General features: G+C 37.5%; 4 protein-coding genes across 6 annotated transcripts; 2 read left to right on the top strand and 2 right to left on the bottom strand.

The window, feature by feature from the left end:
- Window positions 1–22897: 22897 nt before the first annotated feature.
- Window positions 22898–58825, top strand: NUP155 (nucleoporin 155). The gene is made up of 35 exons (XM_032992260.2): window positions 22898–23103; window positions 25365–25502; window positions 25829–25925; window positions 27047–27117; window positions 27699–27791; window positions 28603–28769; window positions 29222–29327; window positions 29871–29944; window positions 30242–30333; window positions 30471–30568; window positions 30665–30817; window positions 31655–31755; window positions 33269–33439; window positions 34445–34555; window positions 35399–35493; window positions 36982–37070; window positions 39423–39485; window positions 39590–39740; window positions 40622–40688; window positions 41590–41708; window positions 41912–42015; window positions 44355–44488; window positions 46271–46462; window positions 48157–48295; window positions 48951–49086; window positions 49515–49668; window positions 49937–50041; window positions 50178–50332; window positions 53517–53646; window positions 53832–53945; window positions 54419–54539; window positions 55491–55601; window positions 56162–56298; window positions 57008–57108; window positions 58374–58825. Exons 1-35 carry the CDS (start codon window positions 22968–22970, stop codon window positions 58510–58512), a joined length of 4164 nt encoding a protein of 1387 aa, XP_032848151.2. The 5' UTR covers window positions 22898–22967; the 3' UTR covers window positions 58513–58825.
- A 2340-nt stretch (window positions 58826–61165) lies between these two features.
- CPLANE1 (ciliogenesis and planar polarity effector 1) lies at window positions 61166–125203 on the top strand. The gene is given in 54 exon segments (XM_042804498.1): window positions 61166–61724; window positions 61835–61986; window positions 62798–62933; window positions 63128–63247; window positions 64099–64325; window positions 64663–64769; window positions 67082–67238; window positions 68024–68127; window positions 68297–68479; window positions 69910–70159; window positions 71206–71358; window positions 72252–73012; window positions 74814–74998; window positions 76582–76662; window positions 77537–77701; window positions 78501–78674; window positions 82265–82493; window positions 82734–82867; window positions 85312–85529; window positions 85837–86001; window positions 87048–87186; window positions 87589–87698; window positions 88851–89012; window positions 89174–89282; window positions 89642–89945; window positions 90392–91325; window positions 92454–92617; window positions 93605–93741; window positions 94310–94392; window positions 95557–95639; window positions 97121–97189; window positions 98730–98922; window positions 99523–99780; window positions 99971–100717; window positions 102605–102771; window positions 105196–105325; window positions 106279–106333; window positions 107410–107514; window positions 107994–108086; window positions 109129–109241; window positions 109502–109700; window positions 109976–110226; window positions 111814–111907; window positions 112900–113061; window positions 114516–114546; window positions 115958–116089; window positions 117884–118049; window positions 119726–119787; window positions 120219–120383; window positions 120982–121049; window positions 121052–121093; window positions 121423–121506; window positions 123538–123707; window positions 124099–125203. Coding segments are annotated over 53 exon segments (9552 nt in total). The 5' UTR covers window positions 61166–61724; window positions 61835–61905; the 3' UTR covers window positions 124240–125203.
- A 14384-nt stretch (window positions 125204–139587) lies between these two features.
- NIPBL (NIPBL cohesin loading factor) lies at window positions 139588–308026 on the bottom strand. Of its 3 annotated transcripts, none has more exons than XM_032992323.2 (47): window positions 302840–308024; window positions 247043–247186; window positions 244058–244223; window positions 242773–242903; window positions 236319–236418; window positions 234529–234680; window positions 233334–233494; window positions 229174–229267; window positions 215973–216605; window positions 201667–203238; window positions 187230–187412; window positions 183221–183418; window positions 182973–183044; window positions 182799–182888; window positions 181513–181616; window positions 179822–179908; window positions 178671–178902; window positions 177811–177962; window positions 176920–177000; window positions 175757–175857; window positions 173851–173989; window positions 173558–173640; window positions 172393–172525; window positions 169952–170095; window positions 164592–164681; window positions 163482–163699; window positions 163276–163378; window positions 162213–162311; window positions 161965–162111; window positions 160667–160801; window positions 159210–159308; window positions 157955–158008; window positions 156686–156794; window positions 155964–156100; window positions 154251–154391; window positions 153837–153930; window positions 153576–153730; window positions 153217–153307; window positions 148668–148841; window positions 147986–148176; window positions 147099–147206; window positions 145079–145279; window positions 144509–144655; window positions 142793–143088; window positions 142309–142483; window positions 141487–141672; window positions 139588–140916 (listed from the first exon to the last, which is right to left on the bottom strand). In XM_032992323.2, the coding sequence occupies exons 2-47, from the start codon at window positions 247104–247106 to the stop codon at window positions 140551–140553; spliced, it is 8388 nt and encodes a 2795-aa protein (XP_032848214.2). In that variant the 5' UTR covers window positions 247107–247186; window positions 302840–308024; the 3' UTR covers window positions 139588–140550. The 3 variants fall into 3 exon arrangements, with proteins under 3 accessions (XP_032848214.2, XP_042660927.1, XP_042660926.1); XM_042804992.1 differs by having other exon boundaries at window positions 140784–140916; window positions 141446–141672; window positions 302840–308026; XM_042804993.1 differs by lacking the exon at window positions 215973–216605 and having other exon boundaries at window positions 302840–308021.
- A 79065-nt stretch (window positions 308027–387091) lies between these two features.
- SLC1A3 (solute carrier family 1 member 3) lies at window positions 387092–452529 on the bottom strand. Its single transcript, XM_032992235.2, has 10 exons — window positions 452360–452529; window positions 450466–450740; window positions 431063–431200; window positions 407265–407469; window positions 405814–405856; window positions 396723–397018; window positions 394830–395063; window positions 392179–392373; window positions 390621–390755; window positions 387092–389361 (listed from the first exon to the last, which is right to left on the bottom strand). Exons 2-10 carry the CDS (start codon window positions 450644–450646, stop codon window positions 389157–389159), a joined length of 1632 nt encoding a protein of 543 aa, XP_032848126.1. The 5' UTR covers window positions 450647–450740; window positions 452360–452529; the 3' UTR covers window positions 387092–389156.
- Window positions 452530–471830: the final 19301 nt, after the last annotated feature.

Raw genomic sequence — 471830 nt, 5'->3', positions numbered from 1 at the left:
CCCCGACACAGCTTCATTCCCTTTCCTCACATCCCATCGCTGGTCACCAGAGAGAGGAGATCAGCACCTCCCGCTCCACTGCCCCCCCATGAGGAAGGTGTAGGCCGCCATGAGGGCACCCCTCAGCCTTTTCTCTGAGAAGAGGGCACCCCTCTCATCTCTTCTGGACTGAGAGAAGGCCAAAACTATATTCTTTGTTTAGATTAAAGAACTGGTTTATAATAGATTTCTAGTTGGTCAGCATGTTTTATTTGGTAATCTATAGTAACCTTACTTGTATTCTTTTCTTAATTTCACTCACATAGTTTAGTCATCTGCTGGGTAGAACTAATTACAAGCCTTATAAAATTTTGGTAAATCTTGAATGGTTCATTAAGTTTCCTGAGTATCCCTGATAACAGGGGCTCAAGACACCAAGACGAGAAGGGGAGGACACCAGTGTCAAGATAAGCACCTGGGAGCTCGTTTAAACTGACTTTCTTGGAGCACCCCAGGATGGATGAGCTAACTCCACGACCATATACAGGCAAAGGAAACCCAAAGTTTAACCAGTGGACACTCTGAAGACAACTATGAAAAACCACCAGAGGGGGGAAAGACCCTAACCCTAATTTTATCATGCATGCTTGGACTATGTAAATAAGTTCTAGGAAACCATTAGCATAAGACTGCCTTTTCTAGGAGACTTGATGAATAAGTATGTTTGTTTTGTATATCAACTAGTGCGTTCTCCTAACCCGTCAGCACACTTATGGTGGAGCGATCCCCAGTGCTGCCCAGCACTGCTAATGAAAGATGCCTGTTTAACAGTTGAGATTATCTATGACTGTTAAGTGATTTCTTCGTTTCAGGACAAGTCAAGTGACCTCAGCTGCTCCTCCTAAGTCTTTCCCTTGAGACATTTTACCCTCTTGGTCATCCTCCTCTGGACACACTGTTTGCTCCTGTTTGACGTCCTGTGGTGGTGTATTCCCCCTTCATATCCATCCTGCTTAAGCCACCACCAGTGGGGTTCATGATGGCTGCACCCAGCTTACTTTGGGGGACGGATGGCAACATGGTAGCCAAAGGCTGTCTGGAACAGTGAGCCAGATGTCTTGCTGGTATGCAAATATTGACTTTAATCAATCATTTTACTCCATAAATAGTGGATAGCCCAGGGCCTGTGGAGCTTTCCTGCATGGCAGTGAGCTGCACGCCAGCATCTCCCCTTGAGTAGGGACACCTCTCAAAGTTACTCCTCAAAATCAAGAGGTGCCTTGCAACAGATTCTCAGTAAGTGATTAATAGCATGCTAAACTTTGAAATCTTATGTAAGTGATACAAAGGATTGAATGCACATATATAATCCTGAAGACATAAAAAGTTGACTAAGTCAGGGACTAAGACTGGATCCAGCTGCACCTAGACTCCTCTATGAGAAGTTTAGAATACAAGGAGGTCCTTTATGAACCTCATGACTCAACAGGAGGGTCTGCCTGACAGTTTTGTCTGGCCCTGTCCTCTATGCAGTCAATAACCAAGTGTACCTTGCCATCAAATCTTGTTAAACCACTGTCGCATTTACCATTGAACTTCGATATATCAATACAGTATAGTGTTGCTTCTCTCTTATGGGTCAAGTGCATGACTGCATCCGTGACACCTTCTTACACTGAGGCACCCAAACCTGCACACAGCGCTCACAGTGGGTCCACACCAGTGCAGTCTAGTAGAGAATAGTCACTCCCCTCGACCAGCTAGCCACGCTGTGCTTGATGCACCCCAGGGCACGGCTGGACTTTTTGGCTGCCAGGGCACACTATTGGCTCCTATTTAACTTGCCATCAACCCAAGCCCCCACATCTCTTTCTGCAGGGATGCTATGCAGCACCTTGTCCCCTAGTTTGTACATATGTATGAGAACCCACATTCACTACAAAGATAGTATACACATCAACATCAGAACAAGCAAAAGCCAAAACCAAACCAAAACATGAAAAAAGTTCCCCACACCAAAATAAAAATAATAGCAAAATACTGAGACACAATACACAAAATCCAACCCTAGTCCCTTCACCACATCAGAAAAAAAAAAAAAAAAAAAAAAAAAAACACAAAACCAAACTTCCCCACAATTACAACTACAGAAATTCCAAAGATCATTCCTCTAACAGAGTTCAGTCTGTGTTTTGCCCATTACCTCGCCCAATTAATATCCTTACCAGGTCACATTCCTCTGCCCCACGTTGAGCGCTAAAAAGGACTGTCATGGCTTGAGCTCAGAGGGCAACTGAGCACCATGGAGCTGCTCACTCCTCCCTTCCCCCTCAGCACTGAAAAGGAGAAAAATAACCCAGACTTGAGATTCGAGATAAGGACAGGGAGGGATAAATCACCCATTATGGTCACAGGCAAAAGGCAGACTCGTCAGGGGAAGGAAAAAGAACATAAGTTTATCACTGGTACTAACAACACCACCACTTAACAGACAGAGTAGGACAGTGAGAAGCATTGCCACATCTTGAGAACACCTTCCCCCCACCCCTCCCTTCTTCCTGGTCTCAGCTCTGCTCCCGATATCTCTACCTCCTCCCCCAGCAGCACAGGGGCAGGGAATGGGGGGTGCAGTCAGTGATGCTGCTTCTTCCATCTTTGGTGGGGGGAGCTTCTGGAACTTCTTCCCCCTGCTCCAGCGTGGTCCCCCTCTCACAGAATACAGTCCTCCACAAACTTTCTCCGACATGATTTCTTCCCACTGGCCACAGTTTTTCTCACACTGCTCCGGTGTGGGATACCAACTTTCTCCAACTGGAGTCCCTCCCACAGGCTGCAGCCCTTCCCAAGCTGTCTGACCTGGGACACCCCCACATGTTGCAATCCTCCCAGCACTGAACTACAACAGCAAGGGCTGCTTCTTCTCACAGGATCCTGGCCTCCTTTGGGTGTAGACACTTTAGTTGACCATATGAGGTCCCTCCCAGGCCATAAATCAGTGTCTGCTCTACTGTAGATCTTCATGGGTGGTGGTGAGGGGCTGCCCTGCCGTCTCCCCAAAGGATACAGGGGGGTTGCGGAGCCGCGGACGAACGACACGCCGAGACGGGTTCAGTGTGGGTGATAGAGCATCAATCAACGTGTGTCTTTATTGGTCCAGGGTACATATATTTATCCAGACAATGATAATTATTATGCCTACTAGTCACTAGCTGATTGGCTTAAGCTCCAAAGGTCGTATTCGCACGGTCCACCCACCTGCAGTTAGCTTACAGCACAAGCCTCTCACAACACTAAGTTTCTCATGCTACTATTTCTGATTCCTGTTGACTTGTTTTCGATACACGACAGTACCGTAACACAATGTTTCTCAGACCACCGTTACCATAACACTGGGTTTCTCAGACCACTATTCCTAATTCCCCTTAACCTGTTTTCGACACACCACGGTACACAGGGCTGAAGCGTCCTTGACATTCCTCCTGTATCAGCAGCTGCGAGCAGCTGCAGGCAAACCCTAGTGAGGCTCAGCATCAGCAGCTAGAGCAGGCTCTGATCATACAATTGCTCGGTGGGCTCAGGACCCTTGTCTCTGAGCCATTCTCCAACAATTCCCCCTTTTTCTTTTTGTATGAGCAGAGCCTGCGCTAACGTTCGTTCAAAGATTTTCTTAATACATGACAAGGCACAACTCAGGCATGCAGGCTTACAATCTACTGGCTAAAGGCACAGGACCCTTGTCTCTGAGCCATTCTCCAACAATTCCCCCTTTTTCTTTTTGTAGGGGCAGAACCTGCCCTAACGTTCGTTCAAAGATTTTCTTAATACATGAGAAGGCACAACTTAAGCATGCAAGCTTACAATGTGTTGGCTAAAGGCACTTATCACGCACCTGGAAGTGCTGTGATAGGTCTGCATCGTTAGCACGCGTGAACAAACTAAATCTACTTTGTGTTTAGTGCATCCAGGCATTCAAACAGGGAGGAAGCACTAGATTGACTTCCTCCTTCTTGCCCTTCCAGGTGACCTCAAGGGCAGGCTTACCACGTGGCAGTTTTCTGATCAGAGACCCAGCCTGGATTGTCCAAACCCTGTAGGATCAGTGCATAACCCTGATCCCCCCCCAAAAAAAAATTCCTACCAGGTTTTCCCCCTTTTTCTTTTTTGGACAATCCAGACTCCTTTTAACGTTTGAATCATAGCATTCATAAAGCATTTCCACACAGACCCCAATACCATCATGACAATCACAATGACAATCAGCATTGCCAGTCTGTGCATCAACAAAGCTTTCAGCCACCCAGTAATTTCCAAGTTTTGTAGATTTGCAACCATCATCAGTCCATTTTCCAAATTCCCAAGTCTCGTAACCAGTCTGTCAGTCCATGTTCTAATCTTATGCAGTCTTATGTAGCAAGAAAACCATCCTTACAGTTTTAAGAGTGTCAGCAATTGTAACAACAGAGTATGCAATACAGAATGTAATACAGGTTTCACCATGCTATGTTCTAAACATTGCAATGAACCCACAACATACAATGAATCTGATAGTATATGAACAAGTTTTCGATACCAGTGTCGATGTTGAAACACCATACAATGAACCTGATACTACATGAACAAGTTTTTGATACCAGTGTTGATGTTGAAACACCAAAATGACAGTTCAGAGTTGTAAAGTTCGTAAGGAGTCTCCAGACCCCCCGAGGAGAATCTTGTGATCTTGAGTTCCCAGGTGTCCCCCATTCATTGTCACTACCGGGCAGGCCAACGCTCCAGCAGCATGCCTGTCCACTTTTAACAAGGCATCACGAATCACCCCACTCCATCGGGACTGAGCTAAAAGCGGAGCTGGTTCTGATAAAGGTGATGGGAGTGGGTGTGGCGGGGCTGCCGGCAGCGTTTCCTCTTCTTGTAATTGTAAATGCAGAGTTCTGTTCTGTAGCTCAACTTCTGTAATTTTCTTTCAAGTTCTTGGACTTTGTCACTGTCCCTTACCGATGTGTGACCCTGCTGCTTTAATTCGGACAGAGCCGCCGCTTTTCTCTCCGACTCAGACGCTGACGCGCCGTCAGGGGTGGAACCATCTGAAGGGGGGGGGGGCGGGCAGAGTTTATGGTGGCACGCCGCTCCACCCGGTACCCCCGCGCCGCCTGATTTCTCTGCCGCTTCTTGCATGGTGGAGCAAACAGGAACACTTGGTGACATGCCCTTAATAGAGCGGAGCTGTTGATTACACCCGAAGAAGGTGGCTAATCGTGACGGACGGTTTCGGCAGGGACCGGCGGAGATGGTACAGCGCCGACAGCCGCCACAGCAGCAGCAGCTACTTTCTGTTCTGCTGGCATCTCCCGCAGAGCTTTTACGATCGTTCGCCAGACCGCCCCTTGCTGTCGTGCTTCACTGCCTTTATTGCCTCCAGTGATAGTCTCGTCCCACAATAAATCACCTACTTCGCGCCACTCCTGTTGGCTACATATTATCGAGGGGCCATCATCCCTCTGCCCCTCCGCCTCTGAGGTAGGGGGGGGGTGAGGGGGGGCATGACTGTAAAGATACTGGGTGGGGGCTGGCCTCCGGACTTTCCCTATTCACATTAACTGTAACTGGCCCTCCTGTTGATGGTACAGGAATACGATCACTGTCAAAGAGCATAGATCCGGATGCCTCACTATCTGGGGTAACAGTGGAACTTTCCCCCCCCCCAACTTTGCAGTTGCCACAGCTGCAAGGTTCTTTTCAAGCTGACACCGCTTACTATTATTCACCACCTCCCACCATGGTTTCATCATTTTCCTTGCAGCTTTATCCTCATCAATTGCCATATCCCACAAAACATCACCTAATCGTCTCCACTCCTTGACATCAAAAAGAGAATTAGGATCCTGAAAACATCCTTTGACCCGTCCTAATGCTACTAAACCTGCGAGTGATTTTATACAATCCACTCCCCGCTTTTCTAAAAAGCGCTGTAATAAATCCAGGGCTACCTCCTGTTCCATCTCGTCAACCTGGTGCTCCTTGTTTAAGGCACCTCCGATCCTGTGCTCCCTGGATAAGGCACAGTACTGTTACTGCCGACCCACCCCTGATTAAGGCACCGTCGGCCCTTTGCTCCCTGCTTAAGGCAAAAAAAATACTCCCGCCGGCTTGTGCTCCCTGCTTAAGGCACTAAAAAATACTCCCGCCGGCTTGTGCTCCCTGCTTAAGGCACTAAAAAATACTCCCGCCGGCTTGTGCTCCCTGTTTAAAGCACTAAAAAATACTCCCACCGGCTTGTGCTCCCTGTTTAAGGCACTAAAAAATACTCCCGCCGGCTTGTGCTCCCTGTTTAAGGCACTAAAAAATACTCCCGCCGGCCTGTGCTCCCTGTTTAAGGCACTAAAAATACTCCTGCCGGCTTGTGCTCCCTGTTTAAGGCACTAAAAAATACTCCTGCTGGCCTGTGCTCCCTGTTTAAGGCACTAAAAATACTCCCGCCGGCTTGTGCTCCCTGTTTAAGGCACTAAAAAATACCCCCTTTGATATGTTGCTGATGCTCCGTGACTAAGGCACCAGGTCAGCTCTTGCCAGCAGCCCTTGCAGAGAGCGACCCTCTATCTCGGTTCAGGTCCTCGGAACGACCTGTCGGAGGCCCACTGTCCGATCGTTCTTGATTCGGCTAGGCGCTGCTGTCTCTGATATTTCCCAGTGTTTGTTTCTGCCGCCGCTGTATGCAGCACCTTTCTGCGTCAGCTTCCGTCGCCCCTCTGCGTCAGTTCCGGCGCCCCCCCCGCTTCCACTGCCGGGGCCACCCTGCGCTCGCCTCCAGCGCCCCCTCACGTCCGCCCCCAGGGCCGCTCAGTGTCCACCTGTGGTGTCCCTTCGCGTCCACCCCCGGGGCTGCCGCAGTCGGCTCCTTACCACGTCAGCTCCGGTGTCTTTCTGCTTCCGTTCATGGGGCCACTCACTTCTGGTCTCGGGACCGCTCCGCCTCTGCTCTCCGGGGCCGGTCACCTCCGTTCTGCAGGGCCGGTCTGCCTCTGCTCTGCGGGGCTGGTCACCTCCACGCTCCGGGCCGCTCCGCCTCCGTTTCTCAGGGCCGCTCCACCTCGGCTCTCGGGGGCCGGTCCAGCCGGCTTCTCTCCACGTACTCCCCCGGGGCTGCTGGGGCCAGCACCTCTCCATCTCAGCTCGTGGACCCTGAGCGCTGCTGTATTTGGTGTTTCTCCGGGTCCGTTCTCAAATTCCTCGGTCGTTGCTGTTTTTTTTTTCCTGGGTCCGCCGCTCCGTCTGTGTTATTCTTCTATGCAGGTCCCTGTTCGGGCGCCATCTTGCGGAGCCGCGGACGAACGACACGCCGAGACGGGTTCAGTGTGGGTGATAGAGCATCAATCAACGTGTGTCTTTATTGGTCCAGGGTACATATATTTATCCAGACAATGATAATTATTATGCCTACTAGTCACTAGCTGATTGGCTTAAGCTCCAAAGGTCGTATTCGCACGGTCCACCCACCTGCAGTTAGCTTACAGCACAAGCCTCTCACAACACTAAGTTTCTCATGCTACTATTTCTGATTCCTGTTGACTTGTTTTCGATACACGACAGTACCGTAACACAATGTTTCTCAGACCACCGTTATCATAACACTAGGTTTCTCAGACCACTATTCCTAATTCCCCTTAACCTGTTTCGACACACCACGGTACGCAGGGCTGAAGCGTCCTTGACATTCCTCCTGTATCAGCAGCTGCGAGCAGCTGCAGGCAAACCCTAGTGAGGCTCAGCATCAGCAGCTAGAGCAGGCTCTGATCATACAATTGCTCGGTGGGCTCAGGACCCCTGTCTCTGAGCCATTCTCCAACAGGGGGTCTCTGCTCCAGCACACCTCCCCCCTCCTTTCTTCCTCCATTCTTTCACTGACCTTGGTGTTCATGCAGATGCAGCAGCTCCTCCTCCCAACTCCAAATCCTCCTCCCAGGTCCTTTCTTAAATACGTTATCTCAGAGGTGCAGCTGATTGTATTGGCCTTGGTGCAGACGTGGGAATGATTTGGAGCCGGGGGAACTTCAAGAAGCTTTTCACAGGGGGCACTGCTATAGCCCCCTCCACTGCTATCAAAAAACCCCAACACTTGCTCCAACCCAGGACACCAGGATTACAATGTCCCGGGTGGAGAATCCTGCGCTTGCTTTTCATAAAGTTTCATACAGTTGGTGATTGCCCAGGTCTCTAGTCTATCCAGATTTCTCTGTAAGACCTCTCTACCCTCAAGGGAGTCCACAGCTCATCCTAATTTAGTATCATCAGCAAATTTACTTAGCGTACATTTGATTCCTGCATTCACATAATTTATAAAGAAATTAAAGAGCACTGGCCCTAAAACTGAGCCCTCAGGAGCCCCACTGATGACTGGCCACAAGCCTGACATAACCATTCTTTGAGCCTGACCCATTAGCCAATTGTTCACCCAATTTATTATGGACTTCTGTAGCTGTGTGCTGGACATTTTGTCACAGGATATTGAGAGAGAGTATCAAAAGCTTTGCTAATATTCAAGTACAGTGAAGGAATGATGGCTTAAGATAGTTTGGGTATGTGCAGAGCAATTTTAAGGGAACTATTCTGAAGAGGTTTCTCACATCTTCAGAAGATAATGACTGAAGAAAATTCCTGTAAAAGACAGATTCTGGAGTGCTGAGTATTTTCAGCCACTGGTATGATGCAGGGGGTAGGATGGACATCAGCATGAGCAGTGTGAGCATTTTGTATGCCTGGTCTGTGTCCCTGGAGTCAGAGGCAATGTTAGCAGCTGCAGGTTCCCACATATGTTGGTTTCCGAGCAAACAACAAGATGAAGCTGGATTTAAAGGAGTGACATCCTAAAATGCTGGATTACCAGGCAGACAGCAAGTTCTTCCTGTGCCTCAAAAGGTGTACCCTTTCATGGTACAATATGAAATCCATTGTTCTGCATAAACAAAAGACCCTGATAATGTTATCCATGACTTTTGAAGGATGTCTCTGTGTTTAGCATTAACTGGGAGATCCCAAACAGCTTTGGGGTTGCCTGAATACAGCCTGCAGCACCTGTGATGAGGGAATCAATTTCATTACTCTCCCCTTATACTTTTGTTCCCATAATGCACAACAATTTCTAGACTACATTGAAAATGGTTTAAGTTCTTCATGAATAACGGGTGTCACCAAATGATGACTGCATTACATGAAAGCATCTCAGAATTGTAGTGTTGAGCCCAGTCAACTAGTACAGGCATTTTGGAATGAAATAATTTCATCTTTAATTCTTCCCAGTCTCTTGCACATGGAAATAGATATGGCAGCTCTCCACAATCTCTTTGCTCCCTTCTCCCCACCTTCCTTCCCCAAGCAGAAAATAATTCTTTTTTATTTAAGTGCTGGCACTTACAAGATCCTCCTGCTGAGACATTCAAAAAGAAGTAATTCTAAACTTTCCACCATAGAAAGTTTGTTTTCTAGATACTTACGAAAAGAGATCTCAGCATCCCAATTCCAACCTAATGCACAGTGAGACAAATCCTTGCATTTACCATTTTAGACCCTACCTTTTTAGTGAATTACTTCCTTGAAGGAAATGAAGGGAAACTGGTGGAGCTCATTCAGGAAGTCCCAGAAGCACTCCTTCCCATCCCACCATTGCTTGTAAGAGCAGATAGGGGTAAGAGTGATCTTTCAACTGCACTAGTAGATAAAGTCAGTAGTTTTATGTCTTAGCATTAAGAATCATAGACTATTTCAGGCTGGAAAAAACCTTTAGATCGAGTCCAACCATCAGCCTAACACTGCCAAGTCCACCTCTGAACCATGTCCCGAAGCACCACATCTACATGACTTTTAAATACCTCCAGGGATGGTGACTCCACCAGTTCCCTGGGCAGCCTGTTCCAGTGCTTGATAACCCTTTCAGTGAAGAAATTTTTCCTAATAACCACTCTAAACCTCCCCTGGTGCAACTTGAGACCATCTTGTTACTTGGGAGAAGAGACTGACCCCCACCTCGCTACAACGTCCTTTCAGGTCGTTGGGAATCAGGGTGCATGTGCCCTGATGTCAGGCTGGCACCTCCTCTGGAACCTGCAGGACTAGTGGTCTGATGAATTCCTTCATGAACATCTCCATCTAAAATATCCCAATGACCAGCGTACATTTAGAGTCACAGAGAGTGCCACAACAGATTTGTCTGTACCTTCTTTGGTTGAAGTGCAAAGCTAGTTGAAAATGGAGCTGTCCATAATGGGATTACAGCAGCTGTTCCCTGCTTCCCATGGTTTCCAGCCATTTTATATACAGCAATAGAAAGGCTGCTCTGGGTATGGCTGGTATCAGCATTCCTGGTGTAACATTTCAGATGGGAAGAAATCATCAGTAAAACTTGCAAATATACTCCTGCAATGAGTCAGAATCTGTCTTCCAAGTTTATTTGCTTCAGTTTTCTTCTGGAGGTTTCATCTTACTTCTGGTTTGCTTGTACCAGAATCCTGTCAAGCAAATAACAGGTAAAGCTTCGGTGACTTAGAACCTCTCCTTCTATGTCAAATTGGAACACATCATTTACATATTGCAGCTAAGTCACAGTATTTTCTGACCTTGACAATATAGACAATGGTAGGAGCACTGGGGGTGTTAAATTTCATTTTAAATTTTCTTTTTTTGTTTTCTTCAAGCAGCTCTGATTGTTGCAATGGAAAAAAAAAGATTCACTCTTGTTTTTTGAACCTTGTCAAATCTTGCAGTGGGCCATCTCCAAGGAAAAGGGCAATGGGAGAGATAAGCATGAATGCCTTGCAGGTCTCAAGGAACCAAGTGGAAGAGAAGGATTTTCTGCACCATTAAGTATTAATTGCTGCTTTTTTTCTGGGAAATCAACACACAATCTGTGGTAAAAAGCAAATTAAGACTTTAACAGTCTCGTCACATTAGTCTGCTCCATTTTCAGTATGGAAATGCTGGATTCTGCTTTCCTCCATCCACTATTAAGCATTCCATTTCTCTCCAGGGTCTTCCTTAGTGTTTCCAATGCCATAATTTCTGGATTTAAGGAAGAATCCAATAAAATGGAGGGATGGGGTTGGTTGGAAGTAGAGAAAGCCCAAAGATGCTGAAGTGTTTTGTAGCTGGGGTTGAAACCCCTCTGTTCTTTCCATTATGTAATGTGACAGTCTCAGAACTGCAGATGCTGCAATCTCCTCAGAACGAAAATGTGTTTCAGACTCAGCTCCTCTGCATACCATTGTCTTTGCTTCCAAGGTGAAGATGAAAAGTAAATCTGTTATCCAGTCTTTTGGTACAAAGCTACGTGAACTCAGGAGACTAAGTGTGCCTGAGACCTTGGCCTTAATTGCCCAGGGACCACTGAGAAGCACCTGCACAGAGAGAAGGGAAAACTGGTAGCTGTACTACCAAGACCGAAGCCGCATGTAGGCCGGTGTTGTGTCTGATAGCAGCACATGGGAAAAGACCAGATGAACACAGCAAGCAGTTGGCAGTCTTCCTTCTACTGAGTCATAGCTTCTGGGTGTAATGGGCCCAGACCTCCTCAGACAGAGAAAGTGTATTCCTACCTGATGGTTCTTAGACTTTTCATCCCTGAGTATGTTCTTAAAGATTAGGTTTTAAACAGGTTCAAAAGTACCCTGTGACAGTGTCAGGCAATGGAGCACCATGCAGCCATTCACTCACCCTTTCCCCCTATCAGGAATGGGAAGGAGAATATGAAGCACAAAGGCTCAGGGGTGCTCACCCATTAAGGTCACAGGCAAAAGACAGACTCATTAGGGGAAGAAAAGAAAACATCACTTTAATTCACACGCTAACAAAGGCAACACTTAACAAAGTGGGACAGTGAGAAGCTCCACCACAACTGAAAACACCTCCCCCCACCCCTCCCTTCTCCCCGGGCTCAGCTCTGCTCCCCATCTCTCTCCCTCCTCCCCCAGCGGCGCAGGGGGCAGGGGATGGGGGTTACAGTCAGCTCATGCTCCTTCCTTCTCGGGAGGTGGGGGAACACCACACATCCCTCCCCTGCTCCATGTGGCTCCCCTCTCACTGCAGAGAGTCCTCCACAAACCTTCTACTCAGTGAGTCCTCCCCATGGGATGCAGCCGTTCCCGAGATGATCCAGTGTGGGTCACCCCTGTGTGTTGCAGTCCTCCCAGCGCCAAACCACAACAGCGGGGGCTGCTTCTCCCCTCAGAGTCCACACTCATTTTAAGTGCAGCTATCTGCCCTTGAGTGGCTTTCTCCACAGGTTCATCTCGGCCTCTACTCCAATGTGGACCTCCATGGGCGGCAGGGTGGGTGGCCCTGCCATCCCACCACATGATACAGGGGTCTGCTCCAGTGCACCTCCCCCCCTCCCTTCTCCTTCCTTCCACTAGCCTTGGTGCTCATCCTTCTCAAAACTCCTCCTCATAAGTCTCAGCCCCCTCTCAGGTTCCCCTTCTTAAATACGTTATCACAGAGGCACAGCCACTGTTGCTAATTGTCCCAGCCCTGGCCAGAGGTGGGTCCGATTTGGAGCCAGGGGAGCTTTCGAGAAGCTTCTCACAGGAGCCACTGCTCTAGCCCCCTCCTCCACTACCAAAAAACCCATCACAGAAACCCAGCACAGCCAGTCATTATAACTCCATGAAATTACATTTTCTTATGGCTGGAACCTGTCTCTGATTGCCTTGAGCACCGTGCACTGTGCTGAGCACACACAGAGGCCTATTGCTCTAAGTGCTTTTCTTTGAACTCAACATTGAAATCATATTTTGTTCTTTGACTGCAGCTCACCTTCACCACTTCCTCTCTTCTCTTTGCTGTTCTGAGTCCCTGCCATACATAAGCACTCTTGTTTGCAGAGCTGTCTTCAGGCTAAATCAGACCTCTTACCTAATTCTTTCCTCTCTGCAGTCTTCTGATTATTGAGATCAGCAGTCACCTCTTCCCTGTCACTGCCTAAGCTGGAGGAATCTGCCCTGACTCAGGAGAAGCTTTGGATCCATGAGCAGGACTCATGCTCTGACAGTAGTGGATACCCAGTGAAACATTTCCGCAGCAGTCTCCACACATGACCCTCAGGAAATAGAAGTAGGTCTCTGGATGCTCCAGTAAAGACAGAGTCCTGTGAAAGCTGTCTCCAGCCCTGAGCAGCACAGGGAATCCATATACAGAGTTTAGGATTTAAACCGAACAAAAGCAATGTTTGAAAGAGGAGTAATGAATATTTATAGGAAATATGTAGAAGAACCTGGAGGTAAGTCTCAGTCCTGCTGGCATTTAAGGTTATACCAGATTCTTTCATAGCTTCAGCTTTCAAAATATTCATGTCCACGTGTGCTAGAAATCAGTTCTGTCAAGGTGTCACACCTTGCTCAGTCATAAAAGACTAGAGAGGCCATAGAGAGGGGCAGAGAATCAGAAACATGGTCTAGGAGGACTACAAGTCTGCTTTTCTAATGGTCAGCTAAGCCCTGGTCCCTGATGAAGCTCTGACATGTCAGCATAGCTGAAGTGCAGCCTTCTGGCAATGCATGTGGAGGTACATTTTTCCTGACTTACTACTTCCCTCAGGAAGCATTGTTGTGCTCCTGGCAGATACTGAAAACAAATCTCTTTAAACAATGCTGATATGAAACTGGGATACAGTTTCTCTGCACTAGACTAAGATCTCTAGATCTTTCAGGCTGTTGAACTGCTAGCAGTTTGCACCTTAGTCTAGTTGAACCCTTCAGAAAGACAGATTTCTCATTTTCAATGCATAGGTATGAATGTTAATCCCAAAAGAAAGGCTTCCTTGTAAAATGTGGTAGATCTATTGTTCTCTGAAGCGGACAACACCATTTTCAGCCCAAGGAACAAAATCACTCAGTGTTTTATTTAGTTTAATGGATTACTTTTTGCATTTCATTTGTTGATGCCCTGAGTCCACCAGCAGCCTCTAATTGCCATGCTTAGCCTACAGCTGCCTTTTTCTGCAGCTTTCTCATCTTTAACAGGGGCGTGGGAGTCCTCATACTCACTGCCAGGTGATGCATCTGTGAGACAGCTGTTACATGGATGAACTGAAGCTGTGGTGCAGAAGTGATGCAGATGTCCACACAGGGTTGCGTAGCAAGAGGTCTCTGATGCAGTGTTTACTGATCCTACTGAGCAATGTAAGTAGACCAACACACCATTTTACCCCAATGAGATGCTGTAGAACTGTTTTGGTGTGTACAGTTATATACCTGACTTTGCTGCTCAAGTTTTCTGCAGAAAATACAGACTTTCATGCAGAAGAATTAATATTCAGTCTATCAGCTACAGTGACTGTTAGTGAATTCATTCATTTATTCATTCATACATTGAGTTAATGACTGATTATATTTGCAGGATATTTAATACCAGTGACACACAAATCATTACATAAATAGCAATGCAGGGACTTAAAAATACATAACAGAACAGCCTTTAAAGTAAAACAGTAAATGGGAACTGTCAGTGCATTCAGCGCTGCCTTGGCATGAAAACAAGGGTCCCATGTTCTTCACAGCTTCTTACAGCACCCTGCCAAAGAGTCATTTGCAGCCTTCTTTTCCTGCAGTGTGAGAGTAAGACAGCCCACAAAAAGAGAGCAAGATTGAGACTAAAGCACTGTCCACTTTCAGCGCAGTTGTACTAGTCACCCAACTTTTCTGTAACAACATGGTGTACATGTGTGTGTACATCACTGCTTACTTCTCTGTTCTTCAGTTAGCTTAATGCAGACCAGTTCTGCAACAGGTATCCTTTTTCTTGGACTAGCATGACTGAGAGCCACAGGAAACATGGGGGACATTAGGCCCTGCCATCATGTGACTGCAAGTACTAAAACTAAAAATCATCTCTTGACCGGGTTCAAAGTAAAGTTATGTGTTAATTAACAAAACTAAAATAATTGTTAACAGGCTTTGCTAAAATGCCTACTACTATTAGCTATCTGAAATGGAGTCTGGCAATATTTCTTTAGTGATACTGAAGTGCAGGGTTTCTTTTATTAATTAAGCAATTAGAGGACAGTACAGCTCCTGCAAATTAATGGCAAGATGGGAAATCTGATAACCCTTTTATCTGGGGCCATTAACCCCATCAGCTCTTAGCCATCTTGTACTGGAGACTGTGTAACAAACTTAATTTTAAACATTAAAAGTCTATTTTCTTTCTTACAGAAATGGTCAAAAGCACAAATTCCCTTCTGAATTGCAAAGCTTCTCATTTGCTCATGCTCCCATCACACACTAGATACTCTTCAGAGCACCAGATTGGTCCAGAGATTTCCCAGATTTCTCCTAATCCTATTTGCTTTAGTGATTTACACGATGTATCAGCTCTATGGGTGACTGCATGGGTACTGCTTAAACAGGGATGCTAACAGGATGTCTTCTGTTGTCATCTCCCTGCAGAACACTGTGGCAGGTGCTCCTCAGGGCTTGCAGTGCACTGTCTCCAGGCACCACGGCATCCCCTTCTCCAGCCCGCCTCGCACACGGCTCCAGGAGAGAAGAGCCCCAGTGGTGGCTGATGATTGTCAGTCCCTCCTTTGCCTGCAAAGTGCTGATGATGGTGCATTTGGGGAGATGAAAGCAGGCCGCAGGGAGGCTGTGCAGGCTCAGAAGCCCCTCCAGTGATTTGACTTTCTGCCAGCTCAGGGTTTTGGCCTTGGTTTGTTGTGGTTTTGTTTTTTGTTTTTTGTTTTTTTTTTTTTTTTTTTTTTTGTTTGTTTGTTTGTTTGTTTTGGTTTGTTTTTGTTTTTTTTTTTTTTTCCCCCAGAGCTACAGGCACTGTCTTCCAACACTGTCTGCCTTCCTCCACCCTCCCAGAATGAAAAGTCATCCATCCATGGGCAGAGCCCTGGAGAGCAGGGCAGGGAGGCAGGCACCGAAAAGCGCACTGCCAGGTCAGTTGCTGGTCTCCCACGAGTCTCCAGAGCTCAGTCTTCACCATGTAAATGTTTCTCCAGGTGCATCATCTGCTGCCATAGGCAGCCAGGTCCTGCCTGTGTCTTTTGGATGCTCGGATTAAGATGCCCTTGGCATCAATGTTATGATTTGCTAGCATGCACTAAGTTCTTTCCCTCTTCTCTTTGATTTGTTACTCCACATTACCTCTGAATATACTGCATGTTTCCTCTGCAGACGGCAGGTACTATTTCTGTGTTCCCTTTCCTCCCCCTGAAAGCATGTTTTGCCCATCTCCAGGCCTGTGTCTGTGCTGCTGTTTTGAGATTTGGGGTTGAGGACACTGCAAAAATCATAGAACCACAGAATAACTTGGGTTGGAAGGGACCTATAAAGATCATCTAGTCCAACCTGCCTGCAATGAGCAGGGACATCTTCAACTAGATCAGGTTGCTCAGAGCCCTGTCCAACCTGACTTTGAATGTTTCCAGGGATGGGGCATCTACCACCTCTCTGGGCAACCTGTTCCAGTGTTTTATCACCCTCATCATAAAAAAAAATTCTTCGTATCTACTCTGAACCTACCCTCTTTCAGTTGAAAACCATTACCCCTTGACCTATCACTACAGGTCCTACTAAAAAGCCTGTCCCCTTCTTTCTTGTAAGCCTCCTTTAAGTACTGGAAGGCCGCTATAAGATCTCCCCAGAGCCTTCTCTTCTCCAAGCTGAACAACCCCAACTCTCTCAGCCTGTCCTCATAAGGAGAGGTGCTCCAGTCCCCCAATCAACCTCATGGCTTCCTCTGGACCCACTAGAGCAGGTCAGTGTCCTTCTTCTGCTGGGGGCCCCAGAGCTGGACACAGCACTGCAGGGGGGTCTCACAAGAGCAGAGCAGAGGGGCAGAATCCCCTCCCTCGACCTGCTGCCCACACTGCTCTTGATGCAGTCCAGGGCACAGCTGGCTTTCTGGGCTGTGAGCGCACATTGCTGGCTCACGTCCAGGTTATCATCCACTACATTAAAAGATGGAGTTTTTTTGGACCATAGTGCAACTCAGAGTAATGTAATGTGTGTTCAGATGCTATGTTCAGCCCAAAGTTGTCCATTAGATGAAGAGTGAAGAGGAGGAAAACATGTGACTGCCACAGATCTGGAAATCGAAAATTTTACAACCCAAGTCTTTACTTTATAGCACAAAAATCCATGGCTGACATAAAGGACAGCTCCTTGGCCTCTCAGCATTGCTATAAGAACAAGACAGACCAGAGGAATTATTCCCTGAGTCTTTGAAACTGACTTTCTTTCTGATAACCTCTTCATTACATTCTTTACCTTGAAAAGCCCGTAGACTACTTTAAAACTACTTTCTCTGTTTGTTTATTCATGCTGAGCATACCTTTATTTTTAACAGACAGAATTCAAAACAAAACTCACTGTTGACTTAATGATTTTTGTAAATTATTTCTACAATCGAATTTTGAGACAGAAAATTGCTGTTAAGTTCCCTCTGTACCATTAATTTTATTTAAATATAAATTATTTATATATTTTCACTAAACTTTTCCTATATATGGGAAGAAGAATAGACCCTGAATCTGCTCAAGTCTACTGTGTGCTAAAGGTAGGCTATGCAATATTCTGGTGAGAAGAAGTTTAGCTTGTCTCCCAGCTCATTCTCCTATATTTCTGAGGTCTTCCATATGCATTTTTAGCCCATCTGGCTTCCCAGAATCATACTCTTCCTCCAGTTTAGATTTTTCTACAGTCAGAAAATACTGCCATGAACCTCAATAAATTTATTTTGATCATCCAATTAATACCTCAAAAGATATTACCTAACTTTGGTCTAGCAACAACTGCTAAAGCTAGAAAGAATATGTGAGGTATTTGTCCCAAGTCATCTGTCTGAGACACTGAGGAGGGTCTTAACTCGTTCTTCTTGATACATCAGTATTCTATTCACAGTCACTAATATATCACATTCAGCTTCTGCTGTTTTAATCTGTGTTCCTGTTTTGGGAGTGATGGGGCAAAACATAAAGAAAATACTGTCATTTCCCTCAGTACAGGACCTAAACACAACAACTCTATCAAAAGATTTTCTTCTTTCTGGAAAAAAGAGTTTCATGGGAAAATGCAAACATATATTTCTTTGATCCAGTATACGCAATTGCACATTTTTTTCATTTTCCTTATGAAAGAATTAGTTAAGCTATACTAAAACATTTCATCCAGATTTAGTCCCAGGATGCCACATATTTAACAGAAATAAGTTGGCCAAGCTAAGGTCTTGTGTAATGCACAACAGACTTAACCAACTTCTGCCAAAACAAATTTTGAATGCTTCCTTCTCCACATCATTGTGGTTTATCCTTATAGACTCTGGCCATTCTTGTGGATTTAGCCAGAACTACTGTATTGCCTCAAATACAAGGTGACTTCAAATATAAGGCCACCCTAATTTTTCAAAGGATACATAAGAAAATCAGCAAAACCTATTAAAAATAGCAATTGCCCCTGGCACTCCTCAGACCACCTCCTCCAACCACAGCCTCCAAAGCCCTTCCTACTGATGGTCAGCTTGTAACTTTAACTCTTCTTATTTTCAGCATTTGATAAAATATCAAAAATCAAGGTGCCTCCATTAAAAACAGCCCCAAAACAGTGGAACAGGGAAGCAGAAAAGAACAGAATTACTCTGGAAATTATGTGAAATTACTGTAAGTCTTTTTAATAAAATTAGAAATTAAAAAAATCAAGCAAAAGCTGCCATACTGTAAAACACTGTAAAATACTGTAAACAAAAAAATACTTCCATATATATAGAATATTTAATAAGAGCTTAATATACATTGAAAATATTTTTATAAACTGCTTATTACATCTTTCAAATATAGACAAAACATTTACAAATATACATAAGTATGATGAAGAATTCAGTCCTTATAAACATTTCTGAAACGAATGAAAAATTCTTTGTTGATTTGAGCAAGGGCTTCCCCTTCTTTCCAGATCTGATTTCAGTACATATTAGAAAGAGGAACCTCAATCATTAGTCTTAATCATTATGATCATACAATAATATAGGTGGGAAGGAACCTTTGGAGGTTGTCTGGTTCAATCCCCTGCTGACACCAGCGCCAACGAGTTGCACACTGGGCCCTGTACCATCTCTCAACTGTACTGACCGTATAATGTGAACAAGCATACCATTGAATAAAGATGAAAATAACAGAGCACTGTAGTAGCTTTTGTTAGTACTGCACACAGTTCTGATGTACATTTTAAATGCACACAAAAAGTCCCACACACCATGTACCTTTTTGCTACCAGGAGGTATTTACATCAGGAAGGCAACGTATCATCCCACCATATGCAGCTCATACCAACATCACTTTATGTCTGTGAAGTATAAATCATTTCACCAATGGTGCTGAAATGTTCAAAGGCAATTTAAAGTTTTCATTATTTGTGGTATTTGGTACACCTTTCGTGATCAAAACATCTTTGTCTTGAGAATTTTGATGAGGTGTCTCTTGAATGTGCCTAGAGAAAATGCTCTATCTTCAGGTTTACTTTATACTTTAACTCCCAGAGCCCAAAGGCAGATCTCCCGGATTAGATTACTCTGATATTTGGGTGATACCTGATTACTCTGGGGAATTTTGTGCAAGTCATTCAGTCATCCTGGCAGTATTAGAACCCAGTGCCAAGGCCTCTCCTCCAACAGTGCTTTCACCATTTATGCTTGTCTGTCTCAAATTATCTACAACTGTTACTTACAGTCTCAGGGATATTATAAACCTTCATTAACCCATGTTTTCAAAGAACATGGAGGTCCTTTGTAAACAGTGAAAGCCAAATGCAATGCAGTAAGTATGACCATGTCATGTAAAATGGTCACTGCCAGAGTTGCAGAATAAGGAAACTGTCACTAATGCTATTATTGTCATTATTATCATTGTAATTCCTTGTACTAACTAATTTGCATTAATTTATGTCAAAATGGTACTCTTAGGTTCAAGCTTCTACACAACCAAAAGCAAACTTTTTAAAACTCCTGTGTGAGATGACAAGAGATTATCATCAATGCGCAGTCCTTTCCTTGTCTTCTATGTCTGAAGTAAACCAGCCATATTCGCTCCATATATATACTACCCAGTAGCAAGATCTGTCATGGCTACTCCTGGTCTAACTGGCTCACCATCCTAAAACAAAATAACACTCAAAACCAAACCAAACCAAGCAAGCAAACAAACAAACAAACAAACAAAAAGAAAACAAGAAGAGGCAAACCATTTAGTTTTTAGTACATTCTACACAAGAGTCATCTGAAAAAGTGTTTACATGTTTTTGCATTGCAAACTCCAATAAATAAGAGTATCTTGGAGTGAACTGAAGCATAAAAACTGCCACTGAAAACCAGATATTCTTGCAGTATCTACACAATTCTGTACCTTCGTGATGCTACAGACTTCAAATTCTGAATTATTTATTATACTACTTTTTGCCCTAATAAAATAATGCTTCAACTCACCAATCCAAAAAGCAAAGAATTACTGTTGGAGACAAGGGAATCCAGTGAAAACTGAATTTCATTTTGCCGAGAAGCCAAAGGTCTAAAGGATTCCCACAGCACACTGACCCAGGTGCATGACTGTTTGAAAGGCAAAACCATATTGCTTTGCTTTTCTCACTCTCTTATTCTCCCTCCTCTCCTGGCCCTCCCGCAGCCAGATCTCAGCTTTGTATTTTCCAGTCCATGCACTCCATGATTCTAGTAGGAAAACAAGAAAAACTTTGTTTTGTTTACACATTTACATATTACACATGTAAATAGATGCAAATTAGTGAGCTTCTGACTAAAAATCATTGAAAAGCTGTTGGTTCAAATATTCTTTTTCAATGTGCAGTCCCATTTTCTGGCATCAAGAGAAAAATCCTCATTTTACATGATGTGTTTCAGAACTTCCTTAATTGTTGGCACAAAATATGGCCTCTATGCAATCAACGGCAAAATGGCCTTCTAATTTCAGTGAACATAAGCTTTTACAATAGTAGCTTAAAAGTGCTTCTCCTGAGATGTTCTCCCAATTCCTACATTGAAAAGTATGCAGTTGAATGCTCAAATTCTGACAGCCATTGCTTGTCTTGTAGTACAGTCCACAAATAGCACCACTAAAGCTAATGGGACAGTTTCACAGTTTCAGCACCAAAATCTATCATAAGTCAACTTAAAATCAGTATAATTGATAAACAGTAACTGTTTGTTTATGTAAGGAAAAACTGAATGTGGCCTGAAGTACCTACTTTCATTCAAAATAGGTTTGTGGTACAGATTTACACAAAACAGATCACAGAACCGTAGAATATCTCAAGTTGGAAAGGATCCATAAGGATCGTCAAGTCCAACTCCCTGCTCCTGGTAGGATCACCTGAAACTAAACCACGGGGCTCCGAGCGCTGTGCAGACACTCCCTGAACTCTGCCAGGCTTGGTGCCGTGCCCACTTCCCTGGGGAGCCCGTGCCAGTGACCGACCACCCTCTCAGTGAAGAGCCTTTTCCTAATGTCCAACCTGAACTTCCCCCGACACAGCTTCATTCCCTTTCCTCACATCCCATCGCTGGTCACCAGAGAGAGGAGATCAGCACCTCCCCCTCCACTGCCCCCCGTGAGGAAGGTGTAGGCCGCCATGAGGGTATCTCTCATCCTTCTCTTCTCCGAGTTGGACAAGCCAAGTGATCTCGGCTGCTCCTCCTAAGTCCTGCCCTCGTGGCCTTCCATCATCTTGGTCACCCTCCTCTGGACACACTCAAATAGTTTGATGACCTCCTTACACTAAGCTGCCCAAACCTGCACACAGCACTCGAGGTGGGGCCGCACCAGCGCAGTGCAGAGTAGGACAATCACCTCTCTTGAATGGCTAGCCATGCTGTGCCTGATGCACCCCAGGGCATGGTTGGCCTTTTTGCTGCCAGGGCACACTGTTGACTCCTATTCAACTTGACATTAACCCAAACCCCCAGATCTCTTTCTGCAGGGCTGCTCCCCAGCCCCTTGTCTCCCAATTTATATCTATAACTGGGGCTACCCTGTTCCAACTGGAGAATCCTGCACTTGCTCTTGTTTCATATAATTGGTGACTGCCCAGCTCTCTAATGTATCCGGGCTGAATCATAAAATCATAGAATCATTAGGTTGGAGAAAACCTTTAAGATCAAGTCCAACCGCTAACCTAACACTGACAAGTCCATCACTAAACCATGTCTCTTAAGTGTTACATCTACAGCTCTTTTAAATACCTCCGGGGATGGTGACTCAACCACTTACTGGGGCAGCCTGTTCTGGTGCTTGACAACTTTAAGGCCTCTCTACTCTAGAGGGAATCCACAGCTCCTCCTAGTTTAGTGTCACTGGCAGACATGCTTAATGTACATTGGATTCCTGAATCCAGATCATTTATAAAAACATTAAAGAGCACTGGCTTTAAGATTTAACCCTGGGCAACCCCACTTGCGACTGTCCACCAGCTTCTCAATCTTGAGAAGATAACAGGGAGAATTTCACACTTTGCTGTGTAAACCCTGTGGAATTTAGGGCTTAACTTTAGGTTCTCCACCTGGAAAACGGGGCCTGAGGGATTTAATGTCTCATGCCTGTTGCACCTCCCACAGATCAATCTTTCCAAAATGTGTGCCGGACTAATCCAGGAGTCAGTGCCGTCCGCGCAGCAAACACGATTCACTAACCAAACCCATTCCCACAGAAATCCAAGTTTCGCCCAACTCTGAGACCTCCTGCAATGGTTTGGTAATGTCCACACTGTCCAGAGCAGACACGCCGCTTAACAGAGGGCCCACCGCGGTAAGCCGACACCCTGCTACGGCCACAACAACGTCCCTCCCCCCTGCTCCCCGGGCTTTCCCGCCGAGCGGAAGGGTCCGCGGCCGTTGGCGGGCCGGAAGTGCGTCGCAGCGCGCAGGGCCTGCTGGGGTTTGGCGGGTGGCGATCTCGCGCCGCGCGGTTGTACGGCCCGCTGCCCCGCAGCGCGGGTCCCGCCGCCATGCCCGCGGCCCTCAGCCCCGCCACCCCCTCAGCTCAGGAGGCGCTGGAGATCGCGGGCCGCATCATCGACCGCCAGATCCAAGATGATCGCTGCTACCCGGACCTCTCCGAGCTGCTGGCCGTGCCGGAGCCCGGTGAGGAGCGGTCCGTGGCCCTCCCGCCTCTGCCCCGAGGCGTCCCGGTGCCCCCGCAGCGCTGCGGCCCCGGCCGGCACTGCCCGCTCGCCCACGTGTAGGGGCCCTGGGCGGGCAGCCGGCCGGGCGCCAGGCCATCCCCGCGGGGGCCACCGCCTCGGCCGGGGCCGGGGGGGCGGCCGGGCTGAGTCTGAGGGGCGTCCCGGGCTCGTGGGAGGTGTTCAGGTGCAGCGGACGCGTCGGTGTGTGGGTGGAAGTTGTGAGTGTGGGAAATCGCCGTCATAGGGGGAGCACTGCTGGAGGAATGGGCTTGGGCTGGCTCCTTGGCCCTACCTCCCTTCAGAAGGTGAAGAAAATAGCACTTATTTTTCCATTATGCCTATTGGGAAGTCTCTTGCAGAATGCTGTTGAGGTCACTAAGTGCCCAGCATCGTCATGAAGTTACAAGCAGCCTCAAAATCTCTCCTAAACGTCTTTGACTTTCATTTGTCTGTAGCTGTGTTACATGTAGATACAATGTATACCTCTTCTCAAACATTTGTTTTATTCTCCTTAAAACATTAAGATAGCATTTCCTCCTTCATTGCTACCAGTTGTCTGGTAAAGTGGGCTGCGAAGAGGCACTCCAGAGCTCTAGGTGACTGGCCTGCTTTTAGCTGGAATAGAGTTAATTTTTCTTATTAGTAGCTAATGTAGTGCTGTGGTTTGCATTCAATATGGGATTTGGTATGAGAAGAACATTGATAATACGTTAATGTTTTCAGCTGTTGCTCAAGAGATCAAGGAAGTTCCAACTTCCCATGTCCTGCCTGCGTGTAGTGTACAAGAAGCTGGGAAGGAGCAGAGCCCAAGCAACAGACCCAAACTGGCCAATAAAATATTCCATGTCATGTAACATCATGCTCAAAATATAAAAGAGGGTCGGTTAGGAAGAGAAGGGTGCTTTCTCACTTCTAGGATTGTGGTTTGGGGATCTTGGCTTTTTTAGGATCACTAGCCAGGAGCAGGCTGGATATTAGTGAGCAGTCACATTGTGTGTTACCTATTTGTACTTTCTACTGTGGGTAATATTGTTTTATTTTATTTCCATTATTAAACTTTTTGTCTCAACATCCGAGTCTCCCTTTACCCCTTCAATTCTCTCCTCCATTCTCTGGTCTGGGGAGGGTGAGCGAGCAGCTGCGTGGTGTTGGGCTGACGGCTGGGTTTAAACCACAACAGTCCTTTATGGCACCCAATGCAGGGCAGGAGAAATGCAAGATAAGGATAGTAATTGGAAGAGGTAATTGGCAAAACATGGAATGAACCTTGAGAGTGGAATAATCGTAGGAATTTGTTGTAATTGTGGTAGAGGGATGAGGGGTGGATTGTGTACAGTCTTATAATCTGAAGGTCATGAGTTAGTTCCTCACACAGGGCACTATGTACTTTCATTTGGTATTGTGATGGTGTTACTTTTGTGGGGGGAATTTTTTTTGGTTGATGTGAGTGAAGTTTGTGAATATTGTGTGGTGAATGTGCATTTTAATGATAATTCTTAAATATCAGGGAGTGGAATGTGTTGGGTTTGTATGTGTGGCGGGGAAGGGGGCTATAGCAGTTACCCCTGTGAGAAGCTTCTTGAAGCTCCCCTGGCTCCAAGTCAGAGCTGCCTCTGGCCAGGGCCGAGCCAATTAGCGATGGTGGCTGCGTCTCTGTGACAACATATTTAGGAAAGGGAACCTGGGAGGAGGAGTGGGAGTTGTGAGGGAGACACCTGTGCAAGCACCAAGGTCTGTGGAAGAAAGGAGGGGGGGGTGGGGGGGGGGAGGGTACACCAGAGCAGAGACCCCACTGCAGCCCATGGAGGTCACTGGGGGAGCAGATGCCCACCTGCACCCTGTGGAGGACCCCATGCCAGAGAAGGATACTGTGCCCGAAGAAGGCTGGGATTCTGTGGGGAGCTCATGCTGTTATGTATGATTTGAGATTTAGATTTATTGTTTATATTCTTGTTCTTACAGAAACCTTTCTTCACACACATCTTGTGAGTAGTGGTATTTATATGCTTAAAGTCTCTGCAGTATCAAGACATTTTTTTCGATGTCATCTGAAGGCCTGTATTATTAATCTAAAGTAAAATAGGAAATGTGATTAGTCTAGTTTAGATTTCGCACATTAGGAAACAATCAGGTAAAGATAGAGGAAGAAAATATAAAGCTTTTTTTATAAATTTCTCATTCTTTGTATGAGGTCTAATCTTTTTACATTCTTACTTGCAGGTAGCCCTACTGTTTCTGGTATGTCAGATATGGATTATCCTTTGCAAGGACCAGGCTTGCTGTCGATACCTAATCTTCCAGAGATCAGCTCAGTCCGCAGAGTCCCTCTTCCCCCAGAGTTAGTGGAGCAGTTTGGACGTATCCGCATGAAAAATGATGTGTTAGGCTGCATAAGTAATAATACTAGATATGAACTTTTTTCCTTCATAATCTTCTTCCCCAATCTTTCTGTCACACTTGCAGTAATAAACTTTGATATTGTTCACATTCCCTTCAGAACTCTTCAGGTGGTAACAAGGTCCATTTGTGTAGAGTTGCTGGTGGAATTAGTTTCTGTATGAAGAACTTTGAATGTCTATGGTACACAGTTTGTGTACTACTGTATGTAAAATGTAAATGCTTCAAAGGGGATTTTGCCTTTGATAGCAGAAATGCATTTAGTCCTTACATCAGCAGTGCTTCAGATATGCAGTGCAATTGTATGATGGGAGTATTTCCAGAAATCAGCAGAGCTTGGCTGACCATTGACAGTGACATCTTTATGTGGAACTATGAAGACGGGTATGTAGAGAACACATTCCTAATGACATTTTATTATTATTGTACCGAAATTAAGTGATTGCAGTAGTGGGAGATTGTTTACTGGTAGCACAGAGGTGTGTGATTCAGTTTAACTTACCTTGATTCCTTTTAGGTTTTACTTCTGAATAATAAGTGCTTAAGGATTTTTGAGTTAGTAATGTTGCTGCCAAATCATCTAGCAATGAAAGAAAGGAAAGTTAATTTCTTAGGGTTAGACATAACTAATATCCTAAAGTTATTGCTGTATTTATGATAGGGCTTTTCTAATGCCAAAAAAGTAGGAAAAAAATTATACGAAGTGCCTAACCTTTGTAAGTAGTTTTATTAAGTACCCTGATATATGTACAGTGGCCTGTCATTCCCACAATGGTAAGTAATATAGCATTAGTACTTTGAAGTATTGTGATTGAAGCTCTCCTGCCTAGCTTATTTTAAGGATGCATAAAACTGAAAATAACTTCATTATATTTTCAAATGGCAGTGATATGTTTATAATTTGCAGGTTTGCTTCTTTACTTGCCTATACAGAATTCTTTTAGTAAGAATTGCTTTATACCTATTACTGCGTTTCTTAATAAGATTGAAGTTCATATTGTGGCTCACATAGCTCCTACCTATACATTTACATTGTGTCACAGTGTATTACATACTTTGGTCAAATAACACTGAGGTGTTAATCATAAGGTGCTGAGGAGGGGGTTGGGAATTCTTTCTGTAGGTAACTTTAATGGAGAAAAAAAAAATAACATAGGTTTCTCCCTCTTCTTCAGATGCTGCATTGTGTATTTTGGAGTAAACTGTATGAATTAATAAAATCAAAAAATATACTGCAGTTGAGTTTCAGGTTTGAAACTCAGTTACAGGAGGTCCAAGCAGCTCAAAAGATTGCTGATATAGTTTTACTGTGAAGCTTATCTGTCATTTCATTCTTCTAGACCCGCTTATACCCAAAGCGAAAGATGTTGATGCCTTCAGAGTGTTATAATAAGTATTAATAATTTTTAAATACACAGAATCTCATTTTATTTACCTTGTAATTATGTGATACTAGGTTACAGATTTTATGCTTTTTTTTTCTTTTTTTCCTTGTTTGTTGACAGTGGAGATCTGGCTTATTTTGATGGCCTTAGTGAAACTATTCTTGCAGTTGGTCTTGTAAAGCCAAAGGGAGGTAAGGAATATTTGACAGTGACTGGAATTAGGCAGTTACTGAACCTTCCATATGTATGTTTTTATATATGCATATGTGAAAAATCTGTTGTGTGTGTTTATGTATACAAAAGATACATGGGTTTGTTTAATTTTTAGAAAAATTATGAAATTAATTACAAGCCAAAAATAATGTGTAATTTAACAATCATTTACACTGATAAGCTTGCATTTTTTTACCAGCTGAACTTGTACATTCAAGTGATAACCTCCATGAGATCCTGGTCTCTAGCCCTCCCAGTTCTTTAGGTAGCTACTTCTTGGATAACATTGGAGTCAGAGTTGAATTAGCAATAGGATTGAATTTAACAGAAGTGAGTTTATAACAAAATGTGTTTTTAAAGACCCTGTATTTCAAGAACTGGAAGATGAACTGCTGACTGATACTCCTTTCTAATTCTAGAGTTTCACAGATCATTAGATCTTAAATATGACTATTCCCTCTAATCAGTCGATCAGTCTTTCTGATAAATACATTGGCTACATTGTTGTGATCTGAGAGGCTGCCTGCAAACTAAAATTTTACTTTCTTGCCTTCTTTAGGTATCTTCCAGCCACATGTGCGACACTTACTTGTTCTGGCTACGCCTGTGGATATTGTTATTTTAGGGCTCAGTTGTGCTAATATACAAGCAGGTAATTATCTCTTCCCTCATTCTCAGTTGTGCATTAACAGATATACATGGCTGTTTTATTAGTAGCCATTTAAAAAAAAAAAAAAAAAAAAAAAAAAAAAAAGAAAACCAAGACTGTGTGCTAAGCACCTTGCTAATTTTAAAATCATGTTACAGATGGGGAAATAATTTTTATGGGGTGTGCACTTGCTGGATCCTGGACTCCCATAGGAGCATTGAATTGCTGTATTCACCTGTTTAACATAAAAAGGGCTTTTGAAACAGGTATTCCTGTTAGTTAAAAAGCATGGAGGGGGAGAGAAGAGACGGGCATGAATCTTGAACTGGTGACTACAGTTAGTTAACGTGGTTGGCATTTGTATTCCAACACAGAGATTGAGAACCTGATACCATTTTTTTTAATGCCATATATATTAATAGAGAAAATACAGAATTGTTTGGAGAAAGTGAGAAGATTACAATCTTTTGCTTTCTTTTTATACTTTCTTGATGTGAAAGAGAAAAAAAGGTAGAAAATTGTGTTTTAGATTTGTTGCAATTTAGAGGAGATGGCAATGTCTAGAAACAAAACCCATTGCATTTCCTTGCTTGTAAACTTATACAGAAAGTTTCATTTGTTGTTTTTTTGTTTTAAACAGAAGATTTGTTGTTCTGCAGTTCACTTTGGAGAAGAGTTATACCAGAATGTGTGTAGCAGCTGTGAAACTTGCTGTAATTTTTCCTGTTTTCTGAAATGCTTCTTATCACAGACATGTAACATTTATTAGAACAACTTAAAAATTATAGACGATTTATTTATTGATTGATTTAAGGTACTGGATCACTCAATGACAGTATGTCTGGTGGAATGCAGCTGCTACCGGATCCTCTCTACTCGCTCCCTACTGACAATACTTACATTCTGGCAGTAACATCCACTGATAATGGACGCATCTTCTTGGCTGGAAAAGATGGCTGCTTGTATGAAGTAGCATACCAGGTGACTATAGGTTTTACTCACAGGCATTTTTTACTGTTTCGTGGTTGTGGGATCGAAGCAGTAAGAGTTCTAAAAAAGGTCAGGTTTGCAGTCTTTTTCTCTTCCATAATTGTGTTGCATGGCTTGGTTGCACAACAGCTCTGATGTCTTAGTGTAGATGCATTTTCTTTGAAAAAGTAGTAATTATATGAGGAACGGCAATGCATCTTTGGTCAACTTCAAAAATAAAATTAAATTTGTGACATCCTACACCCTTTTTTATGTAAAATTTTCCTTTTATTGATCACCTATTTCTTTCAATTCAATATTACATACTTTTTTAATTAAATCAATGGTGTTTAAATTTTTACTTGTTTTCTTATTTGTCCTGTTAACAACTTTTTAAATATAACTACTAGTTTGAGGTTTATTTTGTTTTTTATTTTCAATGCTGTATTTGTTTTAAATTGTAGGCTGAAGCAGGCTGGTTTAGCCAGCGTTGTAGAAAAATTAATCATTCAAAGAGCAAGCTGTCTTTCCTTATTCCTTCATTACTGCAGTTCACATTCTCAGAGGATGGTAAGTACTGATGTTAAAGACTTATGCAGTAATTTAATGTAACCTTTTAAAATAATACTACCAAGAAGTCAGACTGAATAGTTTCCTTGTTCAGAGCATTTAGTTACTGTCAATTAAACTTGCAGTGGTTGATGTTTATAAAAACCAGGTCACTTGTTTGTATGTCTAGTTCAGGATAGAGATACAAAAACCTGTAGTTTCATGTTTATGACTAAAGTTAGTGTTCTGTAGTATGAAATTAATACACTTAAAGGGATCACTTCAAACAGTAGAATCTTTAAGTAAATAATTTTACCACGTTTCATGTTTAGTGAAAAATTAATTTGAAATGATTATACAATTTTTTGCTCTTTTTTAGCTTACAAATAAATGTGTGAAATTGATTGCTGTTTGAAATCACTTCTGGTAGGAGTCCTGTGTGGGACTCCTGCAGTTTTTACGGATTTACAATTAATTATTTTCTAGATAGTCTGTGTTAACCTTATTTTCACCAAATCCAGTGTTGATTTGCTGGTTCTCCCTTTTTCCCACCCTCCTCCCCAGATCCTGTAGTTCAAATCGCCATTGACAACTCTCGAAATATCTTACACACCCGCTCAGAAAAAGGAGTGCTGCAAGTATGTGACTTCTGATGACTGTTGGCTGTGTTACTAATGTGTATATGATATTTTAAGTTTCCTCGGTACTTGGGAATTCTCTATAGATATGTCAGGATGTTATTCAGTTTTATCTTTGTAACAAACTGTGTGCTGAAAACCTAAAATACTTTATTCAGAGGAAAGAGTAGCCTTTTGATCTTCCCCTCATTTATATGGAAACATGAAGATGAAATAAAGATAGTTTGAGTTGCTGCTTGATAGGTGAGACTGTATTAATTCAGCTGTATTTCACTAAGCTGTATTATTGAATTGCAGGTTTATGATTTGGGACAAGACGGTCAAGGAATGACAAGAGTTACTTCTCTTTCACAAAATGCTATAGTTTCTGCTGCTGGGAACATTGCCAGGTATATTTATGGCAGTGATAATGTAAGAGACTTCCTTTAAGGCTGATAGTTCTACACTGTTTTTGAAGAATGTTGTTTGCTTATTTCTTTGGATTGAGAGTATATGGGGGCTTTTTGTTTTGTTTTTTTTTTTTTAGAACAATAGATCGCTCTGTTTTTAAGCCTATTGTTCAAATAGCAGTGATTGAAAATTCTGAATCCATAGACTGTCAACTACTAGCAATCACACACGCAGGTAAGAAAGCAATGCTAATTCCACCCCCCTTTCAAACTGATAAATGACATTTATGCAGTTTAGCAAAATTGTCACCATTTTTTATCTTTTGTTCAGGTGTTCGACTGTATTTTAGTACTTCACAATTTAAGCATCCAACAGCTCGTCCCTCCATGTTAACCTTGGTTCATGTCCGTTTGCCGCCTGGATTTTCGGCTGCTTCTAATGTAGAGAAGCCCACAAAGGTTCACAGAGCTCTTTATAGCAAAGGTAAGCAGTGAAACATGGCTCAGATGAGAGAGTTCTATTTTTTTTTTTTTTTTTTTTTTTTTTGTGACAGTTGTTATCTCACTGTCTTTACATTGGGGAGCTTGAAGCAGTGGGAATGACTGAGAACTAAGCATGTCTTCTGTGTGTTAATGAGAGAGTTTTTGGAAGTGGAAGGTTGTCATATTTTTCATAATTTAGTCCTTCTGCAAGGTGCAATGTCTGAGCAGAGAAGTCTGCTCAGGTGTGGATGAACCTTTCTTTCTTCTAGTCTCCCCACTAGAACCTCTAGTTCTTTTAGTAGGTGTGTTCAAACTCACCTACATGTGTCTAGCCATGTGTGATTAGGCTTCCTAGGTATTTAGTGCCACTCATGGTGAGTTTAGCCTATGCTGACAGCTGCTTATTTTTTAACTCATGTAGCTACTGCATGTAAGATACCAAACAGCTGCCAGGTAGTTCCAGCTTTATGTCACTTCTGATTGTAGGCTGAATTTTTATGAGCGGCAGAAATGGGGGGCGGATGTCTGTATGTTGCTGACTCTTTTAGTCAAACATACTGATTTTTACCCTTGAAGTAATTACCAGATTTTTTTTTTCATCCATGAACTCCTTAGGCTCAGTTTTGTTTGTACTTTTTAGAGTAGGTGGCAAATGGTGTTAAAGGTGACCTTCTGAAGAACCCTGTGACATACAAGCTGAGAAGATACTGTTTGCTCTTCAGACTGTATGATTTAGGGCTTAAAGATTCATTTTTATTAAATAAGGAATTAATTAATGAATTTGCATGTAATGTGTGATTATTGCTTCTAATACAAGCAACATTGCTGTTCTTGCTAGGGGTTCTACTGATGGCAGCTTCAGAAAATGAGGATAATGACATCTTGTGGTGTATCAATCATGATTCTTTCCCCTTCCAAAAGCCAATGATGGAAACACAGGTATTAAAGCGAACTTTTATACAATTTTGATAGAATCTAGATACTTTCCTTTCTGATAATAGATAACGTGAATAATACTATCTCAAGAATGTGGGTAGTTCACAGAAAACTTCCATGAGGAGTTTGGAAATGCTTATAAATCTACTAATCAATATACTTCAAATTAAAAAAAAAGGCAAACTAGTAGGCAGTTTTGTCAGTGAATGGGAACTGATCTCTCAGTAGGAATTCCTAGTTCAGCCATATTTTCTAGCTTGATGCAAGCTAAGTATCAAAAACAATTGCCATGAATTCTAAGACTTGACTTATCATTAACGTATTTGAAAATACTGTTGTCTATAGCATGCTGCATATTGTGCACAAGCACAGGAAGACATGGTCCACAGTCCATAATGATGTGTGTTTGATGAGGATAAAATTTGGCAAAGATTGTTTAAAATGTATGTGCTAGAGCCTTTTGGGTTTTTTATTTAAACTGATATTCCATGTCTTCATTAAATTTCAGACATCATTAATCTCTTAATTATTCCACAGTTTTTTGCTGATACTCTTTTTCCTAATTGTTACATAAGTAGGTTTTTAAGAGGGATTTGAAGGGTGTTAATTGCCTTATATATCAATTCAGGTAGAACACTTCATGTATTCAGCTCTGAAGGAAGTCTGAAGTCTTCTGCTGAAGTAGATGAGTGACATGTCAAAAGTGGAGGAGTAATAGTTGAGTTGGAGTGAATGGAGAGATTGTATAATTTAAAAGTTTCAAAGTCAGTTTTTTATTTATCTGCTGTACTATTAACTTAAAAAGGAGTTTTATAATTACTCCAGAACCCTTCCCTGCAAAAACTTACATGAAAATATCCCAAGTGTTGGCCTCTCTTTTTTTTTTTGAAGGTGTTTAACAGTGACAGCTACATTTTGCAAACAAAACTGCAGCCTGTTCTTGAGCAACAGTTCTTCCTTGTTAGCATATATAGTTTTCTGGAATGTCTTCACTACCATATGTCTCTTCCTGAGTTACATTTGAAGTGCTGCTGCCAACTGTGAAAGTCTTGTAAACATTTGATTTAGCTGCAGCATTTTTTGATTCTTTAAGAAATTAAATTTGTGGTGCCTTTGGTACTTTGTTCTGATATGATTAGCGGTTTGCTACTGTTTATATTGTAGCAGCATTAAAGGATCCTACTTTCCAAGTTGTTTTACATTTAAATACAAAACACTATTCCTGTCCCCCAAAAGAAGCAATATATTATTCCATGTCTCCCAAAACAAGCAGAGTGTGTGTATATATATATACACATATATATGTGTGTGTGTATGTGTGTATATATATATATCCGTAAATTTTTTGGTAACCTTCTTTCAGATAATGCAGGAACTTGCTTATTTTCTTTGGCTTTCTCATGTCAAGAGTAGTTTCTATTCTGTGTAATTTTAAATGGTAAATAGTAAAATATCCCCATGGATGTACAAAATCCATGTCTGTTACCAAAATTTGGATATCTTATCTTTTGTTCAGATGACCACCCGTGTTGATGGACATTCCTGGGCTCTTTCTGCTATTGATGAATTTAAAGTTCAGAAAATTGTAACACCACTGAATAAAGACATTATTCCAATAACTGATTCACCTGTTGTTGTGCAGCAACACATGCTGCCACCTAAGAAGTTTGTTCTGCTTTCAGCCCAGGTGAGTATTACTACTTCATACAGGAAATCAGAAGAGGAAGTATAAAGTTGGAAGTCTGATCTAAACCTGTGAATGTTTTTTCATTTTGGATGTGTTTTAAGGATTGTATTCTGGACATAAAAAGGAATAAGGAAGAAAATGGTTGAAACCATCTGTACCCATTTTAAATTTACTCAAAGCTGTTGGGCCAGCTTCTCTTGTACAGTGTATTAATAGATTTTGTTGATCTCCAGAGACCCCTGTAGATACAGGTCATCTGATAATTTTCAACCTTGGTTATAGTCATGATTGTATGAAATTGAAATAGGCACTGGCTGCCCAGAAAACACAGTTTGAGTAAATATTGTTGGCAATTGAAATTTGAATAAATAATTTATTCTTTGTCATAGAAGAAATCGCAAAAGGATTTAGTTTCCCTACTTCTCTTTTCTGATTACATTTAGCAATATTTTAGGGCACTGACTATCTTAACTGATAGGCAATTAAAAAAAAAGTTTAATGATTAACATATTGCAACCTATAGACTGCACCTGCCTTTGTTTAAGGGCAGCTGTTTTTTAAGTAACTAATCAGACCCTCTCCAGTAGTCATTATGGATGCAGGCAAGCATTGAGCGTAAGAGTCTTACCGTGCCCTTGATCCTGAATTCTTCAAGCATTTTTTTTTTCAAAGCAGTTTTGAGGATTTGCAGATATGTAAAGCCTTTCTTTTCTGTGTATGCTTTCTATATGTTTGTATTGTTTTCATGTTAGGCTAAGAACAGCAAAATTAACTCAGTTTATGAAGAGTTTATAGCTATTGCAGTATTTCTACTGCCTTTCTTAGGCTCGCTAGAAAATTTTCTGTATGTGAATAAGAACTGGGCTTTAAGCACCGTTCATGTTCAACTTTGATCTGACAGTGCAACAAAGGAAAATTCAGAATGCTGAAGATAAGCATTGTGAGGAGGTTGGTATAGCCAGAGTAAAGACAAATTTATTCTAACTTATTTTGGGCTACTTTTAGGGGAGCTTTATGTTTCATAAACTCAGACCTGTTGATCAGCTGCGGCATCTGCTTGTTAGCAATACAGGTGGAGATGGAGAAGAGATTGAAAGGTTTTTCAAGTTGCATCAGGTAAGACCTTTTGACCAGTCCTTTACTGTCTTTTTGTTGATATAAACTCTTAGTTAACATTTCATTTATTGATCCAAGTATTAGCTTTTCTTCCTGTATTTTCTGAATAAAACAGCTTTGTATAGTAAGAAATAACTTCTCATCTTTTGATAAATAAAAATGGAAGTGTGATATGCTTTCCCTGAAATGTCTTGCACACAGAAGTGTAATGCAGTTCTTGGTTTAGGAAAGGAGTTTATCTAAGAGCAGGGAGGAAGAGTTTCTAAAAAAGTTAAATTCTTACCACTAAAAGAGGATTTTACATTTTGAAGGCCAATAGAAATATGTATAATTGGTTTATTTTTTTGTTTAAGGTAAATCGCAAACAAGCTGGAAGGAAGTTATCATGGATTACAATTTTAAATTGACTAGCATAGACCAGTATCTGTAGTGAATGTTTACTCTAATCTACTCTCTTGAGCTTTGATAGGACATGCTAAGTGATATTTTAGCATGCTATTAGAATATGCAAATCACTATTTGTTTAGATTTTTTTCCTTCAAACACAACCTTAATTTCCAATTCTGTAGAAATTGCATGAACATTAGTCATAAGTAGGTGACGGAGATTGTTGCCTACCAGTAGTTGTACTGAGTTTGCAAAAACTATGTGTAACAGAAATATGCCTGCTACAGTGGGATGCCTCACTGATTTGCTTCCTGTCTGTAATTGGGAAGAGCTGATTGTCTTCTAGATAAAATGCTGCAAAAAGTATTTACTGTTTTGTTACTGAGCAATGTAACTTCTATATGTTTCTTATCAACTTGATATAAGCTGCCACACTAATAGTATAATACATTCCAGGAGGATCAGGCCTGTGCCACTTGCCTTATCTTAGCCTGTTCTAATGCAGCATGTGATAGTGAAGTGTCTGCCTGGGCTACTCGAGCATTCTTCAGGTAAGTTTCAATTCTCTAGGTTGTTCTGAATATTATACTCAGGATCACTACAGCCACTAAATACTTGTACAGGCTCTTTATCCTGCTGCCCGAGTGACCGTTGTGTTAAAATGAGCATAAACTGTTAAACCTGGTGGAATATGCTTTTGCACTGATCTAGGGCTCATCAACAAAGGAAGCTTCCTGTAACAGTTCTTCTCTTGGAAGCTTACATTCCGCCTGTAGAGGAGGCTACTGAGAAGGTAGTTTTAATCTACTTGAAATGTACTTACCCCTACTTCACAGTATCCCAGTTCATTGAAGTGCAGTGTGTAGTAGTATCTTTAATGACACCAACTCAGATAACTGGAAAAAGAACAATTTACAAATTTTTTGTGGGGTTTTTGGATTTCTTTTTATTTTTTTTCTTTCCTTTGGTTTATGGGGTTTTTATATTAACATATTATAGTAATTTATGCTGTTCACCATTGCTCCAAGGAAATTTATGTTCAAATGGACTTAGCCTGTTCAGGGCCTGGTGGCTCTTGGTCATAGGTCTTGATTTTATTTTGGGGGGATGGGAGGGGATATTGGTTGGTTTGGGTTGTTTTTTTCCACTACAAATTGAGGGAGGAAGTAATGGGCTTTCACTCTGGAAGATTAATTAGTCATCTGTCTTAAGTACTGCATATCCTTGATATGGCATAGTTATGTATATTTTATTTAGGTGGTTTAAACAAGTTGGTATATTGTGGGTCTCTTGGCTGTCCTCAAAGTGCATGTAGCCTGGAGGAAAAAGGATTTTGGCAAGATACAGCTGTTGAGAGTGATGATAAAATGTGCAGCTTTTACTGCATGTTTGCGCTAGCATTCTAGTGTTATATTCCCAAAAGCGGGCTTGTTCTTTTCCAAAACTTGTTAAGGTTTTAGATCAAGTCAGCTATTCTCAGTAAGCTCTGAATAGTTGCTCTTTGTTAAACTCGATTACATTAGAGAAAATGTGGATGATAACTGGAGAGATGGGCATTAGCAAGGGAAGATGTAACAAAGTGCTCATGTAGCACTGTAGGAGAGAAATGGATAGAAATTACTTGTGGATAATAGAAGGATAAGGACGAGTCATCTCAACTGTGTCCACTTTAATGCAGAGGCAAACCTTAAAAAGATACTAAAGCATAAGCCTGGTTTTGTGAACTGGTAAATTTCTCTTTAAAGCCTGATCATATCATATCACCACAGAACTTAAAACATCCACAAAAAAACCCCTTCGTTGTTCATCTAACTTACCTTTGCAATTGTATATGTTAATGCTTTTTGAATAACATGTACTCAGTTAGATCTTTTTCTGCCAAGATTACACACTCATAAGTATTTCTGAGAAGTTATGCTGTTTATTTATTCCCCATTTTAAAAGAAGCCCCAAATTTGCTGTTAATTCTCAAAGACATGAAAATTAAATGGACTGTGTATGAAGTGTGAGGAATTTTTGTATTCACGTGTAAACTTTAGGTATGGTGGAGAAGCACAAATGAGATTTCCATCAGCTCTGCCTGCTCCAAGCAACATTGGGCCTATTTTGTCTTCTCCTATTCCTCCCAGTAAGTAGCAAGCATTTAATGGTTTTAAACAGGGTTTTTTCCTTAAATTTGTTGTATTTTGTCTTCTCACAAATACTCGTGTTCCTTTTGTCTGAAATAGTCCTTGATTTTCTACTCACTGGCTAATTAATTACAGAGTTTTTTTCCATTACTCTTGAGTGATTTTTTTTTTTTAATTTAGTAAGAGGGTGATGTGATATCAGACTATGTCTGGACGTTGCGTATAATCTATTAAGATTATGTGAAGAAGGTGTACATTTATTGCTGCCAGAGGAACTGCAGCAGCGAGAGAAAAATTAATCAATACTATAGTTCAAACTTTAGAAAGATTAGTTGGTGGTTGTGGCTGTAGCAGAGTATCTTCTTACAGTGTCATTGTCATAACTCTGCAGATATAAGAAGAAAAGAAAAATTTTGATCAAGAAATGGGTTACTGCTTGGAGTGATTTCTCCCTGTAAAAGCATTAGCTTCAACATTTGCTTTCTGCTTAGGTCTCAGTGCAACCTACAAATGAGAATAGTGCCTGTTCTTTCTCCTCAGAACTTGATGCTTATTGGAGTGGAGGCCTTTCTGTATTACTCAGATTGACTTAAATTTATACAGTTCCTTCAGGAAGTTGTCCCTTAATATGTGTTACTCAATGCCAGATCTTTTAAAAGAAATTTATAATGATGAATTTGGAACTCTCAATTACGAAATTAAATTAATTATTTAAAAAAAAAATCAGGAACTTGCTGATTTACAAGATCCTTTACCCTTATCTGACATGTGGCATTCAGTTTTACACATCAGACTGGGGAAAAAACTTGATTGCCTGGAATGCAAAGAAATCCCATTTCAGTACCATTTTTGACATATATCCAAATTAATAAATATTGGAGAAAGGTGTGCTGAACTGGGATGAAGTTTTGGAAAAACAGTTGACCCTTTTTTCTGTTTTTAACTAGAATTAAAATTCTAAGCCTGATGGTGTGGAACAGTAGCAATGTGGACAGGAGCTGAGGCAAGAAGAATGTTAAATTAAATCTGAACTGGGGAGGACAGGTGCTAGGAGCAGACTGAGAATTAAAGTAAGGTGTGGGGGAAATGACAGGAAGCTCTGTAATCAGTAAGGTGACTCCTTTTTGATTTTTGGATGTTTTTATAATTTGATGTCATACATGCCTCTTTGAAACCCAGTATCAAAGCACATGGGTCCATTTTGCTTCAGTGACAGGTCCAGGTGGAAGATGACACCATTCTTCTGCTACTACTTACTCCATTTGCTCAAAGGGTAGAGAACTGTCATGTGAAATTAAGATTCTGGTATTTTGGATGTCCCATGTGGTGGGTCAGGCAGTGCTGACAGAAATTCATTAAAACACCTTGAAATTTTGCTTGTGAAACTACATTACAATAGTGTTAGAATTAAAAGGCCAGGCACCTTTAATTTAGTTCCCTCTTCTCACTGTTAAAAGCTTAGTCATGCATTTGCACGATGCTTTTTTGCAAGCTTGTGCTTTGCTTAGCACACAGGAGAATGTGCTCTGAGAATGCACTGGCACTGTTTAGTGAAGGAATTTGTTATCTTTTGTGCTGTTGTGTGTTGCCAAGTTGGGAGAACTGAATAAGGACTGGTAAAAGCCAAATTTTCAGAGTTTGGTTTTCTTGTCCTATCTGTGATATATCATCCTACATAGTGATGGTACATGGACATTTAGACAGATGACTACCTAAATGACATGTTCCTCATATTTTGGCTTCTTAAGTTAGGTATTCAGACTTAATTTGCAGAAGGGTTGAGCATTCACAACTGCATCTGAGGCCATGGACAGTCTCAAACTGAGTGTTCCAAGTTAACAGTGTTGTTGTAGTGTTTGTCCAACTGTCCTATGTAAAAATTAGGAGTAATAATACCAGTTTCTTTAAATTGAGTGATTTGAAGGTAAAATTGATATTCTTTGGAAAGGTCTAGATGAGTCAAAGCGAGTGCTTTGAGAATAGGTACCCATATGAGGAATGGGAGCAGTCAGAAGGTGAAGAACAGGAAAAAGTATGTGGACAGTGTTATATTCAATGCAGGGAACAGATGGTGTGCAGCCAATAACATGAGTGCTGGGAAAAAAATGCTTAATAATTGCACTTGAAAGAAATGTATCCATTTGGTTCACTTAGAGTGTTGAGTTGATAACAAATGAGTGCAATTTGGTCTTTAACTATAAATGAAAGTGTTGAAATGTTTCTAATTTTAAAGTACTTGCTTTAACAACTTTGCTGCTTTTGCACAGGGATTTTACGTGTTACTGTGGTTTGGTTTTTTTATCTGTTTGTTTGTTTTTAACAAACTTACCTTTATTTCTTTTCCCTTTTAGGTTCTACCTTGACTTCTGATAGTACCTATCCTAGTTTAAGCTTTTTCACAACACCTGGGCAAGGTAATGCCTCGTTTGCCTTTGCTAGAGAAATGGAGAAAATTTTTTTTCAACTAGGCTTTTTTATTTGCATTCAAATTAGTAATATTTACCTACTTTTACCCTAGTTTTACAACCTCCTACTGTGTCAACTCCATTGTTTCCTTCTGCAAATTCCATGTCTCACCCTGGTATATCCATTAGCGGAATGATGGGTCCTGAGACAGTATTTTCCGGAAGACACAATGGCATCTGCATATACTTTGCTCGGATTATAGGGTAAGGTGTTTGTGTAGAAAGAGATTCTGTCACTCAATTTGTTTCATAGTTTTTCTTTCCCCTAATGTTTGCAGGTGGTGAATTTTACCTTAATAGCATTTAAATTTAAAACTAGTAAAATGCAGTTTTATGTTGTGTCTATAAAGTAGCTATGGATATAACATGTTCTCTTTACAGCTCAATGAATAATAATACATTCAGTGAATGGCTAGGACAGGAAAGCTGCTTAGACATTGATCATAGAATCAAGTATATATGCACAACTCTGAAGACTGCAGTTTTATTTTTCAAAACTATGAGCTGTATGTTTCAAACTCCTACCAAAGGATGAAACAGAAGTGCAGAAGGACTTATAGGATTAAAGTCCTGGCTTGAAGTCTTTTCTGTTAAGTTTCAAACAGAATGCTCAAATAAGAGCAATGAAGCAGGACTAAAGTGGATTCTGTTACTTGGATGTTGAGTCCTGTATTACTAAACTCTGTAAACAAGAACAGAGCTCTTGATATGTTGGTCATCTCTCTGCATGCTGAGAAATAAATTTTTGGAAAAATTTGGGAAATAAATTTTTATGATATTTGTTCACCTATACTATATTTCCAGAGGATAATGGCCTATATATAAAGTATTAGAGAGCATCAAACTTCATGTGATTAAAGTTTTAAGATTTGAAATTTTGTTAATTATCTATATCTGTACCATTCCGAAATGTATGACTGAAAACTTTTTTGAATGTTTAATTTTCATCCAAATTACATCTTTGTTTTAGACCTTGAAATGAAAAGCATTATCCTTTCTTTTTTTAAAACAAATTACACCTAGAAGATTTCTAAAAATAATTGCTTAAATTACTTGGCTTTTAACACTACTGTTTTGTGTTGCAGAAATATTTGGGATGGCAGTATAGTTTTGGAGAGAGTTTTCAAAAGTGGCAATCGAGAAGTTGTTGCAGTATGTAAAAGATTATTTTGTATTCTTGAAAGTTTCTTACAGTATATGTCTTAAGCCCTGTTACACCTCTGTTCCCAATTATAATCTGATAAGAAAAAAACCCCACATTGTTGTCATTTGAATGTTTTCTTAAGTGCTGAGCTCTTAACTGAGGAGTAATTGTAGATTTTAAATCTTTTTAAACTGCTATTTTGGATGTTACTTTTAAACAAACATAACTATAATTTGATCTCTGTTGTTAATTGGCAATGGCCAGTTTTCCCCATGTTTAGTGATTGCACTTCCTTCATTTCTCCATACTCCCTCCAGACAAAACCTAAAAATAAAATGCTTTAGTTGGCTAGGATAAACATGGCATTTAGCTAAGGACGTAAAAAAATTACCAATATCTTCTTGACTAACATCTTGGTGTTTCACTTTTTGTCCATGATCAAAATATTAGAATCATTTCTGACTGTGGATGTTAATAGAATCCTGAACTGGGTAATTTTAGCAATGCAAATTAACTGCTACGTGAACTTTCCTCCTCCAGTTATAAGGTAACTGGGAGACACTGGAAGACCTTGGCAGTTATACTCTGCGTGTTAGCGATGCTCCGTCATTGCTTTAGTTCAGATTTGGAAATAAAAAAACACAGTTGATTTGGTTATTGGAGGGGCAAAGTAAATAACATCTTGAATACAGTATATCTTCAGAGGACTACTGCTGTTTCACATGTGCCTCCTCCTCAATGACTGTGGTATAATAATGTTGTGTTCTGGTGATAGCATTACTATCATGCCATTTATTTGTGTACCCTCTTTGCATTTGTCTTTTTAGTGGCTTTTGCTTAAAATGATAAATTTTTGGAAAAGAGTTTGGAAACTAAACTTTATGTAAAGGAGTCTGTCTTCTTTTGCAGGTAGAAAGCAGTGTTCCATCCCGTGTGCTGGAGTGTGTACTACAAGAACTAAAAGGTTTACAAGAATTCCTGGATAGAAACTCACAGTTTGCTACAGTAGGAGCCCTTGGAAATCCAAGGTATTATTCATTGTGTTAAATTTGCTAGTGGTATTTAGTCCAGCTCTTGGAAAACCTACCACAGGTATCTTTGTTGAGTTGAAGTATATGTCTGGTCTCCACCTTCAATTACTCAGATGCTAAAAATGAGTTGTTAGATTTCATCTTTAAAAGATTCAGTATTTGTAATCATATTAGCATCTCTTTTTACTTCGAAATTGCAGTTTCAGCGCACCAGCCAATCTGCAACAGAGGCTCTTGGGTTTCATGCGGCCTGATGGTGGAAGTTCTCAGCAAGTCCAGCAAGAACTCCAGAGGAAGTATCATGGTATGTAATTACTTTGGAAGACACAGTATCAAGGAATAGTGGGTTTCCGTGTTGTTTTTCTCTCTTCTTGTTACAACCTCTGAATAAAAATCCCTTTTCTCCACACAAATTTGACATTAACCCATATGCCATAATTGGTAATAAGTTCTTCAGAAAAAGTGTGGTAGTTTGGAGACTAACTTCGCTAGCACTTTACTCTTGCTTCCATACTATATCACACTGTTTCATCAGAAGCAGTGCATCTGCAGTGACGTTGATATGAAAAAATCATTTACGTAAGACCACCCTAGGGATGAAGTACATACTGAGAATGAAAACTCAAATCTATATAGAAAAACATTCCAGCCTTTTGGGCTGACTGGCAAGAGGCTTTGTTACGCACTGCGTATGTTACCTTTCAGTTAGATATCGAAAGCTTTAATATTGCAACTAATCAAAGCAGTTCACAAAGGAAAATATCTCTGTGAAGAGTATCTGGGTTTCAGCACAGTAATGTCTAGTGATCTTGAGCCACCGCAGACACAAATTATATCTGTAAATTTACTAAGCTAAAACAAAAGTGCTTGAACTTTAAAGCACTTTTAAACTGTTCTCTCTCATACAAAGAATTAAACTTCAATTTTGTGTAGATCTGTGTAGTTGTGATTTGAGCCTGGTCAGTAGACAAACACCACGCAGCTGCTCACCCACCATCCCCCATGGTAATAAAATAAAGCAGTGACAGTGATTGAAAGTAGAAAAGAGCAATGCACAATGCAGTTGCTCACCACCTGCTGACCAATACCCAGCCCGTTCCTGGCCAGCGATCCTGAAACACCAAGATCCTGCAATCTTAATCCCAGGGGGTGGGAAGAGAGAGAGAGAGAGGGCCCCTTCCCAACCACCCCTCCTCTACGTACTGGGCACAATGTTCCATTATATGGAATATTTCATTGGCCAGTTTGGGACTAGTGCTCCAGCCATGTTCCCTCCCTGCTTCTTGTGCACCTGTGCACAGGCAGGACATGAGGAGTTGAAGAGTCCTTGAAATCTCAAGTGTGCTATCAGCATTCTTCTCATGCCAAACCCCATACTGAATCTAAAACACAGCATTATTCTAGCTACGAAAAAGAAACATTAGCTCTATTCCAGCCCAAACTATGACACGTGTCCTCTATTTTCCCCTTTCAGACAGCTTTGAAATAAAAAATAAGGTTTCTTTGCACACTTACCTGTCTTTTTCTTCCTAATGTTCACATTTCAAAACGTTGTTTCATGTCTTCTTTATAATACTTAGTAGCTACACATCCATTTATATTTTCAGGACAGCAGTTGTTAAGCACCATGTTTGTGAGACAAGTGTGTATGGTGTCCTATTAAAAAAAAATACTGTAGTGCAAGTTACCAATGTTACAGTAACTGAAATGTCTATGAAACTTTGTTTAGAAAGAAGAGGCCTGTCACACAGCCCATTTGAACTCATGTCCTCCTGTAGTGTAGCTTTTGCCCAGCACATGCAAAAGAGTTGTGGAGTGTTGCTGATGTCTATCCAGAGTTGAACATTGTTGTCGTCCATATGGGTATAATCCTGGGTTTTAATTTCTCCTTTTCTATACTGCTCACTTTCAAAAGTGTGAACGTAAATTTTTTTCAAAAGTCATTATGTAGAATTTGGTAGACATTTAATAATTTAATTTTTATGCATTGTGCAGCCCATAAACCCTTTTGGATTGCTAAATGACATAATTATTGCTGCCTCATTTCTGAACTGTAAGCACTCAAAGTAAAGATATAAATTACTGCAATTATGTTCCACCTATGTAATAAGTGCGTCTATATACTTTTTTCAGTAGGTATAATACATTTTACCAGATTTAAATGTTGCTAGTTTTTTTGAACAGTTGTTTCCTTAAAGATAGTGTAGACAGTGTTGACCAAAGTTGTAATTGTTCTTTCTAAAAGCAAATACAAGTAATCAAACAAAAAGAGAATATGTATAGGTTTATTTTAATTTCTTTTATGTTCATTATAAATATGTTTATAATAACTATAGGAAAAAAGAAAAAAAAAATGAAGACTAATATGTAAATACAGAGTACTAACACAAAGCCATACTTCTTTTTCACAAAGTACTCCTGTGTTGGATGGTTGGAAATAAATGTTAACAGATGGTATTTGTTTTGGGGAATGGTAACATGGCACTTTCCTCCAAAGAGAGCTAGACAGCATTAATCAACAATGGAAGAGGAAAAAAAAAAGTAGAAATTTAAGGAGATTGTTATTGTAAAATCTCAAAAATTTACATGCTAATTTGAATCATGTAGAACAGCTACTTATTGTCAGTCTTTTTGCTTTTTCAGCTGAGGCACAGCTAACTGAGAAGACCTCACTTCAAGGGATCCAGCAGCTTGTTCGTAAAACCTGTCAGGCACTGGCTTTATGGAAGTTGCTGTGTGAACACCAGTTCAGTGTTGTTGTAGGTGAGCTTCAGAAGGTACGACCTGAATCATACAATTTTAATTTGTATTTAACATGTGGATTACTTTTGCTACCTAAATATTCCCAAAGGGGGATTACTTTATTTCATTGAGAAATGTATCATGAATTTTAAACCACATAGGGATTTTTATTCAGGTGGCAAGTGTTTATTTTTAAGACTGACATGTAGTATTGACTTAACCCAATTTCAGCAAATTGGATATGTCACTATCAATAGATTTTATTTTACCTTTATTGACAGTTAATAATGAGTCTGGTTTTATAAATTACAGTGTTTTCACCTTGAGCACATTCTGCAAAATGTGCTGAGAAGAATAGACCAATATTTTTCCAACCAAGAGGAATTGACTCTTTGCCTTAGTGTTGGTAAAGGTTTAACAGCAGTGAGCATTAGGGTTGTAGTGTCTCAAACCCTTGCCCTTTTGTGTAAGTAGAGGTCCAGAATGTATCAAAGAACAGCTGAGGTTGGAGGGGACCTCTGGAGATTATCTGTCCACTCTGTTCAAAGTAGAGTCAACTAGATCAGGTTGCCCAGGACCATGTCCAGTAAGGGTTTTAGTACCTTGAGAGATGGAGACTCCACAGCCTTTCTGAGCAACCTGTTACAGTGTTCAACCACCTTTAGAGTAAAAAAGATTTTTTTCTTACATTCAGGTGTAATTTCTTTTGCATCAGCTTTTAGCCACTGCATCATGTCTTATCATTGGGCACCACTGAGAAAAGTCTGGCTCGGTCTTCTTTACACCTTCCCATAAATACTAGTAAGATCCCACACCCTGCCCTGTGAGCCTTCTCTTTTCCAGGACAAACAATACCAGTTCTTTCAATCCTTCCTTGTTCCTAAAGAAGGAAATTTACAGAACTATGGCTGCTACTGCTGTGTACCCTTTGCTAATGTTAAATTTATATCCAGCCCTTGTAGAAGCTATTAATTTGAAGACTAGGCATTTTGTCTTAGCACTTGATAGAAAAATAAGTTATGTGAGAAGTTGTATTGTTTGTCGATAAAAAGAACAATTTTTAAATTTTGTAAATGCTCAGAACCTGGGGCTCTTCACACAATTTCTAACACAGGCAGCTTTTCTCTTGAGTTGGACAAGGAGTTAACTAATTGTTTAACAAATAGAACCTTTTCCTCTGTCTTCAGTAGTTTTAGAGTTTCTTGTAATATAAATAATTTTTATGCTGTTAGTGATCATGCATAGACACTACATTGGCACTACTGGCAATTTTACATGAGCAAATATTCATAATAATTAAAAAACAATAACTTTCAATGTAATTTAATATAAAAAAGCATAAAGAGTACAGACCTCAGACTCAAAATTCCATCCTTTTATGCATCTGTCATTTTTTCACCAATGACAGTACTCAGATAATTTCCATTATTAAAAACTGACATATGCATTTTATAGGGTGTTCATTCTGACAGTGCCCTGTGAAGTAAGGGGAACGGCAAATTCCATTATTACAGAGATCTGAAACAAAGGTGACATAGTGAAGATGGCAGAGGAAATCTGCTAAGAGGAGTTCTCACTGTCCTTTGGCATCCAAGGGTCTAGTGACTTCATTGTTAGGGCTTGCTGTATTATTTCCTTTTTGTTATATAATGTGTACTTTAAATAATATATTTCTGTGCTGTGCACTGCAGTCACTGGAGATTTATATGTTATTATTTACTGGAAACAGTTATTTTTGCTGCTGTAACATTGTGACATTTCTAAACAGAATAAAGTAAAAAATTTTTATAAAGTAATGAAATTCTGTCTATCTTCAGGAACTTCAAGAACAACTAAAGATTACTGCTTTTAAAGACTTGGTAATTAGAGACAGAGAGTTGACCGGAGCACTCATTGCTTCTCTCATAAACTGTTACATCCGAGATAACGCTGCTGTGGATGGCATCATTGCCCATTTGCAAGATATCTGTCCTCTTCTTTATAGCACTGATGATGCTGTGTGTTCCAAGGTAAATGCACTTCCAGATTTTATAGCACCAAAACACAACTTAAGAACATGTTCAGATGAGATAAATCGGGTAGCTTGTAAATCATTATGCTGAAGCAGTTCCAGGAGCACAAGAGCTAATTCAGGCAGGTCATGTGCATATTTGTGTCTTGTAGTTGATTAATGCTGAAAAATTACAGCATCTCTGGTTTGATGCATTTGTAGTTGCAATGTTGCAGTGAAGTGTACAAGTTTGATGCACTTGTAGTGTTCATGGGGCTTTGTGCTGGGTTTCTGTGGTGCTGGTTTTTGTTTTGTAGTGGGGGAGGGGGCTACAGCAGTGCCCCCTGTGAGAAGCTTCTCGAAAGCTTCCCCGACTCTAAGTCAGACCCACATCTGGCCAGGGCCAAGCCAGTTAGCAACAGTGGTTGGCCTCCGCGAGAACGTATTTAAGAAGGGGAACCTGAGAGGGGGTTGGGACTTGAGAGGAGGAGTTGGGAGAGGGAGGAACAATGGGGTCAGTGAAAGGATGGAGAAGGGAGTGAAGGAGGTGAACCAGAACAGAAACCCCTGTATCGCGTGTTGAGATGGGAGGGCCACCCACCCTGCCACCCATGAAGGTCCACAGTGGAGTAGAGGCTGACCTGAAGCCTGTGGAGAAAGCCACTCCAGGACAGGTGGCTGCACTTAAAATGAGCCTGGACGCTTGAGGGGAGAAGTGGCCTGTTGTGGTTCGGCACTGAGTGGACTCCAACACGGCGGGGTGACCCACGCCAGAGCAGCTCGGGAACAGCTGCATCCCATGGGGAGGACTCACTGCTTGGAAGGTTGGTGGAGGACTGTCTGCAGTGAGAGGGGAGCCCCGTGGAGCAGGGGGAGGAATGTGCAGCGTTCCCCCCACCTCCCGAGAAGGAAGGAGCAGGACCTGACTGTAACCCCCATCCCCTGCCCCCTGCGCCGCTGGGGGAGGAGGGAGAGAGATGGGGAGCAGAGCTGAGCCTGGGGAGAAGGGAGGGGAGTGGGATATGTATTTTGGAGTCAGTGGAGCTTTTCACTGTCCCACCTGGTCTGCTAAGTGTTGTTTTTGTTTAGTGTTTGAATTAAAGTGATGTTTTCTTCCCCTAATGTGTCTGTCTTTTGCCTGTGACTGTAATGGGTGAGCTACCCCTCCCTGTCCTTAGATGGGTTCTTTGAGCCATTTCTGCTTCATTTTCTCCTTCCCGTTCCCAGTGAGGATAAGGGGTGAGTGAATGGCTGTATGGTGACCGATTCCCCTTTGGGCTCAAACCATGACAGACCTCTACCTCCAATGTGATACCTAATAAAAGTGTTTTCTTGATGCTGAGGAAAGACTGGAGTAAGAACACATTTTCTCAGTGTTTTCTCTCTGTTACATATGGAATTTGTGGAAAGATAATTGTGTTTAAGAGCTTTGTTTTGTGAAGCTCTTAAAATAAATTTGAAGAAAGTAAATGGTGAGGAGAGAATGGGGAATCAGTTGGTTGCTTAAGTCAGTTTCCCTACTGCTGTCATACAGATTTTCTGATGGAAACTTAGTGTTATCAGATGATGAGAGTGTGCTTTTAAGAGAATAATGTTTCTACTGTTTCAGCTTTCAAGTTGGGAATAATAATTCATTAACCTACAAAAATATCCATGATCTGCTCATTATGTGTTCATGTGAATAATTTCTATTTTCCCATTATTTGTCTTTAGGCAAATGAACTGCTTCAGCGGTCTCGACAGGCTCAAAGCAAACTGGAAAAAGAGAAGATGCTAAGAGAGTCACTGAAAGAGTACCAGAAGATCAGCAATCAAGTAGACCTTGCTAACGTTTGTGCACAGTATAGGCAAGGTAAGAGGCAATCTCTGAGCATGTTCTGGTAAATATCTTCTGTAGTATCCTTTTGTGCCATCTGTTCTTTTGTTTGTTTACTAACTTTCAACTCATTTTCTAGTGTTTTACCATAAACTGTTTTGTAATAACTCTTATGATAAATACACATCAACCTGTTCTTGTTTAAAACCCTTCTGGATTTCAACAACCAATCAAAAAATCCATTTCTGAATAAAAATATTCACATCCAGTTATTTCACACTGCAGTGTCCATTTGTTTCATATATGGAGTAAATATGTTTTTAGGAAAATTGTTGGGCTACGTAAGCAGAGGGTAAATGACTGTACCTGTGCAGGTAAGGTTTTATACCAAATACGCTGTTTTGAAATACAGTTCAGAATCTGGTTTTGTGCAGTAGAAGCTAGTGCATGATTTATATGTAGATATAACTGTTGTAACAGTTAAGATTCAACCTTTGTACAAACATGTAACTTCGAACTTGCATATAATCTTACAGGTTCGGTACAGGCATAAACCTTTATATAATACAGACCAGAGTGAATAAGGTTTATTTTTTTTCTTGGTTGCTAAAACGGGGAGTGTTTGTTGTCATTTACCGTTTTGTCAGATTTAATACAGTAATGAATGGTGATATTTGTTTTCTTTTTCTAGTGCGTTTCTATGAGGGAGTAGTAGAACTCTCTCTTACAGCTGCTGAGAAGAAAGATCCCCAGGGTCTTGCCCTTCATTTCTATAAAAATGGAGAACCAGAAGAGGATGTTGTTGGACTCCAAGCTTTTCAAGAGAGGCAAGTTTTCAGGATACCTTATTACCATTATATGGGGTGCTTTATTTCAAATGGCTGGAGAAGTAACTCTTTTGGGGAAGATACGCAGGGTAATGACAAAGAAGTATTTTATAATAAGGGACACAATATAGGTGGTTCTGCCCAGCATGCTCTCCTTGATCATCACTAATATGACACCAACTTAATCTGGAACAGAGGATAAACTGTTAGATGTAGAAAACTTTGTGATCTGAACATTGCAGAAATGCTTGTTAGGAAGGTGATTGAGAAGAAACTAGATTGTGGCAAGTAGCTGATAATAATCATGGCCTTTATTAAATTTTATTCATTGTATTTAAAAAGGCATACAATAATATTTGAGAAGAGTATTTCATAGATAGTTGCAATGAAAGCCATGAGGCCTCTGTTTTCTTTTGCTCTGTTTACAGATTGAACAGCTACAAGTGTATCACTGACACCCTTCAAGAGTTAGTGAATCAAAGTAAAGCTGCTCCTCAGTCTCCCAGTGTACCCAAAAAACCAGGTCCTCCAGTGCTGTCATCTGACCCCAACATGCTAAGCAATGAAGAAGCAGGGCACCATGTAAGAAAGTCACAAAAAAATGATTGCACTCCAGAAAATAGTGAGATTTAAAGGGGTGTAGAATTTATTATTTTTTTTTTAAATTATGGACTAATTTAGTGAAGTAGATAAAAGTCAAGATCTGTCATGAATTGGTTTCTCTATATATAGAGTGTTTATAGCACTGATGATGTCCAAATAACGTGGAAAGTGTTGTCACATATGTGTTCAGTGCTTCATGAAATGTAACCACTTCTGGAATAACAGCTTTGGCCTTTTCCTCCCTTAGTTTGAACAAATGCTAAAGCTGGCTCAGCGTTCAACAGATGAACTCTTCAGTATTGCACTTTACAACTGGTTGATACAAGTGGACTTGGCGGACAAACTGTTACAGGTCAGCTCATATTTATACAGTGAAATACTTTATTGGAGGGTTCAACTGAACTGGAAGAGTTAGTTGTAATAATGCTGATGCTTTATAAAAGAGGAGAAAGCAAGAACTATAAATGTTATCTTTATGACTTTTGCAGGTTACTGCGCCGTTTTTGGAACCCTACCTTGTGCGGATGACAAAGATTGACCAAAACAAAGTCCGTTATATGGATTTATTGTGGAGATACTTTGAAAAGAACAGAAATTTTAGTAATGCAGCCAGAGTCTTGGCTAAGTTGGCTGACCTGCATAGGTATGGTTTATGTGTGATCTATTGCATATATAGAGGTAACTGAGGAAAAAGCAAACTAAAATCAAAACCTTATTGTGTAGTTATGTTAAGAAAAGGCCAAGGACAGGAAAAGGATGTTTGCTAAAAAAAATTTAAATGAATGGAATATTATAACTTCTAATTCAGGCTGTTATTGGAAAGAAATTATGTTTATTTTATGTATTACACATTAGCTTGAAATTATTTCTCTTTGTAGGTGCCATATATTAAGTAGTCATTTCTTACATGGAATTTTATAATGCGATAATATAACTGTGAAGCAGTGGATTGAGAAGTACACTAGAACTGAGCCTGCAACAGTGACGGGATCCATGGTTGGACAATGTCCTGCATTATTATGTGGTAGTGATCCCTGGTGGGATGACTCATGTGGCCGGAGTGTTGGGATGTAAGGATGCAGGCTCTTTAGGAAGGACAGGCAGGGGACACAAGGTGTAGGTGTCACCCTCTATGTCAATGACCAGCTGGAGTGCCTGTAGCTCTGCCTGGGGATGGACAAGGAGCCAACTGAGAGACTGTGTGTCAGGATTAAAGAGAGGGCAGGGACAGGTGATGTTACAGTGGGGTCTGCTACAGGTCACCAGACCAGGAAGACTGAGCAGATGAGGCCCTCTATAGACAGGAGCAGCCTCAAGTTCACAAGCCCTGGTCCTCATGGGCAACTTCAACCACTCTGATATATGTTGGAGGGACAACACAGTAGGGCATAAACAATCCAGGAGGATCTTGGAATGTGTTGATGATAACCTCCTTCTCCAAGGGTGAATAAGGCGAGGTGCTGTGCTGGAGCTTGTCTCAGCAAGAAGGAGGGACTGGTGATGAATGTGAAGCTCAAGGGCAGCCTTGGCTGCAGTGACCATGAAGTGGGGGAGTTCAAGATCCTTCAGATGGTAAGGAGGGCATACAGCAAGCTCACTACCCTGGACTTCACGAGAGCAGACTTTGGCTTCTTTGGGGATCTACTTGGCAGAATAGCATAGGATAAAGCCCTGGAGGGAAGAGGGACCCAAGAAAACTGATGAACATTTAAGGATCACCTCCAAGCTCCGGAGCAATGCATTCCAGCAAAGAGCAAGGCAGGTATGAATGCCAGGAGGTTGCATGGATGAACAAGGACAAACTCAAACATAAAAAGGAAGCCTACAGAGGGTGGAAGCAAGGACAGGTAGCCTTGGAGGAGTACAGAGAAACTGTTAGCAGACAGGGATCAGGTCAGGAAGGCCAGAGCCATAATTGAACTAAGTCTCACCAGAGATGTTGAGAGCAACAAGAAGAGCTTCTGTTGGTACATCAGTGATAAGAGGAAGACTAGGGAAAATGTAGGCCCTCTCCAGAAGGAAATGGGAGACCTGGTTTCCTGGGACATGGAGAAGGCTGATGTATTCAATGACTTTTTTGACTCAGTCTTCATCAGCGAGGGCTCCAACCATACTGCCCAAGTCAGAGAATGTAAAGGCAGGGACTGGGAGAATGAAGAACTGCCCGCTGTACGAGAATGTCGGGCTTAGGACCATGTAAGGATTTTGAAGGTGCACACGTCCATGGGACCTGTTGAGATTCACCCACGGGTCCCAAGGGAACTAGCGGATAAAGTAGCTAAGCCACTATCCATCATACTTGAAAAGTTGTGGCAGTCCAATCAATTTGCCATTGACTGGAAAAAGGGAAACATAACCCCCAATTTAACAAGGTAAAAAAGAAAGACCCAGGGAACTACAACCCAGATAGTCTCGCCTCTGTGCCTGGCAAGATCATTGAGTGGATCCTCCTGGAAAATATGCTGTGACACATGGAAAATAAGGAGGTGACTGGTGACAGCCAACATGGCTTCACTAAGGGCAAGTCGTGCCTGACAAATTTGTTGGCCTTCTACGATGGGGTTACAGCATTGGTGAATAAGGGAAGAGCAACCGATGTCATCTACCTGGACTTGTGCAAAGGTTTTGACACTGGCCCGCACAACATCCTTTTCCCTAGATTGGAGAGACAAGGATTTGATGAATGGACCACTTGGTGGGTAAGGAATTGGCTGGATGGTTGCACTCAGAGTTGTAGTCAATGGCTTGATGTCCAGTTGGAGAGCAGTGATGAGTCGTGTTCCTCAGGGATTGGTGTTGAGACCAGTGCTGTTTAACATCTTTGTTGGTGTCATGGACAGTGGGATCAAGTGTAGCCTCAGCAAGTTTGCTGATGACACCGAACTGTGTAGTTCGGTCAACACGCTGGAGGGCAGGGATGCCATCCAGACGGACCTGAACAGGTCTGTGCAAACCTCATGGAGTTCAACAAGGCCCAGTGCAGGGTCTTGTACATGGGTCAGGGCAATCCCAAATACAAATACAGGCTGGGTGCTGAGTGGATTGAGAGCAGCCCTGTGGAGAAGAACTTGGGGGTGTTGGTGAATGAAAACTGACTATGAGCCAGCAATGTGTGTTCACAGCCCAGAAAGCCAACCATCTTGGGCTGCATCAAGAGAAGTGTGGCCAGCAGGTTAAGGGAGGGGATTCTGCCCCTCTACTACACTCTTGTGAGACTCCACCCACAGTGCTATGTTCTGCTCTGGGGCCCCCAACACAAAAAGGACATGGACCTCCTTGAGTGGATCTGGAGGATGCCATGAAGATGATCGGGGGGCTGGAGCAGCTCCCCTGTGAGGACAGGCTGAGTTGAGGCTGTTCAGCCTGGAGAAGAAAAGGATCCAGGCAGACCTTAGAGTGGCCTTCCAGTACTTAAAGGGGACTACAGGAAAGATGGGAAGGCACTCTTTATCAGGCAGTGCAGGGATAGGACAAGGGGTAATGTCTTTAAACTGAGAGAGGGTAGATTTCGATTAGATGTAAGGAAGAAATGCTTCCCTGTGAGAGCGGTGAGGCCCTGGCCCAGGGTGCCCAGAGCAGCTGTGGCTGCCCCCTCCCTGGAAGGGTTCCAGGCCAGGTTGGACGGGGCTGGGAGCAACCTGGGCTGGGGGAAGGTGTCCCTGCCCGTGGCAGGGTTGCTGGAACTAGATGATCTTTAAGGTTTCTTCCAACCCAAAACATTTTATTATTTAGTAAAATCGGGGGAAATTGCATACTAATTCCCAGAGACTAGATAGAATAGAACTAACACTCAAATAATTATTTTATTTTGAATATTTGTTTTGCAGCACAGAGATTTCTCTTCAGCAGCGTCTTGAATACATTGCACGTGCCATTTTGAGTGCCAAAAGTTCCACTGCCATATCCTCTATAGCTGCAGATGGTGAATTTCTACATGAACTAGAAGAGAAGATGGAAGTAAGAAAAAATACTAATCTAAGATACACTGTAAATACATTATTTCACTTATTGGCACATTAAAAAAAAGGTGTAAGGCAGTAACATTCCTACATTTTAATAAGTTAAAGTTAATTCTGGGTGTATTCTTAAAGTTTTATTAAATCATTCCCATCTTGAAATATTTTATTTTCTTTTTAAACAAGGTTGCAAGGATCCAGCTTCAAATACAAGAAACATTACAACGGCAGTATTCCCATCATTCTTCAGTGCAAGACGCAATCTCCCAGCTTGATGCTGAGCTGATGGATATAACCAAGGTGATTAAAATTCCTATATTAAAAGACAGTTTATCATAATTTGGAGGGAAAAAGAATGCTTTTCAAAGAGCCGTCCTATGCTAACTAGGAAAATCAATAGATGGGTTGGCATTCCTGGTCTCAGATTGTCTGTTAATTTAGACAGTGTTTTTCTGTACTTTGTTATTCCTTCAATCTTTTGTACTTTAATTTCTTCCATGTGTTCATCTACATTAAGTTTCTTAGATTTCTTCATTTATTATGATAGTTGTTAAATAATTAACAGTATTAATTATAAATTTCATATAATATTGGGGATTATATTTAAGAACGGAAACTAAATGTAAAAAAAAAAAATCACTTAGTGTTTGACAACAGTTACTTAAGCTGCACCTTTGCTGGTCTGATGTCTAACATACAAAACAAAGAAAAGCTGATTTTAAAACATGTTTTCATCCTACTTGAAATGTAAAGCCTCGTAACTTTTCTTTCAGCTGTATGGAGAATTTGCTGATCCTTTTAAGCTCTCAGAGTGTAAGCTTGCAATTATACATTGTGCGGGACATTCTGATCCTATCTTGGTGCAAACTCTCTGGCAAGAAATCATTGAGAAAGGTAGGTCTTAATGGACAAAGAACAGTGCAATCTGCAACTACAGCAAAATAGTACAATTAAAGCTTTTAAGACTGTGCTGCTACTGCTGTCCAAATGATAGAGATGCATCTTTTCTGGACTATTCTGTAATATATTTGGTAAGCGTAGTTAATCAGTAATTCATTGATGTTATTACCTTTGACTTGTGTGTCTAAAGAACGGAAAAGTAACAATTTTACGTGTATGTTGGAGCATATTGCATGTATGGCTTGAATAATCACACCAGATAAACACTTAAAAGGTGTTTCATCCCTTCTTGTTCTTAAATGCCATTATATATGGACTTCAGAATGCCTGTGAAATTTTGTCTGAAGGTTTCACTATCAAGAAGTTACAGTAAAAATGTTAAATTTATTGTGACAAAGATTAAAGAATCTTTAGGGAGTTCAGTGTTTCTATAATGTTGACAGGAGTGGAAGTGTAAGGGTTTTGTCCATTTCTCTAGAAGCAGAGTAGTGGGCACAGCTCTGCAAGCCTAGTCACTCAGCTGTGATAACCTTCCTCACCTTTTACGATGAGTTGGTAATTCATTCTCTCCTCTTCCTGGTTGTTTTTTTTTTTTTTTTTCCCTTGGATTTTGTTTTAGAGGTTGCCATTGTGCAAACATTGATTATGATTTGAAGTAGAAGCTATGTGGTAGTGAGTTTTTTGTGGGTTTTGGGTGTTTTTTTGTTTATTTGGGGTTTTTTAAGTAGATTTGCATGGAACTTCAAGGAAGCGTAAGAATTTGTGAATATATTTGCATACACACCTGAAGAAGTTGTATTTTCACTGGCAAATGCTGATTTTGCACCGACAATATCATAAGATTTCGATGTGCTAGTAGTAAATTTAAGTACCTCAATGCAGTTGTGTATAAATATGGAACTTTTTTCCTGGAGTTCTCTCTAAATGATATCTTTTTACTTTCAGAGTTGAGTGATAGTGTGTCTCTGAGCCCTGCTGACAGAATGCAAGCAGTTAGCCTGAAGATGGTATTACTTGGAAAGATATATGCTGGCACACCTCGTTACTTTCCTTTAGGCAAGTTGTTTAGCTGGCATAGTAAATAAACATACACAATATATGAATGGGTCTCAACTGTCTCAGCCTCTTAAAAAGAGCTTTAACCTAAGAAATGTCTGGTCTGTTAGAATATTGGTAACTTTGTGATGCATAATTACTACAGTAATTAGTTGCTTCAGCTACAGCGAAAAATTTCACAAATGATTTCAACTGTCAGTAGTGATGGAGTTGATCTTGATGGTACCTGAGTAGTACTTTTCAGTTTTGCCCAGGAAATTAGGAACAAAAGCATTTTGATATTTGCTCATTCTTACAGTGAGTCTGACATGGCAGAACTGAGTAATCCCTGTCATGCATTGCTGATAGCTTAATACCATCTTTGGAGGTAGTTACATTTTGCATGTCCTTCCCTCAGTGCAGACTGGGGGAAACTGTTAGATGTGTTTCACAGGAGAAAGGTACCAACTTTGTGGAAGACAGAAAATTAAACTTAGACTAAATAATTTTCACATGCCTTTCTTTAGTAGACTCCCATTAACAAGTTGGTATCTAAACATGCCATTATTTCTGTCCTCCAGATTTTTTAGTGCAGTTTCTAGAGCAACACGTCTGCACTTTGAACTGGGATGCAGGTTTTGTAACATACACCATGCAAGAAATTGGAGTGCCGTTGCCAAGGCTGCTTGAAGTATATGACCAGTTGTTTAAAGCACGGGTAAGGAAGATAGCCACAAAATAAAAAATTTGTTTTCAACTACTGTCAAGGTCTGTCTTTAGTGGGAAACATAAAATAAAGTAAGGTGTGATATATCAAAATATCAACTTTATATCTTTTTTTCTCTATTTTTTTATTCAGAGGCTCTTAATGCTGCTCTTTTTTCCCCCTATTTTATTCACTTCAATCCTTAAGTATGAGGAGAATAGTTATTTATTTTACTTCATCTAAACCTAATTTAGGATTAAATAGGATTAGAAATGTTATGTTGCAGAAGGAACAGCATATCTTGAATATATTAATTTTATTTGTTTCCTATTAATGATTAATATTTGCTATATTACTGCATCTTGTCTAATGTATTGATGCAATAGGCATAAAGAATAAGAAGTCATATTTTTAACGTTTAGTTTGTAGAACAGGCCTAAACAGAATTAAATAGAGGAGAATTGACTTGCTGCTTTTTACCCAGATACCTTACAGTAGGGAACTCAGAAGTTCCTAAAATCTATTACTTTACAGACTGCTAGGTAAAGGAAAACTGAGTTAAATTCATATATGTTTTAGTACTCAAAAGACAAAATAGTACTTAAATATAGACTTAATATAGATTAAGATAGGATAAATAATTATCATAGCTGGCCATTTGTCTGTACATGCACACTTTTTTTTTGCCTTGTCTCCTTAATATTTTTGAATCTTTTTTTAGGACCCATATTGGAATAGAATGAAAAAGCCCTTACACCTTTTAGAGTGTATTCATGTATTATTATCAGGATACGTGCATGATCCAAGCAGAGTACTTATGAGGTAAGAAAGGCAACTGTATCCTAATAAATCATGAAAGGATATAAAATATCCTAAAACACCACACTTCAGCAATCCCCAGAGTTTTTCTTATTTTGGGTGAATTTAATATGTCTTTCCTAGCAGAGATTACTGAGACTCCTCATTCAAAACCAGTTAACAGAAACTTGTAGGTTCTTCCTTATAAACTACTTCAGTAAAGTCTTCTGTACTTCACTGAAGATCCATGAGCAACTCTGAGGATTATTTTGTAAATTTTGGCAACATACTTTAAGAAGTAGTACAGGCAAATTTGAGGAAATCTGGGGAGAGTGGGGAAAACCAAGAATTGGGCATTTTGTGAATGAAACAGTGAACTGTTTAATGAAGACAGGCTATAAGCACTGAGTTATTGTGGAACTTAAAGCACTGAGTTCTCTTATGGAAAAGAGAGAAATAAACATGGGGATAGATCTTCCCAAATTGTTTTTAAGAGGTTGGTAATGAATCACTCTCCAAAGCTAAAATTCAGCTTAGTCTGCAGTTGGAAAGAATTTAGGTTTAATATTGCAAAAAGTTTCTAGCTAAAAGAATAGTTATGTACTTGAACAAATTGCTGGCATATTATGGAATCTCTAACTTCTGCAGTTTTTGTGAATAGACTATGCAAATTTCAGTTAGAACTATCTTGTCTCAGAAACAATGAGCACAACTCAGCAAAGACTTGGTAACTCTTCCAGCCATACGTTTTTCTGATTCTCTTGAAAGTACATGTAAATATTCCCAGTTCACATGCAGAGTACATCTATCTTGTCTTACTTTTTTTAGTCTTTTATGGTTAGCTGATTTAAATATTCTAACGTAACAGAACTTTAGTCATTGTAGAATTTTAATATCTACTTAGATAATAATACCTAAATTGTGATTTGATACAAATTTTAGATATTTGAATGGCTATCTAAGTAACACCTACATTGACTGTATTAATATCTAAAGTAATATATAAATATTAAATATTTTATTATCCTATTAACTGTATCGTGTTTTGTTTATATTTAGTATCAGATAAATAGTGATGATTCATTTATTTTCCCATTATGCCTTAGTCACAAGCATTAGATTTTAAAAGTCATTTTTTTCTAATAAATAAATACTTAAGAGTAGCTGACAGATGTCTTGCTGATACGTTATTCCATTAAAACTCAAAGAATGTCCACTTTCTATTTCAGTTGTATTCTAATATACAGAAACAAAAAGAAGCTCGCTATTATTCTATGTTTTCTTTACAGGCGACGATTCACAAATGTTTGCTTGGATGCTGTGAGTTGCTACCTGGTTGAACTTCAGTCTATGAGCCCAACGCTAATGGTGCAGACTACTATTGGGAATTTTAAATCATTACAGGCTAAATTAGAACGGCTTCACTGATTGACAAGTATAATAACAGAATCATTAGCTCATATAAAATTAACTCTGAAATAAAAGTTCGGATGTCTGCACTGAATTTCTGGAAGAACAAATCCTCAGAAACAACTTTCGCAGAATTTCCATCTTCTGTCGCAGTTAATCTGTTATGCAGCTTGTATCTGTGCTCTCCTGAAGGTATTTACAAATTGTAAAATGTAAATGTGACATTTTAATTTTCTTCTACCAAATTTTTTAAGAATCGGAAGCTGCTTTTTGTACTGTTGAAATACATTGTGTGATCTTTCTCATGAGGATTAAAAATATTTACAAAATACTTCTCTTTTTCTTTATTTAATGGAGAAAAGTAGGATGTAAACTCTACTTGCTAGTTGTTTTACAAGTATCAAAACAAGAAATGACAACTGCAGAAGGCAAGATGATGATAAAAGCGTATGTAGATGAGTCTGGTTGTAAATGTGGTCAGTCATAACTCTCTGCATGAGTTTATTGGCAGGTCTTTCAATAACAAAGATAATCATTATTTAATAACTGTCACTTTAAACACAGCCTGCCTCTAAACAGAATGTTTGTGATGAATTGCAGAAACTAACAATCCAATTTGTTTTGCAAGTGAAAGAACACTATTAAAAGCCCATCAAATTATTTTCCCTATTCCATTTTTATAAATGTGTTGTATGTGTTAAAATCAAGTAAGTCAGGATGTGACTTCTGTCTACTTCCATGACATGCACACAAGCACCAAATCGTGTATATTCCTTAAACGGAGCAAAGCCTACACATCGCCCCATATGCATGCTTCCTAAAATCTTAAAATCTCATCCTACAAGGAAATTTGCTTTCTCTCTGCTTTACTGCTATGCATCATGTACATACTCAACAACATTAACATGCACAAGAAAGTACAAATTCATGCTGGTATTTAGTCTTTCTCAATTATTCATATAAGTAAATATAGCTTGGAGAGATTTTTAATGGGGGAAGGAAGCAAATATCTTTATGCCTACAGAGCAGATTAATGTGCTTTTCTTTCCAGCAGAATGAGTAGATACACATCTCATGGGCATTTAAAAAACAAGTATGGATCAAGACATTTATTTATATGTGAGTTACCTACTTAAAGCCTTTATTAACATCTGATAACTATGCTCTAGAAGTTTTGTTTGAAGTACAGCCATTAAATTTTACCTATGAACTGCCAGGTATATTTTAGTGATTTTCAGCTAGAGAATACACCCAGTGAAGTATCATGTAAATTAAAATGCATCTTTTTTTACCTCTTGTTAGATCAAAACAGAGCTGAAATCATAATATTGGATTTTCTCTTTTGTCAGTGTTGAAATTTCCTCAAAGTATTAAAATAGAGGAATTGCTGTATGTCCTGGGAAAAAAAATTGCATCTTTCCATATAAAGTGTACTGTCTTTAGGTATTGCAAGTTATTTTCTGCTGATAGCTATGTTTTGCACCAAGGATTTTTTTTGTACATTTACCCCAGTTGTTATTGCAATTCTGTTCATACAAGTGTTGTGATGTCTCAAGTCTTGCCTGATATATTTAACTTCTATTTCTAAATTTTAATATGGCATGAAAGTATGTTGTATTGAACCACATTATATAATCTAGGTAAGTAGAAATGGAGAAATGACCAAGGTATTGGAAACAGGCATTTTGGTGTTTTTTTTTTTTTAATTTTATTTTTACCATTATAATAAGAATGCCTCTGCCTATATTATAAGTTTTTCAAAGTAAGACTTTCAAAATATTAAGAGTTATCTTTGATATTTTTCAGATAATTACAGGTAGTTTCAGTGTAGATGTTAACTTCTGTTTTCATCAGCGCTCAGATGCAGAAGTGGTAGGGTCTGTTTCCCAATTTAAATTTGGAGCCACCTCGAAACCGGAAATCAGAGGAGGGGGGTGGGTGGATTCATTCAGTAGGTGAAACAAACGGTGACCAGCACCGGGAAGTAACTGCCCAATATCAACACGAACCACTTCATTAACAAAATTATCAACCATCGGATGATTACTTCTGTCGGTAGGGGGCGTTTTTTGTGGGAGGTTTGTTTGTTTTGGTTTGTTTTTTTGTTTTTCCTTCTGTTCCCATGTTACTCGACTGAGACCGCGGTTAAGGGAAGGTAGAAAGGGGCGGGGTCTAAAGTGGTTTGAGGGACAAGCGCCAGTTTGAAGGAATAGCCGCTTTAAGGGAATCAAAGGCGTTTCTTCAAGGTGATGCAAGACGGTGACTCCTCACGCTCCTGCCATGGTCTCTCATACCTGTGTCTCGTCACTCCTTCCCCCTCTCAGCCTCCTGCTGACGATGCAAATTCTCCCCTCGGGACCCCCACCTGCGCGCCCTCTTGGCCGGGGCTGCCGCCATAGGCGCTACGGGACGCGCCCGGCTTTCCCCGCCGAGGGGAGGGGAGAGGTGCTCGTCCAGTCCCCGTAGTCCGTCCTCTCGACACGCGTGAGACTGGGACCCGGCTTGCCGATCGGCAGGCGGGGGCAGAGGGCAGCCGCTGCCTGCGCCGCCGCGGGGATCCACCGCTCCCCTGAGGCGGCCGCCCCGGCAGCCCCCGCGCGCGGCCGGGCGGGGCTCGCCCCCGCGCCTGCGCATTGCGCACCCGTAGCGCGGGGCGGGAGCGGCGGCCCCGGGCCTGGAGCTGGGGCGCGCTGCACCGGCCCGTTATGGTCAGCGTCTCTGTGGGCACGCACCATCTCCTTTGGTCAGTGTTCTGAGGGCCGGAGGTAGCTCGAGGGGCCGTCCCTGCCCTGACTCGGGCAAAAGTGGCGCTGGGATTCTTGTGGACGGCGCCCGGAGGAGGGAGGGGAAATCTGTTGTTCCTTACCCCACTCCCCCCCCCCCCCCCCCCCCCCCAGTTGTCCTCACGCCGGGCCGCCTTTCCTCCCGCCGCAGCGGGGCCGGCCTCCGCCGCTTGCCCCCCTCAGCCTGCGCGCCGGCCTGAAAAGCAGCCGGGCCGCTGTGCCCCACCCAAGGACCTCGGCTGGTATTTTGCTTGATTTTTTGATCTCTTGCGCTTAGGTGACTGCATTGCGTTTTGCTCGCTTTCTGCGGCCTCGCTGGATCAAGGTGCTTTGTTTCATGGCTCTTTTACCTCAGCTCCTGAAACAGGCATGTAATCTGCACGGCTGGACCGCACATAGCCTGTGAGTTACGTGAATGAAAATAGCTGGTTTAGCTCGGAAGTACAGGTAAGCATCAGTTTTGTTTGCCTTTAGCAGGAAGCTGAGTCTGTGTCTAAATTCCCATCTACTCTCATCCCCCAAATAATAAACACTTGTCTTTTTTGTTTTTTCTTCAGATTCTCTACAGAACGGTGAAAAAGGCACTATTTGCTTTTGTTTGTGATGGTTACCTAGAGGTTTAATAAGAATGGAGATTAAGCTAGATGTTCTCATCTCTACGTGTATCAAGCAAAGAAAACCATGGCCTCGCATCTCATGGATTGGGCAGGTAAGTGTAGTGAACTTTTATTTACATAATAAAATCCTGCAAAGTATAAGTTTTTAAATTATTTTGCACTTATTTTTAGCGTGTGTGTGTGTGTGTGTGTAAAAAAAGCCTGAGGAAGTGATTTGCATTTACCCCACTTAAGAGTTACTGAAATAAATGGCTTGGTTTTCTGTCTCATTGACTTAAGGCTGCAGGTTCCATTTTTTTTTTTTTCCCCCCCAAAAAAGTCCCGTCCCTTACATGAGGTTATTGTTTTGATGGTTCTAGTTTTTCATAACTGTTTTTTACAGTACATTGTTGGAAATCGTCAACAAAACCTTTTCCTAATCCATCGTGCATCTATTAAAAAACATGCTTTCTTAAGCTTTTTTGATAAAGTGAGACTACATTTTTTTTTTTTATTTCTCCTTTATATATAATAGTTTAAGTAGATAACCACATAGGGCCAATTCCTTCTGTTGAAATCACTGGCAGAAATCTAAGTTAAACACTACAGGATAAGATAACTGGTATCTACTTTGTTGTTGTGTTGTCATTTGTTGGCAGGTAGTTCAGCTGAGTTACTGCAAAAAAGTTTTCCATAATGATTGTAAAATCAGTTTGATAGTTTGAAGCTGCCAAATTTGTTGTAATTGTAGGTTGATACTAGGTGTGGCATTGTGCTTTAAAGCAAATATGCTAAAGAATTAAGTTAATACAGTAGTTGTAGCTGTAACATCTTTTTATTATTATTTTTCCCTAAAATTCTTTATTTCTTTATTATTTTGCAGGCTTACATAGAAAATAACATTTTAAAAATGTCTTTCAACAGGAAAAAGAGGCTGTTTTTCTTCTAGATGATAAACATATAAATGAAATTAACCTGGCATCAGGGAAGACAAAGAAGAAAATCCCTCAGCTGCAGTCATTGTTGAAAAATGTAGTTGTTTTAACAACGTCAAGAAATGGTTAAGTAAAATATCTTTTGTATTATAAACTTATATTATTCTATTTGTAGTTTTAACAGTTTAGAAAGGTAGACTATCTAAAGAATCTGCCAATTCCCTGTCAGCTTTAGAACTGTGACTAAGATGGAATGGAAGTAATTTTAAGGGCTTCACAGTAATATCCTTCAAAACATCTCTTCCCCCAACAAACACAGGTGCTTGGTTGGCAGGAATTCTTACAACAGGAGAACTATTTCTTTGGAATAAAGATCAGGACTGCTTGAAAATTGTGCCAACAATCGAAGAGTCTAGGAAGGTAGTTGCAGCAGCACAAGGTAGGTTTTTTTCAGTTAGTCTTTTGAAAAATGGAGTAGAGCAGAAGTAGTTTTGTTAAGTGTTACTGCACAAGTAAAGCTATATTGTCATGTTGCTTTGTATTGGTATAATTTTTGTGCTAGCTAAGCTTTGACAAATGTCCTTTTTGTCACTTGAATCGTACAGTTATTTGCATTTAGTAATCTTCTATAAATAGTAATCTGTTTTTAAATACAGTAAATATTTTATCTTTTAATTGTTAGTTTTTAACTGTAGATAGAGAGGTTCCTTACTAGGTTATCAGTACCTTAGAGCAGACATACATCTGATGTAAACCGTATACACATAATTTGAAGTTTATTCTGTAGGCAGATTTTTATGACAAATGCTAACTGGAAGGAATAATGTGAAGGCTAATATTTGCAAACTTAAGTATCAAATATTGCTCTACATTGAATCATCGATACCAGCTTGTAAAGTACTATACAAGCAATTCTGTCATTTAAGGGAAGCAGTGTATTTAGGAGCTGAAGGTAATAGTAGAGCAGTTACGCATTTATTAATAGTTTTCATGAAAGATGGATTTCAAGAAAGACAATCTCAGGAAACAACTCTAATGGTTGAGTTTTATGAGAAAGATAGTTCATAACATTTATAAAAATGAACATCCCATCTGACATTACTGCTACCCAAGGCCTACTATCAGTCATGAAGCTGGAAATGAAGATATTTAAGGTGGCATCTTGGATTTCTTGTGATAGAGATGAAAAAAAAAAAAAACCTTTAATTTTGAATCTAACAGAGGAACAGAAACTATTCTGGCACATTGTTGTGTTTGTTGTTGTTTGTGTTTTGTTTTTTTTTTTTCCAGAGTGTTTAATGAGATTGTACTTGTATGTATCTGGAGATGGCAGAAAGGCATTATTAACTACTCCTACAGCATGTGTCTTATTGTGGGAGAGCACAGAACATGAAAATACATACTCTTATAAAAATTCTTCTGGCCGTTGGACACAAATTTTGCCTGATGAATCAGTCATGTTGCCTTCTACTGAAGAAAAAGAAGTTGGAGTGCATGCAGCTTTCATACAAAATGAGGTAAAAAATAAGCGCTAAAGCAGTTAATCTCTTAAGTAAGTTAGACCACAGAAGCTACAGTGAATTTAGAGAGCAATGTCTGCCTCTGATGTTGTGTATAGGCTTAATGGTTCAGTTTGTATTGGTTTTAATGACAACATAAGAACAGCCATACTGGATCAGATCAAAGTTTATCTGGCCCAGCCTTGCCAGCCTCTGTATATCTGAATGACAACATTATGTTACTTAATCTGAATTGTAATACCTATTGATCTAAATATATAAATAATTAAAAAAAAAGTTGCGTGTAACCATGTTTTTGGGTTCGTTCTGGTTTTGTTTGTGTTGTTTTCCACAGATACTGGGTGATTGCTGTTTGTGCTCTTTCGTGTTTTACTCTGGAGACTGTTTGGTGCTGACATTTTTGATTCTTCGATGGCATGAAAATAGCTTTAAATATGTTAGGTAAGTTCAAAGGTATTTCAAGTTACATTACTTTAAGAGAAAGATTTTTATTATGAAGTGCTTTAGATCTGGGATTCAGAGTGTTGAACACATTTACACTGATGTCCAAGTAGCTGATGGTTACAAGCACCTACTTATGTTAGCATATTTATACTCATAGAAAGCCATATTATATATGCATATATGGGCAATATATACATATATATGATCCATATATGGACATATGTGGTAATTGTCAAGTATTTCATACTTCATTATTAACTTAAACCTAAATAAAACTGCCTCTATTTATCACTGTTTGTGGGTGGCTATGTATACATGCACATGCCTGCACACGTGTGTGTCAGCCAGTTTTTTGCATCATGCTAATAGTTTCCTTGGTTTTTTTTACATTACAAGTGCATACTGTGCATCCATGAATGCCCTCAATACTTCTCTCTCCTTTATTATGCATGTTTGCATATTTTACTCATTTTCTGTTCCTCTTTTCCTCTCTTATGCCCAGACTATCTAAGAGTGTGTTTCCTTATCTGGGCTGGGACCATGTACTGAAATAGTTACACTGATACAATCACTTAAAAATGCAATTGAAGAATAATCCTGAGTACATTATAGTCCATTTATCTTTCCAATGGAGATATACATGTGTATGAATTTAAATGGGTTTGTCCTCTGCAGGTGTAACTTGAGTAACTTGCTAAAATTTTGCCCCACACTTGATATGGTAAAACTGCTTTTGTTAGAGAATGCCCTTCTGATACTAACTTAATGACTGTCCTTGCCCTACTAAGCGGCATCACTCTTCGCTCAGTTTGTCAGTAGCATGGTAATGCCTTTCTGGTAATACAAAAAATAAAATGGAGTATAACATCGCCAGTGTAGAGGTGCACTTATGTATACCACAGTACTAGCAGCCTGAAACTGTAACTACTTTTCTCAGCCATGTTACTCATAATTTTTTAATGCCAGCTATTGCTCAGTTTCATTGCTTACGATTGTTCAATTCATTCTTTTCATGTTCATGCTTTATTTTTCAGTCTGTTAGGTGTCACGTTTCCAAATGGAATATTTCTTGTGCTTTCTATCATGTTTTAAGTCTTTTTAGGATCATAGAATGGTTTGGGTTGGAAGGGAAATTTAAAGATCATCTAGTCCAACCCTCCCCTGCCATGGTCAGGAACAACTCACTAGATCAGGTTGATGGAAGCCAGATCCAACCTGACTTTGAACAGTTGCAGTGATGGGGCATCCACAATTGTTTTGTTCAGAGCAGCATACTGTTGATTGATTTTCATTTTTGAGTTCTGAATACTCATGTGTTGGATGACATTATATTGTCTGAAGAAGCTGCTTCTGGCTAGAATGCAAATTTCTTAATTACATGTCATGCATCTATATTTATGTTGTGGTTTGGGCCTGGTCGGCAACCAACCCCCGCAGCTAATCACCCTCCCTTCCCCTTCCCCACCTGGGAATGGGGGGAGGGGATTAGAGGGGTGAAGGGAGACTCGCAGGCTGAGATAAGAACAGTTTAATAATGGCAATAAAACGAAAACAATAACGATGATAGGGGGAAAAACAAAAAGAAATATATAAACAGGCAATGCACAGTGTAATTGCTCACCACCCGCTGACCAATCCCCAGCCCGTTCCCGGCCAGCGACCCCCAGATACCAAGATCCCACAGTCGCAATCCCTGAAGTGAGAGAGAGAGAGAGAGAGAGAGAGAGAGAGAGAGAGAGAGAGAGAGAGAGAGAGCCCCTTCCCAACCCCCCTCCTCTCTATAGTGAGCATGACGTGCCATGATACGGAATATTTCACAGGCCAGTTTGGGTCAGGTGCTGTGGCCGTGCTCCCTCCCTGCTCCCTGTGCCCTGGCGCACGGGCAGGACATGGGGAGTCGGGGAGTCCTTGAAGTCTCGGCAGCAGCTGAAAACATCAGTGTGCTGTCAGCATTCTTCCCATACCAAACCCAAAGCTAAATCCAAAACACAGCACTCTTCTAGTCCCTGAAAAGGAATATTAACTCTATTTCAGCCCAAACCAAGACAATTTATTTGCACGTTCTGTGTATATAGCCCAAATTTATGTCCCATAAAAATAATTCTCTGTGCCAACACATAATTTTTAAACTCATGTAAATACAAAATATTTTTTATCTGTAAGGTTTTTGAAGGAAAATAAATACTTTTTTATATTGTTCATGTTTTATGTGATTTTTTTTCTTGCATGTTTTTTTGTTCTGTATGAATCATCCCATTCAGCATAATTGGGTAACCTCTTGGTTCTGTTGTCTTTTTTTTGCTATTCAGTTCTTTGCCATACCAGATTCACTGGGTACAGCAGACTTGTTCTCTTGTTAATTTGGTTCCTCAGTGTGTATCTGTAAAGTCAAGAGGAGCTTTGCTGTGTGCATTTGCAAGAGATGGACTTCTGCTTGCAGTAGCTGTTAATCAAACTGACCCAAAGGTATGAATGATAGACAGTGTGTCATTTAAGCTAATAGTTCAGTTTGAATGAAGTGGTAGCAAGGATTTAATAACACATTTTTATAAGTGATTTTTCCTTACTCTTAACAATACTTGTGATTATATTCACATTGATATCTATAGCTAAAAAATTTTGCCAGAACTTAGAGTTTTTTGAATGCTTATTGTTGAGTTAATAAATCCATGTAAGGTCCTCTGTCATTTCTAATATCCAAGAAATAAAATAATAAATTAATTTCAGCTACTATGTGGTCTCTGGATGACTCTTAATCAGGCCTCAGCCTAAAGTGTTGGAGGTTATGTTCCTACTTCATAACATTATTCCTTCTAACAACTCAAAGGCTAAATCTTAATGTAGTTTTTAGTGCTAATGATGACAGGAAATATGGACCAGCTTAATCAGTGTACTGGGTTGGGATGATGTAGTAATTTAAAACTTCAGTTGTTACTCACCAACAAGACTGGAGAAAAGTGATCTTTTATTATTTTGAACATTTTAGAAGAAGTTATGTTTAAAAGAATATTTAATTATCTGTTAAGTGTATAATAATCTTTAATTATGTTTCAAATACAGAAATGGATATAGAAATTAATAAATATTTCACATAGTAATAAATATTGAAGTAAAGTGTCACTTTCATGTATAATAATGTTTCCAGTACATCAAATGTAGTATGTAACTTGCTCATATAAGTTATTTTTGATAATAATGGCCTTTTGATACAAATATGTATGTTTTCCTTACATTTACTTTTTTTTTTCTAGGCAACTCAGGTTTTGTTTTTAAACACATTGAATTTTGTAACTGTTTCGGGTAGCCTTAAAGGTTGTAGTAGCAAGGATAGTATGGTCCCATCCAAATTTATCAGGTCAGTAATTCACGTTGTTTCTGCTACAGTTGCGGATTTTTTGGTTTTGTGTGTTGGTTTGGGGTTTTTTTGCATAAGGTTTGTTGGTTGTTTTTTTTTTTTTTTTTTAACCTAATCTTTTGATACAAAAATTTTGACAGAGAAAAATGTTTTTCCTTGCCCAATTTAGATCTTACTGGGTTGGTGATATGAGTTGGACTCCTGATAGCCTTTTCTTGGCTTGCATGTTAAAACGTGGATCTTTGATTTTGTTGACATGTATGGGTGAATTGCTGACCTTGATTACTTCTGGCTGCTCTGTAGAATTTGGACCAGCAGAGTTTATTCCATTTCATCCACTAATAACATACAGGTAAAAGGGTTGGGAAATGTTTGTGTGTTTTTCTCATATGATCAGATTTTACTTTCTGACATATTGTTCAGAATTTTACATAACTTCATCTTTCAGATTCACTCTTTTGCTTTTCATGTGTCTTTTCAATATCTTTCCCATTCCTAATTCCCTTCCATTTATTATAATGGGTTTGTCGTGATGAAAATTGGCATTGTGACAATGTAAGTATACATTAAATGATTTGGTTTTTTAGAAGTGTTTTAATTTAGTAGTAACTAAAAATTAAAGTGACGGAAGTACTAAAAGTGCAGATTTAGTTTAATCCAGTGGTATTTCTTTGCTTACTATTTAATTTTACCTATAGAACTTTATATCATGTGTCCATATCAGATTTTGTAAATAACATCCTTGCATGGACAAAAACTTTTAAAATGTTTTCTTGGGGTACTCAAGATCTAAATTTTTAAGTTATGCTGCTGGGTACTTGGGAGAATAGAAGGATCTCTGATAACATTGTTTTAGCATAAATTGAAAGTTACAAAGAATAACAGTCGGAATAACTGCACTAAACAGAATCTAAACTTTAAATTAAAAAAAAAAAAAAAGTCGTGTTAATTCCGAGTGACTAAAGCCCCAGGTAGTGTGTAGATGTAGTATCTCATGAAAGCATTCAAAGCTTTATAATACCTTCTTACACTGTCTGGTTGAAAAAACAGATGCTAAAATATATGAACATAATTTAATTATGGTTATTTATGCATGTATGCAGCTACTTTGTTTTCAAATAATCTATTAACTTTTGGACCATTAAAAAATAAATAAATCTAGTAGTTTTACACATTATTTCAAAGTATTATAGAGCTAGTATTAGAATACCTGGACAACACAGCTTTCTGGGACTCAGTAAGGAGTGATTTCTTTCCTTCTAAAGACTTTGTAAGACCTCTTTTGTAAGAGAAGACTCGTGTGTTGATGTGAAACATTTCTGTTGAATGCCTGAACTGATTCCAAAATACTAAGATTCAGATTTTGCGGGATTTTTTGGTTTTCATACATGACTTCATTAGAAGCTACTTAGAATTTAATCTTCAAGCACTTGACATATACAATAAGACCTAGATAAGAACATGTGATATAGAAATTTAAAGTCAAATTGTGGAAAAATACATATAATACTTATTAATGAAATTATAAAAGAATACTGAAAACTGTTTTTATCAAAATTTAAAAAGTTGCAACTGCAGCAAAATCCTGGCATCTTGCAAGCATGAATAGTGTTTTTATTCACAGTGCTCATCCTGCAAAAATTTTGACACTTAGAATTCTGAATGGACCTATTGGGACAGTAGTGTGAATGGTATTATGTATTTGTAAGTTATTTCTCTACTGTGTTGATGATTGTTACATATGATAGTTGCTTCTTACTTTTTGATGTATCTTTATTTTAGACAGCAGCACTCTTTTTGTCAAGACTCTAGTCAATCTCTTGGTTCTTCAGCTTCTGAAAGCGACCTTATGAGACAAAGATTCTCTGTTGCTTCACATTCAAGATTACCCTACCTTATTGTCTCTGATGGATACATGATAACAGTGCTTAGATTTCCTAACAACCTTTCACCATCAGGATTTGTAAGATCCCTTTTACTTGATTCAACCCAACGGCTTGAAAATATCCGTCAGAATTTACTGAACCCCAAGGTAGGGTTATGAATTATTTTGTAGGCTTTAAGTAAAAAACTTTGTGTGTATAAAAATGTGTAATTTTTAAGCTGAGTTACCTCACGTTTACTGTGATATTTGTATAAAATCATTTGAATAATAAGGTTGTTCTGAGAATAATGTTGTTCTGGAAAGCAGTGAATACACAGTTTTCTCTGAAATCTTATGCCTTTTTTGTCTGATTGATATTTCAGTAAAACTTAGTAAAGGGGGCAGTCTTAACTGTCACTATATATTCTTTTTTGAACTGTAAAAGAAATAGGGTTTCTGTATCTATAGAGTGGATTGAGAACATTGACAAGTACGATGCTAGTCTGACCAGCTCATGCTTTCAGAATGATGCAGAGAGAGGATTCTGTGAAATCTCTTACCTTAGGCTGCTGCTGTTTTAGAGCAGTCAGCAACAGTCTCAGTGGTGCTGTGTGACGTGCACTAGGTCCTCAGTTGAGGTTATAAATTAAAACTTGCTTAAAGCATTTTTGTTTGTTTTTCTGTCACTTCTAAATTGAGCTAAGTCTAGGAGAAGGGAAACCTTTGAAGGAAGAGGTCCTGCAACTGTTGCCAATCACATAAGATAGAATATACTGAGTTCAGAATTTTTGCAGATAAAACACATCTTTTCTTCCTATTCAGGTTGCATTTTGAATTTTTGGAGTAGTGAGTTATGATGGTGTTCATACATAAGCTAGAACAGTGGGCAAGGGTTTGGTGATTTAAAGAAATACGTTACTAGTAAGAATGCAGGAAAGCCCTACGTACTGAAAAACTTGTAGGATCATTGCAGGGATCAAGAAAGCAGATTCTTTCAGTGTGAAGCAAAGTAAAGTTGGCTGGTGCTGAGGAAGTTCTGCGTTCCTGAAGTATGGTCAAATGATTGTTTAGGTCTGCTGACCTGTTTTCACTTTCTGTCTGTGACTTTTAAACTGAAGTTTTCTACAGAAGGGACAAATTTCTTTGTTTAGAATGTCTGGTTTGATCTTGCTAAAGAAAAATAATATGTTTTGCATTATTGTTACTTCTTTTAGTCTAAACAGAGACCTCTGTGTTTACGATCACTGCTGTCATTAAAAGCTAGTCTTTTAAAACATGCTCAAAACCAAAGTTCCATCTTTTCCACCATTCCGAAATTTCTGGAGGAGGATACAACAGAAATGAGTGAGAAAACCATGGATCTACTGGTACTTAATAGCATTTTTCCACTTATAATTATGCAAATTGTTTAATTTTATGATATTCTAAATGTAAAAAAAATTTTTTTTGAAATAAGAGGTGTACTTACTCATACTAGGTATATTTAAAGTAATTCACTATTGGTTAAATTTTCATTATAGGTGCAAGGAATATGGTTATTTTTCTCAACTGATACTTAATTTTTATTTTCAAACATTTCTTTCTTTCAGCAGTGCATTAATTTTTGAAAAATACATACTAATTATATATACATCAGTTTGTTGTAGTTTACAACTTTAGCTTCACTTTATAATAAAATGCAATATTACACTAGTAAATAAAGTGGGGTTATAAAGTCTATTAATAAGTAGTACAATATTGTTCTTAGTAAATGAGATATCCTCAATTTTAGAGTATTCTTCCATCAACTCCAGAATTTGTACATGTCTTTTGGAAGAATGGCTCTCTCATCAGAATTACTGTATAGCTTTTCCCAACTCCGTTTCATGCTTCTGATTTTTGATTTGTTCTTTGAGGTTTTTGGGCTTTTGTTGAATGGCTTTTATATGTTACAGTTTTCTGGCAAAATCTCTTCCTCATTCTCTGGGTTTAATAAAGGACAGGGTTTTACTTTCTAGTATAAAAATTTCTGCTGTGTAATATTTTTTTACTGTTCTTAAGTAATATAATTTCTGTCTGTACAACTATTCCAAGTAGTCACACTTAGTTCGAGATCTGGATGAAACTGCTCTGAATTAATCTTACTAGCAAGTAAGCAGTTAATTAAGTATAAAGATTTAATTTGTGAGACTGACTAAATGATAATTCCTTGCAGACTATACATTCTCTCAATAGACTTGAATTAAATTTGCTTTTTTTTTAAAAAAATTGTCTGATTTAGGATTACGAAGAAGAATCAGATGATGACAAGCAGTTTTGCAGTAGCCGTTCCAGCTTCTCTAGCCAAAGAATCCATTCATTTGTGGGTAAAGCTGATCAAGGCCACTTAGAATTTGCATCAATGTTTGATACTGTCCATGCAAAAGACGATACTGAAGAGAAAGATAAATTATCAGTGGAACTATATTTCATTCAGAAAAACCTCCTTGCTGCATGGCAGATAGGTATTTCAAAAAATATGGAAGAGAAAGATACATTGCTGAATTACACAGTAAACTGCGTTATCCATTTTTTCAACATTCTTCAATTTGTGAAATGTTCTTTGCTAAACCAGGATGCTTCTTTAAACAAGTCTGTGAAGAATACTCACTGGATGCATTGTGTCCTAAAGTATTTTCAGCAGTGTTTAACTGTCCTGTACTGCCCTTCAGGAGCCAGTCTGACTGGGCATGTGGCAAAGATGACATTACAAACTTTAAAACTGATGTTGATAAAGCAGCAAGATCACTTGTTCTCAAAAAACCTTTTGGCGTGCTTCTGTCTTTTGAAAATGGTATCTCACACTCTAAGTAGTGTGTACATGCTACAGTATGAGAATCTTTTTGCATCTACTCATGAGAATAGCCTTGTGGAACTTGACTCTCTCACTGTACCTATTTTCCTAGTTCTTGATGAGAGTACTACTCAGCAATTCAGCTCACTCAAATCTCTGCTTAAAGAGACTCCTCAAGCAGTAAACCGTGGTGCAAAACCAGAAAAAAGGTATAAATGATCTTCGCATGGAGAAAAAACCAAAATGGGACAACCAGGTGTTTGGGGCAGCTGGCATGGGTTTATAAAAGGCAGGTCCTGTTTGACTAACCTGATCTCCAATGACAAGGTGACCCACTCAGTGGATGAGGGAGAGGCTGTGAATGCTGTCTGCCTAGACTTTAGTAAGGCTTTGACACAATTTCTCACAACATTCTCCTGGAGAAACTGACTGCTCACAGCTTGGACAGGTGTACTGTTTGCTCTGTAAAAAGCTATCTGGACAGCTGGGCCCAGAGAGTGACGGTGAATGGAGTTATATCCAGTTGGCAGCTGGTCACAAGTGGTGTTCCGCAGGGCTCAGTTTGGACATTGGTTGGACTTGATAATCTTCAAGGTCTTTTCCAACCTAAATGATTCTATGACTCTTTATGTTGGAACAACAATTTTATCTTTCAGTTATACAGTAATAACATTCTCTTGTTTCTTTCATGTATTATACTTTGTGAAAAAGCATGATAATTTATTAGAGCGTACAGATTAGGGCTCAGACCTGTAGTTGAATATAGTTCAGTTATGGTGACTTAACTAATTACTGCCAATCAGTTCAGAGATAATTGGTGGGTTAACAGCTCACACCAGTTCTGGGAGTGCAGCATCAATCTTGATACTGCAGTTTAAGAAGCTTTTACTGCCCATTCTGCTCCTTTCCATGCAGAAGTTCTAAACTCTATGGAGCCAAGAGGCTGCTCAGAATTCATTTGTCTGCAATGTCAATTTAGTGAGCAAAGTTTGCACCTGAATATGGATATTGTGTCCCAGAGCAGTAAGAAAAGTGCCAGTGTGTTGAAACTTACTAACAGAGGTATTTCTTTTTTGAATATTTACACATAAACTTGAAGGGTGCTTAAACTGAAGTGTTACCCAACTTTTGAGGAAAAAGTATTATCATCACTGGAGTATTTCTCTACTGCAGAACTGAAATTTATCCAAGTGTGTTAATCATACAAGCAAGCTGTTCTTTTCCAGTGATTTACAACCCCAGAAGCATTATAATTCACAAACTTAATCTTAGTACAGTAAAGTGCATTTCTTCAGTAAGCCTAAAATATGTGTTAATTGCAAATTTGGTAGGTAAATTTCAGTTATTTTTGAGAAGATAATCCGTATTTTTGACTAATTGTGCTTCAGGTACTGAGCACTGTGCATATGACTGACTCTGTGTATGTTAATAATGGAAGCGGTAGTGCTAGAGAAGAAGATACAGATGTGTTGCAGTTTTGCACAAATTTTCAAGTCCCTGGCAATGTATATTGGCTTGTATTGGCAATCATATTACATATCCGAGTTGGTACACCTAAGGGTACTGCATTGGGCAGCAGGGACTTGCCAGCCCTAAAAACATGCTCTGCAGTCTTTTTTCCTTGTCTTTGCTTTTCTGTGTTGTGCTTTCATTGTGTTTATAATCAGTCTTGTCTATAAAGATGCTGATAACCTGTTTTGAGATTTATCTAGGTTATATAATTTCCCCGTAGTTTAGATAATAAGGGATTAATTTTGGGTGCATTTGGGTGCTTGAAGTAGATTGCTTCATTCAGGCAAATTCAGAAGAATCAGTGTTTGTTGGTCAAAAAACAAAAACCAAGGCAAAAAGTGTTTTATTTTTTCCTCCTCATTGAAGTCAGTGTAGTTAACATGAAATACAATTTATTTTTCAGAGACATAATGACAAATATAAGAAAATAAGAAATCGATGTAAGTAACTTTGCTAACATTTGGTGATTTTTACAATATTATTTGTCTTGAACTACAGGTTGATTGTACTATGGCAGTTACTGTATAAGAAAGTAGTTTGGTATCAGATGCAACTGAAGAGAAAAGCGAGCAAGAGTGCAGAAGAAGAGTCTGTTGTCTCATTACTTTTAAGTCATATACAAGCGACCCTCCAGTCTTCAGGAGTGACCTTAGAACAACATTTGAGGATTAATTCTGTATCTGGTTAGTACTCTAGAAAGAACTACAAATGTTAGTTAGTTCTGTGGTTAACTGAATACCCGGAGAATAAGGTCCAGCTTAATGATAATTGGTAACTGACCACCAGATTTTAAAAAACTAAGTAGTTGGACTTTTCTGATCAGAACTCTCTCTTAAATACTTCATGTCCCAGTACACCTGTAGATTGTATTATAATCTTTAGAGCTTGTTGAGGTAAATAAAAAGAGTATATTGACTTTAGTTTGCTTTGAATCATGTCCTAGAGAATCTGAACACAGACTCTGAATTCTGATCTTATTTGTACTGTGTTATTTCCTCTGAAGTAGATAGGCGTCACAATACATTTCTTGCTGAATTTCTGTGTAGAAATCGTGTTACGTCCATGTAATCACTGTGGGCATGAACATGTTGTGTACATAAATGTAGTCAGCCACAACTAAGCATCTAATTTAATGTAATTTACTGTAATAGACTTAATCTAGCATATTAATTTTGCAAACAGGATATGGTTGCAGCCTGATTTCCTACACATTACTGTCCTGTGCTTTACCTTCCCTTCCCCTTCCACACTAATAAGTCCAGCTTCCCATTTACATCTCCCACCACAATTCTGTTTCCTCTCCATATTCTTCATGCCTCTACTTTAGGTACTTGCTTCTTCTCTTCCTACATCACTCCATACAATACATTAGCTCCTTCGTGTCTCTTTCACTCATCCTAACAATACATGCAACTTCCTACCCTTCCTTTCTGCACATTCATTATGTTCTTTATTTACATTCAGTTTGCCAAATAGACATGACACAGTTTATGGATGAGCGAGAGTAACATATATGTTCATGGGCCAGGCGGTACCTGAACTGACCAGCTGCTGATAAGCAGGATAGAGTGGCAAATTTGGCCTTGTCTTTTCTTCTGTGGTAGTGCTATTTTTTCCCTCCTTCTTCACCCAGGACCTGTGCTCTTTTACAGTCACCTTTCAGTCAGAGTATTTAGGAATTGACCAACGGGTTAAAAATTGGATTGGGAATAGAGGTGGAGAAATGACATTTAGAAAGATGAAGTGTGTAACAGTCTATAGACTGTTGACTGAAAGTGCTTGCACTGGGAATGAATGTTTTCAACTTGCTAAGTAATTGTAGAACTACTTTTTGCAATTAAAAAACATCTTTCACATCATAGGAAATAGGAAAATAGATAAGCGAAAATGCTTTTCCCCATTAATAAACTGTTGTGGGTTTTGAATATTGAATTTTCTATCTATAGCTAACATTTATAACCTTGTGTAATCTTAAAAAATAACCTAATTACTGAAAACCTTGTAGGAGTTGTTATAACCTGAATTGATTTTTTTTCATTTATAAGTGATTTAGCAATTGAAAAAAAAAATAGGGTAGGATATTCAAAGTAGTTTTCTCTCAGATGCTCGAAACTTGGATTCAGCTCTGAGAATAAAAATTTGCTGGAGAGTCACATATTTTACTCTGCTTTTCATAAATCTGTAATACTGAAGTAAGCGCATGTGTGTTTTCACATGTAAAAATAACTATGTAGGGCTTTTAATTTGTTACATATGTGACTTATAGGTGAGGAGAAGTTCCTTTTAGGCTCATACAGAGAATCTGTGGACATTTGGAAGAGATCTCTCTGTGAAGTCAAGGCAAAAGGTAAGGGATAAAATCTTTTTTGCCGGTGGAGAGGGTAAGTTGTATAATCACTTTATGTAGTTATTTGTGATCCTCTGCCCTTAAGAAAAAGGGGGAAAGACACACAAAGGATGCATATTTGAAAATAAACTGTGATTTGAGTAGAGACAAGTCAAAACTAAAGTCTAATTGCTCCCTGAGGAAATTCTTTGCATTTCTATTTTAATGTCAGACTTTTTTTGTGGTTATGAACAATTTGGTACAGAAAAGCTGTAAGTATATTTCAGAGCAGGAGAGAGACAACGAAAAGCAGATGAACAAAAAATCAATTCCTTTAGTAGTTGTAAAATCAAAAGACTTAGTGTTTTGGGAGTAATAAAACAAAGTAATTTGTGGCAGGAGTTTATTTAGGAGTTGATTTGAAACAGATAGTCCAGAGTCAATTCCCAGGCACCATGAGAAAATTTTCTTGATGGTTATTATGATGAGGAATACCTCATGCAGAAAGAATTCCGGATGTTGGAAGCTTGGTCGATGTCTGTGCAATTTGATTACTGTTTAGGTATACCTTCTTTGAAGGCTAGGCTCCCTTGAGCTATCCTGTTTTTGTCTCTTTCTTAACAGTTATACACTATTGTTTAGAAAAGTGCCACATCTCTAGAAGTAAAACTGATGTGGATGAGCATTAACTCACTAGTAACTTAGAGACTGTAGGAGGATCATATATCCTAAAACAGCTGCTCATGATTTCTACTCCTTCTCAGAGTATATGTTCACAGAGTTATGTTTCTGGAGAGGCAGGAACTAGTGCTTTCAAACCTGCTGTGTCTATTTTTGTGTTTATTATTTCTTTTCCAACTGGACTGCTGCCTTTTTTTTTTCTCTTTTAATGCAGGAGGAAAAAGAACATGTTTTCTTCAGAGTAGATATTATCTTGCAATATTATTTTGCCATCTGTATCAATATAACTTGTGTGAGGCTCAGGGACTCTGTGATCATCTGGTAGGGGAGATTCTAAGGCGATCACAGCTCTCAGCGAGTCAGATGGAAAAATTTTCTGGTACGTTTATATTGCATAAAAGTGCGATAGGGTATGTTGATACTGTTTGAATAACCCAGGATCTAATTTCTGTGCCATCACATACACACTAGACAGCATGCTTTTTGCTTTAAAAAGCATGCTGTCTAGTGTGCTGTCAGAAGCTTTTTGCTTCTGGACAGAAGTCTGTTTTCAGTGACTTTAAAGATCTTTTCCTGGTCCTCAGATGTTCTTTCAGCTGTACTTGTTGAAGTAAGTGTTTAGACAGCTTTCATTGTATAATTAATAGTGAAAGCGTGGCCTGTTAATTGTTCTTAGATTCAAATCTGCTCAGGGAAAGACTTTGAATAGGAAAAATAAGGGCAAAATGATGTGATTTTATTTTACATTGATTTAACATTTTTTTATGATACAACATGATAAAATAGTGGATTTTAGATTGGTTACCAGTTCCAGTTTGACAGTGGGGTTTTTTTGCAGATGCTTTAACATGTTTAAATGCTGTAACTTTTTGTCTATTAAGTCAGAGTATGAAATCTAAATTTCCAAATTTAAACGGGTTTGGTTTTTTTGACACAGCACCGATCGAAATTTAGATACTAGAGGTCTATCACTCATCATTAAAAACCCAGTGTAAGAGCCTTTTCATATTAATATGTGCAATTAGTGCAGAAGATTAAGCTCTGTAAATCCTGAAAGCATGTCATGAAATTAAGTAATACCATAGTTTGCTGGTTTTAAAAAAATGTTTTGTCAGCTGTGATGAAATAATTTTAGCTTTCAGATTTAAAATGATTTCATTTTATATCTGCTTTTTTAGATGCCAGGTATTTTCAGCATGAACTCTGGATGGTAACAGATGTTCATACTGAAACTGCTATGGCCGTGATTCGATCCATGGCACGATTCATGGCTGCTTACTTCACAAATCAGCTGCTCTATATCTTCCCCCCACACAACGTTGACATCCTGCATCCACTTCACATCAAACAAGGTATTTTCTCTAAAGGAAGTTTAATTTTCTGTGCTTAACTCTTAGAGTTTTTTTTACATGAATATCAATGCTGTATGTTATGCTTTAACTTGGTGATCTATAATTTCAGCACTGTTAACTCCAAAGATAACTTGTTTTCCACATGTTTTTGTTGAGAGGCGTGTGTGTCTGTGTATGGAATTAATGTTTTTGGTATTTAAAGTTAGTAGTTTGATGTGTGCGATTGGATGACATAATTCATAGAATAGAAATATATCCTTATTTAAGTTGGAAAAGAACTTTAAGGTCATCAAATCTAACCGTTAACCTCATACTGCCAAGTCCACCAATAAACCATGTCCCTAAGCACCACATCTACACATTTTTTATATACCTCCAGGGATGGTGATTCAACCACTTCCCTGGGCAACCTGTTACAGTGCTTGACAACCCTTTCAGTGAAGAAATTTTTCCTAATACTCAGCACAGCTTGAAGCCATTTGCTGTTGTCCTGTCACTTGTTACTTGGGAGAAGAGACTAACACCCACCTTGCCACAACCTCACTTCAGGTAGTTGTAGAGAGCGATAAGGTCTCCCCTGAGCCTCCTTTTTCCAGGCTGTACAACCCTGGTTCCCTCAGCTGTTCTTCGTAAGCCTTGTGCTTCAGACCATTTGTCAGCTTTGTTGCCCTTCTTCGGACACATTCCAGCACCTCAGTGTGTGTCTTGTAGTGAGGGGCCCAAAACCAAAGACAGTATTCGAGGTGCGGCCTCACCAGTGCCAGGTACAGGGAGATGATCGCTAGTCCAGCTGGCCACACTATTTCTGACACAAGCCAGGATGCTGTTGGCCTTCTTTGCAACCTGGGCACACTGCTGGCTCATACTGAGCTGGCTGTTGACCAACACCCTCAGGTCCATTTCTGCTGAGCAGCTTTCCAGCCACTCTTCCCCAAGCCTGTAGCGTTGGGTGGGGTTGTTGTGACCGAAGTGCAGGACCCAGCACTGAGCCTCGTTGAGCCTCATACAGTTGGCCTCGGCCCATTGACCCCGCCTGTCCACATCCTTCTGTGCAGCCTTCCTACCCTCAGGCAGACCAACACTCCCACTCAATTTGGTGTCATCTGCAGACTTCCTGAGGGTGCACTTGATCCCCTTGTCCACATCATTGATAAAGGTAATAAACAGAATTGGTCCTAGTGCTGAGCCCTGCGGAACACCACTTGTGACCAGCTGCCAACTGGATTTAACTCCATTCAGCACCACATCTTGGCCTCACCTGTCCAGATAGCTTTTTACTGAGCAAACAGTACACCTGTCCAACCTGTGAGCAGTCAGTTTCTCCAGGAGAATGTTGTGGGAAACTGTATCAAAGATTTACTAAAGTCTAGGCAGACAACATTCACAGCCTTTCCCTCATCCACTGAGTGGGTCACCTTGTCATAGGAGGAGATCAGGTTAGTCAAACAGGACCTGCCTTTCATAAACCCATGCTGGCTGGCCTCATCACCTGATTGTTTTGCGTGTGCCATGTGATGGCACTCAAGACGATCTGCTCCATAACCTTCCCCAGCACTGAGGTCAGACTGACAGGCCTGTAGTTCCCTGGATCCTCCTTCCAGCCCTTTTTGTAGATGGGTGTCACATTTGCTAACCTCCAGTCAACTGCGACCTCCTTGGTTAGCCAAGACTTCTGATAAATGATTGAAAGTGGCATGGTGAGCACTTCTGCCAGCTCCCTCAGTACCCTTGTGTGGTTCCAGTTTGGCCCCATAGACTTGGGTGTGTCTAAGTGGTGTAGCAGGTTGCTAACCATTTCCTCTTGGATTCTGGGACCTTCATTCTGCTCCCTGTTCTTATCTTCCAGCTCAGGGGGCTGAGTACCAGTCTTGCTATTAAAGACTGAGGCAAAGAAGGCCTTAAGTACCTCAGCCTTTTTCTCAGTCTTTATCACAGTGTTTCCCCATACATCCACTAAAGGATGGAGATTCTCCTTATCCCTGCTTTTGTTGTTAATGTATTTATAGAAACATTTTTTATTGTCTTGTACAGCAGTAGCCAGTAGTTGGGCTTTGGCTCTTCTTATTTTCTCCCTGCATAACCTCATGACATCCTTGTAATCCTGCAGACTTGCCTTCCCCTTCTTCCAAAGGTTATAAACTTTTTTTTTTTTTCCCTGACTTACAGACAGAGCTGTCTGTTCAGCCAGGCCCATATTCTTATCCACCAGCTATGCTTTCAGCACATAGAGACGGCCTGCTCCTGCGCATTTAAGACTTTGTTCTTGAAGAATGTGCAGTCTTCCTAGATTCTTTTTCCGTTCAGGACTGCGTCCCAGAATACTGTTTTTTGGGGGTTGTTTTTTTTTGTTTTTTTTTTTTTTTTCCTTGAGGTTCTTTTTTTATCTTTCCCAAGCTTTGAGGTTAGTGATTGAAATCTGATATTCAGGTAAAAGGATGCTGTATTTTTTTTACCTAAATAAAGCAACATTAGAATGTCATGGTTCTTGTACTGCTTTTGCCTAAAGATATGGCTCTGAATGACGTTGATTCTCGCAAAAGTGAGAGAAAAGCAGTGTTTAGCAAATAGCTGAATTGGATCCATGATATGGTGTGGCCCAAATTGAAAAGCCAGAGGAAAACATTTTTTGCTTATGGGACAGTTGAGGTTTCAGAAGCCAGAATTCTTCAGACAATATCATCAGAACAAGTGGGAATGTCAGTTTGGTTTGTTGTTGAACCCAAGTAGTACGTGTTAGGTTAAGTCCTGCTTTTCAGCATTTTTCTGAGAATTAGTATTTATCACAGTGGGTGGTTTGATTTTTGCAAGACATTCTGTTTAAAGAGTTCCCTTGTTAGGAAACTTTTGGTTTCAGAGTTAATTTTTCAAAGTGATGTAATGTCGATGGGAATGAAGAGTTATTTGGAAGTATTAAAAGATCCATGTACATGGTGAGACAGTCTTGGAAAAATCATGTTGCACAGGTTGCATTATTATGAATATTTCCCTAAATAATGTCATTGGCTGAACAGTAAACAGGAACCATGAAAGAAGCAAATAACTCCTTTAGAGTTAATGTTGATCAGCACTTCTCCAGCAAAACCAGGAAGTAAAACCTTGGAAAACAAATCTAAACCTCAGGAAACAGTCTTTTAAAATAATGTCCTATTCTTTCTTGAAAATGCATTGTAGCTTTCTGTCTTCTACAATAAGCAGCAGAGTGAATACAAACAACACGGGTACACTACAAAAACTCAGAATTTCCATTCATTTCAGATGTACCCCCTGGAATATCCTGAGCAGATGTAGCATACTTGCAAATGTTCCATCAGTGTGATCAAATCTTTAAAGTAAGACTAACCCCCAAGTTTAATATATGCTTGCATATCTCACATTATTAAGTAGAAAAATAGCCTACTCTGACCTGTTATATCATAGCATGAGCTGCATCTGCCTACTGCAGATAAACACCGTGATATGCCTCTAATAAAGTAAAGAGCAATTGTACACTCAAATTAATCCAAAAGCATTGTGAACCTATGAATTCTAGATTTTTCATCTGATAGTATGCCCATTTATTTAAACTTTAAAATGTATTTTTTGTGTCACAGACTTACCTCCTCGTATTATTCCACTGCAACACTCTTTGGTTACCAGAGCTGTCAGAGACCAGAACCTTTCATCTGTGTGGACAGCTGAATATGCTCTTGATCTGTTCTTTATTGGTGGACTTATTCCAGAGGCTGTGTGGTTAACACACAGACTTGGGGACTGGAAACTATCTGTTTCAATTGGTGTAGCCTACCAGCTGTACTGTCAGAACTCTGATGAATTCTCAAGGTAAATTTGAACTTGGAATTAGTATACTATATTTTGATAATAATGTTATTTGCATGAGGTTTATTGCAAAAAGGCATATCCTTTGCCTCAAAAATTCATATTCGCAGACTCCTAGCAAGTGTAGGACCTAACATGTTAAGATCAGTTATTTTATCTTAGGTATTTACTTAACAGAGCTTCATTAGACCATCTATGGGTTTTACTTTGTTATTAATAAACAGTTTCTTGTTATACTTCCAGACTGAAAAACACAGAGCATCACCTGCCATTAAGCTTATCACCAATGCAGACTTTTCAGGAAAAGTTACAGTCTTTGTTAGGGCAGCCAGTTACTTCTGAAACATCAGGATGTATTAAATACAAGCAGTTTACAGGTACATAAAATTATAAATAATTGTGTTTATTTTTCATGTTATTTTACTGCATATTTTGTGTTATACACTGTCTGAAAAAGAAATAATTACCTTCTCCAATGTGTGCAGTACTGTTATAATGTATTCAAATACTTCAGCTTTGTAGGGGCTTGGGTTTTGGCTTTGATCATTCTAAAAATGGACCATATTGTCAATCTTGTCTTCTTTGTGAGTATGAGTCAAAACCTTATTTGACTATATTTGCGGTTTCTGTTTGGAAGAAAACTGAGGCTTCATTAGAACATAAAAAAAAAAATTCCCTGAAGAAAATGTGAATGTTAACAGTATGGAAAGTATCATCATACTTAAAACTAGTTATGATGATGTTTAATTTTTGCCTTTCCTTTCTGTTAAAGGATTGGGGGGTAGTGTCTCATACCCTGACAGTTCCATGCACTCAGGTCCAACAGCTAGCAAGGCTGAGAATGTATTTCCAGTAGGCACATACACAGACACACATACGCAACACGTACATACAGCTGGCCACACAGATCAACACCTACAGCCATGCTCAACACTTGCACAAACAGCACCAACAATCCCCCTTCCATTTCCCTCTCTTGCTGATTAGGATTAAGGTACGCATATACCTACTTCTGTGTACAGTATGGATCGCTTCAGTAGCTGGGCTTAGACCCAATAGCTGAGTCTCCCAAGTTGATGGTGTCTGCATGCGTGATCCCCCGAGGCTCCATTTTTTGGTACAGCCCCACTCACAGGTACCCTCTTCCCACCACGCACACACTGTCTAAGCACCCACACAGTAGCTCGCCCTCAGTATACAGCCCATCCAGTAGCTAGCTGGTCTGGGATCCTCAGTCTTTCCAGGTGCCTCACCCTTAGAGACACACACACCTGGGCACGCACTGGCTTTCTGGCAGGTGGTCATGGCTCCCTTGATCCCTCCAGTATCCACATCCCCTTGTGCTACTCTTAGACATGCAGACACACAAGCAGCTCTCCAGTAGTTGGCCAGGTCTTCAATGGTCCCTCCAGTCAGTGTCAACTCGTGTGGTGTCACTCTTGCTAGAGTGAGATGCGTACACCCCTAGCTCCCAAGGTGCTTCACTTCCTCGTCAGTGAGTCTGACTGGATGCTTGCTAGCACTCAGATGTTCCCTTACTTAGCTTCATTTGTTCCAGTTGCTGGCACTGTGGATATATGGGAATTCTGATCCATGGTCCCACTCAGGTTGCTGGAACTTGACTTAACTCTGGTATCTGCAGTTGCTGGCATTCCCATACACTCAGACTTTCTGACCCATGGTCCTGCTACAGTTGCTGGCACTTAAAATTCTCTACAGACACAGAATAAAGTCACTCACCCAGGAAAATAGGCATGTGCTGACAACACCCAGTGAGATGACACTGCTGCAATCCCATGCTGTACCTTTGGTTTCTTTCCTAAAGCTCCCATAATGAGCCATGTGCAATTCCAAAAAACTCTTCCCTTGCATACTATAGTATGTCCTGTCATTCTTGACTGTAACCCTTCTCGAGCCAAAACGTACTGGAGGGAGCCACTCCCACTGATCCATCTTGATAGGTTTCATATCTGGACATGGGGGCTGATGGCTCTTCTGGGAAGAGCCTGGACAGGTTATCTGTTTTTCTGAGTACATAATTTGCTGTTGTGCATCTCTGGGTCTGTGGAGGTGAGCCTTTCATGGCTTCATTTTTCTACTGTGAATTGATGGATCTGGGTACTGTACAGGTTCCCCCACCTGCTGTTGTCTCTGTGCTCCTTTGTATATGTGTATACAAGCTTTTGTCACATAACCTCACCTAATACTATACTGCTGAAATTGCCTTAATTAGCTAGATCAACATGTCCTTGTTTACATTTTACAGAAGGTTTACTGGCATGATCTGTATTCCTTACTCTCTTTTTGTGTGTTTGGAAACCACATTTCAAGTTGCTGTTAGCAGGTGGATGTTAATCTTTATCTAAGCCATATCCCAAACAGTGCATAGATACTTCTTTTGTACTCACTTCCAAGGATTTTATGTCAAACAGAAACACACATATGCATGCTGTATATAATAATATGTAAGTATGATAGGTAGTGGAAAGATTTGGCACCACGTATTTCAAGACAAGCAGGAGGAGTAGATATGGAAAGTTATAATATTATGTGAATTTCAGAAATTTATGCCAAGGAAATGCATGGCTGAAAAGCTCAGTTCTCTAGTAAGACAATAGCTTCCCCCTTAATGTGGTAAAACGTAAATAACTGAATACTGTCTTCAAATGTGAGAGATCTTATCTTAAAGCAAGTAGATGTGACGTATACATTGTAACAGACAAATGCAAATTCTAAGAATGTAGTCTCAGAATTTCAGAATGAAGACCATATATTAATTGAGTCAATTAATTTATTGCTTTCTGTGCTTAATACTTTATAGATCCCATTGAAGAAGAAGATGCAAATGTTCTTTATAGTTCAATGCAGGAACTACTGAAGGCAGCTGTTATGGCAGATGCTGATATTCTCTCTGAGACATTTCAGCTTTTGATGAATTCTGCCAAGGATCTTAGCAGAAAATTATATGGTTTAGTTCCAGATGGGCTTTATCTTCCAGCACCGCCATTATATTGTCCTCAGCCAGCTTCTGTCAGTGAAGTAAGCATGCATGATGGAAGTTTCTTGGGTGTTTCTTTTAATCTGTTTATGAAATGATCATGATCTTTCTTGTTCTTTTCAGCTGATTTTTAGTGCTTGTTTTTTCCATGTCCATTCACTTACTTAAGAAACATCATAGTGATAAGAAATTATGTGTGCCTCTGTGGTTTTTTTGTAAAGGTTCTATGCTCTGAAGAAGAAGAAAAATATTCTTAGCTGCAGAAAAAATGGTTAGGTCAGATTCCTGATTGTATGTGTCCTTTCTAATTTTGGGGCTTGTTTTTGTCTTGGACTTTGCATTTTTCAGGAAGACTGCAATGACATTCTCTTAAAAATTGAGAGACAAAGTCGTCAGAAAGTGTCAGGAGTTCTTCAGAGAATTATATTGCTCTTCCGGGCTGCTCATTGTTCCTACCCTGCAGCACAGTGGTATATAGCACAACTGAAGTGGGCAAGAAAAGTTATGCAAAAAGTAAGCACCTAACCTGGGGTTTTGTAACATGATTATCAGTCGTAAATATTATTGACAAGCTTGCAGTTTGGACTTTGATGTCATGTTCTTTACATATCATCTTCTAGTTTTACACTCCATGTTCAATTCTTGTAGGAAACCAAAACTTAAAGATACAGGGTATCTGCTTTATAAAGTGTCTTCTGCATGTCTTTCTGTACCCACTTGGTAACGTACAAACTAATTTTTTTTCTCCATTTGAAAGAAGCAAGCTGATTTTAATTGGATTACAGCTGTTAACTGGAAAAGTGTTCCAGGTCACTTAGGGTTGAATATATAACAGAGAATGTGATGCTCACTTCTGGTAAAGTGGTCATCCTAGTGCACAGAGCACAGCACTTACAAGCTCTCATTCTACTCATGTGCGTTTTGTTTGCACAGAACAAAACTTGGAATACGTAATTTAAAAATGTTGTTGGCTTTTCTTAGGCCATTGTTAAACAGCCACTTGAAGAAGGTTGACTTGCTACAGAAAGGGGTGTGTGTAACTGTCTGCCTTTCCTCAGCCCCCCTGCACCAGCATTCATGCAGTGATCTAAATCAGAAACTGGTCTGACTGACGTATACTTCCTTCTGTGTGTTTATTGCATGGTTACATGCTTAGTGCTGACACGAGGAGGTGATGAGAAGTACCAGCTGAAACAGGAGGGAAAACTAGTCTGCTTTGTTTGACAGCAGCTTGTCCTGTGTTGGATTATAGTGGTTTCTTAATTGTGATCTTAGTTCTTATGCTTTGTTGCTCTTGTATTTCATGGTAATCATAAGTACCATGCAAACAAAAGCATTTTTTGTGTCATTGCTCATACTAAACATACTACTCTAAATGAATTTTCAGAATACTGATTTGAAGAAAATGCAAAGCAAGTTTAAGGGAATCTTACTAATCTTGGCAGCGCTCTGCTAATAATTGAGAGGCTGTACATTTAGTAGTGATATACACAAAACTTCAACTGATTTTTACTTTCATTTTGATTGTTCGTTTATTTCTTTATTTTTTCTATCTATAGATTCGACAGAAAGGATCTCTTCCTTCGCTGAGTCCATTCCCAGAGACTTTGCTTCGTTACTCCAATTTCCGCACTGTTTTCTGTAGACCTACATCTTCTGGAGACCATCAGTTTGATGATATTACCTGTAAAATTTTAGGTCTGTATGCAATAAAATAGAATATTTTAGAGCTGGAAAAAAAGAACACAAGTGAGAATCCACAGGTGCAGAGAAACTTCTATTAGCTTGAAATAGTACACTGCAGTGTGTGCAGAAACACTTTCACTTTCAAGCTTTTATGTTAGTTACCAAAACTCTTAATTTGAAAGCTGCTGTTCTGAATTGTTGTGCGTGTTAGATTTGACAGATGTGAAAGAAAATGATCACTAGGTTGGATTTAAGAGCTCTAGCTGCAAAGCAGTACTGAAAACTCAAGAATAAGTAATCTTTTTATCTTTCTGTTAAGATAATGTTAATTCCTTTCTTCTAGCTAAACATACCCAGCTGGTTTATTTCATTTATTAATACTGAATCTCACCATTTTGCATGCTTGTTTTGTAGGCTGGTTCAGAGAGCTGTGTGCATTGTGTTGGATGTTTCATGTTCGTGAAAGATTATCTGACAACTGTAGGCGGTACCAAACTGCAAGGGAAAATATTAGCAATCATAAGGTAATTATATTACTAATATAGTAAAGAAATATTTTTATAACTGCATAAAGATATAAGAAGAATTCTAAAGGTCTGCTGTGTATTTCTATTAGAACTTTTATTTGTTTAATAGGACAAAATTGGCCCAGTGTTTCCATGTGCAGTATTCGGTGCTGTCAAAGTCACAAAAGAATAGTGCTGTCCATGTGAACTACGTCTTTCTAATACTATTTCTATTAGGCTTTTGGGCTTTTACTTAGTATATAACTCAGGCAATTGAAGAGATACTGCCCGAAGAGCAGTAGTTTCTACACTTGTTGTCTACTAAGTATTCACTACTTTTTTTTTTTTTTTTTTTTCATTAAAGATCTTTTGGGTGTTTCCTGACTTCAAAGACAATAAGGACAAATATTAAAATTTAATCATGTTTTCTCCACTTACACTCTCATCAACAGATGTCAGAGGACAAGGAAGAAAAAGAAATAAACTACTAGCATGATATTTGTCATGTATTCTGTGACAGTGCAGATGCTAATTTTTCTCCTATCTAGTCTGGCTATCAGCTGTTCTTAACAAAAGTTACTTCCTTTTTAAAACAAGTCCAAAATTTCTCCTCACCAGAAGAATCAAGCCTCAAATAAACAGGATGCCTCTGTTTCAAGTAGTAGAATACTGTGATTTTTCTGTGCTTTGTGCAGCCATGACAAATGAGACAGAAACCACTGACTGTTTCAAAATAAACTGATCCATCTTAAAAGCCTCTTGTCCGGCTTAAAGATCTTGCTCCCAATAAAGAATTTATCACCTTAAGTCACAGTAAAATTATTTACTTCACCTTGTAATGCACTATATTTAATCAATTATGGCTAGTTTATTCAAATCCTCAAGTTTTACTCAAAATGACTGCAAACAGACTCTTCAGCAGAGTGTTATTGGAATTATTTCCTAAGGTGATTTAAAAAAAGCTCTTTCTTATATATATAAAAGTTGTGGTCCATTACAACCTTGATCTGACTCCTAGCATCTTATACTTCTCTGTTTGGCAGTTAAGTTAGAGATTTTTATTTTCTATTGGCCAGGGAAGAATCATTAAAATTTGCAATGTATGAATAATTTAGCTGAAATATGTTGTTCATATCAATTAATGTTTCTATAGCAAGGCTTTTTTTTTAGGATCTGAAGAAGAATGAATATGATGCCTCCACAGTTGAGCATTGTCTGAATGCAGTGGAGTGGGCTTGTCGAATGCTTCCTTTCTGTAGGTTCATGAACATTGAAGAATTAGTTCAAGATGTTATTTTGAGTCTGCTTGGAGAATTGCCACCAGGGAAAAAGGTAAAAGACATTGAAACTAGAAGAAAAGCAGTAATGGTTATCACAAATGTTTATTCTCTTAGTAAAAGCTAATGGTTAGACTTCCTGCTGGCATAAGTTCTATTGGAAATTTTACCTCGCTTATATGTTAGCTACTTTCAAAGATGCTTTATTTTGTGTAGGTGGCAGAGATCTTTGTAAAAGCATTTCCTAATCCAGAGGATATAAGAGTTCCACTAAGAGACAAATATCATGGACTTCAGCAGCGACTCAGACACAGTATTGTTAAAGGTAATGTGCAACCTTCTTCAGGAAATATTAAACAAACTTTCTTTTTTACCCTGCTTATTAATTAATTTGTGAAAATACCTTCTTTCAGACCCCATATAAAGCAATTTAATATGCATTTATACAACCTTGTGAGAGTTCTGTGGCAAATTCTGTATGTTCTTTCTGATATGTCTATACCAATAACAGAGCATCATGACCTCCAAATTGATGGTGTTTCTTCACTTTATCACAGTTTCTGTCTGTATTTCTAAATGGCTGTAATTTATGATGATTCAAAGTTCATTCATGTCTCAATTAGAGAATAATTGAAAACCGAGAAGTATGCATTTAAAATCACTTGGTTTTCTTTCTTTTAGTAGGTCCTGAAAGTGAAGAAATGTCTATTGTTATACAGGCTACTGAAAAAGTGAGAATAAAGGCTTTGAGAAGTGTAATAAAGAACATAGGCCCCATAGAAATTAATATTTGGGAGCCAGCAGAAGAGGGAGCAGCAGGTGATGAGGAGCACTGTTATGACAGATTCTCATCAGGCACTAGTCTAAGCAGAAGCACACTTACTGATCTGGGGAATCCTCAGGTATATAGCGATGCTGATACAGCAGATACACTTTCTGATGCTTTGTTTACTGAAGAAACAAGAGCTCAAACACCTTCACTCCAAAGGTATGAAAAAATTTGCAGCAGAAAGCTTTCTATTGAGGGGGAAAAAAAAAAAAGTTGCCTCTTACTGTTCAAGTAATCTTTTCACCAAACAGGATAATTGTCACTTTGTGTAATTTATCAAATGAAGAATTACAAATTTGCCAAATCTTAGTACTGCCAATGTTACATCAGTTACTATGTGACTAATACATTGTTGAAGTGTAAATTATTATCAGCTATGACCACTTCATATAGGATACTGCTGAGTTGCTGTTTATGTAAAAACTATGGATTTTGCACTTGATTAATTTGCTACCTTAACATTGTATTAATGTAAATTTGGGCTTGTTAGTTTCCCATTTTTAACAAGAGGAAGAAAAAGAACTAATGTTGCATTTGCTTATTTTTTCATGTACTACTTAAAATGGATTTTGGCATTAATGGTACTTCTGTTTGTTGTCTTACAGGGATAATGAATATCAGAGACAAGGAGAGATAGGTAGCAAAAATACCACAGATGAGTTAAAAGCTTTTAACTGGAAAAGAAAACATAAAGACAAAGTATATGGAGAAGATGTGCATAATCAATGTAATTTGCCAATAGTTGGTGCATGGGAATTTGAACGTGATGATGATGAATATGTTATTTTTTTAGAGCTCTTTTTGAGTTATGTTCTTGAGAGAGACCTCATAAAGTACACTGACCTTGGAATTCCATTCCTTACTAGCTTTTCTGGACTTTTTCGAGAGCATGAATTAAATTCTCTCTTTTTTGATGTTCATACAACACTGAAGCGTCGACAAGGCAAAACTAGAAGCCAAAGTGTGTTTAGAGCAGGGTCTTGCTATACTGTCACCTTGACATCTTGTGATTCTGAAACAGTGTCTGTCCATAATGAAAACCAAAATATTTTGGAAAATCCAACCATTGTACAGTCTGTTGTACAAGCAACAGAACTTTCGGTCCATAACCATGTGAAAAGACTTAATGAAGGATTATTTGGTTTAAAACACAAATCAATTTACAGAGCTCAGAGTGACAATCAAGGAGTCACTGTTGCACCATCAAGCCATACCTTTCCTAACCATACTTCTGCTAGCATACAAACTGAGGCAACTTCTAAATATATTTACAAAACTGTTGATATAGTTGATATTGTACCAGGAGAAGAACTAGCTATAGATTTGATGGATAAGTTGAGCAATATCGCAAAATTGCTTGAGTGGATGATCAGATGGTCTGATAAAAGACTACTCTGTGGTTCCAATAAACAAGATTTCTTAGAAGAGATTATCCCAATGATACATGTGAAAACATCGGCAGCTGCTGTCCTTACTTCTTTGTGGCTGTTAGAACAGTTATACAGAGATGGATCTCAAGCAAAGAGTATAAATTATAAGGTAAGAAAGAGGATAGGGCAAGTGTCAGTGAAATGTATGAGTTATACCAATAAAGAAAATGATACACATCATCTACCTCATAGTTCTGTTCTCAGTAAAATCTGGAATATTGGTTACTTTCCTTTAAGGGTTGTTAAGAAAAGAGAAATATTCCAGGAGTACTCGATTTCTGGCTGTAGGAAGACTTTGGTTGGAGATTAAGGTTCTCTTTGGAAGTCCTTTTTAAAATCTAACTCTGATTATTTGAACAAATTCCTACAAGTTCCGTCTTTGAAGAAATCTGGTATGGAGTATGGAAAAACAGGACAAAGAATGAAGAAATAGTTTCTCTGGGGAGACGTGAATTTAGATTCGTCTTTCAGGACAGTGCAGATACAATATTAAAACTAGTTAAAGATTGGTGGAAAGTGAATTTTGAATTTCTATGTAGTACTGTTACACAGAGTTGGAGAGAGTGTGTTGATAGAAAAGAAGAGCTTTGTTAGAAGAACCTGATGAGTATTGCTTTATTTTATATTTAGGTACAACTGGTTCCCTTACCCTCTTTAATTAAGTCTCCATGAAAGCCTTTGAGGGTAGAAGGTTGTGGGGTTTTTTTTGAGAAGGCTTTTCTCCCAAATCAGAAGAGATTTTGTCTTGGTTTTGTTTTGTATTTTCTGTTTTCTGACAAGTGCCACCTATATTTTACTTATTACCAAAGTTTTGTGCATGCATCTAACTGCATGGTTATTTGCAGAGGCGTTTTGCCTCCCATACCATCTTCAGTGATAATTTTAGAGTTTTGTATTATGCGTGTTGAAGACCAAATATTACTGTATATCTTTGTATAGAGTATATTTGCCACTCAGTGTTTTGACAACTGACAGTCAATTGATGCTGACAAATCTCTCGTTTTATCTTTCTTTTGGATAATTCAGAGGACCATTGTTTCCCTTAACACAAAAAGGGGCAAAACTCAGATTCCACAGGCAACTGTAAATCCAGATTTTCTCAGCTCTATAATAGAGAAAAGGATATGAATCTAAGCATAAATGTACTATATTAAATAAATGGAGAGGGGAGGGGGTTAAAGTATCAGGTATCTCTTTTTAACTAGTGAATTTTCATCATCATCATTATTATTATTAGAGTCCAGAAAATCAATATCGGAAAGAATTTGCATTTCTATCAGAAGCCCAGTCTAAGACGGAGAAAGAAAGTAGTATGGATGAAGGCTCCTCCATATTGGCCAGTCCTTCTCTTGGTGTCCAGAGTGTGCAAGCCTATGATGATCTTTGTGAAACTGGGTTTGGGTAATTATTTTTTTTTTTAACCTAGAGAACTTTAGTTGATCATAATTCCTCAGCTAAGCAGCATGCCAGTATGAAGAGTTCTACTGTTGTTACATCTTACATACATGTTTAATTCTGAGTGCAAGGCCAAACTCATGCATATTGTTTACAGCTACATGAAGCAGATTAAATATTTTCCATTAGCAGATGTACCTCTAGGTAGAAGACAGTGTGGCTGTTGTATATGAAGTGAATTGTACGCGGTTGTTTATAAACTTAGTGATGTGGAAATGCAATCTAGGTTTCTGATATAATTGATATCTTGGTTTTCTCAAATAATTCAGATAACTTCCATTCTTTTTAGTGTAACTTTTTTTGTTGAGATGAGAGTTCTCAAAATTAGTTTATTTTTCCCTGGATCTAATCTAGCTATGTTCATACATGTGCATGTCAGAAAAATAGATGGAAAAGGCAGTAAATATTTTGTTTGTTAATATGTTAGTTCTGGAGATGGAGATTCCTTAGCTTGAAGTCCTTTGTGACATTTCTCTTGATCTTCTACTGCACTAAAGAAACAGAAGATCTTTGGCATTAGTATTCTGAGACATTATTGTGTGTCTTCTCTGACAAGAAATTTTATTTCAATGAGGGAAGTTTCTGTGAGGGAGATAAATGTAATCTTAACCACATGATTTTGGAGTCATGGTGCAATTTATGATTTCTATTTTTGGTAGATCATATGTGTTGGTTATCTTTTTCTGGAAACAGCTCATCTGAAAGACTGTACCATTAATGTCACTAAAATGCTACAACTATACCAGAAAATTATATTAACCTTGGTGTAAGTGAAATTCAGAGAGAAAATTTGTATGAACATTGATTATATCACAGCAGTGTTTATTTTACAATTATGCACTAGCCTGCAATCTGAGGAACAGCATACTTAAACTAAGTCAGATAGTTTTATTATTTCTGTTGTTAATTACCTTTTGTAATTCCAAATACCAGAATGTCTGGAAAGTCAAAATATTTTGATAAGAAGGAAATTAATCCTGGGGATTATTCTGTACCTCATATGACTGAAGATCTTTATGAAGCGGGACCATTTGTTCAGGAGAAGTTAGATATAACGTCAGAAAGAGAAGGTTTGTTTTTATGGTATATTCTTTTACTGTGGTCTTACATAAAACAGTGGGAGTTTTGTCTGAATAGGTTTATATATCCCTCTGTTGATGTAATCAAAAAATGGAAATAAGTTGCTTGTTGTTGTGCTGAAATTATTATTATATCTGGTTTATATTATAACTAAATTCTGTATGATTACTTTCTCAAGACTTTCAAGCGATAATCAGATTTTCACATATGTAACTTCTTTTTGTTATAGAGATAGGACATATTTAATTGTCTCATTTATTTTCATTCCAAAAATATTCATGCAGCTGTGTAAAATGCGTTTTGCAAATTGTAAAAGCTGAGTATGCATAGGTTAAGTTTATCATATTCCTACCATGTAAATAAGCTTGTATTTTTTCCTCTTCAGGTGCATGCATCATCATTAATAATAACACAAGTTTTTGAATTCGCTGAGACATCTCTCAACCTTTCTCCTTGCTAGGGAAAAGGAGGATTAATGTGACCTGTTGACAGAAATCACATAACAGTGCTATATGTCATGTAATTCTCTGATTTAGAGTAACTGTGTTTATTTTGTAGAGTTCTTTGAGGAGCCATATGAAACTCCAAAGAGCTCCAATAGCTCTGTTAAGATCAAACCCGTAGAACATCAAAGAGGAAAGGCAAGTTACCATCTTGCATAGAAGCATCGAATTATTATGAACAGTCTTTCCAAAATACTCTAAATGTAATTCCTCAGTATACTTAAGAAATTGAGGGCTTAAAGAGTTTAAGATAGGTGATTTTTTTTCTCTGTTAAATTAATAATGAAAGTCACAAGTAATTAAACAGTACTAAAGTGAGATCTGCTGTAAGCACTTCTGAAAACTGATTGTTTGTAAAACTAAATGTGTATATGCCTATATATATATTTGTAAAAATTAAATCTGTATAATGTATGACACTACATATATAAGATTGTGTATGCGCACATATATACAAAAGCATGTAAATTTAAACCAAACAGGTGGTCTTCTGGTTAATAGACCAGATTTTTGTGTCTATTTTGTTATATTAGAAAGATGTATTAACAGCTTTTTTTTTCTTTAAAAACCTGTTCTATCTCTGAAGTTGTCACATGATTAAGTAAAGACTCTACCACTTGTTTCCATGCTTGCTTGTTTTTAAATTAAATATATAAGGATGTTTATTTTGCTCCTGTCTGAAAACTCAAATACGAATCTGTAAAAGAGCCTTGTTTTTTCATGCACCATCTTTGGTCCTAAGTCTCCTTTCTTTGAGGTTGGCTAAGGGCTATTATGCTGAAATGTGAATTGGAACATGACAGGTTTACTTGCCTGTAGTATTCTAGATTCAATGCTGTTAATGGGATTAGAAACAGTAAATGTGTTGTAGTCTTCAATTCTACAATGCATTTTACTATAGTGAATCTGTGGCATGTGTAAAATCCTGCATTTGTTTCCATTTCTTAATTTGTAGACAGTTTGTGTGTAATGGGATTATTTCCACATTTTCATCTTTACCTAGGGGGTGCTAGATTAGCAGACTGTATTTCCAGGGTACTGTATGTATATGAATTTGAAAATAAAAACTCATAATAATGATTTAAAAAGGAAGATGTTCAGATGAATTATTAGACTGTCTTCTTGTTTCTGGTCTATAGCTGTCCTCTGATAAGTATGTAAGCTTGATTATTTTTCGGTCAGATTTTTTCAAGTGACTGTTTAATTAGAAGTATGTTGCCTTAGGCTAATAAAATAATACTTTATTAAAGCAGAAGGGGCATATAAAATTTACAAGTTCAGATGCATTTTTTTGTCTTCCAGCAGGTCTCCATTTCAGATGTAGATAGTCCCCAGGGAGATCAAAAGGCGGAAGAAACAAAGGAAGGACAGGCTGAACAGAATGCGTGAGAGACTTTTTTTAGTTGTTTTAATTTCTCTTTTAACTTTGCTTAAAAATCTTAAGTACTTTTGTTAATTGTGGTATCCGGTGAAGTCTTGGTGGGTTCTTGCTGTTGTTCATAGCAACAAACTCATAATCTGAAACAAAATTTCAGTCATCTATTTCACATATACAGGCATTACACCTATACAAAGTGCTGGGTAGATGAGTGGTTATTTTAGTAATGATCAAATAAGAGGCATTGTTTGTGGAAAGGTATATTTTATATCTGGGAAGAGGATAGAGAATAACTGGAAAAGCTGTCAGATACACAATTCCTTCTCCAGACCCAAAATAGGAGCAACATCTTCAGGCTAAATACAGGTGGAGAGCTATTACTGTAGGAGATTTTAGCAGTTAATTTATTACACAATGTAGAAGAAAGAGAGGTTGGTGTCTAGGAAGTGGAAGGTGAGATAAAGATTGTTACAGGCAATAAGCTTGTTAGCTCCTGAAAGAGGGAGGGAGGTATTTAACCAACTTAAGAAATTTTCTTCATTATGATCTTTTTAAAATTTTCTGCCTTAATATATCTCCGCATTTATAATATAATGTATATAACATATAAACAATCCATCAAGCTGATCATCACATTATCTATTTTGAATAGATTACTGCTCAGTTTGCCTTCTCTGAAGGGAAGAAACCCAATAGTTTGTAAACTCATGGTTCGTTATGTTTACCATGAGGAATCTTGTTCTTTTGAGATCTTTTTCTTTTGTTTTAGTGACAGAAAAATATCAACCTATTTTTATTATTTCAATTACCTTTCTTCTTGAATCCACCAGACTTGTAGTAATGAAACCTTTTACTGTGATACACAGTGCCTGAATGTCTTAATGTTTAGAAAATCTTACTAATTGTGATGGCATATATAAAATAAATATTCCTGTGTATATATAATGTTTGTGAAAGACTTTGTAATAGCTTAATTTTACAAAGACTTACAATCCTCTACTATTATAAAACTGATATATTTTTGTTTTGAAAGAGAATATAAGATATCCCTCAAGAATTTCTTACGATACTGGCTTTTCTTTTTTAGGAATGCAGATTGTAATGATATTAACAGTATTGGTTAAATGGGATTTTCTCCTCTTTTGTCAACTTGTTATCAACCTCTTTTTTGCCTGCTGTTTGTGTTGAATAGGCAGAACCTTTTCAGTGCTTTTGTTTGAGTCAGTTTCTGATTACTAGGGAGACAAAGCATGAATGTCAATATTTGCCAGCTCAAATTGCAGTGTAATACAGTAGTTGAAGCAATGCAGATCAGTGTAGCTCTGATCAGGTGGCTTTCAGGTATTTAATCTCATGCTAATTAAAATGCTTTTTTAGGACATTATGTATATATACACACATATATACATATAGAGATTTCTACAAAATGAAAATAAACAGCGTAACAAATTATTGTGGTGTTTACTAATTTATTTTCTTTCTTTATAGCATGACTGACGTCATGACTAGCACCATTTCTCACTCATTCTCTTTAGAACAAGATACAGAAGTTCCCAGGTAAGATAAACCTGTGATGTTTTGCATAATAAAAAATGGACTATCCCTATTAAATTTTCAGTCTGAAGTAACATGATGTGTAGATTTGACTACAGAATACTTCCAAGTGTAGTATATTGTACCTGCAAACAGTAGTACTAAGTAGTCTTTCCTGAAACCTTTTTGTACTGTAATGCTTGCAGAGGGTAAGTATGCTCTTGTGTGTAGTCCAGAGTATCACACGAATCAGGCATGTTAATTTGGAGCTACTAGATTTCAAGAGAAGTGATACTTTTGTTTTCTGGTTCCAGACAGAATCATATTAATTATATAATATTACTATAGAAGATATGTTATTCCATAAAACACCTAACAGTAACATTATAAGCTGTTATTAATATTTTAATAAAATTATTAAAAGGTATATATCCTACAGCAATTGCTAGGTGCACATAAATATATACATAATGTTTGTGTAAACAGGGAGAATGTTGGAATTCAGAAAAAGGGTCAGGAGTCAATCTCAGTCTTTTACTTCTAGAACAGTCCTCTGAATTTTTTCAGTTTAGAGGGAGATTTGAACTACACATCCCTTTGGATTCCATCTTCATGTGTCTCTAATCTCATGTCCTTCTTGTTCTTTATGCCAGCTTTTTAAAATAAAAAAAATTTTCTCAAACTTTTAGGGTTTCAGGCCATGCTTACACATTCTAATTATCTTTTGAAAGATTTCCTGTGCCTCTTTGCAATTATTACATATCCAAAACCTTTTCAGTATTACTCACTAGCCATTGCTTTATGCTTGTGTATCTTCACATGCTTGGAGGCCATCCTGTTCAGTTGTGAAAAATCCTCCAAAGGTTGCCTGTACCCATAGTATTATCAGCATTTTTCTTAAATAGAGAAATGTCTTTTGGATCAGTTTCTGTTGATGTAGGTAAAGTCCTTCAGTTTCTTCATAACTTACTGTAAATTCTAACCTCTTCTTCTTCATTTATGGACTTCATCTACTTAATAGTCTCTACCTACTAAAAAATCTAATTAACTCTGTGAGAAAATTCTATATGTTGTATCATCTGGTACATGTTATTTCAATTTTAGTTGTTTTCTGATCTGAAATTTTGTTGTTGTTTTAATTCCAAATATATAAAGGCACATTTAATTATTTAAGTTAATCTGCCATCTCTTTTACTTCAGCTAATAATGTCCTCTTATTTTCCATCAGCTGTTTGGTTTTATGACTAACCAGGCCTTCTGTCTGTCTGTTTGCTGCCTGTATCTCTAGTAAAGATAACATTTCAGATACCCTTGTGACTAAAAAATCAAATAGAACTTACATATTTACTACTGTTTTTTCATTCAGTGTATTATGAAGCATTAGGAAAAAGATGTCATACATACTCTCCAGTGAAGATTGTGCTGTGTTAATTAACTTGTTCCTACAAATTAATCATGCTTTAGAAAAGTGGGGATATCTTTAAAATTTTCTGGATTGATTTCAGACAAGCTTATATAGGTGTTCTCCAGTGGTTTTCATAGTCTTGTTCTTTTCCTTCTTAAGTAATATAGAGAATCCTCTAAGTGATGGTCAGCCTTCTCAGACTGTTGTGTCAGCTATGTCAAGTGTTGCTGCCAATACTTCTATTTATGCAAAGAAACAAGAAATCAAGCAACAAGTCCTTACAGAAGAGAGTCTAAACACATCAGAAACTCTCAGGCAAATTCTCCAAGATGAAATGTTTAAGTTAGTTCAGGTGAGAGCATCTCAGTATTGGAAACAGTGTTCACAATATGAAGTGTGTTATTTGAAACAGTGGAGATAATTACGGTTTTAAATGTATTCTGCCTGTGGTGGTTTTTGAAAGAGATTTCCAGTTCCATGTAAACTACTGTGAAAACTTATTTTAGACTTAGGTCTTGCTTTTAATTGAAGAAAATGAGTAATATAATAATAAAAGTTTGAGTTCTTTAGGTCACATAACTCAGCATGCTCTAGTAGTATAGATTAGGAAGAACTATTAATCTGTAATAACTTTGCAGCTATACTAGGGTTTAATTTTTGTTAGTACATTGAGATAATTTTATGTGACCTTAAGTTTACTCAAACTTCATTAAAAAAGTGAAGGAATTTGTCTTGCTTTAGCATAACCTGTCTGTGGCAGGTATTCTCTTAAAAGAAAGTCTAGTACAACAAAGAGTCTTACAAATGAATCATTACTGAAACTTCGGGATGTTTATTTTGTCACCTATATTAACAGGATAATGAACAGTTATAACATAGCCTAGACATAGAATTTGTGCTGAGAGTCCTGTTAAAGTTGTTTACAGTGTTAAATTTATGCATATGTATGCAGCTACAGCAAATCAACTTCATGACTTTAATGCAAGTAGTGCAGTCATCCTTTGCCAACCTGCCAAATGTGCAACAAATTTTGCAACAACATCAGGCTGTTCACCTGGAAGGAAGCCAGCCTGCACACACTGCTGAAGGCAGTGGCTCTTTGCAAACACAGCTGCTCACTCAAGAAGATGAAGGAAAACCTCATCAGAAGAGCTCTGATTTTCAACCAAAGAGTAGTTTAAGAGATGAAAGCAACAATGGCTGTATGAGGGTAGGTATATCAGAGTGTCATTTATGAAAACTGTTCTGTTTATCTGAGATGTTATCTGTGCTGCTAAATTAGGAAATGTTTTTGCAGTGATTGCTGTAGACAAAAAAGATACTATTTTTGTGCATATTTAGTGCATGGTTGCTATTTCAATGTATATGTAAATGCTCTTTTGTCTGCTTTTCTGATTTAGAATCATCTGGATGTGAATGTTTCTTTCAACCTATTAGAAAGTCACAGCAGAGAAATGGGATTTACACCACCATCTGAAGATCTACATTCTTCAACACCTACTAAACCACTTCATCTCCTAGCTTCTTCCTCAGACATCCAGAAAATGCCAAAGCTTATCCCTATTGAAAAAAACGTGAATTACTCACATGGATTTCCTTTGCTTAAGCTTAAATCAAGTTATCATCTCAAACCAGCATTTTTACATCCAATAGAAATGTCATCACCTTTTGCTGGACCACCCCCAGTACCACGACTAGCTTGGAGTTCATTAGATGCCTTATGGAATCAGTTATCGTACACACCAGGAAAGAGTAAGTCAAAAGAAGATACAAACATGAGTAGCTGTGGCCCTGAGATCCCAAGGCAAATGCATGATGAAGACAAAAGATGGGCAGAAACAGTGCATAAGGGACCTCCCAAGCACCTGAATCTAGATCAGTATGAAGGACAGCAAGAAGTTTCACCTCAGCGGGAGTTCTCTGCAAATGTGAATATGGACAAAGCACTGGTCACTCAGAACCTGGCTGGTGTTCCACTGCTGCACTTGCAACTTGATCCAATACCTAGTCTTCCACCATTTGTAAGGCAGCCAATCACTACTACTTTAATACCTGTTAAACCTGTAACAGAGGAGGCTGACTGCAGAGAAACACTAGAGCATGCAGGAATATCACTACTCCATGCTGATTTACCTCAAAAAAAGAAGGTACTGGATTTTAGTAATATGTTTTTCTAAGTGGTAGAGTTTTTCAGTTTCATGGTTTCTTATTCATCAAAAATAAGTTAATGTTTTTGGACTATGGAATTTGGAAGTGTTCAGCACAGCTACAAGAAGGATCTGGAACTAAAGTATCTTCTTATTGGCATGTCAGTATGAGGCAGGCTGCAGGCTTGGAAATATTTTTAACAATAGTAGATTGATTGCACATGCCATAGTTCATCAACACCACAGCCCATTAGTAATGAGTGTAAGGAATTTACTGTCTAAAACACTGGATAATATTTATATGGTAAAATACAGTTCTGGTTTTACATAAATTTAAATATAATTATTTACAGAAATCGAAGAATGCAGTAAGAAATCTGCTTGTAAGGGCAGAAATAGAATGCTAAAAGGCTTGGTAAGAAAACATTGTCTTCTGAATGTTGAGAAACTGATGTTTTGAAAAATGTTGTTCTGATAGACTCTAATATGCTTGTGCATTCCAGTTGAAAAGAATGGAAATGTTTTTCCTTGAAAGGTGCTTCTTCAGTCCTTGTCTACAGTGCACAGCCCCTCCTACCTTCATCCTCGACTACATATATTAGAAATGCAGATGTTAGTGAAATACATTCTATGGTGTGTGGTTTGACCCCAGAGGGCAACTAAGCACCATGCAGCCATTCACTCACCCCTTCCCTGTCAGTCCAGAATGGGAAGGAGAAAATAAAGTGAAAGGCTCGTAAATTGAGATAAAGACAGGGAGAGGTGGCTCACCAGTTATGGGCAAAAGACAGACTCATTAGGTGAGGGCAAAGAACATCACTTTAATTCAAACACTAACAAAAGCAACACTTAATAGACAAGGCAGGACAGAGAGAAACGCCACCACATCCAAAACACAATTCCCACCTCCATTCCCTTCTCCCCAGGCTCAGCTCTGCTCCCCATCTCTCTCCCTCCTCCCCCAGCGGCGCAGGGGGCAGGGGATGGATGTTACAGTCAGCTTGCCACTCTTTCCTTCTCAGGAGGTGGGGGAAACGCTGCACATCCCTCCCCTGTTCCATGTGGGTCCCCTCTCACTGCAGAGAGTCCTCCACAAACCTTCTACGCAGTGAGTCCTCCCCATGGGATGCAGCCGTTCCCGAGCTGATCCAGTGTGGGTCACCCCTGTGTGTTGCAGTCCTCCCAGCGCCAAACCACAACAGCGGGGGCTGCTTCTCCCCTCAGCGTCCAAGCTTATTTTAAGTGCAGCCACCTGCTCCTGTGTGGGCTCCTCCACAGGCTTCAGGTTGGCCTCTGCTCCACTGTGGACTTCCATAGGTGGCAGGGTAGGTGGCCCTCCCATCTCACCATACAATACAGAGGTCTCTGTTTTGGTGCATCTCCCCCGCTTCTTCCTTCCACTGACCTTGGTGTTTGCAGAGGGGTCCTTCTCATACCTCCTCCTCACAAGTCCCAACCCCCTCTCAGGTTCCCCTTAAATACATTATCACAGAGATGCAGCCACCATTGCTAATTGGCTCGGCCCCTGGCCAGAGACAGGTCTGACTTGGAGCCAGGTCAGCTTTCAAGAAGCTTCTCACAGGGGCCACTGCTGTAGCCCCCCCCACCCGCTACCAAAAACACTGCCACAGAAACCCAGCACATAACAGAGAAAATTCCTATCTTTTAGTTTACTTTCAGAAAATAGTTTGCACATGTACACATTAGCTGTGATTCTGGTCTGATGCTGTTAATATTACATTTTCACTTTCTCTACAAATTGCTACAGGAGTTGTGTTTGTGTAACTGAAATCCAAACTGGACCTGCTCTTTTCATCCCATCTGTCTGGGGTTCTCTCTGATTTCTGTATCGTTTCATTTTGCTTCTTTCTCTCTGAACACTTTCAGGCACCAAAACTCATTCCATTTCAAGATGTCATTGCATTTGAACAACGCCACCAGCGTCATAATGTGTTCAGTACTTCCTTTGGACAAGACCAAACTGAACCTATCCAGTTGCTGAAAACTGATGTTGAACCATTTGAACTAACAGATGTGCAGAATAACAGAAAAAGGCAAGCCAAATTTTTAAAGTGGGGTCTTTATTTTGAAAGACTTACTTGTAATCTCTGCCTTCTAGCTTTGAAGTCAGTGGGAGTTTTTACAGCAGCTTCAAATAAAGTGGGATTGGATGTAATTCTTTTGGCAGAGAATGAAATAGTAAATACTACTAAAGACAGAGCAGGAGAAGCATGGCATTAGGGCATGAATGAATTGTTGCTGTTATCATGCTCATAGGATGATGATTCAAGGGGAAATGTTTTCCATACTGGTGTCTCTGATTTAAAGTCTTGTCATCTGGCTCCTTGCTAAATACTGTTTATGAAATGCTTTGCTGCTAACACAATATATCTCAATAGACTGCTGTCTGTGATGCATATCCTCACTGTTAAAAGTAATCTTCAAGAAGGAAAGGGTTATGCTCTTTCAATATAATTCAAGGTATAGGTTCTGGTTTTGAATCCAGACAGTAATTAGAAAAATTCTTGCTGAAAGGATATTTTATATTGTTTTGCTAGGTATGTTAGGAACTACTTTTTAAATGTGATTTATTCTTTGTTAATGTCATGGTTTGAGCCTGGAAGGCACCTGCTCACTCGCCCCTTCCCCCTCAGGAATGGGAAGGAGAAAATAAAGCAAAAGGCTCAGTAATCAAGATAAGGACAGGGAGGAATGTCTTGCTCATTATGGTCACAGGCAAATGACAGACTCTGGCAAGGGGAAGAAAAAGAATTTGAATTTAATTCAAACACTGACACCACCACTACTTAATAAACAGAGTAAGACAGTGAGAAGTATTACCACGTCTTAAAACCACTGCCTCTCACCCCTCCCTTCTTCCGGGGCTCAGTGTTGGTCCTGATTTCTCTATCTCCTCCCCTGCAGCAGCACAACTGTGCAGGGAATGGGGATGCAATCAGTCCTGCTTCTCCTTCCTCCTCAGAGGGAGGACTCCTCACATTCTTGCCCTGCTCCAGCATGGGGTTCGTCTCACAGGAGCCAGTCCTCCGTGAACTTTCTCTGACCTGAGTTCTTCCCACAGGCCACAACAATTTCTGAGATTCTCCAGCATGGGTCCCTCCCATGTGTTGCAGTCGTCCCAGTGGGAACTGCAACAGCAGCGGCTTCCCACAGAGGGCCCCGCAGCCTTCTTTGGGTGCAGCCACCTGCTCGGGTGTGGGGTCCTCTGCAGGCTGCGGGTGAGCATATGTTCCACTGGTGACCTTCATGGGCCGCAGAAGCACAGCCTGCCCTCTCTGCATGGGCTGCAGGGGAACTCTGCTCTGACGCACCTCCTTCCTTCTCCTCCTGTCTTCCACTGACCTCAGTGTTTGCATAGGTGTCTCCTTCACATTTCCAACTCCTGCTTCCAGGTTCCCCTTCTTAAATATGTTATCACAGAGGCATGGCCACCAACACTAATGGGCTCAGCCTTGGCCAGAGGTGGGTCTGACTTGGAGCCAGGGAAACTTCAAGAAGCTTCTCACAGGTGCTAACTGCTGTAGCCCCGTCACCTATCAAAAATCCCCACAATACACACAGACCCAACACAGTTAGTTGATTGCACAAGCAGTTAAAACAGTTTGTTTAAGCTGCGCGCTTACCTTTGTTCAGTTCTCTTACAATGTTAATGGGTTCCTGCTGTTTCACAGGTCTCTGTTTTCCATGGAAGAGTTAATGGCATCACTGCATCTAGAACAGAACGCTTGCTTCTGATTATGATGCTTTTAACTCTGGTGGTTGGAAACACAGACTCTGAGATGAGTTTTTCACTCCGAAGGTGAAAGGATCAGAAGAAGTTAAAATGGGGGTAAAAAAAGTAAAGTAAGAAAAGTACATAGGGATTATTTTTTTTTTTTTTTTACAAACCATTACTCAAAGGAGTTTTTAATTCTTAACAATTGATAGATAAGTAAGTGCAGCTGAAGCTTAAAATACCTGTTTTTATCTTATCAGCTGAAATGCTTGAAGCTACAATTGTCTTATAATCTACTTATCAGATATTAAAGAGAATTTTCAACTTTTTAAGTAAAATAGTCAGTTAGAAATTTTCAATGATAACAGATGTTTGTTTCTTGATGGAGTATTTCTTACAGATTCCTTACAGTCATTTTGTGTAGTAATGATTACTAAACACAAAATACAGATACGGAATGTTACGCAGTTTGTAATATTTGATAAAAATAGCTGATTAGACAATAATAGCTTTTGGTGTGATTGTTAAGTATTTTTATGAGTGCCTACAGCAGTTTTATATAGACTTCTGGTAGGCAAAAGCAGTGCTTTGAACTGATCTGTATGCAAAAGTAGTGTTTGTCTTTTCCACAGTTATTTCAGTGTATATTTCTTAATGGTAAGATTTCTTAGAAAGCAATTATAGGTATTTTTATTATTTTGGTGAAGTTCTTATTTTTTATTTGTGATTAATATGTTGACAGACAAAAGAGGCGTGATAAGAAACAAATGAAAGAGAAGGGGGAAAAGAAGAAACCAAGTGTGTCCTTCTGCCCAGATGACTCCATCATGAGTATTAATGATACAGTGATGGTTGTTGAATCAAGGACTGGGGTATAGAAAAATGTTTTTTTCTTTGTCTTTTTCCATTCAATTATTGATGAGAAATAAAGAAGCAGAAAACTGTAAACCAAAACAACCATGTAAATCTTTTCCAGGCTCTAGCCTGGAAACTGTACATCTTTCATTCATATACTTGCATTTCCTATAAACAAGAGATTTATTTTCATAAAGTATTTAAAGGTTGTTTTTGTTTTTTATGGGACATGAACTTGTCTATTTTGCTAGGATATTTGTCTGTATGTGCATTTAAAGTAAATATATACACAAATGGTAATAGCTTATTTAAAAAAAAAAAAAAAAGTTTAGCCTAGGAGTAAAGTAGGACAGATGACCCAGGCATTATTCTTTTCACATGAGGCTAGATGAAGATGATGTAAGAGTGACAGTGGGGAGCACAAGGTCTCAGTTCTAAGTCAAGAAACTGAGAAGATAAAATCTTCGTCAAGCTGGGTTTTGATTTATGCACTTCTGCTGCTTGTTTGCCTAGAGCTTTATGATATCTTTTAGCATATTTGGGGGTTATCCTTGCAAGTACCAGATTTCAAGCTGTCAGCAGGCTCTGTTTCTGGTCCACACCATACTTTCTTTGAGACTTCCCTGTCCAGCACAGCAGCTGGAGAGCCTCACCAGACCTGGGAGCTATTAATTATGGTACAGCAGAGGTAGCATATACTCGAAGAAGAATGAGAAATTTGTTCTACTACAGATAATCCCAAGGTACATATGGGAAAGAATGTTACATAGTCAGTAATTCCACTAAGTTGGAATGGAACAGAAGAATTAAAAAAGGGGGTAAGAAAAGTACTTTAAGATGATTTGTTTTTTTTTTTTATTTTTCAAATCATTACTCAAAGGAGGTATATTGTAAAGTTAACAGCATCAGGAAGGCCTTTAATTTGCATTGGAACTATTTTTTCAGATAATTATTTTTCTCCTTATATTAGGATCAACAAGCAAAACCTACATCTTACCTTCCGGGTGGTTTTTTCACTTCAGTGGGCAAGTACAAGTCTTTTTAATGCTTTGAGTGCTTAAATAAGTCAAGGAACGGAAGTTTGTTAGATTTCAAAGGAAAACTCTGTAGTCATCAAGATGTGGAAAACTCAGATTGTGTAGTCAGTCTGTGGTCAATACAGCATAGGGGCATATGGGATCTTTCCCCAGAAAATCAGAGAGACCTTTCAGGATGTAAAACAGATACTCAGTCTTTTTCTGGGATAGTCAATGTTTAGAGTATTGGTCTGGGAAGAGATGAATTTAAGATCTCATATCAATTATCTGTAAACTCAGAAAAATTATCCTGAAAATTGTAGAAATATTTTAAATTTTCCTAGAAGTGATAATCTTATGTTTACAAACAATGGGCTTCAGAAAATAACAGTGTGTTGAGTGAATTTCAGTAACTGGTTCACAGTGATTTCTGCTCATGTGATTCATCAGAAGAATACTGTAAGCAATGCTTTCAAATTCTAAATCAGTTTGTTTTTAAAAGATGGTATTCCAATTTTATTTGCCTGCATATTCTAATAACATGAAATTTAAGGCTCTTTTAAAAGAAACAATGTTTACAGTATTTCTAGATTGGTAAGTGAAGACCATGCCTTTAGAAATACATGCTTGCTTCTTGTACATTAATTCAGTATAATATTTAGTCCAATCAGAGGGCAAAATGCAATCCATTCTCTGAAATTTGGCCTTAGAGAAATACTGTTTTGCAAAGCTCTATAGAAATATCAATAAAGAAATAAAGGTATACATGTAATAAATATTTCCTCCCCTTTTAAAATATGAAACAAATTGTTTAGTTTAAAAATGACACGGGCAAACTAAGCCTTGATTTTAATTCAGTGTAACATTGTAAGTTACAGTACAGCTGCATACTTACGTAAGACTGGTAGTAGCAACTTTTCGTGAAATCATTCATGAAGTATGATTAGAGAAAGGTTTAAACTGTCTGTCAGAAATACAAAGAAAAACCTGATGGAGCCCTTAGTTTTTGGCTAATATAATTGGTTTCATAAATTTCTAATTCTTGCATTATTTATAGACAACTATTGTGTATTACCACATTTTAGACAGAATGGAGGAGACAATTGCTACTTCAGCAGATCTACATTACATGGCTTCTACAGGCCAAAAAACAGCAGCAACTCAAGATGCAAGTACAAATACTTATCCAGGTAAGGGCTGCCCATATGACCTACAGCAACCAACTATTTCTGGTATTGCTTCTTGTTAATTGTGATATTAGGTCAGTTTCCAAAGTGGAGTAAGTTTTTAAAGAGCAAAACAGTTTTTTGAGCTGCAACTTTTTGTTTCAAAAGGTATTAAACCAGAAGATATTGGAATACAAATTACAAAGAGTTAGTTAAGAGAATTATAAATAAAAATATTACTGATGCAATTATGTGAGAGTCTTTACATGCCTTCTGTAAGTCAGTTTTGCTGTGGCTTTTTCCAAAAGCTCCTTTTAACTTAGCCTGAATTTATCTAAATGCATTTTAGACAGTGTTTCACATATGACTGAAATTGTTTCCCTGCCTCTTCCCTTCTTTTCTTTGACTGTGAGCTGGGAAATGAGAAATGTACATTCAGATAATGCCATCAGTGTCTTTCCTTAAATTCATGCATTTTGGTTTTGTTTTTTTTCCCTATCAAGTGCTCAAATCATATCAGGATGTTGGAATCAGTGCTGGAAATGAGGTTTCTGAAGTTCGAAAAAATGAGTCAGTCATGTCTGTTCCTGTGTCAGGTGTGGTGGCTTCAGTTTCTCTACTTAATTTTTTGTTTGGAAAGTCTATAAAAATATTACAATTCTATCACTGTTTTTGTACATGGGGTAGCTTGATGCCGGATATAGATAAGAAGATGATAATTTTTCCAACTTCTTGAAGTCAAATGTGAAATAATACTCAGTGAAAAGTTGGCTAGAATTTTTCATGGACAGCACAGCTATGATTTCGTATTCCTGTATGAGGGAGTACATTTGTGGATTTTAGCTTGATTTCAGTGCCACTTAATCTTGGAGAGTTGGTATTATGAAGGCCACATGGATTGACCAGTGGGATGTTGAGACGTATCACAGCCCCACATGAAATCAAGCTGTTCCATGCATCTTCCATCTTCTGTAATAGCTATATGACAAGTAACAATGTTTCAGTCTCAAGTAGGAATTCCATTCCCAGTCAGTTATCATTTGGGTCAGTTTGTAGAACAAAAAATAGAAGGTAACCAATTTGGGGCTAAAGAAGATATATTTTATAAATCCTTGATAAATTGTACTACATAGAATTCAGTACCCAAGTATTTTCCCTGTGGTACCAAGTAAGCATATTAATTTTTCCTTTATTTTAAAATTCAACAGTGTTATTCCACATGGAAGATTATTTTATTACGTGACATGACTTTTTTGCAGATAGTTTGTTAGAGTTCTTTCTAGCTGAGTAGTATCATTTATTTGGATCAATTAAAGATGCAGATTTATTTTTAACATATTCAGGAGAGAATTGGAAACGAGTAGCAGTTTAGATTGCAGCATGTTGCTTTGATTTTGATCTTTTGAGTATTTTTCTGCTAATTAATCACCAAAATGAAAAATAATTCAGTAATTCATTGTTAGAAGCAAATATTAAAGAAACTGATTAAACTACACTGTCTATCTTTATTTTTAAAAGAAATGCTAGTCAAAGCTTTTCTTACCATTTAGTGAATGCAGACCTGTTTCCAGATAGTTTGTCTGAAGTTTCACGGCTTTTACTGTAAATGTAACACTGACTGTTATTCTTTTCTCATAGAATCATCTAGTGCCACTGAGATACTATCCCCAGACGTGTGTTTAAACTTAAGATTGCCCACTGAAGTGAAGGAGACACCTTTGCCATCCTTTCTGTCAGATACACCTGATTTGGTTAGCGGTCCAATGTACATATGGTTAAAATGTATTCTAAATACACTGTTCTGTCTTACCTCATGAATTTGGGTTCTTTGTATCTGGATGAGTCAGTTGTATAATACTGTAAAGAAGATTGTAGTTATTTTGTCTCCAAAACAAAAAGACTTTCAACTCAAAGTTGTAAGAGGTAGACACAGGAAATGGTTAACAGTGTACTGTAAACAATGTATGCAAAACACATAGGTATAATTCTTCATAACCTTGTTCTTATTTAGAGTAACCATGAATATATCAGTGTGATTGACATTGAAGACAGTGACATCCTTAACAATTTGCCCATGATACCTGAGTCTGCAGAAGAGGTAGCTACAGCACAGCACAATGAGAAGTTTGAAATTCCATCTGCTGCAAAACTTTATCACATGGTAGATTCTGTTACTAATGCAATTCCATCCAAGTCACTTCAGAAGAAAGGTAAACCATTTTGTTTTTAAATCAGAAAAAAAAGCCATACGCTTTCATTGTAATACTCTTGCCTCCTACAGAAAACCTGCAGCCTTTTGCCAACTCATGTCCTACTTTTTTAGTTTTATGCATCAAAATATTTACACATTTATACATTTGACTTCTTTTGTGACAATTCTTGCCTCCTAAGACATACTGTTAGGTGTAGCACAGCTATGCCTAATTACTTGCAATACGTAAATTTTTGAAGTTTATTCAGTGATATTGGGGCACTTTTTTTTTAGTTCAAGATGATCATCTGAGAAATGTATCAAGCCAAGTTCAAGAGGAAGATGAGAAGTTGCATTCTGCTAGCGATAGTGTAACTTGGAACATAGTACATGAAGATGACAGAACTTTACCGTCTTCGGGGCTTCCATCCAAAGTAATTGGCAAAGAATACTTTTCCACAGAGCAGCAGGAAATGCATGTGCAATTACAGACACTACAAAACGTAACAGAAAATATGGAGGAGGATTTCAGAAATACCAAGCTGGTGAGTTCTGACTGCTGACTGTTGTGTCTGAAACAGTTTATTTTGTAACTTCTTTCAGCTAAAGACAAAATCTACACTTCAGAGTTACGTATTTTTAAATCTGCTTAGTATATATTGAGAGAGATCGAGAATAATACACAGTTCTTTCACATTTAGTGTTGCGTGTATTGGCTGATGTGATTACTTAAACCAAACCAAATGCTAGCCAGAATGGTGATGTTCTTAGCAAATGGGCAGAATGTGTTTAATCTCTCTGTAACTTGGAATAGCACAAAAGCTCAGGCTTAGCAGGAGACCTCTTTGGCAAAGATTTCTACAGTTTTGCCTCTGCAGAACATTATGTGACTGTTTCTGGAACCTGTTCCTATGTATTTCATAAAATATTTGCATTTTTAACATCTTTATAAAGCTAAACATAGAAGTGAAATAAATGCATTTTGGCCACAGTGCATTCAGGTGATTTTGTGTATAATTCAGGAATTACTATTTTATAGGTCATGGCAGAGATAACAATAAAAAGTTAAACATTCTCAACAGCTGTGGAATGCTGGCAATTAGTTTTTTCACATTACTTCAACTTTTTTATTAAGTTCAGAGCTAACTGGGAGTGACTAATCCAAGAATGAGCCAGTAGGTTCTGATTTTACCTAGCTGGTAAAAAAAATTCAGTTTTGAACATCCAGAAAACTAATTCAGTTTACAGTTCCTGTAGGCCTGGTTTAATACAGAATGAATTCAGTAGCACTGTGTAATTCCACAACATCTACGTTTTGTATAATCATTCAAACTAATAGTGTCCGTTGCCTGTTCTTCCATATATTCCCAGAAATGTAAGGTCCTCATTGTGTCACCTACACACAGTAGTTTTACTAAGGTGGATTATTTAATCACTTATATTATTCATTAAGGTGATTATCTAGGGAGATTTTCGAAAGCCTGTGGTGAAGCGAAATCTCCACATATCCCTCCTGTGTTTCAGCATTTCACTGCATTTGAGTTTTAAAACAACTTCTGGGTAGCTAGCCAAATCCTGAAATCCATTTTCATTTTTGTGCTTATTTCGGCGCACACCAGTTGGACATCCATTTTACAACAATTTCTTATGTATTAGGAATCAGGTTTGAGACCTATTTGAGATATTTTACTGAACATTATTCGTACAATCTAGTCAATTTTAGTTTTCACTTTCTAGTTTTAAACTTCAGGAAACTCTTAATATATGAAGAAAGTGGAAATATTTTTATTTCTATGGTTTTTAGATATATTGGAAAAATTCAGCTATTTTTAAAATAAAAATAATGTGATGATTAGGAGTAAAACCGTTCACAAGAATAATACAGTTCATATGTATTTTCTTAGAGTAAGGGACCAGAAGATTGAACTCTTTAGATCATATTAATCTACCTGAACTACTTTGATTCCTGAATTATCTTACTTGTTTTGAATCAGGGTACTCCATTACAATGTTTCTAAGATTTGGAGTAAAAAAATTTATTTAAAGCAAAGTTTGCATGAATATCTGCAATATAAGTCTCAGAAATACCTTGAATCATATATCATTACTTGGGGTTTGGGTTTTATTTATAGCTAGTGAAAATAATAGAAGATTTTGAAATGGCTGCCAATTCAGACCTTGGTGCTCATCCTTCATTCTCCGAAGATGATAGAATCATTGGTGATGGTATGTGTTCAGTTAACAGAAGGATAGTAAACTTGCAATTGTATATTAAATTTTACTAACTTTTTATTACTGCTGAAGTTGAATGCAATCCCAAAAGGTGTTATTGAAATATGCACCAAAAAATCAAAAATATGAGAAACAAAATCAACGGTAGAAAATCTGAGTGTTACTGCTTCAACAAAAATGCACTGGAAAATACCTCTATACTTCGATTATTTCCAAAACCACAATGCAGGACTTGGGTATAGGATTTTAAAGATGATTTTAAAGATGATAGTATGTATTGTTGTTGTATCATAAAATCGAAACATGGTGCTTAGGAGTGCTTTGTTTGTTGATATAAAAGGATGCTAAATTTGTCCTCAGTTTTCTCTGTGTATATAAAGAAACTTTCTTCATGCATCTTTGGTGGCTATTTAGTCGTAAAATCTGCTGATTTTCACAGAAGCTTGCATCAGCTTAACTGTTTGCTAGAGCAGTTTGAATAACTTATTGTTTATATAACAATATATAATATTGAATAACTTACTGTTTATATAACAATAGTTTATATAGTACCTATTTACTTATAGCTACTGTACTGTGCCAAGAAGGAACATGCTAGGGGTACATACTTCACGTCCATTTTATATTCATACCAAACCATAGTCTAATCTACATATGAAGTTAATACAAAGCCAAGCAGTAGAACCAAATTATGGCTATATCTGTGTTTATACACAAGACAATATTTAAGATGTTCACTAGCTTCACACAGAGTAACTCAGACCTAAGTCTTTTTGTTCATATGTACAGGACTGATATATACATACATACAGCTCTGGTAATGCCCTTTCATAGCAAGGCACAACTGATTGAGGTTCAGGTCGTTTGAGGTTTGACAAATAAAGTAAATATGCTACTAACAAATATATATGAGTGATAGTTTTTGCACTGCAGAGTTTTTTTCATTGGTCTACACTAATTACTATATTATTTTTTCACGGAATCAGAACATTATTTGACAGGTGTGATTTTTGAAGATGTTACAGATGATGAAAAGGAAGGTTTAAACTTGGAATATCCTGTACCCAGCTGTACTACATTAGAAGTACACTCTCCTGCATCTGCAGTCTCTGCTTCTAACTTTCCCAGTGGCATAAAGTCATCTTCTGGTATAATCTTTAATGCTTATTTTTCCCTTTTTCTCCTTTTAAAAATAATTAAACATTTTTTTCCTGATGTAATACTTTCTCATTGCTGTTGCACAGAATGTTATGTAATGACAGTGAGCTCATAAAAGTCAGTTGTCAGTCCTTCTAGACTGCATTATTCAGAATGGCTATATGAATGTGCATTGATAATCAGTTTCTACGTTAAAGACAGAAGAGTATCACTAAGCTTTGAAAACAGTTCATCAGTAAACTATACTTGTACTCAAATTCACCATTATTGAAAGAAAATTAGTAACTTTGTTCTATTTCTGAAACCAATCACTCTGCTGATTTGTAATTATTCAGTTAGGTGTATATGAATATAAGTAGGCAGAGTGCCACAGAACACTCACAACTTCCTCCCAAAGCTGTCTTTATCTTCTCTGTCATCCTCCTATGTTCTAGAGAGGTGAGATCGCAGTTAAATCCAAATAACAGCAGCAAAATAAATTGTTTTATATCAATGTACAGTAATCACTTACTGTCTCCTAAACCATTATTTTTGTGTGATCTCATGTCATTTTGCAAACTGACAGTAAATTGATTTTTGCAATTTTGAAGACTGCAGTAGCATTAAAAGGAGAAGGAGAAATCACTAGACAAGCAACCTATTGCCTGTGTTTACAAATGTACAGTGTCTTATTTTATTTGCATATTGCCTGCCTTGCTTGCATTCAAGCTTCTAAAAATGACATATACTTCATGCAGGTGAACATGCATCTGACAGTCACACTTGCAGCGATCTATCTTAAAATATCCTAAAACATGGTTCCTATATCTGCATACAGTAGAAGTGAATCTCAAATGTCATGCACACCCAGATAAATTTTATAAACAGTAATACCCCTACAGTTTTCTCTTTAACAATAAACTTGTTACTTGCAAGCTAAGAAAACTGTAGGTTATATTAAATTGGAACTTTAATTTTTTGAGAGAGCAGCTTAGCTTATGAAGGATGATAGTGCTTTTCCTTCCAAGACATCCATAATGCTCTTCACCCCTATTTCCTGAATTCCAAGAGTTTGTAGCATGACTTCTTCAAGTGAGGGGCAATTGTTAATTTTCCATAGAACACTGTATAGTTAATTGGAACAGATAATTTCCAGACAGTTGGAACCGATAAGCTTAGTTGATTGTGGCAGAAAACTGGTAACAATGATCTCATCTTCCTAGAAAAACTGTCCATGTCAGTCCAGGAGCTGTTAATTAATGCTCTCTGAAGACTGTGTTAACCTGGCAGTTGACATGCCCTCTCACGGGTCATTAAGCCTATGTACAATATTAACTTACTTTTACTGTCAACATCCTAAGGTTGATGTATTTCTGTGTTTTATCCCACAGGCTGTTTAACATGTGTATTTCTAGTCTGTGTACAAGTGCAAGGCTTTTATTAACAAAGGCTGTTTCTGTTTCAGGCTTTCACGTATGCAGAGATCTATGTAATAGGTATGTATTTTGACATTGGTTTTGTTGAAAATTTGTTTACTTTAAACTTCTAACAAAGAGGGGACTGTTAAGGTGGAACTACCACTTACATAAAAATCTAGGCATTCATTTGCACACTGAAAGCCTTTTTATTGGTTAATTTCAGGCATTTACTCTGACTTTGGTAGTGCCTGTTAGATTTACTTTATGCAAAAGCTGCAGAAGCATTTGAAGTTGCTTTCTAGTTACAAGTAACAGAGCTGTTGATGTAGATGCTGCTATTGTCTATGTGCATTTGTTATTTCTCCTATTTTCAAAACACTGGTTTTGAACAATTATGTATGTAATTCTGCTAGTAGTCAGAACCAGAAAGTTTTTGAAGTCTTACCATATGAACAATGTAAAGCAGCAGACTGAAGATTTCAAAACTGGAATGATCTTATGCGTTAAAAAAAATAGTCTGACGTACACATTTTTTTACTGTTAACTGCTGTTAGTCTTCTGGATCCAGTTGTGCAGTAGAAGACAGTAGCTGGGTTCCCTTTCTTCCTGGTCATTCTGCTCAGTTACCCACCTTTATTCTTTTTCTTGAAGCATAGCAGTAAATGGAATGATTTTGTTTATTTTTGCAGCATTTTAAGTGAAACTGCCTGTTGTGACTGAAGTAGATTGAGGAGTGATTACATAACCTTGACGATGGGCGCATGGCAATAAACTTTAGCAGATGGTGATTTTTACCCAAAGCAGTTACTTGGAGCAACTATAGCGTGTAATCGTAAACTACATGAGATCTGTTTTTTATTGAAAGCAACTAATTAAAAGAGAGGAAAGAAAGGGACAGAACTTAGGTTAAACTGTTCTCTCACTCACACTGATTCTTGCTCAGAAGGTCATTTAGAGTTGGGGTTCCTGAAACTGGTAGCATCCCACAGCCTTATCTCAGCATGGGCAGCAGTACAGACCCTGTTGGTGCTTCTGCCTTTCTGCGCTGCCAGGCTCAGCCTCCTCTGGGCCAGCCACGTTCAGGCACCCCGGTGGAGCTCGGGCGTTTCAGTTCTGGATTGGGCCATATTTCTGGATGGTTTATTCAAAGCCCTCTTTGCTGCAGTACCCCTGATATAGTCAGGTCTTGCTCCTGTCCCATTCACCCTTAGACACTGCAAAGTTGGCTGAAGTGTACGTGATGACAGTGAAGCTAAGGTGATGGCTGGTAACTTGTTAAAGACAGTGCATCTGCACACGTTGCCCAGGTATTGCTTGTGTGCACTAACACAGTGAGATTGTAGGGGAAAGAAAATTCATTCCAAAGACTTCTGGTAAAACAACTTGAATATTCTCGTTTTAAGTATAAAAGGAAAGATTTTAGCTTGTTGTTCTTACAGGCATGTTCTACTTTACATTAGTAACATTTTTTCCCCTGCATAACTTTAAGTTCATTAGAAGATCCCCTGCAAATTACTGGTCTGAGTGGTGTTACTGACATCATTAGTGATCTCATAATAGAAGGTGGCATCTCTCCGTCGGAGCTCGGCTTTACAAAACAGCAAGCTAAGAAAATCTCTAGGTAATACCATGGCTGTTTTTATTATGTCTTAGTTAAATCATTTTAACCCTGATTACTATTCTCGTAGCTCACACCCTGTAAACAATGAAAGCAAGCATGCAATTTGAGTTGATGTTATTGGGACTAGTATTAGAACGGTTTAATAGCCACTGTTTTACTGGCCATTGTTGTCAAATGTGCTAATTGTTTTTTATTATTTTGGTTTTAAAATTCTTTCCTTTCTACTTGCTTGTTCCTTCTTCTACCAGGTATAAGCTGGAGCACAACTCTGTATATACAGCAGATTCAGTTCAGCCAAGGGAGCTAGAGCCTTCTAAAGCAGTTCTGAAAGACAACAGAAATTTCCTGTCAGTGGCAAAACAGCTTCCAGCCCCACACTCCAGCTTGTCATGCTCTCTTCCTTGCTGGAGACTTCTACGTCTTCCTGACAGTTATACAATCAGCTGTGTTCTTTCCTGGGTTAGGTTGAAATTACAGCTGTTTCCTACTCCTGTTTGTGGTATCAGTTGCCTACGAGGCAAAAACACAGTTGTTCAGGACGCCAAACAATCTGTTGTCAGTGTAGTGGTTCACACCAGTTTAGGATATCTGTTCCAGGATGTTCTAAGTATAGTGTAGTGCTCTGGTTTACTTGGTCTAACGTTTATTCGAATTGTAAAAGATGCTCAAGAGCTTCAAATATAAATCTGTGCAGAGATCATAACATCCTTGCAATCCTTTGAGAAACATATACATGTTGCTAGTGGAACTGTTTTGTGCAATTACGTGAATATTTTCAAAATCACTGAAAATTTCAGAAATACGTTCAAGTAGTATTTAATCAAACCTGAGCAAAGACCTAAAGTCAACTCAGTTTTATGTACTGATTTTCACATACAACTGTGAGTACTTCTGATAATGACACTTCTCTCTGTGCTCAAGTAAATCACTCTCAAATGTGTCAGAGTTCTTCTAATCTCTGAGGGCTTTAATGCTTCAATCCATAAGCTTTCAGTTGAACTGCAGCTACTAGAGATACCTTATTTTGCTATACTTATATCTTCTGTTGGTTCTGGAATTATTAGTGTCTGCCGGTCTTGAAAGTGAGGGAAATTTCAAAATGGGCTGCAAATAATGAGGCATTTAAAATTGAAGCACTGCTCTCAGCAAATCTCGTATTTAATTTTTAGGTCAGTGCTTTTAGTTTTACAGTGAAGATAATATTTCCTGGCTGCTTACTCTAAAGACTATTGCAGGGTGAATTAGTAATTATTTCTGAAGAGCTCTGAGGATGAAGTTATGTTAACATTTCTTATTGGCCATGTTTTTCTGTTGTTAGTATTCTGAGTTAGTGTTTTTAAAATTACTTTTTGCAGGTGGACCTGTGGAGGAGCTCGTAGAATGAGAGGAGGGAACAAAAAGGATGGTAGAATCTCATTGATCTTTTTTTCTTTTTAGATACCTACACCATACACGCTGAGAAATGAAAGATCAAAGCAAAATGACTTGCAGGTTTTTTCTGTGCCAGCCTATAAAGACAGTAACAGATGGTCCACATTTAACACTTTGGTCCTATTATCTGAATGGAGTTGACAAATAGAAGAAAAATTTTAGGAAGCATCTTGGAAATTACTTGTGTGACAGGATCTTAGGAAGTAAAATTTTGCAGAAGAAAATTTCCCTGTTTGTTACTTTATGCTTTCCTCTGAGTCAGAATTTTAAAGGGATTGAAGTATTCTTACTGTATCATGTAGTTGCCATTGTTTACAATTTAAAGGGTGTGCTGGATTATTTCCCATTTACGTTTGCTCTCAGGGTTCACAATTCTGCTGATAGACATTCTCAAAGAACAGAGAAGGAGAAGAAAGAGATACAGGCATGGATGAAGAGAAGGCGAAAGGAAAGAATGAGAGATTATGTGAAGAAACTGGATGAACAAAGGCAGAAAGAGCATAATCCATTCAATTTAAGAAACAATGTGGTAAGAATAATGTCTATCTTGAAGAATAACTGTAATGTATTAGACAAGGGTTTATTTTTCAGGTTAAATAATACAAAGGTTGTTGGTGATTTTTTCCCTACTTGAATGTTGTTTTTTTGTATGTATGATTTTATTGTATTGAAACTGGCCGTAGTTGTGTCAGAAGTGATCAGTAAGCAAATAGACCCATTCTTTGCAGGCTGTTGTAATGACTGTTGGCTGCAGGTGGCAATTATGACCTGTCCTCCAGCTCTAGAATCAGGAATTAGAGTCCCCTGACTGTAAAGGATATAGCTGTAACATTCACTGATAAAAGCTGTATTTTGTCATGGAGTCATAAATATAGGAGTTGTAAAGATGTGTTTATATACTGTTTCATCTTTTCTCACACCTCCCAAAACCCCCCAGCGAATTTAAAAAGTGGAGTTTGGATGTCAACATCCTTTACAAATGTGATAGGATACTGAGGGCAGCCATCCTTGTCGTTCACACACAGAAGTGTATGCAATTACAGAGGGTCAGCAGAAATGTTAAGAGTATGGCATATATCTCAAGTATCTGATGAATTTTGTGGTTGAAGGCTGGCTTCAATAAAATAATGCCTTCCCTCCCAGAATTTTTTTCATTTTTAAGTTCAATTATTAGAAACATGTCTGTAGTCTGATATATCTCTTCTGTTCTGCACTGTGCTGGAAATAACAGAAGGAAAAAGAAGGTACAAAAGTAGTTCAGAAATAAAATATGCATTTGTCACCTGGATACTTTCAGGACCTGAAAAGCCACTGCTGAATCAGGGAAAGCTCCAGGGCTACAGGAGATGAGACCTAGCAATAGCAAATATACCCCTATACTTTTTACTCATCAGCTGAATGCAGGGTATGCTGTAAATTCTTTCATGGGGAAGCTCTACTGGTTTTAACTCCCAAGCAGCAAACATGTAACACACAAAAGTTTCCTGTTACTAAATAATTCTGTAGTATTCACTTTTAGAAAGAGTAACAAATCTCATCTATGAAATACTGTATTTCCCCTGGTTTTAAGAGTCTTTCAGAATTGAACCTTGCTGCTCTTTTGTGCATGTGTAGAGAGAAGTGATTCAGGAAAAATGGGTCCTGCTTTTCTTCATCTCCCATGTTGCCAAACCATAAAAATATGTTTGATATTTTTGTTACAGGCTTTTCTCCTGAATCATTAGATGGAAGGATTCTTGGCTTTTGGTGTTTCATTTTTGTTTTGTTTTGGTTTTTTTTAGAAGAAAGCATTTAAAAATTCAAATTGTACTCTAGCAAACACAGTTCAAAGAACAGCCCTGCCCTGTTTTTTAAATTAGTTATTGTTAGGAACATCACTGATTTTTAGGAAACTGACAGTGGGGCCATTTGAAACTTTGAGCTTGACAGTGAAGACATCTCCTTAGGAATATTAAATATTTTAAGTATATGAGCTATGCAAGATGTGACTGTAAGCTTTCAGTATATTTTTAGAGATTGGAAATTTATAGAGACAATCTTACCTGAATTTCCTGGTAGCGTCCTATGCTTTCATATTGTTTTTCATTCTGGAAAGTGTCTTAAACAGTAACTTTCAAGTCAAATAGGTCTGCATATTGAGAGTGAGAGGTTGGAGTGAGACCACAATATTGAGTAAATTAATGATTATTATGCTTTCTTGCACAGCACTGTAGTTTTACTTCAAAGGATATTAAAGTATTCCAGAAGAAGAAAGAAGAAAAAGACAAGTAAGTTTCTGTAAATGTAACTGGTAGTATTCTTATTTATATATTAATTTTCCAGTCTTAAGGAAGAGGTAGTTTTAACTATCTTGTCTATGAAACTTCAGACATGAATGGCATTTCAACCAAAAACATCAATAATTGTTTGCTTTACCATTTAGTAAAACTCTGAACATGTCTCATCCTTTGATTATATTTTTAATTTTCCAGATATAATTTTTTTTTCCCCAACATTGACTCATTCATTCTGTCAAATCCTTTGTTAATAAATATTTTAGCTTTTTGCTAATGATCTTAAAAGGGCTGCTATATCTTATCTAAAATTGCAAAAATATATTCTTCTATTCTGGTTACCATGTAGCCTTACAAGACTCACAAGCCAGCTGCAATTAAATGAGTGATAGCATGAGTTAATATGTAATTTTATTTCTCTATAGAGCCCTGTTATCTGAACATCACAGTACGAGAATATCGCAAGCACTTTCTCTTATGAATGAAATGTTATCTGAAACAGTGGTGTTACCTGCAGATGGACAAAGGCCATTGTCCAGGATAAGATCACCTCAAGAGTACAGAAAAAGGCGTATGGCATCTACTAAAGGGTAACAATTCTAAGCATTAACCGTGCACTGGTAGATAGTTGGTATATGATTAATTTGAGAGAAACTCTATATTCTGGCAGAATCAAAGATAAACTTTGTCTGAATCAGAGAACTCTTAAGTTCCTGTACCAGTCTTCTTCTACCCACCTCGTTTTTCAGAGCACAGGTAAAGTTCCAGGATAGAGCATTAATTTCAGTGTAGTCAGTGCTGTACAGAGCCTGCTGGTGCTGTCCAAGGGCAGGCTAAGTACATCAGCCCTGCCAAAATCAGAAGCACTAAGGAATCTCATGCAGGAAGCCACCTCAGGAGTGGCAGTAACTGCTAACTGATCAGTTTAAGTCCAACAAAACTTGCTCTTTGTAAAGCCAGTTTGATACATCTTCACTGCGATTGCCAGCAGTTCTGATTCTGGTGAGGTTTATTGGCCCCACAAGCAGTGTGTGATGATGATCCTCAGCTAAGTAGGCTGAAGGTGATTTCTGTGGCCTTACCTTGTCTGAATAAGCCCTGTTAGATTGAATTTGTGTGGAGGAATGATATGTCATAGACAGTCATAAGTATTTGGGCTTTGTTGTTTTTTGTTTTTTCTTGTCGTAGAGAGCATCTGAGCAGTCCTGTTCTGCCAGAAAGGAGCAGAATTGCTGCCAAATCCAGCTTGGGTCAAAAGTACACCAGTTCACCCCAACTCTTGGTTTAACACAACCCAGTGGTAAGAACAGAACTTCCTTACTGAAGATGATCTTCAAGTTGCTACTGGATTTTGGGAGGGAGGAGCTTTAATACCTATGTAGAAAGTCAGATTTACAATCCTGGAGGTTTCCTGCCATGAGGCTTCTGCATCTGTGTTATCATTGGCCTGTTAAATGATGAAAGTTACCATTACTTATCTCTTTCTAAATCTAATGTAGCATAATTTGCCGTAGCGAGAATACTGTGTAACCAGGAAGCAAGCTGATAGATTAAAATTTTGAAGCATCTTTTGAGTAGTTTTGATCTGCTGCACCTGACAGGAAATGGTTTTTTTTTTTGTCTTTCCAGGAAATGCCCGTATGCTGCTACAGGAAAGTACTTCCAGACGAAGAATGAGGAACGCTGCAAACTGTCCTGTTAATTCTAGATACTGTAAGTTACAAACAGCAATGTCATAATACTGTTCAGCTACATAATACGGGGGAAATAAAAGACACAGAGAACACATTTCAGAATACATCCTGGTTAGAATTTATGCAACACAGGCTTCAGATACAGCATTAGTTTAGAAGAATCAAAATCATAATTTTTCCCCATATGAAATTCCTTTTCATTAGAAACTTGTAAAATATTTTAATCAATCACCTCTGTTTAACTTCTGAATGGTTTTAGACAGGTGGCAGTTCCAAGATTACTCAAACAAATATTCTAGATTTCAGTGATTTCCTGAAACGGGCATTATGAAGTCATGAGGGACAGAGGACTTGAGTCTTTCTTTCAGCTGAAACCCACTGAGAGAGTTAGTTAGCAGTGCAGAACAGTACTTTCTAAGTACTTTAAAGTAGGAATTCTCTTTGTTATCCCTCTGTACAGTATCTATTTAAGATATTATTTTGTCACAATGCTAGACTGGAAAAATCTATGACTGAACTTTTTTAAAAAAAAGTTTTTTAGTGATCCTTTCTCCTTATGCCTATCTATGTAGGTCCGTGTCCTGGTTTGGGTTGAAATAGAGTTAATATTCCTTTTCAGGGACTAGATGAGTGCTGTGTTTTGGATTTAGCTTTGGGTTTGGTATGGGAAGAATGCTGACAGCACACTGATGTTTTCAGCTGCTGCTGAGACCAAGGACTCCCCGACTCCCCATGTCCTGCCCGTGCGCCAGGGCACAGGGAGCAGGGAGGGAGCACGGCCACAGCACCTGACCCAAACTGGCCCGTGAAATATTCCATATCATGGCACGTCATGCTCACTATAGAGAGGAGGGGGGTTGGGAAGGGGCTCTCTCTCTCTCTCTCTCTCTCTCTCTCTCTCTCTCTCTCTCTCTCTCTCTCTCTCTCTCACTTCCGGGATTGCGACTGTGGGATCTTGGTATCTCGGGGTCGCTGGCCGGGAACGGGCTGGGTGTTGGTCAGCGGGTTGTGAGCAATTACACTGTGCATTGCCTGTTTATATATTTCTTTTTGTTTTTCCCCCTATCATCGTTATTGTTTTCATTTTATTGCCATTATTAAACTGTTCTTATCTCAGCCTGCGAGTCTCCCTTCACCCCTCTAATCCCCTCCCCCATTCCCAGGTGGGGAGGGGGAAGGGAGGGTGACCAGCTGCGGGGGTTGGTTGCTGACCAGGCTCAAACCACAACAGTCTGGATCCACAAAAGTTTCTTCACGTAATTGCTTCCTCCTAAGCAAATTCTTTAACAGATGCAGGACTTGACTACAAGAGCAAAATTTCTGAACAGACCAAAAAAGTTTGAGGAGAGAATCGGTGTGAAACTTAGAAAATACTGTGGGTTGATTCCATTTTCCCTTACACCAGAACTGTACTAGTGGCATAATAGAGATCCTATTTGTCTAGTCAAATGTTGATTTATTTTAGTTGGCAATGCTGGAAAGGGAGAGAAGCAATAGTAAGCAGATAGGTATTTTTCCTGAATCACTCACTCACCTCTACGTGTGTGAGAAGTGATTCTCCTCTTTTCAGTACATTCTCTTTTTAAACTCTAGATATAGGTTGACCTTTCTCTGATTTCCTGTCACCTTGTATCTGTTTCTCGAGTATATCCCATCACTGCTAAGAGTTTCCCTAAAGTTCTATATCTTCTAAGAGAAAAAAATCCAGAATTTATTAGTTTTATTTCTCTATCAAATAATGTAGCAATGTCCCTTTTTGGAGGCTACACTGTAGGACCTGGATGCTGTAGGCACTGTGCATAGTCCTGTTCCACTTCATGTCCTGCCCTGGGAAGATGGTTCAGAGCGTGAGGCTGGGAGTGTCCAGCAGCATTTTCTTGCCGTAACCCCACATCAGTTCAAGATAACATGGCATGCTGTTTTTACGTGTTTTTATATACAGTTTCAGTTCTTAGAACTTGAAGCTTCTGTTCTTGCAGAAGTTTCAGGACATTCAGAAGATGATAACAAGAAAAGTTACAATGCTGTGATTGGCTTGTTTCCTCCTCAGCTTCTGAGTACAGAGGCAGCAGAACATCAAAACAAAAGCCTCCACGTGTTGCTGCTGCAGTTCAGACAGAAGGTGTTGATCAAGAGACTGATAGAGACATAGTAAGTCCTTGGACTGTGCCTGATAATATCCAAAGAATACTTCAAGATACTCATGACTCTTTGTTTCAGGTAGGATGTCTACTTATTCTAGGAATGATTTGATAGTTGCCATTTAACACTCTTTACTTCTGCTTTATTTAAAACATGATTCTCTATTCAAAGTACATGGGTGGGATAGATGCAGAGGGTGATTCAACACAGCTACAAACAAAGTCATTCTTGTGGGCCTTGAAAATGAATGTTATTTATAACAACTGTATAGGCACGTTGTCTGTCCAGGCGACAGATGCTAAGGGGAGTGCATAAGCAGGAAAATAAACTGCTTTTGTTCCAGAATAGTCAGATACATAACTTGATTAGTACATATTTGAAAAGAGTGGGATCGTTTCTACTGGCTGCACAGAGGTCTTGTCCATGAATGAAATGCAGTGATTCAGCTCACCTTTTTTTCATCCATCAGGCTTCTGCACTGCATTCTGGGAGTTTCTCTCCTGTCAGCATTGTCGACACCGATGGTGTTTCTGAAAGCACAGGAAGTATCCTCAGCAAACTGGACTGGAATGCAATTGAGGCTATGGTAGCAGATGTGGAAGACACATGAACAATATTTCTCAGCTGCTGTGCACTTCCAAACAGTTGCTGGTGTTTGGTTTTCATTTTTTAAAATATTTATTGTTCTAGTTAAAATGAACTGAGGCTTGAATTGTTTTTTTCTTAAGCAGCACAGAAACTCTCACTGCTTTCAGTCTTGCCTAGAGGAAATTCAGTTCCTTAACATGTAGTCTGCTTTCCATATGTCTTCAAATCAACCAGAACTAAGTGTAGTTGGTAAATGCAGACCAACAATCTTAAATAAGAACTTCTGGGTTGGCTACTTTGCCCTTCTCAAATACATAAAAGTTTTATTCTATTTTAGAGCACTGCAAAACTGTTTTGTATTTAACATTATTATGGATGAAGCTATTTTTGTAACAGCAATTGTAATAAACTGGTTTAATAAAAGGCAGTTTATTAGTTTCTGCTGTAAGGTGATTTACACATAGAGCACTGTTTTTGTTGTGTACCACCATGACTGTACATGTGCACATGCACTACCCTAGTGTTTTAAACTCAGCTTGGTTGTACAATAGTTTAGAGAAATCTTAGAAGATTTTGAATGATTGATGGAAAGAGATACAAATAGGCAGCAATAAATGAAATACAGACTTTTGTTGGGAAGGTCAGACACCAGTATAAGACACTAAGGACAAGTGCTTACTGAGGTAAAGAAAAATACCACTGTTCATCTTTATAATGCTGCTGTGTTACAGCCCTTCTAGCAGCTCCCAGGGGTTTATAGAAAAATTTCCTGTATGTTCAGTGGCCATCAACTAGTTGTGGTAGCCTGAACAGATTCAGCTGTGGTGACTCTTCCCCAACAGCACCAGTTTTTATTTTTGTAGTGAAGAAATCTGAATTTTTCATTGAAGTCAAAAGTGTGTTAAGTTCCAGTGGTTAATTACTGTCACCTGATACTGTAACAGTGCAAAAAAAAAATAAATTGCATGTTTCTGAGTGAAGCTACATCTTGGCAAACATCAAGCACAGTGGTTTAAAGAAAGCTTGTTACAGGATTACACACGTAGCAGGATAGAATCAGCAGTTTCTGTAGGCTGTGATCAAAACTGGCTGTGTATTTTTTAGCAGTCCTCAGAATGTGCATCAGCTTGTCCCACAGGAGTGGCCAGAGTGCAAAACTCAGTACTGGGAGTGGTTATCTCCAAACGAAAGGGGAATGTACCTTCAAAGAGCCAGTCCAAAGCATGAAACTGTGACTTTACTCAATCTCAGACTGTCTTTCTGCAGAGTAGTGGCAAAGAAATCAGCAGTGAGTACCTTCTGTTCCTGGTGGAAAACCAATCTGAAAAATCCTGTTTTAACCATGTTTAGAAGTCTCTATGATCACAGCTGGCTCTGAGAAGGAAGAGAGCGCAGTCGAGGACAAGACAGTGACTCATAAACCTTGTCCTGAAGGGCTTGTGAAAACTGCACCAGACTCAGCCCTTGTTTTGAATGATAGCTACAGCATCACAGTCGGTGAATGTTAATGGATACACTGCAGTGTACAAGCATAATCATTTTAAAGAACACTTGCCAGACAAGGTTGGAGATAAACATGGTAGTTTGCTGCACTAAAGGGGCTTTACTTGTTTGTAAAGAATTTAGACCTTGACCATAGATGTCTGAAGGTGAACTTGTTCAGGTAAGCCTGGGGAGAGGAAATGCAGAAACAAGGCTTAAGACTGCCATTTATAAAAAGGTGGTTGAAAATGTCTGAAGGACTTTTACAGTCTTTCCTCATGTATCTTACTCTTTAACACTGTTTGGGGTGGTGCAGCACTCTCAGATACAAATGAAAGTAAGGATCATTCCTTACAGAGGGTTTGTGGGAGTAAGATAGCTCATCCACTTTCTTCAAGCAATGAATCTCCTGGTGCTAAAGGAATTAAAAATGCAAATGAGCAGTTAATTTCATTTTAACAGTGGTGAAAGAAATTCTTTAACTGCCTCCTGATCCATAGGATCAGAGATCTCTAAATCAAGGGCAGAGAGGCAGTTCAAAGACCTCCCACCCATGAGGTCAGTGCTAAACTTAGGCTTTGCCTGAGATGTGGTGGAAGCAGGTGCGTGGGCAGAGCTGCACCTGCAGAGTGACAGCAGTATGAAAAAGCACTCAGACGTGGGAATAGGATCATCGAGAGCTATCTCTTAACCCTGGTGCTTCCACAGACTCAAGTTTTCCTGCCCTTTCTCCTACGTTGCTTTTCTTTTTAGTGCCAGAGATTAAACCTTTTAGTATGTCTGTTTCTGAGAGGAGCAGATAGTGCTTTTATCTCTGCCAACCTCAAAATTAGATTTTTAAATACACGTTGAAAATACCTCCAGGAGTGTATGCTGTCATAGAAGCTATGATGATTAGGCAAGTCAAAACCCATTAACTCCTAAAACCATTACATCCTTTTAGAAACAAATTTTAAAATATTTTTTTTTTCTCTAATGCGTCAGTAAAGATTTCCAGCTGAAATGCAACTGTACATGTATATACAAATCACACCTGTTTTATAATTTAGTGGCCTTATTAAGGCACAGAGTCAGGCTTGCAGAGTTGAAATAAAACTTAATGCTCACATTTGTCACGGTTTAAGCCCAGAGGACAACTGAGCACCACAAAGCTGTTCAGTTCTAACCCCTGAGGGATGGGGTGGGGAAAATAGAAAGCTTGAGGATCGAGATAGGGACAGGGAGGGATGACTCACCCGTTACGGTCACAGGCAAAAGACAGACTCAATGGAGGAAGAAAGTCAATTTAATTTGAACACCACCAAAACTGATTTTCCAGAGTAGGACAGTGAGAAATACACCCACATGTTAAAAATACCTTTCCCCACCCTCCCCTCCCTTCTTCCCAGGCTCAGCTTTGCTCCTGATTTCTCTACCTCCTTCCCCACGGGGGGCAGGGGACGGGGGTTGCGGTCAGTTCATCACCCATTATTTCTGCCGCTCCTTCCTCCTTGGAGAGGACTCCTCACGTTCTTCCCCTGCTCCAGCGTGGTGTCCCTCTCACAGGAGACAGTCCTCAATGAACTTTCTCTGACATCTTTCCCATGGCTTGCAGCCCTTCCCAAGCTCCTCAGCCATGGGTGTCCTCCCTACGTGTTGCAGCCCTCCCAGTGCTGAACTAAAACAGGGCAGGGTTCTTCTTCCCTCAGAGTCCCGGCCTTCAGGTGCAGCTGCTGCTCCAGCATGGGGTCCTCCATGGGCTGCGGGGGCACAGCCTGCCCCATCACCATGGGCTGCAGGGGGGTCTCTGCTCCAGCACACCTCTCCCACCTTCCTCCCCCTCCTTTCTTCCACTGACCTCAGTGTTTGCAGAAGTATCTCCCTCACAAGTCCTCTTCCTCCCTGGTTCCCCTTCTTAAATACGCTATCACAGAGGTGCAGCCCCATCACTAATTGGCTCAGCCCTGGCCAGAGGTGGGTCTGACTTGGAGCTGGGGGAGCTTCAAGAAGCTTCTCACAGGGGGCCGCCCCCATAGCCCCCTCCCCTGCTACCAAAACCCCTATACACACACACAAACCCAACATACAATCAATTTTGAAGGCTTGAGATTCTCCAGAAGCACCAAGCTACAAAATCTGAAACTTTGGAAAATGAGAAAGTTGGTAAATACCATTTTCTTTCTTTACCCAGCTCATGTCCTTTCTGCTAATTTTGTTCTGAAGTCTGCCTCATATTTGCCATCCTATTTATTTTTGGTCATAGCCTCTTACATCTTTAAATCATAGAATAGAATAATAGAATGGTTTGGGTTGGAAGGGACCTTTAAAGGTCATCTTGCTCAACCCCCCTGCAATGATCAAGGACATCTTCACCTAGATCAGGTTGCTCAGAGTCCTGTTCAACCTGAACTTGAGTGTTTCCAGGGATGGGGCATCTATCACCTCTCTGGGCAACCTGTTCCAGTGTTTTACCACCCTCATCATAAAAACTTTCTTCCTTATATCTACTCTAAATCTACTCTCCTTTAGTTTAAAACCATTACCCCTTGCCTTGTCACTGAAGGTCCTACTAAAAAGTCTGTCCCTGTCTTTCTTCTAAACTCCCTTTAAGTGTTGAAAGATCACAATAAGGTCTCCCTGAAGCCTTCTCCAAGATGAACAACCCCAACTCTCAGTCTGTCCTCACAGGAGAGGTGTTGCATCTCTCTGATCATCTTCGTGGCCTTCCCTGGACCCACTCGAGCAGGTCTGTGTCCTTCTGATGTTGGGGGCCCCCAGAGCTGGACACAGCACTGCAGGGGGGTCTCACCAGAGCAGAGCAGAGGGGCAGAATCCCCTCCCTCGACCTGCTGCCCACACTGCTCTTGATGCAGCCCAGGACATGGTTGGATTTCTGGGCTGTGAGTGCACCTTTTATCCACCAGTACCCCCAAGTCCTTCTCCACAGAGCTGCCCTCAATCCCTTCATCCTTCAGCCGGTATTGATAGTGGGGGTTTCCCTGACCCATGTGCAGGACTTTGCACTCAGCTTGGTGTTGTCCCCAAACCTGCTGAGGGTGCATTTGATCGCACTGTCTATGACAGTGATGAAGATATTGAACAGTGCTGGTCCCAATGCAGACCCCTGAGGGATGCCACTCATCACTGATCTCCATCTGGGCATGGAGCTGTTGACCACTACTCTGGATGCAAGCATCCAGCCAGTTCCTCATCCACTGAACAGTCCATCCATCAAATCCATCCCTCTCCAGTTCAGGGAGAAGGATGTTGTAGGGAACTGTGTCAAGGACTTACAGAAGTCCAGCTAGATGACATCTGTAGCTCTTCCCTTATCCACTGATGTAGTCACCCCATCAGAGAAGGCCATGAGGTTGGTCCGGCAGGACTTCCCTTGGTGAAATCATGCTGGCTGTCTTAAATCACCTCCCAGTCCCCATTAGCCTTAGCATAGCTTCTAGGAGGATCTGTTCCACAACCCTTCCCAGGCACAGAGGGCAGGCTGACAGGTCAGTAGCTCCCAGGGTTCTCCTTTCTACCCTTTCTGAAAATGGGTGTAATGTTTCCCTTTCTCCAGTATCTAATTGACTGCCATGACTTTTCAGATATGATGGAGAGTGGCTTGACAGCTACATCAGCCAATTCCCTCAGGACCATGGGATCCCTCATCAGAGCCCAGGCTTAAGTATGTTCAGATTCCTTGGGTGATCCTGAATCCGATTTTCTACAGCAGTGTGAGGGACTTTGCTTCTCCTGTACCTGCCCGAGGTCCATCCACTCAAGAGCTGTGGGAAGAGAGATTGCCAGTGAAGACTGAGGGAGAAAAGTTGCTGAGTATCTAAGCCTTCCCCTCGTTCACTGTTACCAGTTGCCAGTCCTGTTCATTAAGAGGTACCATTTCTTTGCCCTTCCTTTTTTTGGCTGACACGCTTACAGAAACCCTTATTATTCTTTACATCCCTTGCCAAGTTCAGCTCCCACTGCGCCTTGGCCTTCCTGACTCTACCCCTACACAACTGGGCAACATCCCTCTGCTCTTCCCAGGATACGTGTCCCTGCTTCCACTGCCTGTGCATTTCCTTCTTGCCATTTGGTTTGACTAGCAGGTGTGTTCTCCCCTTCACCTGCAGTCTGATACTCCTCTAACCTATTTTTTCCTCCATAATCATCCTCTCTGCTACTGTCCTCCAATGAATTCTATCATTGCATATCCTGACTCACAAAATACCTCTCCCTTCATCTGACAGCCAATAAAACAGCAGTGTTCTTTCTTTATCAGATTCTCACACAAATGTGACTTCCACATGGTAGTTTTCCAAGCATCTGACAGTTCTTTGGGCCCAGTGATTCTCTTGACCCATGATACCAGTAATACTAAGTTCTGAGGGCAGGAAATGAGACAGCAAAAGTAGGACATCAAAACCCAGTAAAATATAACATACCAGAGGAAAAAAAGAGCAAGTAACAAGCAATTCCAATAAACCATATATTGCATTTGTTAAAATAATGGTAATTTTCTTCTGCACCTCCCTCCAGACTTTTTCTAAAAACTTACCAACAACACTACATGTGCTTATTACAAAATTTAGAAGCTACCTGTTTCATGCTTTTGTTTACAGGTTTGTCTCTGTTGCACATCAAATATAGAAATGCTCTTTCAACATAGGAAGATCAGAGATTCAAAATATAATTTTCCTTCTAACAGTGATTTCCTCATTTGCTAGTGCTTCCGGGAAGCAGAAAGTAAACATTTCTCACTTTCCATATGTTAAACATTAAATGTCATTACCATGATCAGCAATAACTAGGCCTGTATTTGGACAGAAATACTACATTTAATAGCCCATATATAACAAGCTTTATATAAACATCATCAGTGAATCCAGTTAAGAGTGGAAGAGGCACAGCCTGACACATAGTCTCTCTCATGTAATTTCTAAGCACTGCAGAACCAAAGTGGGTAGAAGAAAGAAACTCTAATTATCCGTTATGCAGACATCTACCTTTCACAAGCGTAAAGATAGCATGGTGTTCTCTTCAGAACCATCACATCCTTCTCCATCCAAGAGAAATCCCCAATATCACCCAGGTGAGTCTCAAGTTAAAATTTGCTGTGAAAGCAGTACTTTAGAAATTGCATGGCCATGTCATTGTGTGTTGCACCAAATAGGAGTGATTGCTTTTTTTTTTTTTTTTTTTTTAAGTTGGAGGAAAGCAGGGCTGTTCCTGCCGAGTAGTGAAGGGTTCTGTTGCATCAAGAAAATACACAACCTGTCTTTCATTAGCTCCAACCTAAAGTAAAAAAGTTTTGCTTATGCAAACAGCTGATAATCACAACAATTTCAGGACTACTTTGCTAGAATTAAGGGCTGCAAATGGAAAGTCCTTCAGGTAAACTGAAAGCAGTTTCAAACAGAACCACCCTTGAATGAAGACTTTGCTACACACAGTGCTGTAGCATGCCACGAGGTCTATGGCCAGACTTCTACTCACCAGGTAGACTCTGAGATGAGGTGATTTCATACAACTCAGGCTTCAGATTGTTGTTGCTGTTATTTTTTATTTTCTTCAAAGTGATCTTCCTATTGGAAAAAAGTCAATAGATTCTCAGACTGGTTGCTTGTTTCTCTAAGAAAATGCAAGGCATAAGTCCCCTCACCACAAATTAGTCTGAAGATAAAACCAAAATTTTTAATGCCCCTGAAATAGCAATCTCTCTCACACACAAGTTCTCCAGATAAGAACGTATTGGTTCAAAGCCCACACCTGAAAAAGGCTGTAGATGAAAGGCTGATAATTTTTCAGCCTCTCAAAGTTGTGCTTTTTATGGTAAACTGTCAGCAAAGGAGTTGAGTCCCCCTCCCAGTTGAGAAGGAAAACTGCCCAGTATTTTACTTTCTGCAGCAAAAGGCCCTTTCATGACTGGGTTTTGATGAAAAAAGATGTATGAGTTTATCTCTTGTGCTGTGAGGCACATACCTCTTACAAAATATCTTAAGAGCATAACCTTGGTGTTGTTGTTTTGCTTTTATAATAGTGATATGTCATTTTTATTTTACTGAATGCAAAATAATCCAATGATGTGCTGCTCTGAACAGAATCTCTTTTCTGCAAAATGTGGCTCACACAATCTTCCCCTGCCGTGAATTTCCACAGGTCACTGAGGAACTCTGAGAGAAGAAGAAACATTCCCAGTGATTAGTGGACAGAGAGGGATGTAAACTGCCATCCCTGTTGTTCTTTAACTAGACTAGAGGAGGTTTCTGTAAATTCAGACTCTTGAGAAGTGTGGAAAGTTCCCTTCTGTTGTCCAGGCTGTTGACAGAAAAGGTTCCTTGTTTTAAAACACTTTATGTACTGGCTGATTTTGGCTCCTGGTGTAAGGAAACTGGTATCTATTCTAACAATACTGACCTTCTCAACTTCCAGACATTCAGTGCAATGTCTCAAGGAGTGCATCAGCAGCAAATAATAGTGTGATGGAGAAGGGTTATTTTTACTTAGAAAAGCAAGATGCAGTCACCTCAGTAATGCTCTTCTAACAGAAAAGTTCAGAATTGCCTTAAAATCCTTAACTCAGTGTAGGTGCCTGCACTGGTCCTGTCTATCATGAGAACAGATGTTAAGTCAACATGGACAGAGAGTGATGAAAGTCCAAGGCATCCTTTTCAGTCCAAGAAGAGCAGATTTAACAAATACAAACAGGTTGGGTACTATATAAGTTGGAGTATTTTGGTGTTCGGTTGATCATTCTCCACCAAGAATGTAACAGTTGAAAGTGTAGGTGATGATTTCACAACAGGCAGGTCAAAAAAAAATGTCTTAAAAAAAATATTCTGGTGTCTAGTATCTACAATCTGTATTGAAAAATCCCTAGCCATAGATATATTCTCTTGTGAAACAGCTAAAGTTTTTGTTTTGGTTTGGTTTGGTTTTTGCTTTGTTTTTTTTTTTTTTTTTGAGCAATGCTGATGTAATTGGAATTCCCTCTGCTATCCTATGAGCAAAGGGAGGTCCAGAATTAGTAGGAACATAGTGGCATGCTGAGATGAATGGGAACACCTCTTCCTCTTCTGAATTATAGCAGGAAAACTAGCAAGTAATTTTTGGAGGATTTGTGAAAGGCTTGGCAGAGGAAAAGTACTGGCTCTGACTAGATGAAAGCAGAATAGGAACACTTACTTCTGGCAAAGCCACCACCAGCAACAGTCCAATTCTCAGCAAGAGCAAGTGTTCCACTGGTCCTGCCAGGAAAATTAGCAGAGACGTTGTCCATCTGTGAAGAGAAGAGCAGAGAGCGTTGCGTGGCAGATTGCAGTTGGCTGAGCCTTGGACTGAAGGGGTAACTCCAACTTCAGTTTTACTGTACTCTCTGAAGATGGCATCTATCTGTTTTCCAAGGGTCTGCTGGAGGCAGATCCAGAGGGAGGGAGGGAGGGAGAAATATTCACAGCCTCAAACATAAGATTTTTATTGGGTTAAATCATATATACTTATAAATTTGAATTTAGATACCCTTCGTATAAGAATGACTGTCTGAAACCGTTTTTTTCTGTTTTGTACCTAATTGTCATGCATTTTAGGTATTAATATATGTTGTGATCCTTGGTTTCTTTGGCAGCTTCACTCAGAAAGCTTTAAAAAAAAACCCAAAATTAACTTCTTCCAGAAAAAAAACCCTTTCTTCCAGGAAGATTAAAAAGAAATACAAAACAAAACTAAAAGGAAAACAACAACAACAACAACAACAAAACAAAAAACAAGAAACAACAAGACAAAACAAACACAAACCAAAACCCAAAAAGAGATACTGAAAATACCACCTGCCAACAACCAAAAAAACCTAAGAAAACAAAAGAATTAAAATAGGAAGAGGAAAAAGACAAATCTACAAAAGTAAGAAGGTAAAACTTTGACAATCTTTATTCTTTAATATGAAATCTTGATTATTAAGGGACTTGGAGAATAAAAAAGAAAAAGGTACTTACTATTGGCTGCCTTTAGATATGCATCTTCAACAGAAGTCTGTCTCTGTCAGAGCTCTGGCTGAGATATCTAAACTAAGGGACTACTAAAGAGATGTCAAATTATACGAAAAGACAGCTCAAGATACACAGTGCTGGCAACTGTTCTATTTCCAGAATTGCTACCTCAGTAAAGAAAGAGAAGTAGGTATATTTCATGGGGAACAAACAAAGAAAGGTAGTTGCATTTTGAGCTTCTTAGCTCCTCAAGGTCATGCTCATACCTTCTAAGGATGGGAGAGTGTGTTCAGCTATGGAACAAGCTGCTTTAAAGATCCTACACAGGCTTCAAGAAATTGTGCATGGCATTAGAACATGTACACAAACTAAGTCTGCACTTCAATTTGTAAAATTTTGAAAGAAAAAGAAACAAATATTAATTCATATGTACTACCCACACAATAAATACAACCCTGAAACTTGTTTTTGAAATCATATTGCACAACTTTACATAAGGCAGAGGAGGTAAGGCAACAACAGACCACTCTGATACTCAGCGGGAACATTTTCAGATAAGCTAAAAGAGTGGGGTTTTCTGAGGTATAAAGACACAACAAATAGAAGGAAGGTAATTTCAGGAAGTACTGAAAGTTGAAAAGAGCCTGCTGAGAGATACACACCTTGCGATGACCAAGTATGTGCACCCTCTTAAAATGTTTAATGTCTCATTTAAGGAAGTGGCCTGCTTGAGTGGATTTCTCAGGCACCATTTAAAATTGAAGGTAAGAAAAAACTCCACTAGTAACAGAGAATCCACTACTAATTAGAGTTGCCCAAAGAGAAAAAGTAAGTGTGCAGAAGACTGTGCGTAATTGGTCTGGAAAATTTAGACTGGGTGACTTGAAGGCTGAACACAGACTAAGTGATGACTTCTGCCCCAATTATTGCACACTGATTTCAATATGAAGGGAAGGAAAGGAATCCTTTCCCTCTCTCAAGTAGAGCAATACCTTCAAAAGAAATTTGATTTCTAGTTCAGAACGTAATCCTTCCCCTTCCTTGTGGTGTTTTGGTTTTAAAGTACCACTGACACTTTGAGCAAATAGCAGGAAGACCCACTGGAGGAATAAATTATTTAAGAAATAAATCTCTGCCTTACCAGAAGTGTCAGATAACTGCACATAAGTTTAATCAATACAACTGAGTTATAAAATAATTTTTTGTTAAAGTTCTGAGTATTTTGACCTGCTACTGAGCTGATCGGAACTAAGAATTTTATACAATGTGTAACAGCTGCTGGATTTTTTTAGAAAACACAACTATGTGCAACATTTATTTTTTTTTTTTTTCCAACCAGTATTTTTGGACAGCAAATAAAAAGAATTGATGAGAAGTGATCCAAATCACAGAGAACTTGGTATTACATGAACCTGACCTGCAGATTTGTATGAGGAGATGAAGCAGTACCATTCAGAACTGCAGGGATGCATCAGACAGATGTTCAAGGCTGATCTTGAGTTTGAAAATCCATATCCACACAGGACTGTTTGGAATCGAAAAAGCTCTCATGAGTCTGAAATGAATGGATTTTCTCAAGGAATCATTACACGTTGTTTGCCTGTGCTGACAGAGCACATTTAGTCTAAGCAGGAAGCACAAACCCATTGAATTTCTCCTCCACACATGTATTTCTGGCTTAGGAGAATTTAAGTGCAGTTCAGGTTCTTTATTATCTTGGTACAAGCACAAACCCTAAAAAGAGAACTAAGCATGTAAAATAAGACTGAAAGCAAGCTGTTGCTCAAAGTGTAAGTTTTCTGTCTGTGCTTGTGAGGTCAAAATGAGAAGCAGCTGATCCCCTGTATGGTTTATCAAAAATAAATTAACTATAGTGACAGACGGGCTGTTTCCAACAAATTTTGTAGCCTTTTGTGGTTGGGAAGAGAACTACAAAATAAGGTACGGGTAAAACAAATTCAGAAGATATTTTGGGAGAAGTGAAAGGAGAAAGTGCATTGCAAATGAGCTGATTGACAAAAAATGATGTTGGGGGTGGGGTGAGGTTTACAGCCAAAGCTAGTGGTTGAAGCAGTGCCCCAAGCAACATGCTTTAGTGCTTGTAAGTACAGCTGCCAAAAAAGCAGAGGGTACATTACAAACACAGAAGTAGTATCCTGTATAACAGCAATCCCCTGGAGAGGTGAGGGTGGAAATCAGCTAAATCTCCATTCTGGCTTTTTCGAACCAGGATCCTTGTTTTCCAAACAGAAACACGAGCCTTTCAACACAGCTGCACCAAGTAGAGGGACAGAGAAAAGCCCTTCCACAGTCAAAACAGATGTCTTCAAATAGTCACGGGAATAATGAGAAATACCAGCCACGCTGTGTCACAAACTGTAACTGGGACAGCCAGTTATTTGGTGACGAACTTCGGCAGCTCCAGCGTGTCAGACTGCCTCGGCAGGCTGGGGGACGGTTAACAGGCACGCCGCACACCTGAACCATCCCCGCTCCGCGCCTGCCGCCTGCTGCTGCTCCACGCAGGACAAACTCTGCCCTCCCACCCCTCGGTTCCCCCCAGACCAACCCGCGGGCTAAGGAGCTTTTTGAGGAGGATGTTTGGAAGGGACGCTTAACAACCCGGGTAGCTGCCGGCAGCGTGTGCAGTTGCAGGCATGCCTGCGAAAGCTGTTCCTCCCTAATATAGGGAACCCCCAAATTAGGTGGAAAACTGCATCTGAATCATGTAGAAACCAGAAACAATGTAGTTATGCCTGATGGGTCGAACACAGGCTGGCAAGGATTCTCTCAGAATAATTAAAAAATGGATTCCCTGGGAAGCCTCACAGGTGCCCTAAGCATAACTTGAGCATTGTGAGCACAAAGAGAAAGGGATCAATGAAGTGTAGGCACATTCTAGGATAAAAACTTGCAAGTTTCATTTCGGAAGGGTCCAAACTGAACTTTTAAAACATTTATTTTAAATAAGTGAAATATGAAAATACTATGAATTTATTTGTATATAACAATAACACTTTAATATTTAGTCAAGGAACCATGAAAGCTAAAAACTCACTGTTTACATTAAGAACTCGCCCATTACAACTTAGTACTTTAGTGATGACAAATCCTCTGGCGGGGTATGGAAATGCTTGTATGACTATGGTGTGGCTCTTTGGTGGGTGGAAGCAAACGAGGATACTTGTGACACGGGCTCCCACCGTTTCTGGGGCGTGAGGCTTCAGGAGCATCGGGCAAAGCGTTGGGCGTTTGTCTGGGTTCAGCTCCGTTAGAGCCGGACTGGGGCTGGGGGCTACAGCGCGATGGGTCAGGGGAAGGACCGGGTGGGTGGTCCGCTGAGACCCCCGAGCATTTGTTAACACCTGCCGTGAGGCAGAATGTCCTGCTGATTAACTAGCACCAGGTGAGTCAGACTCGATTACAAACTTTTTTGTCATGAGTCATAAACACATTTAAGAACTATTTCAGTGCTACAAGGTATTCCAGGTATTCCATCTTAGAGCTAGTGTTTAGCACAACCTAATTATTCCACAGTAACAATATTCTCACTAGTGACACCACGACAGCAAAACAAAGGCTAAAGTTTTACTCAAATTTTAAAAGTTTAAACAGCTTTTTTAATGGCCACACCTCACTAACATGCTGAATATTGCCCATGCCTAGCTTTATACATGTTAGAGTTGTTAATATAAGCAATAAAGAACCTAAAAAAAATACAAAAGGGCATTACTGAATCATTTAAAAAAATACTTATTTATAATTAAAGTTTTGTCAAAAACTATTGTGATCTTTTATAACTGCAGATAATGAAAATACTCAGGAATTACTCTGCAATTTTACAGTACTGAAGTGGAAGATTAAAAATAATAATTTCATTCTTATTTATTTAGATTGTGGAAGCATCTGTGTTTTCTTAAAAAGTACAATATGGCTAATGTTAATTCTAAAAGCTTGACAATATCGCTTTTTTATGCAAGCTACTGCAACAAGTTTTCATGTACAGAATCTGTATTCAGAGGGAAAAAGAATAAAAAAAAAATCAATAATCATAATAGTTATGTATGTGAAAATCTATAGCCATACAGTGAAAAAATACTACAAAGTTAACACAAATGAGCAAAATTCTGTCACTGTACCAATTACTGCACTGCAGCACTTTAAGAAAACAAAACAAAACAAAACAACCAACCAAAATTTTTTTTTTTTTTTTTTAATGTAGAAAAATCCTTATCTTGGTAGGTGCTATTGCCAATAATGCGGTTCATGTTGGTAAAACTGTGACTGCTACTCAGAGGCCGAGCACGGCACTGATTACAGCTGCAAGCTCAGGCTTTCTACTTCATACTGTTGCAACTCATCCCATGTTATACACCACTAACAGGGATTTATTTCCCCAAAATGAATGTGACTACCTTTCTTTCACAGCAAGTGATCTGAATGTTTGTGATAGGCAAAACAAAACTAGATATTACTCCGAGTGGTACAGAAGAGGAAAATTCAACTCTTAACTAGTGAGAATCTTACTCAATTTATTTAATAATCCATAATAATTTTGTAAGTGTATATTATAGCAACAGAATCCATCAAGGAGCATGTATGCCCTTTATAGTAATGGTCCAAATCCTCTCAACTAAAACAACTCTAGGTTTCTATTAATTATAATTTCTGATAGTTTTATTCCAATAAATACAAAGCGAATTGAAATGAAATTTTTTTTTTTTTGCTATTGGGAAAACCACATGACCAGGAAATAATTTGTTCATGAACAAGAAAATAATTGCATTACTTACTAAAAAGAAGATGCTTTAATATAAATAGCATCAGAAATGGCTAACAGACAACTTCATTTTAGTCTGCATCTATATGATTTTTTTTTTTTTTTAATCATTTGGGAGTTTCCTTGTGAAGCATTTTCAACTCTATTAGTAACATGTGACATGCCATACAACCCCCTCTATTCTCAAAGTATGAATTTCCCACTATAAAAGCTGCTCTTGGCCCTGAGAATTACGGTATTTCATTGTTTGCTACAAAGCTTCCAGCGCTGCAGAATGACTTCTGCTTTTTCTGCTTCTCCCTACTTTAACAATATCTACTTTAGCCTGAGAGGCTTTTTGTACAATGAAGAAAACACCATTAACAGTGAAAACAAAAAGGTGCTAAAATACTTCTGGTTCAGAAAAATTCCAGTGGTGAAACAGCAAAAAGGCATTTCCCATAGGAACAATTACTAACTAGATTCTGAGGAGTTATTAATAATTTCAGTTTAATGTGTTTTTTTTGTACATGAGAATATTTGGAATACTGTTACTATTCCTCACAAATCGAATAATGTATTAGAATTCAGCAAGCTACTTTAATAAAAACAGCCTCCTACTATAAATTAAATTTATAAAAGAAAAGAAACATACTAGAAAAAGATTTACTAATTGAGGAACACCTGTTTTAGATAAATACATTTGAAAACACAGCAGAGTTTAACAGTCCCCTAAAAAGTTTAGCTGGTTTAGATTTTTTCTGTTTGCAAATACACTGCTTTTCTTATTCTCTAGGAAGGCAAACTGCTTATGAAAGGCTGTGGCAATGCAGTTGAAGCAAATGCTTCTGAAAGCTTTCAATCACATTTTTTCAATTTACAAAAATGTGAAAACATCTTTTAATTAGTAAAAAAAATAGTCTAATATACAAACATTTTTTTAAAAATTAATTTGTGAAGGAATGTAGCGTAACTACCCAGACTCATACCCATTCACCCTTCAGATACTGGTAGCTATCTCCTCTTGACACAAATCTCTCTATATTAACCCAGAGAAATGCACACATGGCCAGTTAGCCCAAGCAGAATAGTCATTCAGCTTTCCCCAGATTTAAACTATCATAAATTACCATTTGGACAGCATTAGAAAGAAATTGAAGCATACAAGGAATAAACTATAGTTTCTTTTTATATCAAAATGTACTCTTGAAAACGTGTTTGGCACAGTGCTAAATCATATAGTTAATACTAAATATTGCAGGATACAATAAAACCCTGGAGTTAACTTGTGTTTACACCCTTTAAGGGATAAAAATAAAAAGATACCAATTATTCAGAAGTTCGCCTATACAAACTGTATAAACAATATTTTATGTCTTGTTTCGAAAACCACTGATATAGTAAATTTTACATAAAAGACTGCAAAATAATATAAATGGATTTAAACAGATCTTTACAATAAGAAATTCAAATGGAAACAGACAAGTAACAAAGAGAAGTAAAAAAATTTATTGCAGTATTTGTTCCACCAGATTTGCTGGGGATCCCTTTTCTTGTATTATTTCAGGGTGACCTAATACATCAAAATCTACATTTACAAAAACTCCTCCTCCAGATAGGTCATAGATACTGCATGCTTTTTTTTTTTTTTCTTTCTTTTTTTTTTTTTTTCCCTCCTTTTCTTCAACAGAATAAATTATATATCCAGGAGATTCTGCCATTTTACAGCCTGGAAAAACAATGCTTCCCTGGAAACTGGGCTAAACTAAAGAAAGCCATCCGCTGCTAGGTTAAACTCCAAGAACACTTTATTAAGAACATTAACAGACTAATTTCCAACATTCACTTGTTTATTTTTTTTAAACAGAAAGGTTTTTTTCAAGATATAAACAATTTTTTTTTTTTTGTTAAACTATAATACAGTGGGAGTAAAAATGAACTGAGAAGTTTCTGCTGCACAACAGCGAAGGAAGCTCCCACAAAAATGTTTACCAAACATTTCCTTCTTTTTTCCCGTGTCCCAGGTTCCATTCTTACTCTTCATTTAACTGATTTTTTTTTTTGCCAGAAAGTTGATATTTCAAGTTTTTCTGTTATTTCAATTCCTGTAAATTTGGCTGCATGTACAAATTCATTAGCTGGAAGTTCCATCCTTGGCAGCATACAGCGATCGTAAAGTCTGCACAACTTTATTAGTCAGCTTATTAGCACTCGTTAGAGCAATTTTTTTGTAAATAATGTCTGACTCTTTAATAGTGTCTACCCAAGGCACCAGTTTACGGCCATCACGGCGCTTAGCCTCAGTCCAGGAGCCACTGTAGGAGCCTGCCATCCACTGAACACTGAAGCCATTGCTGGTTTTCTGTACTACTCTTGCAATTTGTGGTCGGTCTTTGTACTTTGGACAGCAAATAGCGATGACATCCATGACATCAACACTTTCATTCATCTGTGCTGCCAACTCCGTAGAGTCTGAATTTCGTTTTGACCTTCTCAATGACTAAAACATTGGGGGGAAAAAAGACCAAGTGTTACACAAAAGAACTTTAGTGAAATTATTGCTTTTATTGCTTTTAATCCCTTGACGCCGGGAGTTGGGATTTCCCGGCACACATTCCATTGCCGGCAATGAGACGCACCGCGACCGCCAGCGCCAAGGGGTTAACATATCCTTGTAAAACCACATACTCTTAATTTGTACCCGTGTCTTTATCTCTTATTGATATATAAAATTATATATACACATGAATCATAAAGCTACATAAAAACTTGGCAACAATAAAAAGGATAACACACAGTACATTCCAAAGGAAAATTAATAACTTTTTATACGGGATAAATCTCATTTTCTAGTTTGGTTTTTTTTTTTTTTTTTATTGTCTTTTCTGTTAAACTTTCTACAAAAGTTGTATAAACGGTTAAGTAGAGAATCTCTATCTACAAAATGCTTTCTTTCATGTGGATTACATTACTTGGTGTACATTTAATATAATAGACTGACATTTATAAGCACATAAAAATCATTTTACGTAATACGCTGCGAAATACGTTGACTCCTCCTCCGCCTCACCCCTGAAGTGCCTCCTCCTCTATCCTCCCCATCACTTTCATCGTCCTCTGTCTCAGCTGCATTGTTTTTAGGGCTGCCTCCTCCAAGCAGCGAGGTAATTGCTTTGTTCCGAGCATTTGTGCTAGCTGACACCTCTCCATCTTCTTCTTCTTCATCAGGATCCAAATGTTCCATAAGGAGCTTGAACTATTAAAAAAACAGATTAGCCAATGTTGTAACTTTAAAAACAGACATTTATATCACACTACATTAAATAAAATACAAATGGCAAGGTAAAAAACAGGGTAAAACAAATGGCAGACAACTTCAAACTTGAACACCTTATGTTTTGTTCTACAAACTTTTTACTTTCCTCTCTTTTTTTAGGAGACATGCAAAATCTTTCTTCCCGTGTTTCCAAAAATTGCAAGTTTTTCTAACTTATATTTAAAGATGCAGGGGGTATGTGTGTACATGTGTGTGTAATAAATACACTATATCTAATCTCTGTTCCTGTGATGGAAATAGTCAGGGTTAAAGTGAACAAGTTATATGGGAGAGGTATACAAGATGGATACCAGAAATTAGAAAATACTCCATAAAGATGAATAACCTTTAGTTGAAATGAATTTTCATTGTGTTTAAAATTATTGGAAGTCTTTGAAAGATAGTCCTGCTAAACATCCTGAAAAGAAGTGGTGAGTTATTAGTCTATAGCATAAGATTACCAGGAACTTAACATTTTGAAATGTTCGTCCAATACATCAGCATCTCCTTTCAAGTTTACACTGTGTTACCTAATTTGAAAGGAATTCAGGTTTTCTGCAAAGCAATTTTACTTACATCTAAGTACTGTTTTACTATACTCCTCTTCACTTCTTCAGTGATCTTGGAATTAGCCATATCACTCCGCAGAAAATCCAGAGTTTGTTTTGGATGGAAATGCACTCCTGTCTTCCTGTTTATCGCTTTATCATAAACTTTTGCAGATTCAGATGGAGAATATTTCTGAATTTTACTGTTTAAAGAAAACAAAAAGGAATAGCTTTTAAGGAAAGTCCAAAGTAATTCCAAGGAAAAGCTTTTAAAATCTTCAATATATTTTAATCATTCCACATACAATAGACATCCTGGTAACAAATTAAATCATTGCTTTTTCTAAGCCAAAGTTTCATTATATTCAATTTATCATTTTTATGTTTTTTCTCTTACATAAATCTATTGCTTAAACAATTAGTTACAATCAACTTTCAAAAAAACTTCCAAACTTAATCCTTACAGAGAACTCACTAGATAACAAGATGGCCTGTTATCTAAATATCCTTACCTATCAGAGAATCCACAGAGGTTCTTTAAATGCTGTTTCAGCATCAAAAGTAATAATATACCTTGGGAGACATTTGCAAATTCAATTAAAGGAGCTGAATTTTCTGGTAAACATTTCATTACTGCATTTATATCATTTTCTTCATCGGAATCTGAATCAGAGTCTACTCGTTTCCGTAACCTCCGAGGCTTAGAAGCTTCCTCCTCACTTTCGCTCTCACTACCACTGTTACTGTCACTCTCAGTCTCCTCATCTGATGAAGGTTTTCTTTCCTTTTTTTTGTCTTTCACCATAGACTGCAAGACAGAGAAGTTAACACACATTCCAAAATTAGAGTAAGTAGCATCATGTATGTTTCTAAAAAATTTTTACAAAATCATTACTAGCTTAAATTAGCAAGAAACCCCTGAACAACGTCATTAATTTATAACTCAATATTAAAAATTAAAATTATTTATGGCAAAAAGATGCTGAAAAATTGATCCAAAGCCCACATTTTTTAGAAGGTGGGTACAGAAGGATCTGAAGTAACAAGTACAATAAGAAGTATGGCATGTTATACTTAAAAGACTCCTCAAGTTCATTAGCTGTAACAGCAAAATGTAGTAGAAGGCCAAATACAATAAATCAGGAAGAAAATTCTGTTTTTCTTTTACTTGGATAGAATTTTTGTGTGTCATTCAGATTTCTGTATGTACTTTGGTACAGGCTAGTCCCAGCTATTTTTAATCTTTGTCTCTTAGAATTCTATGACACTAATTACACTGCTGACCAGAGAAACCCTCAGATGTTCATACACAATAATAATCAGTTCTACTACCTGTAGAGCTACAGAATTTCACACGTGCATTATTATTGCACATAGTATGATTTTTCATAACACAGAACTTAAGATGTCCTAAGCAGGATCTCATCCTTTCTGCCCTGAGTGCTACACACTGGTCCCCAATCTGAAGAATGGACTCTTTCTAGCTGATTAAAAATCGACTTTGTTAGGGTGAGAATTCAAAGCAGTGTACTCTCTAGGCATCAACTCTGACTTGTACTTACTAGTCAGATTGGACATTCTAGAAAGGGGTTTGTTTCCTAACATTTTGCACCTTCTACTGTTAAAGTTGTCCAGGAAATGAAGACACTGAAGTCTTTAAGAAGCAGAGGCCTTTTTCTTACAGGGTTGTGTATTGCCATAACAACAGATACTATACCAGGATTCAGGTTCTTATACACTAGCTTAAGAAAAGACATTGTGCACTCTTTTCTCTCAATAAACAATGTACTTAGTCTCTCAGGTGACACACATGCAACTGGCATCAGCTACTTGACAAAATAAACAGCCAACTGGATTTCATTATTAAAATTATACAAGCATCCACAATAAACTATTATCTCATTATGATTCTGAGTTCATGTACTTCTAGATGCATGCAATTAATTATTACTCAGCCATATCAGGGAATGATATAAATTTGATGCTAAGATCTCCAAATTCATCATTCTTTTTTAGTAATGTAAGAAGCAATGTAAAGAAAGTTTTTAACTAGTGTCTACCAGATGTAGACCAGAACAGAAAGGGTTGCTTGTTTTTAACTACTGGTTATAAAGTAATGCTGCTGGACCATATCATAATAATGGTACCGTGTTCACTGAAAAATCTACCAAATTAGAGAAGCTTATGTTGCTACCATAACAAATATACTAAAATATAAATCCACATACCTCTTTAAATGACTGTAGTAGGTTGCTACCAGAAACTGATAGTGTAATGTCTATATGATGCATTATAAACAGTGGCTCTTCCTGTGTTTGATAAGGAAAACAGGCTAGATTGTCTGCTATGTACAATAGCATATTCACCTCTGTTTTCTGGAAGTTAAAAAAAAAAGTACATATAAATACACATAAAATTATCCTAGATGTATACACTTAGACTGTGCTGCCAGCAGTCTAGAGCAAAAACATGATCACAAATTTTATTTTGCACATAGCCCCAAACCCACTTTAAACAACATTTATATATGCAAAATTTAGTCATACCTGAAGATACATTAGATCTGATCAGTTCACACTGAGTACAGAAAGATACAGAATGATGCAAAAGTAACAAATGCATTCTATTATAAAGTAGTATTATATAGGTAAATATCTTATATTACAAAGCAAAACAAAGCACATCAGGGAAATAAATATATCAAAAATTATGACACAAAAATACATTGTAAAAGGAGAATTTAAGCTTGTAATGCTGTGTTTTAATTTATTTTTGAGTGAAGGAAATGTGATGCTTACTGCAGTATCATCAAAGAGGTTGAGTAAAGAAATTAGAAACGCTCGTCTGTGTTGACGGTTCCCTCGGATCATGGAGTATAGGTGTGAACACAATGCACTGGATGATTCATCATGTCGAAAACCTCTTACAGGATCTTTTGGGCAGGTATTGATTGCCTGCTGTACCTGGTAAGACATCTTCATACCAGCCACAGCTTTCATCTGAAATGGAAATGTATTTATTTAAACCATTGCTTTGAAAGCAGTAAAACTTTTTTTGAGTGGCTGTTTATCTGAAGTTTTAACTTTAAAACATGCACTGAGGTGATACTACTTTTTGAGCTGGCAAACGGATTAAAACAGAACTCATGGTACAGAGCAGAAAGTCTTGTGAATTGGTCTCACTATAAATTCTGTTAGAAACAGACAGACAATCTGTTTACCCACTACAGCCAGGTAGTCCATTTTAAACAATTTTCAAGAATACTGAAATTTTTTCATACATGAACAGCATATTTTATCAAATGCTTGATGTCACTTGAGGTAGAACCAACAACTGAGTCTATATTAGTATAAGAGGACTTGCAGAGCCGCGGAAGAACGACACGCCGAGATGGGTTCAATGTGGGTGATAGAGCATCATATATCTTTATTGGTCCAGGGTACATATATTTATACAGACAACGCTAATTATTATGCCTACTAGTCACTAGCTGATTGGCTTAAGCTCTAAAGGTCGTGTTTGCATGGTCCACCTACTTGCAGTTAGCTAACAGCACAAGCTTCTCATAACACTAAGTTTCTCATGCCACTATTTCTAATTCCTCTTTACTTGTTTTCAATACACAACGGTACCATAACACGAAGTTTCTCAGGCCACTGTTACCATAACACTAGGTTTCTCCGGCCACTATTTCTAATTCCTCTTAGCCTGTTTTCGACACACCACCGTACACAAGGCCGAAATGTCCTTGACATTCCTCATGTATCAGCAGCTGCGAGCAGCTGCAGGCAAACCCTAGTGAGGCCCAGCACCAGCGAGGCAGCATCAGCCCCTAGAACAGGCTCTGATCGTACAACTGCTCGGTGGGCTCATGACCCTTGTCTCTGAGCCATTCTCCAACAAGGACTAACAAACAGAAAATGAGAAGGTTCTTGCATACATCTTGTAATTTCCGGCTGATTTTATTTACTTCAAGGCTCCTGCTCTAGCTTCAGAACAAACATAGTCTCTAGGTAGGCTGCATATCCAACTCTCCTCATACCACCCCTATACGTTGTCTTAAATCCCAGTTGCCTACATAGCAAATTTCATCTGTTAGCCTTCGCCTACTGGATTAAATATCTGTTTGGAAGCCATCAACAGTGTAATGCTCCAATGTCAGTGGAATACAATCAGATTTGGGAAGTCCCACAGTATAGTACAGATGCTGAACCTAGACTGAGGCCTTCTGAAATAAGGAGAAGGTGCTGCAGCTCACTTTCAGATCTTAAGCAGAATTATTGGCACTATGTCTCAACTCCACAAGTCCTCACCTAGCCCTCAGATTTTCCTTTCAGCAAGATTCCTCAGATTTAAACAGCTTCCTATGCTCCTTCTGCTTAAGTTACAATTTATAAAGCCTTCAATGCCTTAATGTCCTAATACATTTACACTAAGGACTTCCACTTTTACAAGGTGTTCTCTTCCCTGGTTCACTGATAGAGGAAAATCATTGCTAAACATTATGAAATAGCTGTCCTTACCTCTTACCAAATAAATGCTCTTAGGTATTATTCAGTGAGGAAAATATTACTGTGAATTACAAATTAAAGGAAATTTTGGGTGGGAGGAGACACTTCAAATTATTATATCCTTTCTATTTCTAAGAATGAGAAATCTCCAAACAGGGTGAAGAGTTGAGATCATCTTTACAACTGCTTATAGTTATTATTTCTTTCTTATTTTATATTCTTTTTCTGCAGCTGAGGCATATTCAAGTGTTAAACCACTACCAAACATAACAGTATTTTGTAAAATGTTAAAATTAGAACTACTTACGTGAATGAACCCAGCATATTTTTTGTCTATTTCCACCAACTGCTGGTCAGCTTTATTTCGCATAGAGGGCTCTGGATCTGTGCCCATAGCAATTAAGTATGGCACACACTTGAAAAACAAACAAAATGATTATTCAGAGTCACTGTATCTCCACTTTATCAGTCTTTGTGCTTCAACTACACTATTGTTCTTGTTATATTCTGACTACTGCAGAAACTAGAATAGGAAGCTCTACACAATTTACTACCTGACTACTTTTTGCAAGCAAATAGAACAAAAGACGTGAGAGACCAGCATTACAAGTGACAGAAGTTGTGTGAGGTTTCAGGTAGTATTTTCCCTTCTCTCAAACTCTAACGTCAATTTACAGTACAAAAAATGTCATTTAAAAAACCCCACAAAACCACTACTTAAGACTGCACATGCACCATGGCTGTAGTATAAGAAATAATTACAAAAATATTATGTAAGCAAATAATAATGGAGATGATGTCTGAAGTTCTGACATTGTCTGTGGAATTCCATAGTGTTTGGAGGTGGTGGCAAGCTGACGAATTTTCCAGGATAAGGAATCAAATGAAGAAAACAACTTGGCATACACCCGAAATTTGTAACAGAAGTATGCTCCAGTGTACATCTGTACATGCTCTTTACGCACTGGCTGGGCTTTGACAACTTGATGCAAAACAGAAAATAAAGCTTTTGGAATCTCACTGGCTAAACAACATAAAACAGATTTTAAAACACGCTTTCTATAAAGGCCCCTTGCTACAATAAGAAATTACTGTAATGTAGATGGAAGAGAAAAACTGGAAATCTACATAGCAAGTGTGAATATCTCTGAAAACCTGAATAACAAAAACTCCCATCATAAAAGTCTACCATACCTGAACAGGATGGATGAGACCCTGGTTTAATGTCAGTGCAATGACATTTAGAGCAAAGTGGCGTACACTGGACTGGGTATGAAAGAAAGCCTCAAGGACCTGTTTGAGATATAGCTGCATGATGGAACTACTCATCCCTGAGGAAATATCACCCATCTCTTTCAGGTCTTCCTGTTTTGCTACTTTTTTCCCTGTAAAAAGGACAAAAGCAGTAACACACTCAGCACAGTATAATAAATTACTTTGCCATTACTTCAATGTTGATCTTTAAGCTTTACAATACATAAACATTTAAGCTGTCTTCAAATGGGTTTATGAAACATAGAACAGTCTGATAGTAAATATATGTCAAAAAAACAGAGACATGACTTTAAATAAAGTCTTGTTGCTTAATAAGGGGTTTTAATTTAAAAAATTTCTTACATTGTATTTATTATTTTCTATCTGCAAATTAACCTTCGAGGAGATTTTGATAAAAAGTATTATACATCTTGAAAGTAAATATAACTATTATGTGTGTATACCTATGCATGTAATGAATTTTTGAAAATTATTCTAAGATACTTTGGGTACAGTATTACTGATCGGATAACAATCTTAAGTGACTCAGTTACTACAGTAGTTGTATACACGAAAGTAAGGTTTTGTATGCTTCATTAGCACTGAAGAACTCAACACTTACAGTCTCTGTCTGCCTGCTGCATACGTGTATCCTCCTCCTGCAAGTAAGTCTGAAGGTTTTTTAACACCTGGATTTTTAAGTTTACTGAACAGTTCTTATCTGAAAGAATGCTGTTGTACAGACTCTTCACCTCCTGTTCGAACATTAAACTTGGGTGTTGTATAAACGCAAATCCTAAGGGTGGAAAAAAAGAGGAAATATTCCATGTTATTATCACCTACAAATTATATTTCTGCTTTCTAAGTCCTTCTTCAAAATAGATGTATGAAATTTATCTGCTCACAACAGCATAGCTTTTTCTAGTCCAAACAGTATTGTTTTTCTATATGGACACCATCCATAGCTTATAAGGAGTTCTGTTAATTATGACAGTTCTATGAGACATGACTGATGGATAAAGATGTGTTGTCAACCCAGGGCAGCTGCACTAAGAAGAGTTCTACGGGGCTGAAAGCATGTCCAGTGTAGCAGCCTGCATCTAAATGACTAGCAGCTCTCACAAGAACAAGGGAGTAACATTGCTGAAAATTACCTGTTGTTTATCTAATACTTTGTATAAAAATCATTCTGCTAAAACTGTGAAGAATCTCATTCATATACAGGCAGAAGAAACGTGGAAAAATTGATATCATAAATATTTTAAAATAAAATCTTAAAAAGAAAAAAAGTCAACAGTGAACACAGTAAAATTTACACCTCTTGCTCTAATTATTCATACATATTATCAAGGTCTTCTCTTGAAAACTACCTGAAGCATTCCTAAGACTACATCTGTTGGAAGATACACACTATAGAACTGTTTTTAGCTGCAGCCTTACCCTCGTAAAGGAACTGCTTGTTCTTAGTCTATATTTCATAAAAACTTCGCTGAGTTAGTGACAGTATATACCATTTTAGATCATAGATGGAGATTTAGAAGTGCTGCTGACAAACTCGTACAGAATATCATAAAGAAACAGTATTGGGAATATAACTTCTCAATTTAAATTATGTTTAACTATTTGATTTTTATTTTAAGACTGTTCAAGAAAAAAAGACATGAAATGTATTTTTTATGATCACAGGAAACCAAGATTCTGAATGAACACACAGAAAACATATGAACATAAAAGAATAATGAGGGGGAAAAATAAAAGCAAACAAAACTATGTAAAAGCAATATATAAAAATAGCTGTATCAAAGGGAAGACTGAGTCAAGTTTTTAAAACCAGCTCCACACACAGAGAAAAGACAGTGTATGTACAGGCTAAGTCCAGGACAAGACCTCATTGTACTTTGTCCTGGGATGAGTGAGTGGTGGAGTTTTTTGGTGGCAGGGGAGGGGGCTATCGGGGCAGCCCCCTGTGAGAAGCTTCTCGAAGCTCCCCCAGCTCCACGTCAGCTCCACCTCTGTTTGGAAAATTGACCCAATCAGCTGCGCCTCTTCGATAACGTATTTAAGAAGGGACGTGGTGATGGGCAGTCGGACTTGTGAGGAGGAGTTGCTGCAGCTGCATGAACACCAAGGTCAGTGGAGGAACGGAGGAAGAAAGGAGGGGGGAGGTGTGCCGGAGCAGAGACCCCCCCTGTATCCTGTGCTGAAATGGCAGGGCGGCCCCCGCTGCCACCCATAAAGATCTACGGTGGAACAGACATTGATTTATGGCCTGTGGCTCCTGCTTGTCTGATCAAGGTTCTGTGCCCGAAGAAGGCCAGGGTCTCATGGGAAAAGGAAGCCCCGCTGCTGTAATTCAGCACTGGGAGGATTGCAGCATGTGGGGGAGTCCCACACCGGAGCAGCTCGGGAAGGGCTGCAGCCGTGGGAGGGAATCCAGTTGGAGGAAGTTAGTGACCCACGACGGAGCAGTGTGGGGAACGCTGCAGCCCATGGGAGGAATTCAAGTTGGAGAAAGTTTGTGGAGGACTGTCTCCTGTGAGAGGGGGACCACGATGGAGCAGGAGGAACAAGTTTCGGACACTTCCCTCACCGAAGATGAAGGAAGTGGCAACGCTGACTGCACCCCCCATTCCCTGCCCCTGCACCGCTGGGGGAGGTGGTAGAGATATCGGGAGCAGAACTGAGCCCGGGAAGAAGGGAGGGGTGGGGGGAAGGTGTTCTCAAGATGTGGCAATGCTTCTCACTGTCCTACTCTGTTATGTGTTGTTAGTGTCTGTAATAAATGTATGTTCTTTTATTTTCTTCCCATAACGAGTCTGCCTTTTGCTCGTGACCATAAAGGGGAATTTTCTCCCCATCCCAGTCCTATCTCGGACCCCAAGCCTGGCTCTCTGTCCCTTCTCATTGCCGGAGGGGATGGGAGAGAGAGCTGCTGCATTGTGGTTGGCTGCCAACCAGGCCCAAACCACAACATATTTAAGGTCTCATTTCAGTTTCAAAACAAGAAGAAGAGAGAAGCAGTTGAGGTGGAGGGGAAAGAGGAGAAAAAGAAAAAAGAATTATGATGGTCTTTGGTATATGTGGTATGATTGTGCACTTTGTACAGGTGTATATTGATGTTTATAACTTGACCACCTCTGAGCAAGTCCAACCCATTCTTTAAAGTTCATTTTAAAAATGAAAAGTGTGTGCATATATGTGCAATAACCCATAACTTTTTTTCCTTCATTCACTTAAAGGAGTCTAAACCACCAGTATTGTCAGAGAAATTCTTATTTTTCCATCTCCTGTAGGCAGGGAAGAAATCTTACTTCGTGTAAGAATTTGTCATAGGAGATGAAAAAAGGCACATGCTGTGTTCTGTCAAGGACTGACTTCACATCTCACGGCTGCCTCACACCACTTCATACCTTCGTTTTCACTCTGTTGAGGTCTTAAGTGTAAGCACTGAACTTGGCTGAGTAAGACATTACCTGTTAGATACTTAGAGATTTAGCTAAATTTATTAGCAAGATTTTATATCCTCAATCTGCCTTGCAAGTACACATCTGGAAGAGAAACATATCTATAATCATTAAGATTATGGTTAAGCTTAATCCCTTAACAGCAGTGACATATTCCAAAGCAAAGGCTAAAACTGTTGAGTGTCCTTACTGAAATGACACACTAATAAGTGCTGATAGGAAAATACATACTCATCATATGATGTCTTCACTGTATATAAATGTTGAATCAGCTTGCTAGTCTTTTTCACTTTACTGCTGTACACACACATTGAATGGCTTCGACAATGTTGCTCCATTACCAGCCTGTAAGGTGGAACTTTGCACTGTCTACCCCATCTCAATACATCCAACAGCTGCCCTCAAAATGGAACCAGTACTTCGATGAGATCAATATATCACTGAAAACAGTTGTCTGAGTTTTAATTAAAGATTGATATGCTTACAGGCAGAGAAAAAAAAAATCTGAAGAATGTCTACTGACAGCCACCACCATTTTCTGATCACAGTTCAGTCTATAATTTAGAAACATTTTTGGCAAATGCAACATTCTCCACATCCATAAGCAAAGCAATCATGCCTATGGTTACAAAGACATCCTCTATCCCACATACAATATTCTGTAGAGGACAATTGAATTGGGCTGGACTACAGTGAGTGTGGAGTTGTACACCTTGATGTAACATCTAGAAAATCTCCAACTAGCCCATAAAACCACAGCATTGCTTCTGCAAGAGGCAATTCTGAAGCCAATAATCCCACTCAGCTGTCTTAAATAGTTTCTCATAGAATATAAAATCAAGATTCAGTCTTGGTCCTTATCCTCAGAACTCTCTCTAGTCTGAATTGAAGCAGGATATCTAAAAAGCCACCTAAACAGTAACATAAAGAGAAATTCTTGTCCACAGTTAAACGGTGCAACTCAAGCTTACATACCTGGGTGAGAGCTTTTACACTAAACCATAACCATGAACTGAACTCTTCCAGAAACCAAGGCCTATCTGTCCAAACAAGATTCCCTCTCATGTAAGTTTCTGACCTTAAGAGGAGGATGAACATGACACAAACCACTCAATGGCAGTTCATGTACTACTGCAAGTCACTGAAGTACAACACTATTGTCTTCAGATAAAGAATCAATTTAAAAAGTGAAATACAGCTAAAATCCCAAAACAAACTGTATTATCTAGCCTATGGCATCATCTCAATGTCTTGTGAAATCTCACAGAGCACCCCTCAATTGATATAAACTGCTAGAGTTCACTTGACTCCTGCTGAATATCTTCTCCTACGCTTACAATGTTCAAAGTTTTTCCAGCACCTTTTCTAGTTCTTTAACCATACCTTCTGGACTGAAAAACAAGATTTGAAGTTTAAACATACTTGCACGTGAAGAAAAAATAACATCTCCATTACTACGGAAATCCACTGCACTTTAAGACTTAGTCACACATCAGAAGGCATTCACTGTCAAAAGCATCCACTCTGCTGCAAAGTATAAAACTAGCAAACCCTTGATGACTTTTTTATAGCCAGTTCTCAAATAAAACACACAGTAAATTTTGATTTTAAACAAACTCCCTTGCCACTACACAAATATATGAATTCCTACTGAAATGTGTGGATTTTTACTATAGCAGAATAATAAAAATTATTAATATTTCTTACCAAGGCCAATAATGGCTTTTGTCTGTACTTCTTCATCTGAATGCTTTGTAAAATACATCAGCAGTTCAAGTACTTTATCCTTAATGTTAACCTGAGCAAATTAAAACAAAAATAATAGCTGTTTGAAGATGAAACAGATGTTTTTAGTCTCTTATAAAAAGCATAAATATCAAAAAGAAAAGGAGAAACACAATCTTACTGCATGGCCTTTGCAAACCCATGTATTTTAAACCAAAAAAACTATTGTATGCATTGTGAAAAAATACATAGCTTTGAGGGATTGGGATTAATGTGCTTTCAAATTAAAGTGGATCATTCAGTGTATCTAAGACATGGACAGTAAATACAAATCACTTTACCTTACTGTTTCCCTTAAAATCTTCTTGATCAAAATCAAAATGCCGACACAGTGCTCCAACAGTGAAAAGTGATCTAAGCAGTGCTGGTTTATTGGCAGTAAGTATTGTACTGTTGGGGTCTTCTTGGTGTTGACTTTTTAATTTTGAAAGTGCACCTAGAGTAACAAAAAAGTTTTGATCACAGTGTTTAATTGTGGTATCTCTAAAGCTAAGACTTGTAGCCAAAACCAAGAACTGACAATTACATGTGATTTTACTTACCATAGTATCTATTAAAACAGGCCCACACAAATTTATAGTTCTGGGTGACCTTGTTCACAACAGCCCCAAGACAGCTCACACAATGCTGAACAACCTAGGACCAAGAAAGAGCAAATTAATTATATATTTAGAAGTTAAAACTGAGATTTTTGTGAAGTTATGTAGGAAAAAGCTATGCTGAACTAAAATTAATGATCTAAAGGATGTGAAGTCTATCTGCTAGACTGCTCTGAAAACCCGCTCAAACTCATTAAAATATAGCAGCAACACATGCAAAGTTAAAGAAAACAAGTACATTGATTTTTCATGGCTCAAAAGTTATCTTCATAATGAAGACAGACTTTTTTTAAATCAAACCCATGTATTTTACAATGTGAAATAGAATCAACTGAATAATAGCAACTAAAACCTTACCGTCATGCCATACTTGATGATGAGTTTCATGAGGTCTTCCTCAATAGTGGCAAGAAAGGTCTCACTTGGGTGTTCCATCAGCGGCACTACAAGCTCTAGGATTTTTGCAACATTGCAGATCACCATGAAATCATTCTGGGTCTGGAAAAACAGCATTTATAGTGTTTAACATTTCTGGCCATTGTTACCTATAAATATTAATAACATGCACTGATAGTCAAAAATCCCAACTGATGTAAGATATCTGGTAAAGACCTAAAAGAAAATTTATATAGTTTACATCTGCTATTAAGTTACATACTATTATGAAAGCTAGTTCTGTTTCCTACAGGACTTTCTACTTTCTGAAAAAAAAAATCTGGACAAGCAGAATTTTACCTCTCATCAAGGCTGTGACACACCTGAAAACTTCTGGTCCTGGCAATTTTTTGAAGTCCTACAATAAATCTAGGAACTGTCTGACACATGCACACTAGAGAACACACAACACCTGGAAACAGGTGTCAGCGACAAAATGAAGCTGTGCTATGACTCAATGTAACTTAATCAAATAGGTAATAATGCACACAAATGTAGAAATTACAATTAACATTATCACTGGTTTGCATTATCGTAACAGTATATGTATTGTAAGTGAGGAATCTATGGAAAACCTTTATCTATTAAAGATACATCCTGCAAGAAATTTACTTTCTTTGACAAGTCAAGCTCACTAAGCAGGATAGGATAATTCCCAAATGCTACTATCAAGATATTTAACATATTCAAGCTGACAGTGTACAGGACAGAATTCTACAATTCTTCTCAACCTGTATAAGTACAAAACCAATGTAACCCACTAAATGGGTTGCAGCAAGTAAATAATCAGATAACTCTTTCATACACTTTAGAATCAATTCTAAAAGTTTGTTGTAAATGTGCCTAGAGAATGCTCCTGGGCTGAACCTGGAAATGCTAGGCTATACGTACAATCTAAGCTGATAACTACTACTCTCCAGCCTGCCCGGGGCAGCTGACCTAATGTAATGGATTGCTGCCACCCACTCACCCATGCTCCTCCTTGAGCCATGGCTGTATGATCCTACTCTGCTCCTTCTGCCAGATCAGGGGTTCATCACAACCTTCACTGATCCAACTGTGCTAATCAAAATGCCAGAAAGCAGTGCAATGTTTCAGAGGAGGGGGGACATGTTATCAGAGTGGGAGGAGGTTCACCATTATAGCTCTCTGTGAGCTAAATTGTTTTACAGCAGAATACAAAAACAAGCTAGGGAAGTGAGAAGTGAAATGTGAAAGAGGACGTTTTCCTTCTGATATACTTGCTGTACGTTAGATCACTCTATCTTATGGAACCATACCCTTAGTCTTAAGACTTAAAATTCGTATGTTAAATATTAACTACTTTTAAGACTGGGACCAGTTATTTTATAACAGGTAAAAAACTGGGTCTTAGTCCTCAAGGGAAAGAGGCAGCACAGGTTTCAGTTTCATTTGGCTGTAAAATGTGGAGGCAGAGGGTGAGGAACACCATCTTAGAAGCTACAGAGATTATCAAAAGGACCTAGTATCTTCAGAAGCTATGATGCCCATGAAATAAACCCACAATTTTCATTTTTCTTTTCCTACCTTCAATTTCATCAAGTATGCAAGACAGCCATTCATTTCCATACTTAATCTTTTGGGGAAAAAATAACACTGATTTTCTCTACTTACACTACATTTAGTGGTCAGGTATGGCTGCATAGTCATGGCATGCTTGACCATTAGCTGGGGCCTGATTTTGCTGAATAAGAACAAAGTGGTTATGCAAGCAACCAAGCGACCAGAATTCACACCTTTGTTGTCAGAATCTGCAAAAGATTAGAAAATACAAAAAGGCTATTAAGTCCAAGTAATGTTTGAGCAATTAAAAACATACAGTTTAGACATAATTTTAGTATCTATTTCATTACATCTCTTTCAAGATCAATACAGAATATTCTTACTAGATTACAGATGAGAACATAATGTGTTAACATTTGCATGGGATCACAAAGTATGTGAAAAAAGAAGCAAAGATGCTTCAAAGACATCACTAGTTTTTAAACTATTTACTGTACACAGAACAGTGGCCCAGCCAATGATTTCTATTACAACTGTAGAACATACTAATGTGAAAAAAACTTGTCACATTTGTTTTGGTTTTCATGATCCAAAAGTTTGAGCAAGTTATTTTAAAAATAGTTCTGTTATTGTGGCTAGCTAGTGAAAATTATGGAAGCTTTATCATTATACAGTGTTCAAAAGTTCACAATGAACTTAAAAGCAGTACCTTGTTACCATGAGATTTGGAACAGGAATTCTGTAACTTTTTGTGATAGTAATTTGGACAACCAGTGTTACGGTATTACATAAAAATGAAAGGAGTTTAGCTCCTGGGTTGTAAATAAGATTACCTGATAGAGATTCCTCATATTTAAGAATGTGCTCAACCAAATTGTCAACAAGTTGAGTACAGGCTTTCTTCACAGGTTTATATGAGGCATCCTCTTCTGACTTTAACAGCTGTAGCAGATGAAACAGAAAATGGTTTAGTATTGTGTACGTTCACTTACATTGAACACATGCTGGTTTTATAACAATGACTACAGATACATAACGATTTCACATGACCAAAGTATTTATTTAACTTTTCCACAGAAGTTACATGGTGAGGAAAAAATTAAGGGAAATAAAAATTCAAACCAAAATTCAAGAGAAGGAAAGAAAAATTAACTGCAGTAAAAATAACAGAAAACTTCTACTGAGTTTTGCATTGGGATGAAAGCTAACTTTGTGCTTAATGAAATAATGCAGAAAACAGTAATGTGGTCATAGTTGTCAGCAGTAATTAACGGAAGTTAGAAGGCTTTTAAAAAAAAAAAAAAAAGCAAATGCAAAAGGAATGTTTTAGACACCAAGCAAAAATATCAAACAAAGTTGAAACATAGTTTTATGAACATTTTAATCAGTTAGCCTTCTTCCATATGACTTCAGGTAATGGAATTGTGTCCAGGAAGATCCTTTAATATTTAAGAAGGATTGAGACCACAATATAGCCTTTTTTAGAGTGCAGGCATTAAAAGGCTCTAGTTTACTTGGTACATATTTTCATGGCACTCCAGGCTAAGGTAAAGTCAAAAGGGTTTTTTGATTGAATATTAACCAGTGCATGCAAAATGCAGAGGAGAATGATAATACAGGTTAAGAGATCTAAAGAAAGAAAGCTCAATTCTTAGAAAAATCAGAATAATATAATGCAGAAGTAACCTATAATCTGAAGATTCACTGCTTCTATAAACTGTGCAACAAATATATTGGATGTGAAAATTCACCTACCTACCATTTAAAAAAAAAAAAAATCTACCCTACACTAGATGCCTTGTTTCAGAATTAAATATTTTAGCTGTGGATGTTATGTCACTCATTAATAAAAAGATCGTGCAATTAAAACCAAGCAAACAAAACCCCTCCCAAAACCAAGCAGTGAAGTATTTTTAAAACAGATATCATGGAAAGACAGAAATTACTGTTAGAGACAAAGAAAACTGCAGCAATAAAGATTAAAAAAAAGGTCAGATGTTAAACAGCACCAACTGGTCTGTAAAGGGTTGCTCTTGTAGTACCAAAAGAAATGTTAAAATTCTAACAATGACTGTATCATATACTCAAAATTAATTACTTACATTTTGAAGAAGTTGTTCAAACCAATCATACCCTGTATCTCTACAAGCTGCAACCTAGAAGTATTTTTGAGAATAAACTGGTTAATAAAAAAGGCACCTGAGGAAAAATTACTTCAATACAGATGCCATCTTAAAAGACCAGTAAACATACATAGATGTATTTTCATATGCATTCAAGTGCAATGATTTTGTATCTTTGGAGATCAGAAACTGTCTTTTGCATATGAAAAATAGTTCTCACCATTTAAGTGACCCCAGAATTTGTATTCCATACAATACAATGCCTACACATCTTACTGGAGATTGCTGGCTCTAACGTAAACCAAATTCTGGGTTTGAAGACCATATTGCACAGATTAAAAGCACAAATACAAGCCTGACATATTAAAAATGAACATGCCTTTATAGATATGCATATACATATTTTTATATAAACAAACCAAGCCTTCACTGGTATGATATGTCAGAAACAACTCACAGGTGCTCCAAAGTAGAATTGGCAGGAGAACTGTGAGTAAAGCTGAAGCCAAGCTGACTGACTTCTCAGTCTGGAAAAACACACACTAAACTACCATTTTGAAAAAATATGGAGAAGCAGGATGATGTTTAAACCCATAATTGTAAGTAATTAAGTGAGTACTGCTATTTTACATTTACATCTTGGTATAATTGATATTAAAACACCATCTCAGCACAGTGGTTTTACACAACACATTTTCACTACAAATTAAAGCAATTTATTTGAAATAGGTTTTATTTTGGAGCTATTTAATTTGCTGCTCCTAAAAAGTAGATAAAATTATGCAGATACCAGTTTACACTGAGTAAGAACATAACCCTGTATTTGTTAAAACAGCTTATTAACATCTCAAAATAAATGTTATCAATTGTTTGAGGAAAATTTCTTTTAAGAGACAACTTCTTAATCATGCTTAACTGTATGCTGCTACTAGTAATTCCTGGAAAATGTTAAATATAATAGTTTGCTATATTTTAACTGAACAAGTATTTTATACAACCTAAATATAGTGTGGTCCCAGTTATCATTGCCAGCAGATTAGTGAGCATTTACAGTTTCCTACAGCCTGTTCCATCAGATGAATAATTTTGGCAAATATACTGCCAAGAGGTACAAAAAGAAAACCACCTGAAACTTAAATTACTGTATCCTTAAAAATTACAGACAGTTATTTCAAAGATACGAAAGACATAATCAAATTCTGCATGCAACTTAACTCAAATTTGTTTAACATACCACATCAGTGATGTTTAGTATTTTTCTTGTCATTGCTTCTTTATCATGGTGTGGAGTTGGAGTAAACCAGAGCTTCTGGAATGTCTCATTTACTAATTTCTGAAGGAAAAAAAATAGCAGAACTAAATAAACTTATCTTGGCACATAGGTATTATTTCTAATACATCCATACAACAGATTTGTGGATGATAGATGGGAATTATTCAACTTAAGTGAGACTGTTACAGGAAATGTTATCTGAGACAGACCCAGATCTACTGTTACAAGAGTTACACTGATGTCTAAGTAAGCTTCAGTAAAATGATCACTGGGAACTGATGCTACAGAAAATGGCGTTACCACCTTTCTGCATTGATTTGCACTCCTCAAGAAAACATGATACCCCGAGATGATGAACACAAGATCATGATTTCTACAGCAGAACTAGTAGCAACAGTAGGCTACTTGGGATTTTTCAAAACAGCTATGACAAGGTGGGAAAGAGAGAGAAGCCAAGTCTCTCTATACAAACAGAGGATGTACAATCCCTTCCAATATTTTTGGATGGGGGAAAAAAAATGGAACAGAATGAAAGTGAACAAAATTATTCCCAAATTGCTTATAAGGCATATGGTCATAAGAAGCTCTCCTCATGCATGGAAGTATAAAAAACATATTGAAGATAATGCCTCATTTTTTCTGATGTTGTTAGAAAGGCAAGGGGAAAGAGGAAAGTGAGCAAGGTCATCCTCCTTTCCCAGCAGCATCTTGGATCCAGCCGTTCATTTATATCTTTAGCAACAGTCTTCTCAAAGCTACATGGCATTAACATATCTCAAGTGGTAAAAATAAATGCTGCAGCTTTAAATTTGCAGATTTCAAATCCTACTGAAAGTGTGATACAGAATTATTACAGGTATATTCTCAATTACCCAAAAATTTAAAAATTATTTTCCCAAATCAAACAAAACCATCATTGTCAGGTTTAGGATCTAACATGTAATCTTAGTTTTGTGCCCTTCTGCACAAAGGATAGAGTATGATCACATAAGTAACATTTTAGGTGGAATAACTGATTCATTGAACATTCAGAATGAATGCAAATATAGCACAGATGAATACTTTATAATTTTTATATGCAGAACTTCAAAATACGCATATATTAATGTCAAATACTTAATTTTGGCTTAAAGTTTATTTTGCTAGCGTAAGGAAGTTTTATATGCTAATTTTACTTGTGGGAAAAAAGAAGTACAAGACAACACTTGCAAGAAGAAAAAAAACATCTAGCAAATAACTTTTCAAAATCTTTTGATTTTAAGAACATCAAGGAAACAGAAGAGCTATCTGCTCTCATATAATAAATGTCATACATATTACAAAGGAGCAATGCAATACTTTTTTGATTTTTTTTTTTTTAAATATAGAAACACTAAAATAATGACAATTAAAATCCTGAAGGATATGTTTCTTTCTACCTTAATGCCTTCTTCATCATTGACTCTTCGAATCATTTTCACACACATCTCTGTTATTTTGGGAAATGTTGGTTGTTCAATGCAGATATCCCTAAGTATCTTTATGACTCTCTTTCTGACACTGATACCGGTATCCTGTGAACAGAAAAGCATTACACTCTTGAAAACAAATGAGAAATATGGATTATATGAATTAATATTTGAAGATCACTCAATAGGACTTGCAAAATTTATTTAGAAAAGGCTGCTAAAGTATTCTGGATTTCACTTATATGAAATGTCGGCATAACTCGTACTGCTTTATTTGTAACAATTCTACAAGTTCTGTCTGAGTTCCCAGAACATTGAAACACTTTGTCCATTTATACCCTATCACCTTAGAGTTCACAATGCTGCAGATGTATAGTTCTACTTCTTCATTCAAGAGCTTACAAGTCAGATGTGATGATGCTTTAGCTACTTTGTTTGAAGACAAAAGAGTCTTCATAGATCTGGACTGTAATGCTTCAAGTTTTTGGAGAAAGCTTATGGATAAGATATGTAAGATATAGCAATCTTTTCCATTTTCCTAGGCTTCATCTAAGGAGATGGATGATGAGTTTCACTTCATATTACCTTATTCAAAACCTGTTGAATATGCATGTAGGACATGAAGCTACCTATCTCCAAAACCCTTCACAAATATGTTTCATCACGTAACTATAGCAAACAAGCAGTGTTTGACTAAAAACCTGACATGGATGCTAAGAGCTAGTGTTATCTTACAGTTAAATTAACGTATTTTATTTGAATTTCCAGACTAAAATTTCTTGTAGAAAAACTCTAATAAGAAGCCTTTTAAAATACTAAAAGTAGCATAGAAAAGTGAAGTGGTTTTATCTTTTTTTTTTTTTTTCTTTTGGATTATAAAAGGTACCTTTAGATTACTGTGTTGTATTCTTCATCACCCACACTACTGAACTGCCCTCAATGACCCATATCTCAGACTTCAGAGATGTGGCAAAATTCCTCACTTCACCTAATTTGTGCCATTATAATAGAATCAAAAGGAATATAATCCTGGTTCTGATGAAGTACAACTTTCTATATAGGTTTACCTTTTGATGTAACAAAGCCTCACTGGAAAAAAGTGATGCATTTTACAAGGTTGGTCTAAAAAGCATGATGCTCCCCATTAAAACAGTAAGATATCATTTACTCTTGGGATCGTCATTCCATATTATTAAACATATAATCTCCATTAAAAACAAAATTTCCAGTGCCACTTATTTTATCATAAATATCACAAGTCAGCATACCAATATTCTCTCAATCAGCATGTCATAATACTGCTCAGCAAGCTGAGGACGACAGAGCACAAACCGGCCAAGCAGCTCCACAGCCGCTTCTCGTACACTAGTGGAGTTATCCATTAACCGTCCATGAACACCTCGTTGCATATCCAGCTAGAAAGAACAAATGAAACACAAATTCAAAATAAGAAATGAAGATTTATTTTAAGCATGACAGAAGAACGTATGTGCATGATGGGCATTTCCTTTTTTACCCTGGCAAGAATACTGGGGTCTACAGCAACAACCTCAGACAAACACTTCATGGCTTTTGTTCGAACAGCAATTGCATTTTCACCAAGTACACGGAGAATCTAGTAAGAGAACAAAAACAAAGATTCAATTCCTTTAAGAATGTAGCAAACAATGTTTAACAGGCAAAAGTGCAGCAGAATAACATGCAAACAATTTAACTACAACAAGAATAAGTAAAATAGAATACAAGAGTATCTAGAAATTAAAAAAAGAAAATAAGGGTATCTAAAAATTGAATGTATCTTCTCAGACAGTGAAAAGGTGCATGCGAGTGATGCTCCATGGCACTGGTAACTAAGCATGGATATCTACTAGGATTTGCTACATCTCTGAGACTGGTCCAAGCAGGATTTACACAGAGCCTGTGTGTTCACTTTAAGTCCCTTCATTTTAAACTCTACCTTCATCATTCAGTTGTAGCTTTCACCATAGTTCTTTTAACAGGAGAGTTGGATTTCAGCACTATAATTTTAATAATGGCTCATACAGAGAGTCAGTGTAAGTAATGCAACCTAAACCAGTACTGGAGTTAAAACATGTCACCATGTCAACATTTTAGTATTCTTCTTCCAGAAAAAGCTAAGAAACAACATTGGTCAAACAACAGCTTCCAAAGTAATAGTAACATGCACTGCAAGCAATTCACCAAGATGACTTGTATTTTCAAATCAAATTAAGCTCAATTTCATGAGTTAGTATTACCAAATGAGCATGCATCTTACAGAAACTGTAAAAATTATTTCAATATCTAACTTTGTAATTACATCTAATTATAACAATTTTGCCATACACATTCATGGACAAACAAAACAATGTATGTATAATATGACATAGGAAATGCATTCAAGAAAAATAAACATAATCACTTATGTCACCAATACAGAATATGAAAGCACATGGTGTTATCATGGCCTGTTAAATACCTGTGCTCAACAATGAATAGATATGGCACACTACAGCAAAAGTGTTTGGAATCAGAAACCAACTGTTTCTCACTGTACTAAGACTTCCGGCACAGTTTACCTGTGTCAAATAAATATCGAAGCTCTGGGCAAACGGCCTCATAGAGGCCAAGTAGCGAACAATCAAACATGCATCTTCATAGTCCACAGTATCGGAATTCATCCTGCAACAAAGTCCATGTGTTAATTCGGACATGCTTATCAGAATTATTTAAAACATCAAATGCATGGCTAATAAAGAAATAAGTAAGTGGTACTGAAACATACTTCAAAAGGGTACTGAACTGAGATGGAGCAGTTTTAATGATGCTGCGAAGAAACTTTTTGCGACTTTCTGCTCTGTGCATGATTTGTCCTGTGGTCTCAACATCTTTTGCATGGTGAGTTCCTTCAGATGAATCCTCATCCTTCTGAGATTTAATTGCTTTCTCTGTCTCCATAGTTGTATCACGGAACCACTGCGCTATATAAAACTTCCGAGAAAACTAGAGAAATATGGCAGGATGCACAGAAAACAAAACCAACAGATACAGAAAAAGAAAATTAACAGATTTATAATGAGATTAAGTGAATCTAATGCATCAACAGTACTTTAGAAAATTGTTGTGGTTTGGGCCTGATCGGCAACCAACCCCCGCAGCTAATCACCCTCCCTTCCCCTTCCCCACCTGGGAATGGGGGAAGGGATTAGAGGGGTGAAGGGAGACTCGCAGGCTGAGATAAGAACAGTTTAATAATGGCAATAAAATGAAAACAATAACGATGATGGGGGGAAAACAAAAAGCAATATATAAACAGGCAATGTACAGCGTAATTGCTCACCACCCGCTGACCAATCCCCAGCCCGTTCCCGGCCAGCGACCCCGAGATACCAAGATCCCACAGTCGCAATCCCGGAAGCGAGAGAGAGAGAGAGAGAGAGAGAGAGAGAGAGAGAGAGAGAGAGAGCCCCTTCCCAACCCCCCTCCTCTATACAGTGAGCATGACGTGCCACGATATGGAATATTTCACGGGCCAGTTTGGGTCAGGTGCTGTGGCCGTGCTCCCTCCCTGCTCCCTGTGCCCTGGCGCACGGGCAGGACATGGGGAGTCGGGGAGTCCTTGAAGTCTCAGCAGCAGCTGAAAACATCAGTGTGCTGTCAGCATTCTTCCCATACCAAACCCAAAGCTAAATCCAAAACACAGCACTCATCTAGTCCCTGAAAAGGAATATTAACTCTATTTCAGCCCAAACTAAGACAAAAATACAATCAACAGTATATGTTAGGGTGACAGTTTAATTGAAGCACTAATATGCATAACTGAAAATCATTTTAGTCAGTACACATTTCTGAAATTATTTCTATATATATTTGACACCAGAAAGCTGAAATTTACCACTAATGATGCATCAGTTTCTGTGTTCTCATCCAGATAATCTAGCAAGGCCTTTTGCAGCTGTTGAATTTCATCTTCTCCTCCTGAAACCTGTCAGAAGTAGAAACATAGTTATGAAACAGAATGTTGAACAGTGGTAATTAACACCTGAAGATCTGCACGTCCATATATAAAATATACGGCAGTCAGCTGTTTTGATAACTGCAGAACATTAACAATTTTTTAACAAATTACTTATAAACTGCATAGATGGAGACAAATTAGACCGTTGCTCTGAAGTCTAAAAATGACTAACATCAGCATAAGACTGGTTTCAAAACAGACTAATGGATTAGTTTTCATTCTATGACCTTGTGTGAAGACTCTCTGTTGTAGAGGAAAAAAGGGCTGAAATCACACGTAGCAGACTGACACAAGGTTTAACCTGTAATAGTCACTGTTAGCTGTCTCACCAATGTTAAATATAAAAACAGTGACTTCTCCAGTGGACAAGGCATAAAAGGCAAAAAAAGTAAAATAGAAATAAATATGAAACAGACAACAATAAAAAGGTAGGGGAAACATTGAAGAAATAAATTATCCCTTTGTAAAAATATTTGGTATAAGTTTTCATGGATAAAGCATCCATACAGAGAAAATGCAGCAAGTGTGCTCAATCTAGGAAAGAATTTACAGCGGTTGTTCGCAACAGCCATGAAGAATCATGTTCTCCAAGATTCAACTGAATTTCTATCTCGTCAAAAAGCTTGAGAACAAGCACACATTTTATAACAAGTGTCACCTACTGCATAGAGCCTATTTACAGAATAGGGTAATATAACTTCCCTGTGAAGCACTTGTAAGGTGCACAAAAAGCATTACATATGAAATATTAATCTGAAAACTAGTGCTGGAGACTATTATATTTGTAATATCTAAACTTCATGAGTGTTAAAAAACAATGTATTTTTCCCAAGAGGCTATTTAATAGGAAATTTTTATATTTCCTATATGTATATAAGGCACATGGAGGATGGGAAGCTGATTTGAGACAGCCAGCATGGCTTCACCAAGGGAAGTCCTGTCTGACCAACATCATGGCCTCCTCTGGTGGCATGACTACATCAATGGACTAGAGAAGAGCTACAGATGTCATCTAGGCGGACTTCTGTAAGGCCTTTGATACAGACTCCCACAACATCCTTCTCCCTGAATTGGAGGGAGATGGATTTAATGGATGGACTGCTCAGTGGATAAGGAATTGGCTAAATGAACACATCCATGGAGTAGTGGTCAATGCCTCAATGTCCAGATGGAGATCAGTGACAAGTCGTGTCCCTCAGGGGTCCATACTGGGACCAGCACTGTTTAATATCTTCATCAGTGACACAGACAATGGAATCAAGTGCACCCTCAGCAAGTTTTCAGATGACATCAAGCTGGGTGGTGTGGTTGACATGCCCGACAGATGGGATGCCATCGAGAGGTGTGGGATCATTTTTGGAGGACAATGGCCACGTTAGACAAGAGAAAGACTTTGGCTACATCGCAAAAGGGATGCGAAAAGAGGAAGAAGAACTGAGAGTGCTGTACAGCTGGCGAATGATGAGAACATCTTGACCTTGTTTGGCCAGAAGCCTTGGGAGTAGCAAACAGGAATGTAGAAAGACAAGATAAGGATGCTGAGCTTTGCCTGAAGAAAACATGCCAGGCTATGGTTAATGGAAAACAACTGGTTGTTTCTTAAACAGTGGAAAGTTTTCTACCTTGAGCTAAAAGTGTATAGAACATTGTGTTTGTGCTTGTAAGATTTAATTAACCAATGGTCTTAGGATAGCATTAACTAACTTGTAGCCAATGAATTGTCTGGTGTATTATGGACAGAGGGTAGTGACCAATCAAATGTTAGTCTTAGGCGTGGTGTGTGAACAGTGAAGAATGCATGTAACCAATCAAGCCTTTTGTTTATGTGTGATCAGTTGCTAGGAAGACATATAAGCACACCCATATCGGCAATAAATGATTTAGATTTCTGACTCTTCTAGAGTTGCTGGAGTCTGTGATTCTCCTCACAGAGGGACCTGGACAAGCTTGAGAAGTGGGACCGTGTGAACCTCATGAGGTTCAACAAGGCCAAGTGCAAGGTCCTGCACTTGGTCTGGGGCAAGCCCTGGTGTCATCGCAGGCTTGGTGATGAAGGGGATTCAGAGCAGCCCTGTGGAGGAGGACTTGGGGGTATTAGTGGATAAAAAGCTGGACACGACCCAAAAACATGTGCTCGCAGCCCAGAAATTCAACTGTATCATGGGCTGCATCAACAGAAGAATGGCCAGCAGGTAAAGGGAGAGATTCTGCCCCTCTGCTCCACTCTGGCGAGACCCTACCTGCAGTCCAGCTCTCAGGTCCTCAGCACAGGAAAGACATGGAACTGTTGGAGCAGGTCCAGAGGAGGAAACAAAAATGATCAGAGGGATGGAACACCTCTCCCATGAGGACAGGCTGAGAGTTGGGGTTGTTCAGCCTGGAGAAGGCTCTGGGGAGACCTTGTAGCAGTCTTCCAGTACTTAGAGGGAGCTTATAAGAAAGATGAGGACAGACGTTTTAATAGGGTCTGTAGTGACAGGACAATGGGAAATGGTTTTAAACTAAAGGAGGGTGGATTTAGACTAGATACAGGGAAGAGATATTTTTTTTTTAACATGAGGATGGTGAAACATTGGAACAGGTTGGCCAGAGTGGTGGTAGATGCCCCATCCCTGGAAATGTTCAAGGTCAGGTTGAACACGGCTCTGGGCAACTTGATCTAGTTGAAGATGTTCCTGCTAATTGCAGGGGGGTTGAGCACTGTGACCTTCAAAGGTCCCTTCCAACCGAAACCATTCTATGATTCTATCTATATCCTGATCTCTTAAGTAGTTCTAGCCTATGTAAATCAAACAATGATCTTATATATGACCATGAGACAATGTACTTCTCCTCAAATACAGGTTATAGAGAATAATTCACTATCAATGAACTCATGCACGAGTTTGAAACTAACTTTCTCAACATCTGTAAGACAGTATAAAACCAAACCCATAAACCACCTTTTTTCCCTTAGTATTTTACTGAAATACATAGGCCCTTGCAGTTGCTGATGTTACAGCAGACAAAAGGATTACTTTTTTTCAAAATTAATTAATTCAACAGTTCAAAACATTTACAATGCACATAATACTGACATAGGTTTATATATACACATTTGGCACCCTAATAACCATAACTAGTGTCAAAATATGCGGATGACTGGCTGAATAAAAGGGTTGCTTGATGAACCTTATCTGTGTAACTATTTTCAAAGAAGTAAAAAACCCAGAACAAAGAGAAACTGTGAAGTCCACAACAAATCATATCCAATATTGATAATAAAAGTAGAAAAATAATTTATGGCTTAAAGTTTTTCAGCTACAAATCATTTTTCTTCTTCAGCAATAAACCTTGTAACTTATAACCATCTTAACTGCTGTATGAAGAGCACAGATTGAGAATCTTGCCACAAGTACAGCACGTAATATAACTTGCAAACATCAGCAAGTGGAGAAAGGTATAGTTACAAGTCCAGAACATCATTTATAAAGAGATAAACTAATGAAAAGCATGCACAAGTGTTCAAATCAACTTGACAATCTATGACATACTTCTATGAAAAAAAGTCTACTGTTCAAAAATGTCAAAATAGAACAGATTTTTTTCCTAAATCTAATTCTATGGGTCCTGAGTCCAAATCGCAGTAGAAAGAGTTAGAAGCATGCATCAGTCTTTGGGAAATATCCTGGTAAATATATCAGAGCATAGAAGGAAGTATCCAACAGCGTCTTAGTAGTCAATTCAGCATGAAACAAAAATCTGTAGAGGTCTAAGTTTATTTCTGAATGGAAATAATAATAGAAGTTTCTGATGACAACAGCTGAGTAGGTCTACCAATGGATCTTCTTATTTTCTTGACATTTTAACAGCAAAGTGAAGCTTAGCTGTCACATATACATTTCAAAATTTTAATTTGTTCTTATGTTATAAACAATTTATAAAAAACACACTGTCTACCCTGACTGATGGTACAGTATAGTACACACCTTCCACAACGCATGCATAGTACTGTCTACCATCACTGATGTTAAGCTCCCTGAGTAACTAAAGAAAATGCTTTTAGCACTCATTTGCCCACACCGATTTTATTTTCTGCAGAGGACAGTGCCTAGTTACTGCTTGACCCTGTAAAAACCCCAAGACAAATAGAAAAATTCAGGTCACCACTCAGGTATGCAACTTTTTAGAATATCTTTCAATACTACTATAACTTCTGGACATAAGGAAAGAGTAAAGGATTCTTCTAAAGTATTTCCCTACAAAATCTAATGTAGAATTGTCAGGATCACTGCCTACAGAGGAAAATTTGAACCCCTTAGCACATAGAAGTATAAATTATATCAAGCCATGGACATAAAGTTTTGACACTGTATGTTGAATAATTTCCTAACTAACAAAAGCTAGGAGAAGTATCAGCCTCTTTAAGGAGGAGTTGAATTTTGATTCTCTATTTGAATGCCTATAAAGAGCAGAAGTTTTTCCTTCAACATAAATCTGTAACAGTCATTATAAAGTACATATAATAGATCTGTAGTCTTCTCAGGTAACTGGAAGGGAAATTAACTTGATATGACTACTCTAGATCATGCTGAGAGCAGTTAGTAGTTCAGAAAGACATGTATAGCATCCATAAGAAATGTACAAGTCCACGTTTTTAAAATGACACATGAGATCTATTATGATTATTATACTATGTACTGTGTAGAGCCCATATGCATAAATTCCTTTGGTAATTGTTGCTACTCTTGCAGATTTGGAACTGCATTTGCAGATATGCAAACATGCACTCTTTAAATGAAAAACATGCAAGTCCAGTTAAAAAACCCCCAAACTGATGACCAATACCAGCTACATCACATAAAAACTAAACTTGAAGGACTAACAGTTTAACTCTCTAAAGCCTGTATGAGTGCCATAATCTCAGTTACCACTTTGTAACAGTACAGGTACATACATATGTATTTTTAAGGCCTCTTAAGATCAGAATCCAACTGTTGCTGCATTATTTTCTCTATATTGTCACAAGAAAACTGGCTTAACCACTGTAATTAACCACATCATATGATCACTACTGAGATGTTGCAAGGAAGACATGAGCTAACAAATGTGATGCTTATAAACTGAGTACATTTGATTCAGAAATCTGAACAACGAAGACTGATTCTATACAAACCCAGTTTTTCAAACATCTTTAAAATTTCCAACTATTTGAATGGATACATCTCAATCCAGCTGGCATGGGACCTCTCACGCACCTGTTTGAGGATTCTGGCTATAGATCCTTGATCCATTTTGCTAGTGACTGCATCCTTCCTCAGTCTTGCAGCTACAGTTCCAAGATAGTCAAGTGATGCAACTCTCAATGCCATTTCTGTAGATTTGTTACTGAACTGATGAACCTAAGAAAAACAGAATAAACTGTTAAAAACAAATATATATTTATGCAACTGAGATTCTTCAAACAAGAGATTGCTTGACCTAATTAAAATTTCCACCTAACTTCGATGCTGCATTAAAATATGTAATTTACTATTACATCACAGATACACCACTTACCTTACATTAATGTTTCTTCCTTTATTGGGCCTCTTTCTCTCTACATATACGCCCGTTAGAGTTTTTTAAAATAGACTTTTACATAAAATAAACTGGACAACTAGTACAGCAGACTTCCTTTGCAACAGCATAGATCTTAAGCACCATAATGCAACTTCATCATTACTTACACAAGTATAAAGAAAGCTATGTTTTACCAGGAACAGGACCATAAATATTCTTCCAACAAACAGCTCAAATTACTGTGTTAATTACACTGTAATACTGAAGAATAACTCTCAAAAACCACATTATGCTGGTTTTGGCTGGGAGAGAGTTAATCTTCTTCACAGCAGCTAGTATGGGGCTATGTTTTGGATTTCTGCTGGAAACAGCCTTGATAACACAAGGATGTTTTCATTATTGCTGAGCAGTGCTCACACAGAGCCAAGGCCTTTTCTGCTCCTCACACCACCCCACCAGTGAGTGGGCTGGGGGTGCACAAGAAGCTGGGAGGGACACAGCTGGGACAACTGACCCCAACTGGCCAAAGGGATACTCCATACCATATGATGTCATGATTAGCATATAAAGCCGGGGGAAGAAGAAAGAAGGGGGGACAGTTGGAATAATGGCGTTTGTCCTCCCAAATAACCATTACGCGTGATTGAGCTCTGCTTTCCTGGAGATGGCTGAACACCTGCCTGCCGATGGGAAGTGGTGGTGAGTGGACTCCTTGTTTTGATTTGTTTGTGTTCGTGCCTTTTGCTTTGCCTATTAAACTATCTTTATTTCTACCCGTAAGTTTTCTCACTTTTATTCTTCTGATTCTCTCCCCCATCCCAATGGGGCAGGGAGTGCAGGAGTGACTGTGTGTGCTTACTTGTCTGCTGGTGTTAAACCGTGATTGTCCTTTTTGGTGCCCAAGGTGGGACTCGAAGGGTTCACAATAACAAAAGGTTAGATTGGAATGTTTTAGATTGAATATACAGCTGTTATTGTCGTTTATTTATTAATTGTCAGTCTCCTGTGCTTGCCATGGGGCTTGCTTGCCTTACTGTATTTTCGAGTCTAGTTAGTGGCTGCTTGCTGCTGTCACTGCTTGCTGTTCTGCTCTGCCGCTTATCACCTTACTCTGCTGTGCCTGGGGGCATCCTGATAGCAGCACTGGCGACGTGCCTGGGCTGGCAGACGGCCAGGGCACCGCTGCTGTTTCTGTGCTGCTGCACTGGACAGGCTGGAGCCCCACTGTGAACTCAAGACTGTGACCTGTGGATGAGTCCACATGGGAGCAGGACACCCCTAAGTGTCTGTGGCCATGGATAAGTGCACACCGGAGCAGGCACATCTCTAAGCATCTGTGGCTGTGGTTATGTCTGTGCTGCAGCAGGCATACCTCTGAAGGGAGTGTGGCCCCGGGATAAGTCCGCACTGGAGAAAGTACACCTTAAAGTATCTGTGGCTGTGGCTAAGTCCACGCTGCAGTAAGCCCACCCTGAAGCATCAGGGACTGTGCCTGAGGTCATGCTGGAGCACCTCAAAGCGCGTGGTCATGGATAAGAGCCCAAGACACAGCAGGTACCTCCCTGGAGGGACTGCAGCCTTGGGTAAGGCCATGCTGGAGCAGGTTTACTTCTGAAGGGAGCAGGGCTGTGGGTGAGGCCACGCTGGAGCAGGCGTATCTGGAGGCATCGTGGCCCAAGGAGAAGGCCAGGCTGGAACAGGGGTACCTCAGTGTGATAGTGGCTAACTCTGTGCCACAGCAGGTATGCCCCTGGAGATCCTGGGGCTCATGAATAAGGCTCCACTTGGGTACACACCTAAGGGACTGCAGCGTGGGGATAAGTCTAAGCCAGAGCAGGGGCAAAGGGAGGAGTTCACTGCAATGTTAAACCCCCACCATGGGCTGGTCCAAAGGGACCCAGGGCAGAGATGGTAATGGAAATATACAATCTTTAACAATTTCCACATCAATGACCCTCTAACTCAAATTTTGTTATCTTTATATTACATAATAGCGACACACATAAGAAAACTCTTAAATGCTGCATGTGTATCAACAACCACAAAGCATTCCTGTAGTAGCTTCAGCTGTAATAAACAAGACTTCATTGTAATGAGAAATAAATTAAGATAATAGTTAAAAACAAGTAACCCTTACCAATAGCCTTCCTAATAAGCTAAGTAGCAACTCTGCAGCTGGCCATTCTGGTTTATTGACTGTTGAAAGAAGATCTTGAATGAAGTTCTCAAACAGTGGCCTGTAATCTTCTTCCCCTTGTTTACTGCCACACCTGTTTAAAAGAAAATGCATTTTTTAAGTGAATATAAGAGGCATTTAAGATTTCCTTGTAATGTAAACACAAGTAATGCTATCTTTAATCAGAAAAAACAGTTCTATGCAATTCTAAAAAAATTATCTGAAATATTAACAGAAAATTTGTTTTATTTATTTATGGAGAAACAGTTTAAACAGTTATCACTCCAAGTCGCATTGCAAGTAAAGCAGCTAATCCACAATAGTAGCATTTTGTTCCTCAGATTTTTTTATTTATTGCTTTGAGTTAAAAGTCTGCATTAACTTGGATGGACAAAGTAGGTAAAACTGTAAAGCTCAATCTGAAGTGTGGTATTTAGTAGGTATTGTGTCTATATTCCTTAAGAATGGTCTGATTTATCTGTCAGTGATAAGACATCTCAGTATTAAACTCCAGAAAGGTTAAAATCAGTATGTAAAAAAATCAAAAGATAACATACCTGACAGTGTTTCACTTATATGAAGCATCCCTAACTTTGATACCAAAAGTATGCAGAGAGATTGCTAGATGAATGTTAAACATGCTTTCAGTTTAAGAGTAGAAATTAACACAACAAAAAGCTCAAGATTTATTCTTAGAAATCCTCTGGTTATTCAGGTATACTATATTTTTTTTTCCCTGTTGGGATATTGACATTCCTAACTTTAGCTAAATGAAAGTAATTTTACATTTTTTTTTATATCTTTGTCATTCTGGTTTCACTGCTTAAGTATTTACTCAGCCTTCTATTTAGGCTGAGTAAACACTTAAGTGTAACAGACCTCTAATAAAAGGATCCTACATGAACTATCAAACAGATTCTTAAATGTATAAAGAACACTCTGCAGAATTTCTGTTCCATAAAAACTTTTGTCCAGACAGATCTTGTAGGAATCCATGAGTATATTGTTATCAAGAACTTTATGAGTAGGTATTTAGCATTGTGAAGTAGTTAGGTTTGTCTTAAGGTATGACAGACTTTATTTTGAATTGGTTTTATTGATATGCTAAAAATGCAACAGTACTTACTTCTTCAAGAAAATTGAAAGGAAGTTCTGTGCTGTTCTCATGGCTGTTTCATATGAATTAGTAATAAACACATCTTGATCCACCTAAAAATGATAAGACATAATTGTCTATTATTCTAGTCTACAGAGAAATATGATTTCCAGATCAGCACTTCTCATGCAGCAAATAATTATGGCAGACATAAAATGACAATGTTTGATTACTAGAACACCATAATGAAATATTATGCCAACAAACACAGAAAGTTATTCCTGCACAAAAAACACCGCCATGACTTCTAAAAAATATCTTACTTTCTTGTTCGATTCCTCCTCTGAATTAGTATCTTTTTCCGCTGATGGTAAGTGCACCACACATTGAATAAGCTGCAGAACTAGTGCTGTTACCATCTGAATATACATAGGCTCTCCATCAGTGTCACTGCTGTTTAACCTGTTAACAAGAAAAGACAGCATTAAAACTAAACTACACCAAACACTAAAACTAAACAAAAAAGACAAAACAAATAAAAGGTTTTGGTGCTAAGTAATATCTTTCTAAAATTATTACCACAGCTAGAAATCTGTGTTCTAGAAATTTATCTAGTCATTTGCTTCTCTCTTATGAAGTGTAAGATTTGATCTAACAAAACTAGTATTATTCTCAGGCAGAAGAGATGAACTGAAACAGCCCACATATAGGCTATCAGAGTATCTGAAGTTCAGCAGCTGAAAAATCTACAGGAACACTTAATAAATCAAGCAGCTACACACTTACTAATAAGCTTATTATATATAATGCCATATCCATTTCCAACACAACACACAAAAAATACATCAAACCATTGCCCTAATAATTTATTACTTGTCTATTATTTAATGTATGTAAAATGTACAGGACTTTTAAACAACAGAAAATAGTGACCATGACCTGGACTGACTTCTACAAAAGTTAGACCTATGATAAACTGAGGTAGCAAAACAGACTATGAACTTCAGTATGCAGGTGTCTTTTAAGTGTGTCTTAAGTGTGTCTTTAAATTGTTAAGAACAGTACAGTGTTAAGACAATAATCCCTGACATAAATCTCCCCAAACTATCAAACTATTAACTGGGCACAAAACAGTACATAATTATTATCTTTATGAAGTTATCTTTGACAACTTTTATAGACAAAAACTTCTATCAACTTCTCTGTAAGCTGTACCCTTCCTGACTAGCCATACTGTTAGAGAAGGCCCTTTAACAGACCAGTGTTAGGACTCTACAGATAAACAGTGCAGTCATTTTGGCCTTGAGATACTGACTTCCTTCTGATTCGTGTCCTATTCCAAAGAGTATATTTGCCATTTATGCTCCTATTCCTACCATCTCCCTACTTGCTAGATTTCTCTGATGTCTGTAACAAAAACAATCAAAAATACTAGGAACAAGCACTTATGTTAACATTAGGGTTGCTGAATTCAACTTCAAAGTTTCAATGTATTTCTTTTCTTGGGTATTTCCTGTTCATCCACCCTGGATCAAACAAAATATTCAACTGACAATTTGTCTGTCTCTGGAGGCAAGATGTATGCAAGTAGGGACAAAATCAAAACCAACAACAGATGTTTTAGAATAATTTGAAGTGTCCCAACCTCAATTTTAACTGAAATCCAGTCCAGGCCAGATTCCTTCTCAGACTGAATCTGAACCTATAGTATTATTCTGAAGATGCACTGAAATCCAGCTGAAATGCTTAAAAGACAGTTGAAGTGAACAGAGTATTTCCTAAATGAAACTTATTCAAAGGGATATTAGATTGATTTCCTTCCTGAAAAGAGTGCTCTGAGTGTGTCCTCAAAGAAATTCAGCCAGAATTTTCATATTAAGCTTTAGCAATTAAGAAATTATGTAACTCCGCACAAACAGACCAAAGAGTTTTCCAACAAAAAAACCTTTAACACTAAAATTACACTCACATCCTTAGTGAGACAAATAATAAGATATTTCGATATTTTTTTTAAGGAGATACAAATATGATGGCATAAGAAACAGTGATTATTACAAAACATTTGTCAGGCAATTCTGCTCTCAACTGTTTTGAAATATCAGCCTCTAATAAAGCACAGCTTGTGGAGTGGCAGATTTTTAAAGTATTTAATACTGAAGGCTAAAATCCTAAATCTAGAAAACTGTAAATGCTGCTGTCTACAGATTATTAACCTATGTCAGAAATTACCTGAAGTTTCTCAAACTCCTCTTGCTGGTTGGTAGTCTTGCAAGGGAAGTGAAAATTTCTTCCAGTATTAACTGTCTATGTTTTTCATACCTGGAGAACACCTATTTAACAGTTACAGGATTGTTAGAAAATTATTTATTGTTACATAAAATATCACATGTTAAATATAGTTAGAAGTTATATATAGAAACATACCCTTTACATGACATTTAAACAAATTATAATTAATCCATGCCTTGCTTTTAATAATGACTTTGTTTTTTCAAAGCAAGCATGTCTTTACAAAATACACTAAAACTTTTTCAAGTATAGATTTTTTAAAAATCTTCAAATAACATAAATGTGTTATAGCTCTTAAAAATACCATAGGTTTTACAAATTTCTGTCCATAGTAGAATACACTGTATATAAAAATCAAACAGTGTAATACTAGGCTTACAGACTCCAGTACAGAGCAAAACTCCGAGGTAACAAATTACAGGAACACATGCATGGTTGTAGAGCATATTTGAGAAACCAGTTTTACTTCATATCCTAAGCTTTAATGTTCAACATATTCTTTCAATTTACAGGGTCAGGACTGTGGAATTTGGCTCTCCTTTTGTTTAGGCAGAATACTGGAATATATCATCCTTACAAAGATGGGAAAACTCCCACTTGAACAAGCACACCTGTGTTGCACTCCATTTTTCCTGAAATAATATGGTATCTGCTCTGTGAACTTTTTGCATAGCCACGTCTTCTGAGGAAAATAATTTATTGCATTATATAGAAGTATCCTAATAGTTCTATACCTTATTCCATTGCATGAATTCAAATCTTAACATAGGAAATAAGGAAAACCACACAGCTAAGATTTCTTAAGACAAGAAAGGACAGGGAAAAGGAAGGAATTTGTGTTTATACTTTAAACGATATAACCAAAATTAAGAAGTTCCTTGCTTAAGTAGGATGTTTCTTCCTATAGAGTACTCTGTAAATAGGGGCAGCTCAGGTATATTTAATACTGTTCCTAGATTAAGATACCAAACTGTAAAAACATGCAAAAATAAAATTAGTTCTCAACTCCAATTCTCTAGCAGAGAGAAATTACAGCCTACATAAATGTCCTAACAACTCTCAGTAATACAGGAACATGAAACTGCAAATTGAAAAGTACTTACTGCAGTCACTAATTTGATGGCACATAATTGTAGTTCACTGACATTTTCTACAAAGAAAGGTGTTATTCCCATAGATGATACCTATCAATGTAAAGAAATTATTCTAAGTATATTTGACTAACAAACTGATATTTGTGCAGTTTCACAAACAGGTTATTCATTCAGCAGGTAAGGTATTCAACAAGGTGTATTACTTCATTTTATTTGCAAATAAAGTTATTAAAGGATATTAGAGAACGAGTCCTATGAGAAGTGGCTGAGGGAACTGGGGCTGTTTAACCTGGAGAAAATGAGGCTGAAGCGAGACCTTATCACTCTCTACAACTACCTGAGAGGAGGCTGTAGTGAGGTGGGTGTCTGTCTCTTCTCCCATGTAACAAGTGATATTACACAAGGAGATGGCCTCAAGTTGCACCAGGGGAGATTTAGATTGGATATTAGGAAAAATTTCTTCACTGAAAGGGTTGTCAAGCACTGGAACAGGCTGCCCAGGGAACTGACGGAGTCACCATCCCTGGAAGTATTTAAAAGACATGTAGGTGCTCAGAGACATGGTTTAGTGTTTGAATTGGCAGCATTAGGTTTATGGGTGTAGTCCATGATCTTAAAGGTCTTTTCCATCCTAAATGATTCTGTGACTATATATTCGAATACAATCAGGTGAAACTTTTCTGAAGTGTACAAGAAAAGCCATTAAAGATTTGAACATTAAATGCGCTTCTCCTGCATCTTGCGTACTAGACAACAAACTAGTCACTCTGATGTTAATAATTCAAAAGCTTGTACTGATTTCATACTTCATGACACTGAGACAATCAAACTTTTTATTCTCACTGGGAAAAGAAAAACAAACCAACATTCTCAGACAGAAATTCTTCTGATAAAACTTACCTGAAGAATAGTTGTATCAGTAAGAAGCTGTATCTCTAGCAACTCTGACAAGCTGCTGACAATGTCACAAACTTTGTTATATAACATCACTATAACCCTTTGCTTGTGGGTGGAACACTTGGCACGTTTTGCTTTTGAACTCAAAACACCACCTAGAAAATGAAAAATATCTTAATTAATTTTTTCAATGTTTCACATCAAATATTAGAAAGATGGTTTTCCCCAAAAAGTATCTCCAAAACAACTGCATGACTACAGCTTTGTAAAAGCAATTGCTTACAGAAGAAAAACTATTAAGTAGCATCAGTTGGAAAGCAAGAATTTCACATGATACCAATTTTTCATAATTGCTTTAAATTCTGGATCCAAGATTTTTAAAAAGGTTCTTGAAGTTGGACACCAACATCTAAAGGTATGCATGTGAAAACAAAACACTAAATGCTAAATAGTTTTCACTGGAATAAACCATTATATACACAGAGAGTATCACTATAAAATGACCTATTCTTACTTATAACTACTATACAGAGAAGTTGAACTTCAGAAAAATTTGTAAATACTTTAGTCTAAATATTTTGGTTACATTGACATTATTGCAGTAAACCAAAATGTTGTACGACTAAGTTACTCAGAAGACGGAATTAATTCACTGGTTTTTTTACTTTACATTTCATCATCCTCAAACTAATACAACGTATTAATTCAGGATGTTGTACGTGGTATGGAAGAATAGTCAGTCTAAGAGTTGCATATAAAAATCTTATTCCAGAAAGTCGTATCACTTGCATCAACATACAGTAGATTATGTTTTTAAATTTTTTAATGTGGAAAGAGTTTTAAAAATTTCTTAGCATACTAACCACCATGAGGATCCACTCTATACACAGGATCATACTGAGGATAGAGAGTGTTCTGTAAATGAAATTTTGTGTATTGAATAACTCTTTCTATTACGTCCTCAATATATACAGCTTTAGGCATATTAGGTGATGTCATAATATTGATAGCAGTAAGACAAGCATCAGCAGATTTTGTGACTCTTTCCATAATAAGATCTCTCCATAACCTCTCTTCATCTTCAGTGTCATTGTTCTGTAACAGGCAAGAAAAACAGGATATAGAGTGAACAAGAAGTCAAATTTTTATCCTTACCAAGTAAAAGATACTAACATTATCTTAACATACTTATATATATGCATGTAAAAAAGTTAGACTTCCTTTTTGATACAAAAATGGTTTGTTTTAGAAATCAACTAATGTTTGTTTTACTAGCAACATTTGTAATATGTGTTCCTAAGTTACAAGTGTTCAAAGTCTCACTGTATTGTTCTGCTAGAGCGCAAAAAAGCTCTCTGTATATCAATGGGAAGCACTATGAGGTAAGATTGACACATAATCTATTTAAGACTGATGCACCTTAAGCAAAATCTAATCTCATTCATCTAGTGTTCTCTTCAGTGGCCTGTGCACACCAATTACTGCTTTGACCAGTCTAGTTTTTGCCACTAGAGGGAATTCTTAACACAAAAAGACTGTTACAAGTCATAGGAAACTCATAAGTACATGACTTTCTCTGCTTCACAGACCAATCCACCTGTTAACAATGGGTTCAAAACATGTCTTATCAAATATATCCATTTAGAATGTTTGTATGTCTGTGTTTGTACAAGTTACAAAACCAAACATACATGAGGTTAATTATGATCACCCAGTACAACTTAAATATTGTAGTAACATTATTTATTAATTAACTGCTTAATAATCTTGGGTTTTACTACAAAAAGCTAAAAGAAAAATATTGCTTAAAGCATTAAAACATGTGTAGTACTGAAAAAATATGATCAACTGAATTTTACTTCAAATCTTAAAATTTGACAATCTCAATAACATACATATTATGTCAGAAATTCCTTCCACACACATACACAGCATTTGAAACTATCACTAAATAGAACTCAAGTAATGAAACTGTTCTACACAATACTATGAAATTACATAATTTAAAACTCACATGGTTAAGTAATGTAGAAAGCTTTGATCCATCTTGAATATTCTTCTCCAAAATATTCAAGACTTTTACTGTTTTATCTGTTGAAAGCTAAAGCAAGGAAAGAAATCCATCAAACAACTGCAGGAATATAAAGGCTCCCAAATTGCTGAAAAGAATGTCCACGGATGAATGACAGAACTTGTTATATAATCTGAAACACTTAAATTGTAAGCGATTTGAGATAAGGATCGGATCTTCACTTCTGTGGTTTCTGACACAGCATGATTGAGAAAGCTGATAATATAACTGAAGTAGGTGAAATATATTCTAAGATTGCAAACTGCATTTTCAATCAACAAAATCCATAGAAATAGATTTAAAATTGAATATCTCTCATTAATGTTGTATAATTATACACTTTTGCTTCTAAAACCAGAAATTAACCAAGTCCAAGTATCAATCACAAATTCTAACTGACCATATAGTTTTATTAGGAAAAAATCCAAATTTCATGAGCAAGCAGAAATAAAATGCCCTGATACTTGAGGGATAATAAAAAGGAAATGTATTCTTAATACTAGTGTTAACTTTGAAGAAATAGCATGTTGAAAAAAGTAACTCAAACTCACTTACTGATCTCCTACAGAATTATGATTAAGTAATTTGTAGAATATGCTAAAATTGAAGACAATCAGTTTCACTCATCCAGATACTATCGACACTCACCTTCAGACATAACGAAATTCTGATTTCATGTATATATGCATGTATGTATGTATGTGTGAAAAATAGGGAACAGAGGTTAAGGGGGAGAACTATCAGGAAAGAGAAATGCTTGGGCTGCCAACATGCTACAAAGGAATGTACTGAGACTGAAGAAAATTCCAGGAAGAGTATCTTAATTTTGGATTAAAGAAAACCCTTTGGAATGACTGTTACAGTAAGTGGCTACACAGACACTTCATAAACATAGTAAGAGGTTGCAAGCAGGCAGAGTAAGAGTTTAACATAAGACTGTCCATAGCCAAGAGTTTCAGGAAGGTAAGGAAAGCAGGAACATTGTTTCTTCCAGAGGTGTGATGCCAACAATTCCCACCAACAAAAAGTTCCCCTAAACCAAAGTTAGGAAGGGTATGGCAAAGAAACCACAATATGCAGACCACAGAAAATTAGTCTTATTATCACCTGGAGTTTTATCTCTTAAGTATGAAAGGCCTTTTCTGAGAGACAGGAGGAAGCAGGCAATTCAGTGTGATGCTGGCTGGACATCATACATTTACATTGCACTGATGGTATGTATCAGAAAGGGCTGAATTTTAATTTGCCAGCAGGTTCTGATTTACTGTGACTGCTCAACACCAGCCGTAAGGAGAAAAGCCTATAGGCTGACACGTTTTTGTGAAAGTAAATTAATTATTTTAGATTTTAGTGCTCAGGCATGAGCATTACATATGGGTGTATAGTCAGTATTGACACACAGAAGGACCATTCAACAAAAATGTCTTGGCTTCAGAGACAGTAACAATTAAGATGTAGTAACTTTTTAAGCACTTCAGCTAAGTCAGCAGAAGCACAGCTGTTTACAGTATGTCACATGCACACCTGAAGAGGGTGTAACGTTACTATGGTGTAATGTTACTATGGGGACAGGAGATTTTGTGTATTTATCAAAATTATACGTTTAAAACCAGTTAAAGACTACAAAGATGTACCTTGTCCATAATGCCCATTGCCTTGATTTTTGCAGATTCACTACCCAACTCACTTAGTTGATGTTTTCCTAGTAACAATTCCTGTGGAATCTCATCATCATCACCTTTTAAAAAAAAAAAAAAAAAAATCATATTTCTAATTAACTGAATTAATATTTTTGAATGAATAAATATTTTTAATGAACTGAAAAATAACTGATTTTCCAAATAGCCAGCATCTAATAGTTTCATCTAATGAAGACTGATGAAGACAACTTTTGGTTCTGTTGAACAGTGAATATCTGTTAAACACGGCTGGTTCAGAAATATCATTTAACAGCTTAACATGAGACATTCGTTTCTGAAAGTCATAAACAACATTTTTAATATAGCAAAACCCATTTACTGCAGCTCTTGTGCCATCCTCCTCATTTCAGTAAAATAAATCTTAAATGTCCGTCGTCCTAATTCTAAAGTTCAAATCTCGGGAAGGGCAATGGATGAAAAACACATATGACAAATTACCATGGGATACACTGTGTCTTAATTGTATTTACCCTTACAAAAACCCCATGGTGGTACCAGACCCATAAAGAACCAATGACTGCACTTTTAAGTCCAAGGTTGTATACACTACTGCTTTAAAAACTGTAGTGATTTCTTTACCATGCTCCTTCTCTTGTTCTAACCCTGTGACAAAGATGGTAGGCAAAAAAAAATAACAAATACTCTATTATCCATTTCAACAGAAAGTCACCTTGGTCAACCTGAACTACTTCCTCAGACACTAATGCTAAGCTGGCTGGTTTTCCACTGAAAGGGATAAGGAGCATACAGCAATTCAGTGCCTCAGCCAGAAATGCATAAGGACAATTGAACTGCACAATCAAGCTCTGCTGGGTCAAAGGCTACAACTGTTGCAAAATTACATGCCTCAGACCTGACTAGCAAGAGAACCATCTTATGTTACTGTTGTTTACAAAGATATGTTTGACAGAAGACAGCATCCTAGCCACATTCCAAAGAGGTTATCCTTTCCACTCCAGAAGACTCTCATTATGATTTATGACCCTTTTGGATTCTGCAAGGAGGATGAAGAAGGCTCTTCTTCCTGCAGCAGCAAGTGAAACTGGAAAGGTAAAGGCCACCATTCAAGGTGGAAGCTATATAAAAGCAGTATGCCCTGGCATGTATCATAGGCAATTAAATCACCGAGAAAAAAGTTTGAAAATCCTAAGATACAAGCTTTTTGGGGTTTCTTGTGTTTCTAATTAAGGAAAGCATTTTGAAAATTTCTGACTTATTACCAAAAGCTGTAAAATCCATGTCTTCCAAATTTTCCAAAATGTTCTCTATGGAAGCAGTAAACCTTTTGAAAGTTGAAGAATCCATCATTTCTGGTGAAAAAAATAAATTTATAAATAATTATTTTATATATAAAACAGAAAATACAAAACTGTAGAAAATAAATCTATAAGTACCTTCAGGTGTTAGTTTAGGTTCATAAGCTTTCCTCTTCTTTTGTTTTTCTTTTTTCTTCATTTTCCTAGCCACTAATTAAGAGAAGAGTGAAACAAATACTTTCTCAAAAATTAAATAAAGGATTATTTACATTTTTTACACTTGTATTCAATACTGCATGTAAAGATGTTTGATTTAAAATGTTTAACATATCCATCAAAAATGCACTAGTATGGAGTAAAATTAAATTTTTAATATGATCAGTTACCCTCACTGAGGCTAGGAGGAGGAGAATAATCATCCATATCAGAGTCATCAGGACTGCGATTACGGTAACGGCCACTACCAGAAGACCTCCTTCCTTCATGATAATGACCACTTCTCCTATGGTCACCAGAACTTCTTCTGTCATGCTCTTCATACTCCCAAGCTTCATCTCTATCTTTTTTATGTCTTTTACGAGAAGCTAGAAATGAAATGCATTTTCATTATAAGTACAAAATTTATACTTTTAATAGCTCAAAATTAAATATTTTTAAACATTTAAAAGACATGTACATATAGTGCTTAGGGACATGGTTTAGTGGTGGACTTGGCAGACAGGTTCACTGTTGGACTTCAAGATCTCAAAGGTCTTTTCCAATCTACATGATTCTATGATTTGGAAGTTAAACACTGTTGTATAGCTGTTCTGTAAAGGAAGTGAACACTCTAAAACTATTATATGAAATTCTGTTACTGCACTAGTCTTGTGAATTACATGAAAACTGTGCCTGAAACTAGCAAAGGACATTTGTCCTTTTAAGCAAGGTAAGAAAGTAGAACAAATAAAAATAAGTCTCACCCTTTCAGAAGAGAACACTGAGATAATTTCTTCAGTTATGTACCTTGTGACTGTCACTGGGTATCCATATTCCAATTCAGTGATTGCTTTGCCCATCTAACACAGTGAGTTCCAATGACACTTGATGATCTAGTTGCTTAAAGATAATCTGTTTTGCCAAGACAACTAAAATTTTGTCTTGATATATATTGCAAGAAATTCCATGTAAAGGAGAAAGCTGGAATCACAAGTCTGGTCCAGACAGCAAGTCAGTACCACAGAAGTTTAATATAACCTATTTTCAGTCAGGACCAAAAGGGCAAGCAGAAGTGAATGTTGAAAAAACTGGGCTAAATCTTCTATACAGAAACATAGAGATTTGGTGGAAACTAAGTGAGGGGAGCAGAATGGAACATTCTCTGTTATTTTCAAAGAAAGTCTTGTGTGTCTTGAAGAGGAGAGGGTGCCAAGATGTAATAATAGAAAAAGGATATGGAAGGAGGATGTAGCTTCATCCATGAAATCGGCCAACTCTCCATTATGTAATGCAACAGGATAACTGGGCTAGCAAAGAGATGTGCAACACAGACTGTGCTGTTAAAATCAAAACAGCTCCAAAACAACACATTCTCAACTAGCAGAGTTTATTCTTGTGAACCTGCATATAACAGTTCTGTCATCTGTGTGTCTATCAATGTCACCTGCAGTTTAGAGAAGTATGACTGTATGAAGGGTTGTTTCTGAGCGAAATTGCTCCAACCATTTATACAAACTGGAACTGAATTGACAAGTTCTTCCCACAACCCCAGTTTATGGAGAAGCATAGGAAACATAGCAGGATATAGTTATACCTGCTATACATACCAGGATATAGTCAATAGTCAGCCCAGACTCAGAATTAATAAAAAAAAAAATAAACCTGAAGTTATATTAATGCTCTGCACTGCACTCTAGAGGGCTCTCACTTCTCAAAATGTAGTACAAAACTTCCACACAGAGGTGGTCCAAGTCTTTAAGGTAATAACTCAGTTCAGGCTTTGAGCTGAACTGCTGCTGGATCAGACTTGCTTCTGGAGGCAGTACAGTCATGTTCATGATGCCTGAGCTACTAACACCGTCTAAAATGGTTGAGAGTTAACTGCAAACGAAGAAATGGAGGGCCATCTTGGAAACCTGGAGTGAGTGTACTGGAGAAGAAAATAATAAGTGTTTTATGGGAAAAGATTTTACACATCTTAACTGATTCCTTTTTCCCCCATGAAACAGTATTTTGTGGAGGCAGATGACATTTGTCTCCACAGTTTACAAATCATCAGGATCAATTTAAGATCTGTAGGATGAACTCTGACCCAACTACATCTCCAAGAGAAAAGTAACTTTCAATATTGCTTTCCAGCAGAATTTTAAATTGACCAGTTTATCAGTACCGCACAACAAAACAATGTGTTACAGTTGTGCTGGCTCTGAAAGGCAAATAAGATCAACATGGGAACAGATATTTAGAATCACTGCTCAACAAAATTTATATTGAAACAGATAAAATTGACATTTCAAGAGTTATCATTGATTTTATACATAAAGACTATTCAGAATATAAATACCAAATTTCCTTCTGAATTCTGCCAAATATTTGTGCAATAACACATTTAGCACTTATTGTATGAAAACAATTTAGTCAAATTTTAATTTCTCATAATTTAGCTTAATGGAATGCGCCTTCTTCAAGAGATACTCAAATTGCTTCTATAAAAAACACTATTTCATATTTTTTAAAGTTCAATTTTAGATAAAAAAATTCTGACAATACATTTTTGTAACAATACAAACGTATTCAGTCTACTTGTCACAAATCTTTCATTCTCTTGATCATTCTGTCTTGTTTTAATTCAATTCAGTTCTACATTATGCTTTGAGATATATTTTAATTTATTTTTAAACCAGATGTCCTCACTAAATTGTTTAGAATGATGGCCAGATCTCTTGAGTGGATATAATGAACCTAGAATCCCCTACAGCACGTGATTACTGTGAAAATTTTCCTTAATTTGCTTTACTTTGCAGTTAAGAATTTCTGCAGCCACTGTGGCTAACAGGTAGATTAAATTATATGAAATTCTTGACAATTCTCTCCATTCCCAACCAACTTAAATAAATTTGCTTTACTTATTTTAATTCACTGTTCCAAATTACTAACATCATAAACAGGTGATATGATATGGTAAACAGAGAATAGAGAATCCTGAATGAAGCAAATCATCATTAATCCTTTGCCATAATCAAGACTGATTACAAATTACTTCAAGATCTCATACTCACACTCAAAGCAGCATTATTCAGTTATAATTAAAAGGAAAAACAAACAAGCAAAAGGACATTATTTTCCACTTCTCTGATAAAGATCAGAGGTGTCACTATAATAATTTTTATGTGTATGTGTGCATAAGCACTGCCTATCTGTTGGAGGAGAACTTGAAACATATTAAGAAGCAGAACAAACAAATCTTTCTCTTTTGGAAAAAGCAAAACATTGTGTTTTACAAAAGTTCAGTAAGATGTTTATGTAAGCAGAGGTGGAAAGAGTCTAAACTTGGGAAAAAAATCATTATAAGCAAGATGCCTTCTCAGGTTAACTGCAATAGGCAGTTCTCCTGTAGCCCTGCATGGGTAATGCTGCCAAGATATTATCTGAGACTGAACCGATTCACTCCATTTTAACAGTTTCTTTTCAGACTTGGCTAACTGAGCTACCATAGAGACAAACTAACCATACTCTCACTAGAAAGTAGGAAATCCCTTCCTAACTTAGAGGCATATAATAATTTTTTGACACTTAGGAACTTCATCCAACTGCACAACAAAATTCTAACTACAAGCTTTCTCTCTTCCTGTGAGAACAGCTAATTCAAGAATACTATCATCAGCAAATGGTATTTTGCATCTCTATCAAAAGCAGCTCCAGTTTTCCAAGCAGTATGCGAGAGAAATAGTAGAAGAAGGAGTATTTTAAGAAACTTCGGGGCATTAAGCTTCTCAGTTCATCATGTCACAAAAATCCAAAAGTGGATCCTTTTGTTTACTGAAATTTTTCTTTGCATATCTTCACATGCAAGTTTTCTGTGCTGCTTTAGCAGATACTTCCTTAATCTGAATGGCTAAAAATGTTTCATAGTACAACTGAAAAAAAGAAAAAAAATCTAGACAGTGGCTTCCCATAAGATAATTAGGAAAAGAAATTCAATATCTAGCTACTTTTCATCTTGAGTGACAAACTGAAATCAAGTAATTTTTCTTTTAAAAGAAAAAAAACAGTTCTTGGCCAAGTTGTTGACAGGACAGCAAACTTGCTTTCATATGTTTTAGGGTAGCCAACTCAAAAAAAAAAAAAGTGTATCTTTTTGTACAAGCAAAATATGAGCTTTCTTTACCAGTAAGAACAGAATGATGTACTACTTACATTCAAAAGCTTCTTCACTGTCATTGTCTTCGTCAGAACTGATTTCAGCATATTTTGGTTTCTCATTAACTGTGCTACGTTTGCGCTTGTTCATTTTCACACGTTCACAAAGTGGCATGGTGGATTCAATTTCTGCCAGCAGCTCAGGAGGCAACTCCTTTAACACTGACTGATCTATGCTACCTATTAATGGAGAGTAAGAAGAGCAAACGTGAACCTGAAGATAAAAATAAGGGCCCAACACTACAGTCCTTTCTCAGGATCTGCTTATAGTATATCCACTAATAAAACCATAGTCAGATATACCTGGATGTATTAGACAGCCCTTTTTAAAGTTGAACTTATTGTTCACACTACAATTAGAAATCGACATAATAAATTACATACACAGCTCCTCCATAAAATATTTTGTCAGGCATATAAATATAAACAAATTAAAATCTGTGAATTTCCTTTGTAAAAAGATATCCCTGCTTTACTTCAACAAAATTTAGCCTTATTTCAGTTCATCCTCTGAATTTAACAGGTTTTCTATTAGTGTAGGTAACTTAATAATCACTTGCGCCTCATTAACTGTTGTTTATTGTCATTCATATTATGTAGTGTACACAAGAGAGCAATCTTTCCTTTTCCTGTAAGTAGGGACAATCTCTGGTAGAACCTCTGGGGTCTTATCCCTAAATGGAGGCCAAATCATTGACAACCCAATCTCTGCCTCAGAGGTTTTTTTACTGCCTGCTAGTAGTTTTATAATGCAATGCAAATTTTTTCTTGATTTTGTTACAAAGCAAAGTTGAAAGATTTTTTTTTAATATAGACAAACAACTAGCTGGACCACACCAGGCTTCTTTTCCACAGAAGTAAATAGGTAGACAACATCACACTGTTCTCATCACGTTTTGAAACTACGGTTAGATCCATATGCAGTCAGGATGAAGGAGATTTGCAGTCAACATTTTTACAACTGACACAGAGAAACCAAGTTAATTCAAAAGTACTTTTTGGAGTTTTGTTTGTTTGATGTCTATCTTTATTTACTGAAGGACCTATTGCACAGATTTGAAGATTATCAAAGTAAACTGTTAACCTTTTTCCAACAACAGAACAAACAGTTTTGTCATAAGCGCCTCTGTCTCCTTCCCAAGATATACTATATTATTCATGAGGATATCACCTGCCGATTTCTACTGACACACATGTACAATGCTCAAAAAAAATATGCTTTTAAAAATCATATTTCTAAAATTTATTTCATTTGTTACACTAATATTATCTTCTAATCCAAGATTAGTTTTTTTCTTTTTTTCTTTCCTTCTTTAAACATCTTTACTGGAATTAGAAGATCCTTAATATAAGAAAATAGTTTCCAGCAACAAAATTTTTTAAGTCTCATACATTACCGGTTTCACACGTACCTACATCCATAAAAATTGCCCACAAGCAATGAAGCTAATGATCAGAAAAATATTTTTCTATAATTCTCAAGTATGTTCAGCAAGCCATCTCATTTACAGCGCATCTTTTAAAAAAGATTTAACTTAAAATATCTGTGTTTTCCAACTGAGGTAGGGAAATACCTATGAAGTAAAACTGACAGCGAAAGCGGTCCCTGCTTCCCTCATGCCGTGGTCACTCTTACTTATTTTTGTTAAGTGGCCATGCTGTCCTGGTTTTGGCTGGGACAGAGTTGATTTTCTTCCTAGTAGCTGGCACAGTGCTGTATGTTGGATTTAGCGTGAGAATAATGTTGATAACACACTGATGTTTTAGTTGTTGCTAAGTATTGCTTATCCTAAGTTAAGGATTTTTCAGTTTCCCATGCTCTGGAGCAAGCAGATGCACAAGAAGCTGTCACAATGTGGTTGTCTATGTTGCCGTGACATGATTGTTGTTATCAGGCTGGGCACTTGATTGAAGATAGGCAGAAGCATGCCAGCACAGACAGAGCAGTTCCTCTGGGTGTACCAACAGCTGACTGGATGATGGCCAGGTCTAAACTGGATGCTGCATAGCCATGCACGTGAGCAGTGGTGTCCACACACTAATACTTCACGTCTTTTTGTATGTCTGTACAGTGACTGAAGAGACTTAACTCACATCTAGCCCCAGATTACAGGAAAATTCACATACACAACTTCTAAGACAATTTCCACAGATGAAATTGCTAGAAGGCCTCAGATTCTGGTTCTCTAACAAATATTCTCAATTTTATGCACTATTGTTAATTTCATTGTAATCAGTGGGACTACACACAGAGCATAAAGCCTACAGTAAATCTGGCCAAAGACATTGCAAAAGCCAGCTACAAGTAAAGGAACAAAAGTTCCATTAAGTCCCCAAACAACAATCAAAAATCAGAGGCTACTACTCTCCTGCCTCCTAGGAATATCTGTTCTTGCTTTCCTTATTGATTTTGTTTCCAGGGTAGAACAATACAGAATCTTGAAAAATAAATCAGTTACTACAGTATTAAATAGACATCAATCAAAAAATAAAAATGCAACTACTTTAAATATTTGGAAAAATAACTTTATTTCCATCTGAAAAATTCCAAGTTTTCTATGGATTCCAGTGCTAAATTAAACTAATGTTTGAATTGCACTCTCTCCTGTTACAGAAATTTCAGATGACAGTATAAGCTTACTCTTTTTTCTTTTATTAGGGAATATGTAAGGCTTTCTTTATTCAAGTAGGGAGTAGCAGAAAAGCAACAAATAGAATTATTGGAAAGTTCTCTACAAGCGATCTTTAAAGTTTTTGTTTCTGTCACAATGTTCCCTGAAGCAAATGTGCTGCATGCCCAGTTTCCTTAGCTGCTGAGGACTGTAAATAACAAAATCTAAAAAGTTTTACTCATGCAGTACAGAGGAGTTAAGCATGACTGCACATGTATCTACAATTCTGATACACATGGAAAAGGACTCTCCATCATTTCTGAAGAAATCTAGGGATATTGTATACTGTGGGACTTCAGTCAAGAGCTTGTTAATATTTATTTTACTCTATTATTTATGTTATGCTGAGTCAGGGCAACCCAATTTCCACTGGAAACGTCTTTCTAAATTCCTTTTTTTATACCTCCATATTTTATAACAAAGGTACTGTTTATTTGCTCAGGGTAGTAAAGAAAGATTTAAGAGAATCTAGTTCACCATAAGTATCCAGTCACATGAAAACAAACATTAGGTTATAAAACCCATGCTAATGCCTTTTCAGTTTACGATACATTTTTCAAAAACAGTTAAAAGAATATACAACACAAACCCCTTTGAAAGTATGTACAAAAACATGTATGATCACCTTCAGTTTTTCAATTTCTTTGATAAGTTTATTAAGACCTGGTACCTGCTTTTCGGTTTCCCCTTTAATCAATTACATTCACCTCTAGTTTGCGTGGCTTTTTAAATAGCTAAGGAGAAAGTAACTTTACTAGAAAGTTACTCCACAAGTTAGTAAGAATGCCCCAATAAATTAGCTTTCTGAAGAACTGTTCTCATCCACAGATCAGTGTAGACAATATGCCTGAAATGGGCTATACGCAGCAGTGTTCTTCAAACACCACATATTCTCAAAGTTGCTGCAACTATTAAAACGAACAAACAAAACTAGAAGTACCATCATAATAAAATCTTTGTCTTGCTGTAAAGAACAGCATGCTAACAAACTCCATGTTAATGAAACTAAAGGGCAACTCACAGAATAGGTGTAAGAACAATTAATTTCAAAGAACTGCATACACGAATAGCTGCTTCTTTAGTGCTCCTTCAAACATATGCAATGCTGTCTATGACTTACATATTAGTTGCTTGCTAGAGGAAGAACAAGTTACTGTTTTTGTTTGTTTGCCATTATCAAAATGTTTCTTAGAGAAGATATTCAAGAATCTTCAGCTGTTACTGAATATCCAGTGACCATCAAGATATTTGTTTTCTCGCCAGGCAAATCTTGACAGCATATAATACAGTCAAAGATCAGGCAGAGAATCTTAGCTGAAGTTAGTCAGTCTGTAAGCCTTCTCCAATATCCTATATTAATCTGGGAAACTTTTGAAATGGCTTTGCCATGTATAATAGAAATGTTTACACAAATATCTAGCGGATGTATTATTTCCCTTCTTCGTGTATGGTTTAGGAAAAGAATGGAAAGGCACAGATCTGATTCCAAGTTCAGCATTGCTTTTTGTTCATAATTTGATGGGTAGTTTCAAGTTCATAGAACAGCCTTTAAATTTAGCTAATATTTACATATATCTAACCTTTAGAAGAATCCAAAATTACTTTGCCTTGAATTTACAAGTCAAACAGATTGCCCTGATCCAGGCAAATGAATGTCTTCAAGAGAGGCTGAATGTTAAAAAAAGGTAACATCCTTATGAACTTTTACTGGATCCATTCAATATGGACAGCACAATCGTTTTTCAACACAAAAATCAGTGTGTTCCTATTAGTTTCACCTGACTTTGATGTAACAAATTCAAAGAAGCAGCTATGGAAAAGGGGATGATGCTTGCTGATGCTTAGGTCTGTTTTCCAGGATCACAGAGGCCATTCCTGCCATAAAATCAAAAACAGTGCTAATAAACTCTGTCATCTTCTCACTAATGATTTTTGTTTGCTTTCCAAACTATGGAAAACAGATGTATAGTTTACATTTTGGTGCAATCTCCTACGAACTAACAAGCCATCAAGATTCAAATACATTTAGAAACCTCAACTCTGAATTGCTACTTCCATGACTATGAGAGACAGTTCATACAGTGGAAACAGTCTGTATCAGTTTGCTTATATGGTTACTTTTAAAATATCTGTGACATCAAAATGGCCAATTTGCACATACAACTATTGTGGCAAATGAATAAGTGATTGAAGAAAAACTGCCCCTGAAGTTAATTTCAAAACTGAGGTTTATGTTAATGAAATCTTTTGCATAAATTAGCCTTCCATAAATACTGTATTTTCTATTTCTGTGTGCTAACAGTCTGTATTAAGCAAAACTGCAGTTAATGCAATTTCATACTTTTAAACTCTTTATATATATTGTATTTTAAAATGCAACTTTTCCCAACTACTTAGACATTATACAAAAGAACACACAAGGGTCTCAGATGGAACAGTGTCACTGGTTTTGGGGTAAGGATATGAATCTTAACTTTGCATTTCTCAGTGTTCAGGAATTTTAAATTTCACCACTCCCCACATTCTCAAACTTGTACAGTAATGAATTGCCACACATCTTCATTCTGACATTAAAAATAAAAACGTATAGATTTCAGCTCAATTTTGCCCTCCTCTTGCTCCTTTATTACCACAGAAGACATTCCCTGCTGCTGGACTCTTCTTATTTCACTGGTGACTAGTTGTCTTGGTTTTGGCTGGGATAGAGTTAATTTTCTTCCTAGCAGCTGGCACACCACTGTGTTTTGAATTTAGTGTGAGAATGATGTTGATAACGCACTGATGCTTTAGTTGTTGTTAGGTAGGGTTTCCTCATGCTCTGCCAGCAAGGCGGTGCACAAGAAGCTGGGGGGAGCATGGCCAGGACAGCTGACCCCAACTAGCCAAAGGGATATTCCATAGCATAGGACGTCATGCTCAGTATATAAACTGGGGGGAGTTGGCTGGGGAGCAGATCACTGCTTGGGCATTGGTCAGCAGGGGGTGAGCAACAGCACTGTGCATCGCTTGTCTTTTCTTGGGTTTTATTTCTCTCTTTTTTATTATATTCCTTCTCATTACAATTATTATTGTATTTTAAATTATTGTTATTATTTCAGTTATTAAATCGTTTACATCTCAACCCACAAATTTTACCTTTTTCTCAATTCTCAATTTTTTTTCAATTTTAAATTTCTTTTCAAAGTGGGGAGCAGTGGGCAAGTGGCTGCGTGAATGTTTAGTTGCTGGCTGAGGTTAAACCACGACACTAGTATATCCAGTCTTCTTGTTATTCCACAGAGGCCAAGCTCACCTTCCTTACATGTCCCCTCTGAGCATTTGAGAGAGGATATTCCTCCCTTATGTATCACCAGCTTTCTTTCTAACTTTCTCAAGTAGTTTTGGGTCATCGCTATATCTACACTGACAAACCCTCTTATGTCAAGACATATATGAAGAAAGAAAAGCATTTTTTTTCTGGATTAGCTCAATCAGCCTTCAAATTCTGTGCTAAATCAAAAAAAATACACTCTTATTCCATCACAAGAGCACCACCTTATTTTTGGATAGCCACATCATTGTAGCTACAATAGCACAGACTCAAAGCTTAATTCTACTACAACTGTTCACGCACATAAGGTTCTCTTTTAGATAACTAAAAAAAGAAGGGATAGAAGTACTTCTCTACTTTATAAAGATGTTTGTAAAACAAACATCCTTCTAAAAATAATTAAGTGCTGTTACAGTGTAGCGCTCACACACTATGGTGCAAAGGGCCACCTGACTACCTGTGATTGATGAACAGCTTACTAGTTAAAGCTGAAAAATTTTGGCTCTCCGTGTGCAAATTTAATGATATCCTTTCCACCAGGCTCTCCCTTGAAATGTTCCAGTATGTTCTTTATATGGTGCACTGAGCCCTTGGTGATCAGAGTCCCTTGCCCGCTACCATCACACTCTTGCAGATATTTCTGTGCCCTGGAAGGTTTAAAGAACAGAAGGGGAAATACAGGGAAATCACAGTCCTTTCCTCAAAGAGGTGTAAGGAAGGTACACCTGCTCATAAGACAAAAGTTCCACTTTTATCACAATACCATATCATCAGCTGAAAAACACACTATCAAATGAGTACAGGTAAAAATAATCTGAGAATTAATATATTTGCTTCAGTGGCTTTCCTCTTTCCTCTCCCATTCTCTGCCTTACAGTTTTTGAAAAGATATATACCTATACCCTATAAACAGGATATAACTCTCTGTTGAGTCCCTTACCCTCACCTTGTGACTCCATCCATGAAGGGATAGCTCCTGAACTCAGCTCATACACACACATGCCAGAATGAGGGTGGAAGATTGAGATGCCCTCATCACCACCCAAGGGACTGCGCCCACAGGATTTTCTAATGCAATGGATTTGGCCGGAGGGAGAGAAATAGTGTTAGCAAGAAGTATGTCCTATACCATTTCATAGAACCTGCTTGGACACATTTCAAAATAAATTTTTCTCATTTGCCCCAACACTGGCACAAAGGGAAGGCTCTCAGCCTTGGGCAAAACAAAAGATGAGATTCAGACTCCCTGCTTATACTCAGTCCTCAGCCCTGGCCTTGAAAAACAGGACCCAGCCAAGTTGGTGGGTCAGTGAAGGATCTGGACACAGCAAAGGCTAACCAGCACAGATTCAAAAAGTATTTTATAATACTACAAAATACTCTCAGAAGCAAGAAACATTTTTTGATGGAGGGAATAGATTTCCAAAGAGCATCCTGAAAGATCCAAGCAGAAAACAGGGAATATACCCAACACAGACTCTCCAAAGATGCCAAGAAAACTCACGTGTACATTGGTATCAGTGATTTCCTCAAGTTAGACAACTATAGCCACAAGTTATTTTATTCCCTATTGCTATTCACTGGCTTTTTGTCTTTATAAAAATCAGTAAAAGGAGACTAGAGCAGTCCAGTTTTGCAAGATACTTCACAAAAAATATAGCAGTACTCAGAGTAAAATGGAACATGACTGGCAATTGAAATAAATGCAGTGCAGAACAAAACCCCTCACTTTTGTAAATCAGTTTCAGGGGAATGCTTTTGGATTTCGCTGTCATTGCTTTTGAACATATGCAGTGAAATTTAAACCAACTCAATTTACTGTATTAAAAAGTTAAGGTGTTTTATACAGTTGAAAAACACAGCATGTAATTTTCTGTTACTATTAATGTTTGGAATCTGAAATTTATGACGGATGCATTTTCCAAGCCACATTTTCTGATTAATTTAAAAACTGAGCCATGCGGTCTCACCTAACAAAAAAGACCTTAATTAAATAAAATAAAATCAAACTACACTGCATATTTTTTTTCTCATAAAACTCCTACATAAGCAATATAATAGAACAAGTATCTTTGCAGAGTATAAGCAAAATGAATTCCATGATTTACATCTGACCTGTGACTACAGGCACATCAAGAAGATCTGCTTTCTCCTTACTCTATCAGGGAAACATTCTCAGCCTTTATTATTGAAAATACGTGAAGCTACTCTCATTTTGCTTCTTCAAAGTAACTAAATACATAAGCAACAACATCAAAAGATTGCTGGTATTTTAGCTTTTAATATAAAATACTACAGTAAAGTTGCTCAGAAGATAATTAAACAGTACGTATATTTAAGGAACATTTATTCAATGCAAACCAGAGTTTGGTAATTTGAAGAACAAACAAGGTCTCATTCTTTTCTTTATGGTTCATTGGTAATGTTCCCATGGAGCAGAAATACGTTCAAATTTCAAGTAAACAGTTTACATTTTCTTACACAAAAACAATCACCTAAAACAGCTGAAAATGCTGAGCAACAGAAAAGTTAATTTACCAGAAGCAAATGTGAAGCTCTTCCCTATTTGTATTTTGCCAAATTTACCCTTTGTTTAGAAGAAAATTCAAACCAAAAATTTTGAGCACATGCCCCTGCACATAAGCCAAAAAATAACATCCATATTTAGGTACTTAGCCACGTGAACAGGTCTGTATCGCATACTGTAATTGATGTCAGACACATTTTTACATATCACAGTGCATTGTTGCAAAGGTATTTATGCAAAATGGCCTTAGCTATTCCGAGAAGTAAGAGGAACCTGATCAAGCATCGATGTCCACAAAGCAAAGGCAGCTTCAGGCTTTCAACAAATTGCTCTGACAAACTAGGAAATAAATTTCTATCACTTACATGTGCCAAAGTAATTTTTCAAAAAATGAACTAATTAAATAATGTACTCCTACATGTGCAAACAGACAAAGCATCATATTTCAAATGAACCAAAGTACAATGGAACTTCTGGGTTTGGTCAAGTTTATTGTTGCTGCTAAGAACTAGATGTGCAACGCACAAAGCTCTCTCTTATTACCCAGAGAAAACTTAAGGGCAACTATGAGAGCAAGGACCAGATTATTTACCTTAGTGGCAAAGACTAAAGTAACAAATAACTAAACCAGACACTAGGCAAAGCAGTGTCCTGAAAATGTCTCCTTTCATACTGGTACCAGATCAACACAAGAAAGGACTCTAGTGTGCAATGGACGAATCCCTGCTGTCTACTGATACCAGTTGATCCAACATCTACTTCTGAAAAATGAGCACCAAAAATAAAGGCGCCAGAAAGTATGTACAATCCCTACACAAATCCCAACATACTTTCTGGGACAGGATCAACACACCACACCTAAAAAATCTTTGCAAGTAGGAACAATCAATTCCTACTAGCGTGCTCTGCTAGAGAAATAAGATCCTCCTAGACTATTGGATTTAATGGGTGATCTATTGTTTGGTTTTGGCTTTTGACTAAACAATGCCTAGAATATTTTTCAAACTGTGAACCTGTTCAATCCAGAAAGGAGAAAAAAATTAATCAGGTGCAAATGAACAAAGTGTATATTAAAACTGATCATCTGCAAACCCAACATATCTTTAAATACTTCTAATGCCATGAGGGACAGCCAGCTCCTCTTCTAGTCCAACTCTTAAGTTGAAAAGAGGTAGTCACTAATACCTCAGAAAATAGGAAAACAGGAAGACTGTAGAATTCTTATTAAAGTGATGGGGGGGGGTTCTAAAATTCCAGTTAAATTTAGAGTTTAAGAGAAGGCTTAAAGACTTCAGCTGAGAAGAATCATTATAAACCTCTTGCTGTAAGCCATGAAATATATCCTTTTTTTTTCCTGAAATGTGGCATCATTTTCAGTAAAACTTCAGAGAAAGTTATGATGTGCTTGATTCACACACCTGGTGGTGCATGTACATGCAAGATTCTTAGTGGGTTATTACTCCGGCCTTCCTACTTGCAAATGCAGTTGCTAGCACAAACTCCAAGACAATGATTTTAAATTTCAAATTTGTGGAATTAAGGACTTTCACAATAGTAATCTTTACAAAAGCACAATCTGTAGTAAGCAAGCTGAGTTGCAGCCTCTTCCTTTCTAAAGGAAATATGTTATTACTCCAGTTACTTCCTTGCTTGCCCCACTGATTTCAGTGAGTACAACAGTGTGACTGTTTCAACATCAAGAGACTGTTATTTTGGAAATAAATTTGAGTGAAGTCTAAAATTTGCTTGATGTTTTCATATCCATAAGTTATTTTTCTCAAAGTTTTACAAATTTTGTCCTTATATAAGTCCTAGACGTGAACGACTTAAACAAATGTTAAAAATTGATATTCCCTTTTTGTCCACAGTTTTCAGCTGTACCAGAAAGTATTTGTGAGTAGCTCTGCTGTGTTGACTAGAAGTCTGTGAGAGGCATCACAGCTTGGCTCACTGAGCTAACAAAATCTGGATACAGCTTTTCATCCTGGAATACTCCCTTTCTTGTCAACTCCTACCTCGAAGATAAGCACCTAATTGATTACTCTGCTTCACAAGTGAGATTGTTTCCAGCAGTGCTAGATCTCAAAGATGGACCATCATGCAACACAAATGCCAAATTATAGTTACTATAGGCTCTGAAAAAGTCACCTGGAATTAAAAAAACAAAACATCAAAAAAATCCCAAACAAAAACCAACAAAGCACACAAGCACAGAACACAATAAAACCTAAAAGCATTGTTTCAACTCTACAGCATGAAGATGATTAAGCGGCAAATTTTTTAGCTGATCCTTTAAGAATATGTATGAAGAGCACCTTTGTAGAAATGGCAAATCTTCACTCAAATTTAAGATCATAGCAGCAGAGGACGCAGTATATTTAGGAAGACTTGTAGTGAGCAACAAAAACCTGTGTTTAAATTTCTGTTTTGTACAGATAATGAAATCCTGGAACAATCTACACAATGAAAGAGTAGCATTCAGATAAAATTTTTTTTTTAGACAAAGAACTCTTTTAAGGTGATATTGGAAGACTCAAAAGGTGTTTCTGCACAAGTCTTAAAAAACATGCACTCATCTGTCCTAGAGCTAAAACTTGCGCTACACATATGGTGGTTATTTTGGAAGGGCAATCCTCCAAACATATTAAAAGCCAACTCAGACATCTCCTTGTACAGACAGTCACAGTTTCTCTCATTACTCATATCTGTTTCATACTTTATCAAAGGAAAACTTGTCTTGTTCAGAATGCAGTAACTGTGGAACCATTAACAGCTCCCATCCCAACACAGCTGATCAGTATAGCTCTAAGAAGCAGCAGAGAAGGTATTCGCTGAAGCTCTGAAAAGAAAGGGTAGCAAACATGACCTCCTCATTGCAGGCACAAACTCAAAAGTTAAAGTTTTATGGATCCCCCAACAATATGCATTTGCATTAAAACCAGGACAAAAGGCATTCACAAACATTAGAACCAGAAGTGTTACAATTCATTCTGACCTGGACAAAACAGGCCACAAAATTTCACCATCAGACCCCTTAACAAAAATACCATGAAAAAAAATTTCCATAACTTTCCTCTGAGCTAGAATGAATCTTTCAGAAAAACATTCAAAGATCAGGAGAGAGGAAGAAGTCACTTCTTCCTTGTAAATGCCAAAAGGGACTGTTGGAATGATTCAATGTGTACTACAGCTATCCCTCCCTTTCGCATAACAACTTTACAAAACTTCAAACTTGTCTATAAAATTTTATTAAAATGTTTGTCTTTTTGCAGTACAATGCAAGGCTTAACCACATGCACAATAAAGTTATGATTTTCAAATTTAAAATTTACTGCAACAATGAAAAAAGTGGTATAGACCTTCAGTTTGCAAAGCATTAATTTTAGCTTAAAACAAGTCAGTTGGGCATTAGTCCCTTAAGACTGAATGACTAAATGGCATTTTGGACTAGCTGAACTAATCCTATTTTAAACTGGATTTCAGATAAGTCACAGAAATTATGTCGTATGTGACAAAGACAGAAGACATTTTCTTGGGGGAGGGATGGATGAGAAAGTGGAAACAATGGACAAGAAATACAAGGAAGTAAAATAAGGAAAGATAAAGCAAAATATACTAAGCTACATGGAATAAGAGGGATGTGAGAACTAGAATGATGATGCTAAAAGGCAACACTAGAAAAGATTTGCTACAACCTATTAAGAAATACAGGATGAATTAAATAAAGGATGTTAATGAAAATTACATTTCCTAGTTTTTTAAAATGTTTATAGCTAAAAATGGCACTGAGTAAACCAGTGAACACTACTTCTCTCAACTGGAGTGAGGATATTGCAAAGGCATGAGTATCTTCTGTATCAGTCAGTTGTTGGCAAATGAGATTTTGGCTTATGAAGATATACCTTTATAAATTATGAACCTTTTCAAACATTGGAGCTCACTTAATTATTTACCATAATATGTCCTATGAAGTTACCAGGAAGTTGGGAAAAAAAAAAAGTAAGACTAAAAATACACATGAAAAATCTGAAGTTCAAAGACACTTTCTCCAAAATCTGCCTGACTGAACACATAAAACTTAATATGTAACAGAAAAAGTTACAACGTTATTCTTTCCACAAAACCTATTTCTAGTATTGTTGTGAGAACTTTATTCTGAATACAACAGCACAAAGACTGATACTAGATTCAAACATTCTCTTTCCCTGGAAAATATATTGCAAGTTATTTGAGAGTATGTAAAACAAAAAATAGACAAAAACATTGCAGAAAAGTTATAAATTTTACTTTAAAATTAATGTGTTGCTCATACGTGACACAGCTACTAGAATTATGCCAATCAGACAAGAGTCATTAAAACTGTTACACATTACTGAAACAGTCTATATAAATAACCACATACAATACAGACTACAAAAAAAGTACTTCAGAAATATTTTAGAAAGCATACTTTTATTATATACGGCTCTGAGGGCTCTAAAAATTACTGATTTTTGCACATAGAATTGTGTGAATTCAAAATCTATTCTCCTAAGACTAGAGTCAAGTTCAATCAGAAAGTTTTCAGTATTCCCTATTAAGAACATAAAGACAAGAAAGAAGTAATAATTTTACGTCTAACTCTAGATACGTATTATTAGAAATGGAAATTTTTCCTGTTCTGAACCTCAAAAAGGGACAGTGGAAATGTTCATATTTCCAGAATAAAGATAAAATATTTAATGAGGAGACTAATATTTTACAAATAAGTAATACACATCCTGAATTATTAACTATTTAAGAATTAATACAAACAGCTTAGTAGATAGAAAACAGATGTAGCACAAAAAATTAATTATACAGATATGTACACATAAACATAGTTATATACTCACAAATATGATTTCTACATCGTTTCTTATGAGATCAACTATGTAAGAAAACATTTTAATCTCTAATTCATTATACACTTTGAACTGCGTTCATAAGTCATCCAGCACACAGCTGAAATCCTCTCCCCCATCACTTGGTTCATCTATTTTGAGAGATGACAACTCTGTAAACATAACTAAGAAATGTAGATGCTTTAAAAATGCTAACCATTAAAAAAGGACCACTGACCAGTTAGTAACATCAATTTCACAATGTGAAATGATCTACTTCACTCTGAGATCAAAGAAGCCAAAATTAGAGCACCAAGAAGGAAAGCAATCTTCTCTTTTTTACAAGCTATTCTGAATTATTTCCTGTACATATTACTAATGTGAAAATGCCAGCCAATTGTTTCCCAGTTCCTTTCCTCTTTCTGCATACAATGGACCCTAGAGACAATGAGGTCTGAATTCTCCTAAAGACAGAACCTTTTTGTAAGCTTATTGTCACATAGCATCCCCTGTGGAGGTGCCCTGATAGAGTTATAGTGTAAAAGAGGCAGATGGGACTTTGTAACTGCGTTCTTATTGTATCATGTCAAAACACGCCTTGGAAAACCACATTTCAGTTCCAATTAAAAATACAGAAGAACCTTAAGGCCTGTATACACAGTATTTCTCACCACTCCAGCCACACTGATGTAGTTACAGTAGCACCAGTTATTTATACAGACACACTTAGACCAGTTTAAATCATACATACAGCAGTTACATTTCACTGGATAAATTACCAGGTTAAACTAACATAGCTGAAGTATAGCTTAAGACCATTTAATTGCTCCCACATTAGGTATTTGCACTGGAGTAAATAAATAATTTCAGGCACATCGTAGCAAGGTTTCCAATAATGACAAGCCTATAGACGAGTTTCACTTTATTCCCCCAAATCACCATATAATCAAGCATATAAACTAACTGTCAAATGTTTGTATTTAATTTCTAACCACAGAAGTAGCAAGTCTAAAAGAACAGTAGAGTAAAAGATATAATGTAATTAATATTAAAAAAATCTTACCTTTATTAGATTTGGATGACTTGTTCTTGTTAGGTTTAAAACAAGAGCCCCTTGATTTATCTTCTCTATCCTTAATAAATTTCTGTACATCATCCAAAGAAAGCTTTTGAAGGACAACTACAGGCTTAGCTCCTTTATTTAGATCTTCAACTAGCCCAATCTTCTCTACTTTGTCCTTCTGTTCACCTCTAAATTCAGTTTTTCTTGACTCCTGAGTAACGTTGCCATCTTTATCACGCTTGATTTTTGGAATGACAAAATGTTTCAATGCGCCAGATCTTGCACCCAACAAATAACTGGGAAACTCTGCTTTATTGTCAGCATGTGCCTTATTACTATCTACTTTACTTTTATTACCATCTGTCCTTCGGTCATCCTTGCTGTTGGGTGATTTAAAGCCAGGTTTATCAGGTCTTGATTTACCAGAATCTCCTTTACCTTCCTGTTTAATACGAGGACTATCAGGTCTTGATTTCTGATCCCCAGAAGAAAACCTTTCCCTTGATTCACCAGACTCATGCCTATGTTTCCTTTCAAATTTCTCAGGTTTTGAACCATCAGATTTAATACCATGCTTAGAATCATGTTCATTTTTGTTTGAGGATCTCAAATATTCAGGCCTTCTAATCTTGGATGGATCTCCTCTGTATCTCTCTGACTCCCCTCTCTCCTCAGATCTTTGTTTAAGGCTATCATGGTCACGTCTCAGTATATCAGAAACTGAACGCCCATCAGGCCTTTGTTTTGTTGGATCAGATCTACTTTCAGGTTTTACCCTTAAAGGATCAGATTTCACATCTAGTTTATGTCTAGATATTTCAATTTTTTTATCTGACAATGGTTTACTTGAGTCCCTCCTATTGTCATGCTTATGTTTTGGCGTTTCGGGCCTGCCTTCACTCTTCTGTTTTGGTGTTTCGGGCCTGCCCTCACTCTTCTGTTTTGGCGTTTCAGGCCTGCCTTCACTCTTCTGTTTTGGCGTTTCGGGCCTCTGCCTTATTTCCTGTTTGCCATTATTTTGTTTTCCCTCATTTTGTTTCATCTCCATTTGCCTGCTCTCATTCTGTTTTGATTCTGTCTGTCTGTTTTCATTTTGTTTCACTTCCATTTGTCTGCTTTCATGTTTGCTTTCATGTTTAGCTTCTAACTGTTTGTTCTCGTTGTGTTTACTTTCCAACCGTCTGCTCTCATTTTGTTGAAATTCCATTTGTCTGTTTTCATTTTGCTGGATATCCACCTTTTGACCCTCAAAGTCTGACTTTTTCCTGAAAATCTCAGGGTGGTTTTCAGGTTTAAATTTAAGAACTCCAACAGTGTCTTCTTGGGGAACACACACAAACCCATCATTATACTGCTTAATTTCTTCAGGTTTTTTGATGGTGTCCAAATCCTGAGTTATTGTTGCCTGAGAGTCCGCTCTTCCTGCTTGCTGCAGATCAATACTAACCATCAACGCTGGCCTCGCACCATTTCCTGTAGAACCTGTCTCCTGAGAAGCTGCTCTATTTCCTCCAGTAGCACCTCCAGACTCCTGTGGTTTGTTTTCTTGTTTTCGCTTCTTCAGAGGCTTATCTGCAAGTTAAAAGAGAAAAATCACAAATTATGTTTATATAGACTGGTAAATGTCCAAACATTCCCTCTACTCCCACCAATTAATTTCCCTCAGCATGTAGGTACACACACAACAAAATCCATTGAATTTAAAAGCAAAAATAGAACTTCTCTAGCTAACACTTTTTAATGTATTCAGACTATCATTCATGGTCAGTCTACCACAAGTGCCAATCCATCATTAAAAGATCCACCCTCAAAACATATGAGATCAAAGACCCTCTATTATTTCCAAGAGAACTACCTAATAAAGAAGCAGCAATACATAAGGACCAAAAAACCCAAACAAACAAAAAAAAAAACAACCCACAACAAACCAAAAAAACGTTAAAAAACCCCCAAACTAATCAGTTACACTTGAAGCAAAAGTCTGCAAAGACGAAGTTAAGGTGCAAACTAATTTTTGAGGAATACCACTGTGAAAGATTCTCTTCCACAGATTCAGCCTGCTTCATTACACATGTACTAAGCAAGGATCTGCAATGATTAAGACAGAGGTTCTCCCTGCTTAGTTCCGAGCATCAGTTGGATTTCATGCATATTTTAGCCAGGGAACACATGGTGAACAAAAATTATTAAAGTAACTCCAACGCTCCATGCTTCTCTTTAAAGCAAAGCAGTATACCAAGAGTTGGAGTCTATACCATAACACATACATATTGGGTGGGGGGCCACTACACACTTAAAAGATTGAGTATATTCCCTTTGAAACCACAGTGCTTTTCATGGATGAAATAAAAAGTTCAGTGATAATTTTATGTAAGGTCATGTTGACTCTGCAATAAGACTTTCAGTTTATACTAAAAAAAATAATCATTGAGTAAAATACAGAAAAATAAAGTGAGCCAACCACACACCCTTGTTATGTGGCAGAATTCTTAGAAATGAGAAGCACATGGAAATATCCAAAAGAATATTTTTCTACTCATTTAAACTATAACCTATTTATATTACCAACATGGTACTCTAAACTAAAATTAATTTCTGCCATGAAAACCAAAAGCCTTACCTGCACTAAGGCTTATATTCTAATTTTTCAACTATCATTGTGTCATTTAAAAAAAAAAAACAACAAACCTTTGTCTCTGATCAGGGAATCTAACTTTAAGTCTAAGGAATGACTAAACATAGGTTAGAAATTCTGTTGTAGATCTATTGTCCAAATGTCTAGACCACAAATGCAATGTAAGAAAAATAAAACTTATGCTGTGCGTAGGTTTGTGGTGCCTTATCACCACATGCAATGAGCCAGCTCTCTTTTTGGAAGCAGGAGAATGAATGGTAAGGAGGATACAATCAAGGAACAGGGAAATAACTCCAAGTTAAAAAAAACAAAACAAAACAAAACAAAAACCACAACACCCTTTCAAACTGTAAACCAGAATTACAACATATGACTTCTAATTTCTTCTATATTTGTAGAAGAGTCTTATTTAAAAGAATTAAAACTTTGAAGGCTTATCTCCAAAATTAATATTAGAACACAGTAACAAGCAGTAACATGGTCAATTCCAGTGATGTGAACAGGCTTTTTTTTTTCCCCCCATCACTTTCATTCTCAAATCTATTTGTACAGCTCTAATTTCCTAACTTCCAAAATTATGTGCGACATTTAACAGCTGGAAGACAGAGGAGACAGATACAACAAACTCCATGCAGAAACTGGTCAACTGCAAATAAGGAACTTCACAAAGTTCAGCAGAAACCTATAGGAATGCCTACCAACTTTATGATAGACATGTGAAGCAAAGTAAATTTCCCAAATCAAAGGTGCAGCTTTTTAGCATGGAGATTTTTGCTTTTTCTGTATTAGAGCAACTGTTGGATTCATAAGAGAACTTATACAGATTCATTTCCTTACACTGCTGATTAAAATGAATATATTTTTCTTTAAACCTTCATGCAGTGACAAAAAAATCTTTTTCTCCCTGAGACTATAAGGACTTTGACCTCTCCGAGCTTCATGGCAGGTTTTAGGAATGGTCATGAAGTAGAATCTTCCAGAGACTAACAGGTTTCAAATTTATTTTTTTTTTTTTTTAAAAACAGCTATGTTAATATACATACATCCACACACATCATTACCCTCTTTCTCAATTAAAGCTCTAAATTTTGAAACACAAATTGAGAAATTGGTGTTCTTCGGAAAAAGTCAGTCAGCTTGTTCATTTTAACCCAGAAATGTCAGTCACACTGAAAAAGTCCTGTAAAAGCTCTGATGCTGGATCTAACAGTAGCCTTTAAGACATTACTGTTACCAGTTATCTGCCCCATTCCTTTAACTGAGGTTATCACCTATAGCAGAAGGGAACACTCATTCACATTTCCACAAAAGCATTTCATTGTTCAGCATTTCATCACCATAAGGCACTAGTGAAGGTGGTTTTCATTAACCTACCAGGCTGAACAAGTCAGTTAAGAGCCAAGCAAATGTTTCCCTCTGCTACACCTACTACAGGAGCAAGGCAGATAGCCAGGAGCTGTGATGCCTTAAACAGCTGTAGCTGGGTCAGCCAAAACTCACCTTTCAGAGCCCTCATGCTGAAAGCTCCAAGATCAAACAACCAAAACAATTCAAGTAGGACCAATTTTTTCGCTTGAACTTCTGTAACTGACCAGGCTTAAAATGCTGCTGTTCATCATCATCCGAAACGTCAGATTGTAAATTGCGAACATATAAGTAGGCGTTCACATCACAACTTGGCATACATATTCCCTCTAAATACTGAGCTCTTCTGATGCACCTTCTTCATTTTTCTTGAAAACTGAATACTGATGTTTTAGTGAGTTATTATAACCACAACCTGTTGACATCTTATCTAAGAAAAGCACACCTTCAAAGTTTTCTTTTCCTAAACGGCAAGGTGATTGCAGACAGAGTTACAGATTACTCACAGATTTCTTCATACTTTCAGTGCATCTCGATGGTGATCTTCAGAACTAGACTTGATCATTACTGGTTTGCCTCTATGAGATTTCTGGATCCAGGACAAAAAACTGGCCCAAGTATATGAAAATATCAGGTTGAACTAGGGCATAAAAGGTAGGATGAGTACATAGTACCACTATCTTCATCGAGCATAATGAAAAAACTCCATTGAATGAGCACAAAAACTTTTTAAGTTGCCATGATAGCTGCAGAAATCTGAAAGCTGAAATACACCATTGGACTTCAAGGAGTTTATGAAATCTTGAACTTCTTTTGAACTATATGAGAATAATCAATAGAGAATCAGAGAGGTGAGGAGAGAGTAATTACCCTCTGAAAACAGATTTCTTCATATCTTCTCTTTTACAATCAAATATATGCAAGTTTGCATAAATCTTTTTTGTTATGTCATGAGTCCCAATACCCCTTAGGGGTTTGATGCACAAATGAACTTAGGAATTTTTACAATATCCATTCCAATATACTTCATATCCTTCAAGACATCAGTATCCAAGCTTCATCCACTTCATTCCACAGACAGTAGAATTTCTTTTTATTATCAGGATCTAGGATTAATGTTTTTCTTTCAAATCCTGCAGACCTAGACTCAAAGCTTGCTACAGTTCTGAACATGTAGGCTTACAAGCTCTTGAGATCTTTTTGCTTCACTCTTTGTAAGAGTTTTCATAATAAATGGAGTAATTAGTAAGCCACAGAAGAGCTTTCTGACTATATTAGAGATCAGGTATCCAAGTCTGTTTTCAGATTCTTTTCTATTGAGAAACATTCATTCCTGCCCCCTCCCACCCCCGAATGTAGATGCATCCAAAACATCTAAATTTTGTTCAATTCTTGAACAAATTTATGACAGTTCAGATCATGGTCTGATCCCAGTTATTCTCTTATGTATACATCCTTTGGCTTGGCAAATCTGCATGAATGTTCTCTTTACATTGCAGCATGCATACCAAAAGGTAGTACCTTGGTAGTCAAAGCAAAATCATAAGCTATGTTATTCTAGAAAATAGTGGAGATATTCTGTCAAATTAAATGGGTTACTGTGGTGCAAGAAACAAAACATTACAGGAACCACAAGTTTGAAATGGAAAAAAGATTAGCTGCATTTCCAAGCAGTTATTTCTCACCTGTCCTCTTATGAACATTTTTCCTGGAGACAGGTTGTGGCCTTCATCTTTGGAAATATCTGTGTGTCAAAATTACGAGTGCTTTCAGATTTATAAATTAATTAATTCATGTGGAACCTTTGTGCAAAAAAAAACATTGCACTAGAATAACCACAGATACCTTCAAATACATTTCTGCTGAAACTGCAAGTCAAAATGGATGTGCCTGAAAGCTGTTTAAGTGTTAGGTACAGCAGCTGGATCAGGGGAGCTATATGAAAAAAGTGACTCCATTCTTCCATTTAACCTTAAATATTTCCAAAGCCACAGCAAAAACACTATTAGTGCTCTAGTCTCTGATGTTACGGCTTTCTTGCAAAACCAATGATTGCCTTAGTCCCAAATGAAACTCTTTCAACAAATTAGTATAATAGGATGATAGCCTAAAACCCTCTAGAACTGCTTGTCCAAGCGAACTGGAACGGGCCTTTTTGTAAGTATCTGTGAAAAGGTAACAAGACTAAATAATAACTATGTGTATGGTTGCTAAGCTTCATTTTAGCAAAATGGTAACACTCTATTAATACTGTTTGGCAGACTCTAAAATCCAAAGATTTATGAATGATCTTGAATGATCTCAAAGGCACAACAGATAAATTATCACTTCCCCATTTACACCTGCTAAGGGATTCAGCTTTAGACTTGATATCCAAGATGGTAAAATGTATGCCTCTTCAGAACTGCAAAGAAGATAGATCCTCTAATGCTAAATTCTGGGTGAACCAATTTGGATGTCTCCAGTACAAACTTCCTTTTTTTAAAGCATAACAATTAAAAATTTTACATGTTAAAACTCTGACACTCTTCAGAGATTACTGGGATATGCCTCCACTCATTTAAAATACCACTTATTTGAATTATTTAAATCAGTGATGAATAAATTTAAACCAAATATACCAGTCCTAAGCAGTTATTACTTACTGTCAACCTTTACATTTTTTAACATCAGAGACAAGTCAGCCAGAGGCCAATTACAAAATGATCTTATTTAAACTAACAGTCAAGATTAGGAAATTTCAACAGATGCATAACTATAAATGTAAATAACAAATCTGTGTTTACTGACAACTGTTTTCTTTTCCTAGCTATTTTTCACAGATCTCTTAAAAGTTGTCCAAGGGCCCTGTCCCCCCAGCCCACAGTGTTCTGTAGATCACAAGAATCTAAACCAATCAATCTGATCTTGGTACAAGGAAGGTTTATAATTACTTTAATGGTACTGATGAATGATCTACCAATGGAGTGAGGGCAAATATCCGTTCCTATCTTTCTACTCCTTCATGAACATTCAGCACTACTGACCATGAAAGTTTGCTCTCACCTGACATGACCTCCCTCCAAAGTCATATTCCAATAAACAAAAAATTGAACAACCAAAGAGAACTCTTCCAATCAGTAGAATAGATTCACACAGTACTAGCTGTTCCCCTTGAAGAGGAGATTCAGTAAACACCGGTCAAAAATTTTATTCTCACTGCTTGCTCACTTACAGAAGAAACTAAGCAAGTGAAGTCATGAACCTCCTATAGGAAGCTTTATAGAACAGAATGTAATTTCAAAGTCTCCGAAGTAGTGACCAGAGAGCTTCCCGCTGCTGCAGTTCAGAGGAAGGAATTTCTGAGAATCTGAACAAAAACAGCTGCTAATTTTTAGCAATCCACTAAAAGACTTTATCAAACTTCTTATCACTGTGCAAAAAAGGAAAACCCATCAGGAAGGATGTCCAAACTCATTCAGGACAAAATACCAAAAGACTACAGGAGCCTCTGACATGCCGTAGTGTGTAGCAGAAATCAGAATTTTTGTTTTGGTAGTGTTGCTTGTTTTCTTAAATATAACAATAATATAATCAGCATAATTGGAGAATAAAATATCTTATGAATTAATCTTATACTTAAGGATGTGTGGTAACTGATTATTCCCTGTCAAATACAGTAATACAAAAGAAATATTACACTAGAAAATAACAAGAATTGAACTGCAGAAGAGTATGCTCAAGCATCTACACTTGTTTAGAGCTTGGAAGCTGTAACTTCACAATCTGAATTTAATATTGCTTTTACAAACAATATGATTTTAACTTACATATGAGACAGATTTTTCTGACACAAATGCTGGGTTTTATCCATGTGATTGCTTTGTGAAGAATTATAGTTCTGTAAACTCAATTGTCAAAATATCTGAGCAAAACCTGAAGTGCAAATACTTTGAAATACACAATGCAGCACCTAATTTCACAAGAAAAATGCAACACACTAACAGTAGACTTAATGAAAACTATTTTATGGATCACTTACAGATTAGCATATCCAATTAGTTTTTAATTAATTAGTATGAAGAGCAAACTTTATAAATAAGGAATGACTTTGAAATTTCCCTTCCTGATGTGGATTTTATGCTAACATAATACCTTGCATTCAAAAATATCTTCAATTAATTAGATACAGTAACATTTATACTGCATGATAATGAAAAAAAATCTATGTCTTTTTAGGTTGGTGTCAGAGTGAACTTAGTGACTATGAACTATAAAATGTTGGGCTTAAACTTTTAATAAGGTTTATTAATTACACATGCCATTTCTTTATCAAGATTTAAATCCATTAGAGAGAAGTAACTGTCCCAAAACGAAACAGTCATTACTCAGTAATATTATAAATCCTTTCATCCATCTAACAAGTACAATCAAAGATACACGCTACATGCATGTTATATTTAATTTTTTAATCTTAGTTTAGCTACAAATTAAAAAAAATAAAAATAGACTTCTTACTAAACTGCTAGATTTTAGTTATTTTTTACACCTGCTTACAAGAGCAGGTTTCTGTGCTACCCCATGAAAGTACAACCCGGGATAAATGGGCGAATGGGATATCATATTGCACAAGAGCACCAAAATAAACACCACTTAAAAATATGCCTCTTCTTTTTTTTTTTTTTTAAAAACATATTTTTTATTCTATTAGCTTTTTCTTCTTTATAAAAAATATTTTAAAAGAAATTTTTCCTCTATAGATGGAAACACTACAACACTGCAGTGCAGTTTCTCTAGATAGGAGAGGCATTTATTTCTCTTACTTTCTTAAAACACATCACACACACACACACACACCCTTTCATCTGTAGGAACTGAGGTCACAAAGCTGCTTTTTCTTGCGAAAGCTATATGAGGTGCCAGTTTCATCCATTACATCACACTACGAAATGCAGACCTAATGAAAGCTTCTATACACAAAATACACAATACCTAATTCTCATATTGTCCTATGACATATACACACAATCATTAGTATTTTTACATTGTCTCATTTCATCTTCTGGTATTAGTGACTGTAATCTTCTGCAAGATTATGATACAAATGACTACACTTGTAGCTTCATTTTTAAGGAAATAAAACCCCTGTAACATATTTCTGGAAATGAATGCTAATATACTGGTTATAAATACACATTCTGTCATTTCATTAATTGGCTACACAAAATTAGATGTAAACAAGCTATTAATTCTTAATAGTGGTCTTCTATTCCTCTTTGTTCCTATTTGGGGAACTTTTTAGGGGTAGATTGGTAATAAGGAGAAAGGGAGAGGAGCTGGATAAGAACTTAAAAGGTAAGAGAAAAAGGTTACTTACCTATAACTGTAGTTTTGAGAGTTTTGCTCCGGCAGATTCACACTCTTGGGATGTGTGTGTCTGCTGCTATGGGCTTGGAACAAACTAAAAAAAGAAGGGCCCACAGCAGGCATCCAACTGCCCCCTAACTGATCCAATTATTGGAAATAAAGTTATTATAGCTTCACTTCTTACTAATTCAGAGAATCCACAGTAAGATTCCAAAGAAGTGGGTAAAATGGATCTTCAGATGTAAAATATATAGGGAAAAAAAACACAGATACAAGTAGGTTTGCCTCATTTTAAAAATGCTTCTAATGCTTTTAAGTTTGTAAAAAAATATTAGCCTCCCAATGAAACGATTAGTGATTAATGATTTTATTACTCTCTCACAAACTCCAGAGAACAGTGCCTTTTACAAGTAAAAGAATAACTCCTTAATCTGTTAGGACAGCTGCATTATATATTATATAAAAGTGTCTTGGAAGTAGCCTAAAATCTTAACAGTGAACGTACAATACTATGTATGGAAAATCTCAAATTAAAATTTAGCAAAATTGAATAAAATAAAAAATTGAAGTAATTTGAAAAAGAATATCTGAAAAATATGGGCTAATTTCTGTTTTTTCAAGTAACTTTCAAGGTTATCTTCCCTTTCCCCTTCCTAGAAGAGTTAAAGCTCCTTTTAACATTAAAATCTTAAATATTTTTGATTCATAGTATTTGGGGTTTTTAGAAAAGCATGAAATATCTTGAAGTATAAACCTTGAACCTGAAAATTAGTTCAGCAGCAGGTTTAAATCTTGAAGAACAAGAACAACTTAATGTAATGTTCTGGGAAAAGTTTGACTATACACAAAAATAGCCCACTTGTATCTGAACAGTGGCAAAGCACAAGTTAATGCAAAGAACTGAAGTTAACAAAATTAAATTTCTCCCTCAACATTCCCTGCTCTCAACCAAGGAAGAAAAGATTTTTAAGAAGAACTGAGATTCCTGGGACATGATTTTCTAAAACTGAACAGGATTTCTTGTACTTTCTTGGAGTAGTCAACTTCAGAATGTGAACAAAGAAAGCACAACTCCAGTTAAGTGAACAAAGTAGACTCAGAATATGAACCTCTCCTTGGTTCAGAAGTATTCAACAGCACCAAGTACTACAGGAAATGTGACTACTGATGGTGATTAGAAGAGAATAATGTGTGCATGAAGCTTCATTATCTTTCTAAGGAAATTTTATCACCAAAATATCACAATGCACCTAAGCAGAGGATGGTTTATTTGTCAGTTGTTGTGGGAAAAGATAATCCCTTTATTGGCCCTCTCGAATCACTTTTTTTCCAACTCAGATAATCTAAGTCTTGATAAATAATAGCTGAATATATCTGTAATACTACACATCCTTTCAAAAGAGATGATCTAGATTGATTGACAACTTCTATCTCATGAGGGTATAGAGGCCATTATTATTGTTCTGAGGCTATTAAACATAAAAGATGTATTAGAATTTAACTTCTAGTGCCACGTGTCTTGATCTCCAAAATCTCCCACTATTTCTTTCATTAACAGATACAAACAAATTACTTGCAACATTAATCAATACAGAGATAACTCCTTGACGGAAAAATTAGGAAGCAGGAGATTGACTCTTGTCCTTCCACATAGAGGACAAGGATGAAACCAACTTTTTCAAACTTTGCACCTCTCTATCATGATGAAAAGACTATATAATCCACTTACTCCAAGATCCAAATAGACCAAAAGAATAGAATTATAAAAACAAAGCTCTGAAAAGCACTCAGACATGAGGCAAAAGGTCTCTATTATAAAATCACCCCTTATGCACATTTGATATTCACCAGGTCAAATCTGTCAGATTTTGCATTCGTGGTTTTGCACTAAGAATTCCTTTTCCAGAAAGCAAAAGCATAACTATCAGGTTCCAGAAAGATATGCTACTTCTCAAAGAAGGTGGCATTTCTGCAAACACTGTGTTATTTCCACATTTGAAACAGAGACTGTTTCCTACTTCGAAGGACAGTTTATTACAGAAAGTACTGTAATTACCAAAGGTCTTTAATCCCCATTCCCCACCTCCACCAGGTATTATAAAAGGACCTCAGCATTAAAAAAAGAAAGACCTTGGCATTACCTTAGGCAAGTACAGTAGTTGCATAATTTTTAACAAGACCTGCCCTCGCCCCCGCAAATCTCTGCCTCTCCTCTGGAATAAACAGTTCTAACACACTACTGGTTCCAAGCCTTAAAAAGAATATATCATAGCCAACTAAAGCCTTACTGTTAAAAATAAAGCGTCTGACAACCTTTAATGAAGCATAGTACTACAGAGATTTCATGTCTTAAAAAAAGGGACAGAAGAGACCAGTAATATTCTGTTAGAACTTGTGAGAACAATTCCACTTGAAGTAATTTATGAAAGACAACAACATGCACCTATACAGAAAGTGTAATGTGACTGTAGTATGTATTCTCGTGCCTGATTACAAAAGCAGCAGAGATGCCTTCATGCAGATTTTAGCATGTGCTAGCATCTTGAATAAGTTCTCTAGAGGGACACTTGTTATTGTTTAAAGCATCTGCTAGCACTATGTACTGCCGTTCTAATTAGACTGAATGCTTGTTACAATCACACTATTTTCTTGACATAATGTGATCTGAAGTTATAGTATATGTACTAAAATGCACAAATGCCAGACTTTTTTATAAATACAGTAAGCAGCTTTGCAAAAATGAATTATTTAGGAGTTATTGGATATATTTCTAACAGACATATTCCCACAGGAACAACAGGGAACTTCCTCCTGTGATCACACCAAACGAAGCAGCTGTAACTAAAACAATCCCAGACTGTATCAACTAGTAGACATAGTATAAACTTATAAGCAACAGCAAACACATTACCAAAAAATAAGAACCATGTTTCTCCAAGGTAACAGCTTTACAAGAAATCTGCCCCAAGACTGCTAGAAATCATTCTCCTCAATACTATTCCTTCATGGCTGAAACCTCAGCAGCCAAAGGCAAAGAGCTGCTGTCTAGCATAGTGGCAACTTACCACCAGTAAATAAATGCTGAACATTTGTCCCAGTTTAAGGCAGCAACTCTTGCACCTGATTCATAGCAGTTGCAGGAACTCAGGAAGAACTGAGATTTGCTAGAAGACACAGGTTGAAGGGAAGCATAAGGTTGGAACCCATATTTTGGAAGATGTTTATGGAGCAGTGGTGAAGGGGAGAGATCATATTTTATAAAAATGACTCCTTTCCCTAAAAGAAGCAAATCAGAGCCTGCCAGTGGCTAAGTAATTATGGTTAACAAACCTTACAACTAATGCTCAATACTTCCTGAAAGCCAGAACAAAACAGAAACTGTGTCTTAGTCTTGCTCTAAGTGTTTGAAGGCTGCAGTGCACCATCAAAAATATAGTGCATTTTTCCAGATGCTTCTCAGCTAAAAGGTACTGGAGATACCACTTGAATTGTGTGGATATAAAAGAAGCTTTTGAAGTACTATGAGACAAACCACAAGGTCTTCATCAATAAATTTAAAATTAGTAGAAGAGATTTAAGCAAAGTAACGAAATCCCCATTTCATTAAATTAAAATTAAAGACAGTAGACATCTCTCTTGAGGTGCGCAAACATTATCTCCACATATTCACAAACAACAACATTTCCTTAAAAGACTCGATTTAGTTATCAAATAAGAAACACACACAAACACACACATAAAATCTCTGTCTTCCCCCCAACTCCCACTCCTGCCCCCTGCCTGGCACCTATAAAAACAAAAAAATCTTTCAACAGGGAGAAAATACATGCTTTCTCTGCTGGTTAAAGACCAAAACCGAACATAAATTCAGTTGCATCCATGCAAGTATGTCCAAAATTGACCATTTTCGCCCATTAACTTCCAAGATCACAATTTGCGCCATTTTCCACTTTGCAAGATTTTTCTTTAGAGTATGTAATAAATTAGCATTATACCATAAAAGATTTATTTCTCAGAAGTTAAACATAGTGCAGAGGAAGCTTCTGAAAAATACTTATGTTAACCTACCGCTATCTAACTTAAAAAATACATCTTATCTTCAAGATTTACATGTGGGCTTTGAATCTACTTGAGATTTCTGAAGCCTAACACCTTCAAACCAGTTAACAACAGAAAAAAAACAAAAAAAAACAAAAAAAAAAACAAAACAAAAAACCCCACTGAGGATAGATTCAATTAAATCAGTTAAGACAACCAGTGCAGCTACTGAAGCAAAGAGAAAACATTTCAGAGGCTCATCCGGTTCTGTGCTAGAAACCACATAGATATATGGTAGTTCTCTAAAGCTTGTAATGCCTACATAATAACTAATATCCAGTTGAACTAACATTGGAGACAACACAGCAGTATGTATTATGCAATCATTACACTGCCTTTAAAAGCATAGATGTGATTTTAATCTAACACCTCTTTCATGTTAGGTTCAAATGGGGATATGAAGAGAAATAGGATAAAAGAGTTTTCCTGTATTTTCTCAAATTAAGCAACATGGGTAGTTAATTAGTAATTCAACTACCAAACTTGCTATAAATTTTAATTTATGGTGCTGCTGGGATTTAGAAACTATAAACAACATCAATTGTACTTCATTCAGTCTCATGGTTCAACATAAGAATAGCTTAAAAATAATTTTGAAACATAAGAACTTCACTTTCCATCCATTAAGACCCCAAATAAAGAATATCAGATATTAAAAATATGCATATATGAGAAATTACAGATCATTGTTGGAGGGGAATGGAGATGAATGTCACAGAAGAACCTACACTGAGTAAACAGAATTGAACTATGTGACAATGAGAGGAAGTTTTTCTTTTTATATATATATATATGGGTTTTATAAGCATATATATATATTTATATAATATATATAGTGTATACACAGACACAATCCTTTTACCTTTATCTTGCACTTCTTTTGAAAATCGCTCCCTTTCAATAGCTGATTCACGTTCTATCCGCTCAATTTCAGCCAATGCATCCAATTCTACTTCATCATATGACGTTATAGTTCCTTGTTGCGAAACCTGTTGCTGTGTCTGTACCACAAGAGTTTGAGGTTGTTTTGCAGCAACTGAAGTGTTCTGTTGTAAAACAGGCACTTGTTGTGCCTGAAGGAAAGCTGTCTGTTCGTGCTGCGGCAAACACTGAGTAGCGTTTAGTGGGCGGTTAACATCCTGTGGAGTAACGGGTGTTTTAGAAGTCTGTCCTGGGTACTGCACATTAAAAGGAATATCACCCTCTGACACACTGCTGTTTTCCAAACCAGAAAGCATATCATCCTGCTGGTCCATATCCGAAGATCTTACACGAGAGAGTCTTAATGTAAGCTTAGTGGAGTCCTTGGAAGGAGAACTAATGATATCATACATTGCAGCTTTTTCAGTCTGGTCTTTTTCATCCTTGCCTAACTTCATTTTCTTTTGTTTCTTTTGCTTTCTTTCTGGAGAATCTAACAATATGTCTGGGGGAACATCTCTAGGTGATGAATAAGGTGGAGGCTGAGATTGTTGGATTAAAGGTTGTCTTGATCCTAGAATAATAATTCAGAAAAACTGAACAGTTATGTTGTTTCATGTTTATATAAAAACACACTAAATATAACCTACATAATTTTAATGTGTATTTCTACATATATCTGTGTTCACAAAAGGTCTAAATAAGATTGGGTAGGAAGCACATCATTCCTAGATCAAGATGTAATCCAGATAGTTGCAGTCTATTTCCTCAAAATTTTAGCAGTCCACTGCAGGTAAAGAAGGAATCATTTCAGAGAAGATGGAACAAAAATAAAACCCACAACCAAAAAATAATAAATAAAAATAGTACCTGCAGGTTCAGAATATCAACTATTAGAAAACGGTAAATGAAAGCAAGTTGACTGCAGAAAAAGGAAAGATCAAAAAGATTCTTCGTAAGGTCCAGTGATGAAGACTTAATGATCAGTGTATAGGCATTAGCTATTTCAGCCACACATTTTTAATTAAAAAGAAAATATAATCAAAACATACACAACCTCAACTTTGATTCTGACAGTTAATTTTCAACTTTTTTATTATTATTATTATTTATTTAGATAAACTCATTCCAACCTCCCCCACTCATTACTACCTAGAAAACACTAATTGTCTTAAGGCATTTTTCTACCATTCCCTGCCTTATATCCCGCCACCCCCCCCCCCCTTTTTTTAACTATATGAATTTTTACTTCTGCATGCACTACTTCTAGGCATCTAGTGAAAAATTTTAAAGAGGACATTTTAAATTAAAAACATTCTGCAATTAATCACATTTAATTTTTTTTGTTCCTCAAGTTAAACGAGTTCCCCGTAATTGTTAGCCCAGAAAAAAAGCTTTGAAAAACAAAGAAGCTTTTCAACCTGTCCAAATTATAATTTTGAGCTATAATTTTTGGCTTAAAAATGAATATTTGTGGCAGATGGGAAGTCTATTGGCTGGACCAACAGGGCCAAGCTCCTCTTGTTAAAGCAAACATTTATCAGAGTCCATTCATCCACTGGGGAATAGTAATCTTCAGAAAGCAGTGACTGAGATTATTATTAGTCATTCTGGTTCAGGTCATCATATGTCAGTACTTCTAATAACAATCAAAAACTAACTGGAATACAGGTCCCCACGTGCTTCATTCAGGAAACACCACTAAACAAGAAAGCAGCTTTATTCAGCAGCTTACATTTCTACCAGGTATTTTAAGAAATACTAAGAATCACTAAGCAATGTACTGACCTGTGTGTGAAAAAAAGAATGGATACCTCTAGCAAAACTTCGGTTCACTAGAAAGTGTGCCTTTACTGATGACTTCTTTGCACAGACTGCTACAGTTACTTTCTCTCCCTAGTACATTCTGTGAGAACTACTACAACTCCTGTATGTTGAGAGCAGGGTATGAAATGGATTTATCTTACCCCTTCTTGACCATCAGCAACAACTCCGTATTCTGTCAGTAACATCCACAATGTTGGGAAGCACTATTTTGACTCATCCTGATTCTCAAGACCTTTCTACTACTCCACTTCCCCTCCTCAAACTAGATATCACACTCAACCACTGGTGTTGAAGTCCTGGCTACACCCTATAAAGACCTCTCACTTGCTTTTGACCACAGACTCCTATTCTTGTGATGCTCTCCCGCATGAAATTAATGTCTTTTTTGGTAATTTACAAGATTGGCTTAGCATTATGTATAGAAGAAATCATAGGCTACTGATTTCTTTGACAATAATGACTACCACTCATGAAATACAAGCTGCATTTTTATTTCTACAAATATTAGCGGAAGCTCAAAACTTTTCAAAGAGATCTTACTGACATCTTACTCTTGAGTTACTTCTGAAATGAATGCTTCTGAAGTTGCAACAATGGAACATTTACTGTTTTTCACAGTACACTTCAAATAGAGGACACAGATTTGATTCTCCCTTGTCCCAAATTCAAATATGACAAGATTGTTCTGATTTGATATTAATTTGGTATTTGTCAGGCTGAAAAATAACACTGCAGCAACAGATAAGGTAGTTCTTTTTATCTTTGGGTAGACTTGAGGAGGTCAGAAGGATTTCAGTGCATTCCATTGAACATATTCAGAATCCAGTAAACAAAGAAACAAAAGTAAAGTTTTCCCTCCTATAGGCAGCACTACGAATAAGTATTTGAAATGATCTTCCTCCTGAAGGAAATTCCTGACAGGTGTTGATAAGGAAGGCCTATAAGCTGCATTTTAAGAGTACATGTTCTGGCAATAACTTCACATGTTTCTGAGATGTCTAATGATGGTTAAGCCTCTGGCAACAAGGAGGCTTAGAAGCTAAATGCCTGTGTATTGAGGTGAAAAGAAATTGAAAAAGATGAAGCATTCTGAACAGTTTCACTCTACCACAGACATCAGTTGTTCTGAACAGGTATCTCACATTGAACATGTACCACATTTTGTTGGATGCTTAGACCTCAGACAAAACACCACCCATTACAGAGAGAGAGAGTTGTGCCTATTACTGTTGAAATCAGTCTTCAGTATTTCCTATGGGAAAAGGCTTGAGCCATTGTATGTCTGAGAACAAAGCTCTTACAAAACCTGTTGATAACAGAAGAAATGATTTAATGGAAAGAATACACAAACAGACAGTTATGATCTGTTTGCTGAAACAGTTGAGATTCCAAGGTTGAAAAGGTTTTTGTTCTACAAAATGCTGTCAATGTAGTAAATCATACAACGATTTCAGATCTTTGGGAACAAACTGAATTTCAGAATAGTCTTTTAGAACAGAGAAATATGTAGGCAGCTTTTGAGTCTAAATCTAGGACTGTGCAATAATTCAGGAGAAAAAAAAAAAATCTGACTTTCTGTAGTGATCTTCCATAGTATTAGTAAAAGAACTTTGTGCAGTCTCTTTTTGTATGGCAGGAATATGTAAAACTTGTGAGATAACAAGAGACTCTCCATTGATTTCGGAAGGTCACTGTACCATTACTGAACAATGCATACTGATGGTCAACCAGGTGTCCTGGGTTGAGTGAGTGGTGGAGTTTTTTGGTAGCAGGGGAGGGGGCTATCGGGGCAGCCCCCTGTGAGAAGCTTCTCGAAGCTCCCCCAGCTCCAAGTCAGCTCCACTTCTGTTTGGGAAATTGAGCCAATCAGCTGCGCCTCTGCGATAACGTATTTAAGAAGGGACGTGGTGACGGGCAGTGGGACTTGTGAGGAGGAGTTGCTGCAGCTGCATGAACACCAAGGTCAGTGGAGGAATGGAGGAAGAAAGGAGGGGGGAGGTGTGCCGGAGCAGAGACCCCCCTGTATCCTGTGCTGAAACAGCAGGGCGGGCCCCCCCTTGCCACCCATAAAGATCTATGGTGGAGCAGACATTGATTTATGGCCTGTGGCTCCTGCTTGCCTAATCAAGGTGCTGTGCCCGAAGAAGGCCGGGGTCTCATGGGAAAAGGAAGCCCCGCTGCTGTAATTCAGTGCTGGGAGGATTGCAGCATGTGGGGGAGTCCCACGCCGGAGCCGCCCGGGAAGGGCTGCAGCCGTGGGAGGGAATCCAGTCAGAGGAAGTTAGTGACCCACAACAGAGCAGTGTGGGGAACGCTGCGGCCCGTGGGAGGAATTCATGTCGGAGAAAGTTTGTGGAGGACTGTCTCCTGTGAGAGGGGGACCACGATGGAGCAGGAGGGACAAGTTCTGGACATTCCCCTCACCGAAGATGAAGGAAGTGGCAGCGCTGACTGCACCCCCCATTCCCTGCCCCTGCGCCACTGGGGGAGGAGGTAGAGATATCGGGAGCAGAACTGAGCCCGGGAAGAAGGGAGGGGTAGGGGGAAGATGTTCTCAAAATGTGGCAATGCTTCTCACTGTCCTACTCTGCTATTTGTTGTTAGTGTCTGTAATAAATGCATGTTCTTTTTTTTACTTCCCCTAACGAGTCTGCCTCTTGCTCATGATCATAAAGGGGAATTTTTTCCCCATCCCAGTCCTATCTCTAACCCCAAGCCTGGCTCTCTGTCCCTTCTCATTGCTGGAGGGGAAGGGAGAGAGAGCTGCTGCATTGTGGTTGGCTGCCAACCCGGCCTAAACCATGACACCAGGTAACACCAAATGTAGCTGAGAAGCAGGTAACATCAATAGGAAATAAGGCATCTACAGAGAACAAATACACTCATGAACAAAACCTCCAAAGCCTTTCAGTAACAGTCATCCTGTCCACCCATGATAATGCTAGGACTGGTTCTCTGTATTAATTAGTTTTCCAAGAGATTCCTAGTGGTTGATGGCACTGAGTATGTAAGTTTTATCAACTGCTGCAGCAATTTGTAAATACCTTGTTTCTGTGGCTCGACTGATTTCTTATCAAATCCTCCATAATGCAAACAACTACAAAATGCATTGCATTGACAGTGACTTAGCCTTCTTAAAAATGTAAAGTTTCAAAACCACTTCTTTGAGAAATTGGAAGAGTTAATGTCTTAAACCTTGTGGCTGCATATCAACAGTGACCCACAGGTGCGTGGGAGGCCAACTGGCATGGAACATGGTGGACATGCTGGAGGGTGTGCAGTTTCGTGTTGCCAGGCAAAGAGTTTATTTGAGGAAGGGGTTTACGACCACCCGAAAGACCCGTCACAACCACCCCTCACAGTGGCACCTGTGCAGAAGGTCAAGAGTTATATAAGCTGAACAGGTGTTTGAGAGCCATGTAAGTCCTTAGGGGGCATGACTGGAGAGATCAAGAGGCAGGGATTAGCATCCGAACACCACTCTCTCTCGTCTTGCATGTAAATGATCACAAGAGGATCTGCTTCCTCTCGCCTCACATGTAGATGAACCAATGCATTTAAGGAACAGCCAGTGGTACTATGGTGTGCGCCCACAACAATCACCGACAGACCAGGAACTGGATCAGAGACATCGCTGGAACCCAGGGCAGCAATCCGGATCTCTCCTCTATTTCTCTCTCTCTCTCTCTCATATGTTACAGGCCATTTACAGAGCTATAACAAGTTTAATTAACTACCGCCAAAATAGCTTCTGCTATTAATACATTTGTTAATCGATCGTTTGGTGTTACGCCACCCTAATTTAGCCCAAGGGCATCTCAAATATACAAGTGGGCTGTCCAGGACAGCCCTCTCTGTCAATAACTGGCCTACCTACGAAGAGGTAAGTCCAGCTGTCCCTAGCTCCTAGCTAGTAAGGGGATTCATCTCTTACCAAATTAGTCACCTGGAATGCAATAACTTCTTGTTTGTTTACCCCTGGAATGGCTTCACTTGCCCACTGTGCATCAGGAACTTGGGTAGCAAACAAATAAGCTTCTGTCCAGGAGATTCCACACATCACTGACATTTTCATCATACAGTTTTTGTCCGCACACTTTCTAGCCACACCACAGTACTCACAACTTGTTTAAGCATTCATGATACTTTCTCTGATCATCTCTGAGCTTCTTCAGAGAAAAGATCACTTGCCTTTCAAAGCTGATGCACCAAGGACACACCACGGATCACATTCTGTTATGATCTACACACTTAAAAAACAACTATTACAGCTACCAGGAACTTAGGATTCATATATTTTATAGAATTTTTAAAAATTATTTGATTTTTCACTGGTGCAACAACTTCCAAAGGGTCACTCAAAACAGTATCTTCATATTCCTTTAACTCCCTCGCAGTTAAGTTTCCAGATGTTGACAGAAAAACTTTCACCCATCCTACATCCTATTTTCCCAGAAGTATCATTCCCTATGCATGAAATTTGGAAAGAACTGCCAGTGAACAAATGAAGACTAATGTCTAATACTCAGTTCATATGACATTGAAGAGAAACTTCAGGAACATTCAAGTGCTATGCCTTTTAAATCCATAGCAAGGTGATCCTCGAGAGTCTGGGAACATTATTTAAGTAGATACCAAATTGTTGTACTAACACAGCATTCCAGACTTTTTACTGGAAACGTCTTTGGAAACAGAGGCTTTAAGGAATGTCTATGTGCTACATGTCGATTATTAGATTTTGTATCTGAGCAATTATACTGTAGTTAAGTTCTTAAAAGCAGAAGCCAGAGAAGGAGAAAAGAAGCAGAGCATCTATATTGCACTCATACTGATGTTTGTTGGAAAAGCTAAAAACCTGGTGATGACGGAACCTGAGGAACATAATACTGCCAAAAGATTTGTTGGAGCAAGTCCAAGGAGGGCCAGGGAGATGATGAGGGGGCTGGAGCAGCTCCCCTATGAGGACAGGCTGAGAGAGTTGGGGTTGTTCAGCCTGAAGAAGAGAAGGCTCCAGGGAGACCTTATAACGGCCTTCCAGTGCTTAAAGGGGGCTACAGGAAAGGTGGGGAGGGACTCTTTGTCAGGGGGTGTAGTGACAGGACAAGGCTTAATGGGCTTGAACTGAAAGAAGGTAGATTTAGATTAAAGGTAAGGAAGAAATCCTTTCCTGTGAGGGTGGTGAGGCCCTGGCACAGGCTGCCCAGAGCAGCTGTGGCTGCCCCCTCCCTGGAAGGGTTCCAGGCCAGGTTGGACGGGGCTTTGAGCAACCTGGTCTGGTGGAAGGTGTCCCTGCCCGTGGCATGGGGGTTGGAACTAGATGATGTTGAAGGTCCCTTCCAATGCAAACCATTCTGTGATTCTATGTATGATTTTAAGAGACTGCAGTTACAGGGTGTAAATGGAAGCATCTAATTTTTAAAAATTTAATATGATCCTATCTATCACTTTCACATAAATTGAATGTTTTCATGAAAATGGGATCAGACAAATTCATCCTGGAACTTTGGCTAAACCAATCACAGAATTGGTAACAATCTTCTTGAGCATTTGTGCCTCCAGCAGACTCAAAAAGGGTAAAACAGTCACTTGAAAAGGATGGTAAAGGACTACCCAGGTCATTATACATAGTCTGTATGATTTAAGTATGTACTAGAAGAATGTAGTAAAGAGGTAGTATTCCAAAGTGAATTTGTTAAGTATCGTCAAATCAGAATAATTTTATTTCATAACACAGTAGGTCTTGTGGATTAAAGAGAACTAAGTGCTATATCTGGACTTTAGCATGGCTTTCTATATAGCTTCTCATAACAATTTCAGTAAGAAGCTGAGGAAGTACAGTCTAGACAAACATACTGTAAGATCGCAGTATATCCTATTGCAAAATTGTATTCATAGACTCTCAGTTGTCCTTGGTAAAAATAGATGCCATAGAGGTGAACAACTGCAGCTTTCTAGAGCACTGTCTTAAGAACAGTAGTTTAAATAATTTTTCATTAATAACTTCTTGTGTAACAGAATCAGAGAGTATTTGATTAGTCCAAACATCATTACAGCTTTTGGTGTTGAGTCTTTGAGAGAGACACTGATGATTGCTTTTAAAAATAGAATCAAAAATTAAAATTTTCTTGACTAATCTGAATAACCTTTTCAACTTCCCCCCACCCCCGGCTTTTTCATCTATGGCACTTTTCTGACTACTCATCCTTGTAAGTCTTCAAATAGAGTTGTATTTATGACTTAGGACAGTACAACACCAAGACAAATGCAAACCAATTAGAAGTCAGATAGAAACACTGAACACTATTGGAATCTCAGAAATTATGACTTATGTAAAGATGATAGAAAGAAACCATGTCGTTCAGTCTGTAGAAGGTTAGTGCAAGACACAATAATCTTCTTTGATATATAAATGACTGCTATAAAAAAAGGTTGTGAATTGGTTTTCCTTGTCCATTGGTAAGAAGTCAAGGAGTGTCATGCCTAACTGCAGTAAAAATGATTCAGGCTAAGCATTAGGAGAAAAGTTTTCTGGCACTAAGAATCGGAACAGGTTGCATGGCAATAGTAAGGAAACTGCATTACTGACATTTCAACTAAAAGAAATAGATAGAAGTTATTGGGAGTGATACTGGTACAGCTAGTCCAACATAAGGCTAAAAAGATAGGAATCCCCAAGTCCTTTCCTGCCATATTTTCTAAAATCACAGAATATTCTTCTGTAAATCTTCCCAAGTTTTGTAGTACATACAAATAATTTATTACTTATTTTGATTAACAGACAATTTTTTATTTGTTTTCAAAGAGTGTAACAATTTAAAATTCAAACTTAAAGTGATAGTATATGAAACAGACGAAGAATATACATTTGGGAAGTTTCTAGCAACAAATTGCATTCACTTTCCACATACTCTTTCAATAGTTTTCAGGGAACAGTCCCACCACTTTCTCCAGAGCTTCAAATGCCTCATGAAAAACTCAGCTGTGGCTGTTCTAGCTTAGAACTGCTATATTCACAAGCGTTCTTACAAAAAGACTTGAAGAAACAAACAAGAATGTTTATTTTGGCCCTATCAGAAAAAAATTTTGAATATATTTATTCTACCTTTCTTTTGCAGTTAGGTGATAATTTTTCTTAACAAGTTCCTTTGATAGCAGTGAAGTCTATACTACAGATTTGAGAATATTTCTAAGTCTTCTTGCCACCCACTAAATATTCAGAGACCAAACATAGATGAATCTCTCTAGAGAAGTCCTAGAAATCCCTAAGAAAAAAGCATTCTTTCCAAATTATTCAGAAAATAAGCAAATACCCATTAAAAATTTCTGGAGGGAACACAACTTATTTCTGGAAAACAGTGCAAAATAACAGTTTCATAAGGGTTGCTGCTAGTCCTTCCAGGTATTTTCCCAGGAGTTTATGAAACTCTGTGGAGACAGGACTATAAATGATATGAACTTGTCTCTTTGGAAAGCAATGGAATAAAAACATTGAGGACGGCTTCCCTTTATACCAATCTTTAGAAGTTGTCTTATTAAAAAAAAAAAAAAAACAACAACTTTTCTGAAGTTCCAAAGCTATGGGAAAGTAGAGCAAATGGATAAAGGATTTTGATGAGTAATTGATCTTGGGTAATGGAACCCACAGAATATTTTATGAGATCAACATGTGAATTCTTCACAGATGAATTAATAGAAACTAATTTTGTGAGAAAGTAGATGTGGTAACAGATGATAGCATGAAAGCAGAACCATTATTCTGTTTGCATAGCTAAAAACATGAAATGTACATAAAAAAAGAAAGGATTAAGACCAGTCTAAAACTTCTGGATAAAAGTTCTGCTGCTCTGGTACCTTTACTGGAACAGAAGTTAAGTCTTCTGCAACAGAGAAATTTTACGCCACTAGACCTAGTGAATAATCAACCAAAATTACAAATATAACACCTGAGTAGATCTCAGTATCTCTCTCAAATATTTGTGTGAGTTGCAAACAAAACTTCTTCCTCATTCAGATTCTGCCAATCAGACAGATACATTCAATCTTAAAGTAATTTAAGACTGTGCAATCACATTCTCCATGTCTCCAGAAGTCCCTGCTACTCCCACATCAAAAGTACAGAAATGCAGTCTGTACCTGTACCTTCAGTACTTGTACCTTTAGTAATTGCCTCAAGTTTCTATGTCATATACAAAAGCCTAGATATTGTAGCATCCCTCCTGAGATCTCTCTCGACTGACGATGTCTAGTGCACATTCTTTTTGTCCTCCCAAGAAAATAAGTATTTTGCTAATTCTCTTCATCAAAGTTTGCAACTTGTCAAAGAAGCTTTCAAGAGCTAGTAAGAATAGCAACAGAAGTTCAGCATAGATACTTGCTGTTTGTTCATCTGTGTTGGGTTTGTATGTGTGGCAGGGTTTTTGGTAGTGGGGGAGGCGGCTACAGTGGTGGCCCATCAGAAGCTTCTTGAAGCTCCCCCAGCTCCAAGTTGGACCTACCTCTGGCCAAGACCGAGCCAATCACCAAGGGTTGCTGCACCTCTGTGGTAACATATTTAAGGGGAACCAGGGCTAGGGTGTGGGTGGTGAGGGGTGGTGAGGAGGAGTTGTGAAGGAGACATCTGCAAACACAGAAGTCAGTGAAAGAAGGGGGACTGGGGAGGTGTGTCAGAGCAGAGACCCCCTGCAGCCCTTGGTGAGAGGGCAGACTGCCCCCCTGCAGCCCATGGAGGTCACTGGTGGAGCCGATGCCCACCTGCAGCCCATGGAGGACCCCACTCTGGAGCAGGTGGTTGCACCCAAAGAAGTCTGGGTCTTGGAAGGACTGCAACACATGGGAGGAACCCATGCTGCAGCAGTTCCAGAAGAGCTGCAGCCCACAGGAAGGACTCACACAGGAAAAAGTTCGAGGAGGACTGTCTCCCATGAGAGGGAACCCAAGCTGGAGTAGGGGAGGAGCGTGAAGAGTGCTTACCCTGAGGAGGAGGGATCAGCAGAAACAACAGGTGATGAACTGACCACAACCTCCATCCCCTGTCCCACTGTGCTGCTGGAGGGGAGGAGGTAGAGAAATTGGGAGCAAAGCTGAGCCCAGGAAAAAGGGAGGAGTAGGGGGAACGTGTTTTTAAGATGTGCTTATACTTCTCTCTGTCCTACTCTGTTTCATTGTTAAATGTTGTTGGTAGTGGTGTTTAAATTGAATTGGTGTTCTTTTTCTTCCCCTAAGGACTCTGGCTTTTGCCCATTACTATAATGGGTGAGTCATTCCTCCCTGTTTTTATCTCAGTTCCCAAGCTGTTTGGTTTATTTTCTCCTTCCCATTCCTGGCTGGGGGGGGGGGGGGTGGGGGCAAGGAATGAGTGAGTGGCTGCATGGTGCTCAGTTGCCCTCTGGGCCCAAACCACATCATCATCACTGTAAAATTTATCAGCCCAACTGTCACTCCAAATCATAGGCCAAGAACTCACTGTCATGTATCCCATATTCTAAATAACACTGTAATTATCCACATCTCTTTCTTAAATTTCTAAGATGAAGTAAACGTCTGGCAAGATTCTTGCAGCATCAAAATCTGGTTCGCTCCATCAGGGTTCATTAATCTCTCTGAGAAGGCAAAATAGTAGCACCATTAACAACAGTATTTCAGTTGCGTGCTTTATCAATGGTAAAAGTAAAGCTAACATACAGGTAAATCAAAAAGCTCCTCCTGCAGTTTTTCGGCCCCTTTAATGCTGAAACATTACAATTTGAACTATACAATCAGATTGTTTTCAGAAATAATCCTAAAAGGTATCCCTTCAAAACAGGGTTCTGCAACAACTGATCAAAACAACAGCAACTTTAACCAAAAAATAATTCAAATATCCTTCTGCCTGAGTGGTAATCATGTATCTGAGTGGAAGGAGCTTAGATTTACAATGTTGCTAAACTGATAAGCTCGACAAAGAGAGAGAAACAACCACACCTAGTCTTCGCTGTTTACACAATTCCAAGTCCTTTAGCACAAGACTTCTTGAAATACTGATGCAGCTGGCATGCTAACATACGTACTTCTCACTTGCCACTTGAGCCACATTTCTTCTATCACTATTTAACACAGTATATGTCTACAGAAGATGAACCACAGAGATCATATAGCAGTCAAAGAATCATAGGACAATTCAGGTAAGAAGTGACTTCAGGAGGTCTTCAGTCCATTCTCGTGCTCAAAATAGGGTGAGCAAGGCCATGCAGGGCTTTATCTATCCTAATCTTGAAAATCTCCAAGGATAGAAAATGCTCAGATTCTCTGGGCAACCTTTTCCAATGCTCAACTGTCCTGATAATTAAAAAGCTTTTCCTCAGACATAGTTAGAACCTCCCATTTCAACTTAAATTCATTGTATCTCATTCTTCCTCCACAACACTGAAAAGCCTGATTCAAGTCTTCCTGATAATCTCCTCGTAGTTATGGGAAAGCTGCTCTGTTTACCCCTGCCAAAGACGTCTCTTATTCAGGCTGCGTACAGCCAATACTTTCATCATCTCTGGGATCTCCTCCTTTTCTCCCTCTCCACCTAACCTGACCATCCAGAAAGATTTAATTTTGCTTCGGGGCTAAAGAGAAGAAAGCACTGTTGCATCTTTCTACTATTGTCAGGTAAATATGTAAGCACTGAAAAAATAAATCAGCAAGAATATGCCCAAACCCCTACCTTGCTAAGTCTCATGTATCTCAGTCATTGCTTCTCAGGGGTAACATTAAAAACAGCAGTTTGCATTCCAGATTTTAGCATAAAGAATAATTTTGAGTAGACTTTTTTTCTATTCCCTCTCAGCTGACTTACAGTTCAACCTATTCCTTTTACACAGCTAAGGTTTTCAGGCTTCATTTATGCTATATGTATTGAGTTCATTGAACTACTTCTAATTTCATGTTCTTAAAATTTCATGATTGCAATTAAGACAAGTGTTGCATGTTAAAACACCTTTGAGTTGGTTAAGAGTTCAATACTCGTAATGCTGCCTTTAAACCATTTCTTAGAGCAACTGAAACCATTCTTATAAAGAATTTAATTCTCATATTGAAAAGGATTTTAAATCCTTCTGTCCTCCAGGAATTTCAGCTTTGCTGTGAAGGATGATTAGTCAATTTTTGGACGTCCAGAAATTTCAAATTGCATTTTTGTTTCAGAAATTCTCAAAATAATTTTGTATACAAAATATAATGATGTACTATTTGAAAACAGAAGTCAGAAGGAATAACTAAATACCTCTTTAAACTCACTGTTCCTTAAAACTGAGAAAAAAATACATTGATATGTATGATTGCTAGACTACCTTTAAGGGTTCCATCACTTCCAGCTGGAGAGCAGACTGACTGTGGTGACCTCAAGGAAAAAGATGCAGCATTCCTTATTGAAGGATCACCATCCTAAAGTGACAATGATAAAAAAATCAACATTATAAACACAAACACTTGATAAAGACTGAAAATTAGTGTATATACTGATAAAATGGATTGGACAAAAAAGTATACAAGAAATATTAGAAAAATACTTACTTACATAAAAGTCTTTATAACTTAGACTATTAGACTACTATATAGGCAATGTTCTGAAGCCTAATCAGCCCTAAGAAGAATCTATAATCAGAATATGCAAACAAAAATAAATCCATGTACATGTCCTCTAGCTAAATAAGCACTTCTGGTTTACAATAAGATTCCATTTAGAACTCCTTTGGTACAAACACTCATAGTAAAGAGCTGAAAAGCAGATCCATAACCTCTATACAATACCAACTGAAAGAAATTGAGCATAAAATTTATGTTTTTGAAACAAATTTACAATTTTTTCACTTAACCTACCCTTAAAGCTTATATAGAATGTCACCTTAGTTTTACAGTTAAAGAAATTAACACTTTGTATTTCTATCTTCTAGCATACACACATCAGGATTGAACAAAATCTCTACAGCAGCTGAGTTAGTCACATGTAAAATACAACTAGACTGACTTTAGCTTGGTATTTGGCTGTCTCAACAGTTAAGAAACAACTCAATGGCTATATCAAGTACTTTCCCAACATGGCAAACAAGTTCTATCTTAGTTTTGCACAGAACAACTTGCTTCAATTAAATTCATAATTTCTAACAAAAACTTCTTCATAATGGAATACTAATTACAATGTAATGATGTCCATGCCCTACCCTTAAAAATGGAAATGTGTCCCTTTTACCCCCACACTATCTTAAAATTAAATATGAAACCCACTATTCAAATTCCCATTTAATGGTCTACACAGGTTTATCATTGTTTTCGTGGAGCCCTCTGCTGGTCACAAGTATACTCACTCACTCAATGTCCTTACTATATTTAAAGTTCTACAGAACAGTATTTCCCATTTTTTGACACTTTTTAATACATATACCAGAATGTTTTGGGAGAGAACAAACTGACAAAGCCTATATATCTACAAAGATGCAATTTCTATAATTTTAAACAAACTGCAAACAGTCCATTCTTTTAAAGAATAAAATAATGAAGTCTCCAAAGAAGTTCTTAGGTTATTTAATCTGTTTTCTAACTAAATTATTTCAGTAGGTAATATTCTAATGTGGCTTGCATTGAGGTATCTGAATACAAGCAGTTCTTTCATAACTTTTTTTTTTCTACCCAAACCTGAATTATCAGTCTGATAAATATCTTTCATCCTTTTGACCAGTTTCAACTCAATAAATAGAATGCTAGAAGGCTCAATAAGTACTTTTTTATCTATCTGTTTAAAAAAAAAAAATCAGCAGCCAGTAGTAAGTTAGAAAGCTAAACTGGCATTTCAAAGAGACAGAAGTCTGCATAGATGGGCAAATACACACTCTCTCTGACAATGGCCAAACAACCAATTTCCACATGTATAGACATAGAGTAGACAGTGTACATGTGATGCCTTGTGAAGGCATAGTTGACACTGCTTAGGGAAGAGAAGAATTTTAAATTTATACACTGAAGATCAAAGACTATAAATCTGTAGGAAACCAGATTTCATCAGTTTCACCATCCATGGGCACTCAGAAAACAATTCTAATAGATTTTTTTTTCCCCTCTCCCACAGCACAATAAATCTAAAACTCACGCTGTGCTATTAATTACACTTATTTTTGAAACACTGCTTGCAAAAAGAGATGTTGCTTCATGTGAGAAAAGCCTCGTGTACAAAGAAATCTAATATTCAGATTCAACGCAATAAAAATAACTGTATCTTAAAGCTATATGCTGTTTCTGTAAGTCAAAGTGAATTAATTTCCTGATGAGTTCATTTATCTGCTACATTGAAATTACGGAGCTGATTTCTTTCAAACATGACTTATCTTTGACTTGCAATAAATCTAAAAAAACCCCCAAAATATTGAAAAAAAAGTAATTCTTTAGCATCTATGTTTTATTAGGACAGGTCTCTGCCCATGATTGCCAAGGACATATGCAAAGGCAACTTTTATTAAATTAACTAAATACATGAAGTAGGTGACCTTTTGGGTACACATGCCATTCCTCCCATAGTTGACAAATTTTCAGAAGTGGTCATTTACTGTTTCCTAGTTCAGAACTTCATCAAATGGTGATTTGTAAGCACAATCTCATATCCCAGCAATGCTCTCAAAGTTTACCAAAAAATTAACACATACACTCCTTAGATTGAGTGTATGTGTAGTAAGCTTAAGGGGTGTACTTGCTGATTTTGTATAATTACACATGACAAATACACAATATCCTGTAACTATTCGCATTTTTAAAGCAATAAAATTCTAAAACTAAGAAAATAAAAAAGTTTAAGTTTTATGATTTAATGATTTTCATTCATAACTATCTTCGCCACATGTCTGCATGATGTCTGCAACGTCATGATTAAGCTTATTATTCATACGTAGATACAAAACCTTAATCCAAATTCTTCAAACTTTTTTCTGCATGTTAACTACTAAAATCAGCTTTTAAAGGTATATTAAGAAATAAATGTAATGCATATGCTTCATTAGGAAAATGCACAAAGGGATTAAAGTGCAAGTTTACAATGTTTACTACTTTTTATGTTTATTATTTCTCTAATTAAACCAACCTATAAGGGTATGCTTTATGTTTTGACAGTCTGTTTTGAAAGAGTTTAATTTCTAAGTTTTCACAAATTAGGATGTGGTTGCATTGTTTGGATCACAAAATTAGGGATAAATATTTTTAAATACTTCCTCTTTAAAAATAATGAAATAAACTATCCTAATATTAACATTTTCCAAAACTCCTGTCTTAACAAAACGAAGATTTCCTTGATAGTGTGTCTTTAGCATAGCTGGGGGAATATATGTACACTTAATGCCAAAATCAGCTTCTTATTTTGAAGAATTTGCATTGCTGAAGCATAAACCAAGGAAAACATCTGATGATTGTGTATTACAGAAGATTTCTTCATTACATCATTCTCCTAAGATACTATTTCTTAGCTAATATTTTTAATCAGCATAATTCTTGCATTAAAAAAATAAATAAAAAGACAACTAATAAAACTAGTAACTCTCTTCAGAGTTCTACTGTATTAATCCTGGCAAGGGATTTAGGGAGCCTGGTGCTAACAGTACACTTGCTGAATACAACACTTTTGCTTCCACTAGCTAGTTTAGGAAGGCAAGACCTGCCCACAGTTAATAAAACACACGCTCACACACAGAGGCCTACTTGACACAAGGTGTTGATGAAAAAAAATAACTGAAACTTAAATGCTCTCCCTTTAAGAGCTGTTAAGAGACAGTGTGTCAAACCTTCAAAGAAGAATCCCAACAGCCTTCATCCACAGGATGCATTGCTCATTAAGAAGAAAATTTATCAGTAGTTCAAAAAAAGGGGCAGAAAGTTCTTTTTTTTCCCTCTACATTCAAAATTTCAGGAAGAATTTCTCCCACACGAAATAAAGTCACTAAGGTAAACTTCTTACAAAGAAACCAGACCACAAAAGCACATAACAGACCAGTCAGTAAAATGTCAATAGGAATCCTTGCCTTTACCAACACTACTATATTATCCAATAGGTTATTCAAATATGTCAAATCTGATTTACAATTGCGGGGATCTTCAGAGAGACAAGTTAATTTTCACCTATTTAAAAATCTAGTATTGTTTGCATCAACATATTGCTACAGCAATTGTGGAGATGCTCTACCATTTCTTTAAAATAAACTCACATATGAGATTATGTGAAGATTTCTTACTTCTCCTAATTTCATCAGAATGAACATTAAAAATGCTTCCAAAGGAAACAGATCTAGAAAAAATTAAATCTCACACATTAAGGCTGTATGGTTGAGTATACACATCTGAAATTTAAATATATTTTCAGTAGTTTTATACATCAACAACATAATAAAATATCTGATTTCTAAGGCAGCTAAACACATGCTTGCTTTACCATAGGAAATACTTGCTTTATCATAATAAACTGATTTACATAACATACATCACTACTTAGTCTGTGCACCATCTGTAGGTAGTCTTCATTTGAGCCATGTCTAGAATTATCTGCATGATGATTAGCTGAATTTCCAGACAACTGACTTGAAACTTTATTTTCATGGAGATTCCTCATTCCAGCTGTGACAATGGGACTGGATACTGAAGCTGAAACATAAAAAAATATAAGTAAATATAGTTATATATTCATACACTCTTTAACCCTTAGGAAGTTTCAGAGAAAACATCGTGTTAGTTAGGATATTAATGAGTTGGATGCAAGAGGTCTGGAATTTGAATAAGAAACCAACTTTTTGATTGAATCCTTTTGCCACAAATACCTTGGATAAAATTAGATATCTATGATTTTAACTTTCAAGAGGATCTAAAACTAAATTCCATGTACAGATTAGTTAAGCTTTTCTCCACATCTATCCTATTTCCATTATCATATTCTTACTGGTTATAGAAAACTCTGTTTTCCTCTATATAATATAAATATATATAGATATAATATATATTTTATAATATATATAATTTCTTCTGTATAATTTGTATATTCTAAGCACAAAAAATGATCTTGAAGAACAAATTATTCAAAACAATCCAATAAGAATTCTACTTACCAACAAAAAAATGCCTAGATACTTCAACAGTGTTCACGTTGTTCAAGATTGTTTTTAGAAAAAAGAGGAACAATGAAACCCATTCATTCTGAAGGTCGTATTTGCCAGTTACTGCATATCTTGAGCATAATTCTAGCCAACTTAAAATTAATCTGGTTGACACTACAAAGTTTTGGTAAAGCTAAATAACCTGGCTGAAGAACTTACATCACATTGGCAAAAATGAGGTTTTCGCTAGTACAGATAAATGATGGCCATAGCTAACAAATAAAAGTTTCTGGTTTGTTTTGATTTTTTCCTACTGTTATATATGCATGACAAGTGTGCAAAATGGGTGTACGTAGGGAAGCAATGCAACATGAACATGTGTTTTACCTTTTTTTCTTTGCTTTTATTTTATTTTGTTTAAATAAAGTATATACTACCACTCTGCACAGTCAGGAAAGCAAAGCTTAAACATACCTGCCAACTCAAAGATTTTCATTAAGCATGTGACTCCTTAGAAAGTCATGAAACACGGACATGAAGGTAAAGCTGACATGAGATAGGAGAATAAAACAAACATCACTGGCTTACCTTGCTGCATCTGAGGATGTGGTGTGTAACTTGGAGGATGTGAATATGGCATGTATCCTGCAGGGCTTTGAGGAGCATATGGACTAGGCACTGGACTGTTCTGCTGTGCCAAAAATCTGTTACCAGAGCTTGTCTGTGGTGGCACAAACCGGCTAAAAATAAAATAAATTTTAAAAGTTTAAAAAAGTTGGAAAAGCAAATTCAGACAAATTTATTATTTCTTTTAGAATATTACACATTCAGAACGTTACAACTTCTATAAGACACAAAATTTCAGCACAATCAAGAATCTCCCTCAAAAGCAATATGTTAAGTTATCGATACCCTCCCACCTTCAATTATTACTTAAGAGTCACAGCTTAGGTACTGCATTAGTAAAAGGAAAGAATAGAATAAAAAGCGTTCATAAGACCTCCACCTAGGGAAAGGAAACAGTGACATAATATATACTAAAATAAGATCTGCAATTTCAAAAGGTTAGTCCTAGAAGTTTGAATTAAAGTGACAGCTAAAATTTTATTAACAACTAGGTCCCTAGGATTAACAAGGAGCCACCTACTCTAAATATTATTTTTCCACTAAGATCTCAAAGGACTTCATCCAACAAAACTATACTGCCAAGATATAGGCATGTGACAGGCAGTTACGTAGGACCTCACCAAAAGTCCCTGAATACAACTCACTCTTTCACTGGCTTTATCTTAGACCAATCCTACAGATAGGAATCCATAAAAAATAACATTGGCTTTTGACAATTATACAGGCACATTATAACTTACATTCTTACATGAGCTTTTCAGAATAAAAATAAACCAAATAAGTACTTCAGAAAGTACATTACGTGTTTCACAACCCTCAGTTCTACACAGCAATTCTATGAAGGTAAGCTTCCATAAAAAGAAATAGCAAAGTATTTAACACAAGGATTTTGCAAGGATTTCAAGACGACTTTGTAATATTCATTGTAATATTCACAATTTGCAAAACCTTCTTCGGTATCCATTTTAGATATAAAAGTAAAAAAGTATACTTTTTTTTTGTGCAGATACAGAGCATTGAACTTGAACTACTGGGCATAGCAACTTGAACTGAAATGTGAAGTAAATTTATTTTAATAATGACATCTAATAACTGAAGATGAAATCTGTTAAAGCCCAGTAACTGAGTTGAAACTACATGCAGAAGTCTTTCCTCTAATTCAGAGTGCTTTATTATGTTAGTAAGGGCCTGGATTATAGGTATATGCTACTTGCCAACACTCAAAAGTTTAAAAAAAGAACCAGAAAGTTGATGAGGGCGTTGCTGGAAAACTGGCCAAACGACTGGGCCTATCCTCCTCTGGCTTTTTGTATAACTGTTAGAGCAGTACTCCATGCTTTTACAAGCCTTCTTTCCCACCCTCCTGTCACACTGGTACTGTTACACATGCTGGAATACATTAGCCTCTTCTCTCCTATCCTCCTGTGGCCAATCTCAGCCTCTGCCACAGAATAGCAGGAGGGGTGGCAGGAGGCAGGGGAACTCCTTAAGGAGGAAAGCAAGTTTGTCAAAATTATGGGAGGGAGAACGACTGGAGAATCATGACTAAATCTTAGAATACAAGGATTTATTCACTGACAGAAAGATGTTTCTTTGCCAGTTGAAGAAACTCACCCTACTGTCAGACAGATGTAAAATTTGTCTCCACACTGTTCTACTCACATGCTTGCAACAAGAATTGACTGTCACTGTAGAAAGAATTTGCAGTTCCTTGCCCCGCCCCGCCCCCTCCATTTAAAAGAAAGCATTACCTGGAAGGACTATGTGAAATAGTGGTTTGTTGGTAATTGGAAGATGCAGGACTACCACGCATGGAATTCTGAGAAATATTAAATTGTGACATCATCATCCCTATTAAAAAGAAGAAAGCAGCATTACTTCACACACATTTCTTTTTCAATCAGGTCTCTCATTTCGGAAATTATTATACACAAAGAGATTATAAACTTTACAGATATTAACATCATCTACCCACAACTGTTAAAAATATCAGAAATTATCAATTCCATGTAAGAAGTCCATTACACATCATGACATAAAAAAAGCGTTGCCCTAAAGCAGTGTTAATTAAGGCATAAATACTGTAGTTCCTTCTTCTGCTCCTTAGAGCTTCCCAAGCCAAAACCTACTAGTCAATAAAAACATTTTATAACAGGACCTATATTCCACACCCCAAGCTGGTGTGTACAGTATTCATTGTGACAGTAAGTGAAAGATTTGAAACTTCACAAGTCAGAAGAATGCTGAAATTTTATCTCCTGTTTTTAGAGCAAGTACTGCAAACAATCATCTTGGGCTGAGTGCTTCAAGATATTCTCACTGCTCCCACAATGCCTAGAGGTTCCTTTCTATCCAGGGCCAAAAGCTTTCTATTCTACCTCCACTACGTTTATAACAAATGTTATCAGAGAAGATGCTGAAATGTTTCAGTTTCAAAGCAGAACCAATATCCCAAGTGTAGGCTCCCACAGCATGTAGATGCCCACAGTCACACTTTGGAAATTCAGGAGTTGTACTAGTTGGCAAGCTAAGAGTACCCAATGTGCCTAAAACTAAGAGACATTTGGATAGTGCCCCTAAAAATTTGCTTGAACTTTCAGTCAGCCCTGAAGTGGTCAGGCAGATGGACTAAATGACCGCTGTATGTCCCTTCCAAACAAAATATTCTATTTTATTCTAATCTAACTCACATCATTATTAGGGAGAATTTAAAGGAATCTTTTTTTTTTTTCTTCTCATCGATAAATGTATAAAGAATTCATTAAAAACAGCATGACAATGGAAGCTGAAGTGATGCAGAAACAAAAACTTAAATTAATTCTAAATTATTTTAATGACAGAATTGAATGTCATGCAGCTAAAACAGTGTCAGAATTCATGAGCACAATGCAGCTTGGGAAGCCACAGCAAGTGATCCACAGGCATGGGTAAAAGCACATCAGCAGTACAAATATTTTAAACCAAAGGTTAGACAGAAGGCTGATACAAGTGCCCAATCCAGTGTGTTTGGGAGCTGTCAATCCTTCAATTGCTATCACCGATTTCAATTGCTGTGATTTCATACGAGCAAAACTAGTTTCAGAAGTCCTCCCTGTCACCCTCTTTTCTCCTCCCCTCTCCTCAGCAGAGAAGAGATGCAATAATCCCCCAGGAACGCAGCCGTTATTACCTCCTGGTAAGTGTAAAGAGCAGCATTCCAAGTATATTAGCACACCAAAACTAGCCCAGAGCAGGAGTGAAAGTCCCATATTGTGCTGAACCTGAACAAAAACGAGACACCTCCACACTTCAGTGCATAGAACATTTCATGGTCCGGAGTAACAGAAGGAGACTCCTCAACCCCTGCAAAATTTGTTTAAAAGGACACCAGTTGCCTCACCAAAAGGCAAGTGAGGAAGAAACTCCAACACAAAACCGCTGGAGGCAGCGCCTAGCATGCCCACTGCCTGCTCACCTCTCACTCCCACTTTAAAGGCAACTGTGTACAATATTTTAGTTCAACTACTAACCCTTAACATTCATGTACAGAAAGCTGCCAGAATGTATGCTTAAAGCACAGCCTGCATTTTTAAAATACTTTAAAAATATATATATTTATTTTCTCCTCGATAAATTTAAAGTATGTTTGAACCACTGATGTGGTAGGTGTTGGTTTAAAAAGAATGACAGAAAATATATAAATGGATCTATTTTTTAATGCCATTTTAAAAACCCCTAAAACTTATTATGTTATAAACAGCTTTCACTTCTCTAATCTGGTCGGGGAGGGGAGGCAGGACATGGGAGGTACAATCTATGTAATTTAAAAGAAAAAAGGAGGAAAGAAACAACAAAAAGGAAAAAGAAAACAAAACAAAACAAAAACCAAACCACCACCAACAAAAAAAAGTGTCTCCAAAGTTTCCAGACAGATAACAGTTATGCCTGATAATGATGAGAAAGAAGTAAAAATAAGTCCCAAACATCTAGTCTAATAATAAGTTGAAATAAGCATGTCCATTAGCACTAAAATATCTTCTTGCACATTTCTTGCATTGTTATCATATCATTAAGCAGCAGATTTATGGCTTCACTGTGCACTTCTGTACCTTAAATATTTAAGAATTACTTTCAATGCAACCTTAATTTTGAATGTTGGCCATGACTTACTCTGAACTTGTAAACAGAACAATGGCAGGGGCAGTTACTCATTTAAGACTGCTGCAGTCAAAAAAAAAGGAACTAAAAGATAAGAGAGTGAGCTACTCCAACTTTACATAAGCAATGCATGCCTTGCTAACGACTATACCACTGAAGAGGAGCTAAGAGACTAATAAGAGGGGAACATCCTGCCCCAGAAGGTGCCAGAGTCTGGATGATTGATTCCCCCAAGTCAAAATCTGTGGTAATTGGGAAATAGGTAAAGGTGGCAGGAGGAGATCAAGACCAGAGACGTGCCCCCCCCTCTGCCCCTACCTCCTCAAGGAGTATGTGTACTAATTTGCATAGCAAACAAGGCTAATTTAAATATAACTAACCAATAAGGGACAAAATAGAAAGAAACTAACCAATGATCATTACATAACTGTGTATTCATGTAGCCTGAAGTGTATAAATACCTTGAAGTTCTTTTGTGTGGTGTGCTGGCTTTGTGGAATTACCACTTAGCACCCATCTCTGAATAAATATCAAATAAACTGGTATCTTGGTTCTGTGTGTAAGATTGGTTTATTGCGCACCAGGTAGTGAACCCTGCTTGAGGGACAACAGTAATGTTCAGGTTTGAGAAAACACCATTTGAGTAGTAACATTACTGTAATTTTTAGTTTGGAAAAAAGCAATACACTAAATGCCAAAGAATGAACTACTTAAAAACGCAGCTCAAGGTCACAGCAAAAAGTCTTCTACAGTTAAATGGTATTACAGTATCATGCATGCTTAAGCAAGGACTGCTCACCAGCAGGTGATTTTTCAGTTAAATATACACTCTTATTGAAATTGTACATCTGCAAAGTTTTTCCCTTTTACAGGCACATATGCACTTTAGTTCTTGTATAAATGAAAAAAAAAAAATCCAAGTAATTGATATTTATGGAAAGATGCATAAGATTTTAATCTCCCAAAATTCACAAGTTCTGATAAATAGCTTAAAGTGAGTATTAAGCCCGAATCCTAGGCAATGTTACGAATACTAACCTATTGCTAATATACTATTTTAGCTGATCTCCTAACACATATCTGCTGAAAGACAAAGTCAAAGTGTTGAGAGAGAAGAGAAAAATTACGAAAATTGAAACTATGTAATATCTTCATTTTAATTAATTATAAATAAATCCACTTCATTCATACACTGTAAGATGCAAGACAGGAGTAGTTGCAAGATGGCACCCAGAACTTTCTGTCATCTGATGAAAAAGGTCTAAAATAGAATTAACATTTTGCCCTTGTACCAAGTTAGGCCTGATGCCAGATGTTGATGTGAGTCAGTCTGATCAAACAACCTGGTAATAGAAAACTGTCTGAAAGATCTAACTAAAAACGTAATCTAAAAATTCTAAACTGAATGAAGACTGTTTCAACAATGGGACTCCTATCAAAAGACAGGGCATAAGAGTTTGAATATTGCTGCTGCATTACCTGAAACAAAATATGCCAGCAATGGATGCAGGCAAAGTGAGGGATGTGCACCCAGGACACTAAGCGAAGTGTCCACATAATACGTCCTTCTTGCACTATTTGATCATCATAACTAAAACAAAACTACAACAAATTCTTGCTCTATACTTTGTGCTGAACTATAGATCAATATGAATTTGGGTAAAAGCATCAGCACAGAATTCTGCTTATGCTTCACCTTATATTCACAATAATTCAAAACATAGTATTTAGCTTTCTGAAAACACATTTATTTCCTGACAAACTGTACTGGATCAAGAATTTTATTCTGCATTTAATGTAATTCTTTAGCCGGGTGATCTTCCTGTTCTTGCATCAGCGATGAAGGCTATGAGAAATTAATTTGAGTTCACTTTGTCCATACTAATGCTGGAACTGACACTCAAGGCATCAGGGTGCACAGATACATCCCAGGCTGAGTAAATTAGCCTGGGGGTCCCGCTGCCTTTGTTCCATCATAACTGTGGGTATTACAAATACTGGGTCACAGTACTCAGTGCTGACTTTACTGCATGCTGGACTCAACAGAAGGCAGAAGGACAATATTCAGAAGGAAGATAATAAGGAAAGCAGAAGAGATGAATCTTAAATACTATAAAAAAGCCTAAATTTCGTTCTTTTAGCTGGCAAAACGCATTACATAAGATCTCTACCAAACCCCCAACTGTTCTACAAATCATGACTCTACGGAGATTACAGTATCTGTTCAGAAAGCAGATTTGCTGCCCTAACACATCAGTATAGCCTCCTTTGGCCTTGGAGATCTGAATGGGACACAGTCACAGCTAATAAAGCTACTACAATTTGCCAGTATCTAGCTTAAAGATCCACTTATTTTCAGGTAAGAGTGTGGCCTTTTTCCACTGAAAATAAAGTCACACTTCACCTAGCTTTTTCAAACATTCATTCCAGGACCTTATTCCTCTCAAAGTACTTTGTCTGCAGCTATGCTTTTCTTCTCTTTCTTTCCAGTTTTCAGATTTCACACTTACATTGCAATGCTTGCACTCATACAAGTATTCAGAATTATGTAAAATAAAATTAAATATTCAAGGAAGTTTTAAAGTCTGATCTCTTCTGGTTCTCTGAAACCACTTCATTAACTTTACTAAAATAAAATCAACTAGTATTTTAAGTTTCATGTTGAATTATTTTTTATTCTGTACTAATACCTTCCTTCATGTGTAGGCCAAAGCACAATTACTAAAGACAAGAGGTGCTTTTATTTCATAAAGGATTATTCTTAACCTGTAGAGTGAAGCTGTGGAAGTGTCTCTCCTTGTGAAGGACAGAATTACCAAAAATTAGAAAGAAATCAGCTAGCTTTGTCTTCTTTCTTTCAAAAGCCTCTGCTAGAACAGATAATTTTAAAACAATGTCTCCCTTTTGCACTGACCAAAAAAAAATATTTTACTTTACAAAACTGGTGGAAAACTCTAATTCAAGCATCTGTTCTTTGTGGGACCACTATGCAAACTGGCAGGACAGTCACAACTCTTCCCACAGATGGAAAAATCATACTCTGTCAGAGCTACCACTAAACACAGGACCTGGAGACTGTTTTCAGACCTTAAATTTCAGCATATATGTATCAACAAACTTAGAAATATTTAGAAATTCCTTTCACATTTTAATTCCAGGAAATTTCTGTCTTCTTTCAAGGAATAATACATGTTCTGTCCTTTGCAAGTTCTTCTAAAATATTGTATGGCTTTTTACTCACTGGCCTAGGTAAACAAACTTAATAATCTAATTTTATTATTCTTCCCATCCAAAAATACCCTACACTTCTTATCCCCTGTGGACTCCAGTAACAATTCTATCTATACTTCTGCAGTGCTAGCAAAGTTTTATCCTCAACTGCAGAACACTATTTCTCCTTCTCGTTTCATAGTTTGGTATTTAAAGAACATACTGTAGGTGCATGTATCCAGATCTACAACTAGAATCTGTCCAATTAATCCTTTTCTTGGTCTCTTTCCTTCTTCATCTTTGCTATACAGCAGTATACTTCACTACATCTCAGAAGAGAATTAGCTGTCAAAACAGTATAATCTGCAGGGCATCACAAATCGCTGAGATGAGGAATGGCAGGGAGGAGCTGTTAAATATGGTTCATTCAACTTTACTCCTTACCCCAGAACTATTAAGAACTACCACTGCAGTGGTGCTATAATCGTACAGATTTTCAGTAATATCAACGCATATTTTTCCAACTTTAACTGTTTACTAAGACAAATATATGAAACTCGCCATAAATTTAAAAAAAAATATTTTAAAATAAAATCAAAATCACTCATCCTAGAGATCAAACTTTGTTCTGAAATTAAACATTTTTTTTTACAAAAAAAAACTGGTGGTGTTTATTTCCATGCTTACGCTAACACAATTGCTCTTAGAAAATGTCAAGGTACATAGCTTTCTATCACTATCAAATACAAGGTAAGGCATAAATATCACATTTGTGCTCCATATATATTTGTGGTTAGTATCAGTCCCCTAAACTTATAGAACACAAAATGCAATCAATAAATAATCAAAAATCCTTACCGCTTTGTACCCCGTATCTGTTTTGCATGCTTTTCTCCCTGAAAACATTAGGATTCCTTGCCAGGATAGCCTGCAGCAAGACCGGTATATCTCCCTCTGGATCATCACTGCCAAGGTTATCTTTCAACTCTCTGGAATTGTGGAAGTAAGCAAATAAAGAGGCAAATGCATTTTCAAATTATAAGAAACTATGAGTCAAGTAAAAGAAAAAAAAAAAAACAACCCAAAACAAAACCAAACCAAAATGAAAGAAGACAATTCACTGTTAAAATATAGGAAAAAAACAAGTCTGCAAAGCTGTTCCCTGCCTCTACTTTTTTTCCCTCTCTTCTTTAAGGAATGGCAGAAGAAGTATTCCTACTAGTCTTCAAAAATTTTTTCTGTTACTAAGCACTTATATATACATGGCTGTCACCTTCAAACTATTAGAAAAAGTTTTGTATGCCCACTTTTATATCATGATCTTCTCCATAAAAGAACACTTTGGCATAATATCAAGAAGGTATTATTGTAGGAACAAAAATAACATATGCATGGATGTATAACATTCAGGCTGCAGCCCAATCCTTTGAAAATCTTTCATTTTAAGAAGGGAAACTGACATATCTGACATCATAGGACTCCCTCTGAAGCATAAAAAAAATGTAAGGGATTTTCTAGAAATGTATCCATGTTTTCACTTATTGTTTACTTCGAGGACTTTTAAAATTTTCTTCCATTTGATCAAAACAATTGATTGGAACATGTAGGAAAAAAAACAGGGTTATCAACATAAGACAATTCAAAGGACACAAGGGAAAAATAAATAAATAAACCCCGAAAAAAAACACATTAGCATACTTGCTGGTTCAATTCTTAAAATATTTAATTTCAATACCTAATCAGAATTAACATGGGTCTTACATAGGTGTCTCAAAAAAAATTTGCTTTTGTGTAATAGTGGGTATATAATTTGTCTATGAGCATTATTAATAAAAGTGGAACACAAATGAGTATTGCGCAATCAACATCAGAAAGTCTGCACTCCTAACTAGTAACAACAGAATACGTAGCAGATCTATAAAATAACCCCCATAGTTAAGCATAGGGACTGACAGACAATTATTAATGTTCTGACTGACTGAAACATCTGACTTCAAATACCAGTCAACTGCTAAGCAAGCCTAACAAAAAACCTGTATGTTCTAATTTTCAGATTCTCACAATCACCTTTCTCAATCCAGTTAATTTTGATTTCAAGGAATAAGGATGGTGATCTGCTACAGTTAAAGCTCAAAATACATACATGTGATCTGTTGACACCTGATTGAGACTGTGGACGAGCTGTGAAACCAGATTTTCATCCCTGCAAGCCAGAAGGCAGTTCACCTCGTCAGCTATCCGTCCATTGAAAAGCAGGCTTTTTGTTGTTGTAGCAGGTAAAGGTGATGGAAGAGGCAGCTGGTTCAAAACTGTTACCAGGAATCAGAAAGGAGTTCAGAATCATTTCATGAAACAGAAGCATATAAATATGGACACCTTACTCCCTCATGTGATTAAGAAAGAAAATTTGACAACTACATTTAACTCATCGGGAAGAAGATTTATGAATTTTTTAAAATCATGAACATACACACAAAGCCTGGACTCTGTTTTACACAAAGTAATGCTGTCAAGTTCGCAAGTTATATTACTATATAATTGTAAACATTTAGCTGTGCTAAGGCAAGTATTATGAATAAAAGCATGCCTTTAAACATTCGAGAATATTAAGTTATTTAGTATGTTATGGCAGCTTTCTCTTGAAGCCAAAAGCACTCATAAAGGAAGGAAATGGAAAATACTTCCAGTTGCGTGCAGTACTGTTAAGTGCATTGAGCATACACTTTTTTAATTTGATCGCCATATTTGTGTTCCCATTTTGTATGGTCAGGGTAGATTAAAAAAACAACCAACCAAAAAACAAACAAACAAACAAAAACAAAAACAAAAACAACAAAAAAAAACCACAAAAAACCAAACAACTGACCAAAAAGTACCCCGAACAACCCAATAACCAATTTGATCCACTAATTCAATTCTTGGTTTATTCTTCTGTTGTTATATTTCTTTCTAAGTCATCTTCTCAAGGAAAGGCTAGTATTGGTTGGTATGATCACTAAAACATCAATTCAGGCAATTACCAATTCACAAGCCTTGGTAAAAAGATTTAATAGTAATATCTACTACAGTATTTCAATCAGATTATAAATGAGCACACTATACTTTCAGAAGGCATTCTTAGGTGTACAGACGTAACAAGTAAGTGTACCATATAAGAAGCCCCGACCAGATGATTCTCAGAGCTACACAGACAGGAGGAGAGTAAGCTGGAGGAGAGTAACCCAGAAGAGGCCAAAAAGCTAGTTACATAGAAAAGTCACTTTCAGAGTGAACTTGTTTTTGTGGACTCGTAAGTCCAAGTTACCAGGCTGATTACAACTCTGGGATAAAGGTTTTAACTGAACCATTAGAAATAGCTTAAGAAAAAAAAACAAGTGAAATATACTCTCTTGGCTCTTTTATATTTTGAAATTATTTGTTAAAAAAAAAGGAGTGTGGGAGTGGGGGTGGGGAATTCTAGTATTTTTCCCTGTACATATCATTACTGTATTTAGAAATATATTGGAATTCAAACAGAAGTGTGTAATATTAAAATAGCTAATTTCATTATTTGCATCAAATTACCTTTGAATGTGCCAGAAACTTGTAAAAATTAGCAAGATCACCAAACCACATTTATTAAAACCATATAAATTCAGCTAGTTAACTAGCCTACTCTACTGCCTCTAGTCATCACGTCTTCCATGTTTTTACGGCAACAGGTCTTGTCCATTGCAGTTCCTTCTTTTCACACAGAGAAAGGTGAAGCAATTACAAGCCCTTCTCTTTCAGCTGCTCCTGAGCTTTTAAAAATCAGATAAATACAACATATAAGGAAGCAAATTCACCTAACACAAGGGCTAATCCCACCAACGGTAGTTCAGTGTTTCAAGAAACTCTTGCACCAGGAGTCTGGACAGTAACTTCTACCAGTTAAGTTTTCGGCTTTCTTTAGAACCTATACTTAATACTGGAAAACTATCCATAGCTTGAAAACTGATTATTTGTATCCTGATGGCCCATTATTAGACATACAAAATGATACATATATACACATCTAAATACATAAGCAGCACCTTACAATTTGATATTTCAGAATATCAGAAGGACATGAAGAAGTGGGGGTTTACCCCTAATACATCTGCTTTTTTTACTGGAGGCAATTAAATTAAATTACTGGGTATATACTTTCAGTGTCTCTTGCAAAGTCTCCAAATTTCAACAGTATAGTCATAAAAACAAGAGTTCAAAAGAAGCACCTGGGTCACTGAGTCCAATTATCCTCAGACAGACAACTGAGCTATAAACTTGTTCTTACATTTTATAAACAAGATGCATCTTTGTCCCAACTGTTCTTATTGTAATAGTTGCCATAGGACCTCATTATAGCAATAGTAAATCTCCTCTTAGTTTTCACTATAGATTTATTTTTGGTCACATTATAACCATTCAGTTTTGGGCCGGTATCATCTTTAAATGTAAACTGTTCTTTTCCTTTCATTGACTTTTGTCTTCCTGACATATTTAAAGACAGTACACAGATCTCATCTGTTCCTTTTGTAGGCTGAACAGCTAAGGAAGAAAACACACAGGTTCAGCTGCTTATTTCCCTTCTAGCAGCCATTCTTTACACCTATTAGAGTAACTTTTTTGTACCTTGTCCAAAACTAAGGAACTAAGTTTCAAGTATATTCAGCATATTCCACACTCTCTTTAGCTAATGAGCATCAGTCTAATCCTTTCTCTCTCTCTCTCTCTCTCTCTCTCCCCCTGCTGCTTCAGTGAAGATGTATGTTTAAGAGAAAGACATACAAATGCTAAAGACTTCTATTTGTGGGGTACCCAGATATGCTACAGAATGGTATTCCAAACAAAAAATGAATTCCTATGCTTTGTTTCAGGTTTCCTTAAGGATTTTTTTCACCTACATTTCATTTAATCTCATTTCATTTCATGTTTAAATTAGCATGTATTATTTGGAGATTTTTTATATTCAAGCAATGACAAAAATGGTATTTAAATACCAAATCTGATTTTGAACCTCTAAGAATTTTTAAACTAAAACTATTTTTAGTGTTTTGAAAATGCAGGTATTTACCAAAGAGGTGTAAAATAGCATAGCAGAGACAAGAAAAATAATAGTACTTACGGTCTGTAAGACTAGCAATCCCTGCAAGAGTAGTGATGGGAACATGAGGCATATCCCCATTCATCCTGAAGTTCTGGGATAGTAGTGCCTACACAGATATTTCAGTTCAGGTGCCAACTATCATTACTTCCCATCTCCCAAGCACTGAAAAGAAAAACAAACAAACAAACAAGAATACCAAATGAAAATTCTCATTTACTTTTTTAGAATTTTAAATTCAGTAACATAAATGAAGCACAGAACATACCTCCAGCTGCATACTAGGTAAATTTTGTCAAGAGTGGGTAGAACAATGCAGATTTTAAATATCAAATGATATTGTGCAAACAAAAGGCAAGCTTCCGGTCTCAGCAGAAAATCCTTTCACCAGAAAAGTTACAAGATCAGGCAGTCGAAAGAAAATTTGCTCACATTACACAGTACCAACTCAAAAACTGGTTCATACTGCAGTGGATAGCACTTAATGCATAACCAGTTTAAGTGATTAGCTATTATGTTCACTTCCCAGCTTTGTAGAAGGAGATATTTTTCATATGAGGCTAGCAAAAACAAAAGTACTCTACAGATGCAAAAATCAAGGAGCCAGCAAAGTGACAATTACAAAATTTTAGTGTATTCTAAAAGTAGTAGCTATTTAAAACTTGAGCTGAAAATATCTCTTTAATATTAAACACTGTTTAATCAAACTACTATCAGAAACTACCCCATTCTCCACAAAAAGAAAGGCTTTAGCCACAACTAAACTAATGTATTTCTTGTAAAACAGCATGGTTTATATTCAACTACTGAAAAAGGGATTTATTCACTCAGTTTTCACTAACTATAGATTCCAACTGTAATGAAGTCCGCACTGCTTAAAAAAACAAATCAAAAACAAAAATAAACAAACAAAAAATTATCATCACAATAATTTCACGTGCAGTTCCAAAACAACAAAAATTTACAAAGATCACACACTACAATCCACTATTATACTAAAGAAATGACAAAAATTGAACATGGCATTTTCTGAAGACAAGCAAAATAAATTAAAGATAAGGATTTTGTTTTATATATATATATCTATATGTGGTTACCTATTACAGACAGGCACTTGTGATAATAATTTAGGAAACTGTAAGATTTGCACAGGCATTCATGTTATCTACTGAAGATGCTGGAATAATGACTTATTTACACTTACAAGTTAACATTTTTAAGAATTGCATATACAATACATACAAACCAAAAGATCATTGTCATTTCCTTAGTAATTTTTGTCTCCTTCTTTCTCATGTCACACCATTAACAATATGTAGGACACTACTGCTATTAAGTATGTATAGATTCCAAGCAAGACAAGGAAACCCAATGTTGTAAGCTTTTTTCCTGCTCAAAGTTTTCCTGAACCACTGAAGTTAACTTTTCAAAGTTTCTCTATCTACACATAACTGAATTCTTTGAAAAAAATACCAACACTGAGGTTAAACAGAACTGACAATGACTTGACTTCCTTTGCTGCACCTGCCACAGCCTCATTCTCACCACTAAATTATATGTGCTTATTAAAAATCTAGTACATTATAGATATAGAAGTCTAGTTAAGGAAACTGCTACAGATAGATAGTTTATGTGGGTTGTTGTGCTTGGGTTTTTTTAATCCAGAAGAAAACAGCCTTCAAACACCCAGAGCAATTTCAAATACTACTCAATACTTGAGGATTTTTACCTGAAACAAATACCAATATACACAGAATTTCAGAGGTTTCTTAGTTCCATAAATAAACAATTCTTATAAAAAAAGTTAAAAACAAAAAAAGAAACCAACCAACCAACCAACAATAGGATCTAACTTTTCCCATAATGAGTCTGCAATAGTAAAGCAACAGGAGCTAACACTTTTGGAATTTAAGTTTTCATTGAAGGGTTAGTAATTAAAGAAATTGAAGAAACACCTTTCACATGTAAATTATATGTACAATAAGAAGGTCATGTCTAATGATCTCTCCTGACTGAAACTGCAACAAATCTAAGGACATGTCACTTGTATTACTGAAAATCCTGTATGTAACAAGTAACAAAAACCCCAAAAAACAAATCTGTTCAATTTCCCTTCCTGATAACCTGGGAAAGCTCTAAACATCAGAGACTGTCACTACTAATTCAAGTTCTTTCCTGGTATTACTGCTACAATAATTGAATTACACAGATATTCAATGGGAAAAATTCTTCAAAAACCAGATACTTAAACCAGAAACCTTCCCCACAGATACATAACAAGAAACTTGAACTGGCAAGATCCAGACCTGAGAGTGAAGCAAGTGCAGTGAGTTAGGATGGTCAGGAGCAGAGTAAACTTTCTTTGTAGTTTTTGTAAGCTTTCTTTAGGTAACAAAACAAAGGTCAAGAGGGGATGTGGTTGCTCTCTCTAGTCAAAGGTTAGAAAGGAAGAGTGCTACAGAGCAACGCTAGCACAACAGTAAATTGGGGCATGAATGCAAACAAGAAGAAAATCAGAATAGAGCTTCTCACCATGAGAACTGCCACTTTCTGGAACAGCATTCCGTTAGGAGTAGTAGAAATACGCAACACCATTACTTTAAAGATGAAGAGACAGGATGTGGTTGCCTGCACCAGCTGGAAACTAAGCACAGAAATTCAAGAAGTCTGTCTCTTACACTATTAAGTTTTTCTAAGTATGATGATGACAGTAAACAGATGAAAGTAAACAAAAGACAAAGTGCGACTGATGGGATTAGATTATACAACAAACACAATATGAAGAAACCACATAGGAATATCTGGGTCCAAATATTACATCTGTTGTGTTGACAGCAAAACTGTCTGTTATACAACTGCCAAACAAGGTAGGATTCAATTCCAGAACTAAAGACTGAGATCCAGTCAAACCAGAAGTCAAATTTGATGTCACTGAGAATTAGTAAACTCACTCATTAAAGAATTTAAATTATCAAGTAGTTAGGGGGAAAAAAACCTGACAGCTCAGAATGAATTAGGTTCTTTCATCCAAAACATCAGAACAGCATGCAACAATTAATGGCTTGACTGATAGATAAGTTTTGTTGTGTGGGGTTTTTCTCCATTCCCCAACTGTAACAAGAGTTAAAAGTACTACATTGTAGCAGCTCACAATTAGTGAGAAGAATCAACATTTTTCAATATTTTATATTATCAGCTTTGCACAGTAGCTATTACCAGTAGTACAGCATTTCTAACTCTAGACTGAAAAAAGTGAAACTGTTACATTTGCTGAATTAAGGAAATCAAAGAACTGCTGAATCGAAAAGCTTTTAAACTATGCATCAGCGTAGTCATTTGAACAGTGAGGTATAAATCTAATTTAGATATAAGCAAATGATGTCTTGCATATTCAGTATATATTTATTTAGGTTCTTGCTTTTTATAAGAAACAATGGAGACATTTCAGGAAGGAAGCAACTTCGGTGCACAAGGGAAGTAGTACAAAGAACACATCATTGAAAGGAAAATGGTGAAATGGCAGCATACATAGAGAATGTATGAAAAAGCTATCAACATAATACACAATAATAAAGCCAAGCCAAGACAGAAGGGAAAGTAATATGAAAAAAGTTTGTTATGGATAATAAGTACACATTTAAAATGCTACTTCTGTATGTTATTTTCTTCCCTTTTTGTGTCAATTATGTGTATTCTCCTTTACTGCAAATTTATATTCCAAATAAAATTCCTATCAAAACATTAAATTTAAAGTGTTGGGGGTTGTTGGGTTTTTGTGGTTTTGTGTTCTGGTTTTTTTTTTTTTTTTTTAATTTTAAAGTAGAAAATAAGTAAGTAGTTGTTAAAACAGCACATGTAATGGACATGAAAAATGCCATCTCACTTTAGTGGCCCAAGGTTTGGGCTATGTCATGTGGATCCTCTTTGCAACTCATCCCTATATATTCTGCATTTCTCACCATAGTACTGAATTAATGGCAGTGGAAAAATAACAAAAAAAATCATCTCTATAAACAGAATGGACAGGTATGGGTAAAATTGAGGAAGAGAGGATGAAAGTAAATTGTGAACAAAAGAGACAGTGATCATCCAGTGAAAATAAGAGACTATGATCAGGAAAAAAAAAAAAACAAACCCAACAACAAAAAACACAACAAGAAACAACCCAAGCAAACAAACAAACAAAAAACAACAAAAAAACAAACCAAAAAAACGATCCCAGAAAAAATCCAAGAAAAAAGAAAGAAACTGCAATCGTATTTTTTCAGATATTGCAGGATTGAGGAATTTCCTATATATGCTGAAGTGTTTTATTCCCCATTGAGGGAAGATAACGGAAGATTGACAAGGATGATTGTATTTGAACACTTTAAAAAGAGGTTTTAACTTCTTGTATGTTGAGTAGCACCATATTGACATAACCACGGCACCATGATCAAAGTTGATTTCTGTATCTGCACACTCAAAGTAAACCAGTGCAACTCATATATTAGCTATTTTATAATTTAGGTAGGCAGTACACTTTTTCTTTTCTTTTAAAGCAGCAAACATGCTATTAGAAATTTAAGACGCCTTGCCTCATAGCCAGTTGTAAATTTCCACATTTTTCAATTAACTCCTTTTCTTATTAGTAACTACATGAATCTCTGCTAGTTATCAGTCCATAAAATGTCCTTACAAAAAAAAAAAAAAAACAAAAAACAAAACACAACAAAAACACCCAACAAAAACAAAAAACCAAACCAAACATGTAAAGAATGAGGGAGAGAGGCAGAAACAGAACACATATTTTCCAGGTTTCATCCAAGTAAGATACCTTGACTGACGTTCATCATACAGATTTACCCACAAGAGGGCAGATTGCTGGTTTCTATAGCAGAGTTACAGTTTGTTACAATGACAGTAAGTTTCCAGAACTAAATGCTTTCAAAAATACCTCAAAAAATATTAAAGGAGATACAGTTTTAAAAACATAGACTAACACTAAATCAGGTGGGTGGGGAAGCATCCACATTCACTATATAAAGCATCTTAGCACTAATTCAATCTCAGAAAAAGTCAATATTGGAAGTGAATAGTAATTTATCACTGATGCAGTTGTCTAAAGATAAAATAGTAATGCAAGAAACTATGAATCCACCTGGTATGAATCTAACTTCACCAACCAAAGGGGAGGTGGGGGCGGGGGGGACGGTGCAGCATGTGGGGGAAGGTGAAGAGGAAGGGGGGTAGGCGTGTTGTCAGAAATCCAAAAGACTCATTATTAACAATAAAAGCCCATGAAAACACATCAGCATTTATAAAACCAGGAAGTTCATAGTATGTACAAAATAGTTTCACCTTTTACAATACTGGTTACAAAAATTTAAGTTTGGAAATACAGATACAGAAATCCCAGAAGCACAAAAGTAGAAGAAATTCAGTGTCCTATTGAAATCCATGTTTGGTTCATAAAGTGGTCAGCCAGCAGAATCACTGGTGCTGACAAAACAAGTGAAAAATTAAAGTTTGAGAGAAAAATTACCTAGTACAATTTAAAAACCATTATTAGCATGATGTGTTTTTCTAAAACTATTGCAATAGTAGGTGCTCAAATCACTACGAACTACAACCACTGTAAGAAACCTTAGCGAAAAGTAGTGTACTGGGACAACTGTAAATTGCTTCTGAATAAAAAGCAACCTTCAGTAAAAAATTTTAAAGCAAGCAGCCTCTTCCCTTGTGGCTACTGCCACATTCCTTTGGTGTCCATTGTTCTGTTTGGTAACAATGACATTGATGCCTCTGTTGCCCATCTGATTGTAGCGGCAGTGACACCACCATAAGTGGCAAGAGAAATTCCAGTGAAGGTGGTGGAAGCAGACACAGCACGAGAGGAAAGATGCCCCCTAATGCAGGAGTGCACACATTTCTATTAGGCTAACCTAACATAAAGCAATAAATTGTGCTTTGCACATGTAATAGTACTTCCTGCGGGAGGAGAGATGGGGAATTGACACAGCTGGACCACACTAAAAAAAGTAAAAAAATCAGACTAAGCCATGTGCAGAGAGCAGATACGTATGGCTATTATGCAGTTTCCCTGATCTAAATGACATGGGCAGTGGGATTGAGCGCACCCTCAGCAAGTTTGCCAATGGCACCAAGCTCTGTGGTGTGGCCAACATAATAGAGGGAAGGGATGCCATCCAGAGGGACTTGGACAGGCCAAAAAGTCCAAGTGTAGGTTCCTGACCATGGGTCAGGGCAATCCCAAGCACAAACACAGGCTGGGCAAGGAGTGGATTGAGAGCAGCCCTGCAGAGGAGGGCTTGGGGGTACAGGTGGATGAAAAGCTGTGAGCCAACAATGTGCATTCACAGCCCAGAAAGCCAACCGTGTCCTGGGCTGCAGCAAGAGAACTGTGGCCAGCAGGTCAAGGGAGGGGATTCTGCCCCTCCAGTCTTGTGAGACCCCACCCCCCTGCAGTGCTGTGTCCAGCTCTGGGGCCCCAACACAAGAAGGACATGGACTTGCTCGAGTGGGTCCAGAGGAGGCCACAAAGATGATCAGGGGGCCGGAACACCTCCCCTGTGAGGACAGGCTGAGAGAGGTGGGCTTGTTCAGTCTGGAGAAGAAAAGGCTCCGGGGAGACCTTAGAGCGGCCTTCCAGTGCTTAAAGGGGGATACAGGAAAGGTGGGGAGGGACTCTTTGTCAGGGGGTGTAGTGACAGGACAAGGCTTAATGGGCTTGAACTGAAAGAAGGTAGATTTAGATTAAAGGTAAGGAAGAAGGTCTCCACTGTGTGGGGGGTGAGGCCCTGGCACAGGCTGCCCAGAGCAGCTGTGGCTGCCCCCTCCCTGGAAGGGTTCCAGGCCAGGTTGGACGGGACTTTGAGCAACCTGGGCTGGTGGAAGGTGTCCCTGCCCGTGGCAGAGGGGCTGGAACTAGGTAATTAAGGTCCCTTCCAACCCAAGCCATTCTGTGATTCTACATGAACATCTAGCAGGAAACACTGACCTTTATTGCTACTTTGCAATTACAAAGGCTGAAAATTCATTAGAACACAGTTTCCCAAAAAGAAGGATTAAGTCTCCAGCAGCACTAGGACTTTTTTCTTTCCTTCTTTCAAGCACAGTAAACTTCTGCTTTTTATTCATCTTATTTTATATGAAGATTAAAAAGCATTTATAAACAGTGTTCTGCACTTAAAAATAACATCTCAGATATTTAATTTGGATGCCTTAGCACGAAAAATTCTTTTAAACGAGTCCATATCAAGTCCCTCATACACAAACATGACATTTAAGCACCAAGTAAAAGCCTACTCTTTCAGGCAACATAACCTGACCCCAAAATTTGCAGAAAATCAAACTATATTTACAAAGGGTTGTGATGATCAACATGTGTAGCTTACTTCAGCCAAAAAGAAAAATGTAAATCTTAGAATTACTAATTTGCATGGAAAACACTCTATGCATCAATGGGGCTATATAAATAACTAAGAACACTGTTCTACAGGAAGGTGTATTTCCTGCTATTTCATTAGGGAACTAATGCAAAATAGAATCTGTTTAAAGACCCATACTGTCAGGCAGCTCAGTTGTCTTCTTAAAACATGGGGATTAAATTTATGTGAATGAAACACAGATCTTGCACCTGTTTCCAAAGTAAGATACTATTGGCTCCTCATCAGAAACGTGATACAAGATCAAGTCCTACTGATAAGGTAGCAAAACATAAATCAAAGAACTGCCATGCTTTAAAAAGTTGACTTGTATAAAATACACATTATTTTTGCAGGCACAATTACACTGATACGTATTAGACATGACATACCTTAGTAGAGTAGTTATGTTAACCAGTTCTACAAAATGACACATCTAAAACTTCTGTCAGGGAGAATCTAGTTATGCAGGGGTTTATTGCTACTCCTTCTCCATCTTTTTAAGCATTAAGTATCCTCTTTTTAGATTCTCATTTCATGTCAAAGACTCTGATACTACTGAGAGAAACTGAATTATTTTTGTCCTGCAGAAGCAAATGTAGAATTAAACTGTAAAAACCTAACGTCACTTGGCAGCAGTAATGATATTAAGCATAGTTAAGAAATTCAAACATAAAGGGAAAACTCCAAGCCACTTCACTAGTTCATACATTTATTTCCCATCTGCACCACATATACCACATGCAACTTTTATTCCAACAAACTACATCTGCAATTGTGCCCTTTCTAGTGAGCACAGCACTGTTGCTTGCTCAGACACACATGTAGTTGCTGATATTAGACACCGTTCATTTTACTAAAAGAAAATGGCCAAGAGGTGTAAAAGAGAAAGAGCAATTAAAAGGGTTCATTAGGTCAGCTCTGCCAAATGGAGAACACTTCAGGTTGCAACACACATCATTAACAAAATAGTTGTGACAGGTATGGGAGAGGAAGTAGAAGCTTGTTTTTTCCAACTTTTTCTTGAATGTCCTATTTACATTAGCTGGTAGTAGTACTGCCCTTTTCTAAAAACAGTTGTGTACTGACATCTACTTGTATTTTAAAGACTTTTTGTTCTTTATTTAGGTTGGATCTTAACCAGGCTACATTTTTACGTAGTGACTAGACACTAAACCAAAACCTATTTAATACAGGAGTCTTTTCCAATTTTTAATCCTTCATTTCTGTCCTTGAACCCTCTCCATAACCTTTATAAAACAAAACTAGTAAGAAATAAACCTGTTGAGGCAGCAACTGATTTTGCACAAGTCTTCCAGTCACACAACTTTTGCCTCTTTGACTTTGAAAAACAACTAAAATCTCTCCAAGCTTCTTTAATACACACTAAGAAAACAGATGCAGAAGTATATTTTTTGGAGTTCCACAATAAACATCAATGTAAAATTCTATATAAACAGATTTAGTGTGTTGCATTTCAAAAGCACCTCACTGCCTTTTTATTTTGGCATTAATACTCACCAGTAGTATGTTATTCCCTTTGTCCTGATACTCATCTTGTTGCCTGTTTTTCAACTTAAGCTCCAGGCACCTTTAAGAGAGAGGCTCTATGCACTGCAGATGGTTAAAATGCTTTTCTTCTGGATTGCTGTATTATTTCCCCTCATGTGCTCACCACAGCTCTCTAACACACCTAGTTTCCTCCCCTAACATCAAATCTACTCCCACACCACTCAGCTGCTAGATGGAAGAGAGACAGCACTCGTTGCAGCCTGTTTCTCAATGGGGACATGAGTATCTCCTCTATCCAAAAACCAATTTTCACAAACTAAACAGTCTTGAGACTTCTACCTCCTATAAAAATATAAATGAAATTAGCTGATGCTTGCCAAAATTATTAGACTGAGGGACTTACAGGTAACCAAGTGCTGTGATCACCAGGCAGAAAATTATTAAATAAATCAGTGTTTTTACTGACTATGTGCAGAAACACATAAAAAGCTTTGGTTGTACTGTCCTACTATGTACCTTTGCACAATTACTGGTAGTGCAGTTGCACTGGTAGTGCAATTGTTTTTGTAATTTTCTAGCATTCACTATACAGTTCCATTTGGTTCATTTTACAAGAGGTAGTTTATATTGCTCATGCAACATACAGATAAGATATACTCTCTCTAAAGGAAAGTATGCTAACATTTAAAAGACAAAAAAAAATAATCAATGCAATTTAACATTTGGGGGAAGATTACTAACATCTTGCAAAAACACACTGCTTGGGAAGATTGAACACAAGAGCAAAAGTAACTTTAAAAAAAATAAAAAATGCACTGTTGGTGTCCAGTAAATAAAACAACTGCATGAGAGACTTCAAACATGAAAATTTTCATCTCTTGATAACTGATTTTAGTTAGTGTTTATATTCTAAAATTGAGGATTACCTAAACTTTTTGGCATACACCATCCAACCTAGCAATCCTAAAAATGTAGCGTTCCTTCATTTTGTGACTACAAAAGTATGAACAGTATCAGGAGCCCCTGACTCTTTCCTTTATGGCATTTTTAAAAATTAGCTTCCTATTCTATTTAATTACCATTCCTATTAACATTATAAACAAAAATATTATTAACAAGCATGTAAAATAGTATCACTAGTCAGCCAAGATACTCTTTTTTTCCCAATTGCACACACCGTTTGGTCACTGAAGGCTTTTCTTCATATCAGCAGTATAGTCAGCTAAACTTCTGGAGCACAATGAATTCAAGGACATAGCACAGGAAACAAACAGAGTTGGCAACTGGAAAAATCACATATATTCAAAGTTATTAGTAAGCCTTGAAGCACATAGCACACAACATCTAGAGTTATTGTGTTGGAATTACTGTTAATCAACTAAGCTCAAACAATGACCTGCTCTTTGTAGGTCTGGGAATGGATTCATAGCTATCTAATAAAGTGCACTGTGTTATCCTGAACTGCTGCCGCTGCTGCTGGTTCTCCTATGTCTGCAGCACAAACGCAACAGAAGTTTCTTAAGCTCACAAACCCTACTGAAAGGAGCGAAGCAGCTCCAAGAAGAGCATTTCTCTAAAGTGGTATCTCTTTCACCTTACTGATCTTCTTCCTTACCCTACCCTTGAGAGCCTGCAGATTTTATAAATCTTAATTAAAGCTACACACGAACTGCAGCAATTGCTTTACAAAGCTGTTCATAGGCTTAGTCAAGCTCCCAGCTTCAATCAAACTTAACTTCCCAACTTTCAAACTCCAAAATTACCAATGTCACAGCATAAACATGCATTCCATCAGTTACCATCAGGTGGAATCTCAAAATTATGATGGCCATGCACAAAAAACCTTGGAGATTTTTAATGTTTGACCTGTTCACATCAAACATTCTCAGCTCACCTCCACTAGGTACTACAGCAATACAAAGGAAGAGAATAGCTGTCAACTGTGAACGCACACTGGTAGAAGTAATAATTTGGAGCAAAACAAAAGGTAAATACTTGTGTGGATCGGACTACCACAACTCAGTTAGTATAAAATGAGTACAATGAAGAACACTACTTTGAAGAACATCTCCTTACATACAGAAATTCCCTAGAACATGCTTTGTTTGTTGTTTTCAATTTTTAAAACAGACTTAAAGATTTTGGAAATTTTCTTTATACTTAAGTAGAGATCACTTGATGCAACTTAATTTTACAGTAAAATAAAAACAACTGAATTCAAGCTACTCATTCTGAAAGAGAATATAAACTCAAATCCGTAATGTAGCTCAACTACATCACTTTAACTCCTCATGTTAACTTACTAAGCCTTGAGAGTTGTTATGTGGACAAGGTTTGAATAATCCATTTATTTCTAATTATTTGGACAAAAACAGTCACAGATCTTGAAATAATTCAGATTAATACAAATAATACATCTGTGAACCAGCTCCAATTTTCTTTTTCCAAGAAATTGGGAAAATTCTAAGTTTCACATTGTAAATTTTTATCATAACTTCTTATCAATTAGAATAAATGTGAGTAGAACAAATAAAAGAAAACAGAAGATTCACTATGACGTTTCAAGCTTGAACCACTGTCAATCTAGAGAAAGAACAATGTCAAAACCAATGCATACCACTGGAGACCAAGTAGAAACACTGCAGGTCATACAAAGAGATTAGACTGTGGGCAATCAATGGTAGATTTTATTTTCACTTTAAACAGCAAAGCTGGATCATAATCCATAACACAAAAAAGCTGAGAAACTTTCCCACTGAGAAACTGTGCTAAAAATTTCGCTTCATTTGCAGACTATATTGGAAAACACAGAACACCGCCCTTCTGTAATGGCTATCTCCTCATTCTCCAGCAATTCCAGAAGGCACAAGGCTAGAGGAGACAGAGAGCCAAAGAACTTACAGAACAGTCTATGAAACTAATGTGATTACTAGCCAAACAAGTTATCCTTTGCTGCACTTTTCCCTCATCCAAGATTTATTTTTCTAAATTTCACATCTTTGTATTCTAGTCTGGTTTTGTTCTGCTCCTTAAGGTCTATGTTTCACCAGCTGTCTTTCACAATTCCCAGGGATGAGGCTGAGTCACAGAGTTAGAAAGCTGCAGCTCAGTGCTTCAGGCAGATGGGTATGCATACATGCATGTGCACGTATAGAGACTGGGGACGAAGATGGAAGAATGAGTTTAGATACATGCAATAAGTAACTACAACTGTGATTCCTGTCCTCTTACGGGATAGGGCTTCTGCTGACTCAGAGGACAGCAGAAAGACAAATGAGTAAATCGGAAGACAGTTACACTTCCTGAAACTTTTACGAGCACAGCTTTTAGCTGACTGAAGGCACAACACACAAACTTACTGTTTCCTGACCTGCCATTCTCCTGCCCCGACTGCTTACCATTTATGTATTAATCCTATTCCTCCATAAAACATGAGTCTGCCCATGGAGGTATTTCTGTAGTACTCTCCTTTTCAGTATGCAACACAAAGAACAGCAGAAAACAAGGCACTTTAAATTTGACAGGACCGAAAATTACCATCAAGATAACACTTGCAAACTAACAATGCCTTATAGTACCAATGAGGTACATAGTCTACAACAACAAATACCAAAGCCATTACATCGTTTTCCCTTCTCTCTTCCCTCTCCCACTTCACTCTTCATGGGAGAAGGAATAGAGGACTACTACTGTGCTCATACATCCGTGATTTTGCATATCTCACTATTTTTCTCCCCAAAATCACAGAATGGTTGAGGTGGGATGTGACCTCTGGGGCTTATCTTGCCCAACCTCCTGCTCAAGCAGGGACACCAAGATCAGGTTGCCCAGAAACTGTGGAAAGGGAAGGGGGACTGAAAAAAATACTTTTTAAAAAAACCTGTGTACTCAAACTGGCTATATAATTTATTTTCTTTAGCAGTAATCTTTATTATACCTGGAATATAACTACCTGACTTGCTGTACAACAAAATAAATCTAAAGACAATTCAACCATTTAGACAATACATTTTATTAAACTGAGGAAGAAAGTATTTCCCAAAATCTGAGGCTCCCTATTCAAAAAATTAAAGTATAAACAAACCACTAGGCAACATTATATTAATAAAATATTTTCAACAACTGCAGAATACTCCATTTTTTTCAATTCTGGTTCTAAAAGTAGGCATTTTCTCCATTTTCATTTTTAAAAAAAACAGTGAGACTTTCAGATTACAAAGACCCCAAGGGAAGTTGCATCTAACATTTCTAATCTTGACAGTAACAAAACACTTTCCCTGAAGTTCACCACATGAACTTCTCTAGATCAAGTAAGTTAACATATAACGACACATCACCAGTATATACAGCTAAAAAAGTCATCACAAGGTAAAAGAGCATCAGTAATCCATAAGTTGCAGAGGATTCTGCACAGAATTAAGTCTACACTTGCTTCCCAAAATGATTCCACGCTGTGGTTTTTACTTCCAGCTTTTATCCTATTTTTGTATTACGTTGATGGAAGGCAGAAAGTAAGTTACTTGCTTGAAGACAGCTGACATGTACACTGACTAGCTGTACTTAAAAAAAAAAAAATCCCTTTTACTCTAAGTAAAACTAATAACAAATAAAAACCCAAGCCCAACACAAATCACCAGAGGCTTTTTAAATGCATCTTGCAAAAAGAAATGGGTATCTCAACATCTCCAACTGGAACGGTCTTTTAAAAGAAAATTAGAAATATTCACAATGACTGAAGCATTTTTTCCCATGTGATTAGTGGATGCAACAAAGTTTTCACTATTATATTCACAGATTCACGGAACTGGAAAAGATTCAGTTTCCAGCTTTAAGTGCCAGTACTTGATATGTGCCACAGGCTTCCTATTCTTCCTTTGACAAATATGAAGACCTTCAGCTAAGTAAGCTCTCTGCAACAAGATGAAGTGGATGAGCAGGAAACACTGGATCCAAGGACCTAACTTTTCTACTTTCCCAATTAGACTGTTGCTATAGTTTAGTACAACCACTACAGTTATTCAACATGGATGAAAAAGGTATCTTCAACCCCAAATAATACATCTCTAGCAGCAAAGCCGAACCTGTTCTAACTGGAGATAAAAAAAAAATAGTGAAACAGTTGTGTACTATCCTAAATTGCCAGTCTGCATTACAACAGTTTATATATTAACCTGTTACTCTCTTTCGTTGAACTTTCATTTAATAAACCTGTGGAGTTTTATGGATGATAAACTACCACGAATAGTACATGATGCACTACAAAGCTGAGCCTCAAACATAACATGACATTACCATTAGAAGATTTTATCAATCTCTATCTAATCAAAGCTAACTACTTCATCTGCTACTTCCATTGTACTTACCTTCCATTTCTCTTCTTTTGGAGAATATGCAATAAAGTTTGCAAATATGAAATTATAATAAAAAGGGTAACATTTTAACTACAATTGCTAAAACCAGTAAGAGAAATTAAGAGCTCCAATACGATCAAACCATTTTCAATAGAGTGCACTGCTGGATAAAGATGAAAGTTTACCTATTAATAAGATTTCTCCTTTCCAAGTAACCCTTCTCTTAGGTCACTAAATACAATGCCTTTGATGTGCTGAAGTAACCATTATTAACACGCAGCATACAGATTCCCAAGCAAAAGGTTTGCTTCCCAAGCCTTGAAGGAATAAAATGTTTTGACCAATTGCTCAGTTCTTCCACAGTACCATTTTACTGCATGGGATACACCTGAAATTTTTTTTGCAGGTTTCAAAGCAATGGTCACAGCCATTCTAACTGTTGCAGAAATGTATATGGCCGCTTGTAATGACCATCTGATTTCCCTTTACTGCTTCTAGCAGGATTTTGTGAGTACCTTTCCCCAAGGAAAATTGTTATCTGTCACATAAAACTTGACAATACATCATCCAAAGATTGAATGATGCTGAAAATTGCATTGTAAGTTTAAAAAACCAACCACCCAACCAAAAAAAAAACATAACAAAACCAAAAAAAACCCAACAAACAAACATCGCAAACCCCACCATTACCACACACACAAAAACATCTCAAGATACTGGTTCTTAGAAATGCCTGTACTAGACCTCAGTTTCTCTTGGAAAAATGAAAGTCCTTCAGAATCACTCCTCACCACAAATTTTAAAACTAGATGTAAAAAAAGACTGGAAGTGCCATAGCTCTTGAGCTGATTCCAAGTTCTCAGTCCAGAAGGCAATTTTGGTATCTAGCCTTCACAAACCATGCAAAACCTCTCTAATACAAGTGTTATTTCAATGTCCAGGATATTATGTGAGACAGACAATCTTGGAAAGCTGTAAGCAGTCAATCACTCCCATAAAATTTCCATTATGTTTCTCTACCTCTTTTGAAGTAAATTTAGTAAGAAAGATCTCAGTGCTTATTAATACATAATGGACAAAAAGGATTTCTAATATTAAAGGAAAGTTGAATTCCCCTGCATATCATACAAGAATAAATTCTAGCTGGAAATGAATTTGACATAATAATTTGAGAAACGTGGAATGGTTCACACTACCAGTCTCTAAAGTAACAATTCCCTCTGTAGTCATTTAGGGCATAGTTCCACTCTGAAAAGGATTTAGAAGACCTAGCTTATCTTTCTTTGAATGACTATGTTTACTGTATCAATAAGTACAAAAATTAGAGAGTATAGACACTTATAAAGCAGAATTTTTATCAAATATTAAGCTCCAATGAAATACAACGAAACCCAATAAAGTTTCAACAGCTCAATAGCAATGTGTTTTTCAGCTTTGTTCATGAGAAACACTTAGCAACTTTCACCAGTTTTCATAAGTTATCAGTACCATCTTTACAACTATGTGTTTTCCTTTTAGAATGAATACATTTTTTGTTACAGTGAAATCGGGCAGAAATCTAAATCCAGTTTCTTGTTATCATATTTATTCCTTAAAATGAAGTATCAGTGCAGATTGCATATGTAAGGGCTGCTGGACATGGCCTTTAAGCTGAAAGCACTGTTCTTCCTTTGTGGTAGAAAGCTGTCATCACAATTTCCACTAACACACCTAGGAACTTTAAAGCCGCCCCAGTAACTTCATGAATACTTAATGGCTTTCCAAGGAAAAATAACAGGAGTGAAAAAGTTATTTTTAATTAGTAAAATTAGCACACATGAAAGGTCGTTTTTTTTTTTTTTTACAATCACCATATCCCATAAAGCTTCCTATATATGCTCATACAAGAGTCTTAGCAGTAAAGAGGTGATGAAGTAACTAGGCAATAAATTGCCACTTCTGAAATATATGTGGGACAAGAAGCAGATATTGTATTTCCTGGCACTAAAATATATGTGAAAGATAAGTTACTGAAGTCAGGAAGTAACTCTATAAAATAATTTTGTAATAGATAGCCGGCAATAGTCAGCTGTGATGATTTGTACAATGAGAGTATGTTTTTCTGTCCTAGGGGAATTATATATGAAACAAAAACCATCATAGACTCCTATAATGTTTAAAGCTGGAAGGGAGCTCCGGAGCCTACCTAATCAAATGCCTGTGCTTAGAGCAGGGTCAGCTACTGCTGGTTGCTCAAGGCTGTGTCCTGTCAGGTTTTGAGTAACTCCAAGGATAGAGATTCCAAAACCCTCCATATTCCAATGTTTGATCACGCTTAAGTCAAACGGGTCCTCCCCTAAATGGATCTTCCTCTATTTCAGTTTGTGCCCATTATCTCTTGTCCTGTCACTGGACACTGCTGAGAAGAGTCTGGCTCCATCAAATATCTTAGAAACACATTGATAACATCCCCCTGAACCTCCTTTGCCTCAGGCTCAATGGTCCCAGCTCTCTCAGATTCTCCTCAAATACCAGATGCTCCAAAATCCTTCAACTATCTTCATGGCCCTTTATTAGACTCACTTCAGTACATCCATGCCTGTCTTGTGCTGGGGAGCCCAGAACTGAACCCAGAACTCCAGATGTGTCTCATCACTGATAATTAGAGCAGAAGAATCACCTCCCTTGACCTTATGGCAATGCTATTCTTAATGAAGCACAGGAGGCTGTTTGCCCTTATTTGCCACAGGGAACATCACTGGCTCATGTTCAACTCTAAGCACCAGGACCACCAGGCCCTTTTCTGCCAACCTGATTTTCAGCTGGTTGGCTCTAAGTCTGTACTGTTGCATGGGGGTATTCACTCCCAGGTGCAGAACTTGCACCTCCCTTTGTTGAGCTGATTGATGGTTTTGTTTGTCCAGTTCTCCAGCACGTTGAGGTGCCTCTGAATAGCAGCACACTGATTTCATGTATCAATTACTCCTCTGTGTTTTGTCTGCAAACTCACTGAGAATGCAGTGTCCCATCATCCAGGTCATTAATGAAGATGCTAAACAGTACTAGCTCCAACGTCTACCCTTAGAGTACAGCACTGATGACTGGCTTCCAGCTGCACTTTATTCCACTGTTCACAATGCTCTGAGACCAGCAGTTAAGCCATTTTTTCATCCATCTCACTGTCTGCTTATCTAGTCTGTACTTCATTGATTTGCCTACTAAGGACATTATGGGACACAGTGTTGAAAGCCTAACTAAAGTTAAAAATGAACACGCCTTCACCCACACAGCCAGTCATGTCAGCATAAAAGGTAAGTATGACTTCCCCTCCATAAATCTATGCTGATTACTCCTGATCACCCTCCCGTCCTTCATGTATTTGGAAGTAGTTTGCAGGACAAGTTGCTGCATCACCTTCCCAGGGATTGAAGTAAGGTTGACAGGCCTATAATTTTACACATTCCTCCATCTTGCCCTTCCTAAAGATAAGGGTGACATTAATCTTCTTTCAGTCCCATGGTGCTTCCCCTGATCATCATGGCATTTCAAAGCTGATTGGCAGTGGTCTCACAATGACAGTGGCCCACTCCCTCAGCACTCATGGATGCATCTCACTAGGTCCCACGGACTTGTGCATATCCAGTTTGTTTAAATGCTCCCCAGCATGATCCTCCTTCACCAAAGGTAAGTCTTCTTTCCTTTGGACTTTCCCACTAGCCTCAGTGCCTGGGATTCCTTCTGGCTAGTCTTACTGGTTAACAACAAGGCAAAGAAAACATGGTGTACTTTACCCTTTTTCATAGCCTTCGTCACCAGATCCCTATTCCTATTCAGCAGTGGGTCCTCATTTTCCCTAGTCTTTCTCTTGCTGCAATGTACCTGTAGAAACAATTCTTGCTGCCCATCACATTTTCATAGCAGAAAGCTCCAGATGGGGTGTGGCTTCTCCCCACTCCTTCATGCTCAGACAGCCCTGCTTGCTCCTGGGTCACCTGATCTTGCTTACACGCCTACATTTCCTTTTTACATTTGAGTTTTGTCAGGAGCTACTTGGTCCTCCATGCAGACCTCCTGCTACCTTTCCTTCACTTCCTGCATGTCAGGATGGACTCTATTTGAGCTGGGAGGAGGTGATCCTTGAAAAATTAACCAGCTTTCCAGGATTCTTCTCCCCAGAGTTGTATCCCAAGAGATTCTCCCAAGCAGACCCTTGAACACAGCAAAGCCTTCTCTGATGTCCATGGTTGTAATCCTGCTATTTGCCTTGCTCCGTCCTCTCAGGATCCTGAACTCCACCATCTCATATTGCTGCTGCCAAGGTACCCCTAGCCTGCATCCTCAACCAGTTCTTCCTTGTTTGTAAGGATGAGGTCCAGCACAGCATCTCCCTTGTCACCCAGTCAGTCAGCAGTGTCAGGAAGTCACTGTCAATAAACTCTGGAAACCTCCTGAATTACCTGTGCCCTACTATGGTGTCCCTCTAGCAGATACCATGGTGGTTAAAGTCCTCTGTAAGGAACAGGGCCTGCAAGGACCAGGTCCTGCGAATGTGAGGATTCTTCCAGTTGTCTAAAGAAGGCCTCAGCTGGTGGTACTTCCTGACATTTTAAATCAAATAATTTTGTAAACATGAAAAGTACTACTGCAGATGGTGCTTCTGAGCGTTTAACTTAAAACAGATTTTAAACTGTATCTAGAATGAGCTGTAATAGACTTTGTAATAGAAATTGGTGATGAAGGAGAGGTAGGCAGTTAAATTAAATCCTCAATTCTATGAATAATACAGTTGTAGAGTCATAGAATGGCTTGTGTTGAAAGGGACCTTAATGATCATCAAGTTCCAATCCCCCTGCCATGGGCAGGGACACCTTCCAATAGACCAGGTTGCTCAAAGACCCATCCAACTCTGCCTTGAACCCTTCCAGGGAGGAGGCAATATAAAACATCTAAATATGCTTAGCCTTCAGCTAGCAGCAGCACTGCTAAGTCCTATACAGAAGTATCACTACACCAAAAATATCTCCAGGTACAGAAGAACTGATTATATTAATTAGCACATCTTATTGTCAAATACAGGAGTCTATGCAAAATACAGAAGCTGCTTCAAGCAGTGTGATTAATGACATGGATTTGGTGGCATTCATTTGACAGTTTTGCAAGTATTGAAGATCAAAGAACAAACTGAAAAATGCAAATGATCAAGAACAGTCTCAAGGGATACACAGTGGTCAAAGCTGCATAGCTCTTTCAAAAGGCACTGAAGGACCTTGTGTTTTTTATACTACTAAGTTCTACATTCAGTATCTGAAAAAGTAGTTTAAATGCCCATTAAAACATAAAACTAATAAACATACAACTATGACACTCAGAAACCAAAATCTGCAACAACTCATGAAGATTCAAGTTATGGCATTTTAACTGCAAGAATTATGTAAGCATGAGAAGTATGACTACAGATGGGTTTTGCGAACATATAAATTACAAACAGCTGATTTCAAATGGTTTCTAGAACAACTTGTAAGATACTTTGTAACAGAAACTGATGACCAAGCAGAGGAAGGCAAAAAAATTAAGGAACTGAAAAAGACAAAGAAAGAGGAGTAAATGATCAGACCTTAGCATAGACACTTATCAGGAGCTCAGCAACACTTTCAAAGGCATTATCAAAATCTGCCAGACATCGTTTCCTCATCTTGCTTTAGCCACGTCATTCAATATTACATGTCTTTCCAAAACTAGAAAACTAGCAGAATAAGTGCTGGAGATCAATACAGCATCATAAAAATACAGTTCAGAAGGACTCTAAGTTATTTCTATAAACCAATGATTACGGGATTATAGTGAGGGAGAAATGGCCTATCCTTCATTACTAAAATCTGATGAAGTTTCTCTCTTTCACAGTCTACTGCTGAAGAGCACAGAACTTCCCAGTCTGGTTAACTAGTACAAATAAATACAAATTAGGGAAAAGAGATACATCATTACAAAGTGTTCAAAAAAAGAAAAAGAGCAGGCAGTCACAAAGTAATCAGTTTGCCTCTGATTACTGCTTCAGTCTGCATTTAAGCTTTTAGCTATAAAAAAAGCACAGCTCCCTAGTTCAACATCTTCTGTGAAGAGCACATTTTTTTATATATTCTGTATTGATACACTGACAGAAATTACCCATCAGCAAAAGCTACACTTTTACTAGGACAACCAAGAAAACACCACAAACACATCAATCCATAACAAATGTGTCCACAAAAGTTTCTAGTGCATAGTCCATCTTAGTGAATTATATGATGTATTAATATTGTTTCCTTACCAGAAATACTGCTTTTCATTAGGAACTCTCATTTTACAAAGTAAAGAAAGAAAAAGGTCAAAATAAACAGTTACAATCATAAGCAAAAATTTAGTACAGAGATGGTGCCTGTAGATAAGCCTTTGTAGATGTAACCACTTAGGTACAAAGTATAATACAGCTGGGAATTGTAATATGCTTATTGGATAGCAAGTAAGATGATCAATTAAAAGGTTTAAAAGTTAATAGTGCTGCTTTAATTAATTATTAAACTAAAAAAGCAAATTTTATACATTACTGAAGTAAAGGAGCTACGAATGAAAAGGTCATACAGTTACATTTAAATCTGCATTTTTTTTAGTGTTCTTTCACATACTTTAAGAATTATCAGATCATAAATTCATGATTAAATGACCATTAAGGTACAGCAACGTACTACAACAGATTTCTAAAACTTTATATTCTGCCCCCAAAATAGAAACTTACACACACACCCTGGAAATCACTAATGAAAATCTCTCTTAAACAATCAGCTGCAACAGGAAGAGTTTTTGCTTTCAGCTGCCCATAGCACAGACATGAATCACAAAATACCAATATGGACTTACTAGTTCACAGAACAGTTTTGGTATAGCTACTGGAACTACTAACCGCCAAACACAGGACCTTTCATAGCTGTCTAACACAATTCAGCATCAAAGAAGTAGCAAGGACAGTGCTCTTACAGAGAAGAGCTGGAAAATAAGTTAAAAAACTGGAAAAAAAAAAATTGCTACAAGAATACCCTGCAACCCATCACCTCGCTATCCACTGTTTTGTATTTGCATCCCGAATTGTTTAGTATTTTTCTCTACTAATCACTCTTGGTTTTGCAGCTAAAATGGCTAAGTTTAACAGAGAGCAAAGAATATTTCCTGTAAAAGGTAATATGAGGAAGAAGTGTTAGGGAGAAAATATGCAGGTATTCAGAAACAAGCACAGTTTAAATAGAGCATGTATGACATGGAGATGCAGGAGCAGGATCAGCAGGACCATCAGATTGCACAGATCTGTTTGCTTTTCAGAATGTACCATTGTCCTAGATCTGAGCTGCTTCATCTTTGAAACTGAACACTTGGTATATCTTTACCCTTAGCATTCTTGTTGGCTAGTTCTGAACAGGTATGTTAATATTGCCATCATCAATGGCATGATATGCATGCTATATATGACATGACAGATAAATAAGATAAATCACATCAGTAAGAGCTGAAGACTGAAAAAACGGGTAATGGTCAGTCATTCTGTAATACAGAAGTCTATATATCTCTTCTCTCTCACACAAATTCTTACTGGAAAAAATATTTCACTGTTATATGACTAATTTTTCCACTTTTCCAAAACATCCTCAATATATAGCAGGATATGCCTGCACTGGAGAAAATACAGCATAGCCACCACATTCAAAGTAGTGCTTAGTTCAATTAGCAATGCATATTACTAGCCTTACAGTCAAGAGTTTAGGAAGTAAAAGAACACAAAGAGGTCAATTTGCTTCCTATTAAATTTTTGTTGAAATGACAGAAAGGCATTATAACATCTCCTGCTTAATTCTACAACATACAGTCCTGCAGTTTCTTTAAAGTACACAATATTTTTAAAATGCAAGCTGCACTTCATAGAAAGCATCAAGGTACTTTAAAACTGTTTTAAAAGCAGCAGTTCTTGCTAATTCAACATCCATATTTTACAAGTTGACTCCAAGCAGCATAAAAGCATGAACACACACTGTATACCTCCAAGCAATTAAAATTCTTTTTTTATCTTTCAAAGTACCTTGCTTTAAAAGCAGTAATTAATAAAAGCATTCTCTTTTCCACACCAAAATAAGGTAAGTTTTTGTTGGAATTTAGGGGTGTGGGGTTTTGTTTGGTTTTTTTGGTGGTGGTTTTTTTTTTTTTTAAAGTAAGCTTTCTCTGGTGTCTTCCTCCCAAGTCAGTGATTCATATGCTGTGCTAAGATTTTTTTCTTTTAAAACTTCACACTGAAGTATCACTTGAGAAATTTCCTACTCATTTTGCAAGAAAAATGTCATCATCAGTTCCTGCAACCAGAAATTCTGTGCACCCAGTCCTGCTGAAATTATCATACGGTAGATGTACTGCACAAGGTGTTATTTCACAAAGGAAAGCAAGAGGAAAGAAAAGGACAGGAAGAACAGACTGAGTAGAAGAAGGTAGAGAGACATCAAATCCTACAAGTCTTAGACTCCTTCAGCAACAGAAACTACAATTCTCTGTTCTCCCATCTACTCCTTTCTTACAGTCTGACAAAAGTGTCAGACTTCTTCCTCATGAATTCCTACTATGGATACCCCCTCAACCATGGAAAGAAACAAAAAGAAATAAAAAAAGGGGGGGGGACAAAATAAAAAGATAATACTGTCTATATGACAATGCTGTCAGAATGAAATTGAAATGGTACATGAAGTGACTCTGATGTGGCTTCTGAGGTAGACATCCATTGTCATGATACATCTGAATACACTGTCAGGATACAACTGAACATTTTAAAGGTACCTTTAAGAATGCGTCTCTCCTCCACCTCTGCTGAGGCATCCTAAACTTCCAAGCATGAAATTTACTTTTGTACTGTATAAGGATTTTCCAAACATTCATGAGGGGTAGGGAAAGGACTGTGCATGATGACAACAGTCTGGCAAGCCTATGTAATGCCAAAGGCTGTGGGGAACACTGCTGTACCAGAGGTCAGGGTATGTTTGCAAAAGCACAGGATGCTGTGAGGCTGTGGTGCATGCTACAGAGAAGCAGTAATAAATTCAGCATTTCTATGCTGCATGCTAAAAATGCATGAAAGTCATATTCAAGCTTCCCTCCTCTCCCTGGGAAAAAAAAAAAAGTTTTCAACATCACAATTAAGTAGACTGAATTACAAAACTAAACAAGTACAGCTGGAATAAATGAAATCACGAGTGTGTATTTACAGGTGTAGAAGTTGAGTTTTGGACATTCTCTCCCTTCCAGCATAGAATGATATTTGATGGGGAGGTGAAAGGCTTTACATGTACAATAACATTCTAGAGTAGCATTTAAATTGGAATATTTGGTCCACTGTACCTGTGTACTGACTATTGGAGAATACATGATTATACCACTGCCTTGAGGTTTTATTTACACCTATTTTCTACAACTGAAAGGGTTTAACTTTGCAGGAAGAAAAAATAAAAATCAAATAAAAAACTCAGTCCCTTCTTAGTGACATGAAAGTGCTATGACTCTTCACATTGAGCAATTCACCCAGTATAGCCTGGATAGAGGTTTACATGCCTAACCCTCAACCAAGGGGTTAGGTGTCTCTCATAAATTGCAAAAAAAGTTTTGTTTCTTCTGTGAATTTAAGAAAAAAGTAATCTAAAATAAAAATCTAAACTGTTAGAATAGGTAATATTTTAAACAGTCAAAACAAATCCATAGCAGAAAAAAGTGTGAACAGCATCTGCAATAAAGAACCTCTCTGCAACTGACTGTTTCAAAGGAAATGCTTTAAAGACAGTTTCATATATTCTTATGAGACGAGTTTACGCCTTCTAACCAGCATTTAGTGAAGAGCCTTAAATTGCCTCGTCTTCACTGCCAAAGATGGGTTTGGGGGCTTCCATCATTGATTTCAGAAATGGATAAGGTTATAAATAAATAGTGGTGGAAGATGTACATCCACTATGTGTTGTGGTTTAAGCCCAGCTGGCAGCCAAGCACCACACAACCACTCACTCACCCGCCCCTGCCCAGGCAATAGGGAAGAGAATTCGAGGGGTAAAGGTAAGGAGACTTGTAGGTTGAGATAAAAAGCTTAATAATTAATATAAAATACAAATGGGAAATGCTCAGTGCAGTTGCTTACCACCTGCCAACCAATGCCCAGGCTGTTCCCAGCTAGCAATCCCAGAGAAGACCCTGAAACCACAATCCCTGAAGCAAGAGCCCCAGCTTCCCGGCCAACCCATTTTTATATACTGAGCGTGACGTTACATGATATGGAATATTTCATTGGCCAACTCGGATCTGTTGCTCTGGCTCTGCTCCCTCCAGCTTCTTGTGCACCTGCACACAGGCAAGACATGGGAAATAGAAAAGTCCTTGATTTCTTAGCAACAACTGAAAACATCAGTGTATTATCAACATTCTTCTCATACCAAAACCCATACTGAATCCAAAACACAGCATATTCTAGCTACTAAGAAGAAAAATTAGCTCTATCCCAGCCGAAACCAGGACACTATGGATACACATTCTCATTTTAATTGTTTTTTTTATTTAGCTTCAGAAGTTAATAGGAAGGAAGTAGCATGATTTCAATATTCTTCTCTCAAAGATCTTGAAACTCTTTGTTAGATAAAACTGCATGAGAATAAACTGTTAAGTGCACAAATGCATGACAGAACACACATTGCCTAAACTATATTAACTGAATGTTTTTTCTGGCCAACAAGTACAGAGGGAAAACAAGGAGCTCCTTTACAGTAGCCCCAACCCTGTCACCACAAACACACATGCATAGGTCCATGTAAGCTTATTAAAAATGTCTCTACACATGTACAGCATAACACTCTCCAGCAGCTATCTCTCCTTCCTTGTGACTGCACTGCACATCACAGCTCTTCAAAACATCAGCATGAGACTAGGTAGAAATATTCACGTATACCTTCTACAGTGATAATTCAGAAAGCTTGCTGACTGCTAATGATTTTTTAAAACCAAGACTTTATGCAGAGAGACAAGCAAAAAATTTGCAGTGTGTATTATGCAAAAAATAAATTGCTCTCCTAAACAGTATAAGGTGCCTTCAAATGCACATGGCAAGTTCTCACAATTTCCTTTTTTGTTACAGAATAACATCACAATTACTGGCTGTAATTCAGAGGCACGCAGGCTCAGTATGCTTCCTTTGCCCTATGCAGGTAGCTGACAATGCAAACTTCATCAAGACAGTGAAGCCACATGTAAAAAGACCATACAGCGAGCAGAAAGACTCTCTGCAAAGGTTTGCTATAGAGGAGTGGGGGAGGAACGTGTAAAGCAAAAAATAAATCAAATCCATTATTTTCAATTTTAACGTCCCTACTTACTTCATCTAAAACAGATGCTTTGGCTTAAACAGAACAGGTATTTGGTTAGTGAACTACTTCACTTTGTTAATTGTTTAGAAAAACTTAATCAGTTATTTGAAAGAAAAGAGGTAGCAGTACGAAAACAAAAACAAACAAAAAACCAAAACCACTTAGAAATCGACTGGAATATTTCCCCACAATAAGCTATAATTTGATGAAACCACTGATCATCAATATTTTAGAAAATAAAATTGCTTACTTTAGCATTGGTTATACTGACAAATAACAAAATCAAAGATCAAACTGTAGAAAGAGGCGAAGACCTCTGCAACATGCATAAGATCTCAGGTTTTAATACACCAAAGATCAAACACAAGCAGAAAGCACTGTGAAGCAAATGCAAAATTCTAATACCAGAAACACTGCTAAGATGAAGAATCTCATGGAAGTATTTGACTAATGATATTAACTCAGTTACAATAATGTGCCTTTCAAAAAGAAGATTCTCCTAGAACTTACTTAATTTTACAAATTACAATGCAAAATTATTTTGTCTCATGCTTCGTGTCAGCTGTCATGTAATATATATACAATTTCTAATTGCAGATAAGTGTGACTTCTCCAGTAATTCTGACTGGACAAACAAGGCATTTAAAAGTTTCAGGGTAATATTACTATTCTTCTGAACACTGAAGCAGAATTAGTAATAATCATGAACAGCCAGGATCTCAGTGTAAGATTTCTTCTGAGATGCTGGATCTTTTATCATAGTTTTTCTGTGTAACTAAAATCTTGCCTTTGAAACCTCTAAGAAATAGATGACAGATTGTCTGATTTTTTATTACCTACTTGAGTTCTATTTCCTGCCAAAGCACCAATCGACTCAGTATCTCACCTGAGAAGAAATGTCTTACAAAAGGGAAACGAAGGTTCCCCTCAGGTTCAACGCTGATCAACTTACAATAAACTTAATTCTATATCTTTCAGGTGTCACTTATCTACAGATTAACAAAATGTTCAATTCTTCCATCTTCTGAAGAGATAATTCCCAGAAATCTTGTTTTAATAAATGCCTATCCTAAAAAATCATAGCACTAGTTCCTTCTCTGGGTATAAGTAAAGCCATCAGATAAAGTTTAAATGGGTAAATTCAGATAACCACTTATGACAACATTAAAAAATAGTAAGTCTGTATGTACTAAGTAGTCAAGATAAAAACTATGCATGATACTCTGACACTTATTTTACACACTTCCTACTAGTTTCAGTTGGAGTTCTACCTCAAAGCTAAACAAATACTGGCCCTTGCAAAACTGAAGCATGTGATTGTTCTGTGGTTGTATAGTTCTGCTTTGGCTTTGTTTGTTTTTTTAATCTAACTACTTGCTATCCAACATGCAGTTTTAAACGTTTGCTACAGAGTTTCTGGATGCAAAGAATTACACTGTCAATTACTGGACTGCTGCTTTGTACTACCTGTACAGATACTGAGATACTTTACCATTTTCTTTTAGCTGTGATCATAACTGAATGTTTTACAAACTAGTCCGTATTTTTGACAAACTATAGAACTGACCAGTAACCAGCACAGACTGATAATCTTATGATTTTCCTCCTTATCAGATTACTGAGGACTAAACAAAACACAGTCAAACTTTTAGACCCTAGAATAATGATTTTCTCATTTGTCCCTCTTAGTTCCTGCAGTTGGTGCAACAACTTCTAAAGGTCTGTCCTTCATCTCAATTTGTGTGGACTGACTTTTGTTTCCATGTAGAATCTCCCTCAAGAAATGACTCAGTTGATCATTACCTTAAGAATGTTTGGTTTAGTTTGCACATACTTTTTTTCTTTTTAAAACATTTTAGTAACTTTAAATGAACTTTAGGTAAAACAGTAACATTTAAAAACAGTAACTAATGTAATATTTAAAAACAATAATTTAAGTAATCTAGATGTAATCTCACCATCTGAATTTACACATACTACATGCAAAAGGTATACTATTGTGGATGGTGACAGTTTATATTTTTCATTTTGATAATTTTAAAAAGAAAATTTTCAGTTTGCTTGCTTAACATTTTAAGACAATAATGCACAGGCTACGTATTTTACATATCATGAAGTTTACACTAATGCTAGCTCATACAGTTCTAGCTGACACATCACAAGTCAAAACCAAGGAAAATAATGCAGCTCAAGATTGTAGAAGCTGGGAGGAATTTATGGTGGGAAAAAAAAAAATTAAACTTGCACACTTTGATCATAAAATTGAAAGTCACTGGCAACAGAAATCCTCAGTAGGTATTCCAGACAGATTAAAAACTAATAAAAGTTACACATATGACCAAACCAGTTTAGAGTATCAGTAAAACATACAGCCTCCACAAATTAATGTGATTCATAAATTCATTTTCTTAAAAATAAAATGGTAATTTTGTTGCAATTTAAATAATAAGATAGCTGAAGAAAGATTTAAAGAATATAATGCAGCATTATCATACTGGAATGGAAACACAATGCTGAGTTTCCAATTCTACCTTAGATGACAGCTAAATCACATTTAAACAAGGGACGGCACAGATGATAATGACAGCAATGACTGTCTACCAACAATTCTTAAAGATTTTGGATGTGAGGTGAGTCACTGTTGGGAGAATCCATAGCTTTTTAAGTAATCTGTTCCTCTCAAAGTCAGCTACTGCACTTCTCAATTGCACAGTCAACACATCTCTCAATCTTCACCTTACAAATGCCACAAAACTCATTCTTGCTCAAGCTGAATGTTGGGAAGTATTTTCAACATAATGAAAACCTGAAGCACTTGATTTTTGCAACAAACGGCCACACATAGAATAGGCAAGAAAGACAGGCCAGTCAAAGAAGTTTACCTTACAAACTACCTTTTGCTAGAAATGAAAACTGACAGTAGTCACTTCCACAGATGTAAAGGAGAATGGAATTTTTATCATTCTAACACCCATCGAAGAATTTAATGCAAAAAACTCAAACAAACAAAAAGAATCAGCAAGTTAAGCAGAACTCCGTAGGTATAAAATTAACCAGAATAATATAAATTAGAACAGTTTTAAACAACTAGTTTTAAACCCATAATCTGAGAATTCTGGCACACTTCATTGAGTCCAAGTATTTCCAGGGATGTAAAGAGGTAAGACATTATCATCAGAAGCTCTACATATGACCCATAAACGCTTACTCTGTATCTCTCCCTATCTCAGAACAGGGAGATAGAGCAAAACAAGCTGTTCCACATGCAGCAGAACTAAGGAGAACTTGTTTCACGCAGCTTTGTATCCTACATTTATACTAATTTGAACTTCATCTTTTAACCCTTATCTATCAGGTTATAGATACACTATATATATATATAGACACGCAACTTCCTACTTCTAAATTCAGTGCTACATGAATGCTGGTCAATGCTATAAAGTGAAGTTATAACTGATTTTATTCTGAAACAACATGGCAGGAGAGGACCAATTAGGGCTTATACTACATTTGGCTAAGACAGTCTTCATGAAGCCTGAAATAACAAATTGTCTTAAAACTTGCACTTCTCTTCCAGATACAGCTGATACTGGCTGAGAGGGTTCAGAATTTGGTACAACGATGTTTCTTTCTGTAAGAAATCAAGCTAAGGAATCACATAGCACTCATGATTTTAAGACACATTTATCAATAGACAGGGAAATACTACAGAAAGTAACATACAATAGTCAGCAAGTTGAAGACAGCAGCAATTTAACTTGAGTTAGAGGGGACTTACCAAATCCCTGATGCAAAAGAACAGGGCTCCTGATGAAATGCTGTTGCAATTTAGCAAGTCACAAAATGAGGGTGGTATAACCAACAGTAACCTAGATTATTAAACTAATATAATCAAAGTCTCACTCAATCTGTATTCATTTGCAGCTTTACTTCACTAATTGAATCTGATTGTATGACTTTTTAAATTTTGCAAACACAGAAATTTTGTCATTTCACATGAATTGTATAAACTTCAAGAATATTTAACACTTATCTTTCTGTAACTGCCAAACTTAATTTTTTTTCTTCCAAAACAGTTTCAAATAATTTCCAACTAATTAAAAAGCATATGGGAAAAAAGCACAACAGAATCAGTTAGTACTCTGAAAGTTTTCATGCTTTTTCTGCTTCCAGGGACAAAAATCCTGTACTGCTGACTACAAGTGGTGCAGACAAAATGAGTAACCCTATCTGAAACTGTCATTATACTAACACTGAGTAAAGAATAATGATACAGCTAAGTATCATGATGCCATTTACTCTATTTACTAAGTTCTTGGGATAGGGGAATTGGAAAAGTGTCTTCCACGCCTCAGCTGAGGAGCTCTGACCTTGCTGAGGAAAGAAGGGAAGACTCATCAAGTCCTTCACCTTTGTTACAGGACTGCAGTCCAAAGTGGTGATGAAACTTCTGTGTTCTCTGATTTTCGCGTAATAGAGATTTCTCTATCATAACCAACCCATTCTTTAGCTCCCACCACTTGGACTGAAATCATAGCCAAAGAACGGGGTTCAAAATTGGGCTAGAAAGACCATGATTCCTTTTTTTGGCTATCAATTAATTTGCTATATGATTTTTGATGTAGTCAAATTCATCTCTTGGTGCCTCAATTTCTCTTCAAATTAGAAGAGAAATTGAGTAGTATACCTGGCTCAAGGCTCTAGGTACTTATGCCATAAGATATACAGGAAACAATACAAAACGCCTCAGCGTCCCTCATCCCTTCCACACACATTTCTAAAACCTATCAAACATGGTCATTCACAAAAGCATTCACAAACATGTCCTCTGAGAAGTCATGAAGACAGACTAAAACTATTTTGGACTAGAAATAAAAGTCAAGCCTGTTCCTTTGAAACAAAGAAATGCACCTTAGCAACAGAAACAGTTTTGGTGAAGACAGTAAGTAATACAATATGTATTCAGAAAGCAAGCTTTCCAAAATAGTATCTTAACTACATTTTTGTGAATCACATAGCACAATGTCATTCTCATACCTCAGACAAATAGTTCCTATAGCAGTATAACTACAAGTCAACATGACCATTTATTGTATTCATTTCAAAGGAAAAGCAACATGCAAAGCATGTAGGTTTGTTTTTTCAAGTGTCCACCTACAACCAAAGCATCAAATCAGGTTCTTCATTTCAAACATACCACTTCTTTAGGTTCTGCATGACACTTGCACAAATGCTTCAATGAAAACAGTTCAACACTATAAATGTTTATTTAATTTCCGCCTTAAAATACCTTAATCTTATTAGCACCAATGGATTTACATACGAACAGCAAGTTCAGTAAGTTCCAGCTGAGCAAAGTGAGGGGAACAAATTCACCTCACCTAGTAGCAGCAATGACTCTAGACCCCCAACAGGAAAAAAAAAAAAAACAAACCAACCAACCAAACAAAAAACCCAATCCAAACCAAACAAACAAAGAACCAAAACCAAACAACAACAACAAAAAAAAAAACAGAACAGAAACTTCAGCTATCAATCTTAAAATCTAATTTTCAGAATACACTTTAGAAAGCGATCTGAATAAACTAGTTCCTTTCCAAAGAGACATACAGCCTAAAACTAGCAGAAGCTGAAGGTGTAACAATACTTCCATAACACTGAATATGTCTAAATACAGTAGTTCTGTAATGTAATTTTTGGGTTCTTCTAACTTTTGTTATTTACATATTTATGTTTTCACACTAAATACATCAGAAATTATTTAAAAATTTATCAAACTGTTTGTTTAAAAAATAAGGATTTCCCTGATCATGAAGTCCAGACCCTTATTATTTATATCACATAATGTATTTCAAGCATTTAGTAATTTCATCCACTTTTCTTCCTTAATGAACATTTTGCCTCCATTATTCTTAATGGAAGGTAATTCCAGTATCTCACTCTTTTGTACTTTAGGGCTTTATATCAGGTTCAAGACTGGAATTATTCAGTTGGCTTATATTGCTTTTTCTTGCATCATCTTTGCCTGTAGCTCCTCTCCTTTCCAGATGTGAACCTTTCCAGCATATTTAGAGCTCATTTGTACCATCCCTCAGCAACCCCCTAAAGATGGAGCTGTAGAACACAAGCAGTTTACATAATTGACAAATTTAACAGCAAGAGCATGACTTCCAAAAAAAGCATGGTCACAAGAGAGAAGAAGAGAGGGGAAAAGCTTGGGAGTTCTCGCGTGAATAGGTGAATAGATGAAATATTAAGAACACCATCCAGTAAACACTCTGAGCTAGTCAGACCTGAGCCAGCCGTAGACCAGAAGCCATGTAAACAAATTAGTTCAGACTACTGCACTGTAAGTTATGCTGAGAGTCTCCTCTTACAAAGTAAGTTTTCATGTAAAATAAATTTTCTCGATCTTCTTACTAACCTCCATATTTGATAACACCAAAAAACTTTCCTGACCACAAAGGAACCGTGCACCAATGCATTCTCAATCTATATACTCTGATACTTTAATATCTCTACACAGACATATATGCCTCCAGCTAGATTAAAAAACTGCATATGCTTTTTAGTAGTCTCGTTTTACTAATGACTAGGTATTTTGTAATAACAATATACACAGATCCTATACTTCCTCTGTCATACTCAGCTCTCTGCTTACAGCAGAAATTCTAGTAATGAATCTCTAAATGTATCAACATTTGGCACTTAAATTTCATCCTACTTTTATTTCTGCAGCTCTTAAGGTCATCAAATTTTTCCTGACAGGTATTCCCATTCTTTCATGTATGGACAATAGCTAGCAACCTTAAATCCCCAAGTGATACAATTAACTTACTCTGTAAATATCACTACTGTGAAAGAACACTGAGTTAAAGTTATACAACAGCCTCTATCTACAAAAAATGTCCATCCGTAGGAACAGGAGACAATTACAAATATTGGGAAGACACTGAAGTTGTAATGACTGCTTTGAGTAACACCCTGTAGGAAATACCTCTACACAAGATATTTTAGTACAACTATTCTCACTCTTCCTTTCATCACTTAAACACAGAATTTCAAAAACTGGATATGGAAATCAGTAAACTAATACAGAAATTTAAAAATACATTTTAAAAGCTACATTTTAGATAAACATCTTAATCTAACTTAAACATTTCATCAAATCCATAAGAAGTACCATATAACTCATCTTAAGTCGGGAGAATAACTTTCACATATTGTGCTTAACTGAAACTTCACATTCACACTTCTATTATACTGAATATGACAACCAAGTACGATTTAACTGGTTCAGTATTTTAACAGTGCTTTCCCCCAGTAACTCCCATTGCTACCATTACAGATAATGACTCTAAACAGAAGTTGCCAGAAAATCATAGATCTATTTAGCCTCGGAGGGACCTCTGCACCAACTCTCTGCTCAAGGTATGAGCAACTTCAACATTGTATCAGGCTACCAAGGGCTTTCCCAGACAAGTTCTGAATACTTCAAAGAATGGAGATTCACTGTGAAATTCTTTCCTGTTAAATTGTAACAGTATTTCCCTTATTTCAACAGCAGCATCTCAGAGGAGCTTGTCTTGTCTTCCATATAAACACTCAGGTAAACAAAGCTAGCTACCTTAGATTCTCTTCTTACATGTCATGCTCCAGTCCCCTAAATGTTTCAGTGGCCCTCTGTCACATGCACTCCAGTTTGTCATCATCTTTTTTAACTGATTGCGTCATTTACATTCTGATTTCAAACTGATTTTGTCTTCATGGCCCACATCATAATTCATCATTACAAGTGTCTTCAGGGCATTTCGAGTCCACATCTTCATCTTGAATCTTCAAACACCTTCCATCTCTACCCTACAATGTTACAGCCACAGGACTTTGAGAAGTTTTTCCCACGTGATGTTACATATCACTCACACACTTTATCTCACATCACACTTTATTCCACCTCACTACACTTCCAATAAGGCCAGCTCCCTCTACCATTTGCCCCTTTCATACTAACAGTCAAATGCTCTGTTCCATCTTCTGCTTACAAATTACATTCATAGATTCACAAGTCCTTTGCGTTGTCCACCCTGAAACCTGTTTTGAAAAATATTTTCCTTGAAAAGTGATGAAAACTTGCTGATTGTCATACACAAAGCACAACTTGTATACTCTATTTATACAAACTCGTAAATGTAACTGTATTTACATACTTTACATAGCCACAAATTATCCCATCTTTCCCCAGACTGAAAAGTTACTGCAACTTTTGGTTTAGAGCACAGTCACAGAACTGCGGTAATGAGCTACTCTTCATCACTTTTGAAAACTGCTTATTTCAGAAATGGATTTTATTATTTTTGTGATGAATAGCTGAATGAGTTTTAATTTACTTCAGTATAAGAACCATGGTCATCAGTATTTCCTCTATCCATATATTGTCAATATTCTAGCTCTTCTTCAGGCTGCTGTGCATCAGCTGAGCTATGGTAACTGTGTGTGATTACTTGCAGCCTTGCAATTTTTATATAGTAGAAATGCAAATAGGCCCTTGTCACTATACAAACACATCATGCTATCATACTGTCACATGGAAGTTTAGCCCTAGAAAACATATCCTTTAGACATCAGGAAGCTTTCAGTTTAATTTACTTTTGCATTAGTGTGGTAACTTTATCAAAATATGTTTCATATTGTAAATTTGTATTGAAGACACAGAAGCGGGAGTCTGAATCACCATACTGTTATTCATATATTTTTAATTTAGACCATTCACAATATAAATTATTTTGAACAACTTACTGTGCTGTTGTACGTAAACAGAAAAACTGGCAAAAGAAGTAGCATAATCAGCTGACAAAAATTAGTCCCATGACTTTCTCTAAATTAACACATCAGGAAAGAGGAATAGTAAATAGAAATTAATATACAAAACAACAAATGCAGGACAACCTAAGAATCAGAAATGCTGAGTGAAAGCAGTAGCACTAAAGGTGCTGACATAAAGCACAGGATAAAGTTCTATGTAACAGCTGTACCGTTCCAGTGGTTTACTGTCACTGAAAGCTACTGCTACCACAGCACTGTCTCTGATTCATTATTCATCTCAACAAGAAAGGACAATATAGTATACAAATAGGAGGGTAAGAATGAGATGACCTAATATTATCCTGAAAGGGGGTACTCAAAAAGAAATCCATATTTTAAATTTCTAATGCAATTAAGAGCTAGACTGAGAAACAGAAGAAAGGCACTAATTGTTTCTTTATCTCCCTTTGACTCCTTCTGTGTATCTCCAACCACTAAAGCAAAACCAAATATGCCTTCTCTCTTACTACTGTTGCTACCAGCACCTCTTCAAAAATACCATTTTGCAAAAAACTTTCCTCAAATTCAGTTGTTCTGTGTCTTACTGCTTTCCTTTTCTCTCAGTTCTATTCATTAGCCAGGTTTCTTTCCATGCTGTCACCATCGCTTCATGCAAATATGAAGAAAAACTATTCGTACAGAAATCCCAAAAAAATTAGGATTAATCGTGCTCCTTTTGCTCCCTCAGGAGATGAAATCAACACTGTAAGTGTATCAACATAAGTATTAGTAGAAACAGTGGTGAGAAAGTGATGTAATCTTTGAAAGCACCGATGTGCTGAATTCTTCTGTCCAGCCTACTAATACTTCCAAATGTTTAAATATTATATGGTAATAATTTAAACCTGAGGTGTGTACCTTACCCCAGATATATGTGGGCAAAAAGCTACAAATAATAATAAAAAAATCTTTAAATCATAATAATAATTAAAAAAAAAAAAAACAAAACACAGAAAGGTCCTGGCAACTTTATCATAAATGATGAAAATGACTCCCTAATGAAAGGACTCTCATCTCCAAGTACTACAGCGACTACCTGCTGATTTAAAGCAGGCAATTTTTTGTTTCACCTGTTGCTACCATTTTATCAAGAGTTGGTCTATACTGGGAAACTGTTCACCTCAAACACTCACATCCCAATGTTCAGTCCACTGCCAAACACCACTCTTAGTCCCACACACCTAGCAAAAGCCTTCAGATACTCTAGTACAGTCCTGGTGTTATCTGTACCTCTAGCAGGGTAATTATATAATAATAAGCATCAATATGTCAAAAATCATGAATCATGTGAAAGAACAATATAAAATAAACTGGATTTAAAATAACACCGTATGATATATCCACATCAAAATAAAGACATACCATCTCTATAACATCCACTATTCAAATAGACTTAGGTCATTGGAAAGTTTCTACCATGCTGTTTTGCAGAATCCATGAAACTTTACCTTACACTGTTCTGCAGCACAGCAGCGTAACACTGGTAGGATCTGGCCATTTTCACTGGCACTGCCATAGAGAAAAACACCTGAGACTTAACCAAGTTACTACTCCTGCAGACTGGGAAGTCAGCAAAATTATCACAATTTCTATTTTTGTACTATACAAGAATTACCAATGGTGGTCTCTGGAAAGCCAAACAACCTCAAACTCCACCTGACATTTCACTTGACAATAAACACATAGCAGTTCATTGGAAGGAAGTTTTGGTCTACTGAATAGACTGTCAGAGAACAACTCCCAGCTGAGGCCTGAAACATCTGTATATATTTAAATAGTTAACCCATTATGCATCACTGTGTAGCCAGAACTCATTAATATATAGCATACTTCAAACTTAATCCTCACTGTACGCTGAAAATGGCTCATTTTGTACAGGTTCCTAACTTCAGATATTAACAGCAATCTCTTCTCTAACCTGAATTCTATCCAGTGTACAGCCTGACCTCCAACTCCAAATTACGCATACATGCCTTCAAAGCAGTAAGAGCTTCTGGGTTAAACTTCAGGAGGCATTGCCAAAATGTTCCAACACTGTCAGGTAATCCTCTTCAGAAAGCTTAATTACCTGCCCAAGATGATTTCATGATTCACAAATAACAGCACTAGTAAATACTAGAAAATAAGTAGCGCTTTTATAAAGAGGCAAGTAAAGCCTGGGCTTGAGTAGCAATATTTCTCAGAAATATTTATGGGTCCTGCAGAATTGTTCACTGGACTGTCAAGGATGAGAAAGTTGTCTGAGTTCTAAATGGTGGTATGCAAAGATGCACAATTGATATAAGAGGTAGTAGACAGGGAGAGGCACTTGTCCATTAAACTGCAGATAGTTATTTCCAGCATTTAGCAAAAAAGTCTTACATTTGAATCCTGTGAACATGGAAAAAGGCTTGTACAGTGACAGCATCTTTGAATCTCTGTCTACTTTCGATCTTTTTGGAAATGAACATCACAAAATTAAACATATGATCAATTTTACTGAGAAAAAGCACTTCTGTAACTTCTGATATGGTTTGGTTTTGTTGCTTTTCTTCCCCTGATTACAGAGGGATAATTTTGAACACTACATGTGAAATCTGAAAGTTGGAATATCAAAATATGAAAAAAAAAAAACCTGGATCTGAAGGTCAGGCTATCCAATGAAAAGAGTAGAGGAAAAAAGCTAAAGAAAATAGTTGGCCAGTCTGATGCAGTTGCTATACTCTGTGCTAGTGTAGGCATTCATGGTATTTATGTTGTACTGTTGAGAAGACACATCACAGGGAAAAGAGAAGTCATTTAAAAAAAGGAGACCACCAGTATACCACTGGTATTTCATCATTCTCATGGTGGGGTAAGCATACTTCAGCCTTTTGTATGGGATGGAAGCTGCTGAGGTATTAACTGACCTGTAGAAACACACTTAGGTCACTGGAGGTTTTGCAATTCCTTTGCAAGAGAATGGTTTCTGCAATTCCTTGGTCACATGAAGATCTTTACAGGAGTAAACTTGAAAAGAATTTAAAAAACAAGGAGAAATCAGAGAAGTAAAATAATTTGCTCAGGAGAACGTTACTTTAAGAATTGCTTCCTGTATTTTGCTGTTACTGAATGCACTTCCCATTTGTAACACTAGGAAATCTTCAGCTGCAATAGTTTTCTCTATCATTTTTTCTCTCCTGAAGAGCAAGAATTATAGGCCACGTCAGTTTTTATACTATTCATAATTGGATACAGCTCCACTGGCAACCCAGTTCAATTAAGAAGAGGTCCCACATTAGGTAATGCCTATCACGAAGGAAAACAGCCTTCTTATCCAAGGCTTTTCATTAAGGTTGTTTTGTTTTTCCAGTTAATTCTTAAACTTATAATATTTGTTCATGGTTTTAATCCATCTGAAAAGCAATTTCATTGCCTAGGTGAGTTAAGAAAGTTTTTCCTCACTTTTACCAGTTTCAGCCTGCATATTCCAGCACCTGGTGCTTCTGAGAAATTATGAGCAAGCATTGTAGGTCAGTCTTTGCAGAAACTGAGCGAATCTTTGAGGTTGCCTCAATCGAGTACCACCAATCATTTTGGAGATCAAGGTATAATTTGTCTAAGGTATAACCTTATAGAGGAATTCAGTGAGACCTACTATGTCAATGGCGAATCCAAAGTTAAATTCCAACTGGATGGTTAGGGCAAAGCTTAACCAACAGACTGCAAGAATACATTCTTTAAAAATACCAGATTGTATGTAATTTCCTAAAACCAGTGTATTGTAATTCTAGTGGTTAACATAAAAAAAATTTGCTATCTAATTGTCAGGATTTCTGCCACAATGCAACCAAGATCTCTCAAGCAGTAGGTAGAAAAAGGCATTTCTTAAAATTTAATATCAGTCAACCAATTTCAAGAGTCATAAAGCACAAGCTGCAAGCTGTGTATGATACCTGACTAGACAAAAGGTGCAGAAATGCTTCCTGCTGGTAAGGTGATGGGAACTTTAAAAAGTTGCAAAGCTTTGGGTTTTTTTCTTTTAGAATACTATCACCTTCTACATCATCTTAGCATTTTACCTACTTGCTCAACAAGCTAGGAACTTGAAAAGCTAAGAAATTATACTATGCAGGTAACTTGAAGTATGGAGAAGAGTAACTTGACTACTGTTAATACTGAGGTCTGGTATCATACTATCAATCTCAGTAGTTTAATCCATTCAATTGGATAGACAAATACTTATGAGAAAAAAAATAAGTAATTTTCAACACACTGACACATGTCCTCCATAGTTTCAGAAAACAGACTGAAAGGCAACTAACATTCTACTAAAATAATCAAATACTCTGCAAGGCTATTTTTTAGGAATTGGAAGGGACATTTTTGTTAAGACTCTCAGCTTGACTGCCTGATGGGATTTTTTTCTGCCTGGTACTCTTTTTTTTTTTTCCAAGTTACATACTTGTCAATTCTCTTTGTATTATATATAGACACACACTCAGATAGATAACACATTAATGCTATTGACTCCATCATAAAAATTTCTGGCCAGTAATACTTCCCCAGTAACAGTACCTAAATTAAAAACTATTTAAGTTTAGGCAAATAAAAGCTGTAGTTACAGGCATGGCTGTTCAAGCAATATCAAAATAAGGTTTAAGAGAAGAAACACTATAAAACTAGAAAATTATTAGAGGATTTCAGATTCCATTAGTGTTTTTTGCAGTTAAACTCTTGCATATAACAATCTAATTGGTAACAGGATTTATAACAAACACACACAAAACCCTACATTTTCCACCTCAGACACAAAACAAGGGAAGGGAGAAATATATAATCCAGATTGGACTCTTCAGTCAATATGTCACAACTGCATTCAACAGCAAACAGCACTATTATGGGTTTTTAATCTACTTTTTAGAGACTGTCCTTTTCACAGATGTAAATTAGACTGTAGTGTTAAGGAGGGTTCTTATCACAAAAAGTAAATAAAAAACTTGATAAAGGTTTTATTCATCAATTTCGAATAAAAGCATTTTTGCTTGCTTTTCCAGTTCTAGAGTCAGAGATCACGGCCCTATATATCAACTAATTCTTACTACAACTCACCCATTCTCAATAAACTAGTTGAATAAACTAGTTTCATTTTAATAACTTCCAAAACTCCTGCTCTACCTATTATGGAGAAAATATTACTGTCCAGGTAAACAAACTGACTAAAAATACTCAATAATTTAGAGTAGGGTGTGTTAAGTATGGTCACTCCTAATAAACTCCCATACTCTGAAAAGAGATACTAATTTAACTTCGCATTATCCACAAAAGCTTCTATTAATGATCTTCACGGTCCCCAAGTACTAGACTGTCAAACTTGTATAACTAAAATGCCAATTTTATAGTACCAGAAATCAGAAAATTCAGCTATAAGGTTATACTTTATTGACTATGATAATTTCCCTAGCTGGCATTTATATAATCAATGCACATACATCTTAAAGAAATTTAGATGTAGCAGTCTTGAAGATGGAAGCTATACAACCATGTGACCACTGTTCTGTCATATGAACCTCACAAAAAAAGCATAGCAGATAGGGTTATGGGTGAGAGGTGACAAACTGAACTACAGACATCTTAACCCTCTGTGTCTTGCATTTTCTAAATTCAAATCTGGCAAACAGAACATTTGTTTGCTAAAGGAATATAAAAAAAATCCACATCAGCATCAAGGCAACTGAATCTCCCCCAAAAGTCCTAGCCATCTCCTATAACCTCTTAGCAAACCTGTTTATTTAGCAAAATTGAAAATAATCCATGAGATCAAAGCTGTCTAAGGCTCTCTGAAATGGACTGTGATAGGATCTATATAATAACAGGAAAAGCAAGAAGCACATGCAAGATCTGGAAGAGATCTTACAGCTACTATCTTTTGCATGTACAAAAAGAGACAGCATTTGATAGCCAGAAGTTTAAGAACATTATTCACATTAAATTACATCATATAAAACCCCTATAAAGTAGAGGGAAGAGATACTGGTGAAAATCCCAATTCCCTCACCATTAATGCCTAAAGAGAAAGGATTTATGCAGATCCCCTATTCCAGACAGTTGTCCATTAAACTGAATGAGAATTTTTTAAATTAGATTCTTCCACTGGAAACTGTCATTTGTCAAACTGGACATATCTCAGAAAATGCTTCCATTTAGATTTTGTTTTAAATTAATTGAACTAAGGTGTTTCAGCTTTACACCATTAAAGTTTTTCTAAAATAAAACACCTCAGTTACATTCTAATTACAGGTCTAGTACTCCTTGATTTGACTTTTTCCCACAAATATCACTATGTTGTTTTCAAATATCAAGCTAAGAATTTTTACGCACGTAAGTTTTTAGGAAATTTGATCAGAGATGCCATACACTGTTTTTATTTTCCTTTGGAGTACAGTGTCATTGAAAACTGTGCAACATACCACACAGAGAGAAAGTTCACATTATTGTGAAAACTAAATACAAGTAAGCAAACAAGACAACATTCATATATGCTAATCAGTATTTCCCCAAAAGCCAAGGAAATAAGAAGTGTATTCAAAAAAAAAAAAAATCCATGCAGAGTTATCTGTTCTATTACACTGAAATTTGTAAGTTCTTAACATCTTCCAATCAGCCAAAACATTTCTCAGGATATATTTTAGCAACATACTTTGAAAGTCAGTATTTCTAAATCTTTTATAAATACTTTTAATCCAACACTGCAATACTGAAAAACAAATGATGAAATTATTGCAAATCAACAAAAGCGCCCCCTCAGAAAACAAGTTTTCTGCCACAAACCTACCCAACTCACTCAAGCCAAAATATGTCTGTTTATATTTGACATGGTGAGAAAGGGACTAAAGTCCTTCCATCTTGTCCACATCACACACTTGCAAAGCTCTCATTTGCTAATCTGTCATAATGCACAAACCAGTGAAAGACAGCCTCATTTATACTCCACTCAGCCAACCTCTTCTGTCAATGCTCCATAGCAGCACAGAACAAGAAAGATAATTTTATTACTCCCCTCCCCCAGAGAGGTTATTCATTATGTGACTTCTTTACTGGCTTACAATTAGTGATTAAACATATGATTTCAAAATTGGGAGGAGGGTGGGAAGGGGGAGAAATGAGCAAGTGTTTACTAATGAAAAAGGATTACACTTTTAAAAAAAGTAGGATATTTAAACTAACATCAAAGAAATGCAGGAATCTAAGTGTCAGTAGAAGAGCAGCTTGTTTCCATTCAGTTAAGCCTGTTTCCAACTTCAGTTACTGAAGTATCCACATGGTCTTTCCAGAAAGTATATTCTAATTATGTCATATATACAAGCTCTCACTTACAAAAGCAAGACGATAATGAAGTTGACAAATAAAAAACATAGCAAATAAACCATACATAGTAAAAGAAAGAAGTGCTCTTAAAATTACTTCTTCACAGAACTGCTGAAGTCTCAGAGGATAAATGTACTGCTAATACCTCTCCATTAATATATTACAAATAATTTTTCACTATTTAAACAATTAAATACAATTATATAATTAAATGGAAAATAAAGTGATTGGTGACCGCCAACATGGCTTCATTAAGGGCAAATCATGCCTGGCAAATTTGGTGGCCTTCTACGAAGAGGTTATAGCGTTGGTGGATACAGGAAGAGCAACTGATGTCATTTACCTGGACTTGTGCAAAGCATTCGAAAGTGTCCCACATGATATCCTTGTCTCTAAATTGGAGAGACATGGATCTGATGGATGGACCACTCGGTGGATAAGGAATTGGCTGGACGGTTGCATTCAAAGATTTGCGGTCAACGACTCTCAATGTCTAAGTGGAGAGCAGTGACAAGTGGCATTCCTCAGGGGTCAGTGTTTGGACCAGTGCTGTTTAACATCTTCATTGGCAATGCGGACAGTGGGATTGAGCGCATCCTCAGCAAGTTTGCTGACTACACCAAGCTGTGTGGTGTGGTCAACATGACACAGAGCAGGGACACCATCCAAAGGAACCTGGACAGGCTGAAGAGGTGGGTCCATGTGAGGTTCATGAAGTTCAACAAGGCCAAGTGGAAGGTCCTGCACAAGGGTCAGGGCAATCCCAAGCATAAATACAGGCTGGGCAAGGAGTGGATTGAGAGCAGCCCTGCAGAGGAGGGCTTGGGGGTATTGATGGATGGAAAACCAACAATGTGCACTCGCAGCCCAGAAAGCCAACCATGTCCTGGGCTGCAGCAAGAGAACTGTGGCCAGCAGGTCAAGGGAGGGGATTCTGCCCCTCCAGTCTTGTGAGACCCCACCCCCCTGCAGTGCTGTGTCCAGCTCTGGGGCCCCAACACAAGAAGGACATGGACTTGCTCGAGTGGGTCCAGAGGAGGCCACAAAGATGATCAGGGGGCCAGAACACCTCCCCTGTGAGGACAGGCTGAGAGAGGTGGGCTTGTTCAGTCTGGAGAAGAAAAGGCTCCGGGGAGACCTTAGAGCGGCCTTCCAGTGCTTAAAGGGGGATACAGGAAAGGTGGGGAGGGACTCTTTGTCAGGGGGTGTAGTGACAGGACAAGGCTTAATGGGCTTGAACTGAAAGAAGGTAGATTTAGATTAAAGGTAAGGAAGAAGGTCTCCACTGTGTGGGGGGTGAGGCCCTGGCACAGGCTGCCCAGAGCAGCTGTGGCTGCCCCCTCCCTGGAAGGGTTCCAGGCCAGGTTGGACGGGACTTTGAGCAACCTGGGCTGGTGGAAGGTGTCCCTGCCCGTGGCAGGGGGGTTGGAACTAGATGATGTTGAAGGTCCCTTCCAACCAAAACCATTCTATGATTATGATTTACATCTAAGACACAAACTTATACAGAATACTCCTGTCAGTATAACACCAAACTGCTATCTCACAAAATTCAATATTCATTTAAATTTGTGTTTTCCAGGTTCCTGTTACAATGAACTTGAGCTCCCCCCACTGCTAATCATTCCTACTGTTTACTCACAGTAAATGTCCTCTTCTAAATCTCCTAAGACACTCGTTTCAAGTAGGTATTTATTATTTCTGAAAGATTTTGAGGCTATTTTTCAAACACAACTCTGTGCTCTTCAGTGGACAAGTATCTGACTTATTATCCAATCATGTATATAAGACTTTTTACATAGCTGATTATTAAAAAAGCTTTCAAGTTATCACTAACATCTACATTAACATACTACTGATGAGTAAGTTAGTAAGCTACAAGAGTGCTGATTTTAGTAAACTATGTTCAGAGTTCAGAGTTATTGCAAAGAAATCACAAGTGGGAGCCTACTACTACATCTTAGTGGCTAGCACTCTAGGGCACAACCCACCCCCACCCTGCCTCTTCCCAAAATACAAATATCTTTAACTTACAAAGATTCATATAATGATTAAAAGTGCTTATGACAAAACCCCAATTGCCCACAGAACAATACTAAGTAACTATAACACTACCTCTACTGTTGGTCTTAGCAGGGTAAATCTAATCTATAAAATCATTATATATTATTTAAAGGAAAAGAAAAATTCTTCTTAAATAGTCTTGTGTGCATCAAGACAATTTACTACGATAATCATTTAGTTTAGTGAACAAATATTTTACTCCATGTGAGTACCTTAACATGTAGGGACTAACCTATTTAAAGTCCAACTGAAATTCTAACATTTCAGGAAGCAAATACGTTGGTACCTATCAAGTTCAAGTAATTATACTTGTGTATAGCCACTGAAGGCAATCCATTCACTGAAGTATAATTTTATAGCATTATTTGACACATAACCCAATTAATGAACCTGTATGTAACTTGATTTACAGAATATTTATTCATCATAATCATGCACATGAAACTAAACTGTATTCTTTCTATCAAGGTGAACATCATTTTACTAACAAAACCTCTATGTTCTGTACAGCAAATTTAATGTCTTTGGTAGCTGATGCTATTTCTACAGGGTCACCTTTAAAACTAAAGTACATCTGTGTTCTAATTTTTGTTTGGTTTTCATTTCAAAATACCGTAAGCATGTTAAGTTTTATCATCATAAAACTGGTATGGCTTTTCTGTTCTTGTTTAAAACAGTTATCTGCTTATATCTATAACAAGCTTTATAATATCTTCTAAAAGGACTTCAAAATTACTCTATTTTACAATTATGTATTTCATCCATTTTTACTTCCCAAAACACTTGTTCAAATTTACACCTGTATCAACAATTAGGTGCTTGTAGGAGACCTTCAACAGTTTTGTTTCAGACGATTAGTGCTCTCTCCCAAAGTTCACATAGAGTTACATGGGGTGTCAGCCACGCTTCGGCAAGTCGATTAGCCCAGACCGAAGTTACTGTGCATCAGCTGACTTTCAATAACTGCGCATATAAACTTAGCCCATAAGAAGTGCAAACTAATTCAACCTTCCCTATCCAGCAATGAAACAATTAAATCAAGTTATGTGCAATTGCCATAGGCTACATATACACAATTGAACATTCACTGTAGCTGAGCATGCAATAACTTCAGAGTATCAGGACTTAACAAGTAATGATGAATCCTCATAAGTCTATCTACAAATCTTTTTAGAAGACTTCACTGGCTAATTATTTATCAAGATATGATGTCATGGCACTAAGCAAATTCTTAGTCACATGTCTACTTTGAGCCTAGAAAAATTATTTGTCAGGAATAAACACAAACATTTACAGAATAGAATTCCTATTCTGAAGTCTACTAATTCAATATAATCATTTAACATGGCACTAGATTAAATAAGTAGCTTTCATTATTCTTTCTCCAGGTTGCAGGCTAAGATTACAGTGTGATATGAAAACTGAGAATGTTTACCTTCAAGTATTGACAGCTTGTTTGTGTAATTATAAGAATTACAGAGAAAACAGTTTTTGAACCATACCATTTTTTAATTGCAATTCATCAAATATTTTAATTATATTTTCCATGGTAAAAATAAATTACCTATTTCTGTAAATAACATGACTAAACTTTACATTGTGATAGATAGAATCAGAAGGAATTACTTTAGTTAGTAAATATGCAGAGCTCTAACTCCAAATAATCTACTATAATAGTGACCCTAGAGTCCACAGTGTGTTCCTACAACTCTCTAAGCCTTTAGTCACCTCAGTTATCACCAGGAAAGTTCACCAGCTGCTTTGCTTCAGCATATATCAGAACCGCCACTATTTTTGCAGAACTAAGCAGCTCGACACCTGTTTTACATCGAAGTCTGGACAAGGTCTTCAGAGTAGGGAAGTTCAGTCATACGCATGCTTTGAACATATTTAACACACAAAACTGATTACCTGATACTGTGTACTAGCTATCGTCTCCATCCTCTTACTCAAAATCTCAACAGGACAGAGGAAGAATACTTGCTCAGAGTATGAGATACAGATTCTAAAATTCTCCTCAGTAGTAGGAGGTTCAAACATGCATTTGTCACTATCTACTAGAGTCTTCAACAGGCTCTAAGACTTTTACATGGTAGCGAAAATTCCCTTCTCCTCTTGTTGAAGGAGTACTACATCACAGTGCAAAGAAAAATAATTAGAACAGGGAAACAGCCTGAAACAGATAATATGATTATCAAATAAATTGATTTAAACTCTCTTCTAGGAGGTAAAAATCTCTCCAATGTTTTCTATTGACTAACCAATATGGATCCCTTAGCACCACAGGAGTTGTGATTTCCATTTTTAATGCTCACATGTATCAAACTTTTAACTGACATTCAGAGGCTGACCTGTTCAACAGCAGTATCACAACAAAGTCCCTTTTGACCTCACTCCAATATCTTTTTATGATGTAAAAATCAAGATCAAAAATTTTACCTACTATACTGTGACAGCTGGTTTACAAGGCAATGCTTAAAAAGATATTACACTAAATGCATTTCATGTTAAAATTCCTATAATTAAAAATGTTGAAGATCTGACTTTAAAATAATTCTAAAACAGAACACTCAACACAGAAAAGTTGACATCAACAGATATTCAAACATTACTTTTTCTGTGTATCAACTCAAAGCGTTCTAGACTTTTACCAGGAAATTCCACACCACCAGTCTTAAAGATCGCATTTGTAAACTCAATCAAAAGTTAGTAAGTGCCCCTTGTGCTCAAGAATTCCGATATAGTCCTTGGATTATCTAATTGTGTAACACTCCCCTCCTACCCCAGACCCAATCTTCATTCAGTTTACAGGAAGGATCTGCTCCGGTAATGTATCAGAGGCTACTCATAAGCCTACAAAGTCTGTTGTATACATGTCTTTCCAACTTCAAGTAAAAATTAAAGAGAAGTATGAAGGGAAAGAGCTGCAGATCAGATAGCAGGAAACAGAAAAATGCCACTCCTGGGAATGTCATTCTATTTCTATTACTAATGGTAAATATTTGTGTTCCTTTTTTTCTGCATGCTCTGAAACCTAATTTGAAGAAGCAATTATTAGTCTTATTTGTACCCAAAATTAACAAAAACTGTTCTAATATCATATATGATGAGAAAAAAAAAAAAATCAAGTTAATTTAGAAGTCAGGTCCTACAGTTGCTCCAGTTACACTTCCAAAGTTAAAGATCAACTTTTGCATCTCAATACTCTACTCAAAAACATTTAAAAAGTACTTGTGAAACGCTGCAATATTACAATACATGTCATAGAAAAGCTCATGAGGAAATTAAGAATTCTATTTCTGGAGCAGGTCTTAACGGTGTGAAGTGATTAAGGCAAAGGACTACACAATGAACACCAAAGAGAAATCAAAATACTCAATAGTAAAAGACAGGGCTGGGAGCAGTCTATTCACTTCCCCAATGCAGAATCAACAATATCTAAGGCCAATCTTAAGATACATTAATACAACTTGTGGGTATTTTTAAAACATAAAAGGTAAAAAAACCCAAACAACACAACAAAACTACATTAAGGAGGCTACATTCATTCCACACAGTCAGTGATATAGCCATTCTGTTGTAGGAAAAAAAAAAATTTATGACAGACTTAAAGACTACAGCAATGCATTCATAAAGATGCCAAATGCAGACTACACAGGTAATCTAAACTACAAAATTCCCTACTATTTGCTCTCACCAGAAGCACTCCACATTTCTGAGCTTTTTTTTATTTTTAACTGTGATTTCCTCAGTTGGAAAAAAAAAAAAAAAAAAAAAAAAAGAGACAATTCAAACAATGAATTCCTGTGTGTGAAATAATGCTGCTTTGCCCAGCCAATCCTCGTTTTGTACTTCAGGCTTCTCAGGCAATTTGCTCTTCTTCCCTTCTCTGGCCTCTCTCAGTGCATACTTCCCACCCATTCCCATCCCTGAACTGCTTCCCTTGACTCTACACCCAATTCCAGAGTACCCTTCTGTCTTGGTTTCTTGGTAAGGCTGTTTCACAGCTCTTCCTGTATCTTTACTAAGAACACTTGTGTCTGCCCCACCAGCTTCTTTATCCAGTCCTCACAGTTCAGTTATTACTTCCTTAAGACCTCCAAGCTCCTACCCTCCTCCCAATTCCTGCCCTTCAAACTCCCATTCCCTCATTTGTGTCAGTCTGGTTGCAGTCTGGTTCTAGTCCACCACTCTACTCTTCCATCTGTTCACCCTTCCAGCCACCTGAAAACTCAGTTCTTATTTCTAAATTCAAATGAATCAGCACTGTTGATAAGAAGGGAATGGACACCAGAAAACCAGAACACATCTCACTGCTTAGAACTGTACTTATTAGGAAAGTCCTTTTGCACATACAGGTTTTTTTCAATATTAATGACTACAACCAGAGAAGTCAGCTAATTTTTCAGTCACTAATAACTTGTCCCATTTTTGGCCAGGTTTTCAAATGGCAACAAAATAGACATCTCTAATACAAAAAGTCACCTCACTCTCAAATTTTAAATTCCTTTCCTAAAGAACGGGCATGTTCCAATTACTTGAAGAAAAGATCAGAAATAATATTTAAGCATTTTTTTTTTCTCTAGCATGACCCTTAGGAGACAGTGAATTAGTCTGGCATTAAGATTTATTAAAAAACTGTCAATAAAGGGCAGTCACCCAGCATGGAAGATTTCAGCCCAAATGACTGAAATTTAGTAAAGTCAGAAATAAAATCGGTGCCTTTAAATACTGTCAGGAAACTGGGAGGAGTCACTACCATCTTACCTATAAAAAACAAGCAGAGAGCAACATGAATTCTTGAAGCCGACTAGTAATTCTGTTACTAAATGTTTCAATTCCTTGTAACTGCCAAATTTCACTAGGATACACTGGAGATTTTTTATACAGGTTATGCCTCAACTGCCAGGAAAAGCCAATCATCACTGAGAATGCTAGTAGAAGAAAATCCATCTCCCATTATTTAAAAAAGAAAAGAAAAAAAAAAGGGGGGGGGGAGGGGCGGAAAGGAAAACTTAGCCTCCATGTAGTAAAAATCAATCATATCTCCTTAGTTGGAACTAGAAATTCAACAAATGATCATGCAGATTTTAAATCTTCCCTTTGGGTGAAAAAAAAAAAAATATTCAAAGTTAAACTGATGTTAAATCTCCACAAAGCACTCCCCACACCACAGTCATATTTATCGAAATTTTCCCAGCTTTTAGACTACAAAAAGCAGGTTCCATATTATTTTTTCTACAGGAGCTATGATAGCTGCTGATAACGGCATCTGATAAGGGCACTCTAAATTTTTCCCCCCATCCTTAATATTCAGCAAACATATCTGAAGAAAAAGAGAAAGCAACATATTTGAATGAAAAACAACATGCAGGAAAGGGGGACAGTCTCTATTAAAGCCTAAGACTTGAAGACAAAATTTCAGAGACAAAGTATTTGTAACCTCATCGTTTCCAAGTACCTGGTCAACACAGAGGAGAAACTGTTAGCTCAAATATGAGGGGTAGGGGTGCACTATCACAGACACATGAGGAGCTTGATAAATTACATTATATTAAGAAAAAAAAAAAGGAGAAAAGTTTAGTACTATAAAACCAAGCATTAAAGTATTAAGAAATGTCAGAATTATGGTTGCTTACACCTGTAGCTTAGTCCCTTGTGCATTATGATAGTCATTCATTAAATCATCATATAGTATTTTTTGTTATTTACAGGATCTCTGCCTCATATATGGCACATGACACATATGCCACAAAACAAATCTGAATTACAGAGTAAAAGGAGATGCCTTCTGTGGGACATTACACTTTTTTACTAAGGAATCTGAATAAAATGTAGTTAATAATTCTGACTGAATAAAAACAAGTGTCCCATCCAAGAGATCTACTGCTGGAAACTGCCATTTAGAAAAATCAACTGTTCTTTAAAAAAAAAAAAAAAGTCAAAAAAATCACAAACAAAAAAACCCAACACCCCTCCCAACTTATTTTCATGGAAAACTTCCATCATAAGTAAACACGGAAAGAAAAAAAGAAAAAAAAATAAAAGGCTGAGCACTACTTATTCTACCTGTTCCATAATATACTCACAGCCTCTGGGCCATCCGTACAGCGTTTGACATAAAAAGCCATTTGGGGAGAAAAAAGTTCAAGAACTTACCTGCCCGATACAGATTGGGCATTTGGACCTGGACTTCCTACATCCCAAAAGCAATGTTCTGGCTAAGAATGCACTTACTACACCTCAGAACAGTCTTGCTTTCCTAATAGAGCCATACAGCAGCCAGACAACAGACTGACATAGCAATTAAATGGTCTGACCACTAGGCTGCAGGTTTCCATTCAACCACTTTACATCAACTGTAACAATTATCAGTTTAAGAGGCAGAGTTTTATTCCTAACATCCAATAACCAATGCTTAGAGTACCCTCCAGGGTTGCTAGTTGCTGCTGGAAGTTAACAGAGTAATATTTTGAATCTCTGCCTCCAATATTTCAGGCAAGCAATTTGATTACTTATGGGATTTGAGTTATTATCTAGTTGTTGTCTCCGTTCTTCTTGATAAACTTGAAGAGGTTTTGGTTTCTTCACAATATGGAAGGTGATTCTTTTTAATTTTTCAGGACAGGAAATCTATTCTTTTCCAGTTGTTGGCATGATCAAGACAGTTGAAATTTAATAGATGTTTAAGGCCATCATCTAAAAACTCATTCTATGCTTTTTAGGGATCTAGCATGAGAAACAATGAGCCTGATATGTTGAAATGCAGTACACTCACAACCACAAATAAAGAAAATAATGTTATGAACTTACTAAGTGCTGTAAAGTAACTCTAAAAATCTGAATAATAACTCATGTCATTCCACAAGATTTGTAAGCACTTTTAAAACTATTTTGACTCAGATTCAGTCTTCTATCTGTAAAATAGGAATAATATTTTCCAGATATGCAAAAAAAAAAAAGTTCTCTAAAGTTAGTGAAGTGCAGATATTTGAGATAATTCCTACAAATTAACAGATGAAAACACTTAAGCATTCATGAAAGATGTGGATGTATACAGCAGGTAATAAGGCAGCAGATTGCACAACGAATGACAAAGAAAAACAAATACATAAAACAAGTTATAAGGGTGTATCTGTCAGCTGGCATTTCCCATGCACTGTATGCGGTACTGAATTGGGCTGTGAAGGTAAGGGGGAATACAATAATACAGTTAAAGTCCCACCATATAGAGAAGGGGGCTGGATTACGTTTGTTTCTTTAATCTCAGTCTGATGTTTCCTTATCTGAGTCCCTTACTTTGCAGCTGAGCATTTTTTGACACAGTTCTAAAATGTATTGCATGACTACACATACACATGGTTAAAGACACCAAATCAAACCATAGCAATATTCTCAAAAATCAAAATATCTACCCATACAAGGAATTTTGAGATCTCTAATTGGAAAACCACTTAAAACAAACAGACACAAAGGACATAAAAATTAACATCTCTAGAATTTTCTCTGACTTTAACATGAAAAATGGTCTTCAATGTTTATGTTTTTTAAAGTTATTTGTGTAAACCAAGCAGTTATCTTCAACATCAATTTGACTGGAATTCCTTTCAGTTTCTATATATGGCTGGGCCAAAATCCTTTCTCCCCTCCCTTTTGCTAGTGAGATCTTCCATAGTGAACAGAAGGGAAGTGAGGAAGAGAGACACAAAATCATGGATTCTTGAACAATCTCCTCAAACACAATTTCCTCACTCCTGGGGTGCAGCAGATGTCAAGATAAGGCACATCTCTCACACGTACTTTGGGGGTCAGGATCAGCTACTAAAAAGTATTCTTTTAACACTAAGAAAATAAACCCACAAATATAGATGAATTATATTAAAGGGGTTTAGAATGGCTTTTAACAATTGCCATTTCAAAAGGACTTCTTTTTTTTTATTACTAAGAAAGGATCATTATTGTACAGGGTTATTAGCAATAATATACAGGTATCACTATTTCAGGCATTTCCTTGTAGGTGTCTCTGTGCAACTGAGTATTTGTTACTGCTGGTGATTCAAAATCAGAAGCTAACCTAACCTGTACTACTTGTAATAAAGACATATGAAAAGCAAGATTGACAATAAGAGGTATCATTGAAATTACCGTTTTTTTCAAATGTTAAATACTTCTAATGATGTATTTTGTGACACTAAATAGCTACCCTAACACTGGATGACCCACCTCGTGTAACAGACACAAATTTCTAAAGCTATCACTACTCATATTTTTCCAATTAAGTATGTACATAATTGTTGTCACAGTGTCCACACATCCATTAATATTATACACCCCCCTATAATAATTTCTAGAAAGCATAAATTTCTGAATTTGAAGACTTCATTTCTTTCCTAGGTCTAGATATTCAAAAGTATATTTTTTCTTTCTAGTTACAACAGTTATCTACTAACTTTACATTTCTTATGCAATATTTATGAAATGTTAATATAAACTCAATGTCATGACTTTAACACTTTGTAATATAACCTACACATAGAAGTATCACACTTGCCATGGAACACAGAGAAATTTGCAGTAGGAAACTTTATACCAATCCCTGGCTCAAATCAATTTGCACTTAGACTATTTTTCATCTAGTATCCTTCAAAATATAGTTTATTTACCTTGTAGAGGAATATATACACAAAATATTTAGGATTAAGGATACATTACCATAATCATCATACAAACACAACAAAAAACCCACACAGTTCTATGCCAAAGAAATTACCATCTATTGCCTTGATTCTGCAAGAAGAGTCATATGAACGTTAATGTACATGGAGTCTCAAACATGCAATAAGGTTGCACAGCGGTACCTGTATGCTTATGTAGAATAGGTGACTGAAAATGGGTTTAGTGATATAATTTTGCTTCTCTGGCTCTGTTCTGTCTCTCCTCAGTCAAAATTTAAACATTTCAAATGTAAAAAATAAATTTTACTGGTATACTTGTTACTATGTCTTTATTTTTAAAAAGTATAAAAACAGTTTTAAAAGACAGAAAAGGATTCAGGGTAACATTTTTTGGTTGGATTAACTTCAGGTAAAACATTTAAGAATTTGAGAGGGGAAAACAAGAAATAAAACCTGTACACAGAAAACAAGCTCAAAATGTACAAGGTAATCAAAAGTACAAAATAAAATACAACAAGAAGAAAGTATTTTCCTCTTTCAGTTAAAATAATTGTTACAACTAACATCTTGAGAATAATTAATTTTGTACTTCTACAACATGGACAAAAGAACTACATCCTTCTTTACCAGCTAGCTCTTGTGATAAACAAGGAACAGTATAAACTCCTAACATTAGGGAAAAAGTAGTAAGAAAGTGGCATAGTCCTGCTTCACACACACATACACACACACTTTTAAATGTGCTAAAAAATACAATCTAAACCAAAAATAAGTTATCTTATAAACACTTCCTCATTAAACATTTCTGTATGCTAAATATATTTTTTCTGAGTTAAAGACATTTACAGCTATATAAACTGTGATAAAGCAGCTAATTCAGGATTAATCACATATGGCTCAGAAGAACTAAACCAAAAAAACTCGTTACAGATCACAAATAGACAACATCTTAAATTTCCCTCTACAAATACACCTATTTTTCATACCAAAAAAGTGCATGCTTTCCAATTAAAGAAAAAAAAAAAAGGCACCGTAAATACAGCCGTGGCAAGATAAACTTGACAGGAACTACATAACTACAGTAGCTTATTTCCTGCTCATCTCTGGTATATTTAAAGCGAACTGCCTTACATGAAAAATAAGTCAGAGAAGTTCACTACTGCTAGCTTAACAAACCTATTTTTGTTAAAACGAGAGCTGTTTGAAACAGATAACCAAAGAAACACTAGAGCTAATGTCGCTTCCTGATGATGAAAACTACCCAAGAACTACAACTATTTCTGCACAGTCCTTTCTTTCCTGTAAAGCAGTTACACTCGGCCCCTATAAATGCTACGGACCAAAAGAAAACAGCAATTCGGCTGCTGCACACTGAGATGGGGACAGTTAGAGACAACTAGTGGCTCCCTCTGCAATTCACAAAGTTGAAAAATAAGAAGCTGCTTTTTCGAAGTGTAAATGGTTTCTCTCCACGCACGTAGGCCTGAGGCCCTGTTGCAAACAGTGTCTAACAGGACCAGGCAGCACAAAGACAGGAATGGGAGATTAGTGGGAGGGAGGGAGGCCGGGATTGGGGCTCAGCAGGATCTTCAGGCTTTTTAAAATTCAAACTGCTCCCTGACCAATACAAATCATGGACACGCTACTGACTACTACATGGATTTACAGCATTAAAAACATGCCTTCTACGTGACAGCTATATTAACTTCACCCTTTTAAACATGTATCAGGGCAATCGGAGGCACGATAGCACAGTTTTATTATAAGACTCTAAACACAATACATCAGAAAGTTACTGTACCAGACATATTAACCACTTGTTATTACAACAGATCAGCCTGAACAACTAAAAAACCTGCTGAAAACCAGACAAATTATGTAATGTGGATACCTGTTTGCCATTTACAAATATCCTTTCTATATGAAAGATGAAACTTTGTATCTTAAAATTTCCCTCAATTATGTAATTCATGTAGGAGTATTTTTATTAGTTCACAGGGTGTCTGCTTTAAATCCACCTCAATTTTTAGCAACACTCTCAATTCTACCACTCGTAAGTCTGAGATTTACTTTGCTGTAAATTAGCTACCATTTATTTATAAAGACCTGACACTTAATCAACAGACATTTACAACACATTTGACCTGTTAAAATGACACCTAATTACATATTCAAACATCATGGACACAAACAGCCAATAACAACACCAGGATCTCAAAGTGATATGGTCTGACAAGAAAGGATGATACTTTTTAAGCATTCCTCATTTTTCACTTAATTAAATTTATGTTTGATTCTCAACTACTCTGGGTAAAATCTCATGTTCATCTTGGTCCCTTAAATGTCATAAAGACAGCACTTTACACATGATCCATCTCCCATTTTCTTCTCGTTAGAAGCATAAAATTGTATTTCTTCTGAATTTAGCACATATTCCTGTAACGTATACAGCATACAGACACTGAGATTGTGTGGATTGCCTGATACAATATGCTTGCCTATCTGTATTTCCTGGGTCTGCAGGTGTCCGTGTTGTGTCAACCATGCCACAAGCGCTAGTTTTATGCTATAAATATACTAAGTGATTAACACACTAATCAATCTCTATATAATTTAGAGATTAAACCTCTGCACATTATAAATCCATACGCAGTCGAACTTTAGAATGTTCAGAACGCAGTTGGTTAGCAGAACGTAAGAGCGAAGAGAGGTGGTATTTTTGTTCCTGGATTTACATTGTTTCTCTTTCCCTATTCTCCCACTTACTCCTTCCCCACTTCAGAGGTCTGCCTGCGCTGGGACCTTCCTTCCTTGCCCTAGGTGAAGTTGTAAATATGGCAAATGATCAATGCACATTTGCGGCTAATTGTATTGTTTCCTCCTCCTCCTGCTCCTCTCCGGGTTGAGGCCTGTCACTGAGAAGCCGCTTCGCCTTTCTAATCCCCGAGCTGGAGTAAAGGCGCTGGCCGGCGGGCCTGCGCTCTCCACCGGGCCTGGGCCTCCCGGCAGCCCGGGAGGAACCAATCTCCTCCACCAAACCCAAGCGAGCAGGAAGGGGGGGCTGCGAAATAAACACCTCCGGTTGCCACTTACTCCCTTCTACCCCGGATAACAGCTAATCCCCTCTGCTCCCGGCAGTGCTGGGCCGTCTGGGCTGGGAGGCCCGGCCCGCTGCTGGAGAGGGCAGGGAGAGGAAGGGGAGACAAGGAGGGGGGATTACCTGAGCAAATCGGCGTCTGAATCCAACGAGAATCCGAGAGAGGGGGAGAGAAATCCGCCCCCCTCCCTCCTCAGAGGAGCCGCCGCCGCCGCCGCTGGGCCGCCGCCGCCGCCGCGGAGCAGGAGGAGGAGGGGAGATAATATAACAACAATAATCCGGGCCGGGAGGGGGGCTGGCTCCTCTTCCGTCTCCTCCTCAGTGCAGCGAACATGTAGAGCCGGGGGGTGAGCGGCCGAGACAAATCCTTTCCCCCTGAGACTGCTTCACAACATCAACACGGGCCGGGCCGCGCCGAACCGGTTCCGAGACACACTCCGTGCGGCGGGGGAGCAGGGGGGTGGCCGGGGGGGGGGGCAGCGCTGCCAAGGGGCCGCCACCGCCGCCGCTCCCTGTGTGTGTGCGAGTGCAAGAGGGCGGGGGAGGGGGCAGCCTGGACACGGTGAGTCGGTACCGAGCGGGGAGGGGGGGGTAGGGGGAAGAGGAGGAGGAGGGGGAAGGATCTTGTGTGTGTCTCTCTCGCTCCGTCTCAGAACAAAATGCCGACCGGAAGTGCAGCTGCAGGAATGACTCCCTCCACCGGCGCCAAACACCAACAGCCTCCCCCTTCCCTCCGCTGCCGCCTCCTCTCCCGCTCGCTCCCTCGCTCCGCCAGCGCAGCTTCCGCCGCCGCCGCCACTGCGCGGCCCGGCCCCGCGCCGCTCCCCTTCCAGCGCCGCCGCAGCTGCAGCGACTCACTCCGCCGCGCCGAGCCGCGCCTCGCCTCTCCTGGCGGCGGCGGGCACAGCTGAGTCTCCACTGCGTGGCTCTCTTCCCTTCCCCACCCCTTCGCCTGCCGCCTGAGTTTCTATTTTTTTTTTTTTTTTCACTCCCCCGCCCCTGTTTCTGGGACGCGGAACGAGACCGGAGTTTACGCTGAGGCCTGGGCCGAGAAGAAAGGCAGCCAGCGATTTGTGAAGAAGTGACCGTTGAAAGAACCACGCGATTTCGGCTTTATTTTTGGCTTCCCATAGGATGGTGGGGAGGAGGACTGCAAAATGCCACCTCGCAGGAGGCAGACCTAAAAAGGCGCCTTAAAATGAACACGCAGAGGCAGCAGTGTCCCCCTCCTCCGGGCCCGGCGGTGCGATGTATCAGACCTGGGCCACTCGGTGGAGTTAGTTACCGGTCGGGTCCATCTCTGGGTGTAAAGAGGCCGTGCCGCAGGAACTGAAACACCCGATGCGGAAAGCGCTGCCGGGGCGAGGGATTTACAGGTGGACGTACCGAACTGGAGTGGCTTTTAAAAACAGCCTTTTTGGATGAGCACGGGGGAGAACGCTGGTACTCGGGTGAAGGTTCCTTCTCTGGCGGCTGATGCTCCCCACCACCACATTTACTGGAAACGCCCTAATTGGGGGTTGTGAAGGAGTGTTTGGAGAAAGAATGTCCTAATCTGAAAGATTTTCTCGTGTTCCTCTATACAGGTAAAACTGAATAATCGTAGCAGAGGATAACAGTAAAGAAGCATTTATATCCGATTAATTAACTATGCTTTTTCATACTCACGTCGTTCTGCTCCTGAGTATTTGGACAAGTCTCTCGATTTCTAGAGGAAGCCTTGCTTGTCTGTCGACTTCAGGATTCAGCCATACAGTTGGACACAGCTGTAAATACCCTGTGACATATAAACACACCCTTTCAGCTCTGGATGGATATGATTTGCACAAAGGGATAATACCTTACGCCAGTGCACTTGAATCTTCCCAAGTGTTAGGATTTCCTGAATAATCCTCTTTCATAAAGATTTAAAATGCCTCTCTCGAGCTTAAACAACTATTACATATGTAATGCTGGATGAATCAAAGTTTGTTTTACAAGTGTATGTGGTTTTTGTTTGAAAGTACAGACATGAAGATGGCACTGGAAAATACGGTAATTCACTACTGGAAATACTAATCTCTAAGGCGTACATGCTCATGTAAATTTAGTGGAGTCTGAGTAAACGAGGCTCTGAAAAAAAAATGTACTGCATACCTCTGTCTTAAATTAATATAAGAGGTCCCAATCCTGTTACAGTTTATGCATTTACAACTTCCAAGTTATCCATTTGAAATAAAGGGAAATAATTGGTGTAGTAAATGAAGTGTGTTCATAAGTCTTTGCCCTTAATCTAATACAGTGCAAATCTGTAACTGAAGGGGGAAAATACTGGACTACCTATTTGGAGTTTACATACCTATACGCATGTGGACATATACACCTATGAATTCACAGGAAAATGTAATTCTAAAATAACAGAGTTGACCCAGGAATACTACTTCAATCTACTTCTAACTGATTGTTACCAATCATTGATAGAATCTTTCTGTGATTTTAAAATATTTATTTATTTATATAATGATTTATTTATATAATGATTTTTTTGGTTACTTAGTGTGTAAATAAAGTGTAATTACTGAAGTTTTACTTTTCAAATGCCAAATACGGTTTAGCCAGTACAAACACCATGGTAAGACACAACACTTATTTTGAGTACTGTTTCAGTCAGTATTTTCCAGTGACAATGTCACTGAATCACTCTACGTATTTTAAATCCCACTCAACTATAAGAATTTGTATAAATGGCTCTTTTGCCTAACTACTATGATGTTATTACTTCCACAGGAAAACAACTAACTTAAGTCATTAGCTCTTTTAGAAGGTGGTATAACACATGGCCAAATCTGGATTTTTTTTCCTTAAAGGAAACATTTTTTATTCTGTTAGATACTACTGTAATTCACTTTTTAAAAGGAAAAATCAGATTCCTCATCTGCATTCAGACAAGTGGTTTCTTGTGTGCCTTTTATCTTCAGATGTCCACTCACAGGAATTTATTGCAGAATGGACACTCGCTATGTTCCTAAAAAATACTTCAGTATGCATAGGGTTCACCTCATTATGTCTGAAATGTCCAGAAAAAGAGATAAATCAAGTATTTCTGAATACTACCCGAAAATGTATCAATATACTTTAAACTTCATTTCTGTTCCAGGCCTTAGTCATGGGGGTGGAGGTAGTCCTAATCTGTATGGGAGGAGCTATGCAGTCGTACAACCGTGACTGTGGCACGCTAAAGAGCATATACTGCACTGAACAAAGCTGGTGGCAGTGCAAGGGAGGGCAAAGCTCTCTGAATTCCCCCGATAGATCACACTGATATAGTCCTGAAAACGAACTGCAAATTTAAGGGTGAAGCTTTAGAACCTAATCCTACTCCCTCTGATGTCAAGGGAGAAGGTGCCCTAACAAATGACTGGGCTCCCATAAATCTAAACTATTTGCACAGTTGGTTATCCTGAGACTCGTTCTTCAAAGAGTATTTTAATGCAGCTTCAAAAGGCAGGAATTAAAGACCTTCATGCAGACAGTACTGGTTTAAAAATATATTTCTCAAGCAATTTGCGCAAAATATATGGCAAACTGTAGTTACCTCTCACTGCTGTTTACAACTGTGTACCGAGATAAGCTTTCTAGATATAAAGACAGTATGCTGTGTGTGGGTACACTGTTGAAAACAGTGAAGAGACCTCTTCGCCCTCTTCATTCTGATGTTAACTTCCCTGATCGCTACATGTCGTTATTCAGCTTCATAAATTATGGACAGCATGTAATAGTACAGTGAACATACACCTGGCACCAATGTTTTCTTACAGGTTGCTTGTTGTCATTTGATTTTTTTCTAAAAAACTAATGAAAAATGTATTGTGCTTTCACATTTTTGTCTCATTAAGGCCTGGTATAGTATACAGATACCTGTCATTTTAAGTTGTTAATGGGATGCACAAACATGGTTATATTTTACCTTTTAGTAATTTATAGGTAGTACGTATTTCTGGGAAGATTTTTTAAATAAATGGGATATGTCAGTAAAATAAAACATGATTATTGTATATCTTTTATATTTTTTCAAGAATTGAAAAGAACTTTCCTATAATATTCCTCATTATCTGATTGTAATACAGTAATGCAATCATTAGCTATCATCCTAAATGTAAGTATTCAAATTATTTAGAATCTGGTGTTAAGGCTGGACTACAACAGCGAGCAGGAAGAATGTAATAATGAATACTGTATGACAAGTAATATAAAGTTACATTCTTTGCATTGACTTTAGTTCACAGGAGCAAATAACAGCACCACATAATTAATTCACCAGGGAATACTCATTGTGAGAAGTAAGCAACCTAAATATCAGATGATGCCTCAGTGGCACAGGTAAAATAAAAAGCAAAGGAAGCCTGTGGATTGAGTAGTAAAATATTTGCGTAGTTACTTGCCGTAAGCTTACAACTTGATGGTGACCTGATTTTTTTTTTTTCCTGGTAAGCCAGATGGAGGTAATATTTTTTACCTTCTTCTAATTATTTAGCATTATTTACCAACAAGAGTTCAACATGAAATGAAATAATACTTTTTTTTTTTTTTTTCTAAATGACTAACTTGCACTATCTCTACCAGGTTAAGAATGTGTTTCTGTTTGTATGAAGGCACAGTATGAATTCTATGCCAGTTACATCTTTTAACATGTATACTTGCAACAAAAAGTTCTCTGGGGGAAAAATGTTGCAAGACAAAGCTCTAGTAGTTTCATTTGAATGTTACAGTCAGTTCTTAATATGCAAGGCACTAGGGATTCTGTATAAAGTTAAAAGATAAGGTAAAACATGTAATTTCAACTATAAAACATACAAAATAATAAAATACATTATGTAACAGAAAAAGAGGTCAGTGATAGATTATTCTGCTGGGTAAGTCGACCTGTCCCAGTATTGTTACATTAGGACTGTAAGAACAGACCTAGTAATAGCTGGTTTTGCAGGGAAGTGAAATTATCAGTTACACATAGTCATTGAAAGAAATCTGAAATCTGGCTAAAGATGCTCTTCAGGGTCTTTTTTGTGGATTCATCATTGGTGAGCTTGAGCAAGGAGGCAGGTACCATTCCTGCTATAACTTTAACTTCACACAAATTTATTTTTTTTTTTTTAATTTGAGCCTTATATAACTGTACCCTCTCAAATGTCTTGTTTTGGATAGGCGCTGGGAAAACAACTTTCTGTCATGTTTTATAATAGAGATGTAGAATTGCATGTCTATTACATAAGAAATCCTGTGTAATTTCATCCAATAGCTGTAAGGGTCACTATGGATTATTTTCAGAGGTAAAGATAAATACATTTGGGAAAGCTGTTTGGTTTTTTTTCTCTACTTTTTAAGGTGTAAAGGTAAATCAGTACAACTTCATGGGCCAGCAAGTCAATGTGGACATTCATCTTCTGGCAAAGCACAGAAGTTAAAAATTTGCCTTAAGGACTGTTGTATTCAGCACAAGCTAAAAGCCATACTTTTCTGGATTAAAAAAATCTGAGCACATCATATCATGCTTAAAGTACCTTGCCACTTCATTTTTAATGAACTTGCCAGTAAAAAGATTTAAGACAAAGGTATGATTATCTAAATCATGCATGTCAAAAATTCCTTGGGCTTCTAGTTTTAAAAACTGCTTTAAAAGAATGCATAACTTTCCCATTCTTCAGGTACTGAAGTGTTAACCATCTTAGCCAAAGATTCAATGGCTACATAGACACTAACAAGTTAAACATGCCTGGGACTGTTTACTGGCTTTGAGGCTGGTAGCCACATAATATTTTATGCCTATATTATTAAACCCTTTTATTCTTCGAAACCAGACAGTCACATGCATCTATTGCCCATTGGGAATGGCTCCTGACTCACGCTAACACCCAGACTGTGCCCAGGAATTGTTTGGGAAAGTGCTAGTTGGCATGCTTTTAGCCTGTGCCAAAGTCTGTTTGAACATATTAATACATGATTTTTAGACAAATGATTTCCAATGTCTGTGAATCATTTGTGGTGGTTTCATCTACATTGCATTTTATAGACACACCTAGAGCAGTCTTCGTGCAGTGATTAGCCAAAAGGAAGGTAAGAGGGAACTATGGTCTCCCACCTAGAGATAAATCATGTTCACATTTCCAGTTAATTCATATTTCCAATTAATTATATATTGAAGCAATTCATCACATCTAATTTTTTATCCCAAGACATGACAAAATAAAGTTGATTGAAATTTGGCTATAAAGTTAGCTATTTGTAAATGCCAACACATTTTAGAAAGTCCTATGTGGCGGCTAAAACAACTTTCTAACCTGTAGCAGATGTTCCTTTTTCTTTTAGACATCCTGTGGCCCTTATGAAATGATGCTACAGTGACAACAGAAACAGAAAACACACATTGTGCAATAAAACGAGATAAACACAAGTAACTTTTGCACTCCTTTAAATTACGGCTGTTTACATCAATTTGGAATGAAAATAACTTCTAAAGTGTAATTTATTGATTTTAAGATAAAAACAGAAGAGGAGTAAGGATAAATGAAGCAGCACTGGGTATTTTCTGAATGCTGATTATTCCTCTTACAACTTTTTTCAAAAACAAAAAAAAAGGTTATTCCATTTTATAACTGGACACATGCTGCCAATTTGCATCTGTGTGGCCATAGGGACAAACACCAGTCCGTTTACTTTGTCAGCACTTCAGAAGATGTGTGAGTGCCCCATTAGTGAGCCAGAAAACAGTATTAACTTGTCACAGATTTAATTTCTCACAGACTTGCAATGCCATGCATTCTGAAGCACAAAGCATTTTTTAACTTTTTTAACTTTTGATGGGGACAGTAAGTGGTCCAGAAAATTGAATTGTTGACATGGAGAAGCTGCCTAGGTTTTTACAATGCAATTAAATACAAATAAATGTGTCGGCCTAGGTGGTGTTACTCGGTTGCAACAGGTGAAAAAAGACTGAAAGAATGTACCTTTCAGTAATGGTTAGCATCGAATTCTCAAATAACCATAACCTGAAAATCAAGTTGAAATGATCTACTTATGAAAAATGTCTTTCTGTATCATCATGTTTTTAAATTCTAGTTTTATGTTTAAATTTCTGTATTTGTCCTCCTACTATTTTAAAATACCTACATGACTTCCCTCAGGTTTCCTAAACATCATTAATTCATCGCTGAAGAGAACTGCATAGAAAATCTCGGCCTAAGAAGTATATATTTGGAGAAGTAACAGGATAAGCATGTGTTGTGGTTTGGGCCTGATCGGCAACCAACCCCAGCAGCTAATCACCCTCCCTTCCCCCTCCCCACCTGGGAATGGGGGAAGGGATTAGAGGGGTGAAGGGAGACTTGAAGGCTGAGATAAGAACAGTTTAATAATGGCAATAAAATGACAACAATAACGATGATGGGGGAAAACAAAAAGAGATATATAAACAGGCAATGCACAGTGTAATTGCTCACCACCCGCTGACCAATCCCCAGCCCGTTCCCAGCCAGCGACCCCGAGATACCAAGATCCCACAATCGCAATCCCAGAAGCGAGAGAGAGAGAGAGAGAGAGAGAGAGAGAGAGAGAGAGAGAGAGAGAGAGAGAGAGAGAGAGCCCCTTCCCGACCCCCCTCCTCTATACAGTGAGCATGACGTGCCATGATATGGAATATTTCACGGGCCAGTTTGGGTCAGGTGCTGTGGCCGTGCTCCCTCCCTGCTCCCTGTGCCCTGGCGCACGGGCAGGACATGGGGAGTCGGGGAGTCCTTGAAGTCTCGGCAGCAGCTGAAAACATCAGTGTGCTGTCAGCATTCTTCCCATACCAAACCCAAAGCTAAATCCAAAACACAGCACTCATCTAGTCCCTGAAAAGGAATATTAACTCTATTTCAGCCCAAACTAAGACAGCATGAGCAGTTTAATTCTTAAAAGTTTGTAGATAAGTGGGAATTTTTTTACAAATCTTGACTATAAATGAAGAACACTACTGTGCACAACATTGCTAATTTATGTTTAAATTTATAGTTCTGAGTGACTATTGAACAGTTTGTAGGTGTGCTAACTTTCTCTACTGTATACCCAGTAAAAATTGCATTCAAGTGCAAATACTCATATGGAAGATGATATACTGACTCTCCTTGAAGAGGTTGCAATCTGTATATCTGTGCTTTTGCTAGTGTGTTTTCCATGCAGGGTTCAATTCATTAAGGTAGCCTGTTACCCATAATACTGCTGTTAGATAAAACATATTACAGCTAGTTGTCACAGAGAGTGTTCTTTTAAATCACTGTAAGAGGTAGTTAAAACTTTCTGGAAAAAGAGCAGCCTCCAAGAGAACATGGGTACATGTCACCACCCAAAACAAAAACACATGTGCATGTGGGTGGCACATGTTTTGTTGGTTATTTGAAGATAGTCATGTGTGAAAAAAAAAGATGTAAAATGCCATAGAAACAGATGCAGAGAAGACACAGAAACCCATGCACAGGCCTGAGCAGTCACTGGGCATGTATCTCTAAGAAAAATGGAGCAAGAGAGATTCAAGATGACTATCAATCAAGAACTCAAGACTTTGAGTGAAATTTTCCCAAGGTTTCAGATGAAAAGAACATATGCACTATCTTTATAGAGTTCATGAAAACATCTGATGCCATCATGTATTTTTTCTGACAGAGACAATGCACTAGCCATTCAAAACAAAGCAGTTAAGAATACCTTTCTAATTTTAAAGACAGTTGCCTTCTGAATAGACCCATAAATTACATTAACCTGGCAGCATTCAAAGTATGAATTTTCCTGTCAGGAAAATATATACACATGCATCAAAAAATATTTTTTATACTTTCATTCACTAGCTTTTCTCCTGAACTTACTCATTACTATCATACTTTCCATGGTTCCATTGTTGTTTCTCCTCATTTCCAGACTTAAGTCAGTCTTGTAATTACTCCATGCTACATCTGTGATCACTCTCTTCTAGTCCAAGTGCCTGTTTCTCCTGCATTTCCTTGGACAATATTTATATTTTCTCTGCCATTAGACTGTTTTCCCTAATATTTTGGATTGTTTCCTTCTTACTTGCTCCCAAAGATAGAGGCAACATATAAAAGCCCTCACTTTCCTTCTTTTTCTATTTTGAAAACTGAGAAAAAGACTTTGTATTCCAATATTGTTGATGATTAACTCAAAAACATAACATGGCTTATAGGGGAAGAAGTGTCACATATGTATTTCATAGCCTGTCTGTGAGGCCTTGTTTTGTTATAATGAACACTGTGTTAGGCAGCATTCTGATGACCTTTGTAGTGTTACGAAGTTAGTATAAAACTACATAACTATTGAACATTCAATATCTATCAAACTGATTCTCCTTAGCAGTTACTTACACCTTTTTTCTCCTTTACAGTACTTTAATAATCTTCCCTCCCAACAATAAAAACAAATGTGTATGTTAAAACGAAGATTTTTCTTACCAGGTCTCTACCAGTTTTGCCCTCTTCTAAAAGCAGTTCAGGTATGTCTATATGAGACTTGTTTATGGCTGGTGTTCTTCACATGTAATAGATATAATTTGTCCAGTTCCCCAAAATTTCATTCAAAATGCTATATACTGATGCCAAAATGCCTGAAATAGAAAATTTCACATGTATCTTCAGTGAAATTACAGAGCTGTAATAATCTGGCTATATGAATACAACTACATGTTTAGGTAGCTGTAGAATAGTAGCTAATTATTACCCTTAAGCATGTTTTCATTTGCAGAATTTTAAAGGACAAGTTCTTAGAACTGTGTATCTGAGAAAGAAAAATTATGGTGGTATTAATTTAATAGGTTTCCCCCAGAATACACACTTCCCTTTAATTGAAAAAAAAAAAAAAAAAAAACAAAAAAAAACAAACAAAAAAAACAAAAAAAAAAAAAACAAACAAAAAAAAAACCTACAACTTTTTCTTAAGTAAATGCTATTTTTTGTTACATGTTGGTGTAAAGCTCAAGAAAGGTTCTGGATTGCTAGCTTAGTGCACTGAAGTCCTTATTTAGCCACAAAAGCAAACAGCACAGGAACAATGATTAAAGCAAACTTCCTGGTGCTGTTCCACTCGTGCACATCAGAGGGACCACCATTAAGGTTATAATGTAGCTCAATCTCTTACATCTTTCTCTTGAGTATGTGGACTCTACATGTATACTGTCTTACCACAGTATTACTACTTATACTGCTCAGCTGGTACTTAGGAGTAATTGGGCAGACAAGAAATGTTCATCATACAGAAGAAAATACCATGTTAAAAAAATTAATTTGACTTTCCAAAGACGATACCTCTCCTATTCACCTAATTTTATCCTCCTAATTTGTTTATTCTGTGTGGTTTTGGTTTGCCTTTAGGTTTCAGCATTTCCCAGAGGAAGTGGGCTTGGCATTTTATAGTTCCCTGGGAAGCACTGTACACCCTTACGATTCTACAGAAATATTTTCAGTATTATGGAAGGCTCTCAAGTTTATCACCAATAGCTGCTCTTGAACCAGCTAGCTCATGAACGTTTTAAGTGCCCTCTGTTTTCTTCTGTCTAGCTACAGATCAAAAAACCCAGTTCCTGATTTTCTTGAGAAATTCATATTATGAGCGTCTAAAGCAAAAATGTCACAGTACAATGTATTAATAGCAAAAAGTATTTTTATATGCACTGACGTTTAAAATCGATCCTGAAAAACACCATCAGTATATCCAAGATACCGCAAAACACTGGTGTCATCAGGTGTCTGCAGAAGCCCTCAGTTCCAGAGCATGTTCCCGAGAACACGCCTGTGGTGGGTCACAGCCCCTCAGCCCCCGGTTCTCAAACACTTCGTATGAAATCCGGTCTAGTTACTTGCACTTATGCTCAGGACTCCCGTTAGCCAGCTTTTCTACTGAAGAGCTTTTGGCTCAGTACATCAGATTACATTATTATTTCCACTAAAGAAAGCCATCGGACTTCTAACTGAACGAGACGCCGGTGTGCCCCCGCGGTGGCCGCTTCCCGCGCCTTTGTCACTCCAAACCCCTTCTCCTATTCCCGCTCCCGTGCTCTCCCTTTCTTCTCTCCTCCCAGTCCCGTTTTGGTAAAGGAGGCCAGTTATGAGCAGCCACTGCGCCAGTGAGGAGGAAAGCTCTGGTGATTCTGGGAGGAGAAATCAAAGTGGATCTAAAAGCTCCTAAACCTCCCTGCCAGCCCCAAACACGCTACCGGGGTGTCGCCTCGCCTCCTCCCTCAAACCAGGTTGCAACACCGACCCGGCTGCTGAGCGGAACTTGCCCATGCAAGAGAAAGAAAAGAAGTGCCCTCAAGATTTTCCCTCAGGTTCACCTCTTTTAAGCCATATATCTCCTCCTCTGCTTTATAATGACTTCTTATCGTTCTCTTTTTGAAATTCTGTCATTAATTTTACAGCGAATAATTAGCAGTATGTTAGTAGGTTCCCCCCTCCCCGGGTAATGGAACAGTCCGCTGGGTTCCTCGGCGCCGACGCTCCACTTTTAACTCTTTTTCTGCCAACTCCCACCCTCCACCTGAAGAAGGTTATTTCTTTTAGAGACTTGGATCATGCCTCAAGCTCGGCGACACTTAAAACACCATATATAGGTCAGGGTTGTGAGAACTGTCTCAAGGACAGTGTGAAATGGGGGAAACGACTATTAACTTTAAAGACGGACTTAAATGCCATCAGGTAAAGTCAACCAATGTGTTTTCGTCTAAATGGGTAAATGGGTAAACAGATTTTTTTATTTCTTTAAGTTTTCCAGTGGAGAACTTCGTAGACCCTGCCTGACGCCTGCCTGCCACCCCAGGTCAGCAATGTCCTCACCCCTTGAGGATGTGGGTTGCCCTCAGTGGAGAGTGGTTGCTCGTCTCAGGTGAGCTAAATCACCTTTCAGAAACAACTTTTTTTCTCTTGAGCAGTAACGGGAGACATGGAGGTGTCCTGACCTGTGACCTGGGGTCCTGAGCTGCATTTTTCAATTTAAGCACTTATACAATGGTGTGGTTTTGATTTACAGTCTTTCTCAATAGCCATTGCTGGTGAATTGAAGAAGATAGTAGTAAAGGTACTTACTTTTTAAGATAATGTAATGTGAGGAGTCATTTAGATCAAATTTCTGGTTCTTCAAATATTTCTCCATTTCTGTGCTCTTCTCAACTTAAGTGGCAATTCAATCCCTCACAAAGCTTGTTACCCTAAATAAAAGCCTGTAAAAAGCCTATCAACGACTTCTCAGTTCTCAGTCTCTTCAGCTGTATTGAACACTAGAAATCCCATTTCCCTTCCTCAAGGTTGTCTCCAGGGTTCACAACACTAGATCTCTTTGGAGTTTTCCCTGACCTTAATGACTGCAATTAACAGGGTTCCTTCTTTGGACCACTCATTTTCTTTCCATTCTCTTTTATTCTCTAATTCCCACAGGATAATGTTCTGAACCATACTGAACTATATGGTAAGAGACATTTACATTTTTTAGGAAGAAAGGGAGGCATGTAACTTAAAAGTAAATGCAGAAGAAAATTGTTATTTTCAGTCAAAGTTATTAAGGTTATAAGGCATGTATTGGTAGTGGGGAACACTTGGAGAGTTCTGGTGAAGAACTTCTGCAAGAAGTTCGTGTTGCCTGCACTAGTGCAGGAGAGCTTTTTCCAGAAATTTCTTAAATTGAATGAGTGGGTGTATGAATTGCATCTCCTAGGCAGCTTAAGGCCAAGCGAGATGAGGTAGTTCTGCAGGGTGTCTGACAATTCATGAATATTGGTATTATTTTTCCTATAACAAACTAGCATTAGAATATTTAAATTTATTACAGCTGTATAACTTCTTGTCTGAAAAGTGGTTTGCATATTTGGTTTGTATTTTGACATTAGGTCTAGTTTTCAAATCTGGGAAGCACACACGGTATACTACTGCAACCCCAACCCTGAAAAGTAAAAGGAGAAGGAAACCATTTTGCAAAATAACAACAATAAATAGCAAGATTTTGTTTAATACAATGCATATGAGAAATGTCTGCTTTTGCTTAGAGAACTTCTGCAAGTTTCAAAAAAAGGGTAAAATAGGGTATTCTATTCACACAATGAATTTTGTTGTTTGCTTCTCTTCAGCCAAATGTAGAGCTGTCCTTTTCATACAAGGAAGTGTCAGGAGCACTGGGAACTTTTTAAGTAGCAGTTGATTCTCTTGACCTCCTGATCACTTCTCCAGTTAGACTCCAGAAAGGCTCTGTGTAGTCTCACACTGCAGTGTTGCAGGTGGCTATGAATCTTTGGAGTTTGGGCTTTTTTAATTAAAATCCACAGCTTGTTTTTCTTCCTTCAGAAATAAACAAGGAAGTAATATAAAACCTTTGTTTCTTCTCTGGGTTCCATCTTTCAGAACAGCCATAAACCTTTCCTTGTAGAAGGCACTTAAACCATGTTAAAGTTGTCCATACCAGTGCTTTTTTTTCAGTGTTTTAAACTGAATGTTCTTCATGGCATCTGTCAGCTTCTGTCTAGTCCTCATGTCAAGAAATTCAGTATAAGGATTTTATTTACATGAAATATATTTAGGTATGGAAATCCATTGCTAGGTCAGAAAAAGAACTCTAAGCTCTGTTTTGCCATGTGAAGAGGGAAATTACACCCTTTAACAGTTTAGTTTGGAAGCACATACAGTAAAAAACCCTAGCCCCAGTAAATTTTTCTGAAAAATTACCATGTCCCTCTAATGTCCCTGAAAATAACAATATAGCTTTTAAATTTTAGCACTAGTTGATATAAAATTTGTCCTGGAACCCAATCTTTCCTTTACCACTTTGTTAGTTACTGCTTTAACATTGCAAAAAGGAAAGTATGTGTTAGAAGTCCTCCTCTATTCTTTTTTACCCCAAAGATTTGTTTTTCCATTAGTGTCTTCTTCTTGGCCTTGTTTCAGGGGTTGAGCAAATCATATCCAATTATTTCCCTAAAATAATCATGCCAGGTTTGTTGCTTGTTAATTTACAAGAAACCTACTATTTGTAGTGAATGTTCTCTCTGAATGACAGGGAACAGTTTCTAATTTTTAACCCCCAAGCGTGGAACTCATGGCATTCAAAATTGGTCCGAACTGGTAACATGTTAGAAAAGGTGATGTACCCAGAGCTGGTGGGCTGGGTTTTTTTGAACATCTGACGTAAGGTTCAGCTTAGTCTCCTATCTGAGAATTAACTGCTCTCGGGACATAACGATTCAGATAAAGCCGGCAACACGAAGCCCATCAGCTAAGGCATTCAGCCCAGAACCCGCTGCTTTCACTCTGGTGAGGTCCGGCGACGTCACGTGCCCGCGGTCGGGAAGTGACGAGAAGCCGCTGCTGGCGTCACGGAGCCTCCCCGCCCAGGGCGAGGCTGGGGCGGCCGCTCCGCCCCCAGCGCTGCGCGGCCCGTCCCCGCCAGGGGGAGCCAGAGGAGCGGCGGCGGCTGCCCCGCGGCCGGGGGGGCGGGGCCGGGGGCGGGCGCGGGGGGCGAGTCCCGGCGCCACTCCCGGCGCCCTCGCGCGGGCGCTCAGCCCTGGCAGCGCGCGCTTGGAAGTGACTGCCAGCAAACTTCCCTCCCGTTTTTGCAGAAAGCGCCGGCTGACTGCGATAAGACTGTAGAGAAGGATGAACAGTTTCAAGAGGGAGGAGGTATTTGAGTAATTAACGTGTAAATGGGTGCGGCGATAGCAGTGATGTGTAAAACTTACTAGGACACTGTGGAGGAAGATGTATTCTAGAAGTTTGACGTTCTGAATGGCATCAGTCATAACCTTTTGCCTAACTCAAAAAGAATGGCTTAATTCAGCACATGGCAATCTATCAATCCATATGGCATGAATGATTCTATGGAAGGCCTTAATTACATCAGAGCGAGCAGTGTGTGGAACTGCTTTTCATACAGGGAATAGGGTATGTAAAGACAATGGCAGAAGTTGGAACTATGGATATATTTAGAGAGGCAGGTACTTCTGTCAAAAATACATTATATAAACATTAGGCAACTGGATGTTACAGAGCTGCGGGAAAGCAATGGTGCCTATGGAAAGTAACTGGTAACAATTCAAAGTCTCACACTTCTTTCTCACAAGTGGAACTTCAGTTTCTTTAAACAGGCAAAAGTCCTCTTCACTTGAGCACTTTTATAAGTGTGGGCTGTTTACAAAAGATTTACTCCACAGCTCTTACTCCCCAGGAGTTTTCCTGCTTCTTCCTGTGATGCTCTACATGTTACCTAAATGCTTACTCTCAAGTCCTGGCACCTTTAAAAGGTTGTGGGTTATCTGGAGTGCAGGCTACACCCATGAAAATATAACATATGCTGTATAGGAGAATTTAAATAATAAAGTTCATTTGGAAAACTTGGGTTTGGGGCCAGAAAGAGAATCTTGCATCTCAGTAGATCAGCTAACTAGAGGAGAAATCTCTAAATACAGACTGAAATTGTGAACTTATCATAGTCAAAGGGCACTGTCACCACTGTTGTCTCTGAGACAAGGATATTATTTATAATATTTTCTAAAAAGAATCTGTGACATTTTACAAGCCACTGGCAAGAACATTTGAGATACCATGCTGCAGTAGTTCAGTGTCTCTAAAATAGAGTCATGTTTTATTCCTACTTTGACTTGCTCTGATTGAAAAAGAAGTCTGAATCCTGTCAGCCAAATGATAGAGACACCAGTTTCCCTTCCTGTCTCATAAGGCCTCATGAATAGCTAATACTTATGCTGTTAAATCTGTGTTTATGTAATATTTGTTTATAATACTGTTTGTGATAAGTGTATACTAAATTTTTAAACCAGTTTAAGCCTAAACTGAATATTTTAATGATTAAATAATTGGTAACTCTGAATTCAACATGCTGTACAACTTCAGAAAATTAAGAGAGAAAACTAGAATTAAATATGTGCCACAGAGTTAGTATTTTTGTGCTATTGTAATAACTTGCAGGTAGTTTGTCTGAAAGACTTCTGTTTAGATAGAACAGATTTTGTAATATCTTAGTTTTCATTATCTTGCCTACAGAAAAGTTAAAAACATCTGAAAAAGTTTCACAGAAAATTTTACCCTTTCAACATACTGCTATCTGAAATTCAGTGGTTTTATCATTCCAGAATTAGACACACAAAATTACTGCTATTTTAATTAATGTTTTCTATAGACAACACTTTCTGTGACTCTAAAAGCAGATTTTTAAAGGTTCATTAATCATTAGTAAGAATTTTTTGCAGAGAGTCTAAATAAATTGCTCAGAGTGGTTAAACTAATAAAATAGTAGCTTCACTCCTACACTGAAAAATTTGATTTGGGCTTTGCAGTTTCCTTGTCAGCATCCACTTTTATTTTCTGACATACTAACAATTGTTGAAAACATCCTGGTACAAGTTGTTGCTATTAAAAATAGGCAGGAAGTGAGACATTTTAGGAAAGAAGGGATTTTCCACTAGGAATTGTTTTGTTATCAGTATCATTATTAACATCAAATACCAACACATCCTCTCTGAACCTTACCAGTTCAGACCTTCCTTTTGACTTTCTTGAGAGGTACCTTGACATTATCCTTTATCCTGCCCTACTATATCTCTTAAGTTTGTTAAAATGTTCTCTTCACAACACTGTTAATTTTTATCTCATCTTTACAGGCAGTAAAATGTCTTTTTCAAGAGAAATCCGTAGGCATTTTTCTCTTAGTATTGCCCTGAGTAGGACCAGATGACGTGGTGATAACATGTCCATCCTGCCTACACTGTAACCTCCACTGTTAGAAACACCAATAGAGTTGCATTAGTGGATGGAAAATAAACAAACAAAAAATCCCATGCAGACATTTCTTGAAGGTTGGGGCATGTATTTTCTGGAACGTCTACATACAATTTAATTTCCCTTTTTACCTTGACTGATACAAGTGGTCACACGTCAGCTACCACAGAATGATCCTGTCCACCTTCTTACTCTGTAAACATGTATATTTCAACACATTTTTTCCAATGCCCTACTAATTTCCTACAGTCTGCTTCTAATCCAGAGTTTCTGTCTTCATTTTTACAACCTACTGTAGTCTTGCATTTGAGACAGAGCATTTCAAGACACAGCTAGATGCCCTCTATTAAAAAAAATACATGTAAAATTAACATTTGGCAGTCTCATCTCTGAAGTGAATGATTTTCGGAACCACAGTTTTAGACATCAGATTTCCAAATTTGAAACGGATTTAACATGGCAAAAAAAAAAAAAAAAAAAAAAGTGGAAGACTAAAGTATACGGCAGGTGGGTTAACAAAGTTTTAAAGCAACAGCATTAAAAAAGTAGTCAGTGTTGGGCAAATAAGTGATTTTTCCATCTTTTAATTATGTGTGTCACCTGCTGCCAAATCTGGGCTTATGCCAAGAGCTAGCTGACATTAGAAAGTATTTTTAGTGTAATGTAAGACAGGGTATAGGAGCATTCTGTATTTTAAGAGTGAGGGAGAGTTGGATCTGGGAAGACCACATGTAATAGAAAAATTAAGAGCGGAGATATACCTAGAGTGGTTCAAAAGATTTGTGAAACATGATTTACCTTTAAAAAGCCAAGTTCACATTTCCCTCTCTACAAGTATTTATCCACATGTCCACTGTTTGTATGTTTTAGTATTTTTTTCTACTAATTTCCCTACAGTGAACATCAGACTTTTTAGGCTGGGCAAATTGTTGATAACAATAATTTAATTTGATGATGATCATCTTGTGATATGGGAACTATGAGTGTTTTACAAGGTGAAAAAAAGAAAAATTATTTAGAATTTTATCTTGAAATTAAGCAGATAATAACATTTCAGTTAAAGTTATGAAAATATTGGCTTTACACAAAATTTTACAGAAATGTGCTGAGAACCAAGCCTTAGTCAACTGCATTTAGCAACAAAATTACTAATCAACATGATATTTAAAATTGTGATTATGTAGCATAACAAATAGTAATACTGCCACTCAGGACTAATAGCTAGTTTATTTTCTTCTGCATTGTGATTTATGTCCTGATTCTTAAGACTGGCTGTCCTGGGTTGAGTGAGTGGTGGAGTTTTTTGGTGGCAGGGGAGGGGGCTATCGGGGTGGCCCCCTGTGAGAAGCTTCTCAAAGCTCCCCCAGCTCCAAGTCAGCTCCACTTCTGTTTGGGAAATTGAGCCAATCAGCTGCGCCTCTGCGATAACATATTTAAGAAGGGACGTGGTGACGGGCAGTTGGACTTGTGAGGATGAGTTGCTGCATCTGCATGAACACCAAGGTCAGTGGAGGAACGGAGGAAGAAAGGAGGGGGGAGGTGTGCTGGAGCAGAGACCCCCCCTGTATCCTGTGGTGAGATGGCAGGGCGGCCCCCCCCTGCCACCCATGAAGATCTACGGTGGAACAGACATTGATTTATGGCCTGTGGCTTCTGGTTGCATGATCAAGGTGCTGTGCCCGAAGAAGGCCGGGGTCTCATGGGAAAAGGAAGCCCCGCTGTTGTAATTCAGTGCTGGGAGGATTGCAGCATGCGTGGGAGTCCCATGCCGGAGCAGCTCGGGAAGGGCTGCAGCCGTGGGAGGGAATCCAGTCGGAGAAAGTTAGTGACCCACAATGGAGCAGTGTGGGGAACGCTGTGGCCCATGGGAGGAATTCATGTTGGAGAAAGTTTGTGGAGGACTGTCTCCTGTGAGAGGGGGACCACGATGGAGCAGGAGGAACAAGTTCCGGACACGCCCCTCACCGAAGATGAAGGAAGTGGCAGCACTGACTGCACCCCCCATTCCCTGCCCCTGCGCCACTGGGGGAGGAGGTAGAGATATCGGGAGCAGAGCTGAGCCTGGGAAGAAGGCAGGGATGGGTGGAAGGTGTTCTCAAGATGTGGCAATGCTTCTCACTGTCCTACTCTGTTATGTGTTGTTAGTGTCAGTAATAAATGTATGTTCTTTTTTTCTTCCCCTAACGAGTCTGCCTTTTGCTTGTGATCATAAAGGGGAATTTTTCCCCATCCCAGTCCTATCTTGAACCCCAAGCCTGGCTCTCTGTCCCTTCTCATTGCCGGAGGAGAAGGGAGAGAGAGCTGCTGCATTGTGGTTGGCTTCCAACCAGGCCCAAACCACGACACTGGCACATGTGAATTATACTTTCTTAATGTATTCTTAAAAGTTCCATGAATACAACTATTAATTAATTATTTCCATATTGTGTCTATTCTGTTTTAGATCTATCCAACTGAATGAATAAACAACTCCGCTGTTTCTCTCTTCAGTAGACTCAGTACCTGCCATTGTGCACATAATAATTGTTTAGATCCATTCATAGAATCTGGTAATCTATTGATTACACTGTGTTTTCATTGATAAACACACACATATCCTTTATTTCCATTTTGAACCAAATCACTTATTCTTGTACTTTTGGGTAGCCTTGACATACTACATTGTTCCATCAAAAAAGAATTACAGAGCAGGTAGAAGTGTCTGTAAAATAACTGTGTCATAGCCTCTCTGTGATACTGCTGAACTGGCCACTGGAGAAAGGACATCCCTTGTTTCAGACCCAGTCACTGTTGTCTGTTGTGCAGTGTTACAGTAAAGCCTGGAATCATCTTCCCAACAGCATTTTGGTTTGGGCAGTTTCAAGTATCTGGGAGCTATGTAATATTGGACTTCTGGTTAGAAATATTCAGCTTTGTGAATGAGAGCCATATTCATGCTACGGTGGTTCACTTGTGTCGGATTTTCAACTGACACAATGCGCTTTCCAGCCCTTTGACAGGAGCTTCCCCTCTGTCCTTTCAGTGCTTCTTGCTGCTGTTGGCACTGTCAACTTCTCTTCCTTAACTCCTGGATATGGCTTATTCATCCACTTAATCTCAGCTGATTTCCAGTTTCTAGACTGAAGTATGGGATCTGTTTTCCAATCCTCATTCTTGATTGTTAAAAAATCTAGTGAGTTTGTATGAAAGAGAATATACGTTGTTGTTTATAATAGTTAGTACAGAATGCCAGCAATCTTTACTGACAAATATGAGGGTCAGAAAACAACTCCCTCACCCAAAATAGCTTTCAGTTTAGATAAACTGCCAAGGGAAGAAGGATTGAACGGGAAAGTAAAACAACTGAGCGGTTTAGTTCAATCTTTACCTTGTTCCCTACTTTTCTTTTTCTTTTTTTTTTTTTTCCTTGAAAGTTTACAGATGCAGAGTATTTTGTTTTCTCTTACTAGTTTGTGAACATTTCATTGTGAGAGGATCTGAGATCTGTGGGCCTTTAAGGCCCACATAAGGCTATGAAAGAAGAAAAAATCCTATTTTTTTTCTATTAGAGAATTTAAAAGATTTGTGTAGCAAAGGAAAAGCAAATGTATTTAGCAAGTTATTATTTTCATTTTAGAGGACTAATCTATAGATGTTAGTACCCCAGACAAATCTTATTTCTCCATACTATTACAGTATTCAAACTTGAGAATGGATCAACAGTTACTTTAGTGTTCACTAAGAAATTTCCATTTTTTCAAAGAAACATATTCTTTCAAATAAACTTTTTTAGGATTCATTACACTCCTAAATTGTGTCAGTTTCTGCTAATATAATTTAGAGCAGATGCATTCTGGTAATACAAAGTGTCACAGGAATGCATAAACACAGTTTACAATTGTCTTAAAGTATCATTTAGAGTCTATGCTATGCCCCAAATGGATGAGATTGTAGATGACTAGGTCCATGGCCAGGACATAGCCAAAGGTGTTTCTATTTAGGGCAGTTTCCATACTACAATTTATTTAATCACATCAAAATTATGAAGAAAGCTTGTCCCCAGTAAAATCTTAGGAAAGGTTAATGGTGCAAATACTGCCTGCTCTCCTACAAAGATGAATCACTCAGTGGGTATAGTACAGCCTCAGGTGGAGCAAAAATGTTTAATTTGCATACTGCATGACTGCAGTGATGAACAGCCCTCAGAATTTGGAAGAAAAATGTGGTGTGTCTTTTACTCAGGAAAAAGTTTATTTGAAAATTGTGTTGTTACATTTTAGTAGCTACTACAGGCAGTGTGAGTCTTCTCTAATCTGATCAACAAAAGAGCTTGTTAAATGATAACATACTGCTTTAATTTCTATTTCACTTACTAAGTGCATGTTCTGCTAGGGAATCTTACAGAACGAAATGTGCATTTTCAGATAAATTTCTTGCTCACAGTTCTGCAACCATTTAATTTTCATAAGTTTCCCCAGTACTATGAATAACTATTGCTTCAGACCTAACAGATGTACCGTGCTGTTATTACCAAATCATATTATTCATATCTTAGAATGACCATAAATGATTAATTGAACAAGACATAAAAAAATATACAATAAATTGAACAATACATTAAAATAACATTCAAGTTAAGGTGCACTTTCCACAAAAGATACATTCTAAATTATATTAGTTAAATATCTCACTAAAACAGTAATTAAAGGAACCCTTAAAAAGAAACAATGGACTAAAAGGTTTTCTTGTTAGACTATAAAAGATTTTTAGGGAAATTAAATGAAAGTGTAAGGAGACTTTTGGAACTGTACCAGACAGTACATTCACTGTTTCTGATATACTTTACAATCACAGGTCTGTGAAACAGCTTCAAAATATTTTTTTTTTCCTAAGGTAACAACATCATAGTAATATCGGTATGTTCTGATGCTGGGATAGGTATTTAGTGGTATTCTAATAATGACATTATCATACCTTGACACAGCATTACTGAGCTGTTGAAAAATTTTGCATCTAAGATTTGCATCAGACATTTTCTCATATTAAAAAAGTTCTATTACCCTTAATACATTTTAAAAATGTGAATTAGTTGTTTTAGTCTTATGAGTTTGCCAGGTTTAAGAAACATGCTAATATTTTGCACTGTTTGGAAAGCTAGTCAGTAAAGCACTTATTTGTGCAGCAAGAACAAAAACAAATTAAGCAGATAAAAAATAACTATTCAAGAATAATTAAATTCAGTTTCATACAAATAGGACTGAGTTTATATTTTATTTACAAACCACCACATCAAGTAATTTCTTCTAGTATGGCATACTAGAAAAAAATATCAAAATAAGGAGCTGGAAATCTTATTACCCAATCAAGATTATGACCTGTTTGGCCTATCAGTAACTTCACTGGATAAGTCTCATGATTGAAATATGGGTAAAGAATGTTAAACCTTATTAGGAAAGACAGATGGAAATAGAGGAATGATACATTACTCCTTATAATGAGGCATACATACTTGCTCTGAGAGGCAGAATCTGTCAGGAGATAAACCTGTTTAAAGTCCACAGTGGTGATAAAAGAGAAAAATGACAAAGCTGCTTTCATGGTTAGTCAAATACAAAAATATCAATCCAAGGTGATGAGGTAGACGAAATCATGTCAGACTAAGCTGAACTTTGGTAGAACTACAGCATGAAGTAGAATGCAAAGTATGAAGAAATTCTTGGATAACATTGATCAAATTTTTTATGGCAACAATAAGAAGGAATACAGGATGAATTGCATCTGACATTGAAATCATGGGGATAGGGTTGTTTGAGAATTTGAAGATGAAAAGCAATTTGGTGATTGCAGTAACAAAATTATAGAATTCATGATTCCTAGGTGTCCTGGGAAAACAATAAAGATACAATTGGTAAACAAAATCCCACGAATAAAGGATTCTAATGGAAGAAAGAACTCAGAAATGCCAGCAGATACTTAGAAAAAAAAATTAAAGGCATAAATGAGAAATATTTCAAAGTGAAGGAGGTTGGAATAATAAAATGTAGGTTGGAGAATGACAAATTTGTAAAGAAAGATCAGGGAGTACTAGTACCTATCCTGAATATTTGTCAGCACTGTCATGCTACTGTCCCATGATCAAGCACAAGTGTTAGATTCTTAAAGAACAATATTATCAGTAAGGCATATGAAGTAATATGTCCACTGTATTTGAAACTAATAAAGCCTAAACTGGAGTATTTTGTTCAGTTTTGGTCACTGTATTTCAAGAAAGTTTTGGACAACTGGAGGAAAGCTGTGAAGGATCAATGATAATAACCTGCTGGAAAACATGACCCACCTAACAACTTTGAATGAATTCAGGTTGTTCAGCCAAAGGAAGGAAAACTTGAGGAAGCTCTCAGAATGGTGTTCAAATATTCAGAGGGTATGTGAAAACAGCAAGGGGAACACCAGCATTTGCTCCGTATGGGACAAGAAATAACAGCTGTTTGTAGGAAGGAAAATTTACGTTTAAGCATTAGAGGGGAAAAAAAAAAAAAAAAAAAAGTCAATATTTTCACACTCAGGTAGTTAAAGTAGGTGTCCTGGACACATTGTAGAATCTTTGTCACTGAAGTTTTCAGGACACACGCTGTGAATTGTTTATATCTTGTCTTAGGGCAAGAGAATGGACTAAATGAGTTTCCTTTCAATTTTTATGATTCTTAGATTTTATATCTACTTTACAGAATGAAGTCAGTTTTGAGAAGAAGGTACAGAGTAATGGCAAGGTAAATAAACATAGTTTTTATCTGAATGATGTCTTCTATTAATGCCGGTAGAGGTTTGCATTCTGATTTTAAAAGCAGAAAACCTGCATTTTTAGATTCTAGATGAAATGTAAGTTGTGACAAAGAATATAAACAAATTTAATTTCTCTAATGAGACACTGATATTGAACATGTTTTTTTGTAATAATTCATTGTATTCTGGAGCTAATGGGATTTGTACCCATATGAATATATTTCCTGTAGATCCACAGTAATATGAGGAAGGTAGAGCCAAAGTTCTTTCTCAATTCTTTGGTCTAGTCTCTTGATTTACGACCCTTGAGTTTATACCTATTGTGAAATACTTTATTTCTAATGAATCTGCATTAGTCAGTAGCTGGAGAGCATCACTTGTAAATGCCACAGCATAGCAGTGGCTGTCTTGAGGCTGGTCTTGACTGTAGTACTACATTTAAAATATTAAACTATATATAATGAAATTTGAAGTATGGAGCTGCAGTCAAGAAGCTCCTTGGCCATTAACACTAGGCACATTAGTGAATAATAAATTTTATTGCCATTTAACTTTTTATTGTTTGGAGGGATTTTTCCACAGACTACAAAAACTTATAGATAAATATAAGTCTTTCTCAAGTTGAAAACAGTAAGGAGTTTGCTATCAAAGTGGATTTTGATTAACTAATTTCCTCTTCATAGTTTCTGCTTTGTTATAAAATTTACTTTATTGTTAATGAGCTACATTTCAGTTACTATAAGAGTGGTGTGGTAGCTATGGTGGTTTTAGCATATAAGCAGAGCTGAAATTCTCCAAGTTAATCAGGGGTTGTAGATTTTAAATCTCTTGGTGGTGATAATCACTTTCCTGCTTGAGCATTGGAAGCAGCTCCCTGTTAGTCTGCTTTCTTTTCTTGTGTGTGTTGGGTGTATTCTATTTCAAGTATTTCAAATAACATGCTTCAGTGTCTTCTCTGTTTTAGTTAGGGTATGTATTATGGTTGTGATATAGTTTTGCTCTGTGTATTTGATGCATTTGCTTGATGAATGTTTCAGGGATGTTGAGGGGCCTGACCTAAAATCCAGTACTGTCAGTAAAAAATTTCTGTGCACTTAAAAAGAAATAGAGCTGCGCTCTAAAGAAGTTAGCATGGCTTTCATGAGCAGCTTTTATTCCAACAAGCTATTACAATTTTGCTCTTGTGTTGTGTAAAACACAACCTTTGTAAATTTGTGATATTAGAAAAGACAAAGAGTATAGGGCTCATCTCCAGAATGGAGATTCACTTTTTTCAAGTGCATGATTTTTATTTCTGCTGTTTAGCATTTTCCAATGAAGGATAACCAGGAAAGGAAATGCTGACTAATCTGATTTTATTTCTTAGTATATTTGGTACAGGTCTTTGTGCCTATGGTGACCAGTTGAAGCAAATGACTAAATAGCTACATTTAACTTATTTTGTATTTCTCAATTCACAAAGGTAGAGGGTGCAACTCGAGGAAGTACAGGAAGAAACATTTTCTAGAGAATTATGTTGCTACTCTGTTCCATTGCATTTTCCAAAGTGAAGAAAATGGACACTATTCTCATGTTATATTCATTCAGCTTTTAATTATTGCAGTAAAACCAACCACTGCCTGTGCTCTAGAGGTTTTATTTCTAGCATCTCTCCTGCTCCACTGGATTACAAATGTATAGGGAGGCTGAATTCAGTCTTCACCCCAGCAACATTCACAGGCTTTTCTGTCCAACAAGCATCTGCTCTTTACAGGAAGCAACCGTTTTCTTTCTTTCCTCTTGTCCCTGTGAATGGGAAAAACTCCTGTGACAAAAACAATGAGGTCATTTCTTTCACAGTTCTTTTCCAGATCTTTTCCCATGATGCTTATAATGACTATCCTGTGATCATTTTTAGCAACAGCTATATTAATTTGCATAACTTTCTTGTGCAGCTGCCACTTTGGTGTCCCTTTCCTTGCACCAACCTTATCTATTAATTTCCTTGCATTTGAAGGTGAAACTGTCATCTTTTAGAAGCAGGTAGTGTCTTTATTTTTGCTTATTATTTAGGACCATAATCAAGACATTTGGGTGGTAGATAACCAAGAGAATAATAGTAAACAAGAAAAGACACACCTTGTTGGATTCAGTAGGACTTCAAATCATGCCTTATATGATTTGACTGTTTGATCAGAGAACTTACCTAATCATGTTCCTTTTGGGGCATCTTCAGTGTTTTTCCAGGGATAAAGTTAGCAAGCTTGGGTGCAATAGCACCTAGTTAAATTTGATTTGAATTAATACATAACTCCTAAACTTGCATATAAAAGTAATTAGTTTCTCTGTAGAAAAGTGACACACATTTATAAGTAAATCTTGGTAAATTTTATCAAGTTTTATTTCACCTCATCATCTTCTGATTTTCTCAGCGTCCACAATGCCTTTCCTTTAAGGTGGTGTTTCTTTAAAAAATTGCTTTCTACAACACTGTTATATCTTTAGACCATGGTATTGGCTCAATATTTGCTTAGCATCATCAAATTAATTAGAAGTGCACCTTCATTAGTTTTTTTTAGTTTTGAAAGAACTATTTCACGTAGCTTTGGTCTGCATTGCAAAAGTCTGAGAACACTGAACCAGGATGTGCATGCCAGTGCACCTAAGGCAGTCTAACCACTGATGGTCATTCAGTCCATGGGACTGAGCTCTGCAGAACAGTCAGAAAGGATGTTGGTCCCCAGCTCCAATGATTTCACTGCACAAATTGACTCTTGTTGCCCTGTGCTACTTGTTAACACAAACAGCACTTGTTTCATTCTTTGAAGTGTTTGTATTTGCAGGAATTATTACTCTTGGATTTAAACAACTGTCACAGTAGTGTATGAAAAATTGTGGTCTCTTGTAACGAGAGACAAAAAGAAAACTGTACTTTAGAAAATGCACGAATCAGAAGTTGTGGTAATTAGTCTTCTTTTTTCTTTTTTTTTTTTCCCCTTAATGCTGTTAAAATTAATTTAGTGATACCTAACTGATGTTATTCTTTGTTTTAAAGTATTATTCCAACATTTTCTCGTTCATCTTTGCAATAATTCTTGCTACTTTGAGAAAAAAAGTTGTGACAGGCAGTCACTAAGGAAGAAGAGACTGAAAGGCTGTGGGCTGGGAGGAGGACGTTATTTCAGCTCCTAAATTCTTTCTGTTCCATGGGTGTATACTCACAAGTTTGTAGCTCATGCAAGATCTACTAACTTTCACCATGAAACTTCTCCACTTTCATCACTTCATCACATTTAAAATATTAATGCCACCAATACATATTAAGCCAAAAAACAACTATTTTAAATACTGTCTTTTAACATCGGAAAAAAGTGTCTGGTTTGATGACTATTTTTGACAGTGCTTTAAAGTGATTTTGCTATGAAAGGTGCTATAGCAATAAAGATCCCAGTACACCTGCACTGACATCATTGAGATTGTGGGATGGGAAACAAAATCCCTTGAAGATAAATGATGGAATCAATGTCATGACAAATGAGGTTATGAAAAGTATTTTCTGTTCATGATCAGTAATATTTTTCCAAAAGTACAAATACTGTGATTTTTTTAAGATAGTGAAAGGGGTCTATCTATTAGCTTCTTGAAAATATTACTTCTTAGATGTAAGTTCAAAACAGGAAAAGATTATTTTAAACTCAGTATGAAGAAGCAGAAATCTATACACTCTTTTTAGAAAATAAAAAAAAATGAATGTTTCATGTTTACTAATAGCATATTAATCACAAAGCTCCTGGCTATTTTAGAGTGTTGGAATGTTACAGACTGCATAGTGGATTTTACAGTAGAAAGTCAATGCAGACTTAATAGCAGGAGCATTCCATGCATTACTATAATAACAATTTGCTCTGTGATTCTCTTTCCACTCATTGAATCTGTCAGTCTATGACAGCTGAGAGGTGCATTTATAATAATATGTAACTTTTACTTAACACCTCTAAACCAGAAAGTACATTTCTTGTTAGGAATAGACAATATTAAGTTCAGTGGCCATTAAAGTAGTCACCTTTGGGGTGAAATGTGGCAATGTAACCAAATGAAATAATGCTCCTTAGTTATCTTTAATATGAGAATAAAGATAACTGTAGCATGCATCAAAAACTGCAGGAAGAATTTTGATAGAAGTGATTTTACTACTCAGGATACAATTTGATGAAATCACAAAAAGAAGGTGTCACTCAGTCCTTAATGATAGGGTTTGCTTTAAGTGCAAATGAAACAGGGATGTCAAAGAAAATACCGACATTATCTGCAGCAGCTATATTCCTGACAGTCCTCAATTCAAAAGCTGGCCAGTTTGACCTAATGTAACTTCTCTTGTAATCTTGTGATAAATGTGAAAGTGTAAGAGTGAAAACATATCCTTTTCATTCCCACAAATTTATTAAAAATATGTAAATTTTTGCTTGCAGTGGTGGGTGATTCATTTGATACCTCCATATTTCATAAGAGAGATGTAAATATATGCTCTTTGTACCTAACCATTCCAATTAAATACATTTTATCATTGTTTAATCCCAATTGCTTTTTCTGTTTGCTATATTATGAAGGGTTTTGCTAGTAAGTACTTAAGAAATTAAGGTTCTGATCTCTGGTTTCCCTGCTCTCACTCATCTATGATACATTAATGATACTTTTGAAACATCAGGTCCCCCAAAAGTTCGGTCTTTCGGTATGTTTGTTGTGTCCATTTGTTTATTTGTCCTCTGAACTATAGCTTAAATATATGGATTCATATTGTCTCAACTTCTGCTGCAGTCCTTATTCATTCCGTTACTATTTTCTATTGTCAGCCTTGCAGTTCTTCCTTTAAAACAGTCCTTAAAAAAAGCCCTTCCTAAATTTTAGGAAACAAGCTACTTAGCTACTTCGGGAGATTAACCCTATTAATTTATTTAATCCTCTTGTATTTTGTAGAGTACTGATTTTTTTTAATCTCTATAGTAATCCCCTCCTTTGGTCCAATTTTTGTATCTATCTCTTATTTTAATTCCTTCAGCTGCTCTGATCTTGTCCTCTTCTCAGTGATTCTTGCACCTGCGAGAGAGGAGATGTCACTTGTGACAGTGCTTTGTCCCCCAGGAAACTAGGTCTTTGGATCTCACTTTAAAGCCCTTTCCTTATTGTTTCATAACGTTATACATACTATGACTATTACAAAACAGCACGGAGTGGATGAAGACTATATTGTACTACAAAGTGAAATTCAGTGCTTGGACACAGAGAAAGATTACATTACCTGTTCAAAAAATCTTTTTTTTTTTTTTTTTAATTAGACATCTGCCAGCTTCAATAATGTCTGATGCAAATGCCTTGGCTAATGAAACTCTGATACTTCCTTTGTCTACTGTGTTTTTATTTATCAATAATGTAGTTTCACTGTAGTTATTTTATTATATTTTATAAGGAGATTATGGTAAAGAAATTTTGAATTTTTATGTTCAAAAGGATTGATTTGTTTTCTACCATCTCTTTCTGAGAAATTGAATTCTTCAGGTCCACCTTCTGAAAAGAGTAAATGGCCTTTTTATTTTTAAAGACAACAACATCTTATTCAATAAAGTGTGATTTTTCAAATATAAGCTAAAAGCAGAATCCCTTTCTTCTTTTAATTGATTACTTGGGGAAAGACCCAGAACTAGGGGTGAAGTAACATCACCTGCAACACTTCACCTCTACATAAAAGTTTGAAGTTTCCTGTAGAGTTACTGCTTACTGGTGTTGTTGCAGGTGAGTCCCATTCCTTCCTACCCTCCCTTACTGGGAAATACTGTACACAACCTTAACACAACAATAGTCTCCATTCTTACAGCAATTACAGCGGGGTAACTAGGGAGATTGAGGTAACTGAGAATAATGCACATAAGAAGCACTTTCAGTTAGGGTCTGGGAGAAGCAAAAATTGTTCCTGAATAATAAAAATAATAAGCATGTTTATCTTCATATAAATTCATTTTTGCCTCACTAAAATCCATAAGTTAGCTTTTGATCTGGAAGTTTAGGTGTATTCGTTGATTACCCAACCTTCCTACTGGTAACATACTTGTGTCAAAAGTTTCAAAGGATTTAATGAACTTTAGATAATTATCATGTCATATCATTGTCTTTGAGCTAAAACTCTATCACAGCTTCTGATCCTGCTCATGCAAGCCAGAATGACTAAAACTCCATGAACTTCATTGCTGTAAGTTAGGGCCTGAAGAACACATTTAGGATCTCAATGTAGTTGTTGATTATGAATATGGTTTTGTGTTGAACTCCACTGAAGACTTGCATACTCTTCTTAACTGGATAATAATTTAAGTGGAATGTTATAGGGTATCACGTATTTGAGTGAGAGCTGTTTTAATGCAGTAGGATGTTTCTCTTAGAAGTTCTTCTCAGACAAGTAGGATAGGAAGTTGTAACTTGATATAATTTTAATATAAACCTTACTACATATAGCATTGAGTTCGCTATTTTTATTCTGTAAGCTAAGAAAATTACAATAAAAAAATGTTTACAGGTAAAATTAATGTGTTCTAAATACCTTAGTCCTTTGAAATAGTGTTGAGAAATCAATTACTTTTCCATTTATATCTACAAGTATAAAAATCTTCCATACAAATTAGCAAATAATGGTGTTTTTGAAGATTCTGTAGCTGAGCCTCTAATTCAGTGAAGGAAATCATGATCAGAAAAAAAAAAAATTCTGTTTATCAGCTGCATGAAAATTTAGAAGGCACTTAATAAGTGTTTCTTCCTGTATTTAATGATGCAGGCACTAAAAAGATACTCACCTGGAGAATTGAGAGGAGAAATTATCATAAGACACTCACACGCTGAAATCTTGAACACAATGAATCCTATCACCAGAACAGAGCATTATCTTTCTAATTGCACAAGATTAGGTAGCGTTAAGTGTTGAAGCTCCTGATTATGGCTGCAAAAGTCATATAATCTGCATTAAGTGGAAATTGCTGAAGAGATTTAAAGGGAGTGTGCCATATCTATGTAATCACACAGTACATAATTACATATATTCTCAAATCAATGACAAAATAATTGCTGATACCAATAGAAGCAGAACTGAGTCAATAATCTGTGAACAGCAAAATTTATTTATAGGGTTTTTTTATATGTAGCTGGCACAAGCATTTACAAAGAAATTATGCTTAAGGGAAGTATGACAGGCCAGTAAAAAGTTACCTTTGATCAAGGGTCAAAGAAAAGTGAAACAAAGTAAAAATGTTTTAGGCATCTAATTTTCTGAATTTCTGCAATAAAGAAGTATGTCAACTCGCTTTCAAAGTTCAAAGATCCTACTTCATATTCGGTGTCCATCTTGTAATTTCTAAGCATAAGAGTAAACTGGTATCAATCTTAGCTATGAAAAGAATATTGTAACTTCTCAATACCAGTTATTATTTTGGAAAATAATTGGGATGATAAAGTATTGTGATTTGAGGCGGGAACACAGTGTTCTTTGGGGGTTTGACTGAAATGCTTTGTGTTTATACTATTTGCTGTAGAGGACACACACCAGTTGATTTAATCTGAACAGTTTTACAAATTAGTAGGCAAGCTGTATGAGAAAATCAAAACATAAATTTTATGATTGGTTGCTGAAGAATAATCTTTACCTTACTAGCTCTTGTATTTAATAGGTAAGTTGATTCACCAGGTAGCAGCAATACAGTGGTTTAAACCGAAACAGTGGAAGGATAGGGGACTTCTGGATGTGTTTATAACACAAGTCTTACAGATAATATATGCAGTCAAACAAAAGGAGACACAAATTTGATCAGATACACTTTTCTGTTACTGCTACCCAACATGCCTTATTTATGCAAGCATATTTGCAAAATTAGTGTCATTTATTATTTTCTTTCCTCTGTATTATTCTGGCCACAGAACATAGTCCTAAACTAAATCCTACTAATTTAAACAAAAGAAGACTGTTTTTATAAGTGCTCTTCTGTGGGTGCAGAACACCTGTTCTCCATTTCACTTCTTCTCAGACATCATCTCAGTAGTGTCTCTTTCATCTTAATTCATAAAGAGGCAAAGATTGGACATTTCATAAACAGCAGAAAACCTACACCAGCAGTGAGAAATGGGTTGCAAAAACTAGATGTGATGCAAATTATGCTGATCTCCTTCTCCCTTGATTCTGAAAGGAAGTCCACCTTGAGTTTCACCGCATAATTTTGAGAGTCTGCAGTTGGAATGATAACCAGCTTCTGAGATAACAAACTTCTGTGTTTTGCTTGCTCAGATTTCTTTGCTTAGATTTCTTTGCTTACTTGTTCTGCAGGATCTGCTGGGGTATATGATAGGTTATACTTAGGAATGAGACCGTTTTATACATTGAAGAGAGGCAGACTGTTAAAGCATCAGCGCCTTTGTACTGGGTCTGTGTGTGTGACAAGGTTTTGGTACTAGGGGGTGGTGGTGGTGTGGTGGGCAGGCTACAGCAGTGGCCCCTATGAGAAGCTTCCCAGAGATCCCTCACCTCCAAGTCAGATCCACCTCTGTGCCAAGGCTGAGCCAATTAGCAACGGTGGCTGTGCCTTTGTGATAATGTATCTAAGAAGGGGAACCTGAGAGGAGGAATTGGAGTTGTGAGGAGGTGTTGTGAGGAGGACACCTATGCGAACACTGAGGTCAGTGGGAGAAAGGGGGAAGGTGTGCTGGTGCAGAGACCTGCCCAGCAGCCTGTGGTGAGAGGGCAGGCTGCTGCCTGTGGAGGTCTGTGGTGGAGCAGAGGCCCATCTGCAGCCTGTGGAGGACCCCACTTCAGAGCAGGGGATTGCACCCAAAGAAGGCTGGGACTCTGTGGGAAGAAGAACCCTCTCTGTTGTAGTTCAGCACTGGGAGGACTGCAGCTCACAGGAAGGACTCATGCCAGAGCAGCTCGGGAAATCCTGCAGCCTGTGGGAAGGACTCATGTTAAAGAAAGTTCCTGGAGGACTGTCTCCCGTGAGAGGGGCCCCACACTGGAGCAGAGGAAGAATGCAAGGAGTCCTACCCCTGAGGGGGAAGAAATGTCAGGACTGACCACACCCCCTAATTCCTTACCCCACTGTGCTGCTGGGGCCGAGGTGGTAGAGAAATCAAGAGCAAAACTGAGCCCCAGGGAAAAAGGGAGGGGTGGGAGTAAGGTGTTTGTAAGATGTGGTAATACTTCTCACAGTTCTACTCTGTCTCTTAAGTGTTGTTGTTGTTAGTATTTGAATTAAATTAATGTGAAGAGGGTCCCAATACAGAGAGTGGCCCGAGTAACGACCGATGTGGCTCCATGTCGTCCCCCTTTATTGCCCGAATCGCTTGGTTATATCCTTTGCACAGCAAGCACCCACTGTTCACACGCCCCATACCCCTTGATTATTGGTCATAAGCAACTTATCACGCACCCAAAGGGAAACTGTGATAGGCAAGCATCTTGGGGTTTGCTGCATACTTGTGCTTAGCTTAGCCAGATACATAGCTGGGAAAATTCCTCATTTATCTTTACTCAACAGATACAGTTCCTCACAACACAGCCCTTCAAGGTCATTCTCATAACACAGGTGTTGTTAGCAGTCTGATCTCAGGCCTGGACTGTCCAAACCTTGCAACAAAATATCATGGCCATTCTCTGTCAGAAATTCTACTACATATCCCCCTTTTTCTTTTTGGACAATCCAGACTTGATTCATGACCTATGTCAGCCCTTTTCATATTCATGAAATACAAAGACAGACAGCTAAAAATATAAGCAGACAGTAAATAAGCAAGCGAAGGCCTTCTTTTAATAAGCTAGCTAACCATCCACTGATTACAAGACATTGCTATGGTCGCTGATTTAAATCAAGTGTTAGAAACACATCATATCCTGTTGACCCAAAACCTGTGTCTCCTCGAATGTCAGAAGGACCATTCAGAAGTGATTGATGCAAGGGATGTTTTGACTCTAAAGCAACAATTTGAGCAATTTTACTACCTTTTGGAACGGTTACCAGTGGTTGTAATACATATGCCATAATTTGGATTTGACCTGTTTAATCTGCATCAGTGACACCAGGGAGCACAACAACGCCCTGCTTTCCCATGGACAATCGACCAATTAATATCTCGCCCACTGGGGAATCTCTAGAAAACAAAGGTCCATATGCTGTGGTTGGTATAAGTGTCACAGAAGTACTGGTTAATGTGGTCTCTACTGCTGTTGCCACATCCACTCTGAGGCTTCCTGGGGTTGCTGGTGTGTGGTCAAGTAGGAAACCTGAGGGGTTGAGACCTGGACTTGTGTCGTCGCGCGAGGTCCCTTCGCGCTGCGCCTGCTGTTTCCTGACTTTGTGCAGGCCATAGCTGCATGAGTGTCTGTATTGCAGGTAGGGCACCAAACAGGCTTGGTGCATCTGTGTTTCCAATGACCTGTCTCACCACAACGATAGCATGCACCTGTGGTCTGACTACTTGTAGCCAGCTGCCTCTTTGGCTGTCCTCCACTACTTCTCAACGCAGCAGCCATTGCCGTTAATGCTTGATGAAAGTTTCCTTCATGGCTGCCGAGAAAGCTGCAGCTTGGTTCGATTGCTCAGCCCGAGATGTTAACAGCAACATGTCATCTACCCCCGATCCCTGCGGAAGTGTGGCTATTAGGCGCTTGGTGGTTGCATTACCATTGTCAAAAGCTAGTGCGTGGAACGACTGTGTCCGCATGCCCTCAGTGAGTTCCGGAGCATCTTTCAACGCCGCATGGAGTCGATCGACAAATTGGCTAAATGGTTCAGTGGCCCCCTGTCGCACCATTACATACGATGGTGCTTTCTTCTTATCTGGTACCACTAACAAGGCACAATGAGGCAATGATTGTGACTGCTGGTGGACCGGAGTCGGCAGAGCTACTTGGGCAGCTGTTGTCAAATATTGTCCGTCCCCAATTAGCATCTGAGCTGTCACTCCATAAGTGCATCTCCCGGTTGTCGGGGAACACTGGTTTCTGCTACCGTTAGTCTCTTCTAGTCTTTCCGACAACAAAAATTGTGATGGTGATAGAAGCAGTGATGCTATCTGCTTACTATCATTTGGACATAAAACAGCTGTAAAAATGAACTGTATAATGTTTCTCGCTGCCTCAGATCGTAGCCCATAAGTGGTCACAGTTTGTTTTGCCTGGTTCAAGATCTTCCAATCATGAGGTTCCCAAATAGGTCCCCCATTCGTTGTCACTACCGGGCAGGCCAACACTCCAGCAGCATGCCAGTCCCCTTCTAACAAGGCATCACGAATCACCCCACTCCATCAGGACTGAGCTAAAATCGGAGTTGGTTCTGGTAAGGGTGACAGGAGTGGGTGTGGCGGGGCTGCCGGCAGCGCTTCCTTTTCTTGTAATTGTAAATGCAGAGTTCTGTTCTGTAGCTTAACTTCTGTAATTTTCTTTCAAGATCTCGGACTCTGTCACTGTCCCTTACCGATGTGTGACCCTCTTGCTTTAATTCGGACATCGCCGCCGTCTTACTCTCCGAGCCAGACGCTGACGCGGCGTCAGGGGCAGAACCATCCGAAGCGGGGGGAGGCGGGCGGAGTTTGGGGCAGCACGCCTCTCCCCCCTGGCGGGAGGGGTCAGGTGGGCCCGCCTCCTCGGCGCTACTTCCGGGCTCTTGGCAGACGCTGCAGCGCATGCCGCAGGCGCTCACCCTTTTCCCCCCGCGCCGCCTGATTTCTCTGCCGCTTCCTGCGCGGTGGAGCAAACAGGAATACTTGGTGACATGCCCTTAATAGAGCGGAGCTGTTGATTACACCCGAAGAAGGTGGCTAATCGTGACGGACGGTTTCGGCAGGGACCGGCGGAGATGGTACAGCGCCGACAGCCGCCACAGCAGCAGCGGCGACTTTCTGTTCTGCTGGCATCTCCCTCAGGGCTTTTACGATCGTTCGCCAGACCGCCCCTTGCTGTCGTGCTTCACTGCCTTTATTGCCTCCAGTGATAGTCTCGTCCCACAATAAATCACCTACTTCGCGCCACTCCTGTTGGCTACATATTAGCGAGGGGTCACTCATTCTGACCCGTTTTCTAGCCCACTTAACCAGATCGTGGACATCTCCTTTTCCACCTCTCTTAGAGAGCATTCTAAGAAGCAGTCTTATTGCCGCGTCCGTTTCCATCGTGGTCTTACCTCCTGGCAAGGGTCAGTCGGCCAGCTGACTCGGCTGCTCATGTCTCCTCTCGCTCACCACTCTCCGGCTCCCAAATCGGAAGTTCATTCGATGCTGCAGAGTTTTCGATCCGTATTTAAATGTCCGACTTCAGAGGCTATACAGCGTCCTAGTCAATCTGAGGGTCCCTGTTCAGGCTGCCAGATGAAGAGGGTCCCAATACGGAGAGTGGCCCGAGTAACGACCGATGCGGCTCCATGTCGTCCCCCTTTATTGCCCGAATCGCTTGGTTATATCCTTTGCACAGCAAGCACCCACTGTTCACACGCCCCATACCCCTTGATTATTGGTCATAAGCAACTTATCACGCACCCAAAGGGAAACTGTGATAGGCAAGCATCTTGGGGTTTGCTGCATACTTGTGCTTAGCTTAGCCAGATACATAGCTGGGAAAATTCCTCATTTATCTTTACTCAACAGATACAGTTCCTCACAACACAGCCCTTCAAGGTCATTCTCATAACACAGGTGTTGTTAGCAGTCTGATCTCAGGCCTGGATTGTCCAAACCTTGCAACAAAATATCATGGCCATTCTCTGTCAGAAATTCTACTACATTAATGTTCTTTTTCTTCCCCTAAGGAGGCTGTCTTTTGCCTGTGACCATAATGGTTGAGTCATCCCTCCCTGTCCTTATCTTGATTCCAAAGCCTTTTGCTTTAATTTCTTCTTCCCATTCCTGAGGCAGGAAAGGGGTGAGTGAGTGGCTGTGTGGTGCTCCGTTGCCCTCTGGGCTCAAACCAGGATAGCCTTTGAGAGGTTCAATTTGCTTACTTTATTCACATTAGACTAACTGCTGTGCATCTTGAATTGTGGTATTCATATGGAATTATGTTATTTAATTACACCACAGTTTACATTTATGTTTGAGGTCTAGATATATAATGAGAAGTTAATTACTGGGATTGTATCAATAAACTTTGAGAATAAGATTACTTTTTGCCTTCATCCACCTGAGAATTTCATCAAATATCTGGATGCTGCACACATTGAAATGGCCTGTAGCTATCATAGTGAAATCCAGCTTTCATTTGGGACAAAGAAAATGAAAATGGGAAGTCCGTTGATATCAGTCACCTCCAGTTGTTAAAATATTTAGTACTTGTATTTGCTGTTTGCCAAATACAGCACTCTGCAGCAGCAGTTGGTGAACAGAAATCAATACAGGCCTTTTATTTCATAGTGGCTGAGAGGTTCCAAGCTTACTTGTTTCATCCAGAACAGCAAAACAAAATGTTTGAGGAGACCACAACATACTACTGAAGAACCTCTGCATGTAGAGTATTTTGAAACTTGTCATTTTGGTTTTCTGTCCATAATTCTTCTCATCCTCAGTTCTTACATAGTGTTATATTAACTTTTTCTTTCCTCTGCCCTGTTTTTCACTTCTCCTGCAGCTGCCATTGCAGTCAGTGTTTGCATGGGTCATTCACTGGTGTGTGATTTGTTATTATGTCCCAGCTAAGCAGGGTTGAGTATTGATACATGGCTGTCCCACTCAGGAATCAGGATGTGGCTTTGTAAAGCCAGTGTGTGTAATTGTGTTTTCAGAGTGGTTAATCAGAGCTTGTGGTTTGCACTGTAAATGTGATAGATGTATTCTGGTATGATAGAATAGGGTTACATGGGAGAACAGTGCTTGTCAAGCTTCTAGAACCTGAACCTTCACCATTTACTTTGAAGATTGAAGATACAGTTCTCTCATAAATTATTATTTATTGCTATTCAGTCTACATGTACATACATACATAGAGCATCCAATATATGTATACATGTGCATTCAGTCTTACGAGAACTGATGCTGGGGTTTTGCCAGAACTCTTTTTACCACTGCAAAATATCCTGGGTCATATCTTTAAGCCAGTTTGTAAGAAAATGACTGACTTGCACAAGGAGGAATGAATCTTTTGTAGGAGTTTCTTACAGTATCTTTTGTTGTGATTGAAAATAAATGTTATGGGTGTTGTAAGAGAAAGAAAACAACCAAACAAACGACACTTTCAAGCTATGGATGTAAACATTGACCTTAGAAAATAATATTTAACAATATTTGTAGCACATGCTCCATTACAAAAATCAATAGAGATTGCATCTAAACGCACTTAGTTATATTTGGGGTGATGTGGGACATCCTGGACTACCCATTTGAAAAGCAGAGGGCTTGTGCAGTAAGATCTCTGGGAGCTTCTGAGTAGAGAATCTAAATTGAACGTGTTTGTAGATTCTTCAGCTGCTCATTTCTAAATGAGTTCCCTCTCAGACTTCTAGCAGCACTTATTTAATTCTTCTACAGACATTAGGAAAAAAAATACCTAATATGTAGCATTAAGCAAGAAACCTGTATTAATCTTTAACTATTATAAAATTGATGAAGGTCCACCTGCCTGTATCCTGAAAAGAGCTTTGCATTCATTAGAAGTACTTTATTTTTCACCATTCTAAAACATGACTAATATTTCCTTCTTATGTTTTTAAATGCAGTCCGTCAGTCTGATTTGACTCTGGAGTGTAACTGCACTTTGTTGTTTATCGCTCTGTAGTACTTCCATATTTCAGGCTTAAGGAATTTGTTCAACATCCCTTCTAGTTTTATAAATTCTGTTGATGATCCTTGTAGATTTCTTGTCACTGGACAAGACACGTCTTGTCATCTAAACTCTAAACTCAATAGATAGCTTACATGTTTTTAAGATGTTTAAAAAATTATATCAAATATTTCCAGAATTAATTACCTGGACAAAGGCACTTTCTGTTTCCAAAGGAGATAGGCAAATAAAATGGGATAGCTTTAGTAAGTGTAGATGACTTGCTGAAGTAAGGCTTTAGAAGTGAAAAACTTTTCACTTCTTACATATTTTTTTTTTTTTTTGTAAAATCCTTGATCAATTCATGTGAAACTTTTCAAAAAGCTCATCTTCAGCATATCATGTTGCCCAGGTTTGAGAGTACATCAGCAGTGGCTTTGAAATACAGTATAAAGTTATCAGTAAGGTAACTACATTACAACTGTGGTATCTGGGGACTAAACAATAGTGTTTGAGGCAAATAGACAGTTAAAGGGTAAAGTTCTTAAATGATGAGTGTTCTTGCTTTTTTTGTTTTCTTGGATTGTTCTTGTTTAATATTTCCATGAGTTACAAAACTATGTGTTACATAGTGTTACAAAAAGTCAGAGAGTGATTATAGAAGAACTTGATTACAAAGTTTCACAGCAAAAATAACTCAAACTTTTAAGATTCACTGGTTCAAGATGATAAAAAAGCCTTCCCTACAACAGTAGGAAATAATTACTATAGAAATAGAAGGCACTTATGAGCTGTAATCCAGACCACTCAAAGCAAAACTACCCTACCATATTTAAGGAAAATGAACTAAATAGGTGAAAATTCAGAGGTTTCCAACCGTTAGGCAAATGAAGTTTCATGGCAGCTTTCTAATAGTAGGAATGGTAGTGAGCAACCTGTCTCTTTTGGAAGTGAAGGGTCAGTAGATGTATGGGAGCATATATATTAATACTGAATTTTAAATCATACTTTTAAAAGAACATCACCATTTCTTTAATGCCTGGACTGTGCTTGTGCTCTCTGTAAAGCTGTCATTTTTCTGTAGATGTCCCTGAGATGTACCCAGCCATTTTCAGTGCTGAAACGTTATTCTTCTTAAGCAGTTACTGATGTAAATTGGTAGAACTGAACAGGAATCCATGCACTTAGGCATCTCTGAGACTTGTATAAGTACAAAAGAAATCTCTTTCAAAGAATACATTGAATTGGGGACAAAGACAGTTTCAAATATGAAAAATTTAAATAACTAACCAAATTATCCTTGAATTTCCCTGTAACAACTTTGAAAGATTCTGCCTTTGTCATGCATTCCAATGGGAGAAGCATTGCACAAGTCCCATGTACTCCATTAGTCTGTCAAAATGGCACTATCCCATTTTATTGCTAGTTGCTCTTTTTTGTTACACCGTAGTGAAGACACTTTGGATGTAGTTTTTAAGTGATTTACTCTTCCTTGTAATTAGATGGCGTGATTAAAATATATTGTATATTATGTCACTGTTTCTTTTAAAGAATGGCATTTATGTTGGAGGGAGAAGAAGCTCATAAAATAATGACAACCTGCTTTGATAGGATCATCCTTTTAGTGAATTCCTATGGTATCAAAAGACCAATAATTTTTCTTTGTTCAGAAGTCGCACTGTAAAAAGGCAATCTACATTTAAATAGTATACTATAAGCTATTTGAAAGTTTATAAAAATGCTTACAGGATACAGACTTTATTATCATTCTCTTAGAAAACAGCTTACTAAGGGAACACAGGAGACTTCTTGACGATCTCATCTGGTTTAAACAGATAGGTGTTTTCCCAGGAATGACTCATTTTTCTGTATTTGGAACTAGTTCACCAATATTAGAGATGAATGAAGGTACCTGTTACGTAATCATACTCTTTGTCACTTATTGTTACATTTCTACATTTTTCATCATTCTGCACATGCTACATACCATACATTTAATTTCTTCTTTCTCCTTGTACAGTGCTTAATTTCACAAAAGATATTACTTAAAAAAATAATTTTATTATGCTCCTACAGTTTGAGGGAATTTTCCTGTGAGACTTAAGTATAATATATTGTAAAGGTGAACATGAATTTGGAAATAACAAGTACTTTCAAGGATAGCAAAAATTCTATTTCACAAATAAAATTCCGTGAGCTATAAAAAATTAGGAGTTCGTCTAATTCAAATAGATCATGAAAGAAAGATGATTGGATACAAGGACAAACATGTTTCATTAAAAGATAAAGAGATTGCAACACAGATCAGTGGTGTTAGGCAAGAGGGTTGTTGTATCCTCCTTTTAATAAGGGGAACAAACACATAAAACTACCTACTTTTCTCCACAGTTTTCCAAGAGTTGCAGAATCATTGCTACTGAGTGATAGGACAAAGCTCTGATAAGCCTGCAGCAATAAAGTCTTGGTTGGATTTCTTGGTAGATATAAAAAGTTTGACTGAAGAGTGGTTTGTGACTCCAGAAATAAACTAACTGAAACTGGGGGAGGTGGTTTAAATTGGCATAAGCTACTGTTGCCAAAACAAAGTTGTCCTGCTCTCTCAATTAACTGCTACTATCATCCTGTTGTCCATCCTAGCACGGGAGTTCATGCAGTCAGCGAACCCTACCAGGCAGTGAACTAACATTGCTTTTTGCCTGTGCTGATTTTGCCAGGTGCTTTGCTTTGTGGCTGGGAAAGCACTTGTGCTAGGACAAAGAAAATGTTGCAGAGGTGGGAACAATAAGAAGGTAAGACTGCTCATTTGGCAGCATTGCTGACTTATTTAGCTCAAGACATACATAAAATTATAGCCTGCATTTCCAGATGGGCACTCAACCACAAAAAAATAAGCAGAGATGAGAAGATTACAGTCGCCCAGGATGAAAAGGGTTGTTTTATACAGTAACACAAAGACACCTGCATCTCAAAGGGATTTAATGTGACTTTAATCTCATGCTTTTGAGTAGAAAGGCTGGAACAGTAAGCTGAAGCATATAGTATTATCCAACAGACCTAACACTTGCCTAGTTGCCCTGTATGGGATGCAAAAAGTAAACTTTAAGGACTGGATGACTTTAATAAAACAACATGCATTATAGATGGTATCTCTTAGTGACAAGGATTCTAATAGGATATGAAAAGAATTATTAATTACATGACTTTCACATAGCACTAAGAAGTGAATTACATGATTTTCATGTGGTGGTGGCAAGAAATGAAAACACCTTTGTGTTTGCTAAGATAGTGAGATTGTTATTAAACAAATATGCTTCTGGGTTACTGGACAATCATTATGATAAAACCAGATAAGCTAAGAATTATTACAGACCAGAGTAAGGTCCTTAAATATGAGTATTATATCATGAATATTGTTCTGGGAGAGATTCTCAGCTATGCATGCAAGCAAAAAGTTTTGGCAGCATCAGTTATGTAAAAAAACACAGGAAGACTGTACTTATCTTTGCTATGTCTCTATTTATGTGACTTTCCTTCCTTCAGTATTGTATGAGTTGCAAGGCATGCTGACATGGGTCTTTCAGGGTGAAATAAATATCAGTGAGGTCATGATATGTGATGAACCTGATGACAACAGGGGGCTGTGTAACGCTCTGCTAAGTATGAAAGAAAAGAACTTGCCAATGAAGAGGAGCAAATGCCTGACAGAACTGAATGAGATTAATTTGAGACATGCTTAGTAACAAAGGCACAGGAGAAAAGTGAAGTGTACTGTAGATGTGGAAAACAAGAGTTTAGAAAAGCTTCATGATACCTATTAATTTATTTCAGTTAATTAATCCTTTATTTGCTAAAACTAAATGTTTCCGTCAAAATGACTTGGACTGACTTTACAGAGCAACGTGAATGAGGTGAGGAAGAGAAACACTGGAAGAAGTGCTGTTTTAAAAATTAACAACAGCAGTGTATTCTGAAACTATTTAGAAATTAATCCTACAATCTTAATTGGTATGAGCACATGCAGGATGGAAGTTCTTTTTGTAACATCATCTAGCTGTTTGTGTTTGCAGAGCACTGAGTAAAATTAAAAAAAAATGGCTGAAACAGGAAAACCAACAACTGTTAGGTTTTCAGGTCACTTCTTGGATCTGTGGTCATTGGGAATTCCATTACATTTGTGTGAGGCACCATCTACCTTTCAGAAAATGATAATGCCATTACCTAATTGATTGTTAAATGTGAAAAGCAAACACAGACAGGAACTTCTGAGGCATATTTTCAACTAACTACAAATAATGAAAGCAAAGAACTGCTTGAACAGCATTCTGAAAGAAATATAACTCAAGACCTCCAAGTTTTTAGAGAAAAATTTGAAAATCTTAAAGGAAAAACACATAATGATCTAATCTGAAAATTTTAAAAGATAAATTGTAGATAGTTGCTCAACAGAAAAATTTCCAAGCATCTGGAAGCAGAGAAATGTACTGGAGTTACTGAGATGAAATTGCTCCTTATGATGGCATTCTACTACAAAGTAGTATTCATCTTTCACAGTTCCCAGAAAATTTTTCTAAGGCTATGTTACACTCACAAACGGCTTCATTTCTGTCAGATTTAGATAGACAAGTCAGAATTTTTCTGTAACAGTGAATGGTTTCAGTTTATTGGTCTAGCTTCTCTAATAGATTCATATCTATTCTGACAATAATACTTGGAGATCTACTGTATCACTGGAAAAGAGTATTTTCTGTTTTTAAGGTGTGCTGGGTAATTCCTTATTACAAATTAAGTTCGCAGACTTCTGAACAGACACACCCAATCTCTTGTGAAGGATTAAGGAAATCAGTCTAATTTTCAAGTTTCTGGGTTAGAAATGTGCTTTTAGAATTACCACTGGAATACATTTACAGCAGTGAGCCATTCTTCACAACCAGGAGGGTAATTTTCATTGTCAGGGTCTTGTTCAGAGGATTTTGTGAACACAAAAGTCATCCTTTTAGTACCCAGTTTTGCCTTTATTTACAAGTGTTTTATCTACAGATATATCTGACCCTACCGAGATACACGGTAGCCAGCAAGATCTATTGTCATTAGTGATGCCTCTTTTTTGTCATTTATTTTTTAAAGATGAAAATTCCATTTTCCAGTTACTTAAATGGGATCTACATGGTAGTGAAGAAAATCTTCTGAAAGAACTGGGCTATAAGGTACTCACTGCAAATACTTGTATGCACTTTTTCTTGCAATGGTAGTGTTTGAATATGGCACCTATTCCTTTTGTCATGTTTGTACTTCAGAAGTGTCAACTTGGATTTCCTCCTTATTTTTTAACTGTTTATTAGAAAATGTTAATGTTCATTAATAATATTATTCTTTGCCTGATGCCTTCTCTCTTGATACCATTACGACAGCAGAGTGGGGAAGTATTTCTGTGTTTTGAATATATTAAGTGCACCCTGAAGATTTCCATGGCTAAGGTGTCTAGAAAAATAGCACAATGCACAAGGATCAGCTACAGAAATAACATATTGTTTCTACAGATGGGTCATCAACTGCTGCTTTTTGTTTTTCACAGCCATGGTGTGTTATAGTACCAGTGTATACATATCAGACACTCCGCTGTCATTTTGTAAATTATATGTCAATATATTTAAAACCATTAAGTATGTCAACATTTATTTAAATGGTAAGTGGCCTACCACATCCACATCAGCCCTCCACAAAGGCAACATTTCAATATGCTATTCACAGGAGAGTTTGCAGTGAAATTTCTGCTTCCAGACACTGCTGCCATCTGCACATAAGGAAATGACATACTGTTGATCACCACTGACCAGCCCGGATATTTGCAGGTCATTTGTGATAGGAGAGGAAGGCAGTTTCATCACCAGAGTGAATAATGAAAGAGATAAAATGTAATCTTGATAGATAATCCTGTTAAGAGGGAAATTGGAAAGTATTTAAACATCCTGCTTGATACTAATAGGCTGTTCTATGGGATTAGATTTTAGATTAATACTTTGTATTCATAGACAAAGCTTTCTCTGTACAATTAAAAGCTTCTCTTGAGTCTCAGGTGACTTCTTTGCAGGTTCCCTTTTTTTTTTTTCTTCCTCTGATTATCAGAGAAAAATTATATATACTTTTATGAAAAAATAGGAATTTTTAAAAGGATATCTAACAACATTTTATTCTGTTATTTCATTTCAAAGGCACAATAGATTTTTATTTAAAAGTTGACCTAGTTAATAATTTTCTTGAGAATCAAGACAACTGGAAGTTGTTTCTTTCTACCAGTTGTAATGAAGGCAAAGTACCTTTTTTAGGTAACCAAATCTTCAGGTGCCTGCTTGGAGCTAGGTTTTCTTTTACACGTGAGCAGAGGAAAGAATGACTGAGGAGTTCGCCCTGCCTTAGACAGCTCATGAAAATGCCAAGCAGAATTGCAGCGTTTTTGTAGATGGGAGTGGAAAAGGCTACTTTTTATTCCTGCTCTTCCCTGTGGAATGATAGAGATCTTCACTCCACTGTAAACTATGTTTAACAGATTAACTGTCAGTGTTATCTAGGGACTGTCTCAATATTTGATCTCTGCTAATAAAGAATTAGCAAATATGTAGAACTGACACTGGTTTTAAATACAATTCTTCATTCCTTACTAACATAGTAAAGATTTCATGATTCCTCTGAAGTCTAAAGAGGAGAATATAGACTTTAGATAGTTGAATGCATCTATCAGACATGTAATTAGACTACATAATTAAAAAGAAAATGTTTTAGGAGCAACAGGAAATATCTGTTAGTTGTTTCAGTCTGCTAGTTTTTATGAGTCCTAATAATGAAAGTAATTTTCACATTTTAACTCATCTCTTCCAAATACCTCAGTGCAAAATTCAGAACTAGAGATTTATGACAATAAAAGTTCCTGCAGAATGACACTACCAGCAGTAAATACCACATTCTGTTACAGAAATCTGACAAATTAAACTTTGAAATATACACTTAGGGTCAGATTTTCAGAAGAGCAGCCACGTGCAATTTCTGCATTTGAATTTTGGAGAAGAATACAAATATCTATGCAATAAAGTCTTGATTTTTGACTTAATGTTGCAAAGTCTGATTCAGTGGAAACCAATGTACGTATCTGATTCCATGTACTTTAACTTATTCACGATACACTGTATTTATTTTTACTTTGCTGGATTAAGGCCTGTGTTACAAACATAGCAGTCATAAGGGAGATTCTTTGGAGATTTTCAAGTTGTTAGATAGGAGAGTAAGAGATTCCTGCAGCAAGAATATGAAGAATTAAATGAGAGCTCTGGAAGAAAAGAGGGAGGCTGTTTTGAGTTTAAAACAGGTGTAACTGATGTCATGTCAATATCCAGCATGGATAGCTATAAGCATGGAAAATATTAAGATACTGAAAATCAGAAACCTGGAAGAAGAGATCACAGCATTAATGAAACTACTTTATATGAGAAAACACTGTACAGATGACAAGTTAATGGAAGAACGAATTAATTATAGACGTTACTGCTTTTGTCTTGCATTCATAACTGAAACATTTCTCCTTCTCTTCCTCTTATTTTCTTCTAGCCTATGCTCTTTCCTGCTTTGCTTCTCCATTTTCTTTCTACTGAACATAAAAAACATTTTATAATCTGTAATTGCCATGAATTAATGGTATAGTGTGTTCCACATACCATCTTGTTAATGTATTTACTGAAGATTTATGTGCATTTTTATTGTAAACAGAAAGAGTAAAAAATATGTATTGCGATATAGATAGGCATATTGGAAATGAATGTGAGATTCGGAAATTATTAAGATCTGAAGGTTCCAGATGGAAAGAATGCTGTCAGCTTGCCTGAGGGAAAGTAGCTGTGAAACTGAAGAACCACTATAGCCTTCCACTTTTAAACAAGAGATGCAGTACAGAATCCTTTCATGAGGTTAAGTGGTAGGCTTCCTGCAGACTTGAAACTAGGAGGTATACCTGGATGAAGAGAAGATCAATAACAGAAACTGCAGAGCTTCAAAGAGGCACCACAGTGTGTGTGTTTATCTCTGTGATTGCAGCTACCCTGCTACAGGCTATGCAGAGAAAGTCTTACACATTACTGAGAAATATATATGTTAGCGGTCGCAATTGCGAATAGAACTTATCTACACAAAGCAGATAAGCAGGCACTTCTTTATTCCAGCTCTGGGGAACACGGGGGATAGCTCCACCAAAGACGTGTACACCGACAGGTACAAAGCACAACATATTTATACACCTTTTCAGCAGAGTCATGGTTACATAAGATCAACAAAATTCATAAAGTTTAGTTTGACCTTAATAATAATTGGCTTTCAGTTACCTCACCTATATTCCTATTCTACAGAAATCATTGGTCATCTTTACTGATTGATTTGAATAGAATGAGGGGAGGGTAATGATCAGCATATTCATGTTATTTCTTGGAAATCATTATCATATGCAAATGTCTCTAACGCATGCGTGATTATGTTGGACAGGGGTCTTCTGGTGGTCGTTAATAGTCTTCCTCACTGTGTGCGCTGATTGAACTCCATCCTTGCACATGCCCAATTCGTCTTTGGCTGATGCTCGTTTCTTCTTTGGCTGATCTTCCAAACCAAACCCAGTATCTTCTGGTACCTACTGTTTTGACTCAAGATCCATAACCATTACCCATTGTTTTGATTCAGAGTCCACAACGATTTCCATAGTAATCGAGGCAAACACAATGCTAGTTGCTCCTAAGATCTTAACATATCATATGTTCTCATAGCTACTATAACTCCATTTTAAAATCAAAATCATATTCTAAACCAAAATCAAAATACTATTCTAGGATTCAGCTATTTTGTTAAGGTAACTGCAAAATATAGGGCAGCAAAGAAATATTTTCACCAGTTCTAACATCCTTACTATAACTCCTTCCAGTTGCAAGGTGTGAAACTAAGAACAATACAGTTCTTCTGAAGAGTCATATTTGTGTGGAAATGCCAGTCTCTTCTTTCCTAAAAGCTAGTTGCCTTTTGCAAACTGGAACAGAAAGGGCTCTTTTCCTGTCACTCTGGGGAAAAGAGAGGTAAAATTTAAGGTCTATTTTGAAAGAGAGGAGGAGAATTCTTCCACATTGGGAGTGAGATTTTTCCAAGCTCTTGAGTCAACAGGAGAGCAGTCACTGAATTTCAAAGGAGACAAAGAAAGCTCTAAAAAGAGGAATGAACAAAGCTTCAGTAATACTGAAAAATGAATGCAAATAAATTACATTGACCTGTAGTAAAAAAATAAATGGATTCAACTCGCTTCTACCATCCATTTTTAATTTCTGAGTTGAGGCCTGAAGAGAATGGTGGTTTTTACTTCTGTAGCATAAAGCTACAAATACCGAAACAAAGCAGCAGGTATAACATAAATAAAACCAATATGGTTAAAGAGATATATAAACATTTTATTTAATTGTGAAATGACTCATTCCCAACACTTGATTTAGGGTAACAATCTCCTCAACAATGAAAGCCACCACACCTGCTGGCTTTACAAGCTTGTGTCAGTACTAAGCCTGGGGATGTTTGGTGGAAAGGAGGTCTGGCACCCTTAGAGAAAACAGACACAGATGCAAAGGATAGGCGTAAGCTCAGGTTCTGATTGTTTACAGAAAACAACAGTCTGAATTGTTGGTGTTGAAGATCTCATACTAAACGAAGACAATGCTGTGATTAGGAAGTCCCACCAGACGTTCACAGGTGGGAATACAGACCGTAAGAGAAATTTCTAATAATGACACACCCTTGGCAGACTGATTTTCAGTGCAAACTAAATACTCTCAAACTTGGGTGGAGACACCACCTTATTGTTAGGTTTTCCTACCAGTTTTGTTTCTTTCATCATAGCTAGGGTGAGGTTATTTTACCAAAGTTTGAGGATTATAGCATCGTTAGCATCTTCTACAGATTTCTACAAACTACATTGTTTGACAATGCAGTTACAAAGACAGCATGGATAAAATGTATATTCCTTTCTTCTATAGTGATCAGGGAAGATAATCTGAAGCTGGCTAGTGGAAACTTTTAATTTTTTCTTCACTCGCTTTATAAAAGCCATATCAAACCAAATCCTTCATTAGTGTTAATTGGCTTATTTCCACTGAAATCAAAGACACTGTACAAAGGCTTTGCCTCCTGTATATAGATAATGCCAATGAGTCTGGCACTATTGCTTGGTTGTCTGAAGTTGTTTGCTGTTGATAAGTAATATGTAACATTTCCTCTGCCCCCCAGGTGGTAAACAGTGAACTTATACGCATGCCACCCAGCCCCTGAAGGCACAAGCAAGAAGAGATCATGACTTGGAGTCAGGACCTAAGTGATTGAATCATTTACAAAGTGTTCCACAGTACTTATTGCTTGAGCTGCTTTCTGGAATTTCTCAGATCCTCTTTCATCAGTCTCAACTTGAGATAATTAAGTTCTGAGGAGTGACTTAAGCTTATCAGTTTTTATGTATCTGAACAGATCTTCTTGTTTTGTTTTGATGTGTTTTGTTTCTTTTTTTTTTGTTGTTGTTTCTATTTCATAAATTACATTAATAGTAATCAGTAATAAATGTTCATTGATTTACTTAGGATTAATTTCTAGGTGATACTGTATTCTATCTGAGTTTGCTAAAGAATTCTGTAATTTGACTAGATATAAAACTGCTAATTTTAAATAGCACAACGAAAGATTATCACCTATGATAGAGTACTAAGACAGCCTCATAAACCATTACAATCTTGTACTGATGCTTTAAATCCTGCCAAACTGTAAGTTTGCTTATTACCTCTGAAGTATAAAAAATAGGGAGATACAAGGCATGCATAACTTTAAATTCAATATTTTGTTTTTCTCTTTCCTTCTCCTCTGTCTCTCTCCTGCAGAAAAAAAGGTTGAAAGAAGTTGCTACAGAAATGCAGGCATCTCAGTTAAAAACTTCTGAAGTTACAGTGTTGGAAAATGGGTGAAGAAAAAAACCCCAACTGTTTAGGGTAGCATAAGAAATTAAACAGTCAAACACCTTCAACATGTTGTCCGTTGCACAGAGGTCCTTGAGCTAGGCATGCCTGATAAACAGCTCCTGGGGAATGCGTAAATGTAGAGGCTTCATGCGTAAATTGGGAGACTCCTAATCAGAAGCCCTTGTCCTTGAAGATAAGGCCTTCTGAAAAATAATAAACTAGCTGAAGCTAGGCAGGAGATAAGAAAGTGCAGACATAAACCAAAGAAAGCTCAATTCCAAAGTGTAGACAAAGTTCAAGAAGGGCTCCTCTCCAAAGACCACCAGAGACTGCTAGAGACCACCAACGACCCCCAGGGAAGCCCCTCAGGGACCTAAACTGCATGCGTAATTACTAAGTAAATATGATAATGAGTTCTAGGAAATTTGATGAATACATATGGAACAGAGTGATATAAGATTTGGCTATTTTAACATAGGATGGACCTGTTAGATGGAATGATTCCCTCATGTCCCTGGCCAAATAAAGTAATGCCTGCTCGTTAATGCTGAACCCAGTGTTAAGGAGTTTTATTCCCAATTTTGGTGACAACACCACAAGCTGAAAAATCTTCTCATGAACTTCCTGATCCTCTAGTTAGCTGCCAGCTAGACATTATTTGATTAGGATATATGGTTCGGTGGCATATCTGATGAGGGATGGGAGAATTTGTATTTTAGCTAGTTTCAGACCAAGACATAATAAAATTAATTAGTCTTAAAGATATTGTAGAGATTCTAAACGACCTAGTAGAGCATGACTATTCCATCAACATTTTTCCAGGGCGATAAATAAGAACAAATAAGTAGCAAATAATTCACTAGGTTTATAGCTATATGGAACATTTACTGCTCTAAAATGAATCACACAGGAGAAAGTTTCAGAAGCAGAGCTTGGAAATGGGCCTGTCTTCATACACTTGGTGATATAAGTGGATGTCAAGTCTGACCTTCTCGAATAAAATGGGACCCATTTTGCCATTAAAGTTAAAAAAATAAGAAACTATGAAAATGAACATGTTGCTGTTTACTAATATTAGATTAACAGTAAACTGAATATTTGAAAAAAAATTTCTTCAAATTTTCTGGAGACTCTGGTGGAGCAGGATGAGAATATCTGAAAAATTACTACCTGCTATTCAGTTTGTAATAAATCAAATTATTATAAACATAGTTCTTTAATATTTGTTTTACTGTGTTGGCCATTTGGTACCCAAATTTTATATACTTCTATATTCAAAAAGACATTTATCTCTGAAGGAATTGAAATAAAATATTAGTGAGTTAAGAGAGATGACATCGATAAGGACTTTCAGTTTAATTCTTCCTTTCTTGATTTAATAGAATTTTTCTATAATTACAATAGCTCTTATATAGCATTTTTTACCCATAGATCTTAGAGGAGGATGAATACAATTCTTATATAATTATGTGGAAGATATGCTAAGTCAAACACAGTTCACTGGTCTTAATGTAATGGTTTCTTTGGCCTCAAAAATCTTGAGATGTTTGTACTGAGTTTACAAATGAAGGTACAGAGAATGGAAGTGAGTCAGCAGGGTGAGATGCAGTGAAGCAGAGCAGAGATGACGTCTCCTGTTTTTACATCAAACACCCTCTCAAGCTCTTGCTGAATTTAAACAGAAATCAACTACTCTAACAAAAGTTAACGGCATGATTAGGATCTCTGAATGACATAGGCAAAATCAGAGTACTTCCTCCTACTTAGCAAACTAATAACTCTGAAGCTGATAAGCAGCACTTGCTACAGTCAATTATGTTAAGGTCCACTTTGACAGCATTTGGCTTGCAGATCAATAACTTGGAAAACCATAACTACTCAGAAGCCATTGCAGTCAGTAGACCAATAGAAGTCTTTACTGACAGGCTATACTAGTTAGGCAGGAGATGTTTTTATCTGTTGTGCCAAAGATGATTGCATCACTGACTTTATAAAGTCCTTTGCACTTTAACAAGCTATCCAGTCAATGACAGCTGAATCATAATTTTGCTATTGTCAGTATATACATGTGTATTATACAGACTAAATAGTGTGCTTTTTTGAAGATAAGTCCTGGTGTTACCCTGTGCTCCAGACAGTTATTTGCATGCAAGTGGTCCCCATTAGGGCTCTTTCTATTACTTTGCTCACTTTGACTGAGGAGATCTATGTTGCTCGGTGTGATAGCTAGCTGTCATCACTCAAAACTGATTCAAGATGCTTTATGACTAGAGTGGATAGTTCAGGTTTCCCAGGTGCTCCAGGTATGAAGAAGAAAACTTCATATTGTTAGATGTGGTCAGAGTGACAGGTGGTTTTATTTATGCAGATGTCTCTCTTTTCCTCTTTGTCTTTCTGATTGGTACTGAAAATGCACAGGAGTCTTTTATTTAGATAATTATTATTATTTTGATTGAACGGTAGGTACCTAGAACAAATACTAGCAGTCTGCAAAAGAATGTCATGCAGACAGTAAAAGCAACATAAAGTCTGCTGGAACACTGAAACTTAGTTGCTCCAAGAGATCCTAAAGGGTATGTAATTCAAGTAATTTCCACTACATTAAAAAATGTTGTTAGCTTCTAATTTGAAAATAACTTTGCTTAATGATTTTATAAAATGTATTTTTTTATTTCATGTCAGGAAAGGGTACAGAAATTTAAATAAATCAGGCATACATTTACCCCTTTCTAAGGTCAAAAGAAAAAATCCGCCTTCCCCAAACCAATTCCTGCCTCAGTATCTGCAAAAGATGATATCCTGAGGAACAAAAGAGAAATCTTTCACTGAATATAGCTATCAACAAAACCTGTTAGTCAATTTAGAAGAAGCTTATATTGTAAATGGAGGTCATTTGTGGAGGATAAATAAATAACAGCACCCTTTCGTATGTGAATAGGAAATTAAGTATCTTAAGGTACTATCTGACTTTAACTGTCATGAAGGTCAGTGACAGACAGGTGATCTCTTTAGACTGTCTCTAAGACTATATAGACCAGAACTTAAATGTAAAGCAAAGAGGAAATCATTGTAGCAGGCACAACCAGTTGGAAAATTGGTGTAACTTCTGCTCTTTATAAACCCTCACCTAGTAAACATTCAGTCATCTCCTTTGTAGATTTCTCTCTTTAGTGTCTTAAAATGCATTCAGTTCAGAATCACCTAAAGTGATTCAGTCCAGATGTCGGAGGCCATGGGGAACTAAGGGAGCTCTGTAATGAGAGGAGAAGCCCACAAGAGATGCCAAAAGATGTGGAAACAATTAATGCCACTTGTGATTTGAGAAGAAACTTGCATTTAAGAGCATGTTGCAGCTCAAATAATTATTAATGGGAGCGGAAATCTATGCCTTTTACAGGTAGGATATTCTTCTGCAAACTAATGGCATCACTATAATCTTGTTTGGCCTGTACTTCATCCTTGTTGTGCCTCCTCATTCAGTCATGCTTAGCAAAGACATTTTCAGCTGGCTAATTACAGCCAGTCTCTATGCTTTCTGAACAGAGCAAAGGGTCTGTATTTTACTTGGCTTGCAGCATGACCACTGACCTTTGGTCTGTTTCAGACTGTTCACAAGCAGAGATGATCCACTGGCTGCCATGCAGCGAATTGGCTCCTTGGAGGTACTTGATTGGTAAAAGAGCCATCCTGCTGATGCTGTATAGAAGTCAGACTGTCTCAGAAGCATAATGGATAGACTGTCCCTAAGGCATAGGCAGAAAGGTCAGAAGTGAAGCCATCCTGTCAAACCTAAGGTTTAGTCAAGTTGAGACTGAGATTTATGATTTTTTTTTTTTAACTTAACAATGAGATCAAAAGAGGAAAGGGAGGACATGTGCACCATATCCAGTGAGAGAACACTACAAGCAAGGGAAAGTGATTTTGCTGTCTAGGCATCGTCTGGAAAATTGATCCTTGTCCTTTATGCAAAAACATTTGTTTTGTCACTGCCTGTATTTGTACCTGCAAGTGCCACAGCTGTTTATACAGTTATATCCGCACATGCTGTGAAGAATATTTTATACATACTCGTAAGAGCGGCAAGGACAATTTGAGATGAGAACAAAAGTGGACAATATGTTCATAAGAGAACTAAAGCTACTGGTTTCTCTCTAAGACCAGTCAAAATATACACTAAGGCATCAGTTTCTGAGGGTTATTCTGTAGAAAGAGGAAATGTAGGGCACTTGGATCTTTTCCTGAGGTGTATTTTCCATTAATTCTAATCTCCTTCTGAAGGTCTTGCTCTTACAATGCTTCAATGTTGCTAAGTAACTTGATAATTAGTTTCAAATACTAGTTCAGCCAATTGAATTCACATCTATGCCTTGGAGAACTACCTTTTACCCAGGCTCGATATATTTCCAACTGTAGACAAGTTCCTGCTTTGGTATCATGGTTTAATCACAGATGACAAATAAGCACCACCCAGCCGCTTGCTGACTCCCCCACCCCCGGTGGGATGGAGGAGGGAACTGGAAGAGCAAAAGTGAGAAAACTCATGGCTTGAGATAAAGACAGTTTAATAGGTAAAGCAAAAGCTGCACACACAAGCGAAGCAAAATAAGGAATTAATTCACCACTTGGCAGGTGCTCAGCCACCTCCAGGACAGCTGGACTCCACCACACCTAACGGTTATTTGAGAAACACCATCACTCTGAACATCCCCCCTTCCTTCTTCCCCCAGATTTATATGCTGAGCAAGAGGCCATATGGTGTGAAGTATCCCTTTGGCCAGTTGGGGTCAGCTGTCCCAGCTCTGTCCCTCCAAGCTTCTTGTGCCCCCCCAGCCACTCGCTGGTGGGGTGGGGTGAGAAGCAGAAAAGGCCTTGGCTCTGTGTGAGCACTGCTCAGCAGTAACAAAAATTTCCCTGTGTTATCAATACTGTTTCCAGTAGAAATCCAAACCATGGCCCATAGTAGCTACTATGAAGATTAACTCTATCCCAGCCAAATCCAGCACATTTGGCCATGTGAATAGGGACTCTAGTGCCAGGAGAGTGACTCTAATGCACCATTCATTGTGATAGTTTTAAATTCAGTATCTGCACTTTTGTAAGACTTACCTTGTATCTTAAAACATGCTAAGATGAATGTGGACTCACTGTATCTAAAATAACCCATTTAGACACTCATAGTATCTAAAATAACCTATTTAAATGTGCATAAGACCTTAGTTACTTTCCAGTGTACTAAGAAGGCAGAATTATTTCCATTACTTATGGTTGACCAGTGACACAGACAAATTGTGGTAAGATAGTACATTTCAGAATGACATTGATGGGGAAGGGCAATGCAAATATACCTCTACTAGGTGTGTTTAACACTGCAGAATTTTTATATAATACTGCTGTTCAGAGTACTAGACATCACGTTCATGAGGAATCCATCTGTGCATGACAAACAAAAACCCAACAAGGAAGGACTGAGCTGTCCTATACAACATGTCTCAGAATTACCTGCTGGCAAGAAGGTGAAATTGGTGGAATTGAGCCGCCTTTCTTTGCCTAGTAAGAGTCTTTCCCTCATACACATTCACAGCATGGCTACACTTTGAACTTTAGATGCAAATTCATGCTGTTTGATACTTAGGCTTCTTCTCAGTTCTGTTAACTTGTGGAGTCCAGCACATACTTTTGTTTGTGCAGTGGATGTTGTCAACATGTCTGAGTGCTAACTGTAATCTACATCTAATTGCCAATTTTTGTTACTTAGCATCTCTAGGAGAAATATTTCCATTCCCCCTCCATCCTTTCCTCTTCATTGTGAGATTTAAGCAAGCACAGGTGAAAATGAAGGCTGTCATTTACAACTAAAATAGACATATGGCTCTTGCTGACACTGTGGAAAAACTGTCATTAAAATGTTTATAAGTGTACAATACAAAAACTGGGAAGATACACGCTGGTTGGGCAGCTGGAGCATTTGCAACATCTTTGTAATAGCTTCAAAATCTCATTAGTCTGAATGAGAAACTATCTGTATGAAATCCAAGCATTTAAATTAGCATATGATGTAAGCAGTCTTGGCCACATGGCTGAACCTGATTAAAGCTCAACATCTCTTTCTTCTGGGTTCTAAATCCAAAATCTATTAAAAAAAAACAGCCATGGGCTACTTCACATCACAAGAGTCTTCAAGCAGCATTGACAGAAATTCTGGAACCTCAAGCAAATCTCTTCCATACTTTCTCCCCCTCTCTCTCTCTCATACATGCTATATATCCTTTTCTGTTACATTTTACAGAAGTCTTTTTTCCAGTAAGAGGTACATATTTCCTTTATGCTATGAAGAGGAAATCTCTTGCAACTACAAAAAAATGCTGTCCTGTTATATAGTGACAGGTCCCCATTCAGTGTTCCTGCAACACATTACCATAGTGACAGGAGGTGTTGCTAGGAAGTTTTTCTAGTGGTTCTTAAGATGCTGACCTGAATGTTTAAAGCTTAAAGGGGCCGCTAGAGTGACTAAAATAAATTAAATAGTTCCTTGATACTAACAGTTTTTTCTATAATGCTCACAGTTTTGTAGCAAGACCCCAGCAGTTCTGCAAGGTGGTAGTCTAGTTTTCTGCTCAGGTAGCCTAAAAGCTCATATAACCCAGGGACAGAATTCAGATATTCAAAATTCAGTTATCAAATCATGAACCTTTGCTGTGGCACCAAAGACTTTCTCTTACTTGTCCATGAAAGGAAGCTGGAGAACCTTGTTCCCCCTGTAGAGAGGTTAACCAAAAAAGGTTTTTACTGTGTTTATGTGTCACAGCCTAAGGCCCATATTTGTGGTGAGTTTGTCTAAGGACTAATTAAGGGCTAAGCTGACAAAACACCAGGATAACAGAAGGAGAATGAAGCAAGAATGCTAAATAGTAGCCCCACATTTCTTGTCCACCTTATTCCAGACCAGCAAAAAGATCTGTTATGTTGGTTACATCTACTCTCCTAGTTTTGGACTTTATTGCTACTGATTGACTGCTTAGAGTTATTTTAGGTACAGATAAAATTTTAAAATGTAAACATTCCTTTAACTATGTTACTGAGAAAATAAAAGCTGAAAGAAGTTTTTGTATCTTGCTTGTTTAGTTTGGGATATAGCTTAATTCCTCAGACACTATGTACTTAAAAAAATCCAGTGCATGGGTTGCAAAGCCTGCAGGGATTGTTTGTCTTCTTTAACACACTGTTATTGCATTTGGAATAAAAAATATCTTTGAAACACTCTGCTAGATTTTGTGATACTAAGTTTTATAAAACAGATAAACTGGGATTTCATTTAGCTCAGCAATTTCTCATTAAAAATATTAAATAATGAAATGTTTGCAAAACTGATTTGAAAAGGGGGTATCTGATTGTTTGTACTTTATTGCAGCAATATAAATGTGCTGGAAACATACATAAGAAAAGCTCCTGAGCTTGCAGGCATGGAGAGAGCAATACTACCTGAAATAAGAAGTGCTGAGGCTTGCTGCTGTTGTATGCTAATGAAAAGTAATGAACAGATATGCTATTATACTGCAGAGCTCAAAGCTATTATGTCAGACAAGTTCTGATAGAAGATGTGTAGTTTTAGAAGGAACAGTGAGCTGGATCATTTTTCCATTCCTCCAGTCTTTGTGTAAACTTCTGAGTAGAGATGTCTATAGAGCAGGCCTATGTGACAAGTTCCACAAAAAGATGTCTTTGCCTAGAGGTCATTGAGTATCATCTCTTTCCAGTTCCCTTTTCAGTCAAATCATTCATTATTACAACACAACTCTGCATCAGAAAGTTCAGAGGCTAGGACTGGGAGAGAGATTTGAGAAGACAGAAATAGGTAGTCAGGTTGTCCAAGTTTAATTAAACTAAATTGACAGCATGGGTCAGTCTTAAAAGTGCAGTTCTTGAACTCTTACTCAAATAGTCTTTAGGATCAGTCCCCTGAGAGATGTGGCTTTTCTGCCAAGGTTACAAAAAGAGATTGGGAGGAGTAAGCAATACTAAAGGACTTAAACATCAACTGGTACTTCAAGTGAAGGGGCTAACTCATCCTTAGGGCTGCAGATATAGTATTTTTGTAGATTTAAAATACTAGTTTTGAAGAGAAGAAGCTAGGAATGGCTCCTAGTTGAGGATTTATTTATTCATTATAAAAACGGAATTTCAAAATTAGACATGTCTTTTTAAGAATTGGGTTCCTAAGTGAAAAAGCATCTCAGATCTTGTGTATTCTTGGTCCTGCTATTTGTATGCCCAGTCCATTTATTGTCATTTTCCTGAATTGTGATCTTGTTTGAAGTATAGTCCAGAGACCTACATAAACTCAAGCTTGAGCTACCTGAGCAGTTGTACAAACTGCTGTGGGATATGCACAGCTCACCTCAGGTCAACATCATTTAGATGACAGTTGATGCAGTGACTGGGAAATTTCTAATCTTGGAGCCATAAATATACAATGTTTGTATATGGTTCTAAGTGTTGGCTAATTTTCCTTTCCTGCTGTCCCCACAATCTTTCTGCTAGTAACATGTAATCTGTCCTGGTGGCACTTTCCTGTATTCGTACGGTTGAGGTGATTCGAACTCTAACTACTGCAAGGCTGAATTTTGGGAAGAACTGTTCTTACGTGTGAGAGAATCTTGTCTATATCTATAGCTAGTAAATCCTGTGCCTTTATGATTAAGTTTTGCATTCAGGTGCAGGACTGTTCTGTTAAGAACAGAAAATGATGTAAGGTCCAGACCCTTTTTATGAATTAATGGTCTACCGTGTGTGTCTTTACTTAGCCCTAGGTGTTCAGGCTATAGGAAACCTAACACATAGTGCAGGAAAATTAAGTGCTTCAGGTTAAGAAACTGTAAATAGTATTACAGTTTTCTCCTTCAAACAGACTTAAAAAATAATAAAAAGCAGGTCCTGTCAAACTTGACTAATGCAAAATCAGCAACACTTGGAAGGGGCATCTGTTCTGCTCTATTGTGTCTTAAGAGGATTCTACTTTAACTGTCCAATACTGCACTCCAGAGGTAAGTGAGCATTGCCAACTTTTTAACATGAAAGAAACCAAAGCATAATGCTTCAGTGACCTTTTGGCTTTCATTGCTCATTTTAAGCACCATCTAGGACAATTCTGACCTTTCATAACCACTTCATGTATTGCCATTGAATGTCTTGGTTTTGCATTTGAGAATTACTGTGTGCTTTGTCCAGGACAAAGGACTTAGTTGCTCCAAGTGTCACTGCACTGCTAGTGAAACCATCACTATCTGGTGCTAGATGCTTAAAAGTGAGAAAGTAGTTGGATGCATCAGCAGTTTCTCATTGCATTGTGTCCAGAATATGCATCTTGTCTCTATTTTAACTGTGGCCTGAGTACTCAAACATCAAATGGTGGTGGAATTCCAGCTAGGCCAAGTGTTTCTAAATTGCTTTCCTCTTTTCTTCCCTCGCCATCAGATGCCCTTTCATGGCCGTCAAATTCTGCTGAAATTAACTGAAAGCCAAAAGAAGCCTGGAGCCCAGTCAGGATCACCTTTGAGTTGCAGCAAGTTCTGCTTGCTGTGCTGGGCTTAGCCATTCAGTGACAGATGTGTTCTCGAGACATGGTACTGCAGAATACTTGCAAGCCTTGCTTGAACATGGTATTAGTGTGTGCAAGCTTTGTGCAAATCTGCTGAAGCCTAGGCAGATTCTGAGTCTTAGATGACCCCTCTAGAAGCTGAATGCACCTGTGCTGCCCCCACAAATGACTGGAATATACAGTATGCACATATAACAACTAGTGGCTAAGCAGAGACTCCTGACGGATGTGAATTCAGCTTGCTTAAAAGACGGTTTCAGATCACAGAGTGCAACACACTGAATGTAACACAGGAGCATGCAAAGCACCTCTCAGTGTAACTGAGAGCCCAGCAGGCTCTGGTTTGTGTAGAATTAGCTTCTCACGGTGACAGTAGGAGTGTCGTGTGAAAACAGTGCTTTTAACAAGATAAGTAGTAAACATTGGATGGGGAGCAGATCAGGTGGTTGGAGATGTGGATTTCTGTTCCTAAATGTTTGCTTCATGGTGTGACCTTGGCTAAATCAGATCCTACCACTTCATTTTCTCAGATGTTTTCCCACCTTTTGGAAAATGCTTTCCTTAAATGGAAGATAGCATCTAAAAGCAAAGCATCAGTACTACTGCCTTCTGAGCTATTTATGCTCTGATTCTCTCTGGTGAGCATAATTCCACTGCACAAAGCTTGCAGTCATTTTCCTTATCTGTCTGTTGTTCTTTTGATTGACATGCCATCTTCTAGAAACTCCTGTCTGTCTGTACAAAATAAGCACTTACTATATCTGACATTTATAGAATGTAACTGATTTTACCAGGCTTTGGGAACCCTGCAAACCTATGACTGGAATGTACCTTCCATCCTCATTGATAACTTACTATTCCTGTATCTTATATTGTTCATTTTATACTGCATAACTGCAATTTACGGTTTCTTAAGTTTCAGGAAGGGATCCCAGCCATGTCTTTGGGTCTTCTTAATTATATCAGTGCAAATGTTACCACACTGAAACCAGGGAGAGTTTCATTCTGTGATAGTTTTCATATGTGGGAAAGTAGTCGGTTCTTTTTGGAACTAAACAATCTCAAACTCTAAGAACTCTAAGTGGGACTTTTGTTCATAAGCCAGTACCCCTGTGCTTTCAATGTGAGAACCCTAGCACTTCCTACTGTTATGGGTCTTGAGTCAAATGTCTTCCTTTCCTTATTTGACCTGGATGATCTTAAATGGATGTCAAAACTGTCTAGGTACTAGTTCTGCATAAAATCTTATTTTCTGGATAATGGTAATTCTATCTTTCTTAGAAGCATCCACTTACAAGCATGCCTCCAAATGTCATTTCTTTGTAACTCAAGTCTGAGTTTTATTTAAAACCTGAAGTGGAAAGCCAGTTACTCTGCAGGCAAATGAAATGAAATTAAGAGTCTAGTCTCAGTTTTGTAAGAATGAACATAATCTCTGAAATTGTCTACTTTTTTTTAGCTACTGTTTTTTAGCTCCCCCCCTCATTTTGATTAGTAATTTAATCAGTTGCATATCAGCTTCCTTATGTTTAACTGAATAGTCAGCTTTACAATAAACACAGTTTCAGGTTTCTTCTACAGGACAGTATTTGCATATACACAATTGGAAGATATTCTGTATATAAATTTATTGCCAGCAGTAGTAAAGGCATCATATGCTGTTATACCTGATTTTTGTACATCAAGAAATGTTCAAAATTAACTGAAATTTGCCTTTAGTTAGAGTGAGTTGAACACCTTTCTCTGCCTGAATATGTACTGAAAGATCATAGTTCTTTCTCCTTCTAGATCCCCAGCATCCCACACAACCTCAGAGTACAAATTCAGTGAATCAGAGCAACAGGAGTTGTTACTGATGCCCTGTTCTTTTTTTGTCATTTTCTCCAGAATGCCTTGTTTCACATATTCTGGCCACTCCTTGGTATTTTTTCTTTGGCATAATGATATGCAATACAGTTTCTTGTTTTCTATGAAAATTAGAATGATGAAAACGTTGAGTAAATTAGATGATAACATACTTTGAGTTCTATAAAAGGGTTTTTATTATGCAAGAGAATTTCATTTAGAGCCCACTTTTTCCTTCTAATATACCTTGTAAAATCAACGTTATTGCATTGTCCTCTGGTGGTATAAATTGGTAGTTTAAAATAATTTTTATATTGTGAAGAAAACATTGCCTTGAAGAATTAAATAGAGAAAATTCAGTTAATGCAGTAGTGATGTTACTGTTCAATAACAATGTGGAATTAATCAACATTTGCTCTGGTTGAATACACCATCATTCAAGTAATAGAAATTGGTTTGGTTGAAACAATTGCAAAAGTAAGTTTGAAATAAGCTGTAGTTACTTTACTGTCTTAAAAACTTCCACTATGATCATATGTCCTAAAAGTTTTTCAATATGATGTTTTACAAGAGATAATTTAGTTTTAAATAACAAGATAATAGGAACAGCAATTCTTTCTGATAAGCACAAACGACATGCTTTCAATGAAACATGAATAGAGTTTTGTGCTGTTTGTGTAAAGGGCTAAAACCTGTGCTAATCTATGTGTTCTCATGCAGAACTCACAATAGACTATGACTACAAGGTCAGTATTTCAAGTTGTTTTATTTTACCGAGAATCCTTCTTGCCCATGTATACCTTTCTAGAATGCATAAACAGAAATAAATAATGAACAACCAACAATAATGTGCAATATCCCTCACCATATTGCAGTTTCTTGTCATGTCATGAAGCTCCCCAAATACTCTACGTTCTACACAAATGCCTAGGAAAATGCATTCCTTCCTTAAGCAGATTACTTACATTACTTTCTGTGAGAAAATAAAGTGGAATTTTCTGCTAATTATTCAATCTGTAAAATTTTATCTTGTAGCTGTGTTCAAATTACTTGGCAGGAGTTTACTCTCAGTGTTACTGTTTCTGTATCTGCATTGGTAGACTTCTTTCAGCTGGTTGCCTACTTTACAGAAAAAATGTAAGAAAATTTGTACCATCTCAGTCAGTGTCATAGCATGCCCACAACCTGTAGCTGAAGTAAAAGCATCCACTTCCCTCTCTCTTTCTCTCCTCAACACTCCTCCCCTCCCTGCCACCCCTGCCTCGCTGCCCCGAACAGATTTCATGGCGTACAGGCAAAGCGTCCACTGTAGGCCATGCTGCTTCATCATGTGTTAGGGTAACTAAAAGCCTCCATATGCAGACCACGGTTATGTGTGACTGGGATGATCTTGGCTTTCAATGGGTACACATACTTAGCAGTAATAGGCCATATTTTGGCACACGTTATTTCTTTCATGATTATGCTGTGAAAGGAGAAAGCCGTCATTGGCTGCTGTGCAGTGATTCTCCCAGGAGAGGTGGCTGAGCCTGTCAAGATCCTGCTTTGGATGCAGAGATGCAATTCAGCGGCTCCCACCTCTTCTTCTCCTGCCATGTTACCTGCCTTTCATGCAGTTACAGTGCCACGCTGCTCTTCCCGCCGCTCCCACTTCTGCCAGGGCTGTCTGCGAGCCGTGGACCTGCTTGCCTAACACAGGGCTCCTTCCCAGGGGACAGGCAGTGTGCAGCTAGTACGCCTGTTTCCTCCTTTTCCATCTTACCACTGCAGTTTGATTCAGGTTAGACAAAGCTGCATCCACCACATGACATCCTTTGGCCTGGTTTTTGAGTTTGGGATGTCAGCATCATGTTCTACAAGATCTCCACATGTTCTTGTTTCAAGCAATGTGTGAGCAATAGAGAAGAAATGTAACTTGACCACTGGCTATACCATCTAGGTAAAAGTGGACGTTAGAAGACAAGTTATAGACAGCAATACCTAAAATTAGCCTTTGGATTGTTCTTGGCATGGAGTCTTAAGTCACAGGAAACTGAAAGTTTATATATATGCCAATTAAGTCACATTCTGAACTGATTTTTTTTTTTTTTTAAGAAATGTATTCTATTAAAACATCAGGCAAAATGTTGCCAGTCTTTCTTATTGTTGTTGTAATTTCTTGAGCATTCTAAGATATTAATTTGCTTCAGGCAGTGGTTTATTCTTTTTCTCTGGAAAGAAGAACCACAAACGGTGAGGTTTAACCATATATGAGCATTGAACAGTTTCAAAACATCTGGCTCCTAAAATTATCCCCAAAAAGTCCGCCTGGGAAATAAAGTGAAACCATCAAGGCAGCCAAACAAGGCCAACATTGGATCAAAAAGATTCCACCACTGTTTTGTACATATTTCAGGTGCTGTGTACAGAACACAGCAAGCTAGTTTGTTTTTCCTAAATATTAAATTAAAATTGATGTATTATCTAGCAGAAATCTCAGTGGATTATTTATCTTTTCTCTTAAAAATGGTAAAGTGTGCTGTAACACAAAGCATTATTTTTGAGGCTTTTTAAGTGATTTTTCTCTTTCACTGGCATTTATGAAAATATATTTCCATTTTGACTTTTAAATTAGACAAAACAGGGTGAAGCTCACAGGATGCTTGTGCCTGCAGTCACACTGGGAGGATAGACAAGAGTGGAGTTAAGTGATATTTTGGGGTGTTGTCTTCCTCTTGGGTCTCTTACCAGTTCAGTCACCACAAATCTTTGCAGTGGAGCTGCAGTCAGTGGAGCCTCCCAGTGAGTGGAAGAACAAAATGCTTCCATGCAGTGATGGAGGACATGAGCACCAGTGCAGGGCTTCTGGCCTGCTTATGGCTTCCCTTTGCAATGAGCTGCCTCAGGCACTGTACCAGACATAGTCAGCAGAGGTGATTGTGCTTTCTAGAGTACTTCCAGTGATGTCTTTAAAGGTTGAAACACTGAAGATAATGGAAATAGCCATAAACTTGCCATACATTTTTGGGAGAGAGAAAGACAAGTCAGTTTACACTCCTTGTAATTGCTTCAGTCTTGCAAAGTAATTTCTTTCTACATGTTTCTGTTACACTCATAGATGTAGTTGCAGAGTATATCTGAGGTAGGCAGAGGAGCACAGCAATGTTGCATCAGATGTAACTGGAAAAAAAAAAAAGTTATCCTAGTATTGGTATAAGGCTAACCTTTTTGAAAGACTGTCTTAAGATTGCTGGATTCATTTGGACTAAGTCTGAAGATCTCTCAGACCTTCCAGCACCTTACAAACAGGGAGCATTTAAACCCTTACTGGAAGGAGCCCAACATCTGAGTTACATCATTACCCAAAAAACTCAAGTAAAGATGATTTATTTGAAGTAGTAAGTGCAACAAGTAGACCAAAATAAACAGTTGTCTCAGTGTCAGCCATTCCATTTTGTTAACATTTGTCTTCTGCTACCTCTGTTCCCTGTTTCTTCTCCCTAACACTAGGACCATGGCTGCCATTGGGCTTTAAGCCTGCATTGAGGTTTCCATTGTGCAACATTTGGCTATGTTCTTCTTACTTGCCCTCTCATCCCTCTGCTCTCCTTCCCCCACTCTTCCTTATTTTTAATGAGCTTTCTTGGCCTGCAGAATGCTCAAAGCCTCACTAACTGCAGAGCAGTGGAGCCTGACCCAGCTCTAGCCTGAGAGACATCGGTTCCTAAAAAGCTGCTGATGCCAGCTGACCTCCTTCTGACTCTTGTAGCGTGAACATATTACTCTGTGTCTTGTTTCAGCCCAAGTGTCCCAGGATTTACCACAGCATGAGATTAATCTTGCCTGTGTGCAGAGGGGTTGTAGTTATAGTGATTTGTGATAAATGACAGGATCCTTTGACTGGAAGGACCAATAAAACAAGTAGATTTACATTGCTTCTTTTCTTATACTCTTGTTTTTTTGTGGCATGCTTGCGCTGGACATGGGTAAGAAGAGCTTCATCTACTAACATTCAGTCCAACTACCACATTTTGGCAGCAAGGAATTGCATTTATTTTCTTCAGCAGATGCACAAGGAAAGAACCATGTGGGCTTTTCTACAAAACACACCGTTGATGCAATGAGTTGCACACATTGGGAGTGATGCTTGCCCATTTCCCCTCCACACATTATGGACTGTGCATGCTCAGTGCACTGAGCTTCCTCCCGGAAATATAGAGGACCTCAGCCTCAGTGGACAATCTACTACACAATGCAAGCAGCCTTTGCTCTGTGGGGCTAGAATTCCTGGAGTTAGAACAGAGTGACATAACAGCAGAAAGTATGAGATATGACATGTATGAATCCTTCCATCTGATCTAAAGCACACATGCAGGCTTAATCTGATTGAATAGTACAAATGGGTATGGGCAAGAACATGTTTTTTTGATTGTACTGCAACTTGTACACATCTTTTCTCTGGGTATGTTGTATGGCAATTATTTATCCCTTGTAGAGAAGCTGAAACTCACAGTTATGAATCTGGAACACATTGTGTTGGACAACACTGTGCTCAAATATTTCACAAATATCTGTCCCTGACCATTGGAAACTAGCCTCTCTGTAGGGTTCCTCCTACTTCCATGGACTTGTCTTTGGTGTATTTTTCCTTGGAAGGGTATGAGGAGTTGGAAAGAAATCTGAAGAAATAGTGTTGTACACCAAAGGGGTTTTATATGCTTTTTTTAAACTGCCAAGCAACAACATTTTTTGTTGTGTCTGTTGTGAAATTAATGATGTAGAATAGAATAGAATAGAATAGAATAGAATAGAATAGAATAGAATAGAATAGAATAGAATAGAATAGAATAGAATAGAATAGAATAGAATAGAAATAGACATGAATAGAATAGAGTAGAATAGAATAGAATAGAATAGCAAAGAATAGAATAGAATAGCAAAGAATAGAATAGAATAGCAAAGAATAGAATAGAATAGAATAGAATAGAATAGAATAGAATAGAATAGAATAGAATAGAATAGAATAGAATAGAATAGAATAGAATAGAATAGAATAGAATAGAATAGAATAGAATAGAATAGAATAGAATAGAATAGAATAGAATAGAATAGAATAGAAATTGATTGAAAGGGACCTACAACAATCATCTAGTCTAATTTTCTGGCCAATTCTGGGCTGACCAAAAGTTAAAGCAAATTATTAAGGGCATTCTCCAACTGCTTCTTAAACACTGACAGTCCTGGGGCATTGACCACCTCTCTAGGAAGCCTGTACCAATGTTTGACCACCTTCTCGGTAAAGACATGCTTCCTAATGTCAAGTCTAAACCTCCCCTGGTGAAGCCTTGAACCATTCCCAATGTAGTTCTTTATTCCCTAAAAAGTCTTTGTTCTAGAAGAAATCGTGTGCAGCTGCCCAACACTTTATTCTCTGCTGTGTTGAACCAGGATTGCAGGAAGCAGCATGTTCTCTTAGTCACTTCAAGGAGCCACTACTCTGTTGTGTCGTGTGATGAGACCAGTTTTTAAAACTGCTCTTTGGCTCTATAGGTATGTCTTTCTAGTAGTGGAGGTTTAGCAGTCCTCTTTTATGCTAGTTCAGGTTGTGTTATTTGTGAACCTCATAAACCTTGGTTTTCCAGTGTATGAACTTTGTAACACCTGTGTAAGCTCTACCTACAGTGAAAGAAAGTTAGACTGTCACATTGTGCTATGAACCCAGAGCACTGCGTAGTTTCCTGCAGCTCACCTGGTATGCAAAAACCTGTTTGCCTTTGCCCACAGGAATGATGTTACTGTAATGTTGATCTAGATGCAAAGTATGAATTCTGTTTTCCTGCACAAAGTATGGGCCAATGATCTTTCTGGGAGGTCAGACATGTAACTGAAAATCTAGGTGTAGAGCTGTACAGCAGTAACTACAGATTCATACTGGCTCCAGCATGGATTTTAGTTTTGTTGTTTGTGTTTTCTAATAAAAAAGCCAGACCCCCAAGATGTTTATCTGTGTAGTTTGCATCCCAAGATTCTCTCTGATGTGAAGCAGCCTACAGGATCAATGCTGTGTAGAGGTTGATGAGTAGGAACAGAATAATGCTTAAATCATTATTTGAACAAAAGAACTGATTAAACATCTCTCAGGGCAGAATATATACTGTAATCACAAGAAAATCAATAGAGACTGGAAATGAGCTAGACTCTGGATGAACTTGGTTCTTTATGTTTGCAACATTCTAGTCTCTTAATTAACAAGATGTTCTTAGCTCCATCACTTTACCTTTTGGTGATCTCAGCTGATGGTATATCTTCAAATTCTATCTTTGTATCTATACATCACAAACCAACCTGACCCACTCTCCTTTCACCCACTCATTTGTTTCTTTGGTCTTATATGAAATTAATTGTTCAGATGCTCTCACCCAAACCTCATTATCTTTGTTTCCAAACCATTGCTGCTTCCCACATTTCCAGCTGCTAGCATTATCACCTCCCTGCTGTTTAATCTTTCACTGAGCCACACAGATGGGAGCTGCTTTTACTATGCTCCCAGGACTTCTTGTTTCTGAGCCTGAATGAGCGATGGCTCCACCCAGCTGATAACGATCCTAACAGATAGTTTGGATATCATCAACTGTTACAGCACTTCTGTCCTATGGCCATCCCTACCCTTTGCCATAGCAACTACTCTGTTGGCTCCAAGTAGAGGTGATTGTGTCAGCCTACCATTGTCTTGTATTTCCTCTTGCTCTAAAAAACCTCTTTTGCTCCCACCGTGATGAATTTTAGGGGCTCCAGCAGAGTTTTATCAGGCTTTGTGCACAATTTAGACTATAGGAGAATGATAGATAGGATCTCCCAGCTAGAGATCTATGGGATGCAAAACAGTTGAATGCTTTGCATGAAGTAGATTTCCATGATTCATCATTTATAGTTTCTTAGCATTTGATTATGAAGCCAGTAATGGGTTTCTTGTCACCCTAAGGTGAGAGGAAGTGCTGCTGGAACCACAGACCTCCTCAGGGCTACAGGGAAGTATGCCAAAGTTATGTGTAGGCTCCCTTTGCTAATAAGACCTCCATATATCCTGGTGGCCCTGAATGTGCCAAGGTAATGCCAGGGACACATTTTTTTTGGTGATGAGGAGGGTTACAATGCAGTATTTCCCTGTCTCTGCCTCATGCTTTGGTTTTGTTGCCCTGTTTGCATTTTGCTTTGCACATTTTCAGACTTCACAGAGGAAGGCAACAGAAAAGCTGTATTTAATTCATAACATTCAGTAAGCATTTAAAAGATGCCAGCACATGACTCCTCTTGCCATTGTAAAAATGCATTTTCCACCTCTGTCGTGCATGACAATCAACACCTGCCTGTTCTGAGGGTGCTCCCATCAACACTCAGCTCCCCCTTGTGTCAGTGCAGAGTGCTGCTGCCCTGCTGGGCCTGCTTACTGGGCCATCCCTTTTTACATCTGACTCATGCATTTTTATGCTGGCTGAATAATTACTCTCTGAAATTAAATGGTTCCAACTTATGTATGGCAGAGATTTATTACTTCAAATTAAAGTTAAATGTTTCATGCATGAATCCTGTATAGACTGGAAAGGGAGGGGTGGGGTTGCTTTGTGGCATCCAGTTCCCACATCAGGTTATATGAAAGTAATAAACAAGTTGGTGCCAGGAACTGGATTTTCACGGGCCAGCTAGAGGTGCAGTGAAGATCCTCACTGTGGGGGAACTGGGGCTGCATCATAACTTGGGCACAATAACCTATGAAGACAGTGAGATATTTACTTGAGTGAGGTCAAAAGTCTCAGACTGAGGCAGATTTGCTGTTTCTGGCAGAAATAGATTCCCCAGGAGAATCTAGTAATTTCAAGACATCTGCTTTCAGATTCAGTCAGAGGATATTCTTAGCCTAGAGAACTCTTCTCCAGCTGATCTCTCCTGTTACAAATGCCACTTACTTCAAGCAGGAAAACAGAAGAGCTGTGAAATGAGAAAACAACCTGTTCAAATAGCTAGTTACTTACTGCTCAAGAGGACAATAAATACTTCATTGAAAATCCTATGATCCATGCAGAAAACTGGGCTCACTGTTCTAGCTTAAGAAAGGATGCTGGTACATCTGGCACAACAGCAGTTTCTGGCCATGTTCCTTCATAGTTTACTGATGTGCTTAGGTACATGCATGACGGTGAGCAGTTGACTAGTTCCTGTGACCTTTGGAGACTTAGAGGTAGATCTTGCAGGAACACTTATAATCCTGTGTAGGTGAGAGCACAATATCCTATTGTCCACTCAGCACTTTGCAGGAGCTACTCTGTTGCTGAAACAAGATGATTTATTTCCCTTATAAAGTTACTCAGATGTGGACCGAGAAGGTCCTTGATCATGTGAGGGGTGTTCAACATAGTCTACTGCTGGCACTGACTCTCTGACAGAAGATAAACAAACACGGTTTCGTATTTTGTTCTTTCCTGTGCTGGAAAATGTCCTGCAAGACATTATTGCATTCCCTTTCTCACTTTCCCAGCCCCACTCCCTTTTCTTCCTCTCCCTCTGCCTGATACTAAACCTGGTTTTAATGAAGATGCTGTTGCCAGTAAAACGGTGACTATATTTGTTTAATGAGCCTATTCCAATGTGTCATTTAATTGCTCCATTATTTCCTTTGTCAGCACTCTGGATAACAAAGTTATTGGTATTTGACTGATTTTTCATGCTTGAATTAAAATATATCAGTAAATACAATGTCAGCTGCGAAGAGGAACTACCAGAAAACTATGGGGATTTAGGGACTTTTTTTTTTTTTCTCTCCCCCTAAGCAGTAATTACTGAGGTAAATGAAACTTCTGGGAACTGTTATTTCAAATTTACTTTTAACTACTTGCTTCCTGGAAGGGAAGACATCAAGCTTACTCTCTGAATGAAGCATAAAAAAGAGTAAATATGGAGATACTTAGTGAAGGACTTACTGGGAAGGCAGATAGTGGAATGTTTATGCTAAATGTTACACCCTTCATATTTAGTTAACAAAAAATGAAGTAACTCAAGTGACTGTTGCCAATGTAACGTTTTTATCTGGGACAGGGTCATCTCCTTCCCTGAGGTGATACAGTCAGAGAGTGTTTCAGATCCATTTTCTTATTTTCCTTTACAAAGAGGGAAGGGTTTATAGCATGATCACTGGGAAATCAGAGCTCCAAGGGGAAAATATGCTGCAGTCTCTATGGTCAGCGCTGTAAAGGAAAGACTAGACCTGGCTCCTATAGTAGGACTTCCTCCCCCACAGAGCACCTTTCTGATCTGCATCCACTTTTCCTGTTCCTCCTGGGAGGGGGAGGAAGATGGGAAGGGAAAGGTGAAAGGGAAAAGAAAGTCTGATTAAATTCCACACTGAACTTTTCATTACACCTGGAGTGAGTGGTTGTGTAAGTAAGTAAAGGCAGAGTGTGACCCATAGCAATATCAAACCCTGCGACTGCACTCAGAATATGAGAGGATAAAAGCAGCTGAAAGCTCTATTGACTTTTTTTTTCCAAGAAGATACTTTCAAGTAGTACTGATTCTGACATAATCTGAAATAACAAAGACATAATTTCCATAGTCTTTTAAACTGCAGAAGACAGAAGTTTTCCTTCTATGTAGTCATGCAAGCCCAGGCTTCTAAAAACACTTGAGACATCCTGTCACTGATTAGCACAGAGCATCAGAAAGCTGGAAACTTGGAAAGCTACCTGGGACTGGAACACACCCTTATTATAAAACCTATGATTGCTGCAGGACAACATCCTTTCTAGCTCATTTCATTTAAGCATGGGGCAGCAGGTTAGATGAGAGCAAATCACTGAAAGTCCTACTGCCAGAATAAGCGTAGTGAGGAGCAGATGAGAATAGGGGTGGGGATTACAGCCTTCACTGAGACAGATAAACAGAGGGGTTCATGTTAAGATGTAATTAATAAGGTACAGCTGCCACATGGGGACTGTGCTCTTGCATCAGATATTCAGACACTTTCATCATGTTTGGTCTGACAACAAAACTGGTATTCAAGCCTGTAAACTGATGCAACAGCTCTTATGGAGCTGACAGCAAGGGATTAGTTACCTCTGTGTTGGAAAGGAGTGAAAAACTAACTCATAAATATATAGTTTAGGCCCTGAATTACAATACAAAGGAGGACCTCAAAGATAAATCAGTGCTGCAGAAGAAATGTGTGAGATAGATGAATTATATCTGCAGTCAAAATGATAAACTGATCTTTAAATAATAAAATCTAGGAAGTGCTAGTACTTTACTAAGGCTTCTACATGAGGAAAGGCTCCATGGTAAAAGCCTTAGAAGTCCCTTGCAGCACAGGATGGGAGATCTTGGAGCATGGCAAGGCTCAAGTTTCCAAGATAAGTCTCAAAGAGTCCGTATTCTAATGATTTTGTATGTCTGCATTTATATGTCCTATCTCCTGAACATCTCTTTTGATTATTGTGTACGGAGTCATGGTATTAAAACACCTACCTTTGCTTAAATGGAATTTGATGAATTTGTGGGCAGGGAACATTATACAGCTGTTCATCTACTTAAGAGAGAAAATCTCTGTATCTCAGTTCCTGCTTCAAGCTGTATTTATGTGTTTGTATTAACTAACTGTTTAATATAAATATTGAAGCGTGCATTGGAGTAGAGGCCAGAGCACAGCTGTGTATCCAAATCACCAAACAGTGGAATGATGATATTTCTAGCTCAGAATCCTTAATTCTTTTCCATGTAGTGGTACAACTTTAAATAAAGGAAGAGACTGTCCCCATCTCCTCTATCCTGAGAGCTTTTTATGGGGCTAGTTCTTATATCTGGGAGAGGTGCACCCTCTGCAACTGTGTAATGAAAGGTAGTTTCCTTCTGCTTTATCCAAGAATCAGTCAAGGAGAGAGCAACACCCTTTTGCTGACAAAATGAGTGTGGCAGAGAAGCAGCCACTTACAAAGATCTTTCTCTTCCAGAGAGAGCAGGGTACTTTGTGACCAGGCAGGCAGTCACTGCTGTATTACCCTGTGATGAGTTCTTGCAGGAAGACTGGAAGTGGAAAGTTATATATTGACTGAAATTTCATTTGGATGTTCTTTGAATGGTTTTGAATACTGTAGAAACTAGTAGAAATTTTGTGCTGTTCATAGATTTAACAAGTCTATTAGTTGTCTTAGGTACTATTTACGAAATGAAGATTTGTATGTGCTAATAATTCTTTTGAAGTAGTAATCAAAAACAGTAGGCATGAACTCTGTAGAGTGATTGAAGTTACTTAATTTTTTAAGTCTGTAGGATCAAGGCTTCAGATATGTAGAGGAGAGTAAAAAAGTAAAGTACTTCAAATGGGCAGAAGGGACATCTATTTTACTGATACACAATGAAACATTTGCTTCACTGATTATCAGGCTCAGGCAGATCTTGTGTATGTTTGTACAGGCACATGTGTCCCTGTGCGTATGTCGCACAACAAATACTCACTGTACTGGTTACTGAGTTTCATTCATGCTTGGAACAGGAAGTACAGGATTGCAGGGAAATGATGCTTTAAATTGTAATGAACAGGTTAGAATATGTAGTAGTTTAAATATTATTAAATAAACTGGAGAAAGCCCCAGAGAGAATGTGACGAAATGTAAAAGGTTTGTAAAACATGCTATTAAGAGGCACTGAGAGAAAGGTGTTTGTTAAACTGCAAGGAAGAAGGCTGTGAAACAGCCACACTTGATCCATATAGCAAGGCAGTTATAATAAAGTGACCAATAGTCTTCTCTTCTGGGTGGGAAAAGAACAAGAGAAAGACATCTTTTGTTGTAGAGAGGGCTTGAAGTGAACAGTAGGAGATATTTCTAACTGAAGTGTAACACTGGGTGTGGTTAATTGAAGATTTTCACAGCCATGTTAGTTTTTGAGAGCAGATTGGACAAACATCTGTCAAAGATAATGTTGGTTGTACCTGATCTTGCCTCTTCAGAGTCACTTAGACTGTACGGATCTCTCTGAATCCCCCATTGCTGTGATACCAGTCTAGCCTGAGCTTAGTAGCATCTAAAGTCTTGGCAAAAGTCATAATGAAGTGGGATGAGGGAACTAAATGAGAGAGGATAAAATGCAGTGTGGATTCATGAGATGTAGATCAATCCAAACCGACTGTATCATTTTCTTTCTAAATATAACTAATTTTCTTGACAAAAACAATATGCTGGATCTCATTTATTTGGTTGGTATTCAACATAGTGTTTGGTATGATGTTTTGAATAAAATTAACTGAATCGAAGAAGATTGGCTTGTATAGAACTGATCAGGAGTTTGAGACACTGGTTAAAAGAGAAGAGGATAAGAGTAACACAGAAGGGGGGACTACTAGTAAAGTTCCCCAGTTGAGACCTGTCTTAATAATTCTATTAATGACTTTGATATAAAAGAAGTCAAGTACTGATTGAATGCAGTGAAATTCATTTATGCAGAGTGCAAAGTCATTGCACTTAGGGACTAATAACAGGATTTTTTGCTATAAACTGGGAGATAATTAGTTGAAAATGTTTAAAAGATGACTGCATGTAGAGAGAATGAGACGGTAGTAAAGCAGTAAATGAGATCTTGGGATGTGTCAGTGAAGTATTTGGTAGCTATTAGGAAGAATTAATGTTTTTGTGCATCCCTAACTTCATTTGAAATACCATTAGCAACTCTGGTCACTTATATGCAAGAAAGGTAAGGGCTGAAGTGTAGAAGAGGACTGCTAGCACAATCAAGGAAGCAGAGATACATGGGAGTAGACTTGAAAGTTTTACTGTTAGTCTGTCCAAAAGAAGGCTGAGACTGAATACTGTAATTCAACATAGGGAGAGAGAAGAGATACTTACTTGCTAGCAAGTATCTGGAATAAGAATAAATGGATATAAAATAGTTTTTTGAAATAGGAAATTACAAGGAAATTTCTAGCCATCAGATAGGTTAATAAACATCTTCCCAATTATAATGATAGAGGTGAAAGGCCAAATCCTATTTGTCTTTAAAATGGAACTTGGTAAATTCATGATAGGAGATGTATGATTTGGTATCAATGATAAGAGGGCATCTTCCTCACAAGCTCTTGCTTTCTTTCCTTCCTGTCTTCCAGTAATAAATATACATGTCTTTTGCTTTCACATGCTGCTGTGGTTACTGGGGACATGAGAACTGCCATCCTGGATCAGATCTCCATTTCATTCCATTTGCTGATTTGATTTTGGCAGCAACAGCAAGCCAGAGCTTCAGAGAAAGTGCAAAACTGCTAAAGAAGGCATGTGCTCTAGTGTGCCCCTGCGGGATTTTCCTCCTATTTGGCACACAGAGACTGGTGGGTGTCCTGAGGCATGAGAATTTCTGTCCCTTTTGGAAGTTTGTACATGACTTTATCTGATATGAGTATGAATGTTCTTAATGTCTTTATAAACATGGAAACTCTTCTGGATTCTGCTGAAGTCTTCACAGCAGTGTAATCTGAAGTAAATAACTGATTTTTCAGCTTCTCATTTCATGGACTGCCACTTTTCTTCATTAGAAGAGAACATAAATGGCACATCGTCTTTCCACTTAATGGATTTCTTGGTCACTTAATGTCTTCATCAGTAGCACTCCAACTAGTTCTACTCCTTCTATACTCCTTTCAGCTGGAAGGTTTTCCATTCCTCTAATATAATTTCTCTTGCCTTTCTCAGAGTGTCCTTTTGCTGTTGCATAACTATGAATTATGTTGAAGTGATGTTGCCAAAGATGAACAGTGAGGCGTTGCTATTCAGCCCATTTGAAAAAAACACAACTATTTTCTGCTTTTATCCATCTTTTCTGGGTATGAACTTTTTTTGATACTGCACTTCATAACAGTAGTTCTTGGGTGTCTCTTTGAAAATTGTAGTTAAAAGAGATATTAAATCCTTAAATCAGAATAATGAAAAGTGACAATTAAGGTACATAAAATCCAAGATTAATTTCCATGTATCACTTGTACTGCATGCCATGTCTAAAGATATTACTATTCCAGAAAATCTGTATTTGGACTATTTTTAAAAAACAGGAAATTGTGTAGCATAGTACAGTTATTTTACTGGTGATGTATCAGAGCTGTTCTTCAACAACACGCTTGTGTGCATGGGAAAGACCCATGGCAAGTGGTTCTCTTGAATCTCGATTGACATATCTATAATTTGATTTAAGTTTTTTTTCTTCACGTGGAAGGTAAGCAGAATTCAGAAAAATGTTGATCTAAATCATTTTCAGGGAAAAATGCTAGAAAAGACCTGTCATGGTTTGAGCCTAGTTGGCAGCCAACCACCCCGTAGCTGCTCACACACCCTCCCCCGCCACCTGGGAATGGGGGAAGGAATTGAAGGGGCAAAGGGAGACTCGCAGGTTGAGATAGAAACAGTTTAATAATGGTCATAAAATGAAAACAGTGATAACAATAGAAAATATAAATGGGCAATGCACAATGCAATTGCTGACCACCTGCTGACCAATACTCAGCCCGTTCCCAGCCAGCGATCCTGAAATGCCAAAATCCCACCATCCTAATCCCAGAAGCAAGAGAGAGAGAGAGAGAGCCCCTTCCCGACCACCCCTCCTCTATACAGTGAGCATGACGTGCCATGATATGGAATATTTCACGGGCCAGTTTGGGTCAGGTGCTGTGGCCGTGCTCCCTCCCTGCTCCCTGTGCCCTGGCACACGGGCAGGACATGGGGAGTCGGGGAGTCCTGGAAGTCTTGGCAGCAGCTGAAAACATCAGTGTGCTGTCAGCATTCTTCCCATACCAAACCCAAAGCTAAATCCAAAACACAGCACTCATCTAGTCCCTGAAAAGGAATATTAACTGTATTTCAGCCCAAACCAGGACAAGACCACAGGCCCTCCACCTGAAACAGTGAAGTTTCATATGATGTTCAGGCAGGGTGTGTGCTATCTTAACAAGTAACATAAAGAAAAATCCATTCATAGTTGCTGAAAATGTTTCTGTTTAGGACCACTAGATGTCAGGCAGAACAAAGAATTCACCCTGCCTGATCTGGGGTGAATTTCATCCCGATGTGAGGATTACTGCAAAGCCTAAGAATCCACTTGTGGAGGGGAGGAAGAATCAAGCTCGCAGTCCTCAGACTGGCTTTCTCTGCAGGACTGCATGTCCCATCTGTCACTCAACCTTTCTCTGCACTTCTGTGTATGGTGAGCTCTGCTGTTAAGCTAAAAATCAGATGTTGTAGGGGAAGTGTGTCTTCTGGACAAAAGCACGACACTGAAGAGGCTTTAAACCTCACCAATTTAGCGCACCTTTTAGATGCACTATTTCTAGTGTGTGGGAGCTAACAAATTCTGTGCTGCTTCCTGTCTCAACCAATTTTCATGACATGAGGATAGATGGTAACTGCCCAGTCTTTGAGAGCAACTTCAAGGAGCCCTCTTATTTAACAGGCAATGTATATAAATGTAAAAAAATGCCTGTCCTAGCTCCAGAGAGCAAGATGCAGTAGGGAAAACTGAGTAAAGAAGGAGAAGGATGAAAAGGGATAAAAATTAAATGAAAAGAGCTGCTATCCTTTACAGTTTCCTGTAAATGTGTGTTTCATTCTGTGATGTCAGCTGGAGGAATGTTTAATCTTGGCAAAAGTGGCTAATTGGGCCAATGAATACCCTTTGACTGGGTTATAACTGTTTATAGCCCTGACCTGTTAAAAGGAGGACATCACAAGTCTTGTATTCCCTCACACTTGGCACCCTAGTTAGAACAGAGACGTCATGTTATATATGGAGCCCTCAGGATTTTACTACTAATGGTATTTGTCACGAATTCTCCTGAATAAATGTATTAGAGGGGTTCAAAATCAACTTGTAAATCTGATTTGCCATATGGTACAAACCTTCTGCATACTTTTTTTTCAGAGCTGGTTTTCAACAGAGTAAAAAATTAAAATGCTAAGTACCTTGCAGTAAAGAGAGAAAACTTAGCAACTTCATAGTATGCCATTTCTAAATATCCTTTTGCTGAATTTTCTACATGACATGCTTTTAAAAAATGCTTTCGTAGATTTGCTAACCAAAGATGAAAATCTATAAAACATTTGCACAAGAACATTTTAATAATAATTTGTATTAACAAATTCATAACAATTTAACTTACTCAAATAAAATAATGTGTATTAAAGAAATGTTAAACTGAGCTCTTCAGTGATTGATTCTGGCAGCACTTTCATTAACAGATGATGAATTACTGTACCAGGTTGCTGTCTTTCTTTATCTATTGTTGCTGTCTCCAATCAAAGAAGTGGGGTGAATCTGGAAAAATGTCTGTTTTCTGGAGTTTTTGTTTTCACAGTCCCAGTAATTCCCCAAGTTCTTTAAGAAAGTATTGCATAAGGTGGCAGAAACGTCAGAATAACAGAAGCACTATTTCAGGGAGGTGCATGTAGATGATCTGTCTCTGTGCTTCAGACTTTGAGCTTTCTTTGCATGAGTAGATCATCTGGAAACAGAAGAGCACAGGTGTACAGCTTTGTATTGACACTTACCAGGATGCTCCAAAGGGAGGTTGAATTTGCTGAAACTGGTTAAGAGATAGAAAAATGAGAGATGAGAAGATATGATATTTTGTTCACTATTTCATCTGGCCTTTCTTGCATTGCCCAAACTGCAAAATGGCACTTACTGGGAACTTGAGGAAGTGGGTATTACTCCTCCAGCTCTAGAAGAGAGGTCTGTGCCTGGGGAAGTCATGCTGGTTTTGCAAAAGGTTTAAGAAGGGGCCTTTGTAACATGCTGCAAAGGAAGATAGCATATCATGCATATGAGCACACACAGCATTACATGGCTGAAAGCAGAAAATAGTTCTTTCTCAAAGATACTAAGCATCAATTTACAGATCCAGAGTGGCTACTTTATGCAAGATGCAGAATTTCCAGCCAGGAGTCAGTGAAGTGGAAAGCCACAGGAATTACCAGCGCCAAAGGATATTTATCATCAGATAACAGAATGGGCCATGTTGTGATGCCCAAATGCCTGATGTTGTGGGACAGCTGGAAAAAAGTGAACACATTAGAAATGCCCTGCTAGATCGGACCACTATTGTCTCACTGTCCTGCACTGGAGACACTGTGTAGTGAAAGCATGTGAACTGGCCACTTCTGTAGGTGACTTCCTTAACTTCCAGAGTTGTTGTGGTATGGATGCTGGAGGATTTGTCCTTCCTTATTCCTTTTGGTATCTGCTTTTAGGGCTGTTCATGAATATATATAATCAATTTTTGAACCTGTTGATGCTGTTGCCTCCACTGTGATACTGTCTGCCTGCATGTCCTGTGACAGTCAAGTTCCAAAGTTCACTATCCACTTTGTAAAGCTTTACTCTCTTTTAACAAGTTTAAGCTCTCTATTTTAAAATACTCTCCCAGTAGTGTCATTAAGTTCCCCCTGTGTTTAGTGGTATTGGATATGGTGAATAGCAGTTCTACATTTACCTTATCCATTGCCTTCTTGATTTTCTTATTTTATTTCATACAACCCCTCCAAGTAAGGAGACCCAGCCTTTTTGCGTCACCTCATAAGGCAGCTGTTTTACTTCATGTTTATTTCTCTGTACTTCTCTTAATTCCTGTACATCCTCCTTGAAATGCACAGGCATGGACTGTCTACAGGACTAGAGGTGTGGCTGCACCAAGGCCTTTACATAGCAGCAAAATTATCTCCTCTGTTCTTGTTCTGACTATCTTTGCTGATAACACCCAGCATATTACTGCCTTTTTTGACCAGTCCATTGATCCAATGATTTCAGAAAACTGTCAGTGACAATTCTAGGACTCTTTTCTTGCATCATAACTGCCAGTTTTGAGTTCAGCATCATGTAGACATGGTGTTTTTTTTTTTTTCCATTGGTGCACTACATTATATTTGTCTAAAGAGAAGCTTACCTGACAGCCTTTCACCCATTCAGTTTTGCGAGCTCCTTCTGGAATTTGGAGCCATTGGCAATGAATTTAACTGCTTGGAAGAGCATAAGGTCATCTGCACAGTTAAAGACATTTCACTGCAAACTTTCTTCTCCAGGTCATTGATAAGGGTGTTCAATAAAACTAGTCTCATCACCAACTTCTGGGAGGACTCACTTTGGATCCTTCTTCATCCTGAGAAATGTTAGTTGAGCCCTACTATTATTCCTTGTCTTTTAACAAGCTTTAAATCCATAAAGGACCTATCCTCTAGTCCATGGTCACTTATCTTCTGTATTAACTTTTGGTGTAGGACATTGTCAATGTCTCTTTGAAAATCCAGATATATTGCATCCACTGATTTCCTTAGTTGTGCACTTACAGAAGTCCAACAGGTCTGTGAGGCAGGTTTTTCCTTTGCAGAAATTATGCCAGCTCCTTGGCAATACCCGGTGTTTGTCCATGTGCTGAGTGGTTTTATTCTATTATCCTGCCATGGCAGGAATTGCTGCTCTGTAGTTGCAGTATCTCCTCCAGCGTGCTTTCACCCTTCCAATATTGTCTCTCTTGTGTTCACAGCTGAACTTATAGCTGGAGAGTGCTTTATCCACCAGACTAAAGTATTGTGTGAAAAGCCATGAATTGAAAGGAAAGAAAGAACAAGCAAAGCTTGACTAGTTTCTTGATTATGACTGTGAAATAGAAGAGCAGCTTTGGCTTGGCAGTAAACAAAGTCTTGCCCATGCTTCTGGAATTATTTTCACAATTTAAAATCTCTTCTCTGTTTTCTCAGCAGATGATGCACTTTTTGATAGTGGTGGAGTTTCATGGCAGTTTGATTGTTGCTAAACTGTGAAAGTCCTTGTGCAGTTTGACAAAGACATTGACAGGAAGGTCAATATTTGCTGGGATGACTTTTGAGGGATGTTATTTTAGTAGGATTCAGTATTACAGATATAGGATTCAGTATTACAGACATCAAATGTTCAAAATCTTGAGTTGGGCCCTTTTAAGACTGACTTAAAAATAATAATTTGGAGCTCTTTTTCTTTGCTTTCTCGTCCTTTATGTCACATCATGTTTTTAGACAGCAATGAGATCTGGAAATGTATTTTAAGACAGTAAAAGCAAAATTCTCTTAATTCTTAATTCTCTTAATTCTGACTCTATGAGTTTGCAGTACAATACTTGGTACTACAAGAATTGGCAGCACTGCTGGTTTGCAAAGAAAAAGCTTAGGCCTTGGCCAGGTGCCACACAGCGTTTGCTTCATGCAAGTGGAGAGCAGCTGCATAGCTGGTGGATGTGGCCCTGGAAGATCTCATTTGACTCCTCTAAATTATGAAGTAGTTCAGAGATTTTGAGGCAAGTTGTCAGCCCACCAGGAGGAAATAAGGAAGAAAGGTGCCGTGCTTATACTTTGTTTGTACTCTGAGAGGCTCTGTAGCTTGTTGACAGGTAAAAGCAGTTGGCCCGGGGAACTGGCCTGGGCCAGACTCTGTCTTAGGAGAAAGGAAATTTAAAAAGTTTTGTAAGTTCTTCTCTTCATGACATACCAAATGCCCTCTGGCCACAGCCTGGATGATACCTTTTCAGTTAGGTGTTAATTGAGGGTTCCTGTAGAAAGACTAATATTTGGACTGACTCTCAAGTTGCTTCAAAATGCGTTATGTCAATGTAGTGTATATGTGTCAATAGGGACAAGATTTGGCAGGTATAGATTCCAAGTGTGCAAACCTAGCATTTTCACAGAACCTTGTGGGACATCAGATTACCAAGAGAAAGCACCTTCAAAGAGAAACAAATGAGACTGGAAGAGAGATTAATAACTGTGTGAAACTCCACAGTATTAACAATTAGTGTTAGCAAATTATCCCATACACCACCATTCCCCCAGTATCTAAAAGAATGTTTCAGGAACTGTGGCACACATTTTCCCCAAGACACCTTCAACTTGCCTGAGAGATGCTCAGATAAAGTACAGACAAATGAACCAGACACATGAAAGAAAAAAATATAAAAATGAAGGTGTTTACAGCTGAACCTGTTCAAGGCTGTGCTGAACAGAGGACAAGATGAGTGGGTATATTTTTTATGTGAATAAATTGGATAATAATAACGATAATAATAATAACATTCTGCAGCTGAAGTAAACGTTAAGTGTTGTGTTCAACAGAGGATTTAACTTTTTTTTTTTTTAATTGGAGGGAAAATGTTACTTGTAAAAAACATTTGCCACACGATGGCGGCATAATCCAATGAGACAAAATAATTGGCTGTCATTGCTGGGAAACACTCTGCAGTCTTTAGGCTGATTGTTACAGAGCCACAGTACATCTGAAAATGAAGTGTTGGCAGGATCTGAATAGCTCTTTTGCACTGTGGAGGCTAAGTGGCACAGTGGGTTAGTACCATAGTCTTTTTCTTCTGGAGACTCGGCCTTACATCCTGGTTTAGCTTGTAAATGAAAGCAAGCTGGGTGGTCTCATCCCAGTCCCCATTTGTGCATATCACAAAACCGCCAGGCAATTTGGCAAGGCCAAGACTTGCTGCCTGGGAGAGGAGCAGGATTCAAGTAGGAAAGGAACTGCAGGTCATGAGCAAAATTAACCAGCTGTGAAGGGATGTTTATGTAGCACCTGCTCAGACCGAATGACGGTCACCATCTGTCATCAGTACTAATTTTATTCTAAATATATTTACACTGTAATTTATTCTCTGTGCATGAAATCCAAGTCAGATCTTTATTTTATACTTCTTCCTATTGTTACTCATGGGAGTTCTGCCAGTGAAAGAAGCCAGCAGGCACCACAGGATTTGGCCTGTTTTTATGTACAGTTATGATGAACAAATTCCTTTAAGTTTTGTTTTGAAGAGAAGCTAGTGTAAATTCTTTAATACACCTTAAATATCTACAGCACAGGAGATAGAAGGACAAGGGTACTATGCACTAGGGGAAAATCCTCAGGGTTTGGATGGTGCATGAGACATGACCCAGGTGTGTGATTCAGCTCTGATGTACTGGCTCTCCAGAGTATTGATTTCTCTGGAAATAACCCTGGAACTAGAGCAACAGTGTTGTACCCATTTTATTGGTTGGGAACCAAAACACAGACAGGCTGAGCTGTGTCTAGGTTTGGGGAGGAGACCAAAAATATTATTGAGACCTGAATCTGGGTTTATGAAGACCTGATACTTTGGAGTTTTTGGAGGAGAAGCTGTAAGAATGAAGAGTAAAGCCAAGAGAGAAAGTGGGATAGATGGATAGAGGAATATGATACTGCAGAAAATGAGAAACTGGCTGAGACATTAAAGAACCCCATGATTCTGGAAATTATCACAAGTTTAGGAGCAAGAGTAATAGTGACAATAGTAGAAAAATATCAGGAAGGAGTTGGTTTTTATAATTTTTATCAAATATCAGGAGTTTTAAAAAGCTCTTAGGAAGCCAATAGTAAAATGAAAAAATATAAGCAATCAGGAAAAGCAGAAAAATGTTCAATATCTGGAGTAATTAAGTTGTAAAGGGCAAAGAAAAAGCATTAATGTAAAAGTACACTGCTGAAAAATGCACTTTTGAGGCAAGTACTTGTGAAGCTGTGCCAACTTCTGTAAATACAATTGGCTTTAAAGTGAGGAGATATTATAGAAAAGTTGAAATATTTAATTTTGACATTTCCTTAGCAAAATGGTTCAGTACTTTATTTCTGAGTTACAAGTCATTTTACAGCTGAGTTTATTTTAATTTAAAATAGAGTAAAAGCGATCTGGAAGTGAGAAAGGATGTTTCAAGAAGTGGAGAATGAAGCATTTCATTATACCTGAAAGAGCCTCTTCCTTTTCTTTTAAGCAATAAAAAAATTGTTTCATGATGCCCTGGAAGAATTTTTTTCCCTCATTTTTTAGTTCTCTCACTGAAGTGAAAAATCTATTACTTGTGCAGCCCTAGCTGTGTAATGAAGCACATTGAAGAAAAACTTTGGTTAGAGAAGTAAGTGGTCCTGTACTAAAATTTTGGATTTTTAAATAGCTCTGTGTATTTTAGAGACATCTGAGGAGCCAGGTGGGGGAAGAGGGGAAAGGATGCACCATGCAAGATTATATCATCTGGCTACAACTCTGTTATCAGAAGGAATCTTGCTGCCTCACTGATGTTGCAAGTCTGGGTTTTCAGTTTAATATCATCTTCCAAGAGACTTCCTCCATCTTACTCCTGGGTAAGCCAATCTCTTTAGAAGGATGACACAGAAATCCAGACAGGGAGTGATCTATCAGTTCATCTCAGATTTTTCATCCTCTTCTGGGAAATGGCTGATCACACTAGAAGCAAGTTGGTCACAACCAGCACAACTAGCACACAGTTGATCATGCTAAAAGCAAGATACACTCTTCTGTACCATTTCCATTGTAACTTTATTAAACCAAGTATGTGTCACAGGTTAGTTGGAAAAAAATACCCTAAATTTCATGTCAGTTGTGCCTGAATTGGAACACAAATGTCACTTGTGAATATTGAGTCCTTCAGAAGGGAAGACAGAAATACTTTCCTGTGCCAGCAGTTGATTTTCCAAATACATGATCACTTTGCTTTATACCTGTCACACACTGTTATGAAGATATGAATTCTTGCCTAAGAGTGGCATGGCTATTTTGCACCCCAAATGAAAATAATGCTGAAAAATTATGGAATACCAGAGATCTTTATCCTGCCTGGGAGCACAGAAGTGTAAGCAAGGCCACTGTGCCAGTAATATCTCCAAGTGATACACTAACCCAATTTCTTTAGCTCTTCCCATCATGAAAGCAATTCTAAAAGCACAAAGATACTTACATGGATTGAGTGAATGAATGTATAGATGTCTAGAAAAAAACCTGAGAGGAGTTATGCTCATGCACTTTAGAATGTCATGTCTTCTCTGAAAATTATTTTCAATAAATTGGTTGCAGTATGTATTATTTTCACTCAAAATACCACAGACAATTTAATAGAAGTAATTGTCTAGTGGTTTCTTGGTGTATGTTCAGGGAGTCAGGACTTCTCCCTGCTACCTCCATCTGCTCCAACCAACACAACTTTTCATATACAAGTGATTCAGCGCATATCTTCTATACCTTCCCAGTCTTTCTGACAAGACATTCACTTCCATTAGATGATACCTGCTAGCTGAAGTTGTTGCCGAATGAACCTTGACACCATCACAAATGACTTCCGTGAGAAAAACAGTGGACTGTCTGTAATGGCTGATGGCTGTAATGTTACAACACTGTAATACCCCAGTCAACGGGGGTTTTGAACCATTTAATTATACACCCAAAATGAACTGGCAGCTTTGCAGTAGCTGAATCAATGAAAATGGAAACACTATTTTTTTTTTTTTAGTATTTTGCAGGTACCAGTATGAATTTATATACTTCAGCTTAAATGAACTTAAGTAGAATGAAGATTGTTTTTTTTTTAATTTTTCATGTTCCTCCATCCCCCCCCTTTACTTATTTATTTTTGATCATGAAGCTGTAAGCAGGTATTTGAGGTGAAGAGGCTATGTTATATCAAAGCCCTGCTGTATAAAATGGCCTGGAATTCCTGAAATCCCATGTTGTGAGTTTGTCAGCTCTGAGTTTGTGTGAAACTTCTATTATAGAGCCTTTGAAAGAAATTCTAAATCACAGCAAAGCAGTAATGTAAAACTATTTTTATTGAAAATACATCTACAAAGTAATGTTTCTCAATCCACTCTGGGTGCATACCAATGCAGAACCAGTGAGGGATGGGAAAGGGAATCTTTCTATAATACCTGATTTCCATAAGAAACAAAGTTAGTATAAAAAAAGATCACATTCTTTGTGACACAATTCATTTTTCTCAGCTGATGTCATAGAAAGACAGCCATTTACATTGTCTTTGCAATGTATTTCCAAACAAAATCTTAACAAAAAATTAAATTGTTATGTCATAAATTCTACAGTTAATGTTTATACACACATTCTGAATACAGTATCTATATAAAAATATCTCTAATTACATATCAGAAAATGCCTGTCTGTACCCTAGATTTGCATTCTGTTAGCAAACACACACACACACAGCCCCCATTTGTTTTTTTTTTCAGAGATTCATCTAGAGCTTCGTTGGTTTGACTGCTCAATACTCTGTATTAAACCCTGCTTACTTCATTCACTGAAGAGTTCCTGCTCATATTGTCTGGGTTACTCAACTGCAGAAAATGGTCAGGAGTAAAGTAAAAAATACATAATTTATATTTCTAGAAAAGGGCTTAATCAGGGACTAATCTTCAAATGAACAAAAAAAAGCCCTAGGCTTACACGTGCATTGTCTCCCTTTTTTCATTCTTTCCTTATCTTTTCCCTGAAGGAAGCCTAAAATACTGAGTTTAAAAATTCTTTCTAATTAAAATTTCAACATTTATTATATTATTTACCATTATGCAATTTATATTTTTTTCCTAGTAAAAACAAAAAAGACACCCATTAATTTTACTTTCTAAAAGGTTATCTTTTCTTTTTGAGATGCTACTGATAAACACACAAGGATTTCAAAATTTCCCATTGAGTTAGGGAACCTTCTTCTCCAGATGGAAAAATGTAAATCCAGATAATAGCTATGCAACTTATCAGTGAGATCACAAAGCATTTGGGAACTTTCCAGTCAGAAGACCTCCTGTTGGTCGCAGGGATTCATATTTAGAATCCAGTCCCTTTAGGATCTGAGAATCCCACCCTTCTGCACCTTCTGCAGAAGTCTGGCACTGCCTTCTATTCTTATTATTGCTTATTAAGTAGATAATTGGTGTGCCCAGGGCATGCTATGTGTTTTTTCCAAACAGAGATGAAGACACATTTTCTGTCCCAGAGTCAATACAGCCTATGGCCTTGCTCCTACAAACACTTACACACATACGATTGTTCAGCTGGGTTGTGATGTTGAAATGAAGGGGGCAAATCCACATTGGAGGTACATACATACACACATACATAAATGTTTGCAAGTCAGTGCAAGCTGACTAAGCTAAGTTTTTGTCAAGATCAGCTGAGGCTAATGCAAAAACTGTGTCTAGACAAAATAACTTTCTCAAAAATATTTCAACTCAGCTGATAAAAGTGCTGATTTGGGTATTTTTTTTTTTTTAATTTATATCCCCTTTTTATCCTTTCAATTAATGTCCTTTTTATTGTCCTGCTAGTATTTGAACAACAATGTAATAACAGAGAAATAAAATTTCAGATGAGAAAAAAAATTTCAGATAAAAAATAAAAAATCCTGTTAATTTACTTAACTGTTATCAGGTTTGAAGTATTGATTGTGTGTTTATAGATGTTAGGAATTTTGCAATAGGTATTTAAAAAAATAAAACCATTTCAGGCTCTGTTATCTGTTTTTACTTTCCAGTTCATTAAAAAAAAAAAAAAAAAGAATAGGTTCACAGGTGTGAGTAACATATACACTGACTTTTGTTTTTATTTAATTGACAATCTCTTTTTTTGTCCTCAGTTAGCACATGTCTAGCAGGACCAGTGTTGTTGCCTGTTATTTTTTTTGTAAGTGGGAAGCAAACAATTACTGTGATCACTGCTAATTTGGAACGTATTTTCATTAGTTCTTTCCAGTGCTAGCATAAAGGGAGCAATCAAGGAATAAGTGAACTTGGTGAATTCAAGATATAAATGGCTGGAAAAAGCGTGTGTTTTCCACACTTGTAGTGTTGGACTTATGCTTTGTTTACCCTACATCTTTGTTTCACTGTCTAATGGTTTCTCACTCTCATTTTCTTGTGAGATCAGTTGGTATGGTTTCTTCATTTCATTCTCCTCTATCACAGAATTACCCATTTCAGCATCCCTGTTCTTCAGCTCATGTCGTGATAAATGTTCAACAATTCCTGCTCCGATGGAGTCTCCCAAGACATTGGTGGTGGTACGGAGACGATCCCTAAGGAGAAATTTTAAGTTAGCCTTGATTTTACCACTTGTTGAGGGAAGTATGCAGACTAGCTGTAAAAATGACTTTTAAATAACTCCTAGATGATTCAGCTATTTTAGGTATATTCATTTATCTGAACTGTTAATGCCATGTTTTATTTTGCAGAAATGAACAAAAATTCTAGGTTTGGAGTCACCAAAGGTGTTAATACTCTAGGCAAAAAACAGCTGTGTGATGAGGACAGTAAATGGACCATATGGCAGATGCTTCTTGGAGGCATTTCTATTCTCTGGTGGTTTGGGTTTATATCCTCTGAACAAGTAAGCCAATGAGAATCTACCTTGCTAGGGTCATTTCTTTCCTGACCATAAACTACAGTAATTTATGGTGGAATTGTGCTGAAATAGTTCAAATTAAACTACAACAATTCAGCCCTGCTAGACAAATCTGCCCAGAAGATGTGGGAGGCAACTTGACGAGGAGTGACTGTAACTGTTACTTGATAAGCATCCACCTACATAAGGCTGTGGGCATGTGGTTAGATATTTGTTTGAAGACATTATTTTCTGATAACAACACTGGCAACTTCTTGCAGGGATCACTGGAGAAGACTGAAGGGTAAAAGCCTCTGGAAACTATAACTAATAGGAGTTAGATGAAATAGAGGTTGGAGGAAACCTTCTGCCTTTGATTTAGTTCCTAGACCTAAGGGATTTCTCCATATACCTACAGGTGTCAGCGAGCCTTCTACAGACAGATGAATGGAAAAACTGAGGGGCAATACATTGTGGTGGCTGGATAAGAGAGTTACACAACTGTTTTTCATTTCTGCGTCCATGGGGTCGACATTTAAATCTTTCCTAGATTAGATAGTCAGCAGGACTGCAGTGAACTGGGTCAGATCTGAACCAGCTCTGAACTTGATGGATGGAAAGGTTTGCATTGCCATTCTACAAAAAACAGAAGACTGAAGTAATTCTTTGTTAGCAATTACAGTATGTCTGAAAGTTTTCTTAGAACCCTAAGGATCCAGGTTTCTAAGTAACCCTTTTGCATGCAAGAGGAACTATCATTAAGTAACACCCCTCACCATCTGCTCTAAGAAAATACCTTAATCACAAGAAATTCTGATTCTTTTTATCCCTTCTTTCCAACTGCCTTCCACAGCAAAAGAACTACACCACTGATCGCGGTATTGCCAGAATGTCCCTGGCTGTTGCACTTCTAAATATATTCTAAGCCCTTAGTGACTCCATAAAAATACTTACAGGAACCAGTCCACTGCAATGATAAGAGTGATATCATCTGTAGGCAAGCCTACTGATGTAAGCACAATGACCATGGTGACCAGCCCAGCTTGAGGAATGCCTGCAGCCCCAATACTGGCAGCTGTAGCTGTGATGCTGTGAAAAGAGATGGCAAGAGCAATTAATTGACTTCCGTAATAAACTCTCCTTATCATCTGGCAAACATTAAAACCAGATATGAAGCAAGAATGCATTTGTTCAGTAGTAAATAAAAAGATGAGCCGAGTTTCTTATCTGAACACTGCATAGCTGCAGGGGAGTATGGATCTTAATCCAAAATGTTTACACTAAACCTTTATCCAGAACCCTTGAAACATGGTTTTGTTTGGTGGTAAATCCTCTACTAGATGCTAAGGACCAGACAAAAACATTATAGCTACATGCCCCCACCCATTGAACAAACTCACTTCACAAGCTCAAACATGTTAAAAGAAAAGCTGAGGAGGTAATTTTGTCCTGGCAGATCTAATGCAAGAATTTTTATTCTCTGTCCATCTCACTATAATTTCATGCCAGGTGAAGTATCTGTCCTCCAGCAGTTGGCATTCTGCCATCAGAAAACAGAAAGCTGCCAGAATCCCTGAATCATACAGTCTAGTAACTTGATAGAAATATCCTTGTTCACACCCGGTTTAGGAAGAATTTGTTTTGTCAGGTGATTTGGCAGGGAGCAGCTCTCATACTAATGAATGTAGAACTATTGCTTTGGAGTGTGAAGGCAGAATTTTGCCTTCTGTTAATGGATATTGAATTAAGATGGTGGGTTTTACTTGAAAATCTTCTATGTTCCCAGTTTACCATATCTGAACTTCCAGCGTTCCTGAGTGATAAATACATGTTTTTCTGTCCTACAGTGTCCCTCTCTTCCCTTGCTGACATTTCTTTCTTCTCACATGTATCCATCACCCTTTTCTGTTAAACTGTTTGAGTAACATAATGAAGTTAATGCAGATCAGTTATCATTGAGTGCTACTTAGTGGGTTGTTTGCTGTTCTATTTCAAACATGAAGGCTTGTGAGCTTGAAAACATACCTATCTTCTCTACCGCTATCAGCTAGTGTAATAAAAGGTATTACTGCTCTTTACACAGCTTGGTCTACTCGTATCCTGAGACCATCAGGACTAGGAAAACACTACCTCTTCTGGCATTAGCACTGTGACACTTTTATGCTACTGCTTTTTACCTGCATTATAAACTACCTGGTACTGATTGTAAATCTGTAGCTCCTAACAGCTACATGAGTTCTTCAAGAAAATTTAAAAGTAATTAAAAACTGTTCTTCTTGAGTCTACTAAGTTCAGGGATAGTTGTGTCAGGTTACAGTTTTATAAAGTTTTACCTAATGAACAATACGCACTGGGGGCCCTCTTCTGTGTTGTAAATCATTACAGTTATTCAGCTACTGTAGCAGTTCTTGTTTTTAGCTCTAGATGCTTTTGTTTAATCCCACATATAACAGCAAGAAGGAGTCATTACAAAGATGTTTTTATTAGATGTAGGTAACAATGGCTTCTGTACCTGATTGTGATAATTTGCCCAAAGTTCAGATCAAAGTTGTTAACCTGTGCAATGAAAATTGCAGCCAAAGCCTCATATAAAGCAGTTCCATCCATATTAATTGTAGCACCAACTGGGAGTACAAATCTTGTAACTCGTTTGTCCACTCTATTTATTTCTTCTAGACACTTAAATGTAACAGGTAGTGTTGCAGAACTGAAACAAAAAGAAAGAAGGTGCTATATGACATAAATTCTGCAAAGAGGGAATGAAAAGAGTGTCATGCATTGTGATGACAAGAGGGATTGTTCTGTCTGTCTTAATTTTTATGTGATCTACCAGAATATTTGTTTAAAAAATGCAAAAGCTGAATGTAAACACTTCTAATGATGGAGGTTCTCTTAATGTTCTTGGAAAATTTTTGCAATGGTTAATTATTGTCACTCTCTGTATGGTCCCTAGTCTGAATGTGTTTAACTTCAGTATTATGTCATGAGATTCTTTTGCTAGGCAGAGGAACCTTTAAAAATTCCCACTTCTCATTTTTTATGTCATGGAGTTATGGTTGAATCATCCCTAAGCATTGCTTTCCTGAAGTTATACAAATTGATCTATTAAAGCTTTCAGGAAACAGTATGTTTTCTCTTATTTATTTACTGGCATTTTGATGGATGGTTACATTACCACTTGTGGGTTAACACCAGTAGGCAGCTAAGCACCATGCAGCCACTCGCTTACTTGCCCCCACACGCTGAGTGGAACAAGCAAAGAGAAAAGGAACAGTAAAAGCAAGAAAACACAGCAGTTGAGATTTAAAAAAAGAAAAAAATTAGTTTAACAAGTGACGAATAAGTGGAAGAAGAAAGAAAGAAAACAAAACAAGATAAAACAAGTGATGCACAGACTCATCACCTCCCACAGGCTGACCAGTCCCCAGCCAGTTCCCAAGTACCTCCCTAAAATCCATTCTTTTCCCTTCTTATTGCTGGGCATGATGTATACAGAATGGAATATCTATTCGGTTAGTTCAGGTCATCTGCTTGGTTGCATTCCCCCCCAACCTATCATGCATCCCTCAATCACTGTAGGGGGGCAGGATGGGAAACAGAGAAGGCCTTGACATTGTGCAGATACTGTTCAGCAGTAGCTAGAACATCAGTACGTGATCAGTGTGATTTTGGTCACAAATCTAAAACCTGGCACCATATGAGCTGCTTTGAAGAAAGTTAACTCTGTCCCAGCCAAGCCCTGTACATCACTTAATCTTGCTCTTTTAAACACCAATCCAACAAGACATTTTAGCTTCATATGCTACAGGAGTGCCGATTCAGCCCACGACACCAAGTTCCTTTTCAGAGACACTACCTCAGAAGGAAGGATAATGTGGCCATTGTATAAGACCTGCCTGGGCACTTTGTTCTTAAAGATGTATCTCTTCATCTGATCAAACCAAAGTAGATAGGTTTTAGAAGACCCAGCAATTCAAACTACTCTGTCTCAATGACCTCTCCATTGCTAACTACTTAACAGAATTTAATGTATTTGAAAACTTTATCAATATTGATAAAATGAAATACTGATAAAATGTAAAGTAAAGAAGGGCTGTGAAAGATTGTGCCAGAAAAATTTCTTTGATGGTAGTCAATTTACAGTTGAATTTTAAACAGCTTTTGTAGCCGCTCACAGTATAGTATGCTCTCTTGCATCAAACTAGGTTCTTACTGAGAATCTTAAGCACCTCCAAGTAGAATGTCTTACAGAAGCTGGAACATATCCTCCTAACACTATTACTGTTACCCAACAAAGTTGTAGTTTAATTTTATTTTCTCTTAAACTATGCTGACTGGCGTTAGTTTTAATGTCTTCTTTTAAAAATATTTATTAATAAAATTCCCTTTTAAGCATTCCACAAATTTGCAAGGATTGACATCAAAATATCAAATGTGAAATTAGTAATTGTCTCTCTCCTCCCATTAATGTACTGCCATGATTTTTTTAAGCCCTCAAGAATGGTCACAACACATTCTCATCCAGATCTTCAGAATAATCCCAAACACCAGGGACTTGAATTTAGTAATACAGAGTGTCTGACTTAAAACGTCTGCCTTTAGGAGACATTTTAAAAATCTATTAATGTGAAAAGTGGTTTATGAAAGGTCATATGGTATAGAAATGTGTATTTAATTACAATAATGTTTCCTTTCATCATAGATGCAAACAGATTTTTTATTCATATGACATACCTATGACTCCAACAAAGAGCAAAAGTGGCATTTCTGTCGCAGGTTGTATATCCATTACTGGCTCTCAGGATTTTGGGCACAGAATGTCAGCATATGCCATGCATATCCTTTGCCAGCTGCACCCTTTACCAGCAAGCCATTACAAACTACTTAAAAATCTCAAATACCAAGGCTAACCAAAGTCACAATGGTTCCAGCCATGCAGTCTGCATCACCAGACTCATTTCATCTCTGTTTGGGGATTCTTGTAGAAAATAGAGTTCAAGTCAATATAAAGATAATAATTATCTCTAACCGAAAGCAGCAAAACTGAAATGAAGTGCCCAAGTGAACACCTGAATACAGAGTTAACCAATTACATTAGGCAATATTGTTTCTCAAACCAGTAATATTATAAAAACAATATGGCTTTAACATATTGTGTTATACCTGGAAGATGTTCCCAAAGCTGTGACTAATGCCTGGATTAAGCCTCCAATAAACACCCAAGGGTTCTTGCGAGTGATCAGGAAGTAGAGAAGAGGTAGGACAATAACGGCATGAATTAGCAAACCGATGATAACTGTTACAGTATACATGGCAAGCTGACCACCAATCACACCCATATCTTCCATCTCAACAATTTTTCCAGCAATCAAGAAGAGGATTCCAAGTGGAGCATACCTGAAAATAAGAAATCAAATCAATATTGTACTGACAAAGTAGAAATTCACTCCCCCATCCATACCTTTTGTGTTTATATTCATGCGTGAATGTAGGATTTCACTGTTAGGATGACTGTAAGTATTCAGAAGCAGTTCAAAAGATTAACTCCTTTACTCTTAACAGTTAAAGATGGATTAAATCACAGCAGTGAATGTTTCTGATAGGCCCCATTGGATTCAGGATCTGGTAAGGATTTCAAGATGTATATAGCATGCCTTTCAGACATGTAGGGATATGAGCTCCCTTTGCAATTCAAGTGTAATTTAAAAGCTAGTTTAGCCAATTATGCTATAATTCTGTCTGTGTGAACGAAGGCTCAGCCAGTGCATTTTTAGACAATGCCAAGTGCTCAGTTCTATTGTCTTGCCAGTGCTGTTTCCCATGTCGTTGGTGAAGGAACCCACACAGAAGGCTAATAACTTCCAATGACTTCAAGATGCTTCTGCCCATGCCCCATTTTATCCCATGGGGCACTGGATAACTACTTTATCATGAAGTCATCTATATGACAGATGTTAGCTGCATTATGGGGCAGCAGCAAAGGTGGTATTATCTGCTTTTTCCTATCAGTAAGCACAGCTACAGATAAAGAAGGAGCTAGTGCTGGACATAAAACTAACATAATTCTGCTGCAGCTGGACTTCTGATACAGCCTTATTTCCACAAATGTCCAATTTGTCTTTTCACACTAAATTACCACAGAACAAAAATTATCCAGCATATCTCAGTTGCACTTTAAGCCATCAAATCCATGTAGAAATTTCTCAGAAGTAACAATTCCCATCCACTGCTTTGTCAACTTATGTGTGCTTGTAAAGAAGGAGAAAAGATTTTTGCTTTTTGTAGATGTTTCCTGGCAGAATAGAATTTCAGTTACTGGAAAAAATATAATTTAGTTTTGTATATAGTACTGTAACACATGTGTCTGTGGTCTTGGGTAGGCTTTTAGAATTGATTTGTTTGTTTATTTTCTATAGTAAAGGAGGCAACAAGTCATAATTTCTTTTCATAATTAACATTATACCAGACAAATTACTAATCCTCATTGTTGAAAAGACTTCATAGCTAATATTTGAGGGAAAAGGTATTGGTTTTATTTACCTATTGAACACAGTAAAGAAAGTAAGAAGACTATATGTATGTGTCAGCAGTGCAGCTACAATGCAAGAACATACATATACACTACACAACTGCAGAAAACAGTTGTGTTGGAAATTAATGGTAACAAAGTCTTGCTGTGTAGAAATAAGATTATGGGAGAAGGTTGTCAGTTTCCTTTAGTGAAGTCAGATTAGGATATATGGAAACTTTGATAGCATACTGTTGTGATTGCTATCTTTATGAAGACATAGAATGGCTCTATAAGCTTAGCAGTTTCTGCCATAGAATCTGATTTTTCTTATGTCAAAAACTAAAAACACTGAAAGAGTTGGTATATTTGGGTAAATTATTGGCATACATAATTACAGTTCTTGGGTTCATTTATGAAAAAAGCTACAAGGTAGTTAGGAACTTACTGCCTGACTTCCTGCCAAACGCAGTCTTGCTATCCAGTACCTGACTATGATGAAGATATTGTTAGTAGCTTAAAACGGACTTTATCAAAGAGCCACTTACCACATGATTAGAGCTACCAATCTCATGATAGCCTCATTAAGGCTATCAAAGAAGTCTTTTAATGCCTGACCTTGCTCCTTCATGCTTCCAATCACCAGGCCAAAACTTATTGAGAAAACCACCAAGCCAAGGGCATTCACTCCATTTACAGAACCTGGAACAGGAACTATTTCCTCTTTCATCTGTGTGAGGGTTTCCATTGCTTCTGACACATTGCTTATTATGGAAGCCACTGTGGATGTGTCATTGGATGGAATATCTACCTTAAACATTCTCTTCTCATAGTTAGTTTTGAACTGTAAAAACAACAAAAAAAAGAAATATAGGAATTCTGTGAATTATAGCAAACAAATGTAAAAATCACACATTAAATTTTAACTACTGTTGTAGGACATTTGAGTTCTTCATGTAATATTTGTTGGTAAAATATACTGTGATGAAAAACTGGCTTTCCTGAAAGCAACAAAAGTCCATATTAACTTCAAGAGCTAAATCTTCACCTTTAGCTTCCAGAACTCATTTTCTCACAAATATGTAAAAATCAAAGACACGGATTTGTCATGCTCATGAGTTTTGGGACAAAACTGTTGATTCTTAGTTTGCATTCTTAGATATTGCTATTTTTCCCAACAACATATTTCCAACTATTAAATAAATAGGTCGTCTTCTAAATATTTTCATGTGCTCTGGAGTTTCCCTACCTTTTAGTCTTTTTAAATTAGAAAAAATTAGACTGAAAGTAACTTAAATATCACTCTTTTTTCCTTTGTGATTGCAAAGCCATTAGTTTTCTATGCTTTGGAGTAACAAATCACCACTTTTCTTACTTAAGAAAAGGGTTCTATCTTAAATTGTTCCATTATGGAATTGGCAAATCAATTACAAAATCTCAATATGCTCCTAAATGTCTACTTTGAAAACCAGTCTTTCACCACCTAATGTTTTTCCTAAGAGAAATGTGCATCCTGAATATTTCTCTCTGAGCTCAAAAGGCCTTGCAGCCCTGTCCTGATTAAATTCTCTTGAACACAAATACTAAATATCACTAGTAAAATGCTTCCAATATAGCTCAGGACACTAAATACCCTTTAAAGCAGTGGGATGCTGGTGTCAAGGTTATTCAGCAACTTTGAATTTTTATGGCTTTCTGTCTACCAACAAAAGACAAATATTAAGTCTAGGAGCTGTATTATTATTAGTAATATCTGGAGACTTGTGCACTCCATAAGTATTTGAGTGAAATGGAGCACTTATGACTAAAATGGGAAAGCTGAGTATCAGCATCTATCAACACTGATCTAATTTTCTGTTACTTTCCACACCTGAATAGTTTTATGCACTGTTTCCACATATTTACTGCATCCCCCTGAAGGCTTTAAGTCCTTCAGAATTTTAAATAAAACTTGCTTACAGGAGATTTATGGAAAGTTGCTGAATAAGATGTAGCAGAAAAAATCTCCACGGAGGTCAGATATTCTTAAGTTTTAAACAAAATTTGCTAAAATGTTTTAAGATTTGGGCTGTGGTTAGAGGAGACAGGTGATCTGTTGAAACAGTTCACTGACGTGCTAAAGGCCAGTTCCACTCCCTCACCCACTCACATCCAACCGGTGATAATTTGTTCCAGTTTGATCTTCCAGTGAGCCAAATCTTTTTAAATTGGCAGAAAGCTCGCTGTAAAAAAAGTGGCGATTTTTGGGCAAAGACTATGGAGGTGAATCAGCTCACTGACTGATGAATGCCAGAGAGGGCAAACCACTGAAACTGGAACTACACAGCCAGGGAAGGAGGGATGGGATTGCCTCTTTAAGTGACAGAGAGATATTAGAGTGGAAATGGAGATTTGCTAGAAATTTTCACTAAAGGGTTTTTAATTCAGTCCTGATGGGAATGCTAAAATACTGCATAACACTGTACATGGAACACTTTAGTTATTTATTTTTTATGCATACAGGTATGGTAGCTGTGTTATATATATATATTTATTACTATTTTTCAGTTTAAAAAAATAGGTAAAAATTCTTTAATGTAAATAACTGAAGGGAGTAATTATGCTGGACTTGTGGGCATAAAGATTTGACAAAAATAAAAAGGCAAGCTGTTTAATGAAGACTGGAATTAAAGCCTAATTTTCTACTAAATTTCCTAGTCATTTCCTACTTTCCCTAGATACATCATAACTGACTTTGTCCTGATTCCCCTCCATTACCCTCAGGTCCTTCTCTCATTCCTACCTATTTGACCAGGCCAAAGCCACACGTGATATGGCTGTTAGACAGCGTTAGATGTGTGCTGCCTGGCTGGTTGGCTGCTGCCTGTTGGAGCAGGCCACGAGCTATGTCATAAACCACTTTTCTTTCAGTGGCAGCACAGTCTTGATTTGTCTGAGAATTGCCCCCTTATTGCTAAATTAAGTTGGAATTGGCCATTGGGCTCAAAAATTGCAACGGGAGACTGAGAAGAATTTGGGCAGCTATCGGGAAGAAAGTGCAATCACATGAAGTCTCTTACCTTTAAAAAACCCAGTTAGAAATAATTTTAGGTTGCAATAAGCATATTCCTTTTTTTTTTTTTTTTTTTTTTTTGTGCCAATTCTGGAATTCTGTCTCAGCAGGAAGGTGCCTTTAATTCTTTATTAGTGAAGTCTCTTTAGGAGTATAATATGGATTTTAGGACCTCACTTAGCAAAGTCTGTTTCCATTTCAGCTACTAGACTGGTACACAGAGATGTAGATTTTATCTGTTGACTAACTGTTGGTCAGACTTATGTATTCAGAAATGTTACTAGGGAGAATAGTCTTTCTAGGACCCCTTCCAGAGCAATGGAGAAACAGTTTATTTACAGTGAGATTCAAAATGGGAATCTGAGCAACAAGAATCAGAGCAACTTTATTTGCTCTGAGACAGTCAGAATGAAAACCTTTCTTTCATTATTGCTAAATGAGGTTAAGGATCATTCTGTGCATGCATCTGTCTTCTTATGGCCAAAGTTGTCTATCAAAAGTCATGAGAAGATTCCTGGTGAAGCAAAAGAAATTAAAGAAAACCAAATATGGGGAATGCAGAGGAGATATCTACTAAAGAAAAAGTGTAGGTTGAACTTTATTCTTGTTACTGCTTTTTCAGATGACACTAAAGGCAAAATGTAAGATTGCTTGACAACCACAAAATGGATTTTCTGTGTGTAATGTGGTTTAAAAGCCAGCTGTTTATAGGAAGTGATAGGATGAAAGACCACTTTCAAGATGGTAGAAAATATCAAAGGTTTTGAAATAGATGAGGTAATAGCAGAGTTGACTATTACTGCTTGGCAGAGAAACTGGTGGTAAGAGATCATTTTGTGAGCTTGTGTGAGATTCCTACACTCATGCAGAGCTCTATCTTGGTGGGAATCAGAGTTATCAGCTGTTCATGTAGCTCAAACTGAGATTTTAATATCACAACGTGATTCTGCAGATCCTCGTTGTTTTGCAAAATTCAGCAATGAAGCTATTAGACAAAGAAAAACTGTTCATATAACAGATTGTAGGCTTAAGGATCTCAGAAGAGTTGGTTTCATTTTACTAGAAATCCACACACCTACACTGATAATTTGTGTTGGGCTAGGCAACATCACTGAAGTCCTGTTATTTCTGAGGATGTTGGGTGCATTTTTCCTCCAGGCAGATGTATTTTTTTGCTTGGTCAGATTCTAGATCCAAATCGTAATTTTTCCTTAAGTTCATGTATAGAAAACAAGTTAGGAGAAAGGTAAATGTTATTTGGAATGTATTATTACTAATAGCTTTATATGAACAACCTTATCTGCAAGAAAAATAAAGAAATAATGTCTTTTCTGGACTTTTTTATAAGACATGGTGCTAACAAACAACTTTAAAATAGACAATATCATTACTTTATTGCATGATATAATGAATTAGTTGTTTACACATCTATTATTATTTTGTTTTCATTAGTGGTACAATATACTCACAGTTATTTGACTTGAATATATTGCATGAATTTTTAAGAAGCAACATTATAACATGGCAGAAGCACATTTTAGTGGTTAACTTGCAGACAAAGTAATTTAATGTGTAACTGCTCTGAAAACTCATAATTTACTGTCAGTAATCTGAGATAGTATAATGAGCACTGTCTGTGCTAAATCTGTATGATGATGTATTTTTTAGTGAATGATGATTTTAAAAGTAAGAAGTTTGCTTAAATGCAAGCCCTAAAAATGAAAAATTAAAATAAGGCAGTAATATTCCATCTTCCTAATTATTTTTTTCTTTCTTTCCTTTCCATATGGACATGTGGGAAAGCGTTCTAAATTTTTTGCAGAAGAGCTGATGACACAGGTTAAACTATATCTTAACTAGCCAAAATTCTCATGAGGAATAGACAGCATATATTAGTAAGCATTCATGTCTGGATGTGTGATTGACACTTCCAATCCCCTTGCTAAGGATGAATTTAGGGAAGAATATTTAATTGAAAATAGCTCAGAAGAATTGCAGTTTCAGATGCACCTTTCCAGTTCTTTAAGTTTCAGCTGGCATCAAATTCCACCTATTCACAATAGAATGACCTTCCCCAAATTATTAGACTGATTCTGTTTCTTTTGATGTCCCAAGTTCACTTGTGTTTCTTTTGTCTTTTGATATATCCCCGAAGTACAGCACAAAGAATAAGCAGTTAAAAATCAGTATCTGATTAACAAGGAAACTGCTTACAACTGCTTGGCCCCAGGCTAGATAGCATTTTTGAATCTGGCAAAGAAAGAGAAATGAAGAGATAATGGCCAGAGCTGAAAGATACATCCAAAGATTTCTTTAGGTGTCCCTAAACTGGGGGTGAATATAGTGGTGTAGAGAAAATTTTGAACAAAGTAATCTAGTTTTAGGTAAGTGTGGAATATTTATATGCAGTCAGTCTTTTCAGATTCTCTTGTTACTGAAAAAAATCACAAAAGCCCCCCAAGGATCAGTGCATAGTAAAGGTAGCAATGTATGTCATATGGAAATAACCAGCACCAGAAAGTATGCTGTTTGGATTAACAATCTGCTGTCTCCAGTGATCCCTATCTGCCACTGCTTTAATTGGAGGAGATCCCGACAGAAACAGGGTGCCAACGGGACTTTGGCCTTTCACAAAGAGGGAGTAACTAGTGAAGAACAGAGTAAAACTAAGGCCCAACATTTTCCAGATCATTCTTAACTTGACCTGCTAGGCAAGGGTGGCTCTCTGTCCCTGTCGACTTTCTTGGGGCTCAGGGCTGTATGCCACCAGCTAAATCTGAAACAGTTCTGCCAATTCTCAGCTGAAAGGTTTGAATTAAAGTTTTCCATTAGCTTCTCTGTGCACTCTCTTTCCCTCCTACAGGGATTCCTCCTGGCTTCTGGGATCCACAATAGGTGTTCCTTTTTTGAGAGGAAGCGGCATTTTATTCAACCACTCTTCCTGTTTCTGGGGAATAAAATGTGCAAAGAAGGAGGAGGAGAAGAAGAAGCAGCAAGAAGGGGCAGCTTTGTTTGCCTCACAGACTTTTTGGAAAAGAAGAACAGGAAAGGGAATCCAAAGGACCAATAGACTGAATGATGAACAGTGGAAAATTTAGGGAGATCCTTCCTAAATAAGTCCTAAGGTCCCAGTATTCCTTCATGATTCTTCTCCCAGCAGCAATCCTAAAAAAGCTTTCCCAACTCCACCTAGAAACCCTCTCCACCTTGATTACCGTCTCCACACAACTCCATTTCATTTTACAGGGGAGCAATTCCACATCCAGAAAACTAACTTCACTAAGATTAATTATGCAAAGGGAAGTAGTTTTCCATGCCTTGATGTTACAAAATCTGAGTAGTAGCTAATCTTTTGAGGTTAAAAACTTTGGAAATTATAGTTGGTCCTGTATGTTAGTGGAGCTGCTTTAGGAAGTGCGTGCTATTAATGGGGAAGGTAACAGGTTCAAAGTTTGCTGTGAGTACTAGCACAGACATTAGAGGACCTGTCTCCTGGCCATGGTGAGAAAGAAGGAAAAAGCTTCCAGTGGGTTCCAGTGTAGATCTCTGTCAGGAAAGAAACATGCCTAAGGATGCTATAAGACATAACATGAGCACCTAATAGATCAAAAGATGGGATTTGAATGTGGATGGCATATGCCAATGATGGTTTCCAGGTGTGCAAAGCCTTTGAGTGAGGATGACTATGAGTAGTAGTCTATTTTGTCCTTGAGCTGGAAAACAGTGTTACAGAACCAGGTTAGTGCCAGGTGGATCATCCTTCATAAATTTTCTGAGAAGAGTATGAAAAACCTGATGTAAATTTTTGAAAATAAAGTTTTGGAGTCAGATGTACAAAGTCTTCTGGATATCTATGAATCTTATACATACTTGTTTCCCCTCTAAAATGTTTTTAGTTTAACAAATCTGCTACAACAAAATAACTTATACCTAAAAATCTAGGTTTTTGTACTTGATTCAAAAGGTAATAGTATCAGTATGACAGATTTAGAATCCTGGTGCTTCAGTAAGCATAGCTGCTGCTAAAAGTCAGAAAAAACTTTCATTAAGCATTTCCTGTATTTTGAACCATTTTTCGGAAATCCCTTCAAACTGTAAAGCACATGGGAACTACAATATACTTAATGTAAACAGAATCTGCAGGACATCTTTAATTAAGAACATAGAATTATGAATGCTAATCACTGAGTCAGGTTTCCTATTGCTGTAACATACCTTAGCAAAAGAATTTTTCAAGCTGTATCTGAAAACTGGTGAGGTAGTTTGTACCCACGACTCCTAATCAAAGATTTTTCCAGGACCTCAAATTTTAGGTAATGAAGGTTAAAAACCTTACTAATTACCACTTTAAATTCATTCATAGTGATTTCAATTTCTTCTTGTAAAAACATTTTTCTTTATCTTATACAGCTCTGTTCCCACTTTGGTTTTTATGCCTGAATAGGTTTTAAATCAAGCTTCTTTTTGCTTTATATGCTGTGTTCTTTTGATAATCCCAGCAACTCCTCTCTCCATTGTGCTCAATTTGCATGATTCCTCCTGTGAATGTAATGACTGGGATATATTCAGTATTTTAAAAAGTCACATCTTTCTGGCTTTATTTCCTTTATTGGAGCTATGTCATATAATATATCCTAGAGCTGGATTGGAAGGTGTTTATTTTTTTTTTTCTTTCTGATGATGACTTCCCATCTAAAAGCAGAAATTACAGTTAATTTTAAAATGTTTATTTCACATGTGGTGAAGAGCTATAGGGAGTTAACCTAATATGCCAATGTCTGCAAGAGCTAATTCATTTTGTTGGTGTAACTTCATAGTATTACAGTGTGTCAGAAACATGCCACCTTCTTTGGCATTTATTAGATATCTCAATACAAAGTGCTTGGATTTTCTTGACATCTGTAAATTTCATTGTGTGCATTTTATGGCAATGTCATTCAGAAAAATATAAATTGAGGTACACCTAGTCCTTCAGCAACTTCCATTGCTATCTTCACAAATTTAACAATTCTTGCAATACTCTTATCCCCTGCTCAATTGTTTCACTTCCCTCACATTAAAAAAAATTGTTTTACAGAAGTCCAGAGAGACTAGATCCATTGCACTTCTGTGGTAAAAAAAAAAAAAAAAATCCCCCAACCCCCAATCTTGTGGAAGAGAGAAAGAAAGATATAAGGTTATTCTGGTACAATCAATGTTTCAGAAACCAGTGTTATTCTTTATCTTTTTTTTTTTTTTCTTTTCATGTATTTTTAATTTTCATTTATTATGAAGTCTTTACTCTTTCATTGATGGTACTTATATCCTTCAGTACAACTGAGATCAAGATAATGGGTTATTAGCTGCTTAAATCAATTCCCAAATCTTTTTGAAATTGCAATTTGAAAGGCACTGTGATTGCTTTCACCAGTTATAGATAATTTCCCAACTTGAGAGATTTATTAACAATATTTGCTGCTAGTTCTGTAATTTTATGCCTTAATTCCTTCATTATTTTGAGATAAAGATGATATAGTTCTCTGACTTTATTACATTTAATTATTTGAATTTTGTTTTCTAGTTTAGATACAGACATTTGTATTTCCATACTGCTCTTCTGCATCACTGTCCTGAGTTCATCATCATCCTTATTGAAAACAGAGGCATAGCATTTGTTGGTTTTGGACCTGAGTCTAGTTTATCTTCAATCTTGACCAAATCTTCAATGTAGATAGTCACTGATTTTTATTGGCCTCTGTTTATATAACTAAAGAAAATGTTACTGTTTCTTTTCAATTCTCCTTCAAGATGTAACTCAGCTGGACTTTGGAAAGTTTCTACTTTATCTTCTTGCTTCTTGACCTCTATGTTTCAGCATCTTTTTTTATTGCTACAGCAATAACTGGTAAATAATACCAGTTCAAGATTGTCTGTGGGGCCAATGTGAAGCAATTAGATTATGGAAATACGTATTATAGGTTTCACTGAATCTGTAATGTCTTCCTTTTGAAAAAGGAATGTAAGTAGTTACTATTATTTTCTCTGTAGAACAGTTAAAGTTAAGCCCAGGCTAATGATAGAGGAATTTGGGAAGCAACATAGGAAGAGCGTTCCTATGCACTCTGTCCATAGGTGACAGGAAGTCCTCTGGTTTGATTTTGTTACTGATGTCCATAAAATTGTTTCTTTGTTTTGAACCTATGCACATTTCCTGCATGACATTCTTGAATATTTTCCAGGCTTTGTACAGATGGTGCGTATCTCAGTATCTCCCAGTTTAACATAACACTCTTTTTGAAAAGTAAATTCTGTATTGACTTTAATGAAGCTGCTGTAGACTTATGAATGTGATGTTTTGAAAAAACTTATTTTTTTATTTGCTGTTCTAGGTGTGTTTTCTTTACTTCTCATAGCGAATACTGGGAAAATGTGATTGAAAACAAAGCACAGATTTGGTTGATTTAATTTGGGTTTTTTGACGTCTTGCAGCATACTTAAGATTTGTTTCTGCTGTAAGTACAAGGACATGATATTCCCAAAGGAAATGGTATTACATTTCAATTTCTTACTTTGTTATGTTTTAGTTGGAAATAATGAAACATTTTTACCTGTTTAAAGCAAGCTTCCACCAGATTTGGAGGGAACATATTTCTGTGAAAAAGAAAGAAAATAATATGAGAAGCAATAAGACTCTAGTAATATCTTAAGTAGGGGTACAGATAATAAAAGAATTGAACAGCTGATTTTCAAAGGAATCCTAAGACAAATACGTAATTATGTATACAGTGAGTAGAGCTTTGCATACAGAATTGGTCTAGTTAGCTTTATCAGGATGAAATGTGGTAGGGTTGGATAGATCCTAGCAATTACAATCTCTGCATCCAATCTTGTATAGTAGGTATGGTTATGGAGCAGAATATTAGCTAAATTACCAAATGAACAAAGCTCTGTGAGTCAGTGCTGACTTTTAATTTTGTATTTATTAATGCTTTCTGAATCCAGATTAATAAATAATTTATTAATATTTAATGCATTTCTACTTCTAAAACATTTTTTGTAGCCACATAGCCTAGTACATCATGATATTTATCACTTGATTTAGAATCTTGTTGTGATTAAGAAATAAATATTTGTGAAGTTTGAGTATTCTTTACTCATAACACATACACATATAATGATATATGTGTCTATATACTTGTTAAGTATAGGGGTTTGTTTCTTTCCTTTCCAGAATGGTGACATTTCTGAGGGCATTAGAAGCAGCCTAACTGAATAAATCTTGAGGAATCTGAGCGCAAACCTCTTCATGGGTCTTTCTGAAGTCCCCCTTCCTGGCAGCATGACTCTTGGAGGCCTTTCTCCATGTCTCTGGCTTCTCCAAATGGATTAGTGGAACACAAAATTTTGGTGGCTTTACCTGTGGAAAAGCTCCCGAGTTCAAAACCTCAGCTTCCCTACTCCCTGGAATACATCTGTGACATATTAGCTCTATAAAAGAGGCATTGAAGAGTCTCTGAGCAAGGAGAAAACAAGACTTTATATGTATGCCCCTCTATGTCGAACATTTTGTTTTCCTGTTCTTGGAACTTATTTCCCATCTATACAATTTAACAAGTTGAGTAGATGCACCCAGATTGACAGCTACAATTCAAAATTAAGATGAATAGCTAAATCAGGGATTTAAGTGAAGTGAGAAAACTGTTGAAAGTTGGAAGTAAAGGAAAGCAGAGGAATTTGGTAATAAGGTTTGTGCTATGGAAGGAGGGGGAAAGACCCATGCAGATAGCAGAACAGAAGTCTTTATTTTGTGCGTGAAAGAAATAATCTTTCTTTGAATATTAAAAGCAGTTTCTTGCCTTGCAACAGCTTGATTTGAAAATAAATCCATATATTCTTTTGTAGCATTGTAGGGGTTAGAGATATTGGTATCACATAGCTGAAAGAAATCTGGCTATTTTATGCTACCACTATCTGAAATTCTCTACGTTTTTTCCTGTGTGAATCTAAATATTACTGTCACTTCTATTGGTACAGAAGATGTACAATATCATAGGCATACCTGATTAAATCAAGAAAGGCATCTGCTGCTGTCACTTGCACAATTTTGCCTTCTCTGTGCATGTTTTCTTTAGTACCTTTCCCAGGGTGGATGATGACCACAATGATTATACCAATCAGTACAGCAATGATCGTAGTACTCATGTAGTAGACTACTGCTCGGACTCCCATCTTCCCTGATGCTTTACTATCCAGGGCAGCAATTCCTAGTAAATTTAAGCACAAGGACATTTACCTCATACAGTTGCAAGTAAAGAGTATAAACTCAGCATGATGAAAATGGTTTTGTAGGAAGAGTTTTGATGACCAGTACATTTAAAGCTACTCAAGGTAAGTTGGCCCACTTTTGAAGCTCGTACTGCCACTGTCTTCCCATCCCACCCCTAATACTTATTACATAAATTTCTATTACAAGAGTTACAGCTTTCTGTGATTTGCTAACACTTTGTTAGAAGCAAAGATAACAGGTCTGATGCAGTGTGGCACTCCCTGTGTTCCGGTGAGCCAATTCATGTTTTTTGATTAGCATAGAAATATGCTGCATATAATTTGTAATAGTAAGAAAAAAAAACAGATTACTGTCAAGTAATGTTGATAATATTTGCTACAATTAATATGTATGAAGTCTTTTCTTCAATCCTTAATGGTATGACCTTAGTTTACCTCTGTCCCAAGCCATGGGAGTTTAAAATGTATTAAATGCTGTTAGCTTGTTTCAGAAAATCCTTAGTATTGTATGAATAAGCATTTAGAGTCTTTTATAAGGTTTGCAAAACTTGAGACATTAATCCTAATTCTTGGCTTGTCTTAATGCATGTGGTCTAATGAGAATACTAGGGTGCTCACTATGACATCTGCTGAAGTGTTTGTTCAACAGATTGCAGCAATAAGGCTGCACTGTGTTTTTTAAATGAAGGTGCAGTTCTGCCAGGGAAGGAGCTCTGAATCTCTGAGGAGTGTCTCACAAGGACTGTCAGAGATGGAAATGCTCCCTCTCTTTCCTAACAGGTGCAGTTAGTGTTCTCCTTAAAATGTCCCTTTGCTCCTTCACCTTAAAATTTCAAGTAGTAACTTCCTCATACTTTATCTGGAGGGCTACACCACCTGTCTCCAAATGGTGCTGGTGATTCTTGTTGGAATCAAGCTTTCAAAGTGCAGGATGAAAAAAGATGTCAGATGAGGATCTGTATGCTTGCTTCGCTTTGTTCGCCCATGGACCTCTATATGGCACTGTCTAATCCAGACTTCTGCAGACTGCCCACACATTTACCTAGATGCCATCTTTGAACATATAAAATATAATGAAAGTTGACCACTTTCTGCTCTGCATACCTGTCTCAGAGGACAAAGCAGTTAAAATAAGGCAACAGGACTTCATGAATATAAATAATATGGAAACATAAAACTAGAATCATGACCTGGCAAAACTAAATGTTTTCTCAAATCATTGTAGATATATCGTACTTCAATTTTATATGGAGGAAATATGTGCTACTGGTGTTATAGTGAAAGTGCTCTAGTCACTGGTGTAACTGAAATCAAGGCTGTGTTCCAGGCTCTGATCAAGTATAAAACCAATCTTCAAAGTATAAAACCAATCACATGCTTCATACTTACCCTTTCATTTCAGCTAGCATTTGCATGTCCTTTCAGCAGAAGCCATTAGAACCACTAAGATTTGTACCCACAAAATGAATTGCAAAGGGACATCACTAGATTTGCACCCTTAATTGCTTGATTTACATGTGCCATTGTAGTGGAAGAACAAAGTGTTACTGGCACAGTAAAAAGCTGAAAATGGAAATGCAACATTTGAAGCCCTTGATCCTTCATTTCTCTGCTCAGATTTTCCATCTGTAAAACTGGATGATAATGCTTGTGGTAAGTTTACACTGATGTTTTGAAATTCTGTGAGGAAAATGGTAAATATTACCAAGTAATAAATAGTTTTCTTATCTTTACAAACAGGAAGTAAGTCCTGTAGCCCTCTTGTCAGTGGATGGAGGATAGATTATTTTTTATAGAGTCTTCATAATAATGCAAATGCAAAATAATGCAAATGTAATTAACCAATGCATAAAAGTAAAGTTAATTTTTGGAGAATTTCAGATCTGCTACAGAGTTGCACAATGTTTATATCAGACAACATTTATTACAAATTTTACTTTTAAAGCATCAGTATGTAACTTAAAACAAAGTGGAACTTAAAAGTGAAAAATTAATGCATGCATACTCTTCCAGTCAACTTCATCTTTGTATGCTTTAATTGCTGTTTTATGTTCTATCCTGCCATTTCTAAAGTAGCAGCAATGGACTGTGTGTTTTTTTTACTTTTAGCTAAGATCAGCTTTAAACTTGATTTACATACTGAGCACAAAAAGGTTAAGCCATACAGTTTGGTAGAAAGATTTGGAAATGCACTGATGTTAAATCAAATCAGTTCCCAGTATCCTGCCCTTGCCAGGCAATAGATTCAGGATGCTGAGCACACTTGGTCAAGAGGGTTCACAGGCATATGTTCTTACTGCTTTAACCAAGCCTGATCCTTCTTTGTACTCCACACTTGATACTATGTTGAGTCTTCTATGCTCCAAAAATCACTAGTGTAGGGCACATCTTACCACTAAAGATTGATATATTGAAGGATTAGAGCTTGTGATCCTATTTCCTTCTTGGAGTGAATCTGGGATTGAGTGGCAAACCACGTGCAAGTGATATGTCAGGGAGCAAGAGTCATGCTCTTTTCTTTATAAGTTGCTTTGCAGCTTGATTTCCTGTTATGGATTCGGCTGTGACTATATGTCCCCTTATTTTGGGTTGCTCAGTCTCATTCCTGCCCTTGCTATCGTATGAATGACTGCTCAGCTTGAAAGAAGGGAACAGCAATTCCTCTCTTCTTGAGTTCTAACTGCTAGTGGCAGGTATAGCAGCAAGCATGCAAAGCAAAGGGATGATGGGCCTAAGTATGAACAAAAGCTGTATGAGAAGGAAGCAAGTTCTCACCTCAGAGAGCCCTTACTGGGCAGCTGTCTGCTGGGCAGACTTCCCTCCCACTGAAGCTAATGGGAACTCAGGGAACTCACAAGAGGGACACTTGGTACCATCCAGGGCCAAAACTGCAAAAGCTTCCTGCATACCAACAACAAGAATTATCTAAAAAAAAATATTTAAAATCTGTTTTTAAAACATTAGAAAATAAAAGGATTTGTTTTCTTTCAATTTTAAGATGTTGTCAAGATTTCTTAAAGCTGAATGAGACTCTGGAAGGGTCCTTAATGGAGAAGCAATAAAGTTCGCTCCAAAGCTTTCATGTGTTACAGACCATTGTATCCTCAGTTTGTCCTTTCACAGCCAGCCAGCAAAACTCCCATTGTCCTGCAGGAGATGTATGTGTCCCTTTCATCCTGCTTGCTGCTCTCTCCTCCACACCGCTGCTGCCCCCAGCACCTCTGCCTCTTCTCTTCCTCTTCGCTCCCCTTCCCCAGGGGGCCTGGGAAACTTTGCTGTGCCACCGGTCCCCTTACACAGGGATGCCTTGAAGTTGTCAAGGCAACCTGGAGCAGAGAGCCTGTAATTTCTCTCAGTGTGTGTGCGCACACAACATGAATGGGACTGATTTTTTAAGTATTGATGGGGAGGGAGGCAAGAAGAGAGGAAGGGGGGAGAAGAAAGAAGGGAGCGTGTGTAAGTCTGCAAAACTGAAACCAAACGCAAGCTTTTATCCCTGTCTGCTACTTTCACCTACTCTTTTCCCCTCTTGAGAAGTAAGTGAAGAATCAGTCACACTGTGAGTGGAATAAAGATATGACAAGGCGTTCTCCAGAGTGTCAGGGCAAAAAGCAAAGCACTACATTGTTCCTTAGCAAAGCTGTTAGAGAAGGAATTAAAATATTTCAGGATGTAGGAAAGGCAGCAAATGAGTAAGAATATAATTGCAAGAGAAGGAGAAAGAGAGAGAAAGAATGCAGGGAAAAGGAGAAAAAATCTAGTTAGGGCAACTTGTTAAAAATTCTGAATTGTTAATCTGATAGTTCTGATTGTTTACCTGACTTGATCATGATTTTGCAAATTAGCATGAACTAATGATGAAGCAACTTTCCTGAATAGCTACTATAGTATCACTTTCTGTCAGTTATATTTTTTTATATTGTACTTGTCTCAATTACATTTTTTTATATTGTACTTATTATTCTAGATTATATAGAATTCTAGAATTTACAAATCCAGAGTTGCTCCTACTATTTTTAATTTTCTTGATGTTGAAAGCATGCTGTACATAATGTATGTGTAATATTGGATTATACTATGACACACTAACACAGAGAGATGGTACTGTATTCCTCAGTAAGACTGAAGGTAAAATATACTGAGCACGTTTTCTTTAGATAACATTTAAGACAATAATAACTTTGAATCTGCTTGTTCAAAATTAATTTCAAAGGAGTTATTTTGAGAGCCAAAAAGCAGAGCCCATGCTAAGAAGTCCTACCTTCAGAACACTTTATCTTTTTAATTAGCACAGCTGCATCAACTGATTTTTTGCAGAACAGTCTAGTGACCTCAAATCGTAAGTTATGAGGTATTTTGTCTGAGATTTGAGTTTAAACACATACCTATATTCCTGTTACAGTACCTAAGAGTTTCTGCCTGTGTGTCCTTTTAGAAAGAAGTAATATACATTTCTCCAAAAATCAGCCTCCTTTTCTCCAAACTAGACATTTGTTGTTCCAAATATATAAAATGATGAATCAATTCTGACTGAATGTGTAGAACAAACTGTGCATTGTGGTCCTCATGCATAGTGACTAGTGAAAATGAAAAAGGGAGGATTTCTACCATCATGATGAATTCTTTGCTTATTCAACATATGAGAACTGAATTGATAGCACTTCCTTGTTAATCTGGATTTTTATATAAATTTCCTTTATGTGTTTTAGACTCAGTATTTAAAAACAAAACATTACAAAGAGAGCATCTTTTAATTGCTAATTATTTTTCTGGGTTTTTTTTATGGTCTCTTAATCAGGAAATTGCAGTTGCTTGGTAAGGACTCCTGAGATGGAAGAGCAATAATGGCAACTGTTGACTCAGGAGTGTTGCCCTAATTTTGTTTCTTTAAGGTTGTCTTTCACTCTCCTAATGAAGCAGTCTTAAATGGGCTACTCCCGACCCCCTACATCCACTAAGCACTGTGTGATGAGTAAACTCTCAGTGTGAGACCATGAGAACAATCCCTTTCGTGCATGTTGATGAGGATTTGTGGAAATGAATAACACTGTTCAAGGTCATGGTAAAATATGCTGACAGAAATATTTTAAGGAAAAGCAATAGTTAGGTAAAGACAGTGGAAGTATTGCATGAGTTTAATTAACATGATTAAGCTCTAGAGCTTTATTTTGATAGCTGCTAAGCATGTCCTGGGTGGTGCTGAGCATTCCCAGAAAACAAAAGTTAAATAATATTTAAAGCTTTGACAATTGAGCACTTCACACGGTCAAGTCCAAAATTAGTCCAAACTCTAAATTGTTATTTTTAATAGCAGTAGCAATAAAAGAATAAAATTGCAGAGAAGAAAAGCTAAAGAACATTTTCAAAGAACTTTATGCACTGGTGAAGTTAATTAATATTAAATCCGTACAGATAATGACTTCCTGAAGGCACATAAAATACATGTCTGAAATGTAGCTGGGCAAATATCTCACACGAAAATTAGTGGTTGTATTTGATCCAAAATTATGTGATCATGATTAAGCCAAGCTTACTAATGAAACCCATGGCGGGGATATAGTAATGCAATTCACTGAAACAATTAAATGACTAAGAGTTGCTCCTATAGGACTAGACCTGTGCCACAGCTTTGTAGTCCTGCCCCATCCCTTGCCACCAGAAATCTATTAACTTTGGGTTTTGTAGATTTAGTTTTTCTGTCAGTTTGTCATTTTGAATCATCCCAGAATTGTGGCGTGTGAACACCAGAGCTTTACAAAGGACGCAGAAGGAGAGCATGTTTGGGGGCAGAAAGCTAGCATTTTGGCAGCAGTTTGCCATTACTTCAAGTTGGCCGTATTAAACTTCATCCTTTGCTCTTTGGTGGCAACCCTGCTAAAGCAAATTCAGCATTTCTTACTTCCCCCTGCTTATCTTTAGTTGGCTTTGTTCTCACCAGGTAGCTGAGCAAACACCAGCCACTATTTGATGACAAGGAGAGAACAAGAGTGTGTGAAAGAGCACCTGGACTCAGGAGAGCTCTAGAGGGACGTGACTACTCAAACCAGCACTGTCTTCAAAAAAACTCAGCATAAAAATATACCCTTATGAAGATATAGACATGTTCCTGTTACATGTAAGAAAAAATCTCACTGCATGAGTGAATCAGAGAAATCACAAACTTTAACAGAAAAGTAGGATGTAACAACATGTAGAAGGTCTGCATAAGCACTTAAAGAAAGTGCTGTACCTTCCTTTGGGGATTCTCTACTACCACAGTGAGGAGAAAGGTTGTATATGATGAAAAAATGCCTTTTCTAGAGGACGCTAACCTAACCCTGCCATACATACTTATTTCTGATACTCACAGAGTGCTTGTTTTGAAACATACCTGAATGTGGATGCTGGATACCTCTCGGTGATTCTGAAAGATTTTGCATGTGCAAAAGTGGTGCAAACTGAACTTTGTACTCTTTCTGTTGGTTCCATGCTTCTTGATGGAAACAGCGTAAAAATATGCTAGCAAATAGGTGTCATGTGTGCTAGCTTCAAATATATTCCCTCCATCCCTTTCTAACTCTTGTTAAGGGAAAATATTTTGTAACTGACCGTGTTTTTCAATCCTTCATCCTCTTGGCTGCAAACACATGCTTTTCTATCCACAGTTTATTCATTAGAAGGAAAATGTTTGTGGAACCATGGTAAGATAATATCAGAACATCACTGACTGGTGCAAATGGTAGAGGCCCAAATAGTCTCTAGTGGCTTTACAGTAACTTTTACCTTTAAGTTAACCATGAATAATGAAAGATCATTTTGTTTTTCATCATTGATACTGCTCTTTCAGTGGAATAACTTCACTTTATGAAACTGCTTGGTTTCAGTGCATCAAGATTAGTTGTTATCTTATAAAAAATATGACAGATATGACAGTAATCTATGCTGGAAAGTATTTCCTGGGTCATCAAGTATAGCATTCTGATACAGCAGGCAAATATATTATAAGGTCTTGGTTAGAAATTTATTGAGCTTGAGGTTCAAATCAGTTGTTATTTTTACCCTTCATTCCACAGCTTTGCTCACTTTTTACTTTGCTTGTTTCCAAGCACAAATAACTTGATTGGTCAACAGTTCAATGTCCAGCTGAAGATCAGTGGCAAGCCTCAGGGGTCTGTATTGGGACCAGCACTGTTTAATAGCTTGGGGGTACTGGTGGATGAAAAGCTGGACATGACCCAGCATTGTGTGCTTGCAGTCCAGAAAGCCAACCATAAACTGGGCTGCATCAAGAGAAGAGTAGCCAGCACATTGAGGGATGGGATTCTGCCCCTCTGCTCTGCTCTCATGAGATCCCACCTGCAGTGCTGGGTCCAGCTGTGGAGTCCTCAGGACAGGAAAGTCATGGAGCTGTTGGAGCAGGTCCAGAGGAGGCCACAAAAATGATCAGAGGGATGGAGCACCTCCACTGTGAGGACAGGCTGAAAGAGTTGGGGTTGTTCAGCCAGGAAGAGAGAAAGCTCTGGGCAGACCTTATTGTGGCCTTTCAGTACTTACAGGGAGCTTATAAGAAAGACAGGGACAGACATTTTGATAGGGCCTGTAGCTATAGGACAAGGGGTAATGGTTTTAAACTATAAGAGGGTAAATTTAGACTAGATATAAGGAAGAAATATTTCACAATGAGGGTGGTGAAACAGTGGAACATGTTTCCCAGAGAGGTGGTAGATGCTCCATCCCTGGAATCATTCAAGATCAGGTTGAATGGGGCTCTGAGCAACCTGGCCTAGTGGAAGGTGTTCCCGCTCATTCCAGGAGGCTTGAAACTAGATGACCTTTACAAGTGCCTCCCAACCCTAACTGTTCTATGATTCTATGATTCTTCCTTTCAAATTTTTCTCTATGTCAGGACAGTGTCCATAAATCTCTCCAGATTGTGCTTGTTGCTAAATAATTTATAGGTACCAAAGTGTTACACCTCCCAGTAAAATGAAATATGTAAATATGGTACACTTAAATGCTGCATTTATTGAGTGTCAGTGATATTTTCATTCCTGCAGGAAACCTCTTGGAGGAATATGATCTACTCTTCTGAAAAGTACAGTTGATTTACTTTTCAGGTTTGTAATATAACAGAATACATTTGGAGAACCAATAGGAAAGTACATTTACTGAAACTCACATCTGCCTGAAAAGGACCCTGCTGTGGGGCTGTTTAGATACCCATTTAACTCTTCGCATTATTCCATCTTTTGCTCACAGTATTGGAATGTGCCAAACAATATGCTTTTTGAAGAGAAACTAGGGAGTAATTTATCTTCTTTATGTGTGCTAAGCAGAGCAGGAGGGAGAGGCAAGCAGGGATTCACAGCAAGCCATGGAGCAGTGATTAGTAACAGCTGACAGTCTCAAACCATGGCTCTCTTTCTTTGGTTACCTCATTGTAATAACAGAGTACAAAGGACTGACTGTCTTCAAGCCAAGAATCAGAGACCCAGGAACACAGAAAATAGCAGCTTACAATTTTTTTGGTAACAAAACGCTGCAGCTACCTGCACAGTGCAATTCTAAAAAGACATCCTTTTATGCCCAGACATTTCAGCTAAGTTTTCCTGGAAATGGGATTCTTCTGTTAGGCATAAAGCTGCTTCTTTTCTGTATCAGGAGTGAAAAAATGAGCACGCTTGCTTGAGAAAAAGCTTAATGTAACATAGCAAATTATTTCAGTTTAATTAGGAAAAAAGTTAATCGTGGTAGCCCATAAGCCAAAGCACATTGAATAGTTAGATTCAATTCTACAGGACATATTACAAGACTGAAATAAATCTGCTAGCAGTTGTAAGACTTCTACCCTATTTCCCAAGGTTGAAAATATTAATTTTCACTTATTCTGAACATATTGTCAAAAATATCTACTTTAAAGACAAAACTGATCCCATCCTGGCAAGATACCACTGATGAAGATACCTTTGCCTTCTGGATGGTGTTAAGCACATTGCTTAATGCTCCATAAAAATCCATAATGCAATTTCTTAAAATACATATGGAAGCTTTTAATCTGCTAAACACTAGTCTGAGTTTTAGCAGACTATGCCTGGAGTTCTTCACAGACATGCTTTTGTATGTGCAGCACTTATTAAACAACATTCCACAAATGTACAGTGCTTCTCTTATCTGACTACCTGTATACCATGTGATGAAGCTGTAAACTATTTACTATGCTAAATCACTCCTGATCTACTTTAGTTGCTACTGAAAAAATAATACAACATACTTGAGAATACAGATGTGAGATCAGAGGTATCTGTAAAGAAATAGTAGCTAGTAATGCAGTCTAATGCAATTGCTTTTACATCTTTGGTATGTAACAGGTATCTGGAGACACTTCTGTTGAATTGCTAGAAAAATGAAGTGAACATAATTCTAGTCAGAGAGGTGCAAGATTCAAAGAATGGAAAATTAAGGTTGCCTGTTTAAAAAAGGATAGAGACATATCTCTATCTGTGTGCAAAATGACATTGGATTTGGCGTATGAGATTGTACTGACTTGTAACTTGTCACAGATCTATGCTGAAGACATCACCTTCTCATTCAAAATGTGATCCAGTATTGTTGGCCAGCCAGTTCTTGGCTTCTTCACTAAAACTTCCAATAATACTCTCTATTGCAGTGATAGTGTCTTTTATTTGGATTATTGTTCACTAGGATCTGACACTAGTTAATTTTATAGAATTCATGCAGCAGGCATCATTTGGAAAGAAGCTTTGCCCAGTTGGATGTGAGTCAGCTAAGAGTTGAACTAATGGTAATGTCTTACTAATGTATCTGGTAAGGACCTGGATTTTGGATTTCTGCTTGGAATTTTAATTTTAGCACAATTTTTAAAACTCTGATATGATCTTTCTTGGCTAATTCAACAATATTAAGGTAATTTGGAAAGGAATAATGTGACACTATCTTTAGATATGTTCCTCAAGACTTGATTTTTTTGAGTAATCTGAAGCTACTCTAGTAACAGCCCACTCACTAAATATTCCTGCATATTTTTTGATGTTGCAGTAGCTACTATCTATTCGTGTACCAGGTTTACTAATAATCAAAATTGCGCTGTCTTTTTTTTTTTTTTTTTTTCCCAGAAATCTTGTCAGTAACACAACACTGATTGGTGCTTCTGTGTCCAACTTAAAAATGATAAATTTTCATTTTACTTTCAAGCTAGAAGTTCATTCATCTGCTGCTGTTTTATCCATTGATCTTCCAGAGAATTTGTCTCAGCTTCTCATGGACCTGTGCCTTTCCTTTTTGTCTATGTGACATATACCCTGCTGGTGTTTACATGTTATTTTAATACCTTTAGTTTATTACAGTCCTTCCCATGTGCCATGCATTTTTTCAATTTGTACTATTTTGCAACAGTAAGTATGCTTCCATGGGCTGTTCTTAATGGAATCACACTTTGTTTGCTCACACCTCACATATAATTTTAATTTTCACCAAGTTGTAGTGCTATCTGCATTCACATGAAGTGACATAAATAATTTTGAATGGAGTTCCATGCTGCTTTTGCTATCCTGCTCTCCATACTGAGCTAACATTAGGTCTGTTACCTATCTGTGACAGTGAAGTCAGCAATGTGAACATAACATATTCTCAATCTGGGGAACTTTGTTCTGAAAGACATGACCCCCAAATCCTGTATTGACTTTGGTGCAGGACCTAGTATACTGGGGCCTCAATCCCTCTGATAATTCAAGTACAAATAAGATGCACCACTAAATAGTATTATCTATCCATGTCAAAAGGAAATACATGGAGCTCTTCCATGTCTCTTAAATCACTATTTGCACTAGAAATTGCAGAACAGCAACTACTTTGAAAATACAGAGTACTCTTAGATTCTCTTTTTTCAAAGACTCACATTAAATTGGATTTGATAAAAATTCTGCATATGAAGTTTCATATGGCATAAAAAAATTGAAACTTGCATTAATAAAGAATATAGAATCAATCTGAGACTTCCGTTATCAAGTATAGCGAAGTCTACTTAAAGAGTATGGGCTCTGATGCAGACATAATTTGAAAAAAAATTGTATAGACATTTTAAAATCCATGAACTAGCAGCATTTTTAAACAACACTTATAATAGATAGGTTAATATCTTAATAATAAATAAGAACATTCTAATGCATAAAATCATAAACATATTTCCATTTTTTTCATGGACCATAGGAGTAAATCATAATTTAATTACACCCAAACCTCCAAGAATTGAATGGGTAACAATCAGATCAGCTTTAGGAAAAAAATACTTCTTATTTGTGAATTTAAGGTCTTCTGGCAATATGCCATATGAATACCAAGGACTCATTGCTTTAGCTGCAATCAATCTATTACATTTTAAATTGTTATAATTTGCGGGTTTTTTTCACAATTCAGAAATGATGTTAAGGCTGAGACCTCATTACAAAAGTGTGGAATTGGAGTTTCATATGAACAGGCTTTTGTTTTCCTTCTTCTTTCTCCTTTGTTTCAGTGACCTCCTGAACTTTGGGTCACTGATTCAGTTACAGCCTTGCAACATCAAAGCCGTACGTATTTTGCTTTGTCTTTCTCCACCTTACAGACTTGTAGGAGGCAATGGAAAGAAGTTAAGACTTCCTCTGGAATTTCTGACAGTAGCAATCAGTGCTTTTTAATAATATTAAACAGCTCTTTTTCAGGATGTTACAGTGCTAAATATAGCTGAAAAATAGATTTTGACTTCTACAATTCAAGTGTTATACAGTCGCCATCTGGGCATCATCTGCTTGCAGGCAGGATTGAGGATATGAATTTCTATGAGAGGTCTGAGGTACCAAAGAAAATATCAGCTGATGTTAAACTAAACAGATGAAAGATAAGAGGTTTTCTTTAGATCACTGTTATTATTGGATTGTGATGTCCTGCAGAACAGAAAAGAAGCCTATTTACTTTTTAATGAACTATTAAACATCATATCTTGAATTTGAAAGCTTTATTTTCCTTATGGATGTGGGCCCTTTTTACAACTTCATTAACCTTGTGACAGGTATTAGCCAAGCTTAATAAGTTAATGTTCTCTAACTTAGTTTTCAGGGATAGGGGAGTTAAAACACACTGCAATTGTAAATATTGGACAAAGCTGATTTTCAGTGCAAGAATGTATTCATTAATGAAATAGCCATTCATTAGGTGAACTCTTGACCAAAACCTATTTTTTTTCTAGCTCTGAAAAGAAACTATATTCACTGGAGAATCTCTGATATTATCTAAATATTCAGATCTAAGTTAGAAGTGGGTGGCAAAAGCATTTAGCTTTGCATACAAGTAGAGAGAGAAAATAAGAGCTGTTTATGGAGGAAAGAATCAGAATCAGTATGTTAATTCTAGTGCAAATAGTATACTCCTAGTGCTATGCTGTACCTCTCTTTTCCTTTATCTACCACCAGTAAGGAGCTAGCAATACAGTCGTCAGAGGATAAAAAGGTGTAATTATCTCAAAAAAAATGTTAATTCTGTTTAAGTATGTAATTATTACAAACTAAAGCCTGATCCTGAAAATGTGCTTAACGGAGACATCTAAATAAATGTTTGTGTTAATGTACTTAGTCCAAAAAACTCTTCACAACTTGTGATATGCTCGAAGTCCTTCAAGCTTTTCAGTGGAGAAGATGATTTTTGGTTAAAGATTAATACCAGATCTGATAACTCCAACTACTCAGGAACTACAAGTCATGCTTTCCAAATACTGGAATACCCTAAACCCCAACATTTTTTTCAAATAAGTGCTCTTTGTTCTGTGACTCTTGAGTTTTCAGAATATAAGCAGTATCTATTTTTGAGCTTTTCTTCACAACCAGGGGCCCAGGAATTTAATTTGCTTTGATATTTGACTTCCAGAGATGATGGGTCTTTAAGAATAGCATTAAGATCTGAAAGCTTCTGTTAGCATGAGAGTTGAGCACTAGACTGTTTTATTTATTTGCATGTTTCTTACTCAGTATTAGAACTGAATTGCTATTCAACTGTGTAAAACAGTAAACAATTTTATATTTTCATTCCTACATGATATGGCCCCATAAATAAGACTTTCTGTATTCTACTATTTCTTCTCTTTGTAGATCAACATTGGTATATCAGTTTCTGATAGACTGCTGAGGAGAAAAAGGTCTTTTCAAGATACTGTCAGTAGAACGAACACATGGAACTTCAGTATCTGGTGAGCTGAGGAATCGAAATTTAAGAGATTGCCATCCCAGGTGCTTTTCTTGCTGTTTTGCTGGATATAACTGTCTTCATAGGAGCAGGAACTGAAAGTTTGTGGTATACTAAACTGTCCTGTTTTGCTAAGCATAAAAATCTCCGAGGAATCTGTGTTTGTGCTGACTGCATGTGTCCCTCTTTCAGATGGAAATTCCATGCTTTAAAATGATGAATGCTTGACCAAGACAAAAATGCTAAATATACAAACTTTTTTGTTCTGATAAACACCGAGACAGGAGACTCAGGAAAGGCCAACCTTGAGAACAAGTAGGGGCCCGTAGGAATTTCTTTTTCCCATTTCTGGAATTCAGATGGCACTTCATAATATCCAGAGATATATAGGTGGGCTCTTAGCTAAAATGAATTAACTTTGCTTTAGTATGTATTGGTGGCATCATTCAGTCAAACCTGGGAAGATGAAATTACAGTGAGAATCAAAGAAAAAAGGTCTTGTGTAAATGGGGAAAAATATCATCAAGGCTGCCCAAGTAAAGTATCTGAGGCAGTGCATAGAGGTGGCAGAGTATGCCCAGACCTAGACAAAACTGATGCTTTCTAGTATAATCCATCACCACAAAAAACAGTAATTTCTGGGACTGGTGGTATGTTACAGGAGTTTTTACATCAAACTTCAGCAGTATAACAGCACCCTGGACTCACTTCTGTGAAGAAAACCAGATCTGACAGTGTGAGCCTAAAAGAGTTCACACTGAGAGACTTTCCACCCAACTAAAAAAGGCTGGCAATTCTGTAAGGAGATTGTATGTTTCAGCAAACATTTTGCTGTGTTCGTGGCTGCTTCAGGCACTCATCTGGAGACAACATTATAAAAAAGGAATAAGGAAAAAGTATTTTGCTCTGTGCTAGCCACATCTCTACAAAAAGTTATGAACTATGACAAGGAACTATGACACAACTGAATAGCAATTCCTACCAACCAGTCAAGCTCTTAAATATTTGCAGTGGTATCTTTTGAGAGACTCTTCATCCATATACAACAGCATTGTTTATATTTTGTTGCATTCATTTCTCAAGGTCTGAACTGGAGGATACAGAATATATTCAGAAACAGCCTGGAAGAGAAAGTAAAGAAAAAAGATGCACTAACAGGAGTGTCTGGATGAAAGGAATTGTAGCTGATGCAAGGTCTGCTTTGTGACTCTCTAACATGAAGCTCAAATCCCAGATGTTGCTGATCCTTAGTTATATTTGTAGTCTCAACAAATCATTAGATTTCTGTCCCAAGTGTCTCTTCTTCTTTTTGTCCTCCATCACCAGTGAGAGCTGTGTCATGCAGCCAGATACTAGGATGAACAATTAGCTGGGCAGCCTTCCTCCTCTTCCAGACAACCCAACCTCTTAATGAAACCCAGACCTATGGCTTTAGTCCTGTAGCTGTTGGGGTGCACAATGACTTCTTCTCTATTCCTCAGAACACAGGTGGGGGGCATCCAGCAGTGCTATCAAGAGACCAGTATTCAGTATCTCTCCCTCCAGATGATGGATCTGCCTTATGGAAGTTTATAATCCAAATACATGGCTGAAGGACAGCATGTAGAAAATTCAGCAATTAATTTTAAGAATTTATAATAAAGAAAAGGAAGTACTTTTTCACACAGGACACAGTTAAAATTGTGTTGTACAGTGCCACAAGCCAGAAGTTAATAGTTGCATAATGAAACTAGAGAGTTCACAGATACAGACATCATTGACTTTATTTAATTGCATACCCCATGTTTCCTTTATTATGAAAAATAATTATGAGGTATAATAATAAATAGTTACTCCATCTAAGCCCCTACAAATGATTCATGATTTCTGTGGACCTTTATGGTGATCTTCTATGGCTGTGTCTTTCTCAAGCCAAAAATGTCGTAGTCTGTTTAATCCCTCCTTGCGTTTCACTAGAACTCCATTCTGCTAATAAGCCCTGGCACCTTCTCCAGACTGTCACAGTGAATCTGAGACCTCTTGCCTGTGTACTAATGAGAGCTTGTGGTTGGTGTAGTATAGGTGTAGCATGTTCCCCATTCCCAGGTGTATCACTTTGCACTTGGCACCATTCTAGTTCATCTGCCATGTGATCATAATGTTATTAAAAACATTGTCCTCTACAGGTTCAGTCCTCAATATCCTGAATAAAATGCTTGCTCTCAACATCCTAATTCCCAAAACGCTGAGGAGATTTGGCTTTGCATTTTGGAGATTTTGCTGTCAAAATACAAACTTTAATTATGAAATTAATTATAAAATTAATTTGGAGATTTTGCTGTCAAAATACAAACTTTAATTATAAAATTAATTATAAAATTATTTTGATTACTTTAATTATGGGCTTCTAGCAAACTTGAATGATTTTAGAGGAGTTTTTTAGCTTATTTGTCTTTAACTATTGCTGACTTTGTTCTTGAACACCCTTACTGTTCGTGCATTACTGATTGCAGAGACTAAGACTTCAGAATCTATACTGCTCTGTACTTTCTGCTTTTGGATGCTGCATATCATGCTTATGTTTTCTTTTTTAAGGTATAATCAATATACAGTGTCATTATATGTAGGAATTTCATCTCTGCTCTTACTGCATTTTTAGTGGGATCTAGGTTCACTTAGAATTGTTCCCTCAGGCTCTTGTGAGGATAGATTGCTACGTATTTCCTATTGCAAAGTTATTTCAGAAACGGTTCAGAAGTGAATTCTGTTTTCATTTTATGATCCTTTCTGTAGCTCCTTGCTTTTAGTATTAGCATAGATTAAGATATATAGCACTTTCTGATTAATAGGTTCCATCAAAAACTTTATTTATTGTACAAGTATCTATGACATTTCATTACAATTTTCTAACATCCATGCCTTGCACAATGCTTTCTGACTTCCAACTGAGTATAGTTTATTTCCTCCTGGAGCACCTTCTGTGCAAAAACTTATTCAGGAAACATATTCAAGGAAGCATGGTCAAACTGATTGCCAGCACAGACTGAATCTGCATGTAATTCTTTTTGTGTTTCAACTTGAAAATTGGTGTTTCTAGGTGCTGAATATTTCCAACCTACCTTTTTTTCCTATTGATTTTTCAAAATATATCTGCCTACTACTTAAACTAATTTTTTTAGCTTCTAGAAGCTTTGTCCAAAATACTTTAGAATTACATGACATAATTATTAAACTTATCCTGCCTACATTTCCTTAAAGACTGTGGAGGGGAACACTATAAAAATGTTCCAAGTTTTTCATCACTGAGTGCCTGTCTAAATGATGATTATTAAAGGCTATATGCCAAACTTGATAGAAATTCATTTTATACAGTCATACAGGTACCAAAGAGCAGGTATTTAAAGTAATTATATGTATTAGGGTTAGGGTTATCAAAGAGTTACCTGAAAAATAAAGTAAGTTACTTTAAAAATAACATTTTATGTATTAAAAGAAAGGCATAATTAAAAAATGTAACACACTCCTAGGATGTTCATGGATTGATTACTCATAACAGGCTTACTACTCTAGGAGATATCTACAGGGTTTTTGTGTAGAAAGCTCCCAATACAAATATACGGGCAGCTCAAATACACTGTCAATCCAAAAGGTGCTTCACTCATAGAGAACCTGTCAATTCTCTTCTTTTGCCTATAACTAAAGTCAGTCAAGATCAGCATAAAGCTTTTCATTGATTTGATGTGTTTTGATTATTTTGACTTCTGAAATAATTTCTCTATACAAAAATCAGAGAATTTGGGAAAACTGGAAAATTTTCAGTTTTGAGAATTTGGAAAATGGGTTAATTGCTCTGGTGACCAGCTAAATAGAACAAACACCACCTAATTGTTTCTCAGTTTTCATGCATGAACTATGTGAACTGACTCAGGAATGATATATTTCCTAAACCAAAGCACAGAAGAGCAAGACTGACTTTTGTTAGTATTTTTGGCTTCCAGCTTTACTGTGAGTACCCAAGATGTTGCACAGGCACTGGTTATAGGTCTGTTCTGTGAGAATGAATTAAAAGAATCACTGCTAGGCCCCTCCTTTTTCTTCCTGAGAGAAGGATAATGCTGACTCCACAGTATTTGTTCCCCTCTCTGGAATCTTGCTGAATGAGAGACTTTCCATCTGTTGAAACTATCATAAACATTTGTGGCTGATATGAGACAGTACCTGGGGCCTTGTAGTAAGAGACAGACTTTTTTCCACAGTAGACTTGACGGTGAGTAGAAAGGAGAACACTGGAACTGCATAGAGACTTCATGCAGTGTGACTCCTGCTTCCACAAACTTAGACACAGCGTGGATTCCCAGCCTCTTTTTTGAAGAGGTGATGCACAGGTTTCTTTATGAGTGTTCCAATTGTGTGCTCTGATATGAGGGGTTAGGATAAACAAATTAAAAATTCTGGCTCTTTATGTTTACTGCTATTAATTTAATATAATAATAAAGAGCTTTAAAATTGTCAACATGAAAATACTAATAATTTACTAGAGGATAGGTGTTTTGATAAGATTTTATAACATTTGCATCCAGTTACTTGATGGATCATTTACTGCCTCGTTCCAAGTATTGGAAAGGCAAATATAAAACCTAATTTCTTACATTTAATAACCTGAGACTGTAGTGTCTTCTAGAATTACATATTTATAGAAGACTGGGTACAGCTGCTATCTGGATGTGGGAGGCTGTGCTGTTTTATCATAGTTCCCTGTCATACAACCTAGTTTAGGCCCATTACACCATATGCTAACTTCAGGATAATTTTTTTTTTTTTGACTTCATGGGTAACACATTCCTGTTAAACAGTTGTATCTAGTGAAACAATATGGTCCATTTATGCATACCTGATTATTGGTGATGTCATCATAGCTAATTGCAAGCAGTCACTAGGTAAGTTTGAGTGTAGTATTTCTATAACAACTGTCTCAGTGATGGCCCCCTATACCATTCTTGCTGTAATAATTTGCTTAAGTTTATTTCCATCTCTACAGTGATATAACTAAAATATCTATATACTTGGCATCTGCTGAGCTGTGACAACTTAATCTACATGTCTCCATTCGAATTTCCATCATATATGGTCATCTTCTTTTCTGTCTAGTATCTATAAAACAACTTCACCAGCACTACAGCTGAAAGGAGAAAGAAAGCCGAGATACAAAAGGGAAATAAGATTTGCCTAAGGTTATACAATATGTCACAGCATTCATTTTCCACATTTGACATCCATAAATTGCTTTGGGCAAAATTTGGCTTTTCAGCAGTTGAATTTGTTCATATCTAGATGCTGCGTGTTTCCTGACTTACATAAGGGAGCCACTTGGAGACTATTTCATCTTCAGTTGTTTCTTTGAATATTATCCTTGTTTCATTATAGGTAATTTCAAGCAATTCCATCTGCAGTTTGGCTGTTAACTGTGATGTCTGCTTGTGTTTTGTTTTATTACATGAGTTACTTTGTGTGCCTTTGGTTTTGTCTGAATAAGAGAATAGACCATGTTCCTTACTACTTGTTTTTAACATGGTCACCATTCATTGCACACTTTTAATAGCTGAAATCAAAAGCATCATATGTACATCTGAGGCTAGTTAAGAGGCATCCACACATGGAAATTCCATCTTTCTGCACTTTGTCAACACCTTCTGTAGTTTCTGTAGTGGTAAATACTATGAACACGTTGGAAAAGCCTGGGGACAAAACCTTGTGTCTCTGAGTCTGCTCAAAGGAAAGTCACTTGTGTTTCCTGCAATTGTCAATTTTGCAGTTTGTTAGTGAAAGGCTACATCAGAGGCAGGGAAGTTTTTGTATCTTCCAGAATCCATGGAAGATAGTAATGATATTATTTGAATTAGAAAGGGGAGTGAATATAAACAAAGACACACTACAAACTACATAGTAAGATATTTTTCTTCTTTGAGGTAAACCTTCCATACTCAGTCTTCTAAGCTGCTTAACTATACAACCATCTTTTGTGTAAGAAGAATCACAGTTTTTGTGTTTGTACAGAATCTTGCACATATAATCCTGGTATGTGATTAAGATTAATTTGTACCATAGTAGTGTTATTCCCATGAACAATTTGGACAAGAATTATCATCTAATGCACAGTGCATTGTACTGGCATTCATGATTGGGATCTTTGCTTGATTCTATTATTGCTGACCTGCTGTATCTTTGGCAGGACAGCGGACCTCCCTGTTTCACTGATTCTACATTCTCTTTCCCCAGCTTGATTTATGCTAGCAAATAAAGTATTTTCTTACAATTTCTGCAATATGCAGCAAAAATTAGTCTCAGATCTTGACTGGGCTTTTTATGCTTTGCTATACTTTACCAGATAAAGATATTTGAAATAAATGCACAGAATTTAATCTTAGTTTACTTGCATTTAAAAGCAGTGGTCCCTGTACAACTGAATTCCAAACTTCCAAAATTTTGGGAAGGAGAAGCAGTCTGTCTGTGAATCTGAGCTATGACCAGAATTGTGCAAAGTATTTGAAAATAACCCTTATAAAATTTCTCTAGCTTTAATATATGTTACAAATGTTATTCTTCAGCTATGCTTTTTATAAAGACTGGTCATAAATAGTTTTCATGATCGTGATTTCAGGAAATATATAAGTTGGTTAGGGAAACATACCTCCTCTGATGCCCTTATACTCAGTGAATACTGAAACAGCCAGATAAAACTTGTGGGCCACTTTTAAGGGCTGGAATATTAATTTCATTATGATCTTGCTGTAACAGCTCAAAAAATGTTAATACATTGTGTTTTTAATGCTGGTGTAAATCTTATAATCTTTGCCTATTTCATGATGAGTTGAATTGCTATCATATGCATACATACTTATTTTATATATCTTTTATGGTCAATGCAGATTTTAAAATAAATATATCAAGCACTTTGAGTTATAATGAAATAAGAAGGTATAAAACATTTTGAAGTCCTATAACTGCAACAAATTCAAAACAGAAATGAAGCAAAATTGTCAACCGTGTGTTTGTATAAGAATTCAGGTCAGATTTGGCCATAAAATAATCCAAATGGGAAATTAATCTATTTCTTTGTTTATTTATGCTGCTTCCCAAGTGCTGTGCTTTAATTTTGCCTCTGACTTTGTAAGGGTTACTTACTGGGAATGCTGACTTAGGAGTTCTCTCATTTGAAAGCCTAGAGAATAAAGACCAGCATAGAGTATGAAGTTGGGCTTGTGTCTAAACCAGAAAAGATGAAGAATACAGATATTCATATAATCGTATTTTCCTGTAAATGGTTAAAGTTGGTGAAAGTTATGCAGCTAACCTCTATTTTCTCCCAAGCAGATGTTAGTACATGTCTAGTAACATACATATCAGAGGACAGAATCTCATGGAGAAAACTGGATACCTGTCTGAGACACGTGCAATAATGGTAAGTCATAAGGCAAACATGAGTGTGATTCTGCATTGTTTCTTTCATGAAAGTACCAAAACAGCTATATAAAAATGTGACTGCATTGATCTCACCTGTTACAGTTTATTTTCCCAAGAGTCTGTGAATAACCATCAGAACTGTTTGACTGTATAGCAGAATTATTCACTTTCTCAATTTATCTTTTACTTACGTAACAGCCCATAGCTTCTATAATTATTTCTTTGGTTTTATTGTTCCAATTTCTTTGACATTCACAAAATTTGCGAAGGAATGTAATCATCCCCAGACTATTTCTAATACCTCAGAGTCCATATGTTCTGATATTGTCATAACCAGTTATATTGAGCAAACTTGCATAGACACAAATGGAAACCCAGAACATCATATCTGGGATACACTGTCAGGCCTGCAAACAGCAAAAATATTCATTCAGATCATTTATAATTGGAAGAAGCAATTATATTATCTGCATGCAAGACCCTGTAGGAATCTTTTTGTTGTTAGTTAAGAGGCATCCAATTTGCTTTCTCAAACAAAATACAGGAAATAAGAGATTTGGCTTGTGGATGCCAAGAGTGGTCTTAAGACTGACTGGAGAAGCATAAGACTTGTATTCAACAAATTATCCTATAATGTGTAGAAAAAAAAAATAAGTGAATAACATCTATAAAATTTCACAATAGTACACCTGTAAAGCTTATAGTTCATTATTATCTAGATATTCAATAATACCTGTACATTTACTTCAGTGTGAGAGTTTTGCAGCAAATATGTAAGATAATTTAAAAAAAAAAAACAAACAACTATTTGTATGCTAAATGAGGTACTGTTCAGTGTAGATAAGTTTTCTCAGTTTTCAGCAATAAACTGGGAAATGTCTTTTAATCCCTTGAAAAAAGACACAGTCCTGTTGTACTTAACAGTTTTTTAAAAATAATGATATCTATGATTTCTGAATTGCACTGAGTTTTCTCCGATTGTTCTCTGCCTGACTAAAGAAGTTTAAAATGTTGCTATTCACCTTGAAAATTACCATCTCTACTTCAAAGGAAAACGCTAAGAATAATCCACTTAATATTGTAAGGTACTTGTATGATAATAAGACAAATCTTGTAGATAGCTAAGGTTTCTCTTTGCCCAAAACCTCTATATAATAAAGGAAATGATTGTTAAAATAAAAAAGGATAAAGGACTCCAAAGAATTTATATTAAAAAAAAAAAAAAGTAATCAAAAAGAATAGTATTGTTTGAATCCAGAGATTGAAGATTCTTTCTGGAATAGAATTAGTTGGAAACTAATTTTTCTGGTATATCAGAAAATCTCTATTGGGAACTAGTGATATAGCAAATGAGATTGTTTATCACAAGTCCAGCTCCTTGTGATGCTTGTGACTTTCTGGAGTGGCTTTGCTGATCTTTACCTGAACAAAGTGTTCATACTTAGAATTTTGAGAATGAATTCAAATACTTGTATAGGAATTCAAATACCTAATTTCCTATTTTACCTTGAGCTGTCTCAGAGAACCAATATGGATGAAGAGTTAGAAGAAACTGAGCAGATAAATTCTCCTGAAATAATTCATCCTGCAAAATAAAGCAGCCATGCCAATCTCAGCCAACACTGAAAAAAGCTAAAAGTCTCTCCTTTTCTACTTTAAACAGTTCTTCTATCAGTGTCCAGCCAACCTGGGGAGTTCTGCAGGTGAAAGGGACAATAAGACAGCAAGGCTATATGACATGTAGCAGAATTACACACTGGTTGGTAATAAAACCTGTCACTGCTTCCCTACAATATTTAAAATTTCTCTCTAGTTTCAGTGTTCATTAAGCTTTCAGTATCCATATAATGTGTGTGTACAGAAACAAGCTTTACTTTCTGAAATATGTGAACGCAAATGATTTTGTAACTGAATAGCCTAGTTTTCTGCTGTTGTTTTAACAGTTTATATAATTACTTAGGATCTTTGGTATCTGTGAAGATGGAATCTATGCTCATTTGCATTTGTTAGAGGAGATCTTAATATTAAAATATTTGAAAATCAAAGAAATAGAGAACAGCTTATTGTATCTGGATCCTCTGACTATTAAAGTAGTGTATTAGGTGTTTAGATCCTAGGACTGCACCATGGACAGTTTTGATTAAATTCTCCAAACCTTACCATTGATTTGCTGATAGATAAAGTCCATGCTTTCTTTTCCTCAGAAAATTAATAAGATAAATTAACCACAGGTACATCCTGAACATTCGTAACAAATCTGAGAGCTCTTCTGTGAAACTTAGATGGAATAACAAGGCATACATCATCATAAAAAATTGTTATAACTTTAGCCCAGAGAACAACTTGGTAAAGAGGGCTTGAAGCTTAATAGAGTTGCTGACCAGAAGACAGGAAACCAGAATTGATGGAATGAACTTTCTTCCAGACTATTCAATCTATGCCATCTACCACCTAATTTTTCTAATCCATTTCTAAAAATTAGGAGGCGCACTGATGCTTTACAGATCTGGGTTTATAGGCATGGGTTATTGGCCATCATCAATGGTTTAAACTTTCTTGGATCTTGGAACTATTTTTCTGAGATACATTATCTTTGATAACAATAGGACACAGTGGAGGAAATATCTGTTCAGAAAGTAACAAGAAAGTGGAGTACACAGCTTCATAGCAACTACATATAGTAAGGTGTGCAGTTAGATTGCCTTGGAATTGGGAAAAGCAGCTTTTAGTTTCTTTTTATATTAATTCAAACCTCTTGTTACATTGTTTAAAAGCAATAGCAAAGGTGCCTCTTTCGGCAGGTTATAACAGTTATAGGACATGGAATGTTCATTTTTAAAAAAAACATTTAGTGTGCATCTTTATAAACTTATTAAAAACAAAACAAAACTTTCTATTTTATTTATTTATTTATTTATTTACCTGTGACTAAACTGGATACAATTAGTGGCAGGACCAGCATTTGCAGCATTCTCATGAGTAGTTCTCCTGGAAATGAAAAGTACTTGACTTCTCGATAGCTCATCTTATATGATCGGAGAGAAAATCCGAGGATTACACCTGAAGAGAGGAAAAATATATCATGACTTACACTTTGAAAGTCGTAATAACATCTGAACATGAACAACTGTATAGTGCTTACTTGAATTATCTGATAGTAACGTGCAGGTTATGTCCCAGATTGCACTCCTGATTTGCTGTCTCAAATACTATTATGACTAGTCCTACTGAAGCCATTAAATTATTTTTCACTGTAACAGATTCAGAAGGTTTTTGTACTGCTATTTTTATAAATCCAGATTAATGTAAAAGCTACATCTTAAGCATTAATGGAGAGGAAACGGTCGCTGCTACTGCAGCCAGGTGCTCTGAATTCTGGGATTCTGAGTGTAATCATATATGCAATGCATATGCATACTAGCTACCAACTTTCAGAAGTCTTGTCCATGTCTGCTTATTCTGTGGGGCCTGATCCTCTAGATGTGCTTCAGATTGGATGGGATAATCAGGACAGGCATCTTTGAGTATCCCCTTGAGGTTAGGTCTTTACACAGCAAAACAGCATCGGGAAGTAAGTAGCTTTACACATGCATACCTTCAGAAACACAGGCACTTGTAAAGAAGCAGCTAATCAGGGTTGGAAGGTCTTACTGGATGATTAAGTATGGTGGGTTTCATTGCCTGAGGGAGGGAGTAGAGTAAGGGAGTGCCTGGATCCATTTATCTTCTGGGAACAGATAAATCGTCCTTGAGATATATTTACAAATGGAAGCCATAGGCAGGCTGACGTGTGGCAACCTAAGCTTCTCAGATAGAAGTTTGTAGATTTTGTCCTGTACTTGGCATCAATCACTTCATTTGCTTATTTGGTTAATTATTTGGTTAATTGACATAACTAATTACAATTTTGAATGTTAAATGGTTTGGTACCTATATGATGTAGGTCTTCAGTATCCAACCAGGCAACACATGGCTTTGTCTGGAACACATTAACCATGCAGATGGTGAAACTTAACTATCCCTCCTTCCCACTCCTGACTCTGTGTTCTTCCCTACCGTCTACTACTGGCATTTGTGCTGATTGTGGTTATATAGAAAGTTGGATCAGAGAATTGATCCTGCTGCAAAAAGAATTTATTTTACTGGGTTAATTTTCAGCCAGATCCATTCCCTGAGGTAATTTGTTTGCATGGCTGCACAAGCGTTGGTTGGTACCTTCACTTCAGCTAGAAATATGCCTTGGAGAAGAGTGGGACTGCCTTTTTTGGCAGATAATCAGACTTAAAACTTTTCATGAAACTGCATCCTCAGTGATGTTAGACAGCAGGGCATTAAAGCTCAATTCTGTTAGAACCCTTACTTATGTTAGAACTTGGGTACATCCTGAAAATTCTGTAACATTGAACATTTTGTTAATTCTAATTCTTAATCACTTTGCAGTTTTTTGTTTTTTTTGTTTTTTTGTTTTTTTTTTTTTTTAAATCAGAGTTTAGATTGGTACATCCATACAGTAGACAGTATCTTCATGCCAAATTTTACTAGCTAAAATATGCTGTTATACCTCCTACACTAGCTTATTGCCATCTGCTGATGTAAGCAACAAGCTATAACTCTCACGTTTGTGACCCCTGTCTGTCTGATCATGCTGTTAGGGACTTCAGCAGGTTGGTTAAGTTAGAGGAGTCCAAAATTGTCTTGTGTAAGACAGAAAAATCTCAGTGTTACAGAATGGGACAAAAGTGATTAGAGCACAATTGGAAGCAATCATGGAGTTCACACTACAGAAGAGAGCAGTGGGGCTAGAAGGCATTTGTTTTAGTCTCATTCATGTTCTATAGACTCAGGTAGTCAAAGTGCATTTTGCATAATTTAATTTTTTAGGTAAAAGCAGATCATAAAATTCATACAGGAAGGGCCTCTGAATTATTCTCAATTAAAACTTCCTCAGAGTTTCACTTCTTTTCAATAAGGTTTTAAATTCCACTGCAATGTTACTCATTATTTTCTTTTCATATGGGAAACACATTTCTCAGATATAAAGAATCCATCTGGACCCTTTGTTTCTGCAGTTAATGAGCACTACATTTTGACAACTGGATAACAAGCAAATAGAGCTAGACCAGTTTCTTACTTAGGCTACAGTCCTGCAATTAGTTCCACATGAATTAATCTATGCGCTAGTACAAAGCCTCACTGAATTTAGTAAGGGTTTCTGAGGCTGCTATAAGAACTAGTCCTTACACTATACTACAAGGGCTTGATTATTTGGGCTACTACTGTCCAAGCAGCACAAAGTGGCCTAAGAGAGAATCAGGGCCTGAGCAGATGGCTGTTTGAAGTAATATTATTGGTAGTGAGAGTAAGTTTCTGAAGTTCCATATAAACCTGTTGAGCCAAAAATGTTTTTGTTTTTTGTTTGTTTTTTTTTTTTTTCTTCTTCCCCTAAAGTGCTCTGTGCATAATTACAGGGTTGCCCAGCACTGCAGTTTGCAAAAAGAATTTCTGCAATGTGGAAAAAATGTGCCCTGTTAGTGTATTCCGGTGAACTGGGTCAACACTGATAGTTACTAATCCTTCAGCCTTAATCTTATCACTGTTATTAATTTATACGTAGTCATGCCTAAGCCACTAAGCCATAAGAACCTTTCTCTGACTCAGTTTCACTACTTGTGAAATAAGTATAATAGTAGCTGCTCCTCAGATGTTTCTGAAAATTAACTGTGTTCACATAGTGATCTTAGCAGAACAATAAACAATTTAAGCAACTTATTTCCTCACTGTAGTGTGTCATAATGAAAGCAGAACAACATGATTTTACCAGTCTCTCCTGATTTTAGAATATACGGAGATGAAACTTTGTTCCATTCTGTTTAAATACCTAGATATTGGGTATTACATCTTGTCTGGCAAAGTTTTTTTAACAAAAATTATGAACTTGGAACAGAAAACTCAAACTTGGCAAGGCAGCTTTGACTTCTTTGAATTAACTTCTCAGAACCAACACTGACAGGTTTTAAATAGTGACATAACAGCATACAATGATGATTTTAAAACAGACAAAGTATCAAAATAAAATTTAGAAGACCTGGTAGGATATACTAAACCTATGGAAAGTGTTCAGTACTTCAACCACCGTCAACGACTTTGTGTGTGATAACAGTTGTAATGCTTAGCACCCTCCACAATCAAGACTGAGAAGATCAAATACTGGAGCTGGCCTTTCTCAGTAAAAGTTTCAAGTTTCTGATTAATTCTGAAAATTGTAATGAAACAAAGCCTTGTGTGAAACAAGCTCACACAACCTGTTCTGCAGGTTTCTGTCTACCCTTTGTAACAGAAAAGAACAACTAATCAACGCTATCAGAGCCTGACTTCTCAAATTGTAAGTGGTGTACCATTTCTGCACTGCAGAGAGTAGATTTGTCCACAGAATTTGTTAGGCTTTTTCTGGACAAAAATCAATAGTGCTTGTTTAAGTTAAGGAGCTGGATTCTATACATGTGTATAGCTGTATAACAGATCCACGTTGCTGAATAGTTTATACAGTTCATAATGAAAAAGCAAATCAGATTAGAGTTATAAAAAGATTTTTGAGGAGTTCTTGTCAGTGATATAGTCAAATTTGTGGAAAACTTGATTTGCAGATAATCCTGATGACAGTCAGAGCAATCTTTGAACTAAACAATTTTATTACATTTTTATACCAACTTAGACGTTCAAAATTGAATCTGTATGAATACAGAGAGGAGAGGGTTTAAAAATTGAAAGGAGCAGAAGGTAAGAATAATTCTGACAGCGATGAGAATGGGATGGAAACAGCAAAAATGGTGGATATTATTTGGGATTGCTTATTCCTAAAATAAGACAACATTGATGAATGGCCTAGAGTTTTCACTTCTTAGATGCTGCAGTATCAGAAAGGAAATAATGAAGTCTTCATGTCAGGCTCTAAAAACCATGGGTATACCTGTAATTGCTAAAAACCATGCAACCTTCTATATAAAGTTTCTTAAATGGCCTAACATCAAAGTGTGATGAAATGAGCATTAAAATGAGGGTCTGAAGCAGCTAAACAAAAATTAATACTTCTGTAATACTAAATTTTTTAGGAATAGGTTTGTTATGGAAATAGTTCTTTTTTCTTGTTCAGTTGTTTTTTACAAAAAGAAATTGTTGTAGTGATCTACCAGAGTATCATCAATTTATATATAATTTCCCAAATTGAATTAGAAAATGAGCTTTAAAATCCTCCATGAAGAAAATAAAGTTCTTGACTGTATTACAAAATGTCTTAGTCTCATAAAGGTAGAGAGCTGTTTCACATGATTCTTTATGTTTCATAGGTGAAATAGATTGCACACCTACACATGGGTTTAAAACACCACATCAGAAAAAAATAATAAAAAAAGAAAGAAACGTAACTCTTAGAAGATGAGAGATAGGGCTTTGCCCAGATCTACTCATTTAGAAATTTAGGGAAGTTTAAATCTATCTTCCTCCTTGGCCTATTTAGAGTAATTAGATACAAAAATTTAATAAAGAGAGAGGATTGGGTTTTTTTCATTACTTCAAATAATTCAGAATTTTAGGAGAATAAGGAAACTCCTAGATGGCATGACGCTTTTAACTGAACAATAGCAAAGTTTTGTTAAATAAGTCTCAGTTTTTAGAAAGAATCCTTATGAGCTCCTGGTCTCCTATCTTATTTTAGAATCACACAGGAATTAAGACCATACCATTATTTGGAGTTAATATTTTTTATGTTTCCCATTCTCTCTGCTGTATTTTCATGAAGAAAATAAATAAATCTAGGAGTTTTAATTTTTAATTGATAAAAAAATCACTCAAGCATGTTTCAAGAGGAAATTATGAGGTGGTATATTAATGATGATACAGGAGCTGCCTTTTCCATGTTGGCATTTGCCAGTTCAGACAGAACACACCAATAAGAGTTATGTCTTTAATAGATGAGGTACAGACTTACTTTTTTTTTTCTAGCAGGAAATAGAAAACTTCTTAATTGGAAAAGAATACCCTAAACTAGTAGAACGATGCAGTGAAGTAACAGCTGCTAGTAGTGCTCTTCCAGAAAACCTTGTAACCAGCAAGCAAATAATGTTTTGTTCTATAATAGAAATTGGGCTGGAGCCAGTAAGAGAATCAGGCTCCTACTAGTTTAATGGGACATTGTATATTTTTGTTAGCTGCAACAGCATTTCATTCTTAAGTTCCTGCAGAGCTCTGGAATGAATACTTTTGTTCTTTGGGTCATTTGTTTCTGCTTAATTTACCATTTTGTTCTGACACCTTTCCTTCTAACAACCAGTTTCAGATAATGCTGCAACTGTATTTACTTGAGACAAACCAGTACATAACTTCTCTAGTGATAAGAAATACTTCAAGTTGCTGACAAAATCACAATTGTTCTTAATCTCTTTCTTTGTTTGCCACAAGAACCACAGACTCCCTTGCATGCTTTTGATTTTAATCTTTTTTTGCCATAATTTTATATTGAACCTTACCCGATGCCCACCTGCCTTGTATATCACTCACTCCTTCCTTACTTTCTGTTTTTCCTTATGTAGGTAGGGAGGTATGTTCCCTTTGAAACCATTTTGTTCATCCTAAATACTAGGTACCTAACCTAAATATTCAATAACTAAATACTGCAGAAGGTTTTTTTGTTTGTTTGTTTGTTTTGGGGGGGGGGGGAGTGTTGTGATTTTTTTGTTACTTTTACTTATTTTATCTTAAAGATTAGCTCTTATTATGTTGTTTGTTAATAGATAAGTAGTTACTTTTTTATTCAATTAATTTTATTTAGAACTGCAGCAGAGTAATTACTGCTCTTAATCATCTGAGAACTACTTCTTGTGTTATGCAGTCATCAGTGCTGCTTATTACATTGCTTTGACCTTTTCTATTATAAAGGTGTAAGATTATGACCGTCTTTAAAGGTCCTTCACACAAAGTATATTTAATGGGATAACCTAAAGAGCGCTTTATGAGTCTTCATTCAAAAGAAGGAGAAATGCTCTTGGTTCAGGAAAGACAGTTACAGGCTCTTTTGTCCAAGTCCTGTGGTAGGTGAATAACTAAGGTAAGGAAGGGCACGTATGACATCAAACTGAGGATAATAATGCTGATTGCTACAGCCAGAAAGAGACTACAAATTAAACTGATCTTAAAATAGAATTAGAATTAGAATTAAATAGAATAGCATAGCATAGCATAGCATAGCATAGCATAGCATAGCATAGCATAGCATAGCATAGCATAGCATAGCATAGCATAGAATAGAATAGAATAGAATAGAATAGAATAGAATGGAATGGAATGGAATGGAATGGAATGGAATGGAATGGAATAGAATAGAATAGAATAGAATAGAATAGAATAGAATAGAATAGAATAGAATAGAATAGAATAGAATAGAATAGAATAGAATAGAATAGAATAGAATAGAATAGAATAGAATAGAATAGAATAGAATAGAATAGAATAGAATAGAATAGAACGAAATGGAATGGAACGGAACGAAATGGAACGGAACGGAATGGAATACAATAGCTAATTTCAGTTGGAAGGGACCTACAGTGATAAGCTAGTCCAACTGCCTGACCACTTAATGGCTGATCAAAAGTTAAAGCATATTATTTAGGGCATTGTCTAAGTGCCTCCTAAACACTGACAGGCCTGGGGCATCGACCGCCTCTCTAGGAAGCCTGTGCCAGTGTTTGACCACCCTCTTGGTAAAGAAACGCTTCCTGATGTCCAGTCTGAGCCTCCCCTGGCGCTGCTTTGAGCCATCCCCATGTGTCCTGTCACTGGGTACCAGGGAGAAGAGCTCAGCACCTCCCTCTCCGTGTCCTCTCCTCAGGAAGCTGTAGGGAGCAGTGAGGTCGCCCCTCAGCCTCCTTTTCTCCAAACTAAACAAGCTTGAAGTCCTTACTTCAATGCACTTGTACTTGTCAGATACCGAGATAAGATCATTTGGGGGCTAAAACAGGGAGGAACCATTTTTTACTGTGCTAGTTTCCTGCCAGATTAGTTCTCTGGACAGGCTTACTGATGTGCTAGATGATGGTGGTGCTGGTGTGATAGCAAGGGAGGAAAGCAAACATTTAGGGGGTGGAAATAGATACCCAGGGACAGAAGTAGCACTGGCTTAATCAATGATGAAAACATACCCTTAAGCAAACTTATCAGTTACTCTTCCTGTGGCAGTCCAGACTTGGAGCTAATATCTATCTTCAAATTCCTTTAATTCTCTTATTCTGATGCTGAATTTATAACAAATGTTTTCCACATGAACTTGCTTCTCTATTTCAGCACTGAAGAAGTATCAATTGGCTTAATAAAACTAGCTCTTATTCCTCTACAGCTCTTCTCTGACAGAGACCCAACAGAGAATCTCACATGTATAGGTGTATATATTTTTGTGTAATATGTTCCTTATCTTTTAACTAGATGATGTCAGTTCAGTAGAGGTCTTAAGGACCTGTACTCCAGGTAGCTCTTATAGGTGGCTATACTGAAGTGGAATATGGGTTAGTTTGGACACAAATAGCTACCTCTCCTTTGCTTGAGAGATACCATGAGGGCAGTCTTGGGAGAAATGCCGTAGAGGAGTTAGATATCCTAGACATGATTGGGATCCAGAAGATCCTAATGATATGATATGTTGTGGTATGGTATGGTTTTAGCAGCAAAGTGTTATCTTACAACTTGTTGACAATTCCACTGGGAAGAATGAACAACTGAGTTTGTCTGTATATTAAACACAAACCTACTTTAGTCAGCATGCACTATAGTTATTGTGCACAAAGGGACTACCCATGGTAGTCCTGCATGGCACATACAGATTTATGGCAGGCCTGATATTTTCTGGGAGTGCTAAAGTCATTGCACAAATGCTACAGAGTCTACTGTGCATGCATACATGAACTGGAGTTCTCCAGGACTTCCAGACATCGAGCAAGTTAGCTGAAACTCCTGCCTCAATTAAACTGTGAAAGGTGAGAAAACACCTGGCAAAAAAGCCTTTGATTCTACCTGGACAGAATTCTAAGGCTGTAAAAAGAGACACATCCAGAGAAAAGCAAACATAGTGAAGTAAGTTACGTTGTTGTCAAAGAGTTGTTCCCTGCATCAGAAGTCCATGTGTTACCATTGCTCGGGGATCACAAGAGTGCGGCGGTGCTCTCAGCTGTGAGACAGAGCTGCACTGCTGCAGCCACTGTGCCTCAGGAACACCTGCCTCCTGAAACTGGCCCTGAAGATTTGCTTGATCCAGTAAGAGCTTTTACCTTCCAAAAAACCCACACCAGACTTCTAACATCACTATTCAGTACAACTTGCAAAGATCAAGAGGCAGTTTATAATACTCACGTATTTTACGGACATTTAGAACTGGATTAACATAGATACATAGGCCCTTAATTTGCAGCTCAAAATTAAGACACTTGAAACCTCTGCCTGCCCTGAACTCCTGAAACACCTCTATAGCTATGGCTGGGCACTTGCATGTTGTGTTTACTTGCAGATACAGCAGCTCCTCCCTGGATTTTGTGGACAGAAGGCATACAATTGGAATGGGAATCTGAAGCTGTAATGAAGATCTGGTGTAACTAAGGAATGAGTAAAATCACTGGTTTATGAGGTACTGTCTAAACCAGAATACTTCTTACACAAAATCTGAGGATATAAAAGCATCTGAGTGCTGTTAAAAAGCTTTTTGAAAAATCACTGAAATCTGTCCTTTGCTACTTCTTGGCTCCAGTGTTACACTCATACATTTTACCCCTTCTCTCTCTTGTCATTTGGTTCATTTGCCCTTTTTTCCCAATTAGGATGCAATTTTATTCTTTTGAGAACATGTCCAAAAGACTGATCTCTTTTTATCCAACTTCTGCTTTTTTGTTTGCCTTCAAATTGTTTCTTAATTTTTTTCCTTGTTTTCCTTGAACTGTTTCTGTATTTGTCTCTCAACTTTGATTTCTCTTTTGTTGTTATTTGTAGGACTAGTAATTGCAGGACATTTGTAGAGGATTTGTAATGAAAATGAGTTTTCACTGCTGGCACTGAAGCAGACTGTTCTTTATGGAATAGGGACATTATTCCCGATTTCATCATCAGTCAAAAGAATTTGTTGAAAGACAAACTACTACTAGTTTATGTACTCTTATTAGTCTTTGAGCTATAAAAAAAATACTTTTGATGCCAAAATAGCAAATATTCCATCAAAAATCAAGAATTCTCCCTTAATATGCATGTAAAAAAGTTCATGCATTCACAATATGTGCCAGATTATATTTTGTGAACTATTATTTAGCATTATGGCACTACTCAGTGCTTTACAAAGATACTGTAATAACTGTTTTTTTCATGCCTGGGTTTACTTTGCTGCTTCACCTTCTTGACTAATGTCAATGTTTTTATGCCCATAACGAATAGTTCCCAGCAGATAAGCAAGCTGCTCTCATAAAGTTTACATAGTTCCTTTCTTGCCTTTACATTTCTTCCTTTCCTGTTTTTCCTCAACTGGAAGTTGATGTAGTCCTTAACATCTCTGAAATCTGTTTTTCCCTACTACAGTTTCAGCTGCTCATCATATTATTTTGTCTTTTTACAGTGTAGTAACACTGAGAAATTGCAGTCAATGAGATTGAGATCCCTGAGTGCCAAGAACTTTGTGCAAACATGCTCAGAAAACAGAGCTCTACTCTGAAGAACTTCTAGTGTAGTTTAACAGAGAGCCTGAGGTTAGACCTTGATAGATGCCTTTATTTGGTTTGGTATTTTGTTGGGGTTTTTTCGTTTGTGTAGGGGTTTTTTGTGTTTTTGTTTGTTTGTTTGTTTGTTTGTTTGTTTTCAGACTCAACCTTAGACATAGAGTACAAAACAGTTCATTGTAGGCTTGACTTCCTTGATATGCAGTTTTACACCATAATTTCTGTGACATTCAAATTATGTATTCGTATTTCTATGGAGCTAGCTCAACTTTTCATTCCTACAAAACCACCTGTTAATTTAGCTTAGTGCTGATAGTCTAAATCTGTAACTGAGATGTTTGACACCGAGGATTAAGTATTTTGTTGAATCAAGATATCTCTTTGCCAGAACTGTTTGGGTCATGGAACATAACTCACGTGGCAGACTTTGCTAAAAGATTTTAAAGGGTCTTTTTTATCCAATATATTACTGACACATGCAAACAACCTGGACAGACTGAGAGGAAGCATTTACTGTTGTAGAATACAAGACTTTTGCCATATTGTGTAAGCATTACCAGAATCCTTTATTTATGTTTGATTTATCATTCAGTGAATTCTTTTGATAATAAAATCAGGTTCATGACTGAAATTCATGGAATCATGTTACCATCTTTTTAAAAAGATAACTATCCCAGCTGTCTAATTCTGTTAGTTGAGCCACTTCATCCCTAAAAACCTTAATATGACTGTGAAACTATTCATAATTAGAACCTTGCATCTATTTAGTTTACTGGTCAACAGCCTCTTTCAACACATGAGTTTCCAAAAGTGTTTTATTTCACTTGATTAAAAAGAGGTCTCATGCCTAACTTGTGAGTTAACTCATCTGAAGGATATGTTGTAGCATAGAGGGTTAATTCAGATGTAGCCTCCATATAAGTTATGATACCTTTCTTCTCAGTGTTAGGTGTCACTCAGAATCACAGAATTTCCCTATCTTAAAGGTCACAAAAGTGGCAAAGGGAAACTGACACCTGGTACAATACTTAATTACATAGTAATTACATATTGAAACTGACACCTGAGTCCATACCATGACCTTCAAAGTTCCCATAGATTAAAAAACTTAGTTCTGTTTGTTTTGGAAGATCCCTAATTTCTCACCGTTCTGCTTGTGTTTTTCTCAGAATTTCCATGACCTAAGCATCTGTTTGCCTAATTCCAGGCTAAGTCCTGTGGATCTAGAAAAAGAACACAACTGACACACATGTAGAGTCACCTGGATTTGGGATGCCTTGTGTTCCTGCTCTTGCTCAGAGGATTACTTCACGGCCTGGGGCTCCCTGTTATAGATGACTCTTTTAGCCATTAGGCTAAAACATCGTGCTGCCTTATGCTCTCTTGCAATATGTATTTTCTTTTAGAAGTCTTGCGTTTTCTCCTGCCTGACAACACAACTTTGAAAGGAATGGTGGAATTGCATCCTCCCTTAACTTGTCTTTTGAAAGGAAAAGTGTAAGCCAATTCCTCAACCGCTGCTGACACCATTCCCAAGGTGAGGGCTCTTGTGCTTCTGGATCTTAACTGGGTGAAAATATGTGGCATGGTCCTGACTCACTCAAAAAGCAGTGGGAGTAGGAATGCAAACCTGTTTGTTTTTCTCCTGGCAAGTTTTAGGCAGTTATATGCTTAGCTTGTGGATTTGTGGGTTTACCCTTTTGAGACTCCTAGCTCTCACCCATGCACTAAAAAGACACCCAGCTCTGAGATTTGGATTCCATATACAGCTACATTTGCTTACATTTTAGGCTTTGAAGGACTAGATTGTACATCCGTGTTTGTTTAATACATGTATTCGCAAGTAAAATTTATTTTAAAAGACATCAAAATATATGTAGTAGGCTTATTTATCAACTGCCTTTGGTTAGTACTCCCAGAATTCCTTGATTAATGATCCTCTTTATAAAGGCTATTCTATTGGTTTTTTAATGTAGTCCTTGTGAATGGTAAAGCTGGAGCATTTATATTACATAAGCTCGAGGTTATGTTTCAGTGCTAATAACGCTTAACAATTAAGTCCTATCTTTTATAGATTTTTTTTTGAATAAATGAATTTTCAATTATGCCAAGTTACAGTAAATGGTGAAAACCAATCACACACTTTCCAGCTGTCAAGCTAGCTTCCATTTATGGATTTCTACTCATGTCAATAGAAAATACATAGACATATCAAATTTCAAACAAGAAAATGCATTTCTTCAATGTACAGAATTGAACAAGAATCCTAAAAAGTGAATATAACTGCTGCTAAGAGAAAGGACATGGGAGAACAACCAGAAAATATGAGTAACAGTAATATTTTATTATCATCCTGATTCTCGTGTTCTCCTGGTTTTCTTTGCCTCTTTTCCTGCTTTTAACTGTTGTCCTTTTCACTCTTGTACAGATCACCAGATCTCTTATTTTCCCCATTTTTTAAAAAAACCTATCATCAAAATAAATTTATTCTGTATGGATTTTTAAAAGTTATACACCCTGTGGTTTCATACTGTTGTTTAAAAGTACAAGCAGTGTCAGTACAACTTCAGAGCTGATGGGCTGACATAATAAATGGAATAATCCAGCTCTTAGTAAAATTTATCTGGAATAATTTCCATTTGTTTTTTCGCTATTTTCCTTAGTTTCTTCCCTATTCCATACTGTCTATTTTTGTTGTATCAAAGACTAATTTAAAATGCTTTGGTCAGGAGTCTAGGTGCTTCCTAATCTACATTGTAGACACCATAGCACATTCTGTGAACAACACAGTTGGAGAAATTAATACTGGAGGAAGAAACCTCTTAGCTCCTTACTATTATTTTTCTTTTATTTATCACTTGCATTGCCTTATTGCTCCAAAGCTCCAGGCTGAACTGAGATGTAATATGCTGAGAAACAAATATAAGACAAACTATGTTAAATCCCAAAGAATCATAGAATCATCTAGGTTGGAAATTAAGATCATAGTGTCCAACCATTAACCTAACACTGCCAAGGCCACCACTTAACCATGTCCCTAAGTGCCACATCTACACGTCTTTTAAACACCCCCAAGGATGGTGACTCCATCACTTCCCTGGGCAGCCTGTTCCAGGGTTGACAACCCCTCCAGTGAAGAAATTTTTCCTAATATCCAATCTAAACCTCCCCTAGCACAACTAGAGGCCATTTCCTCTTGTCTTAGTGCTTGTTGCCTGGGAGAAAAGACCAGCACCACCTCGCCACAACCTCCTTTCAGGTAGTTGTAGAGAGCGATGAGGTCTCCTCTCAGCCTCCTTCTCTCCAGGCTAAACCACCCCAGTTCCCTCAGCCGCTCCTCATAAAACTTGTTCTCTAGACCCTTCCACAGCTTCATTGCCCTTCTCCGGACACTCTCAAGCAACCTTAATGTCTCTCTTGTAGTGAGGGCATTACTGAGTTATAACCTGAAACTGAATTAAATACAAAATCTGAGGGGAATGCAGAGTAAACAAAAGGAATTGGGAGAATGGACAGAAGGTATACACAACTAATGTAACAGCATGGATGATATTATGCAGTTGGTGGTTCCAGAACATCTAACTTTTTTAACAAGGGGTGAAAAATAAAAAAGTCAGTATCTCTCAGATGCTGATCTAGAAGTCAGTGCTACAGTACAAATTATCACAATGCCTGCATTTATATCTTACTTTTTATGCAGCCTTATTAACACCCAGAAGATCTAATTTCTTTATTTTCCTCTCTTTAATATTGGATTTCTTTGTATAGTTATTCAAAAACACTTTAACTTGATTCACCTAAAAATATAAGTATATTATAAAAATATTTTTTCTTCTGTATCATAAAAACCATGGAAACTTTTAGATGACTAGTTATTTCAGGAAATTGTGTGAGAAATTTAAGCCACATGTATGAAAGTTTCAGGTATTCATAAACAACTGAACATGCCATCTTCAGCTAAACCTTCATTGTGTCCAACTGAAAAGTATTCCAGTGAAGATGACAACTCATGCTAGCTTTACAATGGCTAGGGCGCTAGTAAGGATCTAACAATGTTAAACATTTACTCAGTATACAAATCACTGGCACCTTGCTTATAACTTTGTACAGATTTGCAGTCACCATAGTGACTACAGTGCATCCCTACTGAAAAGTGGAAAGGACTGACAAGCTCTAATACTAATTCATTTGATACTGAAATGTCTTTTTAGTCCCCTTTAAGGCTCAACACAACATTTTTTTAAACAGTCTTTCACATGACCACTGTTTCCTTTTTAACAAACCCTCTGATAGCATGATTGCCATATCCTACTGGCATTCAGGGAATTTTCTTGTAAAATCCCTGGGAAGCCACATAAACATCCTAAATGTCTCATGCAGTTACTGGCCTGCATTCTACTCAGGATAGTCTTAAAAATCTGCTTTGTAAGAAGTTGTATTGCATAAGTAAATTTAAAATTAATTTCTAGACAGAATTTTGAGAATTTCACCTTCCTTTTCACAAGTTGTATCAAGAGTGCAGTGAATGTATGTTTCTCTGGAATTGTTTTAGGACCACTCAGACATACTACTTTTGAGCACCACTTTGCAAGTCCACTGATTTGACAATTTAAAGCAAATAAGAAAGTAGTAAGTGTATATTTAGCACATCTTGTGTCTTTACTGTGCATATATGCACAGCTGTTGTCTCCAGAATGTACAATTGTGATTCACAAATTAGCCAAGTTTATTTTTGTTACTGTGTGGCACATATGGCAGTCCAACAACCAGGGTCGTTTCATTTCAATAACACCAGTGCGTACAACAAGAAATTACAATTGTGATAATAAATTAACAATTTTCTTTTGCAAGTAACTGCTATTGTACTGTTCTTATTTCACTTCATCTAATAGAAGAATTAAAGTTCTTTGTATTTTTTATACTTTTTCTCCCTTTTGAAAAGGATCATGTCTTTTTAATTTCTGTGTGTTACTCTGGATCTTACAGATCTGGTTATGCTTTTTATTGATGGTTTCCCCTCTCCCCCTCCCCCCAATTAGAACTATTTCTTAATTTCAAAAAGTATGAAGGTTTTGCTTAACAATTTTTTTCAGAGTATTACTTAGGAAGGTTTTGTCACTCAGAAAGCAATTGTGCTGGGCAGGCTCTTTAGGAGAGCATTGGGACAGAGGCAGCCTCTGAGTCCAAGATAAATAGAATTAATTTCTCCTTAGCTGTCCCCAAAATACCTTGATTTTCTTATATATATCTTAAATATTTTGTCTGGTATCACATTTCTCTCTTTATGTTTAATATATTCTTTCACCTGGGACTCAACTTCCACAGCTGTTTCTCCTACAGTGATGGATATTTGCTTTGTTCTCATGCAAATTTTACCAAGTCTGCCTTAGGCACTGTCATCTTGTTTATTGTCAGTGTATAATGGGGTCAAATACTCTTCTCGGGGTATGTCAGCTCCAGCCATCAATGGAAGCAGAGTATCTGCCAGTAGCAGAAAAGATGTGAGAATTCCCAGGGATTCTGTCTACCTGAGTATTACAGACTTGTGCCTCTTGGGACTCATCTTAAACTATGGTTCAGACCAAGAATGCACTGAGATAGGAGCATCTGCTACTCTGCACCACTTTTCACTGTTTAGGTATTTCAGGGGGTTTGTGACTTTTGCCTTTTTGCAAAGGATCATCTGTAGGCTTTACTTAACTCTTTGCTTTTTTTCAGGGACATAGGAGACATTGGCAATGCCTTCATCTCTCTTGTCTTCTTCCTGTACTTTTAACTAGGGTTTTTTTATAAATATGTTGGAAAGTTTTAGAATCTTATATATGGTGCATGCTGTTGTAGAACAGGTGTTGTATAGGCTTATCTATATTTCACATCTATTGTGAGATTTCCTGCAATCACAGAAGGCTGGGTTCAATGACACAGCCAGTCCGGCGCTCCCTTCCGTGGACAGGTAGCCAGAAAAGAGAACCATCTCCATTCCCCTTGAATGTTCCAGTGGACAACAGCAGCATATAACTTCAGCATTGTAAAGAGGATTTTAGCTGATTATTTGGAGCTATAATGGCTTCATAACTACACAGAAACTGCTTTTTATAGCACTTGCTCCACAACCTTCCTCTATTTCATTGAGCCTTCCTTAAAACAGTGTTTCTCTGTGATCAGCTTCCCAGGTCTCTGCTCAGCAGCTCTGTGTGTCTTGATCTTTCCTTCGGTACAAGTTCAGAATCCACAGGAGATTCTTCAGCATTTAGGAGTCCTGCCAGAATAAAGTCTAGACTCCTGTGGCATTTTTGGAAAATGGGAGGTAAGTAGCAGCAAATTGAGACAGTGCTGAAGGATGGGTATCTGAAAAGAAGGCATTTTTGGGACAGGATGATGGAGCTAAGTGGCGTGGGAGAGAGGGCACTGCCTGAGATTTTACCAGTAATTTGGCTAGCACTTCAAAGTTTGTAAGACTTCCTGCAGATTTTCCATGAGCCACCATGACCCCTAGCCTACCTTAAATTGCCCCTGGTCATCGTGACATGCTGAATTTACCAGTGGTCATCTTCTTAGATTGACCTCACATAACTGTTCTCATTTATTGGTTATTGCCAAGATCCACTGCAGAAAACTTATTTAATATTTCTAGGTGTACCAGAAGAATCTGAAAAACTGCATCATAACTCACTTACTAAGCATGCTTTTCTCAAAGTCTCTCAAAGGGCTTGAAAGCAGTTTAAATTTCACTAAAAGTAGCAACAACAATGATAATGATGATGTGCTAGACAGACTCTATGTATGCAGAATGTGAAGTCAGGAGGACCTTTCATGAGATTTTTTGGAAATTGAGAATAGTGCTAAGTAATCCTCAACAGGAATTATAATTTCTTGCACCTTCATCATTAGGCTTTGAAAGATTAATTGGTTTTGTATTGTAGCAGCTAGAGGATTCAGTTTAGAATTCAGTTCAGAATCAGAGTAACAGCAGAAGTTAGGATAAATAGCTGTATTTCTCCTTATCATGTGAATGCAAGAAAATCTCTACTCTGCAAAATATCAGTATGCAACACAAACAACTGCATGTTGCAGCTACCCACTTCATAACAAAGTACGTGTTTCCACAGACACAAACTCAGCTACTACAAACTACAGTCCTGAAACTGGGCTAAGACATGATCCTATCCACTTAACCTCTACCAGCATCAGTCCTGCTCATCAAAGAAATCAGAAATGCTGTATTTAATACGCTTTTTCATGTGAGTCCCTTGACAAAAGAGGCCTGAAATAAATGTTTTGGAAGAAATGTTGCTCTTTTTAAAGCTAAAATTTTGCTTTGTGTGAGATTAGTCTTTATGAAAATTGCTGGACTGACAGCCCTAAAAACTGATGTCATCTGTCTGTTTAGATTACAGAGAACATTAAGCATCATTTCTTGTAAATGATTCCACCCTGGCCTGAGTACAGTTTGGTTTCCACCTCCAAGCATCTCTGATGAGACAGCCAGTGGTGTTAATTGGTGGGCTATTTTCACAATGTTGATTATTGTCTGCTAGGAAAGGGATCAAGCCCAACATCTGATTTTCCACAGATCACTGAACAACTGAGAGATGATAACAACTAAGTTCTGGCCAAACAACACAGATGGAGTTCAACAACTGTTTTCCAAACTGTTTTGCCTACTGTCCCCTACTTCTGAATATTTTAACAACAGCAAAAAACTCTCCAAAAAACCAATTCTTATCTTTTTATGAGCTACAAAGTGTGAACTTACTGTTCTAATCATATATATGTACTGTAAAATTACACCACAAATAACAAGTGTAAGAAAATTTTGGAGTATTCCATGATAATAATGAGAAGAATTTTTTCCACATACTACACTAGATATGTCTGTAGTTTCATGAGGAGAATTGGAGCAGCCAGCTCATCTCAGGCTGCACAGTTTCATTAGTTCTCCAACTCCAGCCTTACTGGTGCTCTGCCATTGCTGTAGGTGGTAGCGGAGCTGTGGGCAGACATTTGTCAGTAGTCATCCCAAGCTAATTGGAACATGCAATAACAGTAAAAACACTTCTCCAGCCTACATTTCTGTTCCCACATTGCCAAATTTGTGAGAGTCACACTGGAGCTAGATGACAGTGAAAAAATTGCTAAAGCACATTGGTGGTGTGCAGTATAGGCAAGTGACAATTTAAGAACTGCATTTCTTTAAGGTTGGACCGTGTTTCAAAACCTGCTTAATTTGTTCAGCCTTTCCTGACCATTGCAGATAAGATGACTTATTTTTTCACTAGTGATATTAATGGGGTTTTTGAAATGAACAAATTCTTATTTAGGAATTAAAATCACTTGTGATTAAATGCTGTTGATAAATATGAGAGACTAGCATTTCTGTTATAGCGACAAAGTACTTTATTTTACCAATATGTGAATTAACATAATTGTCTCCCAGAAAAAGACCATCAAACTTTAAATTAATTTAAAATAACCTTGCAGATGTGATATCAAGAAACAATAATGGTTAAGCCCTAAAATCTTAAATCCTAAAAAAGTTGTAGAAACATAGCAAGTGGGTTTATATGGAACAGCACTATCAAGTACATTAGGGTGTACACAGATGTAGGATATATACCCTTATATTTAAGTGCTAACATTTGGGTTTTCATGAGCAGGTTCACAGTTTTATATTTTAAATTAATTAGAAAATAAAAATGAAAGTAATACAGTGAAGCCATAATGTTCTTGCTCACACTATAAAGAATGGTGTTTCTTGACACACATGGTGTCATTTAGAAAATCTGTAGTTAAAGGAACAGAATCACATAATTACATAATTACGTAAAGGAAAATCTGTTTTAACAACTGTATGCTCTTCTCGGAATATTCTCTTTCTAATGTAAATTTGAAATGTGCAGGAATATTTTAAATTTACATTTTGGAGCATTCCAAATCTAAATGCTGTTTGATGTTCTGGATTCCTCTCCATATACTGCAAAAAAGGTGTTTAATCAGATGCTATCTTGTAGTCCTCTGAATAAGTAACATTGCCATTGTTGCCCCAATTGCATCTGAAAGATGCATTTGTAAGATTATGAGTGACTGAAAGAGCACAAGCTTGTACTTGATTGGTTTACATTTATCAAAGGAAAGCTGAAAAGATTTAGGCTCTAATATATACCTTTGCTTAGAAAGGTCACTTCATTTCATTCATTGAGGACTTCTGTTTGTCATTACAAGGTATTAGTTTGTGATAGTTTAGGTAAATAAAAGTTACACCCTGAACATTTTGCTGCAGCTGGCTTTGGTGGAAAAAGATTTAACTGAAAACATTGAATTAAATTACTATGTCTGATTTTTTAAGAGAAGAATCCATAAACCAGCTGGTTTTTTTCACAAAAAATCTCCTTAGCAATACTAGAATAATTAAAATGTCTCTTCTTCCCTGAACTTCAACATGTAGATGTCAAAGCCAAAACTCTCCAAGCCAGAACATTCTTATCAGTGCGGAAGAATTTGGGATCTCATTTGTAATGCAAATCACCCAGGCAAATCGTTGTTGTCAAATGCACTGGAGAACAGAATATTCCTATTGAACAAACTACTCACCAAGAATCACAGCAACAACGGTGAAGAGCACAAAGGCATTCCTCAATAAATAACTTTTAACATCATCTTTTGTTATGCTCTGCACTTTTTTTTTTGCCAGAAGTGTACGTTTCCTGACTCCTTGTTGAATGCGTTCCATCCTACTTCCAGTTTTTGGATCTTCTCCGTTACCTTTAGTCATCTATCTTGCAGAAAGTTTTCTTTTATAATTAGATTCTGTCAATATCCCTTCAGAAAAGTGGAAGACTCTTTTCCGTGGGAGGTACTGCAGAAACCTGCAAGACAAGAAATATCAAATATTGCAATAAGATTTTAAAGAAAAGCATAGCCATATGTTTACATGGAAACAAATATTCTTCATGTTTCAGTAAACTTGTATTATTTGTAATATCTAAGTTGTTGATTACAGTTTTTGATACATAGCCTCAATGACTGTTAAAGAATACTGAAAGAATGATTGTATGGACTGGTCAGATATGTGTCCTATGTCTTCAGAAATTAATCTGAACTCCTGTTATGCTGTAAAATCCAGGAGTAATGTGTTGGGGTTTTTTTTTTTTTTTGCAGTTGCTACCAATATACTAATATAAAATTGGTACAATTCATAGAAGCATAAGGTGCTATGATGTTTAAAACTATCTGTCAGGCTTGCTTTTCATCTGTTTAGCAGGCCCATATTATCTGAAAAAAATTCTAGCTCACCTACACATTAACCATTGGAGAGAAATATTTTGTTTGAATGGGTACATTTAAAACGTTCTGCATTTCAGATGTTTTTAAATGGTTGAATGCATTGGCTGAATTCTTCCTTTTCACATGGCAAAATGCAGGAGGAATAGCTTATTTATCCCTCAACCACTATTTAGAAGATATGCCTTTGACAGTTTTATGTTGATAACATTCATCTTTGAAGTGTATAAACTATTCAGAGCACATCTGTAAAACATCAGAAGTTATATCCCACTTAGCTTGTTGCTTCATTCTGTAATACAAGTTCACATTGCACAGTAATGCTTAGTTTGGGCTGACAGCAATTATGAGAATATAATCTGATTTTAAGAAATCACACACTGAATCAATCTTAAAATGTTTTAATATTAAAAGTCCTTCTTAGGACTTTTTTTTTTTTTTTTTTTTTTTTTTTTTTTTTTGTGCCTGCTTGGTATGAATTTGTTTAATAATGGAGCCTGCAGAAAGGTATTTTCCAGACTGGGAATCCCATTTTCTGAAGTCTTAGTTGATACACTACACATGTTTTTATGAAGAAATTAGAAATTAATAAATGGATAGAGTTAGTTGCTTCCACTGAAGTCTCTTTCCATTTATATACAATCCAACTCTAGCATCTTACCTTAATAAATCTAGTGCCTAAATATGTTTTTTTAGGAAGCATTTAGAATACATGGTTTTCAAACAGCATGTTTTAGAGGAAATACCATGTTGTAACAAATTTATTTTGGTGGGATTTAATCACTGGTTTTGCCATATGTTTCAAGATTGGCACTTTAGATCAATATCCTCTCTGAATTTTAACAGAATGCTATATGCTTTGCTTCTTTAGAGAGTGGAAACATTTGGAGTCTGAGCTAGATATTTAAATTAGTAAGTATTCTAGCTTGGACATGATTGCTGTGTGCAAGCAGGGTTTTTTCCAGAACAATTAATTTTAGTATTATATATAAAAAAAAAAAAAAAAAAAAAAAAGATTAATTCACAATGCCTTTTCTTTCCTAGATGGTTAATGCAGGTTATCTGCCCTTCAAACTTGCATTACGATCAAGAAAGAACATCGATACAGACAAAAGGATCATTACATTAAGTAACATGCAAAGGCAGAGAGTGAAAAATTAAGACTTCCTACTCAAAACCCCACCAAATGAAACAATCATCTCACCTTTTCAGATCTTCAGCACTCTAAACACACGGAGGTGGCAGTTAAGGTAGGGGTTTCCCAGCAAATACAACAGAGCTGCAGGGTTGAGCGATCGGGAGACAGCGGAAACTGACAATCTGCATGTGCTCTGGAATACAGCAATTTACTATCACTGTAACTTAAGGAAAGGGGAGGAGACTGTTAGCCCAACTCTGAAAAAAATAGAAACACATCAGAAGAGAGGGGAAAGCTGAGCTTCTGAATATTGATTAGTCTTGGCACAATGAAAGCAGGGTCACTTTCTTTGTTTTTCCTTTTAGACCACTTTCACGCTTTGTCAGTTCAGCTTCGTTAGAAATGCAAAATCAGAACCCAGGAAGAATTGAAGGATCGCACACACACACAGAGCAGGGGAGGCTGGAGCGCTTCTTCATTAGGCATTCCAGGCTGGAAATCTGAAAAGCCTAAACATAATTATATAACACTATTCCAGTGCTTTTTAAAATAAATAGTAAAAAATGTCAGCATGCTAGTTTCTTCTAAAAAGAGATATGGTGTGAGGTTATCACATATTTTGTAACTCCTAAAGACAGTTATTTATGATCTACTCTTCCCAGGGTGGGGAACCAGACATATCTCTCAGAAGCAACTGGAGCATTATCAAGAATAGAGAAAAACATAATCAGCTATAATTCTTTGTATGTTTCTTGTAGATATTCAAAACACATGATGAGACTTGCCTCTTGTTTAGCAATTTAAACTCACTGGTACTAAGCCCCATTCAGCCTGTTTCAATAGCATGGAATGAATGATGAAGGGGAAAGGATAAAGCATTCACTTTTGAGAAATAAGTGGCCTTCAGTTTTTTAGCATTTAAAAGTTTGTACTGTTGAAAAGTTATTTGCAGAGGAGAGCCAGGGGAATTACCAAAGACATTCTTTCACTTCTTAGAGGAACACTTTAATTTGAAATGTTAGTAAAGTTAGATTAAAATATTCAGTAGTTATATTTCAGTGAATCTTTCATGTGATTTGAAAGTGTATATCCTTATAAGATGAACAAATATTGTAAATGGAATTTTATATAAATTTGTGCTAAACATATAATTTAAGAAGTTTGTTTATAGATAATGCGGTGTTCAATGTTGTTTCCTGGAACGTAATTTTAAGTGTACAGAAATAATCTTATGTATTAGACACACAAAGAATAATTAGGTATGAAATAAAGTTAACAGCAGTGTTGCTTCCACACAGTCACAGTAATGGTTTTGCTGAAGTGTTTTCTAATTTGAATGTGCTTCAAATAATGATGTATAATGTAGAGGAAAATAATCTTACAGTATATTGCAAACCTACTCATGATTCATATAGGTTTGAGATTGTGTACTGTGGAATCTTGATTTAAGGTGTCTGAATTAAGAAAGAATGTAAACATCTAAATTAACTTATTAATTGGCTTTAAAAAGCAAGAAAAAATGTTGACACCTTGTGTTTCAAAAATAGAAACACATGCTGTATTTTCTTACACCTGGCAGCTTAAATGTCAATCTCATTTTTATTTTTTCTGGTGCAGTTTTTAAATACTTTTGCATTTTTGCCTGGAGATGGGGACTGACCTCTAAACTGACCTTAGCCTTTAGTGATCTACTTGTTTGATCTTTGTTTTTGGAGTATGGCATGTTTTCTGTTAAACCTACCAGATAAATACTTCATTCTGCCCTCTGTTCATATTAATAGTAATGTTCCAGTTGCCTTAATGGGACAGTGGTCAGGTCCCAAGTGAGGGGATCCAAAAGTATGTCATCATTTAATGCTTTCATTAATAATGGAGTCTCTGAGAAATTAGGATAATCCTGTGAGAGAATTAGCTACTCAGTGAGACAAAATGAAAACAAGTGATAAGCAGTTGTACACCTTAGCTTGACTTCAGCAGTGATACTTTCATTAGCTCTCAGTGATCAACTTATATTGTTACACAGGGCTTAAGAAGACAGAATATTAAGAGCTTTTTGGCAACATGTACTTGTTCAAAAATGTCCTTTCTGTCTTTTTTCCTCTTTCCTTCATTTCCAGACATCCATTTCTCTTACTGATTTTAATTTTGATGGCAAAATAAGAGAACTGTACTATATAAAGAATATTATCCTTTATATTACAATAAACATGTATTTTAGATATCCCTGGATAGCAATAAATGACTCACAGTTCATAGTACAGTGTCACCCTGCAATGCATGAAATTACAAAGCACTGGGATTTTCTTTTACATACATAATAGATGTAACAGTTTCAGTATATAGTATTTAATACTAGCACTAACACGACTTTAAAATGTTACTGCTAAGTGCTTCTATCTGTAATTTTCAGTAGTATTATTAGTTTATAGGAAGAGCAACTTAAAATATGGAAATGTCTAGAAACATTGTAGACTTTAGGTTGGATCAGCCAACACTAAGAATATACAAAGGCATTGGTATGTTTTGTAGAGTAACACAGAGCAGCAGTCATTGGTGTTACCACAAGTTTTACGTTAACAAAATAATTTTTATATGCTTCTGGTTTTTTTTTTAATAAAAATCAACAGGGAATGACCTAAGGCCTTGATGAGTCTATCTGTGTTGTCATATTAGCTCCACACTCTAATTTGTGCTTCGAGTTTCAGTTTCAGCCCTTCTTTGACAATGCATCAAGTGGCTTGCAAAGCAGGGAAGTGCAAGCGTAGATATGGTAAGGACCGGTTTTAACTTGAACCTAATCCTCACAGGCAGTGTGGATTCAGCCAGCTGAAATCATGTGTTGTGGTTAACTCAAGCCCTGTTTGGTTGTGGCTGACAAAATCAGTCAGTATATGTACTTTGTATGTCGGCGAAGTATCTGAGTGCCTTTGTAAAATAAGTAAAGGTATTAGAGTGGAAGCTGCTGTTCAAACATAAAGTATTGTTATTTTCAGCTGACTAGAGCTGTCAAACAAAAACCCAGGGAAGTCAATTGTAGCAAATGCAAGAAGTGGGAATGAAACAACAAACTGTACAACCATTTCATTTCCCAGATAGTCATAAACCTAGTATGAGAGTGCATGGGTCCCAGCTGAAATAAACTTTCTAACTTTGAAAGTAACCCAGTCTTCACATTAATAAATCAGCCTTATAAATTAATACTGGCTGAATCTTTGAAGTTTTGGAGTTTTAGGTAGGAGCTCGGCAAAGCATTGTTGAAACCACTGTGGCAAAATTGGAATAAAACTCTTGTGAAAGAAAATGTTTATTCACAGTAAAAGGTATGTTGGTATGTCCCCAATTTTCAATTAAGTTGGACAAAATAAGAATATATATGACTTTCTTGCAAGCTCCAACCCAGCTTAGAACTGTTAATTACCATTAGACCCTGTTGTAACAATGAAGAAACCGAGTCTCTAAGATGTCAAATTTAGTCCATATAAGTTAGCAAATAGTTGGCAGAGCCAAGACACAGCTTTAGGTTCCTGAATATTTCCACAGGACCATGGCATGTTTTTTTTTCCTGAGGCACTTGGTTGGCTCTTGCTTTTCTGAGCATGCTAAAATGAGTAGAAGAAATTGAGGTTTGGTGTTTGTTTCTTTTCAGATCTTCTTATCAGAATGGGATTTGACAAATACCTCAGTTTTGGCCAGCCAAATGTGAAAAATATATTTTATTTGTTATTAAGATTTGATGCAATGGAAATTATCATTTTACTATATTGAAGGCAGTGGGAAGAGATAGTGAGCTGTAATTTATATACTTGCATGTACTCTACACACATCAAAAAGGACATAGGCTATGTTTTGTTAGCAAATATGTAAAGCTGCAAGAAAAGATCTGTAAATCCATAGTTGGTATTAAGGATGTGACATTTGCAGTGTACGCACTGCAGGAGTGTTACTTTGGATTAGTTGTAACCTTGTTTTGTGGCCCAAACACCCATTACTGCTTGGACTGTATGATCTGGTTTTGCTTCTCCTAAAGGAATCCGTGCTATGATATGGATCAAAATATATTGCTGCTGGTCATTTTTAATAGGAAAACTCCTCTACTGGTTATGCTGAAGTTGAATTTATCTTTGATACATTGCAAATCATTGATCAAGCTCAGTTATTAATAAAAATTGTGTTATAAAATATTCTTTTGATAGTAAAGATTCAATGATTTTTATAAAATGCTACAATTCCATCAAAAGAACATTTCAAAAACAAAGCGCTTTGCCTGAGACCTAGCAGAATGATTAGTAGTAATGGCCAAGCTAATCAGTAGGACTCAGATTTTCAGTGATCTGTTTCTACATTTCTATTTAGTGTCCTATTACACTCTTAATATCACTCTTGGTCTTTTTTTTTTTTGTTTTCCCCTACATTTTGACATCTTGTACCATGAGAATAATTGCAATTTTATGCTTTCAAGCTCTGTCAGTTGTCAGTCGGAAGTTGTACAACAAAAACGCAGCATTCCTTTTCTGCTCTGTGAAAATTCCCAGCAGAGAAACACGAACCTCTAGTATCTCCATTCAGCATCATGGGCTGTCTGGGCCTTAACACAAACTGTATGTCTGACTGCAGCTGAATAGACAACCTTGTTTCCTTTCAACACAGGGAGTCAGATCACTCTCGGGAGAAGGGGGAAGGGAAATGAAGTTATACCAGTAGAGGATGTGGCTCATGAACTTTTCCCCTGACTGTCTTATCAAGAATGTGAATGTCTGCATGTACAATGGAGCAATTCTCACCAAAGAATAGGCAAGGTTTTCTAGGAAGGATGGCAGATAGGATGGGATTGTGTCATTGTAAGAAATCTAATGGGATCCAATCGATAGCTGATAGTGTTTCAGACCCAAACTGCCGTATAGTACAGCTTCACTGGCTTTCCCACAGCTAGTGGCAATCATTTAAATGGGTGCCGAGGGACAGACAGGTTCACTTGAAAAGTTAATACAGCATTGTGGCTAGTTACAAAAGAGTGTGGCATTGGAGCCAGAAACTTGCTACCCTCTTTTTCTCAGGTTCTTCTCTGTTTTCTCTTCCTGATCTGTTTTTTTTTTTTTTTTTTTTTTTTTTTTTTTTTTTTTTTTTTTTTTTTTCCCAAACCTTTTCTCTGATCAGCTGTAAACATTAGTAGCTTGTGAATTGACTGAGCTATTGAGAGTTCCCTGTGGAAGCTCTGGATGGAAGTGCACACTGTCATGGGTACTATAAATCATGTCCTCTGATCTGTGCTGATCATGGTAGCAATGATCCCACATAGCTCATGTTTTGGGATAATAGCGCCGTTGGTGGGTATCCCACTGGCTGAACTGTTTTCTGTCTTTATTTCCTATCAGACTGGTTGTTGAACAAGCCCATTTCTTGGGTCCTGTGAAGCTCTTCATACTGGATGTTCTTTACCCAGGGTACAAGCTTACCCTGTACAATGTGCTAGCATGTACAACAGACATGGTCTTAGATTCCTTTTTCCTTTTTCATCACTTTATTTTCTTGACATGGTCTCCTTAAACAAAGAAAAGGCAGATAGGTGAGAAACAAGACTAAAGCAAAATGCACATTTCTGAATTAGAACCTGGTATTATTTGCATGAAACACATTTCATATAAGAAGATGCTTTTCATTTGACATCTTTGTCCATAGTTATTTTTATAATGAAACAATGGTTTATCAGCTATTTAATACATTCTGGTGTGTTGTTAGCATAGCAAGTAAGATAAACGCAAAGGAAACCACTCATTTGTATGAAGTTCATTTAAGGAAACTCATTTATTTGGAGCAGTAAGCTAACGTGACTTTTTAAAATACACATTTACTACTATGGAATCATAATTACTGCAATCAAGACACATAAAAATCTTTTGTAGAAATAATTATAATTTAAAAGCACACAGCTCAAAGTTGATGTTATAATAATGACTATAATAGCAACTGTTTAGCATTTGGACATTTTTTTGGCAGGAGAGCTTTGCATTGTTTATTGTGAGAAAGAAACAGGCTCTGAGAAAACATGCAAATTTTCAGCAAGGGAAAAAGCAGCCTCAGGTTTGGAAAACAGAATGGCAAAAAGTCTTCTTTGCTTCTATCTTTCCAGTCAACGTAGGCTGAGCTGATTTAAAGTCATTAGGTTCTTGGGATGATCTCTGTTTAATATTCCATGGAAGTTCTCAAAATATCTGTTTCATAGTATCCCGGGAATCCAGACACTCAGGCTGTGTGGTGGTCAGCATTTATTTTCTTGCTGTGTTTTTGATTCTGAAATTCTTTGTTGGGGTCCAGGGCCCACAGAACTCATTGGTAACCTCTGATTTACTTAAAATAGGAACAGTACTTTAATATTTATTACTCATTGTTCTTGAAATATGATCAAATGACTGTCATTAGATCTATAGAAAAAGTTAAGTGTCAGATGGCAGGGTGAACAAATATGTTTCAAAGGAAAGATGACATATCACTGGTGTGACATATGAACTCAATTTGTTCTGTTCAGAAAGACTAGGTTCTTCACTCAGTGTCTGAGAGGGTATGAATATTACTGTTGTAAAAAAGAAATTCAGAAAATTGTAATTAAAATTTAAGAAAAATTAAGAAACAAAAATGTATTGATCCCACATTTTAAAATTGTTTTTCCTGTAACAACACAAAGGACTGATACACAGCACACTGTTTTTATTTAGATTTATTTGGTATACAATGGAAGCTCTTCTGACATACATTACAAATGCATCTGTAGAAAGAACACAAACAGTAGCCTTTTCATTCAGACCAGAATTTATTAAAAGAAAGATCTAAATCATATATTTAAGCCACAATACAATATCCTTTCCTTCATTTTCATATTCATTATACAATATATATCATATTTGCTTTCTCATGCAGGCACTTACTCCACCCCTTCTGCTCCCTCTGAACTTCTACCCCAAGAGAGTGCTATCTTCCCTGCTTGTCCACTTTTCCTTGGTAGAACAACTACTCCCTATGTTTTTGCAGGTTCACTGCTCTTCTCCTTTTACTTCCATTAACTGTATATCCCTTTTTACTCCTTAGTCCACCACTACTTTCCTCTGAGTCAGAGAAAAATGATCAAAGACAGGTCTTGTTTTCATCTGAATCGCTGAATTCAAGTTTTGAGGGAAGCTTAGATCTTGGCCCTATTTTATTCTTAGGCACCTATACCAAACCATTCCTTGTTTTATGCTCCTTCTGTGTGTAGTCTGTAATACTCATTTTCTCTTTTTTCTTTTATATTCTCTTTTCCCTGTAGGCTTTCTTGTCCTGCTATTTTGTTCTTTTTCTTTACTTCACTTTATCTTCTTTTTCATGTTTAGCTTTTCCTCATGGTCTGCCTACACCAGCTCTCAGTTGGGCTGGGAAATGGGATTGAAGGTCTCACTCATACTGATGTGTTCATGGAGAAGTTTGTATCATATAGTGTCTCTATAGATCAATGGATCTTACATATCAGCATGCTGAGAACTGGTCAGTTAGAAATCTCTTCCTCCAATTAAATGATAGAGTATGGACAGTGAAACAGATTTCTGTTTTCAGCTGAGAGGATGTCAAATTTCTTCTCCAAACAGGGATGTCTCTTCCACCTACAGACTGCGTGCAAAAAATAAATTTTAATCAATTTGTTACACCAAAGGGGATGTCAAAATAAATGGTCAGATACCTTTCAAAACAAGGGGGAAATAAGAGGCAATACGTTTGAAGTGCTGCTTTATACAAGTCTTTAACATGGCTCCAAAACTGTCTGTATTTCTTCCAGTTATGTCTACCACTTAGTATGAACTTCAAACTGGTGATACACTGGGTGCTTTACTTAGCTACTCTGTGAATGGCTCCCATTCACCAGAAGTCCCAGCTCACTCCGTATGCAGGCAAAACTGGTGAAGACAACTGGAGTCCAGGTCTCCTGACTCACATTTTGCTCAGGCCCCATTGTCCAGTGATTGCTTTGCTCAATGAGCAGTGATTCAGAAGTGCTGAATAGGAACCCAGTCAGCTGTTCTCTGATATTAATTTCCTGACGATTCATTAAGTCTCTAAAATCACTATCAAAATCTGTGTAGAATTAGCCAGGAATTTTGGTTTAGCCTAAACATTAAAAACACATCACCTATGAGAATGTGTCATCTTGGGAAAAGAATTCCTAAAGCAGTATTTTCTCTGAGGTATGAATATTTCTTGAAAAGTATTTGCTACTCTTGACTTCCTCTAAGCCCAGGAATATGAAAGCATTTAATTCTTTGATCAGGTTCCTGGTAAGTTATTAAAGAGAGAATTCCAGTGATTCAGTGACTCAAAATAAGAGAATAAAATAAGAGATGAATGAAATGAGATGATCACATTCAGCTGCTTTTTTCCTGCCGTATTCAGACAGTTTAAAACAAGATATGTGAACTTTGTCTAATCACAAGCTATTGAAGTCTACAGTGGTTCAGTAACAATGAAACTAAGAATTCCTATCTGCACACAGAACATAGTTAGAACAGCTGAAATCTTGTTTTAACTCTAGGAATAATATTTTACTTTGATGGGCCTATGTAAATACCATGAATATTAAATATGCTTTGCCCTAGATTAAAATTTTTTATTTTTTATTTACCCATTTTATTAGTGATGTGTAAACATCTTCATTGCTTTTTTGACTGTGATAGCTAAGGATCTCTAAATGTTGCACAAAAGAAGTGTAAAAGGCTACTAATTTAACTTCCCACTAATTCCACTGATGTGAATGCTTATGTAGGTTGTGTGCCTTTGTTTATTCTGTAAACATTGTGATAAGAGACTGGTTTTTACACATCTACAGTGTACTACAAAATTATACTTTAAATAGATATGAAACATAACCCTTAATATATTTAATTTGCATTACTAGAAACTCCAGGAACCATCTGTAACAATGAGTCTCATCTTCTGCAGATAACTCACTGTTCTGTAAAATGTGGGAGCAGTCATCTAGAAAGTGCAGCTCTCTGTCTACTGCAGAACTTTCCTTGGATTGCATTAAAAATGTAGATGTTCAGTAATAGCCCCTCAAAGCCTCAAAAATGACAGCGTAGTGTAGGAGTCATGAAGCACATTATTTATGTGTCTTATGAATGTATTAGTAAGGAATTTATTAGATAGGAATCTTTACATAATCCTGGAAAGGCATTTCGCCCAGTATTCTGGGATGCAGATCAGCTAGATATCAGACTTCCATCACCAGTAATCAATGAGATTTTGCTTTCACTGGGATTCTGATTCTTTCCTTTTCCCCATTAAGTATCCTGTCAACATCTTGTATAAGATCATTTTTAGACATAGCATTCATATAGAATATTACAACACTTTTCAACCTTAAAGAGAAAGCTCTCTGCTGATGGCTCTTTTCCTTGTAGTTTTTACTTACTTTTAATGGCTTTTTGAGGTGAATTTTTTTTTTTTTTTAACAGAGGTAATCTTTCCTACCATACTATAATGTTGGCTATTGTGGTTGGTACAGGGTAATCAGAGGCCTGGTAATCACTAGGGTCCTCAACATTCTTCCAGTAAATATCACAAACTAATATCCATAAAAGCCCAAATTTCCATAGAATCTTGAAAGGCAATATAAACACAAATATTTTTTTTTCTTCTGTGTCAGACTGTTTCCTGAACCATTTTCCTCTGAAATCACATTGGTAAATGTAAAAGGACTTATCACATCTCTTTTCTTAAGTTATCATCATGTTCATTGTGATTATGTAGATTATGATAGGAAAGCTGTTTGAAAAGGCTTACAAGAGAACTCTCAGCTTCATCTTTGTTTTTTAATTTAAAAAAAATTTATTACTAAACTGCTTTCCAGAGGGAGGATTTAGCTCTGGACTTCTAAGCACTATTAGAAAAAATTACAATTCTATTAATTTACTGAGTGCTTCAAATAAGAGCCCTGGAGAAGAGACATATTCAGTTCCCACAGTAGGGCATAAGTACATTATGATAGCCTCTCCCAGTCTCAAGATCTCAGAACTATTCTCTTAATTCTGGTAATTTTAGCACAGTACAATATAATAAGATTTTCAGAGTCCTCATACATCACTTCCAGCTGAGGTCTCAGGACCCAGGATGCATAGCAATCTTAAAGCAACAAAATAATTTCTGTTACAATCTCTCTCTCTCCCTCTTCTTTTTCTTGTTAGGGTTGGTTTTTTTTTTGGTTGGTTGGTTGTTTTTTTTTTTTTGTTTGTTTTGTTTGTTTTTTTTTTTTTGTTTTGTTTTTTAATTGCACACTTCCATTCTTATATTCTTATTTAGCAGGACAACGCTATAAAAAAACCTGGTTTTAGAGCATATTATATCTGTTTTGTTTCCTTGTCATGATTATCCTCTGAAAATAAACATGTATGCTTATATAAAACTTGTTTGAAAGGAAGAGTACAGATGTGTATAGTATAGATATAAAATAGAACCACAGAAGTCATTCTGAAAATACTATTTGTAAGAGACTATAAATGTTACTACATATTATGGTAGGTCAGAGTATAGCAAATAAACATAATTTTTCAATTATTTTTTCACATTTAAAAAATTTTATTTGCTACAGGCATTATAAGAAATAGTGCTACTATTTTACTAAGCTATTGTTAAATTAAAAAAAATAAAATTGCCATTTATGGCACTTTGGAATTTCACTCGTAGCAAAACAGCATGTAGCCTTCACAGCTATCCATAGTAAAGTTGTCTATAAAACAGTCAGGTACATTTTGACATAGCAGATTGTTCTTGAAGACAGAGTAACATTCAATATGCTTTAGGTCTCTAATTACATGTAAATAAATATTATTGCTACAAAAGGAGCCCAACATGAGAAAATAGGTTTTGGTTTGGTTGATATTTTGTGAAATAGAAGTGAGAAAATGCTATTAAAATTATAGTGAGCTGTGTGGATCTTAGTGTTTTGGCATTTTTTTTCAGATTTGAACCTTAAAACCTTTAGCAGGTTGCAGAAGTATGTGTTTAATAAAATAATGACTTTTAGAATAACTACTAAAAAAAAACAGTATAAAATTTCTGTGTAAGCTGATTAAAATGAAATAGTAAGATGAAATTTCAATTTACTGTGGAATATTGGCAATGATATTTTATGTATGATGCAATTTTTGTTCTTTACATGGAAAATGTTGTATGAACCAGCCACACAGGTGTAATTCTGTCTGAATAATCATGCTCAGTCTAAAAATTCAAAGCAAGTTTCGGAACAAGACATGAGACATAATCAACCAGGGGGTTAACTATTGAAACTATTTAAACTGTTTACGTGCGTATTATTCAACCCTTACATGGTATGAACTTTTATTTTTTTTAAATGTAAAATGAGAGAAATTATTCTAGTGACTTCCACCACATGCTAAATTAACTATGAGAGTGAGAAGGTTTTGAGGTAATTTTTAAGCATCGTGAAAAATAGCAGAAACTGGCCACTGTTCCTAGTATAGGTGAATCAACATCTTCCTACACGGTAATGTTAAGATCCCTTGTAGATAAAAGCTTATGATTTTAGTTGGCATTAGTATAAGTCAGTATCTTTGACTGTGTTGAAAGACTCTTCAATCTGAGATAACATGTTAAGGTGTCCACCAATTTCTTTGGATAATTCTTAAGGAAAGATCTTTAATAAAGACCATTACCATCATGAATATTCTGTAGGTGGACATTTGTTCACATTACTTGCTAGGTACATTCCACAGAAGAGAAGACTTTTCTGACATATGTTTTTGCCTTTTATAAGCATGCAAAATTCGGAATTTTATATTAAGATCTATATGTGGCTTTTGAATGAATCCTTGACTCCAACAAGTGAGATTACTGGAATATAACTTAGTCTACAAAGTGATCTACAAATTTTTTAAGAACTTTGCTATTTCAAAATTTCCTGTTGCTTTGTAACTTGAACCAAATCACAAAAGGACTCAACAGGCATCAGAGCCAGGTAAGAATAGAAGACAGGAGAGCAGTGCTGGGAGTAGAAAGGTGTGCAGAGTTGAGGGAAGAGGACCCTTTGGAAGAGGTATGGTCTTTGATGGTTTCACCCATCTTATGAAATCACCTGGCATAGGATGCGCAAATATTTCCATGGAAGCAAAGGAGCATGTTTAAGCATATGTTGTGTTTACTGATACAACACTGTTCCTATTGTTTATTTGTGTATCAGTCATTGACTACAATACTAAGTGCTTTTATCTCAAAGACTTAGTTCTCAAATGTCATTCGCATAATTATTGAAATACCTTTTGGATGAACTTAATTTAAAAACCATCTTTGGTGTCATGCAAAAAGCAAATCCAGTATATCTTTCAGAAAGCTGTAAACAATTGATTATATGTATAAATCTATTCATTCATTATTTAATATCTGTAGCTAGTACAGATTTTTATCATTTGGGCTGAAACTGCAATGTGTGTAAATGCCAAGTGCTGATTTTTTTCTCATAGAGAAGATAATGTCTGTTTGCTATGATAACAATATAAAATTTTAAGGGCACAGCTTTTGGATTTAGAAAAGATAGTAAATGAAGAAATAGTCAGATTCTCCTTTATGAACTAACAGGAACTGCAGCCCAAAGCAATAGCTGAGGTGGAAGAGCCAATGAGAAGCTATGTCGAGTGGTCTGACACATTACAAGCACAAGGCTGCAGGATTGACAGGCTGTAGTTGTTGATGTGAGTGTTTGCCAGAAGCAGAGAGCAGAAAGCACAAACAGCAGTGATGAGCACAATCCTATTAGGCAGCTGAGAGTCAGAGTTTCCTTGGCAAATGGTTGTCACTAGAAATGTATACTTTTCTGAACTTGGAAATTACCTGTTAGCTCATAAGCTTAGTATTTAGTGAAATGGGATCTTGTGCACATATTTGAAAATGAAAAAGTACATAGCTATTATCTTTCTAGGCAACAGTCTACTCCTGCTCCTGAAACTGGCTAAATGCTGAGGGCTCTACATTTTTACTTGCCCCTCTTTACCATTATCAACAGATTAAATAGTTCTGAGTGAGAGAAATATTCAGTGAAATCTGGATGCTGTCATAGAGGGATGTCTTGGTTTGGGCTGAAATACAGTTAATATTCCTTTTCAGGGACCAGATGAGTGCTGTGTTTTGGATTTAGCTTTGGGTTTGGTATGGGAAGAATGCTGATAGCACACTGATGTTTTCAGCTGCTACCAAGACTTCAAGGACTCCCCGACTCCCCATGTCCTGCCCGTGCGCCAGGGCACAGGGAGCAGGGAGGGAGCACGGCCACAGCACCTGACCCAAACTGGCCCGTGAAATATTCCATATCATGGCACGTCATGCTCACTGTATAGAGGAGGGGGGTTGGGAAGGGGCTCTCTCTCTCTCTCTCTCTCTCTCTCTCTCTCTCTCTCTCTCTCTCTCTCTCTCGCTTCCAGGATTGCGACTGTGGGATCTTGGTATCTGGGGGTCGCTGGCCGGGAACGGGCTGGGGATTGGTCAGCGGGTGGTGAGCAATTACGCTGTACATTGCCTGTTTATATATTTCTTTTTGTTTTCTCCCATCATCGTTATTGTTTTCATTTTATTGCCATTATTAAACTGTTCTTATCTCAGCCTGCGAGTCTCCCTTCACCCCTCTAATCCCCTCCCCCATTCCCGGGTGGGGAGGGGGAAGGGAGGGTGACCAGCTGCAGGGGTTGGTTGCCGACCAGGTCCAAACCCAACAAGGGAGTACAAATATTGCAATTCTAAACCTAAGCTTGTATGTGTTAATCTAAAAACTATTCTTCTCATACTAACATCTTTCAAGTCTTTCCGTCTCTGGACAGGAATGCTAGTTCTACCACAGGGCAGAGAAAGTACACATAGTTTTACCTGGAATTAATGAGAGCAGCCAGACCTGAGTAGTTTACATCCTGTCTACCTTGCTATCCTAGTAATATCTGTCTCTTCCTGAATTTGGTCACAAACAGCCTGGCCTTCCCTTAGCAGGCATGCAAAAAGAGCCTCCCCCTTACCAATAATGTTTTCTCCTTTTCTAACAATATATGTAAGATAATTCCCTGGCTTTTTTCTGTACTTGTACATGCAGTGAATTTGAATCACAGGAGTTATGTGTAAACTGCACAATTGATCAGCCAATATGCAAACAGAAAAGTTCTGGACTAATGGATTTGGAGCAGAAAAGTCTTAAAAGGGGTCCTCAAAGAATAAACTTGTCAGGACCACCTTTATATACTATTTCTCTAATTTTACTACTACTGTAGCATATTCTGTTAAACTGCCTTGATCATATAATTTGGAAGATGTTTTTTACAGTATTTTGGGGCCATCAGTATAGCATTTTGTAATATATTTGAACAAGAGTCTTGGAGACAGGAAAACATTAACATCCTTTTCACTGTAGGTGTTCCTGCATTTTCCCACTGTAAATGCTACCAATATTAAAACAAGAATGTTATTAGAAAAGTTTAATGTTGCAGTATTTTTGCTATAGGTACTCTCAGAAAAATTTGGGGGAGACTGTTCCAATTAGCTGCAGCATCACTTTTAAGTCAGACATTATTCTGGGTTCAGAAAAGCTTCCAAACCTCTCACTTCCAGCACGTTACTCCATCACTGATTATATTACGCACATAGAAACCTGAGGGACAAATCTCTCAGCTACATTTTTGCAACGTTATTAACGTCATTCTGCCTTTCCTCTTTATGCCTGTCTCTCCCTTTTGTTCACAAATGTGGTAATGAGTGAAATCTTGGTATGAATGTACAATGACTTTGTATAGTTAAAGTGGTGTTGTTTTCCTATTCTTCATTGTTTTCTTGATAAATCCTCACTTTGATCTTGAATCTGCTTTATCCTTGGCACAGCTCTTGATCCGGTGGTGCGTGTGGATTCTTTGTGAATGAAGACTAAAATGTAGAGTCTCCAAGCACACGAAAATGTGACAGTTGTGATACAGATGAAGTACAGAAATTTGCTATTTTGCTTTTAGAAAAACGTGCAGTCTCTGGGCAAACTCAGAGAAAAAAATGACATTTCACATAGCATAGAATAAGAGTTATGCATTCCTTCCCAGGGCTGCTCTGAAGAAATTTCATATAGAACTCAGATGTAAGTTAACTGAAAGAGTGAAACTGTTTTGAAGAAGTTATGCCATTATTTCCCATCATTACAATATTTTCTATCAAAATTTTAAAATGGAACTATCAAAACAACTTTAGAAAACTATTTATTTTCCTCAGATTTGTTTCAGTTAAAGTTCTAATTAAATTGTAACTGTGAAAAGAAACAATTCCAATGATTAAAATTTCTTTTGTCACAGATAGTTTATATGAAATTCTACTCAAAAAAGCAGTAAGAAAAAAAACAGACATTCTTAAGCTAGATTTCTCCATGTAGGATATTTTTCAACTTGAAAAGCATTCTCCTCAGCTGTTGTGGATTTAGAAATGCCTGGTTTTGAAGGAGAATGACAGTGGAAACCCCACAAAGATATTTTTATTCAGAGTATAGGCAATAGAATAATAAATATGGCATGTACCACTGGCATGATATAGTCTTGCTGCTTCTTACTTTTCATCCCATCTTTGTGTTTACAAAGGTTGATATGTTGGCACAGTGGGGAATCTTTTATTTGCCCTCTAGCCGTATATACTGTGTGATACAGGCAGCCACACTGGGAGCTCCCTGGTGCCCTGCCAGAAACTTCAACCCTGTGATGAAAAGCAATATTTTCTTAATGGACAAGAGGTAATTCAGTCTCTGTGCATGTTCAGTATGGGCCTAGTGTGATGAGCAGTTTAGAAAACACCCGTTTGCATTTGCATTGTGATTTCATATGGACAGTGGAGTCAAATGCTCACAGGGATTTGTGTTTCACGTGCTTACCACTAGGACTATTGCAACTGCAATTTTTGCATGTTCACAAATCCATATTTGAATGTGTATATTGAGAGGTTTGGTTTCTGATTCTTGGGCCAGCTCATATTAAGCTATATGCAACTACAGGGACCTGTGTGTGGTAAATTGTGAGCACAGATACAGCATTGTAAGAGATGGATTCATTGTGTTTTGGCTAACATACAGGGAGAATAAGGACAAGGAGTTTCTGTAAAAGAAGAAGAAGAAATGTACATCTGTCTGTATATAGAATTAATGTCTGACGACAAATGTAAAAAAGCCTCAGCTGTCTGAGTCCAGAGTCTTGCAGGGATGGCCTGATAAGGGAGGGAGATCAAAGTACCTGTTAGAATCCACATAGCATCCAGGTTGTCATTGAGGGTTGGGCCTTTTGTGTCCTTTAGATACAGAAAAGAGACAGACTGTACCCTGAAGGGGTTTCTATCTGAAGACACAGAATAAAGGTAGGTTGTACTAAACAAATCAATTTGTTAGGGAATTGGGCCTGCTGTCCAAGTTGTATGGAATGCACTTTGGGATTTTTTTTGCTTTTCTAAGTCTGGAGATGGGGAAAGAAGTAGCATTAAAAGGAATACAGGGATGGGAAACAGACACAAAATCTTTATAGCTGGAAATTTGCCAGGAGCTTGAGGCCTTACAGAGGAATTTGGTGGAAGATAAAGTAACTTCCAATTATTTATTGGAATTTTAAGAGGAAGGTTTTCCAAACCACAATATCATGATAGAAGGAATTTTAATTGCACTTAGGATTCTGGTGATAAAAGGGAAAAAGAAGAGAATGTAAGGTTCTTATAACAGCAGGTATTATATGGAGTGTCATGACTTTTTGTATTTTATTTACTATAAATTAGCCTGGACCCATGCTGCTTTGAACTGTTAGGATTTATTTAGGAACTAGACATACATGTAAGATTTCCACTGAATCCTGTGAATTTGACTTAGTTTGACTGAAATGTTTTAGGAGGTGCTTGCAGAGAAGGTCGGCTGGCAGGACAGAAAATGTGGTAAACACTGCAGGGCGTGCACCAATGCGCAGCCAGGGATGAATAGGAGTTTTAGCTGTTCGAGCTGGCACAGCCACAGCCAGAAAGGACACATACACTATGTGTGCCCTAAAATACTTATATTCTGCTGCTGTACGAGTAGGTATCTCAAGTGGAATGTGCCAGATCATCAGGGAATGTGAGGAAAACGCAATAACAAAAGAGCAGAACAGTCTCATTGCCTGCCCAGTAGTATGAATGACGTAATTCAGCTCATGTGTAAACTGATCCTATCTGTACATCTTCCAAGCAGTGTTCAACATCTTCGTATAGTCATACCGATTAAAAAGCTGGGAGGATCTGGCTAGCATTTATACTGTCTGAGAATTTAAGATCATGTGGCTGTATTGCTGGGGTTCAAAATTAACCTGTTTTCTGGAATCTGCTATGTTATAGAAATAGAATAATGAACACCCCCCCACACACACTGCTTTGTGCAGTAACATTTCAAACACAGTTTACTAATGGCTGTATAAGAGACTCGACAGGGTTGGAGATAAACGGAGTGCTAATAATTTTTTTGAATTCTCTGAATGAGATGTCTTTTTTTGTGCTATAGAAAACTTACTTTTCTACAGTACTTTTTAACATTGACTTTTATTTTTGGTAGCAGAGATAATTTAATTTCCTTTTGTTTGATTCCTGCAATGCAATCACATTAGCTTTTAAATGACTATGGTGGTGACTCTAACAAATGAGTGTAAACCGCCTTTACCTTTGTTAAGTAACTATTGTCTAGTGTCATGATTCTTTCTTTTTTCACACTGCTGTGACTTTTGGACAGCTGCAGAGCATTTTTGCGTTCCACTGATAGGTTTGAACAGTATCTCCACCTGCATTAGCATCCAGGGCTGAATGTAAAATGCTTATATACAGCAATCAAGCAGACAAGGCATGAAAAAGCCTCAATAATAAACTCTGCTGACCTTTCTGGACAGTGCATCTTTGATCATTTTATCTTGATTTTCTCAGCAGCCCTTTTTCTCTGAGTTGTTTTTCTTTGGCTCTTCTCTTGGCAGAACAGCTGCTTCTCTCTGGCCACTGAGTATAGCCTTATTTTATTTATTCTTGTCTTTAACTTTTGTAGGGCAGCCAGATACATGGGGGTGGGTGTTATATAACAAATACAATAAATAAATAAAGCCCTCTTTGCAACGTTCTCTCTGTCCACAGTGAAAGCTGTGGTCATGGAGAAAGGAGTTCATTACACAAAAATGCCCTGTTTGATCCTGTTGGGGCAAATGGCTAAAAAAATAGGAGGGGTAGCTTGAACAAAAAGTTTGAAAGCTGAAAAGTGAAATTAACAGAAAATTGTTAGGGACAACTCTAGACTTGTTGAGTGTTTTTGTTAAAAAATAAAAGTGAAGCATAAAATGTCCCTTTAGGCCAAACAAGTCACTAGATAGAGATTTAAAGTTTTAGTCCTTCCACATTTAAAATGGTTGAAACTCAGGTTGCTGCTGGCACTGGCCACTGAGTAGCAATGCCAGAGTCTCAGTGCACTGCGGCAAGTTGATTATGCAGAGCCAGAAGACTGATCAAGGATTCACGCACTGCAAGCAGTCACTGAGTTTATTTGAAACACTAGGAAAGATTTTATGATGTTTAGAACTTTAAAAGGGTTTGAAAGAGGAGGTCAGCAGGGTCTGTTTTTTCAGTAGCTCTAGAGCTTGAGAAGAGGCCTTTGCTAGTGTTAACAGACTTTCCAGATGCTTATAAAAATTAAAGACTATTTCTTCCCTACCTTCCATGTCTACAATAATTCTTTCGCCCTTTTCCCATTTTGCCCTTTCATTAGTCCCTCCTCCTTTCTTCCCATACCATTATTCTTCCTTGCTGCTTCTCATTACAACTTTCCCCCGGTATCATTTCTTCCTACTGTACTCTTTATGCATTGGGATCAAATGATGTTTATATTATTTTTGCCTTAGCGTGTAAGGAGTAAGTTGCCATCTTGAATGGAGAATGTCTCCTAAGCTGGACAGTGAAGTATAAGAGATGCATAATTTTTTGTTTGAGATTTGAATAAGAAAGGCCTGATGATACATTTACGTATACAACCAAAACAGAACCTTTGTTTTTATTGGCCTTGTAACTCAGTATCAGTGCATATGTACCTTCACCTCTGTCAGGAGCAGAGTATTTTCACAGATATGTTAGTGTGCCCTTGCAGAAGGCCAACCCCATTAACAAGATGACTTTTAGAGTGTAGTCGGTAGCTCAAGGGGAACTTGGTTTTCCCCTCTACTTGGCACTAGCTACAAGTCCAAGACTATGGCATCAAGTCTTGGGCTCCCCCGTACAAGAAATACATTGACATGCTGGAGTGAGTTCAGCAGAGAACTATGAAGTTGGTTATATGATTGGAGCCTATGACATATGAGGAGAGAACTGGGATAGTTCTGCCTTTAAAAGAGAAGACAAAAGGGAGCAGATCGTAGTGCTGTCTTCAAATATTTCAAATATGGGAGGGTATACAAAAGATGGATGCAGACTTTTTTTGGTATCTTCATAAATTATCTGGATGATGGGAAGTGTACCATGATGAAGTTTGATG

This window comes from Tyto alba, unplaced genomic scaffold (assembly GCF_018691265.1).
Source record: "Tyto alba isolate M040663 unplaced genomic scaffold, T.alba_DEE_v4.0 Super-Scaffold_42, whole genome shotgun sequence".
NCBI lineage: Eukaryota > Metazoa > Chordata > Aves > Strigiformes > Tytonidae > Tyto > Tyto alba.
Note: the sequence above shows the minus strand (reverse complement) of the source record. Positions and strands in the feature narration are given on the sequence as shown.

Excerpts from the sequence above, each read along its gene's own strand:
- NUP155 (XM_032992260.2), top strand. The coding sequence starts at position 22,968 with ATGCCCGCGGCCCTCAGCCCCGCCACCCCCTCAGCTCAGGAGGCGCTG. Across the intron at positions 23,104-25,364 it reads GCTGGCCGTGCCGGAGCCCG|GTAGCCCTACTGTTTCTGGT; the intron begins GTGAGGAGCGGT and ends TCTTACTTGCAG. Across the intron at positions 53,647-53,831 it reads AACTAGAAGAGAAGATGGAA|GTTGCAAGGATCCAGCTTCA; the intron begins GTAAGAAAAAAT and ends TTTTTAAACAAG.
- NIPBL (XM_032992323.2), bottom strand. The coding sequence starts at position 247,106 with ATGAATGGGGATATGCCTCATGTTCCCATCACTACTCTTGCAGGGATT. Across the intron at positions 203,239-215,972 it reads AAAAGAAGTGCAAGATAAAG|ATAAGCCTCTGAAGAAGCGA; the intron begins GTAAAAGGATTG and ends TTTAACTTGCAG. Across the intron at positions 183,419-187,229 it reads CAGTGAAGAAGCTTTTGAAT|CTTCTCGTAAAAGACATAAA; the intron begins GTAAGTAGTACA and ends TTTCATTTCTAG.
- SLC1A3 (XM_032992235.2), bottom strand. The coding sequence starts at position 450,646 with ATGACTAAAGGTAACGGAGAAGATCCAAAAACTGGAAGTAGGATGGAA. Across the intron at positions 431,201-450,465 it reads CGTTGTTGCTGTGATTCTTG|GTGTAATCCTCGGATTTTCT; the intron begins GTGAGTAGTTTG and ends TCCTCTCTTCAG. Across the intron at positions 392,374-394,829 it reads GCTTTGGGAACATCTTCCAG|TTCTGCAACACTACCTGTTA; the intron begins GTATAACACAAT and ends TTTTTGTTTCAG.